This window comes from Hetaerina americana, unplaced genomic scaffold (genome assembly GCF_022747635.1).
Source record: "Hetaerina americana unplaced genomic scaffold, ioHetAmer1.1.p SCAF_1, whole genome shotgun sequence".
In the NCBI taxonomy this organism is placed as follows: domain Eukaryota; kingdom Metazoa; phylum Arthropoda; class Insecta; order Odonata; family Calopterygidae; genus Hetaerina; species Hetaerina americana.
This window is the reverse complement of record NW_027286069.1, coordinates 7,936,469-8,492,309: the sequence shown is the minus strand read 5'-3', so window position 1 is coordinate 8,492,309 and position 555,841 is coordinate 7,936,469. Positions and strand designations below refer to the sequence as shown.

The window sequence follows — 555,841 nt, the reverse complement described above, 5'->3', positions numbered from 1 at the left end:
CCCTTTTTCGTGACCCCTTACTCCGGAATGTTGTTTCTCGCCAAGCCACAATTAATCTATAAAGCCCATCCAGCCATAATCATCTGTAGAATTTCATAGAATTTTTGAGTCATCTTATCCAAGGGTGGATTTCCACGTTCTCCAAGTACCGCCGCTAATTTTTCGTGAATGAATATTCGTCTCTTGTTTCTCCAGTCAGCCTCTCTCTTTCTCTCTCCGAAGAGGTCGACACAGTAATCGGTGGACTTGCTCGACCTTTCACAGCAGCCACTAGGCTATCGCCTCGTGCTGCAGTACGGTGGTTAGGGCAGGTGATCGTTGCGGCGTGTCGCCCTACCTGTGTGCTAGATCGGAGCATTCACTCGAGTAGAGCGCGACATTCATACGTGTTAGAGAAAGAGTTTTACCCAAGGCGGTGAAATCTAAGCTGCCATGGATGACAGCTGAACTTAGAGACCGTGAAAAAGGAAGAAGTTCGTCAAAAATTTCGTATGGAACATAGCACTCAATGGATCAGAGACATTGGAAAAGTTGACTAGTGAAGCAGAAGAGGAAAGGACCATATAGAAATCTCAGCAGCAAATAAGAAGTAGATGGGCTGAACACACCTTGAGGCACACTGGATTAGTTAGAAGCCTAATACGTAGAAAGGAAAATTGAAGGCAAGATCCTGCGAGGAAGACCAATGGAAAAGTACTTAGGTCAAATTAAGGGCTCAAAACAGAAGAGTTATCCTTGGATAAAAGAATTAATACTAAATAGAGAAGAATGAAGGGCTGCAGTAAAGCAATCTTTAGACTGAAAAAACTGATGATGACGATGAAGGTTTTTACCAAAAAAAATCACTTTTTCATTTAAGTCCATTAGCTGGGCTGGTTCCCATTTATTGAATGTGAAGATATGGATGCTATTGTTTTGGTTACCTATCCGGAAAGTTGTACCTATTGCCACATGCTAAGCGGCTAGATGTCCTCCCGGGCGGCTCATACGTATTAATTTCGCTCAGATTGACAGCTATGCTCTTGAAATTGAGAGGAGTCCTTGCGGTATTATTCAAAGGTTGATTTTCATACTTTTAACAAATTTTAACAAATAGGAAATAGTGTGGTATTACCTGTTTAGTTTTTTTAGCAAGTCCAGGTTTGTTTCGAGGACATACCCAGCCTTTTGAAGCATTGTTCCAAAAACTTTGGCTTGCATAATATCATAAGGATTATATTTTATGTTGAATCAGCTTTCATTTCAGTCTTCAATGTTCATATGAACTTGTTTGAAAAGTGTTTGAATCCCTTTTAAAATATTGCGCGGTTTCGACGGAATTTTAATGGAAGTTCAATGTATACTCTTAGTGTTCTATAAATTTCCAGCCATGACGTATTTAATCTCACTTGTTTAAAACCACCGGGGTAAAAATTCTCGCTTTTTCTTAATTGAAATTTAAAAAAACAGTATGAGCCAGCAACACTCAATGACGGCTCCAGGAACCCAACACGCAGCTTCGACTTCTGCTCTGGCGCACGCAGCCGTGGAACGGAGGTTCGCTCTTCTCGCGAACGGCCTCCGGGGGCTGAGAGGTGGGGGGGGGGGGTTGGGAGAGGGGGGTTAATTCATTCCGGCGGGAATTGGCGTTTTCCACGAGAGTGACGTGGCTGAAGAGAGTGGGAGGAGGGAAAGGGTACGGATTGGAGAGAGGGGGCGGCGGAGGGTCTGGCTCTCGGGAGGTAGTTATTCGCGTCGAGGGTGCGGGGAGGGAGATGGGGAGGCAGATGGAGAGGGATTTATTGTTCTGGGGCAATACCCTTTTAACGGAAGGGGCGGGGAGCGCAAGAGCGGAAAAGGGCCGACGGGACAAAAGAAGATCGTGAAAAAATTTCAACTGTGTAAACCACCAGTAGGGGCTCTCAGACGCACGTGATTATCCCTTCCCTGAATTAGCAACCCTTTCGCGAATATCAATGCGTCCTATGCCTTTTAAAGTGAGGCGAGTGGATTCTCCGAATAAACACATTTGACTAGATAAATTATATGCACAAGTGCGGAATATATCCATTTTCATTTTTTGAATTCTTCATCTTATTACGCGAAATAACATTTTGATAAAGTTCGGGACTGTCTAGGTAATTATCCATTGCTTTCCTTTGAATTGAGAATAAACAACTGGGTGACTTGTTGTTCGTTAGATATTCACTTATTTTTAATGTGATAGTCTGTATCCCTGAGGAGGAGAGTTAACATGCAAACATGAAATTTCGCTGTTTAATTTTAATTTCATCATCATTTATAGGTTGAATGAATTTTATTTCATCGGAGATGACTGTTAGAAAGCATCGCAAGATGCATTGCTACGTGTATGCGTCTGTAGATGGGTTCATTACCGCGGTTTTCATGTCAGACTATATTTACTGAGTAAACGATGTTTTTTAAATTTTCTCAGGCAACCTTAACTTGGCAGTTATTTTGGCTTTTTTTTACTGATCTTTCCTCAAGAATGTGTACATTTAGAAAGCTAAGAACAACGTAACGGGAATAAAGATCTTTAAACCTTCCATGAATTCAGTAGTAATCTGTTAATCACGTCTAGATAATAATGATGTCACGTCGGCCAGCCCCTCGCCCACCACACGCCCTCGCCATGACTTGCTTTGTACTGCGCAGATGTAGACGCGGGCGCAATTCGGGGGGCGTTTGTCATGGCGAGAGAAATTTGCGGCGAGGAGGACGGAAACTTTGACATTGCTCTTCTCCTCTGTTTTGAATAATAGAATATCGTGAGTTCAGGAAGCCATCGAAGTAAAATATACATAATTTTGAGGATTTTATGTCGAAAGCTTTGAAATTTCCCGGGGCTACATCACTCACATGATACCCCGCAGGGGAAAAACGCTATTTACTTTTTTAGTGAATCAGCAACTACTACTCTTTCTTAACTTACGAAAAAACAAGTATCCTCAGCATTTATAAACAGGAGAGAATTGTTTGCAGGAATTAAAGTAAAGGCGCGTATAAAAGATTAGGAAAGTTCATGCTGTAGAACGTTTCATTTTATTTTCACGAAGTTTGATCTTTCGAAAAGAAGAGTAGAGACTTTTGAGAAGTGGTTGTGTAAATAAGGGTTGAGGGAATAGAACTGGCAGAGGAAAAAGATAAACAAAGAGGCGCAATATTTCTGTGGTGAAGGGAAAGAGCAAGAGTTGCTCTAGGGCGAATGTCAAATAAGGCAGGAGTAGCGGATGGAGAAGATGTCGAGGGCTGCGACGGAAGGGGAGAATGTTGGGCAAAGGAGGGAAAGGGAGCGTGCATTCAGTAGGGTGGCACGGCGTGAGGGGATGTCGGGAAATGGGCGCGGAGAGACGGGCACTGGATGGGGCAATCAAAAGGGACTGCTGGCTAACCATGCCGTGAGATGCCGTGGAAGTGCTCGTTATTTTAGGTAGATGGCCACGAAATTGGATAATAGTTTCACTAGGTTCATCCTCTGTGATCTTTACACCATCTATGGTAATGATACTCTCCTCCTCTCCATCCCTCAAATGGAGGTCTGCCCTGTATTTCGAGCACCCGAAATGCTAACGATCACCGATGGGTGATGCACTAACACTCCCTCCCAGGTAATATCGTGTTGATTCGCTGACTAAAATGTACTCAGATGATTCTTAATAAGTTATCATACCCTAAAAAGTAATTAAATATTTGCCGGTGACCAGCAAATTGTTTTGAAATTTTGTAAAAGGTAGTGGCTCAAAAAATTGTTGTCTCTTCAAGGTTAAATTGGAAATTTCAATCAGGTGCTCTCCTGTAATTAGACATATCTTTTTGTAAGAGGGAGTATCATTTAGAACGTTTCCATGTTAGTTGTAGTGAACGGTTCATGAAAAGTTGTCGGATCTTACGTAAGGTTTATCATTTTATCATTCCAACCATTGTTTATGAAGAGAGAATTTTAACGTTCCTTGATCACCAAAGAAGACATAGTGCAAAATACTCGTAAAATTGTCGTTTCAGAATTATTTTCACATTTATTTCGATTAAAAGCGTTTTAAAATGCTAGTTTCATTGTAATGCATGTACTCTAATGTATTAAAATAAAACAAAACAAGTTGCCAAGCAAAAAAAATTTACCCTTTCCAAATTTTACCCTTCAGATAAGTAACTGAATTTATGAGTTATCCTTATGAAAAACACAAAATACGTCAAACCTGTATATGCTTTTTCTTTTTTTTAGAGAAGGGAGTATTTGGCATTAAGGATAATTACGTAAGATAAGGGGAAGGAGGGCTCACATACTACGAGTCCTTACCAAAGGGGAACAATACAAAAAACCAAAAGTGGCCCAGACCTAATTTAAGGACGACCCTTTAGATAAGGATCATTCCACCTTATTTCTTCACCGCGCGGCCAGATTTTCGGAAGGATTTGTAACTTTCTTCATTACACTACAGTACATCATGATCTCTGCGTGTGTCATGACGTTGACCCTGTATTTCCTCAGCTTTTCTCAGTTTTGAGCGTTTCACACCTTCTAATAGTTTAATCGTCCTTCTCCTACTTAGACTTCGCCCTCCGTCCCGCAAGGGGAATCGACTGAGTAGAGGGGACGTAACACATAACCTTATCCCGACCAGCTGCAATAAATCGCATGGGCACTCGCTTCTTTCATCCGCTAATGTTTTGGTCTCTGATTACTTCCAACCATTCAGTGCGGGTGTTCACATCATTACAGAAATACAGAAACACACATTACAGAGTACATAAATTGTATATTGTATTCATGAATATGGTGTGAGAGCAAGGAATGCAGGTGACAATTTTCAGAGACGCCGCAAAGCTCTTGGCGACTTGGATTCGTACCCTTAGCTTTATACCCAGCGTCTCAAGAAATCGTTCCTATTGTTACGGGCTCTTTTAATTACTCTTTGGAACTTGGGAGAATTCCTTTGATGGGCTGCTAGGCATGCCCAGAGATAGAATTTTTCGTAGCACAAAATACCAGGAAGGGAATCATTTACGTTTCGGATGCAAACATTATGAGCGGAAAAATTCAATTGATCTCTGAATTGATAAGCTTTCACTTCGTCACTTGTATATGCGAAGGTTGCCATTTATATTTTCAACCAAAATAATGAAAAGACAGTTATTTATTGTTGAAAATGGCTTTATTGTTTTTCGACGTATTCTCCATGATAATCAATACATTTTTGCATGCGGTCGAACCATGATGGAATTCATTATACCAGCGTTTCACAGTGACAAAGGATGGGGCTTCATCGCCAAAAGTGTAAGTTGATCAATGCACTCCTGTCTTGATAATCCAAGTCGAAAGTAAAAAATCATCGCACGAAAGTGTTCACGAGTTAACTCAATTTTTTCGCCGAGACAAAATTTTCGAGTCACTGTAAACAACACAAGTTATGTTCAAACGACAAAATGTTCTGAAGAAATTTAGCGTTAAAAGGGCCAAACTTTCATATGTAAACGTCAGATGGCGCCGAAAGCACATAGTGTTGTCAAGGCTATAAATATAATTGGCAGCTCTCGTATATATCCCATTGCTGCCACAATTTCAAGCAATGACAATGACGGACGGTCATTAAAGGATGTCGTCATGCAGCATGATCACCCGGCAAATGCCCCAAGGAATTTCCCGGCCGACCGCCCGTGGGAGGAGGAGAGGGAAGTGGGGGGGGGTGTGGGTGGAGGCACGTATTGGCTGCAATGGGCGGTGGTGAGCGGAGAGAGAGGCCTTGTCGTCGTGGGAGTCGTTATTCGCGCGTTTCGAGGGCGCATCTCCCCGCGCCTCCCCGATGAGGCCCTTCAATCGGAGACGACCTCTCGATCCATCTCCCGGCATCGCCCTCCCACGCCCAGAGTCCAACTTTCACTTGAAAAAGATAAAACGAAATCCTCGCAAACATCTTTACGCTGGTAATCGCTGGATTGAACTCGAGAGCTAATTGACAAATACTGTCATCCATCCAGTTTATAGCAAAGTATTATCCCGAGCAATCAAGCTACGGGAATCTCACATTTGTTCCACGGCCTAAGTTATCAAGTTATGTTTACCCGGTCTAGGTGCTTAAATTGTGACAAATGAACCCTGATTTCAGAAGGAGTTAAAATGATGCAAGGATAGTTACGTCAAAATTTAATATACAATAATAAGAGCATTGTGTCCTTTAATAGCCCGTTCAAACAATTACTCATCAACTTTCATTGTTTATGCTATAAGTAGCCGGATGACTGAGCTTCGCTTGGTGAAGGAGGACAATACTAAATTTAATGTTCATAGAAATATATATGTTTTGTTATTTTTTTTCTTAAGAGTATAATATTAAGTCACAATTATCTGGATTGAAAATAAAATACATTTTAGAGACCAGAATCAACATCGAAGGGCGGAAAAATGATGAGATTTATTTCGTTTATGTTAGAATAAGAACCTCGGAAACAAAATCCTTTTCTTAGCATACAACGGCCAATCATTAGCAAGTAGCTGACTGACTTATGGTTGGCATTCCTTTCTTTATTTATTTAATAAAATCTAAACGCAATAATTATTTTAATGAGTTCCTAAAGTTCCTACGAGTGTTACTAAAGTAAGAACTAAGTAAATCGCTTTATCACTCCCAAAAGTGATTGGTGCACCCATCCGAAGAAAATTAATTGGCCCAAGTTCAAGTGATTATGCTCTAGATATTTTCGCTTTGTAGCATATTAATAAAGTAATTAGGTTTGCTTTTTCACTAATTAATTTTATTATTTCTGCGTATTTCGTTTAATGTAGATTTAGGATATACCCAGACTGAACACCGCCACATTTCAATGCAACAATTTCAGAGTGTAAAAATCATTCGCCTTGACTGGGACTCGAACCCAGATCCCTCAATATCCGGTCGAGTGCTTTAGCCACTTAAGCTACCGAGGCGTCCTCTTAAACTCTGAAATTTTGGGGCTTTTTTTAAAGGAACTAGATGTTATGACGAAATACCGTACATACAATGTCACATGCATTCGTAGTCGTGCGCGAGGCGCCACTGTCCACGAGGTTAAAGCCAACTTTAAACACTTATCTAAGACTCAACTAACAAGACACAGCCTGACGCCCCTAACTACAACAAACATCTCTTAAATTCTGCATGCATTCACTTCCCTTCATTTTGTCCAGCATGCCTTTTATTTTCTACCCACTATCTTGTTTGCCTAACGTTCTCCCCTCTATCACAGTCTTCACCATTCCATCGCCAATCTAAAGGCTCTGCATCCTCCTTTCTTGCCTCCTTTGGATTTCCGCCAACAATCCTTTTTCTCCCCATACCATTACTGGTACTCCATCGTCTTCCTTACTCAATGTTTCTATCATCAACTCTCGCTTCCTTGTGGAAGGTTCGCTGTCTAAGGATATTTTCCTTCTAATATCATTACTAGTGTGCCCACCCTCCTCCAATACACTCCCTAAATTGGTGAACTGATCCAACTGCGCTAATTGATGTCCTCCAATTTTAACGTTTAACTTAGCCTTTTTCTTTTTCGAAAATCATGTAACCCTTGTTATGTCTGCATTGCTACTCTGCCCATATCTATCACACTTATATCCTAATTCGCTCAATAATAATTGTACCTCTTTGATTAATTAGATAAATAAAACCCGATCATTCCCAAATCCGTCAGGCTCTTCCTTCCACGTTTCCCTTAATTTTTGATTAGTTTCGCATTTATGTTTTCTATTCCCTCAACCGTCTTTGATTTCATCTCAAGTTTAAATGGAATGAAAAAATTAGAAATTAAGAATTACACTGAAGAGTTGAGGAGGATAGGTTATTATTGACAGAAGAAATTGAGAAATAGATGGATTAGGCGCAATGGATTTTTTTGTAAAATAACAAAGAGAAAAATGGAAGGGAGCATGTCACGGGGAACAAATCAAACAAATGCGTGAGCCTTAACTATTTTAAATTAGAATAAACGAGGATGTTAGACGAAAGATCTATTCGAGAGTAGAAAATCAGCGTTAGGAAGAAAGACTGCGGCAGTAAATCAAACTTGCGATTGAAAAACTGATGGCGATGATATTTATTCATCGTGCCATCGCGTATATGAATCAAGGGAGAGAGAGAGAGAGAGAAATAAAAGAGAGCGGCAGAAATTGGGATGATAGGCACTGAGGCGCGATAAGCTAGCGCGACAACGTTGATGGAGGCCGTCAAGATAGCCGCCGGATTGTACGACTCACGAATGAAGTCTTGCCTTCAAAGAGATACGGCAAGAGACAACATGATAAAGAAATTAATGCATTGTAAAACATCTACTGTACTCTCTATAATATTGAGCGTACTTCTGCCAATGTGAATCTCTACGAATTTTCATCGCCATAAATGCAAAGACATACTCTAATTCCCTTCTGACCTGAATGGGGTAAAACACGATGGCCGTCAGTGCAGAACGGTGGCGTGTTGTGAAGAAGCATAGGATCGCACCATTCCGAATTGAGACATACTCTGCCTGGAAAATTGGATGCAAAACAAACACGATCGGTGGCCAAATCAAACCAAAAAAGTTCTTGAACGAGATATGCGGATGTAGTGCCAAAAGAGACCTTATTGAATATATTTAGCGCTGCAAGTGGTTTCAAAGTCAGATGGATTGGAAGCAAGCCAGCAGATTTTCCCACCAACACTTTGAAAGTCACCGCTAGGGTACGTAGCAAGGGGTCACAGCCAACGAGGCACGTAACACATTCTTAGCTTAGAGATTAGGTACTAGGAGATAACTGTTGGAGTGCAACACGGCACGCCACGCTTTGAAGTTACCTTCTGGCACCTCACAATAAAAACCGTAACAGGGGTTCCAATAATACTTTTAGCCTCTATTGAATTAAAATTAATGCTGTCAAATAGCCGTTGAAATGCCATATTGCATACAATTTCGAATGAACTTTCATACGCCATCGATGTCTTGGAACAGCAATTCAAGGAACTAATCTATATCAGGAATAATTGTCTCTTTTGCAAGAAATCTACTTGATGTCTTACTCCTGGCAGGCGTGACAGCCCAATTTGAGTCGGCGGCACAGAATATGGAAGCGCAACTGCCCTCGGATGCTTAGAATGTATAAATTCTTATGGGGCAATATATAGGTTGTAGGAGACTTTATCTTGTTAAAAAAATAAGAAGATTTTAATTTTAAGGTTCAATCAAATAACTCGTAAATTTCGGTAGAAATTACGACCTCCATTAAATCCGCACATACATAAGCTGACGCAAAATATTCTTTCAAGAAGCTGTGATCCTCCACTTGATGACTTTTTTATTCTTGATTTTGGTCCTCCATCTTGGCCCCTGCCACTAAATGATGTCCTAGCATTGCATTCGACCTAAGTTTCGAAAGTGTACGGATCGAACTATAAATATTCAATTCGAAGTCGTATTATTTAAAATACTACTTTAGATTCGTTCCTTGTGAGTTTTCTCTAATATGGAAAAATTATTTTTAAAGTGTAAATTCAAGGCACAAAAGTGAATTAAAAATTGAGAATGTAGGCTATTTTATTAAAATCTGTGGATATGGAATTGAATAAAACAGAAAAGAAATGATAGAGTGACGGAGGAATGATTTTCTTTTTACTTGCGTCTTGTTATAGCTGTCATCACAAAATAAATATTTTTCCAAAAATGAATTCGAGTTCATCAAATTTTTAATATTGAATTCGTCAATATGGGGATCGCAATAGATTGGTGACCAATGTACTGGTATCCTACCCAGAGAGCCTGGGTTAAAATATTCTAGACATTTATTTTTCAGTGGTACCCCTTCTTGAGGTGCTTTGTGGAAGGCAATTTAATTGAGTACTCCGTCTGTCGGTTGGGATGTTAAGCTGCGGACCCCTTGGAGCCTTTCGTTAAGAGTAAGCTAATGCCGACGACGGGTTTCTTTCGACCCTTCCTCCTTTCCCATCCATTCCTAATGGTGAAAATGACCTTGGGTGTCGGTCACCTCCCCTAAAAACTATTACTACTACTACCAAGCAATATAAAGGGAAGAAGAAGTCGTTAGAGTATGCGAGCGGGTAGAGGACGTATGATATTCGGATGAAAATTTATAAAATCCAGAATTATTTACTACTTCCTTACAATATACTACTAAACCGTATTCTCCTACCTGGATACTATCTTTTCATTCACCTATATCGTCATGTTCTAATCCCTCATCTCTGTAAGATGTTTCCCTTCAGGAGCACATCTTTTAGAGATGAAGGATTAGAGCATGACGATATAGGTGAATGAAAAGATAGTATCCAGGTAGGAGAATACGGTTTAGTAGTATACTATATTGTAAGAAGGAAGTAGTAAATAATTCTGAATTTTTTAGGTTTTCATCCGAATAAAATAGAAAGAAAAATCCGATGCATGCATGCAAATGATGGATATCTACATTTCTCCCAAAGTCACGGATAGCCTGAATATATTATACCTTTGGTCTTCTACCGAATGTAGTCAACATAGCATTCTCCTTTCCGTTTGTTATATCACCATAAAATCCTGCATAATAGCCTAATTGCCAAGTAAGAATGACTCCTCCTCCTCCGTCACAATGACTTTTTAAAGATCTCTTTCTTAGTTTGCTACTCGCAGAATATCTTTATTCTTATAGTAAATGAAATAACATAGTAATTTTTCATAATTTAAAGGCAATAAAACTCAACCGGTTCACTCAACCAATCAAGAGAGCTGCAATAATTGAGAAACAGTGTATGTACAGGTATGTCCTTTGTAATTCGTAAAATACCTTGAGAGGAAGAGGGACGGGGTTGGGTGGGTGGGGTTAGAGACTTCGAGGGAGACTATAAACTCCGGAAGGGGTCAAGGGAGAAAAAATTCGCTTATGGAAGGAACCAAAGTCCGGTGGGGCCAAAATGAGGATCTTGGCAAAGCGGTTGAGAAGGGAGAGGTCCCCAAAGAAATATATGATTGATTAGGGAAAAAAATGTGTTAAGTAATGTAGACTTAAACAAGTCATAATGAGTTAAGCATAGTAATATATATATATATATATATATATATATATATATATATATATAACCATAAACACAGTAATCAACCCGAAGGTCGGTTTAGTAGGTGATGGGGTAGAGATCACCCAGTACTAAGCCCTATACGGCGTGTGAAATTCACACATCAGGGTAGGGGGGCCAGTTCCTTTCCCTGTACCGGTTATGGTTTCCCAGGAATATATATATAATATATATATCTATATAAGTGGGTCGCGGTAGTCCAGGAGGTAGAGCGTTGGACTACTGACCGGAGGGTCCCGGGTTCGATTCCCGGGCAAGTTCGACACCTGGGCACCTGCAGCTCCACCCAAGCTATGTGATTTTTTCGGGCACCAGGTCTTCCTGGGAAACCATAACCGGCACAGGGAAAGGACAAACCGACCTTCGGGTTGATGTGTTTATGGTATATATATTGACTGTGGTATATATACTGTTTTTATGATATATATATATATAAATAAATAAATAAATAAATAAATATATATATATATATATATACATATTTATATATATATACATATATATATATATATATATATATATATATATATATATATATATATATACATATTTATTTATGAAAGAATATTTACAGATTTCCGATATAATCCAATTTAGATAAATTTTTCACAAATATACAAAACAATAGGGTTTAAATCTCTAGACTGCGTCGTCATCATTCAATTGCTTGGTAGAAGTTGACTTATTGGCCAGACTACGCTAATATTTTTAAATCCCTCTGCTTCTAACAGAAAAGGTTCTCTCTGTTTAGCCTGCAAATAAATATTCAAAATCAGGTGTGGTGAATTTCAAAAATTGAACGCTACATTTGTATTTTTGTATTTTTAGTACTCCGCAAGCCACCGCTAGGGTGTATGGCGGGGGGTGAGTACACACCAGACTAATTCTGACCCGAATTGCGGAAAAGGGAGAATGAGTATTTGTATGGCTTTAGATACCTTAAAGGAAGAGAAGAAATTAGTTTTTACGTGCGTATAGTTTTGAAGAGTTTTGTCAACATCATTCAACCAGCATTCGAATAAAAAATTTAACACTTGTCACGAAATTATATTAAATTAATCCATGCCATTTTAAAGTTCAGGGATAATTCTGGATATTGTATAAGTTAAGCATTTAACATTGGATATCTTCGTTCACTTTACTTTGGAAGGGAAAATAGAAACAGCGTCGGTTAATGACATCGTGACCTGCTTTTGGCATCGTCTTTCTGATAATTTATCAATGAACGCCTCTATATAACGTTATGAATTTTGTTACCTTTACTGCTCACCATACTCGACATGAATTAAAAGAATTTAGGTAGGCCGATTAATGGAGTCATAGCGGCCAGTTATGCTCCCTCCTCTTCTGGATTTCGTGACGTTCCTACTTCGTCGTGTCTTTCACTTACTAACCTTCAATCTCTCCCATCCCCGCCCCTCTCGAGTCCACATGCAAAAAACAGTCACTGCTAACATGGGCATCGTAGTTCTTTTGATAATGTTGTGTACGTTTTGAAACCGGTTAAATATGAAGGGTATCATATTAAAAGTGTGAAATTTTGGTAAGTTATTTCATGCAGCAATACAAAATGTCACAATATCACCAAGCTCAATCGCTTAGTATTAGTTTAAGTTCTTTATTCTTGGTTTTCTTATTTATTTGTTTATATATAACCATAGTCAACTGTTCGAATCCATCATTAAGATTACCCTGTTAACGTTACCTTCATATCCTACGTGATTTCGCGCTTACGAGATAGCAATTGCCTCTCATTTGTATTTTAATCGTCGAAGCGCTTTCCAAGGGTCAAGTTGTTAGTCATCTTAAATTTATATACAATACACCACGTGGTCTTTACAATAGATGTTCCGACCAAATCCATCGAAAAATGATTGGAAGAATTACGAGAGAGATGTTATTAGTGGGTGATTCATTCTTGTTCGGCTGCGGTCGTAAATTGTGGAGGAGGGTGAAGGGAATCGTTTACATTCTACTCCCGTTGGACAATAAATTTCTCTCCGAAATAGTCACTTTAGTCTGACCTATCGAATTTTATATACGTTTGAGACATTGGATTTCTTCCTGTGTTGTTGTTATTAGTGTTGTTTGAAGTCACATCACGATTGATACCTTATAGTGTCCAATCTGGTGTTCAGTCTTGGAGTCTCTGGAATCACTAAGGTTAGACAAGGTCTGTCCCAAAAGTAATAGGACTGAGTCGATTGAAAAAAATGTATTGCCAGAGTTGATACATTCACTCAAAAGTCTCGAACGAGTCTCTCTCGTAAGCAGCACCCTTGTGCGTCCACACACCGCTGCCAACGGGTTTCCGCACCTCGTACGCCTTCTGGAAGGGGGCGCACGGAATGCTGTCAACCTCCCTTCTCACGGCCTGTCGTAATGCTTCCATCAAGCCGTGGTGACGTCCTTTCAGCACGAATTTGAGGCGGGGGAAGAGGAAGAAATTTGGTGGGGCATTGGCTAAAAATTTCGATCCTCACTCGTACGGTCGAGAAGCTCTTGGCAGATCCGCGCGCGGGCTTCTTTTTGTTCGTCCGAGAGTACTCGCGGCACCAACTTCGCATACACCTTTCTCATACCCATGTTTTCGGTCACAAGTCGATGCACATCACTTTTAGGGATGTGATGTTCATCGGAAACCATGCAAACTCTTAATCTGCGATCCCTCTCCAACAAAGCCAACACTCTTGCAAGGTTTTCGTCAATTTTTGAGGTCGAAGGGCGTCCTGAACGCTCGGCGTCTTTAACATCTCTACCCTCCCGAAACAACTTGTGCCACTCCAAAAACATCTAATTCACCAATAACGGTTTCACCGTAAGATTAGAGAATGTCATGAGTGTATTTCCCGATTTCACGCAAAATTTGGCTGCGTAGCGCTGGTCCAATAACGGTTCATGGCGGAGTTTGTATTTCATGACCTGTGTTTATTTAATTTGCATTATTATCTGTGATCGGATTTTGATATGGCCATCAAATGCTCGCAGAAAATAAGGGTTAGTAAACGGAAAAGAGCAGGTCTCCTTTTCTCTTTCTTCTGTATTTTTCTTCAAGATGAAATCACGTAAATCCCTGGCAACACGTAATGTGCTCTCGTCCTGCGGAGTAGATGCTCTCAATTCAAATCAGATAAACTCATGGAAATCCAAACGGAAACATAGAAATTCTACGAAACTGTATGGAGGACTAAATTAAAACTTGCTTAACGGTGAGAATTAATAAAATGGTTATCAAGAAACGACGGCTTTCCTCTCGGGCATCGTTTCTTCGCGAGCGCTACTGATTGCTTGAAATGAGTTGCGAGGAACCCGATGCATTTCCACCTCTCACGGTTTAATAAGTGACAAATCGGTCTGCGAGTCTCTTTATTTCATGTGTATTTTGAAGTTATCAACAACATTTATCCTTGCTATTAGGATCGCTTTCTGCTATACATGTAAATCTGAGAGAATGAATCTCTGGAAAAATATATCCTTAAGCACTTACATGTATAGCCTCACAGGATGAGAAATAAGTCTGATGGACCAAACAAAATATCTTAGGATCACTAAATATTTTCGGAGCCCAACGAGAAGAAAGCCATAAGGAACGTCCGAGAAGCTTCAGTAAGGAAACTAGGATTTATTAAACGAGTATTGCGGAAATATTTGAATGAAAAAGTAAAGGAGAGTTGTCATTTCGCCTTGGCTTTGAATAAGGCTTTGATCGAGTGCATGAAACCCTTTGCAAAAGGTCTTAATTGTGGAATCAAATGAGACAGAAAGAAAAGCTTCTCGATTCGTGATGAATCATAATGAACTTGGAGTAAGTGTATATCTGGATTGCCTGGGTTGAGGATTGGGAGGCACTTTAAGCACGAAGATTGCATGAGTATGTTAAACTTTAAAAAAAATTAAAAATCACCCAAGGCTGATCCTACAGAAGGAATGGACATCCAGTTTCGATGCATTGGATTATTGGTTAGGGAAACCGCAGCGACAAATTCAGGGAAATTTACTGCAGCCGAACCAATCGCTGTTTAAGTAATCATATTTCTCTTCTCGAACAGTCCGGCCAAAATGGTAGGAAACATATCGGATTGCAATATGAACTCCCCGAATGCCATTAATAACCAATTACTCGAATGGCGGGTGACCAAATACCCCCAACCAAACGCTGTCGTGGTGGCAGGGTAACATATGGGAGCACGATACATTCGGCGACGCCTAATTCGCCGAAGGACTGTGCGCGCTATTTTGGTTCGCTCGACTGTTCTTTCTTTGGTTATTTTAATTTTTTTAGATATTTAGATATTTTAGTACCCTGCAAGTCACCTCTAGGAAGTGTGGCGGGTGGTGAATTTCCTCATCCGTTTAAAACCCAAACGTGGCAGCTTGGCTTAAAACAATTTTCTCTTCTATAATCCGTACGACTCCGCAAATTTTTATTTTAAGCTTAAGGAAAATATTTGTAAAAATCTTTGTGTATATATTCATTGAACTTTCCTCTGCAATTAGAGATTTATGAATCACAATTATTAAACTTGATCATAAGGTTCATCCTAACACATTTTCTGAGCTTCCTATGAGGTCAATATTTTGGACTAATAGTAAATAGTTCGTACTAGTATATCTGAAATGATTGTTAATCTGCTCAGTATAGACGATTCGTAGATTCTTTAAATATAAGTTTTACAGTTTCCCAAAACAAGGAGAATAATCAAAAAAGTTGAAAAAATAGCTTAATTACATGACACCATGAGCCAAATTGGGGAATATAGAGAGCCTATATTTCTTGGACCCTCTAGTGTAAATGAACTAAACAGCTTGGTGTACAATTGTGTGAGGCGTCACTTGGCGACATTCCTTCGTGATGTGAAAGGATGAAAATTTGCTCTTCCGAAAAACATATTTTATTTGCATTCAGTTTCGATACTGCGTATGAATTAATAAACGTTGACAATTTTGCCCCTCGCTGTATAAATACGTTGCTGGGCGACAGAGTCGGGGAGGAATGAGGGCGTTGGGCAGAGTAAGACCCGGGGTTCGGGTGCGGCAGTGAGCAAGTGGAGCGGCGGGGGTGCGGCTGCACATGTGCAAATGGATACAATGTATTTATAAATTGATCCCTGTTAATGGGGGTTTAAGAAGGGTAAGTAAAACACAATAAGGAGAGATGAGTAAGGGGAAGTCAGTTGTTTGTAGGCCAAGTTGCTATGTAGTGATTATTGACACTGGACAATTTATGACCGATCCAAGATTTTCTTCTTGATAGATTTAAGGTCTTAATTCACGGTATTATGGCAGTCAAAAGTCAGGACCATGCATCGTTCAATACGCTCGAAAGAATGATAGATGGATTCACTCCGGTTTGATGATCTTTCCTTATCACAAATCCGGGTGTCGTGGCATCCTTCGCACTCGCAGGGCCTTCGCGATTGCCGCCTTCAGCGAGGACTGCCTCCCGCGTTCCACCCGCCGACGCGGTGCCCGGCGTGGTTTGGTCCGGGAAGGGGGGGTGGGGATATCTGAACTAGCACGACTGCGATCTTTAATGCAAACGCGTGTGGGCACACCTCGAGAGATAATGGTGCGCTGTGATCACTGTGCAACGGGAAATCTGAGGGCGAGGTCCCGCGAGAAACACCAATAGTAATATACCGATTGAACGACAAGGAGAGAGATTGGGGGAGAAACTTAAGCTGAATGGAGAGGTCAACTAAATGAAAAGTGCTGATGTATATGTTGGAGGGAGTGAACAAGCTGGTGGAATACTATATAAACAACACGTATATCCGAAGGAGATAGAGGTATATTATGAGAGATAGCAGGACTTTGAAGGCCGTAATAAGGAGAATATTGTGCAGGTTAAAGTGAGTTGTAAAATGTATGATTGCAAAAGTGAGAATCTGTTGCGTGAAAAATGTATGGCGTGCAAAAGTACTTTAAGGAACTAAGGCATTGCGTGTTGTTTCAAGGCCCTTTCAATAAAATTTAACTGATAAGTGATGTATTTTAATGGAATAGTATTTTGTATTTTTACGGTACAAATATAAGCTGCGAGAAAAATGTCTTAATGATATTGTTTACTCATCTATATACATATCTGTAACACTATCCTGATAGTTAACTGGTGACCATGAAACTTTCCGATAATATACAAATTGAAGCTTCTCCAGCTCGCCAACCATAAAGGATAATTAATAATCTCAACTTCTATAGTGATCAACGTTATCAGAGAGAGAGAGAGCATCACCAAAATTCGCTGTGAATCCTAATTTATTCATTTATTTCTTGTTAAAATCATTATATAAGAAGAATTTTCAATTTTAAATGTTTTTAAATAATTTATGAAACATATAAATACAATTGTTGTCGTCGAAATCGATGAGCAAAAGGAGCAAATTCTACGGAGGTCGAACATCCGGTTACCGTGTTAATGTTATGGACAAAATAATGGTAGTTTCTAAGGGCGGAGTCCCAGAACATGCGCAACATGTATAGGCATGGTTTGTTCCAAAAGTAGAAGGACTGAGATGATTTAAAAAATTTATTGCCAGGATAAATACGTTCACTCAAAAGTCTTCTACGTGTCATTCTCGTAAGCAGCACCCTTGTGTGTCCACACACCGCTGCCAACGGGTTCTGGAAGTGGGCGCCCGGAATACTGTTTACCTCCCTTCTCACGGCCTGTCGTAATGCTTCCATCAAGCTGTGGTGACGGCCTTTCAGCACGAATTTGAGTTGGAGGAAAAGAGAGAAGTTTGGTGAGGCATTGGCTAAAAAATTTGGATCCTCACTCATATGGTCGAGAGGTTCTTGGCAGATCCGTGTGCGAGTTTCTTTTGCTTGTTCGAGCGCACTCGCGGCACCAACTCCGCACACACATCTCTCATGCCCATGTTTTCGGTCACAAGTCGATGGCAATCACTTTTAAGGATGCCAAGTTCATCAGGAACCATGCGAACACTTAATATGCGATCCCTGTCCAACAAAGCCTTCACCCTTGCAAGATTTTCGTCACTTTTTGAGATCGAAGAGCGTCCTGAACGTTCGACGTCTTCAACATCTTCTGCATCCTCTCAAAGCAATTTGTACCACTCAGAAAACACCCGATCTACTCATTGCGTTATTACCGTAAGCTGCCTTGAGCATGTCATGAGTCTCTTTCCTGTTTTAGCTCAGTTTTACGCATAAATTGATGGCGTAGCGCTGTTCCAATAATGGTTCATAACGGAGCGTGGCGAGGTCACGTTTTAGAAATTTCGCAAACGAACGATTCGCACTCTGTAAAGCTGGGAATCAACTGCCACCGACCTCCAGCCTTTCCTGAGACTCCCCTCCTTCGAACCCAGCTAAAGAAACCGCCGCCCGTCCGGTCGTTTATCCGCGAAAAAATAAGTCCTACTACTTTTGGGACAGACCTTGTACGCATTCGCTTGAAGGTTAGATCTGTTACCAATAGAAATTTATTTCACAGTTATTTTCATTCACCCCTAATTGTGTTCTGATCGCAGTGAAAAGGATTTCGGGGCCCTATGGAATCCACATGAAGATTCGTTGGAAGCGAGGACATCAGGTTTTATTTGAGTGGAGGTCATTTGCTCATGGCTGGACGCCTGAATCTTTTTAATCACTCTAGCTCCACGCAAATGTTTCCTTCGCTCTCTGAAAATACGTTTTCAACGGATTGCCGAGGCGCGTTGCTTCCTGCGGGGAAGGGCGGTGCGCCGTCGATTGCTGCTACCGGTGGGTGGTCAAGAGCCTTAATGGATTGTCGTCGTTCGGCCCGACTCCTGTTCCTGCCTCCTGTTTAAGCGATTTACGGCAATTGCTCGGTGGTTGGCCGCGGCTGCCCTTGGTGGTCACTTGCGGTCCCCACGTTATCGTCAGTCCAGGAGAATGGACGAGGAGCGCCGGGGGAAGAAGGACACGAATGGCCTAAGGGCCTTCCCTCAAACGACGGCATCATTCAAGCGAGGGGAAGTGAGCGAGGTCGATTTGCATCTTGTTTATTTTTTAAAACATCAAATTAAAGTAAAAAATAATGTAGACCATTAATTAGGCACATTTATTGCTGTAATTTATTATCAATGGTTTATTAAAAACACACTGGAAGGAAAGTGCAAATTTATCGCCGGCTGATCCGTCAATTGCAATCTTATTAATCCTAAATCCATAATATGTTAAAAGTTCATATATTTAAACTCTTTATTATAGCATCAAGGTTTAGTTGGGAAGTTAAGTTAGTGAATTAAATTGGTACAGTTCGAGCTTCTTAAAACGCAAACCGAGAGCATGACTTTCTATGATGGAGACGCGCGGGCAATGAAAGGAGCAGGAAAGATTGGAAAAGTAGTTCTACGGGAATAGTATTAGGTCGGATGGATCGAAAAACTGGCAAAGAGGTTCTACGGAGTGAGCGTGGAGGGAGTAGTCTAATGACAACTCTCAAAAGAAGAGGAAAGTAACCTTATCACGGACACACGCCAAGGCACGGTGGCCGTTGTCATCGAGGGATAGGTAAACGGGAGATACTACAGAGCAATACTGAGCAGATGAAGTACATGGAAAAAGTAATGACCAATTTAGAAGAGACATTACATACAGATACGCCGATATAATAGATTGGCCGTCAGAAGAGACAAATAGGAGGGTTCCGTCCAATCGCCGAAGGCTATTGGTAAGGTCGTTAGCTGCAATTTTGCCAGGGTAACGGGATGGTCATCAGCCCTGACGAGGGCGCTGGTCCACAGTTGCGCGAAGTGTGGCAAGGACTGCACTTTGAAGCATTCTTCTCCCTGCGGGAATGCGAGTAAGAGTTGTCATTGCTTTTATTATCAACGGTAAATCCTGACCTCACATTACACACTCTTCCAAAAAGCACGATACATGTCATACAAGTTGTTGTGCCTGTAGTAGCATGAGACAGAAAATATATTATTGCTTGAACCTCTTTTTGGTTTTAACGAGTTATTAAACAGCAAATTAAAAAGTTTTGATGCATATGTGTAAACGAAACCGGAGATTGTAGATGACAGAGATAGAAGTAAATGAGAAGAGCACACCACCGCAAACATGTTGTTTGGCCTTCTAAGAACCCCATGTCCATCCTCCCCATCCCTCACCAGGACTCTCCTCCCCAGTGTCACACCTCTCCGGCCTGATATTTGTCATATGTAGGAGAAACCAATGGCAGCGGAGAGAAAACTTGAGACTTTTTCCGGAAAAATCTAAATCATAACAAACACCCTGCTAAAGTACCGCATTGATGTAGGTAGCGTGAAAAATGTCTGGAGATATAGGGAAATATCAGTTGGATTATACTTTTATTTTGAATTGTAGAAGAATTATCATGGACGAAAAGTTTACAAGAAGGAAGTTGATGTAATTCTGAGAAAGGATAATGGTACGGGCAGGTAAGAAGAGAGATGAAAATATCTCAAACAAAGAATAAAGAAAACGGCGAACGAAACAATGGGAACTGAAAATAGAAAAAGGATCCGGAAGCCATGGATTTAAAAAAATAAATGATTGAGAAGATGGATGAAAGAAGAAAAAGGAAGAACTTGAGCACAGAATCAGGAAAAAGAAAGGCAAAGAGATGAGCAATATGTTGAGGTGAGAAATCAATGGTCAAAAGAAACATGCCAGCAAGATCAATTTGAGGATGTGAAGAGTTTGCAGAGATGGCGATATGGGTCCGCTATAAAGGAAGGTGAAGGAACTCAGGATGAACTTTTGTTTTCAACATTAGAGATGCAGTGGGTAAAAGATTAATCAAAGGTTAAGAGATGTCGAAGAGTTGGATAGAATAAAAAGAGGCACTCTATTGTAGTCCTGTAAGCTCGGACATTGAATGCAATTATGATATCAAGATGGCTGGAGACCCGGAATATCTGACTTTCAGATAAAAGGAAACGTTAAAGAGATTAAATCGAAGACTATCATTGCAATAGATAACATTCCTGCGAAAATACTCAAGAATTAAGGAAAACGAGGAAGGGAGAGATATTATGGGCTCAATCCTAGTATTAATGAGGGCGTAATTTGGTTAGTCCCGCAGACTTAATTTGAGCAGTTTGGATACCATCCCAAAAAAGGAAGATCCGCAGTATGAGTGTGGACTGTATGACTATAAGCTGCATTTCACACGTAGAGGAGGTAGTAATGAGGATTGTTAGCAAACGGATGGAAAGAGATAAAAGAAGTGCTTAGGGAAGCTGAGCTTGGATTTAGAAAGTGTGCGTTCGCGTGGTGTCATAGCATAAATGAGAGCACTGGTGGAAAGGAGCATAGATTAGAGAAAATAAAATATACGAAAAGATATATACAAATCATGAGGTCCCGGTCATGGTAGGGGAAGAGAGACGTCAGGCTGTTGGGAGAAAATCGAAGAAGGATAATTTGATGCTAAAACGCAATGGGATGCCGGTGACTAACAAATGGGAGAATTCTGGGAAAGCGAGGTAGAGGAATGATAACTCATTCTTTGCAGAACCAATGAATGACTTATCGCAATATTTAATACTGGATTTAAGAATTTTTTGTGTAGTGCCATTGAGAGCTTAGGGTGTTTGCGAGAGAGAGTGCCCGCCCTCAGTGCAGTAGTGTCTAGTGACAGGCTCTATCAAAACTCTATCCTACCCAGGCAGGATACTGCTAATAATACTTCCTAATAACTATGGTGGAAACATTTAATTTCAATGTTGCTTGCCTCTTGTGGGATTATCTCCTGACACCCTCCATATCGGTTGACCTCAGAACTCCATGTAGATGAAGGTGATCGTCGTAGCTAACGTTTATACTTGATATCAAATATTTATATCTGATATAAAATGCTCATATGTTGTATCAGCAATAAAGCAGAGAAAATCGGAGGTGATGCATTGAGACTTTCGGCACTGTGGCAGCAGCCATTCCCTTCACGGCGCGGCGTTAGGCGGCAGCTGACCTCTTCTCCGCCTCTCGCTGACTCCCTCGTCCACCAGTCCGGCGGTGTCACTCTCACAACCGTGGGGCTCCCCCTGACTCGGCCACCCATGCTACGGTGCGGCGGAAAGGGGTGTCCCTCCCTTCGGCCCCGATTCCTCCGGGATCTCAGCCCGGGGTGCGCACTTTTGAGCATCAACGGGGGGCGGATCCACCAATACTTTAATCCGCTTAGAATATGTGCTTAGTTCGTGGCAGTCAGGGAACGCGTGCTTCGACGCGAGCTTCATGAAATTTCGAAAGGGTTAACGAGGGTGGCGTCGGGGTGGTCTTAACGAGGGACGGGGTGACGCGACCTTTAAAAAGTCATTCGCTGCCAATTATTTTGAGATTTCGGGAGCCGTTTCATGCATTTATTTCTCAGGTAGTGGTAGGGAACCCTAAATAAACTGCATGTATACTTATTTGAATGAATATACCATCTTTTAAGGATTTTTTGTGTGATTCCTCATAGTTAAAGTAATAATGAGTCTCGATCTATGTCCATGTAATTTACTATCCACTACTTACATGTCCTATCTTAAGTGTTATTTACGTCCGTATTGTGCTGCTGCGGAATTATAAACTTTCCTTCATTGAGAGGTGTTTGCTACTCAGCGTGCGTTTGTGGAGGTTTCACTGTAATTAGTTTTGCAATACTGAAAGCCTGTAAGCCCTTAACGCAGTCGTACATGTGACGATGAACGATATAAATCGCGACTTACTACTCATCACAAGTACTGAGCTCCATTCAAATCACACATTACATTAAACTAGTTAGAAAAACTAACTGAACTAGACTAAGTAAGGGGAATCATAACTAACAAATCCCCTAGACCGTAAGGAAGCCCTTATTGGGTTATCTGTGCAAAAGGGATTAAATTCTATATTTAACAAGATAATTCAAATAAAAGTTGCCTGATTCATGAAGAGTCCTCATAATCAAACAGAAATTGTCTCATTATTATCGTAAAGCCTGTGTTGGGAGTCACCGGAGACAGAAGGATAACATACCCGACTTAAAATGTTAGATAAATACTAATAATTCGAACTTGACGCGGACTCGGGGGAAACAATCCCAGCGCCTCATTGAATCGCTAGAGAAGAATACGGTAAGACTTTAATATCGGCTGCCGAGGAAACCGTTACATCCAAGGAATCCATTTTGCCTCGCACAGTTAGGGCAATAGTAGAAAATACCATGTACCTCAGTGCGAGCTTCTTGAAAATAACACTCTATAGAACAAAAATGTCAATCACGTTAATTTTCAATGACTGGTGACTTAATATTCCATGCCGCCCACCTTCGTGACGGCTTGCATTGGTAGATGCAGATGAATTTCCGAGAGACGTATACATATGGAACGTTTACTTAGATTAAAATGCAGGGGCTAGTAATTTACCTTGTAGCTTCGCGGTTCCACAATTGCCCGTCTTTGAATTCCTTCCTCCAGGAGACAAAATATTTTATCCGATCACGAGTATCCTGCAGGACATGTGATAGGAATGCTGAATATGTAAGCATGTGCGTGTGAGCCTGAATGCACGCCAGCACGCGATCATAAAAGGAATGCATGTCATTTTTATGTGGAAAAAAACGCGATTTTATTTTTATAAAATGTTAGTACCACCACCACCATGTAAAGTAATCTTTTTTAATTGCGAAATGCTAAGGAGGTAAAGAGGAAGGTGGATTGAAGCGAGGAAGTAGTTAGGTTTCGAAGTGGTTGGTTACTCGTGGGGGCCCACGGATAGGAAAAAGGACTGATATCATTTCAGACTGAGAAGAGGCGAGGGTGGAAAACATTAATAAAGATTTGGACAATATTGTCCTTCGCTGCAGAAACTTAGTCTTCTCGAAAACAGGATGATTGTGGATTGGCGACTTTTGAGATATATACGTGGGAAATATTGGAGAAAATTGGCTGGAAAGAGACAAGCGATGAGCTGTTTTATATAAGCGATAAAGTAAAAGTGATAAAAGGTAGGCATTCGGGTGAATGGGAAGAATAAAAGTGAGAATCAGTGACTTAAAAAGGGTTTATAAGAACACAGTGAGATGAACGACAGAGGATATGGATGGGAGACTGTTGGATAATCGCGGAAAAGAGGTGAACAGGGAATAGTCTCATTAAACAGGTTTATAGGTGAGGTAGAACCATGGGAGTTGAAGAATGTGATTTTGTTAAGCAAAAGGCAAGGCTGATGCCTTGTGGAAGTAAAGCAAAAATTCACGAAGACGTGTGTTAGTTTCCAAGAAATAGGAAAAAAATCCGTCTAATAATTGACCACCTATGTGCGATATCATTCATTTTCATCTCCCACCATAAAAACTAGGAAGAAATCCATTTGCAGGCAAACGATCAATGGCGGCGGATCTGAGAACCGTTCAAAGTTTCGGCAACATCAAGTAAAATTTTCGGCAGGAGTTGCTTCAATCCCTAATGTCGATTTATTGGATGGGGCAGGTGTCATATCATATCATGTCGCAGCATGTTCAGGAGGAGCACGGTCATTTTGCATATTATTCAACCTCAGACGCCTGGGGGATTAAGTGATCAATTTTCACTCAATAGAGACATTGACGTTGATATAGATGCCATCGTTGATTTACGCTTCGTATGTATTTTATGTCTTATAGTTGGGGTTGAGGTGATAAAGTTCGGTAATAGTGTTATGTCACTACTGATATTTAATTCGCCGTAGAAAATACGAGGAAAATATTTAATTAAAGCCAAGCTTCCTTCTTTTACGCCACTCCCGGAATTTAAATATTCACTCACAACCTAAAGATTTTTGAACCTTATAGTAAATTGTAACCAAAATCATAGCATAGTTGTATACATTTGTTTTTTTATTTTACTGTGCATATTCACTGAGTAAACTTGACTATACATAAATTATTGAGTATAAGAGTAGATTAACTTTTATCAAAGACTATCCGTTACTTTGGAAGGTAAGAATAATGTTTGGCAGAGGTGGACATTACGGAAGACAGGAATATTCTTTTTCTGTATTCTATCGTGAGCATTTTTATTGTAATACTTGTGTTGCTTTGAATTAAGATAGAAAGTTTGATAGTACGGGGTCATAACCAGCCAGGGCTGTTTGTTTATTACCCCGTATTTCAGCTTTTGATCGTTCTCATACACCTTATGAATTGGCGCACCACGCGGGGTGTCTCTTTCGAAGTTATCGGAATCGATCGTCGATGAATGCGCGGAAGATTTCAAGCACAGCCCCCCTTTACACATTTCTTGGGCTCTCACTCTCTGCATAAATACTCAAGGCAAACAGGACGCTATCCTAAGGTGAAGGTGCATTAAATATATGAAATGGGACTCTGTGCGCAAATAAGGCATGCAAAACCAAACTGGCGAATGGAAACGAGCGCACTTACGGACGATGTGAACTCGAAGGGAGTCGGAGGAAGAAAGGGCTCTGGAGGATCGAACCCTGCACGAGTCCCACGCTATTGGTTCCCGGCGAATCACGTGAGCGGAAGCCCTCTCCCCTCCTCTCACTCCCTCATGTCCTCTCGCTCTCTATTTCTCCCTCCCTTTCCTTCCATCTAAATCCCAGTGTCATTTCGAGAGAGCTATAAATCCCTCAAGCTCCCCCAAATGGTTGTTTCCTAATACCTCTTCAGCTTTTTTTCGTTTTCTGCCTCATTTTGTGGCACCTTTTTCGCTCGATTCCATCTTTTAGACGTCCTCAGAATTTAGAAAACTGAATTGTCGTTTAACTCACGTACCCTCTTTAATTAACTTACTTCTGAAACCTTCCTCCATTCCCCTTCCCTCGCATCTCGAACAGCCCTAGTGATCCTTTAATCGAGCGTCTCTTTCAGAATAAGAAATACGCCCACCTCTTACGAGCGGTTTTTAAGTTTCCATTATCGTGGGTAACTTCGAGATTGCCGCCTCTATCGGTGTAACGATTGCCAAGAGCGCTGGCTCCTTCCTCCCCGTCGCCCTCTCAGTCGCAGGCGACAAATATTCCATAATAATAAAAACCACTGCCCAAGGGACCGCCAAACTTCATTCAAAGGAGGAAACGTCCTGGCTGCGTGTCGGTCGGTAGCGAATTCTTTCATCTCTACTTTTTCAATCATAAGTTTCTTAAGTTTCGCTTGTATCATATTTCCAATGACGCTAACCGGCAAAATGTTTTCAAAAGTTTAAATGTGCGGTTATAATTAAGGAACTCGTAAGAATGCCTTCAGTCATTCGAGACCAAGTGGGTGGATCGAATGACTTAACAAAAAGTTTTGCGGAGTCGAGGATGGAGGAGGGAGAAGCCAACGGAAGGCGGTTTAAGAAGCAATACGAAATATCTTCCGGGATGTTGGCAGCATGCCAACTTATCTGAGGACCGGAGGGTCGCTAGGGGGCGCGAGGGGAGATCAGGGACCGGCGACAGCGGGCGAGACGTGAGCGGTGGTTTAAACCACCAGAGGAGGGGGACGGAAGGACAAGGCCGGCTCAAGGGGTTTTGCCGTCCCCGCCAGCCTTCCTTTGGCGTTCCCCATCCAGGATTACGACCCTTTTTTGGTGTCATTACAGAGTATTTACTCTAAACCACTCTTTTGTCCCTCTGAAAATCATTTTGTCCTCGTTTTCATAATGATGGAACTGTTTTCATGCAAATGTCCTCCTAATGGTCAGAGCTATTTTGTGCTCTCTTAATTTATTTTGCGATCCCTTGCTATCGGCACCTTGAGTTATGGCCCCAATGAACCGCCCCTAGAGCCGACCTGGAAGAGTGAGCTGTGAGTCTGCAGATGAGGAGAGCCTCTTGAATGATACGTTGAAGGTGATACTACTTCTGAAGTCAATGTAAATTGTGAACATTTTCAGCTAAATGAAATCTTCTGGTTCATTGCAGCATAGAAATATTGTAAGGTTATCTAATGGAGGTGATGGCAATAAGTAAACATACTGGGAATTTTAGTAGCAAGAATGTTAGTAAAATTAAGTTCAAAGAATGTAAGCAAAAGAACCATAGCCTCTTTGCTTATTATGCCTCTCTTGAGATAGATATTAATGTCCACCTCATTCTACACTCATCAAAACATTAATTTGCTAACCTGTGATAACGAATAGTATTAGAATCTACTTGTTGTGGCCAATCTCCATCACTTCTGGCTTAATTTCCCCGTGAAGGCATGTTATTAAAATGAGTTAATGAGATCCTTGGTACGAGATGAGTATACGAATATTATATATATATATATATATATATATATATATATATATATATGTGGGTCGCGGTAGTCCAGTGGGTAGAGCGTTGGACTGCTGACCGAAGGGTCCCGGGTTCGATTCCCGGGCAAGGCACTCGGGACACTCTAATTCTTCCAATAGTGTCATGATAAAGGTATGTCTACCCTATTCGTAACAAATCTTCATAAACCTACCTGTTCTCGGTTTCACTCGATCTAGTTCCAAAACTAAACCTACCTCTTAAGGATCCCAAACACCAGCAGTATACTCTAGGTGGAGCTATATGGCGTAAATGACTAGATACTGACTTTAGAAGGATAGGCAACCATACTTGCCCGTCTTCGTAGAGAAAACTAAATTTTATGAAGCCGTTGCCATGCTTCACAAACGTGTGATATAATACGATGCCATTCGGTTTAGCAAAATTAAACGAACGGTGAATTATTTTGAGAACTTTCGATGGCAATGTTCGCGGTTTCAAATGACTCGTCTTCTTCTGAGGTAAGCACCTGCCCCATAGGTATGTGCCGGGGGATGGACCCTGCGTAAACCAGCGGAGGAGGGAGGACGGAGGTAAGAAGGCGACAAGATGATATTGTAAACGATAAGAGGGCTATCTTATTCAGGCTTTCTCTCAATTAAGATATTATGTGTTCTGTTCCATCCGCGTGCATCCAAGATGGAGTTAACTTAATGAATTTGTTGCTTTTACATACATTTAACTTTTTCTTTTTTTATGGCAAGGCCTAGCCATTTGATGAGGTGAATTGGGAGTTTGGAACATGGATCGGGCGTGTCGACCAGAAAACCCTTTGCGCTTTATTTTGGAAATGATCCTCCTTTACTCCAACGTTTCCCATCCTAATTCAGATATACGCACGCGTGGAGACACTCCGTGCTCTATCGTGGCAGGTTTTGGCAAATCTGGCCGCTCATCGTCCTACGTCCTCCGTTTTGCATACTGCGCCAATCCTTATCTGTCGGATCCCGAGCGGCCTTCGTCTCCCCTCTATAGTGTGCCTGCCTCCGTTGTAATGCTCTGACGCCATGATCTATTCGCACTTAGGCGGTGAACAATGCAAAAATGAACGCCGGTCTCTTGTGTTGCTAGAAAAAGTTGACTTTTTAATGTGACAGTAAACGTGTCCAAAGGAGACCCAGAGTGTAAACGTAAATGTATCCGCCATCATCGGGTAAACCTTCTCAATGCTGGAAATAAACGATGAAACGCAGTTTTCACGACAAATATTTCCTGGAACAAACAGTTTCATCTTATATTATCGTTACGAGGGTAGGCTGAAAACTAATGCACACATGCTGGAAGACCACAAAAAATGACATTCAGAAGCACTCTTGGTGGCATGTGGAAGTAACATTCTTCTCATCAACATGCACGCGCAGGTTTGAGGTCGTTGCATTCATCCAGTGTATTTCGAGAAGCGGAAGTATGGAGACGTGTAACTAGTGCTATGTCAACGCGGGTTAAATAGCGTGCTGTTATCGAATTTTTAACTGCTGAAAAAGTGACTCATAGTGAGATTCATCCTCATTTAAAGGCTGTTTATGGTGACGATGCTTTTGATAGGTCTCCTGTAAATCGATGGGTAGTAATATTTCGTGGTTGCGAGCCTGGAAAAGCCATAATTGTGGATGAAACACGCAGTAAACGACCGATCACTGCCACAGAAGATAAGCATCGTAAACTCGTCGATGATTTGATTCAAAATGACCAGGGTATCACTCAAAAGCGTGCTTAATTGTAGAAACTTATTCATATGGAGAAGACAGCACAAGTAGAAAATTGGTAACATTTAAAGATCGAGGAAAGGGAGGAATTTTGATTTTTGGAAAGCAAGGTCACCAGAAATGTAAATGGTAAGAAGGCCAAGTACAGGTCGAGGGGGAATTATACAAGGATCAAGATCCACCACGAGGACGTAATTGTAAGAAAAAAATGCCTAAATCAAAAATTCAAGTCATGAATATGGAGTCTGTAGTTAACTGTGGCTGCGTGACATGGGCTGTGTCAACAGTCAAGACTGGGAGATTGGGATCGGTGGAAATTTCGTACTTTAGGAGAATGATGAGGATAAATTACTCCAGCCGAATGACTTAGTCCTTCGCGAGGAGAAATGGTGACATGAAAAATTGAGAAGAATGAGTAATCCGAATGAATACACTTCAGAAAAAAAATAGCTCGCAAGTTGTAAAAATAGAAATTAAGTACTCAGCGGAAAGGACTACCGAGGGAGGAACTGAATGATGTGAAGCGACAGATTAGGGACGCGAAAGCGAAGAAACATAATTACTGGAAAGCGAAAGGTGAATTACTGGCGAGGGGATGTCTGCATCCGTCAAAAATGGTTGAACTGGAACTAGAGAAATCAAAAAAGGATTTCTACAACACAGCATACGTGTGTTATTTCCACCGGGAGGAACCGGTGACCAAGGGTGAAGAATGCCAGCCCGTTAGTGACATGCAAAGCAGAAGGCAAGAAGGAATCGACAGAAGTTCGGCCGAAGTCCGGTATGCTAAGAAACGGGGATGGATCACATTAGTCAGTCTTGCTAGAAAGTTTTGTACTCGTATTCATTGATAAGACGCCATGTCTTTCCTCTCGATTTAAAACTTGGAAACTCCCAAATGTTTCTTCCAGTGGGGACTACCAGGAAGGAAACACAAGTCAAACGGAATGAATGTAAGGCAGATACTCAGGGAAAATACATTCAAATAATAACTGTGGTTTACAGAGAAGAAGTATGTTTTTTGCAATTGAGGTAACGGGCAGTAAAATTTTTTCGCACACCCATGCATTTCTCAAGTTCCTGCTGAAGTACGGACATGATCCTTACATCCACTACCGGGCATGAGAGTACATCTAACTTCATAAATTTTGCCAAAATTCACATTCCGTTCTCTCAGCTAGCAGTTTACCGTTCTCTATTCCTGGTTAGTTCAAAGAGTAATTTATCTGATTTATTTTATTCAATTCCACCCCATTGTACATTATTTAATACGAAGTTATTGCAGAAAAACAGCGGGAACCTAATCATTATTCCAAGCGTATTTTTACAAGTAAAATTGGCAAACACAAATCAAAAAGTTTGCAAAAATGATGAGCAAGTATCACGGACCATAACTTGAGCCATTTGTCAAAATTTTACCTTTTTCAAAATTCTCAAAGCCGTCAGTTGGAATTTGATCACTTTGATCAACTTACCTGAAGTAATTTTCACTGTATTTTGTATATTTATTTCAAATTAATCCGAAAACAGCACCTCGGCCTTTACATGGGAATTTTAACAATAATATAACAATAGACAATTACAAACACCAAAATTGACTCATTTTTGTGCTCCGCTCCGCACTTTTGCGTAATTCCTCACAGTAATCCCTACAACCGTCTCTAACCCACACTACGGACTAAGCAGCATAATTTCGAAACTGAAGGACTGCGGAGGACTTCGAAGGGAACCCTCAAAGGTCCGTCATTTTCAGCCGAGTAATAATGGTGGAGTCCTGTGGCTTGAGTTGCCCACGGCGCAGGATACATCCGTCGCAATATACCCTCGTGCCGTACGCTTTGATCTCCGTGATGTGTGCAGAATGGCGTCGTGTTATTCCGTCGCAGAGGAGCTTTTTGGCCATGAATAAACTAACTTCAATAAATAAAAGACACTGTACGCTACGGACTGATAAATCAAAGAAAAATTATTTTAAAATAATGAACATACGTGTACTATGGACAGCTTTAAATAATGGTAAATTTTCGGCGAAAGAACCTTTTGTGTGCGTGTGTAATTTTTGTTGAAAACTTTTGAATTTTTTCGCGATGAATGGATATCAATTTTTGGGTATTTTCCAAAAAAAGCTTTATCTATGTACAAGAATAAAATCGGTATTCTGATCGCCTCTCTGCCTCTGACGACGTATGCGTCTCATAATCATTGCTTTCCTCTTGATCACGAGCATCTTAATACCTTAATCTACACCCAAAGACGGGGGTATTCCGCAAATGAGTTCATATAGGATCGCTGTTTTCATCGTTGACTAGTGGAATAAAGTCATCAGGAAAAAACCAATGCATTTCATATGACAATCGAACGATTGCTTTTCCACTTTGGACTATCATTTTATTCAAATGAAACTGATTGATATTGAGTTAACCAATTTACGCCAAAATTACCTGAGTAAAGTGGCTAAACGCAAGTCTAGTTTAGGATTAATTTAGTCTCAAAATCCACTTCCAAATGCATTCAATTCAGCTGAGTTTGCGTTCCATTCACATCGCTTATAACATGTTTATAGAATTAATACTCTTTCTGAATGTGTATATGGGGAGCAAAGTCACTAGCAATTGGAAAAAATAATCGAATTCTTCTAAATAATACAAGTAATTGTTTGAAAGCATTATTATGCTGCTGATTAATACATTTTTGCATGTTTAATAATATTTTTTTCGATCTTTTGGTTGATATATACGAATTTCGTTATGACTGTGTTGTGTATTCCTAGACGTAGCCCGTTTAATGAATGTTTTAACTGAAGTTTAAAGTTAACTAAGTCCAGATAAAATTGAACTGAGTCTATCCTTAGTAATATTAATTGAATTTTTTGCGAAGTTTCTGCGCAGACGTCCGCTATGGTTTGCATATGAGTTCGCGGTGTTCCCGCCATTGGTCTACTTCGTTGTACGACAGTGTCGCGGGCATACATTTGAGCTCCTTCATCTCCGAAGATGTTGAATAAAATGTCGGAGAAATGTAGTCGATTAGAAATAGATCAAAGCGGGCTCGAAAGGGAAACCTTGGAGTCAATTTTCAAGATCACCTGCATCCGTGTTAAAACGTCTAATGTTGAAACGGCCCAACTTCCATTTCATTCCGTTCTTATTTTGAATGTATTTCACTAAGCGGTTGAGTTTAATTAATAATCCCGGATAATGTGTATTTCATTACTGTTTTAGTAATTATTGTTCCGAATCTGAGACGAGCTAGTCAAATGTGTCTACTTTTATCATCGCGCAGTTCACAGAGCTGCATATAATCTATTCTGGCAATATCAACGAAGCCAGAAAGTTTAAAATATATTTGTGTAGGTTTATGTGCCTTTTGCCCAGCATAATAAATATTCTCGGTCATCGTTGCGCCACTTTTGAATTACGCGCCCCCGTAGCCTTCCGCGTCGAGGGAGGCGAATGTTGACGGCGGAGATGTGGCAACAGCGGACTCCGATTCACCTATCGAATGAAAAAGTTGTGGGAAACATGCTATGGTTTCGTTTACGAAGCATTTACTTCTTCCGTTCGAATATTTTTATGTATTATTTTTACTTCTTTTGGACTCTGCGTTGTTCGCCACATCACCTTTCCGTTTCTTCCAACTGGTCGATGTTTGCTTGGTTGAGAGCTGCGGCGATGTTAGGATTGATGTCTGCCGAAGATGACGGTTTTCCCCACAGCGAACATTCAGATGTAAACTAATGAGCGCTGAAATCCGTAACTGCCCGTCAATTCTCTCGCGGGCCTCTCCCGAAGGAAAAAAATGAAACCAAAGTAACGCGACCTGCATCCCTAAAGTTGCTGTGTTTTTTTCCTCTTCACGCTTTTTTTTAAATGTCTGGCGGCAATACAATATTCTTTTTGATTTTAATTTTTGCATGCAGGTAATTTTCGAAACTCTTCAACGGCCCTTAAAACGCTGGGACCATAAAAAGAGCTCGCGGTGACTGAGGCAGATAGCATGAAAAAAATTGCTTCTGTAATGAGCAGATGCCCCAGATACGAGAGAGGAGGAAGCCTTTGGAAGCAGTGTTTAAGGCGTTTAAATGCTGTTTTCACAACTTTCGCGGCCACTTTATCTTTCACATCCGCAAGTCTTCGCTGGTGGAATTCATTCGCGTTTAAGGACGAGCAATCTCGCGTCCGCTTCATCATTCCCCCTTCCCGAGCCCCCCCCCCCTCTCCCCCTCGTCCCCCCCCGGTGACTGTGACGACGACACGGCGGGATGGCTCGCATTACGGCTGCTGCGGTCGGCCCTCTAACGAGAGTGGTGGCGGTCGGTGTCTCGGGGTGGGGTGGGGTCGGTCTAATCGGCGGAGGGACAAAAAGATGTAATTAGGCGCCACGTGAGGAGGGGAGGGCACCGGGGGACCCTCCGCTCTTGGACACGATCCCGTTCTCTTTATCGCCTCATCAGGGCGATTCCCAGGCGGCTCCAGGTGGAGTCTACATGGCCGGCCTCACAGTTGAAGGCTGTGCCCGGCGTGCCGGATAGCTGCTAAGTAAGTGCGCCCTTACATACATTAGGCGTGGTTTCTTAAGTGGTGCCATGCCAGTTACGTCGCGATCGAGGACCCGAAAGAATTAACGAGTGCTCACGTGATCAGTCGGGCGCTCGAACGGCGTTAATGGTCCACTCCACGGCTTCTTCACCAAAACTGCTAAATCTTGGCGCTCGAGGGATATGAGGTTTTGATTACTCCCTCCATCTCCGCTTCTTCGACTACAAGTGCAGTAATCAGGTGCCCTCGATTTTAAAATTTTCTGATTACTCATGCCTTGATGCGCAATTTTTTTGAGAGATTCATGTGAAGGACATTAATCACAACCGACTGAATAATGATGGTAGTTAGATCTAATGATTATATTCACGCGGGCAAATGTTTTATCAATTATTTCATGGTCGACATTTATGATTTTAATTTGTTTTCGAATATAAACTGGTAATTTACTGCAATGCATACTCAGATAGATAGATAGAGGTCTTTATTTGGGCAAAATTGAGACCAAATGGTCCCTTCTTCCATTTAACCCATTGTCGTATACATATTATATTAAGCATAACATTTATAATTACATGCATATGTACACATAATTACATATAGAGAGACACAAATTCATAATGTACAGATTTGCACATCGAAAATAAATTATATATATATATATACAATATACGCACGTACTCAAAGTAAATGACAATGAATAAATAGACAAATAAAATGAGAAAAGTGTAAGCAAAGAATGAGGTTCGTGGGAAAAGCTAGGGAGAGCGTATCAGAGATAATGGCTGAAACGGGCGTGGAGGGTTTAGGGTGTAATTAAAAAACTTAATATTTGGTATTAATAACCTTTTTATAATTCGTATATGGTACTGTTCTATTGAAAGATAGAGGATATATTAAATACTCAAGAGAAATATTTAAAAGTAATCATAAAATATGCAGAAATGTCCATTCGCGAGGTCCTTTCCATTCGTGTTATCTTGGACAGATATCAATCGTCAATAGGGAGTTCGAGCGCGAATCGAGGGATCGCCGTCGGATCGTTTCTTGAATCACCGCGTCCTAAAGAGCTTAAGGGCACTCACGTTCGATTTATTCGTGAATGCGAGAGTTGGTCTTCCGCTGGATTTGGTCGCTCTTTGCGCTTTTTACGAGGGTCATCCGGAAAGTAGTACCCGTTCGTGCCGCATGAAGTGCTGACGACGCGAGTAGCCGCTGGACGAGGTCAGATAGCTTCAGTGGCTTGTCTGCCTTCTCTGAGCCAAGTTGCGTGACGCTAGCATTGCCTGTGTTGTTTCTGTGATTGTTTACAATGTTTAAAAAAATTGAGAACGCCGCCAGTTGTGAAGTGAGGGCAGTGATTAAATTCCTCAATGCAAGAAACGTTCGCCCATGTGATATTCATCGCCAATTAAAGGAGGTGTATGGAGACAATGTAATGGACGAGTCGTCTGTTCGGCGGTGGTGTCGCAACTTCAACATGGGGAGGGGGAACACACACGACGATGAGCGTTCGGAGAGACCGTCTGTCATTACAGACCAACTGGTGAGCTCAGTTGACGAATTCGTGAGGAACGATCGGCGCGTCACAATTGATGACATCTGTGAGCATTTTCCCAATGTTTCTCGAACAATTGTTCATGAAATTGTTAAACACCATCTGCATTATGCAAAAATTTGTGCAAGATGGGTCCCTCGCGTATCTCAATGAGCTGGCGGCGAAGGACTATGCAGCAGGAATACAGAAACTTGTCACACGTTATGACAAATGCCTTAATTTGCTTGGAGATTATGTTGAGAAGTAGTTTAAAGTATCCTCTTTCAAATAAAATTTTTTATGTTTGTTAATATTTACTTTTGTGTCTTTATTTCACGAACGGGTACTACTTTCCGGATGACCCTCGTAAATATCCCCCTGCATGCTGCTGAAAGGTACTTTATTTATGATTCTGCCTTCGATGACGCTGATTATTTTTATATACGGGCCGAATGTAGTTTATTTGCCTTCCCTGTATTTTTACTGTCCTTATGCTTCGGGCTATTTCGTATAGTAGTGCAGTGTTCCTCAAGCTTGCGATGACACCATTTATTGATACCTAGGATTCTATCTCAATCCGATGCCCTCGACGGGAAGGTCAAATTGAAAGTTTCACGGGAATAATAATAATGATTTGGCTTTATTTGGGCGAGGTTGAGGCGGTGACAGTCCCTTCTTCCATCTAACCTATCGTCAAATACATTCAATGAAAATATAATTACATTTTACTGCTAAATAACATAAAAAATAACAAGTTATGGCAATTGATTTACAATTAATATGCATGAGCACAAAGAGTGTAGAAAGAAATGAGAAAATATGGAAAAAACGTAACGAATAAAGGTTTTTGCCGTTGACGAAAAAACCCACTGCAGGAAAACACCCATACTTGAATCGGAGTGTGAAAAACCTGCGAAAGCCTACAGATGAATGAGTTTTATGTTATAATTTACAAAATTAAATAATTGTGAATAATGAAAATAAATCAATGTATGACAAATAACTGAAGAAACAAAGGAGAACTGATATATGCATATAAATGAGAAGACAAATAAATTAAAATAAAATTACTAATTAATAATACAAAAGTAAGACATATAAAAGAAAAAAATGAAAGAAAAAATGTTATTACTATGCGATTAAATGATAATTTTAGAGAAATTAGCTATAACTCATCACCAGTGGTGAGATTTTAACGGTAAGATTGATATGCCAAGTGGATATTTCTACCTGACAGTTGTGTGACAATGATATGACCGTGAGCTCTTAAAGTGTTTCACTTGCAATTCTACTGTGATTTTAGGAGTGTCACATGTAAGGTTCTTTTAAATAATGCAATTGAAGGAGCCTTTCTCAAGTTGGGACTGAGTTTGTTTCACTCGCGGCAAGCAGTGGTAGTAAATGGTCTATTGTAGATGACCCTTCGATGCTGCGGTATAACCAGGTTTTTCATTCCTTCGTGCATTTGTCTCATGAACCTGGTCTTGTGTTTTAATATCTTCCAACAAGTAGTGAGGCGTATTTGTGTTCAGAATTTGATAAAGTAGAGAGTGTGTATTACGTTGTCGTCTGTCACTAAGCTTCAACCAAGAAAATTTATTAATATAGTTTGTGATGTGATCAGATGCTTGTAGATTAAATATGAATCTAATGCATGCATTGAGCAAACGCTGAAATTTTAACGACAATTCATCTGATAAATCTTGGTGATTTAAGCAGCGTAGTCGAAAAGCGGTATAATTAATTTGGATACGAAGCGTTTCTTTAAAGATGTTGGGATTACGTATTTGAATTTGCGCTGCGAAAGTAGTGATTCATATACTGATTTGCTTATCTTATTTACTCGAGAAGACCACAACAGATTTTCATTTATCCAAATCCATAGGTTTTTCACTGCCTCGCAGTATGGTATTGGGTTACCTTTAATGCTTAAAGATGGAAGTATATTTCTCTGAATTCAACTGAGAACGCAGTGATCTAAATAGCACCCTCCTTAAAGAGAGACTAGTCTTTTTCTTGGATTTCCCAAAGTTATTTTGCCGCATCAATCTTTTCAAGGTTCATATATAACAATTAAAGAGTAAAAAGATTCTTAAAATTGATTTTACTGAACTCGGAATAAGCATTTTGAGGGAAACGAACCTAAACAAAATCAGAAGCGTGTATTTTTAAAGATTTCTATGTGAAAAGAGTCAAAGTCTTCAGCGAATGAACAAGATTTACAAATTTAAGATTTAATGTCTTCCTACTCTTTTCATGTCCGTCGAATCTAAGATATTGCTGTTTAGTAAGTCTCTTGTGAAGGTTGAAGTTTCTATGGCCACCATTATCCTCGACTGTTGCATGCATCAATTGGTTTCAAGCAAGATAGGGCACTATTATGTTTAATATATATGTAAAATATTATTTAGCTTCAGTAGTGCAAATACAATAATAGATTTTAACATGTAACTCTAATCGAAATCGTGCTTGACATATTGAACATATTAATTGAATAATTAATTGAAAATAATACATATTAATTGAATTAAGAGAGCTTACATGTATTAAAATGAAAGAAGTCTTTTTCCAGTCATTCGGAGTGCTTCTTTGCAAACTTTTACTTTCAATATGTTCATTTTCCTCTGGGTATGAGTCACCTATAAAGGAGTGGACAATATTTTGTCAGCAACTGACCGCAGAGGTCGATGAGACCGAAATATCTAACCCTGGCTATGGTAGCACTCTCTCTCTGCACTTACTATAGTGGCACTCAAATTTGTGTTTAACTATAATAAAATAATGAGTGAAAACATTGTGGGTCTCCTTCCTTCATCGGCGAGTGTTTTAGCCCACAGATTCAAGGTTTTTGAAAAAAATCGAAATTTTCGACGATGAAGTCCAAATTAAGACTAGCAAGTGGAGATGTGGACATAGACCAGAACTAATGGGCTGAGTGGACAGGATTCAGCAATCTCCATAGCAATGCTCATATGTTAGAGTTACATTTCATTCCGTTAAATTCCTTCGATGCATGCAACAGTCGATGATAATGGTGGCCATAGAAACTGCAGCCTTTACAAGAGACTTACTAAACGGCAATATCTTAGATTCGACGGACATGAAAAGAGTAAGAAGACATTAAATATTAAATTAGTAAATCTTGTTCATTCGATGAAGACTTAAGACTCTTTTCACATAGCAATCTTTAAAAATACATGATTCTGATTTTGTTTAGGTTCGTTTCCCTAAAATTGCTTATTCCGAGTTCAGTAAAATCAATTTTAAGAATACGAGGTAATTTAGAATGCAATATTTTTCCTCTTGAATTGTTATACACAGGTATGAACCTTGAAAAGGTGCAAATCAACGGTGTTTTAAAAATTTCCCCCAGATTTAAGAAATATTTTCGGTGCAGCTTGAAATGCATAGAATTAATTTCTATTCATTTCATTAATTAATCTAATTAGCGTTGGGAATATTTTAACCAAGACTATAAGGCGACCGGGCTATGAGTCCAATCCGTGCTCAATCAACCGCTGCGCGATTTTAATTATGTCTGTCACTGAGGCGTGGAGTGTGCGTGCCCCACACGTCGTAAAATAAAACGCATGTGTTCCACATGCACTCTCTGCTGATCCTGGTTCCATTTTACGTCGGTTTTCGAATTTAGCGTCAGTTCTAGAAGCAATTTTGACTTTGATGAAGTCTCCTCTGTCTCCCACTCCGCAGCAGACAAAGGATCCATCCCTCTTATCTTTACACATCGTTCAACCTTCCTGCCGTGGGCACTGCTTCCTGCCTTATTCGGTGGAATCCCATCGTAATAGACTGAGTTTCTCAACTCGCTAAAACGTCACATTATATCCACATCTGCATAAAACTCTGCAAGTCACCGGGAAGGTGTTTGGCATGGGTTGTGTCCACAACAGACATGCACAACACACGAAAAGATAAATTCATGCACCATGAATGAAACGCAATTACGGGCAACAATGTTTGGCATGCAATGAACTAGTGACCACTTATTATCTCGTATATTATGTATACATATAGACACCCGGACACACACACACTCAAATGCAAACATGCATATTCATGCACTGAAAAATATTCACATGGTATATATATATATATATATATATATATATATATATATATATATATATATATAACATTTAGACGGCACAATATAACACTTATAAAATAGGTAACACTTAAAAGGACACTCACATTGTAGATTGTTTGAGCTTTCGGCCTTCTTCAAAGGAGGCCTCGGAGAAGCCCGAAAGCTCCAACAATCTACGTACAATGTGAGTGTCCTTTTAAGTGTTATCTATTTTATATGTGTTCTATTATGCCGTCCAAATGTATTGCTTTTGTGAGTGCTTTAACATCATCGATATATATATATATATATATATATATACACGCATATATATTTTTATATATACACACACATGTAATAATATACTCAAAAGTTTCAGGTTCTCTTCTTAGAAGTATTTCATATACATATTAACAGATTTTTTACTTTTATGGGGAAGACTTTGTTTTAAGATACAACTCGTTTCGTCGACTTGCGGTATCATCAGGTAGCTGTTGCACAAAAAAGTGCAATATCTCTTAATATGGACACGTAGTAATGATTCTATTTAATTTCCAGTTGATGCGAGTAGAAGCTGTTTCTATTTCTTATTGTTTTCATAAAAACAATATCTCAAACCTATCCGTTTTACAGTCTATCTCTCTGATCTGACGATGATGCTTGCCTTGGAAACCATTGGGGGGTCGGGGGGATGACGTGTGAAACTGAGTTTTGAAGGGCAACGCGAGCTTTCTGCCAATTCTGGAGCTGTTTCTGTGGTATTATGATCAAAATTTTGTCCGAAATAATTACGCTTAATGATTGCTTTTCAATCATTCTCTGAAATATTTTCGGGAATCGGTTGTTCTCTCGTTTTTTCCAATATTAGGTGATTAATTTATACTTTGGGAAGTTAGTATTTTGAATATTACAAGCAGTTTTGCCTTGATTTTTCTGCAAGAAATAATTCTCTTCGATGCCGAAGATTTGAAACTTTGTCTTAAGTAACTCATTATGCTTAAGAGAAGGTTCTGTAAGGCGAGTAAATCCTGTCTTTCAATTACTGAACAATTACTTCAGCTATCATGGGCTACTTTTTAAAAGATGCATTTCGTCAGATAGGTTTATAGTTGTATTTCATGTCTTCAGGCTTAACATTGTGGACATTCATTATCACTGAAGTAAAGAAAACAGTAGATCTTTTCTCCACATTTTTTATTAGGTAGGACTTATTATTAGGACTAGTTTCAGCGCATCGGTGTCATTCTCAGACCTGAGTTCTGAGAATGACGGCGATGCGTTGAAACTAATCCTACCTAATAAAAATTTGGTGGAAATACGGATTGTTTTTTTACTTCATTGAGGTTTATAGAGATAAACGGGTTAATTTGGGTACCCCCTGGTAACTACGTATACAGGATGCATGTAACTATGGGTCACATTGAAGTCAACATACATTTTGCTTTACAATACCACGTTGTCTTAAACAATTGATCGCTTTGGTAGTCGTTTGGCACGGCGTAATCCTTTTAGTGGATATCAGTTCACGGAAATGACAATTAGTTCTAAAGCTGCAGGTGCAAGGTCATGCATAGAGCCTCGCGGGTAATTTTCTGTTTCATTAATTATTATAGTTACATTTGATGCGAAAATTTGAACCTCTGTTCATGGAATGGATCACTTTCAAGAAATTGCAATTTCAGCGTCAGAGAGAGGGGAAAGGGTTGCACCCTTTGAGTTGTCCAATACCTAGAGCCGCGGTAAGCAACCCGAAGGTTGATAATGCTGGGTGAGGGCTGTGCTCGCTCGCACCAATCCTCCGGCGTGTGAAATTCACACATAATAAGGAAGGACCAGTACCTTTCATTCCCAGGGAGACCTGGTAACCGGAAACTTAAATAACTTGAGTGGTGGGGTTTCTTCCGTCGAAGGCGTCACCCGGACCCTCTGGTGCCTCATTGAATATTCCGAACGGCAGCCGAACAAACTGCTTACGGATGCCACCCTCCGGTTTTCCACTATTGCCAGAAAATAATTTCGCCTCGTCTACAATGGATAGTGACGGGATAATATCTGAGTGAAATGCAAAGAACATGATAATTACTGTAAAGGTGTTTCAATCTTTTCGTCAAGTTATCCGAAAACTCGCGCATCCATCACATTCGACAGCAGCTAAATGTAACAAGCTTCTATGGAAAATCTTCATAAGGAATTCATGATATAATTTAAAATTTTGTCGGTTGATGGTGAGGAATGTGCTGCGCGTCCAAGATATTTCGACCATTGATCTTGGATGAGAGAAAAGAGAGACATATAATGCGGCATTCCAGTAATATTTTTCATAATTGTGTCCTCCCATCTCATAGCTTGGTGTATCTCGTCTTCAAATTTGAGGAACACGCAAAAGTGGATGCCATAGACGTTATTGACTTGAAGAAGGCATTTTGAATTTTTCATTTTCGTTCCATCCTGTTTGTAATGCGGTTATAAACCATTCCAATATCTTGCAAAACTGCCCACGTGATCGCGGCTGCTAAAAAAGCTAGAATTTTGATACGGTCACATATAGATTTTTTGAGACAGAAACAAAGGCTTTGTACGTTCTCATTTGTAATTCAACGAGTACCGCTGTCAATACTCCAGGTCCTTCTGATTAAACTCCCCCCCCCCATCCCCCATGGATTTGCTTTAAATTGGAAGTGAATAGGTTGCAACTATGAGTTTTGTCGCTTTTATTAGTGCTTCCTTCTGAATATTATCTCTTTCCTTTCGCTTCAGTATCTGCTGCCAATGCTCAATAGCGACAACATCAATTTTTCCAATACCGATTTTTCGTTTTGGCTTTTGAATTTAAAGAAATCTCTCTCGGCAAGTTGACACTTATTTCTTTCTCTTTCTCATTTACATTTTCCAGGACTGACTCATTCGCAAGTTTTTTTTATATACATTCAGAAATTTATTATTTGTGAATAACATGCCTTATATGTTTTGCATTATTGACTACTTTTAAACTTATATCATTTAAATAATGTTATTTAAGATCATGCAGTTAATTTTTTCTCCGAAAAATTTAATTGAGAAGCTTTGTCCAAATGCCATACAGCTTAGGTATAACTTGCTTTATTTTCTGATACGTGCATATGAAACAAAACTTTTTCAGGCTTTTTTTCTTGCTGAGGGCACAAAAATGTTCTTAAGCTGCTTAAGTGTAATAAGTTAAATCCAACTTATAAGGCGTCTTTGGAAAAAATTTTGGAACAGTGTACGAACTCATTTCGGCATTTTTGATTTTCCATTCCCACTAACCAGATATGTGTACGTATCTGAAAGTGAGTGTATGCGTACGTGGGGATATCGTTTTAGAGTAATTATTACTAAGAAATACTGGGAGAAATATATAACTCTGGATGGTGATTATGTAGAGAATCTTAAAAATAAAAATTAAATATCTATCTCGATTATTTTATCGTAATAATTAAAAGTTAACGATGCCCCCCCCTAATGTTCAAACGGAGTTTTCTCACATGCAACTAGGGGGCTGACAACTCTCCTTAATGCTTCCAACTCGAGCCAATGAACTCTCACCGTCTTGCCAGTTTCACGCCTCTGCTGTACGGTATGTGATATTTTTACCATACCCTTCGAGGCTTCCATCTATGGTATTCCCTTTTAATTTTTGAAAGTGTGTTACATAATACCTATACAATATATGTGAAAAGTTATGACGCTCTACTTTGAAGCCTTCCCTCAATCATTGCAGAAAGTACGATGTAATTAATCCAAACACCATTTATTAACTCGATGATCGGTTTTATACATTAAGGTAGAGTTTATCAATGCTAAGCACGAAGGCGTGTAAAATACACTCATCAGAGAAATGGGGGCCAGTTCCTTATTGCCTGTTCTGGCTACCGTTTCTTCAGGAAGATGTGGTACCCTAAAAGTCACACAGCTTGGATGAAGCTGAGGGTGCCCAGAGGAGTGCCCGGAAATCGAACCTAGGCCCTCCGGTCTATAGTCAACCGCTCTACGACCTGGATTACCACATCCCTGATATAATAATAACGATATATAACATAAATACATAGCCTTCTGGAGTATTGGCCATCTTTGAATTCAACGAATTTTAATATGCTAGAGGGCTGTGTCGTCAGCTCTGTTTGCCGTTCCGGAAAGCAACTCTTTAGTTCACGCCTTCAGAGCCTTGTATCTGAAGGCGTGGGCGAAGGTATGGAATGGGGCCGGCCCTGAGATATGGCCTATATCTCCGGGTGCGGGGAATGAATCGCCATCTGTTCGCCCATTGACCCATCAGCGCATACGTCTTGGTGATCGCCCTCCCCCACCCCGCCAGGCAGTGGCGCCGCAGGCGGTCGAGAGGGGAATCCCTCCCCGTGGGTTAGGGAGAGAAGGGGACATTTTCCCTCCCTCTCGTCCCTACATTTCACCCCCTTCCTCCCTGTCCTCCCCTCGAAACACTCCTCGGCTCCCCCGCCCCCTTCCGCCCTTGGGGCTGCTACCGCTCCACCCCGGAATCGTTAAAATAAAGCGGGAGAGGCAGATAACCCAACCCTCCCGCTCCTTTCCTGATCCTCCCCCGCACTCCCTACAACAATGCCTATTCCATTTCCTTCTAATATCTCCCCTCAATATCAATTTCGTCCCGGACGCCTTTTCGGTTCGTCAGGCGACGCCAGCTCCCCTACCTCTGCGTCACTCCTCCTCAACACACAAATTAAGATGCCAGCTATTTCCCATTCCATGTTTGCTTGCAATTATATAGCGATAGACGGTTTTCCTCCCGACGGGATTTTTCTTCAGTTGACAGGGGGAATTCCTTGCGTAATTATGGCCGCATTTATTGATGGCGAGTGTATTGCGGTGCGGTCCAATAATGAGGTCCAAATGCTCCGAGACGCACGGCGCGGAAAGACACACACCTTGAGGAATCCTTGCTTGGTTCTTCGCTCCATAAGATTGTGCTATTAAGGGAGTTTTGGCCTTAAGTCAAATAATACCAGATATTCTGAAAACTTCAACAAAGCATCTATCAGAGGAATTGTATTCGTTGGAACTTTTAATGACTGCGCTGTACTCCTTTAGTTTTCCCCTTATTTCTCGTAGAAAAGAGAATTTTTAAGTGGGCTACAAAGGAAGAAAACGTCTTGGGTGAATATTATATTCGTAAATACGAAGGAATATACCAGTTTAAAAATAAAATTTAAGCAGATAAGATCACAATTTTTGTTTCTTTTTGGTGGCATGTGTCTGCCTTTAAGTTCTTAAGTCTTCCAGTCAGTTTTTTAGGCGAATCGTATCTTTTCAGGCTTAACTTTATGGAAACTTTCCACACTTTGAAGTAAATGACAATTAACAATTAGTTCTTCAGATCTTGGAATTGATTAATGAAAACTCCATAGCCGGCCGGTTGGCTGGCCCATCGTGGCGGTGGGCTAACGTCCTCGCCTGCAAACCCAGCGGTCGCGGGTTCGATTCCCGCCTCGGCGGGGTTTCCTTCACCTTGAACTTTGGTGTATGTAATTATGTCAATTGTTATATCATTGTTCAAAGTCTTATGTAAAGGCCGAAGTGCTGTTTTCGGACTAATGCAAAATAAATGAATAAATAAATATCCCACTTGCAGAGAAGTACAACGTAATCCTCTGGCTAGGACGATCATATCCTTCTCTCTCTTCCGGGACAAAAAGAAAATGAAAAGCCTTGAACGTTGCGCGTACTTTCAATGGAAGCGATTACCCTACCTCATTAGTCGTCGCTGGGGCCTTGCCGATTGAAAGCGGCAGAATGACGTCACCCCAATGGAGCACCAAAATCCTTTTCATGGTGCATTAAATATTAATCCCTTATCTCTTCCGCCTGAGAAATGTATGTTCTTGGAAATGTTCTTGGAAAACAAAAATTTAACTATATGAAATCTTGTTTTTTCTCACGAATATACATCGGTTCATCTACATCCACCCAATACCCAGCAAGTCGCCGCAAGGGCGTGTGGGGGGGGGTGTTAGGACAGCCGTAAAACAGAATGAAACCACTAGCAAAACATAGAGAAACATGCCAATCCATACCTATAAATATTCATGCAAAACCCATTTTAACATAAGCACATGCATATACATGAGCAAGCCACTAACATACACAAGCACATGTACCTACGAATGCACCAGATGTCTGCGATGTTTGTTGTCCTCGCTTGTAATTCGAATGTCCTTACTATTTCTATTTTGACTTTTGTTTCTTACTACAATGATTCGTGATCGTCCGAGAAAAGAACAAATATTTATATCTATATGCACTTGAGTATATCTTCCTTATCTTATCTTTTCGAGTTAACCTACCCAAATAGTGCGGGGCCATAGTGTATATGATACTTCATCCTTATTTTTTAGACGATATTTCCGGGAAAAAGTAAATTACTCTACTCTGAGCATTATTCCAATATATTTTTGGACTATGCCATGCAACAAGAAAGCATAATCATAAGAAAAACCAGAAATCACAATGACACCTTATTTTTCAAGAGATTCCAATGAATGCGTGTTTAATTCCAACTCTCTTTGCACCTTAAGAATGCGCGAGGGGGAGAATCATTTCGTTTACGGCCTGAATAAAACCGTTGGATCATTTTGGAGTTATTTCCAGATGAAAAAATCCGGACAGTAATTTGAAAGGAGAACTTGTAGATATTTTGAACCAGACCCATGTTTCCCATTTGAAAAGTAGCAGTTTTAGTTTGGCGAGTTACCCTGCGTAAGAGACAAACAATACCTAAAAGATAACAGTACCACCTTCCTTTTCAAGCTGTCTTGGTCTTGCTTTGGCAAAAATCAAGTTCATGTTTTGGAGTCATAAGCATACGCACCCAGTAAGTATGCTTTCCCGATGCTTCAGCGACCACACATCACTGACAAATGCACAATACCACAAACCTGTACTGTGTGGTCCCAAAATTCTCTCGTACTTGTGAGATAGTCCAACTGCGGGACAGCAGTGAAGGTGTGCGTATTCTATCACGATAATAACTACCCACATGAAATTTCGTGTGCCAGTGTGCAATTCAATGGGTCTGGGCACATAGTCTTTCTAATGACGTAAAAGAAAAATAGCCTTTCTCATGGCCAGCACAAAGAGATTTCACGGAATGAACTCCATTCCTGAATTCAATTAGCTCAGTTTTCTTTTGATTCTCTCTCAGAATTTTCTCCTCTCTTCTTATGTTTTCCGCTATCAGAACACTTGTTCATAGAGAATACAATGGAGCGCTCTGTTTTTCCCGCCATAAGCGAGTAATTCCAAGCACCTAAATGCAACACGAAGACACACACAATGCCACGAACGAAACAAACGCATAAGCTTTTCACTGCCAAATGAATTTTGATCTCGCTGAAGACTAGCCACCGATTAGGATTGACCTTCCTTGTGGTGGACTCTCTTGACAGATGTTTTATTGCCCTGGGTCTCCATCGCCGAGGACTGCCAAAAAGTGGAACTCCTCTTTACAAGCGGCTCAGACTAATAAAACAAGTGAAAGGACATCTCATAACTTTTGGCGATGTTGAAGGATCAGGCGAAGTATCAGTTCGTAAATGGATATCGAAGGAGAATGTCTTCTGCTAGCACTTATTCGAAAAACAATATCAAGTAAAAAGAGAAAATATTAGTACTATTTGAAGTTGAACATCTTCTTTCCAATAATACGGGAGTACGGATCAGTTTCCCGACTTGGTCTCATTTAATGTTCAAAAAACTTCTCAAGTACCGTCTCACCAACGACGTTAATCAATATTGGTCTCCCTTAAATTTGCTATGTGAGTTGAAACTAGTCTTGGGTCCACGATTATCTCCTAACTTCACCCTTAAACGAACTCCCTGGCCGAAACTTCCAATTCAAGGCGCGACGACATTTGTGACCTTTAAAAATAAATCATCATACATCTATCGAATTGTAAGCGATAATAATTAACAAATATAGTAAAAACTTCAAAAAAATTCCTGCAGGGAAATGCACAATAAGAAATGTTAGAGTAAATAATACGAAAAATTCGCGTTCAGAGCCGATTAGAAAACTCGGCTGAAAGAACAACTCTCCGCCGAGTTGTTCTCTCCGCCATTCGAAATGGAGTTATGGGTCTCACCGCTCCTTCCCAGTTCTCCTCTTCCTCTGAGCGTTGAAGAAGACTCTCTCGGTCTTACACCTTCATCCCTCCGTTCAGTCTTCTTCTCTCACGTTTCCGATTTCTTTGACTCCCACCCATCATCTTCAATGTGTCCCAGTCAAGACGGTTATTTTTTTACATTTGTCTGTCACCGGGACGCTTTAAATTTTTTCATGGCACACTCAGACTTCTCCCTATCTCACCACTTTTACCATCAAAACTTCTTAAGTATGTCATACCCACTGCATTTACTAGAACTTTATACTTTTCTGGTACAACCCCAGGTGCGCTTTCACATAATGATGTGAGAAGAGAACTTTTATGAGCAAAAATATTTGCTGATTTAGGTCTAGACTGTTGCAACTTATCAAAATTGATTTCAAAATAATATTTGCTGGAATAGCAAATGAAAAACTGCTATCCAAGTGAAACATTGAGGTAATCAATTGAAAAAAATATTAGCCTGCAATTCTTTCATCCTGGAATCGCTACGTTATTAGGTGCCGAATGAATGGCGTAGCTAGACGCATATTGCTGTCTTCATAAACTTTGCCTGCACTTTGTTCGTAAAAGAAAGATTTCTGTCCGCTTGCATCACGAAATTTAAAATTATTGACATCAAAGAGCAAGAGGATTCCATTGGGTAGATTCTGGTCCTTAATTAGTGTTTTGTTTGTATCCCTATCTGCCCGGGTGGTGGTAGAGCCCGATGTAAAGGCCAAATTGTGCTGTTTTCGTATTAGCGCTAAATAAATAAAAAATAAATAACATATCGACCTCTCTAATGTTAAAGAGATTGGAAATATGATGGTGAAGAGATGACTATGTTCTGCTTGATAAAATATTTTATGCTATATTGATCGTTTATTGTTGAATTTCTAGTTGCAAAAGCCTTATGTGCTTAATTAACTTAAAATAACAAACCTATCATGTAGTTAATTTCCTGCCGGAAATTCATTCCTGAGGTTGAAACGGGAGAGTGGGGATGCGGCGGCGTCGGTGGGGAAGTATGTGAAATTGAAGCGAGGCGGGCGAATTGTCTGGAGAAAGCGAGACGTGCCCGGGAGACCGAGCAGGAAGCACGTCTGGGGTCACGCTCCTCGTCAAGGATGCAAAGGGGAAGCAGCCGGGCGGCCGTCACCGCCCTGCATCGCGTGATATGCGCCCTTTCTTGGAAATGGCTAACTGCTCCAATTATATCGTTTGTTTTCAATTTGTTAATAACGCTTCCTATTTGCAATCCTGCTTTAGTAGTTAATAGGCATAGTACACTGCAGATGGACAATGCGTCAAATAAAGGGTCAGTCATTTGGATAATCATGTTCAACTGCGGGAGGTATTTCCTTTGATAGCATAAGAAAAATGCCAAATATGCGGTTCATTGTGAGAGAGTTAAATGCATGGCATCATTGAAATTAGAATTGGGTAAACGTCAAATAATGGCTGCCAAGCGCATTACGAGGAAAGAAGGAGATCGGCATGGTTCGGTGGTTAACGCACTGGCTTCCCACCCAGAGGGTCCGGGTTCGAATCCCGGAGAAGGGAGAGTTCTTTTTCAGTGGTATCCCGATTCCTTCTTGAGGTGCTTTGTGGAGAGCTCTTTGAGTGAGTACGCCGTCCGTCGGATGAGACGTTAAGCTGCGGACCCCTTGGCGACTTTCGTTAAGAGCAGGCTAATGCCGACTCCTAATGTTCCTCTCCGCCCTTCATCCCTTCCTGTCCATCCCTAATGGCGCAAATGACCTCAGGTGTCGGTCGCCTTCCCAAAAAACTAATTAACGTAGAAAGAAACATTAAAGTCTTATAGGTTTTCGCACTGTTTGGTTGTATTGAGGTGGCTCTACCCCTAATTGTAATAACCCCTGTGATGTATATTAATAAAATATCGTCTCTGAAAATTGTTTCACCATTAGAAGGGAAATTGACTGTCCCCTCGGCGCTAGCCTCCGTAACTCTTCCTCAAAAGGAGACTGTCAAACATGAGCTCCAGGAAACCATCATGAAATTTTCAGTCAAGGTAGTTTTTTGGAAATTTGCAGAAATATTTCAATTGAAAAACTTTATTTTAAAAGGTGAGTGCAGCATTGTCATTTTTGTGAAAAGAAAATAAATATACCATTCCACGTAAGGAGGCGCATGAAGTACCAATATTTTCGACATTTTCCTTTTGAAGGGAAGAAATACCTAAAATTTTGTCCATAAAAATTAAAGTTTATATTTAAAACATTGAGATATTTTGTTGCGAACTAAAGAACACTTTATTCGGGACATTATAACTTGAGTTTCTTTGTTTTTCGCTATCCTAGTCCTAATAGTGTTTTTAACATAGTTTTACCACAAGAAATCACTAAACGATGGATACAATTTTATCTGATATTTTCACATTATTTAAATCGTTATCAATGTTTAGATCACAACCAAATTTGACGAATGGAATTAGATTGAAATCCAAGGGCTTTTGTTATATTTTGCACGCTCGTAATAACTTCATTTTTTGCCACCAATCAATCGCTCCAATCTTCTTCTCGTCTTTTTCTCTCTTTTTTCAATTGAAAATTCCGTACATTATAATAATCAATGGTTTTTAGCTCTGTTTTTACTACTCTGTATGTGTATTATTTGTTTTCTGCTGAAGTGTTGACTAATGTTGCTCAGAAAACATGAACATTCGATGCAGCCTGTCCCACGTACTTGGAGAACAAACTCCTAGGGAAAGAAATTGGAATTCAGTCGGAATACGAAATATTGTCCAGAAATTCTTGCCATTACCGTACTACCTTTCATAGGCTAAGAGTTTACTCGCCAATTAATGAGGTCACATTCCTAGATGACTATCTGATTGCAACAAAATTTTAGTTTCTAACAATTTGGCGTAGTTTTCCGATTTAATCAGGTAAACTACGCTCACCATGAGAGGAAATGAATATCAAGAAGTGCAGGTTAAACTTATTTTGATGAAGTCATTTCTCTCCTATCAGCGTCAACTCACATTTTCACCCACACAACATTATTTAATTAGATTTAGGTGATTTTAATGGTGATATTGTGGTATGATGGTGTGTATTCCTGCGAATAGGTTTCCACTAGTGTGTGAGAAATATTTTATTTGCATTCAATAGGTAGGTAGGTTTAGGAAGGAAATGAATCAAGATATAAATGATATTTTATTTTTGATCGACAAAAAAAGCTAAAATCAACACTCTCCCCAGAGAATGCTGCCTCGGATGCGATATCACACCATGGTGGAATTCAAAGCCCCGACTTGACCTGCATTATTCACAGAAACTGGACAGGCTCTGCTACTGGTTGACTTCCCTTTGAAAGAAAAATAATCTGAAACTTCTTTAAATGCAAAAAGACTTTTGGAAATAAATTTGAGCTGTCGCCCTTTGCAGCAAATAATACCATGGCGGGAAATCTGAGCCTTCTTGCTCCTCGGTTGCTCGGAGGTTGAGTCTCTATTCCCTCCTCATGATTGCGAATCGATTGAAGAGGCATCAAGGAGTTTCCCATCGGCATTCAGAATGAATCTCTCATTCCGTGTTTATCTTCCCGAGAGTTAGATACCTTCTTGCTCTTAATCCAGTTTTCCCTTCTTTCTTATTATTTCCTTTATTTTCGATACTCTGGAGGGATCCCTGGCAGTCCATTCGATTTGAAGGGGGAAGGGTGTTCCCGTCGCTATATTCTGACAAACCTGAAAGTACGTGCCAAGCCTTTTTTGCCTCAGTCATTCTTCAAACAAATTTAGCGTCTGCTCTCTTATAGCCGATGTCGAATAACTTTGATACTCCATTATGCTATATTCCTTCCGAAAGCTTGGGTCTTGAAAACGGGCCAACACCACCTTCGTGAAAACTGTAACTTTTACACGAAAAAAGAGAGAAAATACTATAGTCGTCTTGGCGTGCCTAAAACAGCTAAAACTCCTAAAAATCGAGTGGAACTAAAAAATTATAGTTAGTTTTTGAGGATGAATATATTGATTAATTTATTATCAAGTTCAAATATCATAAAAACTAACTAAGAAATTATAGGATACAGTAAATAAGACAGTGAATAAATGACATGATGGCCGAAGGTCAGCCGCCAGCCATATGAATGAAGTCATACTTTGCGATGCTGTATCTACAGTTGACTGTGGCGCAGCGAACTCCTGATGATTGATGACTTTTGATGATAGGAGTGATGCCTGCACACGTATAACATCATAAGATTCTTCTCCGCCATGATTTCTGTTCTGGCATTTTTGGGAGAGAGATACAATGAGAAGAAATACATGATAGAAAGAGGACGTAGAGGAAAGATAAAATATGTAAATATATGTACATGTATATATATGTGTGTATATATATATACACATATATATATACACACACACACATATATATATATACATATATATGTATATGTACATGTTTTTACGTGTTACACCTCTACCAATTATGCAGTCTTTCGTTTTCTCATTGGATATCTCGTCTGGATATCCCGTATCTCTGGCGATAAAATGCTGGGGCAGCCCACTCTCGTAAGCCTCCTTCCTCTTGAACTACATTTTCAATAAATTCCGCAATCATCATCGCATTTGTAGTATACTCTTGAGAGGCAAGCGGATTAAGAAACGCGGTAGCTGGGAGGCAACTGTCCGCCATATGCATACTATCAGCATACAGTTTTATCGACTGTTAAACGTGATGCTGCGTATAAAAAGAGCCGTTTCAGGCCTGATATGGTGGGATAGCATACTTAATTAAAAATTGGCAATTTTCCGCAAAATAAAATTTATTGATGTGACCGGTTTCAATGTAACTATGATCACCTGACGATGATGTGGTAACATTGAAACCGATCGCATTAATACATTTTATTTTGTGGAAAATTGGCAATTTTTAATTTAATTAAGTGGTGCTGCGTACTCCTCGCTGTTTATTTATTTTGGCGAGAATGATACCTCAAAGTCCCTTCTTCCACCTAACCCTCATACATTACAATGAAGGCAATAAAAAGCGTTTTTGTCCTAGCTGGATAAAACCCACCTAGGTGGGACTCGAACCCACGACCTCTGGATTGGCAGGCCATCACTGGGACCGGCCGTTGTTCAAGTGAGTTTTGCCTAAACAATATACTACATCATAACATGTGTTTCGCTGTTGTATAAATTTGTAAACCATCGTCATACACTACATCACCGTTACAGTACACTTCGCATATTACAATTCCAAATTGAATAAGAAGTTCTTTCATTAATTTAGAAGCTCGTTTGAATTATAACTTGAAGGAGAGCACATGCCATCCGTGCTGCACTTCATTATTTTGAGAGAGGAAAATGAGGCGATTCAAATAAGCCAGCCATTTGTTGACGTGTTCAATATATCGAGCAGTTTTTTTACTAACAATAATCGCGTATTTGTTTGACCATTTTGCTGCAGTAAAACCATGATGCAAAATGGACGGATTGTGGCTATTCTTTATCGCGAATTTCTGCCAGTTTTATTCTTTTGCACGAGATTTATAGTTAGAATTTTGCAGGAAAAATATGAAAGGCTCTCTTCAGCCGTAACGTCGTCGTATATACGCAGGAGTCGATTGAATTTCGGATCTTTTTCATATATATATATATATATATATATATATGTATATATGTATATATGTATATATATATATGTATGTATATATATATATATATGTGTATATATGTATATATATGTATATATGTATGTATATATATATATATATATATATAAATTATTTGGGTCGCGGTAGTCCAGGGGGTAGAGCGTTGAACTGCCGACCGAAGGAGCCCGGGTTCGATTCCCGGGCAAGGCACTCTGGGCATCTGCAGCTCCACCCAAGATAAAAGTGATTTTTCGGGTACCAGGTCTTCCTGGGAAACCATAACCGGCACAGGGAAAGGAACTGGCCCCCCTACCCTGATGTGTGAATTTCATACGCCGTCGGGCTTAGTACTGGGTGAACTCTACCATCACCTACCAAACCGACCTTCGGGTTGATTACTGTGTTTATGGTTAAATATATATATATATATATGTATGTATATGTAGATATGCGTATACATACATATATATATATATATATATATATATATATATATATATATATATATATATATATATATATGTATGTATGTATGTTTATGTAGCATTTCTTAATATCTGAAAGCGTCACTACATGTACATGAAAACCATAGGACAATTTTTCTCCAAACAAACCTACTTTAAAAATTATTACGAAACAGTAGAATAATTATCAACTTAAAACCCTTGTCGAGTTATATTTCAAGCAATGAGTTTGGTAACAGATGCAAGCAATATTAATAATTTCTCTTCTTGCTAACATACTGGCTTCCCACCCTGAGGGCGCGGGTTCAAATCCCGGCGGTGTTGAATATTTTTCAGAGGTATCTCGATCCCTACTTGAGGTGCTTTGTGGAGGGCACTTTGAGTGAGTACGGCGTCCGTCGGATGGGACGTTTAGCTGCGGACCCCTTGGCGCCTTTCGTAAAGAGTAGGCTAATGCCGACGCCGGGTTTCTCTCCACCCTTCATCCTTTCCTGTCCATCCCCTATGGCGCAAATGACCATAGCTGTCGGTCGCCTCCCCTAAAAATTACCCACTACTCCCGTTATGGCATGTACTGTGGATATATTTGCTCAGACCGATTTCGAATTCTGCAAATGGGCCATAAAGTTTCAGCGCGAAACATAACACTTTAAAAGTTTTCTGGTTGTTGCCTCACTAATTTGAAATATCGCCTCTGTTTTACAAACTCGGCACATTTTCCGGCCAACCGTCCAATAAATCCCACTTCCCATTTCGCTATGACAGCGCATACCCTTCTTTTGTTCTAACGTTATCGTCTATGCTTCTCTTGACATCAGCACCAAGGCGCTCCAAAAATACCTATGCGGTCACTCTTAATGGCTCTCGAACAAAATTTTTATTTGGGTCATTGCTTTTAATGTTCATGTGAAACAATCAAATGCAGTCGCGGATACTCATTCAAAAAATTTCGAAAGGAATTAACGGCAGCGTTTAATGCCTTCCTTTAACGCTGAACCATCCGTCTCGGGCGTTTACTTCGACAATGACCTTAAGCATGAATGCGCCCAGCTGCGGGATAAAGCGTCTATGTAGGACACTTCTTAAATTGTACTTAGCATGTATGCATCTCTTGTTTGCCAGTGGCCTCGACCAACGCTCGGCACGTTCATGGAATGCTGAAAAGCATATCAGAGTCGAAAAGAATGAGTTGTTGGCCTGCGACGTGTGCCTTCATCTTGTAGGGTCTCACAATTGTTCAGAGTTTATTATACAAGCGAGGCATCGCAGAAGGTAGCGCGTAGAAAACGCGGGCACACCACTAGAGATTTTTTAGCGTAGTCGGTGTTTCAGAGAGTAAATCTGATTCTGGGACAAATAAATATAAATGATACTCTCTCTTGTGATATGAGTTGGTACATGTAACTCTGGGAGAGTAGGTAATGGTAGAAATTCCATTCCCATTGCCTACCTGAATGAAGTTTTGGATAGAATAACCGTTGTGACATTAAATTATGATTCGAAAAAAAATAAAATATCAATAAAATATTGTAAATAGAAAGTTTTTGAAAGAGTAAAGCCGACATTGTGAACTGGAACGGAAGGTTGGTTCACGCAAGATAGTGTAGACAGAGAAATTTTCTAAAAACTTTCCAGCTTTTACAAAAAAGCGAAAAATTATCTACATCTGCGCACTACTCCATAATCTGCGGTGAGGGCGTGTGGCCCGGGGAAGGGGGGGGTGGGGGTGTTAAACCACCAGCAATGCATTCACAACTACTAATTCATGCATGCATTGAAATATATACATGTATACATAACTTGTGTATTTTCTTGTATACACAAATACATGTACATAGGTGCATGCCTATAAACATCATGCAGAAGTGGGTATGTGTGAATAATATATTGAATTACGCTTTTTAAATAAAAATATTTGGTTGAATGCGGTTCATTGTGTTGCAATTGTGTGTCGTGCGAGGAGGAATGAGTATCCGATTCTGTCGTTGACGGTATCTATCTCTCTAATTTTATCCCGCCGGACTTAATAGAATGCTTATTAGAAATTTGTTGTCTCAGGCGTAACTTTATTGAATTTGCACAGCATACTGAAATGAAAAATTAGCTTCATAATGCCACACGAACTTTATTTAAACACGACCTGGTTTTCGACGCTGAACGTCGTTATCAGCTGATAATGACGTTCAGCGTTCAAACGTCGCTGGTCGTCATCACCATTACGATTCCAGGACCAAACACAGGTCGTGTTTTGATAAATTTAAGTTCGCGTGGAACTACGAAGTTACTTATTTCATTTAAATTAGCTCATTAGAAAGTAAAAATGTAGATATCGTCATAGAAATGAGAGGTTGGTTCACAGAAGATATTGCAGGTGGCGGGGTTTTTCCAAATACGTAAACAGGCTTAATATACTTGGGGGAGAAGTATTCAAAAGTGCTAACTCACAACGCAGTAGCCACCGTTTTGAATACGATGGCAAAGATAGAAAATGGTTGGTATAATGTGAAGGGTTATAATCAGGTAAGCTAATTCATATACTCATTCTACAGAAGCCATGGCTGTAACACAGACGATCTCTCAAAGCTCAATATCCAAGAATCCACACTCTTACTTAGCATAGGATTAATACGAGAGTTTGTTGTTTACGGATTTCACCTGCTGTTAATTAATTGGGACACTTATTGCGTAGGAAAACTGGCAAATAATCGCGAGTTATGCCAAAATATTCTCAATATATTAGAGTAGACAATAGTATTCAAGTAGACATCAGGTGAAATAGTTAAATCGTCGACACGAGGTATTATCATACTCGACATATTTTCAACTAATACCCCGGATATTATCTCAAACTTGGACATGAAAGTAGGCCTGAGCAATCGCAAAACTACGCGTGTACATGAAAGCTTAGTGAGCACAAGTGATTAAGGGTAGGCGAAGGTTATATCTTTTCGGAAAAGGAAATGTAATGGGCTTCGGGAGAAGTTAAAACTGGAACTGTAAACATTTAGGCTGTTATATCATCACGCCTCCACAGGGCATACATAGATTTTTTTATATATTGTCCGTGGCGGGATAAATGATTCCATACAATTAAATACTGAGGAACTATGATCATACAAAACAGAGATCAGAGAGGTGTTAAGGAGACTAAAAAATGTTCGGTCAACTTTTTTTAAGAATATGTGGACAAGCTAACGAGCGATTTTTGAGGATATGTGATGAAAGGTTTAAAGAGAACTGTTATCTTTTGCACGTTCGACCTCATTTAGAATGTCGCTAGTATATAGGAAACTCATAGGATACTCTACTCAAGTTGGATTGATTGCCGAATGGGATCGCGTGCAGCGTATAGAAGCTAGATTTGTTAAGCGTTGTTATGGCAAACTGAGTAGCGTATCAAAAATATAAGAGGGTCTTGGTAGGCCGTTAATTACGGGGCAAAGGTCAAATTAAAGACTAAATCTCTTGCATAAATTCTAAGGATGTCTCTCTAGCGATGATGTTGAACAAGTAAAAATAGTGTTATCGTCCTTCGGGGGGAGAGTTTATGTCAGTAAAATTCAAGAGATTAAGCGCAGAACAGGTCAATTTAAGATGTAACGAAACGAGTCGGGATCAGAATTATGTTGTCCAACCGCACAAGGAGGGAAAGGTGTTTTGAGTCAAGGGTGATTTGCTGCATATTCATCCCCTTCCATACACCCTAACGATGGCTTTCAGGCTATTAAAAACAGTTTGAAAAGTAACGATGAAATGTAATGAGGGTATCAGAAGATGAAATCTTAGAATTTTGAGAAAAGGTTATTCGTAAATATACGTACCCTTAAAACAAAATGTTATGCTAATGTTTAGAAGATAACTCTAAATCATTTTGGTCTTATATGAGATGAATGCAAGGGAAAAGTTCAAATGTATATTCTTCAAAGACAGGAAATGACTGAATGGCCCTACAGAGCGCAAGTAAGGCCAATGCATCCAAAAACTTCTTCAGAAAGTCCTGTATAAAAAACATTTTCGTGCACAAATGGAAGCCCCTCACACACCTAAAGAGCTCATGAGTGCCATTTGGTTACCCTATGAAGGAAGAGAAAAAAATCTCTGGAATTTAAAAACAAGAAGAAATCTACGCTGGAATATTGAAGAAATCTGCTAAAATACTGAAGGGACTCGCACCCTACTTCAATGGAGTTTTTTTTACAAGTCGATAGAAGAAGAATCAGCACCTCGTGACTAGAATCTGGCTCAAATATTCCCTGAAAAAAGGGGTTTTGGGGAAATCTCAGTTATTAAAAATCGATGCCTTCAATATCAATTTCCCGCAAATCTTAGAGCATATCATTACTAGCAATATAATTGCCTTTCTTGGCATTAGGAACATACTCGGCCGTCATTAGTAGTGGGGTTAGGAAAAGCAGATTACGAGAGACAAAACTGGGTCTTTTTATTTCTGAAACCCTGGAATCGCGTAAGGGAATACAGGAGTGGATGTTTTAGTATTGGATTCGAAGAAAGCCTTTATTACAGACCCTTTTAAAAAATTTATAGCCAAATTAAGATATGAGGGTATTAACGAGAAAGTGACCAACTGAGTTATGGCCTTCTTATCGGACAATCGAACGTAGTTGTCGATGGGTTGAGTTTATGAGAGGCTGACACAACTGTAGGAGTACCATAAGGAATGACCCCGACTCTTTTTGCTGTGCCCTGGCACTCTTACGGTAACAGACCCTTATATTATTTTTAGACGGATTTACAGAAAAATAAGGACACCAGAGAATTACGGGTTACTTTCAAGCTGTTTACGCCATATATTGAAGAGTAGTAAGGAATGGAGTTAAGAATTAAATATGAGAACATGAGTTAAATAGAAGTTTTGGAAAGCGGAATAGACGAACAAGATGTAAATAATAATATAAATGGAATCAAATCAGCAAAACCGAACGGGTCAAATGCTTGAGTGTTACACTCGAATCAAAATTTTCTTGGAGAGATGCTTGTCAAGTTTGAAGTAATTCGGTTTCATTGAAATTCATTTCAGTGAAAAGGTTAAGAGAGAGGTGTTACTCCGCTTTGCAAGGCCATATTTGGGATACGTGGCAAATATTTGGGAACTCTGAAAGAAAACGTTAATGAAGGAATTGAAAAAGGCTCAGAGAAAATCCGCTAAATTTGTCAAACATTGCTACGAGCAGAAAGTATTACGGGTGTGCTGGAGGAATTAGGTTGGGAACCTCTTGATTCACAAAGAGAGTAGACAAGACTTTTAGAAAGGTGCAGAACACCTGAGTTTCTCTTCAGCAGAGAGGGAATTATTATGGCCTCAAATGTTTTTAGTTGGTTGGCTAAAATCAAATAAGGTTGGGTCACAAAGAGAGAAGTCTAGATAGGATTTTAGACAGGTACACAAAACCCTATGCTTTTCGACACAGAGAGAATAATTTGGACATGAAATTAATTATATAGGTAGATTTTACTCCCGGGATAAAATAAGAGGGATAGACCCCGTCACAGGCAGGTTCCATTACTCGTCCTACCTCCCTCAATACACACAGCCGTAACAAAATTGTACGCTAGCACCAAAATAATTTCATTTAAATGCTCAAATGTAATTATTTAGTCAAACACATCAGATACTGCGTGATTTATGTAGGCGTTTATGCATGCATGAATGTTTACATTTGTATATTAGTAAATTTAAAATTCGTATGCATGTACTTTTGTGCATATGAATCTCTACATTAGTGGTCGAACACCCCTCGCAACAAGCTCTTGCTTGCGTGTTAATGACTGGATGTGGGTGTGATAAATTGTATTCGCGTGCCTTCAGTTAATTTTGCGCTCCATTTAGCTGTGTGACTTTACTGATTCATTATTGGAGATAACTTTGAGTTAGTTTAAATGGTTTCCTCACTGTGGATTAACAAATGAATATGAAGTCTTTGATTAAAGCGGACCTAAAGTTTCCTTATTTTGACCGGCGAAATGTAAATGGCCCACTTTAATAACAGGCAAAGTATGCGATGAATTAATGGCAGTTTATCCATGATGCTTAAATTATAAAAATAAAAGATTACAGCAATGGGATATGTGATATTGGTCTGCTATGGGCCTACCTTTTGTTCGAACGACGAATGTGACTATATCTATGGTGTGACTAGATCGGTGTAGCCTACGCCTAATTTGTGCTCTGATTAATTTCAAAAACTTGTATAAATAGTTGAGAAATAGAATGTAGTGCAAACTTATGTTTAGCCTTATTGTTTCCAAGCAATACCAAAACGAGAGGTTTGTCAAAACTTCAAAAATGCTTGCTGTCTCAAAAGATATTATCAAAGAAAAAGTTATTTAGGAAATATTAATTCCATCTTTCACTTTAGGCATATGGTTATCATCTTTATTTTTAAATATAGTTCTAGGAACAGTCAACAAAACATCCTTGTGATATGAGAATTTTTGGTGTCACAAATAGGACTTTGTGTGTAATTTGAAGAGTCAATGATATTGGTCTCCGGTATGAAGATAAAAGACACCATTGAATTATTATTCGTCAACAAAAATGAAGTTCTTTGAAGTTTAAAAGCAAATAAATAGGCTAGAACGGGGAATCAGAGACAGAATCGTTTTAAAGCTCTTGGGAATATTACCGAGAATGTGTGAGTTAGATGACACCATTATTTGAAAGACAGATGAACCTGCACTGTATAGATTCAAGAACACACAAACTCTTGTATAATCATTAGATGGTAAGCACCAGGTTAGAAGCCTTACTAGCGGAGAGATAGGTGTGAATAGTACTCTTGCGTTCAATACATAAGTGTAGAGAAAGTAATAGTGCTGTCGGTGCTCTTTCAGGTGGCGTCAAATTGAGATCAATCTTTCGGACTCGGTCGAGCCGTCGAAACATCAAAACTACATATGTGAGTGTGCTTTCCTTGTGTTTCTATGTTTTAAAAATCACCATCTGTGTGTTTGTGTATATATATAAATATATATATATATATATATATATATATATATATATATATATAACAAACTTGGACAGCAACAAACAATATAAGGACACATAAAAAGATCACTCACACGACGTGTGAGTGATTTTTTTGTTATTCAACACTTCCGTGTTACTTCGACGAAATCATCTATATTTCTATGCATAAATAAATAAATATATATATATATATATACACACACACACACACACACAGACACACACACATATATATATATATATATATATATATATATATATATATATATATATATATATATATATACACACATATATATATGTATGCACACACACACACACACATATATATATATATATCCCTCCGCGGACTACAACCTTGACGTGGTGGAAGGGCTTGCGCGTTCTGATGACCCCTAGAGCTGTGCTGGCGGGAGTAATAATAATTGCTCCTGGTAGGGTCACCCATGCCAGAAAGGTCGAAAGTTAGGAGCCAGACGAAAGGTAGTCCACGCAGCGCCTGTTCCTTAGTGAGGAGGCTGCAATGGCGTCTGACCCCAGTGGGGCGGCCAGTAAGTGATGGTGTCACGATAAAAACACTATTGACGAAGGCAACGGGAAACCACCTCAATTATCATTCCCAAGATAAAAATAATGGACAATACAGAGATTTTGAGTCCTGGCAACTACGGGCCTCGGCCCAATCGGCCGTGTGTCGTGCCCGGCAGCGGGGGAGGCAAGGCTTCCGCGGTCGTCATCCCACAAAACCCTTGCAAGGGACAACCGGAAGCAGCAGGACAGAAGACGCAGAAGAAAAAGACCAAATTAGTTAGAATAGGAACGTGGAATGTTAGGACAATGATGAGGACAGGTAAACTGGAGAATAACAAGCGAGAAATGGAAAGGGAAAAAAATTGATATTTTAGGTCTATGCGAGGTGAGATGGAAGGATAGCGGGGATTACTGGAGTGATCAGTATAGAATAATATACAGCGGCGGGGACGAGAGCCTACGATAGGGGTTGCCATAGTATTAAATAAAGAGGTAGGAAGAAGCGTAGTCGACATAGAGCAGGTAACGGATAGGTTATTACTAATAGAGATAAAAGCAAAATCGACGAACTTGGTTGTTATTCAGTTATACATGCCACCGAGCAACCATAAGGAAGAAGATGTCGATAGGATACACGATCAGTTAGAGGACAAAATCGCATGTGTTCCTGCAGGGAAACATTTGATAGTGATGGGGGATTGTAATGCGACGGTAGGCGATGGGAGAGACGGTGATTAGGTCGGGGACTACGGTTTAGGCACGAGGAATGACCGCGGGGAGAAAGCAGTTGAGTTCTGCCGGAGACAGGGGTTGGTCATCACCAACACTTGGTTTAGACACCAAAAATGACGCAGGTATACATGGAAAATGCCAGGTGACTCAGAAAATAATCAGCTAGATTATATTCTGGTTAGCCTCTGGTTTAGGAAAAGTGTGATAAATTCGCATAGCTTCCCGGGAGCGGATGCGGACTCTGACCACAATTTAGTTGTTATGAAATGTAGCGTCCGTTTCAAAAAGATAAGGCAGGGGCGGCGAGTTAGAAAATGGAATGTAGATGCATTAAATGGTTTGAAAAGGAAGGAGTACCAACTGGCGGTGGAGGAAATCATGGAGGAGGGTAAAGAGCTAAGTACTATCGAAGAAAAATGGGAAAGTATCAAGAAAGGATTATCTAAAGCCGCAAAAGACACTATTGGAACCGTTAAAGCTAAAAGGACTAGGAAACCATGGATCACAAATGAAATGATTACAAAGATGGATTAGCGGGGAAAATGGAAGAATGTCAATACAGAGTTAGGCAAAATGAAGTACTAAGAATTAAACAATAAATTGAGGCGGGCAGCAAATAAAGCAGAAGAAGCATGGTGGAAGACGCAGTGCGAGGATATGGAGAGTCTGCAGAGGAAGGGTGAAATCGGTGCGCTGTACAGCAAAGTTAAATCTTTATCGGGAAGTAAGAAAGGGAGATCTATGCTAACAGTTAGAGAATAGACGGGTAAGGTAATAGTTGACACAGGAAAGATCCAAGAGAGATGGAAGGAGTATATAGAAGAACTGTATAGTAAAGAACTTCGACCAACAAAGTTAGACATAGAAACATGACGTTGAGGAAGATAGTTTAGGTCCACGCATACTAGACGATAAGATAGAAAGGGCATTAAGGGAGATGAAACTAAATAAGGCCGTGGGGGTGGATAGCATTCCCGCGGAACTATTGAAATGTTTAGGAAAACGTGGGAGGAAGAGGCTATATGGGCTGATTCATAGTATTTATGAGGAAGGAATCTGGCCGGAAGACTTTGTGAGATCCGTTTTAGTTCCTATTCCGAAAAAGGTGAAGGCTACATCATGTGAGGACTATCGGACAAGGGATTGGAGGTAGGAATGAAAGTTGGTGGGGAATTCGTAAAATCAGTTAGGTTTGCTGATGACCAAGCTTTAGTTTGTCAGTCAGCCAAGGGGCTGCAAGCATTCGTTAGTGCATTGGAAATTCAGTGCGACAGGTATGGGATGAGAATCAATATTAATAAAACAAAGGTTATGTGATTCTCTAGAAAGAAAAAGGCTAAGCTAAACATTAAAATAGAAGGGAAAAAACTAGAGCAGTTAGAACAGTTTACGTATCTCGGTAGTGTTTTGGACCAACAGGGTCAAAGTAGTAGGGGCGTAAGGATAAGAATTGCGCTAGGCAAAGAGGCTTTCATAAGGAGGAGGGACTTGATGACAGGGACGTTGAGTAAGGATGTTAAGAAAAGTCTCGTAAAAACTTTAATATGGAGCATAACTATATACGGCGCGGAAACGTGGTCATTGAAGCAGGAGGATAGACGTAGACTGGAGGCTTTTGAAATGTGGGTGTGGAGAAGAATGGAGAAGGTGAAATAGACAGAGAAGAAAACTAATGTGGAAGTACTTAGTATGGTGGGCGAAGAGAGGGGTTTGTTGGGAGAAATCCTATGGAGGCAGGAAAAGTGGATGAAGGGGGTTCTGACCGGCTGCGGAATGTTGAAGACTGTAATTGATGGGAGAATTCTGGCTATCTTGACGTTGTACTTTTTCATTCATTGCTTCGTATTAACTAGTTCCTTGCAAGGTCTTCCTTCTTCTCTTCCAATGACGATATGTTGCCTGTAAAACGGAGCATCCCCCTCTTATCTCCTTGACTTTCTGCAACACCTCTCATTTTTTTCTTTGTTCTACTTAATTGCATTCTCAAACATATTAAATATCAGTGGTGATAATGATCCACCGTACCTAATTCGTTCCTTTACTTTAGCTTCTTTCCTGCTTTCACCACCCTGCTACTTGCTCTCTATATAGAGTGTGTATCAATCTCCTGTCGTATTTCATTCCAAATTCCTTTAGGTTGCGTGGCATCATACTCCACTACAAGTCAAAAGCATTCTCCAGATCAAGGAATGCGATGTATGTCGGTTAATCATATGGCTTCCTCTTTCTTCTCTACGATGAGTCTGAGAGCGAGAACAGCTTCTCTTGTTCCTCTATTTCTTGCAAATCCACGTTGATTCTCACTCAAATACTCTTCTGATCTATTCTTCATTATTTGGTGTGCTATTCTTGCCTCTTTGATGCGAACATTGTAGGATTGATTGTTCTCAAGTTTACACATTTTTTGTTTTTTCCTTTTTTCGCTTACAGGCGATTACATTATTCTTAATATCCATCGGTATTTCTCCTCTAACATATTGTACATATAAAATATTCGTGTGTATAGGTATGTCAGATTCTTATTTACTTAAATTTTTTTGCATGTATTGTATGTGTGTGGGTATACGTCTATGTCTGGTGCCTTATTTTCTTTAATACTTCTCTTACTTCAGTGTCAAATTCAGAACTAGTTATAGTCTCGTTTCGCGTCACCGTCGAAATTATACTTTTTTTCTTTGGTCTTGCGTGCATTTATTTTCCGCTGTAAAAATTCTCCAAATACTCTTTTCATCTCTCCTCTTTGTATTCATCTACCGTAGACATGTCTCCTTTGCTATCCCAAATTCCATTAATATTTACTCTGCAATCATAAACTTGTGTGTCCAGTTCTGTAAGCTGCTTCATCTTTACTCGTGTAGTTGAAACACACGGTGGTGATGACCCTTTCAACTGCCAGCTTTGATTAGATATTGACCGAATTTCTCCCTGGATAGGGAGGGGAAACACATTTACATGTGAATTAGCGGTTGACTCAATTCAGATCATTATTTGTCATTGAGGCTTTGGTGGAATGTACTGGTCTGTGTGGCTTTAAACCATAGTAGTATTTATATACGTTAGAAATTCGGTCATTCACTTTTCGCTATTTTTATGGTGCTTTTACGTTTCAGGAGGATGTACGTAAAATGCTGTCACACAACAATGCCTCTATCTTATTCCAAAGAATTCGTCAGCTCTTGGTATTTTATTCCTGCAAGGAGTCTAAGATATTTTCAAAATGGAAAATATTTTTCAAAAACTGAATGTTTATTGATCACAAAAGTTCAAATAAGAGAGCTTAAAATCGTTTTTACCCACCTGATGCACCCGACGTGAAAGATAAAAAAGTAGTAGAACTTCCTTGATCCTATCATTTACATCTCCGTCCGCAAATACATCCGTAATACGCTTAAACGGTTCACGCATGAGGAGCAAATCCGTTAATATGAATGATATCGAAAAAGTATTCCAACAGAGATGAAAAATGTAAACGTTGAAATATTAGGTATTGATTTTCCATGAAAGATTCCTGACATTCCAAGTTTCTGTTTTGTGTAAAGGATAAAACTGAAGACAGAATTTCGCGGGTGTGCAAAAGGCAACAGGAATCAAACATTGGAGATAGGAAAAAATTCACCGAGAATTTAAAGAAAAAGCTATTATTCTATGTAGTTACATTAAATGAGTAAGGATTTTGAAGTCCAAGTAACTAGAACAGAGCTCTTCAATTTGCCTAAGAAGAGGAAGCCTCATCTGCGATAAAAGGGCGATAAAATTACCCTTAACTTGGGTGCCCATACTTGTATCTCGGAAAACGAAATATAACATTCACATCAACTTTACACAACATCCTGACTCACGGAATATGCATAATCAAAACTGCACTTTTATCCAGAGCTCCCCAAAAATGTTCAAAAACAGCATACACCAAAGTTTTCAAAGATAAAGAGAGTTACGTCAATGATGTAGAGAACGAGAAACAACCAAGTTAGTCTCCTTGGAAGATGGTTCAACCTGACATCCTCAAACATGAGGTGCTTAGGTTTCCCACGGTGAAATATTCCATAGGTGAAACGATCTCTCTGTCGAATCTCTGCCAGTGGGTTGCTGCCTGGTGAGCATAAGTCAAAGTGAATGAATATGATGTAGAGGCATGGGAAATCTTCATGATGGGAGATCATGAGAAGGGATCGGAATGCTGGAAATTACGAAATTTGAGATGGCTAGGTTGGAGTTCGTCTCTCTAGAAGTTAGCGATATGAGATGACATCTCGAGTGATGTACTCCAGAGAATACCTAAAGTAATCAGGGCCTAACATCATGCTGAAGTAAGACTGTGGGGAAACAGAAAAGGAGTATGTATGCAGTATAACGATGGCACGTTGATGATCTGGTGAGAAGGAGAGCCCACAAGTACAGAGTTGCCGCACATCGACCTTCAACCAAGAATAGGAAAACAAAATTTAAAGAATGCACAAGAGGAGTACTGAGAAGAAATCGATAATGGCATGAAGAAGGGAAAGCAGCATTCCTGTTTGTGATGAGTCACTTCGAAGGAAGGAAACGACGTGCCTGGAAGGCCATTAAAACCCTTGAAGACAACTTAATGAGGGGTAGAGATCGAGTAACCTAGTCGATTGGCGGTTTCCTGGAAGTCATCCTGTTTGAAAAAGCAAACACAGCCACCAAAGTGGAAGATGGGCGGAGGATTCCGAGAAGGGTTTAATTATTGCCGCGAAGAAATAGTGAGAGTAACGATGAGGGAGAAAGAAAGGAGCGAGAGAGATGGTCACATGTGAATGCATAATATTAACACGAATAATACGCAAAAGGATATAAGGAAAAATTAAAATTATCCTTTTGGAAAACTGACTTGGAGCCAGAAAGAAAAGAGGAATGAGGCAGGGATTAAAATGACAGAGGAAGGCATAAGAGACACAAGGACAGTCTCATTGCGAGGTGAGAAAAACAATAGGAGTGGGGAAAAATGTAACCCCTGACAAGCATTATTCAGCATACGTATGTTTACTTTTATTGAAATAGGCGATATTTTGTACCTTCATAGGAATAGGGAGAATAGAACGAGGTTGGTTTCGTAGGTGAAAAAGCAGCACAGAACACCTGCAGGCATGATTGAGCACAATGGACCAGCCACTTCATAAATATAATGTGGAAGTAAATATAAAGAAAATAATGGCCTGGTATGCAGATTAGAAAAGAAGCAGTTGCTTTGAGAGAAAATAGAACCACTGGGGTCTTGCACTTAACCCCGAAGCTAATTTACGTGGGATGGACGAACATAAAAATTATTCTGAGCTCGACCGACTCTTTAGGAGAGCAAAATATAAAAAGCCAAGCGAAGAAGTCGGTCACCGCGAAGCTGCATCTACAAAGGAGGTACGACTAGAAACAAGGAAGCATTATGCGAAAAAAATTGCGTGGAGCCTGTAGATCAGAGACATGGACCATTGGCAAAGCAGATGAGGGCAGTCTTCGACAATAATTGCTAGAGGCGGGTGCTGAAGGTGAAATGGAAATGATATGAAGAGAGACGAGGAAGTCGACAAAAGAATAGACCAAGAGAAAAAGTTAGTATATGGGACAATAAACGGAAAAAGAGTGAAGGTATACGAAAAAGCTCTCAGGGCGCACAAAGGAGTTAGCGTTGTAAACAGGAAAGAGTGGCGAGTTTACCGTAGTAAAGTAATTTCCTGATTGAAAGACTAAGGAGTAATTCGTCATATCAATCATTTTCGATAGTGAAGCTCGATGTCAACAATTCTTGACGGTGAAACTTTCAAATATATTAATATTAATTCCAGGGGTCGTTGTCATGTGAATACATTTGGTTGAATTAATGTCCTATTCCTCGTTCAGCCAGTTCTGAAGTGAGTGTAACCCATAATTTCGGCGTTACACCTCCGGTAATTGTTTTTGTGGCTTCGCGGAATGACTGCGGTTCGAGAGAGGGAGAGCATTTTGTTTTAGCGCGGTTGTGCATCCAGCGGCAGGCGTGCTCCGCCCTGTCTCGCCTCTCCATCCCCCGCCCCCGCCTCCCTTCCCTCGCCCCGCTCCAATCGCGCTGAAAGACTGCGACGAGCCATTCTCTTCCTCTCTTTCCGTCCTTGTGCGAGAGACGAGCGCCACCACGCTCTTATTACTCCGCTAAAAGTTCATCGGTGAGTGAGGAAGGGGACGCGCTTCACCCGCCCGCCCACCCCCGTCCCCTCCCCACTCTCGCCGTAGGGAGGGGGTGGCTGCAGTGGGCGGGAGCGTGGGGCGGAGATCTGGGGGCGGAGAGAATGGTTTCCACTCGTTCGATCAACGAGCGGCCGGGAGGAGAAAGGAGGCTCCGTCGCCCTCTCACGCCGTCGTGTTACGGGGTCAAAGAGCGGAACGTGAGCCCCTCCCCCAAAGGGCCTCTCGATCCTTGGAAAAGACTCGAGGATATATCGAAGTAACAACTCACATTTGGTGTATCGAGTAGGGCTCGATATCGGTCATCCCATTGCGTCCATCGTCCATTATGCGTCCACGTTGGTCGTATTTATGGACGGGAATGGAAACCTAGGGTGCCCAAAGGTCAGGGGTACACCGAGGATATTCTCCATGTTGCCGCGATGTCGTTTTATCGCAGAGTCGTGATTGTGCAGGAGTGTGTGAGTGAGTCTGTGGGGTTTCATCCTTTCCCTGCAATTCCACAACCGTTCCTTTTTTCCTCTTTCCCCGTCCTCCCCCACCCTCCCTCCGCTCTCGATGTATCAGTGGATTCAGGAACGCCGTCGGCCGTGCATTCCACGGGTGCGTGGCCTGTCTCTTTGCCCCTCCCTCCCCGACCGTCTCCTGACGACGCGTCGCGATATACCACTCTCAGCGTCACACAAACACTCCATCAGTTCCACGCGTACGCGACACTCAATTGTCTCCGAATCTCTCTCTCTCCTTGTCCCTCTCTCACTCTATCCCTTCTTTGGATGGGAAAGGGAGAGAGAGAGAAGAGCGCTGAATAGGTATTCGTCCGCAATCCGCGGTGGTGCCAATTATGACGACGACACGAGACGAGAGCGAGTGTCAAAAACTGTTGACGCAAGCCGCCTCGCCAACCGCGAGTGGAGTCCCTGCACGCGCACCGGTGCGATCTCAATGCGCCGCTCGAGAGCCCTTTGCTCTGCGGCGTGGGTGGATGCTTATACAGTCCGGCTGAAACCCATTCACGAGGGAATGAATTGATGTCGAGGTCCGTTTCAAGAGAAACAGGTAATGAATCCTCATTACACGCTGACTTTCGATTGTTATTTGCGGAAATCGTTTGTCTTTTGGTGAATGATGAGCGCGAAGAACTGTGGAAAACGGCTTTAGCGGAATCAATATTGCACTGGTAAAAGATTTGCATGCCTGAAATCCTCTGGCAGAGGATGGGCTCATTAATAAGAGGGAGAATTGCATTGGAAAAAGAAGCACTCGCAAAGAGGAGGAGAATGAATACCGGGGCTTTGGAGTGGAGACGTATAGAAAAGATTAATGAAGACTTTGATGGGAAGCATACCGTTATTTTGTCAGACTAGGTATTTGATTAGAGGAGATGAGCGAAAATTGAGGCTTTTGAGGAATATTGAAACAATGAACTGAAATAGAGAGGAACACAAACGAAGGAGTTTCAAGAAATGATTTGGGAAGAGGGAATTACTTGGGGGAATTTTGAAGATGTTAGACAATGCCGATAGATAAGATGCTGAGAGATAATGGGATGCTGGGATCTTAAAGCAGAACATTGGGCAGGAGAGGAGAAGAGGGAAGAGAAGAGGCGTTTCGGATAACAAGAAGGACGGTAGAAAATGTTACCATGAGATTTGAGGACCTCCTTGAATAAAATCAGCCTCAACGTTATTCCGAATTATTTCCCCATTTAGTTCGTCGTCGTCTTAGCACATGGGATACTGGAAAAACGGTAGTAGTACAAAATTCGGGATGCATCATTATAGATTAAAGAAAAAGGCACCTAAGATGTACTTTCATTAATTTCTTGAATTAAAATGACGAGGGCATGTTTCATAAAAAGTATCTTAAAAAATGTATTCGAATAATTTATTTTGCAAAATTTACCTATTACATTATGCTTTTAGCTTTAGTTATATGTGGTACTAGTGTCATTCATTTGATTCCCGCATTTCATCAGCGGCAGCCGTCGCAAGTTGAAACGCCTAACTTGAAGGTGTTTCTTTTCATTGGGAAACACGAAAACTCACATAGGGCTAGGCTACGTATGGACTATAGTGAGAATGAGAAACACACTTCGCATTGATATACGCGAAATATTTAGCCACAGCATTTGCAATGTACAGCCTTGCGTTGATTAATGTGATGGAGTCTCCAGACTGTTGCGTGAAATACTCTTCGTCATTTATTTATACTTTGATATTTTGTCGTTTATCCCGTGATATCGTCTGCTCCTGTTTCATGCTGTTGTCGCTATGTTTTAGTAATAAAAAATGTAACATGGACTTTTGCTGTGCTTATATCATGCTCCTACAGGCGGAAAGTTGTCATCAATTTTCAATGTTTATCATCGAAAAGTAAACGAACGCACGAAAACATTAATAATTTATAGATTGATCAGTTGAATACGACACTGATTAGCAATCCAAACAGCTGATAAAAAATAGGGGGTCGTTGAAAATGTTTTCAGAATACCTCTATTCGGAAAAGGCTCAATTGAAAACCCATGGAACAAATGGACAAACTACACCACCTCGAGCATTCTCCGCCGCAATTGCTACGCATTGCGAGCGGGCGAGCACCACATCTGTCGAGGCAGAGGGATGAGGCGCGCTCCCGTGGGGACGAGGCCAACGGCGAAGGCGGAAGAGTGCGAGGGGACGGATTTATACGAGGGAGGGCCGAAATAGGGGATGGAGAGGAAGAGGAAGGAATAAACTCGGCGGCGTGGGCACCAGCATACGGGTGCTTGCTGGACACCTTAATTATGGTGCCTAGGACACACAGGGACCATAACGGGTCTTCCACATAAATCAATCTTTGACGTAATTCGGAAAGGAACGTTCCCTCCATGCCATTTTCAGCTGTATGATAAGTTCACTAAAATGTTGGAGAAACGTAACAATGGAAGGACTGTTTTACTCTTATCTTCTGACATATTTTTTAATGTGATCATTTCAATTGTGAAACGCGAGTAATGAGTTTTTCGTAATTTTTAGAAACGCTTAGGTATACTCCTCGACCCTATTGATGCTCAGGAATGGTTCTCCTCTGCTTCTTACTCCTTCTCAGACTCACAGTTGATTGACGAAAATAATGAATTGTTGGCTTGACACCTGTTTTGGCAATTTTCTCAACAATCTTTTGGATTCTAGTTCTGTCCCGCCGTGTTCGTGATATCTGTAGTGCCCCCTGGAAAACTTCCTCGTAGAAGCAGGAATGCTAAGGAAATTTCTCGATAGCGGTTATCCAGGATTTTTTCAGGTTTCCCTAGAACGACTTTTGGTCGAAGTCGTAAAAGCTGCTGAAATACTACCTTGATCAAAAAGTTCCCGGAATAACCACCGTGTGGCGCTCCCATCGTTCCGATTTGAGTTCTGTTTTTTTTGTTAAATTGGTACATCTGTTGTTGATATTCCCTTTAAATCCTAGTGTCATAACTTGACATTTGCAAAAGTTACGTAGCCAAGAGTACATCTATCTCTGTGTGTGTTGGCGATTTTTTACAATTTCAGAAATGGATTTAAATTTGCAACAACGAACTTGTATTAAATTTTGCGTAAAAAACGGATTTAGTGGCGCACGGACGTTGGAAATGTTGGAAAAGTGTTTCGGCAACGATTCTCTAAAAAAAACGGTCGTTTACCAGTGGCACGAGCGGTTCAGAAGTGGTCGTGAGTCAATCGAAGATGATGAACGCAGTGGCAGACCATCGACATCGAAAGTCGGTGAAAAAATTGATAAAGTAAAAGAAATGTTGGTCAATAACCGCAAATTAACCATCAGAGAAATAGCGGAGGACTTGAACATTGCCTATGGATCCGCCCAAGACATTGTGGTTAATGATTTGGGTTTCCGTCGTGTAGCAGCAAAGTTGGTGCCAAAAGACCTCAATTTCATGCAAAAAAGAGACCGTGTTGACGTCGCAAAAGACATGATTTGCGAGGCTGAATCCGATCCCACATTCATCAAAAGGATCATTACTGGAGACGAGACGTGGGTTTATGAGTACGACACGCAATCCAGACATCAGGCAAGTGAATGGCGTTCACCAAATGAGCCGAGACCAAAAAAACCACGTCGTTTTCAGTCAAAAAAGAAGGCAATGCTGACGGTTTTCATGGATTACAACGGTGTAGTGCATCATGAATTTTTGCCAGAAGGCCAGACAGTAAACAAAGAGTATTATTTGGGCGTTATGAGACGTTTGCGTGAAGCAATTCGCCGAAAGAGACCAGAAATGTGGGCAGAAAACTCGTGGATTTTGCACCATGATAACGCACCGTCGCACAGTGCTATCATTATTCGTAATTTTTTGACGAAAAATGCAACAAATACCATCCAACAGCCACCGAATTCACCTGATTTGGCTCCCTGTGACTTCTTTCTGTTCAATCGAGTTAAAAAACCATTACGGGGAACGCGTTTTAGCAGCCGAGAGGAAGTAATGGAAAAATCGCAGGAAGCACTGATGGACATACCGAAAACCGAATATAAAAAATGTTTCGAGGATTGGATCAAGCGCTGGCATAAGTGTGTTGCAGTCGATGGGGATTACTTTGAAGGGGACAATATAGATTTAGATGAATAAACTTGTATTTTTAATATTCTGAATAAATTCCGGGAAATTTTTGATCAAGGTAGTATATCCTGATATTTTCGCATGGGGTCAAAGTCGGGCCCCTGAGGAGAGAGACGTTACTGAATTGGGATCCTGTCTGATTCCCCTTTTCCGAACGAATCATAGCTGGGAAACGACTGCAACTGTATAACATAAAGGAAATGGTGATATGAGCTCTTGTTATCATGCACGAGTAATATACAAGTTCTGTCTCAAAAGAGTATGACTTATTTTTCCCGGAATGATGGACGGACGGACGGGGGTTTCTCTGGCTGGTTTCGAGGGAGGGGAGTCTCAGAAAAGGTTGGAAATAGGTTACAGTTAGCTCTCAGCCTTTGTGGGGTGCGGATATTTCGTTTGGAAAACCTCTATATTTTGACCTCGTTACGCTTCGATGAACCGGTTATTGGGACAGCGTTACGCCATTATATTTTGCGTGAAACTGGGCACAACCGGGAAAGAAAGTCATGACAGCTCAGGGCAGCTTATGGCGATAACGCCAAAAATGGTTCCGGTGTTTTTGAGTGGCAAAAGATATTTCGGGAGGAAAGAGAAGATGCTGAAGACGTCGAACGCTTAGGATGCCCTACAACCTCAAAATGTGGCAAAAATCTTGCAAGAGTGTAGGTTTCCTGGGCAAGGCTCGCAGAATAAGTGTTCGCATGACATTTGATGAACTTGGCATCCCTTAAAAGTGATCTGCATCGACTTTATGACCAAAAACACGGACATGAGAATAGTTTGTGCGAAATTGGTGCCGCAAGTGCTCTCTGAGTGATGGACTACCTTGCAAGGCAAAGCGTGGAAGCTCTGCCTTAGCCACCTAATTGCCCTGACGTCGCCCCATCAGACTTCTTCCTCCTCCTCGCCTCAAATCTGTGCTGAAAAGACGTCACCACGGCTCAGTGGAAGTGTTACAGCAGGCCGTGACGAGGGAAGCTTAGCAGCATTCTGGTCGCAACCTTCCCGATAGCGGAAGAGGCGTGGAAAACCTACTGGCAGCGTATGTGTATGAGCGCACAAGGGGGCTACTCAGACGACTTTTGAGTGAATGTATCAATACTCTGGCAATTTATTGTTTTTTAATCGACTCAGTCCTACTACTTTTGGGACAGACCTTGAATGGGGACCTAAGTAATTGAATAAAATTATTGTCCCTGCGACTACCTAGCGAACCTTAATGGAGGTGAGAATGCATGTGAATTTCAAATACTTCTCCGAATTGAGAAAAACTTAAACGAAAATATGAGAATTTGATATGATTACTTAATCTGCGGCCTCCTCGTGCCAGAATTACCTTTGACTTCACATTCCACGTAATAAGTATTTCCTATGAGTTAACATGGGTACAAGGAAGTGTTTGGAATTTGTTTTATTCATTCAAGCTAGGGTATATAGTGACTGATAACGTCAAAAAGACCACGACGAGGAACCGGAAGGTTCCGTCGACGCCTTCCATGAAGCGTACCGCAACTGGAAGTGGCGCTGGCATTAGCATGTTGATGTACAAGGGTGCTATTTTGAAGAATTTTAATTATACATGCGTGCATTATTTTTACAATAATTTTTTCTTTATTTTTTCCACTTATTTTTGGGACGGACCCTGTGCTAAAGCATAAATTGAACAAAAAGTATTTCTTTATGAAAGTAGTTCAAAATAAAGTAGTTCCTATTACCCGCCGTGCAGTGATTACCATTGTTTCTGAGTCTTTTTAAAATCTACCTTAACCTATAGAATTTCAGCAACAATACTTACCAAACAACTTTAAAAAATCCAGCTTGAATTGATGAATCAGTTAACATTTGAATTAAATTTCTCACTATGCGTACTACCGACCGCATATGAAAAGTTATTGTTGTTTTTGGAAATCAGCAGGGTGGGCAGTAGTATTGAACGAAAAGATGGGAAGGAACGTGACGAATGCAGAGCACATGTGACAAAATGTTATTTGTAGAAATAGAAGCTGAAACAAAGAACTTGGTCATTATTCAGATGAACTTGCCGACTAATAAAGATTGTCAGAAGTGGGATCCGTATAGTGAGGAAAAATAGACAGGAAATTAGATCAAATAGAGGAAACAGGTTCGTGTGTTCCTGAGGAAAAAAATATTGTTTTTTGGGATTGGAGTGCTGTGGTGAGAGAAGGAAGAAACGGGAGTGAAGTCACAAAATACTGTTAAGGGAGGAGAAATGTACTTGAGAAAAATAAAAGAGGGCTACAGGAGAAATGTAATGGAACGTAGAAGCTCTAACCGGGACGAAAATAAAGAAGTAGCAGGAGGAAGGGGAAAAATTATGAGTATTAGAGACAGGTACAATGGATGAAAGATGGGAATGTATGACGAAAGAAATATCGAAAGTCACAAATAAAACTATAGGAACAGTTAATAGTAAAAGTACATGAAATCCATGGATTACACATGAGATGATTAGGAAAACAGACGAGAGAAAGAAATGGAGGTATGTAAACAAAGAAATAGGCAGAAGGAAGTACGAAGGGATAAAGAATCAACTTAGGTGGGAAAATAATAGGGTGAAATAATCGTGGTGTACTCAGTGAGAGGATGTAGAAAGTTCACAAATGAAATTGGTGTAATATACAGGAAGTGGATCAATGCAAACAATCTGAGATAAGTCAGGAAAATTATTATTTATTGAGCCAAGAGAATTCCAAGAGAGATGGAGAGAATTCTTAGAGGATCTGCTTAGTAAGAACATCAGGTCATTACGTTTCGGTATAGAAAGAGAATGTGACATATATGATGATAGCTTAGGACCAGGCATGATGGATCGCCAGATAGAAAGGGTATTAAGGCGACTGAAATCAAATAAGACTTTACTTAATAACAGTTAGGGTTTACATGGCCTAATTCATAGCATTTATGAGATCAAAATTTGCCCTTAGGTTTTCGTTAGATCAGCCTCAGTTCGTGTCCCAAACAGGGAAAAGTAGCCGTAGGTTAGGAAAGTAGAACAATAAGTATAATTTCACCCGGAGAAAAAGTGGTACTTAGGATCATAAGTAAAAGGATGGATAGTAGGGAAAATGTTTACTCAGGAGTTTAGGTTCAGAATGGGAATAGGTATGTGTGATGTCATAGCGGTAATAAGGTCACTAATAGAAAGGAACATTTAGTAGGAAGTGCAGCTTTATTTTCCGGTCATCAATTCACTCGAAACATGCTTTTTATTACACGTCTTCCAAATGAAGTGATTGTGGCATTTTTTCTCCTTATATCTCTACTGTTTTGACTATCTTGGTCGAAAACACTGCCAAAAGAGTAAACTGTTCCATCTGCTGTATTTTTGAGCCCTCATTTTACCTAACTTTCCTCTTCCTCCGAGACCACTTATCCCTTGTCTTGTTGACTTAAATTCTATACCTATTGCTTTGACTTTCCTATAGACTCAGCAATGCTGGCATCCCCCTTTGGTTGACTGGATAAATAAAGCGTTATCATCAGCAAACCTAACTAATTTAAGAATTATCCACCCATTTTAATTTATATCTCCAGTTCTTCTCATATCTCTTAAGCCATTTCCTTCACATACACGTTGAAAAGCGCGTGTGATTTTGGACACCCCTGCCCTGCTTGTCTTTCTAACACTGCACTCTTCATCCGCTTCACCTACCTGAGCAGATTGACACATACACAGGTTGGGGATGGATTGCAATAGACAAAGAACCTTTCACTGGGATAAGAGAATAAATGGAAGGGATGGCAGGGGCGGTGAGTAAGGATGTTAAGAAAAGAATTGTTAAAAATTTGACATGAATTCTAGGTTTTTAGGGCTTCGAAACTTATTCGTCAAAGCAGAATGATGGTCATAGATTGGAGGCTGTTGATTTGTAGGTGTGGAGAAGGACGAGAAAGGTGGGTGGAAAAAAACTAGCGAAAAAGTATTATGCATGATAAGGGAGAGAGAGAGAGAGAGTTGTTGGGGGAAATTGAAAAAAGGCAAGAGAGATGGATGCAGAGAATTTTGATTGACGGTGGAAGGCTGAAGGCTGTGATAGAGGAGAGAAATTTAGGTTAGTGAGGAAGTTGTAGGGAAAGGAAAGGGAAGTTGAATGCTGAAAAAAGATGGGATATACCGCAGAGTGAATGTTGATTGTAAAACTTGTTCATTGTGCACTAGGCTAAAGGGTTGCTTGCGTCGAATACATTGCTGCAGCATAAATCAAATAGTTGTATGCATGGAAAAGAGATGATGATAAGAGTATTGTTGATTTTGTTTTACATTCTGAGAGATTTAGTGAAGAATAAGAAAGCATAAGAGAATAAATGAATGTGGAGCATGTGATTTTGGAGGCGTTTGCGAAGTGGATCTTGAGAAAAGTGAGTTACAAAGAAGACTAGAGCGGATTATGAAAAGTTGATTGTGAGGGTAGAACCGATACAAGACGGAATGCTAAATGCGCAGTGTAAATAATTCATTATCGTGATTGCAGATCACTGGGAGTTGGACGAGTTTATCCATCCTTGCAGTCATGATGGAGAAGTTTAAAAGAGTTTCATTATTTATGCATTTAGAGTATATTTGGAAAGTACTTGGTCGATAAAATGAAAGATAATATCTTGGTGGAATGAAACAGTAAAGCGATTATCTGACTAAGCAACAAGAGACACCTAAAAGGATGATCAACGTCGAAGCTGGGAAAGTTCAGAGCATTGCATGAGAACAAAAAGACAAGAGATGATTGAAAAAACACCATTGGTAGAAGCAGTGAAAATGTGGAACGATTTTAAGTAAAGGAGAGACCGATTTAAAAATTCGTTAGAAGTGATAAGGGTTGAATGCATTAAAGAGTAAAAAAAGCTTTTTTATTATTTTCAGACGATTAATAGCATGGGCTTAAGAGCTCAAAACTGCAGAGGGGTTCGTTTAAAAATTTTCACCAGTCCCTTCTTTTGTATCCTTATTGCAAAATGCACTGGATAGTGAATAGATTAGCCTTTTTTTAATAAGAGCAGAGCGCCCCTTAATCCCGCGCACTTACCCGTACCGTTTCGAGGGCCCCCGCCCCCACTTCACATCGGCGGTGTTCCTACAAGTGGACTCGCCCTCATTGCAGTGTCGCGTGCAGTTTATCAATTGTCGTTTCGCGTGTGTCCGCGTGATAGCGCCGTCAACTGTCCTCCAATTGGGACACGCAAACCTCCCTCCAACAGGCTCGTTCGGAGCACACGCACCAATGCTGGAAATTAACGATCGTGCAGGGCGCGGATTCCATGCCACCCGGCATTTTTTCCTCAATCACCGCAACAAATTATATCTTATTTTTTTTACGGATTCCGCCCCACCCCCTGCTGAGGGCCCTCCATTGGCGCAACGTCGCTTTGCCTGCATTCTCCGCCGTATATCACGTAACGCAAACGGCGTTTATAAAGCCCACGACCATTTTAATAAATTTACGTGTATATGGGGATATGGCGAATCGTAAACAGAGCATTAAAGAAAATGTCATTAAGTTGGAGCGAAAATTAGATTTTTCATTTTTGTTGCTCAAAGTTTCCACCATGCGTCGTTGCAGTAGAGCGCTCGGACTGGATTTGTAAATCATCGACACGTGTGTTCAATTACCGTTCTATTCGATGACCTAATTAATTAGTCTCCATCCATATTTTTTATGTGAACACGGTGTTGTCGAGTGCACTGCAATTCATGACTCGTGGTGAGAGAAAATATCTAATGGCAAGATATCTCACCACAGAAGCCATTAACTATTTAACATCCTTATGTGCTCGCCTACCTAATATCCTTTAAGTGACTGAAGTGTTAACTTTGCTGGGTCACGGGGGGGGGTATCGGTCTCTCGAGGGTGAGGTGATTCACGATAAAGTTGTCGCACGGATGCACCGCTCCGTTTCCTCCAGGGCTGAGTGCGGCGTGACGCTGGGATTTCTCAAAATACGCCGTCGTCGGATTTCGTCGGTCTTCCATTCTCCCTCGCACTGCCCCAGAGTGCTCGAAATCACGGAAAGCTGAAGCGGCATCTCGTTTCTTCTCGAGATCTTTTCTCCACAGAACCGTGTCCTTGCAGTGCAATTCGACATGCTGCCTCGAATCTGTTTCACGCGCTCATATTGGCCACCAGATTCCGTTTAATCAATTATTTCTTTGACATTTTGATGCGAATTGCGTCATATTATCTAGGAGTAGGTTTATGACTCGACTGGAGAAGCTAATTTCCCATCCAAGATCTCGTCCATCTGCGCCGTTACGTTACCCCGTAAAATTAGCAGCCACGAACGTGTTAGATCACGAGCCATTAGTTTTAAGTTCGACTCTTGTTCGAAATTGGTGGGATTAATTATCATGCAATTGAATGAAATTATTCAACCAGAATTCACGTTCGTGCAGCATATCCAGCGATGCGAAGTTACAGGCCTTCAGTATGGCGGGATTAACTTCTAATATTTTAAGGCACTTTTGCCATAGTTGATCATTATTATTCCCTAGTACGAATCGTTTTTCTCTTATTTTCATATTCAAAGACCCCTACAGTAAACAAGTTACTCAACTATTATTCCCCTTTCCCCATGCTTGATTTTCCTCAATAATTATCGCTTCAGAAATCCCCGCTATCCTTCCGTCTCATCTCCTATATATTTCCTCTCTTCTTTTCCCGCTTTGAATTTTGATTCCTTATTCTCAGAATAGTGTTAGCATTCCAAATCCCTTATTCTAACTATGCTAGTCCTTCTCTGTGCTGCTGCTGTTGATTTCGTGAGATGACAGCCGAAGAAGCCCTCTCCCGCTACTGGGCACGACACAACGCCCAGACTCTCACAGTTGCCGGGAAATCATATTCATCATTTTGTCCATAATAAGTGCGTGGGATAAATTATTGAAACTTCTCGTTGTCTTTTCAAATTAGGTTTTGAACATTAAGCTCCCGCAAAAATGGCAGCACCATAGGGTTCGATGGTTTTGCAGCGCCCTCACTGAGAAACAAGGCCAAGCGGACTATCTTTCGTCTCCCTCCTACCTTTCGACATAATCGAGCATGGGTGACTCTACCAGAAGTCATCGTACTCCCGCCATCACAGCTTTAGGGACTCATCAGAACGCACAATCCCTTCCACCACGTCGAAGTGCGGTCCATCGGTAGGATTTGTGCTGTGGAAGGCGAGTGCTTGGAATCCCGCAGACATCTCGAGGTGAATGATGGTCCATAAATTTCATTCAAATTTCATTCAAATTTCAGTTTTTTTTACCGCAAACAAATTCAATACCGTCGTAGTGAAGCGCAATAATTTGTGCAAATGCCAGGTTGTATAATTGTCAAGCTAGATAAATTATCTTCTTAAAAAACTAATAAAATAAACACTATTCTTATGTTAATGATTATTTATCATGACCATGGTGACGGTTTTCACTTGAAAATGTTGACGTAGCGCACTTATTTTGCACTGCGTTACGACAGATCTGGGATAATCACTGCGTAAAAATGACTGAAATTGATCCAGGAATAATTTTTGCGGTGAAATTGAAGAAAATATTATTATTTTAATGTTTTTAAAACTTCTAGTCACATGATACTAACGTTGTGCTATAAATACATGGGAAATTAAGTAACCGAGATATTTTGGAAGCATCATTAGGATACAAAGTTATAACCACATGGTCTCACTATCGACTATGTTTAAGAAAAATGAAGATGACTACGACTTTTCCACATGCCCTTTGTCGTTTTTCGATCTCATTCGCTGACTGCGTAAGTTCATCACCACTTGTCCTCTGGTAAGATTATGGACAAAAGCCTTTTCCTGCATGAGTAGCAAATCTCCAAGCCGGAGGGTAAAAGGACGTGGAATAAATATTTGATGGAATGCTGGACCCTCCTTTGCTATTCTTTCGTGTTTAGAATCTGAAACCTGCGGAATGTGTGGCATGTCAAGGCATGCACTGAAAATGCGGCGTGTCGAGGCTTCGTGTTGCCAAGGCGAATCGATACTCGACTGTCACCATAAGTCTGAACCGTCAAAATTTGCGTTTGATTCCTAAAATTAGAAAAAAAAAAGAAATTTTAGATTTCGAAAATTCATGTTTAAGAAAACTGAGGTAATTACCAGAAAATTAAGAGTAGTGTAATTGTTTGGAATAATTGTTTATTTATTTATCTACCCTGAAAGTCACCGCTAGGGTGTGTGGCAGGGAGTGAATACACACCAGACTAATTTTGACCTGAATATGACCCTAGCGCAGCTGGACAACGTTATGCTGATGCCTTATCATTTGTGGAAAACTGAAATCTCATATCCATCTGATCTAAAGTTAATCATTCTGATATTATTGCCATGATCTCGCTTATCTTAGTACGATGGGGCTAATAATACATATTCAGCATCATTGCCAAAGAGCCATCCTTCCAATTTATGCAAGGGATTTAATTTTTAATTTAACCTTCGCTCCGTGAGTGATTCCCAGCCTAGCCGCTCTAATATTTTGGACACGCTACTAATCATTTCAAAGTTTTACAAATCTAGCTCCTTTACGCTGCACTTGATCCAATGCAGCATTTAATCCAACTTCGTGAGGATCCCATATACTTGCACCATATTCCAAATTGATTGGATTCGCCATAATGCTTTGCGGGAAAATAGACAGCAATAGTTTAAATGCTATTTCTTTCAGTAACATAATGCTCATTCAGTTTAAATAAACAAATTATCAATTCCAGGGGTTTCCTCGAAATGTTTGTGGTTTCATGAACAGGAAATTAGGTACGTCATTACGCCGCGTTGACGTGGCACTAGAACACGTCTCCACAATTCCGCTTCTCAAAATACACTGGATGAATGTAGCGAACTCAAACCTACGCATGCGTGTTAACGGGGAATGCTAATTCCACGTGCCACAATGAGTGCTTCTGAAGGTCAATTTGTTTGTCGTCTACAAGCATGTGTGCACTAGTTTTCAGCCTACCCTCGTATTTCGTACGAGTCACGGGCGGATCCAGCATTGGTCCCGAGGGGAAGGGGACGGGTCTGTGGTGCATTACCTCGTATATATAAACAATGTAATTTTAGAATAATATATTTTAGCTAAGTAAATGTTTTATTTGATTACATTAGTCTTTATCTTACATCAAGTGTCAATAACTTGAAAAAACAAAATGATGTATGCCAGTAAGTGAAAGAGAGAGATGGAAAAAAACGTTCATCTACGTCTGCGCGATACTCCGCAACTGTCCTTAATATTGACGATAAATAAATCAGATATATTAATATCTATTTCACATTCATAAAAATCATGAATAATAAGACTCATACATGCCTATACATAGAGTTAGGCATCGAGCGAAGGGTGCTCCATCTACCGGCGATATGCCACCGCCGTGCTCGCTCTATCACGCCTATGAACAATTCTGCGAGGCATTCCCCTTCATGCTGTGTGATTGCCGACGGATTACACAAATCCAACCGGAAACCTTGGATTCGATTTCGGTCAAGGAATACCAACCGGGAAGTAGACGGATAGTCAAGGGTTCACCTTTACCCCAACCCCTTCAAATGTTAGTAAGTGTGGCCCATCCACCCGAGCAGTGACAATGGAAAATGGGGAGGGAGGGATCCCTCTTTACGGCCGCCTTTGGTCGCTCCGGGCGGTGAGCGAATTTCCTGAGGGAGAGGAGGGGGGTGATCTCGGAAGTTGAAGTGACCGTAATTCACATTGGGTGGAGCCATGCGGATGTTTATTGCGTCGCCATGGGGGAGAGGGGACACGGCGGCGCCCCCCATGTGATTTCCACTAATCCCTGCCGAGGAGGCGGCCGATAACCCCGTCGTTCATTCGAAGCTAACCTGAAATGTGAATCCCGGCCGTAATCTTCTTCTTCCTGTCCAGTGGCTGGCATCAACTGGATGACCTCCGTTTTCCCACGTCCTGTGCCTCTGGTTTCATCCGTTCATAATTTTTCTTCCCTTTTTATTTTTGCGGGTATTTTAAACTCAGACCTTATCCTTTTTACCTCCAACGGATCGTCTAGTCAGTCGTTGAAAGATTTCCCAAAAACCAAAAACACTGTTTTTTATTCAAATATCATTTATCATTTTAGAAGTTCTAAAAATTGCAGCCTTTTCAATTACGAAATATACTTTAGTAGAACCTTATAAATCCGGAGTTTTAAAAAATTTGCTGCTTTAAATATGCTTTTTGAATTTCCTGGCCCACTTGTTCAGCGATTTTGTGATACGTCTCGGACTGGTGTATTCTGAAGTGTTTTGTGAGCTGCATATTCCTGTGATCAACTTCACACGATTTTTCTTGATTATATTTGAAAAGAAAGTGTAGGTTCTAACGATTGTATTCTAATGTCGACTTCTTACGCAAGTATATTAAGTATTTGATTGTTTTGAATTATTAAAGTTGTGGCTTTCATCCTGTTTTCTTCTGGTCGTTTTACCGTTCACTCAACCAACAATTAGATTTACGTAAAGTGGGGCCAAAGGGTGCATTTACAAATTACAATTTATTGAATTATCACAATACTTTCAAGTCTTTGATTAAATTTTGACAGGCACTGATGTATTTAGGTATTTATTTCTACACGTGCTATCAACCACGCTCTTAAATTCAGGCGTTTACACGATCTGGAAAGTGTTATTGGATTAATAAGGTTCTACCCTATTCATTTCTTCCTTGCCTTGTTTCTGTGTAATTTCCAAGACGGAACCTCTAATGTTAAATGAGCACTGCACAGAATAAATATAAAGTTGGGAGTATTTTTGTGGTTGTAGACGGGTTCAAATTTTTCGAATCCAGGCGAGCCCTCCGGAAACTCAGCCCCTCGGGCGATAAAGAGACAGTCCAACTCGCGCGATTCCCGCCTGAGGCGGACATCAAATAATGCCCCCCTCCCGAGGAAATAATCCCCTCCCTAATGATTCTGGCAAGCTCTCCGTATCATGACATTTAGAATATTTTTGTGCTATCGGAATTTCGCTGCTTCAAAAATTTTGATAAGTACACCTCACGTCGCTTCCCGTCGCCCCGGCGAGCATGGAAGGTACCGGCCAGCGGAGAGAGAGAGAGAGCACCCATACCCCACTCGCCCCCCCCGTCCCACTTGTCCTACTCTTCCATTGCCGCACCCCATCTGTCTGTCTTCTGCCCCTCACGCCCTTGACCACGTCACACACCTTGTGGGCCGAGGCTTGCGCCTGTCACTGACGCCGTAAGAGCTCTCCAAGCATTGTTTTGCGATTGTGAGTGTTTAGTTAGTTTAATTTGGCGTGTGAGATGATTTGCCGATCGGGGTTAGGAAAGTTAAAAATGACGAAGCGTAAGAAGATTTATGGAAAGAGATAGAAAAACGTGGGATTTGAGGGATAAAAGGACCACAGTTTTAAAATAAAAATGAGAACGCAAGAAAACAAATAAGAAAAAGTCTCTTTTATAAACAGAACTATTGTTGATTGGAACCAGCTACCTGGAAGTTTGTTTGAGCCATTTCCATCCAACTTTAGGACTTTAAAGAATAACTGTAAAGCAGCCGCTGGATGATAAACTTCATTGATCATTAATTATTAGACTAATGTACTTATTAAAATATTGTTTGTATGTGAAATGAGGGCGTGAGAAGTTGAATTGCAAAAGTGAATGGCGTGTTAACGGTGCGTGATTTGGAACGGTATATGGAATTGAAGAGTGCGTGATTATGGACGTAGTGCGGCGATGGACAGAGCGTTGTAGGCATAGAGTGAACCTAGCCCTTGTGTGATGGTAAAGGCATGGTTGCTAGTCTTAAATTGTCATTGTAAAGAGCATTTGATCTCCTATCTGTTCTCCTTGTGTATGCATGTACGTGCATTGTAAGAGTGATCGTTGACCAGACTTGACCGTTGCCACCAGGACAATTGCCTAATTGCAACGAAATTTATATAATCATAATTATAATCGCCATCGCGGGTGTTGTGACATCTCACTTTGGTTCAGATGCGATCACAAATTGTGCGAGGGGAAAACAAGATGAAACCTATTGGCGTGGAAGTATCTTTTCCTTTGAGTCGGAATTATATACGTGCACACTTGAAAGTGCATTGTTAGGTCTAACAGAGGTCTTGACATGCTCCCTCCATGTTCTGAAAGAACAATGATTGTTATTTTATCCGATAACCCCATCAAAATTTTTATTCTTCCTTTTTTATTCTTTTTTACAAAAATAACCGAAATTCCTTGAATTTTTCCCGTAAAAACCTTTAATTAAAATGTTCTCCGATGCGCCCCAAATATTTTTGGCATATTTTAAATGCCACCTCAAAATGGAGACGACACACTTCTCCTTCACTCTTGTCATTGCGTTCACCCGCAGCAAGGGTCGAGCCGAAGGTGCTTTCGGGTTCTCCAAGGGGGACCCGAACGCTCCGTGCTCCTCCCCCCTCTTTCCCCCTCCCCCCACATCCCACGTGATTGCCGCGTCAGTAGTGGTGAAGCAGCGGTCGCTGTGGGTGGCGCTTCCTCGCGCTACTTTCGTGTACTAAGGGGGTAATTGGGTAATTAGAGCGTCGAAGGGGGGTTCTCCCCCCCCCCTCTTCACGAGTGTGTGTGTGTTGGTGGTGGGTGGGTTGCATGCGCGTAGGCGGTCTCTGCCCCCCGGAGTTTTAAATATCCCCCCGGGGGTGGGCGGGAGTGAGTGGTGCCAGTGACTGGCTCCCCATTGATTACCGCGCCTTGGTCGATAAACAGTTATCGCTTTTCGCAGTAATGCGGGTGACAGATGGAGATTAGTTTATGCCCCAGTGTCAACTCGAAGTCTCTCATTTTATCTCCTTCTGCTTTAGTGCGTCCAGCATTCTCTATGCATGTAAATAAAAAGAGTTCGTTGTGGAATCTTTGCCATTTTGGAAAATTTCCGTGAATAATATAAATATTTTGGAGAAATTTAACTTCAGGGAAAAGTAATTAGCAGCGTCGACTTGTGACAGCGGTGGTCGGAGGTGGCTAACTGCGTTTCGTATAAAGTTCTTGGCATAGCCATGATAAAAAAAAAAGGCTAAACCAAATAACTCGTGCAATAGGCTTCTATTATCTTTGTACGCATTTGCAAGATTTCTATGTCCATCTTCTATGTGGACGTAAACAGAAATTTTTTTATCGGTGTAAATAGTTAATACATTTTATTACTTAGACACTTAATAAATGGTTTTCTAAAGTTAGGATAGTGTAGTCTAGGAGGTAGAGCGCTGAGCTACTGACCAGAGGGCCCGGGTATGATTGCTGGAAACGCCTCTAGACACCCTCAGCTTCATCTGAGCTGTGTAATTTTTCGGGTGACAGATCTCCTTGGGTAATCATAGGTGGAATAGGGAAAATAACAAAACCCCTGCTTATTTGTGAATTTCACATGCCGTCGGAATTAGTACTAGGTAAGCTCTAAGATCACCTATCAAGCAAAAATTTTGGTTGTTTACTGTGGTGGGTCTTCGAAAATCTGAGGCGTAAGGAACAAATAAGTAGAAGCAATATTTTGATAATTTAGAGTTACCAATAGTCTGGCAAGCCAAACTGGTATATAAGGAGAGCAATGGAAATTGTAAAAAGATTTTTAACTGGATTTGGGTCTTTCATATGCCCGCTAACACAGTTCAGTTCACATACTTCCGGCTTACCCTCAAGGGAGCGTATTAGGTCCCTCACTCTTTCTGATGTACGCGAGTGCTTTTGTCAAAAAAGTGAGAAGGGACTTTTAACGTTCTTCGTCAGCAAAGGAGTTATGGTTTGAGGCTCCACTTTGTGAAAACTCATGATCACTAAAAAAACAAACTTAGTATTTTTTCACACAAAGAATTTATTATAATACTACCGGTTTCGACGCATAGACGACATCATCGGGTATAACCTATCATACCTGATAATGTCATACATGCGTCGAAACTGGTAGTATTACGGTAAAGTTTTTTTGTGAAACAATATCAATCTTTTTATTCACTGAAAGCAGTTATCTATTGAGAAAGAATGCGTAGTTGGAGATTTTGAGATCTAAAAATACAGTAATTTGGCATACCAGCATTCAATAAATGTGATTTGAATAAAATTTAGAATTATATACCGAAAATATGCTGGAATACATTCCATAAAGAAGAAAGGTGACCAACCGAGGAATATACATGATCAAGATATGTAATGCCACCCAGGGGAGGAAACAAGCACTTGTGAAGCGAATAGTTAGAAATATAATGAAGGAAAATTGAGGAAAATTGGGTATTTCCTACTACTTAGACTGTAGGTAGAATATACCGCGAACACTGGAGCCTCGTCCACAAACACACATTATTGACTGACTATTAATTCAAAAATCGAACTTAATAGAGGGGAAAACTGTATGATTCGCGCAAAACTGTCTTTATAAGGACAAAGAGTAAGTAGCACAATTACTGCATAATCTGGGATGACAGGTCCTCTGAGTCTGTATTCCAGATTAATCTCATTGCTTAGGTATCTTGTTTGTGCTAGTAATCAAACCATTCCCCTTTCTTGTGTCAAACCATGATCTTATTGAAAAATTGCAGATTTTCCTATCGAAAACATAAAATAATTCAATTCAAAGAAATGCAGGAGATGCCGCGACAAGAAATTTCAATGGAGTCATCCGCTAATGTGCATTAAAATGCAGAGTTTTCAACGTGAAAATTCCGGTGAAAGTGGATGATTTTTACACTTTTAAGATTCCATGAATATTAAATTTTTTTCCTCTGACCCATTTCAAAATCATAGCCTAAAGAGGTCGAAGCATCAGCATCAGTATATGAAAACATGAAGCATTTATAGATTTCCAGGTATATTCAAAGAAATATTTTTCCTATATTACATGGTTGGCATCCAAAATTCCCAATCAATCGCCCTTGCATCGACATCCCCATCAATTTACGAGTGAGGTATAGATGGACGTTGGTCAAAAGTAAAGGTGGGCTGAAAATAGCTCTGTTCGAGATACATATACGGAGGGAAGCAGAATATTCAGTTTCAAAAGTCCGTCTCGATATGAAACTGTCTCGGTCTAGGAACGGCATTTAACATTAAAAAATTCTGCATCAGCCCTTCAGACCTGAATTCGCCCGAAGGACATCTGAAAAACCTCGTCATTGAAAAAAAAGTGGATAAAAATTCTAAAATTGGGTTTGATACTATAGGCCCTCTGTTGAAGGCAAATTCTTGAACCGACATTGTTGAAGAGACATTACCGAAGGCAGGCACAGTGCATTGTAGCATTTGACTTCCGCCAAAACATCGCTTTTAAATGGGCCACTCAGGCCAAACATTCTTGTTCACAAGCAATCCCTAAACACCATAAATCACTGAGATATATTGCCAAACGTCACAAACCAGAACGCAGAATGGGATAAGATTATCCCGCTGTAATTCCAAGCGAGGGAATTACGTTTCGTAAAAGCTTCATTCGATATGATATGCCTCGGTGAACCTACTATCATTGCCATGATTACAATTTCCCTGCATGTCCATAAAAGAGAAAATAAGAGACTTGCTTCCTAGATAAATCAACGCTTTTATGTAAGGATTGGAAGTATGGTTTTGTCTCTTTGTCTATATAAATGACTACCTGCGAATAGTTTGCATAAACCGTGTCGGGGAAGAAATGCAAACCACTATGAAGTTGTGTTAGTAGCTCCAGCGGCTCCCTCCGTTTGTAAAATATAAGGTGCTGAAGGGCCGCATTCGGTTAGTGATTTATTGCTATACGAAGACTGCAGAGCAACTAATAATGAAATAACTTACAAATCTACTTTAGTTTTCCTGCAAATTGTCTTTACCATTGATTTAACTTTAAAATAAAAACAAAATAAATATTACAAGCATTTGGGTCATTTGTTATACATTTGTTGAAAGTCCACATCCTGGTCTTTGGCCAACATCGGGTTTAGTTGCCGCTATGACGGCTTGAGGCTGGAAGGGAGTTGCAACAAGGTAGCCACGTCCAATTTTGAAAGTATGTCAATTAAAAAAAATGAAATAAATTTCAATATTTTTAACTCTCGTTAGGTCTGGCTATTATTAGCTATTCAGTGATGATAAACTTGAACCAATATAGGCTTCAGGCCTAAAAGTAAGGTTAAAACAAATAATGGAATTGTAAATGGAAATTGAAATTATTTCTGTAAAATGCTTTGAAAGAATCAGTGCAAACTAAATTTGTTTCAAACTTTAACAGAGCATCCAAACCTATTTTGTAATCATTTGCGTGCAAGTAATTATTCACGCTCGTCCGGGCAGAGTTCCGGAATAAGCTGATTGGCAGATCGCGGAGCACAAGTCGCAAATCGAGTCGATCGCAGGAGCGTCAATCACCGCGACGGAGGTCGCGGGAGGCGATCTTTGGGGCTTAATGCGTGCAGCATTGCGATAGAAAGGGGAATCCCGTTCTCTCCGCTCGATGCAGACGATCGACCACCGTCTTCGGTATCTCCCGCCACCCCCTTCCCCCCCCCCCCCACGGCGCCGCAGATAGGAATCACCCCGAAGCACGGAATCACCGCCACCCATCTCGCATTACCGCCACTATTGGCATCCGATATCGGCCACCCACCCTCCTCCCTTGCATCCGTAAACAAGAGCGCGGCGGACGGAGCAGAATAGCGCCACCTTGTGTTGGGTGCGGTGGTGCGCGTGACTGCCCTGCCGGTCCCCGCGCCAGAGTGACTGATTCTCGGAGACCACGGTTTCGATCTCCCCCAGAGGCGCCTGGGCGTGAGGGTGGGGGAGGTGGGGGGTGGGGGAAGGGGGAAATGGGGGCTGTGCACAGTCCTTCGAATGAGACGATAAGAAAAGTGGACTCGGTTGCTAATTTCATCGGAAGGACGGCGCCGCACAACTGTCCACTTTCTCAACTAATGTTACTCAAGAAACCGCTCCTAAAAGAGCCACCACGGGCATGTGCCATCCTAATATTTCGCTGCAAGTGCTTGATATTTTCTTCCGTACACATCGCTTGCTCAACGTTCTCTTCTCTTTCAGTCTTCTTCAACACACCATTGTCGAGCAATATGGCTGCATTCACTTTTCTTCGAATGTCTAGCAAACGGTCTTCTCTCTTCCAGCACCATGCCTGGCTCTTCATTTGTTTCCCTTACCGATTATGTTTTTCATTATTCTCTTGCATCTAATAAGACTCGATTCTACGATTGTCTTCTCGCCTCAACATTCAAGTTTTGGAGCTATGCAGATCGACGCTTCGTATCAAAGTTTTTGCTAGTCCTTCCCTTACGCCTATGCTATCTAATCCCCCTTCTCTATAAGGGCTCCTTTTCCTGATGAAATTTGTCCAAATTACTTTACTCATTTTCATCTAAAACCTACCTAAATTACTCACTGGTCACCCTCAAAACATAATTCTTAACTTGGCGTTCCAATGTATTGGCGGCCTCATTGCCTTTTTTTTTAATGACTGATTCTCATATAATTAATATCGCTATGGTACTGCAATTCTCTTGGCAATAATTAAAACTAAATTTGTTGAAATTACGAAGACTTTTTTGGAGATTAATGTCATTATACCTTAAGTTGTTGGTTAAATTGAGGAGCGTGCCATCTTTACGACAGATAAAATAAGGTAGTTACGATGGCCATTAGGAAGCTGTGGATCATCCTTTGGTGATAAAATCCAGTCTTAATGAATTTAAGAACTCGCTCATCCGTTGCACAAGTCACAGCCACTACAAAACCAAGTTTAGGCACACGGATAAAGTATTTTCTTGACATATATCATACGTACATCTACACAATACCCCGCAAGCTGCAGCAAGGGCGGGGGGTGGGGGGGGTTAGGTCACCAGCAAATCATTGCATCTCAACACATATATTAGTATGATCATGAACTCGGACAAAGTTAGTTACCACAATATACACTATTTTTCACGTGCATATACGAAAATATTCATGAACAGAACAATATGCAAGTCATGCGGGAGCAATGTCATCAAAATGGGTCTATTTAAGATGAATGCTGGATATCGATACAATTTGTACGCTACAAATAATCATTAACACCTTCGCGGAGTATTTCACCATTCGCCGAAATAATAACCAGTAAACCCTTCCCCCAGGCCACACACAAACTCCTTGTATCTCTTACAATAATCAAAATCTATCAAGTTACATTTATTATTCGTAGTAATATTTTTACCTTGTGTAACATCACTGAACAGTTTCCTGCGGAAAGGTGCAAAATTACCTCAAAAATAAAATAGTTGTCAAATTAAGTTTGAACAATTTTAATGTCATATGATTCTAATGAAAAGTTGGAAACTACTTCTCGGATTAATATGTAAGTCATCCAAGTATGTACTCTGTTTCCGTCAGACCAAAATATAGAAGAAGGACACGCCCACAGGAGGACACTAGATATGACCATATAACATTATTAATGAATATTTTATTTCCCGACGATATAACCAGATGCCATATCATATAAAAAACCTTAAAGATTGTAGGAAGTGTATTATAATTTTGCAGAATGTAAATGATCCCATGGACATTCTGTCCTATATTTAGAGGTTCCTACTTTTTATTTAACGATTTAGTGTATTCTGACGAAATTCCAATATATCTTATAGTAACAGCAGATTTCATAAAACATGATGAGTACAAAAATCACGCACCCTTTGCCACTCAATCATACTTAATTCTAATGTGTAAAGGCGTTAGCGATGTTTCTACACAGTCCGTTTTTCAAAGCTACAGCTGTAATTAGAAGTACCTTACTCGTAAAATATTCGTTAACCCAAATTAAAACTTTCGAAATCAAACATACTGTCAAAAGTTGGGGTATTTGGACAAAATTGCTGTCATTAGGAGGTTTTGTAAGTGCAATTTACTGAAACTTGGATCTTTAGTGATTCAAATTGATTCCGAGAAAAAGAGACCGATCACCTAACTCAAATTGGAATTCCACCACCTCTTAGTCGATCTCATGGTAGCACGGAAGCATGATGAGAAACTCTTAAGCAAAAGAAGAAATTACAAAAGAATGCTCCCCCTAGTAATTTCGGTGAATTCATCATGATGAAGGGCAATAAACCCCTCTCGCCCATCAATGCACCCGTTGGGTTGAGAACATTTTCAATACGATGGTACGATAAGGTGAAGCCCATTGTGTATTGCTTTCGTCGATGTTGGACGAAGAATTATCAATATTTTCTAATCTTAGATTGCATACTCACTTCATGCGAGGATAGGTTCGGTTCCTTGCTCATGAAATGCCCACGGGATTCAAATTCCCAGCTGAGATAAGTGAAGAATTTCTAAAGGAATCCCTCCGCCTTTTGGAGTCACTTTTCCAACTCTCCAATGATATCGCCAAAGCGTCATCCTCGCCACTTGCCTCTCTTGCGTTTATTTTTCAGTGAGCCCTTTTCAATGCTTTCTGATGAAAATATCGCTCAAATCATCTCGACATTATCCCGATGTGGATATCGGACTAAATGATCCACATGAGAGGAAATGTTGATAAAGGCGTCAACGCCGCGTCGAAAGTCGTCGAGGGGAATATCGGGGTATCACCGCCGAGATCGGGTGTGATACTGCTTACAGCGACCGACGCCCATGCGCAGACGGGAACACCGTTCATGCTGGACAGGCCTCTCGCTTGCCTTAGCGCCTCTCCGTACTCTAAAGCTTGGGATCGGCACTGCGGACTCTCTGGCCTGGCGTTAGTTGAAACGGGTTTATGATGCGTATCTCGCAATAGAATAACTTTGTGTTCGAATATGGTGTGCGAATGAAGTACTTGATGTGCGATTTCTAAAATAGTGTACCATAGCTGCATTAATTCGACATCATCTGCAATTCTTGCTCTGTTAAGGGTTGTCAATTTCTAGGCTTTACATTTTTGTAAATCTCCCCAAGCAGCCTTCACGTGACGTTTTGTAACTATGTCGCCAAATTTTTAATTATTTATAAGCATGCGTCTTTTTATTATTTACTTCATTATTTTTTAGTTGTCATCGTCATTTGAAGTGGTATATTCTGATAACTGATTTTGAAGCTTTGTGACACTGTCACAAAGGGATGTAGGCGAATTAGTGTAAGATTTGAATGAGATTTTATCACCTTATCCCTTTCAATTTCTCTGGGTGGCTTACTTCTCGCGAAAATAGTAACCTCAAACGGTTTGATGAGGATCTTTTTGACGGAATATATTAACTTTAGGGGTAACTCAAATCATATTACTCGGATATTAGATATTTAATAGTGCGAAAACATTAGTTTGTCGGTGAAACTTTAAAAAATAATAGCAGGATGCTATTGATTAAACTGCATTGTGTTATGGGGATGATGTATTAAATTCTATTTAAATCGAATTCTAACATTTCAATCGAAGAATATAAGAAAATTTGTGCATGATTACACTTGATAAACGATATCATCTGATTCCTTTCGCAGTATCTCTCGCTCTTATTTGCACGCTTGTAACTCACAATCAGGGTGAAAAAAGGGGGTTATTTCTGGAGTAGAAGTATGGGCTCACTTAAGATTGAATTTTCTAGGAACATACGAGACAAATCGAATTATTTAGTTAGCTAACATATCGGTGTCAAAGTTTATTGCCTGCACACCTTTATGACCGGGTGTCTGCTATTCCTTGATTGGAATGTTGCTTTTAATATGAATATTAAGTCAAATCCTATAACCATCTATGTGTCTTGACTATGTTGATAAACCATTAATATTTCATGTACTTATGAATCAGTTATCTACGTATATCTTCTTCGTTGTTCCATGGCACTGATTCTTTTTCTGCATGAGTTGCTGTTGGATATTAAAACTGCAAAATGGGGAGATTTGGGTGATAATCCATTAATGGCGAACCGATGTGTCGAAAAGCTTTTTTACAACAATTGTATTTGTGAATACCATTTTACAAGATCAGAATTTGCGAATAGCTCCATGAGTTGCTTAAATCTAAATGCCTTGCATCCTCTTTTCTTGACATATGTTGCACCCTTGCCTTCTAGTTCTTCAGTAGCGCGATTCCTTGAAAATGTTTTGCTGGTAGTTGACTAAATCCTACCACTAAAGCTGATTTTTATTTACCTTTGGAAATATACTTTTCATTATAATGACTCTGAGGAGCCTATTTCGCTTTTCTTTGTGGGTCGCCTATTCAATCAACAAACCCCTCTATTGATCTACTTCTGATACTGTATCTAATCAAAATATTTTGAAAGAGCTAGGTTAATCCCAATTGGATATGACGTCTAGGGGAAAAGATATATACGAAGAATTTTGTACAAAAGAAGAAGTGAGTGAAGCGACTAAAGGAGGTGATGGCTGAGGTGAAAATGAAAAGGAAACGAGAGAGGAAAGAGACACAGCAGGCGTTGATGGGCAATATGGAAAAAAAACTTCGTCACCAGCAGGTTTTGCCGCCGTAACATCAGTTGTGAGTGAGGCGGAGAAGCAACCCCAAGCAAGGAGATAGTCCGTATCCTCCAAATTAGTTGCACTCACATTGCCTATAAAAAGGGCTCTAAGTCTGTATACGTCTGAGATCTCTTTTGCCTCAAGCCACACACACAAACCCCATTCATCTACATTGTGTACACCTGTTGCCGTCCAGGCCGTAAAATTTGAGTTTTTGACGTGTGCTGAGCATGGAAGTGAAGTGCAAGCAAGAATTGGATATTATGTTGCTCTAGTTGCAATAAAACCATTTTTTGTAGAAATATTTCGCAGAGAAATTTCGTCTGTCGGGAACGACGTTAAAATATATGGCCCCCCTTGACATTATTTGTTAAGAGTAGGCTAATGCCGATGTCCAGTTTCTCTCCCCCCTTCACCCTTCCTCTCTTCTCTTTTCTTCATTTTTACTTTGCGTTTTAATTTACTTTTTATGGGATATTAATTCATGAGTGATCCTTCGCGTTCAAGTGGTGAAGTTGCATTAGATATCTTGTAAGAAATGAAAATGCCATGAAGGTAATGTCCATAAATTCAAAACTGTCCTGTTTGTCGGAATAAATGTTATTCATTAGTTGCGAGTGAAAGATACTCAGCAGGATATAATCGTTCATCGAGTTAGTTTATTTAATCATTTTCATTCCTAGCGGAGAGAGTCATGGTAGGTGAAACAACTATTGATGCTCAGTCACAGGAATAGTGAGTGCAAACATAGGGGTGGTACTCAGTCCCCGCTGACTTGACCATTATTTTTTTATGTAATAATTATTTGGCATGAAATAATGATTTTGCTTCCGCTGAGGAAAAGCCTTTTCCTTCTAATGTGATTCCCATGCATTGGTGTTTGGTTACTGTTTTTATTGCAATAAATAGTTATTCATCAACATTATTTATGTACACTCTACTGCCATATACTTCCCGAGATAGATATAGGTTTCATTATAAAAAATGAATTTTCTGGTCTGTCAATTATTTATTGCTAATGACTTTAACCTTTTCCATGTAGCAATGTTTTTAAGGGTCTTGGCATTAAGAACTTTCACTGAAGACATTGAAGTTGAAACTGTTTATATTAGTATTATTGCGTAAACATTAAAAGTTATTTTTTATATTTTGATGGAAATTTTATTATCCTTTTATGTTCGAAAATGAATTACTTACTTAATTGAAACAAAGTCTCCATATTTGGCGTAATCCTATTTCAAAGTATTTTGCGGAGAAATCCCTCGAGGTTATTTCGGGGTGAGCATTGACCTAGGTGCCATCCTCGATCGAGGCAATGATTGCTTTCCACCGAAGGGTTCCGGGTTCTAATTCGTAATAATTTTCCATGACAGCCAGTTGGGTGATATCTGGGCAGAAGATATTTCCTCCTGGTCATCAGGAGCCGCCGCCCAACCTAATCCCCTCCCACAAGTGCCCCGAATGCGTGATTTCACGAGCGGTCGATTTCAATGCAAACTCCGCCCCCTCCCACCCGTCGAACTAAACCTCGGGCTAATTGGCTGTTAGGCGCGGATGCCATGAGTGGAGTGGATGGGAGACAAGGGCCAACGATTGCTCGCCCGCCGTGGAAAGAGGAAGGCATATTTCTTTACGTTCGTTGAAATGTTACCGGAGCGCGCAAGTGCCCTTGTATTTGTGCCTGCCTTTTAACTGCCAGTTCTGTGATTTCATTTAATATCACAAGGAGATAGTAAAACATGGAAGCATTCAAAGAGGGCGGGCGTTCCTTGTTTATTTTTTTTTTAAGTTTTCACTATTCTCAGCCACCTTCCTCGTCAATGTGAGAAGTTGACTCCCGCAAAATTCTTTATTTTCAGTCGATATAAGAATATACCCAATCGATTTGACTCCACTTCATCTCATATGTGTAAAATTTTGCAGTGCTCTTTCACCTCGCTGCAAGAAAGTACCTAAGGAAGTAGTTGACGCAGTCGTCAGGCAAACCAGGCAAAATACATTTTTTGCGAATGTAATACATTTTTAAGAAACATGAGAAGCATTGGATATGTGTGGTTGAATAATTATCAATACTTGCTCGGACTGGTGTATTGGAAAGATTATCAAAGGCAGTATCCAATAGAAGCCATGGATAGGAGAAAAAATAGTTTTTTCCCTCTAATTTTACTGAAAGACGACGAAAAGGGAGATACTCAATAACAACAACATGCGGAGGAGTAGTAACTTGGCTCAGATCAAAATGCTAGGACCCGAAGGGTAAGCCAAGACAGAGTTGCGGGAAGAAACGTGCGGGGAGGTTGAATGCATCGAATTGTGGGGGAAGGAGTAGACTGTCGAGGGCTGAGATAATGATTAGGTCTGTCATAGACCATTTTCCACTTGGGTTGTTCATTAAGTTATGGCAACTTCGGACATTCGATTCTTTCGCTGTCCTCCCCTCAAAGGAGTGGCGTGGGATTGGAAAGGGAGGGGAGAGGATCGAGGGAGCGGCGATTCGATCCTCCGCTCTCCCGGCCCCCGTGGCCCCCTCTCCGTGGCTGTTTTTTTGGGTCAGGTGGGATGGAGGCACCACGAATCTACGAAAAGACACGCATGCGTGCATGCAATGCATTTGCTTTTGGCCCCTTTCGGTTCGGTCTCTTGGAAAGTAGGTGTAACCAATGAACACGCCACGCCTGGCTTCCAACCCGCGGGATCGGATTCCTCCGAGGGTGCAGCAGGGTTCTCGGAGATTGATTTCAGTCGCCAGGCATGATATGCAGGGAGGGAGTGCCTCAAAATGAAATCCTACTTGGCTTAACACTGAAAGTGATGAAAGCACCCGCAGATGCGTGACATGGAGAGAGAGAGCGACAAAACCCCAATTCTCACCATTACCAAATTCTATTCCGCAGGCAACTTGGAAGCAATTCGATATATTTCATTACTTTGTGATAAAATAGCTATTGGACATAAAAGTGACATGGCACCCGAAAGAAACCTGACACAAAATGTGTTGGCGCCCATGGTGCCAAGAGCAGAGCCGCACCGGGTGCCTCACGTGTTGCTGATTTCCCGGCCTTTGCAAGGTTTTTCCACCGGCGGAGGTTTTGAGGGGGTGGGGCTCCCTCCACTCGGCGATTATTGCTCAAAAATGTGCGTGCGTGCTCTGTTTACTTGGGTGTCCCTCTCCCACTCCCTCACCCTCCCCTATTCCCCATCCCTTCCTCCCGACCCCTCCTTGTCCCCTCACCCCCCACCCCTCTCTCACGCCGCCCCACTGGATTCTGTAAATCTTCGTTTTCATCGAATGGCGTGACGTCACGCGGCAATCCCTTTTTATTTATCCTCCCCCATCCCCCAATCCACCCCTCCTCCGAACGCCCCTTCGCCACTCTCCACCCTTTGCGCAGGCGCAGGACTCCCGCCCTGAGGAACACTGCCAAACGGTCACACTGGAACACACACACACACGCGCGCACACAGGAGCCTCTCTTCGTGTCGTGCGCTCCCCCTCCACCCTCACCCCCACAAACCACCCCCTCCCACCGCCTCCCCCCCTTTTCCTATCGACCGACTCTCAACTGGAGCGGGCGCCGTGTGCCCCACCTGGTGGCCAGAAAGCAGAACACAGGAGAGGACGCCCCCACCCATTTCCTCCCCCTCCCCTTTGTTATTTCATTGCCTTTTTCCGGAATCTCCGGACGGGGTGGAAGGGGGTGGTCGGGAGGAATGGAGCCGGGGTAGAGCACCCTCCCCTCCCTCCCCAGCCAACCTCAACAATTCATCCGACCCCTCTGCCGCCGCCACCGCCTCCGGAGAGAGAAAGAGTGCGGGCCCTCCTCTCCTGCCCCCTCGCTCCACACCACGGAATATTTCCACCACCACATGGGTAAGAGATTTAACGTGCTATATATATATATATATATATATATATTTATATATATATATATATATTATTATATATATAATATATATATATATATATATATATATATATATATATATATATATATATATATATATATACGATATTTGGCCCATCACTCCGTCTTCAGGTAAACTCCCCAGACACACCCTCGCTGACACGTTTCCCAACAGCTGGCAAACAGATACACGCGCAAGCATTCGCCTCACTTTCGTTCCGTCCTTATGTTTAGAAGAAAAGAAAAATAAACAGTCGTCTCCCTCTCTTCTTGTGCTGTTGGTGGCACGAGCAATATCGCAACCAACCACCCCAATTCCTTTCCCATCACCTCCACACCCTCTTCACCCATACCCCTCTATCTCTCTCTCTCTCTCTCTCTCTCTCTCTCTCTCTCTAGTGCGCGCTCGACTTAATCTTTAAAGAGGACTTTTATAAGTTCGCCGCGGCCGCATCTCGCGCTCCCAATGCTCCCTCGCCCGCCCTCCCCTTCCTCTCGCGGCGATGGTGCTTCGATAGAATGGCAGAATAGGCCCACCCTTCCCTCGATGGGAGTGCGGGGTGCACGGATCCAGATTCGATTCCCTCGCAGGGAGAGCATCCGTTGAACCGTGTGCTTTGAACGTCGACACTGATGGGAATGCAGTTGGCGAGAAAATCTAGGAGGAAAATGCAACACTAGCCGTGAACATTTTAAATCTTAAAAGTTATAATTTGGTTTCAAATGAAGAGACTAAAAGGTCTCTTACCTTCTTCGACGCTTCAGGGCAATCAGCTCCATCTCGTGTGACTCCCGTTCCTCCTCCCCCATATCGTTCCTTTTCCTTCCCAGATGGTGTTGATGGTTTCATCATGTAAAACTCATTTAAAAATAATCCGAATTTCTTTATTTTTTGTTTTTTATTTTGAGAGTAAGTCAATTAAGAGCTTGCAAAACTGGATACAGGCAATGATAATCAAAGGAGATCCATGAATTTTAAAGAGAGACGTTTCAGGCGTGATATGGTGGAATATCATAATCAATTAAAAATTTAGTAATTTTCCACAAAATAAAATTTATTGACATGACCGGTTTAAATGTAACTACATCATCGTCCGGACCTGACGATGATGTTGTTACATGGAAACCGGCTGCATTAAATAATTTTATTTTGTGGAAAATTGCAACTGTTAATTAATTCTCTGAATTTTATTTCACTTTTCTACGCATGCACCGTGTAAATTCAGACACTAATCCCACCTCTTTGCAAGTCCTAGATATCCGGCAGCAAAGGAGTCTTTTGTTTGCTGTCGCAGCCAACGAATAATCTCTACGGCCACCCAAATGATTTCTTAGGGACCCGAACAGATGAAAATCACTAAGGGGGCTAAGTCGGAGCTGTACGATGGATTTTCCAAGGGTTCCCAATGAAATTTTCGCAACAGTTCCTGCGTTTGTCTTGCTGACGTTTGCTCCTTATTTATTGGCTTGCCCATGCCCATGGCTTGCTTGTATATGTTCCACATATCTTTCTTCTCTTCTACGATCTTCCATTATCGTCTCCGTAAACCTGCTTGGCTCTCTGTTTTTCTCGTCACTGATTCAGTGAAAGTACTCTCCGAAAATATTTTTTTAATTCTTCCGGTGCATATTTGTACATGGGATTCCACATCTTACTGCTCGGAACCTTGGTGTTTGTGTTAATTGGATAATAGTAGGTTATGATCTAAGATCTGGGTGCGGATAAAAATGTTGAAGTAAAATGGACCGAGATGAAATAAACGAGAAAATACTAGGCTTTGTTGGGTAGAGGAGGAGAGAACACAATGCTAAGAAAAATTATCGAAGTACAGAAAAATGGATAAAGGGCATATTGTCTTGAAATTGAACGTTGAAAGCTGTGAGGGAGGGGACACTGATGGATGAATGAGGCAGAAGAAGGGAAAGAAAAGCCATATTGGGCAGACGATGGGAGGTATATATTATGTGGAGTTAAAGAATGCTTTACCGTAATGTGTCTTTTTGGGTGGGTGAAGTAGATGGGGAGGGTTAGAATTATAGCGATACTTAGTCCTTGTTTCATCAAATATATGCCCTAACCCATTAGTGGATTACAAGAGGCCTCCCCTGAGACGCCTTCTACGATATTAAATTTCTTTTATTTGGGTCTAGTCGGTGGTTCACAATTATCAAGGACCCAAAACTATGATAAATTCAAATTTTAAAACTTACGTTTCATTTGAAGCCTGTCAGATCCCTTTCTAAAGCCTCCCAGGGATCTGCACCTGCACTGAAAGACAGCTACTGTCGCCTAATAATAGTAATTACCTTTATAATGGAGAAAAATAGCAGCGCTTGGTAAGTTCCTCCTCATTAAAATATGCGAGAATGAGTTTAGGAGGCAATCTCTTCCCCCCTTTCCCGTGAGGGCGAACTAGACCGATGGCCGGGGAAATTTTAGCATTCTCCGGAGCGTGAAGGCAAGTAGCTCGCTGTGTACGTGGATGGAAGGCGCAGAAGTCGATTCAAATTCGGCCGGTTGGTATGACCATTGCGCGCATTTCATGAAAATCCCATCGCAAATGAATATCCACAGTTGATGACTGCTGTTGTTCTTCGCCTTTGAAACGGCCTTAAGCTGTTACCTCAACTCTTTATCTTATTTCATACAAATACCCGTTGATATTATCTTCTTAAAGCATCGCCTATACCGTCATTTTCCTGAGCTGACTATGAGGTTTGGTTGGAAATTGGTATGAGGCTTGCCTCGACACAGCAATTTATTTCGGAAGGTCGTAGCTCAACCTCTTTTCTTTTTTTTTTAAATTTTCAATTCCCAGACTAAATAACATAAGTTTAGAAAAAAATAGGTGGCCATTTCAGCGTCAACAGTACTTGCAGATTTCTTTCGCTCTCCTTGAATGTGGATTTACCCGAAAATATGTAGATTTCAAGTGGTATTAGACTTCCGGTCTCCTCTTACTTGGCCGCTCTCTCTTTAAGAACGCCTGAGCAAAATTGATATTATAGCTTGGAATTTTTTCGTGCGGTACAAAATGTGAATATTTACTTACATACACATACCTAAATATACTTGTACATATCTTTAAAATTTCGTAATTTTTTCGTATTTTACCATTACCTTTGTCCTGTCTAAAGTTTAAAAACCTGGCAATTAAATTCCTCGAGTGTAATTCCAATATTGTAGAATTTGGACATATGGGTTTGGGAAACACCAGTGATTTGATAAATGGGGAAAGAACTTTATACTCGTAGTAAGGTTAATTGAATGAATAAATATCCATTTCGGCGCATTTTAATGACCGTCTATTTGATTACTGCAATCACTACACCCTCCAAACATTGGCATTGCCTTTCAAAACCTAATTAAAAATCCTTTATGGCTAGTTAAGAAAATAATCCTTCAGATTAAAAAAAGAAGAAAAATACAACTTAGATGAAACTAAGTGAAACGAGATGTAAAAGTTCTTGATTCCCAGAATAGTCCATTTATGTAGGAAAAGGACGCGCTGGATGAACTTTCAACAATCTAGAGCGCCAGTTCTTACGGTATTATTTTTCCCTCAAAGTTGCCGAAGATTTAAAAATCTTCTATTTGAAGCGGTGAGGGGTTACCCTTCAGCAAATCAACCCCTTAATTCCGAAACGGGCCCATAATTTCTGGAGGTGATTCCATTTTCATTAAGCATTCCCTTTATACGGTTATACGACTCCTAAATTAAAGAGGCACAGCTGTTAGGTCCCTGGATTTGGTTTTATGAAGAGTTCTGTAATTTCATTCTAGCTGTACTCTTCGTCTTATGCGATCGCAGACTAAGCGAATCTGTCATTCTATTGACGCAGCACTGCACTAGGAATGATAGATTACACTCGTTGAAGAGAGCGTGGCGAAAGGAGAAATCACAAATTACGGGTGTCAAACGGTGGAAGGAGCAATGGAAAATTAAAAAATATGGGCAAGGATAAAGGAGAGATGAATTGAGAGGGCAAGGTGAAACTAATCTTTGGTTAAATCTTTTTGACGACTTTAGCAAAGACTATTTCAAAATCATTTTCAACTAAATTGCATTTTCTCTTTATCCGAGGTTTACATGCTTGATGGATATCGGAGAAAAAGGCTCTCATTATTGTTAGGCATGGTTCTCCACGCAACAGATATGCACGTCAAGAGAAGGGGCGAGAAACGTGATTGGGTGGAGCGGTGGGGACGGTGCGGTCCAAATGTAGCGGAATACTAATTTTGGCCCAAACACAGACCAAAATGAGCCTGGGTATTATTCCGACCCACTGTGCACGGCTCCGTTCGGATGGAATCCGCCATCCACATCGTATTTTACTTTTATTTCCAGACTTATATTAGAGTACCGTGTAAATATTGTGCATTAGTTCAACGAATGAGTGACCTTTATTAGAATCGGAAAAATCTGAAAAGGGATTTTTTCAACCTGGTTTCAATTTTGAGTTTTATTTATTTTTTTGGTTTTTTTAAAATTGAAAATCCAATACATAATTCACAAAGAAATTCAATGCATTTGAGGTTATTTTAAATTACTTTTGCGAAGGATTCCTTTCCTAATTTCGTAAACACCCATAATATGGGTTTTAAATGTAAGTTACGGAATTAAAGAAGTAACCAACGAAATATAATTCGTGTTTCCTACATTAAACTTCTCAGTTAACCCCCGTGTTTCCTACCCACATTAATAGTTTATTACCCAATATATATATATATATATATATATATATATATATATATATATATATATATATATATATATATATATATATATAATTGAATCCACCGCAAAAAGGGAAAATTCATACAATTTCATTATATTGGTTAAAATAATGGCGACCTTAATTAATAAGGATTAAGAATAGTTATAATTTTATTGAAACTGGAGTGTATTAAAATTGGGACAAATTTAATCTCTGTTTTGTACCAAATACTTGTAAAACTATTAATTCAAGGGCTGCGTAGCACCTTTTCCTAATGATACCGCAATTTGTTGTGAGGGAAGCATATAGAGAGAAATCAGTGAAATTGTTAATGTTGTCCACACTTCAAGTACATGGTTTGCGTGTAGTAGCTTGGAGTTAAGTAAAAAACTAATGTGTTCTACAATCGGTGTATTTTTTTTATTCTTACTCTAAAAATGTTGTAATTACAATAATACAAAAATAAAAAAACCGTGAATATCTTAAAATTTTAAAGGGATAATGTAATTAAGTATTAAGGAGTAATTTTAGACCACTCATTTAATTGGATATATCTCAGTGTTTATACTGCTTTTGTTTTCGGATTTAAAAAAAAATTATTATTTTTTCTTAATAAGTGCTCATTGCCATTCAAGAAAATAATGCATTATTATTCATAATTTATGTCAAAGGACGTCATATTCCAAAGGATAGAGCCCTGAACCGGAGCGATGGGATTCGATTCCCGGGCGTGCCTCTCTGGGCACCCTCAACTTAACCTTACCTTTGTCATTTTTCGGGTACTAAAAAAACGTGGGGAACCATAGGCGGCACATGGAAAGGAACTGGCCGTACCCTGATGTGTGAATTTCGCACGCCATCGGGCTTTGTGCTGGGTGAACTCTCCCATCACTTTTCAACCCAACCTTTGGGTTGATAGCTCTGACTTATGTTACACATATATCAAAGTTAAGTTATGGATTAGCATTGTGGGAAGGTGAATATTCGTAAACATACTTTAAAGTTTTAACTGATAATGAAAATTGGTAATAGTAAGTTTGAATTAAAAAAATAGGTTTGAATATTCCTACCCTTATACTTGTGAGCATAAGATATCTCCTATTATGGCTCAGGTATATGTTTAAGTTGGATAAACCTCAAAGGATCGTGTTTTCAATAAAGAGCGTGGAATTGCAAAGTCAATAATTTCATTTCAATATGGTTAAACCTTTTTTGTCATAAGTGGTAGCCGAGACAACCTGCCGTTTATTTCCGATAATACATATAAATAAATTAAGAAAATGGAAAAATACAATTAATTTAGCTCAATCTGACGCATTTATACACATGACAAAATCCTCAATATTTCATAGAGGAGACATTTATATTTCGATTTGAAAGTTATCATTATTTCTAATTGGCTCTGTTATTCATATTTTTGTAATTTATTTCAAAGGTTCATTTAACTTCGATTTTTTAATCTGCAGTTTTTCAGTAATGCAGTTATTGATTAATGATGAATGATGCCCAAATACAGGTTTTTCCTAAGAAAAACCTAATGTCAATCGAAATAGAATAATGTATTAGGTGGTGTAATAATATTGAAAGATAGAAAACGATTGTTATTTTCACTTTTTAGTCTGATATCTATTTTGGCATAACGAAGCCACGACTTGTATGCGGTGCGTATTGCGATATATAACATAAAAGCTGAGTAATAATTTTTCATTTCCGGCTTACTCTCATATCCCTGAGATTAACTAATTATAGTAGATGGGCTAACTTTCGTGAGGAGCGTCATTAATTAACCAGAGAATATTTTAAAGGCGTTCTTACAAAGAACATCATTTTACACGGTTAATCTAAGGGCAACTCGAGAAAAATGAATCCATGGTCCCATCATCCTTGCGTGTCCAGGAAAGGAAAGTGCCCCGGCGGCGACTTGGTGCAGAGAAGGCCTCGACCACGTCGAACGGCAATGATGATCTTTCATAATCATTGCCATTGAATGTGGTTGGAATTTCGCTCAATGTGCTTGGGAACTGCTGGTAAAATTCGTCAACGAGCTTAGTTGACGAATAATTTTGTCAGTGATTTCTACCTGATTGAAAGGATTCCAGTCATGGTGGCTAATCAACTAAGGGACCAAATATATTACACATCTTTGGAAAAGTGGATTACTTGTGGATTTTCCTTCCAAGCAGGGCTCTTGAGCAAGACTTGTTTCCTCGATTGTCTCATTGGCAGGTTGAGAAAAAGCATGTGCCTTGTGACGGCACCGCGTCGTGCAGTTTTCCGTTCATATTCTCCCTGTCAGCTCATTTACATATATCCGGGTCACACGAGTTATAGAGCATGAGCCGTTGCCGTGGGGATTGGGCTTTTGTGGTAGCTAACGTAATGGCTTCCCAGTGTTCGAAACGCGGAGGCAGCAGATTTTTTTCAGTGGTATCTCAATCCCTACTAGAGGTACTCTGAGGAGATTACTCTGAGTGAGTACATCGTTGGTCGAATGGGACAATTAACTGCAGACCCTTGGCGCCTTTCGTTAAGAGTAGTCTAATTCCAGCGCCGGGTTTCTCTCCACCCTTTCTCCTTTCCTATCCATCCCCTATGGCGCAATGACCTCAGCTGACAGTCGCCTCCCCTCAAACTACTGCTAACAACTACTGCCGCTGCCATCCGTACAAGTTAAAGTACCCTTAAACATGCGCCGTTGTTGTATTGGATCTTTTCGTTATTCAAAATTTTGAGAATGGTTCGTGAGTGCCTGTTTCTACAATGGCCTCACAACGGCCTCGTCTTAAACATTTTTATCATAGCGCTTTGAGAAGTAAAAATCATAAATTCGGTCCTTTTGCTAGAAAAACTTGGTTTTTTTAGGATGCAAGTGACCCGCTAAAGACGGTATATGTTTGGAAGAAACATAAATTAACTCCCTGCACCCTAAAAATATTAGGTCTCAGAATTATACAGTAATCCCCCTACAATTGCGAAATGAAAGGCACTCCGTGCATGCATCGTTACATCGAATACATGTGGTCATTGCGAGTATGGATAAATTTCCCGTATTTATGTAAGTATTATTCATTCCATGACTCCAACATGTTTATTTAAGGAGATAAATTATCCTTAACACAATGAATACCGCTGAATTGGGATTTTTGGAAATAATTAAGGTTATATAGCAGTAACAGGAAATAGTTAAGGTAACGTTGACCTCGATGCAACGGGAGTCTGGATGTTCGTTCGGCGATATCGTCTAATATAGAGTATTGGAAACACGAGCATTTCCAACAATCGATCGTTAAAATATCAAAATTAGAACGATTATTTTGAACTAAAGTTGTCTTTCCTATGCTTATATCTCTAGATAGGAAATATTTGGGTGATGGTTGAGCACATTTAAAATTATCTTCCTGCAGTACATTAAAATTGCATTTTACATTTTAGGATTGAGTTTACGATTCCTTTCATTTATAAATCCTCCTATTTCCTAATATATTTGACGGTTAATTTTTCCGGGACTGTGCATTAAGCCATCGAGTGCGCATTAGCAGCAAATGGAAAATTAGAAGCGGTACTCGGAGGACGCACAAGCCAATCCTCGGGTAAGATTACCTAAACATTCTATGAAAGCAGCCGCCAAACACCACTAAGCCGCCAATTACCCAGAGGATGGGGCAGCGGCGGCCCTCCTTTGTGTGAGTGAAGCTGGAGACCACAGCAACGGTCCGTAGAGTAACACTGCCGGCGTGGTGATGTAATTCCCCCAATTCGCATTTCCGCGCGGGGACCACTCGAGAGAGTGCATCAGTCGAATGTATCAATCAATTTTGGATCGAAACTTGATATGCCGCTCACTCTGGGAATTTGTAAGGCTAGAGAATATAAAGAGATGCGTCGAATGGGGTGAAAAGTATTCCTGTTAGGATGTAAGTGAAATGAAATGGCCCGAAAGAGGAGATTGTTGGAGTGCCACATTCACATGATCTCACCATCATTCACAAAGTTCACAGAAGCTCATTGATTCATTCATTCACAAAAGCTCCATGAATGGTAAAGCGGGATTTAGGTAGAATTTTACTGGAAAGCGCTGCATTGAAAGCGACGAACTAACTATTAGTAGTAGTAGTAGTTTTGAGGGGAGGCGACCGACAGCTAAGGTCATTTGCGCCATAGGGGATGGACAGGAAAGGATGAAGGGTGGAGAGAAACCCGGCGTCGGCATTAGCCTACTCTTTACGAAAGGCGCCAAGGGGTCCGCAGTTTAACGTCCCATCCGACGGACGGCGTACTCCCTCAAAGTGCCCTCCACAAAGCACCTCAAGTAGGGATCGAGATACCTCTGAAAAATATTCAACACCGCCGGGATTTGAACCCGCGCCCTCAGGGTGGGAAGCCAGTACGTTAGCCCCCGCACCATCTCGATCCCCAAACTAACTATTATACAATGAAAATATCATCACGATCCTTTCAAATAAGAAAGGATCTTGATGAAGAAAGCATCCTATTAGAGAAAAGATAAGAGTTGGTATGAGGATACAAGGATACAGGATAAGTGTGCTGCGATTTGGAGCCGATGTAGCTATGCTATCAGAGAGGAAAGGACACTTTGCATAGATATTAGCTAACCTGGGGAACGGAATGGAAATGTATAATCTCAAGATAAACAAGTTTAAACTCGAGGTAATCGTCTGCAGTCGGGAGGAAAATTCCCCAGCGAGACCTGAGAAAGGACCACCGGAACAGGAGAGAGATTTTCGCCATTTAAGCAGCGAGATCCTATCCATTTCATAAAAGTATCATTTCAAGTAACATTGAATAAAAAGGTTAGATTTTTAAATTTAATTTTTTGTTTTAGTCATGATTAATACGTTTAACAGCCGTTAGCTATGACATAACTTCGAAAAACAAAAACGAGGGTGGTCTGTAAAGTTTCCGACCTCAGAAATCATAAGAAAATTTCAGAAAAAATGCCTTGTATCTTGATAAGGTCGGAAACTTTTCAGACCACCCATGTATGTCGTGCTTAAATTTCAAATCAATATTAAAATGTATTATGACATTCTACCAAAAATATTATCACTGGAAATGTTCAATGAAACAATTTCAGAGTGTAAAAATCATTCGCCTTGACTGGGATCCCAGTCAAGGCGAATGATTTTTACACTCTGAAATTGTTGCATTGAAATGCACATTAGCGGATGACTCCATTAAAAGTTACTGTTGCGGCATCTCCCGCAGTTTCTTTGGAACTCGAAATGTTGTTTAAAATATGCAATGTAGCTCTTTATTCGACAATATTCATATATTTTCCGTCATTTTTAAAATAAACTATATTTTTTTAGACTCCTTAATTTATTTCTATGTTTGATCAAAATCTTTTGTAACTTATATTTAGACGTTTTCTCTTAAATTATCGCGCATCGATTTTTCACTCCAATACATCGATTGGGTAGTCAAATGTTAAATAAATATTGATATCTAATTTGCTCAATGTTTTGCCACGATATCACATCCTTGCAGGAGATATATCAAATAAATTTCATTGGATACAAGATTAGGTTAGTCATTGTCTATGGGTGAAGCAAAATTGCCAATCATTTGAAATTGGACGGTAATTCTTGACAATGTGCAGAATGTTCGTATTTCGTGTTCTTTGATGCTGAAAACCGATTTTTCAAGTATCTTAATAAAATTCACTTCTTCCAATAAAATAACCAAGTCATGTTTCGATAAATCAATTGCGTACGTTTTATAACTACAAAGTTCATTTATAATAAAATTGACCCTCTTTATCGCAACTATCTTTAGTCTATAGTTTACAATTTTGATTTAAGGATGCCTAGCTTGTATTTGCGTGAGTATTTCCTAACTGACCACGACATGGAGGGCGCTAGTCAATATTCTCCTGTTTCCCCAATTTACTCATATTTTACAATTGAAAACAAAATAACTGAGATCAGATAATTTCATAAAACGTGCAGTTTTGCTTCCAATTCAGTTTTAATATGAATCGGGTATTCATATGGGAATGGATGCGCCGAATCACATTTTTTTCATCAGTGTGGGGATATAACTAATATTAATTATTAATTTGAAGATCTTATATCAGGCCCAGCGTCGCAATATAACGCAAATCTCCTTCTCCCATGCCTTTAAAGGATCATACAAATAATTAGGCACTGAAGTTCGTAAAATATAACTCCCGTATTATGGATAGGTTATATATTAAAAAAGCACAGTTGAACTCAACCACTGCCACTGAATTTTCTCCAGTCCTGATTTATGCATAAGGCCGACAGAGAGTTTTTTTTTAACCTCCGTTGTTCACGCTTCGTTTTTTTCAGAAAATAAATTATGCGTGGAAAAATCGCATTCCTTTGGAATGTGGACTTGTCGAAAGGAGGAATTAGGGTACGTGCCCTAGGCATCGCAGGATTGCTTCGTTCCTAGGGCGCGCGTTCCTTGCGCCTTGAATGTTAACAACGTCCACGACGTCACTTTGAAGCGCCCTGGCAGACCCGCCTTGATGTCGAAGCGTCTCGAGGATTCCTCCGGCGGACGACGTGCGAGGGCGACCCGGCGGCCGTCGCTCTGCCCGTCCCCTGGAACGGGCCGCCCTCCCTTTCATCCTTTTCCCCCGCAAGACTCTCCCGACGAGGATTTCCTCTTGCGGCCAGGAGGGTACTTCCCTGCACATGATGTTGACCGCTGTACACTTATACAGTATTTTGGGGTCACCACACTGGGTTTTAATTCCGCAAATCCGACGGAATATATGTACGTATTTGAAATACCATAAGAAAATATGTATTTCATGAGATACGCCCAAAACATCCTGATAGATCACAGCTTACTCCAGTCCGTATCATATGCGTAGAACACGGCAGGGGCCTTAGGAAAAGATTGATTTTCAATTTTGAAGAATAAAAATACGTATGCAGATAGTATACTTTAATTTTCTTGCAGATGAACTTTTGTTTTCTGAAAATATAGTATGAGTTTCTTGGAATGAATGGAACCTCCCCAAATGGAATTTTCCTTGGTTTTAAGAAATGAAAAGTGTTTGGCACTGCTTTCGTACATCTACATGCGTATAAACATCTCGCGATCAAACACAATGGTGTGTGGCAGTGAGTGCAAACACCAGGTAGGATGGGCAAGGGATAAGGGAAAGGAAGGGTGTTTGAAGGGTGAGGAGGAGGAAAGAGGAATTCACTAAAATCCCTGAAAAGACGAAGAAATTCGTATAAATGCTAGAGGGAAACTTAGTTCAAAACAAGTGTAAATTTTACCCACTCTAAAGTCCTCGGGCATACGAAAAAGGAGAAAATAAAAATAAACCACAACCACTCAATAAGTCATCGTAGTATGTTTGATGTTTCAGTTTGATATGCAGTGCAAAACAATTTCAACGTGCAGTTTTTCGGTGTTTCTAGTCCACATTGTCAAATATTAGGAAAAAACTACCTTTGCTTACAATAATTTATGATTGAATCATATCATGGTAACGTTTTACAGACAAGATAGATATTTCGAGCTTTAATTTTCAATAATATTAAAGGCAGGTATCAAAACGGTCCAGGCCATTTTAGAAGTTGCTAATTCAATGAATTAACTAATGCGAAATTAATTGTATGTGTAACTAAAACCATAATGACTTTGAAATGTACATCTTGCTCCTCAATATACCGGTACTATGTTGAAGCACTTAAGTATACTTTTTGCACAATAGGACCGAATTGAAGGGAAACTTAAACCATAAAATTCTAATGCTTGAAGAAGAATTTAAAAAAAATGTTTTTTGTGCTAATGTAATGTGTTAGAATTTTTATGCATTTGTTTTTTCCTTTTGGTTGTATGCATTTGAATAATGACTCACAGAGCAACGTAGCGTATTTTTTGAATTTGTCACACTTGTCGTACTATCTAACGCATTTTGAATTTTCGTCAATGAATGTATGTTATGGTAAGAAACCTGACTGCAAATTATTAGTACAAGTACACTCGATTCTAGTCGCATTCTTTTCCGCCAAAAAACACACCCGGTAAACAATTCAGGACACCCACGCTGAACTCTTCCAGCGACACCTTCATCAAGGGAAGACAACCCAGGAGGGATGAAGGGGGAGGCAGGGAAAAAGGGTAAGAGGATGCCGGAATGGTAAAAGGGGGAGTGAGGCTGGAGGAGGGAGAAAGATGGGTGATGTTCGGGCTGTCCCAGGGGGGAGGGGGGACAGGGGTAAGTCGGTGGGCAAATGACACCGGCCGGGAGGTCTGGATGCCTAAATATTCGCTGACTCACTAGTCGCTACTACTTCTGGGCGGGCGGCCGCTTCGGAGGGGATTCTTGGATGGGAAAGGAAAAAAAAATAGCTGTCGAACGCTCGGGCATTGGAAGCGGTATTCATGAGGAGTGAGCAGGGAAGGGAATTGGTGGACATGTGGTGATTATTTATGTGGTGGGAGAGGAAAGTTTGGATAATATGAGGAGCAGAGGTCGCAGGTGAGAATACATCAGATTTGTCGGATTCCAATTTTTGTGGGAGTGGAGGAGGCAGGTGACGCGAGGGTGTGACATTTTGGGGTGTGGGGGGACGAGCGAGACCAACAAGGGATCACATTTTTTTCGCGGAGGCCGTCGCAAGGTGATGAACGATGGAGGCAGATGTCAAGAGAATTCGTCAAAGGGTTAGTGGATATTAGAATACCTTCCGGGTTACCGGGCCCTTTGGAAGATGCCGAGGAACATTGTGGAAAAAGGTGATTTCGACATTTATTAAAAAATTGCATCAAGGTTCTTGATACAATACCCCCCCCCCCCCCTCATGGACTACAACCTTTACGGGGTAGGGTGTCTTGTGTCTTCTGATTATGCTTAGAGTACTATTCCAACTCTCACGAAACGACGCAAAAATTTACAAAAGCAGATCTCGGCTTGCAGAGGAAAAACACCGTTTTACATCTGGACGATTCACCTGCTCACAAAAGAGTCTTGGGGATGGGAAAATTGAGAAATTTGCCCAACGAAGTGCTGGAAAATTCACCCTATTCACCGGGTTCGGCTCCCTTGGACTTCCATCTCTTCCAAAGACTCAAAAGTCCCCTCTCTGGTCAACGTTTTTAGTCCTTTAGGCTGTAGATAAGTACTTTTCAGCACTTCCGGACGAACACTACAGAGTCGGAAATAATGGCTCTGGAACACCCAAGACCACAGGTTGAGACTGTGACACAACGCTGCAGGCAGGGGGAGGAGGCCCCCCAGGGATGGAAGGGGAAACTTGATAACAAACAAAGCAGAGTAAGCAATACCGTAACAAGCATTACATTCATTAATGGTAGTCCCATGCGGCCATGAGGGAAGGGTTTTGACAACAAAACTCCCGAGGCTAGTGAAAGTGCATGCGATAGAGTAGAACTATTTATTATTCCCTAGACGCTGGGTGTGTATGTAGATGTGTGAAAAGTGGAATTTTTGGTATCTGTAACCCTACAGTTGCTATCCCGTATTGCCCATGGGAAGGAGGAGCCCTTGAGTCTGTTAGTTCTGGTATCTTTCTCTCGAATTTGATACGATCCAAGCGACCATTATATGTTTAATAGAGAATAATTTGCGAGACCTCGGCGTTGAAGCATGCGGATCTGAATTTAATTAGTAAGTTTAACCTAGCATTGAATCGTCTATCTTCTAATGATCCCCAATCCAGCTCAAGAAGCATTTCTTTGACGCTTGTCATTTTATCGTAACCGTTTTTAACAGCACGGGCTGTCCTTCGTTGAACCTTCTCAATTTCCCGAATGAGGTCTATTTCATTCGAATCCTATGCACTACATCCATATTCTAAATAAGGCCTTACAAGAGCGTGGTAACAATGTCCTTGACCTTGGCGCTACTCAGGAGCTCTCTTTGCCGAGGAAACAAATGAACCTAGCTGAACGCTCTTCTATTTTCTTTTTATCGGAAGTTTTTCTTTTAAATTCGTGGAGAATGGAAAAAATAATGCACAAACATGGGGCCATTTTAAAATATTCGAGGAATTATATAATTTTTAGGCGATGACCCTTCGACAGATATTTAGAAGTAAATTATCTATGAAGATCTTCATCTACATAAATGCTCCGCGCTTCACCAAAGAGGTGGTGTGTGGCGGGGGGTGAAAGCATCAGGTGAGAAGGGTAAAGGATAAGGGAGTGGAACGGAAAGGGGGAAAACATTCCCTAAAAAATTCTAAAAAATTACAAAATGGCAGAAAATGTAATTCAAAACAAGTGCCAATTTCAGTCGATAGAATAGACCTTTGATATACGAAAAAGGAAAGAATAAAAATAAACCGTAACCACTTACACGACAGACCATCATTATAATAATTATGACTACAATAACCACCGTAATAAGGATAAAAATATTCTTTTAACTTAACAAAATTACCATCTCTTAGAAAATAGATGTTAGTCATAGATGTACCAGGCAAAACTGTAGAATATACGATCCTCGACAAATTCAGTGATTGCGAAGGTTCAACATAACCCTAGCCGTCAAATCCAATTTAATGCTTAAGTTAATGATAGGAAGGACTCGTACTTCTACGCCTTTCTTCAGGCGTTTCCCAATGATACATTTTTGTGGATGGTATGTCGGATTGCTTTCCTTTAATCTTTATTATCTCCGTCATTGATTATATTTTAATATATCAATACTATCCCCTTAATGAGCAAGCCAATAGGCACCGCTGCAGATAATACACAAAATTTCTCTTTGGAGACAGTTCGGTAACTTTTCCTGGTAATTGTAATGCCAGCATTTGTGTTTTTCTATACAAAGTAAGCTCAGCTGGTATTTGTTTATTTCAATTGCACAAATTTCACATATGTGAATTATTAAGGGGATTGCAACTTTTTTATGTGGAGTCATAATTGATAGAATGCTTTCTTAGTCTCTCTCTAACCAATGTGACGTAAGGGTCAATTCTTTGCCAGCCCTACGCCGCCTTTTTACTTAACAGGAGCAATTGGCCTCAAATTTCTGTTTTTCTTCGGGGCAGGAAGGTTTCTTTTAAATTTTCACTTTCAACATCGAAGAGTATATTTTTCATGGGAAGGTAATACTTCCCTACTATTTCCCCGATCGGTTGCAAGGATAAAAGTTCTTTCCGCTCAGTTTTGTAATTCTTTACTACTGTATCCTCTAACCAATTGCAATTTATCATCAGTATGTGTCTCTACTGTAACTCCATCATCTAATTATAATCCCAGTTAATCGTTGAAAATGATATTCAAGAGAGTGCGCTCCAGTATCGATTTCCTGAGAAACCATTTGGATAGTTGTTTTTTCGCAGTCAAAACTTCGATTTCAAATACGAATTTTGAATACCCTACATTTACAACTTAATTAATTTATTTATTTTTATTTTTCAATTGTCCGAAAACAGCACTTCGACCTTTACATCATTTTTTGATATAACTATTTGAGAACTACATACACCCAAGCCCTAGGTGGAGGAAAAACCATCTACGTAGGAATCGAACCCGCGACCAATGGGTTGGCAGACGACGACGTTACTCGGACGTTGGCGGCCCCGGTGGCGGCGGGTTAAGGCCCTCACCTACAAACCCAGAGGTCGCGGGTTCGATTCCCGCCTGGGTGGATTTTTCTCCACATAGAGTTTGGTTATATGTAATGTCTAAGGGTTAGGTGGAAGAAGGGATTATAAGTCTCAACTTCACTCAATTAAGTCGATAAATAATTAAAATAAAATAGATAAATTACCCCGCCGCCACCGGGGTTGGCAAACTTCTTATTAAATAATATAATTTGCTGAAACAATTGCTTTGCTAATGTCGTGGGCCAAAGGTCATCATCATATGAACCGACAAAATCTAACTACATTGCTATGACTTATTTGTCAGCAACATCCTCCACAATTTTCCATAAAGAGCAAAGTGCATCAGTAGCACTTAGGCCTTTGGCGAACGTGTGTAGTGGCGTGGACTGAAGTACTCGTGGCTCTTTTCCAGGAAGCCAATCTTTCCTTTGAAATTAATCTTTCAGCAACTTCGCCCGTGACCGGTAATCCAAGCAACGTGATCGACCCAAAATATTCAGAAGAGAAGGGATCCTTTCCTTTCCTACACCCTCTATGAATAATTTATTGGACATTTTCTTTCTTTCCAAAACACTCTTTGCAACGAATGAAGTACTTTTCATTTTTGGTCGCGATCTTTTTACCACAAAGGACACCAGGGTCTGATGAATTAATCTCCAGATAGCTTATTGTGTATGAATTTCTCTTCGGTCTTCAGTAGGGCAGAGTTTTCCATCTCGGCTGAAGCTTCAACCACACCACCATCGTCTTCTGTTTAGTTCGAATCAAGAGTCATTAAGGGTGGTTCCGCCAGCGGAAAACTGCTGACCTCGTTGTCAGTACCGGGAGGAATTCACTTTTCGAGAAAGATAGAGCTGCCGCTGGGAGATCACTTGGCTGACCAATTGTGTTCGGCCGATGCATCAGTCTCTTGGTTGCTTTCGATTGCCGCTCCATTGGTCTCGACTCGACCGCCAGCGATACCTCGGACTCAGGCATTATAGAAATAGAGGATTGGTGGATATTACGTGAATAAAAATCCCAAAACATTCGATTGCTTCCTGTCCTGTCTAGGCTTGACAACCATCGGAATGCCCAACGCAAGGTTTATTGGAAAGGTAAATATTGAAATTGTTCAAACCGCTCGGGAGATTTTATCGGTTCTTCCAGACACACGGGTGAATTCATTTTCATACCTCTCTCTCTAAGCATTCCCTTCGCTAATATCTCGACGGTCGCCGGTTGTGTCCGAGGCGATGGATCTCGCCTCGCTTGCATGTGGTGAGTCATCAGAAATGTTGCCAACGAGGGAAGTTCGGATCTCCGAGTTATGACGCTTCGACGCTGGTGGCGATGGTCCTTGTGGTACCGGAGTAGTCGTCCGTCTTACCACTCGGCTGATGCAGCGAGAGATTCATCTTGAGAACGTCCGCGCAATATTTGATTGGCCGTGCACATTCGACGATGGTCAGGAGATAACGTCGCTCCAGTTCAATCACGCATGCGACGGTGCTGTATGCCCAAATCCAGGCCTCACTGAGAAAATAATTGCTACATAGGGAATCGTAACTATAGGGGTGGATAGATTTTCTTTGTCGAGTCTTCAAATAATTCATTTGTGCAATTTGAACCTAAGCACTATGCAGAAGGTGAAACTGAGCACCCCGCAGGCAACGAATTTCGCATCGAGCAGAAAACTAGTTCACTTTGAATCGGTGCCAATTTAACACATTTAAAACATTGTATCGCCTCGGAAACATGCATGAAATAAAAACGGATAATTGGTAATTACCATATATTCTGCAATTGTGTTAAAAAAGTGCATATTTTAACTGGATAAAATATTGGTGGTGAAATTTTATTTTCAAACATTCCAAACATAGGTTTTCATGCTCTTTCCTGCCTCCAAATATATGGCGTGATATAGCATTATACAGTGTTTTTCAACCAATGTGCCGTGGAACACTGGTGCGCCGTGAAAGGACTGTAAAAGTGACGCAAAAAATGTAGCTGTGAAGATCCGTTTAAGGGGCAACAATACCGGAGGCGCAGGCCACCAGATGACCTCCCCTTTTCTCATAATTGCTCTTCCCTTAGTACAGTTGACGCGTGAAGGCGAACTCCCAGAATGCCATGGAAGCCATGGCTGGAGTAGCTGTCAGTTATTATTCTCCGAAACAATTCCTATTACAATTACTCTCTTCTTTCCCAGCCAAGCCTTTTCACTCTTACTCTTTCTTCATTCCATTAGTTAGAAATTTTGAGAATGCTCTTCCTTCCCGCAGTTCACTTCATCTCTATGTTCTCAAAATCATCAAATTATTTCGGCTGCATCTTTTTAAAAACCAATAATGCATCTTTCGCCTTCTTACTGAAATTCCGAAGCACGTGTACTTGTTACGTTTACGGTCGTATTTAAAACGAGCACATTCACACAGAATACAAAGTATCATTAAGCTTGCGGCAGTTCCAATTCGACCATTGTTTTAGGAGTATCAGTAGTGTTTTGAGAGCTTATCGTTTCTTGTAAGAAATGCCATCGCGTGGATGCCCAGTGATGCCAAATGGTCTGCATGAAACATTGCAGTGAGAATGTCTCGTTCATCTTTTCTTTATTTCTGTTTTTACAAATATAATTGCTGAATTGGAAATCGAATGTTATTATTTGCTGACAAGACGTTTTCATCGTATTTGTGTATTTTCTTATAAAAGAAAAGGTATCTGAGATATTTTGTGCATAATGGATGCTGATATTATGACTTCCAAATCATTTTTATTATTATTTCACCGGTAAAGGTAGGATTTGGATGGCTCCAGTCTACATACACATATACAATTTTACGACGGTTCATTCACTGGCCTCTCCGAAAAACCCCCTTCATGACATCAGACTAAACTACAGTAAGTCCCTCTTCATTTCCTCATACTTCTTTCCTACCTTTATTTTATCCAACATGAGTATTCTATTTCTTTCCCTTCCTCGTTTTACTAACGTTCTCTCCCCATCACTATTTTGATATTTATTTATTTATGCACCGCTAAGGTGTGTGGTATGGGTTGAATACACATTAGACTAAATTTTACCCGCACATGACCCTACCACGGTCGGACAATGCTTTTATTATATATATGTATATATATATATATATATATATATATATATATATATATGCATGTATATATATATATTTATTTATTTATTTATTTATTTATATACAGGGTCGCACCCAAAAGTGGTAGGACTTATTTACCCTGGCGCGAACGGAGCGGTGGAGGGGGGTCTGCCTGGCAGGGTAAGGTGGAGGGGGCTCTTAGCAACAGACCGACACCAACCTCAGTCGCCTGCGGGCTGTCGTTGAGAGAGGACACCGTTTTTAGCGAAGCAAGTTTTTTGTCCGCGTCGAAAAACAAAATGAATCTGAATTTAGAGCAACGTTATTCCGTGAAGTTTTGTGCGAAACTCGGGAATACGGCAACTGAGACCCTCGATATGATCAAGCAGGCTTATTGGGACACTGCCTTAAGCCGTTCCACAGTATTTGAGTGGCACAAGTTTTTTAAAGAAGGTAGGGAGCTCGTTGAAGACGACCATCGCTCCGGACGGCCGTCGACGGCAAGAACCGACACCAATGTGGACAGAGTTAGGACACTGCTGTGCTGTGAGGAACTTTTACGTGCAGGTGCTCACCCGCCTCCGAGAACGCGTGAAAAGAGTCCGACCGGCCATCGCAAACTGCTGGGTGTTTCATTATGACAACGCGCCGTGCCATGGCGCGCTCGTCGTCAAACAGCTCCTGGCCAAATACGGCGTTGCCAAGTTGCCGCACCCGCCCTATTCTCCCGATCTGGCACTACCGGACTTCTTCTTCTTCCCCCTGATGAAAAGACAGCTCAAGGGACGACGTTTTGACTCGATAAGAGGCCTCGACGAGGGTCATCAACGGCATCCCCAAAGAAAATTTCCAGCGGGCGTACGGGGAATGGGAGCAACGTTATACTTAGTGTGTAGCAGCTCAAGGAGCATATTTTGAAGATTATTATGTCGTTGTAAGTATATCGTCAATAAAATTCTTGTAAAAAAATCAGTCCTACCACTTTTGGGTGCGACCCTGTAGAAATATGTGTATATATATATATATATATATATATATATATATATATATATATATATATATATATATATGGAGGCAGGGCATTTTTAATGGCAACGGGATACATATATATAGGAATATATATATATATAGGGGGGGTAGCGCGTTGAACTACTGACCGGAGGGTACCGAGTTCGATTCCCGAGCAAGGCATTCTGGGCACCTGCAGCTCCTCCCAAGCTATGTGATTTTTCGGTTACGAGATAATCCTGGGAAACCATAACCGGCACAGGGAAAGGAACTGGCCCCCCTACCCTGATGTGTAAATTTCACACGCCGTCGGGCTTAGTACTGGGTGAACTCTATCATCACCTACCAAACCGACCTTCGGGTTGATTACTGTGTTTATGGTTACTGTGGAGTTATATATATATATATATATATATATATATGAATAAATTATATATATATATTAATTATATATATAAATTATATATATATATATATATATATATATATATATATGAATAAATTATATATATATATTAATTATATATATAAATTATATATATATATATATATATATATATATATATATCCCGTTGCCATTAAAAATGCCCTGTATCAATCTCTCCTGCCTCCACATGATTTCCCCCAAAAATTCTCTCTCTTCTTTGCCACCTCCTCAATAACACTTCCTCATTCGCTTACCGTTCGGTCCACTTTGCCTTCTCTTTCTTTCTTCATACATTTTAAAATCCTCGACTCTATGCCTACCATCTTGCGCCAACGACCATATCTCCGCGCTGTACAAAACCACGCTGCATATCAAAGTGTTGACGAGCCGCATCCGAAAATCCTTACCCAACGTCTTTGTCATCATTTCCCTCCTCCTTGTGAAAGCTTTTTTGCCTGAAACAATTCATAGTCTTATGTTCCTGCTACGAGCAGGGATATAAGAATATGCACTTTCACCATTTTGGGCCGATACTATTCTGAGGACCTGCAATATTTAATGAACTCCTACTGTACTAATTACCTCAGCTTATCCATTCTCGAAAACCTTGTAGTCTTTCTTTTGTTTAGAGTTATTTTCATACTATACACACATGTCACAATAACTTTTCAATGCGGTCAGCAATGCTTGAAATCCCTTGGCTGACTGACTAATAGAAGCTCGATCATCCGCGAACTTAAATTGTTCTTTGAATTGTCCGCCAATTTTCATTCCTATCCCCAGTTCTTCGAGCACCTAGATTTCGTGGCCTCGTGGCCTTAAACGGGGTCACGAGAATTAGTAGGCCCTGTGCGGTTGTGAACGGAGGGTGTAGCATCTACTCTTTGCTCTCCCAGGGAATATGAAATTCTCACATTCTGCGTAAACAAGTGCAGTATACTCAACTGTTGACCACATAAATTAACTAATAGCCATTAAAGGCGATAGTAACCAAAGAAGAGACTGGTTTTACTCAAGTTTGTATACGATATGACTGAGGCACAAAATGCTTCATAGGGGTGGAATAAACATTGCATATTTACTGATAATGATATAACCATGCATTGGTTGATTTCGAATTAAAGTGTTCCCACAAAATATTTCAAAATTTAATATATCTGAGGCTGTAAATTAAAAGAAAAAATATTTATTAAATTAATGTCAGTTTTCAGTTCTAATTAATTAATTTGTTTTTTTGCCAATTCCATATTCTTACTTTGTCTAGGTTTAGAGATATTTTAAAATTACCTTTGAAGTTAAAGTGAAATAAACACGAATTCTATCGAGTATTTATGTATAGTCAATTAAGTATACTGCTATCAAATGGTTTACAGGTGATCGTAATAGTTTGTTCCTAGGTGATCGTAATAGTTTGTTCCTAGGTGGTCGTAATAGTTTGTTCCTAGGTGGTCGTAATAGTTTATTCCTAGGGGAGATTAGTGTTTCCAATGACGCACGAGTTATCTCGGCAGTGTTCTGATCGATTATGGCGTATTTTGTCAGCTGCGTCCCTGCAGTGTGTATCGAAAGTGTTGTTCGTGGGAGATAACTTTCGTGTCGCAAATGTGTGGACGGTATTAATTGACCCTTGATACATTGTTTCCTATTCATCCCCCCATATCCTGTTCCCGTAAACGAGCAGCACTCATCAGCGTGACGCGGCCCGACTGCATCGCACTCACCGTGGGCCACGACGCCAGCTGGCACCGAGTGTCAGGGAGTCGCGGGGTGGGGGGCGATTGCCTCGGCGTCACACTGCAGAGCGACCATCGTGGTCAGCGTGGTCGTGCAGGTCACTGCATGGGTCATGCTTTGCGTTGGGTGAGGAATGCAGTCTGTCATCCTCTCCAGTTTTTATTTCTATCCTAGATAAGTCTCGAAAGGCAAGAGGGAAATTTGGTTTCCGTTGGTTCAGCAAACAGAGCATAACTTTGGGATTCGCTGGAAAGCTGAAAATGCGGCATCTGCTCGAAATTTTCTATTGGGAGTTTCTTTAATAAAAAACAATTAATGCTGCATTACAATTTTGTCGGTATTTTTAATGAGATAGGGTTCTCTAGCTGTCCTTTAGTGGATTAAAGTAGGAGTGCAAATTTTGGAATTAATTTGCAAATTAGTATCTTTATGAGATGGAAAGCTAACAAGTGAATTATGTATCCAAAAACTTGTAATATGTGTTCCTAAATTTAAAATGATTAATATTTTCCATTAAAGTGATCCTAATTTTCTTAATTTGCCTTTCAAATATACTCTGGTTTTTTTGTTCAAAGAGAGTAAATAAATTCTGAGTTTTCGCCATCGCATAATCTGAGAAAAAAGACAAGTTATAGGCTTAAATTGCATTTCCCTGTCTTTAATACGGGCAAAAATGTTTCATCAATGCATCACTGCCACTGCGACGGAAATTTCATCATTAATTCCATCGTTGCTTAATGATTCATGGCTTGAAATTATGGCCACTACCTTGGCCACCCAACGTTGCCTGCAAACATTTTAATTTCCCTCCTCCACGCTTTTCTCGGTTTTTTGACCAGCTTTAAGATTTCTTATCTTAGGTAGCTGTTTTCACTACCCCATCAAAATAAAAACGGACTTGGTAACATGCTTTAACAGTACTGCATGGAAGAATCTATTAAGAATCATGGTAACGAGGTAATTATACCTGCATACAATACAAATAAGGATAAATGGCTGGCAGTTATTTATTTATTTATGCACCCTGCAAGCCACAGCTAGGGTTTGTGGCAGGGGATGAATACTCACCAGAATAGTTTTTACCCGAACATGACCCTACGGCGGTTGGACAATATTATTCTGACCCCTTATCGTTCGCGGAAAAAATGATATCTTAAATCAGTCTGTTCTACACTTAATCTCTTTAATTTGACTTCCACGTCTCCTACTCAAGTACATTGGGGGTGGTGTTAACATTTTCAACATCACGGCTAAAGAGACCCCCTACCAATGTATGCAAGAGCTTCAATCTGTAATTTAACCTTCGCTCCGTGTAAGACTAAGACGTTTAACCTAATTATTAATGGAAAAAGACAGGTGAAATGAAAAATAATAATGAATTGAGTCGCTAATATGTGCTAAAAATTACTTTAATTCATATTTTTCGCAACACTAAAAACAATGCACCAATTTCAATACGTAAAAATCATTCGCCTTGACCGGAATTCGAACCCATATTCGGTCGAATAATTTAGCCAGTTAATCTAACAAAGTGTCCTCTTACACTCTGGTAATTTATTCAGAAAGTTTTAAAGTATTTATTGCAATTTTTTATTCATTTTATTTTTACTCTGAAAATGTATACTGCATAATATAATAAGAGGACGCCAAGGTAGGTTAATTTAGCTAGATCACTCGGTTGAATATCGAGGATTGCTAGTTTGAATCCTGGTCAATGTCAATGGTTTTTTTTCAAAATTTAAATTGTTACAACTCAATAAATCTTAGCGGATGACTCCTTAAAATTTACTGTCACGGCGTATCACGTATTTCTTTGAATTTAACAAAAAACAAGATTCTCCGAATTACATCGGCAATTAAATTCGAGCGATTATGAATTTAGCAATTATCATGGAAAATCTAAATTCTGGTAGCTGTAAAATTTGAGTCAAATCAATGCTTTCCTAGAGCTAGAAGAAGGGACCTATGGGTAGTTGTGTAGATATAAGCTATTATTAACCATTTGAATAGTGAAAAAGTTTTTTTAAGGATTACCGATTCAACTTAAAAACAGTGTGTGCACTAAGCACGACGTAAAAGTATAAAACAACAATCTGTTATAATTCATATTTTGCAAATATGTTTGCATAGCCCATCGCAAAACCATGAGATAAATGACATCTTCTCTGCAATGGCTTCAATGGATGCCTGAATGGCTGCTCCCTAAATACTCCCGCATCACGTCCTTGCGGCGGCTTGCGTGGATCATGTAGGTGTAGATTAATGAGAGGCATCTTAACAGCGAAATTCGCTCATCTATTGCTATTAAGATTGGGAAATCCTTGACATTCACATTGATCCTCATGAACCCTTTCGCTATTCCAATTTCACTATTTTAACCAGCATTAAACCATGCTCTTCGGATAAACTAGAAGAAAAATGGCCTTGCGTCAACATTAACCAAATTCTTGTGCATTGACAAAACGTAATTAAAACCCAATGTTATATGTATATATATATATATAAATTGGACAGCAACAAACAATATAGAAACACATAAAAAGATCACTCACACGTTATTTCTTGATTACTTCTATATCTTCCGATGAAGACGGAGCAGAATTCCATCGAAATGATCAAGAAATAACGTGTGAGTGATCTTTTTATGTGTTTCTATATTGTTTGTTGCTGTCCAATTTATTATTCAACACTTCCGTGTTACGTCGACGAAATCATCTATATATATCTATATATATATATATATATATATATATATATATATATATATATATATATATAAATGACCACGGATGTGAATAATAAAATAAAAGATAAGCGATATAGCGCTAGGCCTAACCTTTCTCAAGGGAAAGAAGGGACGGTTGTGTGTAGCCACCGAAAATTCGGAATACAAGTGAGTTTAATTTGTACGTATTTCTCTGAGTTTTGTTCGCTAACGCTATCACACTTCTCCTTTTGATAAATTTATATATATATATATATATATATATATATATATATGTATATATATGTATATATATATATATATATATGTATATATATATATATATATATTAAAAGATGGCACAATATAACACAAAAATGAAATAGATAACACGTAAAACGACACTCACATTTCAGAGATATTCAAGTTATCAGCTTATAAAAGGTTTTTTTTATATATAAACCAAAAACGTGAGCATTTATGAAATGTGAGTGTCCTTTTACGTGTTTTCTATTTCATTTTTGTGTTCTATTGTGCCGTCCAAATGTTATATTACTCTAGGGAGTGCTTTGACCTCATCGATATAAATACATATATATATATATATATATATATATATATATATATATATATATATATATATATATATATATATATTCTGAAGACGACAGCCGTGCTGTCGAAACGTAAAATAACAAATTGTGAGTGTCCTTTCTTTGTGTCTCTATATTCTAAAAATCTACATCTGTGTTTTTATATATTTGTATATATATATATTATTTATATATATATATTAATATATGTATATATATTATATATATATGTGTATATATATATATATATATAGTATATATATATATATTTGTGGGTCCCGGTAGTCCAGTGGGTAGAGCGTTGGGCTGCTGACCAGACGGTCCCGGGCTCGATTCCCGGGCAAGGCACTCTGGGCACCTTCAGCTCCACCCAAGCTAAAGTGATTTTTCGGGTACCAGGTCTTCCTGGGAAACCATAACCGGCACAGGGAAAGGAACTGGCCCCCCTACCCTGATGTGTGAATTTTCACACACCGTATAAGGCTTAGTACTGGGTGATCTCTACCATCACCTACTAAACCGACCTTCGTGTTGATTACTGTTTATATATATATATATATATATATATATATATATATATATATATATATATATATAAGTTAAGGTAAATGAATCAATGAATAAATATAGATATATACACATGCATACCCTATGCATTTTATGTGTATATTTATTTATTTATTCATTTGTCTAACAATATTTATACAGTTTTGCCCCAAATATCCCAAAAACTTCTGCATTACATTAAAACTTACAAAGCCCCCACTTTCGCCCGGCTGGTCCCCCCTCTCCTATTTTAATTTCTCGGCAACTGTCCGTGGTGTAAATGCTCCTCTTTCTCTGTTGTACCAACAAAAGGATACTTCCGCTTCTATAAGAATCACATACGTAGCTCCTCTCCTGTAGCTTCTGCCCCTTTCTTTCCCTAAGGCCAACCAATATTCCCCCTCCACTATCGTCGGGATACGCCCCTCCTTTCAGCACTTTCCATCCTGAACCAATCCCTTTCCCCCATTCTCACTCCGAAAATATCACTTTTCATTGTCTGACGAAGACAGCATCCGGTATGACTGCCGACACGTGCAAGAAAATATAATTTTAGGTGACTTCCTATTTTTGTTCCTCCGGTTGCAACCTTGTTTCTCGTTTTCCCGAAATTTTGTTTTCTCCTCTCGGCGTTTCTCTCCAGAGAGTGTGTGCGTGTGTATTTCAATATATTCAAAGTAAACTAATTGTAGATAAATTTATTATAATTTTCATATCTGTCATTAGCTCTGCCATCCCCAATGGCAGTGGGGATAACGCCCTAGCCTGCCAACCCATAGGTCGTGGGTTAGATGCCCACCTAGGAGGGTTTCTCTCCATCTGGGGCTTGGGTGCTATTAATTGCATGTGTAATGCATAGGGGTTAGGAGGAAGAAGGGATTGTAAAGTGCCAATTTCCCTGCAATGTATTCGCTAAAAAAATAAAAAGATTTCCGGTATGGTCGGGTTTGCTGACGCTTTCCATTCTCTTCTCTGTTGTTAAAGTCTTCATTTCACCTTAATTCCCTGAATTCACATCCCTCATTATCTAATTGGCTTGCGATGTTTTCCTCTTCATTTTTTTCCACCATCAAGTCTCTCCTCTGACTTCGGGTGGCTGCCTCGCCTTAACAATCTTTCTTACTGCCTCATTCCGTCACAGTCGCAGTGTTTTCACCTTATCCCTCCTTCCTCTCCCACACTCCGTAGGATTTCTTTAATCCTGACACGTCCGTGAGATTTTTCCTCGCCATTCTCTCGCATTTCATTACATTTTGCATCTCTTATGAGCTTTTATCATGCGCTAACATAAAATATATCCTGATGCTTTTAGTGGCCATGTCTCGCTCCCATTCAAAAAAATCATGCACGCGTATACTTTAATGAATCCAATCTTTCCTTGTTGGCTCTCGGTAAAATTTCCCTCTGATATCATTTCTATATTTCCTGGAATTTTCTTACTCAAGTCAAACATTTTTTATTAAAGGTTGTTACCTAATGATTCCTTGTCAAAGATGTCTTCTATTATCAAATGTCATATTAGTTTTCTTTTTAATTGTTTCATCAGTGTTATCATTGTAAGTGTCTGGATTCCTCCCAGAAAAATCTGTACCATTCATTTGAACATCCACCTGTCAGAAATTGCGATGATTAAAGCGGTATGGATTTCCATGGACTTAGGCGCATATTTGCGACTGGAAATAGCGGAAACTCTTCAATATCTTGCCACTTGCCGATATCTCTATGATTGACTCAGGTGATAAGTGGAGAACTAGGGAGAGGGTTTTTCGCTGTCTCAGCTCATCATTTCAGATGATAGCGAGGGCCACGAAGTCACCAAAATTAGAATATGCTGTTGCAAATAAGTTGGAAAAATTTGGCTCTTGGTAGAGTCACACAAGCCGGATGGATCTAAGGAGATGGGCCAGACGAAGAGTGATGCCTTGGTCCTCCAGGATGTGGATTTGGCGTTGGGCTAACATCGGTACTTTACAGTAACCCTCTTGTCTTCAAGCATTTACATAAGCCTCGGATTTACTGATAACGTGTGCAGAATAGAGAAAAATGGATGAGCATACTGAAGGATTCCAAAACCCACCCTGAGCGGCAGCGTTGAGGAAAAAGAGTTAAGCTCATCTAAAAATATACTGATCAATAATTCACTAAAATACGGAGTACGCCGTCTAGTCATTATGGAAACCTACCGTTCAAAGGAAAAATAAGCATCATCCAAAATGTTGTTAACCTGCAAAGAGGGTTCCTAGGAGATTTATTGAAACTTTCCTAAATTGAAAACATTGTTTTTCTCTGTATTAAACTTACGAATGTATACATTAGATATAGATGAAATAATTTGAGGAGAGCAGTGCTGCGGCAAGTCGGAAAACGACACAATTTTAGGGATATTCATGTCGCTCCTTTCTTCACTCACACAAGACCGCAGCGAGGAAAGAGAGACATATTTTAACAAATTAAACACTACGTATCTCCCCTTCTCAAACCTCTTGCTCTCCTTTTAGTTCTTGTCATAGCCTCTCCTGCCACTCTCCCTTGTTTCCGGCTTGCGGCGTGTAGTGTAGGTGGAGATGAGATGTAGATTTGATAGATGACATAGAGACGCAACCATGTTGGCACAAAGGAGAAAATTAGGGAAACGTCATTATGCGTTAACGTTCCGCTCTCGGCCCCTAATGAGCGGGAGGAGTCTTTATGGCAGAGAAGGGCTGCCTCAGATACGCATGTCTCTGTGATTGGCCCGGCTGATTAGTGGAGAATGCGGAGAGGTAGCAAGGGGTCCTTTCGCCGTCTCACCTCCATAGAGCATTGCCCATGCTACTGACGAAAAATAGATAATCAGCCAATCAGGAGGGCATAATTGAGATGGCTGCGATAAAGTCGTACATTCCCCGGGACGTCACGTAAATTTCCATCAAATAATTAAACTCACTTTACATTAGCCGAATTTTGGTAAGTTAGAAGGAGGAAAACAGCTGGAATTTCGGAATGCATGAAGGAAAAAACGTTGATCTGAGACGTGGTTTATTATAATGCAGACTACTAGGGTGCTAAGTTTAAAATAAGGTGGTACTTGCAAGTGTAGCAGTGTACGAACAGTGTCGTATATATTCCTAAAGAGACTATAACACTATAGTTCACTACTGCTAAAAGTAACATTAAATGTGCATATGAATGTTGGTGAAAGGAGAATAATTTGGCACCTAACCTTGTTATGGAAAATAGGTCCTTTTGTTTATCTAATCAATTGATAGAAAATATTTGACCTAAAGCATCAGGGCGTGAAAATAAATAAATTCAGTAGAGAAGCATTTATGTCTTGACACCCACCGCTATAGTTTTGAAAATTCATGAATGAAGAGAACTAGTTCACTTTTTTTCATCGAAATGAGTGAGATCAAAGGTGAAGTTTGCGAAACCAAAGCAAAGCCATAAACTATAAACTAAGTCATAAAACCTAAGGTTGGTTTGATTACTAAGACGGAAGTCTAAATAGAACTGTTAATTAAAGATAGTAAACGTGAATTTTCCGTTCAATTACGGTAGATTTGCCAAAAATGGCTTGTTTTCTCTATCAAATGGAGAAAAATCTTAAATAATCACTTAAATAATTTAATTACTGATATAAATCCATATTCTTGGGTAAAAAATTAAGATTCTAGTAAGTACAGTTGAGTTAATGATATATTTTGCGTAATTATCATTTTTTTTAAATAATAACAGGGCAAGTGGAAGCATTTATTGACATTATCTATGTTATGCTATCGCGAAAAGTTATCATTTAAAAAAATATAAATGTTTGCGATGGATCGAATCCAAATTTTGATTGAACCTGAATCACGAATGTGGATGCTTTTTTCATATTATCCTGAATCTTGAATTCGGTTACTCTTCTTTTACCTACATTCAATTTAGAATTCTCATTCCTATTACATCAATAAAATGCTTGTACTGGATTCAAATTAAAATTCCATCCTTTTTCATAAAGTTTTGATCCATTATTATTTTACCCTTCAGTTTATGACGCACAATTACTTTAAAGTAACTAAATTATGAAATTGATTTTTGATTGTTTTTAAATTCAGTGTCACATTGACTTTGATAGGCATTTTTTAAATTAACAAATTAAATTTGAATTAATTGTGAATGCATTATTTGATTAATTAATGCATTCACAATTATCCGTTTTCCCACGGTATCACTGTTCTAATGATTCCACTTATTGCTCTGACTATATCTGAATGGCTTTTGGGCCTTTTTTTTAAACAATTATGTGCCATTAATTTTCTTTACTCAATGCATCCCTGGTCGATATTGGACTGATTTGTTTTTAATTAATAGCAACGGACGTGTTAATAACTAAATACCTCAGTCAAAACCTATTTTCATGATTTTTTTATTCATGATTTTCATGATTCATTTTTCAGGAGCCAAAACTACAGGAATTTGAAATTTCCTGATTTTTGTGAAAGGATTCAATTCTGATATAGCATCCATGGATATAATATGTGTCAAATTCGACGAAAGCCTTGGAGTCAGACGCCATTCATAATAAATGGGTTTTGAAATATGCATATTCTAAGTCCATCGGCCAATTTTTAATATACGAATGGTTATTCATTCAAAAATTATTTAATACATGCTATAATCGAAGAAAGTAAGAAATAACAATGACCCGAGTGGGATTGCAGCTTGTTTTTGGGAAAGAGTGAGGTTAAACGGATTACCTTATTGCAATTTACATTCTACTTTTGGGATAACTTTGAATCTAATATGACAAGATTCGAGGCATACTAGACCTGTGCAGTGGTCCGGGCAGCAGACGGAAATATCCACGGGATAGTCCCAGGTAGAGTTTGTGCTATGGGAATAGTTTGGGTAGAAATAAATAAAAACATTAATTACGTTTTCGGTCTTGATTTTAGTATTGTGAAAAGTGGTATTCAAGGATATTTCACTATGCAAGAAAAGCTTATATTCTGCATAAGGAAATATTATTTAGTTTTCTTATAAAAGGGTAATTGAATATATAGTTCGGATTTATGATCCCGTAGCTGTGTACAGATTACAATTGAGCAACAAAAACCAGTGCTGTGAAACATTAAAAGAGGACAAAGAAACATCGCCAATGCTACGTAAATAGTGACGCGAAATCAGTTTTAATCAAATAACTGCTCGAGGAGAATCATTTCAACATATCTGATGTTTTATTTTATATACAGGGTCCAGACAAAGGGCGGAAGCCACACTTCCTGAAAAAATTTGAAATTTTTAATTTCTGGATTGCTTCAAACTTTGTAGCGAACAAGCATTCCACGCCCTTCCGACCCCATTCCTCCATATTCTCCTCCCTCGGCCTGGGATCGCTCGTCCCCAATGGCCTTGGCCTGTTTGGCAAGCCCTTCCTCCACCCCCTTCCCACTCTCGCGGATGCAGGTGAATCTTGCCCTTTTCCCAGAGTGGCCTCACCCTCTCCCCAACTCGTGCTCATCCCCTTTCCCTCGCAATGCAATCGACGCTCTCTTATCCCCCTTTCCTTCTCTCTCCAACCCATTCATATTTCCCACAAGTGGCAAACAGCCCTCCTTCCATTTACCATTCTGAAATTTTTGGGGAAATGTGAGATCGCTATAATGGAACTTTTATCTTGATAATGACATCTCGTGCTGAAACTGCAGGCGTGGTACTCAATAAAGTATTTAAATTGACTTGTAATATCTATTTATTGTTATTGAGTTAAAATATTTTCACTGCGACCGTGGGAGAAATGACATGCCAACCCGTCTGGCCATCCAGAGAATGGACACATGTTCCGTTGCTGTAAAATGCAAATCCTGGGGTCCTGGGGAGACCGACTCGTCGTCAACACCTTCAATCTAGCACTATGAAACGTATGAGAATATTATATCAAACTTAAACAAGTGGATGTGTTTCTTTTAGTCCAATAAATGGCTGAAGGCCAGTTTTAAAAATGAGTCTTGAATAATAAGAATTCATTCGATTATTCCTGGCTCACCTTTGAAATATTTAATGTTTGGCACTTGATCAAAACGCTGCTATTTGGCACAATTTTATTTTTCTTAATATTTATACAATTTTCCGGAATGCAAGTGTTGTGATCGATTAGTTAAGTTCCGTTGAGCGGAAAAACACGCTCAATTCATTTCCAAAATGTATGAAATGTGGATTCTTAGCAATGACGCAGCACATTTTGGGATTTCAAAGGATTTTCAGCAAAATACCCAGAAAAGCGCATATTAGTATTGCCATTTATAGAAAGAAACGCCATTTTTACAGAGAAAGATACGTTCATTGGTGAGATTCAATCATTCATTACCGATATTAGGTTTCATATATTTTAAGTTTAATATCGTACTGTAAGATGTGGTCACAAAATGTTAGATGTAGTCCTATTTTCACTGCCCACATCATTCCATTACTTCTTCGGTCTGGGAGAAATCCTAGAAACAATCCCGGGAAACTCGAACTTTGTTTCACTTTAGCAGTGAATAGAAGTTCTGAAAAAATATTATTTCCGTATCAGGTTCCCCTCAAATAGGTCAGGCTCACACTGCGTTGTGACGGCAGAGGCTTTTTAAGCAGCTAAATCTATGGTTTTTCCAAAGGTATCCGTGAACTTTCGAAGAGCTGAAATACTTCTCTTGTACGTCATTGGATCTAGATACGAAAACTGTACAACTAGAAACCTTTAGTATTCAAGATATTGCGAGATAAACAATATTTAACTTTAATGGTTTTCAAGGAAACTGCGGGAAAAACCTACCGCACCGATAACTTTTAACGGAGTCATTCGCTCCTGCGCATTATAATGTAACAAATTTCAAAGTGCCAAAATCATTCGCCTTTACCGCAAATTCCCACCAAGGTGATTTTACATTTTGAAAATTGTTTCCTTTAAGGTTTTCATTTGGCTAACCCTCGTATTATTACGTCCCTGTATAATTTCAGATGTCCATTGATTATCGATGGACCACTCTGAGGCCAACTTGAAGTTAAAGAGTGTACACCAGGGTTTCGAATTACTTTTCTGTATAATTTGATTACAGGTCGAATTGCTTATAGGTATTATTACCTGCGGCATAAGAGAAAGTAATGGACAAATTAGCAGCCGTAATTCAACAGCAGTGGTAGTTTCAGGGATTGGGCGTCTTTCGTTGTGTAATATAGCCTGATAATTCTACGAAATACTGTGAAGTTGTCATTGAATAGCAATTGCAGCCAAACTAAAGACCTTGGAAATCCAAAGAAAGAGGTCATCATTTCATCTTCACTAGAGGGGAATTTTTGGCACTGTCATCAGTATCGTAACATAAATTTAAGTTCAGATGTGGCAGAAAATTCTTCGGCGGCCGCAGTATTACGATATAAAAGACTGAATTTTAATACCAATGGGCAGCAATTCACATACTTAACTGATTTCAGAAAAGGCGTGACGAGAAAAATAATGACCTATATGATTATAAGCTCTATGTATAAGATCTAGCTAAGAGGTAAAAAGAAGACAAGGGTGCTAATTAAGACGTTATTGATGGATTGGATGCTCTGAACCATAAAAGAAGAATTGTAATTAATAATTAGATCATCAATAGACGCAAGTACAACACAAGAACAGGAATGCTATGAGGCAATCAGACATTTTATAAGCCCTCTACTACAAGGGATCATGCGAGAAGGAATGGGAAACTCAAGAAAGTAAAAGGATGCTCTTCACTCTAGAAAGTACTCGCCTTGACCAATATGACTCTTGCACTAAGCAATCCTCGAATTTGTCTGCACGCACCGTGGGTGACGTTGCTCCAGTTACATCTCACGCAGTTTTTTTAATCAGCCTAAGTTTCTAAGGGAGATCAGTTTAGATAGTATCATAATATAGGAGTGTCATTCGGAATGAGGAGGGTGAATTCCCCACAGATACGTATAAAGGCAAAGTAAAGAGATGAAAGGAATACCAGGGGATACTCTAAATGTAAAAGAATCGAAAAAATATCACTGGAGGATGAAGATGCTGCGGATGAATATGGAAAAAAGGTTTTTTTGAGATTAGGGTTTAATGGTCGGGAAGGATTCAGGGGGAAACCAGGCCATGGGAATTGACGAAATCCCTCCAGAGTCCGTAAAACCTTCGGAACGAAGACTTGGGCAGCTTATGATGGAGCACATAAATTCAACCAGTAGAAATATGCCAAACGACCACCACAGGAACTTAATTTTTCCTAGGAACAAGAAGTAAGAAGTGGAAAAATATGCAGTGTTTTAATAGTAATTACTTCGTAAACATCGAACAGGAAGGAATGAAAAAAGGAAGAAGAATTTGTAGATGAATGTATAAATTTAGATACATATATATATATATATATATATATATATATATATATATATATATATATATATATATATATATATATATATATATACATTCAAACACGAAATCCCGCCAAACGGCGAACAAATACTCATTTTACATAGAAACAGATATAAGGAAAAGGGATAGGAACACATATAAAGGACGAACACAAAAGAGGTGGGGAAGGCGGAATCAGGCAGATCACGAGTGTAAAAATATTTGTGTTCGTCCTTTATATGTGTTCCTATCTCTCTTCCTTGTATCTGTTTCTATGTAAAATGAATATATATATATATATATATATATATATATATATATACGATATATATATATATATATATATATATATATATATATATATATATGTGTGTGTGTGTGTGTGTGTGTGTGTGTGTGTGTGTGTGTGTGTGTGTGTCAGTATAGAGCCACGTGATAAGATATACTTGTTCTGAGAATGATCTCAGAGGGAAAATAGCAGGAAAAGACGAATGTTATTCGATCGAATCATTTTAAAATGCTTACTCTAGAAAAATGATGATTATTTAAAAAAAATTGGAGTAATTTCGTACAATTACGTATTTGAAAACCTTCAAATGCAGAGTAAGTATTGAGGTAATTTCGACTGTATTTCAGTGAAACAGTGCTTAAGAAAGGTGTGTACTTCTGGTATTCAATTTATCACCCGCTGTATGCAACCCTAATGTTGGAAAAAAACAACGAATGAAATTGAATAAATGCAGTGAAAAAGAACTTAGGTAGATGGAGACTTGTTGGGAATTCGATTAGTGCAGACTAAGTCGCATCTGTGCCTCCACCATGCAAGAATGGAGTTTTCAGTCAAGAAAGACGGGTCGGGGAGTATTTTATATCCTTCAAGATTTCTGAACAGCAAGTAGTCTGGACTGCGCCAGCTTACAAAAAAATGGCTGCTCAGTCAGTGTCCGCGTCCGAGAAAGTTTGAAAGAGAAGCGATACGTGAACGAGAAATATACTCCAAAGTCGAGGCCGACTCCCTAAAATCAGGGAAAGGTGACAGGTCTGAATAGGAGTTGGTTGAGGAAAACGGGAAGGCGGAAGTGATGGAGGAGAAATAGGTGGAGTGGAAATCTTCAAGAAGGGCAGCTTGAGCACGTGGAAGGGAACGGGAATGGGGGTTCGGAGCTTTTCTGGCTGGCATCAGGAGTGAAAAAGGGTTGATGAATGAGCGAACTTCCGGACTGGCCCTTTTGCTTCATATTGAATCCATAGCGTCAGTTTATTGCGTTTACCGCAGTCCGTGCGGGGAGGGAGGGGAGAGGGAGTAGCCGATAGAAACGGACCACGCTAATTTCTCCGGGCGTCCCCCATGGGGGTCTGATTTCGTCTACGCGTTACCTCCAGTTTGAGGCTCTCCTTGGCGCCGGCTCCTATCTGCCTCTTCACTCTACCTCTTTGGGGGGGGGGGGCAGAGAGGGAGAGGGTGTCGCGTGTCCCCTTTCCCATGGCGACCGAATTCGCGGCCTCCTACAGTCTTTCAGGGAAGTGGCCTGGAGGCGCGGGGAAAAGGGGGGAGGGCGCCTAGCCCCCTCTTGTCCCCCCTTTGTTCTTCTCCCTCCGATGCTCTCTTTCTATCCCCGACGACGGAGGAGGAGATGGGGGTGTGGAGAGGAGTGAGGAGGGGGCGTGGAGCGGGGGGGGGGGTGTAAGGGGTGGGGAAGGTTATCCTTCATGATGATGAACGCACTCCACCCGAGTCGGTTGGCGCTTCGCTCCAGCAGTGCCAGGTGGCAGCACTTGGTCCCCGCTCCCCCTTCTGTCCTTCCCCCGCGACATCCACTGTTGAATCCCTATTCTAGAAAAAAAATAACAATGCCTACCCCACCCTCCCTCCCATCCACCATCTCTTCTTCGTCCCCTCTCTCATTTGCTCGCTCCTTGCTCCTACCGCGCTTGGTGCGTTGATGGGGAAGAGAGAGGGTTGGGGCGGGTGGGGGGCGGGCAAGGAGGCGGGTGAGGACGAAACACCGGGATTAAAAAGAAAAGGGAGAAGCGTGGAAGCTACTCGCAATCAACATAAAAGCTTGCAATTTTTTGAAGTAGGCTTGTGAGATTCTTGCCCATGCAGATGGTTTACGTGTGGCCCCAGTGTTTGTGTGTTGGAATGCGCAGACAAAAGGATGCATACATACATGCACACACCCATATATATATATATACACACACACATATTTATATGTGTGTATGCATAAATATTATATATATATATATATATATATATATATATATATACATATATACTCATTCACATGGAAGTAGATATAAGGAAAGGGGATAGGAACATTCATGCGCTTGTGATTTACTAGATTACGCCTTCCTAAACTCTCCTGTGTTCCTCCATTATGTATCTTCCAATCCCTTTTCCTTATATCTATATCTATTTCCATGCGAATGAATATTTATTCGCCATATGGCGGGATTTCGTGTTTGAATGTGTGTGTGTGTGTATACATATATATATATATATATATATATATATATATATATATATATATATATATATATATACATGCATATACACACATATGGTAGGTTGCGGTAGTCCAAGAGGTAGAACGTTGGACTATGACCGTAGGGCCCGGGTTCGATTCCCGGGCAAGCCTCTCTAGGCACCTGCAGCTCCACCCAAGCTGTGATTTTTCGGGTTCTAGATCTTCCTGGGAAACCATAGCCGGCATAAGGAAAGGAATTGGCCCTTCTACCCTGATGTGTGAATTTCACACGCCGTCTGGCTTAGTATTGGGCCGACTCACAGCATATATAGAGGCTGAGAAAGTATGCACGTCCCGACGATTCTTTGCAGAGTCAATCTTCCCCGGTGCGTCAGGGATGGGATGGATAGTTGACGCGTGCCGAAGTAGGGCGGAAGGGGGGTGGGCGCTGCTAATGGAGCGGAAGACATGGGAGATGGGTGTGAAAATCTGCGCTCACGTTGGCGTAATAACCGTGGACGCGGTAGGGTTGTAATGGTGGCGGTGACGATAATGACAACAACGATAGAATTATTCCGCCTGGGGGTGCGTAGAAGGCCTCTCCATTGGTTATTCCGGGTGGGTGGGGGCGGGGGAAGGGACGCGCCTCTGGAATCGCAGTGCTTCTCCTCTTCCGGGTCCACGTCCCCCCGCCCGCCGCACCGCTTCTCGCCCTCCCAGCGTCGACCACTGGGAAAATAAACCCTTCTTCTACTCCCTCGCATGAGAACACATGCCTCTGCGAGACAACCCCTCGCTCCCTGGAAACGTCTGAAAAAAGAACGACCCCTGTCTAGGTTAACCTATTTTCAGGATACGATATCATTTAAGTTTCTAGGAAATGATGATCCTTTGCTCTTCCTCTTATCCTTTCCCCTCACAAGAAAGTAGGACAGTAGTTTGGCCGGGTTTTTATCAAATTTCTTGCTAGCAATGTACTAGCGCAGTAATATTGATTTTATGAAAAAAATGAATTAATGCAATAAAAAAAATTGTTTTAAAAATAAATTACACCAAATCCTAATCTTTGCGCAGCAATACTGACGTAACTCTATGAGTTACTTTAAATTCATGAAAAATAAGAAATTTTCCAAGAACAATATTTGTTCACGAGCGCTCTTCTGATTTCGAAGATAACTGGAAATCTCCATAATGGATGTTATTCTTTTTATCAATGATTACCTTTTGATCGATAGAAATTATTATTTTTCCTGAGTAGGTATTTAACAGAAAAAAAACTGGTATATAAGAAAGGAAAGGAAAAGAACTACTTGAAATTAGCTAAAAAACAGGACAGAGGATTTATACAAGCTCTACATAAAAAGCAGACCACATTGCGGTGAAAGTTCAGGGAAGACGCTAAAATGAAAAAAAGGAGTGAAGCAGGGATGCGCATATTTGTCAATGGACTTAATGTATACATTCAGAAGGCAATGAATGATATCAAGGAAAAGGGAAGATGTGTTTTGGAAATTCAACGAGGATGGAGGAATATGCAGCAATCTACGGTCGACGTTGCTATACTGGCAGAGAGAAGAGAATAAATGCAGGACAGACTGGGTCCTGTGAAAGATTTTTGCTCTTTAGGCAGGAATAGGAATGGCGAAGAAGACTAAACTACATACTTGACGGCAAACATAGACATTTACATTTTGAAGGATCATGGACTTGAACAATAGGAGAATTAGAGAGGAGAATTTTGGAGACGATGAAAATGCTGTGCTCCAAAAGAATGATGAAAATAAAATGGATAAAATTAATACCTAGTAGCAAATGGAGAATAATTGGGAAGTGTGCGTGAAAAGGGAATCCTAATTCTATGATGCTAGGGAGGTCACTTGGAAGAAGAAGGGAAATTAATTAGATACATTCTGAGGCACGAAGGCTCACTATAAATCGTAATTGAAGAAAACATGGTGGGAATCAATTGCAAGGGGAAGGCCGAGGATGATCTATGATAAGCATCTGATGGAAAATGTCGGTGTGATGAGTTATGTTGAAATGAAGACAGTCGGGGAACAGGGTATCTTGGAGAGTTTCTAAAAACAAGTCCTGATGATGACATCAGAAATTCAATTAGTCTTTGTTGACTGGTGTTAAACTGTGTCATCGAGTCCTATGTCTACAATAAATAACCAGCATCTATTTTCCAAAATTTACTATTCTATAATGTGTTTACATGAAAAAAATTATCAATTTTCCGGATATCGAAGGATGTGCTATGCAAAGCTAAAAGGTGTGAGATAGGGGCAATGTATGGTGGGTCGGGCGCAATTACACAATTGTAGCGTCTCATTGTAGGCTTCTTTGAACATTCGCATGCACTTAATAACTATGAAAACCATCTTTAAGTGTACAGTTTATATTCGATGTCCAACACTCAACAAATGATTCTTAGTCGCCCACCTGCTGCTTCTTTTGCAGTCATATTACGTTCGGGTGAAAGCTTCCATTATTTTTGGAACCATCGCAATTACAAATTTTCATTTACGAACATTTCAAATTGAGAGCGAGGCTGTTCTAAATAGCGGACCCTTTTAATCCAGGGATTTGCGCCCCTTCTCTATCCTGGCGGCGGAAGGATCGATTCTCGGATATTTTGTGTCTTGCACTCAGCTTTATTGAGTTTTTAATGGCCAAAATGGCCCCGGCGTCTACTAAAAAGCCAATTTCCGCTACTACTCTGGCGGAGGTATTAATAGAAGCCGCAAATGGACTTAAAGAGTAAACACTTTAATTGATATTACTTTATTTTATTGAAATAAATTATTTGGGGAGGATTAAAAGTGTATCCACCATGGAAAGCCTTGTTCAGTTCACGACCGTGTAACTCAGCAATGAAAATTGCTGTGAAGAAGTGGTCAAGTTCAATATCAGGGGTCGGCAAGCTTACCCTTGTCTTGAGCCGGATAGGCAAGTCCTCTAATTGTTTTGTAATATTTTTGTATCCCAATAAGTTATCACTTTATTTGCAAAAGCATCGCTATTTTTAAAAATGTTATTCAGTAGTATATTCTTCAATGGCCGAATCATCAAACATGGTATCAATTATAGAAATAACTGATCCAGATGAAAGTAAATCCATCATTAAATTGTCATTTTTTATTTTGATGCTTGTTTACAACAATTTGTTGACGCCTGTCGTGAAGACTTTTAAAATGCGCAGGAGCCTTCAAGAAGTCGATTGGAAAGTTTGCTTTCGATTTCAAATTATTTTGATAGTGAATGTGTATGGCATGCATATGCCATCTCAAATTTACGATTATGTGCGGGACATGACGGAATAACTATTCAAATTGATTGGGAGTTTTCTTAGCCAATTTCTTAGTACAATAGTGTATTACAAACATTGGTAAGGAGAAACTCAATTTTTCAAATAAAAACGTAAGAAGGTTTTGATTCCATTTTGTACTGATAATCTGCTATCTCTGGTCTCTCCATATGTATTATCATGAACCTGTATGTATTTATTCATGTATTTATTCTCTTCGGATGTTGAAATCTTTCTTTGTTTGTTTTTGTTTGATTTGAAGTCAATAATCGGACTTTATGAGCCCTAAGTTTTCTACAGCCATGGCTATTCTCGCCGATAAATTTTTATTCATAACTGTATATGCACCTCATATACTTTTTGGATGTTTTTTTTGGTTAAATTTTATATTTGTGCGTGGGTATGAGCTAAAATCGTTATTTATAACTTAGCTTCCTTTCCAGTTGAGTCTCGATGTCTTGTTTCTCACAATCAATTGTTTGTAGGAGCGAACAATAACGTGACGGCGCATCACCACGCAATTCGCGCACATTTAGACATTCGCTGTATTCATAAACCCTCTCTATTTCTCTCGCTCCTCACAGAAATCTGCCTCCCTCCTTTTCTCAATTTTCTGCAAAGCACCTTCGATGACTCATTATCTTCCAAGCTCGCGTTTTCTGCCTTCCCAGCGCCAGACAACTGACTTCTCCTCCAACGCCTTCTCTCTCACCCTCCAACCCCCCCCTCTCCCCTACAGGGAACGCTTGAAACCGGCGGCGACACAAGAATCCCAGCGTTGAAGAGAAAGGACTTCTCTGCACTTCGAATCTTTCTCTTTCCCCGTCTCTTCCTCGCCACAAAAAAGAAAAACGTGACGAACTGCTGAGAATTTGAATCTAGAAGTCACTCTCTCGAAGAGGTGGTGTCCCCTCCTCCTCCTCGAGCTGCCTCAATGCGTGCACTTCTTCACAGGTGAGATGAAACGTTAGGAATTTTCACTTGTATTACATTGATACTTATCCTTTTTGTACATTTGTTTCCAATATTTTTTGCCCATTCTCAATGTGGATTCTTTTTAAAGTTTACGTAAATAAAAAAAAATATATTTTATTGTTTGTCTTACTTGGACCCTTGCTGGAGTGGTAACCATAGCCTCATCACTCACCATGACAAACCGAAGCCTGCTGTCTCAAATTCCATCTACTACGTGAATGCAGTGATTATTTCTTGGACTAGTTAATTTTACCAGAATGTGCGATAAAATCCTCTGCTGGTGCGCACTTTAAACACCAAATATACAAGTTTCATGATAATAGAGGAAATGTCCTCAGATGATGTCGAGTATTTCATTCTCACGAAAGTTTTTAGTTCTTTTCGGGAAGCTTTTTTTTAAGATTTTTGGTTGAAAAACAGAACAATATTCGAAATACGCGAGAACAAAACTTTGGATGCACTAATAGAAAATTCGAATCGTACGGAAATAATAACATCCCCACTCAAATTTGAGAGGGATCGCAGTAGTCTTGACTCCGCCCGAAGCGGTGGTGCTCCCCGAACCAGCCGGTGTCCCCGGAAAGGGTGGCCACTGCTGATTGGTGCTCCGCAGAACGGCACTGAGGTGTTCCCTCCGTGTGATCGATATAATGGATGAAGCCTCTTCTCCGGGTCACAGGAAAATCACTTCATTCGATCTCGCCTCGGGAGTGGAGTGCGGGCGAGCCGCAGGGCGCCGTGCGTTGCCTTCGGATTTGATCGCCCCCGCCCCCTCGGCCCCGCACACCTGGCGATATATGGGCGATTCGATTTTCTTCCCGAGGCATTGGGGGGCAGGGTAGGGGGGGCAGGAGAGAGGGGCTTATTCATAGGGCGTGCGTCGTGTACCCCTTTGGAGCACGGCGGCGGTGGATGCCTCGGAACCGAAGGTGGGCCGCAGTGAACCTGCAGGACGTGACGCAAAGTGTCGGTGAAGTCCAGAACCCCTCCGAAGCGCTGTCTTTGGTGGTGTAAGGCCCGTAAGAGGCGTTGTTACCATTGGGTAGACATTTATGATCGAAACCCCTTTGGCCTTAAGTCCAATGCTATGGATAAGGGGGAGAGAAAAGGCACGATTGAAGCATTTATTAGTATTTTTCAGACCAGCATTTTATTCTCTAATGCTTGGTTATCCATTTGTTTTGGAAAAAATTGCTATATTTTTTTCAAATTTTTCTTTCTACCTATTAATCCATTTATGCAATTTAACACCAAGAAGTAATTCACCTCTGGAAAAAATGTTTCATCCCTCATTACATCAATAGACTCAGTTATAGCCGAGCGTGATATTTGCGAGTGGTATTTATGTGAATTTCAGCACGAGGAAACAATTCAGAAATGTATATATATATATATATATATATATATATATATATATATATATGTAAATATATATATATATATGTATATATATATATGTAAATATATATATATATATGTATATGTATATATATGTAAATATATATATATATATATATATATATATGTATATATATATATATATATATATATATATATATATTCAAACACGAAATCCCGCCAAACGGCGAATAAATACTCATATATACAGAAACAGATATGAGGAAAAGGGATAGGAACATACATAAAGGACGAACACAATAGAGGTGGTGATCCGTTCGATTCCGCCTTCCCCACCTCTATTGTGTTCGTCCTTTATGTGTGTTCCTATCCCTTTTCCTTATATCTGTTTCTGTATATATATATATATATATATATATATATATATATATATATATATCGAAAGGCATTAATGAAACTTGGCTTCCTCAGGCCAAGAGTTATTCGTGTGAAAAAATTTAGAAGGGTCATTCTGTGTCGGGGATACTTCTCCAATATGCCTGGAGCATCACGGAGCGTGCGGAGTAAACTTTAATTTCTGAATCGAAGTAAGTGCGGAAAGAAAGCCCTTGTTTATTTGAAAATTGCTACAAACGGACAGAAAGCGTTGAAAGGTTCGCATTGTAGGCGCTGGGGGAGGAGCCACTGTGAGCACGAAGTCACAAGCACGGCTCATCTCAAGAGAAGAGTACAAATAATATGAGTTTAATGTGGAGCATTTCTAACCCCGTATTACATGACGGTGACACCAAAATGAGAAGCTTAGGGATGTTGAGTTATTGTGCAAGTTAGTCGGAGGAATCCTTTTTCTAAACAAATTACTTGATCATAGAAGCAGATTGCAATGACTAAAACCATTAAAAGTGCTCCAAAATAAAACAGCATAAATGATATTATTCTACTGTTCCAGGTTTCACTTCGTGGAAGTATTTAGTAACCATACTAAATGGCTTTGTACTTTTCCACAGATTTTTATTATAACGTACAACGCGTTTCGCCGTATCACAGCGTCATCAGGTACCTGATTATGCCGCAAGTCGGTGAAGCGAGTTGTACCTTATGATAAAAACCTGTGGAAAAGTAAAAAGCCTTTTTAGTATAGACAGCCTGAATGTGTTTTCGTTGTTTTTTTCTTTATTCAAATCGCTGGTTTTCCTGATGGGTAGTGACCCAAAACTCTAAGCCACACGCCCCTGTGGCGGCTTGCAGGATAATGTATAGTTTTAGATATACTTGAGTATTCACATGTCCTCCCCTCCACCTGGTGTACTTCGTTTCAAATTCGCATAAGCAAGAGGTGGATCAGACGGCGTATTCATTTTAAACACCTGGATCCTCAGCTTGAGCTTGGTACTTCTTCTATTTACTTCAAGCAAATATTTGTAATATCATATTTCTACCTATATGAACTACACAGAAAAAGAGGAGGTTGTAATCGAGTAAAATATTGGATTTTGTTTTGTTAGGAGGAACAAAATATTTATTTTGAAGTTTTGTTTAACTAAAACCTACCTTAACTTGCAGATTACCTAATAATAATTGCTACCTAACTGGTTCAATGCTTGGATAAATAAATGTTACAAGGAATGTTAACGTGGACGCACGTACGCCTCATGTAATGGAGTCTATTCCCTATTAACAAGAATGGGGTCCGAGGTGGTTTCATCCTGTCACCAATCAAACATCACTAGCCGTGGAATTTGTGGTTAAATTGCTAATTATTTTTTCTTCCTTGAAGGGAGTGGACGAGTTCGCCATTCGAAGGTTGTTCGGAGGTAATCGCGCGCGCTCGCATCCCGTGCACCTTGGCTGGAACGTGAAAGATGAGTCGAAGTAATTTGTCTTAAGTTACTTTATTGGCTGAGGTCATATCCTGCAACGGCACACGGTCTTCTAAGCGAATGGAAAACTCTTTAAAGAGATAATGCCTCTGTGTTGGCTCCATGTTTCGTTCGCTTCATTTTAGCAAGCTCCTTATGGTGAGTGCTACCCTTTTCTACTTTTTTGCCCTCTAAGGGTCTTCAATGCCTCTTACATATTCCTCTGAATGACCCTGCATTTTGAATCCAGGAGATAAATTTATTGGCGCCTGAAATATTTTCTGTCGTTTCACATGCTGTTCATTTCTCGTGTTAAAGTGGTGAACAGTGACGTGAAAATAGTGTAGAGTAGAAAAGTCGTAGTCTTCAACCCGTAGACAGGTTAAGTTGAGGTTAGACTAAACTGTGGATAAAACCTATTGGGCGATACATCTGTGGTATATGAAGTGACCTGTTTTTGTCCAGTATGATTGGTGCCTTCCAAGAAGTGTTTGGTGGTCGGAGCTGAAAACAATTTAAGTTTTCAGGTACTAAGTGAATGTATAGAGAGAGATTTCAGCCTGATTTCAACTCAAGGCCTTCCAACCGATTGCCCCCACCAACAAAGCCTACTAGGCTACAAAAGACAAAATAGCCGAGACCGTAAACTTCATTGGCACTAGGTTTGTGAAGGGGTGGTGGTAAAAGAAAGTTAGAATTAAGGGGTAAGTTAGGGTACACACTCTAGGTCGCTTGGGTGTGTTTGGAAAACAGTGACCCACGTGGAGCTCAATCAAACACAAAAAAGCTAAATTAATAAATAATAAAACAAACTTACAACCACTTGATCACTGGAGTGTGTTGAGGAATAATCGTCACTCTCGTGAATCGCATTCACACACACACTCAGGGTTTGCAAGGATATCTCCTATGCCAGGGACCCGTTGTACTCACACTAAGCTACGAATGAATTTCAGGTATGAAATTAGTGTTCGATGAAAACGTATTTGGCACTATAACAAATGATATACAGGCTCAATTACCTATGTTATTCAGCATTGTAAGCACCGGTTTAGACCGAAAATAGTGGAGCAACTACTCCAGCGGTTCCCAAAAAACTCTTCCTTGCGGGATTTTTCTGTGGAAGTTGGAATGGATCGCGCGCCTACTCTGCCGTGTAACTAGAGTGCTCTGACGTGTAAAGAGATTGTGTGCGAATGTGTCCGTCGCGTGTGCATGATGGACAGCCGTCTCCTATCGGAATGAAACCGTTGCCGCGCGATGGGCGCTCGAGCAGTGGTGGGAGTGAGCCTCTGCCCGTATACGTCCAGTGGGTCGATGATATCAGTAATATTTGTCATTATCGCAGTTTAGATATCGAGACTTGGAGGAATTTTTCTGTTTTTGGTCATGTTCTTGTGTTTACCTTGAATATTCGGAAATAGTGACGCAAGTATCGGGGTATTAAGGAAAATAGGAACGCAATACATTGGCTGTGCCTACTGATATTTACTCTTTAGAATTATTCGAACACTTGGTTTGGGTAACTGTATATAATTTTTATCTGGAATACTTTGGTAAAACAAAATGGTAACTTTGAGAGACAAATAAAAATAAATGCGCTTCACGCGCGACAAGTTCTTGACGTGGCATTGATACTTTTTATTCTGAGTTCCTATTTCATTAGATTCGAAAGTTTTCATGCTGCAAATGCCACTTTTGTATGCTCAAACAATATGAAGACGGTAAAACGAAATGCCGCAAATAATACATGTACGAGAGCAGGAAATTACCTACAAGAAAGTAAAATATCCTTTAACCATGTGACTGTAATTTAATGCTCTCTCATATCTATATCGCGATTTTTCCGAAGTCCTTAATAGTTAGTGATTTCCCGCAGATAACGAAAGTACCAAATTCTTACAAACACTTTCTTTACTTCATGACTTCGTCAAAAAATCTAGTTCACGTGGTGGAACATTGTACGGTGCTTTAATTAGATTCCACTGAGCAACAAAATGGCTAATTACAATCCCTGATAAAATATGGCCCTCGAACCAGGCATACTGTATTTTTTGGGGCGTATTTTCGAAATTGCAATTCCTTGTGTTCGTCTTTGTTTTCTGCTCTGTTGGAAAAAAGTGAACCATTCCCTTATTTAAAGCAATGAAAGTTCCACTTCTCTGACATTCCTAATATGAGGTTGTCGTGAATGAAAACATAGGGAATGTACGCTGTGTTCAACAAGGAAATACATACGTTATCTCTTTTCTTCGTCTAATAACACAAAAATGGTCTCTTTATTCTCAAATCCATCGAATTAAAATTGATTCACGTCTGAATAGATAATCATTGACCACAAGCCTAAATGTCCTCTAGGCGTAGTCAGACTGATCGTCGTAGCACCGACTATTTGCCAGATGGCGTAGCATGAACTTGGGCTCTTTTATCGCTCAGGGAGGGAACCATTACTGCGTCATACATAAAATTGTCTAGTTTTCTTTATCTATGCGTTACTTAGTATTAAAAAGGCGCGAATAGAAAAGCTGATCAAATAATAACTCAGAATTATCTTGAAGGTAATGGAATTTTTGTTAATTTTTTAGTCTAAATTACTTAAAGAGCGAATATTGGCAATTTCACAAAACTCTATATACGCAGTTTATGCATAAATAACAATGCCAATTTAGTTTAGCTTAATTAATGCCAATCCAGTTTAGTTTAATTTAGTTTCAGGTTTAGCCATTAAACTGGTGCCTAGTTAAAAACAGAGAATGGCTTATCATTTTCCTCTAAAATTACTACACTCGGACATTTTAACGTGAAACCATTGGGTGTTGCTTGGATGACTAGGGGAAAATAACTTTTTCTAATTACTTCCATTAACTGCTTCATTCTCACAACTATTACTTCAACACAAAACTGTCATATTAATGCGCAGGTTTTCGTCATTGTTAAGACCTTAGTTGCCAAAATAAAAAAAAAATTAATGGGAATAAATAGAACCAAGTCATTTTTACATATTGTAGCTCGTATATCCATAGATCTGAGTGTGTGGTATCTCGATTCTTTCCTTTTCGCTGCATTTGATTCCATGTGGCTAAATTACTGGCCTCTAGTACACGAGTAAAATATTTATGCACCCCGTAGCATTGAATATCAAGTGTTCCGAGTTCATCGCAAAGATGGATCGGTCGCCCCCTCCTCAACCATCCCCCTCACCGCCCCCTGCGCAGGAGGGAACTTTTGCGAGTGTTGATATGAGTGGGGGAGAGAGGGAGGCGGGGAGGATTACTGTTTGAGGAGATTCCATCCCCAACGCGATCCGCCCTTTAAGGAAGTCGGATCCTGTAACGGAGCGAGGGTGGTGGGAGGCCCTCTTTTTCCCGAGGAGGGTCGTGGAATCCTCTTTTAGTAGTACATCTGGCTTTCGGATACTTTCCGGGTTTCGGTGTGCTCCCCTTCCCTCCCGCTTCCTCGCACCGCAGTGGCGAATCGACGGGGTGGAGTGGAAATGCCTTTTCGAGGGAGCGTGCCTCTGTGTGTGTTTGTGAGGGCGAGAAGAGGGTGGAGAAGATGGGGGGAGGGCGCGTGTAATAGGGAGGCCCTCTCTCGGAGGTCGCAATATATCCGCGAGGCTTCTTGCCCAACCACACTCCTCGGAGGCGAGCATGCGTGATGGCATCCCTTGCTCGACTTTCTGAATCTTTTTCCCTTTCGGGACGACTCTCCAATAAATACGCCGCCGTAAACAAATTATGAATGTACTATGCACTCAAAATCGCCATCGGGTGAGTAGAGACTCGAGCTGTCGATCGATAAAATACCAAAAGAGCAAAAGTATGAGTCAAGGGCAGATCAGAAAGTACGACTTTTTTATTTTTCTACACTTGTACCTATAAACTATTGCAGTGCGTCGTTAAAAGTACACTAAATTTATTCAGGAGAAGGAGAAATATTTTTGAGTATAGAAACGTTGATTGATGGTGGTGCGTGCGCCGCTCAGATGTAACGAATAGCCCTCGGGAGGGATCCGACGTAAGATCTCTTCGAAGTAAAGAAGAGTGAATAACTCTACATTAGAGAGAAGGGCATTAATTAATATAATTTTGCAAGCGAATCCCTCTAGTTTCAGCAGCATCATATGATAAACTAAATGAATCATAAAGATATTAAATGAATACCTCATTGGCTGTGAAAAACGCTAATGAATAAACTTTATAAAATTACATACCTTTCGGAAGATGGAAAATTCGTATTGATTTATTTTTTCTCTTAATCTTCCTATTTTTTTCCAGCTATTTATTTCTCGATTTACCTAATTTAATTATTTTCCTTGAACGCAAACTGGGCGGGAGTGGGGGAAGATTGCTTGCCCATGCCTTCGCAAAGTCCCTTCGGCCGCCGAAGCAGTCACCACGCCCTCAGATTGTGCCACTGTTGAGGGCGTGTGCTGTCTCGGTGACAGAATTCAGTTCGAGGGTGTACACATAGCGTTGTTTTACGGTGCTCTCTTCATTTATACGAGGTCAAGCTATTAGCTATCATTAAGTTTTCATTCAGTGATAATTTGGCCAGGAGTCGCACATGGCGTTGATTGCTTTCATTTACTTCGCATTATCTAATTTTGTGCCTGCGAAATGGAGTTGGAAATGGTGCTTGCCAACCATCCACACTGAGGACGGCCAGTTCCATTCCTAAGGATTTCGCAGGGTTTTTGATGGGATCACTGTTTGATCCCTGTGCGAGAGAATCCCTTAAGCGCCCCTGGGGCTTGGTCTCCTTGATTCAATGCCCGAATCGGATAGCTGTGGACCTAAAAAGGGTCCACTAGAGCTTTTCCACCTAATGTATGTGACACCCTTGGGTGAGTTTTATTCCGTTTCTTAGTCTTACTCTGCATTCTTCCAACCGAATGAAATGAATCGTAAATCTGCTTTCTTTAGCCATGAGATTTAATTTAATAAAGTTAGCCGTGGATTGAATTTGAGGTAAAAAAAATTAACGTGTGGCCCGACGGAGTAGGAGAAGCCTTACTCCATGCTTAATTGATTAAGGCTACCCACGTGAAATGCGAGAAACACACCCGTCATTAACTGGCGGATTTAAATTTGTACTTATTAAACATCTCTAAAATAGCGATCGTAAAAGAGCAAGATTAAACTCAGAGGCCCTTGTACAATAGGTACTTAAATTTCTGTTTACTACCTGGATTAAGCATTCATAGATTTGCTTTAATATGCTTATCCCTTGCCAAACAGCCCCATAATAATTTCTCGCACATCCGCAATCACAAAGTTAATGGCTAATGGCCCTCCGGCACCTGGAGCAGGCTCCACCGGCGGCGCGGGGTCGCACCGCTGTCTCCGGGTGGGGATGGAGGGAAATGACTTCTCTTTCGTCGCACGGAACTACATTGAATTCACCAGTGGAGGCCTTCAGATAACTCGTTTATTACTTGAACAATATTCGTTGCTCACCTACCGTTCTCATCTTGTAACTGCATTAAATGAAACAATATTTTATTTATAATCCCACCCGATGATGCCGTCACGATGTCTCCGTCGACGAGGACTTTCTTTACCAGGAGTTTGTCCAGTACGTGTGCAACATCATATCAGATTCCATACATTTATCATTCATCCTCCTTTGACCATGTATTATTCAAAACTAAAAGTGAGATTACTCTGTGAACAAATATGTAAAATCCTTAAATTTCAATAATTTATATTGGTTTCTATTAAAAAAGTTAACTTTAGCATCAAGCTTTCATGCAGATACACCACTGCTTATTTCACACAATATTGCACGAAGAGTACATTCGTATTATTTATACGTCCGTATATGTCCATCCTGAATACATGTCCGCATAGATATGTATATATAGTATATATGGGGTCCGGGTACACTTCGGCCGAATGCGGCCGCTCGGGCCCATCTCGATCGCCGGAGAGACGATCTTCGCGTGCCGGGCGTTTGCCCTAGTGACCCCGTCGCGAAAGGAATGAACTAACTCTTCAAGGAGGAGCTCTACAAGTCCGAAATGAACTGAAAGTCTCAATTTCTCGCCCTCCACAGTTTATTATTACCGCCGCTGGAGTCGCATCCAGGGGTCGTGGGGAGGAAGGGTTTCCCCTGTTCATGGCAATCCCCCCTCGCGCCTCCTTCCCCCCACTCGACCCCCTCGCCATCCTCCTTGCCGAACCCTGGCCCTATAAGGTGTGCGGGACCGCCGTGCATTAAAGTGGCAGGGCCGGTAGGACGTAAAAGAGTTTATAGCCAGTCCCCCGTCGTCCTGGAGAGGATGGGCTTCTTCGAGGTGCCCTGAAAGTGAGGTGGTGCACGAGAAGGGTGACTCCCCCCCCTCTCTCTCGTCTCTCTCACTCTCCTCCCCGCTGGCCTCTTCCCGGGGGTGAGGTGAAGCCGGCGTGAACGGGAAAGGGGGCGCACGAGGGCTCCACCTTTGCATATGCGAGCAGGGCCTCCTCAAATGGAGAAAGGGATGTCAAATCAGTAGTCCGGGCCTTTCAAGAGTTAACGTTGCCTCCCCCGTAAGAAACCAGAAGTCGTAGCCGTGAACCTAAGGTTCAGGGCACAGCTCAACTCCTGGTTATTACCTGGGCGGTGAAATTCATCCATTGACACGGTGGACGGGGAAGGTTTAGGTCCTTGATTTACATCGCCTGCAATTTTTCATGCATACCTGCAACTGAGAGGACCGCACCATTTGGGCTTCCTAGAAAGAAAATTCCGATGCAAACACATATTCTTTATATTTTTATTTGGATTCGACCCGGTTTCGGCGTAACAAGTCATCAGCAGGTGAATAAATGAAGATTTGTCCAAGTATATGTGTGTATATATGTTTGTGTGCATATGTATGTATACATATGTATGTTTGTGTGCAGATAGTGTCACTGAAATGTTGGATATACTGAAATGGGAGAGTTTGAAAAGTAGAAGAAAAAGGAGTCGGTCAGGCGCGATGTATCGAATTGTTCAAAATGACGAAGGGTGGGAAATTTTATGGAAAGAGATAGAAAAACCAAACTTAAAGGAAAAAAACGACCACAGTTTTAAAATAGAAATAAGAAGGGATATATATATATATATATATATATATATATATATATATATATATATATATATATATGTATATATCCCTTCTTATTTCTATTTTAAAACTTAAAATTTATATATATATATATAAACACAGATGTAGATTTTTAGAATATAGAGACACAAAGAAAGGACACTCACAATGTGTTATTTGACGTTTCGACAGCTCGGCTGTCGTCTTCAGGATCATTGTGTAAGATTCTGAAGACGACAGCCGAGCTGTTGAAACGTCAAATAACAAATTGTGAGTGTCCTTTCTTTGTGTCTCTTTATTCTAAAAATCTACATCTGTGTTTTTTTATATATTTGTGCGTCGCCGAAGAGCGTTCCATTTCGAAGATATATATATATATATATATATATATATATATATATATATATATATATATATCTACCAAACAAATATTTTATTACTCCTAACAAAACACAAAATCCATCATCCTACTCTATATCAGGTCCCTCTTCATCTCTGAGTACTTTCTTCCTCCCTTCATCCCGTCCAACATCCCTATCCTGTTCCTTCCCTTTCCTCTTTTGCCCAACATTCTACCCTCTATCACAGTCTTCAACATCCCACTGCCGGTCAACACCCCCTTCATCCACTTTTCCTGCCTCCATAGGATTGCTCCCAACAAACCCCTCTCTTCTCCCACCATACCAAGTACTTCCTCATTTGTTTTCTTCTCTGTCCATTTCACCTTCTCCATTCTTCTCCACACCCACATTTCAAAAGCCTCCAGTCTACGTCTATCCTCCTGCTTCAATGACCACGTTTCCGCGCCGTACATAGCTACGCTCCATATCAAAGTTTTTACAAGTCTTTTCTTAACATCCTTACTCAAAGTCCCCGTCATCAACTCCCTCCTCCTTGTGAAAGCCTCTTTGCCTAGCGCAATTCTTCTCCTTACGTCCCTACTACTTTGACCGTGTTGGTCCAAAACACTACCGAGATACGTAAACTGTTCTACCTGCTCTAGTTTTTGCCCTCCTATTTTAATGTTAAGCTTGGCCTTTTTCTTTCTAGAAAATCGCATAACCTTTGTTTTATTAATATTGATTCTCATCCCATACATGTCGCACTGAATTTCCAATTCACTCAGCAATGCTTGCAGCCCCTTGGCTGACTGACAAACTAAAGCTTGGTCATCAGCAAACCTAACTGATTTTACGAATCCCCCGCCCACTTTCATTCCTACCTCGAGTTCTTCCCATGCCTCTTTGATCATTTCCTCTGCATACAGGTTGAACAGCAACGGTGATAATGGGCAACCCTGCCTTACACCCCTTCCTAACACTGCCCATCCTGACTCCCCGTTTCCCACCCGCACCTGAGCAGTCTGAGACATGTACAGGTTGCGGATTAGCCTCCTTTCCCTCCAATATTTTCTTATTTTCTGCAATATACTCATTAGTTTTTCCCAATTCACTCTATCAAACGCTTTTTCGAAATCTACGAAACAGGCAAATACCTCCTGGTTGTGTTCTATATTCCTCTCGATTAATAATCTCATTACTGCAATGGCATCACGCGTACCTCTCCCCTTCCTAAACCCAAACTGATCATCCCCTAAGTAATCATTTGCCCTACTCTCTATCCTTTTGTTTATGATCCTGAGAACAACTTTAGCTGCGTGGGATATCAAACTAATTGTCCTATAGTCCTCACATGACGTGGCCTTTACCTTTTTCGGAATCGGAACTAAAACTGCTCTCACAAAGTCTTCCGGCCAGATTCCCTCCACATAAATGCTACGGATCAGCCCATAAAGCCTCTTCCTCCCACATTTTCCTAAGCATTTTAAAAGTTCCACGGGAATGTTATCTACCCCCACGGCCTTATTTAGTTTCATCTCCCTTAATGCCCTTTCTATCTCATGGTCTAGTATGCCTGGACCTAAGCTGTCTTTCTCTACGTCATTTTCTTTTTCAATGTCTAACTTTGTTGGTCTGAGTTCTTTACCATACAGTTCTTCTATATACTCCTTCCATCTCTCTTGGATCTTTCCTGCGTCAACTATTACCTTACCCGCCTTATCTCTAGCTGTTAGCGTAGCTCTTCCTTTCTTACTTCCCGATAACGATTTAACTTTGCTGTACAGCGCACCGATTTCACCCTTCCTCTGCAGACTTTCCATATCCTCGCACTGCGTCTTCCACCATGCGTCTTTTGCCTTATTTGTTGCGCGCCTCAATTTATTGTTCAATTCTTTGTACTTCATTTTGCCTAATTCTGTATTTATATTCTTCCATTTTCGCCGCTCATCCATCTTTGTAATCATTTCATTTGTGATCCATGGTTTCCTAGTCCTTTTAGCGTTAACGGTTCCAATAGTGTCTTTTGCGGCTTTAGACAACCCTTTTTTGATCATTTCCCATTTTTCTTCGATAGTACTTAGCTCTTTACCATCCTCCATGATTTTCTCTACCGCCTGTTTGTATTCCTTCCTTTTCAACCCATTTAATGCTTCTACATTCCATTTTCTAACTCGCCGCCCCTGCCTTATCTTTTTGAAACGTACGCTACATTTCATAACAACTAAATTGTGGTCTGAGTCCGCATCCGCTCCCGGGAAGCTGTGCGAATTTATCACACTGTTCCTAAACCTGTGTCTAACCAGGATATAATCTAGCTGATATCTTCCTGAGTCACCTGGCATTTTCCATGTATACCTGCGTCTTTTGTGGTGTCTAAACCAAGTGTTGGTGATGACTAACCCCTGTCTCCTGCAGAACTCAACTGCTTTCTCCCCGCGGTCATTCCTCGTGCCTAAACCGTAGTCGCCCACCTCATCACCATCTCTTCCTTCGCCTACCGTCGCATTCCAATCCCCCATCACTATCAAATGTTTCCCTGCAGGAACACACGCGATCATGTCCTCTAACTGATCGTATATCCTATCGACCTCTTCTTCCTTATGGTTGCTCGGTGGCATGTATACCTGAATAATAACTAAGTTCGTCGGTTCTGCTTTTATCTCCACTAGTAGTATTCTATCCGTTACCTGCTCTATGTTGACTACGCTTCTTCCTACCTCTTCATTTAATACTATGGCAACCCCTCGTTGGCTCTCGTCCCCACCGCTGTATATTATTCTACACTTATCACTCCAGTAATCCCCGCTATCTTTCCATCTCTCCTCGCATAGACCTAAAATATCTATATTTCCCCTTTCCATCTCTCGCTTAACATTCTCCAATTTCCCTGTCCTCATCATTGTCCTAACATTCCACGTTCCTATTCTAACTAATTTGGTTTTCTTCTCCTGCGTCTTCTGTCCTGCTGCTGCTGGTTTTCCCTTGCAAGGGTTTCGTGGGATGACGACCGCGGAAGCCTTGCCTCCCCCGCTGCCGGGCACGACACACGGCCGATTGGGCCGAGCCCCGTGGTTGCCAGGACTCAAAATATCTCTATTGTCCATCATATTTTTCTAGGGAATGATAATTGAGGTGGTTTCCCGTTGCCTTCCTCAATAGTGTTTTTAACGTGACACCATCACTTACTGGCCGCCCCACTGGGGTCAGACGCCATTGCAGCCGCCTCACTGAGGAACAGACGCTGCGTGGACTACCTTTCGTCCTGCTCCTAACCTTCGACCTATCTGGCATGGGTGACCCTACCAGGAGCAATTTTTATTACTCCCGCCAGCACAGCTCTAGGGGTCATCGGAACGCACAAGCCCTTCCACCACGTCAAGGTTGTAGTCCGGGGAGGGATATATATATATATATATATATATATATATATATATATATATATATATATATCCCTCCCTGGACTACAACCTTGACGTTGTGGAAGGGGTTCTGCGTTCCGATGACCCTTAGAGCTGTGCTGGCGGGAGTAATAATAATTGATCCTCGTAAGGTCACCCATGCCAGATAGGTCGAACATGAGGAGCCAGACGAAAGGTAGTCCACGCAGCGTCTATTCCTCAGTGAGGCGGCTGCAATGGCGTCTTTTCTTCAGTGAGGCGGCCAGAAAATGATGGTGTCACTTAAAAAACACTATTGACGAAAGCAACGGGAAACCACCTCAATTATTATTCCCTAGAAAAATATGATAATCACTACAGAGATTTGAGTCCTGGCAACTACGGGGCTCGGCACAATCGGCCGTGTGTCGTGCCCGGCAGCGGGGGAGGCAAGTCTTCCGCGGTCGTCATCCCACGAAACCCTTGCGGGGGAAAACCAGCAGCAACAGGACAGAAGACGCAGGAGAAGAAGACAAAATTAGAATTAGAATAGGAACGTGGAATGTTAGGACAATGATGAGGACAGGGAAATTGGAGAATATTACGCGAGAGATGAGAAGGGGAAAAAAAGATATTTTAGGCCTTTTCGAGGTGAGATGGAAGGATAGCTGGGATTACTGGAGTGATAATTATAGAATAATATACAATGGCGGGGACGAGAGCCAACGATAGGGGTGGCCATAGTATAAAAAAGAGTAGGAAGAAGCGTAGTCGACATAGAGCAGGTAACGGATAGATTATTATTAATAGAGATAAAAGCAGAACCGTCGAACTTGGTTATTATTGAGGTAAACATGCCACCTAGCAACCATAAGGAAGAAGAGGTCGATAGGATATATGATGAGTTAGAGGACATAATCGCGTGTGTTCCCGTATGGAAATATTTGATAGTGATGGGGAATTGGAATGCGACGGTAGGCGAAGGCAGAGATGGTAATGAGGTGTGGGATTACGGTTTAGGCACGAGGAATGACCGCGGGGGGAAAGCAGTTGAGTTCTGCAGGAGACAGGGGTTAGTCATCACCAACACTTGGTTTAGACACCACAAAAGACGCAGGTATGCATGGAAAATGCCAGGTGACTCAGAAAGGTATCAGCTAGATTATATCCTGGTTAGACACAGGTTTAGGAACAGTGTAATAAATTCCCACAGCTTCCCGGGAGCGGATGCGGACTCTGACCACAATTTAGTTGTTATGAAATGTAGCGTCCGTTTCAAAAAGATAAGGCAGGGGCGGCGGGTTAGAAAATGGAATGTAGAAACATCAAATGGATTGAAAAGGAAAGAGTACCAAGAGGCGGTAGAGGAAATCATGGAGGATGGTAAAGAGCTAAGTACTCTCGAAGAGAAATGGGAAAGTTTCAAGGAAGGGTTGTCTAAAGCCGCAAAAGGCACTAATGGAACCGTTAACGTGAAAAGGACTAGGAAACCATGGATCACGGATGAGATGATTACAAAGATAGTGGCACAATAGAACACAAAATAAAATAGGTAACGCATAACTCATTGGGGACACTCACATTGTAGCTTGTTTGAGCCGTCGACCTTCTCCGAGGCCTTATTCACTTAAGACTGAAAATATTCTGAGAGTAACTTGGAGTTTGGGGGGGGGGGGGGGTGGGGGCTCTTAGTTCTTTGCTTGGGAAATATTCGAATTCTGAGTTGAAATCGCTTTCGTACCCTTTTCCAATGAGATTTCTGCCGCAGAGGGAAGTTTTATTTTTATTTTTAAAATAGCTTGCCTCCTAATTTCACTCTAAAATTCTCTGCCTGTTTATGCAATGTATACAACTTCAAATTCACTGAGTATTTATTTATATCATACAATATTTTGAAGCATAGAAGTTTTATCTTTTGCATTCGATAACCCAGTTCTTCAGGCTTGGTTTATTTTAGGAAGCTATCTATATAATTGTGGGTCGCGGTAGTCCAGTGGGTAGAGTGTTGGACTGCTGACCGGAGGGTCCCTGGTTCGATTCCCGGGGAGGGCACTCTGGGCACCTGCAGCTGCACACAAGCTAAAGTGATTTTTCGGGTACCAGGTCTTCCTGGGAAACCATAACCGGCACAAGGAAAGGAACTGGCCCCCCTACCCTGATGTGTGAATTTTCACACGCCGTATAGGGCTTAGTACTGGGTGATCTCTACCATCACCTACTAAACCGACCTTCGGGTTGATTACTGTGTTTATGGTTATGGCTATCCTGTATATGATTATTAACTTCGGCAAAAGGGTGAAGAAAGTTGAGGGCCTCATTCATTGCCGTGCGTAAATATAATATGGCAATTGAAGAAAGTCAATATGAATATATTCCGTAAGGTTAAGCCTAAAACAGGGAATTTTATTTTCCTGGAAGGTGTCGATTGGCACCAATCGCGTTTTAGCACGAGAGTCGTCGGATGCTAGCCGCTCTGAATTCTCAATCACCATCGTCATGAGTGTTTCCATCCCAAATTTAATTGAGTTAAGCCCTACACTCTCCTTTAATTGGCCTCAGTATTGGGTAAAATAAAACTTGATGTTATTCCGGCAAATTGAGCGTAGATACCCGATTCGTGCATCGAAACGTCGAGCAAAATGGAGGGACTTACGCGGAGGGAAACCCGGGAGGAATTTCTAAGGATGAAATGTCCTCCGAGCACTGTTATATCTGATTTACATTTCTTACAATTCTATTGATTCATTTTAAATTGCTATGAAACCATAGGCGCTACTTAAAACTTAGCATGTGCACTATCTCACATTTCTCCTTCTCCAAATAATATTCCCTATTTACTTTACCTCTACTACTCCACTCTACGCTTAATATTTCTAGCCATGCATATCTATATGAACTTCAAGTTATCAATGATTTCCATTGCATATTTTTTGCCATCCAGTTGAAATTGAATTGTACTCGTTTGTTTTTCTGCATTATGTTGCAACATCAAGTAAAATTATCATTCGTGTGTTTTTATTTCCTTAAGTTATTTGCCTTTTTTATAATTTTTATTACCTTGGTTGCCATAAACATCATCTCATTTACATAGCTTCCACGTGTTTGCCATTCCAGCTGTCCATGGATGTCACTTCAGGTTCCGAAAAGCAATATGACATCAACGATGAAGTCTATCGATAATCTCCCTCCACCCATTTCAACTGCATGGCCACCGCTCCATGAGCAGTTGTAGATTTATCCAGAGGAAGCTTTAAGTCGATCGAATCCTTCTCTTTATATTCTGATCTTTCAACCCTACACTTCTCTTTGCCTTCAAAATAGGCAATTGTTATGCATTCTTAATTTCTTCCTACCTGTGGTCATTTAATTGAAATCTTAATAATATGATACTTAGGTATTCACCAGCGTCTTACACAAAGGATTACAGTTATGATGTTAATGATTTAAATGATGCATTTTATAAAGGGCTGCTGATCGGACATTCCCTGCAAGAAATACAGGGGAAGATTCCGCTCATTTATAACTACACCCAATCTGTGAGTTTTCGATTAGCAGAGGTTTCTGAGAAACCGCATTCGGCGCCGGGGGAGGAACTCGCCCCTCTTATACGCTGTTAAATATGCAGGTTTCACAAGCCGTGGAATCGGACTTCTTACGAAGTGACCTCGATCTTCGCTTGTTCTGTTCTTCCGTCTGAAAACTAGCTGAGGTAAGAGTTACCTCAATTTTTGTTTTCAATAGTTATGAAGCCATTGGCGATACTTGAAAAAAAACTGTATCTATGCTTTGACCAAAGCAATTGTCTATGTATATGTTGGGTGTCGCGTAATAAAGATGAGACTCGAACATATTTAGGTAAATTCAGGGAATTAGCAAATTATTTATGCCATTCAAATCGAGATCCTTGTTAATTATTTAGGATCGATTGGGGGGAGTAATGAAAAAAAATAGAATGATGTCTAGGAGAAGTTCACTGGATATTTAAAAAATATCACCAAAACTCAGTGTTATAAAACACTGTTGTCAGTCTTATTCAAGATTTCATCAAGGTACAGGATACTATTGAGTTTTCGACGTCAAGACAATTACAAAAGCCCACAGCAGGCCGGGTATTTACAGATCTCCGGGAAACTGACGGAAATAACAGGTGGCCTAATGGAGTCAACAAATCCCATTTTCCCCCTCCGTCCCCTCTATCTTAATAGAAATGCGGATAAACACCTCGAAAGGGACGATCTCGGTACATATACCGGCGTAGAGTTATTTTTTTTTAATTTGAAAAAAAAATTCATTGAATTGCACAATTGATGATGTGTGCCGTAACTCCCTCGCGGTGGATTGCGATGCGTGACAATACCCTGCAGGGGCGCAGAGGCAGGTGCACAGCGCCCTCTAGCGGCGAAGGCACGGATGCGCATTCCGCAAGCATGGCCCATTCGGTTCGCTGAGATAGTACTAGTTGCCTGCTTAGGAATCACTCTGTCTGCTGCCTATAGATACCTCTTGTTTCAACGTCGCTGAAATTTTTTTAAACACATTCTTCTGCGTCAGCGTCTCTCTCAAGAGTTAACGGGCGTACTGTCCTGATGGCTCTCACGATTTGATGACCGGGGTCGGCCGGGTTTAATCTCCCCTCCCCGCTGGGCGGTGACACTCTCGGAATCCCCTTTGCCACCGACGCGACGGAGACAAATTGCCAACGACGCAATCGGTGGCTTCGAGGCGATAGCGTTCCCCCCCGCGAAACAAATGCACAGCGACGCGTTCCGTGCGCCACGTTCGTCATTTGGACTCCCGCCCCTCTCCTCCCCTCCCCACCTTCGATCACTCTCGTCGATTGCCGCGGGCGATTGCCAATGTCATTTCGACAGAGGAACACTCACTGGAAATGGGCTCAGGGTGGACCCTCGCAAACATCGACGCAACACGGGCCAATTTCTTAAATTACTATTGTCGAAACCTAAGAGAAATCACTTTTATGAGTATACATGTCCCCTGTTTCCCTGGGATAAGCAGTCTATCCACGAGTTCTGTCAATGATTCCACGAGTGATTCAACACGCTCACCATTTCCCGCTTCACATGTACCTTCAATTTTTATTATGGATTAATGTTATCGTATGTGGGCGTTGAAGTCCTTCCAGTTCCGTACTCGAACCTTTGCTGTTTTTTAGACCTTGAATGTAATCTCTTATGTTTCGATGAGTTTAAACCGCAAGTTTTAGCGCGTGAATCTTTTTGTTTTGTCATTTTTCATTTATTCAAAACACACAATTTATCCTGTCTCCTGCCTCTGCCCGTCAAGAGGTGAAGGGATTGGCTTGGAATTTTACTACCAATGAAATAATGAAAATCTAAAGTAAAGGGTGGCTTTATGGATGTTTTGCATCATCTCTTACTAATGTCATCATTTCCTCTTAATATCCATTTCAATAGATTAAAAATTAAAATATTATTTCAAAAAGACTTGTTTATTAACTACTTTTAAATGATCTTACGAGTAACTTATGTCTTTCATATTAAAAATTGAGGTGAAATATAATTTGAAGCCCATATGATGATAGTGCCAATGATTAACTGTCCTCTGTTTTATTCTATTCCCATTGCTAATCTTCAAATTGATTGATGTCTTATTTTTTAGCGTAGAATACTTTTACTCATAATTTTATTATTTACTTTATAACATTTTATCAAACTAAAATAATTAACATTTTTATCCTATGCAGCTTGACCCGATAGCCAATAAATAGCCTATGGATAGATACAAAAGTTCGATGGCCAATAGACAAAAAAACTATCTACATATATTTGCAGATGAATGTGATGTATATAGTAATTTCCGAGATTAATACCCGACGTTTTCCCGAAGTCTATGAATGTTTATTGTATTTCACTTTATGCCTGCCTATTGTTTCATATTTCATTTACGTGCTGATCGTCATGTTTAAATGTTTTTAAGGTATTTACGAAGCATTTTTATGCGTATTCGAAAGAAAATAATTGAATTTAATAAAACCCAACCCATTAAAATAATGTTTGAAAAATGTTGGCTGCCGAGGACACCATTCAATGATCGAATGTTTTAACTATTATTTAATGATTTAGGTTCACGCTCACTAGTAATTCTCTTATTTCCACCCGCGAAAAAGCTAAACTATTCTGACTGATCGATTTTTTATCAGTGTGTGGACGTCAACGTTCTACTCGTAATCTAACTCGTTTCTCCTTTCTCACATAGCTTTAACGGGTTCGCTCAAACAGAGTAAGACCTCTGGCTCCTTCCTCTCCCTGACTCTCTTTCTTAAAGGCTTGATCAACCCACCCTGCGACTAGGGGAATGGTCGAAAGGACGTAATACCGAGAATGGGTGGCTGGCGGAGGCCCGCGCTTTCGTTTTGGGAGGGGCTAACAAGGAGGGAGGGGAGGAGAGAAGGGGTGTGGGGGAGCCGGAGTTGAGATTTAAAGGTCTAGCCTTGGGTGACGTGCGCCAAGGGAACGCATAACCCTTCCGACGGACGCTCTTCTGCCACTTTAAGTGTTCTCTACTCAACATCGAAGTAACTAACTCCTTGCTCTCTATAGCAGTGGCTTCGTGGGCCAGTTTGTTGATTGCTTATCGAAGCGAATGAGAACTATGATAATTATTATGTAGAAAATCAATTTATTTTGACCTACGTTTACAACATGATGGTAAATCTTGAAAAAATAAAGGGTAATGAAATGGAAGATGGGAGGTCCACTTTTGCCAGGACGAAGTTTCGATCCACTCTTAAGAGAAATTAACCGTGATCCATTTTCAGAGTGCATTATCCACCTGAATTTTAGGCAGGACCAATACACATTACAAAATTAGATTTTTGGAACAACCACCAAGTCATTTAAGAGGAGAACAATTATATTCCATCAGAGCAATACTACGAGTATGAACTCTTAAAAGCAATGAGTATAATATCGGGCGGAAATGAATGTTTATTTTCTTTTAATTCAGTAAAATGATTGATGTGTAAATCATTATGAATATTACAGAATTGAATGATACATTAATGATCTATTTTTTACTGAATCCGTATAATATAAATTCTACAAAAGTATGGATATAGCGGTTTCAGCAATTATCTCACCGAAAACTCCATAAAAATCACTATTCAATTAATATTATTAATTCGAAAATCAAAGCCCTCAAAAATATATAATATCTGCAGAGCTATGGTTAGTATAGACATTTCGGGTATGGAACAATTTCGGTCGGTCGTGACGTCGAAGTTTCAAAGGAACTCCGTCACCGAATATTAATTATTTTTACATCTGCACATACTTAATATCCCGCAAATCGCCGCAAGGGTGTGTGGTAGGGGGTGTCAGGGCACCACCCGTAATCAAGAAAAAAACCGCATGTAAAAGCCACATATTTATATAATCCGCAAACAAAATATGATATGCATTCATACAAAAACCCTTGCAAAAACCCTCACACATGCAAACACACAAACTACCGGCTAACATACGCATGCACCTACAAATAACCTGATGTGTTTGCAATTTTCCATTTTGTTTCGACTTGTAAATTCAATATTTTTAATGTTTCTAAAATGACTTCGGTTTCGTACTGTTATGATTTCTGATTGTTCGGGGAAAGAATGAGTATTTGTATCTATGTGTACTGGAATCTATCTTCCTTATTTTATCTTCGTGGTCTGATCTACCTAAGTAGTTTGGGGTCATTATAACTCCTTTAGTGTCATCGTTAAACTCGTTTGCTCTGAACCTTTATAAAAGTCTAAGTCTCGCTTGTTCTCTTCGTATCTAAAGTGGCTACCAGTCTCATTCCACTAAGAAACCCAAAGTTATTTAAAATACATTGTTCATGTTTTTCCTGTATGTATGTGTGATTTTGCTTGTCTAATAATATGATAATGATAAAGATATGCACAGATGTTCAAATTTAAGTTCAATCTTTCATCTTCCTTCTCTGAGGCTCACCATGGCTTGAGATGGACCAGGGCAGGCAGAACGAAATCAATATTCATTTTACACGAAGTACAAGCATTCCACATGAAAGTACCGATTCCCACTTCATAACTCAGGCTAAAGGAAAATTCGATTCCGTAATTCTTTTTCGCACAAAATTTCATTCGGAGTTCGCAATCCTTTGCTCGGTGGCGTCCGCTATCCCGTTTCCACGAAGTCTTATCCTTTTATTGCTTCCTCGTTTCCCACGCAACATCCACCCCCTGCTCAGCCGTCCCACGGTACGGCGATCCCCATTCCCCCCGCGCTCAATTCCCCCCAAGGACCACCGCCCCTATCCACCCCTCTCCACCAACTTCGCAACTAAACTGCCATCCAAGTAACTAATCCCCCACCCTTCATCATCTAGCCTTCGAGCTATGTGCACGAAGCAGAAAGTCTGTTTGTAGGTTTCTTATATACAGTTCTCGAGTTTTGCATAGTTTCATAACCCTCAGGACATTGCTGATTTCATGATTTTGGAAACCCCACCCCAGTATCCGGGTTTCAACCCCAAGACATATGACGCAGTTGCCTGAAATGCGTAAAGTGCTTCAGTGGGGCCGGCAGATGCTGGTTATAAGCATCTCTCAAAGCGGGAGACAAATAAATTCTGCATCCCTTGGATTGATACTCGACAGGGATAACCACGCTCTTAAGTCATTAGACGCGCCTTAGATTTCGAGAAATTTACAGAAACCGATACACCCCACCCACCCAAGTATTATGACGAGAATCCTTCCCACCCATGCACTCCTTCCTTGAATACACGTATTTTTGTTTCGAGCAAATTATTTGTGGAGCTATTCCTACATTCAACTCTAGGACTATTAAAACAGAACATTATAATTTGGCGACAACGGATAATCAAACGCAATGATCCACGCCTGAGTAAATATTGCGTGCCATGGGACTCAGGTGTGAAAATGTGAAATGCATTCAAGGCGCTTTAATTGCACTTCGCAACTGCACTTAAACTGTGTCTTACAATCGACCTGTTATTTCAGCCGATCTATCAGAAGCGGCCACAGCAAATAGGGCGGAATCGTCCGCAGGTGAGGGAGTTTCGCGCAGGGGTGTCCCAGGGGTCGCCGTGTCGGAGTCGGTCCACCGGGGGCCGGTCCCTCCGCTCGGACCCCCGCTCGTCCGGGGGAGGCGACTTCCTCTGCCGTCGTGCCGATGATGCACGAGAGAAAGTGAGAGGAATGCAGGGTGGCGTGCGTGCGTGCTTGTACGGAGGGAGGAGGAGCGCTTGCGGGAACGCTCACTCTTGCGTGCGTGCGTGCCTGAGTATGTGTGTGTGTGTGTGTGTGTGTGTGAGCACATGTATATATCGATCGTGGGAAATATCGACCCCTCTCCCTTTGTCCCCTCGGAGTGTGCGTGCGTATGTGGGTGTGTGAGTGACTGCGGCGTCTCCGTCCGTTCTCCCCTCGCGTCCCCTTTTTACTCGGACCTCTTTGTTCTCACCCGAAAGGGTTCCCTCTTCTTTTTATTTTATTTCTCTACCGCACCCCCCACCCCCACCACCCCCACCACCCCACCACCTACCCTTCTGGACAGCCGCAGGGATGAAGGAACCCGTGGCACGCGTGAGACTCTTCTTCATCTCCTTCACACGTCACCGAGAGGGGGGAGTTGTCCCCCCCTATTAAGGGCACACGTGGGTAGGGAGGGCTCACCCCTTGCTCTTCTCCCTCGGGGGATAGCGGGGGTGTGGGGAGGCGGCTCCACCCTGTAGTCTCCGCGGTGGCCGGATGAGGCACGCCGTCGGATGGGGCGATATTTGCGATTCAACCAACCGCAGTCGTCGCAAAGGAGGGTGGGTGGAGGGAAAAAATCCCCTCTCTTCTTCTCCCTGGGGAGGATTCTGAAGATACGTATTCTTGCGTATGGCATCAAATATGAACGAAAGCAGTCTCCAGACGAAAGTTAACAAAGATTCCCTGCGACACGTTTGGCGATAGGACGCTTTCTTTGAAAAATGAGATTTCGGAAATAAATGTTTCATGGCCTCCCTCACAGAACCTGGCTGGATTTCGGGAATCAATTTTTATGAGAGTATGTCATCGTTTATTATTTTACTCACTTTTCGACTTTGTGGTTCTCTTTTTACAAACGTATTTGTCCCCAAATGAAGAAATGATTGTAGGCGTACGTAGTTTCAGATTTAATGTACTAGTATGCATGTCTCATGCTATCATATTGGTTCAATTTCTTCGGCTTCCTACGCGTTGTTTTGGGAAACCGTTAAAAGGCTTCACAATTTCAAGACTTTAAGTGAAAGAGATCATATGTTTCCATAGTATTCCAGAATATGGCATCTACATCATCACCTTGATTTCTAAAAGTGCGTTCAAAGTCTCCACCCGGAGATCCATACATATATACAGAGTCTATCCCAAAGGTTCCGGTAATGAATATCCACAGCCAGCCGCATACGCTTTCAAGGTGCAACTGCTGGCGGGAAATTGGTGGCGAGATTGGATAGAAAATGCCAACGTCCGTATTTGCGTACCGGCAGTGGTTGAACGAAGATCGTGCTTAGCGTAAGGTGTGTCACCATACCCTCTTCGAGAAAACAATGGCGCAGAATTTGGAGCGGTCTCATGTTATTAAATTTTGCGAATAAAAATAGCACGAATACGCTTTCGAATGCGTAGTCAGTTTTTTCGGGAAGGGCGTACTGTCAAAGAACCGAGATTTTGAGTGATACAAGAGGTTCCGGGAGGGTGGGAAGACCGTCGAAGACGACGAGCTATCACCTCACCCGCCAGTGACAAAAACTGTCGATACGGTCCAAAAAGTTGTACAGGTTTTGAACATCAATCGATGAATAAGTGTCCAAATGTTCGCAAAAAAATTGGCGTGCCCAAACCCAGTTGTGAACCACATTTTAACTTGAGGAAGGCCTGCTCCAAGATAGTGCCGAAGGGACCTCTCACCGACGACATGAAGGAACAGCGCCTTCCAGGTATCAAGAATTGCTCAAACCCTACGAAACTGAGCCAGAGCCCACCACACAGCACCATATCGGCAGCACCGGACTTCTTTTTATTTTTCAAGATAAAAAGAACTACGAAAGAACACCGCCACGGGACGCTGGAGGCGTTAAAAGAACCTTCGACCGCCTGACTGCGAGAGGTCCCCTTTGCTGTCTTCCAGGGAGCCTACGAGGCATGGGTGAAGCTTTGAAAAATGTGCATCAAGTCGGGAGGAGAGTACTTTGAAAATTTCTAAAGAGATTGTTCAGTAGATGATTTTTTGAACTTTTGAAAAAAATTACCCTAACTTTTGGGACATACCCTGAACTACGTATTCAAAGACTTTTCACCCTTCGATCCGCCACCGGGGAATTGTGGTAGGGGTTGTTGGAACGCCAAGCTTTAACGCATACTTGCATATAAGTGTGAAATTATCTTTAAAAAAATAGTAGGTGGCATCTTTTGGATATTATTGCACTCGGTAATTTTGTAAGTGTAATTACGAACTTGTAAATATCTTGTATAGAATAAATCTTTTTTAATGCGTGATTCGGATAACAAATTGAGACGATATTTAGTGTGTGGTTCGAAAAGGGAATTCTTTATGCCATAATCGAGCTTGAAGTCTGATAATAGTAATTTAAGTCACATGGTCTCGTTTCGTGTAAGTCCTCCAGTGACCCCGGTCACACTATCAAGAATCTTCTTGGAAGCTTCCGCCAAATACATACTTCATTCCACGGGTCCTCCACAAAGTCCACGTATGCTTGGAATTTGACTCACTCGTCCAATTTTGTTTAACATATAAACGTAACATTAGGGTCTATGTGATTATCTATCGCGCCTAAATCCTTTTTTTATCTCAGCTAATCACGTGATTTTAGGGATCGAAAAAACGACGCTGTAAGTCTTCGCCTGAGCCACTCACGATCAACATGACCCCTGTTCTTTTTACATTCCACTCACGTCGAGTGAGTTCTTATTGGCATGTCGTCCTCAACACGTCATGCCAAGCAACATTTCGCCTTGAACTTTGACCTTTAACTACGTGACGCTATCTAGTCGCTTCCTCATTCCTTTCATTCCGTGTTTTTCACACTTTTTCACTTTTCTCAGTTATTTTTCTTGAAAGTCGCTCTTGGAACGACTGTCATTCCTCTGTGTTATATTCGAGCGTGGACCAAAAAGGAGGCGTCTTCACCCGTCGGAGGGGGAGGTCTCGTGACCGCCCCGTGCACGAACGCTGACCATCCCGAGGAGCTTCTCAGTCACGTCACGTGGAAATAGTATTACTCCCACGAATGACAATGCACTCTGCTTCCAGGAAACACTTCCGATTCCAATTTCTGATGGCCTATTTCATTATCATTTTAAAAGGCTTTAGGATTCGGGCACCTTGCCGGTTTTATTTAATAAAGAGCAAAACATTTTTATCGAATTAGAGCGAGCGCAAAGACTCGATTCTCGACGGTGTGTCATATAGTATACATGTGCGCCCCCGGCGAGCGTGGACTCCCACCGAGTGTGGGAAACAAAGCGCCTCGTGTTGCTGTGGGCGGCGAGGGTGGCGGACGTCGGTGGTTAGTAGCGGGGCCGATACGCCCAGGCCATGGAGTAGAGTCAAGGGCAGTCCTCTCTCTTTTATTTGCCCTCGGTTGTGCCGGGAGTCATCATGGGAATGATTTACTCACTCACGTTTTGGGTTATCTTGGCCACCATCTCTGGGTGATTGATAATCGCTCGATATTGATGAACTGAATTATATTACATGAAAAAATATTATATTCCCCGACGGATGACGCAATTTATTTTATTTACCGCTGCTTGCATCGAGTGTGTTTTACAGTCTGCGAATGGATTCCTTTCCAGCGCCCCTTTCAAACGCGGACGCCGTTTTCACTCAAAGGCGCAGGAGAGAAGGATTAAGGAGAGAGAGAGTGAGAGAGAGATTGACGGGGTTAAAGTAACCTCTGAATTTGAAAAAGTATTGAACAGTTTTTTGTTGCATTATTCAATGAGCACAAAAACATATCCGTCACCAACAGTTTCTTGATTTTGTTTGATTTATCATCATTTTAGCACCCTTACGATATCCAAGCCTAATGCTTGCACCACCAGTAAGATTGCCCGCCATCGAAGAGGTGATTCCAACCAAAGAGGAGGGATTGTAATTCTCGAAAGCGGTGTCAAGTCCTTTGGCGATGTCACTCCTTGAAGTTGTACCATACCTGGCATGCTTGTCGCATGACCTCTTTATATTACTTAATCTCACTCCGGTAACTGATGTACTCACACATACACAAGATACTATATGGTAGGCGGTGACTGGTATTCTGAAAATTTTTTCCATCCTCCGGATTCTATTTGACGTATCTATTTCTCAGTTGTTGTTTAGATTCCATGAAGTGTTTGAATTTGGCAGGAGGCACGTGACCCCGATCACTGTTAAATCGTAATAAAGTATACAACCTTAGATAATTTGCATTGATATCATGTAATATTCCTTTAGTGTTTATGGAAACTATTTATTTTATTTTTAATCTGATTGATAGCTCAGAGAGGAAGCATTTGTAGGGGGAACCCAGAGCAGTTTTGTGGCATTGAAAAACTGAAATCTCGGAAAAACAAAAAGCAATTGGAGAGAAATCACGGAAAGTGTCATTGTCGGTGCTGACGTCATTTCTCAAAATTGCCAATGATTTAAGAATAAAGGAGACATAAAATATGGTAGCCTATTGGGCACAATGTAATGATATTAACTGTAATAGTTGTATACATTCGTGGTACAACATTTGATTACAGTAATCAAAATGGGCGAAAATCATATTCAGTATTTGAGGAGTTACTGAAGGACGAGAGAAAAAAACAAGTAATCGATATATTGTGAAAGGCGGTTTTAAATTCAGTACTCGTTATGGCTATTGTTTGCGGAAAAGGGTCTGGCGATGAGCTGACCCTTATGTAATGAGCAACAGTTATGTAATGTGAACGGGAGACGATTTACTCTAATGCGTGGGTCGCTCAATTGGCCCTTGGGAAAAAGTAGAAAAGCATATTATTCTGGTATTTCTTTTTTATTTTCCAGCATATTCTCGAGCTTTTAGCTCGATGCACTTTTCCCTGTGTTTCTCCCACTTTTTTAAGCCGTCCAGAAAGTAGGATTTGGGAAGGTTCTCAAAAATAGTAATGCCCTCGTTTGACATGATTCGTTTTCCGCGGAGACATTTTTTCCAGTTTGGAAGTAGAAAAAAACTGGAAGCCAAATGTGATGAATGAGATGGATATTGCAATAATTAGAACTTTTGCTGCGATTAGGAATTGGGAAGGAAAGAGTGGAAGAGCTGTAAGTAATAATACTACCTTGATCAAAACGTTCCCGGAATAACCACCGTGTGGCGCTCCCATCGTTCCGATTTGAGGTCTGTTTTTTTTCGTTAAATTGGTACATCTGTTGTTGATATTCCCTTTAAATCTTAGTGTCCTAACTTGATATTTGCAAAAGTTACGTAGCCAAGAGTACATCTATCTATGTGTGTGTTGGCGATTTTTTACAATTGCAGAAATGGATTTAAATTTGCAACAACGAACTTGTATTAAATTTTGCGTAAAAAACGGATTTAGTGGCGCACGGACGTTGGAAATGTTGGAAAAGTGTTTCGGCAACGATTCTCTAAAAAAACGGTCGTTTACCAGTGGCACGAGCGGTTCAGAAGTGGTCGTGAGTCAATCGAAGATGATGAATGCAGTGGCAGACCATCGACATCGAAAGTCGGTGAAAAAATTGATAAAGTAAAAGAAATGTTGGTCAATAACCGCAAATTAACCATCAGAGAAATAGCCGAGGACTTGAACATTGCCTATGGATCCGCCCAAGACATTGTGGTTAATGATTTGGGTTTCCGTCGTGTAGCAGCAAAGTTGGTGCCAAAAGACCTCAATTTCATGCAAAAAAGAGACCGTGTTGACGTCGCAAAAGACATGATTTGCGAGGCTGAATCCGATCTCACATTCATCAAAAGGATCATTACTGGAGACGAGACGTGGGTTTATGAGTACGACACGCAATCCAGACATCAGGCAAGTGAATGGCGTTCACCAAATGAGCCGAGACCAAAAAAACCACGTCGTTTTCAGTCAAAAAAGAAGGCAATGCTGACGGTTTTCATGGATTACAACGGTGTAGTGCATCATGAATTTTTGCCAGAAGGCCAGACAGTAAACAAAGAGTATTATTTGGGCGTTATGAGACGTTTGCGTGAAGCAATTCGCCGAAAGAGACCAGAAATGTGGGCAGAAAACTCGTGGATTTTGCACCATGATAACGCACCGTCGCACAGTGCTATCATTATTCGTAATTTTTTGACGAAAAATGCAACAAATACCATCCAACAGCCACCGAATTCACCTGATTTGGCTCCCTGTGACTTCTTTCTGTTCAATCGAGTTAAAAAACCATTACGGGGAACGCGTTTTAGCAGCCGAGAGGAAGTAATGGAAAAATCGCAGGAAGCACTGATGGACATACCGAAAACCGAATATAAAAAATGTTTCGAGGATTGGATCAAGCGCTGGCATAAGTGTGTTGCAGTCGATGGGGATTACTTTGAAGGGGACAATATAGATTTAGATGAATAAACTTGTATTTTTAATTTTCTGAATAAATTCCGGGAAATTTTTGATCAAGGTAGTAAAACTAGCCAGTTCATTAAGTCAGAGGTAAGTCGGATGACCAAGTGTTAGTTAGCCTGCTGCTTTCGAAGTTCTTGCGGGCTTCATCACAGTCTTACCTTTTAATCAGCAAATATTTTTAATAATAATATTGACATGCTGGAGCATTGAGACACCCATGTAAAAATACCCCATGCAGGGAATCGTGTTAAGCACCCACTTCCCACACATTAGGTGACCAGCTCACCAATGTTTTATTTCAAAGAGGACCATCAATTGGAAAAATATGCCTTTGTTTCAATGTACCTTTCTCACCTCTTTCGAGGAAAGTTTTTGCTGGTAATTCCTCCGTTGCCAATGTCGAGTTCGGAAAGGAAATTAAGATTCCACGTCTATCGCCATAATATCACGAATGCGAAAATTCAAAAATAAAACAGCATCCGTTACTAAAGATAACAATAAACCCAATTGCAATGCAATAATTAAAAAATAAAAGTTACAAATAAAGACTCTTGACCTAAATCTATGCTAAACCTGGTTAATTACAAATAATACCTATTTAATATTCAAAATGCTCATCCTAAATTTCTAAAGTTATTTATGACGAATGCGATCGTATATGTAATTATAAATTACGAAGCTGAAAGCAATATAAAAATAAATACAAAAAGTAATAAATACACTAAATAAGATGTAGGCTACTGCTATGTGTGCTCAGAGATCAATAAAACGAAAGCACTACTACACCCGATGCGAGATCGTTCTTATTTCTTCATCTCCCAGAATTCTAAGGTCGGATAGTGTAAATTTAATTCTAGACTCATTATTTTTAATTAAATATTCTACAATTTTTCAAAGTGAAAGCCGTCATCTGGGCATACACACGCACCTATTAACACATAAAGAGGCATTCTCAATTTTAAAAAAATATTTCGGTGGTCCAAACTCTTTTTTTCAACGGAAGGAAGAAGACTGAAACTTATTATGAGCGTTGAGTGGATGCAACTAAGATTAACTGTGACAGGTGAGACGAGGTTTAACTGTTTCATTTCAAAAGTAAATTAAATCAAAATTTTGGAATTTTTATATTGTCTTCTTCAAAAATACTTTTACGCCTTGCTTGATATGGCTAGGAGTGCTGAAAGCCTTCATAGCTCGTTTGGTTACTATCTTTCTATGTATTATTTGTAACTTACGCTTCACTAACTCTTTTCCCTTTGATAAAACTGAAGGGCAGCATTGAGGCTTTATCAGCACAATTTTCATCGTAAGCATTCAAGATACTGCGTCGAAGTCAAAGCGAATCTTCTTTCGGAAACATCGTTTTCAACTGGAAAGCGTATCAGAATCATATGCCATTGAAAAAGATGAATATGTTTGAATAATTGCGTGATTAATTTCGAGCCTTAATTGCACACGGGTACTAGATCTGTCTGAACTTAGCAACGCGAATTTATGTCACGGGAATACTTTCGCGTTGGAGTGTGTGCGATAATTACTCTGGGAGCCGGAGAAGAATGCCGCGGATGGACGAAGCAACGACCTCCGAGGACTCGAAAGAGAATTGGGCCGAGGGAGCGGAGGTCATAGCCGGGCGGAGGGGGGGCGACGAGAGAGAGGCGACGAACTCGGTTCTTGTTGCTGTTGGTTGTAGCTGCGTGCACCTATTGTCTCTCTCTCAGGATAACTTGTGTTTTACAGAGCAGTAAATACGCACTCCGCTTCCTCATAATTGGGGTTGACGTCGTGGATAATTTATGGATCCGTAATCCGTCCTTTTCCTCCAACGAGAGAGGGAGAAAACTCGAGAAGAGCCCAGAACAGGAGGAATTCCTCTGAGCAAATATCATGCACCTAGCCCAGGGCTCGAACTCGGTTCAGTCAGCAGTATAAGAGGACAATGCTTCGGTAGCTTGTCTGGCTGAATTCTAAAGCCGAAAATGAAGGGAGGAGGGTTCAAACCTCATTCCAGGGGAATGATTTTCGCCCGTTGATGTTTCTCACACTCACTCACTTGCAACACATGGCGAGCGATTTTGCCACGGTTCTTTTTGCGGATTTTCTGAAGTTTCATTGCCGAGCCTGGATGCCAAACTTTCCTACGATTTTGAGTACCCTACTGGAGTGGGAGAGCGAGCGAAGGCGAGAGAGCTAGGGCACTCGACTGCACAGGAGGGCAAAAACCAGTGTGACGACACTCCCTTATCAGGGAGGCCAGAAGAAAAAAAAGATCTCTCCCAGGTGCTATTCCCGAGAACCGAGAACATGTGTTATTCTCGAGAATATGTGTTCGACACATTCCCATTAAGATGGCATTGAAAATGTTTTTAGCTCTACTGTACTGATACAACGATTTTTTCAACTTGACAAGGCGAATGATTTTTATACTCTGAAATTGTTTAATTGAAATGCAAATTAGCAGATTACTCCGTTAAAAAAGGTTACTGCTGCGGCATCTCCCGCAGTTTCTTGGAAGTTTTCCACTTTAGGAGAGACCTGTAAATGAAATTTGAGAGATTTTGTCTCGGACAGACAACTTTGAAATGGCATTTTCTCCACGAATGATGAGGAATCAGAATAACGTTCTCCTTCCACCCTAAGGGTTGATAATATTTTGGGTCAAAATTTGTCTGGTGGATAATCATTCCCTACAGCACAACCTTGCGGTTGTTTGCAGGGTACCATGCATGCACATGTATGAATGAATAAATTTCAAACTCGGTCCAGTTTGCATCGCTCCTCCAGGCGATCTGCCGAAAGGCGCTTCATTGAATCGGATTCCCTTTTAGATTTATTTCTTTCGACGCTTGTATCTCATCATAGAGATTCATCTCAAATTTTTACTCCAAATGGGCATGCGGTAGGTGGGACGACCCCATTATGTAAGTGCAAATGGCACGGTCAGGGGTCGGGATCTCCACTCCCACCCCTCTCTCTCTCTCTCCTGAAAACGGGCTTCGTGGACAGTTTTGAAGCACTTCACATACATATACATCTGTGTATATTCTTGCTGTTTCCGTGTTTAAATAAATATTTAATCAAATTTTATGCATTGTCCCATATTCGTCTGACGGATCAAGCAGTGAAAAGGAGTAAGTGGGGAGGTGTAGATGTTCTTTCTCGCAATGCAGTCGCAGTAAACGGATTAAAAGTCAGGAGTTCTGTCGCGGCCTTTCAATTTTGACCCAAGTGATAAGTTTGCGCGAGACATTCATCAATCATTCTGAAATTTCATTTGAGCGTTCGAAGAACACACTCCGATGCGTGTGTGCATTAGTCATCCGTTGGCATTCGGACAGGGAGGAGAAGTTCTGCGAAACAAGCTGCAGGGGACTCTGTCGGTCGTTTTGAAAAAAAATAAAACTTTCACCTGCCGTACGAATATATTATTCAAGCACTCTTTGCTTTCATCCAATCTCCCGGGTTAATTTTCGGCTGGTGTGCATTCGCACTAAAGGGCTTTCAGCCGAATTGCTTGATTCTCCTCCAAGTGGCATTTTGTTTTTCCTTTGGCCATTTGAATCGTCACGAGACCTATGTTTGCATTCACCTTCCTGTGCGGAGCCACTTATTTGGGCAAGAGTAGGTCACATGCGGGCATCCTACCAACACCACCCGCCGACGTCTTTCGATCAGCCGGCGATCACCAATCATTTTTTCTTCAAATTATTTCAACTATCACGCCACATTTGCACGCTATTGAGGACAACCTTGAAATTAAAAAAAACACCTAAAAGGTATATTTCCTTTTGATGTATGTTCAAGTTCTCTAGGTTAAAACCAGCAAGTTTTACGCGTGCGAAATGTACTTTATGGATTAAGCTCGGGGTGTACACCAAAAAGTTATTATTATGTTATATTATATCAAGTATTCATTCAATATTGTTAAAAAGATAACACTTTTCCACTAGATAATGATTTTTTTACATTACCGATTTCGACGTACTCATACAACATCATCATCACCTTTTATGCTCGAATTCCACCATATCACGCCTGAAACTACGCAATTTGTTAGAGGTATCCAATTCTTTTTTAATTGTCTCGATGTGTTCTTTTACCAATTAAGTTAATGAACCACATGGAAATCTATCCAGATTAATTTTCCAAGCGATTGAAGTGATTAAAAAAGTACTTAAAGATTTCAGAATTGAAAAAAAGCGGTGTAAAATACGTCCAGCGTCTGAACCCAGGAAGAGGGAGCGCAAAATCATGAAGCATGTTAATCTGCGGCAGAATGTTTAGAGACGAGACCATGACTAATCAATGATTGATTAAAAGTAAATGGTCCTCGAATCCTGATAAAATATGCTGTCGATAGGCGACGAAATGGGTTGAGGTTGAACTACTCGAATCGCGTACATTCTCATCGCCAAGCATCAGCGAGAGCGTTTTGTTCACAGATTAATTTCTCCACATCAACATTCAAATGTATCTCATAGCTTATAAATGCTGATAAAAATTAAAATTCATTGAAGTTAATTGCAACTGAACATAATTAATGTTGTTCTTCCTCTCCACTTAATACTCTCTCATTACAGCTTCGGATCTGGAAAATGCAAACTCCACTCGGTCTCGAATCATGGCGGGGTAATTTCTGCGTCAAAGTGCAATTTGCAACAAGTTTGGTAAAACTATAAATTCAACTTTGATTACTAATTCAAAAGCATCCGTGGCTAACTGATAGCCTTCTCCATTCAAAATAGACACTTGGCACAAATGATGGTCTATCAAAATGCGAGCATTCCCACAGTTCAATGCTTCATAAAGGGGAAAGTTTCGCCTCTTCAGTTAACTGAAATGTCTTCAATTTTTGATTTGTGTCTTTTTTCAAAATATGTTTTGAAATTTTGTGGGAATTCATTCCGGTGTAATATTAAAACCGATATAAATTACTCATTTATTGAAAATTTCTTGTCCACGTTGAATTATTTAGTGGACAGAAAAACTTAATCACGCTAGATGTTTATTTGTGAGAGGAGAAAAGGCTGATATTTTCTTATTCGAAGACCCGTCCCTTACGCTGACCGTTTTCCTTTTCCGGATTTATATTTCATGTACGCTTACACAATACCGCTCAAGCCGTCGCAAGGACATGTGGTGGGGGTTGTTGTAGCATCCATACATAATCAAAATGCTTATGAATTTATGAACTCGTATTTGCTCATTTACGTGCACATACACGCCTACATAAATGTCCCTATAATATTATTATTATTTAATATATTATACCAAGTTAACTTAGGTTATCAGATGGCCACAAATAGTGTCATATTACATTGGTTAGTCTCGCCTAACAAGACACAACCTGACACGCCACACTATAGCAAACTCTTCTCAATTTCCGCGTTCTATCTCCCTTCATTCCGACCAATATCCTCATTTTATACGCATTTATACCCCTAGGTAACCCACCTAACATTTTTAGCATTAAAAACTCCCCTTATCACATTTGTTAACAGCCCATGGCCAGTAAAAATATTCTGCATCCATCTCCCCTGCCGTCCTTAAATTTGCTTTCATATGTCAATCAATAATTTTTGTGTTTTTCCTATATGAATAGATTGTTTTTCAACTAAAATTATTAGAGTTTTCAAGAAGAATATAGTTCATAGATATTGTTACGATTGCGTACCGTGTGAGGAAATACGAGTGCCGGAATCTGTCGGTGATGACGTCAATTTTCTCATTTTATCATGGTGGTCGAATCTACCAAGAAAGTGATAATATATTTATAATAATATAACCTTGATAAGTTTAATTTAAGATATATTTATTTATGAACACAAATATTTATTTAATTTCCGTAAGTTTAATAATTTAAATTTCAAAGAGCAAAACATTTATATTTTATAACAAAGTATTTATAGCTATAATAATTCCTTCGGGGTGAAAGCAAACTCGGGTACTCTGTTTTTATAAAAATCTCTCTACGCTTGCGGTATCTAGCAGGGTACTAAAAAAACCAAAAACTGCCACATAAAAAAACAATTCTTGCCTTCAATCTTAGAGAATCAAGAGGCTCTCAGTCTAATTTCTCAGGTATCCCAGTAATTCTTACTCTCTTCTTGTAGCACATGTTAATAAACGTGGTGGATTTTCTCTGGGCCCTTAATAATTACTTAATCAACATTTTACTTTATGGAACACTTGCCGCGTATACCAAATGAGGTCTAACTAAAGTGAAGCATACCACAACACCTTACCTAATTCTTTGTATTTTCCTGCAACCTGTCTTATGAAACCATATTTCTTGAATACTGATTTTCTTATAATTTGGGTACTTTTTGAAGGTTTGATGTCAGCGTAACATCCAATTACGTATTTGACTGTTCCTATATAGGGTGTTTTGAATGGTAATGGAATGTTGTAGATTGAGGGTTAGGAGAGAATATTGGATAAGCGTAGTAGAGGAAGGGAAAGATTTCGCGTGTCTCCCATATTGGGGTAGCAAATATTTGAAGCAAATAAAATATTTTTTCCTAGAAATTTTGTTCAACGCCCTCTGTTGGTCGAATCTCTCTAAGATACTCTTTCGAGATTAATAATGTGGCAGAGAATGGAATTCATACAGCAACGATTCTCCCCTTCAGATATATTCCACGCACTATCTTGCTGTTAAAGTATATTAGTTCAACAAATGTTGACACTCTTTCAACTTGGTCAGAATGTGTCTCAGAGATACAGCGTAACAAATCTTGTGACTCACGACTTTTTCCTCTGACCCAAGGAATTGTAACAAGTACTCCCTTTAACATTAATGAGGGGATGTGTTGTGCATTATTCTTTACTGTTGGATACTGTCACACTGAAATCACCGTTAGCTTGAATTGAAAAATGACTTTCAAAGAAAAGCGGTTATTTTACTCAAAACCCTCTGCCAGAAATATCTTAGGACTAATGTAATAAGAACTAAAATCAAGCAATAAATATTTTAAATTCTTGTTTTTGCGATTGCAGCGAGCTAGGTGAAAATACGAGGGTGGTACCTAACAAAGATGCAAGAAATTTTTTCTGAAATTTTATGAGGTCAGAAACTTTTCAGACCACCCTCGTATGGCTGCTCATGAACCAATGTCAAAATTAGACAAAATTTTTGTCGAAGAATGAGATGCTTTATTTGCTGGTACAGTGAAATAGTATCATTTATGGTACTCATTTATAAAAAGGGATGTGGTGGTTCAGTGGGTACAGCATTAGATTCATGACAAGAGGTCCCGGGTTCGATTCCGGATCGACGCCTCTTGCAACTCTTAGCTTTTCCTAAGCTATGTGATTTTTCGGGTAAATGATATTCCTGGGAAACCACAGGGGCAAAGGAAAATAGACTGGCCCCCACTGATGTGTGGATTTCACTGGCGATGTTGGCCTTAGTACCAGATGAGCTCTACCTTACCTATCAAATGAGTTTATATTCTTTTTATAATTCTATAATTTTTTTGGCTTTGATTTTGAATAAACTCGGAACTACTCTGTGATGCAACTGAAAAGGACGTGGACAAATTTGATTTTAGTTTGCTGAAATTACAGAAATCATTCTGAATTTGGGTGGGACGGATGACATTACTAACAGCTGGATATATCACCGTATGACGGAGCTGAAAACAAATGTCTTCGAAAGTTCATAACCAGTTTCCGTGACTTCGTCGTTTTCTTTGTCCATCTCCCGGTCGGATAGTTTCGCTTGTTAATTAATTGTTGATTTTGCATGCATGTGTCAATAATTTGTTCAACATTGTCCGAAACATTATTCGCTCAGGGCTTTTACTCCTTTTCATGGAATGTTAGTCGGTTTTAGAAGTTAAAGTTTTTATATCGGGCATGCATACCATAAAATCTGAGGGTATATAAAACGTCTTTATATCATAGCTGATTTGAAATTTATTTGAACTTGTACTCGGAAGTTTTTGCGGGAAAGGAATATGGCGATTATATTATTAGAAGCAAACATTCAAAAGAAATTCTACAACTACTTCATAAACCGATTTATAAGTGGTAGAAACATCATTGGTTCAAACATTATGATTTATATAAATTCTTAAAATATAAATATAAATAGACAAAGATAATTGGTAGTTGGAAGAATTATTCACCAGATTTTACAAGTTTTCAAAATCAATATGAATAGAGCAGTCCACTCATTTCTATTCGGATATAGGTCTCAGGGAATTTTAACCTGCAATATTCTCAAATAAGGAAAAAGGTGATTAAGAATTCCTATCCACTCGATAATAAAGACCTAGATCCTGAGTTAAAAAGCTACAGGAAACCCTGTACTATCACATTTTATACGCAATGCCAACTAAGGAGTAGGGTATAATGTGAATCAGCTGAGAAAAGCGAATACTACATCAAGAAACTCGAGAAACGAGAGTCTATCTTAGCATTTCAATAGTCGCTATGGACACTGAAAGGGTATCATGGAGACAGACCGCGTTCGAGTTACGTAAGTTAAAAAGCTAGACGGCGGAGGGTGAAAGGTCTTGTTGTCTTCATAGGCCGAGCTTAGAAATGCAACAATACGTTACACCTCTGTCGACCAAAAATTTACCCTAGTTTTATTACCAGTCGTCTACCTGCATGTAAATGACTGGTAATAAAACTTTTACTGGCTACAATGGCCTCACAAAACGACTCAGTATTACTGTTATAATATTACTTTCTCTTGATAATTCAACAATTTTAAAGGATAAAAATCATTCGCCTTGCCTGGGATTCGAATCCGGATCTCTCAATGTCCGGCAGAGTGGTTGATGCCGTCAAGTTATCAAGTTGCCCGCTGACGTTCAGAACTATTGGGTGTTTTAAAGGGAACAAGATGTTATGATGACATTCCGTATATATTTGCGATGTCACAGGTATTCGTAGTCGTTCGCGCTTAGCCACAGTCCACGAGGTTAAAGCCAACATTTAAACACTAGAGTGTTTACCTTGTTCGGCGAAATCAAAGATACTGCGGGAGATTCCGCGACAGTAACTTCTAACGGAGTCATCCGATAATACGTATTACAAACGCCTTTATTTCTCTTTCGTTTGTAACTAATTTCAGAACCTACGCCGCTATACTGTAACATGAGCCCACGTGCATTCAAATTACCGCGTAACTCTAAATGCAAAAGAATTATCGTCCATCTATGCGCGGTCAACATTCCAGCAGAGAAGAGGGTGACAAAGGGTACACCGTACAAGGGCAAAAAGGGATGTGATTTGGAGATTCAAATTTGCAATAAAAGGCGAAGCGTAAAATGAGTCAGGCAATCGTGTTTCACGAAACTCAAACCTGAAGGCAGTTACGGTATGTATGCAACATTCACTCGGATGCTCTTCAGTTATGGCACATTAAATGAAGGAATTCTCCGAGATATGGAAGATACTCTTCCATATCTTGGAGATCTCAGAGTCTCGGGAAACCTTTCGCTCCGAGGGTTGGCAAACTCATAAAGACGTAGATATGGAGCATAACTATCGGGGATGGGGACTGAATAATTCAAAAGGGTAAGATAACAAAGTTGGACTTGGACTTAAGTACACCTGTATTTATAATGGATTCATTTAAGACTTCACTTTGAAAATACAGAAGAAAGACATCGTTGTCCATAGAGTTTCGTTATATAAAATTCACTGATACTTTGACTCCAGGAGATTCCATTTCCAAAAATATTGCCATCTTTAGAGGACAAAACGTAGTTTCTGATAAAAAATTAAATATTATTAAGCGGCATTTTAAACACTTTCATGACAGCATGAAAATGGATAGTCCATCTCTTTCATAGATCATTCAAAGACCTCGTCAAGACCCAAAAAGGGTGTCAAAGGCGCCATCAAGCATCCAATATCCGTCGTAACTTTTCAGGCTTACCTGGTTTCGAGAATTGCCTTCCAAAAGCAGTCCTAGTAGCAGACGGATTTTTGTTGCTACCAGATTGATTCCATATTTTCATAGATATAGGCTATAAAGGCTTTCTTCTAAGTCGTTGGAAAATGGGTATAGGAATTTTTGATGACAGAATAGTGGCCGATATAATATACTACCGAATCATCATTATCTGCAGCACACCCTTTGACCAGTATTCGTATTTTTCAGGCTATTTTTTTCTTACTCAATCTGGGGAGACGGACAGACCTGCGGTGGTTTCTCTGGCTAAGTTCGATGAATGGGAGTCTCAGGAAAGGCTGGAGGCCGGTGGTAGATGGCTCTCGGCCTTTCCGGAGTGCGAATTGTTCGTTTGCGAAACCTCTATAACGCGATCTCGTAACGCCCCATCATGAACCGGTTTTTAGAACAGATTTACGCCATCAAATTTTTCGTGAAACTGGACTCAACCGGGAAGGAGACCCATGACATGGTCAATACAGCTTACAGTGATAACGCAATCAGTAGATCGGGTGTTTTTGAGTGGCGCAAGTTGTTTGAAAGGATAGGGAAGATGCTGAAGATGCCGAACTTTCAGGTCACCCTTAGAACTGGATATCTTGCAAAAGTGAAGGTTTTGTTGGACAGGGATCGCAGATTAAGTGTTCGTATGGTTTTTGATGAACTTAGCATTCCTGAAAGTGATGTACATCGACTTGTGACCGAAAACATGGGCATGAGAAAGGTGTGTGCGGAGTTGGTGCCGCAAGTGCTCTTGGGCAAGTAAAAGGAAACTCGCACAAGGATCTGCCAAGAACTTCTCAACCATGTGGGTGAGGATCCAAATTTTTTATACCCCCACCAGACTTCTTCCTCTTCCCCCGCCTCAAATCCGTGCTGGAAAGATCCCACCATAGCTCGCTGGAAGTATTACAACAGGCCATGATGATTAGGCATCGCAGCATTCCAGGCACCACCTTCCAGAACGCGTATGAGGAGTGGCAAACCCGCTGCCAGCGGTGAATGGACGCACAAGGGTGCTATTTCGAAGAATTATGAGTAAAGGTATCAATTCTGGAAATACATTTTTTTGATTTACTCAGTCGTACTACTTCTGTGACATACCTTGAATCAAATAGCTAAAAGCCTCATGCCAGCAAATAATTTGTCAACTGAGGAAAATAGTATTCAATAGTAGATGCAGTACTATGGGCGCTGTAGCAGTAACCGACTGCTCTTCGTCAAACTCGCACGATGGCGTTTCTTCTCTTCGTCATTGGCCTTAAAAATTGGGTTTAAAAAATTAAAGCAATCAAACAAACAAAGTTGACACCGCAGGTAATGTGTATCTTTCTAATAGGGTAAATTGCCTTAGTTTTTCATGCAATGTATACGATAAATTTGTTTTCAATGAGGGATTCCTCGATTTTTTTCTATTTTAATCATTTGGACTGACGTGCTTTTTATAGAATATGGAACGATGAACAAAAAAAATGAAAACTAGAGAAATTGGCAATTTATTCGTTGAATCGCCAGCTGCGTAAACATATATATTTTTTTAAATGTCAAACAGAATCTAAAATATATTATGTAGCGCACTTAACAAAAAATGACATTAAAACAGAAATCAGCGAAATAAAATATACGAAATTATAAGTCAAAACATTTAAAACATTAACATTATAATAGTTGAAATATTTATTGTTTAAAACCTTTTAAGGGCTTTAATTAAATTTTTCGTAAGGTTTAGATATAAGAAGATACATAATTTATTTTTTACGCTAATTCTAGACTCGGTAATATGGTAAGTCTGGATTCAGGGGAAAATTGGTGCCAGAAAGTTATAAAATATTATTTCTATAAAAAATACCCTTAAAAAGTCGAAACTATGCAGCTTACATTATGATGTAGAATATTTAAAAAAATGAGTGAATTTAATTCGAGACACTGCCAAAGCAAACAATGTTTTACGCGCATAGAATTTTAACGTTATAATGCTTGAGTAGTTAATTATTAAAAACACTTATTTTTCATTTGGTATAAATTTAAAAACAACCATCAAATGCCTTTCTACGTTGATTCCGCTCAAAGATTAAGCTCTTGAAAATTTCGGGTTTTCGGAAAGAACCATTTTGAAAATGTCTGTTATTCGACTGTCTTTTAGGTTTTCGCAAAGCACTCTCAATGGCACAAATTCTTACTAAAGTCCAACAGGTTAGGGATTAAACTAGAATTCGAATTGACGTGGAATGGCCCATATATTTGAAAGTTTCGACGGTTATCCCTTTGTCATACAAACCTGGGTGGGGTTATATATATATATATATATATATATATATATATATATATATATAATAGGGCTTAGGGCCGTATTATATATATATAGGGCCGTATAGGGCTTAATACTGGGTGATGTCTACCATCACCTACTAAACCGACCTTCGGGTTGATTACTGTGTTTATGGTTTTTTTATATATATATAATGGGCTGGCAAAATATAACACAAATAGAATAACAACATTTAAAAGGAAGAAGGCCTCTGAGAGGGCCTAAAGGTCGAACAATTTACCGTGTGTCTTTTTAAATGCTGTTATTCTACTTGTGTTATATTGTGCCAGTCCATTATTGTGGCACTCGTGTGAGTTTTTCCGTACAATCGGTATATATATATATATATGTATATATAATATTTATATGTATATGTATATATTATTTATATATATATATATATATATATATATATATATATATATATATATATATACACATTCAAACACGAAATCCCGCCAAACGGCGAATAAATACTCATATATACAGAAACATATATAAGGAAAAGGGATAGGAACACGTATAAAGGACGAACACAATAGAGGTGGGGAAGGCGGAATCTAACGGATCACAAGAGTAAAAATATCTCCTCAACCGGGACTCGAACATATATATATATATATATATATATATATATATATATATATATATATATATATATATATATATATATATATATATGTTCGAGTCCCGGTATATATACACACACACACACACACACACATACACACACAGATGTAGATTTTTAAAACATAGAAACGCAGAGAAAGGACACTCACATCTGTAGTTTTGACGTGTTTCTATGTTTTAAAAATATATATTTATGTTTTTATATCTTTGTGCATCATCGGAGAGCGTTCTATTTCGAAGATATATCTATATATATATATATATATATATATATATATATATATATATATATATATATATATATATACACACGCTCGACCCGCGTCACGGAACGCGATGCCGAAGTTTTTGGAGCAGCGTTATTCCATCAAATTTGCGGTAAAGCTTGGGAAATCGTCTACCGAAACTGTCGGTATGATTAACCAGGCTTACGGGGAGTCAGCCATTTAGTGTTCGGATGATAGCAGAGCAGTGTAATGTGCCAAAAACAATAGTGCACGAGGTTATTAGGGAGCAATTACAGATGCGAAAAATTTGTGCAAAGTTGGTGCCGAAAGTGCTCAGTGATGATCAAAGACTCAATCGTTTGGAAATCGCGACACAACTTGCGGATCACTGCAAAAATGATCCACATTTTTTAGAGAACGTTGTTTCGGGTGACGAGACGTGGATCTTTGAGTACGACCCGGAGTTGAAGAGACAAAGTGCGGAGTGGCACACCCCATCATCACCCCGTCAAAAGAAAGCTCGCATGAGCAAATCTCGGATCAAGGCGATGCTCATTGTCTTTTTTGACAAAAGGGGAGTCGTCCACTACGAATTTGTACCTGAACGACAAACTGTAAATGCTGCATTTTACGTCCAAGTGCTCGACAGGCTTCGAAAACGAGTCGCCCGCGTCCGGCCAGCGATCAAAAACATCTGGCGGCTGCATCACGACAATGCGCCGTCTCACACCGCGCTTGTCGTGTCGGACTTCTTGGCCAAGCACGGCGTGGCAACGCTGCCGCACCCGCCCTACAGCCCGGACTTGGCACCACCGGACTTCTTTCTGTTCCCGAAGATAAAGAGGAGTTTAAAAGGAACGCGATACGGGACTTTGGACGCCGTCAAAGAGGCCGTGACGACGTGTCTTCGAGAGGTTCCTATTAGTTTAAGATATGTAAAAGTGTAATAAATTTTTTTTCCTGAGCTCAGTACAATTATTTTCCGGACGAACCCTGTATATGTCCCTCCCCGGACTAATACCTTGACGTGTTGGAAGGGCTTGTGCGTTCCGATGACCCCTAGAGCTGTGCTGGCGGGAGTAATAATAATTGCTCCTGGTAGAGTCACCCATGCCAGATAGGTCGAAGGTGGATGGATGGATGGATGGACTAAGATGGATGAGCGGAGAAAATGGAAGAATGTAAATACCGAGTTAGGCAAAATGAAGTACGAAGAGTTCAACAATAATTTGAGGCGGGCAACAAATAAAGCAAAAGAAGCATGGTGGAAGACGCAGTGCGAGGATATGGAAAGTTTGCCGAGAAAGGGTGAAATTGGTGCGTTGTACAGCAAAGTTAAATCTTTGTCGGGAAGTAACAAAGGGAGATCTATGCTAACAGTTAGAGATAAGGCGGGTAAGATAATGGTTGACACAGGAAAGATCAAAGAGAGATGGAAGGAGTATATAGAAGAACTGTATAGCAAAGAACTTCGACCAACAAAGTTAGACATTGAAAAAGAATATGTCGTAGAGGAAGATAGCTTAGGTCCAGGTATACTAGACTATTAGATAGAAAGGGCATTAAAGTTGATAAAACTAAATAAGGCCGTGTGGGTGGATAACATTCCCGCGGAACTATTGAAATGTTCGACAAATGTGGGAGGAAGAGGCTGTATGGGCTGATTCGTACTATCTATAAGCAAGGAATCTGGCCGGAGGACTTTGTGAGATCAGTTTTAGTTCCTTTTCCGAAAAAGGTAAAGGCTACATCATGTGAGGACAAAAGGACAATAAGTGTGATATCCCACGCAGCTAAAGTTGTTCTTAGGTTCATAAACAAAAGGATAGAGAGTAGGGCAAATGATAACTTTGGGGATGATCAGTTTGAGTTTAGGAAGGGGAGAGTTACGCGTGATGCCATTGCAGTAATGAGATTGTTAATCGAGAGGAATATAGAACACTACCAAGAGGTATTTGCCTGTTTCGTAGATTTCAAAAATGCGTTTGATAGAGTGAATTGGGAAAAACTAATGAGTATATTGCAGAAAATAAGAAAATATTGGAGGGAAAGGAGGCTAATCCGCAACCTGTACATGTCTCAGACTCCTCAGGTGCGGGTAGGAAACGGGATGTCAGGATGGGCAGTGTTAGGAAGAGGTGTAAGGCAGGGTTGGCCATTATCACCGTTGCTGTTCAACCTGTATGCAGAGGAAATGATCAAAGAGGCATGGGAAGAACTCGAAGTAAGTGGGCGGGGAATTCGTAAAATCAGTTAGGTTTGCTGATGACCAAGCTTTAGTTTGTCAGTCAGCCAAGGGGCTGCAGGCATTACTTAGTGAATTGGAAATTCAGTGCGACAGGTATGGGATGAGAATCAATATTAATAAAACAAAGGTTATGCGATTCTCTAGAAAGAAAAAGGCTAAGCTTAACATTAAAGTAGGAGGGCAAAAACTAGAGCAGGTAGAACAGTTTACGTATCTCGGTAGTGTTTTGGACCAACACGGTCAAAGTAGTAGGGACGTAAGGCGAAGAATTGCGCTTGGCAAAGAGGCTTTCACAAGGAGGAGGGAGTTAATGACGGGGACGTTGAGTAAGGATGTTAAGAAAAGACTCATTAAAACTTTAATTTGGAGCGTAGCTATGTACGGCGCGGAAACGTGGTCATTGAAGCAGGAGGATAGACGTAGACTGGAGGCTTTTGAAATGTGGGTGTGGAGAAGAATGGAGAAGGTGAAATTGACAGAGAAGAAAACAAATGAGGGAGTACTTGGCATGGTGGGCGAGGAGAGGGGTTTGTTGGGAGAAATCCTATGGAGGCAGGAAAAGTGGCTGAAGGGGGTATTGACCGGCAGTAGGATGTTGAAGACTGTAATTGAGGGGAGAATGTTAGGCAAAAGAGGAAGGGGAAGGAGCAGGATAGGGATGCTGGACGGGATGAAGGGAGGAAGAAAGCACTCAGCGATGAAGATGGACCTGATGTAGAGTAGGATGTTTTGTTTTGCTAGGGGTCACAAATTATTTAATTAGTAATTATGTCCATCCAAAAACCTACCTTAACCGGTAGATTACCTAATAATATATATATATATATATATATATATATATATATATATTGCCATACACTCTCCTCTGGACTACCCCAACCCATATATATATATATATATATATATATATATATATATATATATATATATATATATATATATATATATATATATATATATATATATATATATATATATATATATATATATATATATATATATTAATATATATATATATATATACAGAATCTTTAACAATCCAAAATCCCTTGATAAATTTATCGTCAGTTTACCCAGACCACTCGATAATAAATGTTACTCAGAGTCTCCTTATGTGAAAAAAATCCTTCGGAATATTCGTGCACTTATGCATCCCCAAAACGATGACCCCCACCCCTTCCCTATCTCTACAACTTGTTTCTCGGGAATTCAGCCCCTCCAACATGCACCTTATGACCATTTCACAATTCTGACCAACCACAAAGTGACGGCTACCCTATTATCTAAATTCCCCTCAGATACTTGAAAGCATTTGTCAATTTTTATGGCTTATTAAAATCCATCAAACTCTCTTAAAGAAATCCTCCGCTACCCACAAATCTACACCGACTCTTCGCTTACTATTTAAATGTAAAAAGAGTCCCATCTTCACCGCTCCTACCCTCCATTGACAACTCACCAATTCTCTCCCATCCCACTCTCATCCCTGTTGCATCTCCAGGAAACTAATTAACCAAATGTATTGCAAACGAACTTCTCCACTCCTTCTACATAGGACGATGCACCACACTTCTCAATATCCGCATAAACAATCATCGCGCCACTTAAAGGGCTTCTTCCGCATCAGCTTCTCTTCCAGTTCACAAACACGTCTTATCTCGAGAAATCGATGAATATTAAGTTATCGGGCATGCGGTGACGAGTTATAGAGTTCGGAGTGGGTGAATGTAACGGAGAGCATTGGGGATTATTAAAAATACTTACTCGTTCAAAAGTGCACATATCTCGTTCAACAATTTCTAACTTTTAAATGTTTAATGTATGGACGTATTCTTTTCCACAATCACACATGTATTGGTTCGTGGTTTCTAGCAAAGTTCCGCTGAGAGTGAGGATGTGTCGCCGAGACGTTCCGGCGGGCCCTGGTGCTGTTTCCCGAGCTTCACTATTCCATTGTTTATGTCCCCGAGTGTAGTTCAAAAGTTCTCGCCTTCCCATTATGCTGAACGCCTGCCTACCACAATTGTCAAAATTGATTTCATCAATGTCTGATTGGAAGAGAGGGTCGGACTTTGTTGATTTGACATATGCACTTAGATAATGTGCTTTGGATATAAAAAGGACCTTAATGGGGTTGTATCTTTCCATCTTTCCATAAGTAACCCGAAATATGTGCAAAAGTAAATACAAATGATGTTTAACTATAGCCAATTCTGCCAGTTTTTCACAAAAACAATGTAATTGGGCAAAATTTGAGTCGTGCATAATGTTCTTAATTACTTTTATCCCGTTAGTACGGATTTATCAATATTTTTTTAAGTTTGGCAAATCCATTCTTTATTTTCAGGGACTAATACAGTAGGGAAAAGTGATATAACAATGAAAGAGACGTTTTTAATACTGCTTTCCGGCCAAAGTCGTTATTTTGTGGGAAGAGTTTTTTTAAGGAAGAAATGTTTATATTGCGTAAGGGTTAAAAACTGAGAATTGAACCATTTGATTGGACAAATTGAACCTATCGCAGTTACAATGGGTCAGTAAAGTTATCTTTCTTACGTATCTTGTTTTGGGGTATAAAATACACCTTAAGGTTTATATTATCACAATTTGGAGTTGGCATTGTTTTCATGATTTTAGGAATATATGGTCAATGACATTTTAAATTAAAAAAGATTTTAACACCCGAAAGTTACTTTCATGAGTTAAAAATCCACCTAAGTTTTAAAAGTTGTTGCCACTACCTCAAGATTTTGTGAATGACTTCTGAATCTTTTAAGTTGCACAAAGATACCAATTTTGTAATTTAAAAATATTTTGCGATGTAATGACTTTCATGGACAGGAAAAACGTGCATTTCAATACCTCTTGACGGTAAAGAAACTAAAAAATATTCTGGTCAAATTATTCTGACCATTAACTGGTAGTCATTGCTTCCAAGCATATACAAATATGTCCCCAATGACTGAAATTCCGTTGCGTCGAGTACCATATACTCCGTAGTGTATATACAAGTACCTTGTACCTGTCGATGCTGATTTTCCATTGCTCAAGTGGCGTGTTTATCGCTAATGAAGATGTAATCCTACTACACAGTGCTTTATTTGCGTACTTTTTGAAGATTGGGTCTACTAATAATCAGTTTCTTCAATTACAGTTGAAATAATTAAAAAAATTAAAATCAGCCTATAAACAGTATCTTAAGTTAGCTTAATTCCTCCAGCCAAATTAAAAGGAGTTGGAAGACTCCTTTAACGTTATTTCGGTCAGCCGGTGACCATCAACGGGGAGAGTAAAGGGCTTGGCAACGAGAAGTCTACCGTAGCACTATTCGAGGTCAACTGACATTGAACGAGGGGCATCGTTATAGTAGCCTTCCAACTTCTTTTTATTGGCTTTAGGAATTAACCTAACTTTACATCCACAGCCAATAGCTCTATAAAAAGTATGTATACAAGAGGGGAAACTTTGCCTTTCTGACCTGGACACACGAGGTGGTGCAGGTGGTTAAGGGAGCAAAAATCAAAAAATAAGAAATTTCGGAACTTATTTAATACTGAGTCTTAACGGCGTGAGATAGAGGCATGCAGTTTTTTTTAGGAAATTGTGTCGGCCATATCGAGGAATTCCAGGAAGAAAAATGAAATTTACCGTCAAGTTACCGGTGCTCAAAGGTGAAAATTCTCGAAATTTCTTGCTAGTTCAAAACTTAATTCATAACTCCGTGGATCGAACTACATATATACATATATTATGCATGCATGTGTGTGTGTGTGTATTTACAGATATCGAATTGAAGTATGAATTGACCAAAAGTGTCTAAAGCCCTAACTACGTACACCAACACGGGTTTATAAAAAGCTGATAATGTGAAATGAAATGAATTATTTTGGTTCATGGTATCTTTCAATCGGGGGAGAGAAACCCAACTCTATGGGGTATTTTTAGACTTCAGGAAGACCTTCACCTAGGTCCCCCATAAGATATTGATACACAAAATTGAAAATATTGTAATTAAATGGAAGTACACCAACTTGAATATGGACTTCTAATTTATGTGTAAACAAAAATTAGTCGTCGAGTGGTTGAGTTTATTAGAGGATGGCGTAATATCAGGAATGCTGCTGGGAAATTTTATAGGTCCCCTACTTTTCTTGTTAATCATTACCGAGCTAAGCTATCACGTTAATAGTACTCTTGATTATATGAAAACCGCACAGTGATTTGTCGTGAAATAAGGACATCAGCAGATTGCGGAGTGCTCTCTAATGATTAGACCAGATTTCGGAGTTCTGTAATGGATGGGGTGGGTGTTAAAGTCACGTATTAGAAAATACGACGTAGCATATGGAATAAAAGAAAAGAGGAACATCACTAATTATGAAATAGATGGAATTGACGAAGCAGTTCGGAAAAGGCTTTTGAGAAAGGAGAGAACGGAGAGCGGTTGACTAAATAAATAAAACTAGATCATTCATTTACAAATCTAACAAAACTGATCAGTTTTCTGCCCTGTTCATTCTTTCCTACGACTCATCTGACTCCTCCCCTCCCCTCTTACCATTTTTCCAACAGGCACGTTGAAAAGCACGAGTGATGGTAGAAACTCCTGCTTTAGAAACGTTCAGATTTTGGGTATTTCACTTAAGTCTCTACTCTAATCCACCACATCTTTGACTAATTCTGCTCACTTTTCTTTCTAGAGCGCCTCTAAATCCGCGATACTAAAAAAAAACATTCCGATTCAAAGAACAACGGAAGATGCCGTGACTGTTACTCAAACGTGGCCATCCGCTAATGTGGACCGAAATGCAGGAATTTCACAGCGTGAAAATAATTCACCTTGACCGGGGCTCGAACCCTGATTCCTTTATACTTACCGGCCAGTGAAACTACCTAGACTTGACTAACTAATGTACTGGGTCGGAAATCGATGTTATCCAAGTTCGAATCCCGGTAAATGCGGATGAGTTCAACACTGTGGAATGCCTAAATACATCTTATTGTGCTCCATATTCCCGTCTACAGTGACCTCTTTACTGCTAAGATACCGTGGGAACAATATTTAGCTTCTCACAAGTACCAATTCCCCACATTCATATATTTCTCTTATTTCGGGGCATTCCGTCTCCCCTAATCGACACGGCCGCAGTTTTCCGTTGGCATCCGTGGTCAGAGTCGCCGCCACCATCGGAATCATCCCCCTAGTCCTCAACGGGAGGCCTCTCCGACACTGCCCGGCCGCGAGTGCCCTCCTCAGCCCCCTCCCCCTCCATGGGGGCACCCGGGGGGACGCGCCTGCGCGCGCCACCCCCTGGTGTCGGGCGGGCGGGTGCGGGAGGGAGAGCGGGCGGAGAGGAGAGTGTGGGCGACGACGGTGGCGCCTCGATGCGGAGCGCGGCGGCGAGATGAAGCGCATTGGTGGGGGGCGCCGCGCGCTCAGTCGTGCGCCGGAGTCAGGGGCGGCAGCGAGTCGGCGGGAGCGGCCAGGGGCGGCTGCGTGCGTGTGTGCGTCCGTTTGCTGTTGTGTTGTGTGTCAGTGCATCGGCCCCGTCCCCACTGTGCGTGAGCTGCAGCCGCTCTCGTGATTCGTCTCCTCGTGTGGCGGCGGCCCTGCGGGTGGGTGGAAGCCGAGGGGGGAGGGGGTCGTCTCCCGAAGGGGGGCGAGGTCGTTTCAGGGGGCCCCGACACTCTCCGGCCCGGACGCGGCGAAAGTGTGCGGACGGACGGAGATGCCCTGAGTGAGAGAGAGAGCGGGAGGGACCTTCCCCGTCAAACGCACCCTCGCGTGCCCACGCGCCGCCTCACCCCCCCCCCGCACACACATATACACACACTGACACCCGCCTCCCAGTGGGACTGCTCTCTTGTTGGAGTGACGAGATGTCGTCGGGGTGTGCGGCCCGCCGTTGGCGGCGACGGGGCGCAGGCGGCTTCTCCTGACGGCGCTGAAGTGGGTGAGGCTAGGGGACGAGGAGGCGTCCCCGCTCTGGGGGCCACGAGGGCGGCCGAGTGACCCGCTGGCCGACGGAGAGGGGAGCGGAGGGCGACAAGCGCCGGCTGCGACGGAAGGTGAGCCCTGCAACCCCAACACGCCGGGCATCGCCTCGCTTACCACCCTGGTGAATTTATTTTGGCTGCCGAATGGTGGGAATGGGGTGCGTGTTTATCCTTCCTTTGGCGGGAGGGGAAGGGCGAGAGATGCGAATTGAACGGCGGCCTTGCCCCAAGTGACCGAGTTTACTTGTTTGACCTGGTTACCGGATCAACCGGCGATGACCTCAGGTCCGAGTATTTTGTTTTGTCTCGACTTCCCGTCCCTCAGCGATTTCCCTGCCTTGCTGTCGACGTGTCGATGCCCTATCAAAATGTTCATTTCAGTTCCCCACCGAGAAAGGGGACTAAAGCAGGGAATCTCCCGATTTATGAGAGGGGATTCGCGGTTGGTTCCTCTTCTCTCCATTCGAGCCATCAGATGTACTGACAAAAGAATACTAACTGAAGAAGAGAATTCGCTCGTCAAAACGCAAACTGAAACGTGGCTCAACGTAGCACCGCTAGTTCCCGCGAAAACTGTGCACGTCGCTTAAGCGGCCCTTAAGTCTTTGTTGCAATATTTTCCAATGCACGAGGAGCTGTGTCCTTCAGCGAACTGTACTGTTTTTCGCTTCGCTATCCATCGACAAAACTCGTGAGGGCGCCGGTCAAAAGTTCGTGTGTCGACGGTTCTCTCTCTTTCTCTCGTCTCTGACCCATTTCATTCGTCTTGACCCAATTCTATTAGACAGTCTCTTATCCTGAACCCACACAACTCCTCTTCCCTTTTCGGAAAAGAAACGAGCGCATTCCAATGCGTTCTATGGCATGCACAGCAACAGGGACTCGAGAGCCCGCAGCATCGGTACGTGTGTCGTTTGAATTGAGGGTTGAGAGGGAGGGGATGAGGGAGCTGCAAAGGAGTCGCCCCCTTCCCTCTCCCCCTCCTCCGCTCTTTCCGCCGACTACAATTGATCAGTCCCCCCCCTCCTCTCCCCGCCATTCACTCCTCGTCCCCCGACCACCCCCACCCTCTTGCACATTTCCTCCGAGGTCCCACATCGATTCATACTTCCTCCACTAAGCCTCCCCCCCCTTCCTCCCCAAAACTCCCTCTCTTCTTTTATTCAAAAGCCTCTTTGCAACATTCCTGGCCTTCCCTCGCTCGCCTCGGCACCCTCACCGCCGAACCGCACATTCCCAACCCCCACTTCCACCCCCTCCCCCCCCCTTTGCCCCTCCACCATTAAAAAACAAAACAGCACCATCATTCCCCCCTCCTCGCGTCGCCCATTATCCCGGCCTGCCATATCACCTCCCACGCCCCCCGTGCGTTGAATTGCCGCACTCGGATGCCTCGCCCGCCCTCCCTCTCCACTGAGCCTTCGCCCCTCCCCCGCGCCCGACGGACACCCCCGTTCGTCACCCGCACCCCGCAGCAGCCCCCTTTTCTTTCACTCCGCCCTCAGAAAATAGACCTCCCGCCCCAGAGACCTCGGAAATCGTCTGTGGATGGATTGGACTGGAGGCACCCCCCGGCGTGTGGTGATAGTGTTTCGTCCCGATGCTCCAAACCTCCTCGAATTGGTCACCGTGAGGCACATGCTCTGAGGAAGATTGGAGCGGGGGTGGCCGACGTAAAGGGTCTTCGAGGTAAGCGGCCTCCTCGGGTCGCCCCCTCGATATTTCCCGCCACCGACGCTTTCAAACCTCCCTGTCCCACTCTCGGTTGAATCCCTCGTCCTAAATCCACGCGCCCTCAATCGCCTTCCCGCGCCATAAATCCTCTTTCGGCCTCTCGCCGCTCGTATTCAATACATTTGCTCTCCACCGAGAGCGGGCGGAGATCAAATGCTCGAGGATGAATCGAGGATCCAAATGAAGGGTGGGTTCGAGACTCGGGGGGTGGAGGAACGAGGGAGGCGTGTTTGGGGCGGACATGGTGATGGGAGAGGGAGGGAGGGAGGAAGGTCGTTTAGGGCACAGTTGTAGCGAAGTGGCCGCTGCAGAGGTGGGTGAGAGGAGTGGGGTGGAAGGCGAAAGGAGAGAGGGGTAAGGAAATGATGTATGCCCTCGCGTGATCGGGGGTGCACCGATGGGTGCAGTCGTTGACGGTGAAGGGGGCGGGGACGTGGGGAAGGCCATGAAGGGGGGCGGGACTCTTAGGGGCGCGCCCCTCGGATTAAGTATGTGCCCTTGTTAGGAGATACATTGGAGGGGGTGATTGGATCAAATGGAGAGGGAGGGAAGCGCCAAAGTAAACGCAAACAAAAGGGAGAGGAACAAGAAAAGCGTTTCACACACCCTCGAGAGTCGCCGATACTCAGTCCCAGCGAACGGTATCTCCTTTCTCTCTCCCACTCTGTCGCCCGTGGCGAGTTTAAAATTAAACATCTAGTGCCCATTCTCCATTTTGTGATCATCTCGGACGAAAAGGATTTCCCCCCGGGCGACGAAAGGACCCTCCTTTCCCACTCCACTAAGTCCCCTATCTTTAAGGCCCACCCCTTTCGAACCCTCCCCCCTCCACGAAGGCATCGGAAAGCAGGCGTAACCTCGACGTTTCGCTCGTTCGTCCGTCACACTTTTCCGGGTATCAGAGGGAGGAGACGCTACCGACCGGTCGGTCGCCACTCGACCCAGCCTCTCGTTCCAGATCGCGCGCCCGCGGAGGAGGGCGGTGCGGTCGGAGAGCGTCTGCCGACCGCATCTGCGTCTGTGCCTTCCTGCCACTCGCGACACATCAATTATTCACGTTGGAAAAGAGCGCGAGCTTTTGTGTGTGTGTGTGTGTGTGTGTGTGTGTGTGTGTGTGTGTGTGTGTGTGTGTGTGCTGCAAAGAGGATGAAAACTTAACGGAGAATTTTCCACGGGCATTGAAACTTTGTTGACCATATTCCAGACTTCGGGACTCGGTCCATTTGTATTTACGCTTCAGTTTGACCACAACTACACTACATGATACACAACTGTATGCTCGTAATTAATCAGAAAAACGGAGCGACACCACTTTTATTCGTTGTGTTTACTTCCTATTTCACGTAGAAGCCAGTCCTCTTCGCAATGGCAACTCCTTCGAACTAAATGTGTAAGATGTCTCTCTCTTCAACTCCAGCTATGGTAAGGCGTTTCCTTCATCGTAGCCTTATAATCAGCGGGTTTAGTGTTCTATTCCACGAGTATTCTGCACTTCCTATAATTGTGCCATCTTCCTTTATACCTTCACATGCAATAGTCGACCAACATTGCCTCCCCAATTGCACACTTTCCACAGTTTTGGACCCAATGCATTCATCGCAATGTTATCACTTGGGCGTTTTGATGTTGGAAATATATCTTAGGACTTATGAAATCATATATTTTTCTAGGATTTGATGTAAATTGCCCATAATTAACGATAAAAATCACTGCATGTCACCTCAAATACATAACACAAAAGGAAGCGGTCCCAAGAAAGATATGAAATAAAATAAATATTCCTATCGGGAATCTTTAAACTCTGATCTCCGATTTCATAATAAATTGGAACGCAAGGCGGTATAGTAAAAGCATCGAATTAAATCAATCGATCGAAGATGCAACCGTTCGGTAAGTTCATCGTATTTTTAGGCCTATATGTATGCATATGGTTGTTGAGAGAGTATGTAACAGTTTTCCGGCAACTCTTTCCAAGACATTCTCTCCTTTGAGTCGCTCCCCATTCCTCCGCCGCGGTGTTTTTCCGTCGCTCCTGTCCCCTCCCACTCACCCACTCGCCCTTCCCCCGCCCCGCCTTCCTTCATAGGCCTTCTTCCCTCAATGACGACACACACATGCCCCCCTCCCTCGGCCCCTCTCGCACCGCCACGCCGTCGCACGGCGACCGAGATACATGCATCGGCCTAATTCCACTCCGGACGCGTTCCTCCCTCCGCTGTTGTGTAAATACGTTGGGGGCGGAGAGGTCGGGGGAAGGGGGGTTTTGGGGTCGGGTAGGGGGTACTGCAAAGAGAGGGAGGGGGACCTTCATTCTCGCGACCCCCTGGAGGTTCCCCTGAAGCGGCTTACTCACCGAAGTGGTGGGGGATAACGATGTGTGGTGGGGGCGGATGGGGGGAGGGCGCAGATCGCAAATTCATGCGTCGTCCTAGCATAAATTCGAATGTGGACATGCGGTGACTGCAAAATCGTCTGTTGACTGTCAGTGGTGGCGGTAGTGGGATAGTGTCGTGTACGTACTTTGTGCGCTCCCGATGGCTTTCCGATCAGCTGCGCAATTCTTTTTGACCATTTTATTTGTCCGACCCACTTGAAAAAACTTCAAAAAAATTATCGGTCCGCCGATTTAAGTCATTACCGCCACCAAAGTTTTATTTTTTTGCCAATCCACAAACTTAACAATATTATTAATCTTTCAAGCCACGGCTTTTTGTGACGGTATAGCACAGCATTATTCATTTACTCTCTAAAAATCGTGCGAGCCACTCGCAGGCAACGCCTTTATGCAGTAATTCTACATCTACATAATACCCCGCAAGCCGCCGCAAAGGCATGTGGCGGGGGTGTTAGGTCACCACCCTTAAAAAGAAACAAAACCATATGCAAAAACAATACATGCACGCAAAACTATACCCACAGTGGCGCACACACTCATGCAAAAATCCCTTCAACCAACACGCATGCAAACACGTACACCATAAAATCACAAAAAATTGCACCCCAGGATGCAGCATGAAAACCATCCGACAACGCGCACATACATGCAAAACTACACCCACAACGGCGTACACACTCATGCAAAAATCCCTTCACCCAACACTCTAGCAAACACATACACTATAAACCAACAAACGTTTGCTACCCAGGATGCAGTATGAAATCAATCCATCAACACGCAAGCCAGAATATGAATAGTGAAAAGGTGAAATTCCACTACCACATGAACATGCAACATAAAACGCTATCTTGTAGTAGCAGTAGTATTTAGGGGAGGCGACCGACAGCTGAGGTCATTTGCGCCATCAGGGATGGACAGGAAAGAATGAAGGGTGGAGAGAAACTCGGCGTCGCCATTAGCCTACTCTTTACGAAAGGCACCAAGGGGTCCGCAGCTTTACGTCCCATCCGACGGACGGCGTACTTACTCAAAGTGCCCTCCACAAAGCACCTTAAGAAGGGATCGTGATACCACTGAAAATATTCAACACCGCCGAGAATTAAACTCGGGCCCTCTGGGTGGGAAGCCAGTAAGATAGCCGCCGCACCATCTCGATCCCCAAAACGCTATCTTCCCCAAGGATAAAGGTAGGGAATGTGACCCAAATTCTACTTCTAATGGTTGATGATACGACCCCGAATTGTTTGAGTACTTCCCTCTGGAGCAACGTTTTTTCCAATGCCCAGGAGGGATCTGAACCAGCAACCCTTATCCTGGATCTTTTCCACGGAACTTGTCTATGGTCAGGTGCCGAATGAAATCGCACGCCTGTTTCCACATTTCCAAAATTAACTCTGATCAGCTACTTGAGTAAATAAAGAGAAAAATTGGTGTGAAATTTGGCAACAACTACCGCCATTTCAGTCAGAAGATAGAGGTATAGAATAGGTCCATAATGTGAGATCCTTTCGTGTAGTGCATGACGACCAGGAACACCGGCCAAAGTGCACCACCAGTTGCAAAAACGATGGCCGTCCTTGGGTTTCTCCGCAAAATGATTACTGCCCTTTCCATATTTTTCTTGTTTTCTTTCGGAGAAAAATATGCATAAAATTGTCTGCTTACTGCGCGTTGTGGTGTCGTAAAAAAATAAAAATTGAGAACGATGCGGACGAGATAAAGAAAAAAATTATGCCGTGCCGCTCCCCCGTCCTTGTTGGAAGATTTCTTAAATTTATCTGACTTTACGACTTTAAAACGTGTAAAAAAGTTGGAGGGGATGAAAAAAAGGCGCGTGGCATTCCTTTTCCCAGTGGGGATCGAATTCGCAAGCTTTCTCTCTCTCTCTCTTACGGGCCGAGGATTTCGATCGAGCGGTGCGCGCTTTAATCCGCTGGATGCTCTCGGCCGGAGACTACTGGGAGAGAGGAGAGCGTATCGGGCGAATTCCCGCGGCGTTGCAAACGAAGGAGGGGGTCGATAAGTGTCCCAGCCGGGGCTTTCCTGCCGAAATGGGAACAGCTGAACTAGCGCAAAAAAACCGACCGCGATTGAGTAATAATAACACGGAAATCGGCGCCGTTGTCTTCCTCTTCGCCAGGCGCACCCTCCCCCCCTTCTCCTCCTTACCCCCCTCTCCTTCCCCCCCTCCTTCTTCCTGAGTCCGTGTCTCCGACGGACAAGCGTGGAGAGTCCCGTTCATATCGGTCGCAATCGGTCCCTTGCCGAGGGTGAGACGGTCATAAAACAAATAATCTGTGAGGAGGGATCTTTTCGCGAGGTTGTGTGCTTTAGAGGAAGGCGGGGAAGGGGTGGTTGGCGGAGGGGGGAGGGGGTTGGTTTGCCCTCGGGGGTGGCTCGGTCGGTGGGTGTAGGGGGAACACCCCCCCACCCTCCGGGGAGGGTGCGCGTCTCCATTTGAGGCGCCAATATTGGAGCTCCGACACCAACACACACGCAAGCATCCACACGACTACTTAGTGTGCGTGCTTGTTTGTGTGCGTGTGTGCTCTCAGGTGGGCGGGGGTTTGTACGCGGGGGCGGGAGGGAGAGAGGGGCGGGACCTCTCGAGCGGGTGAGGAAACATGGCCGACGTCTTCATTTGGACCCCGTTTCGGGGGAAGCTTTCTCTCTCTCCCTCTAACCCCCCCTTCACCCTGGGGTACGCGCCCACCCCATGGAGAGATAGGAGGAGAGGCGAGGCCGCTGACTCCCTCGGAGGCGAGCCACGACGTGTGACGTGTCGCGCCTGACATCTCCCGCCCCCCATCCCCCGCGGGATCGCATCCCCCCGCATCGCGTGCCCCCACTCGAACGCCAAGCGTGGGCCGGCCTCTTGCCCGCCCTCGTGCCTCGGCGGCTAAGTAGCGGCCCTCGCAACGGGGGACGGCGATGCGACCCCTTGTGACGCCGAGGCACCCCTCCCCCCCGCCCCTGGCATGGGTGCCGGCCATGGAGCGGTGCGGGCGCCGCCCTTTCCCCTTGCATCCCGACCGTGCGAGAGGGCACTTGTTTCGGACCGTGACCGCAGATCAGGAGGGCACGCATCCCTATGAGACCAGCGGAGAGGGGGGAGGTGGGTCCGCGGGCAGGGGGTAGGCAGGACTGCTCGTTAACCAAATGCCACGCACATTCGGTGGAATATTGTGCGCACTGAGGCGAAGGTTTGGCGCGTTTGCTGGCAGGCGTGGGTATTTGATCGCGCGCGTGTGTGTGTGTGTATACATGTAAGAGCGCCAGCTATATCTGTCCATTGCAGGAGGGGCGCAGGGGTGGTGCGACGGGGAGGGGAGGGAAGTGGTGTGTGCAGGGGCGGCGGCCTTCGCGTGTGCACGGAAAGCTGCGCCATCGATCGGGAGGAGAGAGAGAGAGAGATGTGGGGAGGGAGGGAGACATGGGGGAGGGGGACGCCCCCTCCCCCGCCTCCCCTCCCCCGCCCCTCGTTGCCCTGCTCCACTCTTTCTCAAGAGAGGGAGGGGAGGGGGGCACCCTTCCCTCTCCCTTCTAACCCCCCCCCCTCCCGCCCGCCCTTCCTTCCCCGCCCGCACCCAGCAGCAGCCACCGCCGCATCCGACCAACACACACCCAGGAGGGAGGGAGAGGGTGCGGAGACCGCACTGCCCCTGTGTGCCGCACCCTCGAAAGGTCCCCCATTCCCTTCCTACGTCTCCCTTCGCATCCCCGCACATTTCATGGCGCGATATAATGTGAAGAAACAATTTATTCCCACTATGGCAGCCGTCCCTCGGGTACGTACCCCCTCTTACAGATTAGGGTAGTTACAAACGTGATACAACATGACGTGCTATACCGATTGCAATAGCTATGAAGCATTGGACAAGGGAACTCGTCATTTGAGTCGCTGTACACATTTTTGATTGGATATAATGTTTTCATAGTTCCTCGACATACGTTTAAAGGAAATTTAAGGAAGGAAGCAAAAAATATTAAGTTCGTGTGCAGGTACAAATGTTTCAGAACCTAACAATCTTCATTAAGTTACATTTTCTCCGCTTCCTCAAACATCGGCCTAATCCTTAATTAGAATATTACCCCTTCCTTGTTTCCAAATTAAATCCCGCTCCCACCCATTTCATTAATGCCTACCCCCGGCTTCCCCCACCCCCTCCGCATCTTTCTGCTCTCCTAACCCCCCCGGTCCCCCCGCCTTGCACAATTCACTATAGAACTTAAAGACTTTCAATTCCATTCTTATTCTGCCGATTAATTAACCCCATGGAAGCCCCGAAAATCCGTGAGTAACGGGAAATTTTTATACTTTTCCTCCAATTTCTTTCTAGTGTAAATAATATACATTGATATACAAATCAAAGTGTGTTTGGAATGCAAATTGGAAGAATTTGTAAACTGGTTCACCGATCGAACCCAGGTTGAACAAAGTGACATTATAGGTACCGTAGGAGAGTACTGCCCGCATGACCTTTGGACAATCCCCACCCTTCCCTGCTCCAGATTTCTCTACGTTGGCACATGAGCTCGGTAAAACGTTATGGCTTTTGCAGGAGGAAGAAGCGACTTTAAGTGTCTCGGGAAGAGAGAGAGAGTAGCTTGAAGATCGCCCTTTTGTAATTCCAGGAACAACCACCTCCTAAGGCCTCTGCACGTTTCAATCCCGAGATATTCGTAGAAACCCACCCATCCCACTGGAGGCGGGTACATTGCACGTGGAATCTCTCAATTTTATCTCACTTCCCTCCGACAATTGTTTCTTATCTATGAATACGTATCTACGTTTACGTTTCCACCAAAATATAGAATTAAGTGAAATAAATTGGTGGATGCAGTCCAAAATGAAAAATTAGCGACAAAAGGGGATTTGTGTGGTTCAAGCTTACGTACAGGCTTCCCACCGAGAGGGCCCGGGTTTAAATCCTGGGGACAAATATTTTGCAATGGTACCCTGATCCCTACTTTAGGTGCTTTGTGAAGAGCACATTGAGTGAGTACGATGTCCGTCGAATGGGACATTAAACTGCGGACCCCTTGGCGCCTTTGGACAAGAGTAGGCTAATGCTGACGCCGGGTTTCACTCAACTCTTCCTTTCCCAACCATCCCTTATGGCGCAAATGACTTTAGCTGTCGGTGGCCTCCCATAAAAAAACTACAACCAGTAACAAAATCACACGCAAGGGAACTTTGTCTTTGTTGATCATTGGATGCTTAATTATGTGTTATAAGGTACTCATTCTCTGGGCACCTTCAGCTCCACCCAAGCTATATGATTTTTTGGGTACCAGGTCTTCCTGGGAAACCATAACCGGCACAGGGAAAGGAACTGGCCCCCCTACCCTGGTGTGTGAATTTCACTCGCCGTCGGGGTTAGTACTGGGTGAACTCTACCATCACCTACCAAACCGACCTTCTAGTACTGTGTTTATGGTTTTTTATGAGGTACTCTAACGGAATGTTGGATGAAAGACCCATTTGGCGAGCAAAAATTTCAAACAAATTCTCTCCCAAGTTCATGCTTTAAATGAATACTAATGGATACCCAGTTATTATCTAACAGCTTAGCCAACAGGAAAAGGTTGGTTGTGGTGTACGGTGTGTATGTGGGGGTGAGGAATGAAGGAGGGTGTGGGGGAGGAGCCCCACTACAGCCGCACACCCCCGGAACCCACCTCACCCCCTCGTCGGGGGGATTAATTATTTCTCCCGTCAAGGGTTTATGGGGGTGGCCACCGCGTCATTTGAGGGGCCACTCGAACATTTGAGGGTTGCCCCCGGTGGGCGGCCCGCCCTTCCCGCCTCCCTCTACTCGACGTATTCTCCTCGGTCCCCCACCCCATATCCTTGCGTCTACCCCCTCCCCCGTTCCCCACTCTTCGCCCCCACCCACGGGGTGCGCTCACGGACCACCGAAAAGGTAATCCGTCGGGATAATGTTTTGTGGAAACATTTTCAATCAAACTGGGGAAACTCATGTCTACAACCCTTTTTCTCGAGAGATTGCTTGAGGATTTTGTTGAAATACGTGGAAGCGTACGTAACTTCTTTTTCACAAATGGCAAAAGTATTGGACAAAGTTAAACATAGTACTCACATCCTCTAAAAAATCTTTATTGCACAGTTTAGATTCAACATATCAATGTCATATTTCGGTTATCTCTCGTGCGACCAGGTAGTGCAGTAAGGAGTTTTTAGTGAAAATGAATGGTACGTTACTTTTTCCCTATATTCACTTTTCATTAATTGACGGGTGAGTATTTCCATACTATATGTGCAATTCTAGAAATTATCTATTAAATAATTTAGAAAAATTAGTAACATAGATGTATACTTGTACGTAAACAGCGATATATGTATGCAGGTGATAGCAACGAGATAACGTATATCGGCACAACTGAAGGCATGATGATTTTTTGAGGAAAAATGTGGAAGTAAAATTAGAGATTAAGGACGATGGAGGGTGTCATTGATGGCTTGCTTCAAAAAGGAATATGCAGTCATGATATCGTCCGATAAAACAAGTGAGTTGCGAGCTGTGTCCAACCAATCAATCTCATGACTGATGGCTCTGGATTAGGGATCCCAATTTTGACTGGCATAATAGTTTATTTGAAAGCCCTCTATTCTTCAGACTAACCAACCATTCGGAAGCGACCCCCGTCTTTCCGAGGGCCCGTTAGGTTTTAATCGTTCATGGCAGTGTTTTTTTCAATTTGGTAAGTTCCGAGACGGGAGACGCGATGTATTTACTGCCGAGTGACACAGTATCCACGAATCGCTTCTTCCCGCGAGCCCTTGAATTGAAAACTCGCCCCCGCCAAAGAACAACGGGTATGCCTAAAGATCCAACGAAAATGAGCGAACGTGCTCTTCCGCGCACTCTTTTTTTAATGGCACGTACTTCGCGTTTAACCAGATGATGCCGTAAAACGCTTAAACGAGTCGTGCCATCAAATAAAAAACCTAAGACAGGACGCTTGTTCTTTTTAAATTGACATTGAAAACGGCCATAAACCTGTATTAGTGGTGTTAAACTTCTGAAATGCGTATTACTTCTCCCTTATTAGGCAATCCCTGGAGGTAAAATTCAAGCCAAAACCACCAATAAGCAGCTCCTTTAATTGGACTACGTCATCCAGAGCTGGCGGGTGGCAGACTAACTTATTTTCACAGGAAGCTCAAAAAAAAGTCACACCCTCAACAGTTTCACCTACATTTGCTTTATTGCAGGAAAATCATTTCCCTTGGTAGGAAGACAGTGCAAAGATGAGTACAAATCCTCATGAGAGATAATCATATGCTGTCAAAAAGTTCGTTTTTAGAACCAAATAGGATCGGGATTCCGACGATGGGGGCCATCAATTTGCAATGATTGGAGAATTCCTAGGTAAGCATTAACTTGGCGTTATGATGCTCAAGGTCTCACCTTTACGTTTGAATAATGCATTCCTTTAGACTTTTTAGTGCCTGAGAAAACTAGGGAAAAATAGGGCTAAAACCCAAACAGAAAATTTTCAAAATCATCGCCTGATTCCGAGGGCGTGTGACCCAACTACGTTCTTCCGTAGTAAGCGGCCCGGCGAGCCGAGAAGCGCCCTCTCTGGGGCGTGTGTGGCCCGAAAGGGATGGCCCCTGAGGACCGCCGCCCAAGTAGATCTCCCGGCGGACCATAGGGGATGGGGGGTCTCCGAGGTAGCTGTTTCACAACGACTCTTATTTGTAAGTTTTCGAAGAAATTCCCTGTAGGCTATAAATCTAGAATTTACTTGCAACTGCTCTGCAGCTTACACTCTTCTCCACCAATCTCTTCAGTTGTTCATGGCTCATCAAGCTGTTATCATGGCTAATTTCCTTGTAATTCATCCTTTGGGACTTATTCTTCATTATACAGTTCTTGATCTTCATGTTTACGGGCGTTACAGCGTTCATTAAACTATTCGCCAGAGAGGGTTTCGAGTTGGACGCATATCGTGGCTCAACGTTTTGCTCGCGACGCAGCGGAAAACTCCAGAGGCAGAGTAATTATTGCCTCTCATAATCGCCGTCCATGCAGTCCGCGCGTCTTTCGCTATATCGAATAGCTTCTTTAATTGGAAAGGCCATGCCCTCCAACCAGCAAGGCGGTCACTGGCAGGGCATGGGCTTAGTTCCTGGAGCACCTACTTATTTAAGATGTAATATCTCGGTGCAGATGATGCACCTGCAGGGCTAAGTGGAGCTCCTGCACGTTTCCTTCGTGGTGTCGCTGACTCCTCAAACCGTACGCATTCCAACTGTTTGGTCGGTCGCGGAGACCCGCACATCCGTCCAGCGCGTTCTCCGGATTCGGATTCTCTCGAGCTTTCCTATCGCTGGTTCACACGAGGAAGACGCTTCGCTCGGAAGGCCGAAGCACCCGACCAATTTCAATAAAGAATGTCTCGAGATGAATTAATACTCTGCATGATATGGAGTACTGAAACACATTTTTCCGTGATGGCGTTGAATCGATTTCCCTGCTTGACAGAAAAATAAAATAATCGAAGAACAAACGTTTAATTTCTTGCCGTACGTGATTATTGGTAATTTACCCCATTGTAATACTGTAGAAATATTATTTTATGCAAATTTTGGCGCTCTTGATGATCCTGCAAGGCATTTCTAAGCAAATCTTATGAATGTGAAAAACATCCGCGGATAGGGTTAGACAATCGCTTTATAGTTCATTTTGTTTATTTTAAGATACTTGCATCTTTTACCATGACTCATATAAAAATTCAGAGAGAGATTGTTAGTATTCATAAGTATAGAATTTGGGTTGAGATTAAGAATATTATAATTATTATTAATTCATTGATTGTATTTTCATCGTGATCAAGTATAATTTAAGAGTGATGGTTAATTATCATTTTAGTATATTAATACCTTGAAGAAAATGAGCATGTGTGTGTTCTTAACAAAGCTGACAAATCTCTCTCTCTATATATGTATATATATAGAGAGAGAGATTTTATATATATATATATAGATAGATGATTTCGTCGAAGTAACACGGAAGTGTTGAATAACAAACTTTGACAGCAACAAACAATATAATGACCCATAAAAAGATCACTCACACGTTATTTCTTGATCATTCCGTCAAAATGATCAAGATATAACGTGTGAGTGATATTTTTATGTGTTCTTATATTGTTTGTTGCTGTCCAAGTTTTATATATAGTATAGTATTCTGCTGATATACTTATAAATCTAACAATTCATATTCATACTATTTTCAATTGCTCCATACACAAATATAGTAGACACAATGCTGAACAATAAACTTCATATTTTCTAATGAATTATGAAAGTAGAAATATAGTCAAATTTCAAAACTATTTACTCAAGGTGTAGTTTCTTCCTCCAAAATATGGTATTTCTGGTGTAGTATTTGGTGAGTCGATAGGTAATCATTCCGGTTGACTGGGGTCAAGGCGACCGGGTGAGTTCGGAGGATAACCCACTCGCCGGCCTGCCCGAAGGTCGCAGGCTCGATTCTTCTCGCGGGTAATGGACGATATGTCGCCGTGTAATGGAACTTTTGGCTGCTTTGCCTCGGACGTCGGGGCGCCTTCAGAAAAATCCAATTACTACCTCTTCCACCGTCGGGGATAGTGTGACACCTTTATTAATTATTTATCGCCCGAGGAAGCCCGCTCGTCGCTGCACATCATGTGCTAAGCGGAATAGCTTTTGGTGCGCAGGGAGGGAAGGGTGTCGTGTGGCGGGAGGTTCGGGAGTGGTTCAAATCGCCATTCACCTCGTGACCCGAAATTCAAATCCCCGTGCTCCACTCCCTCCCCCGACCCAAATGTCGTCCCCGCACATGCCAGATGCCCCAATTTCCTCGCCAAGTGCCTCGCCCCTTTCCTCTCTTCCCCGCGACCCTCACCCCACCATTTCATTCCTTCTCCTCCCGTTGCAGGGGTGGGAGGAGCGGCGTAAGTCCACCCCTCCTAGAATTTTTGCGGCGCTCGATGCTATCCCAGTTCATGCAGTTTTCCAGGAGATATTTTTTCATTACGGTGACGATGATTGTGGCCCGGCGTGAACTTGGACGCGGTCAGCCCGCCTGCGACATGCTTTAGAAATGACCCAAAACTGAAATGGTTGCTCTGCACTAAAACTGCTCACCAGGTTTTGCTCCGAAGACTGCGGTATCTAGACCAAAGCATTCGTGAGAACATCATTGCGGTGATATCGAACTACTGGGCGTCCGTAGTCGTCCCCGTGGGGTCCCGCGCCACCCTCCGCCAATCTCTGGTCCCGAAACCGGGTCCCCTGGTCAGTGGGCCAACAGCACATCTGGAAGAAACAATGACGATGTTGCAATATTTTCAAGTCTTACTCCAGGCAATCGGCTGATGTAAGTTATTGAATTTTTCGATGAAGTGTCTTTTGTCTCGGGACGTCAAGTAAAATTTAATTAAATTCTATACCAGAATAATCTAATCTACAATCTTTATTGCTTTATTACCCCCTGTATGAGAAATCTAGCATTTTTCCATTTCATAAATACGGCACCTTAGGGCCTTTACCCAAGCTTTGCAAATCAATTTGTCAGCAAAATATCTAGGGAATCGTCAGAGAGGTGAATTAAAAATTTTACATAAAGGCTTATTAGCACTTATTTTTCTTTTAAATGTTGTTTCTATAATTTTTGAATTTGGGGATAATGTAATGTAATAATTTTCCTAAAATGAGGAAACTTTGTACTCTTTTTAACTAGCAAACATATATTCTCTTTTCTTATTTTTCCTTTTTTCCCGCGTTTCTCTTCTTTATGTCTAAAGAAAATGAATCAGGTGTAGAGTACTCCAAACTTAATTCAGTGATTTTCAACAAAACTAATCTCAGGCAAAACATGGATAACACAATCCCATAAAAATAGAAATTGCTTATTTTCATTCCTTCATACCCTTAAAGATTCGTGCGTAGCTGATTTCGAAAAGTTAAGACGCAAACTCATTTCAGTGCTATTCTCCTGAAACTATTATTTGAGAAATTATGACTGAAGCATATAAAACTAAAAGGATGTTAGACAATTTTAGGATATTTCCTGGAACAAATGGTTCATATTCAAATTGTATCACCTTTATTTTAATTTTTGTAAGAAGCGCATGATTGTGTGTTAACGGTCAGTCGATTATTTTCTATGAATTATCTTAGTGCAATGCATTTAGCCATTTTTTGTGTTTTACTAATTTTTTTGGAAGAAATTATTACTTTTTTGTGAAATCACCTAATGCGATGCAAAGATTAAGCGATACAAATTCTACAAATTGATAATTGGAACACTGCCACAATGATGTTGTGAAACGTTATTCGTGGTCAATCTCCCTTGTCCCATATTCATATCTCCTCAAATGCCAATTCGAGCGACATTTCCCTTATTTGAGCGTTCTTGAAAGAACGAGGAGATAAAATATCCTTGTATCCTGATAGACCGACTCCTGCTGTTCCAGAGCACACTGATTTATTTTTATCCGACATAAAAACGAACTGACGTCTGATGAAAGTTTTCTACGATAAACTATTTTTCAAATAAATCGGGACAAATTAATATAGTTATACATAAAAGCAAATATTTTTCGACTGAAAATACTGTCATAGTTGTACTAAGTATATTTTCCTTTGTACTCCACGAGCGTAATAATGAATAGATGTTGATGAAATTAATCTTTAGGCCTACAGCCAATGAGACCCTGTCGGTGTGAGAGAGCATAGCATTTGCAGAAGTTATTCGATTCGCGCTGTGCTGAGAGAGAAATCTACTCGTGCATAAAATACCTAAATTCGTGAAAATTACCTTCTTCAATATTAGAATATAGTCGCGGCTATTTGTTTTTCTTTCCTTCCGGGAGTATGGTGAAGGTTTTTAGACAGAAGATGCTGCCATTTTAAGCACGCTAGAGTTAATAGTTGTTGCGGGCCATTTGGAGAAGACTTAAAAAGGGAATGGAGGAGATATGAGGAGATAGCGGGACATTGAACGTTGCAATGGAAGGGAGAACGTTGGGAAAGTGACGTGGAGGAGTGAGAGAGAGAGAGAGAGAGGGATTGCGCGCCAAAGCACGTAGGAAGTAACTGGATTCAAAGAAGGAAATGACGCCGGAAATGGAAAAGGAGTTCACGTTGCGCGGAAGTAGCTTAGAAGTCCGCGACGATATATTATGTTTTCCCAAGACTCTCCAGAAAGCTACCCATTTGAATAGACTACATACGATGAAAATAATAAACTCAGTCCTCCTCCTAACCTCATGTAGTCTGCGGAATATGTTCCGAAGCAGCTATGCATTTATTAAGTTTCGAGTTTCTACTGTTTGACATAGTTGTAGTACAAGATCTAGAAATACTACAGGCATATTTGAACTTCAGAGTGGGCACCTCAGTGATGCAATATCAAAATAAACATACAGTGAACTAGAAAAATGCTAGTAAGTGGACGGCTCGGGCAAATGTTATGCTAAGGGGAGAGAAATTAGAACAAGTGGAATCTTAGGCACCTTCGGAATCAGCAGTATGTGAAATGGAAGGAGTGTGAGGATGGAGAAGAGACTTGAACTTGCAGCTCTTGAAGGAATACGAGTTCATTTAAAGATGTACCTGCTTGTGTGTGTTTTTCTGCTACAGTCTCTAGTTCTTCGTATTAAACAGAATGAATGACATTTGAATGTTATATTTAAGCAATCACATAATGGAAAACCTAACACTAATATAAACAATGAAACATATAAACCAAAAGTTCTGAATAAATCTACTCCTTTTTTTTAATATTAAAGGAAATTATTTCGATGATAAATTTAAACAGATTTTAAAAACACATTTAGATTCCGTGATTAAAATCATATTATTTAAAATGACTAAATTTTCATTTATCGCACCATAAGCTAAATAGGGAAATAGTAGAGATGAAACGCCACTGGAACATTTAACCTCTTCTAGAAAAGTCGTCTTAATTCGAAATGCGCAATCATTTCATTTCGCAGTCGATGGTTTCAGCGTATGTGAAGGAGAAGAAAACAGATAAGGAGATTTTATCTTAGCCGACAAATTTTTAATCAGAGAAAGGAAAAATAGATGTCTAACTAAAAATTGGAAGTAAATATTCCGTGTTGAATTTTATTCTAAAATAATTTAATCCATTACTTTTTCCATTAATTATCAAAATATGGCAGTGTGCTGGAGATTTCATCTGGGGCAGGAGATAATTTTAGATTCGATCTCGAGTAATGGAACAGTACGAGCGGCTCCCACCACGGGTCGCCACTATCGCTACTCTTACGTTTGGTGTTCAGTGCTGAAGGGAATTGATTGCTTGCAAAATTTAGCAATTGATGTTCAAACGCAATTCGCCTCTAGTTTCCGTAAAATCCAGTTCACCGCATGTCGCTATGCGCAGAAGTAATTTCCGAGGAACAATTGAGAGTTTAAACAATGTTCTTTGATATTATTGAACAATATATTAACAAAATTTAATGTTCAACTCGCACTTACTTTCGATGAATACTGCACCTTTAATGTACCTTCATTAGTTTGTTCACATTATTGATTCCTGAGTGGACGATGTGGGTTTTATCGTAGGTTAAGTTTCCTTATCATTAGGTCCGGTCGTGTCAGCCGCGGAGTAAATTACGGGGTTCCACTCTCTCCCTCGACTCACCATCCCTCCGAGGTCACGTAAGCCAGATAGGTCGGTATTCCACGACCGGCCGTCGCGACGCTACACACGGTGACACCTCTTGACCACTCGCATACGAAGGACACGCTAGTTCATTGTACGCTATTATAGCCAAATGTCGATACCGGTATCATGTTACCGATAAATACCTAGAATTCTTACCCCAGTTACAGTTACCTAGGTTTATAGCTCTTGATTCATCTCAGGGCTGAATGCAGGTATGATTCGAGGCACCTGTTCGTAGTCTTTTTTTTCACGTGGACGGATTTGTCCTTTCAAAAGCTGTAATCCATTCACAGATCACGGACTTGCGATGCAAAAAACTTGGCATTTCATTACATAGGAAGCATCTAAATATTTTTATGGAGGAGTGATAACAAGGATTCATGTCCTAAGTTCTGTTACCAAGGTAACGGAAATCAGAATTCTCACCCTGGTCACCGAGGTATGGTTGGCTCTCTTCCCATTCCTAGCCAAACGAATCTCTGGTTCTGTTGGTTGGTGCTATATATTTTTGGTATGAGATGGGGAGCGTTGAAAGCGAAAGGGGGCCGGGAGAGTGAGGTTGATCCCGGGGGGGGGGAAGGACACCATCTTAAGCGGCGACTCTTTTAAAAGTCTCGCCAGGCGATCAACATATTTGGGGTTCCATCCAGCGGACCGCAGGAACGACCAATGCAACGGACCGGCGGTCTCTTTACAGAGCGCATGTAAAGGCTGGAGACACTGAAAAATCCACTGACGCCGGGATTTGAACCCGGTCCATCGAGACGCAACTCAATAAAATGGTCACAATTCCTCCATACTTATAATTTTCTATATCGACGTGATATCGGCAAAGGGTGTGGGTCCTACGCGTAATTCTCTACTTTTGGAATAACTCGGCTTCGGTTTTTATAGGATTTTCTCTTGCTATAATGATTTTTTTAAAGATCGTAGGTGTGGTAGTCCAGTTGAAAGAACATTGGAATACTGAATGGAAGGCGCGGGTCGGATTTCCGGGTACGGCTCTGGACTCCCTCAGCTTCACCCGAGCTGTGTGATTTTTCGAGAACCAGAACTTCCTGGGAAACAATAACCAGGGAACGAAACCGGTCTACTCTGAAGTGCGAATTTCGTGAGAGATGTTGCCCTTAGCACTAGGTCAACTCTGCCACCACCTGTCAAACCGATCGTTAAGAATTCAACCTGGTTGAATGCATTGGTCGGTTGCTTGAAACATAAATATTTGTTATTGAGTGTTAAACTTAAAAAAAGCAAAGCAGTTTATATTGGTTGTGGCCAGTTGTACATTTACATCTTTACATCCCAATATGGTTTTTAGACTTAAAAAACTTGTGGCTAAAATTCTTGCTATTCCTGTATACAATTGAGGTATAAAATTATAATTTTCATTGCAATAATTGTATGGTTATAATATGCAACATTGAAATATCAAATGTATAATTTCGAGTTAATCCATTCCAGCTAAAACCCCACGTTTTAAAACAGTCGCGAATGGGATTAATCTCGCACCAATATCCAAGTCGGCAACTGCTTTTATCGCCAGTTCTATGCAGTTTGCATGTCATCCTAATCGCCGTCCCCCGACTGATTCCTTTATCTGGAATACCTTCAGCTGACATGTGTGACCTTTCGAGTATTCGATTTTCCTGGGGATCGGGACGGTGCGGTGGCTACGTACTAGCTTCCCATCGAGAGGGCCGGGTTCGAATCGCGGAGACGGCAGATATTTTTTAGGGTTATCCCGATCCTCTCATGAGTTGCTTTGTCGAAAGCACTTTGTGAGTACTACGCCGTCCGTCAGATCAGATGGGACGTTAAGCTGCGGGCCCTTTAGCGCCTCTCGTTAAGAGTAGGCTAAGGCCGACGCCGGGTTTCTCTCTACAATTCCTCCTCTCCCGTCCATCCCTGATGGTATAAATGACCTTAGCTGTCGGTCGCCTCGCCTTCTACTACTACCCAGATTTTCCTGGAAAATCTCTGGCGTCACAGGGAAAGGAATTGGCCCGATGTTTTACCTTGTCAAAATGTAAGTTTAACCCGTCGTAGATGTGAGTTCCAACCTATCAAACCATTTTTTGAGTTGTTACCTGCCATCGGGGTTCAGCCTACGGTCACGCAAACTGTCAAGTACAGAATCCATTTTTTAGCCTTATTCGAATTGATTCCAGAGTAGAAACAAAAAAAGCGTGCGAATCACACATGCTGTGACAGGCGAGCCGTTTCTTCGTATTGATATTGATCATTTCCTCACTTAACACGATTTGACTAAAATTGGCTCTGCCACAGACACTGCAGTTAGTCTAATGATCTCGCATCAGAAATACTAGGATCAGAGGGCTCTCCCCACCCGCTCAATGTACCCCACCTCCTCCTCCCCCAACCTCTCCTCCGGAATACACCCATCGAAGCAGCGCCACTTGAGGGCGAGAGCGCATTCCCCCCGCCCCTCCCTTCCTCTATTGTCTCTCTAACTACACTTAACTGCTCACGAATGAACGCTTGTGCGAGCAACTTCGTCCGACAGTGGCCCATCCATTTGGAAACCTTAAAGGTCACCTTATATTTTCAGGGCAGTTCATAGTATACCAGCACCACCCCAGCCTTATCATAAATTTTATTTATGTAATTTAACGGTGTCGTTGGGATAGGACGCCATGCCCTCATCTAACTGAAAATAAGTTCTTGTTCGGAATATAAATATAGATTAATTATATATGCATTGCGTGACGTCTTAGTCCAGGAGGGAGAGCGTTGGACGGCTAAACCAGGCTCGAATCCCAGCCTCCAGGCCTCTGGGCTTGGGTCATTGGGTCTCTCAGTATCACCCTCGAGGTGTGATTTATCTGGTACTAGTTCTTCCTGGGAAACCACTTCCTGGCAACACAACGAAAGGAACTGCTTCCTCCACCCTGATGTGTGAATTTCACACGTATTTTAGGCTTAGTACTAGATTATCTTTGCCCTCATTTATCAAACCAGCTTTCGGGTTGATAACAGTGGTAGTTTTATGTACATATATATTGTCAAATTCCAGCACCGTCATCGTCATATGTGATTGGTTGATCTACAGTCTTCCACTCTTCCCATTCCATATTCCTTATTCCCTTCTGTTTCTAACGAGTAAATTATATCTCAAAATGTGCCAAACCAACCTGACTATTCTTCCCTTATCGTACTCCGTATAGTCTGCAAACTAGTTCCTATTTTTGTGTATCCATTTAATCTTAGTTATCAGCCCCCAACACTGGATTACGAAAGCTTTTTCGGTGTTATTTTCCTCGTGGCTCGTAGGGCGCAATGCTACTCACTTTTTTTCTTGCCTCCTTGTATCTAAGCTTATCTTTTTTGAGCATAGACTATGCCGCTTCGTGGTAAACGCATTCATAACTTGACCCTATCTTTCCTTGATCTCCTCCGAGGCCCTTCCATTCCACTGTATGCTGATTACAAGGTGGGTGAAAGATTTCTCTTGCCCCAATTTCTCTCCTCATGACGCCCCCAATCTGCCCCCATGTTATTCCTTCCGCAGACGTGGATTTTAATGTCCAGTGTACTTTTGTCTTATATCTCTAAAGCATCTACTTGGTCCATTGCGTTCAATAATGACGCCTGCAGGTCTATTAGATGATCTGCTCTTATCGCAACGTCGCCTACGAGACGGAGCATGTTGATTGCTTCCACGTTCACTTCAGTTCTATTGATTGTATTTATTTATACTACGTATATTGCTTCCTCCAAGTTCATGTTAAAAGTGGTGTTTCGAGGTCACATCTTTCTTCAGCTTCTTTATACATTCACGCATATCTTTCCCTACCACCTCCTCTCATTTCAATTACAGCGACTTGGTCCTTGAATATTTGGCACATTACTTTTGTCTGTGTAATGAATGCCAACTGTTTCCTACACTCCGAACATCATGTTCTCTTCTGCGTTGCCTGAGGCCTTTCCCAACTCCACGAATGTCAATTACAAGGACTTGTTTACATTTTTGTGTAACTTTACATTTTGTACTCATTTTTGTGATGAGTTTATTTGGACAGTTTATAGTTTTCCTTCACTCATCCGTTATTCTCAAATAGAAATATTTTTCTCACGCGTTAAATAAATTAAACTCTCCACACTTTGGCTGATAAGTTCCAGCGTATAAAGAATAAAAGATTTGAAATTATTTTAACGAAAATTATTTTTCAAAAGAATATGTAGCACTTACCATTGAATAAACTGAACTTCCATTTCCAGGAGTGCTGACGCACAAAAGAGCCTCCGCTTACGTTCAGTATGTAAACATTTAGTCAGGGCAGTTAAACGAATGAAAAATTCTAACTAAACTTCTAGACAATACGACCCGCTGCATGTGCCTGTGTTAGAGCCGATTGAAGAAGAAAATTAGCAAGCGAACAATTATCATGTTTTGTTTCATCAACATTGAAAAGTGAAAAGTAAAATTCGTTGATTACAGATAACAACCTTATCGGTTAAAAAATACTTTGTCTTAATTCATCGTAACAAGGGATCTAAAATTTATTCGTTATTTATTTCGAAAATAGGCAATTCCAACCGGCGAAATTGTTATGTATCCGAAAGAGAAATATCTGTTTCGGATATTCGGTGGAGTGGCCGAACATCCAATACGTAAATTTCGTGTAATTAATTCGGGGTCTCCCATTAGATCCAAGAATTCAATCGAGAGTTTACCGGCGAACATCATCGACGATGGTCACCTGTCCTCGGATCGGTTTAGCTTAGCATATGACTCTGCTCCAATATGCGCGAATCACTCCTTGTCTTAACATTTCTTCGTACCTGAAGTCGTGCGTCTCCCATCTGGGGGTCTTCATTTCGCGTTTGTTTTCGTCCGATGCGTGAATCCTTTCGGTGCTTTTAATGAACATGTTCCTCCTACTATTCCTCCTAGTATTTTTTCATTGGCTGTTATATAGAAGGAAAAGGAGTAGGTTAGGCATGGTGTATAGAATTGTGAAAAATGACGAAGCGTAGGAAGATTTATGGAAGGAGAAAAGCCTAAATTTAAGGGAAAAAACGGACATAGTTTCAAAATAAAAATGAGAACACAAAAAACGAATAAAAAATACTCTTTTTTTAAATAGGACTATTGTTGATTGAAACAAGCTGCCTGGAGGTTTGCTTGAGCCCTTTTCATCCAATTTTAGAAGTGTTAAGAATGAATGTAAAGCAGCCACTGGGTGATACACTTCATTGTAGTTCTTAAAATATTGTTTGTATTTGATGTGGACGGCATTTTGTATGTGATGTGGAAGTTTGTTTGTATGTGATGTGGAAGTGTCATTTTATGTACGAATATTTTGTCTCCTATCTGTTTTTCTAGTGCGTGTATGTATGTATTTTCCGTCATAAGAGTGATCATTGACCAAACTTGACCGTTGCCACCAGGAAAATCGCCTAATTCAATGTAATTCTTAAATAAAATAAAAATGAATAAAAAATATTCGTCCATTTACTCCTTATAATTCTCTTCACATAGCACCACATCAGCATCCAATTTCCATCGGTTTCATTCTTTTCTTTTTATTGCTCCTGAAGTCCAATTTCGCATCCGTTGTGTGTATTGGTGATTATAATTCTTGCCTATGCCTTTAATGACAAGATTCCTTATTTAAAAGTCTACGTTTGGTCTGCGGTCAATAGATTTATTTGTTGGCTTAAGTTATTATGCTAATTATGGTATCCATACGTTTTACCAACCGCTGGTGGATCTGCTTTAATGATAGAAAGACCTTTCATTTGCAGGTTTTATTGATGACTTTTTTCATTTTTTCGTTTGAACTCAGTCCAGTTTATCTCGTTTTTGCCTATCTTCAGATTTTGCTTTCTCATTGCCCTCTCTGAGTTTTAATAGCGTCTTCTTTAGTTTCAGCTCTTTTATACCAATTCCATGGTTTTGTTGACACAATGCAACAAGAGGATTTTTTTCCGAGTGTACAAGCTTCTGCAACATTTTCTTCCATTTTGTAATTGTATTTTCTATTTAGATGTGAGCATAGCGAGCAAAATTTCAGATGTCCATCTACTTTCTTTCAGTTTCCAACTTAAATAGATTGAGGAGGAATACTCACAACAAAACTTTGTCGCTTCGCATTTCGCTGCACTTCCTGAGGTGGACAAACGTGTGCCCACCCTTATGTCCCCATTGATATTCGCTGGGCCTGGGTTACTTGGCGTTCAAGTGGGAACGCAAAATGTTTGCGATTTTTTCACGAATGTTAATTTTGGTGACAGAAAATTTGATCTTTAATATTTTGATTAAAAGCGGAAGAACTTATTAGAATTATTCGCAATCGCCTAAACGGAAGTAATTCTACCAAAGCAAAAATTTCTAATCTTGTAATTACATTAAATTTAATAATGGATGCAGTGTTTTTGCAGCATTTTAACTTTGATTTCATTTGCACTTAAGTATGACCTTTTTTAGAAAAAGTTTCCTACATCCCATGATTCCAAAGACAAGTGCACAAAAAATGTACACCTACAAAAGAAGATTTTTTAACATTTTTGGATCGAACACTCCCGGTACGTCAACACTTTAGCTCGCATTATTTCCGGCCACTGGATGCTTTTGAGAACGTAAGCCGTGAGCGTACTGTAGCTTCAGTTGCTCCTGAAGCTGATGACTGCTAAGCGTGAGAAACGATGACCTAGGAAATTCTGAAGAAACTCACCTAAGCACTATAGGATCCCCTTGAAGATTCACTACCCATTATAAATGTTTATATGTCTACAAGTAACATGTTAATTGAAAATATATATTTATCCAAGAAAGCAGGTGTTATGAAACATATGAAATAAATATTTAATTTTAAATAAGAGGCATTGCTAGTACCAGTATTTTTCTCTGTTTTCTTAATATCGCTTTGAAGAGAGAAAACTATCGTGAAAAGCAATTGCGAATTACCGTGATTAATTCATGGCGCTTCTCTTCATTCTGGAAATACACAGGTACCTGTAATATACCTGTATTTTGCCATAAGTTCATCATTCATCATCAATCGATAATTGTACTTGATAGTTTCTTCAAGTGAAGGAATCGTGAGCAAGTGGGCGAAAGCAACACGCTGGCCAAAATCAGGATTGTTATTTTTGCATCCTCTCTGTTTAATTCAGAATAATAATGAAATTTCGAATATATTCGGGTGCTTGGACTTGCTGGGTAAGGGAAATGAAGTTAATGGGATTTATGAGCAAAATTGGATGTCGATTTCTCAAATTTTATTTTCTTCTTTTATTCCGCGATGGTTTTCATATTTCATTGCTCCTCCTACCCCGTGCCTGCGCCTGCTTCGGAAGGATTTACTAGCGCGGTCCATCCGATGAAGATGGAGAATCGATTCGCCGCATCCCAAGTGCCCACCCCTCTCACACCCACCCCTCCCTCTTGGTCGAGGCCGCCAGCCCGCGGGGAACCCTTCCTTCTCATGCTCTCGACAGTGTGCTCAGAACCTATATCTCTTTCGTCTCTTTGATAATTCTCTTAACGACTTCAATTCGTCTTAAACATTTCATAACATGAGTAATCGTAAGAGTTTTACCGTTTTCTGCTATTCAAGCGGAATTGCGAATGGTAGCGTCAAGATATTCTCCCCACTATCGTCAGTTCCAGTCACAATAAGGATGTTAAATTTCTTCCTAGTTTTAAGTTTCACTTTCTCGCAAACCACACTTCCACCTCAGCCATGTTTCTTTCTTCAATGCCATGCGTTTTTTTTATGTACAATGACCGGTAAAGGTGGGACTTCACTCACCGGGACGGTTTATACTTGCCCGCTTGGGCAGTCAATGAACATTTGTGTACGTAAACGTATTGTATATTTGCTCAGTAAATCGCAAGGGGTTGTGGTAATCCAAATTTTCTTTGTTCTCTCTCAAGATTCCACCTTGGTTTTATTTTCCAAAAATCGGCGACTTTTCATTTTTTCAAAGCGGACCCTTCTCCCCTCGACCTCCTGTCCCCTGGACCTCATGTCATGTATGCACTTGTGTCCTGCCGCTCCGTCCACAGCCCCCCTGCCCGCCTCCTCCCACCCCTGCCCCGCCGTCAAACCCTTCTTTGCTCTCGGTCAGTCGTGCCCCCGTGCCCTCCCCCCTTCCGTCGCGACGATTAAGATCCATCGCTCAAGGGTAACATCGATTCCTTTTCCACACCACCACCGAAGGACTTGTAGATTGACTATAATGAATTGTTATTCTCCTCTTTGCTAATTCATTGCATTGGGTAGTTAAATTCTATTTTCACGGCGTCCTGGTTTTTGTTACTGTTTAAAACTTTTGCAACTTAATAATTTCACATCTTTGGCTTTGGAAGTAATGTTCCGTTGGAGCATATCCTCCACCTCATTTAGCTACAACTTAATCAATCAATTTGAAAAAAAATTAATAATAACTGTAATTTTATTTCTTGTGAATCATCTCATCTAGTCATGTTAAAATTAATCATAATTTAACTGCTTTTTTGTTGATGTTTTTCATGGAATTTCTTATCCACGTGAATAGTTTTAATATACTGACTACTCTAATTTGATACTCGATCGAAAATGCAGCGTCAAACTTTCTCTTTAAGGCATTCTACATATCTCGACAAAATATATTTGAAAGAGGAATGGTGAAGGGGCTATTTTTTTCTCGCTCCCAGCGATGACCGGATTATGCCACTGCCTGCGCTGCACCGGTGTGCGTGGTGACAAAGGCGTGGCTTGGATTGTCGGAGAGCCATAGATTACCCATGGAACACGATCTGGACGGGTCAGCTCGGGAGGGTCAGCCCGGTCAAAGCCACAAATCCGAAACGGAAAAATGAGAGGCGTCGGTTTGGGAAATGCACATCCAGCTACGGATGCCTAAGTGTAAGAAGCATAAGATATTAATAAATGGCAGCATGGGTAAGGTGATAAAACGAAAATGCCGATGGAAGCATGGTCACGACCAATGCGAAGAAGGGAAGAGAGGGGAGACTTTGAATCGATCGGGACTGAAGGTTTTGAGTTATATAGTAGCCTCCATTCTAAGGCATGAGGCATTGAATGCAGCGTGCCTCGAAACTTGCGACACATCTTAACGAAACGTAAGGATATTCATGAAGAAACACAGATTTATATTTCCAGTTTTTATGAACTTTGTCACTTACGTACGTGCAGGGCCCGTAAAATAAGTATCGGGACTGGTTTCAAAAATCAAAACTTGTTGCAGTTATCATTAAAATTAATTAATAATCTTCAAAATACATTCCCCCTGCATCGATGCACTTAGTTCGGCGCGTCTGCCACTCGTCAAAAGCCCGCTGGAAGTCGGTTTCCGGAATACTATTGAGAGTCTTTGTCGTCGCCGCTTGAATCGCCTCGATGGAGTCGAACCGATATCCTTTGAGCTCCTATGGAGCCATCCTTTGAGGTAATAACGTTGCCGAGAAAATCTTCATCTTCCTGGAGTCTAAAATGTCTTGCGAAATTTCCACCCGCGACAGTTTTTGTTTCTTCCTAAAGACTTAGGCACCGGCTTAGTGCACACTTTCCTCATCGCAAGATCCTCTGTTACAATGGTGTAGACGGTTCCCACTGAAAGGCCGATCTCCTCACTGATAAGGACGATGGTTAAACGCCTGTCAGAGTCCAAAACGTTTTTCACTTTGGCCACCTGAGCATCGGTTCTAGCGGTCGTCGGGCGTCCGACGCGGTGCTTGTCTTCGACGAGTTCCCGGCCTTCTCTCCTGCGGCTTAAGGAATCATCCCCATAAGCCTGTTTAATGAGTTCAAGGGTCTCCGACGCGGATTTCCCGAGTTTAACGCAACACTTCACAGCGTAGCGTTGCTCGACGGTGCGCTCCATGCTGGCGGGACGACATCACAAACAATCACACATCACAAAAATCCACCTCCTGTCTCAATGCATGCCCGGAGGCGACTGAACTAAAGTGCGCCTGAGTGGTGGGGGACCCATCTACCGAGCCGACCGGTCGAAGTCCCATCCACCGCTCCGTTGAGGCTAGAGCGAACCAGTCACGATACTTATTGTACGGATCCTGTATTTTTTATAGGAGGCTCTCCTATGATCTCCTGTGATCAATGACATTTCGCCTCCATAAGCAGTCAAATGAGCCAATTTAATTTTAGAATTTACTCTCGAAAGAAACATCCTTGATATTAAGTTGCAGTTTACTCTATCGATTTGGAAACGTTTAAAAATAAAACGACCGTTTAAATATTTCTATGTGCCAATGTCATAAACGATTCGCCTTCAAATATGAGGACGCGAAAGTAAAAAGAATGTAGAAGGGAAGCGAATATTATTTGACCGCCACACATTTACGCGGGCAGAGTATTCACTTATTCTGACATTTCACTTATTTTGATTAGTGTGGAAAGGGAAAAATATTGTTAAAAAACTTCATGATTTATTCATGAACACGACACATGTCTAAGGTCAACTTTATTTTGATGATTTTTATTGCGCATCGTCCAATTTCTATTTGTGTTTGAGAGAAAGAGAGAGTACTCTTATATACACTGTGTTCAAATGTTTGGATGAAGTGGTTCAGTAAGGTCAAGGAACGTTATATGTTTGTTTGGTCCTGGGAAAGAGGTAAACACTTATTCGCGTCCAGGCCAAATCAGCTGCGTCAAACTGTCGAGAGATGTCCCTTTTGCAGCCGGGTCCGGGCATTTCGCCTCTCTCTCATTCATGTTTTGTTCAGCGATCATAAAACGACGTGGAAGAGGAGCGAGGGAGCGTCCCCCTCCCCCATTCTCTTTCCTCCTCCCTTCTCCTCTCTGCCTCCACCCTCCCATTTCCCCTCCCGTCTCCCTCCTCCCTCCCCTGAATTCTGGATTCGTGTGTCGATGGCCCTTGAATGGGCGCCGGGAGCAAAATGAGGAATTCTCCCGTTCCATACAGATATGAACGGAGGGAAAAGGGAAATGATCTAGTCGAGATTAGCGGTCGGTGAAGTGCGTGCAGTGTGGGTTGTCGTGTTTTCCGTGCGCGCACCTGATTGCCTGCTCCCTGGAGGGCGAGGTGCGGATATTATTCGCCGCATCGCAGGGGCGTGTGCGCGGGGGTGCGCACTCCATTTCCCCGCTCGGGGCGGATTCGCCCGGCGGAGGATGAACCATTCGCGCATGCCTCTTTTATTTAAACGATGTTGCCAATACTAATATTGTTTGGAATAATTTATGATCGTATGAAGAAATAAATGAATGATAGTGTTTTAGATATTTCAGCATTGCACGAATTCGGTTCTCTTTTTGCGGAGAGTGCGTATTTCTGTCGCCGACGAGAAATCACGTGAAATTCACCGCTCGCCGGTGATAACGCGTGCATTTATGGGATGAAATCCATTTTCGAGCGTCGTTCCCTACACCACACCATTCTGCCGCGGAAATTGGAAACCTAAAATAAAAAGTGGCGTTGCTTCGATGATGAGTTGGAATACACTAGTGAACTCGATGTGTTTGCTGCAGTGTAAAGCCGAAGAGGAGAACTTCAATTAATGTTGCGAAAAATCTTTGCCGATGGTGAAAAATTATTTCTTTAAACTAAGCGTTATATTATCCTAGCCAAGAGAAAAAAAAGATAATTTAGTATGTAAAATGATACAATTTTTTCAGATGTAGATTATAGTATTGTATGTATTTGAGCCTATACAAAGCGAAACGTACGTATTTCCGATTGCCCAGGCTATTTCAGAAATTCCAAGAAATATTCTACACCCAACCGTATTTATTTCAAGAAGCACGAAATGTTAAAATAGTCACGAAAAAGTCTGCCTTGTCGTTTATAATACATTTTGGTGACAACATTAATCAATTTTGCATTCCCTTTTCCTTCTCCTTGAATATGGTTTTTCACGCCGTCCTTCGGGAGGAATTCTCTTGTCGTTCCTCGGGAAAACACGTTCTCCGTTCGTTGACAAGTTGGACGTCCTTGGTTCTAAACATCTTATATCATCTTTTTTTTGATATATTCTTCTTGACAACTGTTGGAATCCCTCTTCTTTTTCTCCCTGTTTTTCCATTATTTTTGGCTCTATCATGTAACGGAATCGTAAAGTTGCCCTGTAAACTACAGGCAAGGAATTGATAATTGCGTATATTAGAGCATGGAACATTATTACAATCTCACAGGAGTCTTGTATTTATTTAAAGAGTGGGATAAATGTTGGTGTAGAAGGTGGAAAATAGCTTTCGAAATAATTGGAAAATTGGTGCACATCGTAATGGGAGAAATTAAGTGGGAAAGAGAGTTAGCTCAAACCTTCCTCACGATTCTCTCTGGGAGACAAACATCTTGTTTACGCAAGATAAACTGGAAGCAGTGGATTCTTTTGTGGTTAGTGTAGGGCACATGGCATTATCCATGCTGCCTTTAGTCAGTGTTCTCCAAATGATGACTTCCTCGTTATACTTGATTCTCAAGTAATTTCTTGCGAAAAACTATTATGTAGACTGAGAGCGTCTCTATCCTTCGGTAGGCAACCTTGTTTAATAGAGCCGTAAATGAGAGCTTCAAATGTGTGGCTTCAGGGGAATGGACGAAGGAAGATATGAAATTAATTAGCATTCAGGACAGTAGCATCGAGAGAATGCAAAAAGGAGCATTAAGAGTAAGCGAACTCACATGGGTCATCCATCGAATACAATGAATTCTTAAGTAGCGTAATGAAAAGAAGAGCAAGCATGACCCGAATACCAGAAGAGAATTAATTGGGTCAAAGATTTCAATTCCCCTGAAAAAGGGACGTACGACTGAGGGTAAGTTGAGAGGGGAGAGGGACTAAGATCGTGATGTGACCAACCCGCTCAAAAACTTATTTTTTTTAGCATATTTCCTTTAACTTTCACTACTTTAGATCAACGAAGTCTTATATTCATGAACTCGGGGACGGATTTTAAACTTTTACCGGATCGGACTGATGGCATACTTTTTGGATCATTTTTTACTCGTACAAAGCAAAAACCCAAGTCTGGGGAGTAATAGAGCTCTCTCTCTTTGCTGACGAAACATTCCCGTGAAGTATTTCACTATCTGATCTGAAAACTGTTATTGTTTGGCAGCCGAGTAAGCTGCGGGATCTTTTTCTCTGCACTTCGCCCGCCGTGTGTGTTTTGTTATGCACACGTTGAGCGTGGTGGGGAGAGGATTTATGAGTTACGGCCGAGCAATTGAAACTGGGCGGAAAATAACCCCGACGGTGGTCGCCCACACATACACTCTCCTCCTCCTCCTCCCCTTCCTCCCCATTCCCCTCTCCCCTCCCCCTTCTCATCCTCCCACCTGCGGCCCCCGAGAGAAACACTCCTCCACAGCTGACCTCCAACGATGGCGCCACCGTTTTTGCACTTCTCGCGTCTATTTATTTTTCCTTCAGCCATTAATAAGCAACGTTTATTTCTCAACCGGATTTATATTCAACAAAATGTTTCGTTGATGGGGCGTCCGCCACCTCTTCTCCGGAGGATTAAACGAATAGTTTTATGCAAATAAACATTCAATTTTGCAGTGAATACCAGAGGTAAACCCTAATTAAAGCGTGGAAAATTAATGGTGTTTTCTCTTGCTTAGGTTCTTTGACATTTTATTTCATATTTTGAAAAGATATTGTCCATATTTATTTTGAAGCTATAAGAATTAGTGTTCTAACGCATGTTATGTTGAAAATTAGTTAGCTTATTATTTAGGTATTTATCATTTACGTATTTATGAGTGTTAATGCAGTGGGTTTTAAAGAGTTTTCAGCTACCACGTACTAATTACGAGAATTTGTTGAGCTTATAAGCGGCGGTAAGTCTCTCGAAGCGTTCGCCTGGACCGTGAAATAGAACCGCGGATATCGTTTTAGCCGTCCCAGTGGTATTGAAAGAGTAATTTCACGGATTACGCCGACTAAGTCTTTTCCTTGAACTCAAATGTACAATCCCTGCTAATGATATTGCACTTAGCATTGCGAGTTGAGTCTTTTATCTGGTTTATTCTGGTTTTCCCGTGACGTAGATGTATCTCATTATCTATCATCTTAGATACCGTGTATTTTAAGAATTGTGAGATGAAAATTAGCAGTTAACTTGCCTATACTATATGTCTATCAAATATATCATAATCTTTCATTGAAAAATATGTGGAAGTAGGAAAATAACTAACAGAAATATAGCATAGTTAGCATGCTTACGCAATTCTATTGGATTTAAGTCAAAGCGTAAAGAGTGGCGAAGAACCATTATTTAATTAACCAGAGTTTTATAATAAATCATGTGAATGTAATGGGTAACCATTTTGATATGATGAACGGCAAATCTTCTTGAAAGACGGACTTACACGTTTAAATGTCATTCGTTTGATGCTACTTGCATGAAAATAGGACTCGTGGGTAACCTAGATAGCTTCGATTTTTGTACAAACTATGAAGGGAAACGTTATTATAAAAATTACTTGTGAATCAGGGAAATCGTTTTATCTATCTCTTAAGAAATTTACTGCTGAGTATTCTTACGCGATAAATGCAAAATTTTTAAATCAATTGTGGTATGGGAATCATTAATTGTATATAGGAATTAGTTTATGATAGACTGGTAAAAGAGTTATGAAAGTCAAACCCTCAGCAGAAAATTCATGAAACTGTGCTTTGGCTCCTTTGTTATCTGCGGTGGAAGTTAATTGAAGAAATATGTGTGTCTCGAGGTAAGGATTAAATACGCTTACATGGTTTTACGGTCTTCCTACCCGTGCCTTTCATTGCTTTCTTCTTCCTCCCTTCCCCGCTCGCTGATGTACCTGAATTGGGCCCGGATGGAACCTTTGTATGAACTGTTCCAATCAATTCTCGCCGTAAGAATCTCAGATTTCACCGTTTCCGATGACTTTTCACCCTCTCCGTGCCTAGGCGGCCGGATGGAATAGTCCTGCACCAAAGATATATATATATACATATACAAAGGGCGCAACTCCCATTCTTGCCACAGGCCCCATCGTTAAAAAATTCATGATTGTTTTCCCAACGTATTGGGTTTGCATGTGGTATTTTTTTAAGGGTTATTGACTCATTTTTTGATATCTTAATGAGTACATTTCCATAATTATTTCCGCACTCACCTGATTGACGGACTGGTCGTAGATGGTGAGAAGGGGGCTGGAGATGAAGGGACGAGGTGGAGAGGGCTATTCACATACAGGCGTCGACTGCGGATGACCACGGCGACGTACTTGGTCACGACTTTTCCATGCAACTAGAATCTACCCTAGGGAGATCCAAGGGACACATTCAAGCTGGTATTTTGTCTTTTAGCTGTCGTTGAGGCATTATTTGTTTTTTTATCATTTTTCAATTCTCAATAAAGAAAAAATGAAGTCAAAATGGATTCTAAACTGTACCGCGTTGAAAATAATCTGTAGCTCGGGCATATAAAAAAGGATTCGAGGAGGAATGAGTGTTGTTCGCCAAATATATCTGAAGAGGGAGAAGAGCGTGGAGTTAACTTTTTCAACAACCTCAAGGAAGGTATTGTCATGTTTTCATCATTCTTTGCTTGTTTTTTTTGCAATGCGAGTGTCACATTCATAAAAAACATGTTGTCCTTTTATTACTAACGGTATGCAGAGGTTACAATTGGGATAATCTTGAGGGCGTCGGAAAGTGTTCAGTCGGAAGGAACTATAGGGAAAAATGGAGAAAGGGGCTGCATCTGTTAGATAAAGAGTGCAATGTGATATGCGAATCGGAACTCCCGCTGTCCTCTATTTCTCTTAAAGTTACTAGACTAGGTCGTGCGTATTTTCCTTAGGTCATCGCACGTGCAGCCCATGGCAGCAAGCACGATTTAAGGAAGATCGACCGACAGTGGCACGCAATTTTATGAGGGAAGATCCAGAAAAAGTGTGCCCACCCAATTAGGTATGGAACACTCGGGAGAAAACGACGGAATGTTGTTCAGGAGAATCGGTAAGGCGTAAGGGGAACGGGAATGGGTGATCACCCTGGATTTGATTGGTTCGGTGGACATTTTTCCCAGCTGTATAAAATATTCCAGAAAAATCACGAACGGCGCCGGTAAATCGAGTACGTCCCTCATTCCAGCGCCGTGTGTGCTTGGGAAACTTCGATTCTCAAGTTACCCAGAGGCGTAAATCTGAGCTGGGAGTGGCTGCTCCGCCTGAGAGGCTACAGACTTTGATTTTGCCCCCCCCCCCTTCCTTCCTTCCTTCCTCTCTCCTTCACCTGAGAGCCACGATGTCAAGATATAAGAGGGGCCTTCTTCGTATCCCCTCTTCCGCCATACCCCCTCGCTCCCCTGCGCTCCCGGGCACCTGGCGTCCTCCTCCACCCTTCCCAGTCCCCAGTCAAAGATTTAAGCGGGGGAGGGAGACGTGCGTGGATGCCGTTTCCACTCCGCTCTCCCCTCCAGCGGTTCTTTATGGCGTGAGTGTCGGTTTTCGTTCGCGGCGTTCGCCATCTGGGATGGTAGGGCGAGCGATTAATTTCGGGTCGAAAGGGGCCATTGAGCAGCGTGAGTGGGGCGATCTCTAATGTCGGGCGTGGTAGGGAGCCGACCACGAATGCGGAATCGTTGGCCTTTGCATTGGGAGTTGGTCCTGGTTAGAGGGCGTCTTCCTACTACGGAGTCATGCCTTGCCATACCCTGACTATCATGCATTGCAGGTGACCTTCTCGGGCGTCTCGGGTTCAAATCGGTATGGTGTCAATCAAGCTCCAACCGCGAGTAATCTATTCACAATTCCGGCGTGCTCAACCTCTTCCACCGGCTCCAGACACCTCCATCAGCTTTAACAGAGGAAATGATTCCCGGCGGGATATGGTGGAAGTCATCCATCACGGAATTAAACTAACTTTGTGTTCTCTACAGTCAATATTTATTGGAACGACCTAGATTTCGACACGTTTTGTCATCATCAGGTCTGATTTAGTTCCAAAGATATTAACTGTGGGGATCACAGAGTTAGTTTCATTTCTTGCCAAAAAACTTTCTTTTAATATCGACATTATATTTTTAATACGAGTTCTAGTAGTGTATAGCGAAGTTAGATCTTCTATTGAGTGTACTCCCTACAATACATCAATACTCGTGCTAAATCGTATGGATCCGTCTCGACTGTTTGAATATCCTTCTCCTCGAAATTTCCTCTTTCTGCTTATTCATATGTCATTCTCCTATACCTTATTTTGCTGATTTTAGCCGAGCAGTAAAGAGTATTCTATGCTATGCTAGTTGATGTGACGCAGGTATCATTTTCAGAAAGAATTTCAAATGCTTCTTTTGAGTTTTATATCTCGGCGCACACCGCTGATATGAAGCGAAAATTTCATTTCGTAGATGGGATTAGAGCTTCCCTCATAACCTCCGAATTCCAAAATTTACACTCAGTGGGGCAATATGGAAAACCAGTTACTTTCCCCAATTTTGCTTGCTGCGGTCTCCCACAATGGCCTGTTGGGTAGGAAATCACACGCCGCTTGCGTTTTCAGCTGCGAGTGCGCTGAGATATCACCCGAAGTTGAACGCCGACAGTTTGGTTGCAGAGCGCTCTTTGCCCACCCACTAAGCTACCATGCCACCACATTGGGTCGGTCCTGCACAGAACGGCAATAAACACTCCCAGGTTTCCGCTGACGTTTTTCTTTCGTAAATTAAAGAAATATTTTTTTAGCTCGAAACATACAATTTTTTATTTTCACGAGTTTCACTCCACGCAATTCATTTTATATATTTATATGTAGATATAAAATGTAAATATAGATATTAAATTACATATACATATAAACATGTAAATATATATATATATATATATATATATATATATATATATATATATATATATATATATATATATACAGGGTAAGGCACCATAAATTCCTTTTAAAGGTAGTTTTGCTTTACAGAAAAGGAAGTTATGTTGACGCACCCTGTATAAATATGTTACTATGTGTTCGGGTACCAGATCTTCCTTGGAAACCATAACCGGCACAGGGAAAGGAACTGGCCTCCTACTCTGATATGTGAATTTCACACGCCGTATGGGGCTTGGTACTAGGTGAACTCTACCATCACCTACCAAACCGACCTTCGGGTTGATTACTGTGTTTATGGTTACTATATATATTATATATATATATATATATATATATATATATATATATTTATTTATAAGGCGGCTGCAATGGCGTCTGACCCCAGTGGGGCGGCCAGTAAGTGATGGTGTCACGTTACAAACACTATTGAGGAAGGCAACGGGAAACCACCTCAATTATCATTCCTAAGAAAAATATGATGGACAATAGAGATATTTTGAGTCCTGGCAACCACGGGGCTCGGCCCAATCGGCCGTGTGTCGTGCCCGGCAGCGGGGGAGGCAAGGCTTCCGCGGTCGTCATCCCACGACACCCTTGCAAGGGACAACCGGAAGCAGCAGGACAGAAGACGCAGGAGAAGAAGACCAAATTAGTTAGAATAGGGACGTGGAATGTTAGGACAATGATGAGGACAGGGAAATTGGAGAATATTAAGCGAGAGATGGGAAGGAGAAAAATAGATATTTTAGGTCTATGCGAGGTGAGATGGAAGGATAGCGGGGATTACTGGAGTGATAATTATAGAATAATATACAGCGGCGGGGACGAGAGCCAAAGATAGGGGTTGCCATAGTATTAAATAAAGAGGTAGGAAGAAGCGTAGTCGACATAGAGCAGGTAACGGATAGATTATTACTAATATAGATAAAAGCAGAATCGACGAACTTGGTTGTTATTCAGGTATACATGCCACCGAGCAACCATAAGGAAGAAGAGGTCGATAGAATACACGATCAGTTAAAGGACATAATCGCGTGTATTGCTGCAGGGAAACATTTGATAGTGATGGGGGATTGGAATGCGACGATAGGCGAAGGAAGAGATGGTGATGAGGTCGGGGACTACAGTTTAGGCACGAGGAATGACCGCGGGGAGAAAGCAGTTGAGTTCTGCAGGAGACAGGGGCTAGTCATCACCAACACTTGGTTTAGACACCACAAAGGACGCAGGTATACATGGAAAATACCAGGTGACTCAGAAAGTTATCAGCTAGATTATATCCTGGTTAGACACAGGTTTAGGAACAGTGTGATAAATTCCCACAGCTTCCCGGGAGCGGGTGCGGACTCTGACCACAATTTAGTTGTTATGAAATGTAGCGTCCGTTTCAAAAGGATAAGGCATGGGCGGCGAGTTAGAAAATGGAATGTAGAAGCATTGAATGGTTTGAAAAGGAAGGAATACAAACAGTCGGTAGAGGAAATCATGGAGGATGGTAAAGAGCTAAGTACTATCGAGGAAAAATGGGAAAATATCAAGAAAGGGTTAGTGAAAGCCGCAAAAGACACTATCGGAACTGTTAACGCTAAAAGGACCTGGAAACTATGGATCACGGATCAGATGATTACAAAGATGGATGAGCGGAGAAAATGGAAGAATGTAAATACAGAGTTAGGCAAAATGAAGTACAAATAATTAAACAATAAATTGAGGCGGGCAACAAATAAAGCAAAAGAAGCGTGGTGGAAGACGCAGTGCGAGGATATGGAAAGTCTGCAGAGGAAGGGTGAAATCGGTGCGCTGTACAGCAAAGTTAAATCTTTATCGGTAAATAAGAAAGGAAGATCTATGCTAACAGTTAAAGATAAGGCGGGTAAGGTAATAGTTGACGTAGGAAAGATCCAAGAGCGATGGAAGGAGAAGAACTGTATAGTAAAGAACTTAGTCCAACAAAGTTAGACATTGAAACAGAATATTACGTGGAGGAAGATAGCTTGGTCCAGGCATACTCGACGATGAGATATAAAGGGCCTTAAGGGAGATGAAACTAAATAACGCCGTGGGGGTGGATACCATTCCCGCGGAACTTTGAAATGTTTAGGAGATGCGGGAGGAAGAGGCTATATGGGCTGATTCGTAGTATTTATGAGGAAGGAATCTGGCTGGAAGACTTTGTGACATCAGTTTTAGTTCCTATTCCGAAAAATGTAAAGGCTACATGATGTGAGGACTACAGGACAATAAGTTTGATATCCCACGCAGCTAACGATGTTCTCAGGATCATAAACAAAAGATAGATAGTAGGGCAAATGATTACTTAGGTTTGCTGATGACCAAGCTTTAGTTTGCCAGTCAGCCAAGGGGTTTCAAGCATTGCTTAGTGAGTTGGAACTTCAGTGCGACAGGTATGGAATGAGAATCAATATTAATAAAACAAAGGTTATTCGATTCTCTAGAAAGATAAAGGCTAAGCTAAACATTAAAATTGGAGGGAAAAAACTAGAGCAGTTAGAACAGTTTACGTATCTCGGTAGTGTTTTGGACCAACAGGGTCAAAGTAGTAGGGACGTAAGGATAAGAATTGCGCTAGGCAAACAGGCTTTCATAAGGAGGAGGAACTTGATGACAGGGACGTTGAGTAAGGATATTAAGAAAAAAAAACTTTGATAAGGAGCGTAGCTATGTACGGTCCGGAAACGTGGTCATTGAAGCAGGAGGATAGACGTAGACTGGAGGCTATTGTAGATATGTGGGTGTGGAAAAGAATGGTGAAGGTGAAATGGACAGAGAAGAAAACAAATGAGGAAGTACTTGGTATGGTGGGCGAAGAGAGGGGTTTGTTGGGAGAAATCCTATGGAGGCAGGAAAAGTGGATGAAGGGGGTATTGACCGGCAGCGGGATGTTGAAGATTGTAATTGAAGGGAGAATGTTAGGCAAACGAGGAAAGGGAAGGAACAGGATAGGGATGTTGGACGGGATGAAGGGAGGAAAAAAGTACTCAGAGATGAATAGGGGTCTGATGTAGAGTAGGATACTGGATTTTTAATGTTGTTAGGAATCATAAAATATTTATTTAGTAACTGTGTCCATCCAAAAACCTACCTTAACCGGTAGATTACCTCATAATAATTATATATATATATATATATATATATATATATATATATATATATATAGATAATGCATACATATATCCGTGTGTTATCATTATTATTTATTGTTCGGCGAAAAAAAATTTTAAAGAATCATGTTTGTAACATCACATTTTTTGGAGGAGATCTGTTTTTAGGAGCGGCTGCACTGGGATAGTTTTCCCCCAGGTGGTTGAGACCCCTGCTCGTAATCTTCTCTCCCTGCACTCCTTCCGCTCCATCCGTGGTGAAGGAAAGCACAACGAGATGATAACGCCCGCGGCGGCTGGACGACGCGACGGCCTCCCTGGCCCAGTAATTAGTCGCGTAGACGACGTCCTTCTCTCCGATGCAATCGTAATAAGCAATTCCAGTCCGCAGCGTTGCACAACGAAGCCGAAAGCCAAAACGTCAGCAGGTGCAATTAAAACCAAGGTGGATTAAAACAGGGTCAGGCATATAGATGGGAGACAATGATAAGAATGGATTGGTGAAGGGAAGGAGTAGGTTTGTGAATCGTGTAGAAGCATGTTGATTTATAAACCAAGGAATAAATAAATAATATAAGAATAAGACGTGCATCGCCACATTATACTTTTTTCAGAGTACCTACGTATATAACATTATGTTTCGCAAAAATTCCAATCTGCATCCTGACCGTTACAGAAAACGTTGTTGTAATCCCAAAATGACTTTAAATTAGTGAGACTACCGTGACTGGTATGATATTTCTTTTCTGCTTATCTTAAGTTTCTGAACTAGTTTCATAAGATAATCCACGCTGCGTTGCGTTTTTTAAAGTAGAATGTTTAATCATCGTATCTTACACTTTTAGTCTAGGTAACAAGAAAGTTGGCTAATTTATGGTCGTGGTTATAAAATCCTTTGATGGGACTAGCTTATGGAGGGGGTAAAGGCAAAGGGGTTGCCCTCCTATTATAAGGCTCTCACAATTTTCATAATTTCCACCTCGCTCCTCGGACTCTGGTGCATATAAATGCAAGGCTTTTCCTTCTACACTAGTGCGCCGGGGGCAGTGGAACGTTGGGCGCGTGCCGATGGCCCGGAGGAAGCGAGCGCCAGCCCACATATCAAGACGCTAGACAGATATATCATATAGCTAGACGCCAAGAGACGTCGATGCCTTTCGATGCCTTTGGCAGTCGTCTAGGCGATTGGTGGAGCATGTTTATCACCAGGCCAATCGTCTCTAAGGAGTTTATCGTTCAGCGGTGGGATAATCAGATGTCTTTCACGTCATGTTTCTAGCCTTTTCAAGGTACGAGTCACCGCAGTCAGATCACCAGAGGTATCATCGAAGAATAAATCCACCTCTTGTGATTCCGTAATGGAACACGATGGCTAAGCCATTTCATCCTTTGTTTGAGTTGCTGGTTGGAGTTCCCGAATTTCACTTAATAGCTCACCGTCAGTGACATTGTCTGGTTCGTCAGTAGGCGAAGTTCGGAAATAGGGAGGGGGACAGGGGCTACGTAGAGGGGTGGGAGGAGTGAGAGCAGGCAGAGGGATGAGAGAGGAAACGCGAGGGGTAGGGGTGTTGTGGGAATGAAACCAGAGAACTGCTTATTCATATTATTTGAGATTGCTGGAGCCCTATCAGAGGGGAGTGGCAGCGACTCGGGCAACGAAATGAAATCCCTACCAGGATTCACCGAGGGGTTTTCCTCCTCTGTACCTCAAAGAGGGAGCTCGGGCTTACCGAGGGCGATTGTCAGGGTTTATCGTGGTAGGTCAATGGCGTATCAGAATGAGTAATGTTTTCCTCCCACTGTGCCGAATTACACAGCGTAGCCACTCGGCCCTCTGCTTTTCACTTGTAGAAGGGAAGTTATTCAAATGAGAGATATACTCTTTTTAAGGAATTGCCAATGTTCTATGGAACAGAGTCCGGTAACGCAGTGCTAGGACGTCTCATGACAGGGGCATCTCTTCGAAAGGAGAGAATGCGATCACAACCCTATTTCCTCGCGCCTATGGTGAAATATTTAACTGGGCCACAGAGAGTATCAGCCTGTTGAACGATGGCAATTAAGTCCCAGTCCGGGACTTCAAGATGTCCAATTGGGAAGGACATGATCCTCCACCCTTGCAATCATACGTAGTTTGGGTCTCTACAACGGCGTCTCGGATTGTGATTCCCCCAAAATCATACATGAACTGATAGACTAAGGTGTCACTTGTGAGATAGGCAGCTTAACGCTCATTTGACATTTTGGTCACGTGGGAGATATTCGCGCCATTGTCTACGGATGCATTAATGGCAGTGGGTCCAGTGGGGCGTGAGAAACTACTGACGGTTTATGTTAGGGTGTGCTCTCATTTGCTCAGTTAATTCTGGGTGTCTAATGTAAAGTGCCACCCCCTCGTTGAATAGTTGGAGAGCTGGGCGGTATTGATGATGATTCATTCGAATCTGACCTATTTAATTATACGAGAGCTTGGGCGGACTTGAAGTTCATCCCCCGAATCGACCCCACCCGGGGAAGGGGGGTGGAGGGCGTATCGCCGCTCAACCCGCGGACGACCTTAGACTAGGGTTAAACTTCAGCTTGGGAAAGGAGGGGGAGAACTTTAAAACAAAGAGCGATAAATAACTCGATTCGCAAACCAGAAAGCATTTAAATCACCAAAGATAACGTCAAAAAATGGATACAAAAACACAATTCCTAAGTAAAATGAAGAAATGAAAAGAATTAGTCAAAGGCGGAACGATCTCACTCAAGAAAAAGGCGATAATCCCCCTCGAAGGTACACAAAAAGCAGCGAAGAGAAGGAACACAGCAAAAACACATCCGCGCTCGACGAGAGCTCTAGTGTGCGCTTAAAAAACTCGGTTTTTGCAAATTTTAAAAATATCAGAATATATTTAAGATACTCGATTTTTACGACCATTTTCAGCTACTGCTGGTAATCTCTTCCCTGCAACAAACCTAGGCGCTGCTAGGCGTTATGGACAGTTTGACACTTGAGACGGCTGCTATGTGCTGACGGGCTGAGCTTTTTAACCAATCATTCATCCTTCCGATGGCCTGTAATCGAATGACTCAACAAAGAACGCGCAAGAAGAGGAAGGTGGGGTGATCGTGGTGACCCCTTCCCCTCTCATCGGTCCCCTCCGCCCTTATCTAGTCGAGGGCATCGACGGGGCGATGCGTAGAATGAGGGGATAAACAATGGAGGCAGGGAGGAAAACTGGACATTTGTCCGCCCTGATCTGTAATGAATATTGTAAATATACATTGACGAAATGTCTGTAAGTAAAGCGAAGCCCAAGATTTCCCCTTTTCAATGTCAATATGCGTGTATGTATGTTAAACGTTGTCCTTTAGTGCACGCTTCCATTCCTACTCACGTCCAAGGTAGTCAAGTCTCCGAAGAAGGAAATAATAGTATCTTGGTGGTAGTGTTTAGGGTAGTCGACCGACAGCTAAGGTTATTTGCACCATTAGGTATGGGTAGGGAAGGAGGAAGGGTGGATCGAACCCGAGCCCTCTGAGTATGAAGCCAGTACGTTAGCCACGATTGGTGACTGTGAGAGCGATTGGCTGTAACATTATCATGTTATGGTTGCTAACAACAGCTTGTGTACTTCAAATTACGACCAATCAGCTGCCTGGGCTCTCTGCTTTGGGATTAGGCTGCAATCACCCTATTTCGGCTTCGTCTTCTGTCCATTCCGACTCGTAAATTACGTTATAAAGTGTGTCCCTCGCAATTGCGCTTATCACGTAAGGTAGACTTTCGACATCACCCAGCTCTGTCACGCTGTTGAATCATTCTCTGTTGTTTAGAGGAACTGAGATTTTTGAGGAACTTTTCCCCGATTCCTAATGCGGCGCGTGTACATTTGACGCCACTAAGGTCGTCGTCTCATTCATTGCTCTCGTGCCCAGACCTATGCTTAAAGAGAGTTAATTAATGGAGACGTGGAATATACCGAATACTTCTTCCGGGGAGCGCATTATTATAATGGACATCGGGGCCCTTCGTGCGTCCACCTGGGCTAGATCGAAATCCGGAGCCTGTTTGTCGCGGATCAAGGCCTCATGTTTGCCCGCCCTCTCCAAGTTACACTTATTGAAAGGCAAAGAATCCTCCAAAGAAAGGTTCATGATATGCTACGCACAGATCCTAAGCTTGATTTCAACCGGAGAACCGACAAATCTCAAATGTTATTTTTTGACCTGAAGATAAGTTGAATGTCACTTGCCATTATAGCATGCTCAATACGAACGATTTCACTCCAACATGACTATATTTTTCCATAAATCCCTCTTTGTTTGGTTGACGCATTTGTCCCGTTTCCTTCCTTCTCCAGAATTTTCTTTCCTCATGTTCATCACGTATACATCCACTTGCACCATGGTTCCTCGTTTCCTTTTCATTCACCAATATCCTTCTGCTCACTTTCCGTCTACCCACCGAGTACGCGTTCAGATCCAGGGTTAGGAGTTTTATTCCTATTGGTTCCTCATCCACATCGACGAACGTCATCAAAATGACTCGCCAAATGCTAACATTGACGCGCGCGCGACAAATTTGTCTTCGATATTTACGCAACGTTGGCGGCGACGTTTCTTTGCCTCTCGCCCGATGTTCCAATCGGCTCTTACGTATTCTCACTTTTGCCCACATCTTTATCTTGCTGTTTGGATTATTTTTCGAAACGGATGGACTACGTGCTGTGAGTGCATTTCCCCACTGCCGACCACATTCGCGGAGCGTCTCCGGTTCGCGAGAGTTCTTTTTGCGACTTTTATTCGACTCGAATCGTCGCATTCGCAAGATGGCTCCACGCGGTCGTGAAAGGTCACCGCGTGAAGTTTAGCGAATCGGATCGCTTCGGGGCTTTGGTTTCTGCTCAATTCCTCTCTCCCCCCAACCCCTCCCCCCCAAACACACACACAAACACACCACTCTCTTGGGGCCATCCTCTTTGTTTCATATCGAACGGAAACGGACTTCCTCGTTCTCCATTGTTTCATAGGTTCGTTTCGCTCTCCCACCACTTCGCCCTCCTCCCGCCCCTTCCGCTCTGCAATATTAAAGCAACAACCGGCGCCTTCCCCCCCCCCGTCACGTCCCCGCCCCCTCGTTTGCACTCTTTCCTCCGCTCCCCCTTTAACCGCAAAGAGCCAGTCCCTCCAATTTCCATCCCCCCCACTTCCCCTCCAAGAAACGCTTTTATCGGACGCGAGTCGCCATTGTCTTCATATTCTCCCTGTCTCATACTCCCGAATCTAAATGATCTCAGCACCACAAACTCGAATAAATTCGCATTATACACTTCGCTGCATGTGTGCAGGTTTGCTTTAAGCCAATGCTCCCAAAATCAAGGCAATATCAACCCCCTCGGCGATGGATTAAAAAAAAATATTAATAAACTGATCAAATGTACAAAAATAGTGATGCCATTGCAAAACCTCTCTCTCAAAATAACCCATACTCAGAAATGAGATGCCTGAAAAGAAATTTATTAGTATTAATGGCAATTTTAGTAATAGCTTCATTAGTTTGAAAATGAATTTATCTTTTCTATTAGGTACGAGTAGGTTTTAACTATCCTTTAAAGCATAGACATTAAAATGTTTTTTTTAAATTAATTAGAAATACATTCTGACAATACCAGTCGCAATTTGACTGTTACAATCAAAATTTTATTTCATAGGGGAGTTAAAATATTTTTAAGGAAATAATGCTTTTCATAAGCCCTTAAAAATAATTTGAGCACAACTTTAGATGAGTGCTTGGAATGAGGTCTCTAAAAAGTATCCTTTCCCCTCGATTTATCTCAATGAGGATCGATACAGCTCACGAGCGCGAGCGAAGAGAAGGGATAGGACGGATTCTGATTATGGCTATTATTACGGTCTCCATGGAATTGCTATTCCCAATCAGAGCGCTCATGGGTGTATAGTTACATCCTTGCCAACGGCGCCCTCTCTCTTTCTCTGAATTCATGGCCTGGCGGATGGATCCGAAGCCGATAGTTTCCAGGAGAGCAGGAGAACGGAAAATATGCCAACTTTATTGTTCTTGGATGGCCTACGTAGGCGGCGACTGGATTACAGGGACGTCTCCCTGGACGAGGGGGAATCATTAGTTCTACGGCAGCGCGCCCTCTCCTGATCAAGGGGATCAGCCGTGGGTGGATGGATGGGACTCCCTTGGCCCGAGAACGGCGCCTCCTCCCTCCAAATCCTTCCTCCGTCGTAGCAAAGTGGTGGGTTTTGGGTGGTGAGGATGAAGTTCGTGTTTCTCGCGCTGTGTTCAGGGTGTGATTTTTGCATACTTGTGTGCGGGAGATCTTTCCCTTCTACAACTGCGGTCTTTGACCACGTTCGAGTGACCAGAAGGGGACATGACTTGGATTTCGAGTTGAAGGTGTAACCAGGCGCAAATTTGAGCCCTAGACTCTGACGTGAGCTGTGATGACAAACCAAAAAGGTTCACTGTAGAGAAAGCATTGAACGTTTCCAGACGTGCGAGTCAAAGTTCCTAACAACGCATACGAGTACACTGTTCATCTGTGACGAAGTTGTTCGATCGTTGTCCACTCAAGGGAGCCTGGTGACATCCGTAACTAAATTGGTAGAGGACATTTTCTGTTCTCAATTTCAGTGGTGTAATTGGCAGTCCGTTGCAAAGGGGATCATACAAGGTCCATTCCAAAAATAAGAAAAATAAATCTGGGGAAAAAATATATTGCAGACCAAAAGACAAATTGCTAAAATTCTTCATAAGAGCGCCCTTATGTATCGACACACCAATGTCAGTGCCTCCACCAGTTATGGTATGTCTACTGCATAAACGGGACCCTCGTCCAAGCACCTCGTCATGGCCTCCTCAACATAATCCAGTAGTCGAAAATGGTACTCAAAGGGGTTTTACTTGGGTCGTACTCAAAAAACCCATGTCTCGTCACCAGTAACCAACTATTCTAAACAAGATGTCCAAGGCAAGATTGTCACACAAGCAGTCTTTTGACATAACCTTGGGGATCATCTTGGCACACCTTTTTAAATGGCTAAATCTTCTGTAAAAATGCAATGCACTGTGGTTTTCTGAATATTGCACTCTTCGGCTAACATCTTGATACTTGTAGGTCAATCAGAATTGAGCATATATCTCATTTTTTACACATTTTAATCACACTGTGTGAATGATGGATGTCCAGAGCATCCCTCATCGTCAACCTCTTCGTTACCCTCCCAGAGCATCCTGTGCAAGCATTAAACCATCACTTGGGACATTTCTCCATCTCCATAAGCAACCGCAATCATGGTCATGGTCTCCGAACCCAATTTTCCTAGTTTAATTCAAAATTTTGTCGCATATTATTGCTCCATGACAAGTGGCATCTTGAATTCGTGACGTGACCTTCGAACAAGGGTCTAATGTACTAGCAATTCGCACACTTCAAATGCCCTCAGTTAACTGACGTGGGTCACGTTGCTTCAACAAGAAGTCCCATCACAAATCACCCCACTCTAGTCATCTGTATTGGTGGCAAAAAATTATTCTACTAATTTTTGGGACCTATCCTATATAAGGTATAATCGTGATCGGTATTTCATTTCTTATATTGTATAACGTATTCCTACATTATTCTTATTTGAATTCTAGGCTGCATTTTCTCGCAGTACTGCGGCCGATTCCATGACTTTCACTCTCGCCCACCGTTGTGTTGAAGAATTTTTTCATTGATGCAAGGTAGATTTTGGTGTATGATGCACCATTCTTGTTTCTCCGTTCCGGAAAAATCAGAAATATAATTTTTACAAAAATTAGAATTATAATTTTTCCAAAGGTGAAAACTTTTGGCTTGAGGAAACTCGCAAACCGAACCGGCGAACTTAAATTCCTTCGTCTGACTCACCAACGCTGGGCTACCTTTGTCTCAAATGTTTGAGCAGCATGTAATCCGGTTTCAGTCTTTGAACTTCTCCGGTTTTTGAAATTTTGGAAATCGATGAAAATTAAAAAAACAATGAATAAAAGAGTAAAACATCAAACTCGCAGACTTGCGTCTCGCTCAATGGGAATGAATGTTCTGCTCCTAATATTTCTGAATTCAATTATATGAAATTTGTTTCTTAATTTTAGCTATCGTTGAGATATCAAGGACAAAATATGCATTTTTAAAATGTCGAAAAAAGTGAACAAATCTGTACTGTGTTCATGTCGCAAAAACAGCGATTTAAGAAGTGAAATGTGAATGATGTTGCATCTCCTGCGGCATATCATATGACTATGTAGTTTCACTGACTTTAAATCAGTCAAGATGACTCGGCTTTTTGCCTTATGTCATAAATCAAACATACATCCATTAAATTGTTTTAAATATTTATCAGTTATTTGTAAACCACCAGTTTGGCTCAATGCTATTCACTTTGTTATAATATGTTTGGTTTCACTTATTACGAAACATTTAACAAACTTTTATGGCCCCAAAGCAACAAATTGAGCTTAATTTCCCAATCTCTCTAAAAAATTATGCACCTGCCTGAAATAGCAATGCCTATCATAAATCAGCAGAAATGAATGTGTAGACATAAATGAAAAAGCGTAGAGAGGATTCGCGCGTGTAGAACTGCGTCAAGCAAATCTTTAGATTAGGAAGTATATATCGAAGACGAGTGAAACAACCTTCCACTGTGTTTAACTATATTTAAAATTTCGTGGTTCGCTTATTAAAGTCGCAAGCTCAAATAATGGAATTTTGAAGCGTGTCGGAGCTAACGAAAGATGATCCAAAAGACAGAAGTAACCAGATAGCCAGAATAAATTACCTAAAATCAAACACATATGTCGATGGTCTGAAATGCGGTATTATAACTCAAAAAAATGAGGGAATATTATGGATGAAACTAAGTCATTAGAGGAAGAGCGAAAAGAAACGAATGGAATGGTCCGGTCGATTCTCGGAAGGATAAGGATTAAAATTGAAGACCTCGAGAGGAAGACATAGAAACAAATTACAGGATCAGGAGGGCAGGTTGAAAAATGTTGTAGACACGAAGACATCTATGAATGGGTCGTCGGAGCCTGTGTGAGCATGGACTAGTGAGAAGAAAGTGGCCAGTTTCTTAATGGTGGAACAACCAAGAAGCAGGAGGGTAAAAAGAGGGGAGATAGAGACACATCCCGGGCGTCCAATTAGATTAACGTCCAATCCGGGGAATGGAGGCGAACCGATTCGAATCCAACATCGGAAACAATCCTCCTCCCCCTCCCATTAGCACTACGCGTTCTCAAGTAAGTAGGAATGGCAAAAGGCCCCCTGCCCCCTTAACCAAAAGGGTGGAACCCGGTGTGATGCACTCACCATCGCCCGTGCCGCCTCGCGCCCCGAGGGAGAGTGAGTATGCGAAAGTAATGTGGAGTCCGCAATGCCCCCCCTCTCCAACCCAACCCCTCTTACCCATCTCACACCCCCCCCAGACATCCTCCCATCCATGTGGGGAACAATCCCACACATACACACACACATGAAGACAGACACGCGGCCGGCCTTCGGCTCGCGGTGTAGATACGGCCGCGGAGGGAAGCCCTCTCACAAAGGCCACTAACTTCTCGTTTTCCTCCGAAGGGGGGAGAAGAATGGGGGCGGAGGGGGGCATTTGTGTCTCTCGGAAGGACATGCCCCTGGGGGTGGGCGGTGCCACACGGCACACAGAACCACACATGCCCCTTCCTCTCCCCTCCCTGCTCTCATCGTCCTCCGTGGCGGGGTCTCGGGGAAAGCGGGCCCTTGTCCGTCGAGGTGCTCCGTGGAGTCAGTCGTTTAAAGGGTTCCCAGATCCGGAGATAAAGGCAGTTATTCACCGACGGATGCGTAAACGCCCTCTCGATCGTATCCTCGTGATGACACTTTGTTGACTCTTGCCAACGGCTTTCCCTCGCACACCGCCATTCAGAGCCTCGATCGATAATTAATCGTCACTCCTTTACTATTGAGAGTATGATTTTTTTAAAGGCGTGAAAATGAACGGGAAATGGATCGCCGCTTTAAAAACGTTGAGAATCGCAGTACCTTGTGGTGTCTACACCTCTCGCAGTGATAGAGTGATATATACATATATATACAGTATATACATGTACGTGTGTATGCCCGTTTCCTCCTCCCCCCTCCCATTTATGCATTTTCGCCTCCTTCTGCCCCACCCCCGCATCGATCCGGGGGGCCCATCCCTTCCACTGCCCCCAATCGTCGCACACCCACCGACCCACCCTTCCAGAGCTCACAGAAATCCATATTTTGCAATATAGCCTCCTCCTCCTCCCTCCTCTCAAGCCCCCCGCCCTCCGATATTGCCACAAGGAAGGCGTGGGACGGGGTGACACCAGGGCCGGCTTTAACCCACCTCCCCCCCTGTCTCTCTTCCCCCTGTTATCTCACTCCCCTTGCCAGCGTGTGAGTGAGTGATATTCATCTCCGAAGGCGGCCCAACCCAAATGCCGTCTTCCGATGAACACCCGTTGTCTTCCCACCCCTCAACCCCCCCCCCCCACACTCCCAGAATAGTTTCCTCGACTACATACCCCTCGCCTTCCATGAATTCCATATCGGCGAGAAAACGGAAAAGAAACATCGATACGTAATCCAGTGACAACAACATTGCTTCTCTTCCTGACGACTTTAAATTCCGAGGCGAATTACTATATATATCCCGGCAAATATACGTCTCTTGGTTTCGTGAAGTTTTATCCTGCCTGGCGTATGATTTTCTCTCGCTGCCAGGTGAGGTTTGAAGGAAAAGGGCGCGATATCTGTGCCCGAGAGAGCGTTTTTTCCCCCGAGGGTACCGAGCTTGAATCCCTGGGAAGTGGAAGAATTTCGGAGGCGGGCGTGATGGTGGGGGAAGGGGATCTCAGGCGCAGCGCTCCTTCTTTCGGGTTGATCTGGAGATTTTGACCATTAGATCCATTGCGAAATAATTGGTTCGACGAATGATGATAGATAATAAAATAGTGGGACGCATTTGTCATTTATAATGGGCGTACGCGAAAAGAAAATGATGCAATAATCGGATTATCTTCCAATTACGAGGAGCAAGTTTCTGACTAATCTCAGGAAAGCTTAGTCAAAGTAATTATACGAGCACATCAATCGTATCAGTTTCAAAGGCTGAACTGGAAAGTTCGACTATAAATAGCAGAAAAATGTGAACTTCACAAAATGGGGAATAAATCCAAGAAATTTAGATAGAATTAAATGATTATAACTAGGATCTAGAAATGTTTGAAATAAATAGGTTCTTTTGTTTTTTTTACATTTTGGTGATAAATAAAACAGGAAAGGATTCACAAAATTTAGGAGTGATTAAATGGACACTTCTGTCAATAGAAAAGTCATAAGTAATTGAGTGTAATTATCGAATATGGCATAGTTAGGGAATAACGGACATGTTTTATCTTGTTAGAGGGGCTAGCACTTGTAAAACGCATTGTTGTGTAGCGATTAAAAAATTACTTCACGGGAACTTTTTAGTTGTTGTTGTGATCACTTGTTTCATTCTATAATCCAAGTTATTGCTAACCTAATCAGAAACATCTCGTTAAACTATTTCAAAAACCAGTGGAAGTTCACCGGTTAGAGAAAAAATACTACAAATAAACGCCCAGTCCCACGTCTTTAACTGAAATGGAAATCCCTGGAGAGAAAAAAATTTGACTCTAGTTTCTCTATCTTCGTCCTCGGATGTACAGCACAAGGTGTACTTTGACCTCCCTACGTAACTCTAGATAACGTTGTAAAATATGTCCATGGCACGTTTTCCTTTACCTTCACAATAAATGAATCAATAATTCTCCACGCATTGCGAGGTCAGATACTGGAACGAAAATCAGAGAGAGAGCTAAAAATTCTTTTTTCTGTTGCACAATATACGGCCATGGCATAAGAAAATAAAACGTGGTTACAACAATACGTACGTATACCCTCCATTACAGATTTATCCCTAACCCTTATATTCACACTTTCAGTTCTTGACTGCGTAGACCAAGAGGTTGACTGCGTACTGGGGAACGCGTTGAGCGCTCCAAGGGAAGAACGACTGTAGACGAAACGGAGAGACTTCCTGGTTCACCGGAAACCAAGCTTTTATTCCAAGTCCTTTCCTTTAAACCCAGAATCCAACCTCACCCTCATGTCCAAAACTCACACCCGAATTTCAGGAGCTTTGGCTCTCTTCTTACACCCCGTCTTGGAACCCAACGTGTTGTGTGTCTTTAATAAATCCTCCAAATGCTACGGAAATACATTTATTGCACGTGAGTGCGTCTGAGCTTTACAAGATTGGCCAACGTCCAAAGTGCTTTTTCCTTCTTAAGCAAAGAGGAAACCTCGTCCGTATTATAATGTCTTGCGATGGAAGAAGCGATATCACACGGTAATTTTCTTTCCCTTTGGTGTATTTGGTGGCAACGCGCCATTTGTGTGTATTCTGTTCACGAAATGCACGGTGATTCGCCGTGGGAAAAATATTCATGCGACTTGACCGCGATCTTTCGGTGGGCATGTTGCCTCGTTTAACTTTTCTTCATCCTCAAATTCATTGCTATGGTGTTCTTTTGCGATTGGCAACACACCAATACTAACAATAATTGGAAGATGACGGTTTTCAAATTTATTGAATCAGTTTGAAATCAGTTCGTGTGACTGCGAAGGGTGTGTCGCTCAGTGGCCTTTTGGTCGCTCTTCGCCCAGTTTCTACGATTTCCTCATTGTATCGCGTCCAAGTCTGCTTGTCATGGTACGTCCCTGTCCGTGCCAGAGACAGGTTATAAATTCGCGGAATTACATACATGCGCATCACTAATTTTCTGTTCTAGACATTAGCCATTTTTATCCCATTAGATTCACGGGGAACTTGGGCGGAGATATTTAGCCAAAAGGAGCCCTTGGATCACTTACACCCTTTTGCCTACGCCCACAGCCCTCCTTTCTCAATTTCAGGTCAAAACTATTCCAATGTGCATTTGAACCCTGCCACATACTCTAGTGGTGGCTTTCAGGGTTCTAAATTTTACAAAAAAAATACAAATACAAATTTGTTAAACGCATTTTTCAATCTGTAAATACTCTCCTTTAATTATCTTAGATCCTTTTATGTTTTATAAACGTTTATGTCTTTGCTGGGAGTTGTTAAATTACAGTCACCATTTCTACTTTAATGAAGTTTAAAAAATGAATGTTTTGATAAGTTATCATAATGCTTTAAGCATCCAGAAAGGATAGTGTAGGGTTTTGTCATGCATTTTATTTTTTTAATTTGATTAATGTGAGAGCGATACGTTGGTGACCCCTTGCCGTTTACTCTTTTAAAGATTGGAAGTGTGCCCTTTCAACTCTGATGCCCTCTTCTAATCTCAATGCTTTGTGATGACTAATATATCATTTGACATACATAGTTGATATTCATTTTATTAATATTATTCGAGTTCAATTGAAATAAAATATGTTTTGTCTCTACGGTAACGCGAATAGAGGCGAAATTTCAATGCTTTCAGGCAAAAAATATCTGCCATTAATTTTCCATCAGCAAACGAGTTTTTCACTATCCGCTAGAAGAAATTATGGTCAATATCGTTTCGTATATGATCGTATAAGTTTCACAGAGAGAAAATAAATTGGCGCGCCTTAAAATATCTCTTGAGGCTTGCTCCGCCAATATCAAAACCGCCCTATTCCTATGCTAATATTTTATCCAGACCAACGCTATATTTGCGCATAGATGGCAGCAACGAAAACATTGCATTCAAATTCCACTTTAAGTATAAGTAAGGTTATTTGCCATCAATCAGGCTTTTGGGCGGGAAGGGAAATGTCAGAGGCTCGACCAATGCGGAAATGGGTCATTGGGGGGGCACCGGGTTATCTCGGCGTCCCCGTGCGTCGGTCCACGACCGCCCGAGTGTACTGGGCATCGAGGTGGCCATGGCCGGGGAACGCGAGGGGTCCGGAGGTGCTGGGTGTGGGTCATTCTTCGAGCGGCACGAAACAAAGGGTGCTGCATCTCCGATGAGGGCGAACCCCACTACGCGGGCGCCTCTTTAGCGAGACTGGGGATGAAGGAGGCTAGGCCGGGTTTCCTTCTAGCGTTTAGGGCAACCATGAAAACGCGTTCCGGCCGAATGGACTTGAGTCAGTGGAAAGCAAGTGTGCACCTCCGGCGATTTGAAGTTATGGTCAGAAATCATGTGGCTCACGCCTTGGCATCAAATTCTCAGATAGATGAATGCACTGTTGTTATTAGTGAGGCGTTGCCATAATGTATTTTGGCAAATATGAAGAAAGCATTTTGAGTGTTATCGGTATCACTTTCCTAGATTCTAGCATTCCTTCACGTAGTGGTTAAAGGGCGAATAAATATTTTTTACCTTTTTTCTTTGCATTATGTTCCAGTAAAAGGTGGCGCTTATTTTTTTGATGTTTCACTCGAATGACAATTTTTGCTTCCCCCGTATTTACGTGCAAAGGTCATGCTGGTTTTCCGCAAGCACGCATTCTTTCAGGGGGATAAACATGCATTTGTCAACGGATTTGTCCCTCTTTTTCAGTCCACGCGCCGACTGAAACCAAATATGCATGCAAAATATAGTCATTTTGCAGAATCACGACCATTCTCATACGTGGCGGGAAACCGCAATTCCCGGCGGTCTCGCAACGCGGGGATTTGCTCCCGCCCTCCCACCTTCCTACCCCGCCAGAGAGCCCGAGGTCGCGGGTCGCCGCGTGCGCAGTCACGCGTCAGCCGCTCGGACGCGCGCACGTGGCCTTTGCAACGCGTGATTGCCGTTTAAAGCGGCAAATGGAATCAAGCATGCACGGCTGCATTAAGGCGGAGGCCGAAGGGCAACAAGAGGCAACCACAATCGGTCCCCCGTCAGCCTATTACATTTTCATCAAGTTAAATAATGTCCCCTTTCAGCCCCACGACATCTTTCCTCTCTCTTTCTCCCTCTCAAAATCTCACGTTTGTAAATTGAAACGAGCAGATTATCCTAATTAAGTAACAATGCAATGAAAAGAATTCATCCGGCTGTTTTGTGTGAAATTCGAGACTCGTCGCTGCTTGACGACGCTCAGCGACGCCCCGATGTCAACTTTGGCGCAATCCAGCGCATGCCCTTCGTTGATTGTGGGCCTCTGTGTTACTCATTACGAACAAAATATCACTGGACCGGGGATTTACTGCTAGGTTCAGCTACCTCTTATTGAAAGCTCTTCCTTTTTTCAAGTTAAATATCGCTTCGCATGTGCCCTACAATACTTATATCATAAAACGGAAATGCGTTTCATTGGCGAATGATTATTCTATGGGGACATTGTTCTCCATAAATGAATATTGAACGCAGTGTCGTATTCTGCATTAATTACTTCACCCGTGCGTGACCTAGTACCGTGTGACTAGTTCATGCAGCAGAAGTTTTCAGCTCAAATTGTTGATTAACGCAAGCGAAAATAGTAACAAGAGTAAATTCCGAATAATTATAATACTCCAGAAGATAGGAAAGTACAACTATAATTGATTTTAAATGAAAGTTGATACACGTGTTTATATATATTGATATAATCGATATATTATGTATATAATGTATTATAATAATTATAATATATATATATATATATATATATATATATATATACATGTATATATAAACATATATATATATATATAAACATATGTATATATAAACATATATATATATGTATAAACATATATATATATATGTATAAACATATATATATATGTATAAACATATACGAGTAATAATTTTGATCGCCGAATCGGACCGCGTGCAGCGTAGAGGAGACAGATTTGTAAAACGTTGTTATGATAAACTTAGTTGCGTATCCAAAATATTAGAACAGCTAGGCTGGGAATCACACTCGGAGCAAAGGTTAAATTAAAAATTAAATCTCTTGCATTAATTGGAAGGATGCTTCTTAAGCAGTGATATTGAAAATACATTACTACCCCCATCGTACTACGGTAGACGAGATTGTGTAAATAAAATAAGAGAGATTAAGTTTAGACCAGATAGATTTGAGATGTCATTTTTTCCACGAACGATAAGGGATCAGAATAGCGTTATCCAACGGCAGTTGGGGTCATGCTCGGATCAAAATTAGTCTGGCGTGTATTCACACCCTGTACACACCGTAGCGGTGGCTTGCAGAGTACCAAATTATCTAGCTAAAAAAATTTAAACACATACTTAATTTTCAAAAGCGTCCAATCTACACCTATTGTGTTGCCTCAATGAGTATGTCTCCATACGATACTACACTCCATATCAAGGTTTTGGCGACTTCTTACCGTATTTCCTCGATTTCCTTCCCATTGTGAATGCTTCGTTGACTTACGCAATCTTCTCCTTATGTCCCTAGCACGATTACGATATAGTTCCAAAATACTTCCGAGGCATGTTAACTGTTCCACCTGGTTTAGTTTTTGAGCTTCAATTTCAATGTCCAACTAAGATTTCCTCTTTCTCGAAAACCGCATAACTTTGGTTTTGTTTACGTTAATCTAATCCCATTCCCATCAAAACTACTTTCCAATTCGTTCAGCAATGCTTGCAATCCCTTGGCTGACTGATGAACTAAAAATTGATCGTTCCCAAATCTAACTGAGTTTATGAATTCCCCAACCAACTTTCATTCCTATCTCCAGTCCTGGACGGTCGCTCGTGTCGATCACGTTTGCCGCTGTGTACACACTGAGTGTTTACTCGCATTTGTGCTGTACAGTTCAATATTCAGCCGTGGAAGAGGATACGTGCCCTACAACGCCGAATAGTAATTATGATTTTTCCAATGGGGCGGTTTTGTTAGGAGTCAGAGGCAAATAGGGTAAAGAAACGGTTGATGACGTCTCTTTTTAAACTACCCTCATATCGGTTTATCATATAACTTAGTTATCGTCATTTGAGGTTTGAAAATGCGACTCGAGAACAAATGGAAAATCCGTCAAAAGGAGATGGAGAACTTTCCAAGTTTCCTGGAAGATCGGCCATCCGATTTGTCGGTCGAAACTGTGACACCGACACAAAAATGGAATGAGATGGAGAAATTGCTTCAGCTCTCTCCCTGTTCCAGTAGAAAAACGGCGTTGTTCATTTCTCGTCCTATAAACGTCATTATCGAGTAAAGGGTTAAGTGCGAATCGTTTGAAACAATATCTAGAATGAAAGTGTGATAGCGCTGCACGTGTGGTTGGCTGTGAGTCTGTCTCAAATCTTTGGTGATTTTCTCGGAATTTTACCCGTCAAATTCTGAGTTTCGAGGCAAGACAAAGTTCTTGGTTTCATTAAGTGTGCTGATGTTGAGTCAAAACAAATAAAAAAGCATACCAAGGGCTTAAGAGTAATCAAAAGCTGTAATTATATCATTACCATTATTTACAGTCGTTACAATTAGACAACTGGTCCCGTGGAAACGGTCTGGTGATGCACCCTTACTCTTAATCTCATCACTTCTTTCTTAACTATAGTTAAAAAAATTGAAAATGTACGCATAACCGCAATGGTTTTTTTCAGTCGTTGAAATATAAATATATATGCTCAGATTTTAATTGGATACGGACAGAAAATTAAAAATTATATTTGAACGTATAACATTTACATGTCCAAGAATGAACAGGGGATGGTAGCGAATGTAGAGTATGGATAAGCAGAAGTAAAGAGGGGAGGAAGACAGGGATATCCACTATCATCTGCTCTATTCAATATAGATGCGGAGGAAATGGTAAAGGTGTATTGGAAGGCCTGAAATTGGAGTGTAAGTAGGTGGGGAATTCTTTAAATAAGATTTGCAGATAAAGAAACGTTTGTTAACCAGCTAGGCAAAGGTTTACAACCATTGCTTAGTATATTAAAGAATGAATGTTATAGGCGTGGGGTTGAATTAACCATAATAAAACGAAAGTACGAATACAGTAAAGAGGGTTGGACAAGAAGATAAGTACAGACCGGAGGATCTTGACATACAGTCGTGGAGAAGAATGGAAAAATGTAAATTAACGATAATAACGTAATCCTGGGGGGTGGGGGGTTAGGATAAGAGAAGCGGCTGATGTGAAAACTTCGGAGAAGACGGGACATCTGAATGCAAGAGAAACTGAGAATAAATGGAATGCCGTAAATCGTGATAGAGGAAATAATGCTGCGAATACGAGGTAGAAGGAGGAAAAGAATAGGCATTTAAGATGATATTAAGGGTGGTAGGAAGTAGACAGAGCTAAACATGAATTATTGTAACATGTACAGGACCTGGAACCTGTAGTATTGGATTTAAGGATATTTCACGTACCTTGAGTAAAGACTTTGACCTACGGCAGTGTGTAGAGGCAATGTCTATCTACAATGTACCATAGCCTGGTAGACTTCTTCTAATAGTAATAATATAAACTTATATTAACAATGACAATCGCGTAGTAAATATACATACCCAAGGAACATTTTTGGTAATTGACATTTACGGCTGTGAAAGCACGTCCAAATGCCAATCACCCGCTATAAACGGTACATACTCAATGAACTATGCAGCATACTTAGAAAAAGATAACAATATGTTATGTGCAATGTAACAATTTGGAGAGAATTGTGCAGGGAGGAAAATTGCATATATTTGAGTGCAATTGAGTGAAATGACAAGTTCCATCGAAATAACTTATAAAGTCGGGGAAAAATAATTAATTCACCAATTTGTGCTGAAATTTACGGGGAAATATAAGAACCTCTGAGTTTAAATTTTATGAAATACCCACAGCATGAAAAAGTACCCACGAAAGAAATTGCGCGTGAAGAAGCTTGAGATGGCCAACGAATGGCTATTTTTACTCGGATGTAATCTTATGTTTATGTACGAGTGTTTCTTCCAGTTCATCTATGGTTACATTAATCATGAGGCAAGAAAAACATTGTCCCTGGCCTTGTTCCATTCGCATCGGAGGCCCATTTGAGAGAAAAAAGAGGGGAGCGAGGTAAAGGAGAATGAAGGCGGACGAGAAGAAAGGACCGAAGAGCAAATTCGATTTCAACCACAAGATATTGGCGGAAGGCGGAGGGAAGTGAAGGGGACATTGAATGCAGGGGTGGACTGGGGGAGAGACGGAGGGGGGGGAGTGGGCGGGAGGAAGGGATATCGGGTTGGTTTGGCTACGCCCCCTTCGATGTTCACAGGGGAAGAGACGGGCGGAGTGTAGGCCTCGAAGGCGAAGTCAAAGGCGGTGCCATGGGGCGGAAGTCGAGAAAGTGTTCAAATAAATGACGGCTGTGTGCGTCTCTCCTTTGTGCGGTCCCCCTGGGGGGGAGGAAGGGGGGAGGGCGGGCATGCATGCGAGGGATGGGTATTTGCGGCTCAAAAGAAGGACGGTCGGAGCGCCCGGACGGTGTTCGTTATTGTGACGAAACGGGTCTCGCCAGTGTCCTTCATGGCCCAGGGGGTGAGAGAGAGAGGGGGGCGCCGTATTGGCAACGGAACCGCTCACCAGCCAGCTCAAAACCAATCACATTGTCGAACCGTATGGAGACTCGTCAACCATCCCCGGACTAAGGCAAAATCAAATGCGTCAGATTAAGCAATATGTAGGTTATAAACATTTATGAGTTATAAATGGGAAAATAAACTATGTACATACGTGCTCAGGATATGATAATTCCTGAGATAGGTGTTTAATTTAGAGTTTTATAAAAAAAACAAATTACTTTTTTATTCCAAGAAACTGGATAATTCATCGACAGAAAATTCAGAGGGATCACTCACTGATTTGCTCTCTCATTCGAGAATTTCCCGCGGCGCAAATTGCGATCATTAACAGTGTAAATTAACGATTTTAATGATGCAATTTTATTCAATATTCTTAAAACAAACTTGTTTTATTTAATTTATTTAAAATGCTGACTTGTGATCATGATTAACATACCATTGTATTTCATCTTTTGAGTGCACTGGGTATCCCCATCCGGGAGCCCCCGATTTTCCGAATGGCCGTCACCCGCATCTGAGTATGCCAAGGCGGGGACGTTCTCGCTGCTCGTCCCTGAGCGACCCTGGCGCATGTGAATCTAGGGTCACATGGAGTAAGCGGGCGGGGTTAGGAAGAGGCGTCCTTCGTGGATGCAGTGGGGGATCGTGCTCCTTGGGCGCCATTTGACAATCACCCAATTGTGACCACTTACCACAGGGGTGTGTTATGCAGGAATGATGGAAATTAGTGTGAGGAACACCGAACCTTGAGTCTTGTTTTTATATGCATTAAAAATACTTACAGGAATAATAAGTCGAAGGATGGAAAGGAAAATTGAAGATAACCTATCGGGAAACCAATTTTGCTTTAGGAAGAACAGAGGAACCAGGGAAGCCATGCTCTTTCTGAGAATCATGATAGAGAAAACAATACATGTGAACAAGCAACTGTATGTGGCATTCGTGGACTTGGAGAGAGCCTTCGACAATGTGGAATGGAAAAAAGATGTTTGGACTGCTGGAAAAACTCGGAATAGATTACAACGACAGAAGAATAATCCATCAGCTGTACAAGAAGCAAGTAACCACAATGCGAATGAGTGATGGAAGCCATATAGAGGCTAACATTGACAAAGGAGTTAGACAAGGATGCAACCTCTCACCTGTATTGTTCAACATGTACCTGGAGGAGGCAATAAGAGAAGCACAAGGCATCAGATTAAACGGAATTAGGATCAATGTAGAAGATATAAACATGCTACGCTTCGCCGACGATATTGCAATGATAGCAGAAAACCAGGAGGATCTTCAAAGGTCACTAAACGTATTGGATCAAGTTCTACAAAGATACAGCATGAACATAAACAAGACGGAGAATAAAATCCAAGTATGTGGAAGAGAGAAGCGGAATACAGTAGTCGCATTGAAAGGACATAAATTAGAGCAAGTGGATTCCTTCGCCTATCTCGGAAGTACCATCGCATGGGACGGAAGAAGTACTACTGACATCAATCGAAGCACAGCTCAAGCCAAGCGAGCATTCACAATGAAAAGACATCTGCTGTGTTCAAAGAAGATAGTACTACACATGAGAAAACAATGCGTGAAAATATTCGTAAGAAGCGTGGAACTCTATGGAAATCATGGACTATCAGAAAAATAGACTAGAAAAGAGTAAAAGCCTTCGAAACCTGGTGCTGGAGGAGGATGCTAAAGATCAAATGGGTGGATAAAATAAGTTATGAAGAAAACGAAGAAAGGACCTTACCTTAAGAACACCATAGAGGAAAAAAAGAACCGGATGGATTGGCCACACCCTAAGGCACAATGGATTCGTGAAGAATATGGTAGAAGGAAAAATAGAGGGAAAGGTCCCTAGAAGAATTTCAAGGGATACGTAAATACATGAGACAAATATAGAAGAAAGTACATTGCAAAAAATACCAGGGAGTAAGATAATTAGTAGCAGATAGGGTAGGATGGAGGACTGAAGGCAACAAATCTTAGGATTGAACGACCACATGATGAGTGTGCAAATAATAATTGTATTATTCGCCAATATGTATGTCACTTGGGATGAATAAAGGGTCAAACGTAACAGTTAAGTGTTCTGGGCCCTTCAGTCCCTGGGGCGCCCCAATTCTTCAATGTGGTCAAAGCGAAACATATATCATACTGACAAAAAACATCTTCCAGCTACTTATGCCATTTTTAGATTGCAATTTTATATAGTAGATATCTTAAGACATATTGTTGGGTTCAATAAATTGAAAGTAAACAGGCAGAACACTTATCGTTTATCATGGATGATGGTTCTTGGTTCACAACGGTCTGAATACTGGATCTGCCACTCCGGTCTTTATCATGCATATTTGTGTGGCCATTTTTGAAGTCTAGACACCTTTTCCTAACTTTTTCTTCACTTATTGCTGTCAATCCTTGAACTAGGCACGACTCCCGATGAATTTGGGCAGCTGATGATCCTTTTGATAGCAAAAATCGAATCACAGAAGTTACTTCGCAACTGGCGGGGGCAACAATTTTTGCAAAAATTGTTGTCTCCATTCACTGACAGTCAAACGACTACTGATACAAACAATAACTTCGGAATTGATCAACGGTTGGCGCTGAATGTGCATGCAATTTTTCTGATCCACTAATATTTAAGCATAAGAAAACGGTCATTACTTTTCGAATATGCCTCGTACTAAATATTTGGCTTGAGAAATGATACCCGCACAAAATTCTATTCTCAGTACAGGGTGCGTTCCAAAGGTAATGCTTTAATTATTTAAAAGTAATTTATTAAAAAAATTTGCACACACACTTAAATTCTTCAAATTACTTTCCTTGGGCCTCTATACATTTTTCCCAGCGACTCTGACATGACCGGTACGCACCCTGGAAGGTGTCTTCGGGGACCTCTCGCAAGTTCTTCGTCACGGCTGATTCGATCTCTTCTATGGACGAAAAACAGAATACTTTCAGGGCTACCTTGATTTGAGGGAACAAAAAGAAGTCTGTTGGGGCGACGTCAGGACTATAGGGGGCTGGGGCAGCGCTGACACCTGGTGCTTGGCCAGGAACTCTCGTAGCGCGTTGTGGCAAGGTGCGTTGTCGTGATGGAGTTTCCAGGTTGCGGAGACGTCTTTTCTCATCCTGATGATCCTTTTTCGGAGTCTTTCCAGCTAATCCACGTAGTAGGCAGCGTTAACTGTCTGTCCTTGAGGAAACAACTCCTTGTGGACCACTCATTTACCGTGGAAAAAGACAATGAGCATTGTTTTCACTTTTTATTTGCTCATTCTTGCCTTTTTGGGCTTGGGGGACTGGTCGGTGTGCCACTCAGAGCTTTGGCGTTTTGTTTCTGGATCGTATTCAAAAACCCATGTTCCATCACCAGTGATGACGTTGTCCAAATAATCAGGTTAATTTTCAATACTTTGAAAAAGTTCACTTGAAATTTCCGCACGTTATGTATTTCGTGACGGTCGGCGCGCAGAGGTTTACAATGACTTTCGTCCTGCCGCATCTTAAGCTTGAAGAGCACTGAAACCGGTTTCGCGGCAAAACTTACTCAAAGCGTCACCCCATTTACTCCATGTGGTTCGATCCCGCTACGACCAATAGGAGCGACGCAGGAAATTCCATTGCATTACTTTTGGAACGCACCCTGTATATTTGGTCAGAAATTCCTCCATCGGGGCGCGTAAAACCATCGAGGAATCAACTTGAATTAAACCGAGCTCTCAAACGAAAGGTGATGGAGTAAATGGAATTGAAAGATGAAAAAAAATTATGTACTCGTATATTTGTTGGGTTGAAAAAAGTGCATTGTTAAGAAAAGCACATTTATAAATGCATTCATTAGAAATTCTGGCACTCCAGAGTGTTGACTGAACAATCATCGGCCCAGAGCAGAATACGAGGCTAAATCTTCTTTTTGCTGGTCGGGTTTGTGAATGTAGCAAAACTTCCTCAATGTCACTCAAACTGGTGATGCTGCTTCAGGGCTCTTTCTCGGGGTGCCGAACTCATTTACGTAATTCACGAATTCGATGGCGGAGTTTGGGACTTCTGGAAAAAATAACTCGTTCCAAAATTTCATCTCTTTCCCCGTTCCACAATTTTCCCTCCATTCCGCCTTTAACACGGTATATTCTGAAACTTTTTCTTTAAACATGAATTATTTCATCTTTCCCTTCTGTCCTCGTTATGCTGGAAATATATTGCCATTCGGCCTCCATATTTTCATCCAGTTTTGAAAATATTCTTATATATCTCGAGGTTATTTTATGAGTATCGTAATAAACGTAATACATTTTATCTGTGGCTTAAAGTCATGGGATAGATTAAAATTGAAGTAGACGCAGGGCAATATTCTTACTTTGTTTTCATATACGCTTTTGTTTTAAGCACATGCAATCACTTCAAACGATTTTTGTAGGCGTTAAATTTTCAACTAGAGTTATAATTCGACTGGAATTGATCAATGCAGTTATTTACGTTAAAAATGTGTCCTCATGTAAGACCATTGCACCTGGTGTCCCGCTATAGCCATAGTAAACACCTCGGTGTCTTCTCCACGAAATTTTTGATCCTTTCCAAATAGTGTGCCTGAAAATGTTTAAATATGATTTATTCCAATTTGTTTTCATAAAAATTGAGCAATATTTTTGTTCCAATTCAAATCTACCGATCTACTATCGTTAAGAGTGGGGACGAAAGGACGCGAGGAAGATTTTTCGTAGATATAGCCGATTCCGATCCAATGGTAAAATCAATTATTCCATGTCTTCTTCTGGTTTTGAAATCGATAATTGATTCAACATATGTTTCGATTAGATTCCTCTTAATTTTGCATTCTACTGCGAGTGTGATTTACTTATCCTCTTACGCTCATTGCGACCCTGAATGTGTCATACATACGAGTATTCTGTGTATTAATTTATTCCACGCCAGCGTCGAATGCCTTTCAAATGGACGTATCTCACCTCACACGTAATTCAAGTTTGTACTAGGCTAATGAGGATTCGTAACTCAATTGATATTCTGGCGTCGATTTTAATTTAGCCATTCGATTCGAATTCATTGAGGTGCAATCCATTTTAGTGATACGATCTTTTTAGTTAGTTTAAATACAATATGTGATTGGGATCACTCCGATGGCCATTCCCTGGAGTAGTCGAGTGCGGAGGAACCCCGTAACCTGACCTCCATCTACATCTCCAAAATACCCCACCGGTTATTCTCCTTACCCATTTCCTTGGATCATTAAGCAGCCCAAATTATGACTCACCGAAGGGCGCCGTAGTTGGATAATAAGGATAATAATATTACTGATATTTTTACACATGTAAAATTATTAGGTTTGGATTTAGATCATATTTTAATGTGACTTTAAAAAATTCCGGAGCAGTTAATATTGTATTAAAAATTCATTTTCCTATTCATGTCACTAATCAGTGGAGAATAAAACGAGGTGCACTGTTCGAGAGCGAAGGTCATTTGGCGGCATGCAATTAGTTAACCCTAATTGATAATCCCATTTATCAATTCCTTAAACGGCTCATTTTTCATCACGTGTCTGGTCACAGGTGAAGGTTCCCTAATAAGGTCGAGGGTTTGAGCTCGCACGTCTCGGTCAAGGTCCTCGTGAACAGTGGAGTGTTTCGACCCGTGTCTTCGTGATGGCGAAGCTGAAGTGGGGCGTCGCCCACCCAGGGCCATGCACAGGGCTCTCGTTGGTGGGCTCATCTACCTCGGGCGTCTTCGCTAATAAGGGAATGACGCCCGCGACCCTTATTGGGTCGGTCGAGGGGTTCATTATTGCCCGCCAAGGTTACCCTTTCCGTGTCGAATTCCATTCCATTGCGATTAATTGTAAGTTGCTTCACAAAAACAATTGCTGATCAATTGAAACAATGATTAAGAATAAATGAATACGGTTTGGCGGGTAAAAAGGGTACTGGGTCTCGCGCCATGTCTCTCTGAATCTGCCGCGGGGATGCATGGTTTCAGCAAAACTATCGGTGCGTGAAAGTGTCGGATTGCAACCTCGGTCGACCTGCGAGGCGTAGCGATCATTCGTCAGTTTTGCTTTCTCATCCGCGAGAGATGATCGCTCTCATCCCGTGATGATTGTTAATTGTTTGGCGTTTCAAAAAATAAAATTAGCTTAGGAATCCATATGGCTTCCTACTCCGGCGTCCCTAACCTGGTTTGCTTCAAGTTTCTGGTGACTGCGACTGAATGGCGCCCACAGCCAGCGATGGCGGCCGAAATCCGTATTCATCGCTTGATCAAGGGACCGCGAGGAAATCGTGGATCTGAGTCGACACTCACTCACATGGATCTTAGGAACCGACATTAATTTTATGCCAACGTGTTTCTTAAAGCTGGAACAAGATTAGATTAAAGTTTGACATAGCCAAAGTTGAATTAAATATGAATTTAGATCGTTATAATGCTTGCAGAAGATTTATATGTCTTATGCATTGGAGGCTTGTTAAATAAGTAATGTGAATTTTAAAATTTTGCATTGTGCACTGCATAGTATGCCATGAAATCTTGTCACACGATCAAGCAATCAATAAAGAGTTCTAATCATAAGTTTAACGCCGTTTGCGATAAGCAATGCGAAAAAAACGTCTGCATTTTTAGCGAAACAAATCATAGCTTTTGTACCATGATAATGCAACTGCTCACACATATCTAACCCGACCCCGGACGTTACCCCGCCGCCGACCCCGGTGGCGGGGGTAACGTCCATTCCAAGGGTCGCGGGTTCGATTCCCGCCTGGGTGAGTTTTCCTCCATCTAGGGCTTGGGTGTTTGTAAATGTGACCATTGTTATCGTTGTTAACAGTTCGATGTAAAGGCCAAAAATGTGCTGTTTTCGGACTAATGCTGAATAAATAAATAAATAACCTATTTGCTCGTGTAACTTCGGCCAAAAATAGCACTGTAATGATGTCTCAGTCTCCACATTTGCCAGGCATGGCCCCGCGAAACTTTTTCTGTTCCCAAAAGTAAAGAGAACCTTAAATGGCCGTCGTTTTGGAAGCATATATGAGATTAAAACAGCATCGCTGAGAGAGCTGAAAGCTATAACAAAGACCGTGCTCCAGAAACATATTGAGGATTGGAAAAAGCACTAGCATTAGTGATGTAGTATCTAATGGGAACTCCTTAGAAGGGGATAACATTGATATAGACGAATAAATAAAATTCTTTTCAGATAACTCAAATTCCCATCATTCATTGAACAACCTCATTCGATTCCGAAAGGCATTGCGTTGCAAATAGTTGTCGATGTGGTATTTTAAATCGCGAACCAAATGTTAATATGGCTTTTTATGTATTTTTATCAAAGAAAAAAGCATGAAACTAAGCTAGTTTGTATGAATAAAAATGTATATTACCCAGATTCCCTTCCTAAATACCTTTCCTTCGGAATATCGTAGGTTGCTATGTTGTGATTCCAGCACCCTTGATGGGTTTCAACTGCATATCTACTGATTTTTTTTCCACGAAACTCTCTCTGAATACGATTGAACAGGGGAAGCTGGGCATCGCTGTTTCATGTTTAAGCCATGATATATACCCCCTATATATCTCCCTCTTCATTCAGTCGCTGGGAAATAAATTACTCATCAACAGTTCGGAGCAGATAAACAAACAAGCAACGTAAATTAGCGAAGGGGTCGGTGGATGGTTTTTTAACTACTCGCAAGAATTTTGGAATCATATCGATAAAATCACGATGCCCTTTTCTTTTTTCATTATTTTTTGGAAAACATTCACGAATTTCCTCCTCATTTCTCGTCATCTTATTGATTTAAATCGAATCCTAACGAACCAAATCAATTGACGTAGTCGGTTCATCCGAATCGGACGGGTGACGTCACCCTCGACATTGGCGGGGGTGAGGCGATGGACTCCTTGTTGATTGGTCGACGGACGAGTGGGGTGGAGAGGGAGGGAGAGGGGGGCGGGGAGGAGGGATCTAGGGTTAGCGGGGGCGTCCCCCTGCCGGTGGTCTCCGATATGTCCGCGAAGTTCAAAATCTTTTTAGAAGCACTGCGGATAAAGTAACGAGGACGGGTAACGTGACTCCACAAATTTGATATTCTATCACGTTTCGATGTAATTTCCAAATTTCAAAACATAGCCGCGAGGGAATACTGCAGCGCGCAACAAAAAATGATTCTTTCTGAAGTTCTGAGGATTTGGTTACAATTAGTGTTGTTCACCTTCAGCGACGATGCGGTAACATTTTTTTTCTTTGTCTGGACTCATGATTGAGAAACATCAATGGCAACTCACATTTTTGTCAAAGGACTTCCAACAAAAATTTCTAATCTATTTTTTGGCAATTAAAGTGATTGCTGATAGAGGACCACCGGTTGTTATGCCGTGATTCACAGATTCCCACTGAAAGGGTGTTTTCAGGCGAATTTTGATGTCTAGGAAGCAATGGAAGCTCCTAGATAGTGTATTTAGGGCTTATGTGAAGATTTTCTCGCAGTTATCATAGACAGTTCATTTATCTCTGTGTGGGAGAGCATTTTGTTCTAATTTACTGGTGAGTTGGGCATGGAAACACCCTAGTTTCAAAATAACTGAAAAATAGTCGAAGGTTGGCAGTCGAGGTTAGTGTTTCAAATGTTGGAAAATAACACATATTTCATTGCGAGATAATGCCATCTCGTGCCGTCTGTGAAGACATTGGCGCATTCTTTTGTCAAGATCAAACAAAGAAAGCAAATGCACGAAAATTCCGAAAAATATTATTTATTATCATCGCGTCATTTTCTTCATGATTTTTTCCTGTGACCACGTTATCAGAGCTCGCTCGATGGAAACATTGAAGTCGGATTCATTGTGAATTTCAATATCGCAGATTTCCGAGGGTTCGAAAGGCAAAAAGGGGATGCACTTGGAGGGAAAAGTGAATAGTCAGCTTGAGAGCCAGTGCACTTGTGCCGCGCGCGAATTCAATTCCAAATCCGAACCAAAACTGATGTCGGGGGAGAGTTGAGGGATGGTGATGAGGGGGGGCCGCGGGGCGAGAGCACTCGCTTCTAAATCATTTGGGGCGCGTGAAAGCGACTATCGCTTCTGTAGCGTGCTTTTGCTTTCATTACCGCCAGCCGCCTGCCCCGGGCAGGCCCCGCCCCCTTCCGCGGGCGAACGGCCGCCGCCGGCTCGATTCGAATCGAGAATCGATGAATATCGAAACGGATTCATGTCCTCATAGGATTTGAATACGAATGAACCGTGGAGTTGCCTCTCACGTGTTTTAGTTTTGGTTGCAGCATCGGTTATTTTTTAACATATGTGCATATACATAGTCATCCGTCATATTTGCTGAGTTCATATGATGCGAAATTGGAAAATAATGTATACTACCTTGATCAAAAATTTCCCGGAATTTATTCAGAAAATTAAAAATACAAGTTTATTCATCTAAATCTATATTGTCCCCTTCAAAGTAATCCCCATCGACTGTAACACACTTATGCCAGCGCTTGATCCAATCCTCGAAACATTTTTTATATTCGGTTTTCGGTATGTCCATCAGTGCTTCCTGCGATTTTTCCATTACTTCCTCTCGGCTGCTAAAACGCGTTCCCCGTAATGGTTTTTTAACTCGATTGAACAGAAAGAAGTCACAGGGAGCCAAATCAGGTGAATTCGGTGGATGTTGGATGGTATTTGTTGCATTTTTCGTCAAAAAATTACGAATAATGATAGCACTGTGCGACGGTGCGTTATCATGGTGCAAAATCCACGAGTTTTCTGCCCACATTTCTGGTCTCTTTCGGCGAATTGCTTCACGCAAACGTCTCATAACGCCCAAATAATACTCTTTGTTTACTGTCTGGCCTTCTGGCAAAAATTCATGATGCACTACACCGTTGTAATCCATGAAAACCGTCAGCATTGCCTTCTTTTTTGACTGAAAACGACGTGGTTTTTTTGGTCTCGGCTCATTTGGTGAACGCCATTCACTTGCCTGATGCCTGGATTGCGTGTCGTACTCATAAACCCACGTCTCGTCTCCAGTAATGATCCTTTTGATGAATGTGGGATCGGATTCAGCCTCGCAAATCATGTCTTTTGCGACGTCAACACGGTCTCTTTTTTGCATGAAATTGAGGTCTTTTGGCACCAACTTTGCTGCTACACGACGGAAACCCAAATCATTAACCACAATGTCTTGGGCGGATCCATAGGCAATGTTCAAGTCCTCCGCTATTTCTCTGATGGTTAATTTGCCGTTATTGACCAACATTTCTTTTACTTTATCAATTTTTTCACCGACTTTCGATGTCGATGGTCTGCCACTGCGTTCATCATCTTCGATTGACTCACGACCACTTCTGAACCGCTCGTGCCACTGGTAAACGACCGTTATTTTAGAGAATCGTTGCCGAAACACTTTTCCAACATTTCCAACGTCCGTGCGCCACTAAATCCGTTTTTTACGCAAAATTTAATACAAGTTCGTTGTTGCAAATTTAAATCCATTTCTGCAATTGTAAAAAATCGCCAACACACACAGAGATAGATGTACTCTTGGCTACGTAACTTTTGCAAATGTCAAGTTATGACACTAAGATTTAAAGGGAATATCAACAACAGATGTACCAATTTAACAAAAAAAACAGAACTCAAATCGGAACGATGGGAGCGCCACACGGTGGTTATTCCGGGAACTTTTTGATCAAGGTAGTATGCCTACTTTTGTGTTTACGACGGAAAGTGGTCGCCTTGAATCATCTTAACATAAGCCATAGAATGATGTGCAAAATTGTTTTGCAAAAAAGGTGATACAGATTTAACTTTCATTGGAAGTATTGCGCAGTATGGTTCGATGTAAATTATTTTCGAATTCAAAAGTCAGTGTAAAAGTATTTTCTGAATAGATTGGTTACCCTCTAAGGAATAGTAATAGCGTAAATAATGAGTCATCGGTTAAAAATAGACTAAGAAGATACGCAAAGTAGTAATGTCATAAATATACCTCACTGGCGTTCATTATCGATTAAGGTGATCGATCCAAGCAATTATTCCCACCCCAATTGTAGGTTTCGTCCGTCCTAAATCTTTGATATCTTTAGAGAAGCGAAGATACTTTTCTTTCCAAATGTTTTCCTCAACCCTGAAATAAGGAAACTCACGTCCCCGTCATGAAGGGGTGGAGAGCAGGTGTGTCATTCTCACTTCCCCCGCAACCAATTCCTAACCTCCCACACCCCCGACAGGGCAGGAGACATACGTCACTCTTCCTCCCACCATTTCAGTTCTTGCCCGACATTGACCGGAGGTGAAATGAATGCTTCCTGATGCTCACCCCCCCCCTCCGCCTTTCTCCTCGTCCCCCGGAGGTCTACCCCATCCACGATTCCCCCCTCCTACCCTCCCTTCGCTCGTCCAACCCCCACCGTCCTCGACCATGTAATTAAAATTGTAGCCCCCGCGTGCGGGGGAAGGGGAGTGTCGGAGCAATTTGCATCCGCCATTCATCCCGCCTCAACCCGCCCCCCTTGTGCTAAATTCATTCCTCTCCTTCCACGCCCCCTTCAGCGCGCCGCGATGCCTCTTGGCCAGGGACGGAGAGGGATGAGGGTGGGGGAGGCTGTGGGAAAGGAGTGAGTTGGGCTGTGAGGGAAGATTAAAGGGTAGGTGTGCGAACGACACCCCCCGAAGGTACCTTGAGGCTGGAACCTGGGGGTCCTTCGCCCCCGATCACTCGACCCCCTCCGGAAAGGCCCCTTCGACATATTGACGACAGACGTTCCTCCGCCTTTCACTCTACCGCTGATTCTGTGCCCGAGTGCAACGGCGGCGTCCGTTGCTTATTCCGCCGGATCGCGGGCGCTCCTCCCTGCCCTCATCCCATCGGTTCGCCTTCGCAATCTTTACGACCATTGCATTTGCTTCAAAGAGCAGTCAATTACCGTTCTTGTTTTGAATTTCGTGTTCTAATTTTCGAAAGTCTACTTCCGCCTATCACTAGGTTGGAGGTAAAAATCAGGAGTACTGGAAATCGTACTTGGCAAGATAAAATAAGAGGAATTTTTATTTTACTTCGATAGGTTAAATACATAAATTTCACTAGTACCTGTGATATATCACGTAGTTCGCACAACGCAGTTCGTCAATCTCTCAATGTTCAATTCCACGAATTTCAGAACTTTTCCTGCAATAATTTTCATTACTCTTGATTATTAATGGCCACCCTATACATTATGCACCTCCTACTAAAATTTCAATGCAACAATTTCAGAGTATGACTCCGTTAAAAGTTACTGTTGCCGCATCCCCCGCAGTTTCTTTGGAAATCGAACATTTGTTCAAGGCTACGTAAATTGGTCGCAGTTTTGCTATAAAAGCTCATTCGGTAACGCTCGCGGTGATGGCCCAATCGTGAAAATTGCGGCAGCGTCTGCTGCGGTGTGATTCCTCCCACGGGCCACAAAATAGATTCGGGCTGCCACTCACCCTCCCCTCTCCCCCTCACCACTCCCCCCTCCACTCTCCCCCACCCCGTCAACATCCTCCCATACTCATTCTGATAGGATGACCCGCTTCACCCCCTCTCTTTCCAATCTACCTCCTGGGGACAGTGATTGCCCCCGCCCGTCCCGGGGTCAAAACACGCCAAAGGAACTCCCTCCACTTGCCGGACTCATCAATCACTTCTCCCCTCTTGACCTTTTCTCCCACTCCCGCTCACTCTTCGTGTAGCCCACCAGCCTTTTAACCCTTCCCTCACTCCTATGAGGCCTTTGATTCACTCCCTCCTCGCGAGACCAACTGTTTGTTTCCAGGCGTAATGCTGCTCGCTTATCTAATACTCGCATGGTATTGTCAAAAGTCGCAGTTTATCAGCATGATGGATAAAACGGTAAAACTAAAAGATTTACACCACTGGTATGCAAAATATATATCTTTTTTCTCGTGAACTATTTGAACGGGTTCAAAACCGAAGAATTTTCCAAATGAGTATTTTTAAAGTCTATAATCTATATTAATTTTGATTCTTATCTACATCTGCACAAGAGCAACGTTCCTTTACCTTATACTCACTCCTGCCAACAATACGGTTAATAATTCACAATTTTTTATTTGCTTGTCAGCAGATTTAACGTGTTTGGGGACCATATGATAAGTCGTCAGTTATAGTTACACCTAGGTTTGTTACCATATCAACTATTTCTAGGTAAACTCCAGCAAGTTTGTAAACAAAATTCCGTTGATCTTATAAAAAAATTTGATGCTGAATATTTTTTTATTGTTTAGTGTCTCCCAATTATGTGCACCATTTCGTAATTCAGTCTATATCCTTTACCAGTATTAATCGATCCTATTTAGTGGAAACCTCCCAGTAAAGCATGTTTTAATCCACGAACATCTTGATCTTACTATTCCCAACGGGGGTTCAAATCGTTAACAAGATCAAGAAGAGCAAGGGTCCGATTACACTTTCCTGAGGTACGCCCGGGGTCACGCATACGCTATCAGAACTAGCGCCGTCAAGGACTATCCACTTTTCCCAACTTGACAAAGAGTTTTCAACCCAATTTATTGCGCTGTAATTTACGCCGGTGAGGTTTAATTTATAAATTAGTTTAACATGAGGAACCTTGTCAAGTGCCTTTTGAAAATTCAAAAAATTCGTATCAAGATCGCATTGCGATGTGTTGCGTCAGCTGTTATATTTTGGTACATGAAGTTAAAAATAATCTAAAAAGTACTTCAGTGTACATATAAATGCAAAGCTGGATCATTATTTTATGCGACAGTCAGGCATGGATGGAAGCAAATAAGAAAAGATTTGAAGATTTGAAAATGTGGCACTAAAGGAGACTTTTGAGGCTATCATTTTGGCAGCATCAATTTTTGTGTAATGACACAGGTAAATAAACCAAGGAAAATACATTAGATTATAAATTAGTCACGCTTCAAATTAAAACTTTGAACTTCTGCACTCTGATATCAATTCTTGAAAAGGAAGTATCTTCCTCGGTGCGTCAATTGTTACTTCAATTCCATTAATCTTCATAATTTTTTAAATAATTCTCATTTAATGACACATAGAGAAACAAATCTATGCTTTTCAACTCGGGAATTGGAAGGAGAACTTTGAGGCCTTTTGGTTGCTAATATTTACCGCCCTGAATCTATGAATACATCTTTAGGCATCCTTGCTATGAAACGAATAGCGTTGGGCTTGGTAGTTACTTGTTTTTTTATGAAAGCTCTTTGAAACCGCCTGTGATCACAATTTCAATTACATGAAATGAATTTTTGCACTCGTAGTATTGTACGAAGCTTCCACATATCTGAGAACACCTTTGGCTCTCGCAGGTAGCATTTAATGCAGAATATGCCTCCACCTTTTACACTTTCATCAATTCGTACAAAATATTGTAAAATTAAATTTTCTATCCGCATATGCAACATTTCAAATGTGATAATGCCAAATGTGAACCTCTCCTTCCTTTGAAGGAGAGTCATTTTTCTTTCTGTATCGCGCGGTGGAGTTATTTCCTATTCTATATAAATTATTTCGGCGCATCTCTCGACACCGTCCATCATCAATAGATATTTCGCTTTCTTCGAGCAAAGTGGAAACGGTGAGTGCTCTCCAGCAAAGCAGTGATGGGCGATTTTGTCGAGTAATATTTTAGGGGAAAAGGAGTATTTTTTTGTGCGGGATTCCCATAACTCATGGCAGCAACGAAAGTAGAGCGGGTCCGAGAGCGCTGAAGCTTCGTCCCTCTCGAGTGAACCACCGGGATTCGACGACTCATCCGCAGTGACCATGGAGACGCCAGAAATGCAAAATTGCAATGGTTCTGGATTCAACGGATTTTTGAATGTTGGTAACTTTAGAGATTACAGCATTTCTAATCATAACACCTTAATGGTCTACATAATTTTTCCTACATTAATGAAATGCAGATGGCGTAGTAACTTGGTGAGTGGAGTAGAGTTTAGGTAATGAATCCGTTTTTAAATCCGGGTGCTGATACTATAAACCCCGGACCTTGAGTCTCAAATATTTCTGGAAAACTGTAATCAGCACGGAGATATTAACTGATCTCTGCCATTACCCTGTTGGTGCTTGAATTTCATATTTCGTACAGGGTTTATTAGTGAGGCGTTAACTCAACCCTTAATTATCAATTATAAAGTATGATTTGAATGCTGAGGTAGGTAAATAAAACTGTCTACGGATATTATCTCCATATAAACTAGCAATTGTTACCATTGTTTCTTAATCAATCCACTTTTCACATTCGGAAGCCATTTATCTGATGGCATAGGAGGGTGCAAAAAAGAAGTTTGCTGTTCTTTGTGGAACAAATGGCGTATCGCATGTCATCGGGTCAAATGAAGTCATCTGGAGAAATTTAAGAAATGATGCTTCTTTTTGTTTTTAACAAGAGATTTTGCTTTTAGCATGAGATTTTCGGAATTATTATTCCATGCATTCATTTATTACTTTAAAGATGCTGAATTTTCTTGTCCAAATTCGATTAATACAGGGAACTGTCAAATATGTTTAATATTATCTTAATTCTGGGCATATGCAACCCGACAGTTTTTAAAAGAGAATGTGGTTAAGTAGTCAGAGGTACTTGAAATTGTCATTGAAAGGCATGTGACTCGCAATGTATGTTAAGGCACACTGTCCTGACGTTACATTTAGGCAACAATCATGGGTTGTGACGATAAATGTTTAAGCATAACTTATGGAAGCATAATTGTTTAGCCAACGGAAACTGAAGCTGTTCCTCTACTGATATGCTATCGACTCATTGAACACGTCTTCACTAGTTCTGTATTTTGGCTAAATACAGAAATGTGATTGAAGTGCAAAACATTTTTCTAAAAAAGGATATATTGTATTTTTTCACTTGTATGTTGTTCGTGGGTTGGGCTAATTGGGATCATATTTATCTCTATTATTATATATAAAAAAACTTAATATGGAATACAATAATCGGCTTTATGTAGTAATAAAGGAGTGTACCTTAACCATTCGACTTTTCACCGAATATACCGTCTACCCCTGAAGCTCCTTAGTTCAGTCCTGTCTTTCCCGCTGGGCGAGTTGTAAATAACGAGTTTCTGTTCAAATGCTTCATCTGGCAATCACATCCATTCGAAAGCATTTAAAACTAAAATACTAAAGCACTTACGTTTGAGAGTTTGCTGGATTATATATATTTTTTGCTAAAACGAAATGAAAATTTTTAGAACACTATAAACACATTCATACATATTTTGTGCGACAGTAATTCTGTGCTGAAAAAAGAAAAGATTATTGAATGTCATAAGAAAAGTTAATTAAGTATATCCATTCGAATTTCTGGTTCGACATGCAACCATATTGCACAGCAAAATCGGGTTCAAAAGCTCAGTTGAGTCTTCTTCGACATGAATTTAAAGATTCTCAGTTTGTTGAGAAAGTAGATATAAATGAATTTACTATCCCACGTACAGGTATTGTTTTCTTCCAAAAGGGGTAGCAGGTATCCAAAAAGCATCAGCCAATATGTGGAGAAATAGAAAAGTTAATTTTCTCATTTAGAGAACGGAAAAAAAATCTTTTGACTTTCATTTAAATGCAACCTCGCTCGAATGTTGCGTTCGGGTTGAGTCTTTGGGCGACACCGTCTTATGACATGGCCGCAGAAACAGAAGGGTTTCTTCAGAGTGTACTCTCCCGTGGGGGTGTGGGGAACTTTGGACTCCCTCGCACTCGTTCGCGAGGTTACTAGGGTCACGCAGGAGCAATTTGTTTCGATTGCTTTTTTATGTGGTCAGCCGTGATAATTTTTATTTTATCCCGTCTTCTATCGTTTCAAAATGAAAGGGAATGTATGGGGACCGTCATCGTCGCCTTTCTCAATATATTTAAACTTAATGGCGGAGCAACAATAAACGGTTTTCCAAATCGTTTACCCCCAACTTCTCCTCCGCCCCCCTGTCAACGTCCTCCACCTCCCAGCCCAACCCAGCCCCGCCTCTCTCTCCCCCCTCCTCCTTCCCGCCGCGGGTGTCCCGAGGCGAGCAACAGTTCTCGGTTGCGTGCGACGGGATTGTTTCCATTGGCCCTCTCTTTAGGATGATATATGTAATTTCGTACCTCGCGAGTTATTACACACTTTTCTTGCTGTTTGTGATATTTTCGGTGTCACGATTATTACACTGTGCGTGCTTCTTTGTAATGGGACACCTCTCGACTGGAGGGTTGTCCTGGTATAAATAGGAGAAGTAGCCAGTTATCGTCCATCCCATATCTGAATCATATTCAGTTATGGTATGTTGTATTAGTGTATAACTAGTTTTGAGCATCTCGCGTTCCCCCACTCCCTGTTCATCCTTTCTTGCTTTCCAATTATGTCGTTATTATTGGAATTTGTCGGAGTATATGATGCCTACATCTCGAATGAAGTGCAACTCGATACAGAATGGTTTCGCTGTTAAGAGTTCAACCTGCGATAATCCCTTCATCCGTTTATCTCTTGGTTTCCAACCAACTCCGTTCGCGACTTTTCAACTTTATCAACACAATACTCCACTAACCGGTGAAAAGGTGTGTTACGGAATGTGTTTCGACGTCAACCATGTATGAATACGTAAATATAAACAAAAAATTTATTAAGTTTACTTCTTTAAATTAAATAAATACACATACACATATGCATTTATACGTATATAAACACCCGTGTAACTACGCACCTGCATGCATATCAACAACATTTGATGAAGTATAGGGTTGCTTAGATTTGATTTTGTCACTACTGGTAATATGAGGGAATACCTACATACGCCACTAATGGCAGTTCTCTTTCTTATTTTTCACTGGTTGTTACATCTGCCAAAATACGTAATTTGGGACCGTAATAATTAATTCCCTGGCTTTCTGAAGTAAATTGTATGCTCGGTGCCATTCCAATAAGCACAGAACTTATTAGAAACCTTATTATTGCCTGGTCCCTCGGTAAATCAAGGGGCTCCCGTTCTCAATCCTCCTGCTTGCCCACTTTCCTTACTCTTGAGTAGTAAACATTTAAAATAAATATTGCAAACTATCTTTGAGCTTTTTTCCAATTTCTTAATTTTTCTCCAATTTTTGTAATTTTTCTTTACATTTTATTGTAATCCTTTTAATAAAACTTCATTTTTATAACCTGACCCCCATTCTTTTGATATATGTGCCTGAGAAATGTTCAATGTCAGTGTATTGCCCTATTATTTGACCTGATATGTGTTACTTAGTTCAGATCTTACTATCTTATTCTTTGTCATGGTCATATTCTCTTTCATTTAAAAACTTCATTAGTCAAATTTTCTACATAATTATTTAATTTTATGCAATAATTGCATCGTCTGCAAATAATCCATGGGTATTTTAACGCGTTAGATTATTAATTTAAATGCCTAATTACCGGAAAGAGTAGGCTCCCTGTATTCTTTTCCTCTGGCACATACTACCTTGATCAAAAGGTTCCCGGAATAACCACCGTGTGGCGCTCCCATCGTTCCGATTTGAGTTCTGTTTTTTTTGTTAAATTGGTACATCTGTTGTTGATATTCCCTTTAAATCTTAGTGTCATAACTTGACATTTGCAAAAGTTACGTAGCCAAGAGTACATCTATCTCTGTGTGTGTTGGCGATTTTTTACAATTGCAGAAATGGATTTAAATTTGCAACAACGAACTTGTATTAAATTTTGCGTAAAAAACGGATTTAGTGGCGCACGGACGTTGGAAATGTTGGAAAAGTGTTTCGGCAACGATTCTCTAAAATAACGGTCGTTTACCAGTGGCACGAGCGGTTCAGAAGTGGTCGTGAGTCAATCGAAGATGATGAACGCAGTGGCAGACCATCGACATCGAAAGTCGGTGAAAAAATTGATAAAGTAAAAGAAATGTTGGTCAATAACGGCAAATTAACCATCAGAGAAATAGCGGAGGACTTGAACATTGCCTATGGATCCGCCCAAGACATTGTGGTTAATGATTTGGGTTTCCGTCGTGTAGCAGCAAAGTTGGTGCCAAAAGACCTCAATTTCATGCAAAAAAGAGACCGTGTTGACGTCGCAAAAGACATGATTTGCGAGGCAGAATCCGATCCCACATTCATCAAAAGGATCATTACTGGAGACGAGACGTGGGTTTATGAGTACGACACGCATTCCAGACATCAGGCAAGTGAATGGCGTTCACCAAATGAGCCGAGACCAAAAAAACCACGTCGTTTTCAGTCAAAAAAGAAGGCAATGCTGACGGTTTTCATGGATTACAACGGTGTAGTGCATCATGAATTTTTGCCAGAAGGCCAGACAGTAAACAAAGAGTATTATTTGGGCGTTATGAGACGTTTGCGTGAAGCAATTCGCCGAAAGAGACCAGAAATGTGGGCAGAAAACTCGTGGATTTTGCACCATGATAACGCACCGTCGCACAGTGCTATCATTATTCGTAATTTTTTGACGAAAAATGCAACAAATACCATCCAACAGCCACCGAATTCACCTGATTTGGCTCCCTGTGACTTCTTTCTGTTCAATCGAGTTAAAAAACCATTACGGGGAACGCGTTTTAGCAGCCGAGAGGAAGTAATGGAAAAATCGCAGGAAGCACTGATGGACATACCGAAAACCGACCGTAACTTTTGCAAATGTCAAGTTATGATACTAAGATTTAAAGGGAATATCAACAACAGATGTACCAATTTAACAAAAAAAACAGAACTCAAATCGGAACGATGGGAGCGCCACACGGTGGTTATTCCGGGAACTTTTTGATCAAGGTAGTATGTCTTCAATTAACTCAACTCATCGCCGACTATATTATGTTTGTGATAAGAAGTGGCGTCTAATTTATTTGGCTAAGTTCTTGTTAATACCATAATATCTTACTTAGCGGATCAATTTCTCTTGAGGGTCCTTTTCTCAGAAGATCTAAAATTTTCTCAGCTACGTACATATTTTCTTTGCTAATTGCAGGCTATAATCAATAAAAAGATCCAATTATTTTTTGCGTGTTCTGCTTTTTCTAAACCTGTACCGGCTGCATCAGAGCATGTTCTAATGCCAAGATAAGAATTTGTTTCTCAAAATTATATGCTCTAAGATTCTGCAAGATATCAATCTTAAACAAATTGGTATTTAATTGCTGGGATATTTCCAATCTTAGCTTTTGTATATGTGGATTATATGAGAAAGCTTCCAGCCACAAGGTACTGAACCTTACTCTACATGCTCATAAAAAATGGTTCTTAGGTAATATATAATTTCACCAACAAGTTCCTTTTGCACTCTAGCATTCAAATTTCTTCCTGACTTGACGCTTTTTTAATAATTCGTAGCGGTTTTTCTACTCCTTCCTGTTATAATGTGATATCGCTCATCAGCTCATTACTTGACTAATTGACTTATTTTCTGCAACCACCATTTGGTGTAAACATTCGGAAAACAACAGTCTCACTTCTTATCCTATTTTCACTCTAAGGAAACAACTTCACCGTTTGCCTCCCTTTAATGAATATGCTGTTGGACTTATCCCTTGTGTTTCCCTGATAAAATATCAAAATGATTAAGGGTTTTCCTATAAGTATTTTATGACACCTACCTTTCATAGGAACTTAAGGTTTTGAGCGTATTTTTTCTTGCTTTCACTCGGTATTTTGTGAGTTCTTTTGTGATTGCAATGTCTAGGGCAAGAGTTAAAATATTCAGATGAATTCAGGGGACCATATCTAAAAGATCGCAATGTAAGGTTCCGTGGAGAGGAATGATCGTTGAAGGAAGTCTTGGAAGAATTGTAAGGGATATGCTTCTGAAGACATCGGAGCCAACAAAGGAAAGTAGGAGGGATGTCTTTTTGGAGAGATGTGAGAGGTCCGTCCCGCCTCTCCATCCCCGTCCGACTGGCAGAGAGAGCCCTTTTCCTTGCCAACGCCCGCGTGGGCAGCCCCGAGTTGCTCCCTCATGCCAGCGAGGAAAGCTTTCGGTGTCCATTCCACGTGAGCGTTCGCGCGAAACACGACCCCTGGCGCCGACAGAAACATTGCTCGACCGCTTGCGAGCTCGAGAACGCAGAAGCGGGCATGCCGACACATCCTTCTTCCATCTGGTCTCCTTAAACGTACATTCTTCCTTTGCCACTCTCAGGAGATAGTTTTGTGATGGCGCCCTTGTGCTGCTACGGCACCGAGAATGGAAAATACACAACGTGGTGCTACCCCCCAGGCCTGGTGACTATCATGTGCCCTTCCGCCACCTCCTGCAAAAGCAACCCCCATCCTAAGGGTTCGCCAAGCGTTGTCGTCTTTACCTAAGAATACGTTCAAGGAGGTCATTCCTATTTCTTGAGGATGATTTTTTTCGCAAAGTGAGCAATACTCTTCTGCCTGAGACTTCGATGATATCTTTATCAAGAGAAAGTGCTGCCCCCCCCCCCCATATTTCTGCTTTTCAGCCTCCCTCAAAACGGATAAATGCCGCAGTTTGTTTGTATGTGTGTTGGTCCTTTCGTTCCTTCCCTCACGAGGGCCTTCGTCCGTGTTGCCTCCTTCCATCTTTTGAAACACCAAGACTTGAGGGCGGGCCGCGAGCCGAGGCAGGAGGACGACGCGGCCATTGCCTCTACTTGCGTCTCTGCGCGGCGAGGAGTACGTAGCTTTGGGCGAGAGACGCGATTTCATTTCCTCGCTCCGGTCCGTGTCCATGACGACGGCCGGAGTATCGTGGGGAGAGAAAGGGTTATTTCGAAATCTACTCAGGTCTTGGTGCCATATATGATGCCAAATATCAGGAATGGCTCATCGCGCGCGTGTGTGCTCAGGTTGGGGAGTGTAGGGAGGCGACGGCGTACATACGGAGATTCAAGACTACCTGTTAATCATGGACAATTTAGAAATCCTTGCCAATCAAGAAGCAACACATGTATGATTGATGGAGTTAAATGAAGAAACTCTGTATTCAACAAAGCACTTTTTAATAATCCCGTCTCATGTTTTGTCAAGCTACAAAATCATCTGGTAGCCAGTCTCACAGTACATGGGTTTACATGGCATGAGATAGGAGGGCGTGGGACAGTATGAGAAGGGGGAAAGGGAATTCTTCTATTCTTCAAAAGAAAGGGAAGGTAAAATGGGTAATGAGTTTTAGTCAAATGGAAATTGAAAGGAAACTAATGGTAATGGGATTGTCTGGCAATGTGGTGACGTGCCGAGATCTAGGTCGTGCGCATTAATAAACTTTGTGGAATGCAATATTTCACCGTTAATTTGGGCTAAAAACCCACCAAGTGACTATAGATGACATCGAATTGACGAGTATTATTGTATTTCACTGTCGAATAATGAAAATGGAGAAGAAAACGTATTGGAAAAGAAATATGTATTTCTCTGTCATGCTTCCTCCACTTTCACCAAGTTTAAGTTATTATAATCGATATTTGAAGCTGCTCTATTAAATAAATTTATTAATAAACTTTAACTCATTTACGGAAAAAGAAAGTAGTGAGCTCTGTCATGAGGGACCTATTTGAGTTTTAGTCCCAGAGGGGGAGGGGCGGCGATTAGCACGGCTGGTACTGGAAACTTGGATTAACTGTTACGTATTCATCTGACATGTTAGTTCATTAGTTTGCTTGAAAAATTAGAAGTGATACACTTTCTAATTTAAATGTTTTGATATTATGATAAATATTTATGAAGTGTACTCTGGCATTCCACCATCACGTACAATTTCATCACGGCTAATTGATGATCTCGCAATCTCTTTTATGATGAAATTAATACGAAATGAGTCAATAATATCCTCGTATTTAATAATGAGATAACAATTTATAAGAAGTTTCAACAAGTTATTGTAAGCAAGGGATCAGGCTGTTCCGATCGGAGAAACGCTTGTTGAGGTGACTGGCACTGTCAACAAGTTCGAGGATTTCCAGTGTCGATAGGATAACCCTCACTGTCGGATAGGATGAACTCTCTTCTTTGGCGGTTGAATGGCAGACTAAACACGCAGATAGGCGACCACTGCATCCGTCAACTGTCGTGGGCATGCGACTACGGAAGGGGCGTCGAGTGTTGCTGAATATGTCGATGGATGGAGCCACAGTCTTTGTACCGCGCTCTGTTTAACGCTGATTAATCTCACTACTCTCAATTAGTGCTATTGTAGTGAAATTTACTGCATTTAGATAGCTTCTACTTCCTTTTTATAAAAAAATACTGTTTTTTTGCTATTCCATTATAAGAAAGTTAAGTGTCTTACTGAGTTATGGAGTTGAGTTTGTGATTCGAGTTGAGTCAGTGATATTTTGCAAGAATTTTACAAAATAAGATTATGCGGATTTTCCCAAGGAAACCTGCAAATTAACGTGCACGAATACTACAAATGATATAATAATCATGACATAAAATGTGAAAATTGAAATATCTGCTCCATTTACTACAGATTAAGATCTAGAAAAAACGCTAGGTGAAAAAACAGATACACTATGAACAGGGTATACCCAATTAAATCATGTCCTATTCATTCAAATTTTCAATTGATAAAGCGTTAGTCATTGTTAAACATTAGGCACTGGTTTTAAAACCGTAATAGGCGTTTCTACAAATGGAAATTGTGAGGAAATACTGTGATATATCAGTTATGTAAAATTATGGTTAAACATGGATTTCGTGTGTGTGTGCGTGATCAAATAACAATGTCTCCAGGGAACAGATGCAGATATGAAACACAATTGAAGGCCATGAAGGGCAATGCTAAATTCAAGAGAATGCAAAAGGGAAGGGGATAGAAAAAATGGAATGTAGAAAGAAGACTTACCTGTGACGACAAGGAAGGAATAAGGAGGAGATAGTTGATACAATTCTGAGTCAGGATAATTAAACGGGTCGATAAAAAGATCGGGCAGATAAACTGGAACATATAGACCTGTTCAGTAATTTAGAAAGGGTTTTGGAGGAGGGAGGTCAGAGTAGCAGGGGGATTAAGTAGAGTTTCGTTATATGATGAGTTTTTTGTATGAAGACTAGAGTTGATGACAGACATCTGAAGTACAGACTAAAAGAATATACTTTCATATGGAGCGCAGTTGTGTAATTACAGGAAACTTGGTCGTTGAGGCAAGAGGATAAGCGTAGATTGTAGACTTTGGAAACTTGGTTTTTGAGAAGAATGAAAACGAAAATAAAATGAGCGGAAAGGAAAACTCACGATGAGGCCAAAAGAGGCGTTTCAGGCGTGATATGGTGGCATATCATGATTACTTAAAAATTGGCAATTTTCGTAGAAAATTGCCAATTTTTGATTAATCACGATGAGATCTTTGTTCTGTAGGGAAAGAGAAATATTTGTTTGGATTAATGCAAAGAAGGTAGGACAAATGGATTCAGGAGAGGTAACGGAATGTCAAAGGTGGGTGATAGTAGAGAGAATGATGGGAAAGCCCTGTATAGGGAGGATAGTAGTTGGCATTTTAGATGCAATTTAGGGAATATAAATAATGCAGAGCTAAAGAATGAGTTATTGCAATGCGCAGTATGAGGTGAAATGAATTTTTGTGCCATGTGAGGTAGGACCTGAAAGTACTTCAATATATATTGCCATGTTACATTAATAACCTCCCCTAAATCATACTGCCAGTGATAAAGTAAATATATTTGAGATATTTAAACAAGTGACTGTATGCCAATCGGAGGGAATAATATATCAGATAACAAATATTTCGAACAGTTTCCGTATTATTCTTGGGTTAATACTGTGTTTTATTTATAAAAGCAGCTTAGAGAATAGGTTTTAGAAAGGATCACAGCCTGAAACTTTTCAATTTAAATCTTCGAGAAATCTCGAAAAGAATAAATCTCATCATAATTTTGAGCCATAGCGTTTACCCTCCTAAGAAATCTAAGGGGCAATTTCTTGATGGTAAACGTCTCTGATTGATCCTTTTTTATCGCCTCATTTAAGTGTATCTCTTACATGAATCATCTGCTGACATGACTTTTGTCTAAAATAGGTAAATGGCATAGCCTCAATGCGGGGCAAATAAAGGCAAGCAAATTTGATAGCAAAGGAATGTATTTTCCAGGAAAACTGGCATGTGAATAATATTTGAGGGTGGGTCACGGTAGTCAAGGGGGTAGAGCGTTGGACTACTGACCGGAGGGTCCCGGGTTCCTGAGCAAATCTCTTGGAACCTGCAGCTCCACCCAAGCTAAAAGTGATTTTTCGGGTACCAGGTCTACCTGGGAAACCATAACCGGCACAGGGAAAGGAACTGGCCCCCCTGCCCTGATGTGTGAATTTCAAACGTCGTCGGGCTTAGTACTAGGTGAACTCTACCATCACCTACTAAACCGATCTTCGGGTTTATTACTGTGTTTATGGTTTTTTTTATGTTTGATTGTGAACTGTATGAAATTTAGCTCTTCTTAGATGGTGTTAAGTTTTTCATAATGAAGAAAACATATTAAAAAAATGTAATGAACTCGTCAAATAAAGTCAAGGAAGTATTGCACTGAGATGAATACCAGAAGGAAAGACTCCAAGACCGAGTTCGTGTACAATTTGATGGGAGGCTTTTCTTGGTTGCAAGGCTTATGAGGTGACCGGACGTGGATCACACAGCGCAGGGGAAAATTGGGATGGGGAAGAGATGCTAGGGCGGGAAACTTTTGATCTGTTTGATACGACGGAATGTAGATATCCAATGGTGCGAGGATGGACGCTGCCGACGAGTGCCACAAATTGAAATACTGGATTGAATAAAGCGTAAAGATGCCGTGGCATTTTATTCCTCACTCTGGCCTCTGGGACCTATCATGGACCTACTCAGAGCGTACTTAATAATTGATGTATAATCCCCTCCGTTTCGTGTCATAAAGAGAGCGCAGGGAAAATGTAAGCTTGTCGCGACGAGTCGGTTTCATGATGTAGAATAACAAAATCAAATATTAAACGAGACGCCATCTCATGGCGAGTTGAAAATCCCAGAAGAGACCTCGATATACATATCTGCGAACAGCGGGGAAGGGCTGGATTCTGCACAAGGGGGGGGGGACGGAGGGAGGTGGTGAGAAGGGGCGATCTCGCCCGCCCCCCCCCTGCTCTCGTCCAACAAGGTGGGGAGTGAAGTGTGTGGGGGAGGGGGTGAGGCCGAGCGGGTTGTCAGGAGGAGAGAGGGTGGGAGGCCGAGGACGTTCGGTCTCACTACTCCCTTTATCGCTCCCGAGTGCACCTGAGTAAACCGCTTTGCGGATTGCCCGCTTTTTTATTTCAACGCCACTGGTACATCTGGGATCTTTTATGTACCTTATCTTTTAGTAAATCAAATGCGTAATTGTTAAAGGGTGGAGAATTATTCAAATTTTCGTTCATCATTCGGCCTAATGCACGAAATTTTATACTGTAGAACATTTAAGTTATGTAAACAAAAATGATTCAATAGGTATACCTCCACTGAGAAAATGTGTCCAGCCAGAAAATACTTTCTACGGGTGCATTAATTTAACCAATAATATGTTTTTTAATTTGAAGATAATTACCACTAGATGGTGTCAATATCTTTTTAAATAATAAAATAAAACCGATGAGAAATATAAAATAATGTTACACGATACTTGGTAGGCTCTGGATAGATTATCTACTTATCTACCCAAGTGTCTTCCTTCCAGTACCTTCTTTTTTGAGGTCTTTTTCCTTTTTATTGAAATGAAGTGTGTTTGAACTTTTGTATTTCGTGATACTTTTTTATCAATTTAAACTCTAATGATACTGGTGATCAACTATGAAATAACTGAAAATCTAGAATTACATATTTCTAAAAATTTTCGCCCAAGAGTTAAGGCGGGTTGTCATTGTTTTTACGCTGGCGAAAAGTTGAATTACATGAAATGATATTAGAGTTAATAAACGGCATGCCGTGAAGTACGAGCATATGGCACTTTCAAAGCTGCGTGAAGTTTGGAGATTGAACGCAACAATGCAATAAACGCGATTTTACGGGGGCACTAACATGCGATACGTAGGCTTTCATTGCACGCAGACTACGAAATGCATTCTGGGTGAGTGAATTCTGCCTGGAGGTTCCTGTGGTGTAATTGCTGTGAAATGGCAACCTCCTTTGAAGATCGTACTTATTCACGTGGACGAGGAGATGGGAGAGTCGCATGAGGGGCTCACAACCTCTTCGCCCCGCATGTGGTGGTTTGCGGGGGTGGGGGCACTTACCCTCCTCGCGCGCAAGGAATCCGGCCGGAGTGCTTGCATTTGGAGTGGCTCCCCGAGGGGCCGACCCCGCTTCCAGCCCCACCGCCGCCCACCGAACGCTTCCGGGATGGGCCCGCTTTCCATCCGGAGCCGGGCGGGATGCGAGTGACCCTTTTTGCAAAGGAATGTCCCTGCTCGTTCGTGTTTGTGCACGAGCAAAACAGTGATCCGCCTCGCCCTGCAGGCCGTTGTTTCCTCAAAAGGTTGCCTTGAATTTAAATAGCGACATACAGGCAGATTCCTTGTTATCATGAAGCGACCAGTCTCAAATTAAACACCTTGCCCTTTGCATGACCTTTGAAATTATTTAAGGCCACACACATATACTAAGGTTTTTCTAATTTAAGGATATTGCGAAACACTTTTGGCATGCTAGATAGTAACCGCCGTAAGAAACGCCTGGTAATTAACCTGAGGTTCGGTTTGATAGGTGAGAGAATTGAGGGCACCTCTTTCCCTATGCGATGGTTGCAATGGAAATTTTTACAGTGTACTAAACCCTGGTCGGTTGCTTTCTCAGTGACGGCTGCGATTTTGCAGTAAGATCTGTTAATCAAAAAATCGTTCATCTCTGGTGAAGTTTCAGTGTCCAGACACATTCCTCGGGCTCGTGCCTGGTATCTACGGTCATTCAACTAGTGGGAAGAGCGATGCCTATCTACTCATACCAACACTAAACTTTACGTAATATACGTGGAAAAATAATTTGGAAGCGCCGCAAAGCTATGAGCAAAGGCGCCTCGTCTGAGGAGGAATCGTTGGTCTCCGTCATCGAGGGCGCTCGAGTCGCCATCGGGGAATGCATTCAGGGATCCACTGTTAGACCTGCCGGTACCCTGGCGTCATAGTTTTCTAAAATTTATTGTAATATTGTCATCAATCCTATCTTTGGATATCTGGAGACTATACATTCAATAATGTGCTTAGCAAAGGTCCGATGGGGATGGACAACTTTGGCCTTATGCTTCATCTACTATAACGCGTAGATAGATCCCTAAATCCAATGAAAACAGCATATTCCCCATTTATCAATGCTCCAGATTATCCGAGGAACATATTTCTATTTCACGTATGCAGCCAAATAGCATCTGAATTACTTTTATTCTTTTTTACTAAGGCAATCAAACGTCTTAATCGGAAACCAAATTACGGAAACAAGAACTATTGCAAAAGGAAAATATTTTGTTGGTAAAAGAAAGGAAAAGTATATTTATGACGAGAGTATTATTTTCTCGTAAAGTATTCAAATTTAGTTATGTCTAGAAGCGACAAGGCAAGGAAATATGTTATTTTCTTTTTATTTATTTTTCATGTATGTATTTTCAGCACTAATCCAGTTGACCTTTATCCAGATTACAAACTTCGGATAGTCGAGATTTAACTGCACTGTTAAAAGTAATGGTCTATTATTCAACTGGTTTTAGATGGTTTATAGAGCCTATTACGCAGTATCGTGGTCTTGTATGGTATTCAAGAGCAATATTCGCAATTCAATTACAAATGTTTGCAACACAATAACCTTATCCATCTCCAAACACTTTCATCTCCCTTAATTCCGTCAAAAATGTCAATACTTGCCTCCCTCTGCTCCGTTAACTAAGAATTATTTCCTATGTCTTAATCTTAAGCATTCAATTGTCTCTCAAAACACGTATTTTCTATATTCACCATTCCTGCTTTCGATTTATCCCGAAAACTCTTTTTTTCCATGGAATGCCGCGCAATTGTACGTGACAGGTAACAGCAATTACCACAGTTAAAAATATAATATTGCCATCTTCAATTAATAAAGAAAAATAAAACAATGATGAACCTTCGACTAGTTAAAACTGTGAAGAAATTCGAAAAAAATATGATGTTTTTGCGGGCACTGTGGCGAATAAACTACAGACTTCAGACTCAGAGAAGATCGAAGATATATGGCCAAATATCAAGATTGGATTTTCCAAAGTCGTAAAGAAAACAGTATGCCAAGGTGAACACTCGTAAAGGATATGTAAGTAAAGTATGATGAGAGATATTTCGGCTGAATAAGAGAGGAAAGGGAAAGCGATCCAAGGAAGGGGTGGAAGGTAAAACATTATGTTTTAGAGATTCACTGGTGTCCATAGTTACCAATTGTCAGTCTAAATTAATTAAAGCGAGCGAATGAACGAGTGCGAGTAGAGATGTTGGACCTCACTTTGGTTGCTCGAAGCTACAAACTGGCGAACCACTCGACAGGACTCTAATCCTAACGTCGTCATATATCATGACAGGTCATTGTACCGGTTCAATTGTCAGTGGTTTACCGAAGAAACGACCGCCTCTTTCTTTCCCTCGATGCTGTCTCGACAGAGACGAGACTGGAGCAATTATCTTCCGAGTGACCACGAAAGATAAAGAGAGATATTAATTTTCCAGATGAAAGCGGAAGTTAATAAATGCATAATATCGGCGTATCAGAGAGGCCTCGTGAGACTTACAGGAAAAGTACACACATTCATTTCTGCTATGATAGTTAACTTGTTTGCGATTTTAAGTGATTATAGAGACAGTAAATGCATGGCATAATAGCGTGATAGCAATGGCGTGTAGGATGCAGAGTTTCGTACTTTTATGCAACGAAGGATTACCAGGTATAAAATGGGAAAAAGCACCTATTTCAGTCTATGCCTAGGAAATTGTCAAATGATGTATGGACATAATTCTTATTCAGCTTCGTAGAAAAACGGAAAGCTTGATAAACACAAGATTGAGACATAAAGCAATGCATAAATTACATATAATGAAAGGTTAAATTTTTGCATAATTACTCATTTTACTGAGTGTGTTTTGCAACATAGATTAATGGAGAGAGAAAGGATGTTAAAAGGACATTCATTTAGGTTTAAATTAACTTTCAACTCGCTATGACCCGGAAAGATGTTTTAGTAATTCTAATGTAGATATTCGGTGCCTCTAGCTTCGCGGAATACCCGAGGGAGGGCATTCCGTTATTCACTGCCATTGGCTGTCTTGACCGCGGGCTTCGACTGTCTCTATTTTCTCGCGACGGTGAGGGTGTCGTCTCTCTCTCTCTCTCTCTCTCGGCGGCCCCGCGGGTGAGTGGACGGCGTTGGCGGGTGATGCAGAGCGCGGAATCATTTATCAGCCGCCGTCCTCCTCCAGGACGCTCCTGTCCCCCTTCCGCCAACTGTCACATTCCGCCTGAGAGCGCATCCGCACGAATTTTGAGTCACCTCAAAATCCCATCTCTGCAGCGTCGTCCTCGTCTCCGTTTCACGTCCAAAATGGCTCGAGAAAAATGAACGGCGCCACTGTCCTGTCACTGTTTTAATTCAAAGGCAGCAGTCCCCCCCGTCCCCCGTCTAGCTCTTCCAAGCTGTCGCTTCCAACTAGGAAATAGCACCCGAAATGAGTAAGGGCGTCCTTTCTCAATGATATGCACGAATATTTGCGAGACAACTGATTTGCTCCCACCCTCACTCAGTATGCCTGTTTTTTCCCTGATGACGACTCATCCATGTCCCGAGTTTACGTTCGGTCAAAAATTGCATGAACGCGTTTTTAAGTAATGAGAATATTGTGCATATTTATGATTATTTTGTGCATAATAGTTTTAATTTGAAATGGCGTGGTTTTTCAATGCGCCATCTTACTTCCACGTCCTGAATACCACCCTGCCCAAGGTTTTGTTTCCGTACTGGCCGGGGCTTTCTTCAGACTCCCGACTAGGAGTAAAAACTCACCGGATCGGCCAAGGCTTTGCTGTTCACTGGTCACCACCGGCTCTCTTTCCATCTCCCACACTCGTTTTCGAGGCTTTATTCTGTGGTTCTCTTTTTTGAAGTTGGGTAAGCGCACGACGGAATTTTATGGTGTACTTGATTTGTAATCGAAAAGATTACAGCCTACCACTTCCGTTGATGCAATCACTTTCATTTCAAAAGTAGTCAATTCTCTACTCAGAAGTCTGAAAATTCTCTCCGTGATTAAGATCCAATCATGACGGAAGTGTAGAATCTACTTGTTAAGCAAATAAAAGTTTTGAAGAGAGAGAAACTTTAAAAAACTTGGTTGGCGCTATTTCCGCCCTTTGTCGACATTTTTTTCAATCAATAATAAGCCGTCACTATAAGTGACGGCTTTCGTCTCTGGGAGAATAGAATATATTCAATTGTTCCCGGCTCAACTTTGTGGAAATTCATGTTAATTAAATGAAGAATACAATGTATCTTTCCCCTGTCCTTTATTTACGTACAACTAGTTTCAACGCTCAAGCCCAAGTACCTGATGATGACGCTTGAGCGTTAAAACTAGTTGTACGTAAATAAAGGACAGTGGAAAGATACATTGCATTCTTCATTTAATTAAAATAGAATGTCTCTATAAAAAAATTGTTACAAGAGTGGGAATCTAAATTCATCCTGGAAATGTCCACTTGATAAAAGTCAAATTCGTATTCTAGCTTCCGCCATCCATCTAACCTAAACCGTCCCTCTCTAAAATTTACATGGATAAGAGGGCATCCTGAAATTTCTCCGATGTAACTAATAAACGAGACATTCTTTCTTCAAATTTATTTATATTTTTTAAATAGTCTTTTTTAAAGTAGGTACACTTTTTTCAGCAATGTTATAGCATTTTTAACCCTTCCATTAGTAGTTTACGTCTTTCCCCGCAAAATAGACGTATACGTACGCGATAAGTTTTTTGCCCGATAAAAATCTCTGTCCTCCATGCGAAACCTCAAGGTTTGGCAACAGAAAATATGTGATTGGGGGCAAGATCTAGTAAATTCGGTGATTGGTCAACCAATACGACGTGAGATCCGTGCATTTTAGTCACGGTGGCCGTCGAAGTGTGAGCAGGTCCGTTGTTTTGATGGAAAAGCGTTTTCTTCTTCATATGTGGTTGTTTTTTGCAATGTTTGCCTTCAGTTTCCCAATTAATGATGCCCAATACACTATTTGGTTAATATTTTATTTTTTAAGATAATAGTTGAGCACAACTCCATGACTTTCCCAAACACAGGCGCCGTGGAACCGTCAATGGAACCGTCTTCGCTTTTTTCAGAGCAGGTTCATCCTTTGCAGTCCATTGTTTTGACTGTCCTTTCGACACAGAAGTAAAGTAGTGAATTCAAGGTTCTTCTATAGATATAGCCTAGCAACACTGTGCCATCTTCAGTTAAGCTTAAGGTTGAAGGTATCATAAATACGGCAAAAATATAATTTTTATCATATTAAACTTGAGATCAAATGAATGATGATTGGCCATACTGTCGCAAGACCAGAAGATGCTGCAATGCAGTTAATCATATTAAATGTTATGGTGTTAATGCAGTTTAATGTAACATATCTTTTCCTATGATAAACGAAAAATAATTTCAAGTATATTTATTTAAATTCGATTAATGGATATCTACAAAATACCCGTTTCGGCTTCTTTCCCTGGTCCACGCGACAATGTTTTCGTCCGCGAGGCGTCAAATAATTCCAAATTTACTCTTGAAGGTCAACCAGAAAGTCGCAGGTTCAAAAATCGGAATACTATCCTTCATCGTGGCTCAAGTTATTTCGTTCAATGTTTGAAAGGAGGAGAGTGGTCTCTGTCTGTGGCGCATCGAAACCCAAATACAGGTATTGAACGCTTATTCTTAGTTACGTCAAATAATAAAAACAATTCCAACCATCAGAATAAATGCATATCTTTGTAGACATATTCGTAACCAATGTCTCACCTGAAGACTCGTCACTTACACCAGCTAATGACTTATTTCACGATTCAGAAATGTATAATAAGAACTTTATTTTTCTGTATGTCTTTATTTCCATTAAATATCTACCCTGCCAGTGCACCAATTCTGATCACCATCATATTTGTTTAGACCTTTCCCGCCCTGCAGATTCTCTTGACCCGCCTCCAAACCTTCATCCGTGGCACCGTCTCTGATTTTCTAAACCATCAATCTATAAAATAATTAACGCTTACAGATTGATATACTATATAACAAGACTTCATGTAACTTCTACACTATGAATGTATGTACTGAAAACATGTCATTTTTTAAGACACCATGACTTGTTTTCCTCCGAGTTAATACATAAAGAATTACATTACCGTGAAGTCTGTTCAATTGGTCCTCAGAATGACACGCAACTGAGGAAGATTACCATCGGGTAGAATTTGCCGCTATCCTGTTGATTATGCAACTTCCAGGTTAAGAAAGACGCGGTGGCGGCAGCCTTCAACGGCGTTAAATGCAACGATAATGCCTAGTGGGTTTCATCCGAAATTTAGTTGATAGTGCAGTCTGGCTTACAATCTTAACTATTTCTTATTTTAGCATTTACTTAACTCCGGTTCATCGCATGTTTATTGACCTATTCTTCAAGTGGTTTTCCGTCGGCCATCCGTTGGGTTCTAATTTTTTGCCAATTTCTTTTATTTGGGTGTTCGAGAAATTTTGTCGAGTGCTTTTCCTTTCTATCATTCTCTTTCGTATTGTTTTGTTTATGTTTAAACGATTTCCTCTTGATTTTTAACCTCATATAGCCCTTGTTTTTCAATCGTTGTCTCTGATCAAAAGGCAACTTGGTTCGCACGAAAATTAAAGCCTACGCTGTGTTTACATGCATGTATACAAAAATATGTATATATATATATATATATATATATATATATATATATATTAATGTATGTATGTATACATACACACACACATATATATATATATATATATATATATATATATATATATATATATATATATATATATATATATATATATATATATATATATATATATTATCATCATCAGTATTTCAATCCTAGGATTGGTTTACTGCAGCCCTCCATTCTACTCTATTTAATGTCATTTCCCTCAATCCTTTATACCTTCTCTGTTTTACGTCCTTCTTACAGGTCCTGTAGTTTGTCCTATGCATACGTCTCTTGGTCTTTCTCGTGGTATCTTCCGTTCTGTTTTTCCGTCTATTTTATTCCTAATCAATCCATTGTGCCTCGATTTGTGTCCAATCCAACTATTTCTTCTTTGCCGTAAAGCACTCCATATGGTCCTATTCTCTTCTTCTCTTCTATATACTTCCTCATTCTATTGTGTGTATATATATATATATATATATATATATATATGCACATATAATGTTATAATATATAGAATATATAATGTTCTATAAATATCTATATATATATATATGCACATATAATGTTATAATATATAGAATATATAATGTTCTATAAATATCTATATATATATATATATATATATAACATTTTTATTTGTTCACGTTTTCCGAACTATTGAAGTATTGGATGTGTTTGCTATCACTGGGTGATGCCACGTGATAAATGTAATATAATATTTCCGCCAATTGGTTTCCGTTGAAATTCATAGTTGTCTCATCAATATGTTTTCGAAAAACGAGAAAATACATGTGGTTCTTGTGTTAATTTTCAAGAAAAACCTAGGTGGGTAAAAGAGGAATAAGGAAAGTGGATGCGTTCTTATTAAAAGCGGACGTCGGCAATTGAAGCAAATTAAAGAAGCTAGTAATGTGCTTAGGAATGTGACGCACAACCTTGGAAAATTTTTTCATATAGCGCGATAATATTAATTGCGAATATATAAGGTTTTACAAAGATAGGAATGAGTTGAGGGAAATTCCTCGAGTACTCTGGGTCTACTTTTTTCACGAACGAATAAAATAGGGATTGATTTTTTGTCGTTCTTTCCATCAATCAGCGTGCTGATTGGGAGTCCTTTTCAAAATGGTTTTGCAATACGCCCTGAGTTTTAAATAAAAACCCCCTCCACTATCGCGTGCGGATATGGTCTTACCGGCAGGTGAAGAAATCCGGTCCACGCAAATTAACTTAGTTTTTATCCACAGCGGTGCTTTCCAGTTTAGTGTCTGCAGTTTCTCAATTTAAAACGTTATCCCGGATCGCGAAGCAATAACGGGTTCAAATTAAAGTAAGACCGCTTCAGCGATAAGAACTTGCTAACAGTAAAACGGGCAAACCAAATAATGAGAATCTCATTCCAAATAACTTTGCAGTTCTATCTTTATCCTTCTATAATGAGCCGAAAAACTAAAGATGGCGTCTGAAACAATAAATACTACCGGTGATCATGATTTAAGAAAGCAAGTCAGCGATCATAAATATTTAACGCAAGCATTTTTTATGCTGTAGGTTCAATCAAAACTCATTAGTATTCTCCTTTTTTGAGTCGCGAAGGATTTTGAGTGTATATGAATTTACGAAATGAGGACAATCAGAAATTTAAAAAAATTAAAAAAAATTCCAATATCAACGTAATAATTCCGATTTTGGTACAAAATAATGAAATGTTGGTTCTCCCAATAGCAACCTGAGCAGTTCAAAGTTGTTATTCTTTATAAGAAGATCGGGAAACTTAAATTTTCCCAAAAATTACGATAACCTTTTAGATGAAGGTCAAACGGGACATAAAGACCTGCGAACAAAATGTAACTGCATGGCTTAGACATTTTCCGGTTTCTTTATTTAAAAGTAAAAAGTCAATGAAAAGAGATCCATATCAATAATTTTTATGTATAATGATATATTTCACGTCTCAAAATATGACGTAAACTTAAGATTTGCGCGTAAACTATAGATTAGCATGATTTTAGGTTATCGTGTGTGAGAATATCTTTCTAGTGATAAACGCAGACGGATTCAGTCCGTCATGACACATTTGAAAAAGTGAAAAAATGTGAATGATATGAACAGCTTGACTGCTATTTTTCGTAAACGCCTGCTCACTGAAATTACATCACCTTTAAATGTTCGGTTGGGAATCGAAATGAAGTCTCTCTCTCGCTGAAGGGGGCTCGTCCGTCTGAATGAGGCCTCATTCGTCTGCCCTCCCTTCCATCCACCTTTCATCCCCCACCCCCGACTAGCAGCGGCCACGTCGAGTGGGCGGACGGGGCCGGAAACCACGGCGTATTAGTCTCCAGTGTACACATCCGGCATGGCCACTCGTGAAGTGTGAATATTTCACGTCGCTTTACCTGTCCGGATTGAAAACCAACTTTCAATTTCAACGTTCCATCCCTTTGTACAGGTCCCGCAATCTCGGATGGACTTCGTTGCAAATATATCCTTAACCCACGTCATAGAATTAGATATGTGATGTGGAACTGTTCCATAATTACAAGAAACACGGATTCAGATTCCAATTTACAATGTTTCATTGCAGCTTATTTCTATGAATTGAATAATTTCCAGCAAAATACTAAATAATCAAATATTTAAACCTTTTTATTCATTTGAAAACTGTCAGCGTGTTTTTATCTCCAGATCATAGTTATCAAAATGCAAATTCCACAGCTCTTTGAACTTACTCCCTAATTATGTCGTTTCCGGTTTTTAATAATGCGAGAATTAATGAGCGTGACCCAAGTATAGTTTTAGTGAGGGAGATTTTCAAAATTCGGACTAAATTACACGTGAGCATTGAACGGATTTTGTGTATGTTCGACTAGAATTGCGAAGTGAGTGGAGAAGGGAAATACGACGGAGATTAGCACCTATTTTCCAGGAAAAATTCATAAATGGAAAAATATTAGGTAGTAATTGATAAAGAATGGTAAGTCGTAGACAAAATGTCATGAAAATGAATCTGCATGTTGGTTGCATGGGTTGAAAGTGAATATTTTGCGTAGTTCCTTCGAAATTAAAGCTTATGCAAAAAGTTAATAAATATGAAAACGATAGGGAAGTCTGTTAGGAAAGACGAGTAAAGTACTATTTCACACTGATGACAAACAAAATTGGACTGGCAAAGGTGATGATTTCTCAATCGCAATTTAGTATGCATATATTTTTCTTATTTTTCGTCCATGTTGATCTAAGCACGCAACAAAAACTTCAAGGAACACACAAAATTGAAAGTAATGGTATAATTTGCGTACTGACTATTTTTCTAGCTTAAATTTTGAACAAACTTATTGGAGTACGATTGCGCAGTAACATTTTCATTTTATTTTTGTTATGATTCATCATTACGCGGAGGCACTTGCTAGGACTTAATTTCCCAGTTGTTGCGATGAACATATTTTTAAAAAACCGTAAGTAGAGTAGAAATATGCAAACAATGTCGAACAAACCATTGTAGAAGCCCTTAAAAGAATTTGGTAGTCGTTAAAAAATCACGCTTGGATTTTCGATGGAGACTCGAGGAGTGATTGCATGAATAAGAAGTTTCAATAGTTGCTCTAAGCCCCACACCTTCTCGTAATTTACGAATAAGTACATCTCAAAACGTCGGAAAAATTCACTACCTTGAATAAGCATTCGGTTCCCGAGTATTTCTAATTGGTGCCGAAAACTTTTTCTAGGCTCGACCACGTGCGAAGTTGCAGCATTTTCGCCATCGGGTGTACGACATCATCCCCCCGTGTCTACACATATGAGGCTAATAACCTATCTGTTTTAATAATGTTATTTTTTGAGCTTATTCACGGCAAATTACTTTTAAGAATGTTATGTTTGGACTTATTAAACATTCGGATGCGTAATTTTGATCAACATTTGAGATGGCGATCCTTGATGAATCCTCTCTCTTTCCCATTCTTGCTGTATTAGGAGCCTTAAAAAGCAGTTGTCTTTATTTAGGAGTATCGATCCTAATTAGACGTATTTATTGGCATTTTTAATGTCAATTTCACTCCTTTCAATTCAATGACAGTTAATTGCCCGTACTGCTTGGCTTAATTCAGTGGTGTCTCCTTGGATACTTTAGGGACTTGAAAGCAGTTACTCTGATCGGAGTTTTGTATTATATATATATATATATATATATATATATATATATGTATAAAATATGTATTATATATATAATTTTTGCAATCATGTTATATATATATACACATATATATATATATATATATATATATATATATATATATATATATATATATATATATATATATAACATGTTTGTAGAAAATCTTAGGACAGCGAATGAATCTTGTATATTGAATCTTAAAGATTCATTAGAGGATTCTACGAAGGCTCTTCAAAGTCAGTTCTGAAGAGATTTGGTGCGCACTTGAAAGATACTTCCAAACGATTCTTGCACTTGGTTTATAATGAATTGAACGACAGGCAGGCAGACGATAAGCATAAGATAAGAGATGAGCCCAGATAATTAGCGTTCATTGGAGACTTTTGAGATGTAGGTGTGGAGAATAATGGAAAACAAGAATTGGTGGGAAAGAAAAGAAATGACTTCCCAAGGATGGAAGAGAAAGATATGTACGAATATTGGGAGAAATTAAAAAAAAAATTGGACAAATTGATGCAAGAAGCACTAAGATGCAATGGAATGCTGAAGATGGTAATAGGTAGTGAGCGAGAGAAATAGAGGGCGAGGGATGATAAAAGAAAACCTTAATGAGGGATTGGATAGGAGGAGGAAAAGGTAATATTATTTTACAAAATATAATCAAATAAAAAAACTTTTTAAGCATATTTAACATGCGACATAGGCACTCGCAGTTTCTTAAACGTTTTGACGGTGTCTGAAGGCCCCTTTATCTCCCAAGTTTTGTCACTTTCTGTGTATTAAATCTTCTTGAGAAACTGCCGGCGGTAGAGGAAAGAATCTGGCCCCCATTTCCGGCGAATGAATGCCAATATGTCATAAGAGCTCTACCTTATCGCACATTTACCCATCTAATCATCTATGAACACAAAAAGCCATTCATGCAAACATTCTCAAAACCTGAATTTTTTGGTTCTTTTTCAGGTATTTTGAACGCTAAACCCATTTTACCTAGATTATACTAAAAAAATCGTCAACAGAAATATACAACACCTTAATTTATGATAAATATTTTGTATTCTTTACTTGTGAAATCACAGCTTGTATTTGAAGTACCTGTTAATTTTATTTACATTTTTCTTATTTCGATTCTTATTTTTGTTAAAGCTTCCATTTTCTAATAAAACATTCTTTTTTTAGTATATTCCGTTTTTATAGTCAAAACGCCCTATATAATTGTCCCAATTTTATTTTTATAAACCTTTATTTTAATTACTAAGCTCCCAGGAAAAAATCTTTTTGGATTAACTTTATGTTGGAAAATATTTCTATAAGAACACTCCACGGTATTTTAGATTTATTTGCTAACTATAAGAGTGGGGGCACTTTTTGTCCCTTTTTATGTTTATGGTTATGGCCAAGAAAGTGATCTCCCCTAGTTATTTTCTTAATTCATGAATGTGCCAATGTGATTAAGGAGATGGAAATATAGAAAAAAGTATAGAAAAAGCCATAAAATGCAGAGAAGTATGCTAGAATAGGCGAAGCACTACTCGAACAAAATGAATTTTATAACGGATAAAGTTCATCGTACATTTCAGTTTGGATATCTACTATATTATGCATACTTTTTCTAAGGGAGCTCATAAAATAAATGGTTACATATGCTTACTTAAATTAATTTTTGCTGAAGAGATAATAAGAGGAAAAGGATGGATGATAGGGCTGGGGATCAAGGGCTGAGTGGGTAAAAATGCCACAAGAACATAACGCATTGAATGTTGGATGGCAATGGCGCCACTCCAAGGTTCGGAATATTTTTGCCATCGAAGTTGAAACTAAGGGCATGGAGTACCAGTCCATATTTTGGACTCACCACCAAACTCAATAATGATGGTTGCAAATAAATACAAAATATTTTGCTGATTTTGTAAAAGAGTAATATAATACATATTGCACCACAAAAAACGTTTCCAATCAAAAAAGGAGAAGATGTTTACACCCTGAAATTGTTTTGTTTTTGTGGAAATATTAAAATACGTATCTTTAAAAAAAAACAACCAGGATGAAAATGATTTGCAGCCCCAAAAATTTCCAGAGTGAACCTAATTTAGTGATGACACGAAATATTTATTTCTGTTCATAATCTCAGCCTACTGCTATGATATCTAAATCGCTCTGGTCCATGGTTTCTACTCTAATTATTGTAGGAATAAATAATCGTATTTACAGTTTTTATAATTTAATTTGGTAACCTTAAAAGGCTGGAGGGAGCAACAACATGGCAGATGTTAGCAAGTCAGGTCTCTTGCCCCCACCCTCCGCGCAAAGCAGTCCCATCGCACCCACCCCGATATGGGTCTCTGGATTTCGTTCTCCACCCTCCCCCCCGGCGCCCCCTCTCCCCATCCTCCACGCACACGACCACCCTCTCCTCCACTGAAGGCCCCCCTGCCGACCCTGCCCTGGCCCAGGGCGACATCTACGCGCCGGCGGAGGAAGCAGTCATCCCACCCCCCCTCGTCATTAACCGCGAGGCCGCCGCACGCCTTCCCCTCGCACCTCCTCCTCCGTTCCTTCCCATCCTCCCTCTCGTGGAGGAGGAGGAAGTTTATTGTTGCGCAGCGCACACCCTCGGGGCGATCCGGGGGGATGGGTGGGGTTTCGAGGGGGAACTGAAGAGTTGGAGTGCGAGGTGTGTGTGCACTCTATCTGTGAGCACACAGTCACTCGCGCCCACACACACACACACACGTACATACACTCTCTTTGGAGGAGTGCGGTGTGCGGGGTGGCGCGCACCCCGTCTTCATTACTACACGCCCCTTCTACTGCTGCCCTCGGGAGGGCCGTTTCCGGGTCGAGGGGCGAACCGAGGGGGGTGGGTGCGGATGAAACCGGTCTCCCACCCCCCACCCCCCCTCTCTCACCCTCTTTCTCCCGTCTCGGGGATTATTCGGAGAGTTCCTCGGGGCAATCTCTCCGTGAGCCGATATTCCGCCGCCGCGCGATCACCCCTCCCTCCCTCCCTCCCTCCCGCCCGCCCGCCCGCCGCCCTTCATCCAGGGTTTGCTTCGTTCCCTTCTTTCGAAACAATACGAAACTCGCTGCCCGTGCACTTTGCTTGCGGTGCGTTGCGCTGGTGGGATAGGGGAGGAATATGGCAAAGGGTGGAAGTTTTCCTCTCTCCCCCTCCTCCTATTGCAATTTCACTCGAAAACCACAACGAGTTCCTCCGACCCCAACCCGCATTCCTTCCCTCAATGTCTCCTGTTTCCCCCAATAAGTTCTATCTCCCGCTATCTCTCTCTCTCTCTCTCTCTCACACTCTATCGCTCCCCCAATGGCAGTGTTCCCCTGAAAACAAATATGCCAACGTCATGGCCACGTGTAAGGCTTGCCACTTCGTAGATGAATTGATTCACAGTTTAAGCGTGGGGAATTGTAGACGAGGGTATATCGCGACCTTTCGTACACAGACTAACATTTCAGCTATCATGATATTTGAAATGGACTGGAGGCATGTGGATCTTTTTAGTACCTTGTCACTAGTCATACTACAGTTTATGTAATTATCGAGAAAATTATGGTTATCTTTTGATTTTCCCCTTCGCGGACCCAGAATTAGTTTACAACTATGTGTGCTGAGCTATGTGCATTACGAGAGATTAAAGTTGTGGGCTTAAATCTTGCCCACAAGGAGGTAGGCTCCTCTTTCCCGACGTCTCCTTCTCCTAGCACTCGCCCCACGAACTCCCCTCTCCTTCCCGATTTCCCTCTTGCCCATACTCTCAGTCTTCTCCTTGCCGTTAGAAAAGATGGGTGTGCCCTCGGAACATTCAAAATACAAAACTGTGAGTCCTTTTTTGTACCATTCATTAGGTCTTCGTTAGTATAATTTGTTCATAGTATATACACAGTGCGGGATGGTGCGGGGGCTAACGTACTGGCTTTCCACCCTGAGGGCGCGGGTTCAAATCCCAGCGGTGTTGAATATTTTTCAGAGGTATCTCGATCCCTACTTGAGGTGCTTTGTGGAGTCACTTTGAGTGAGTACGCCGTCCGTCGGATGGGACGTTAAACTGCGGACCCCTTGGCGCCTTTCGTAAAGAGTAGGCTAATGCCGACGCCGGGTTTCTCTCCACCCTTCATCCTTTCCTGTCCATCCCCTATGGCGCAAATGACCTCAGCAGTCGGTTGCTTCCCCTCAAAACTACTACTACTACTCGATTGTTGGAGGGGTAGAGGTCACTAAAAGCAGGTGGTAGCTCCAAGTAGACTTTGCCAAAAGCACTGTCCGTAGCAGAGATGGTGATACTGGAAGACTTGCATCAACATCCGGATCAGACACAGGCCTTTGGTCAGACATTCATCATTATCCGCTCTAAATCATTATTCACACACAGCAGTCGCGCCAGTTTACAGTAAAAAATATTTTTTTAAATCATGAAAGAGGACAAAATACAATAGCATCGTAACAATAAACAACGGGAACCGAACATGGCAAGGGGGAAATATTTAATTATTATTATTTTCCTAAAGAAGACTATGAAACAGTAAAACACTCGGTGTTTTAAGTAGACTAACGAGTTTTTTCAGACGTGGACCCCCGACGTGATCTGTAGTGAAGTAGTTTCTTTGCACCAAATCCACACAAACGGAGTACACCAGTGACGCGTGGACGAGATCCATCGCACCGGCGGCGATGCGGCGGTCTCACGGCGGGCCGTTGGTATTTATGAAAAATTAGCTCCGCAAAACAAGAGGTCATCAGTCCGGCGTCTCAGCCTGCTACCTTCCTCCGGTCGCATTTGTGCACTACATTCAGAATCAACAATACTGTTACATCAAGGTTCTTAAGACACATTCGAACAAACTATTTCCCATTGGTCAGTTTTAAAAACATATTAGCTGACTCTAGTATCACAGAAATATTTTTATTGGGAGAAATCATTCTATGATCTCAAGTAAATTGACCAGATTTATCTTAAACACTGTAGTCTATCTAGTCATAAACAATACAAGTACATATTTGTCAAACTACCAAGACAAGGCTCAGTAACTCGCAGATACGAAAATATTATATTTTTTTCAATAAAATTAGTCAATGTCAAATATAGGTTCCCCTGGTTAACATAATTTGTTAACCAGGGGAACCTATGTACCTGTCAACATATTCTTTATCATAAAAAGTTAACATAATCTACGAATTCAACAGAAATTGCCATATCAGTAAATTACTCAATTATTGCTTTCTTAGTAAAGGAAATATGTTTTTTGATTGTACTACCGTAACATTGTGTGCATGGGATCAGATGAAAATCCTCTACTGTCAGGGATAAAAATTTTAGCGATGTTCGATAAGCTACAGGGTTTGTCCGAAAAATAAGTGTACTGAGCTCAGGAAAAAAAATTTATTACACTTTTACATATCTTAAGCTAATATTCCTCAAAATAGGACCCTTGTGAGTCGATACACTTGTTCCAGCGGCGTTCCCATTCCTGGAACGCTCCCGCGAAGGCATCATCGGGAACCTCTCGAAGACTCGTCGTCGACCTCTTCTCTGCCCTCCACGAACATCTTGTGCCACCGAAAGATCATGTTTCTGGACATGGCTGACGCCCCGTAAGCCTGGTTAATCATACCGACAGTTTCGGTAGACGATTTCCCAAGCTTTACCGCAAATTTGATGGAATAACGCTACTCCAAAAACTTCGGCATCGCGTTCCGTGACGTGGGTCGAAGCGTGGAGGTTCGCGTTAACAGAGCTCCTCACTACACCACAGCTCAGAGCCGACTGCCTTTTTCAGCGTCGCTTGCCAACATACCCCCCTCCAATTGCAGCCCGTCAGAGCGGTGCTGGGCGCGCCTGAAGCGGCGCGCCCAGCCCAGGAGTCAGTACACTTATTTTCCGGTCGAACCCTGTATGTACGAGATGTATGACAAATTTCTAAGGTAGAGACGTTTTTCATCGAGTCAGAAACTTTTCAGGAGAAGTTTCAAAAATGTATGATATCTTTTCTTAAAAAATATGTTGACATTTCTTCCACATGCAGCTGTTGACGAAATAAAACAGAGTATTGGCCTATGATACCTTTGATGGCATGTAGCTTTCGATATTATCATTTTGAATTACACCCAGAACACCAAAGACAAGACAGTTTGGTTGCGACAGTTCTCCCCACGGTGACCATTGATTCGTAGATACATTTCCTTCCGCGTCCTGAGTCAAGTTGGAATACCCATTTGAACAATAATGTGTGCCATTATGCCATCGAGAGTTTTATTGGAGTTGAGCAATGTTTCGGAGTAACTGTCAAATAGGAATGCACCGTGTTTTTGCATTTCACAAACGAAATATTGCTTATTTCATTAACTTATGAGTTATCGCGCACGACCAAGAGCATGCAAATCTGCTCAAAGTTTAAGTATTACATGGTATTCGGGAAATGAAATCGTGATGTGTTTTCCCCCGGAAGCATCTGGCGCAACGAAGTTACGAGGGCCGAGTGGTGCGGGGTGCACGTTGTGCGGCACTGCTGCTCTTGAAGAAGCGATATCCTTAACTTGCGTCGAGGGCAACGGCTCGTTCCAGTCTGCGGCGGAGTAGAGCGGGGAGCGGATTCCGGGGGGAGGGGGGGTCGGTTGGGGGGCGGAGGGTAGGGAGGGGCTCTCATCCTTCTCTCCGTCGCATTCCTCCCGTCTTGTGTTTTTCGGTTTGCCGGATGGAAAATAGACGATCGACGAGCGGCCCGGTGTGTATGAAGTACGGTTCTCCTCTCATATCCCCTCCCCCATCACGTCCTCAGTCCACCCCCCACCCCCTTCCCATCTATTGTCTCCACCCCGGGGTTCTTTGTCCTCGGATTCGGGGTCTGGATCAGCCGAGGATTCCACTGCAGGCGCACGACAATGAGCGCGGCAGACATTTTCAGGAGCAACGCGCGGAGCGGCGCCCCCGGTTCGAGGACCTCTCCTGACGAGACGGGGTTTTCTTTTTCTTTCTAGAGGAAACGGATTGAGCCATTACTCGAAAAAATGAAGTAATGGGGGCGATGAAAAAACGGTATTAGGCGCTGGATTAATTATTTTTAAACTGGAAGACGGATCCTGAGGTTGGTAGTGATTGTCTCATCGACGGCGAGAATTAATTTAATTACTGCTGCGATTGTAGTACTGGCCATCACATTTATTGTCATTTGTGTCCAGACTGCAGACGATTACTCTCCACCCCCAAGGGAGTAATAACTTTCCGTTCCTGGCAAAGGATCTTATATAGGAAATTAGAAGGGAATAATTCACGGTTCTTTTACGATAAAGATATTTTCTTTTACATTTCAGTCGATGAAGAGATCTTTTAAAAAGCCTTACGCTTTGTGGCGAAATAATTCCACGGTGGAACTTCAAACGTAACCACATAGGATCGCCAATAAAGAGCAAGGGGATGAAGGGGCCATTTCTCTGCATTTAGTTCCACAAAAGAAACGTAGTATTATCGATTATGTCATCAATTAAGAATGCAAATTCGTAAAGAGAAACAGTTATTCCGTTTATGTATTTTCATACGAGCAACGGAGTAGAAACGTCATATTAAAATGGTTGAAGTACTTTCCTCCGTAGTCTAGTTTCAAAAAATTTTCAATTATTTTAATAACCATTTTATTCAGAGTATCTCATAAGTTAATGCATCTAAAATCATGTCGGTAGACCTTGAACATTTTTGAAGTTCCATTTTCACTGAATCATTCACAATTTCCTCAATCACCATTTTCTTAACGTCATCCTCTAGAATGAGGATCCTCTTGGGATGTTTACACTTCTCTTATATTATGATGACTATGTTAGAAAACCCACCACAACATTTTCCCCTCCCGCCATATCTTCGCCTCCACACTGCCAGCAGAGTCACGTCATACTCGGCATAATTTGTAGCTATCATCGTTACGCGGTGCACATAAGCGGCTTGGTTATCACCAGTTTGGGACAAGTTGGAAATAAATTTCTCTCACTGATTAAATTCATTGATTCATGCATACGGTTACTTGAAAATAGATACAACAGATATTAAACGAATGGTGATCACAATCGGCGCGAACAATGACTTTGAATTGCTTCAACAGTAACAGCCCGTATTCAGATAATGCATATGAAGTACATTCTCATCTAATACAAGCAGAATATGTTCAAACTCCCGATGATCATCTGCAAGCGAGATGCTTCAGTTAATCAAAAACGTTGTATACCATCCAAAAATTTAGATACATCTTTTCCATTCTTATCCGATCTAACTCTTTTTGAAAAATGAAAGTTATGGAGGGTCGAATAGTTTCATGAATGACTTGATCAATCAATCCTAATGGATATCCACCGTCGTTTCCTTCGAAATTTTCAAAATTAGATATGTTAATATTCAATGCATTGGAAAACCTTATCGATAAATACAACGATTTTTTTACTTCCATGTATGATCCGAACATTTAGCTATATAAATCTTTTCAAATATCGCATAAACTACAGAATATTAAAACACACAATTAGTGACTGCAGTGAAAATTCGTGGAAGTTTGACAAGCCTTGTATGCTTTCACTATAAATATCTGCAAAACATTCCTATTTTCAGTAATGATCGAATTCTTATATTTACCACTGCTACCAAACCATCGCGAATCTGTAAAATAAAATAAAACATTCGTATTTTCTGAAAAAAAAAATTTTCAATCGATATGGATATTCATGGCACTCCATTATATTTAAAAAGATAATATTTTTGTCGCATATTAAACACAAAATCAGGAAGAAGTACAACGAGGTGAATATTAACTGAGGCGGGATACCTATAGGGTGAAATAAACGCGGTGGAAGACGCATTGCGAGGATATGGAGAGTTTAGAAAGGAAGAAAGAAATGAATGCACCATTCAGAAAAGTGAAAGTACACTCATGAAATAGGAAAGGAAACACCGAACACACTATTAAAGAAATGGTTGGAAAACTATTAATCTAATCAAGAAAGATTAAAGAGAGTCGGAAAGGCTCCCATCCACTTATGCTGAGCCACCCGCACTCGCCTGCCTCACTTGCACCCCTCCTCCTGCCCAACCCACCGCCATCCTTCCCTGGGAAAAGACGGGGCTTACCGGATGGCAGGGCCGGGGGGCTGGAGGGACGACGCGTCCCGGGGGACGCCACGGGAGTGTGGACTCGCAAGCGGGAGTCGATGGATGTACTCGTGCGGTAATTAGTAATTAAGGAATCATCTTTTTTCTTATCGGTGAGTTTCCATTTCCCCGAAATCCCTGTCGCATCAAACAGATGACTAAAATGATGTCGTGTCTCACAAATTGTACTCATATCTTCAAAGTTTATCATTTCAAACTATAAAGCTGATAACTCTTCACTCGCATCAAAATTGTAACACTTCCTAAGATGTAACACACTTAGGGTTCTATGACTAATATGCCCACAAAAGAAACTCAAGAGTTACCCATCAATCCATTCCGAGTTATTTTATCTCAGTTCGTCAGTTCGGGTCCAATGCGGCCATTTCGAAGTCAGATCAGTCGGATGGCACGTGTCTAGTGAGGTCAGATATAATAATCTCAAAAGCGTCTTCACATTCATTTCAGGCTTTTTTGCATCACAAATTTTCGTATTCATCCCATTTTAATAAATTGAGACGTTTTATCAGTAAGGGAAGGGACTTAAGGGTCGAAGTCTGAGGGAATAAAAGGGATTCGTCGCTCTCGATCGACTGGGTTTCCCTCCTTTTGGAGCCACGCTTCGTGTTAGTCGTCGTGGGGACGCTTGCAAAATCTTTTCGTGTCGATTCACTTCGAGCACTGATTTGTTCAAGTCTCTCCGCCAGTTGTAGTAAACCTTCCCATGCAAGCCTTCACTGTCGCAATGACGATGCCCTTCATTGTCCAAAGTAGCGCAGTATGTGACCAAGGATGCCCACCTGAAAGAGTTCAGTGGCGGCTCAAGGTATCGCGTCGCATAGGGTTCCACAATGCGACTTGTGAAGAGTGAATACGTTACCCACGTACAGGACGTGATGACGTTTCCGTATTCGATCGCTTTAATGATGTGAACGCAAGCGCGCGAAATGAAGATCCTTGGTTGTTCACGCTCGCATTGGCGGGAACACGGAGTCGACACGAAACAAATAATCCTATATGTGCAGTTAAAAAGAATTCCCTGGTCCTTTGGGCAAAGTATGATGAATCCCGTGTTGATATTTGAATGGAAATGGTATAAGATGTTATTCGGGAAAGAGTTTAGAGCAGACTTTTTCTTCCCCGTGATGTTCACGCAACTACCTATCGAAAGAAAGTATGGCGTGGATGGGTAGTTGGTTGGCCAAAATCTGCAATCCTGCGTCAACAAAGGGTGACAAAGTTGCGCAAATAGATATGGGGGAAGTACTAAAGACGCCAGGGTAATTTAACCACTCAAGGAGTCATAGAGAATATTTATCGTTTCACAACGGAAAATATCCTAGTAGTAGTAGTATTTAGGGGAGGCGACTGATAACTAAGGTCATTTGCACCATTAGGGATGAATGGGTTAGAAGGGTGGAGAAAAACCCAGAGTAGGCATTAGCCTACCCTTATTGAAAGCCGTCAAGGGGTCCACAGCTTAAACGTCTCAACGAACGGACGGCATAGTATACACTTAGAATTTTCTCCACAAAGCATCTCAAGTAGGGATCGGGATACCACTGAGAAGACCTACCGCCTCTAGGATTCGAACCGCAATATCCCGAGTCCCGAAAATTCCTTCTTGCAATTAACATAATTTTGGGTATTCTCTCCGAGCAGTTTTTCCATTTATTTTTTCAAGGATGGCACAAGGCAAGTTGCATACGAGTAGAATCGGGTGTTTTCTATTTCAAAATTTTGCGCAGAGAGTTCTCTTGTGTGACGCTGACTGTAAAAACATCTCCTGTTATATTAGATCCCAAATACGTATTCCCGTGGCGTGTATCTTAAGGGCGAGGTTCTTTTTCGCAACCTTCGTGAGTGAGCGAGCGAGCGAACAATCGCCATTTTTTTGCGACTCTCCAGGCTAATTCTGAAGCAATTATTATTCCTGTGTGCCTACGTACTCATTTTTTATTGCAACTCGATATTAAAACAAGAGTCGTTTCGGCCTTTCTACACGGAGACTCTCAATCTCTCCCTAATTGGTGTCGACGTCATAAAGTAACTTGACCCCATCGACGGGAAATCGTTCCCTGAACCATTAAGCGGGGCCACGCGGAGAGCGAAATTAATTACGAAATAATTTAGAGCCAGTTTTGAAGAGCATAATTGGGAATTGATCGATCTCACAGTTTCATTGTTTCTCTCTCTCTCTTACCCGCAGAGGGCGCTCCACCGCAGGGGAGGGTTCGCCGACGCCCGGGACGCACCACTGCCATGGCAGGTCTGGGGCCACGGACAGCACCACTGCCACCGCACAACACTACCGGGGGTCACACGGTGGCCGCCACGACCCCCCGCGGCCCTAGAGGGCGACGTAAGTCTTCCACGACTCACCCTGCCATTGGCCGTCACTGCACGGCGTTCGTCGGTTGTTTGCTCAAGGACCGCGGGGTTATCTTCGCGGAAGGTCGTGCAACTCCCTCTCCCGGGGTTGAGGGGCCCCCGTGGGATCGCGGGGGGGGAGCCGCGACCATAGGTCTCCCCTCCGAACGCCTCGCTTTCCCGGCAGCGAGCCCCGCCGTCGATATCGAAGACGGCAAGGATGAGTTGGCTCCTCGGACGACGGGGACCGGCCCGGGGACCAATTGTGCGGAGGGCCGCAGCAGGGGGCGACCGCGCGGGTCGGCGCCAGTGCGGCACGCCGAGATCCAAGGTTGCACCCTGAACTGCCGGGATATTCAGATGGAGTCGTGTTTGGGCCGGGCGGGGCCACTCCGGCTGTCGGCGGACGGTCCTCCCGAAGGGTGCTCTGGGGAGTGCGGTGGCTTCGGGGGGTCGGGATGGGGGGAGGGGACCCGGGGCCGGCCGTTGGCAGCGTCGTCGTCGTGGCGGCGGTGGTTGGTGGTGGGAGCGGCGCTGGTGGTAGCGGCCTCCGTCGGGTGCGCAGAGGGCGCCGGCTCGCCGGCCGCCGGGTGCCGCAAGTGGGAGTTTGCGTGCAGGAACGGGAGGTGCGTCCCGGGCACCAAGTACTGCGATTCCATGGACAACTGCGGCGACCTCTCGGATGAGCCGAGGCACTGCTCGCGTGAGTTTCATCCCCGACCCGAATCCAACCAAACATCCATCTTCCTTGCCCCTATGATGCAAGCGTGGGGGTGAAAAATCCCAGCTCCCTTGAGCCTTCCCATTCATGATTCCTGAGCGGAGTTCATACTTTTGGGATTGAACTGTTGTTGATTTTACTTATGGTTCTACCGTTATAATCATATTGACGTGTAAAAATCATGGCATGTGCAAGTTTTGACCTGTCCCTATTTAAATTAAATCATTGGCTATTTGACCAGAAATGTAAATTTATGAGAATAGTTTACTGCCAAATAAATTTTTAGGTAGTACTTTTTTTGACTTAGATTTTTTTGATAATCCATCCATTAATAGTAATCTATTATACATGCTAAAATGTATAGTTATCGTTAGGTCCAATTTTATATATATATATATATATATATATATATATATATATATATATATATATATATATATATATATATATATATATATATATATATATATGTATATATATATGTATATATATATGTATATATATGTACGTGTATATATATATATATATATATATATATATATATATATATATATATATATATATACAGGTATACCTGTATACGTATAATATCAGTAAAGTGAACGCAATATTAAAAACTTGGACCTAATGATAATTATCTGTATATACATACATAAATCTGTATATATCTGTATATACATACATAATATGTACATTCATTCATATATTCATATATACATACTTGAATATATACACACGCATGCATGCATAAGAATAACTGATTTCCTCTCCTGAAGTGTTTATAGAATCAATGTATCCTTCGCTAATATGGCATCCATAGGGACAGCTTTACTTTTCTTTCGCTTTTTCCATTATCTGTCTCTGCTTCATTGCCCGCTTTTTACGTTTCATGTATTTATTACAAATTTAAATTAACTATAAATTAATAGTCATATTATTGGAGAAATGAGGAAAAACCGTAAATGTCCTCGAAAAAACCTAAAATAAATAAATTGGCTAATTTGAACCGGATTGGAAAGAGGTTTTATCTTAGCTTTTATTGCCTTGCGAGTCATTTTTCTGTTGGCAGAATATCAAGTTCATTAGGTTAACTTTATTACTCCTCTGTTTGTATTTATTAATCTAATTTTTATGATCATATGATTCTAATAATAATTCAGCGACCTGTCTTCTAATGTTTAGTGATACTTGAAGTGATATTTTGTAACCTAGTGAAAACTCGTGAACAACAGAGTAATATTTTTCTAACATATCAATCGTATTGCAAACAACTCTTTCGATGAGTAGTCGTTTAATTTCTGCGTCTAATCTTGAATATTTTCCAAAATTTATATCACATTATCACGTATTACCGCATGCGGCAATTCACGCATATTGCATGCCCTTCGGGCACAAATTTTAGTTTGTTATATGCGTTTATCCCTAAAAATATTTTGCACGGGACTGTAGGAATAGGATTGTTGTTAAGGATAAAAACGATGAAAGACTTTTGTTTTGGTGCAAAAATGTGACTTCTTAATATATTATGGGATTAACTTTAATTATCCAATTACAATCTCCTTGTGTGAGGGATTTATGTGTTTCATTGCTTTTTGACTGGCAAATTTGAACCGGATGTGTGAGACTACCCACCAAACCAAACACGAAAACCTACCAAATGACGATCACGTATTTATTCACATAGATAAGGAAAAGAAGCAAGGACACACAAAAAAGAAACACAGGACTGTTTGGGAAGGTGGGAGGATTATGATCACAAGCGTAAAAACGTTTCCATGAAGCACGGATCTTCAACTTGCTGGATCGATGATCCTATCGATTGTGCTATCGAGTAATTAACGTTTCTCTAGGACATAGGGTATGTAATACCCTATGATATATATCTGTCCCACTGAAGGACTCCACTCGGAATGGGAAGAATTGGAAAGAGGGGTCTAATTTTTATAGTAAAATTTTGCGATTTGAAAGGCAATAGGAAGTTATTTGTATTTTGTAAACTAGAATATTGATCGAGTTTGCAAACTAGGCCATCGTACCGCCATTTATCGGGTTCTTTAGCCAGTTGAGATTTTAGAGATATAGACTATGTCGCTCGAGATTTGGAGCGGAGAGAATCTGGTTTTAAGACGCCTTCATATGACTTTATCAAATAAATTCAAGGGAAAATCATTAGTAATGTAACAAAACAGTTCATAATTGCAAAGATATTGTTTAGGTTTTGCAAGCAAGATTATTTTCGCGATTCGTCAAATCATAGGAAAATAATTGGAGGTGAGAAAAAAGGATAAGAATAAAGGTATTTACATTATTGAATAAACATTTGATTTTTTTACCTAAGTTATATGCTATATAAGCCGAGTGAGAATTTCGATTGGAATGCTTTCATATGTTATATTGCTTTGTAATTGTTTACCGCTTAAGGTTGGGGAGTGGTACAGAATTTAAGGGAATTGACTGGATATGCGACTGCAAGATCTTTGCCACGATATCGCACGTCTGGGTTGTCACAGAAGGTGTCATGTGGGTGCTCAACAAATATTTTAGCTCTCGATGTTTGAAAAACCAGGAGATAATTGTTAATCCTTGAGCAAGGCAGTTTTTGCTTTTGCGTCCTAAACTTTTGCACCAACATTCAGCCACGATTTAGAAAGTGATTTTTTAATTTGGCCTTCCACGTGATGTTACGGTAGGCTTTGATTTCCTATTTTATTTTCTCCGGCCTAGGCCTTGTAAACGAATGTATGCTTTCAGTTCATAGACTTTATGAAATCTGGAAGAAATCGCTTTGTTTTTGGATGTATTTACATTAATGCATGGGAAAAAAGGAGCATGGGGAAAACGATGAAGTTGATATTAGTTTAACTTAATTAAATAATTTAAGTTCTAAGAGGTTATTGAACATTTTTAAATTGCTAATACGCTCACGTATTATTCATATATACATATATGTATAATATATGTTCCCCATAATGCAATACTGCGGCCTTTTCCAGTTTCAGCTGAGTCGTCACTTGTTACCCCTTGCGATAATTTTGTTGAGGCAACTAAAAGAGCAGGATCAGTCCACTTCATGCCAGATATCTCGTTGTTTACCGCGTCAACAACAAATAGCCTAATGTTCCAAGTTATCTCAGAATTTGATAATTTAAAATTACTTGTAAAGCGTGTCCCACTTAACTCTCTATTCAAAAATTAAAGTTGGCGGCCATTTTCCATTTATTCTCCTTCCAAGCTGGAGAGTCTCTTTATCAGATGTTTCCCATTATCTATTTAATTTGTCCTTCTGATGCTTTTACCCCTTGTTATTCTGTTCTTAGAGTTTTCCTTCGCATCATTTATTCCTTTTAACTGTCCCACTGAATGCGTTTACCCTCTTTGTGCTGCAGAAAAGCCTTTGTACTGGTAAATTAAAGACCAGTTTCTTTCTAATGTATTCAAATTCATTCATTCATTATTCTTCCAATTCGGAAATTGGTTGACAGCACAACGCAAGCCCAAATGGAAACCATGTGAGCCCTTAGCGTCTTACGTCCTACCTCCTTATCGAGTGAGTAAGTATTTGTCCCTTGGTGCTCCTAGGGGGACCATTACTGTGCATTAGTAATATGACTTTGTAAGATTTCATGGTATACCATGGATGAGTACACCACATTTAAACCTCGAAAGCATCATCAGGCGTGGAGTGAGGTGAGTAGGTGCCGTGGGGTTGAGGGGAGCGTTCCCAGGGGGGGTGTGGGAGAGGGAGGGCGTGGCTGGGGGGCGTGGCGAAGGGGGAAGTTGGAAGTGTGAGAGGCATCAAACGAGCGCTCCTTAGATAAGATGATGGAGCGACCCCCTTTGAGACAACCAGGAGCCACGAGCCAGAGTGGTGCGATTGCGGTGGTGCTGCGCGTGTTCCGACCGGGAGGACTATTCTGAAAACCGGTCGCCTAAGGATATCGCCTTCGCCCATTCTTCTCCTGCGTCTTCTGTCCTGCTGCTGCTGGTTTTCCCTTGCAAGGGTTTCGTGGGATGACGACCGCGGAAGCCTTGCCTCCCCCGCTGCCGGGCACGACACATGGCCGATTGGGCCGAGCCCCGTAGTTGCCAGGACTCAAAATCTCTGTATTGCCCATCATTTTTATCTTGGGAATGATAATTGAGGTGGTTTCCCGTTGCCTTCCTCAATAGTGTTTTTAACGTGACACCATCACTTACTGTCCGCCCCACTGGGGTCAGAAGCCATTACAGCCGCCTCAATGAGGAACAAACGCTGCGTGGACTACCTTTCGTCTGGCTCCTAACCTTCGACCTAATTGGCATGGGTGACCCTACCAGGAGTAATTATTATTACTCCCGCCAGCGCCGCCGCCAGCTCTAGGGGTCATCGGAACGCACAAGCCCTTCCACCACGTCAAGGTTGTAGCCCGGGGAGGGATATATATATATATATATATATATATATATATATATATATACGTATATATATATATATATATATGTATGTATACGTATGTGTATACACAATATACTGGAAGTATATTTCTGCCCTTTTATATATATACATGAATATTAGAAATATATATATATATATATATATATATATATATATATATATATATATATATATATATATATATATATAACACTTTTTGAAAGTCTCATGGACGTGAATAATGATGTATAACACTTAGCACTAGTGAACACAGACAAAAACCCAGAAACACACAAAAAAGTGACGCACTAACTTTCGAATTTTCGGTGGTCGTAGCCACCTTCATCAAGGAAGAGAGGGATAGAACTGTTCAGTTTTCCCCCCTCCAGTTAACCCCTCCAAAAAATAGGATTTGTCGAACTCTCCAAAATACGCCTCTGTCTCGGCGATAACTTCATCGTTTGAGCTAAATTTTTTCCCCGCGAGCCATTTCTTCATGTTAGGGAATAAGAGAAAGTCGCAGGGAGCTAGATGGGTTGAATACGGAGGGTGCGGCAGCAATTGATAACGTAGTTCATGCAGTTTTCGAAGTTGACAGCCGGATCAGTTTGTTGCCCACCGTGGGCAATCGCGGCACCCATCAGGCCGATGTGCTTTTCATCGCCAACTTATCATGTAAAATATTAATTGCCATTCCGGTCGACACACCCATGGCCTCTGCTACTTTGCGTACTTTCGTTCGTCGATCAACGATAATCATGGCGTGGACTTTTTGAATGATTTCCTCGGCAAACCACGTCTGCCGGGCGTCCTGGTCGCTCCTCATCATAAACAGATATTCGCCCACGTTTAAATTCATTGAACCCATATTTAACTGTGGTCATAGATGGTGAAGTGTACCCATAAACAGCATCCAACTTTGCTTTATTCTCCTCGCATTTCTTCCCATCCAAAAACGAAAAGCGGATTACCGAACGATACTGCTCTTTTTCCATCTTAGCAAAAATCACGAAACACGTCTTATTCGAATGGCTGCCAAATCCAAACTAGCCTTTAAATCAGTCTGAAATTTGTTTCATCGTCGTTTGATAGGCAGCACACGATGATAACATAAACTTCCCTCAGGAACGCGCTTTGTCGTCATTCTATGATTTCTATCATGAATGTATCAATAGCAATGTTTTAATATTTTCAAGAAAAAATGTTTCTGCATAATCTTATGTTCTTTTATGAGGGAAAATGCATTTTATCACAGTTTCAAGGCAACAGTTTATTTTCTAAGGTAGTTTGATGTTTTGATCATCTATTTTTTGTAAATAAAAATGATCAATTTCAATTTTTGTAACATTTTCATGTATATTATTGAACTATTAGGTGCTTATTAAAAAAATTAATATCGTACCGTATCGTCATCTATTTCCTTTATTGCATGCAGACGTTTCGTCAATGTTCGTTTCGTTGATGTTGCACTAATATCCCGAGTCAAACCTCCATGGATCGGCTAAAAGGCATCAGTTGTATGCTGATGTGTAGCTATGCTTCCTGGTCTGATTGCATTCGGTTGGATGCTTCAGTTCTGGGGCGGCGAGGGTGAATGGTGAGACCCCCTGAGGTCAAAGACGCAGAAGGGAGGGGTCAAAGTGTTTGAGTGGGGAGGGGGAATCGTGGGGTTCCGCAGCCGGAAAAGACGTCCTTCGAAAAGGGCGTGGCCGTTCTTCAGCGACATCCCTCGCGTTTCATTTTATTTTATTTCACTCACCTCATATTATGAAGTCGCCCGAACTTCTAGTTGAAATGAACAAGAAACGAATCTACCTAACGCTCAAAGATTAAAGTCGAATTTGCTTGATGAGACTTTGGTGAAATGGTATTTTACAAACTAATGCAACCTGCTTTGCGTAAATACTTCCCTTGAATTTATGACTCGGGGCTAGAGTAAGTTAGTCCTTAAATTCAGCAGCTAACCATGAATTTTTTTAAAGGGGGTCTGGCTTTTGTATCGACTCTGATCTTTGTGAAAATGCTATTTTCCATCGATATACTACCTAATTCTTCACTTTTATTTTAATTTCCAAATTTTCCTTTTCTGCTTATTTCTAAGCACACATATCTTTAATAAATTTGATCTGTTTCCCTTTTCCGTGATGGAGTTTCATTTCAGATACCTCCTTCTCCATCTCCATTATTTGCTTTCAGTCCTAAGAAAAATATGGAAATAATTCTTTAATCTACTGCACGGTAATCTTACAGTGACCTTAAATCAACCGTTAAACAATTACCTATGCATCTCAAGCATAATTTCCAACTTTTTTATATCAAGGAGAACAAAGTCGCAGAAGTTGATTATTTTTCATGTCATCCTGTCTTTATAAAATCATCTTCGACTCTTGGGTGTGATTGTAGCTGCAGGATACGCATGTTAATGACATTTACTAATACCCATGTTTACAAATTCCAGGATTATGTAAAAAAATCGTAGTTAATGTTGTTTACCTTTTATATTTCCTCCTCACTCTATAATGTCGTCTTTTGAAGTTCGAGACGTCTTTTGTTAAATATTTGTGATTTTTTTCCATTTGGTGAAAGCCAGTACTCTTATTAAATGAGAGTAGTTTTCTCTCAACTCCGTTTCTGGCTAGAATGAATGCCTATATCGACGCAGCTCCTGCTGACCGGGGTGACAACTCCGTTAAGTCCCGTCAATTCCCCTCCGCGAGTGACAATATTAGAGTCGAAAAGCGGCGATAAAGCGGAAACAAAAAAAATGCGTTAGTCCACGGAAATTTACATGGAGGTCAGAGAGAGAGAGAGACACTCTTATTTCCGGAATCATATATATATATATATATATATATATATATATATATATATATATATATATATATATATATATATATATATATTCATATATCCTCCCGGAGGAGGAAGGAGATTCTTCGCAAGCTTATCTAGGTCAGCAGACGGCTGCAATGTATTTAATTCGTTCGCACGCGGCGTCCTTGAACGTAGCCTGCCCTTTATTTGAAAATCGCTCCTCCGAGGCCCTGTGTGTGCGACATTTTTTTTGTTTTTTCCTCGACTTATTTCCGTCCCGCTCAATCTTTTATTTTTTGCCTTTTTTGGCTTACTTATTATATATTTCAGTATAAACGTTCCCTCAGGGGCACGTACCCACGACCCTCTCATGTTTTGACCCAGTTTCGCTCGTGACGCCATTGGACGTGCAGCGATCCTCGCCTCCCTCCTCCCACTCTCGCGATCGCAGTATCGGCGATAATTGGGCTCCTTAGGCGGGCACTCCCGGGCATTTCTAATCGGCCCGTGGCGACGTACTTGAGGTGCTGCTCACTGTGGAAGATATTACGAAGGAACGGACACATCCTATTCCACGGATAGGAGCATGCATACATAACGCGAGCCTATCACCATTTCATGCGGGTAAGAGTACTGCAGATGCGTTCGGAATGCGTTGCATCGGCATCGTGGGTGGTGGGGCGAATATCGTCTTTCATGGTACCTTTCGTACGTGCTCTAATGGCTGGGCTCATATTAAGGCCCTTCGTCCTATCCCATCCCCGCTTTCGACTCCCTTGCGTTGTACTACGTGGCCGATCCTCTCACGTCTCGCTAATTGCTGCGTCTTCTACATTTTATGCTGCATGTTACGTTTTCTTGTTTACATTCGTTCTACCGGGTTCTAAAAACGTTTCATTTCTGTTCCCAGTGGTTTTTTTTTGCGGACTCATTTAGTTATGCATGGGAACATGTATTTTCCAATTTCAAAGTTATGATTTCAATTTAAAACATTCTAAATACTACTTTACAGAAAATAACTGTGCAACCATATGCAAAATTTACGAGAGATGCACGATCCATATACATATTTCTGCATAATAGGTTCTGCTGAGTCATTCTCGGCTTATCGGTAGACGCAATTTTAAGCATTGAAAGTGAGTTTTTCAAGCATAAATAGTTAAGTTAGAATTCCCATTCTTTAGTTATTCTTTTCATTTTCTCTACAAATTTGAGGGTTTAAAATTCATCCCACAAAAACTTAAACAATTTTGAGACAAGAGGATTTAATCGACGACAATCAATTTGCGTAAAATGTAATGATATTTCATTTACATTTATCTTCCTTAGTTTGGAATTGTTATCATAAACGTTTTTATTTTTGCTTTTTTTATCACTGAAATAATATTTCTTGCAATATACTAAAATAGCTTGAAGTATAATACAGGGTGCTGCAATATAACTTTCTTTTTTGAAAACGTTTTGCGTTTGGAAAAAGGAAGTTATGTTCCCGCACCCTGTATAATCTACTTATACCCTAATACTATGGGTAGAACTGAAATATACGTCATCCGTGGTCTCTTCTGTTGCATTTCATTGAGCAGAGTCATTAGTTTAAATATCCTTTTCTGATTAATTCTTCATTAGATTTGTTACCCCACACAAGTCTCACTCAGCTCACTATGTACTTGATCTACCTTACAAGACTTTCAAGTATCTATTATAACAATGTCCTTAATGTAGTAAAACTGATACTTTTTGCATCTAAGTTTGTTAATTAGTTTATATAAATTATGATTGTAATTACCTGTACAATTTTCATCGTTAAAAAACACATACCCAGTACTGGAACTCATCGTAGGGAAGAGTATACGGAAAGGTCTAGAAAAAGAATTTGACGTTGGGATATACATATGTCACGTATCCAAAAATAAATTGCAATGTGTGACTAGACTGAAGATGAGAGCCTACGTAGAGAGCAGATGGCAGATAGTAGATGAGGTGAAAGCATAGGAGAGGTTAAAATAAAGGAAGGAATAAATCAGTGTTTGCTCATTCTTACCCTCAGTATTTAATTTGTTCGTATTTATATTCTCTTTTTTAAACTTTGGTATAATGATATCCTTAGAGAATAACTACTTATTCGTTCTAATAGAGTACGTATGTCTTTCTCTAACATTCCACAGGCGATACGTTTGAGATAGATGATTTACGGGGAAAACCCCCACGCTCAGTCGCGTGCAATGTTTTTCGAGCAGACGGAGATTCACTTCAAAGGAATTTATTACCATTTTATTACAAAGAGGGCCTCTGCATTGTCCGCTCATTTCAAGCTACTATCGGATTTTATCGCATTAAAGAAATTCATTTTAAACGACTGATTTCGGAAATTTACCTTCGATTTATTCTGTAAAAATAGTTACTTTTCAGAAATTCTCACTGCGCCACCTTTCACCCGATACATGAGTGGAATAGACGAGATCGCAGTGGAGAAAACACCCATCGGAGGTCTGTTACGAACTCTAGAAGGTCACTCCCATTCCGATATATTCGATCACCCTTTGTCCTGGTACATGTGATTCATCCAGACTCACCAATTATTACGGAGAGGTGACTACTTATTTTATAATTCTCCACTCTAGGAAACGTCACAAACAAAGCCCGTTAATTTCGATTTAGAATTTCATTTGTAACCGATAAGAGTTTGCCACTTGGAGTCGTGTGGAGAGAGAGAAAGAAAAGAAAGAGTTACGCAGATAACTGCGCAATGCTCCCTCTCTTCACGCTCATTCCCAAGGTTAATTTATTATCTTTTCGGATCAATGAAGGTGATCAAATTGTAAATAGCATTGTGCTCATATAAATACTCTATCACTATTTCATTTGAAAGCATAAAATTTCGGTCTTGAATCGACCCATTTCGTGTTTTAATTACAAACATATCGAAACGTGTGCCACAGAGTGAGCTATACAAAAACGGAGAATTTATTGAAAAGTGCTCGAAGAAATAAAATAATTTATCCTTCCATCCGCCATGAGCATTAAGCAACTTGAGATATTTTTAAAATGCCACCATTTCCCTCCTCCCCGTTTCTCTCTTTGATGAAAGTGCTCCCGTCGTCACCCCATCCTTTGTAGGCCGGCGGGGGGGGAGGGAAGGTGGAGGGGGCGAGCGAGCGCTCCAGAGTGCTGCTCTCTCCATTCTCCCCGTGCCTACCAGCACAGCACAGGGAGTGGGGAGACTCAAGCGGGCACCGCTCACATACTGACCGTGACGGATGCTCATCTTTTCTCGAGTCAATTGATGTGGTAGCAAAATAAAATAACCGATTTGGCCGGCATCCCAATCCTCAGCTCTCCTCATATCCTTGTTTTAGGAACCGTAATAGTGGAATATATTCATGCAAAGTAAATCATCAACTGTCATCAACTCATAGTACTACTGCCTTAATGCCTCTTATATTTCCTTAATAAAGGCGAGGGCGATGAATAAACATGGCGGTTTGCATCGCACATTGTATGGATGCCATCTCTGTCCTCTCTTGGTTAATTGCCCCCTACAATGTCTCCGCCAAGTTCTATCTTTTTATGATGATGTCCAGTAATGTAAAGGAATGAGTGCTTACATTTTCTGACACACAGGGATGCAAATTAAATTCCGAATAGAGCTCCAACAATCATGATTTCATGTTTACGAGGGAGAGAGTTAGTGACCCACGGGGTTCTCAGTTGAAACGATACACTGAGTTTAGGTTTATACGTCAATCTACTAAGCATTTACGATCACCGTGTTGATGAGCATTTTTGGTTATGGGGTTTTAGCCGGTACAACCCTCAACAGTGCGAATACTGTAAATTACTGGATTATTAAGCAATATAAAAAAAGAATACTATAAGAGAGAGCTAGATTTCTCGAGTTCGTGTCTTAAAAATCTCAATGCGAATACAAGCCTGTCATTTCCGAACTCGAATAAATTATTTCCCTTTTCTTTGCTATTATCACGTTCATTTTATAAAATTTTATTTTAAGTTATTTTATATGTATGACCGTTCTCATGACTATTCTATTTTTTTGTTCAACAGAGACTGAAGCCGCGGAGTTCTTAGCTTAGTGTTTCGTTGTTCCATTTGTCGATACATAATGTGTTTGACTGCCTTGCTCTTACAGGTATCCTGTATGTCCTCAGTTATCCCTGCCGTCGTAATATTTCGTACTTCATACGAAATAAAGTCGGTATTTCTTTATTCTAGCTTTTTTCTGCCTTCCTCCTTCCCCATTTTGACTTAATCATGTATAATATATTATGAATTCTTCCTCGTCTATTTGATTTCACCCACGTCCGTTGTCAATTTGCACGATGTTCGAAAGTGGATTGGAATGATCGTGTTACCCAGATTACATAACGCCCTTTGACGGAGAAATGTGATAAGTGATACATAACCTTTAAGTCTTTTGTTGGGAGCACTTCATCGTCAGCAGATATCTATCTGAAATTGGTTTTCCACAACTTCCCACCCCGTTCCCTTCTTTGCTAGCCTCTTCATTTTTTATTCTCTCCTTTTTTATCCATTTATATAATTTATCCGTTTGATGCTTTCCATTCGTGGTTTTATCTGCATTTTCTTTATTTTTCCTTGCTTTATTGCCTTAAGATGCTTGACGTTATTTTAGATTTTGCATCTCTGCTGGTTTCAATTCTTAGTGCTTCTAACAACAATACCTTCAATTTGACAGTTTTCCTATTTTAACTTGCTGCCGTTATTATATGCGTTTTATATGACCTTAGCGTTTCATGACTTTAATCGTAATACGCTCTTAACCAATATTAAATCCAACAATTGTTCCTGAAATATTTTATCCTAGATTTTTCATTCATTCTCTGCTATTACTGTAAGCATCATTTTTTTATGGCTCAAAGCATTCAATCAAGTCTAGGAAAAGTGATTGAATATTTGCTTAATATATTATGGCCTTTTTTTCATTGACTATTGACGCTGTCCTATGATTGACTATGTCCTTTTTTTCATTGTATCTTTTGACCTCCTATATTTCCAATGTTTGAGATTTTAAAATTTTACTGACCGTATGCAAAATATCATTTTAGAGACCGACATTTTGCGGCACTAACCTTGGTGCTTTGTTTTATTGTAAAGGATGAATTGAGCTTCTTACACAGTGGTGTAAAAAAACCTTTTTACGGCTTAAGGAAATATTATTTAATATAATCAGGCTTTGGTTTATTGTCGACGAAAGTGTTTGAAGTGTTCTGTTTAAGTGTTCTGTATTCTACATTTTAATGTTAGATTTGACCACCGCGATAAAATCAGAAAGACTTGACACCATCACCGTCAGATTTCAGTACTCTGTTCTACCGTCACACGGTAAGTAATTATAGCAAAAACTCGAATACGTTTGCGGAAATATGTTAGTTAAATGTTTTTGCCAAAGATGCCAATAGTGGTATATATGATATAAAACTCTGCATGTCTGGATGGTGCTCTAATATTTTTCGCCACTTAATCTTGGGGTGGCCTGTGAGATATTGTATAATTCAGATATCTCCGCGAGTGAAAACCACTGCAAATAACAAACTCAAAAACTATAGCTCAATAACTCAACTCAAAAAACAGGAATGAAGGCAGCTGCACGTTTTACAAGACAATTGCGTGCAGAGTGTGTGAAATAAATGTAAAATAAATTGTCGGAATTGTAAAGTTAACACTTTCCTTTGATCTTTAATTGTCTTCTTCACTGTCCAAATAAAATAAAGTTGCAGTCATATAAGGCTTTTTCTCTATTTTGTAACTAAATGCAGTACAAGATAAGGTAATAATTGAATGGAATGGTTTGAGGCGTCACTTTGTGGAATCGATTCATTTCGGAAAAGAAATACTTAGTTATTCCACATATATTTGGGAAATAGTGTTTATTTTCCGTAATAATTGAACATAAGAATTTGTGAACAACTGAGCAAGTAGACGAATTAGTATATTTTGGCAGAATATTTGCGAGACATGGTGCGTATGATAGATGAAGAGAGTCAAATGAGTGTGAATGTTAATAGAAAGTTATTGGTCGAGTGTGGATTAATAAAAAATAAATTTTCATCGAAAGAAAGAGTGATGGCTGTCGATAAAAACGTACTCCTCTCTCAATTATTGTAAAGGAATCAAAACTTGGCGCATATCAGTCTAAGTATAAATGTCAACTAAATGCGATGAGTACTTAGTAAATTATGAGTATTTGCTGTAAAAAAACCAGTGGAACAGGGTTAGAAAAAGGTGAGTAATGAATTATTGGATGTACCGTTTATTGTCACGTTTGAAATAACTACACTGCTGTGGTTTGAGCATGTTCGGGTAATGTTTTATATTTAGTGTCGTAAATATGAGATTATATTACGCCTACCATCTGAGAGAGAAAGGGAATATTTGACCCAGAAGGTTTATGGGCAAATGCCGCCAAAGAGGCTCTCATGAAAATAAATATTAGGAGTCTCAGAAACAGAAGAATATGTATGAAATAATGTATGACTATGGCTGAGGCGAAAAAATATGTAAAGGCACAGTAGTATCGAATAAAGTAGTCAAAGGGAGTTGGTTTCCTGGAATATCTTTAACAGACTCATATTGACTTTCTGCGCGGCCGGGTGTATCTACCGACCCGTATCCCTCGCGGCGCAGTTGCTACGGGCTATTCCTTGTTTCCAGAACACCAAGTCTTGATCTAACGTATGAAAGAGACGTTCAACAGCGATTTCTCATGCTCCACGTCTTGTCTGCTTTCCAAGTGGTCGAGCCACAAACAGTCACCTCACAGACGCGACGTAGTGGATGCTCAACAGGAAATACCCCGTCATCAATCATTCAATCCAAAAATTGATTGTCCACAGCCCTCCACCAATCTTCCCTATCTCATAGTAATTATCTTATTTTCCGGTAGTTTTTCTGTCCCATATCCCTCTCTTTATGTATTTGATGTTTTTGTCCCTTGACCTCCCCTCATGGAATATTTCCATCTATTTTCCCTTCTGTGATTATTTTTTAAAAATTTGCTGTCTCTTAAGGTATTGCCAATCTATATGATTTTTCCCTTCAGGTTCTTAATATTGTTTCTTCATCTTCTCTTCTCCTATGTCCTTCTTCATTCCTTAACTTATCTGTCAATTTAACCTTACGCATTCGCCTCCAGCATCAAGCTCCAAAGGCTTCTATTCTCCTTCGGTATACGTATCCATCCAAAACGAAGAGTTTTATGGCCGCACGAAATTCAAGTTTTTCCATTTTAACGAAAAACACGACAGACGCATACTGCAACAATATGTGTAAACAAACTAGACTAGAGAGAACAGGTTGAAGTATGTCTTACGAAATAATGACACGTGCACTCAGGCGGGAATTATGAATCTTCGCTGATTGGAACGCCATTCCTGTGAGAGACCGAGAACTTTTCATCTTACCCTTGTAATTTTTCTATTACCCATGCATCTGATAAACTCCATGCCACACCTTAAACGAATGTTTTCATGAACTGCTTTTTTGTTTGAGTCGTCTCTCTATTTGCATGGAATTTCCCATGAGCATGCCATTTCATCATGAACGCCTTCTTAGCTTGAGCTATTTCTTGATATCCGATGAGCTTCTTCCAACCCATTTTATGATTCTTCCGGCCTAAGCGAACAATTCTACTTATCCAAATTTCTATCCTGCCAGCGCAAAGTCTGTATTAAACCATACCAACTACCCCAAAGTGTTGGCTCAATTGGCTCATTTGATGCAACTGGACGCAGACGCGGTAACATACCAACTTTAATCATCTTTTTAAATTTTCATTTCATCATTAGTTTTAGATTTCGTGCTGTGTATTTTTCCGCTATCTTTCAAAGTAGCCCCTCATGGATAAATGTTATGCCGAACTCTATATTTTTCAGTGAGAGTTAAATTTCATTGTAATTTATTCGTTAATATAAGTGAAATTATTGGAAACCACTCGTCAAATAATAATACAATAGAATATGATGCATTAATATTGCTTGCATATCGGCTCATAGATGAATATTTATTGAAAGAATTTCTATTCCACAATAACCTTGCAGTAGCTGCTTCAATTGTGCATCGAGTTTTTCTAAATATTCCCAGAAGACTTTGACATATTTTTAATTCTACTTAGTTAAACTTTATCCCTCTGCATCTCAGGTATTGCATTTAAACTGTTTGTGTCACTTGGAGTATTTTCATTAATTCTCATGTTTTTCATAATATTAAGTTTGGTTAAGTTTTTCCTTTATTACCAAGAGTTGGAAAAGTATCAATATCAATAATTACCGAGGAAAGTGCAAAATATACTCAATGTGAGAAACTTTCAAGCATAAATACTTATTTGCTTAAAAAGTCCACCGGTCGATTTGTGTCAATAAATGGATTTTATACTATGTCACCATATTTATTATTGTTTCTGTATTGGTTTGTGCTGTTGTGTTTTTGTTTTCCCCTCAGCCCTCTGAACTAAAACATCCCTCTCTTTTCTTTCCTCGAATCCGACATGCAGCGTGCAACCGCACTTACTATGGGGCTGTTGGCGTGACCCTTGACCTGGAGATCCACCGGCCCCGGGAGGACAGCGTGCCGTTCCTCTGCCCGCTGACCATCGCGGCCGCTGGAGGGGAGCATGGGGATATCGTTCAGGTGGGTGCCCGCGGCGGGATGCTTCGTCGCATTTGCTGGAACGTGTCCTCGAATGGCAGGATAAGAATGGGAGACGAGCAAGCTGAAAAGGGCTCTCCAGGGTAAACCTTGGATAGGCCTGAGATCACCGCGTGCAAATCCTCTCGGTAGACTTAATTCGCACTTATGGGCATATGCTATTTTCCAATGGCCAATTTCAATCCTACAAGGAGTTCTCAATTTATGCAACAGCTTGTCAATTCTTAAAAATGGGCATCGGGCTGCGTTGGAAGGCTTTTCATATTCGCCCCAAGCGTAATCACTCCAAGCCAGCAACGATATTACTTGCAGTTAATTCCTTGGTATGGCGGAAAGGCAGCCAAGTTCTGGGCATGGATAGCCGGAGTAATCCTTAGTGCCACGCTTATAAACGCGCGAACGTGAGAAATTATAATTCATCAACGATAATTTCCTGGAAAAATCCACCGGGCGAGATTGTATTCAAATGAATTTGATTCTGTGACACGAATTCAATATTTGAATGTGGTTTGCATGCTTATAGAGCTGGGAGAAATTAGTCACGGTAAAGTTCATGCTATCGTTGGATAGTTTTTAGATTTTTGTAAGCCACAGAATTTTTGTTGGATGTTTCCCATTCAACATACTAAACAATTTCAAAAGAATATTACATCAAGTCCTCGTTTATCTATTCATTCTAGTAAAACCAATATCATTGAGTTAACTCCCAAATCTATTACTATACAAGCTCAAAAAGTAGGAGATCCTATTCGCAGTAACCATTTCACATGACTGAATGATTCCTCAAACACTCAAAGTCAACCAACCGAAAAATAAGAGTTAAACCGTATTTTTGCACACACTTAAGTGTAACTTTAAGCGAGTAATCGAAAAAAATATTTTGACCCTTAGAAAGTTACTTTTTTGAGTTGATTTCCCTTACTGGTACAACTATATGGAGAGTAATAAAAGATCAAGTTAAGTTTTCATAATTATGATGAGTTAAAAGATATATTAATCGCCTCCTTGTATCATTTGCCCTTTATTTCTTCAAATCCGAACTTTACTATGATCTTCATTGCTAGTTATCAATTCTAGGATTCGTCCAGACGCACTTTACTGTTCAACTCTTTTCTATCGTCTCATATCTTTTAATTTAACTCAAGGGAAGAAACACTTGTTATAAGTAATTCACAAAACATTTTCATTCCGTCTAATTAGTTTGTGAGAGCCTTTTCTGCGTTATTCATGTGTGAAGATAACCTTAAATTTTTGAAGCCAGGTTTGGTGAATTTTGAAAAATTCTGTGGATTCTATAAAATTATTCTAAACTTGTTGAAATATGACAGAATTCAATATTATAACATATGGAAGTATAAAATTAATCTGCCATGTCATTACAGTATAATACAATCGTGCTTATTTTCTATGTCGGCCGTCAGATGCACTTCGTCTCTCGCGCCTTCCCCTTCGCGCGTTCCATCCGTCAAATTTCCCTTCAACGAGTGTCTTCATCGCGTGTCAAAGCATCTCCGGTGTGACAATCCCTTCACTTATTCAGGATTTTCATTCAACTCTTCTCTCTCTTCTCGTGTAATGTCTCCGACAGTTATTGTATCCAACCATTTGATCTATATCACATTTCCATTACTTAAAGTACTTTTTCTGCGGTATTCCATACCGTAATAACATATGTAGAAATTCGCATCCAATGTGTTAACGTGGTTCCAGACTTGTGTTACCAGCTTTTAGTAGAAATTTCTTCTGGTTTAATTTCGTATTTATCTTGGCATACTTTTCAAATTATTCCTTTACTTCCATAGTTTATCTTATTCCCACACTAGGAGATTCTTCCACTTCTTTTAGGTTTTTTTTCGCCAGTTTCCATTCATTTCCATCCGTGTTGTCCCCTTCTACTTTTCGGCCACGAATATAAATGTTTGCTTTTTTGTTTATCCTCAGGTAATACGTCATAATCACCTCTCTCTCTCTCTATTATGGCGCGGGAACTACGTCGTTTCGCAAATCCTCGCATGCCGATGTTTTCCGTCTCCGTGGATACACATTCCATGAACCTTGTTTTTTTTACTCTTATTATGATATATTATACCTCCATTTCAGTTGTTATTTCCTTCTCTGTTTTAAACTATATTTCCTTAAATTTTCGAAATGTTTGGAGTATAACGATGAAGACAGGAACGAGGAAATATTTATAAACGCAACATCTTGCAAAAATAATAATTGAAATTGTGATCTTATTCACGCAATACCATTATTACGGTTAATGAGTCAACATATCTGTTTCCCTAATTTCCGCACGTTGTTTCGCTGCCAATAATAATGATCACAAAGCTAATAATGTCATATCCATTACCTGCAGCTAATTGCTTTCGAAATTCCCTCCGCAAATTTCCTCTCTTTCCATAATGAAGACGGAAGCATAAAGGAATATCGATGGCCGCATTTCCCCTTTATAATTAATTGTGGAATTTTTTTTTAATTAGTGACTTAAATCTGCTCCAATCTAAGCTACTCCTCGTTTCCACAACATCACTTGTGACAAAATATATAATATCGAGAGGACTCAGAAATCTTTCAATGCACACATTTCAAAAGTAGAAGCCACAATAGCAAAACGATTATGAATCTTTTTGAATCCAGCGATTATTTTTCGCTGAACAGAAATATTAATGATTTTTTCCAGAAATGATTTTAGTGAAGTATTTTTTGCCAATTTTATCACAAACCTTTAGGAAAATTAAACAATGCTTTCGTCAATATATTTTAATTTTTCTTATTGATTTTAGGAATCCTTGAATAACCCAAGGTTGCAGAGAATCATTGCCTGTCCGCCGTTTTGGCAAAAATCCAAGAGTTTTAATTAGTTTTCATAAAAATGCTTGTACTTTATGTTAAAATAAGTATTGTATATTGCACCTATCTTTGCTCCCTAAAACATGCAGACATCCTATACATACTGACGTACACAGAGAAAGACATGCAGTCAAAAATCATTCAAACGTGTTTATAGGATCCCGGAGCGTTCGTCTTTGTTTCAAATCCTCTCTAAGCTCGTTTTCTCGTGAATGCAATGCTCAACTGCTAGTAAAACATATGGCAATAGCAGTGGTATATTTTAATTATATAAATATTTCTAACCGTGATTTTATTAGAAAACTATGTATTTTCTCTGGTTTAATTCATTAGAATACTGTATTTATAATTTAAAAAACAAAAGTGAAGGTACCTTTTTCAAAAACCCTTGTTTTGGATCAGCCTTAGTCGTTACGCCACTATCGCGTGGCCTTGGGATGCCTCTCGCCGAGGAGTGAAATCAACTGAGGTCATTATAGTTCCAATTGTATCGAATTGGCTCTATTCCAATTTATGTCATTCATTACGTTTCTTCGATGTCTTTTCTTTGCAAATCGAAACTTTTTGAGTCCCATTCTTATTTTTTGGATGTAAAAAGTTGTCTGATGCCATTATTAATTTGGTGGGAGATAAAAATTTGCATTTTACAGTCATGTTTCCTAACTGATTTTTGTGCATTCACTTTGTCCTCATTGAACATTTTTTTCAATGGATTTTGGATAAAGTACACTGTTTCTGGCCTTTTAAATTGAATCTGTGATGAACTGCGATGCTCGTGGGTAAGCCACGGGACCAGAACCTTCTATTAGAGAAAATCATGGAATGTATAGAAGATCTGTGCTGATGATGCTATTAAAATGAACCAGCAGCCTCCGCTTCCCATCGTTTCCAATTGTATTCAAGTTACGAGCAGCCATGAGACGCTATTTCGGCAATTCGGTATCTTATGGCACCACCGTTATGACTCAACATGGCGCTGCCCCGAATACCCTCTCTCCCTCCCTTCCACCTCCCTGTCAGATCACCTTGATTATTTCGCCCTATTCGGAATCATTAACTAAGCAATCGGATATTCCGAGTCGGCTCATTTTCCACAAATCCAGCAGCCAGTGTCAGAGTGGATGGACAATCCACTCATCCAAGATTCCCACGTGGGCATTTGGTGCCGATCGCATCTACTCGGGAGGCCTCCGTTCGTTTGTGACCTGCCTCGTCAAACTCCCCTCTCCCCCTCCAAAACGTGTCTCTTCCTCCTTCCCTCCATTGTCGTTCTATCCATCGAGGATCCCCAGAATCCCAATGTAAAATTTTTTAGTGATGATCATGTGTTAAATTTCAGTGTGAGTTACAGCAATGGATAACATTGTGTGGAAAAATAACGCCGAATAAATAATTCTAGCACGGTTGCAATATTCCTGATCGACAATCGAATTTGTTTTCTTAGGGTTGTAAAAATGTTTAAGTATATAACCGGCCCGAGTTTAAAAAACAACAACCTGTACAAGTATGCTATAGTGTAGAATAACCTACAAGCTGAGTATATTACTTATACCATGCATTATACATTTATAGGATGCTTAACTATGCAATTTTTACATTTCGACACCCTTTCTCTGATAATAAAGCCTCAGAATTAACATAAAGCGTGATAATCTCTGGAAAAACAACACATCTTTGTTTATTTTGCTCAAGAGAGGTAATATAGCCTTAATGACTTTCCTTAAGAGCGCATTAATGAATTATGACCCAAGGTGACGCTTGGCGGACTTCTCCCCGCATATCTTCCAGGCACACTTGCCACTATACCCACCCCTCCCTAAGTACGTCACTGCATCCATATGGACGGTTCATTATTGTGAAAATTGCGTCACCACTGAGCTCATTTGTTTCGTAGCGGGCGAGTAATAAGCACTTTAGTTAGTGAGGGGCACGGGGGAGGGGCAGTGGGTGCAGGGACGACGGGAGCCCTGGGTGGCACCGGACCGTGCTTCATTGATGCCGCCCGTTGGGTCACGCCCCCTTCGCGCCCTCCTCGGGGATCGGGCCAGTGCCAGCGGGGACGGACGACTCGCGGTGCGCATTTTAGAGACGAAGGTATCGATCGATGACGGCGTAACAGCTGTGAACCAGTGAAGCAGCTGGCTAGCGTAAGCAATTCACCCTGAAGTCGAGCCCATGGAACTAAATTCAAGACATGGACGGTATTGGCTTTTTAACGCGCCGCTGTGCCTCGATCGCCTTCCTTGTCTTGGCCTCACTCCGAAAACCCGAAGGTGTCCGTCGAGTGCGTCCCGATATTCGCCTTTCTCTGACTGACTTGGCGAGTCAGCAATCAAGCTAGGAAGGGTAACATTGACACTCTCTAATACCATTGTTTTTAATATAAGTTGTGTTTACGTACTTAAACTAAAATATAAACTATGAGCGCTTGCCCTAAATGAAGGAAAATCGTCGGGATGGATTGGAAAATAATATCTCTGGGGACTAAAACTTCAGGCTACTAAAAAGTAGTGGACAATGAACGTGACTCAACCCGTCTAACTATAAATGCTTATTCCCATTGCCTCACTATTTCCCACGGTGGTATATTATTCCAAGTGCCACGACTTGTGGCACAACAAAAGGAATCCTAAAATTATTAATAGTTGGTATCAGGAGTTCGTTCTCGAGCCTATTCAGAAATAGTGTGAGAGCACGGATCCAGGGAAATTAAATCCATTTTTCCTTGCACAAGGAGACAAGGTGGAAGCACATGTGAACATGACTGGCCTAATAAAATACTTATATCGGGGCATACTCACTTTGAACATAGGATGGGAAAAACATTTTTGAACATCTATGAAGCTACGTACAAGAAACTTGGCTTCATCATACGAATAGTGGACACAACAGCGCAGAATCATTTATATTATACGAGATAGACAAACGAGAGCCCTCAGGACTACAGGTGTAACGGTGGTGTAAATCCTGTAATAACGGTGGTGGAAATCTTCGGGGAAGGGATAGCGGAAGGGGGAAGGTGGATTACATTATTTGACATGCCCATAAAATTATAGTATATGTTTGTCCCTTCATTGATTTCATTAAAGCTCGAGAAGAAACCTTATTCAGAGGATAAATAATATTGAAATAATGTATTTCCCGTATAATTATCGTATTGGATTTGTAACTGAATACATGTAATCTAACGTTAGAATCTCACAATGAATATTGTATTGACTTATTATAAATACATATGGTTTATCAGTTATCCACTCCATGGACGGGAACAATAACGCCAAGAATGTCAAAATATTTGACCGTCAAATAATTCAGACAAAACTTTTCAATCCCGCAGGTTATAATGGTCCCTCCCTCCCTCCAATTTCATTAAAAGCCTTCGTGCGTATCTTGCGAGAGCTAAGCAACAGCAACCACGCATTCACCTTTGTTTTCCCATTTATATCAAACAAACGATCCCAGCGTTGCTTCATCTTCTCTCGCTATGAACTGACCTTTCAGAACACTTTTGAAATCCATGTTAGGTAAAAATAAAATTGTATTAATTTACACTGGAATTTTTTTATTTCACATCAAGATTTCAATATAATATGTCATCTTTAAATATCAAGAGTCCCTTAATCGGATAATATACGCCCCAATTAATATCTCAAGGTTTTGCACTTAGCCTTTCAGTTGACCATAACTCGAGTATAGCTACGAGGAATAAAATTGATCGTACTTAATAATGTTTAAGGTCTATGAACATAACTTCCTTTTTGATAAAGCAAAACCCCTTTCAAAAAGAAAGCTATGTTGCCGCATCCTGTATAATCCCATTAGATTGAAAAGTAAATGATAGTTATTCATTCGAATAATACGTACCTCAGCAGCGGCCACGTCATTCCATTACCAACGAAGGTGGGTTTTTGGAGATTTCGAAGGGAGCATAGCAATTGAAAGGAGTTGTTTTCATCTTGGATAAGGAAAAGAGTGCAGGTTGCCGTCGTTCCTCCGCCGCGCGTAAGGTTACGCTAGGGAAATTTACCTGTGAATCGACGTCACAACTGCATTAACTTCATGGTCGGCGGGCACGGAAGGCACGGTAATGGAGAGAAGGAGGAGGAAAGCGAGAAAAGCGGAGGAAAGGTTGACATCAAAGTAGGTCCTTACTATTTAACCTTTTCTTTAACTTCCGTGCTTTCCCTTTTGGTTGAGAAGACCGCAATTTTGCCTTCCCGCAATCCCCTCTGGGGCCTTCCGGCTCCTCTCAACGCACTCTCCCGCTCCAGCATCGATTGCCGAGAAAAGATATCCAAGTGAAAGTTTAACGGATAGGGGTGACAGTCGTGCACCGAAAGTATCGCAGCATCGGTTAAAGAGATGCGTCATTTCACGTTGGCTGAGCCTAACCTTGGATGCAGGTCGACATTCGAAACCCTAACCTGTAGCTCCTAGTGACCGAATGCAACAAGACGGATTGAAATGGAATGACGTTGTTGTCATGAACGACAGGAAGCGTCATTCGAAATCGTGAGACAGGAGGCGATGGAAGCACGATGATTGCATTCACGACCTTACAAACTTGGTTAACGCAAATATTCAAGCTCAATACCAACGCAGGGGGAATAAAATCGTTCCTTCACCGCAAGGGTTGGTGAGACCTCAATCTGATTATGGGAAATGTATTTGCTGTTAAACAGACCATATTATACAGGGTTCGTCCGGAAAATAAGTGTACTGATTTTTTCCCGCCGCTCCAGGCGCGCCCAGCACCGCTCTGACGGGCTGCGATTGGAGGGGGGTATGTTGGCAAGCGACGCTGAAAAAGGCAGTCGGCTCTGAGCTGTGGTGTAGTGAGGAGCTCTGTTAATGCGAACCTCCACGCTCGACCCACGTCACGGAACGCGATGCCGAAGTTTTTGGAGCAGCGTTATTCCATCAAATTTGCGGTAAAGCTTGGAAAATTGTCTACCGAAACTGTCGGTATGATTAACCAGGCTTACGGGGAGTCAGCCATGTCCAGAAACATGATCTTTCGGTGGCACAAGATGTTCGTGGAGGGCAGAGATGAGGTCGACGACGAACCACGGCCTGGACGCCCATCAACGACACTCACCGAAGAAAAAGTGCGAAAAGTTCGCGATGTACTGAACTCTGATCGTCGTCTTAGTGTTCGGATGATAGCAGAGCAGTGTAATCTTCGAAAACGAGTCGCCCGCGTCCGGCCAGCGATCAAAAACATCTGGCGGCTGCATCACGACAATGCGCCGTCTCACACCGCGCTTGTCGTGTCGGACTTCTTGGCCAAGCACGGCGTGGCAACGCTGCCGCACCCGCCCTACAGCCCGGACTTGGCACCACCGGACTTCTTTCTGTTCCCGAAGATAAAGAGGAGTTTGAAAGGAACGCGATACGGGACTTTGGACGCCGTCAAAGAGGCCGTGACGACGTGTCTTCGAGAGGTTCCCGATGATGCCTTCGCGGGAGCGTTCCAGGAATGGGAACGCCGCTGGAACAAGTATATCGACTCACAAGGGTCCTATTTTGAGGAATATTAGCTTAAGATATGTAAAAGGGTAATAAATTTTTTTCCTGAGCTCAGTACACTTATTTTCCGGACGAACCCTGTATACAAACAATATAAGGGACATATATTACCTCTCGCAGAGCATGAATATATTAGTAGACAAAAACATGTAAATACATTCGACCTAATCAAAACTAAAATGGTGCCATATGTTCCCATGAGATACAATCGCTAATTAACATAATATCTGTTGGCCTAACACCCCCACCCCCACCACACTGCGCCGCCTGGGACCACCCCCCACCGTACATCTTGTTTGCTGGGAAATATGTAAAATGGAGGTAATTATTCGGAAGCTTCCAGAGACTTCAGCCGTTTTAATAGCTGGACCTGATGCGACGCCGTGTGTCATTTTAAGGTTATAGTGCCCAGTGACGATGTTTCACACTGATTGACCTCGGGGGAGGGGAGATGCTGAATGCGTGCATTTACACAAGTCCCACGCGGTGCCCAAATGTACCCTCGTTGTTTACCGCTCAGGCATCTTCTCCCGCTGGGCGTCGCAGAGTGCGTGTCCTCGAAGTCGTTAAGGGAGGAGTGCTTTGAGGTGAGGGAAGCGGTCACACCGAAATGCGTCCCATTTCCGCGACGCTCTCTCAACTGCCCTTCAGGCGGTGAGACGCCGAGTCCACCCCTCCCACACGAACCATCTCGTATGCTCCTAACTCATTAAGTTCCTTGTAGAATTCAGAACAATTTAGCGATCGCACACCGTGAATGAATAACTCTGGTAATTTTTTTCAATGCTAAACCATTTTTGGAAAAACCTTTTTAGCAATATATCAGTTTTGTTAGATGCGTAAAATGAGGTAAGCAAGTAATTAATTATGAATTCGAATTGAACCAATTCGAATTTTATGCTTGTTTATCTAATGTAATTCATAATTGAGAACTTCATTTATGTTTACGTTTCATATTTAACACTTTTAACAGGATATTTTTTGAAGGGTGTAAAGTATAAGTTTTTATATTTTAAAGTATACAGAGTACGTATATAAGTATATATTTTATGTCATTAAGTACAAGTTTTACCTGAATCCACATTGATTTTCCTTGAGGCTTCCTTCAACCTTTCTTTTTATCCTTCGGCTAATTATTCGAGTAAGTATTTTCAATCCGTAAGGCATCAGGCTCAATGTTCTGTGTTCTAAGCATTTACTTGTTCTTGATTTCGTGTGTATTGTAATCATTACACTCTTCTCTAAGTCCTCTGGCAGTTTTCAACGATCGTGGCTGTATTTCATTACTCTAATGAGGAAATCCTCCGCTTTGGCTTTATTTATTTTGCCAACTCCTGGTGCCTTGTTGTTCTTTCTGTAGGTCCTCTTTCACTGATCAGCCAGATTTGCTTCAAAGTACTTCAGGATCCCGTTTGTTTTCTTCTATGATGACTTTTTCTGGTACCAAGCCACCTTAAAGTGGTTTGGGACTTGGTGTACTTCAAATACTCCTTCCATCTCTTCCGAACGTCTTCATCTCCTATTAGTATCTTTTCATTAGCATTTCAGAAATTGTGGAATTTTGTTTTTCTTTCCTTAAAATATCTTCACCAGTTTATAAGCACTTGAGCTATTTCCCTTCGTAATGTTATCCTTAATGTCGTCGCATTAGATTTCCATCCATTCTTCTTTGGCCTTATTTCACTCTCGCATAACTTTGCACTTGTGGCTCCGAGAAATTTTATAAAGGGTTTTCTTAGTTTCATTTCTTAGCTCCCTGCGTTGTGTACTTGTCTCAATGAGTTTTCTTACTCGATCTGCTATCAAATGGCCGCTTAGATTTCACCATCTTACCCACGGTTGGATCATCTGCTACTTCATAGGTGATATTATTCCCTTTCTGCCAGTCTCCTTACCTTTTCTGTCGGTGGTTGCGGTGAACTTTTTTCTTAATTGTTTTTCCTCCAGTATCCTTGTGTTCTACTCGGATTCCTGTGTCACTTTTTTCATCCATTTAATTATATATGCTACGGGATAAATCTTACATTCTTAATTTGGCTCTTGTATCTCCTTCTGACAAGGATATAGTCAAGTTGGTATCTTGATCCGGCATATCCCATGTGTTTTTCTCCTCTGTAGTTGATCGAAGAGGATGTATCCACTGCCATGCTTTTTCTCTTTTACAGAGTTCTATCAATCTTTCTCCCGCGGCGTTTCGTTTTCCCAATCCAAACTGTCCCACGATGCTTCATCCTCCAACCACAGCGTTCCAGTTTCCCATCACTTTTTTTCCCCTCCCTTTAACTGCTCCTATAACCTCTCCCAGTTCTTCGTGTGCGCCTTTATTTTCCTCTTCTGAATGGCTGGGCGTTGACATTTCCACTTTCACTGACACTGAATCCGTTTGCTCTCCCTCTAACTTGATCATTAGAATCCTCTCATTGTATTGGTGGCAGCACGATTTGACTCTTCTTGCCCTCTCCTGCAATATTCGTTCCTCGTGGTCTCAAACCAGGGAATCAGAAAAATGATTTTTTCACATCTACAAATTTTTAACGTCACAGTGATCCAAACCGGCGAATTACAACATCGTAGTCAGACTCGCTATCGCTGGGCTACATCTGCCTCAATGATAATTTTATATGTTTATTGTTGATTCTGGATACAATGATGATGGTGATGATGATAAAAACCAGCCAGAAACTAGCATACAACATATATATTGGTCTTTATAGTCTGAAGGTAGTTTGACTGCGGCCCTCCACTCTTGGCCTTGACTATTAATTCCTTTGCAATCCAATCTGTTGATCACTCTTTAACTTGATCTACCCTTATTTGTCTAATAATTACGTTTTCTCTCTGCTAAATATAGAGGGCTCTCCTTCTGGGTTCAATGTGGCATTTTCTTCTTTAATGATTGGGTACTTGTTCACTTCTCAGTGTATTTTTCAATTTAATATTCAGCGTTCACTTCAAACGCCAGGTTGTGGAGGCTAATAATCTACATTTTTTTCAATGATCCGTTCCTTTACTTCATAGAGCGCGACACGCTCCCCAGCAATGCCTTTCCCTATCCTTGTCGGTAATCGTAACATTTCGGAGTAAAGTAGTAGGGTCTGCGTCGAGCACACCTTCTTAGATTGAGCTATTTTGCAATTAATGTCCATCTTATCTCTTCCGTCGCAATACTATATGTACAGGGTCGCACCCAAAAGTGGTAGGACTGATTTTTTTACAAGAATTTTATTGACGATATACTTACATCGACTTAATAATCTTCAAAGTATGCTCCTTGAGCTGCTACACACTTAGTATAACGTTGCTCCCATTCCCTGTACGCCCGCTGGAAATTTTCTTTGGGGACGCCGTTGATGACCCTCGTCGAAGCCTCTTGAACGGCCTTTATCGAGTCAAAACGTCGTCCCTTGAGCTGTCTTTTAATCAAGGGGAAGAAGAAGTCCGGTGGTGCCACATCGGGAGAATAGGGCGGGTGCGGCAACGTGGCAACGCCGTATTTGGCCAGGAGCTGTCTGACGACGAGCGCGCCATGGCACGGCGCGTTGTCATGATGAAGCACCCAGCAGTTTGCGATGGCCGGTCGGACTATTTTCACGCGTTCTCGGAGGCGGGTGAGCACCTGCACGTAAAAGTTCCTCACAGCACAGCAGTGTCCTCACTCTGTCCACATTCGTGTCGGTTCTCGCCATCGACGGCCGTCCGGAGCGATGGTCGTCTTCAACGAGCTCCCTACCCTCTTTAAACAACTTGTGCCACTCAAATACTGTGGAACGGCTTAAGGCAGTGTCCCTATAAGCCTGCTTGATCATATCGAGGGTCTCAGTTGCCGTCTTCCCGAGCTTCACACAAAACTTCACAGAATAGCGTTGCTCTAAATTCAGATTCATTTTGTTTTTGGACGCGGACAAAAAACTTGCTCCACTAAAAACGGTGTCCTCACTCAACGACAGCCCGCAGGCGACTGAGGTTGGTGTTGGTCTGTTGCTAAGAGCCCCCTCCACCTTACCCTGCCAGACAGGCCCCCCTCCACCGCTCCGTTCGCGCCAGAGAAAATCAGTCCTACCACTTTTGGGGGCGTCCCTGTATATTCCTCGTGAAATGGATGGAAGATTCCACTCGCTCTTAATTGTTTTCCCGCATGTATTTATTTCATTTGTACTTAATTAAAGAGATTAACCTTTGTATTTCCCCTCTACTGTTATCGTTAACACTTGATAAAACTTCATATTCCCTTATCCCCCTTTTAATGCTTTTCTAAATAGTGAACTCTTCTACCTGATCTAATTTATGCCCGCCAACTTTAATTTTTATGTTTGCCTTACCATTTCTTGAGAGTGACATCATCTTTTTTATCAATGATTCTCATTCCATTCGCTCTGGTTCATCATAATTACAAAACCGTAGCTGACTGAATGATTATAGTTTGTTTATTTGCAAATCTGACTTGATCAGTTTCCCTGTCTAATTTGATTATTTCTTTCAACTCTTTCGACTGACCTCTCACAATTTCCTCCGCGTATGGGCATTATTTGTTTTATTCATGGTTTTTTATATTAATAAACAGTATAGCGTCACTAGAGTGAGGTTTATTTTTCAAGTATACAATCTTCTTCTAACCGAGATGAATTCATTGATGAGACATATTTCTGAAAGAAGCGTCGACGTAAGCTGGTCAAACCTTTGTCTAATCTGGCGTCACATTGTTAAAGAATGGGTTTTTATCCAAACGCTGAGCTTACATTTTTATTTTATGCCTGCAGCATGAATCGTGACATTAATTTATGGAGAATGCATTTTCCTATTGCCAGGAACTTGAGAATAATTTGGCGCACAACATATTGCTTTCAGTGCCAAACTTTGAAACATGCCTCGCGGCTTACACACGAAGCACCCTGGAAGAGCTAACTTTTCTTTTCTCTTCTTTAGAGTTGCTTTTATTGCCACCGGCGTCAAACCACTCTGAGACAAATCTCTTCTTCAGAACTTAAATATTTAAAAACTCTCGACTACCCCTTGCAAATATTCGCGATGCCATTACATTAAGATGCTCCCCGAAGGTTTTCTCGATACCGACATTAGCCTGATAACTGAATGAATACAGAGATGCCTCTTTCTCATCTTCGCCTTTTATTCCTCTCCAAGCAATTCATAAAAACGATGTCTTACCTTCCCATGGTCGTAGAATTAATGGCTGAAGTCCTAACGCCCCTGTCACACGCCTCAGTAACGGCTCTCGGGGTTCGATGCTGCAGATGTTATTAAGGTTGTTATTGGGGCTGGTCGATTACCTCCTCTTCCTCAATGGTTGGCATCGGTAAAGTCTATTTTGCGGACGCCTTCCCCTCCCTCTTCCCTCTCCCAGTAACCCCTCCTCCCTGCCACGACAAGCGGCAACTTCCCCTCTCCTTCACCCGCCACCCTTCCATTTGTCTCCCCGTCTTTTCCCCCAAGGAGGTACTCCCGAGCCATAAATCATTGCCTTCCACTCCTCCTTCCCCACCCCCTTGATCACCCCCTCCATCGCTGCCACCCCTACGCCCCCGGCCAAGCCACAAACGCCACCCCCATGGGGATAACAGGGGGGCGATGAGGAGAGGGGCCTCTCCCCATCGCTCCCCGCGACTCCTTCCGCCCCACCCCTTGTGTGGGTCGCACATCTCGCAGGACATAAAAGGTTTTTTTCCCTCTGAGCGAGCAGATAGCGCCGCCCGATTATTATTAGCAATCTGGAATGGGAAAAGCCCTTTGATGCAAGATGTACGTAATGTAGTCAGAAATGGCGCAATGATTATCGCTCGAGAACCTTTCGGGGAAATAGGGGAAATAATTTGGACTACGACCCCGGTTTCATTGCTTCCCCATCATCATCGGAAAATATTATAGACCTTAAAGGTAGTCTTCAGGCACCTTTTTTTTGCTTGAGAAATTTCTAAAAGTGCTAAAATAATGTATTATTTAGAAAAAGTTAGTTTCCGAAGTGAATAAAAACGATTGTTTCTAGTGTTGTTAATCAAAGTAATCAGTGGCAAAATCTATTGGATAACCAATCTGAATGTAAAAAGTTTTTATTTATTTATTTTTTTTCATTTAAAGCATAGCCACGAGGTTCGGAAGGAAACAATTGAATTTAAGCAAAAATTATAACATTTGTATTTACTTTCAACCAGTATTTCTTTATTAGTAACTATTAATTAAGGTAATGTATCTAAATACTTTGAAAATGACAATTAATTATGTATAAATGGACGTGATGTTTTTAACGTAAAAATTCGCTTGTTGAATGTTTGGTATTCTCAATGCTGGTTTTCAAAAATGCGGTTTGAAATACTTTGTAATACAATGAGGCATATTCTGTCCACATCTATTCGCCTTGGATTCCAACACAAGGGAAGAGACTGTTCAAACTTTTCATTAGGCATGAGTGTTGTCCATTGCTTGCTAAGGTGTATATAAACGAAGTGCATATATATATATATATATATATATATATATATATATATATATATATATACTCGTATAATGTTTTATTTTGATATTATTCATCACTCCTGAAATATGAGGAATGCGGTACTTCCTCCGACCCTCGTCCTTCTACCATGAGGGCAAAGCATGGCTCATCCTTTGGATAATCTTATAAGGTTACTTGGCAAACAAAAAACTTTCAGCCCATGGTGGTCGATGTTAGTAGGTAAGTGTACACTTCTCGGCGAGTGGAGTCCGAGCTGACAAGGCCGTCAAAGCAGGCAAGAGCCAGGCGAGCGCGCCCTTCCCCGTGGCGTTCCAGTAAAGACCTTGTTCCTAATCAGAATGGACTCAAGCTTCGTCACCGGTGACCCGCAGTGCATTACGCTCCCCCACACCTCATGATCACGTCGTGGACCCTTATACTTTGATTTTCTGATTTTTGTATTTTATTCTCTTTAATTCTCACGGTCGCGATTCTCCTGGGAAGAAGAATTTATGTGTCGGAATGTCCCCGTTGAATTTCTAAAATTCCATTCGGGTCTCCTCATATTCTCTTCTTGGATCCTTAAATTCCATTCTTTTGCACTCTATTCATTTTCAATCCCTCCAACGTCGTTAATATCCGAATGAAACCCCTGGCGTGGAAAATACACGATAGATAGAAATGATGAACTAAGCCTTTGCTCTCTCGGCGTCCCTAGCCTCCCCCCTTCTGCTCCCCCTTCCCCGTCGCCGAAAGGAAATATTATTAAATGCCTACATTTGGACTGATCTCAGGAAAACTACGGGAAATTAACGGCCCGAATCGTGGATTTCACGACTCATTTCGCTCTCGCCAAATTAACCCTTGGAAAGATGTGGAATGTTTGTTTCAGTCTTTGATCTTGTGAAGGAAGGTAAGCGATTCCTTGAATTATTCACCACCTTAAGTTTCAACTAAATTGAAATTCACCATTCAATATTTTTCTCCTTGCCACACGTCTTTATTGTGATTCGTAGCGTTCTATTTGTTTCTTTTTTAAGGTGCGTTCTAAATGCAACGAAGAGGAGATTGAGGGAGCCAATTGCACCTGGGACCTCTCAGAATGTTTTAGCAAAAATTTACTTTTCATTTGCAACATTCCAGTTAAATAACCATTGCTATTTGTGGAAATGTCCAATTACATCTCAAAATAACACTTGCGAGCCGAAAAATTGCAAAACAATATGTGTAGTCGTAGAAATAAACACACACATATGAATAATTAATTTTTGATTCTGATGGTATACAAGTTTATATTTAGAATAGATATCCAAGTGGAAGCAAGCATCCATACTGATTCATTTACGAGACTTCCTGTCAGACAACTTCTCAAGATGGTTTCAATTAAAAGTGTAAAGGTTAAAGGAGTTGCTCTCTCAAATGAAGGAGTTGGGGTGTACTTGGAACACAAGTGAGTTATCCCTATCCTTTTTAAGCTTCCATTGTAAACAATTTGTTTTTCCACTACTCTTTGTCAAATGCTAAAAATGATTTGCCGAACATTATGCTTAATAAGTTTATAAGCCATAAATTAATAATATTGTTAATAAAAGAACTCTCCAAATTGAACCACAAATAGGATTAAAATGAAGCATTATTTTCGGCTAGGTACATTTTTACTTTAAAAAATTATCGTTTTTTTTTAATGTCTATATATGTTAAGTTTTGGATGATATTAGCTTTTCAACATTGACTGTTAATAACCTTATTTTTTATTGAAAATGTCATTCAAAGTCTTTGTAAGCGTTGCATGGATCGTTATCTAATGAGACAGTATTGCATTCCCACTAAATTTAAGATATTCTACGTAATAGGCAGTAAGAATCATAGTCTGGGTTCGTTATGTTTCCCGGCCTTATTGCGATTTTCTGATTCATTTTGGTGGTATCACTATTTCGCTCATTGCTCCTTCACTTGTTTGACACTTCTAAAAATTTACCAATTGTGCAATTCTACGGTTAGTCGTGCCTTGCGTCTCATACGAATTGCCATTTTTATTCATTTAATTGACTCCATATCACCTAGCTGTTAATAATTTTTATTTAAAATGAGGTAATTTGCGCATAATCTTTTCGCACTTGCCGGATATTCTGAGTTCTTTTTGTTTTTTCTTTCTTTATCTGTAGATAAATGCCCCTAAAACAATTATTCAACTCGTACTGTTGGATTTACCTCTCGTAACGCCGTTCCCAGTTTCTCCCGAACGTGCTTGCGACGGGACCGACACGCGTCGAACTGGAAAACGAATATTTTACCAGCAAAGTTTTCTAACACGTCTACGAATCCATTCGCCCGCACGCATAAAGGAAACTGCAATTCACAAAATATACTCGAGAAATACCCCCCTCAAATCCATGCACAAGCTAGCACTTTGCGACCCTCAATTGATCATCTGGGCACAATAACACCATAGTGCCTACTCGTGTAAGTGATCGTAAGAATGCACCTAAACCCGAGTACTGACATTTTATTTCATCCAGAAGCCAGGAGGATTCTTATCTGAAATTTCACATCCGCGTTTCATCGAATTGGATAGGTATGCAAAGGGGTAAACCGAGTAATTGTTTATTGATTTCACATTCCTCTTCTAGCCTTTCCCTTGAAGGGAAATTGCGAGCGAGAGCGTTTCCTAATGGTAAGTGATCCACTTTTAATTCACAGTGCATGTGAGTCTTGATTCGAAACTCTATTTCGATTTGCAACGTCCCTCGCCCACCACAACTACACCTCCGCGTCCGCATCCAGCCGCACCCCCCCCCCCCCCCATCTTCCTCTCCCTCGTCATCCACCTCCTCACCCCACCGACCCACCCCGTCCCATCTCTCTTGATTGGTGGACGTCATCATTGATGTTTGGCCGGAAAGCGGTCAAACCTGAATAATTGACGATTACACTGATGAGAATATCAAAGGGCTCAGTGGAAGAATCTCCCCCACTCCGCCCACCCCACTCCCCTCCCACCTCTCGACACTCATCGGCCCACCTCCTTCCCACCCACCCCCTCGCGGCGCGAGCCTTGCCTTCTAATTCCCGGTGACATCATTGCCATCATCAAATAGTTAGCGGAGTCCTGGAGAAGGCTTCTAATGGCCGCGAGTGTCTCTCTTCCACGCCATTCTTTTCGAGCCAAAATGCAAACAATTTTTGCGACGTCTCGCTGCTGAATTCTTCCTTAAATAGCTTCAGAAAAATTCCACCATTTTCGTGACCATACACATCCATCCACGTTAATGTCGTAGGATCGCCCTCCCGAATCTGTGATTTCCTCTTGAGGTAAATTGGAGAATTTATTTTTCCAGCTTTTCCATCAGGAAGTAATAATAAGGATAGGTTTCATCGTTGTACATGCGTTGAAAGCATGATTTTTAAAGATTTTAATAGATTTTCTAAGATAAAAATCAAAACGACTACATGCGTCTTCCGATGAAAATGTTCGGGTTATTACATAGAAGGACTAAACCCAAGTCCTCAGTATTTATCATAATGGAATGTAGTCCGCCTCTTTTCCCTTCCCTCGTGACACTTCTCGCCGCCGTGGTTCCCCTTCCCCAACTGGCCTGTCGTCTGACTGTGACTGTCAGCAGCACTGCCCTGGCAGCTGGCAACGTTCTCTCGTGCGCTTAAGGCAAGTCCCATTTCGCCCCCCCCCCCCCGCATCCTTTCCAATTAATTCGTAAAATTCTTCGAATGATTGTTTTCTCCACTTCTCCTTGCACACAAGGCATTTAGGGATTTGAAAACTTGGCCGAAACAACTTCAAAATTCCATCCTCTACGAGATAGGTATTCGCACAAATTCAAACGAGCATTCGGAAATTTGATTGGTTCGGCGAGGCGCCAAAATGAGCAGTGAAATTCAAGAAAATTTTACGGAAGAGACAAAATATGAGTTCTGTCGTACTCCCTGTTGTAGTAACGCGAACATCAACACATTTCTCCGGTTTTCCTTTCAAATAGCTCAATAATCAGTCTTAAGACGACGAGACTAACAAGCAATTAAGACCATTTATGCAGCGAAAGACTATCATATAATTTATTCATTTATTTTATTTATTTTTTATTAGTCCGAAAACAGCTCTTCAACCTTTACATGGAACTTTGAATTTGATATAACAATTTGACAATTGCATACACCGGAGCCCTGGTGGAGGAAAAACCAACTAGGTGGGAATCGAACCCGCGACCTCTGGGTGGGTAGGTGAAGGACATTACCCCGCCGCCACCGGGACCGGCGGTAATAATAATGGCCATCAATCAGTTAATCAAAGAAATAGTTAATCAAATAGTTAATCAAAGCTAATGGCAGTCAAACAGTAATTCAAATTTTTTTGGAGTAGCCAAACGCTTCCTTTGTTATTACTAGGCACGTATTATTATTTGGTTCCTCAATGGAATACCGCTGTAAGAACAATTTTTATATATACGGAGTCGTTCGATCGATTGCAGTGCCCTCGTATTGTATCCCGCGTCGTCTTTCGTTCGGAGGACGCCAGCCAGGTCGGGGCACAAAATAATCATGACTTGCGTCTTCAAATTTTACATGATGTTTAAATCGAGACAACTGCGAAAGCAGTCTATTTTTCATAGACGAACGTACAAGTGGAATCTATCAAAAGCTGTCAGGATGGCACGATGCATCGCCTTTCACGAACCTTAATCTGATCTTGAGAATAGTGTACTCAATTTGGATGGAGTTAATCTTCTCCCGAGTGATTGACACGCGCGATTGCGTTGTCGTGTCCTGGCTCCGATCGCCTCCTCCATGTCACTCAACACCCCGCCCCCACCACTCCCCTTACCCCCACTATTCCTGTCCTGGGGCCACCTCAAGGGTCCATGTAAAAGTAGGAAAGGGCGGATTCACCGTGTCACCAAAACCCCAAAATTAGCCAAATCCCCACAATCGGGAGCATACGTTTTGGCCAATTATTCATTTTATTTGTCGAGTTCACTGGAAACAGTATTAATATGTCGCACCAATAATATTTGTTTTAGATTGGTCCACCGTCATCAATAAAAATCAGCTGCACGTGTCTAACTTGGCTTATCGTTTCGTCATTGATTGAGTGGAAACTCACAGCAGCGAATATAAGTTTCGGGAAATCGCATTTATGTGAAACATCAAGCAAAACGGCACAATGATAAATGATCTCAACTAGTGTGTCTGTATTTTCTGGTTGAAGTATTTGTAGGGCATGGAGTCAACAGATTGCAGGTCGGCTTTGGGTCATATTTGGGTTTGGATTGTATGAGATGACTTGGACTTTGGAGAAACCCTCTCTCGAAATGCGTCACGGGATCTTAATTCTTCATCTCCTTTTTTAGAAACTCTGCAAATCAAAAGTCCCGCATCGTCCATAATAAGATATAAAATTTACTTTCCTCCTCTTTTCTCAGAACTTTCTCCTCTCTCACATTGCTCAGCATTCTAATTCGCCTTCATAACTCATAATCCACTGCTTCCGGACCCTCTTCCGGATTGAAGTGAATGCTTTCTTTCGTTCTCTTGATGGAACTTCTTCATATTACAAAAATGGAATAATAAAGTACTCTAAAATTTCATATTCCGGATTTACTCTTTAACCTCCCCCCACCCCACTCGTCAAAGTTGACATATCTTCATTTGTTTTCCTCTCTCTTTCCACTGTCCTTTCCTTATTCTTCCATTGCTCCATTTTCTAGTTATTTCAACATATATTAAAGTCTAAATGACATTTCTTCTACTTGGAGACATTATGCGTCTATGGGACAGCAATTACTGGGTACTGGGTTTACTTAAACTGCATTTGTAATTAATTTTTTTTTTCATAAAATTAACTCGAAAAATCCACGGAAAATATTAAAATTGTAAAACTGAATTTTAATCCCTTGTTATGCTTGGGTGACCTTGGTGTGGTACTTGAGGAGAGAGTGTATCACCTCCGTTTCACCGCATCCCCGGCAGACCCAGTCTCGACGCCGCGCCGAGCGAGGTGGATTGAATTTCTAATGCCGCCGCCAACCGCCAGATTTAAAGCAGCCCTTAATTATATTGGATTAGCTCCGCGTTTAGTTCAGCACGTGCCTGAAAGTCTGAGGAAGTCGAGCGAAAGCGATATACGAACAGGCCTTAAAGAGGCAACTTTGGAAGGGAGAAAAGACCGCGCGTGCAATATGCATGTGTCGTGTGCATATTTGTCTGTGTGGGTCTTCCCGGAGGGAGCGGGAATAAACGGAGGAAGGGCGGGGGATAGAGAGAGTGGTGGGGAGAATTTGGGCGGAAGACACTTCAAGTCGCCGGCAGCGCTCATTGCATGTACATACTCTTCCGAATAAGCGATAATTGTAAGAGTGCAGATAGATTGGTAACGTTGGCATTGTGGCACCGATTTAATGGATATAAAACATGGATGACTGGAATGTAAATTGAAGGAAGAATGGAAGGTTGCCGAACGCGTGGTGATGGAGACGATTGCAGAGGATCAAGAGACGAGGCAAAGTGAGAAATGAGGCTTGAATTATTCAGGGGCGGCGGAGAGGAGGAATAATGCCACTCCCTTTGCGCAGAAAATAAGCATTTCGGGATTTGACCGGGCGGCGAAACCGGCGGAGAAGGAGAGTGGGAAGGCGGGCGCGAGAGGAACATCCGACTGGAGGACAGATAATTGGGATGGCAAATTAAGGGCGCTAGGCAGGGGAGGCAAAGGGGTTTAAAGGAATTAACGTCGAATAGCAAAGAATTATTGGCCCGCGGGGAACCCAATCTCCAGATTGAAAACTAATTATGATTGATGAGTTTCAACATTAGAACTATGCATTAAAGATAATTTTATAATATACGCATAAATCCCTCTTTACGACTCCAAGCTGGAGTATGATAACTGGCTGGGAGTTATCCTTTTGGAATCGCCGGGTACTTGGAGAGTTCCGCGTTCGAGTTTGCGATTAAGGTGAATGGTTTTCTGCGCTCCGCTTTATTTCTTCGCGTTTTCGTGATTCGACCCCCATCGAGGTACCCCGCCGCTCTTGTATTTCCCGCACTTGGTTTCACTGCATCGTTTCCCGCTGCTGCTGTGGACTGATTTCGTTAGTGGCCTTGCCCTGAAGTAATTAGCCCTTCGGGAAGCCTCGCGCCCCTGCTCAAGTGGTTTCTGCCGCCTGTTTCGGAGGGGTCTTCGGAATGTTAATGGACGGAGTCATCCCTCCGATTGGGCAGAGGTCGTTAAGGCCGCTTCCCACCCCATCCTCCCCCACCAATCCTCCCTCTCGATGCGACGGGCTCCCTCCGAAATTCATTTCGTTGTTCCAAATGCCTCTTTGTCTTTTACTCGGTTGTTCTCTCTGCCTCGCTTTCCATTCGTTCGATTGAAAGTGAGTCCCTCATTTAGTTAATGGGTTTAGAAAATAACGACTCCTTTATTCATTTCAAAAGTCGCGATGAAAAGGAGTTTTCAATTTCCAGTTTGGGTTTTCTAAATTTCGTCGAATGTTTTGTTATTGTGATACTCCAGCACAATTGTCTATAGCATAAAAAACCGGATAATTTTTTCCCTACATATTCTAACCTCAATCGGTCGCATCATTTATTGAAATCTATGTATGAATAGTTTTATTGAATGTATTAACACGCCTCTTAAAAAAACATTTTCCTGACAATTTTTGCTTTTTTTGACGGTGCTCAGTATTTGGGTGCAAATATTCTGTTAGGGTGCTAACGCAAAATAAAATAGTGCGTTGAATCTCGCCGCATTATGATAAAGTACTACTTTTGCCCCAGGTACTCATTTAATCGTGTGTGAACACAACTTCAAGCAGGCGAACAGAAATTCCTACGTCATACCTTCAATTGCATCTCTTTGAACGAAAAGAGCGAATCAAAGTGCTGCACTTACGGGGAATTAAATTTTGATGCTAAAGGTAGTGTACCGTTTATCCTTGTCTATTAATTCCCTTAATCATGCCTAAACGAAAATTTTATTTGCCAAGGAAAAGTGAGGCTACCCTCGTACAGAGAGTAGTCTTAATATTTTGCCGATAAAATGTAAACAGTTTTGTTCTTTGCATGTGTTGCGCAAGGTCAAAAGAGCTATTATTAATACTATGTTTATTTGTTTGCTTTTACCTGTTGCCACTTTCCTAATGATCTATTTGATTTTACGTATGTTACACTTTGATTATACACAATTTTTACAAATATATTTAAAAAAGTACAAATTTAATGGAAAAAAACTAAAACTTTGTATGTTCAATAGTTATCACTCTTTCACCAAAGTATAAAATGACGAAGCTATAATTGCAGATTATGAAAATAAATGCAGTGTAAAAGTTTAAAATTTATCATTCTGTCAATTCTTTTACAAATCTTGATATAATTTCGGAAAATACTCTTTCCCGAGATTTGGTATCAGTGGATATTTCATATGGAGTTGGTACAATAATTTTGAGCCTATCTCTTCATTACATCAACAAAGAAAGGGAAAAATGCAACTCATAATGGAATTTAACATTATTCCGCGTCGAATGATATAAAATTCATGACTCCAGTATGGGTGTAAGTGGTGGACGCAATCATGATTGACAGACATACGAGTACTTCAAACGGAGTACCTATGGTGCTTCACATTATAATTTTTTTACAAAATTATAGTTTTTTGCAAGGGTGCAATCGCTAATATTAAGAATAGGCCTATAAATAAAAGCAAGGTTGGTTTATGACGCATCTAATGCTCTGCTACATTTCTAATCCCAACCTAACAAAATGCGAAATAAATAATCTAAATTCTCCATTTACTGGAATTATTAAAATATTCTTCTTTCTCCCTTCATTACGTACCTCTGGTTCTTCTACCTCTGCCTAGTCTACCCTTTATTACCGTCTTCAGCATCCAACTGCTGCTAAATATTCCTGCACCCACTTTTTCATCCTTCGAATTCCTCCCAACAACCGTCGGGTAGGATATAAAATTTATGCAATTCGTCGCCGGGTTTACCTCAACCCTTCCTCCTATCTCTGACCATGTTATCTACTAATTAACCTTATTAAGTTTAACTGCAAGAATGACTTAAACTGATTCCCCTGATTGCTGGATGGCAAACAAATAAAAAAGCGTTCAGATGTAGTAAACAGGATATCCTGATGTATATGCAACAGAGTTGACAATTATTTGTTACGTGGGTCACGGCATCTTCAGGATAAAAGAAGCTAAGAGTTTTTCAATCCCCTCTGGGAATCAATCAGGGAATCCGTATTGATAATTTTACGTCACCATTTGCTCAACGACAGTGCCTCAAATTGAAGTAACTAATGTACTCAATACTGTAAGACTATAAAAGTCTTCTCAGTGCAAGGGGAAAAGAACGGAATAGTCTCTCTGAGGAAGGCAGATCGGTAACCAGTTTTAAGGACTAAGGCTTTGTGATTCCATTTCCGACGCATTCTTTTTTCCCGTGTACTCCTGGCAGCTGGATCGAGAAATATTACTTGGATTCATAAACGGTTGCCCTATTTACAAGCTGCGCGATTTTCTGAGGAATCCAAATTGTATGGTATTATATGCGAATAAGTCATCATGGATGGATTCCTCCTAATTGTTATATAAGGAATGCCCATAGCCTGTTTATGAAGTACTATCTCACAATATAATACTTGGCATATATAAAATTTAATATAGTAGGTTAATTGAATTACAAATTGTCTCACGGAAAGCTTTAAGAACGTCCGAAACAAGGAATGGAGCGGAATGTTGATTGATTGCCACCGAAGATAGAATCCACGCTCCAGAAGACCTCTTCAGCAAAATGTACATATAGTTGACTATTCGGTTGTTTTTCTTCAAATAAAGAGCTCAGATGAATTAAAATGAGCGATGAGCTTCTTCATGAATGAAAGAGAATAGAATAACAGTTTCTCGAGGTATTGTTTCGATCATACATAGCAGAGTTGCTCCCAAAATTGCATAAAGTAAACATTCCTATCCGACCGGTCATCTCCAGTGTGAATTCCCCTTCCAGAAAACTCGCGGCGGTGCTGAATTCTAGATTTAGAGAGTTGACTAATTTCCAGCCAAGATATGGAGTGAAGAATACTGTGGCTTTTTGTGAGCAACTTTCCAAAATAAAACCCCCCACTACCAAATATTTTTTAGTGTCTTTTGATGTGGTGAACCTCTTTACCAACATCCCGGCGATGGAAGCAGTCAATGCGGCAAAGAAAGTTTTATCAAATACAGTGACGGACACAAACGTCGTCAGTGACCTAGTGACCCTTGCCAAAATGTGTGTGGAGCAAAACTATTTTAAATTTAATGGTGATTATTTTAGACAAACAGAAGGTTTAGCCATGGGGTCACCTTAGTCACCGCTCCTAGCCGACCTTTTCATGGACGAGTTCGAACAAAAATTGTTTATGAATAGTTCAGTTAACACAAAAAACATTTACTTCTGGGTCCGCTACGTGGATGACATCTTTGCAATATGGACTGGCACTGTAAGACAACTGCACAGTTTTTTGTCGGTTTTAAATTCTCAGTGTAATAATATCAAGTTTACGTGTGAAAAAGAAAATGAAGGAAAACTAAGTTTTCTTGACGTTACAGTAACTAAAAGGGAAAAAGGATTCGAGTTTCAATTATATCGCAAAACCACCAGTACAGACCATGTAATTCCTGCTGACTCCCGCCATCATATATCCCAAAAGTTATCCACATTTCACTTCCTACTGAATAGACTACTTAATATTCCCCTCTCGATAAGAAAATTTAACGAGGAATTGGTGACAATCAAATCTATAGCAACTACAAATGGCTACAGTGAAAAAATGGTGGACAAAATGCTCGGCAAGAAACGCTCCATAAGAGCCCAATGGCTACTTTACAATTCAGGGATAACTATTAAAGGAAAACTTAAGTGGGTAAAATTGCCCTATTATGGTGCCCCGTCCGAAAAAATTAGCAAATTGTTCCCGAAAGACAAATTCAGAATTGCTTTCTATAACAAACAAAATCTAAAAATGTTCATAAATAAAACTAAAGATAAAGTTGAGCCACTGGAAAATAGTGGGATATATGAAATGGTTTGCGGGGATTGCAGTGCGAGGTACATCGGACAGAGTGGTCGAGCGGTGCGGACAAGAGCGGAGGAACACAAGAGGTGCTACAAGAAGTGTAACCTAGCCCAATCCCACTTTGCCAAACACCTGTGGGAGGAAAATCACACCAGTGATTTCATCCCCAAAATTGTACATCGTGAAGAAAAAGGGAGGAGGATGGACAAGAAGGAAGAGTTGGAGATCCGGAGAACAATGAAGAAACATCCTTTACTCAATGACATTCTGTTTGAAAACGTATCACCTCTCCTGGAAGCCTCCCTAGCAATAACAGAAAAACAGAACCTCTAACCCCTTCCCCCTAACTCCCTTTGACTCCTAACCCGTATCTTTATCCCCATTAGCCATTGACTCAAATTATACCGACCAATGAAATTTTCCCCTTTCTTAACCCACCTTCCAATCCCCCCCCACTCACTAACGCTTTTCCTGGTGTTTCCTACCCTCTCCCACATTCTTTCGTACCTACCCCCGTACTCCCCTCCCCGCCCCCTCTTCCCACAACTCCCCCACCCTTTCCAGAAGAGGGTATATATACAATGATTGTGACTTTAAACTTTGTACCTGAGGATGACGCCGTAGCGTCGAAACTAGTCGTACCTGTAATAAAGTGGTGGATTGGAACAAAGTGTTTCTTTTTCATTTATTAAAATGAACTTCCACAAAGTTGAGGCTGAAACTATTGAACTAAGAAGCTTATTTAATGAGATTTTATTTACTGTTTGAATTGTTTGTATATTAGTTGATGATGATTAAGGATTGTTTCGTATTAAATTAAAGGATTTTAATAACATAAAAGTATGAGGTACTTCTACACATTTTTAATTAGTCAATGATAATAGCAAAAAAGTAATTTTGAAGAATTCACACTGAGTCTTTGTCAATTTTTAATTTACTTTTGATATCACCGTATACAGCGATAGGAATCATAATGCAATGAAGTTAATATTCTACTTAAAAAGAAGTATTAAATTTCCAGCAAGAAAAATCGCTCTCATTGTAGTATTTTGTCATTATCTATGAGACTAAATTTGAAATAAATTCTGACCATATGCATTTTTTTACGCCTGTTAACCTCTTGCTTTGGATGGAATCACAAACCTTTTGACTCCAGTCCATTTGTTCTTCAAAGTGGGTTTTATTTATGTCGCTTAGAGTTCTATGTGCATCAAAAGGAGTGGTCGAAAATCGAAGTTCCAAGAAAAACTTCGAGATAAGATTCATTTAAGAAAATATTCTACCTTTTTAAATAAGATCAAATGCTTGATACATCAATATTAATGGAAGTATTACAACATTACGATAAGAATCTTTGAAAGGCACTTTTTATATTTTTAGAGTAATATTCGTTCTTTTTGCGAATTCGTTGGACTGTTTCTAAGACTTTTACTGCAATGTTCTTTCGAAAATAGTATTGCCGTCTATTCCCTTGCGCTGCTCTCTCTTACCTCTCTCTCTCTCTCTCTCTCTGGAACAGGTGTCCTTCGATTCGTTCACGGTGGGGCGGTTCGCGGGCTCGGGTCCCGACGGCGGCTGCCCTGAAGGCGGACTGCAGATCCGCGAGAAAGGCCGACCCCGCATAGGGGGGTGGTTCTGCGGCACGGCCTGGGGCCTCGGGGGCGGCGGAGGCCCTGGGGGCTCCGTGGGCGGGGCTTCCGTGGGAGGGGCTGCTGGTGGCCCCACGGGCAGGGCCGGCGCCGTCGACGGTGAGTGACACCTCCCATCCCCTTTTGTGGCCCCATCTCCTCTCACCCCGTGCCTCCATCCCGGGCACCCTCCGACCTCATCATCCGTTGACTGAAATCGCCGAGGGAAAGTTGAAATTACCTGGAATCAACTCCGAGATTGTCTTTTTTTTTAAAAAGACGGTGAATGGTTGTTTGTAAAACTATTAATTAATGATATTTTAATGTTATTTTTTGTGGGATACCATCGATATTGCAATGGTGATAACTAGAAATGTTAAAGCTGATTATTATTTCAATACATGTGTTTACTCCCTCGACTAACCTTTTGAAGAATTGCAAGGAAAAAGTTTTACAAACTCATTATCAGTTTGAAAAGAAATATTTTTATTAAACTTGAACCAGATGGTTCCTCTCAAAAGATCAGTGTAGAATTCCTGCCTAATGTCTCGATTAATAACATATTAGTCCTCTCTTTCGAATTATGTTACTTAAAGATATTTTTATAGTGATTCTCTTCTGAATAGTTAGTGTTGATCATTCCTAAAAGAGTACCATTTGAATATTTATTGCAAAAATCTGGTTCTGCTGTAAAGCTTCACTCTAAGCATTGCATATAACCCTCGTGCTATTTTGTAAGCGGGCAATGCATGCGGATAAATTTTATCTCATGCGTAATTGTAGAATAGCGTTGACACTTGAATATAAAATATCAGCTGTTTTTGAGACTCTTGAAAATTTAACTTCAAAAATATATTTTCTATCAGTTAATACGCCCAAAAAATATAATTTGCTTAGCGTTTACCATTGTGGATGAAGCTGTGGGTTTTAAGGTTTGAAGGTTGAATACTCCTAGTCAACCGTCGAATCAGTACTCGAACTCGATGCTTCGAACACGTATCTACTAGTATTGCTTTATTTTTCACTGGTTCATCTTAACTTCTTTTGGAAGTGCCCCTTTTGACATACGCACACTCTCCCAGGGTCAAAAGCAATCGACGTTTGGTCAGATGTGACACATTAACATATTCAATCTTGATCTAAGCTCACTTCAAAAACAATTTGCAAGCCAGGATAGTATGAAGGGTTGCCCAAATTCAAATAAAAAATATCAAATTGAGTTATCTTCCGGAGAGATTTCAAATAGTTTTATGATCGGACCTACGAGGTGTTTTTGAACATCCCTGGGAGTCGAAATGGCAATGGCATGTCCCGCCCCCTGACCCATCGGCCGGATAGCGAAGCTATTCGAAGAAGGGAGTAGGTTACATTCACTTGTTTCAATCTACCAGAATTTTTATTTCAGCACAATTACGAGAGGGATGTGTTATTTAAACCCCAATTCATGCCTCGGTCGGATTTTTCAAGGATGAAGTATTCACAGAGGATAGTGAGTGCCGATAGCTTGCCAACAGTCATGTTAGCCACCTTTAGAGAGGGAATGGGGGCGCCACCGCGGCCATTTTGGGTGGGAAGCCCACCATTCCCGCCTCACTTTGTGCATCCCCTCGCCACCGTGTTAAATGTGGACTTTCGTCAATAACCAATCGAGCACGGATTAGGGTTCAAATTTTCAATTTCAACTCTCGAGGAAAATTCAATCAAGGTTTAAAAAAGTGGCACTTTGATTATTTCTGCTCATGCAGAGGCTTTCTACAGTAGACACTGTTTAATATCAATTCCAGGGGGTTTTAAATAATATTCCACTCACTCAAAATCGAAACAACAAAAATGCGGCCGCTAAAGCCGCTGCATAGTAATCGATACGGACGGGTGATATTCTGGCACTATTTTTAATTGTTTTTTTCTTAAGTAATAAAATTATCTTAAAAATGGTCGCTTAGGAGCGGCAACGACTACATTCGTAAACCCTTCCAAACATTTTCAATATCTGGGGATTTACTAGCCAAAAATGTAAATGGTGTCTTTGGTATAAAAAACGACTAAATTGGATTACCCTTAATAGCTTAATTTGTTGTCTCAAACGAAGACATTTTTTAATTTTTTCGCTGCATAATCGCCAAAAATAAACACGATTTCAAAGCACTGAGACATCTAAGCGTTATTTACCACCATTTAAATAAACTTTTCGCTGGAAGTTTGAACTCATAAAATTCATGTTTGACATATTTTAATTAAATTTAATTTTTATGTTGTTTCCAAGTGGAAATTCAATGGGGGAAAATGACAATTCAAATTAAGTAACCTATAATTAGCCATTTTATACTGCATTTTTATACTCTTCATTTTCCTTTTAAGAGAACTAACTTTGAAATATTAGTGGCCTATTAACCGAAAATTCGAAGGTTCCTCCTGGAATATCGGTTCTCGGTTTGTTTGGCCACCATGTCAAATTATGTCTGGTTAAATAATTAATGGTACTTTATGTTTCCATTTTTTATGTGTAAATACAAAAGTGTATTGTCTGTCATTTCTGTTTATTACCAGTAATTGAGTAATCTAGAATTCCGTGGTGAGTTAATCGATTCCAAGCAAATGTCTCCTTGTCCTCTAGCCGACTCGCTCCACCATCCAGGTATTTGATGATTCGGGCGACAGGAGGTTAAATTTCATCAAATATTACAGTTATTTGAATGTGGAATGTGAATAACATGTAGTCATTAATTCAACACTCATCAGTCAACATTCGCATAGTTAATTTACCGTTAATGCTGCAATTCATGATTTGTGTGCATACCCGACCAATATACTTAAGTGCTGAGCAAATATCTATTAATGCATTCCGTTCCTTATAGTAGATCTCATCCATGCATCACTCCCATTTCTCATAGATAAAATATTTGGACTCTGAAACCACTTTGTGGAGGGCAGTAATCAGCATCAGCCAATCGGTTCCTTAATTGGAATACTTTTAGTATTTGTTTCTGTGATCGACTATAATCTGATTTTCTTGATTGGGGGCAGTGCAACTTCTTCGCAATTTCTTCTTTATATATTTTTCACTTCTCGTTGCATCATCGACGAATCAGTTTTTCACTTGTAGTCGCATGAAATGGATCAGATTAATATAGTAAGTTCACTTGGAGAATGCCGGAATCTATAAACAAGGCCTCCAAAATAAACTCTTTTTGGTTATTTCTCAACAAATCACCTCCGACATCTACAGAATGGCTGATAATTTCTTCATTAATTCCAAATAAATTAAAAAGTACTCTGAATAATTATTTAAATACTATCGGATGTGAACGTAATGGTATCGAGGGTCACTTATTTCAATAGAGGCCAATGAAAAAGTTAATACCTCCATTGTTCTGCACCTAAGATGTTACCCTTCGACAGCAGCTAACTTCTAGTCATAATTCATAAAGTTTTTTAAGAAACACATTTTCCTTTTCCAATGCAAGCTTGGTAGTTTTATTTCATGCCCTTGTCATTTTAGACTTATAATTGTGCTTCTCCTTTATATTTGATCAAATCCATTGCATCTCATACAATATCAATTTAATATTTTGACGTTTCCCGAATAATGTGCGTTTTGTGGACTTAGTTGCTTTCACCACTTCCGCAGCCACCTTCATCCCCAGACATCCGCCCAACCCGACCGATTTCGAAGGACCCCTCCCCCCGGGGGGTATCATTCTCCTCACCGCATTCGTAGGAGTAGAGGCAGGGGGTGGGGGTGACACTTGCGGGGGTGTGAGCAGGTGCCACCCGTGGCGTGGCCCCAATTTCTTCTTCGGATATGACTCCAGGCGCTCGTCTCGTCTCTCTCCCCCCTCTGCTCCCACTCTTCGTGATGTGGGTCGTGATGGGGCCGATCGGGGGCGGCGCCCCGCCCCTTTCCTCATCCCCGCGTGATTCCCCCCGGGAGCCACGTCGGCGGGATTCTGAGGCCCTGGAGGCCGGGGGACTGCATGTTTGATGCACGACGGTATTAACTCGCACTGCCGGCATGGTGCGGAATCTACGCAATCCCGCGTTCAAAGGAACCTCCCAAAATTTCCTGGAATGATAAAAGTGGTGAAAGTTTGGACTTGGTTAGCATTTTTCCGAAATTTATATTTAAATGGTTGAAGTATTTGTACACTAGATGGTTGAAACTCCTAATCGTGGATCACGTGTTCACATAAACATGCATATGTATGCATGCACACTGAAAAATGAATTGCAATATGGAAAATGAATAGGCATCAAGAAAAGGAGGGATAGAAGGAATATGGCGTCAATAAATTATGGACACTATTCATTTAAAGTAATTGGTACCATTGTTGTAATAACTTCCGGCTGGTATAAAAAATGTAATATACATGTGACGGTAATAGGGCAAAGTAAAAATTATCACGGAGTAGTTGTTAATGGATATATTGGCTATTTTATATAAATAAAATATAGCAGAAAGTATGTGTCTGTTTGTGGCAGAAACATGGACATTAAGGGCGATCTTGATAGCCACACCCCGAAACTAAGAAATCGGCTACTGGGAGATATCTCCAAAGAAATTGAGGTGGGAAAGTATGAAAAGTACAGTGATTAGAGAAAGGACGGGTGTTGAATGGTAAATAAGAGGTGATTTGGAAGAAAGGTTAATTAAGATGGATCGGACACTGTAAAGGTACGATCTTATCCCTGTGGCTGCTCATTAATGGGAGGCAGAAGAAGAATAAGATGAAGAAGAACAAGAGGTTCCCTGACTTTAGAGAGTTGCGAGAGGGCTAGGAGAGGATTAAATAATGAAAATGCCTTTGACGAAGAAATATGAGTAGAATATAACGATATTGTGTTAAACTTATCACGATTAGGCTTGAGGGAAACTACTGGCAAGTGGCCAACCTGAAAAAAATATATTGGCATATTTGCAAGTTTCTCGATAGAATTTTACCAAAGCTATACACTCTTTGCAACAAGAGATTCGTTTAATATGACAGTGATAGTGCGCACATCAAAGAGTGAACTTGAGTTAAACGGAGGAGAGGAAATACTACCGCCGACTGCTAATAGAAAGTTTTTGGGGGGCGGAGAACCCTGCCGCTGTTATTTCTCTCTCTCTCGTTTACATTTTCCGTCCAACCCATTGCGCGCAAATTATTCTTCTATGTATACCCTATCCCCACCCTTGCATATTTTATTCATTCTTTAAGAACATAACTGATCTTCCTGTAATCTGTACTTTTCTTAAACTGTTTCCCTCCCCCTACTTCGCGGCGAGGTCACCGCTGCCCTCATAATCTCGTCTCCATTCATCACTGGTCCTTTATTTATTGAGTTTAGAGGTAAAAAAATGGAGCAAAATCGGAAATGGTACATTTTAGTTCAGTTTGTCCAGTCGGAAATATAATTTTATTTGAAAAAACCTTCAATTTTGATGGACATGTTGAATGGTGAATTGTGATGTTAATCTTATTTCACAATTCTCGCAATATTTTTTTTCCTTTATTTCGGTAGTAAGGAGTGAAGGATATTTTACGCCGAGTTGTAGTTCGATTCATTTCTACAGATGAGGGCCAATCGTTCTCGCGTAACTAGTGGTATGGTCATCATCGATTGGCCAGCATTTTCGTTTTCTATTTTCGGGGAATATTTTTGACAAAAAGAGTTATTGAGAAACACATGCAACTTTTTGGAATAATTTTTTGTTTTGTGAATGCCATGGCAACAGGAAATGAGGACTAGTCTTGTAATATAATCATAGAAATATGTACATATCGTAAACAGGCCCGATATCGTTAGCAATCGAAATATTAACGCATGTCCAAGGTCTCTTCTACTCTCTCTTACTCATTTCACTCATCTATAACTTCACTCAATAAAATGCATCCCAGAATCTGTTAAAAATTAAATAAAGGCTAAAAAATAAACTTACTTTATTTTAAGCCACGAATATTTAATTTTTTTGGCTTTGAAACAAAATATGTATGATTTCAGTAATTAGTTTGTGGAGTCAACATTTCACGATGACAGTATTATTCATGGGAAACTGGACCAAATTAGTGGCATCCAGAAATCGGGGTCATCAATAAAATCCGTTGAGTAGAACCTCCCGGGGAATTAAATAATTATTATAATAAAGGGGCGACGCCAGAGCGTTTATTGCCATTTAACCTATTCCCCACCCGCGCTGGGGGTCGTGGGTTTGGAGCGGGAAGAGCAGTTAAAAGAGTGGCGGTGGATGATGGCATTACTCCTGGCCAGGGGCCGCATCAGGGATCCCAATTTCCTCCTTTTCATTGTGCTAGAATAGGACCATCGCCAATTTCCTTAATATGTTCAAGTGGTAACTCCGAGCTATTTTCGACTGCATTGATTTTTCGCGGTTCTTAAAAGTTTTCTATACCATAGAAATTGCCAATTTTTTTTTCTTCCTGGTAAGGTTTTATTAAAGAGACTCAATTTAGTTATCCTACTCTGCAAGGTACTAATAATATGCATAATATGCACTTGAAAAATTATTCCCCGTGAAATTATGCATTTAACATTATATTGTCTTCTCTTCTAATTGGATGATCACCGTTAATGAGCACGAGTAACATGGATAATATTTTTCATGAAACCTATTTATCATGGTCAATCGAAGAATTCTCTCCTTCCCCTATTTCACCCCTTGACTCAGTAAGATTTCTGGTAATTGGATTGAACATTTCACAATTATGCATTTAAAACAATAATTTGGAGAATATGTACTTTTGATTTCTAAATTTAGAAGCAACTTTGGAAAGCACAATCAGCGGATTGTATTTTGAATCCAGTTTCTTCGCCAAAGAGTTACAAGCATGTGAGTTCGTCCAAGTAAGAGCACATATAAGATATAACACGAGAGAAACCGTATAAATGTACCATTTTTCTATAAAGGTTGACGTAATTAAGCAAATAAATCAATTCATATGCATTTAAGTGAATTTTATGCCGTGTAAATGAACTCGCGGCAAAAGAGGAAGAAAGGGGAAAATGACGCGCCTCTTCAGTTAAACTTATACATTTGAATTCAGTCCGAAGGATTGGTTTACAATCAAATATGTCTATCGCTGAGTCGTTGAAAAAGTGCCTTTTATATTCCGCTCAGCGTAAATGCCTTTTCATTGGAGATGAGAGCAGGTCCAGAAAGCTTTCTCGCAATTGAGTGCTCCGCGGGGAGCTTTTATTCTTCTTTTTTTATCGTGGGAACGCTTCTGCCGGTGTGTTGACGTACTCGTCGCTGGAATAGTCAAGATGCATTCAGCAATCCCTTTCACTCCTGGAAATGCATTCCCAAGCTGTCTGTTGCGCAAATTCCGATAAAATTCACTCAGGTTATTTAAATTGAAGGCTTTCTCGTGAAGCAATCATTGGTTTTTAATGCAATGCACTCCAGTTATTGCCATGTAATTTCACTCCCAAATGGAGTAGAGTGTTCCATCTGAATATTCCACTGAAAATATTTTAAACGTGTTTGCTTTTCCTTATTCTGCTTTGAGTTTTTAAGAAATCTAACTCAAATTTGCCTTGGACTAACATTTTTTGTATATTAAGTGGATGATGTTATAATCCAAACTATGACTAAGTACCCTTCAATTGAATTATACAAAAATGCTATACAAGCAATGTGCACTTAAGGAAAGTTTCGGCACTAAAAGTGTACAAATTCGTCTTGACTTGAAGTACGCTACACTGGATTATTTTTTGGAAGACTCGTGCCCCCATCGCATAGAATATTAGCCGAGGAGAAATTCATAGTAAAAAAGACTTCATTGTATTGAATGAGAGAAAAGAATACATATATATATATATATATATATATATATATATATATATATATATATATATATATGTATTCTTTTCTATATATATATATATATATTCACGTATTTATGTGGGTCGCTGTAGTCCAGGGGGTAGAGCGTTGGACTGCTGACCGGAGGGTCCCGGGTTCCATTCCCGGGCGAGGCACTCTCGGCACCTGCAACTCCACCCAAGCAAGTGATTTTTCGGGTACCAGATAATCCTGGGAAACCATAACAGGGCTTAATATACTGGGTGAACTCTACCATCACCTACTAAACCGACCTTCGGGTTGATTACTGTGTTATTGGTTTTTTTTTATAAAAATATATTTATATTAGTGGCCATGGTACAGTCAGTAACGTGATGTTACGACTGGGTCAAAAAATATTTGTATTCGATTCTCCGTAGGTTGATTTCCATTGAAGTAAGTGTCAGCGCCACGACAATGAGCACAGAGAATTAAATTGTTACGTCCTTCGGAGGACCTAGATGAGACACCGCGTGGGATGTCCGTGTTTGTGTTCCTTTCGAAACGAAAAGAGGAAATACATTTGCCCGGAAATCTTTGAGCCGAGTGAATCTGCTCTGATGAAGCGGATGTGACGAGAGCACACGTTTTCTGAAACGATGGCGAAGCATTTCTCCAAAGTTCTTTGCATCATGGAGTGTATAAAGGTTTCAGCACGTTTTGCGGCATTAGCGCAGGCTATGGAGGGATTTTATCCAAGTTATTTGGGCTATTTTATGACAGGTGCATTTTGCCCGAATCAAAATAAATTGATGTCCAAAATACAGGGACTACGCGAAGTGCTCATATCTTCCGGCCATAACCTCCGAATCGCGAACGCTGGTTTTCCTCCTTCCTTGTTTTTCGCCTCAGAATTCATTCAATTTTTTGGGTCAAAGGGAACAAAATACTGGACGTGAGAAGCGGGCGGTGTCCCTCAGGGGTCGATTCCTCAAATGTTCAGCACTGTAAAATGAGCTCGTAGAGGTGTTGCTATAACGTTTATGTTCCTTTTAGGAAATTTGTTTGTATTTTATGCATCCACTTGCAGTTTTAAGCAAAATTTGATGACGTAGCGCTGTTCCAATAACCGGTTCATGACGGAGAATAACTAGGTTACGTTATAGAAGTTTCGCAAACGAGAGATCCGGACTTTACAAAGGCTGGGGGGAGCCAACTGCCACCTGCCCCGAGCCTTTCCTGAGACTCCCCTCCCTCAAGAACAGTCAGAGAAACCGCCGCCCGTCCGTCCGTCTATTTGGGAAAAAATAAGTCATATTACTTTTAGGAAGATCTTGTATATTTATCCCTGCGACTATTAGCACATGACTTCAGTTGATTTCGGCTCTAATAATTAGATCAAAGGCGACGGCTTTTCATAGTACAGATACCGCATTGAAAAATCACGGCGTCCCTCGTAGGCATATGCAACTAGATCGAATTAATATATAATGTGGTTTTCTTCTTGTTTACCTCACAGGATATCCTGCTGCTCATATTTTCCTCCTGCTTCCGTGCCGTGCAACAAGCCCGCTCTCTTCCTTCCTCTTTCCCGATCGACTAACATTCACCCTTTTATTACGGCTCTTGACACCCCGCAACACTTACAATATCTCCTCCACCCTCTTTTTTTCTGCCTTATTTGAGTTTCCTCTAGGAACGTTTTTCCACCCCCCAAGATATTAATAATGTACTCCATTATTAGTATTTCTATGTGTTATTGTGGACTTATTCTTTCATCCCATTTTTTGAAAAACTCTATCCTTATCTTCTTTAAGTTCCGGAGCCATTCATTGCTACTCTTCTTATTAAATGCTTTATTAATCTTTTCCTTCGTCTCTGCGTAGCCTACCTGTCATTAATTCCCTTCTTTTGAATTCCCCTTCCGCCAGAACAATTGATATGCTGATGCCCCAATTTATACAATATTTAATTCTATAAGTAACGTTTTATTACTCGTACATAAACTATTCTACATTCTTTAATTGCTCATTCCCATTTTAATGTTGGACTAAAGCCGCTCTGCTTTTCGAGGATCTAATGGCTTTTGTTTTCTTATCCTTAATCTTAAAATATTACCTCTCATTTTGGTCCTGTAAAGCACTCAACTGTAAAACCAAGCCATTGAACACCTGAGGTATAATATTTGTATATTTTAAGTCATCATTTGCCAGTCTGTGCGATTTAATCACTGTCCCACCTACTTTTATTCCAAACACAATCCCTTCCCATGCCAACCTTATCGTTTCCTCCAAGCATAATGAAAGATGACTGGTGATCACGTTCAACCCCTAGCCTATCATGGTATATTCCCATTCTCTCTTTGGTAAATTTTCTTCTACTCTCTGGCTCATTTATTACTTTTCGATAAGTCTTATGTCCTCTTCTATATTACGTAATACTTGCATGATTTCTGTGAAATCTACTCTTTCAAACGTCTCCAAATCCATGAAGAACACCAATGTGCACATTTTGACACGTGCCCAACCCCCACTTCGAAGCCCAAACTTAAAAATTTCCTGCATATTTTTTGCATTATTTTGTGACCTTCCGTTCGCGTTTCCTATGTGCAAACCTTTTAGCATTTTAAATGTAAATTTTACTTATATACATATTCTTGAGATTGACTAAATGAAGTCTTCTGGCGAAATTCCTTCATCTTAAATTTCATGTTTAAGACGAAACATTCTCTCACTGACATTTTACCACAAACTCTTTAGTAATTCTGCGGGGATATCGTCCAATTCTGCGACCTCTTCCCCCATCATTTCCCTCAATGCTTTTCCGATTTCGCTCTCTAATATGCATGGTCTAAAGCAATGCTAGGCCACGTCGCACTCCCTATCGATATCCAAACTAACCGCTCTAATACATTTGCTTTAGATTTCTTCCGCGCATTTTTTTCCATCTTTCCTTAATCTCTTTCGGTTCCAGTAATAACTTTGGAACCCATCCTTCCGTGAAAAATAAAATGAAAAAACACTCTTACATGAGTACCGGGAAAGATACATTGGGCATCGCAATCAGCACAGAATTAACGCACATAAACCTAAATAAATAAACCTACTTTGGGGACTGAAATGAGCACACATAATGAACGCACATACTAAACCTAAATAAATGCAAACAATTACAAAACATAGAACGTCAAAAATTGGCGTCGTAACGACGAGACCATTTTGTTATGACAATTTCGGTACAGTGGAAGTATCAGCGTAGCTAAGGCATCTGTGAGAAAGTGAACTTTTTAGTCATAGCGATGTCACATTTTATCATTCATTCGCAGCGCACGAGTAGCGATCACTATAATTAATTCTCCTTTACCAAGTCCTCTGGATATTTGTAGAAGATTTGAAATCCTGGGGGTGCTTCCCCAATTGCCTCATTCCTCCTGTATCATCATCTTCCACACCAATCCATCTCAGCTCCTCCCTCCCCCTTGCTCGTGTCGAGGGGATCTTCTCCCCTTCCCCCTCCCCTTGTTTCGATCATCCCCCGCACACTGCTTCCTCCGCCGCTCCCCTTCTTCTCCTCAGCGGCCGATCCCCGTTCCTCCCCGGTGGGAGGGCCCGCTCGGGTCTACCCCGCTGCCGTGATTGAACGGAGAGTCGGGGCGGGAGGGATGTTATTTGAGGAGGGCCAGCTATCCACCCCTCGCTCGTACCCCCGTCTCCTCCCGCCCTCTCTCTCTCTCCCTCTCCCCAACTTCCTCCCCGGTCACGTCCCCGTGAGAATAGTTTCTCAGACCCCCGTAGCATTCTGCTTTCGGCTCCACTTGCAAACTTTCCCTTCCCGCCAGCCCACACTGCGCCTCCTCTCATCCCCCGCTTCTCCCTCTCGTGGGAACTACTGAGGTGAAAGATATATATCCGGGTGTCGAATGAAATAAGTCAGTGAGGGTTCAGGGAGGAAGTGACCCGTCGCCATATACATGTATATACGTTATCCCGCATGTTCTAAAAATAGTGGCTGGGACCACCGAAATATAAATTAGTTCATTTGATGTTCATGAATCTTTCTTCAAGATATATTTTTTACACTAGTATAAAGATTACTTCTATATCTTCCGATTAAGACGGAGCAGAATTCTGTCGAACTGTCGAAATGATCAAGAAATAACGTGTGAGTGATCTTTTTATGTGTTTCTATATTGTTTGTTGCTGTCCAATTTATTATTCAACACTTCCGTGTTACGTCGACGAAATCATATATATATATATATATATATATATATATATATATATATATATATATATATGATTTTGCCCATAACATTTTCACAAAACTTAACATAAGGTCGGTCATAGGCATGGTGATCTTTTAATCTTTTAAGCACTTTTAGTAATACTGCATCATCTGTTTTGATCCTTCGTCAAAGCAGTTCGCCCCTCGTGAATTGAACCAGGTAACAACGGCTGTCTTGTACAAGTGTGTCTTGAGCAAAGTTTGTCTAGTATTCTCCCTCGTCTTCAAACCGTTGTCCAACAATCCACCGTTTCAATTGCAAAAAGGGGAAATTGTCGTTAGATGCACGGTCGGGACTGTGGCTGATCAAAAAGTTTGATAGATTTCCAATAACGCCCGTTCGTCTATCATTTATTGTTCTTTCTGTTGGTCGATAAGCTTTTTTGGCACCCGCCTTTCACGTAATTGTTTATATCCGAGCTTCTTTGTAGAAATGGTGTGAACAGTTTTTAGTCCAAAAAGAGGAAAGTTATCAGCATGAGCACCTATTGTCGATCAGATCTCAGTTCTTGGTCCTATTATTGAACGATGTAAACCGCCTTGGCACTAGACCAACCTTCAGGAAGAGTATAAATTAATATTGGAGGTTCATTCTTTGGCGATTACTTCATTATTTAAGCGAAGGTATTCTAGCATGGGGAAAATATATTGAACATCTAATAATGCTACCAGAGGCGGGATATTTTCATTTCTTATGATGGCGTTGCATATATGTATATCTCCATAAAAAAATGACCGTCGGAAAATGACCAATACCATTAGACAGAAGCATTTTTCAGTTAATTTACAAGAAATTAGGTACAGAAATTCGCGTTATTGATGCACATTGTAAGTGAATACGACTCGATATTTCTCTGCAACATTATTTTATAAATTAATTTTACTGGCTATACATGTAGATTATTTATTCTTCCTTTTAATGAAAGTGTGAAGAAGTTTTCAAAGCATGAGTCCTTACATATCCTGTATTAAAATAGTTTTGCATTTTAAAATCAATGACAGCTAGAGCATATATTGCAGCAAATAGTTATACGAACATGAATGTGCAAAGTTGTTGTTTGCCAGGATGGAGGTCACTTTTGTGGAATAGTTCTTTAATCCACCTCTTTTCTTCTTGAAGTAAAATTTCCTATGAAAATGGGTTATAATTAATAAATTTTAGTTGGCACAACATTAATGCTTCTTCTCCTTAATTTGCATATTTTAAAAATTAATCTTTGGATTGAAAACCAGCGGTGAATCAAACAAACTCATAAACGTGGACGACCTATTCCAAATTCTTCCTTTCGGTTTTAGTCCTTTAGATGTCTTACGGCTGACTTTTTTCGATTATAATGCCTACTTTTAGAATGAATTGAATATTTATTACGGATTTTTAATAGAATTTACCGAAATGAAGGCATTTTTTGGACTTCTAGATGATATGCCCTGACGTTTTTGTTTAATTAGAACATTAATTCACTTTTAAGCAGCTAATATAGCCTTTTGTTTGACTTGTCAGAGTGTGATTTCGACTGCTTAATTTCCACACATATGTTAATCCGTTTCCAGTGAGTATCCGATCCTAATGAACTCCAAACCAGATAATTTAGGAAATTAATGATGATTAACAACTTTGAATTGCATTAAACATGAGGATTATACATGCCGCCTGAATTTTTGTGACAAAATATAATGCAGGATCGAATTTTATTTCCTCTTTGATTGGATATGTATGAGTTGGTGGTACTGAAATTTATTTTTGATTCTCAACATATTTTATCTATTTTTAATCCATTTGTCGATTTAAATTACGAGAACTTTGGAATTAACTTTATGATCAATCACTAATAAAAGTTTTTTCATAACTTCTTTGAGTAAATATTAATGTCGTGCTGAAGTTTCCGGAGGAAGTGATTAAATTTCCCGCTATGTGCACTTCGGCTTTGATATTTCATTTGTTTCGCAGCTACAAAAAGTTGATTGGATAATGACGTCATGGCAATTAATTGGCCGTTTCCCAAATCCAGGTGCGAACAATATTCTCTAAGCACCATTTCAGCAGCGCACTTAATGCAGTCAGTTGATGTACTAATACGAGGTAGGTATATGAAATGTACGTTTCCCAGCTAAGGCTGATGATATAATAATTTCCTAGTTCGTAACATGTTCTCTTACCCCTAGGTATCTTAGTCTTTCTGACTGAGTGACTGTTGGTCGGCTCGTCAATTCATTTTTTGTAAAAACTATTTACGTACATTTCGGTAGCATTTAATTATAACCCCGATTTGGTACACAGTTCGCTATTGGGCTTTAAACTATTTCGCAACGTGCACTACTGGCCATGTCTGCCGAAATTTGTTGTTTCATTGATATATTTATAAATGCAAGTAATATTATGGGCCCTATAACGTGCCCCTTAGGTACTAGAGGAATTTACCGTGAATATTGAAACTGTTGGCTTATATTGCTGCACCTTAAATAGTTTGTGGTAGGTTGGAATGTTATGAATCCTGCGTATTATTAATGTGTATTTTCCCAATCCAAATGTGTACTTACATTTTTGAGTTCTATAAATACTAAACTACAGCTTGTGCGGCATTATTAACTGGTCGAGACATCACAGAAATATTTTTTTGCCGCAAAATGAAATTATCTCTCTGTCCATTCTTTCTCCTGGTTTATAATGCTTAAAAAACAATAATAATTAATGATAAGGTTATTCTGCGTTTTTTTATGTTATTTTCACTAAAAAATAAACGTACTTGCTAGATATGGACTAAAAATGACTGCCATAATGTTTGCTAATAATCACACTACACAGAATTTTACAAGAAAGAGAGACTGACTAGATTACTCCTAGAAGACTGTGATACGTGAGAAAAATTGCAAGGTAACGGTGCAGTTTAATTACAAATTTTTATTCTAATGATGGACATCATTAGGTATATTCCAAAAAAGCAATGCAATCAATTCCACCAACTCCTGTCAGAGAATGTGCTTCGTTTTCCTCCATGCAATTAATAAGTAACTTTGCAACGTAAGGCATCAATGTCGGAAATCGAGCTGGCATCGAAAGGTGATTTCCAGTTAACCTATCCCAAATCAACTCAATTCATTTAGTGCTTTTCGGCGTTTTTCAGTGAAATAAACGCTGCCGTGAAATTTTTCACTCGCTAAATAATATTTAATCGTCTGGTTGAAAAAATGAGATGGAGTAGTCTCTTCTATGTAGGTATTTTATCTGTGTACAAAAATGATATGAAACTGTAAAACGACAGCGGTGAGGGGGGATCTAAAGATTTCTGATAGTAATTAATTAATCTATGTAATTCCTGATTTCCCTCGAATCACAAAGGAAAATTTTCTAATTCCATGCTAACCACACACACAATACGAAAAGAAATGTTAATGGCCGTCTCAATTTCCCGTGACTTAAGAGTATTATTAAGGGCCTTTGGGCAATTCAATTTAGTCTTTACGTTACTTGTTTTCGGTGTAAATACTTGAAGAACATATTTTGAGTCACTCTATTTCACATCGTAGATACGAACCTCATTCTGATATTTAAGATATTCCAAACGAGCGGGCATAATTCTGAAATGCTCCTACAGTGTAATGCGGACATTTAATATGAAACAATTTGAAAGGATGGAAGGCGCGGAGGAGTTGAATGAGAGCTTTACATGGTAATAGCAAGGGAATCTTCCGAAAGATTTGAAGGGAAAGGGGAGTAAATCAAAATTGCGTTGCTACTTTGGTAAAAGTACGGATAAGAGGAGACTTCGCCTGACTTCTTCGCATCTGGTTCAGATGAGAAGGAATCACAGATCTCGCGTGAATATTGGGCCAATAACTGGGCACCTTCGACGATGTTTGAATTGACACAACACCAAGAGTGCATGAGAGAGTTTAAAAATTTCTTTTTTGCGAGGAAACATGTGATATATCCTTTCCTTTTGACTATTTGATGATAATTTGGGTTTGTAAAACCGTAATCAGAACATGCGGCAATGATTTTTCTTAGACTGATAAACACACCTTTGTTATACCCATTTTTTTGGGTAAAAGTCGATGCACATCAATTTTAGTGATATCAAGTTCAGCAAAAACCATGCAAACATAATCTGTGAAACTTTTCCAATAAAGCCTTCACTTTTACAGGCTTTTTGTCGTGTATTGAGGTCGAAGAGCATTCTGAACATTCGGCATCTTCTTTACCCTCCCGAAACAACCTGTGTCACTGGAAAACACCCATCCTACCCATCGCGTTATCACAGCAAGCTGCCTTGTGCATTTCATGAGTCTCTTTCCCGGTTTCGCCAAGTTCCACGCAAAATTTGATGGCGTAGCGCTGTTTCAATAATATCCTCATGGCGGAGCGTGACGCGGTCACGTTATAGAGGTTTCGCAAACGAACGATCTGCACTCCGTAAAGGCTGGGCGCCAACTCCCATCGACCTCCAGCCTTTTCTGAGACTCCCCTCCCTCGAACCCAGCCAGAGAAACCGCCACCCGTCCGTCCATCTATCTGGGAAAAAATGAGTCATACTACCTTTATGACAGACCTTGCATGCGCACTTTCAGACAAGAAAACCCGCCAAATGTCCCGACACATATTCACCAGGAAAAAGATATGAAGAAAAGGGATAGGAACAAATATAAAAGACGTAAATAGGAATGATGGGAAAGGTGAAATTGAGCAGATCACATGCGAAAAAAAGTTCCCTTAGCCGGAACTATCGATCTTATACTTGCTGGACCGTTGCTCTTAAGCACTTGACTTATCGAGAAAACGTAAATTAAAATTAACTCTTGGGGGGTTTATGAAGCCAAGTGCACAGATCCTTTGATATATAACACATGTTTTACTAAACCAGGCCCCACTCCATCACTTTTTCCCGCCCTAGGGTTTTCCTACTCCAATCAGCGGAGACTGACGTACCCAGCTGTTATACTCACGGTGCGTCGCAAGGTCACCCCAAAACAAAGCGCGGAAAACTGACGCTCTCTCCATCAAATTTTCATCCCAATGGATCCAGCCAAAGCAAATCCTGAAGGTTGGTTCGCTAGGCAGTGTTAGAGTTCTCCCGTTACTTGTATGTGAAATGATGACCAGGGCAGCGGATATTTAGTTGCAATCCCGCAATAAGGGCAAATTGAGCAGAGTACGAATGACCAATTACTGATAATCTGTGGAATCGAGCTTTTTCATTGTTTTCTGATGGAACCAAAGAAGCTGTCGAAGAGAAAATCACTGTATTACAGCGAATCTCTCGTTGCAGGAGCTATATTTGCTCCGTGGAATCGCGAGCACTCCCAAAATCAGAGCTGGTCAAGTTCCGGTCTCAGTGGCTGTGGAAAAGAGTACTTAGTACCTACTATTCCAAAAGACTTGGGTTCAAATCCCAGATAATTTTTTTACTTATATCATAATTGCCTGTGTCTACTCTGTTGTTTGTCGTTAAACCTTCAGTAAACTGTTCGTCATGGGTATACATATCCACCTTTTTTGCTGTAAAGTGGATGCTATTTTTGTCGTAGTGTCACGAATACCAAGACAATACGTGCATCAAATCCACGCGCAAAATACAATTGTTATTCATGAGTCCTGAAATCATTTCGATATATTTCTATCGCGGGGTGTGTATTATAGTATTATGTATTTGCCGTATAGCAACTGTAGTCAATGGAAAGAAAGGTATGGGGACTCGTCGTATGAGAATCAAGATACGTAAATTGAGATATTGAAATTGAAATTCTAGCATATGATTCAGAAAATGCAGGCTACCCGGTATTCTCTTTGGAAGCGTCTATATTGTTACACAGGCAAAAGCTTCTCTCGAGTACTGACATATTTCTGAGTGATCGAAATCGGACCGGATACTTTTTACTTTCTATCAATTATTTCAACACCATTTACTAGGAAAGATTTCTAGTAATTTAGATTATTTTGTTTACTCTACCCGTCATACCATTTTTTTAAAAGATAAATTAAGTTACATTTTTACGATCGCGGTGAAACCGATTTATTAAATCATAAGATTTCTGAAGGGCGAAAGGCCGAATGACTGCTGGACATATTGTCAGCATGCTGCGGGCAGCGGGCGAACACGGGCGGCGGACAATCGCCGCTCAGGCCGCGGCCTGGGTCACCGGAGTGCTCCCGGGGGTGCACGCACACTGTCCGTTTGACCGCAGTTCGCGCGAGACCGCCACCGCGGCCGCACAGGTTGGCAGCTCGTGCAGCGACCGTGGGACAGGTGGATAAAAAAGTTGTGTTCCATCGGTGGGCTGGCCCTGGTTGCATTAATACGTATCATACCCTAGTGCTCCTCACTCACACGCTCTCCTCGCTCCGGGGGTACGACGCGAGGGTGCGGCGTCACCGCAGAGCGTGCCCCGTTTGGCTCTATCACGTCGTGACACCCACCCCTGCCACCCTCACCCCTCCAAATCGACCTCCTAACCCACTTAATTCGAGATCTCACGCAACCCTTCCTCCACCTCTTTCACTATTTTCTCTTATTAACCCCCCTCCCCTTTCTTTCTCTCTCTCTCTCTCTCTCGGAATATTCCCGTTTGTTTTCCGGCCAATTAAAACAGAATCGTTTACATCCATTCCTTGCCTCGCACCGCGCTTCTAATTTCGGTGCGAATAATAAAGGCCGCACTTCCCTCCCGATGCTAATCGCCCCTAATAAGTGGAGAGGGCGCGGGGCGGGGCGGGAAGGAAGGGGGTTGGAGGAGAGGTCGCCGGCCCTGGCTTTGTTCGCACGCGGAGGCGAAGAGGGGGGGGGGAAGGGCATCGCATCCCGTATAACGACTCCGCTGTTTACCCTCGGACGCGAGCGTCGCCCGGTCGGTAAACCGCCACCGCTCGGCGCCGGCCGCGATGCGCCGTTGTGTGCTTCCACGGCAAACGGCGCTTGTTTGAGCTCTACCCGGGGGAAACAATTTTTTCTTGAAATTAAAAGGTGGGTTCACTTCCGAGGTGCATCCTTCCAGCCACGCGAAAGTTTTGGAAAATCAGGACGACAGAGATGAGCTCAAGCGAAATCTGAATTTTTATTCATGGACAACATTTCTTTATGCTCCTTATTTTAGCATTTTCTTTTAACTTCCGGTCACTGGATTTGGCTCGTTGAGTCTTTTATGGAGATGTCAGTCGATTTTTAGGATGATGCGAATCGGCCGTAAGGCTTCCGGTAGTGTGTATAGGAGAGACAGAACTTTGGCAGTTCCGGGTGTTACAGGGTAATGTTGAAAATATTGCAGTAATTCAAAAGCGATGCGTATTAGAGGGAAGCTTCATTACCCTCGACAGTGTATATATGGAGCCGAAACGTCATTCATTGCGCAGTGAAAGGCTTCATTTTGCCCGTGTTTTGTCTCTCTACTTCACAAACGAGGCCTGAACTAACAAGCTTCAGTGAGTGCCCAGGAAATAGCCACACAAGTCGTATCTGGTGCATACGTTTGACAACAAAGAACGCGATTAGGGTTCAGGATTAGGGTTGCTACGTTTTACTAGATTCCGCAACCGCCACTGACGAATAGCGGTAGTGAAAATAGTTTCAGTAGCCGTGGCAACGCTACCGATTAAAAGTATTCGTTACTTAATGAATATTTCCTGAAACAATTTCACCAAATGAAAAATTCTTTGTGTGTCCTAATTCTTGTGACGTTGATACACGTTAATATATTGACAAGTTTCCAGTTCTTATTAAATTAGACTTCTTTTTTTGAACTCTTCGCGTGAAATCACAGCACAAAGCAAGTTTAGATCACTAAGCCGGTTAGAAATGTTTCTCCCGTGGAGTTGAAGCCGCGAACTTTTACAAATTGTGACGTTATAAATGTTTCCCAATCGGGATTGAGTGTATTGAAAGTTTTATTTTTGATTCGAAATGCACTTGCAGTTTCTATTATCAATGGCACTTTCGATATAATATCGAAATATTTTCAATAAAATTTATATAATTTTCCTCGCGCAATGCAAAATAATTTGTTTTTTTTTTCTTCGAAAGTTATGCTAGATCAAAACTTTTTCAAACCCCAAATACCTTTCTGCCGTATTAATTTTCTGTTGAAAAAACATGATCCCTTTGAAGATATCCTTTGGCTTAAGATTACTAGTCAAACGACGTTTGCATATTCATATTTCCAGTTAAAGCATGTGATTTTGAAAATTAGGTTGCTTTCTTTACTTGCAATTAAGTTCAATTTTATTATAATAAATTTCAATTCCATTGTGTAAACCAGTCTGAGATCCCGTTTTTTTGTCCCCGAAAATATTATTTTAAAAATCGTTCCGTTTGCAAATTTTCACTGAATATATCAGTATAAGCTCCGAGTATGTTTTTTCCTTCCCAGATTCCTTTCTCATAGATGGTACGAATCAGTCGATCATATAGACTTTTCCTTCCACATTTTCCTAAACCTTTCAGTTGTTCCGCAGGAATGTTTTCTACCCCTTCGGCCTTATTTGATTTCATCTCCTTTAATGCCCTTTTTATCTCATTGTTTAGTACACCTGGACTACAGTTAACTTCCTCAACGTCATGTTCCATTTCTATTTCTAACCTTGTAGGCCTAACTTCTTTATCATATACTGATATATATTCTTTCCATCTCTCTCAGGTCTTCGATAAGCTAATAAACACTTCCGAAAAATTCTGTTTTGTATAGATGCAGAAATAACTTCAAGGGAGTAATATTTCTTGATATGAAACAAAGTAATGGCTGTGGGAAGGGAAAGGAAGTTGGATGATGAACGGAAAGAATAGAGGCGTGCACACACGTGAGTGACCTTGGCGCGCCAAATGGATTAGTGTCGTCCCCTTGCCCCTCTTCCCCGTGCATTTCAGAGGAACCATGTACATCCTATTATTATGGTTATTACTACATCACTACATGCAGCCTTCAAATCACAGCTAGGGTATATGGCAGGGGGGGATTACACACAAAACTGCCCTTGGACCAAAACACGTTCCCCCTTAGCGCGATCGGTCAATGTTATTCTGATTCCTTTATCGGATTAATTGCATCTTAAATGTATCTGTTTTACACTTAATCTCTCTAATTTCATAAGCAATATCTCTTCTACCACAGTAAAAAGTGGACAACGATACATTTACAACATAATCGCCAAATAAACATCCTTCCAATGTATGCGAGAGATTTAATTTGTAATTTAACCTTCCCTCCGTGAATGATTCCCAACCTAACTCCCATAATAATGGTCATGAGCTTACTCAGTTTATCATAAAAACGTTTTGCAAATCTAGCTCCTCTACGATACACACGATCTAATTTATCAAGGAATAAATAACGTCACAAAGAACTTGATAACTCCACGTATACGGATGTGCGGAATATGTATAGTATTTATATTGGAGCATGTATTTACGTATATTTGCAATTTGCTATGTATTACTATGTTATTTTTATGTTTTCAATCGTGGAACGATTCCAAAAAGTTACGTCTGAAACGGTTGACTAATTCAGCAAGCAATCAGACTTCATAAGGATCCCATGTTCTAGCAACATCTTCTAAATGAGACCTAACTAGGGAAAGATAACATTTCTCTTTTCCCTTTTCATCATTTTTTCCCCAACAATATTCAAATAAATCATAATTTCTTTTAGCTTGTTCATATATTTCCCGTGTGTTTCCTTTTATAGTCCTCAAACTGTGTTTGTCGGCCCAAGCAAGGTCTCCTTCATAGTTGGCGATGTTTCCTCTCGACAATTTGCAGTGCGTGTCACTCCAAATAGCCGTTTGCTCGCTGACGCTTAGCAACCAGGTCGGCTACCGTGTCGGTCGGTCAACCGCCGACCCGCACGAGCCGTCAACTCTCGGTGCGACACTTGGTGACCCTCTCCGCCCCCGCACCACCGCCCTGCAATGTCCTGCGAAATAGATCCCTTAGTTTCCAGCGCAGTATTGTTCACGACAATACAAAGGCTTTTTGAAAATCGAGCGGCCGTTCTAAAAAGTGTTCGGGCCGGCAAGGTAGTGGTAACCAAATACTAATTTTGTCACCCCTGCCACACTAATAATTTGCAGATATATTCCCTAGTCTTTGTTTAATGGGTTGAAATACTTGACTGGAGAAGGGTATTTATTTTGGCCGATATAAGTTTGAATTATTCTTACGGGAGAACTACAAAAATTTATTTGACGGATCGATGATACATCTACGTCTACGCAATACCCCGCAAGCCTTTACGGGCCAAGTTGTTCCGGGTGGTGTCATAACGCACGCCTCCCGGTTTTTATGGTGTCCGGGTGGTGTCCTAACACCACCAGTAAAATGGAATGCAACCAGATGCAAAACACACAAAATTATACCAGTTCACGCCCACGCAGACAAAAATATTAAAGCAAAATCAATTATAACTTACACACATGCAAATACACATACTAGCAACTAATATACTCAAACTAATAGGGCCAAACATATAATAAAAATTATGACAATAGAAACAACCACAAGGAAAGGCATTATATAAAATGAAATGACCTTTCCAAATGACCCTATAAACATATAATGCACTCAAGGTTACAGTAGGTGCTGGAATAACGCTTGTAATTCTGAAAGCAGTTTCAAATTAAGTTATCAAATGACCGAAAGGCCGAGATTGCATTTTGACTCAATAGAAATTTTCGTACTTCCATAAAGGGTGTCTTTTTCACTCTTTTTGGTTGTGATTCGCCGTCTCTGGCTGAGGTTAGATTCGCCGCTTCACCCATTCCCTAACTCCTTTTTCAATCCTCCCAAACCCTTAATGCCCGAGGTAAACGGAAGGAACAGAATTTTAAAGGTCTCATTCTGTCTTCTTGCCTCGACAGACCTCACTCTACAGGGTCTTTTTTGTAATGTCGTACTATTGGTCACATAAAGTTTTGACTCAATGTCTGTTGCCTTAACGGTGGGAATTAACTCCCAGCCGATTCCGTTTACGGAAAAAAACGATTTTTGAACATTCGAGAAATCGAATCCAGTTCTTATTTTTTTAATGTATTTTTTCGCAGTCTTTTCACGTTTTCCAAGACCCGTATGTCTATACCCTAATGGCTCGCTCTCTTAAAATTGACCCCTTAAGTATCTCAGCCACGGCAGGTGTTCAAAATGTGTACTTGGATCCTTTTGAGACGAATATAGCGAGAGACTAACTTTCCGGAATTTTGTCGTTGGCCGACCGGATCTCCGTCCGGCCAAGTTTATGGTCCAAAGTTAAGTTTTATCAATACGTTTGCTATGGAAAATGCGAAATTTTTATCGCTGGTCAAGTCACTTTCACAATTTCCATCCAAAGTTAATTGTGTCGTGTTATATAATATGGAAAATTCTCAATATTTCCTTCTTCATGCAGGTTGGCGCGAAGCTCCCTTCTTCGCCACCAAACATTTACCCCCAAATACAAATGAAACTTTACGGTCTGGTTAAATTACATGAAGCGTACAAGAAAACGCCAGCTCCCGACAAAGCGTTTCCGGATAAAATCCCAATATTTTACCATAACATGAGTTCTCACATCCACATCTCCCCACCACGTAATACCAAAGATGGCCTACTCAAAAAAATTACTCCGTCACAGTTCATTAAGTACATTTCACTGGTGTTAAAACATAAAAGATAGAACTGCACCCTTGTCTATTGTCTACTGGGTATAGTTGGTGACCATCAGGTGAAAGAGGGGCAGAGACTTGCGCAACAGTCACCCATGAGGCAGGGAAACTGTTGTATAAGTTCGCGCCGATTCGTCGCCGTCGGCGAGTGAGCCGTGGTTCGACCGGGGCTCCGCAGGATTCCCTCGAAAGTTTGCGCCGAAACTCCCTCAGCTAATGAAAGCCCAGCCCCCTTATTAGTTTCTTAGTAAAGCTGCGTTTTCTTTCGTCCCGTCTTGTGCCGTTTTTATCAGCGTAGCGTGCGTCATTGACATACCCCCGTCGTAACGACGAGGAAACAAAGTGCGACGCTTTTTGTCCTTTGTTGAGAGATGGCCAAGCCACAGTCGGTGGTCGTCATTCCTCTCTCGCTTCTGCACCAGTGGTGGTGCAGACTGCGGTCAAAGTCGATAGATGGGCAACCCCCGCGGCGCCTCAGCCTCCGTGGTGTCGATCAACATTCTGATTGGGTGCGCAGTCTGCGGCGACGCACAATCAAGGTCGCGAAACCGCATCTTAACGGGTTATCGGGTCTTAATGTTGGGGACCGCGGCAGGGTCGCCTCACTTGCTCGAGGGGCGCTTGATTCGAGGAGGCGTGTGGGAGGTCGGCCTCCTCACTCGCCTCGGAGTTGGATGCCCGAGTGAGGCGAGGTTCTTCCGTTCTCGAGAACCTTTCTCTTCCTGAGTGCATGTGTACAGTTATAAAAAATAATACTCCAAAAAATCTCAGAGGATGTGGGGGAGACTATTATCATCAACTTTTTTTGCATTAGCAATATTCAGTGGTACGTAAGTTATGAGTTTATAAGAATTCGAGGTAAGTAATCAGCATAATGAGGCAATTACAGAGGGTAAAAACCATTCGCCATGACCGGGAATTGAACCCGGATTCCTCGAAGTCCGGCTGAGTGCTTAGCCATTAATCTACCGAGGCATCCACTTACTCTCCGAAATGGGGTGGTATTTTTAAGGAACAAGGTGTTATGCGATCCCAGTCAAGGTGAATGATTTTTACACGTTGGAATTGGTGCGTTGTAATGAGCATTCGTAGATGGCTTAGTTAAAAGCAACTGTCGCGGCATCACCCTGAGTTGTTTTTAATTTTTAAGTAATCAGCATGGTAATTTTGAGTTTACGATCAGGTATTAATGCTCTACAAAGCAAAACGCTTTTATTTGAAGCTCTACAAATAATAACCGGGATACAGTCGATAACATTCTTAATAGAGGAAAGAAGAATCAAGTCTCGGACGAGGCTACTCTAGGTGATGTAACTTCGTCTCCAACTGAGAAATGGAGCAGGAACAGAAAGGTTATAAGAGCGCATTTCCAAGAGAAATGGGAAACATTATGAAAGGGGAAAACCAACGGGCATTTCCTCCCTAGCGTGAAGGAAAGAATGAAGTTAAACTTTAAAACTTACAAAGAAATTACGCTGATTTTAACTGGACACGGGGAGTTTAGCTGGTACCTCAAGAAAATAGGGAAAAAAAGGAGGGGACGTGTGAGTGCATGATGAAAGAGGACACGACAATACACAGAGCTCTTTATAGTGCCAATTTATGCCGAGGAAAGACGCGAACTGGAAGCTATTCTTGGATATTTGGAGTCGTTTGGAGTCGTGCTTTTCAGTCAAACCATGTTTTTAAAGTCCACATTTCCCATGTCTCCTCCAGAGTCGTGCATGTCTACATGCTTCCTCACTTTCTCCCTCTCTCTTGTCGCAGGTTCGGGCGTCGGGGGCGGGGGAGGTGCCGGGGCCGGCCCTGGGCGGCCCCCGGTTTTCTTCAGCGAGTCGGACGCCGTCACCCTCGTGTTGAGCCTGATGCCGGTGGCAGGGCAGCAGCAGGGCCACCCGCCGGCCCTTGTGGCATCTGCGTCCTCCGGGCCATCGCCGCCTGCCGCCAGCCCTGCCATCATGAACCGCCGCAGCAGCGGGCGCCTCCGCACCTCGTACGACTTCGACTTCCGGATCTCCTTCAAGATGCTCTCCAAGGTGAGGCCGACACGTCCTCTTCCCTCGTCTCCCCCCTCTTGAGAGGAGTTTTCTCTACAGGGTTCCCCGGACGGGAGATTATTTTCAAACATCTGACCTAATCGCTTGATAGGGATACTTTATGCTTTCCCAGGGACAATTCCAAATGTGTTAAATTTCAGTGATTTCTGCTTCGCCGAAGGAAGGGCAGTTTCGTGCACCAAACGACTCCCATCAAGTTTCCAAGAGGTGGCTGATGCGTTGTTGGGTTTCGCTTGAATGAAAATTTTCAGGTTTAGTCAATATATGTATATTCAGTCATTGTTTAGTCAATATATACCTCATCTGTTTTCTGCATATATTTTATGCTCAAGTTTCCATATTAATCCACGAGCAAAGGCTGCTTTTTATAGGTGAGTGTAGGGTTCATCCCGAGTTAAAATGTAAAAAAATACAAGTTAACCGGGTAATGTTTATCTTTCTCGGCCATGAATTGCTTTTCCTTGGTCTAGTCAGCAGAAAATGTGACCGCTTTGGTTTTAAATGAAGTTTCCCGACGCCCCCCCTCATTTGAAACCGCTATCCGATCACTGACCGTAGCACTACTCCCATGAGTACCACGTCATCAAATTTAAAATTCTCTCATTTATTAATTAAGTATGCATTATTAGAAACATACATATTTATATATATATATATATATTAATATATATGTATATATACATGTATGTATATATATATGTATATATATGTGTGTGTATATATATATATATATATATATATATATATTCCCACACACACACATATTGCAATTTTTCACTTATGAAACCATCTGCGAAGAGAATGAAGAGGACGCTCGGTAGGCAATCCCATAATTGCACTCACCACTGAGGCGACACGATGTCCACTTGAGTGTATTGACGAGAATATTAAAAAAATACCACAATCATCTAGAAAAAGATGTAAGTGTTGTATGTAGACCTCACGTAAGGGCGTAGGGTGTGCGAGGGAGGGCTGTGTACCCATGTTCGAGGGCATCTCATCGCCACCGTCGTCAGCGAAGACGAAGCGGTCCGCCGCGAAACCGTCTGATATTCCATATTGCGGCCGACTGCGGCTGGCGACTGTCACTGTCACCTCGTCCATTCGTGTCGGGTGTCAATAAATGTCGAATGTCCGAAGTCTCCATTTTGATTTCGTTCAATGTCGGCGATTAAAGTCGCGCGCTCGGATGAGGCGGACGTTAATACCTATCAAGGATGAGGATCGAGTGACGGGCGGGTGTCACGGTCCCGAATTCCCGAGTCGGCCCCGTCGAATGGCCGAATGGGATGATGGCCTTGCGAAAGCGTTGGGAAGACAGAGAGGTATGTTGTCGCATTTATTATAAAAATATTGTTTTTTTATATTGTAGTTCAATTATATGCATAGCTTTATACGTATTTTTGAAATAGTAAGAGAAATATGTTTTTACATGTCATCGATTTAATAGACATTCATTGACGTACCGAAGTTTCACGAAAGGAACCGGCACATTAAATAAATTGGCAGGTGGCAGGGAGTGAGGTTAGCTCTGCTATCTTGTCAAACGGTGACCAGCGATCGGAAAGGCCCGAGTGAAATCAAGCGCCGTACCAAGACACCGGAATGGAGATGTTTCAGTCGGAAGCTAGACAAATAAAATTTGATGCCGGCGCTCTGTGCTCTGAGCAGCCTTTGAGGGAATTGGTTTCGAATTTCCGGACCCCTTGCGTCGACTGCATTCTGGGGTTTACAACGAATATTTTAGAGCATTTTCCTTGTTCTCGTCGGTCTATTTACTGCCTTAAGAGTTAGCATACCTTACAAACCTTCTCGGTGGCTTGCAGGGCTATTGTAAAAATGTAGATGAAAATGTCAAATTCGTGAGAACAGAAGGAGAAGAAAAGGAGGCTAGCAAAAGTTTCACATTTTACCGCATATGCGAGGGTAACACTGGTCCAGATATTACCTGAATGGCGAAGCCATAATGTTCGGGTAATTTACCAAGATTACTGCTCTCTCGGCAGAATTAATGATTCAATGCCCTAATTTAAGCCATAGTGTGCTTATTGCTTATAGGTATTTCTGATCGAAAAGTAGAATCAGAAAATACTGGCCTACCATTTTCATCAGCGTTGTACATGGATTACCGATCATTCAAAATGAAGCAGTGGCTTCCAAATCAGTATTTTTATGGACTCGTGTTCCAAACTTGTCTAATTATGATGCCATTATCCATTTACATTAATGTATTACAGTTACTCGAGAAAAATCACAGGATTACCAAATTATATATTTCTGAAACGAAGAATATCCAAGAGTTTTGTAGATTTTAATTGATTCACCGTCACAAACAACTTTGGGATAACATATTAATATTTAAAAAATAAAGAGCCTATCCGTGTACAAAAACGTGGCGAACTTTCAAGGCTGTGTGATATTGCAATATGAAACTCAAAAATGGAACTCATTCCCATCAGCTTTCGTTAGCTTCCTGAAAGTATGAATTTTCAGCAGTCATACCGGATTTCTCTTGTTTTAACTGCCACCAACAAAGTTCAAATTAGTGGATTGAAACTCATTCAAAACAAGTGATCGTGTTGCTATCCAATGGCCACATGAGTAATTTGCGAGAAATCGGTCGTTAAACGTAGGCAAAATCGTCCGATGATGATTAACTAATCGATGAGTAATCGCCCTCTAATTTATCTATCGTCGTTAGAAAGTAATTTATAGCAAGTTCTTTGTTATTGGTGGTTTTGGCATTTTGTGTGGTGCCAACAGTTGAATAATAAAATGTAGGTAACGTATTGTAGAGATAACGCGTAGAACTGATAGCTTATTGTATCGCCAATAAGTGAGATCATGGAAAAATAAAAAAAATAAATATTTAAATAAATGAATAAATATTAATTAGTCCTTAATAATAACTTCTCCCTCTTTATCCACTTGAAATATGCATGTACGTGTATTCCAAAAAACTGCTGACCGTTACGGTCCAGAATAAGACTGATTTTATTGCTTTTATCAATTGCTTTTTTCAGCTTAATGTAGCCAATCACGGAAAAATCTTTAAAATTCGTATATGCCATTTTAATATTCAACCCAACACTAAAATGCGCTTATCTTAAACATTTATTATTTACATAAAGGTACCATGTGAATATTGAAGTATGGAAATGCCATATAAAATGTAAACATTTATACGCTTGAAGCAATTTTTTAAGCCTCGAAACTTTAATAATTAAGACATTTCAAAATACTGAAGCGAACTTGGAGGAGAGACGTTCCACGATCACCTCCCCCACCTATATCCTCTCCGCATCGCCCCCTTCCCGCCCCCCGCCACCCTTTCCTCCGTGGCGTGCAGAGCACCACCCCGGGTGTCTCTCTGACGCCTTCGTGGTGATCTCGAGCATTGATTCTGTAAGCGCCGAAGCCGCATCATCTGATCGCTAAAAATTATGCCAAATTGCATTAGGAAGCGAGAAGTGAGCTGAAATTTCTCAGAACTCATTCTTTTTATTTAAGTCCCCTGTAAGCCACCGCTAGGGTGAGTGGCAGGGTTTGAATACACACCAGACTAATGTTGACCCGAATGCTCGTATGACCCTACCGTGGCCAGACAAGGTTATTCATTGACTTAAGTTTAATTATCGAACGCACGTAAATTTCATTTTCCAGTCAATTAGGCCGCGATTAAAATAATTTAGAAACATTTTAGACATACATATGGTAAACGTAACGAATCGAGTAGATAATTATATATATATATATATATTTATATATATATATATACATATATATACATATATATATATATATATATATATATATATATATATATATATATATATATATATATATATATATATATAAGGCGTTCAAAGGAGGGACAATGGATTTGTTTGTTGAATTGCACAACGAGGATAGGTGTGTTAGGTTGTAAAGATAGCAAGGTAATATAATAAGTTTAGATTTTATAAAACAAGGGCATGTAAGCCGGTGATCACGATGAGAACGAGGCTTGAAACTTCTAGAAAAGTACTGACTCTAGAGTTCCTCTCAGCCATCGAAGACGGAATCATTGAGATTCCGCATTCGGGGGGGGGGGGATTGGACGATCCATACAAAAAAGATAAATGGATGTTCACTATATGTGCACCATGCCACTGAAATGGGTCAAATGTCCACCGCATGCGAGAGCGGGCAAGCGATGGAGTGGAGATTAAATTTTCAGATCGAATGTGGATGTCGATGTCAGCCTCTTCCGATGTCGACACTTGAATGTCGGGAGCAATCGAAGCGCCATCCATCGGGATTAATTGAATACTGACGGCGGCGTCCAAGTGAATCAACGTCGCACCGTCCGCTGTCGCGCAATTAAGCTGTCACGTGATCTACCGCTATCCGTCCGTGACCTCCCGGGTGACGTTGCCCCATCCGAGCCCATTACCCGTGATCCATCTCCCCATGGACTCGGAAAACTAATCGACACATTAAAACTCATGTTCAATGGCTGCATCTTCCTTTATGCTAGGGAGCATCCTATTTTATGTTTTTCAAGTGGCTAATAATAATATTTTCCCTTTGATATAGAGGTGTCACCTTGATATCTGGAGAAATGGTGTTTCTTTTTTTTTCGTCGTGCCCATGTAAAAGTGCTAACTGTCCTTGTAGCTTGGTTTCATGGCATGTAGTTAGGAAACCTAGTTATAGGAGAGTCTAAGAAGGCAAGATATGGAAATCTACTACGAAGTGTCCGATGTCAACTTGAAGAGGTATGGCTTACAAGGCGGTGAAAATTCACTTTGGAGGAAGAAAAATGGAGTGCCTCGGTGTCAGGGATGAGAATGTGAATATGCTAATAGAAAAATTCAAAGAACTGTGGGGGATTCCGATACAGTAACTTTTATGAAGTCAGCCGCTTATATGCATTAAAATGCAATAATTTCAAAATTCGAAAATCATTCACCTTGACCGGGATCCCAGGCAAGGCGAATGATTTCAAAACTTTGAATTTGTTGCATTTTTATTCAAATCGGAGTTTAAGACTAAGTTGAAAATTTCCAGCTAACATATCGGAGGAGTACATGAGGGGCTGAAACCTCTGAGAGATGGTGCCGTGAAAGTTGAGAGCGTGGTTGATGAAGATGACCAGAGCCCAGACACGCTGGGAAGGGGATTCGACAATGGTGGTGATTGGCAATGAACTACCAGGATCTCGGAAGTGTAAAAAATCAGCTGAAAAACCATAAACGCTCTTCGAGATAAAACAAAGGAAATCCTGCTTGCGATAAGCACGGGTCGCTACGAGAGTGAAAGATTGCCATTGGTCTTTTGAGAAAAGTGTAAATGATAGCAATGCCGAAGAAAAATAGTTCCGAGAGATGTGAAATAAATCGAACTCTTGAGTCTAGTGGCACATGCTGCAAAATACTTACATGAATACTCAATTGAAGAAGAGAGGGAAGAATTGTAGAAGGTTTGTTCTGACATCAGTTTGGACTCATGAAGAACAAAAAACGAGGTATGATAAACTTTGATTTAAATAATTTGTAGAAAAAACTATTCAAATCGTTGTTCAACTGCTATCACCATTCGTGTACTTGGAGGCCTCAGACAACGCGGAGTGGAAAAAGTGCGTTGTGATGAATTTGTTGGTCCCTCCTCCTCCTCAAGATAGATGTTATCTTTCACTGGTTAGGCCTCGTTTAGAATACGATGCCGGTGTATGGAACCCTAATGAAGTTGAATTGACTACCGAATTAGATCGCGTGCAGCGTAAAGAGGCTATATTCATAAAACGCTATTATGATAAACTGAGTAGCGTATCAAAGTTATTAGAGGAAAAAGTTTGGGAATCATTCACGGAGCGAAGGTTAAACTACAGAGTAAGCCTTTTGCATGCATTGGAAGGATGTGTCTTTAGCAATGATGTTGAAAATGTATTAATAGCCTCATCGAAAGATGGTAGGAGGGACCATGTAAATAAATTGATAGAGATTGTAAAACTGATACATTTAAGAAGCCATTTTTTCCAAAAACGATAAGGGATCAAAATAACGTTATCTGACCGCGCTAGGGGGATGGGGTAATATTTTGCGTCAAAAATAGTCCTAAGTGTAATCACCCCCTACCACGCATCCTAGCGGTGGCTTTCAGGGTACATGTTAAAAATAGTGAAATGAATGATGTTAAATCATGTTATGAATGTTAAAAATAGTGAAAACCCTTGGCATGAATTACATTTACATAAGAATAATTTGCCGAATATGGAAGAACGAAGTCGCCAAAATGGGAATTCTTGGAAGTAACAAAAAAGTATACGAGTGAGTAAATAGAGAAATTAGACAAAAATGCAATTCCTCAACACCAGTATTTCACATATCTTCGGAGGAGTAATAAACAAATCGAAAGAATTGGACATCAGAGGCATTGAGATGATCGGATGAGTAAATAATTTACTCCTTTTCGTGGAGTACCATCGTAGTAATTACAGGCCTAAAAGAACTTCATGTGCCATTGAACGCAACGTACCAAGCACTTTAGAGATCTAATTTGAACTTATACATAAAGAATACTGAATTGTGTGTGGGAGAGAGGGGATGCAGACGGATATTAACATCCTTGATCTTCCCGGGAATCCGCAAAACGTGTGATGGCAGCTCGAGAACAAGCAAAGATAATTTCAAGTTAAGAAGGCGTTTAAGGGGCGACTGTTACACTGCTCAAGTAAGGTAGGCTACAAGGAAGCAATTTGAGAAATCTTTCATATGGAGCATGGCACGTCACGGATCAGAGGCACGGACTAATGGTAAACCAGATCAGTTGAATGGGGTGTGCGTCTTCGTGATCTCGAGGGAATGATAATGCAAAGGAGAAAACCCAAATACTTTGGGCACATTCCATTCTAAGATGCAAGAGATAATTGGGAAACGTAATACAAAAGATCCACGCGACAGGGTTGGGGAAGAATACGAAGGCCAAGTAACGAGGGGGGCTAAATGAAAGAGCTATCACAGAGTGCAAAAGAGTAAACACTAGGAGTTGAAGGTTGGAAGGCTGGAACTCACTCAATCTTCAGATTTAAATACTGAGGTGAAGATGGTAGACCCCATCGAAGTGGCGCGGATAGAGGAGCGCTGGCAAGCCTTACCTTATGATTCTTTTTGGAACATTTTCCAAAACGGAATAAAATCCGATGGAGCACCAGGGGCACCAGGCACCTGACACCAGGATCCACCTCATCACCGAGATTTTCAAAAACTTTCCAAAATTTCGAACTATTTTGTATGGATTCACTATCAGCGTCCCGTTATTCCAGTTCATTGCATACATTGCCAGTGATTGGCCGCCTATCTATTCAGTCTCATCGAAAGTGATACCAGTTCAATTTGAAGATTTGAATTGGCCTGCTTTTGCTTGTAGTGTGCTAAAGATAATGGGCAAAATTTAATCTTAAAATGACATAAAGAGTATAAATGAGATATATAATTCCAGGTCTGATAGTCTTCCATGCCAAACTTCTCTCGACTGATAAAGTTCCCAAACCCTTGGAAGACCGTCCATGATGGATAGCTTAGGTCGTGTCAGATCCCCCCTCATAGAAACGCGAATAGTATTACATGATTTTGTGTTTTGTTAAATTTGTTGGAAAATTTATTTATTACTAATTTGTGTAAATTATTTTAACATTGTTGGTAAACATGAGGATAGCGGGAGAACACGACATTCGTACCTATGTAAAAGGATGGGAATTAAAATGGACTGAAAGAATTATGAAGCATTTAGTCTTTTCAGTACGTATGTATACTGGAAGAATTGTTCGGTAAGGTGTTGTTTAAATAATGCAGTAGGTAACGTTGAAAAAGTGATCAGTACATTACGGTTTAATGCCTATTGAGGATCATTAGTCTGTACTTCATAAAGTACTTCATTGATTAGCGAATAGAAGTTTGTGCATTTCTCTGCTCGTTTCCCTCTCAGGAAGCAGCTGTCGTGCGCTACGGCGGCGTCGTCCCCAGCTTCTCCGGCGGCCCCGGGAACTACCACACCATCCAGAGCGTCAACGGCGGCCGGGGCGACAGCTCTCTTGAGGGCGGCGGCGACGACGACTTCTACCTGCCGCAGATCCTCCACAAGAGTGTAAACAAGTGGAAGTCCAAGACGGCCGGTGAGCACCAACGCACCAGGGCGGGGGAGCATTATTCCCGCCCCGTGGCATTGCGATTGCTTAAAAATGATGTGGGCGCCAGGGGTAGCGAGTGCGGCCCCTCGGGGCGCCCGTTAATTCCGCTCGTGTTATCGCGGCGGGAGTCCGAACGAACCCTCGCGGACTGATATGCTCTCTCTCTTTCCCGTCCCCCTCTCAGGGCTCCCCGTTTTGCTGCCACCACTACTCTACCCGCTGCCCCCGCCGGCCCTGCCTTCGCCGCCCTCCTCGCCCCCGCCGGCTCTGCCGCTCCACCTGGGGGACCTCATCCCGGGGACCTTCTGCAGCCGCCTGTTCGGGGGTTGCGACCGTCGGGCCTGCGCTCTCCAGTCGCCCAACTACCCCGGCCTCTACCCCCGCAACCTCACCTGCTACTTCGCCGTGCGGCAGCATAGGGCCCCCAAGGGCCAAGTGGCTCTCATCGCCGTGGCCCAGAGGAGGGGACATCTGGCGCCCATCCCCACCGCACTCGGGTCCTCCGCACCCTCGTTCGCCACGAGGGGCAGCGGTGGACTCCTGGAGCAGCCGGGGCACGCGCCGGTGAGTGTCCAGGAGACTCCTTAGCACAGCCCTTCGAATTGCCGCACCCCAGGGTACTACTCTTTTCTTCCTTGGGTAAAAAGTAACGGAAGGGTTATTCTGCGGATTGGAGAACGTTGTGCTGTCTGTCATCGTGGCTCACTTCAGGAACGACGCAAATGACCTTGGCTGTCGGTCGTCTCTCCTAAAACCTACTGCAACTGCAGGACTAAGGCCAAATACTGACTCTTTTCGGTCTATGTAGTTGGTTTTGCGATCTTATGCATTAAATAGAAACGATCTCTGATAACTCTTGCATCATTGCGTGGGATCCTAAATCACGCAAAATAAACGCTCCTTTACCTGAAATTTTTCCATCTTTGACTTCTCACACTCTCCATCCTGCTTCATTGCATCTTGAAAAGGAGTATTCTCTATTCCTTTTCCTTTTCTACTTCCTCCAACTTCTATCATAGCCTTCAGCATTCCACATACTCCCAGCCTGTGCCATCTTTTTGTCTTCCTCTAATTTGCCCAACGTTGCTTCCTCGTTTTTCTTCATAGCCTGTTTTCTCCGTCCTTTCTTACAAGCACACCATTAGAGCATTGAAACTATGGAAATTGGGAATGCTGTATAAACGAAAGAAGGTAATAATAAATTTAAATGCCAATAGTCTTCGACCTCTCCAGCAGATCAACTCTAAAAAATTAAATAACGAGTCTAAACAAAGAATTCATTAGTTTTTGCGGATACTACCCAGGAGAGGACGTTATACTTTATCTCTTTTTTGCAATAAAAATGGAAGTTTTACTCGCCATTTAGGAAGGGAAAGCTGAAATATTTCGTTCTTTGCTTACGTAGGTTATATATGGTTAAAGATGCATGGGAGAAACTGGAGATAGGGATGAAAGTCAGTGAGCAATAGATAAAATTAGGTTTGCTGATGATCAAGCTTTAGTTTATCAGTCATCCAAGGCTGCAAGCATTGAATTGTAAATCCAGTACGATAGATACGGGATCAGAATGCATGTAAATAAGACAAAGATAATACGGTTTTCCAGAAAGACAAAGGGTAGACAAACATTAAACTAGGAGGGCTGGTGGACCAGTTGACCTATTTCGGAAATGTTTTGGACCAAAATGGTCAAAGTAGTAGGAAAATAAGGAGAGGAATTGCGTTAGGCAAAGAAGTTTCCACCGTGAGGAGAGAATTGATGACAGGAACGTTGAGTAATGATATTAAGAAAATATTTGTTAAAATTTTGGTATGGAGCGTATTTATGTACGGTGCGGAAACATGGTCATTGAAGCAGGACGATATAATAAAATAAATAATAATAAGGAAAGGTGGTGAAAGAGTTTCCCCAATCACAACTTTCCTTTTTTTATTGCGGAAGCAAATACAAAAAATAGCATACAAAAACATAGCATGATATGTTGGGGGGGTTCCTGCTCTCACTTAATCCCCTTTTAGTATTCTGATATAATTAACATCAATTACACAACATGAGAAAAAGAAATATCAAACAAGATGACATATTAGCATTAAATTACAGAAGTAATGTAGAACCCAAACTTAGTTCAATTTCAGATAATAATTATCCTAAGAAATAAATATATTATTTTATGATAACACTTCAATTTACATAGTCATACAAGAGTTTTTGATCGCACACTAGGCAAAATCATACGCTAACTTAAAATAGCAATCACATACAATTTTATTTATACAATGAACAAACAATACAATTACTAATTTTATCAAACTTTATTATACCATTATCAAATTCTACTACAATTATCAAATTTTATTGTACCATTTTAAATGATTGGTTGCAGTTATGCTTAAGGCAAAATAGCACAATCTCACGCATCTCGGTTTTCTTATAAGCTATCCTGTACCAAATTTCATGTCTGAGTTTTTCATTCTGAAGGCACTCTTATATTCTATGCTTAGCGATGTCTTCAATTAGGCCGGCACTACATGGATTAGTCCTTGATTTTCCTATTTCATTGAGGTTAAGTTCAAAATTTTTGTGGCCGGATAGGAGTTGTGTCGCTTTATTAGTTAGCTTAAATTTTATCTCTAGCCTTTCAATGGCGTCTGGTAATATTTATTTAGTGTGACTACCTTTATCGGAATTCCTCCAGTCTTTAATCCACTGATGAATTGTTTGTTCCCTGAGTATTTCTTTTAATTGTTTTTTGCTTAGGGCGTGATTGTGTTCGATCTCGGAGTTGAAGTATTTTCTACCTTGACCCGATTTGACTTCTATTATGCTAATTCTCTCCATGACCTTGTATTTTAGAGGTGGTTGTCCGGTAATTAAACATAGTACGTCCGTGCTGTTTGTCGAGTAACCATTGCTAATTGCTAAAAGGCAGGGTCTTTGTGCTTCTGTAAGTTTTCTTTCGATTCTGCTGTAGCTAACCTTATGACCCAAAATGGAGCAGTCGTTGGTAACAATGGGTATTGCTACAGCTGTGTATGGTAATTGAAGGGATTCCGTTCCAAAATTAGTTTTGCAATGCCTACGGGCAGCTTGAAATTTTTTTTTAGTTTTGCTGACTATGAAATTAAGGTGGGCCTGATAAGTTAATTATTCGTCTAACACAATACCCAAATACTTAAAAGATGATGTGCGTCGGATTATTACTATTGTAGATTTTAACAGTGGGGTTCCGAGAAGTTTTATTTCCAAAGACCATGTATTCTATTTTGGTTGTTGAAATTGCCAATTAATTAACCATTGCCCATTGTTCTATTTGTCCCAGTAGAATTTTTAGTCAGCTGCTCCATTTTAGGTCTTGCGTTTGCTTCAATAGACGAAGCCATATCATTGGCAAAAGCTATTGAGCTACATCCCATGGGGAATTCTTTCCTTATGACCTGGTTAGTAATAAGGTTCCACATGGACGGGCCCAAAACAGAACCTTGTGGGCAGCCCCTGGTGAGGATTTTATTTGATGAAATGGTTTTCATTTTGTTTCCGACCTGTCTACTTGTAAAGCAATTTGAAAAGAGTCTCATGAGGTTCGACGGACTTTTTAGTGTTTTAAGTTCCTGAAGGAGAGAAGACCACCAAACATAGTCAAATACACCTTTTATGTCAATGGAAACCACTAATGCATATTTAATTTGATTATTTAAGTTATTTAAGAGAGCTTTAATCACGTCTGATGTACTTAGGTTTTTCCTGAAGCCATATTGATTAGGATGATATAGCGTGTCCTCGCGAATTATTTGTATTCTCTCTTTAATTAATCTTTCAAATATTAGTTCAGGGCGGAGTGTGGTAGGATGAAAAGACCTGGGATCTGCGTGGTCTTTTTCTTTTGATTTTAAAATTGCATGTAGGTTTCCTGATTTCTAAGTGTCGGGGAAGTATGATAGCAGCAGACAGTCGTTGTAAATATTTGCTAGAAAACTTTTAATGGTCGTAACAAGTTTCTTGATAACATGGACGCGGATTTGGCCATGTCCAGGTGCTTTTTTCGGTTTAATCTGGCCAATTGATTGGAATACTTCTTCTTCCGGGAATAGATAAAGTTTTTCAGACTCGGGGATTATTTTAGATTATCAGGATGATAGATGGAGATTGGAGGCTTTTGAAATTTGGATGTGAAGAAGGGCGAAGAAGGTGAAGTGGACAGAAGGGGAAATAAACGAGGAGGTGCTGGTAATGGTGGGAGAGGAGAGGTGATTTTCGGGAGAAATCATTCCATCGTAGCTTAAAAAGGAGATGTATTAATTGTCCATTTAGTTTTTCATAGTTGTTCATAATTTTGGATGAAATAAATTCTGAAGAGTATAATTATTGAGAAATAATACTAAAAAATACCTTAGCCGTTCCATGAAAAAACATGTCAATAAAGAGTATTAAAAAATATAGAGTAGGCAATAGAGAGCACTAAAACCATTCGGTTAAACTTGTGGTTGACGACGATGGGTTACTTTGCATCCAATTTGAAAAAGATCAATAGAAGGGCCACTGCAATGATAACACTGTGTGTGTTGTTCCATTGTCTGATAAGTAGAAAGCACTTCATTTGCAGTGAGGGAATATGCTCAAAAAAGTATCAATGCCCTCCCCATTATTTCTTTGCCAATTTTACCATTGTTTTTCAAATACATCAACTTATCTTCTGCGCGAAGTTGCATTGCCTCTCATAGGGTATTCCGAAAATTTTCTTTCTACTTCCGTATTTTCCCGGAAACTCTCTTCTTTATTCCTCTCCAGTTTTTGACCCGAATCGGGATCAAAGTTGGACCAAGGATTCAAATACACAAACTGCTAAAAACTTATAAATCACAATATTTAACTTAAATAACTGATCCTAGGGCAAAATGGAGATTCAAGCCCTATGCGAGATCCGTATTAGTAGTCTCTCTTGCCTCCCTACTGGCTCATCTCCAACCTGGTCGCCATTCTCGGCAGTAATTGAATCTCTTCGTTTTAATTGAATTACATTACTTCCAACTTCCAAGGCCATTATTCAACGCCAGCATAACTCTTTGCATTGCAGGACCATTACTGTGTACAAAGAATTGATTCGAAACTGAGACCGCTGAGTCGGATTGCAAAGTGAGTTGTCCCAAGATGAGCTATTCTCCTGGCGTTGATTAGACTTAGGCATCGCGTCTTCCGTAGAGAACCTCTGAAAAGGAAAGTGAAGCTAATCCAAGGGGTTTCAACGAAGATTTTTGCAAATTCTTCGTTATTATAGGATACAATGAAAGCGTTGTGCTTATTTGAATCAAATTTGACTAATTAACGGCTCTGAGTTACCCACAAATATTTTTGCTATGAGCCTATCTTTAAAAAAAAAACTGTGTTTCTATTTCAGTCAACGGCACTGGGTTTAACCTTTGAAATTTCGTATTTTCCTGAGCATTTACCCCGAGCCTGTGAACAGAAGTGCTTCGAGTGCAGTGCGAGGTCCATTTGGCCCCCCCCCCCTTTGGATCGTGTCGCAAGCGTTGCGATGGATGATGGGTTCCGTCTTTGTGGAACTCTTGAAAACTCGTCACTCGCACCGCAACCCGAGAAAGCACCAAGCTCTTCACTTTAGAGTGAATTAGACCGTCCGTCGCGCGGCACGCCATGTCCTTTGACCCCTTGACGGACTTCGACGGTAGAGTTTTCTGATCGCCGATCCCCACTACTCCCCCGCCCCTTTCCCCCTTCTCTCTCCCTGATTGCACTTGCACTTCGCCCGCTGACCGTGGCCTCCCCTCGGCGACCGACCGTGCCAACCGCGCCCCATTCCTTTGGCGAGTACCGCCAAAGAGCGCGGGAAAGGCCATCGCATCCCAGCTCTACTCTCGCAAACAATTCCATTAGTGGATCCACTGGCCGACAGCCTCGATTTCTTTTCAATCAACCGACTCCCCCGATGTGCATTAAGCCGAAAGCCTGGATTCTCTTTCGTACAGCGATTTCCATCAAAACCAGCCTCGTGATTTGACGATAGCGCCAATTAAGGTACCACGGCATATAAACTCTCACCCAGACCCCCCCCCCCAAATCCTCTCCCCCAACTAAATAAAAAGGGAGGGGCGGAAACAAAATAATATTCCAATGCGTAACAATCCCTGCATTTCCTGTCGGGCGAGGGTAGGATGACCGGAGGAGGAGGGAATTTGTTTACGGGGATTACTGGGTTGCGAGGGCCGCGTAATCCGCCCAGGGGATGGGAGGAGGGGGACGCGCGACGAGGGTAGTGCCCGTCGGGGTGATTGTTGATCCCACGCCTCGGGATTTCCTTTGTGTCACTGCTGCGTGGATTTTGGCCGTGGAATGTATTCCCGCTAGCCAAAAAACACCACGTCGCCTGTCCGTGGTTTTGGAACTAGTGAGAGACAAAAAGTATATTTCTGGTGGATAGGTGGATGTTTGGTGTTTAGAGAAGAATTAGCAGTGTTGTAAGTCGTTCTTAAAATACGACTTTTAACTAATTTGTATTTCTTTCCGCTCAGTGTAATCGTTATACTCTTTTGTCGGAGAGTGACTGTAAATGATTCGAATAGTGACAGGGTTTGGAGGTAATGGAAAAATAATCTAAATATGTAAAATTGCTTCGTATATGTTTTAATTTGGATTAGCAGATATTGAGAAAGGTACGTGCATACATTGGAGGAGAATTGCTGCTTCACAAGAGTAAGCACGAAATCCATTGGATTTAATGTGACACTAAAGACTTTTGGTACATAGAATGATAAAAGAGTTGCTTGAAAATATATAATGTTAGATTTAGGGACTCCAAGAGAAGCAAGTTCGTGTTTGAAACACTTGTGTGTAAGTCGCTTATGAGGCCGCCGTTCGTGGGCAATCCATCCAACTGGGGAATCCTTTTTGGGGAGATCAAATGAAAAGGATACAGTTAGTCCAGTGAACGCCGGCTTGCATGGTCATGGATGATCAGATATTGCCAGGTAAAAAATGCCTCAGATATCCCGTTCACTTTGAGCTGGGAATCTATCAATCACTGAGGGAGGAGAAATAGGTCAATACAGATCTATACGATGCTTGTGGAGACCATGGTGGGATATTCTTTTCTTCCATCTGAAAGACAATGTGAGATGACATATTTGACGAAAAGGTTGAAGAGAAACGTTATATTTCGCTAGTTAGGCCTCATTGAAAATATGCTGCTAGTATATGGGATCGTCATGATGTTGGATTGATCGCCGAATTAAATAGCGTGCAACGTAGAGGAGCTAGAAATATGAAACTTTTTTACAACAAACTGAGTAGCTCATCAAATTTATTAGAAGAGATAGGTTGGCAATGACTCACGGAGCAAAGGTTATATAAGAAATTAATCTCTTCCATAAATTTTAAGGATGTCTATTTAGCGATGATATTGAAAATGTATTATTATCCCAATTTCACTACGGTAGGAGAAATCATGTAAATAAAATTATATGGATTAAGTGTGGAAGAGATAGATTTAAGATGTAATTTTTTGCACGAAAGAAAAGGGATCAGAATAACGTTGTCCGACCGCGCTAGGAGGACCAAGTATTTTGGGCCAAATGTAGTCTGCTGTGTGATGACCTCCTACCACACACCTTAGCGATGGCTTGCAGGGTGCTATTTAAATAATAAATAAATTATCATACCCTGAAAATGTGGTCAAGGAATAAAAGAAAATTGATCGATGGGAAATACTCGTTCTGCCCGAGTTGCAAAAATATCGTCGGCGAATTGAACAAGTTAACTGAAGCATTATTCAATCCCGTATAAATATGAATATAGGGACGAAAAATGAAGCATTGGTAGAGGCTTGAAAAATGCGACTGAAACCTCTCCCACTACCTTAAAACCCACAATACTTCTGCATCTGCATAATACCTCGTAAGCTGCCACAATTTTGTGGGGTGGAGGGTTTTAGGTCAATAGTCCTTCATGCACAATCACAAATATTTCCACTTAAACATTGGTTCGATCATGCCCTTGAGCAAATTCAATCATGCGAGTGAAAGTGCTTTCATGGAAGTGCATTCAATGACAGAGTGTATTTAAACCATGTGGTGAAATGTTATGTTTAATGGGTCTATTCAATAATCATGCAGGATTTTAACAAAACATATACACTGCCAATCCTAATTCTCTTCTGCGCACCAGGGGCCATATCTATTTTGATTTTTAATGACACGAGGAAAAACGACATTTTAAATCCATCCGTTTTACCATCCATCTCTCTGATTTTACGTACGTTCTAAATCAACGAGTGAAATAAAATCTCTAAAAAACAAGGGATGCCCCTTTCAAATGGATTTCAAGAGACCATGACTTGATGAAGCTGCAGGAGGAAGCAAAACTGAACAGAAAGTGGGGAAGTGCAAGACTAACGTGGATAGCACTAGCGTGGATGACGCCTGTGATGAGGCGCGGGGAAGTGGTGGAGGTATGCGAAGGAGACGAACCGGACGCCGGTGAAAGGAAATTGAGTGGAGATCTGCGTCACTCGAACCAACCCTGGGATAGAGGACCAGTTGGTGGTGAGTACTTGAGTTTCCGTTGATTGCCATACGTTTGTAGCGGCGACTGACGGAGGCGCTCGTGACCAGGAAGCTGACCACCCCGCGGATCCCTCGCTAGGGGTGGGTCGGATGCGGGAAACCCCCTCCTTTGCATATTACCGACGAGAGAGGCGCACGTATTTTTCTACATGATCTCCGATTAATGTATTTGAATCAGGTAGATAAATTCCGCGCTTGTTTATAGTCGACAAAGAGTGGATTACCTTTTTTTAAAGGAATTGTCGTCTTTAATTCGCAGCGAGTGCCACATTTCCAACAGGTTACCAATCCAATTACCAAATGATTTGATTTTACTGCTTTAATAGTAATATGTTGAATACTTTTTCCAGTTTATTTTCATTTTTTCGATGGTTTTCAGCAATCTTCTCTCTTCTTCCGCTCTCCTCAACACGTCTACATTCCTCACTCGGTCTCTCCATTCTATATACTCGGCTTTCTTCTCCATACCTACATCTCAAACGCCTCCAGCCTTTCCCTTTCAACTAAGTACATATCTCATAGCCGTATAGCATAACACTCAACATGTCTCTTTCTCGGCCAAATACCCATTCTGCTGCATAGTACTTTTCCTGCTGAAAGCTTCCTTGGCCATCGCTAACCGGATCCATGGACGCTTATATAAGGGGGGATTTTAGTTAGTTAGGCACTGATTAATATAAACAATGTAGAAATCAAGAAGGAAGGTAACATAAAAGTGTATGAAATTGAAGGGTAAATTTTTGAGATGTATGTATGCTGTTTATTACTCTAGAAGTCTTACTTTCTTTAGAGTACGACGATATTGTTCAATTGTTTTATTGGCTCCATCCAGCATGTTTCTGATCGACAGGCTTGATTATCTTAATCCAAAACCGAGAGACCATAGCTGTCGGTCATCCACCCTTGACGGAGCTTGACGGATCCCGGCAGAAAACCAAAGCGGTGTCCGCTTCGACATTCGTCCCCCTCCTCCGCCCTCCCACATTTCCCACCCGCGCGCCCGGTATTCTGGCCGCTCGCTCGAAAGGAGTCGTGAACATCCGCCTTCGGGGGAGGCGGAGGGGCGGGGGGGGGCTCCAGCCGAGCGTGGAACCCTGCGCACTCCCAAATTGGCCGCTCTTCCCCTCTTATCGTCGCGGGGCAAGTCAAGTCTCTCGCCTCTCTCGAGGAGTCCCCGGCGCGGAAGGGTCGCTTCTGAAAGGGACGCTCGGGCCCCAGAGGACCCCCCCCTCACATCTCTACACCGAACTCCCCCTGCCCAAGAGGAGGAGGGTTTTTGATGATGAGGCTATGAGGCCTTCCAACCCGTCGTCTTCATCCGCCTCGTAAATTACCTTCGGAATGAAATCCCGGAATTGCCAACTTAATTCGGGGGTGCAGCTCGACTCCTCACTCTCGCCGCTCTCACTTGACGCGGTTAACTAACACAGCCGCTGCGGCAGACTCCAGAGCGGGACGACGGAAATTAACAGGAATGGAACCTCCGCTCTACGAGGGATGAGAGGAAACGCTTTCACTGTGTGCGCAATCCGCCGTTGACGGAAGAAAATAAATCCGGGAAAAATACCTTCTACCTCGTAACGTGAAGTGCATGTCAACATGATGACAGTTTATTTATTTGTGCGCATAATAACAGTTTCTTCGCGATCAAAAGATACTTTCAATAATTCTTCTGTGACTTACATGGGTGTTGACTAATATTTCTCCATATGGCTGGAATCGCTAGACCCCTTGCCCCCCCCTCCCCCCGGAATCGAGCCCTCATAGTGAAAGGCAGTGCAGAAGGCAGCCGCTGCCGGGGTCACCCGGCCCTGATTTATGTCAGTGGGTAAGGCTTCGCGTACGGTGGGGTCACGAGGAAGAGGGAGATAGCAACAAAAACAATTTGGGAATCCCTCCTGTGAGGGAAAAGTGCTTGAGACCAATGGTAAATCTGCACTCGCCAGGGATCCAAGACAGAAGAATCAGTGATATGGAGGGCCAGGAAGAGTTGGTCTGCTAATTTTCCAGGGGCGTTGGTCTCAAACACCGCCCCCTTCCAACCGTGAACCAAATTGCGAGGATGCAACTTAAAAGCCGGTTTAAATCTGATTTACATATTGCTAATTCTACGGAAATAATCCCTGAATAAGTCAGAACACACTGCACCAATATTATGAATAGCGCGTAAGTCAATTCTTTTGCGGGTTTACATGTGAAGAATGAAAAAAGGTCACTGGTACCAGCAGAGTTGATGTTAGTGCGTTTCACGACCGCTCTTTGTATACAAATACGAAGTTCAACGTTGGAGCAGGGTGCGCGCGTTGGAGCGTCAAAGGTGGGTAGTCGGGGCATGACGTGGTGCGGGGGACGACGCTCGCTGCGGGGTCGGAAACGGCCTCGCTGGGGGCCGAAGGGCATGGGGAGCGGGTTTGAAGGCGCACGCCATGCGGAAGAGCGGACCGGCCCCGGTGCCTCCGTCCACGGGGTGTGTGGCTGGCGTGAAGGGGGATCGCAGTGTCCGCTGTAACAGACCGCGCGCGCCTCCTCCTACGTGTGATCCCTCTTGTGGGGAAGCGGGAGGAGTTCGTCGACCGGGGGTGACCCCGCAGTCGTTCGCCTTCCCGCCCCCGTTCCTCGCGCCCGCAAAAATGGACTCCAAGGGAAAGGATCTAGTGACCTTTACCCTCTCTTCGCTCTCATTCCGCACCCACTTACCTCCCCACATTAGATTTAAATGCAATCAAATTATTAACAATTTTGCATAAAAATTGATAAAAACTGTTTAATTAAGGTATTCAAACAGACGCAGTATTTTGACGTTTGATAGTTTATTGTGTCACCTGCCTGAGGCTTGAATATTTAAGCTACAGGTCAGCTTATTAGTACACGGAAAACCGTTGTAATTGAGGGATGAAACTTTATACGCTATTACCAAAGAATTGCGAGCAATATTATGACAGACTAAACGACGATTTACAGATATTTAATCGGAATGTTTCTCCTTTACAGTAAAATTGACTCCCAAATTGGCTCTTGACTTGAAAAACAATTCCCAGATTCCCAACTTTTCCACTATCAGTAGTCTATTAATGAGAGACAGGCAGGCCTTTCATGGACTAAGGGTATCTATTACACTATGCCGTCGTGTTGGAAATAAGATCTGCTGTACTTCTAAGTCCTGTATAAAACACGTTGTATACCTTAACCCCTCCAAGTACGTAAAAATAAACCGTTTTCCTGATCCATATAGTATCTTTGTCCTGATCTGACATTCAAATAGTGAAACTCTTCGTATCTCTCAACGCCCTTACCTGTGTCACAGTCATCCATTTGCCTCTCGATATCTCGCGCGTTCACTTTTTCTGTCTCATTCGAATTTATGCGGAGAATTTTCTCTCTTTCCCCAACTACTGTCTCCTTTTGCCTTTCCTCCCGTCCGTTTCGCTTTTCCTATTCTTCTCCTGTCGACACCTCAAAATAAATTCCAATATTGGATCGTTTTCTCTCCTTATCTTGAGAAAAGTAGAACTATATTACGCTTCCTTTGATTTAAAAGTTTTTCTATTATGTGTAACTTGAAATTACACGTACGGCACATCATTACGCCGGTTTCCCTCTTCTCTCTTATGGGTGAGAGTAATATACAACCGTCCTTCTGCCAAGTGGAAAATTTCATCCGATTAATAGAGATGTAAAAATCACAGTTATATTAAGGTTGATTTGATGATTGTGGTTAGAAGTCGCATGTGATTCACATGTCCATCAGGGTGTTATGGCAGGGCAGCAACTTTCCCGGTGCCCAAGTGGTTCTCCAAGAAGACAAGCATTTGGAAAAATCGCACTACTTGGGTTAATTTTAGTGTGTCGAGAGGCGTCACTCGGATCAATCCCGGAACGTCCTGTCAGTAGCTCGGTACTGTAATGAATTTCAAAGAGGAAAAACTATTCGCCTTGACCGGGACTCCAATGCGGATCCCTCGATATCCGGTCAAGCGTTAATACTACCGAGGCGTCCCATTACACGGCGGATGAAAAGGAAAAGATTCTATGAAGAAATATTGTAAATATAATTTCAGAAGTACGTAATCGTTGCCGTAAGCGTTGCGCCATAGTCCGCGTGCTTAAAAAGGATACGGGTTCAAACACCAGTCAACTGGATTGATTTTTAATTCAAAGAAATTCTTGTATTTTCCATGGAGATTATCGGATGGCTTCTTTTAAGTAACAGTCGAGGAATCTACTGAATTAATTGGAACTGTAATGAACTGACTGCCGTAATCTACCGATAAATGCAACAAGTAGGAAATTTATTTTCATATAGGGTTAAATGCTAAGTCCAATTGGTGATAATGATAATGCCCGCAAACTCATTTGCTTCTTTTGCTTCTAATATTAAGCTGAGTATAAAAAACGTAAACTTTCCTTTAGCTTCAGGTCGTGGCCTACCTGGAAAGGATCCCACGCTACCTAGGAATCAATTCACGGAAAGCATATGTGATTGGAATCATTACGCCCAACTTATGCTTGCACTCAGTAAAGACAGCTCCAATCCCCGTGTTCATACAGAAATTAGTGCGACTCCGCATTCCTCGACTCTTCACTCCCGGTGCATCTGACCACCGAAGACTTCTCCTTTCCTTCGCCGGGTTCCCGCGCCATTCCCTCGCCCTTTCCCCGCAGCCCGCTGGCGGCGGGGCCCCGCTCACACCCAAGGATCGAGGGCAGTGTTTCGAGCGGTGGACGCCACTCCGCTCAGTGTTCGGTCATTGAAAAGATCCGCGATGGAGGCCCAGGAGTGTAACCGGAAGGGGGAATTGATCCTCCTCGAAAGACCCTCACGAGGCCGTGCCCACAAAATCGACCTTCGGGTCGGAGACTGCCACGGGTTATTCACGTCCTTCCCCCCTTCGTACTTCCCGCACCCTCCTCCCTGTACCTCCCCTCGCCCCCATTGCCTCTCCCATGAGCCTCCTCCCTCCTCACACCTCCTCGCCTCATCCTCGGCCGCGCCACGTCCGGCGCCGCTGGCATTTGTCGACCTTCCCGGACTCCCTCCATTAATGACGTCAGGGAATTTTTGGAAAGTCTCCTTATCCCCTCTCCATTTACACACTGTTATCCTTCTTAGACGGTCCTCTGACCTTCGAAATGACCTCTCACTGATTCAAAATTCTGCGCGTCTCGACAGGTGGTGGGCGAGGCCACCCCAGTGCCCGCCAGGCGACTGCACGCCATCCGCCCGTGGGCAGAGTCATAGACAGCCAACTAATCCTCTTTTGGCCCACCCCGGAGTTGAATAATTTCTCTATCGCACGTTTCATAACAAAAATGACAATTTATATCGAGTGTACATTGCATTTTAAATCGAATGCACTCCTATGTATCCAACAGTCATCTGTTTCAGTGCAGTTCAGATTTCAGTGCGGCTGAAAACAGCCCGATGGCAAACAATAGGGTTGGTAAAGCAAATTCAATCGTCCTAGGACGAAATATTCGGAGAAGATTGGAGGAAATAGTAGTGCAAACCATGACCGCAACACCACCTGTGATGCCATGACAGTATCTCACTTATTTGGTTCGGTTGCCCATGCCGTAACGTCACGGTCGTTAACCCGAACCCAGGGCAGTTGCTTGACGTCATTTATAGACTGTACCCGGGACCACTCCAGGAGTCTGCAGGCTATCCTTCTTTCACAAAACCGAATAGTGAGTGCTCTCACCGTGCATCTTTTGATCATTTTTCGGTCGCTGTGAAATCTCCAACATTTAAACTGATAGCGTTTCTTCCGTATTAATATAAAAAATTTGCTGTAAGACGACTTTTCTGGCGTTGGAATCAGCACCTTCAAGTCCGGCATTAAATTTGCAGAGTTTGTCCGGCCAGATGGACGGGCAAGGCGGAAAGAACCCAATAATAGTTTTGCCTTAATTGTATTTCCGTGAAAGCCTTCATTAAAAGTGTAAACAAATACGTTTTGAACTATCAGTCAGTCTGATTGCGTTTAACAAATCCCGGGAAGAGAGTAACATCACTGTTCTTGTGTTTATAATTTAATACATCTAACCTTAGTTTCCAGTTACAGCCCTATAAATATTTTAAGACATCTATATAATACCCCGTAATCCCTCACAGGGGCGTGTGGTGGGGGGTCTTAGATCACCACCCGTGAAAGAGAATAAAACCGCATGCAAAACCAACATATTCATGCAAAGCTAGAGCAAGCTAGAATTTGAAAAGTAAGAAGGCGAGATTCCACAACCACATGGACATCCAAGTTACAACGGTCTCCTCCCCAAGGACACAGGTAGAGAATGTGGCCCAAAGCTACAGGCAGGGGGAGGGTCCCCCCACAGGAAGAGATGGTGGATGGAAGGGGAAACTTAAAAACAGACAATATAAAGCAAGCAATACTGTGAAGACTACATTATTTAATGGCATTCTAATGCGGTCATACGGAAAGGGTTTTGACAAAAAAAGACACGTGGTTAGTGAAAGGGCTTGCAAATGATTAAACCTAGACGCTGAAGGTGGCTAGTGGAATTTTTGCTATCTATAAACCCTACAGTTACCGTATTGTCTGTGGGAAGAAGAATTCCTTGAGTCTATTAGTTCTGACATCTATCTCCCGAATTTTATATACATGATCCATGCGACCAATGTACGTTGAGGTGCGAATAATTTTCGAGAAATCGGCGATGCAACATGCGGCATTGAATTTATTTAGTAAGTTTAACCTGTAATTGAATCGTCTTTCTTCTAATGATACCCAATCAAGCTCAAGAAGCATTTCTGTGACGCTTTTTGTTTTACCGTGGCAGTTTTTAACAAAACGGGCTGTCGTGAGTTGAGCCTTCTCAGTTTCCCGAATGAGGCATTTTTCAGTCGACTCCCATGTACAATCTGCATATTCTAAATGAGGCCTTACAAGCGCGTGGTAACAACGTTCCTTTATCTTTTAGTCACTCTTGCCAACGTGCTCCTCCTCTTTTTTCTTCGCATTTATTTGTCACAGGAATGATAATTGAGGAGGTAACCCGTTGACCCCTTCAATAGTGTTAAAAACACTATTGAAGAGGCCAACGTGACACCATTACTTAATGACTGAGGTCATCCACCTTTGCAAGCCGTATTACTGTAGAAAAGATGCTGTGCGGGCTACCTTTCGGCTGGCTCCAACCCTTCTATTTATTTGGCATCAGTGACCCTACCAGGAGCAAATATCATTTCTCCAACCAGTACACCTCCAAGGGTCATCAGATCGCAAAACCCTCCCACCACGTCCAGTTTGGAGTCCGTGGGAGGGAAATAGACTGTAAAATTATAAAATAATTCTTAAAAGACTCGTCGCAACAAATATTTTAACATCATTTTTCCGAAATCGAAATTCTTATTTCAAATTTATTGAAGAAATCACAAAATGTATCAGGACTCGGGTATAAAATCTTTCATGCGTATAAACTTGTAATCCTAAGAGATTCTTATGAAATTTTTACACGAACCATTGCGGTTTTTGGGGTGAGGTGTGGTGGTGAGGCGCAGTGAGCATGAGGCAAGCAAGGACTGGATGATTCGGTGCATCTTACACTTTCTCTCTCATGTGCTATGCGCACAAGTTGTCGCGCGTCTAACTTCGAAGGAACGGTGTAGGAATGGCTTTTTTGCACGTATATTGGTCGAGATGATATTGTCTTGATAGCAGAATTACTTCACGAGGTAAATTCCGGAAGTTTTATGTCCCTCTTGAGTTTATTCTGCATCACGAATCGTAGTCTCTGTAGCATATCTTTTAATTGAGCAGAAAATGCTGAAATCCACGAATTATTAATATTTTTCATCGGACTGTTCTAAAGCAGCAGAATGAATATTAATATGGACCTCCGAACTCGTTGACGTGTTGACTTACTTGTTCCAGAAATCTTGACCATTGGTTACCCCACTCTGTTTTAGCTTACAACACCATTCAATCATCGGCAGTATTATTGACTGCGCCTCAAGTCACAGAAAGAAAATTAAGTGAATTTAAATCTTTTATGCGTGTGTATTATCTGTTGCTGCCAGTGAATACAAAGGAAAACGTGCATAATGAAACGCTAAGGGAAAATAAATTGAACTCAAATAGAAATATTTTCAAAATCAAAGCATTTATCTCAATATCAATCTGAAAAGAATTAAAGATGCCTAATGATTCTAAAAAATTGGCTGATTTATCCAAAATGTATCGACCGCCATTTATGACGTAACATTTCATTAGGACCTTATCAAATTTCACGTCCAATACCAGGATATACATGTATGTAAAATTTGGATTAAAACATTTTTTATTCATTCCATCACTAATCGTTTTCACAATTGCGAAGAATGCCTGTTCAACACGCAATATAATTGTAACAACACATTTAAAAGACAAAGAATATATGATAATTCAAAATTCCGTTGAACATATAACCTGCACGTAATTACGTATGTTTAGTTGGCTTGCGATGCCGTCTCCCAATTTCGCATGTGTTTCATTACGCATTTTTCATTGCCTTTGGGGCGCCTTGTCACAACACGTATCGTTTTTCGAAAGTTGCACTAAAAATTAGCAAAGCTGGGAAATGCTCATTTTCATCTAAGATTAAGTTTATCAGATAAAATGGATGGTTTAAATTATTTCAAAGTCCTCGTACATACCTGTATTCAGAGCGTTCTTGTGTATAGGATCCATCTTAATTTGAGGATCTTTGGACGAAAAACCTTTTATTTTCAACGAAGTATTGAATGATGGATTCAAAACTTTTTCAACTTATTACCAGTTTAGCGCACTGGAGCTCCAGACGTACGCCCATGTTTAACTCTGCTCCACTTGACTGCAAATCGCAAATTCGCAAGTGAGGAACGCGAGATGTGACTGCGGCGTGTATCCATGAGAGCCACGACTCATCTGTTTATCTCAATTTGATTGAACTTTTATTTTCATGAGAGGCGTCCTAGAACACGATCAATTACACCGATATAGAATAACTAATACATTCTGGGCACACTGATTCTTTTCCTCTTCTCCCTCCCTGCTGCAAATGCTTTGAAAATCGTCGCGGGCAACTGCGACCGTGCACCTTTGGGTGGCAATGTTTTTCCTCTAATGAGCATGCATTCGTTTTGATCTCGGCGAAAGGTTCTCGCCTTAATTCGGTCACAATTTCTGCGACTCGGTTCCGTCGTGGCGCAATCCCATTCCTCTCCCCCCCCCACTTCCCACCCACTCCCCTCTCCCGGCACCCTATCCCCCTGGGGTCGCTCTTCCGGGCGCCTGGGCCCATCCGGTCAGTTGCTCCTTTGAACGCCCTGTCCCCTCTCTCCAACCCCATTTCCCCCCAGGGTTGAAGAGAGGAGATGCTCGAAGTGTAAACGGGAGAGCTCTATTGGTGCTCGGCGACCCGCGCCGCGCTGGCCGCATTCAAGTGACATGTCTCGCTGGCGGATGCGACGGCGTAGCCCTTCACCACAGACGGAATCATAAAAGTAGCTCTATAGGGCATCATACACTAGTTTTTTCGCGAAAAAAATAAAAACTACCGGTATTCTTTTGACTACGGCTTCCGAAGGTATCACGATTAAGATTTTCGGGAAAATTCTCATGATATTTGATTCCAAGAAATATTATTACTATGTATAATATACGCGAAAGTCGTCATTCTAAGGTTTTCATAATTTCGGAGTCGGGCATCTGGGTCACTGCACGCTGGCCGCTTTCAAATTGCGGAATACGGCACAAGACATTCGTCCTCGTCCCTGATTTTCCACTCTTCGATATCGATCTTTCAGTTGCACTGCACGCCAGAGGTGTCGGACGGAACGATCATGAAAAAAAGTGCTTGCTTTTATTCTTTTTTAATAATTTGAAAGTATTGTTTGGAAGCGGTTGTTGTCGCATATTTCGTAATACGTGTTTTTTTTACGGCGTGCACTTTTGAGCATAGATTCTTCGTTATATATGGAAGCATTTTGCAAAATGAACTATCCTAAGATAGGGGTTATGGGGACTAGGGTTCTAGGGTTTTAAGTGAAGACATAAATAATGGGGTGTGGCGTTGGACAGTTGAAATTTATTCTTTACGGAAGATCATGAGAGGCAAGTAAAGGGTATTGAAAGGCGATCTTTGAATGAGGGCGTGAGGAATAAGGTGAGTGGGGAAGACATTGGGAAACAAAAGTGGATATTGGAATTTGGAGGTCGAAGGGAGAATGTTCAGCGGGAAGGAACGGAGATGACGAAGTTTGAGGGGTGTGAATGGGAGTAGAAAATGTGGAAGGATGGAGAAAGAATAAGAAGGCTCGGGGAAATGTGCACATATTGCTCAGTGGCTCAGTAGATCGCACCGGAAAAAAACCCAATCTATACCGTATTAAGTAGAAAATAATTGAATTCGATGGTTTCAGGTCCTACTTTTTGAAACTTAGTATTTTTTCACACTAAACATTATTACACTACTACCGGTGTCAATATATAGGTGATATCATCAGATGTGATAATAATGCTGCCATCTGTAGTGCGTTGACTGCACACCGTAACTGATGTTTCGAAAAAATACTAACTTTACGAATTCAGTAAGAAATAATTCATCATGAGAAGTTCTTTCCTCTTTTCTTCGGTGTCTGGACACTCCACATTATTATACCCTGGAGAGGGATAGTGAGTAAAATAAACTGAGTATCCATTACCATTGAAAATTATTTACTGGGGAAAAATTTTTTAACATTATAATATCATCTTCAGGTGCAACTTTAAATCTTTGTAACCGTTATTATCTAGGTTATGTGTAGGCGTGTGTGGAATAAGAGCATAGTGGAGTTCGTTTGTGTATACTATATGTGTATTGATTCAAGTTTGGGTAAATCCGTGGGAAGGGAGGAGGAGAAGGGGAGTGGTTTTTCTGATGATTCAGGTGTGGATTGTTGAAGAGTGGGCGGTTTAGTGCATGAAATGCCACCCCCGTAACCAAGTCACTCCTCTCCCTCCCTTCCTCATTCTCTCTCTCCCTCCCTCCGTGTCCCCCTCCCTTTCCATTTACCAAGCTGCTCCCCCTGCTCCTTCCACACCCGTCTCAGATAGCCGTATATAATTACAGACACGCATTTTATACCGCAATGGCATTTTTATGTTGAAGCCGTGTTGGGCAATGAATACATTTTGATGACAATGGTGACCAAATGAATTTTTGCCCAGCATTGGCATTTTGCGGCGTATGACGACCGAGCTCGCCTAATCTTCAGAGAGTGTATTGAGCGACATATGGAATCCGCAGGCTCAAAATTAGAGCAATTCTACTGTTACGAACGCATTGATCGCGGGATCTTGAGGACGACATTAAAGATTGGTTTTTCCTTGTTCAAGAAATATCCCTTTTGTGGTATACCACTTTTCCTCCTTTTATTATTTAATAGCCGATATCCTAACATACCTATCATCCGTGAGTTGCATAATATTTTATTTAGATGCAGAATATATGTGCACCCCCAAAAAAATGATACCTTTGTAAATATCGAGGTATGGCATAGCCCAAATAAAAAATTCTCTGGAGTGGTCGACGTTGCCTTGGGACATTGCATGGCAGGCGCTCGTAGATGAATCGAAGTAATACCGAGGGCGCAGAGTGTGACACGCCTACGGATTTGACCCCTACTACCGTCCCTCTAGCCGCATTTATTCCACTCTACTCCCTCCGCAAGGAAGGATGACTCGCCGTCGAGTGCGAGCGGTACCCCCTCTTTAGTGGAGAGGCGTGAGACGTTCGCCGGGAAAGGAGGTCTCCACCCGAGGCGTCGGTCAGTCACCGGGGGTGCCACAGTTGATGACGGCGGCGTGGACTGCGACCCAGCGACCTCTCCCTCCGTCTCTAACCGTCGAGGGATTGTGTGTGTATATATATATATATATATATATATATATATATATATATATATATAGATGATTTCATCGATGTAACACGGAAGTGTTGAATAATAAATTGGACAGCAACAAACAATATAGAAAAACATAAAAAGATCATTCACACGTTATTTCCTGATCATTTCGACGGAATATATATATATATATATATATATATATATATATATATATATATATATATATATATATGGGTCGCTGTAGTCCAGGGGGTAGAGCGTTGGACTACTGTCCGGAGGGTTCCGGGTTCAATTCACGGGCTAGTCTCGGGGTACCTGCAGCTCCACCCAAGCTATGTGATTTTTCGGGTACCAGATCTTCCTGGGAAACCATAACCGGCACAGGGAAAGGAACTGGCCCCCCTACCCTGATGTGTGAATTCCACACGCCATCGGGCTTAGTACTGGGTGAACTCTACCATCACCTACCAAACCGACCTTCGGGTTGATTACTGTGTTTATGGTTTATATATATGTATATATCGATGGCATATAAGCACTCACGGGAGCAATATAACGGCACAATAGAATGCAAAATAAAACAGGTACACATAACACATAGAGGACACTCACATTGTAGATTGTTTGAGCTATCGGCCTTCTCTGAGGCCTTCTTCAAGTGAGACTGTACATTCTCTGAGAGAAACATGGAGTGTGGGGGGATAAAGGGGGAAGGTGCAAGGAATGCTGGGAGGGGAATTAAAGATGGGGGTTAAGGGTGGTAATTTTAAAAGATCGGAAAGCTAGAATGTATGCGGTTTCTCGAGTTCTCACCTCTACATTGCTGGCTGAATCGGGTAGGGATTCTAGGATGATAAGGAAGAAAAAATATATATAATAACATGTATAGTATAATAGTATATATAGCATAGTACTGGGAGAATATAATATGAACATCAACAAGGAGTAAACTAAAATCCTTGTATGCGGAAGAGGGAAGCTGAATGCAGATATCAAAATGCGAGGGGTGAAATTAGAGCAAGTGGAATCACTCATCTACCTGGACAGCAGCATAACATGGGATGGAAGATGTTCGACCGACACCAAGCCAAGAATAGCCCAAGCTAAGAACGCATTCATCATGAAGAGACAATTACTATATTCAAAGAACCTAAGGCTGGAAACAAGAAAACTATTCGTCAAGACTTTCACGTGGAGCATGGCGCTCTATAGTTCCGAGATTTGGACAATTTGAAAAGTCGACCAGCGAAGAATAGAAGCCTTTGAAAAATGGTGCTGTATGAGGATGATGAAGATTGAATGGAGAGACAAAGTAAAGAATGAGTAAGTATATAAAAGAGGATAGGACCATGTGGAGAACTCTACGGCAAAGAAGAAATAGATGGATTGGACACATATTGAGGCCCAATGGATTGGACACACATTGAGGCTCAATGAATTGATTAGGCACCCCTATACACACACACATACATACATAAGTATGTATATATATATATATATATATATATATATATAAAGTATATATACTTTGGAACAATCTCTAAGTCAATTTATATATATATATATATATATATATATATATATATATATATATATATATATATATATATATAAATTGACTTAGAGATTGTTCCAAAGTGATCAAATCTCCGCTTACACCCAGCAATGTTTCTGTTAGTAGTTCAGATTCACGTTCTCTTCAGCCAAGGAAAAAGCGCATTCGTAACACAATGTGAAGCAGAGTTTAGGAAAGCTTTTTATAGCCCGGCGACGTTAATTTTCGGGTGGAAGGCCCGAAGGAAGTTCTCGGAATAACGATTCGGAATTCAGTGACTACCTTCGTTAAAACCGCCGAGTACCGTTTTCAGGGTGCGCAGGGTGTCGGTGCTCGCGAGGAATGTCGCTTGAATTTACGGGGTGCACCCTCTTTCCCACCCCCGTCCCTCCCTCGAGCCCCCATGCTGCGTCGGTGCGCTGGCGAAAGCAAGCCCTTGCGCTCGAGCAGTTTTCATCCCTGTGGCATCTCCCGGATTTCAAACGGTTGTGCCGCACAATGTCAAAGTTATATTTATATTTCGCACTTCACATTTCTCTTTCTTTCTCTCACTATGCGTTCCATTTTTTCGTTTTAATTCTCGTCCAACCATATTATTACGGAGCAAATTATGTTTAACTAAAGTGAGATTAATGGCCATATAATAATAGTCACAGCTAAGGACCAGGAAGATCACGAAGATATTACAAATGATAGACATTTTAATTAAATAATTCCCCGGTATTGTAACTCCATTTTAATTTGTAACGTTGCGAGATGAAATTAAAATAAAGTCGAAGAAAAATATATGCGATTGAAATCGCAAATAATCTTAGTTTTAGCCAAGTTAACAGTTTCATATTAAGAAAATGAAAAACTAAACTGTGAATTAGAATTTTAGATAACTTAAATGAGCATTTATTATAGAAACTGAAGTTTCGACATAGACATAAATACCCCGCGAACCACCAAGGAGGTGTATGGCAGGGGTGCAAACACCAGGTGGGAAGGGTAAGTGATAAGCTGTCTGGTGTAATGACACATTTGCACCGATATAGAGCGGTGACGAAAATTTAACACTGAAATGTAAGGCAAGAGGGCTAAAAGGAACTCGAATGGATTGAAATGAAATTGCACAAATAAATTGTTAGTATATTTTAAAACTTAACCACAGGCATTACTTCGCCACTATTGTCTTCCCCGTTGTCAAATTTTCTCCCTTGTTGATGGTTACCTAGTTGACCGAAACATTGGTATAGAATTCTTAAAAAACAATATTGGCTCTAGGATGCACACGTTACAAACTTACAGCTAATTTTCCACACTTCCTTCGTTTCAGATGACATGGTTCTTCGGCACCCCTCTCCCCATGCTCCCTTCCCAGTTGCTGCCTCTGTTTTATCTTTTGTGCTGAATATGCATTCCACCCCAGCGACCTCAATCGCCGCCCCTAAGAGTGATGATGATGCTTTTCTTCTCAGGGGTGGCCAGAGTGCGATGACCTCCACGACTACGTGACGGTGTACGACGGCTACACGACCCGCGACCCGGTGCTGCTGCGCTTCTGCGGCGGGGCGACCGCTTCCCCGCCCACGCCCCTCCTGCCCTCGCCCTCCGCACCCACCGCCGTCTCCTCCGGCCCCGAGCTCCTCGTCGAGTTCACCTCTGCACCCTTCGGCACCCTCCAGCCGCACCTGGCGCCCTCCGCCGCCGCTGCCGCCGCCGCCGCCATGGGCGCCAGCGGAGGCGGAGGCATGCTCTCGGGGTTCCCGCCCACCGCCGCCAACACGGCCCCCGGCGCCAACGCCCCGCCTATCGGCCTCGCCTCCGCCATTCGGGGATTCCAGCTGCAGGTTAAGGTGAGTGACGGAGGGTGGGCGTGTTGTTTCCTATTGGGAACGTGCTGGAACCAAGGAGTTCTGCTGGGACATTCCTTGTTAGATATTTCTCCATCACACACAAGAGAATTTTTAAATGGGTATTACGTTTTGGTCGGGAATTGTTGAAAGTTGATGGTATATATTTTAATGCAACCGAGAGAAATGGAAGGTTAGAATTCATATTGGCAATCACTATGAAAAAAATACTTTCATTTATTTTACTATAAGTATGATATTATCTATGGGATTTCAACTCAAACATGCCTGAGAAACGAGATGCTACTAGGAAACCAATAAAAATATGAAAGTTACGACATGTCTTGTCAAATGTCCACATCAAGAAATTTCAATATCTAGTCGCGTATAATTTGACTTTAATTCAAGGGGGGGGTTTCTCATTTTCATCTTCGGGAAAAACCTTTCCTTTCCACGTCTATAGCATTTAATTTTCAGAATATAAAAATTCACAGTGGTGTTTGATTCACCGCTTTAAATGCCTCCGTCTTTGATTCATACCACCAAAGAGATATTCCAGTTCATGTTACGTCCAGAAGAGAATCAGAGCGATTGTCGTCAATATATTTTATGTGCCAACGTGATCGACTCTGGATTGTTCATTCATTGTTCATCAATCATTTTGGTGGTTTGAGCAACTGATTTTTGGTTTGCTTACTGTAAATTTGCAAAAAAGGGGATTTTATTGAATTTTTAATGTTGTACATCATTGCGCTTCTTGCAAAAATATGTTATTGATAACGTTTACATTTAGTTTAAAATTCGGGATCAATCATTCCTTTTCTCTTAATCTCTCGTCTCCTAATATTAAAGCGTAAATAACTAACCTAAGGAATATTTTTCATTATATCACAAGGATTCATGTGATGCTTATCTAGCTGCATAAATGCACTCCTTGGATTCTCCCGCCTTCTGTTTATGAGGCGGTCAGCTGACCAAAGGGGTAACTTTGAAGTAGGAAAAGTGCCGGTTAGGCAAGGTCTGCAACCGGAGCCCGGTCGGGTGAGGAAAGTTCCCCGAACAGGTTAGAAGTTTTGATTTATGCCTCATCAATATCCAAAGAACTGCGGGATTTGTCACGAAAGTAACTTTCACCAAAGTCATCCACTAATATGTATTAAAATGTAGAAATTTATTAGTGTAAAAATCATTTCCGGAATGCCAGTCAAGACGAATGGCTTTTACAATGAAATATCTGCATTTTTATGCGTCTTTAAAACTCCAAAAATTATTTACGTTATTAAAATAGCGTAAATTACAGGCCAATCACCTACTTGGCCTCATTTTTTATACCTTTGTAGTTATACTTAGCATATCCACTCGCCGTAAGACAAATCCATTTTCAATTATTGAAAGCTATAAATACTCTCCTGAATATATATTCCACTATAGCGAAATATATTCTTTCTTAATTTTTTAGAGGAAAACTTCCACTCTAGTTTTATTCTCAGACGGCGCAGCTAATGTTTGTCTAGACAGAGAGCAAAGCCCACTTTTTCACATTGCTCTCTCAGTTCGCTGAGAGAGAAAACCGGAATTCCCTAATCAGTTGCGTGACGTGAGAACTTTTGTTACAATTCCGCCTTCTTCTCTCTATCATTCATCTGGGAACGACTAACTCCAAGGGTCTCAAGTGTGCATCCGTTCATCGACCATATGGAACTCAGTATTGATCCGATGTACTTGGAGCCGTTCATATTTTAAACTTAATCTTTTGTGAATCTGCGAATCGTGAAATACGGGCTCGAGTGGCTGGATTCTTTGTTCTTTTTATTCTGCATTTAATTTTTCCTCTAATCAATAACGTGGCCTCTTTTTAACTCTACTCGCGAATTAACATACTAAAATATTAATGATTAATTATCCAGGAATTAGTTAGCTGGATTTCACAGGTATAATATGATCATGAACTGATGCATATGGCATCAGTGCCTTTGTTAGTTTTCATGATTGCTTTTTTATCAAAAGAGTGGAATGTTACCATTCGAGGCGAAAACAGCAGATGAAAGCGCCATGGATGGAATTTGAAGCTCTCTTTAAAATTCTAAAGCTAATGTGAAAGCGTGAAGACGCGTGTTTCATCCCCGGATTAGAAGTCGGCCATGCGCGGGAATAAGAGCAGGTCAATGGACCCTTTTATTGATTGTTCACAATTGAGAATCTAAAAAGTCGCGGATATCCCGCTTCGTGACTCCACCCTACCCAAGTGATTCCAAATAAAGTGAAACCATTCAGTCCATGTGCGGGAAAAGTCAATTTTCATATGTAATTCTTAAGTGTATGCATTTGCATGTAATAATTCATCATCATTTAGCTTTTAATGGGAAAGTATTGTTTCAAATGTAGGAGAAGAAAGTTGAAGTTTAAGGGAATCTTATGAAGACAGATATGATTCGGTAATTAGAATTGAGGAATTCAATTTCTGACGATTTTTAAGCTCTTTTTGATGCATTTTTAGTTTAAAGAATGTTCACATCGTCATGCTAAAAGGAACCACTTCCACTTCGACAGAGTTCCGCTTCGAGGTATGGCGAGCCTGTTGACGGTCAACTCGCAACTTGAGAGCTTTTAAATGCGGCTCCCGAGTTTCCAATGTGTCTTGGAGTGAAAATCAGAGATTTAGTCTGGTAACACCATCACCTCCCCTACTTTGGGAATCTCTGAAGAGTTTCTCATCAAAAAAATTATGGGAACTTTTGCTTTGAGAGACGACTATTAATACGGTCCTCTAAGTTCAAATTATGGGGGAAACCCATAATGCTGTTTTCAGGATGATCTGAAGTCTCCAAATCGTCAACGGAAGAGAGTTATCATTTCCCTCCTAAAGGTAGACTTTTTCTTTTTTTCTTTGTAATTTTTGAGAAACTAAGCTCTAATGGACATTTCCCTCGGTCAAATCCAGTTTTCCGATTACTCAAAAGATATTATCCGAGAAAAATCTGCAAGAAGAATGAATTGAGTTTTTGCAATTTTTGTTTCACTTTCTAAATGTTTAAATCTATAATTTCAGTTTTAAACTGCCAATTTTGCCCTGGGTTGTGATTTAATGCAATTATTTCGCTTTTCAAAAGAGTAGGATTTGGCAATTTGAAGACCAATAAGGAATAGGATAGCCAAATGGATTGCACGCAATTTATTATATAATGCCTTCGTTAGGAACCATAACAGAAAGGAAGGCTCCAAGATGAAATTGAACAAACAAACTCACGTTTATCAATAAAGAGAAACTTCAGGTAGATTAGCACATGGGTGTCCAAAGGAGTTGGCATTAGAAAGGGATGATTGGAGGGCTACAGTGAACGAACTAACGTAACTGGACAACAAATGGGGTCAATGAAGATATTTTTCACATCTTGTACACTTCAAGGCTTCGAAAAATCACGAATATCTACTATATCTGTATTTATATTCTCTTCATTATGATATATTTAAAGGATAAAGAAACATTTTTGAACATAGCATCAGACTCATTCATTATTGCGTCGGTACGACAACTAGAATCACTTGAGAGAGTATGAAAGTAAATGATAGCAATTTCCATTTTATTATAACTCTCAACTGAGCGTTAAATACATGTAATTAGTGTAATGAGGAATCAGATTTTCTACGCGATGAATATTTTAATTACGAACCAACGATGTTTCGTTGTATTAGTATTTAAACGGAAGTACGTGTTGTAGAAGCGAGCGTGGGTGGGTTATTGAGGGTAGGGGTGGCGGCGGGAAAGGGAGATTGAATCGTCGGGGTGGAAAGGTAGGAATTTAGGAGATCCGACGCGGGGGAATTTGGGCGAGCAAAGTAGCATCCGTGAGTACCAAGTTACGTTTGAGCGCCCGTGATTTCCACGTGACCGAGTTCCTTCTTCATGCCCCTTCATCACTAGAGTTTGGAGCGAAAAACATTCCTACATCCTTCGATATACGTGATGTGCTTGTGGTGAAAATTTGAGCCCATAGCCTCACGCCCAGAAAACTGATATTGCAAATACTTTTAAATCCAAAATTTGGTCATCCATGTTTTGAATAAAAACATTTTCAGTCATGTTTCGTTTTAATTTGCAATAAAGGCACACAGTTACTCAGAATTGGCCTCATTTAAGAGGGAGTCCCTTGAGAAAGTAATCTTTGATAAGAAAGGGGATAACCAACTATAGTTGATGGAGTCGTGAGCGGAGATTGGAGAATGCTGTGATAGCCAGAGGCAGGCACGCGAAGCGCCGGGAGATCCGCGGCGTGGTTCCCCCGTGAACAGACTTTCGACTCCTTACGACGTAATTATTGATTGATTGGTGGCGGGAGGGAGTCATAGGCGCTCCCGATCGCCGCCTGGTTGCCCCCCGAGTGGATTAAAACGCAAACGAATTTGGTTCACCACCTTAATTATTCCGCGCGACTTAACTCCTGCGCTAGGGGCCATTTTCAGCGATTTTCTCCCTCGCGCCCCGGGTCAATCCTCTGCCGCTGTCTTTCCCGTTCGATCACCAACGTTGGGGGTGGTAAGAAAACAATTCGCCAGAGAAGACAACCAGGGTGAGATATCTAATTTTTATTTTGGAAAGTTGCTACACTCGAAAACAAAAATTATGCTTTCAAATATTTGTGGGTTGGTGAGCAAATCCGACCAGAAAGAGATCTAAGAAAATAGTTCTGTTCCTATTGATGTCGCAATGGCCGTGGAAAACTAGCATCAACATCATAAAAAATTCAGAAATAAAATACCAAATTCGGCCGTCAAATTCGTATAAAATATATTTAACCTTCATTTCTATCATTTTCATTAATTTATTATCGTTTGCTCTTACTTTCTTCTAAGCGGACATAATAAGGAACAAAATTAATCTCAAGCAACCAAGTATTTCGTTTTTTCCACACCCTAAAGTAGGTTCAACTTCCCACTAAAATTTTATTTATCGCTCCTTCGCGCTGAATGAGCCAGAAATTTCAAATTTGGCGATACCATTTGGCGGGTTTTATTGTGAATTTGCCACGTCTTACTCGTCATCTATCGATGGAAAAATTTGTCGGTTGCCGATTTCAAGTAATTTTTTTATCGGGATCTCAGTATCCCATGCCTTCCACCAATTTGGTCCTAAGGGTACGATTAGACTACGAATGAAAGTGTGCGAATGGACCGCGTAGCATATGAAATACGTATAAGTATTCAAAAATGATTCTCAATGCTTCAAAAACGTGCGTTTGGCACATAACACTATAATGTTAGACATATGTACTATGTATATTATCCTGGATCATTATCAGTGAGATGGTAGAATCCTTTTCATTAACATAGCTAACTCGTGTGCCTTTAGAGTAATATTAGTAACTGGATGATTTCCTTTTCCAATATGTGCTGAATACTTAATGATAGAAGTACTGCAGCACTGCAATATATAATTTCAGATTAATAATCTCTAAAATTGATTAATTTCATTCCAGGGACGAATTTGTACCCGTTGGTTAATATTGGATATTGGTGAATCATGCCGAAGTACTTCGTGCTTCTTGATGTAAATGACCGCCCTTTTAAATCCGTTGAGTTTATCATTCAAAATGTTTCGGAAAAAGTCTTTTGGTAAGCCGATAGAAATGGTGAGAGTCCTATATAGAAACGAAAACTAATATGTTCTTTCAGTGTTAGCTTATGATTTAAAATATATGCTTCAAGTTCAAATATAGTGTGGAATTATGAAAATATACTACGCTAAGAACCCATTTTTTGGTTCATGTGAAATGTGTAGTGCTCCTATGGGACTATAGTTGACTCCGGAAATCTACGTAAACGTTTTATTCATAGAACTCACCTTCCGTGATGCTCAGTCGCGCGAGCCGAATTTGTATTCGGGGGCAGCATCCAAGTGCTTCACCTCTGGCTAAAAGGACACCAAACCAGCAATTTCACAAAATTACTATCTCTCATCCGATGTAATATCTACATAATCCTTCGATATAATAATATTCGCGCCTCTTTTTTCTATGAGACTCTCCTTTCCGTTGCGCCTGGATCAGGTACCATTGGGTTGATTCCACGATCGGCTTCCAAAAGATGTTCCCAAATCACCTCCTTAATCTCTTGTCTTTCTCACCTCCTCTCCCGCAGGTTCAATTCGTGGACCAAGACTCCTACTTGTACGCCCGCAACAAACGCTGCGAGTTCTGGATCCGACCGCCCCGCCGCTGGGGTCCCGACACACTCGGGGGCCCCCCGGGGGCGGCCGAGGTCCCAACCCCGGGGGGCCCGGCGACGACGGACGCGGATGGCACCAAGGAATTCGCGTTCGCGGACCTGAGGGGCATCCTGCGCAATCCGGTGCACTCCCTGGCGGCGAACACCACGTGCATCTACCACCTGATCGGGGAGCACGAGGAAGGGGGGCGGGGGAACGGGGAGAGCGAGGCTGCGGAGGACGCCCTGCGCTGGGGGCAGTGGGGCGGCCGGAGGACTAAGCCCGATTACAGGTGAGGACCGGGGGCGCGGCGTCGGAGGGAGGACCCCCGCCCGCCGAGGGCAAACGGAGGATGCGCGTGACTCTTCAGTAATGGGTCAGCAATATGAAGCATCGGCGCGAAACGGTGAATCCGGAATGGATCCGAGCACTGATTCCAAGGCCGCTGTCCTACGCTGATCCCGACGGCGTCATTGTGGACATTCCCTTTGAATGCGTGTTGTTGTCATTTACCCGATGGACCGTTTGCTATTGTATCACTGTTCTCCAAAGCTCGCCAAATTAAATCAACGTAACGTGATGCCTGGCTATGCTATAGTAAATGTAACTGGAGTGCGAGATCCACGATCACGAGAACTGAGCACTGTAGAGAAAAATTTTTGTGCGGGTGTCGATGAGAAAGAGAAACAGATCCACTGGGCCAGACCAATATGGGCGTTCTTCCGTTTCACTAGCCCTGAAGAATAAAGTTAAATGGTTGCAATGATTTCACACATCTTAAAAGAATTTGCCACTATCGAATTTCATCTTTTGTTGCCAATGTTATTCGTCAAACGGGAGTAAAAGATACCAAATTAAACTAAATCTGAAAGAACTAAATCGCCGAAATGATTGGATTCCCTGCGGTTTCGAATTTTCCTCGGGTTTCCGAAATATTTCTGGCGGAATGAGAGCATGAGTGACGCAATCAATAATATCAAATATTATATTTTAACCTAATGGCAGGACGCAGAATTCGGAGAAACTGGGATTCCTACCATTTGACTGCGTGGACTTCCGCCCTTTTGATTAAATTGATATCAAGTCCGATAGAGAAGGCATGCCAGGTTTTAAGATCGCCTTAAAAATCTATGTTCACCAAATAATAAACTATGATTTGGAATAGGAAAAAGGTCCGATCACCAAAGGTTAACTCCTGGCACTGATTCGGCAATTTTTCCTTTTCTGATGCAATCAATGTGGGAAACCTTTTTTAAATGATTCCAATATAGTGATACTTGTTCCTTGCAACTCGGCTTTCCCATTTTGTGCCAAAGCTATCGGACGCCTCCCCTATCCACCGTCCTAATTGAATTCATCGGCAAAGGAAACTCTCAAAAATCCACCCGAAGCGGTTGGAATCGGTGCTAACCGAAAACGCCGCCATCCCTCCGGTGAATCGTGTTTTTCTGTGGTTGCCGCCGTTTTGAAAAATGTGTGAAGTGAACCGGTGCGAGGCTTTATTCATTTTTGAAAATTTAATTCTATCGTCGTTATCGTCGCCATCAACGCTCTCAGCGTCGTTGTCGAAAATATTTGAAAAATTTCGGAGCCATTCCATCTCGCCCTGAAATGATTTATTTGCTTTTTAAAAAACCCCAACCGCGGGAGTCATTCCCCTCTCTTCAGGTCCGCCAACGTTTATCGCGCTAAAAGTCTGCGCCGCGGGCACAGGCTTCGTGCATATTGCAGATATGCCGTTGCTCCTGCTAATGACACCGCTTGGACATCAGAGGATATTAACCGCATTTCTCTCGTGCGGAATATATTAAGCTAATAAAATTAAATGACCCTCGAAATATCATGATCAACGAGCAGCATTTTAGGATGCTACTTTTAAGTATATAGTGAAATTAATAACCTTTAAAAAAAAACGGAATATGAAGGTTATAATGCCCTCTTTAAAAGTGTTTTTGCAAATTTTTATATCGAAATACAGTAGCCTATAATATTAACAAATATTGAAAATTGCTTTTTCTAACCATTTCATAATTGAAATAGTTGCAGCCACAAAATACCGCATTAAAATTAAAATGGTCTAAAAATATTAAATGCTTATTTATAAATATTTTCTTGGCATACATGCATAAGGTAAGGTTGATTCTTTGAGCGTTCTTGCTACCATATTTTCAATAAAATCGGTAAACAAAAATTCGGAAATTGACTATCCCAATTAAATGCACAATCCCTGCGTAAAGCCCCGGTATCACAATTTAGACAGGTAAAATCACGGCTAATTACCAGAGAGGCCATTTGGGGAACGCTACACATATTAATTAATTGCAGGCACTGCATTGTGTTGAAGGTTTACGAGCATTATAATTAGCTTAACTAATCGAGACAGAGACGAACAGTGAACAGTATTGAATTTTTTTCATAATAATAATGAACCATTATATGAGTGCAAAAAAGACATTTGTGTAATTCTCAAGTAATGAATAATTTAAACTAAAAAACACAAAATTGTGTCTATTTGCTGGACCATATGCATGCCCTCATTTGTCATTGAGAGTTTTTATAAATAAATTTCCCAGTGTGATTCTTTTTAATAATATCTACATGTCCTTTTAAGTGATTCATTTAAAATATTATTGATAAAAAAATATTTGCAATCCATGCAGATCCATTCGACGTTAAACATAATTGTCTTAAATCTTTGCAACAATTTGAGAGTGTAAAAATCATTTTTACTCTGAAATTGTTGCATTTAAATGCACATTAGTAACAGTTAAAATTTACTTTTGCGGCATCTCCCGCAGTTTCTTTGGAATTCGTCTTATATCTTCTACATGAAAACATTATATGTCATAGCAATAGACTTACTACTAAAATTCCATTAATAAATGAAGATTTTGATATATGCTCCATCAAAGTTGAGCAGTGTTTTTATATCAATAGAAGTACTTTAATCGTAAACCCCATTCCGCACCACGTGTTACTGTAATACTTTTCCACCTCCAGTCATTCGAAGTGACTAAGATAACGTGTAAACTCAGTGTTAGTGACGATAGAATAACTGCGGCGTATGTTAGTGAGAGAGGGAATTGTACCGCGCAGAAGTAGAGAATACGTATGTTTGTTCGAAGCCAAAGGGTGTAAAAGAGGAGGATTAATTGAATAGAACAATAGGAATCAAATGAGGTGGTTGCCAAATCGAAGAAGGAGTGGTTCAGCAACGAGGAATATTGCATTGAATTCCATCAGCACATTTCTGTTAGCAATTCTTAAGTATTTTGAGCGTGACGGACGGGATTGATCTCGCAAATCTTTTTTGAAAATACTTAATTAATGAGGAAAATTTTAAATAGCATTCCTCATATTTTCAATACTTCTGTCGTGTGATACGCATGTACTAGGCTCCACATAGCTTAAGGGAAACACCAGAGTACTCAATCCTTGCCGCACGCCACGGTAAAATAAATCATCTAAGCATTAATGAAAAACATTAGTGGCACAGTCGAAACAATCGCCTCCCGAATCATCACGGATCTTCTGTGCGCAACATTCAACCCCTCGCCTCCTGTTCACAAATACTCATCTATATGCGTACTAATAATTACATGCACCCTCGCTTGTTGCTTTCACGCAACAATCCCTCCCGCGCCAATTTGCGGTCTCGGAAATGGTCGTCCCCATTGGTCGCCGAGAGGTTCGGGGGAGTGGGACCATCGGGATTGGGGAGGGGGGGCCGGCCCTCAAAGGGGGGAAGATTACCACAAGGGGCGTCGGCGAGCGAACGACCGGCGCCATCGCGGTATAACGCACCTCTTAGGTTTCCGAAAAAAAAACACGTTTTGTTTTTCGAAAGGGTGGTCGGTCGTCGGAGGGATGAGAGGGCCAAGTCGCGCCCTAGACTCGAGACGCGAAGAGAATGAAACGAGCGCGTGCACGCGTGTGTGGGTGCGAGAGACCTTCCGCCCTCCTATCGTCGAAGTTCTCGTCCCAGCGCGGAGTAGTGGTGCGCCGCGCAAGTTTCGACTTCGCCGTAGAGGAGGCGACCTCGATTATCGTCCCACACGCGCAGTTATACTCATGGGTGCAAGTTTCACCCACCCCCCCTGGCCACCCTCCGCCCATTGTGCTGCCGGCACGAAGCATCGTCCGTCCCAGAATGTTAGCGGCCATTAAAACCCTTATCCGCCGCGCCAAACTGGCTCCGACCTCCGTGGATTGCAACCCCCCCTCCTCCCCCATGCACAACCCCTTTAGCCTCCGGAGGAATCCCATCTCCTCCTCTGCCCCCCCCCCGTCCTTCCGACCCCCCCCACTCCCTTTCGGTCGAAATTCCGAACACGGGACGCCCCTTGTTCCAGCCGAGATCCTTCCTCTTCCTTCTTCCTCCGGTCCCTGTGACTGCCTCCCCCGGAATATTAAATCCTCTACCAGGGAGGGTTTAAAGAGGCCGCCACTGGCCCTCGATGCTCCTTGTGGAGCGAGAGGAGGCACCAGATTGTGGAATTCCACTCGGCCGACGAATGTTTTCCCCGATCTCTCGTCCCCCAGCTGTGGCCCGTTGAGCAAAAGTCGCCCCATGGGCCGAGCAGATGTTCCTTCGCACCCGCCCCCTGATGGAGGGGACGGGGGAGCCCGACCCCATCAAGGGAATATGAGTGAGGAGGAGGCGGAGCGGGGAAAGGGTCCGGCTGGGCACTTCCCCGACGACGCTGCGTGCCCAAAAATTGCTGGAATAACTTTGAGATTGCGTGTTTTTTAGAATAGAGGAAGAAGTGCGTTTAAAATATTGGTATATATATATTGATATTTTGGGTATACTTTTAATTGCTCGAGAGCTTATAATGGAAAAATGTCAAATGTCCTAAATATTTTAAGAATATTTGGAATTTGAGAAAATTAATTGAGTGTTTGAAGAAGTCGTTACAAGAATTGAAATGAATTCCGCGATGATCCGCTCTATTTACTTAATACTTCACGAGGTTTGAGTGAGTGTTTTAAATAATTAGAGAAACTAACGTGGAGCGCTTTCAAGTGCAGGAAGATAGCAGACAATTATGACTCTTTTATAACGGCTTTGAGCACGTTCGTGTTAATTTCAAACAAAAGAGAGATACTAATTGTAAACCCTCGCTAAATGAGCAGATAAGACCGCGCGGAGAAAATGAGACGTTGGAATTAAAGCGTACGTGCATTATAATTCTCGATATCCTCTCTATGCTCAATTACATTAAAACCAGCACATAGAACTCTCTTGCAGTCGAAATCGAAAAAAGGTGCTGTTGTTATCCAAAAACATATTGAGATCACTTGACGTTTCCCGATATTTTAATAATAAATAAATGGCTCACGTTTTTTTTCAAGCCACGGTGACTTTACGAGGCTTAAAGTATGTGTGACGTTGGTGCATACGTTTAAAAAGATCGGAGCAGCCAACCGGCGATAATACGTAATAGTGGAAGAACAGATGGCGCGTTTGTGCGTTCATGGATACGCTCAGCCTCCAGTATTCATATATACGTACAAATCTACCAAACGCCTCTTATTTTTTAAAGCATTTTTCACTTTTTTTGTCAGTTTCATTCTAATTTATTCAAAAGGTTTTTAAGGCTATTATAGTTTAAGAGCAATTTCACATAGATTTCTCTCGAAGACAATACTCGGGATTTGGCAGAGGAATGATCCTCTCCGCTGCTGTCAATTTACGGTGCATTATTTCAGCCATATCTGTCGATTTGAGTTTTGAATTTAGTTCCTTCCGTAGCTCTACCGTAGACGCAGCCATTTCCTCTACTCGTAATAATTAATTAGTACTTGAGAGAGTGGGTAAATTAGGATGAAGGAAAATCTATCGAAAACTTAAATGCTGATTAATTATTATACTACTAAGACGTATTGCGATACATCTTCGTATTGCGTTTTACTCCGTAATTAGTGCTTCATAGTGCGCATTTTTGAGCTGTATTATGGTACAATATTCTTCATCACTATATCTTATCATAAATTTAAAATTCTACATCAAATATAAACATGTAAAGACACGCACACACACACAGACACACACAAACGCACGCACACACACACACACACATATATATATATGTGTGTGTGTGTGCGTGCGTTTGTATGTATATATATATATATATATATATATATATATATATATATATATATATATACCGATTGTACGGAAAAACTCACACGAGCGGCACAATAATGGACTGACACAATATAACACAAATAGAATAGAATAGCAACATTTAAAAGGACACTCACACGGTAAATTGTACGAGCTTTCGGCCCTCTCAGAGGCCTTCTTCAAGAGAGACTCATATTGTGTGAGTTATATGGTGTCAGCCCATTATTATATATATATATATATATATATATATATATTCATATAAGCTGTCTGTCGCAGAGCTTACTCATTCGCTCTCTCTTTTCCGGCGAATCTGGTCCATGGTCCGTGAGCAATCATTGGCTGTCAGGAATCGGCTTCAGTCATTTAGTTTTCTTGTCCTTATAGGATAATATTTTGCCACTTTCTTATCATATGAATGTGGTTTTTCAAAACCGTGCGTAGTTACATGTATGTGTGGAAGAAACGACATTTTGGGATACTATTATTCTATTATCTTTCATTCATCAAGAAGTCTCCTATTATCGCTAACTCAATTCATCTGAGCTCTTCATTTAAAGAAAAACAACCGAATAGTCAATTGTACCAACATTTGGCTGAAGAGATTCTTATCATCTGGAGCGTGGATTCTATCATTGGGAAGTATCATTATCTCGCTCCATACCTTGTTTCAGGCGATAAATTAAACTTTCTACTAGACAATCAATAGCTCAATTAATGTACCATATTAATTTTTATATGTATATAGCATTATATTGCAATATAGTACTTGAGAGACACGTTATAGATATTCATTTTATTACAATTAAAAGGAATTCGTCCATGATTACATGTTCGCATTTAATGCCGTACAATTTGGCTTCCTCAGAAAATCGCGCAGTATGTAAATACGACAACCATTAAAGTCCAAGTGATATTTTTCGATCCAGATTCCAGGAGTGAGATAGCACGGCGGACCTTAAGACTGGTGCGTGGGCGTGCTAATCGGACCCAAGGGCAGAGGGTGAGGGATGAGAGGAGTTCCCTGTTTCCGCTCGGCTCCATTGCCGCCCTGCTATGTTCTCCCAAACCCCCGAATGCCCCTGCCCTAACAATGCGACGCCGAAATTTAGATATCATTGTTTCATGGCTTGAATTGTTATTACACGGGAAAAGTGAATGCATCGGGAATAAAATCACAGGCCACTACTCCGAAAAGCTGGCTACCGATCTGCCTTCCTCGGTAACGACATTTCGTCCTTTTACCCCCTGCACTACGAAGAATTTTATATTTGATAGCATTGAGTACATTGGTTGCTTCAATTTGAGGCATTGTCGTTGAGCAACCGGTAACGCAAGATCATCAATACGAATCCCCTGATTGATTCCCAGGGTGGATGGAATAACAAATATGGCGACTTATCCTGAAGATGCCGTGATCCACGTGACAAAGAATTGTTAGCTCCGTTGCGTACACATCAGGATATCCTGTTTACTGAATCCACACCCCTTTTTATCAGTCTAGCAACCAGCAATGAGGGAGGTCAGCTCAAGTAATTTTTGCAATTAGACATAGTAAGTTTAGTTGGTAGATAAGATTATCGGAAAAAGAGGGACGGGTAGAGGGGGCATGCATAAGCTTAAGCGTAATCTTAATGAAATACATCAGGGGGATCATCACAATGTAATATCCCATCCGGCGGACGGCGTACCCCTATTCATGTGCCCTCCGCACGACACCCAAGTAGAAATCGATATTCACTCAAATAATTTAGCACCACTATGATTCGAATCCGAGCCCTAAGGGAGGGAAGCCAGTGCTTAGCCACTGAACCAATCCAATTCCGATATTAAATTATTTTTAGTCCATTATTGTTGGGTTAAAGGGTCACGGTAGTCCAGGTATAGGGCGTTGAACTACTGTCTAGAGGGTACCGGTTCGATTCCCGGGCACACACATCTCTCAGCTCCACTCCAGCTGTGTGATTATTCGGGTGCCAGATCTTTCTGGGAAAACATAACCGGCCAATCGAAAGGAACTTGCCTCTACCCTGATCAGAAAAATAAATACTTGGTTATTCCACTTATATTTTTTATTAAACACGACCCGGGTTTCGACTTACAAAGTCATCATCAGGTAAAGTACAGAAAGACACAGATTTTTATATAATAGCCAGAGAAGAGGAGTGGGAAGGAGTTTGAGAGGTGTGAGGAGTGGAAAGAGAAGGGAAACTATTGTGCATGTTTGGGGGGAGGGGGGGGAGGCGGTTGAGTATGGCGTGGGAGAGGGCGGTTGGGTAGGGCTTCAGGGGGGGAGAAGGACTATGGAACAGAGGGAGGTTCAGGAGGGGGGAACGGGAGGAATAAGTTAGGTAATTAACTAACATACCCTTATGATGACTGTTTGTTGAAATTTCCAGCCGTTTCATGGCATCTAATCTTTAGCCTTTTTTCTCTATACCCTGTATGTAGAATTTTGGGGTCAAAGTCACTGGAGTGGTTATTTTCTAAAAGCTATTTGGAAAAATTGGAAGAAATATTTCTGTTTTTTAAAACAGGCGTAATGCTCATTTACACGATCACTGAAATTCCTCCCGATTTGCCCAAAATAGAACGCTGAGCACCCACACCACAATTGATAAACTCCACTCTTTTCCATTATGGGAATTTGGTCTTTGCTTTTGGTGGAATAGCCAAGTATTTATTTTTCTGAAATGAATCGCTTCCACAAAGTGACGCCTGAAACCATTCGGCTCTACCCTGATGGGTGAATTTCACACTCAGACGGGCTTAGTACTACCGTCACCTACTAAACTGACCTTCGGGTTGATTACTGTACTTTTGGTTGATGGTTTTTATTTTGGGTTGGCCTTTTTCTCTTCCGCTATAGTTTAAAAGTTATGAATGAACCACCTTGACGAAGATAGCTCCCCTTTCACAGACTGGGAAAACGGACGACAAACGGTTAACGGATACCTGGGACATTTGGCCCACCAGAGAGCGTCAAAATTCGGAAATAATATATGCGTCGATTTGTGCAGCCGGAATTTCCTGTTGTAATATTATAATAGTATGTCAATGTTCACGCACCATAGGTCTCATGAGTGTACACATATATACACGCAGGAAAATTAGAGTAAACGACATGGAATCGTTTAGGAAACAACCATTGTGAAAACTGTTATTACCGAAACTGTACTGTATTTCCGTATTGTGATTATGTCCCGGAATAAGTCACGATGTTCGTCAAAAATAGGATGAGGTTATGATGAAATTCACCACGGCACCATTATATTATGCTGATGTACTTATAATCGATTGCAAAAATGTTGACAATATTGACAATAGCGGTTACTATACCATTTGTGAATATAATTGATCTTTCAATTGAATTTAATTTATTGTATTTAAGTGATATATGTCAGATAACGAAGAAAGAAAGCATCAATCATAATTAGGGTGACTTTAGAGGAGGGTAATTCTGACATTTTCCCACTCCATATCCCAAACAATAATTAAGTATAGAGAAGTAGAATCAATAAGAAGTAGTTTCAATAAGAAAGCGAAAAAAGACAATAGTATTTACTCAGTTTTCGTCCCGTAATGCATTAGTATAACGTGAACAGTAGTTTGAGAAAAGCAGTCAATTCATTACCCTACTTTTAAAAATTCACCAGTATGTAGAGTTCGATTCTACGCCTGACTTTGTAATTTGTAATTATGATCTACGAACCTAAATTAATTTAAATTAGCCTATTGCCTAATTTATTTCTTGAATAGTGCTTATTCGACGCCAAACTTTTAAGATAATATATCTAATAAAAATAATTTATATAACTGCAGTACAAATGCTTCATGATGACCACAGTTCAACCAATAAGATCATTTAGCCTATTTTAATATTTTGAACGGGAATAGTTTAACCTTTAAATGTGTAATTCATTTAATTAACTTTCATTAAATTTTAACTTGTATTTTAGTGTAAATCATGACTTTTTCTCATATTTAAAAATAATTTCCTTTTCTGTCTAAATACGTATTTAAGCTCTCTGTTCCAGCCAAATTCTATGCATTGTATTCTGTTGCATCAACATGAAAAATAATGCAACGATATGTCCTTGTTGTTCCTATATGTGATATTTTTGTCCGAGAGACCTGGAGGGAGGAGAGTCCCGCCGCCTCCCATTCAAAAATGCAATCCTTCTGACTCACCCCATCCTTCTGGTCGCACTCATCGCCCCACGGCGTGGTAAACTTTTCGGACTCGGGGGACAGGTCTCCGTCTGTAGCCGTAGTTAATTGGGGGGGATTGGTGAGGAAAAGGGACGCGGGAGAAACGGGTTCTAACTTATGAAACCCATCGTAATTTTTGAATTAAAAATGTCTAGAGAATATGAATCTGTCATCTCTCAGCTTTTCTCTCGGCAACTTGTTTTGCGAAATGTTGAAAGCCGTAGAATTTTTGTTGTGATATTTCTTTTACAATCGAAATAAGAAGATTTCCAATAGCAATTGCTATTTGATACGCTATGAGTTATTGCAAATCTTAAGAACCTATTTATTCCGATTTTGATGAACCATTTCTCTGTCAAAAATTTAATTGAAGTATTCTTTACGTTTTATAGCGCTGATGTGGTAGGAAAAAATGTTTTGAGTATGTAATATCGTCAATATCATATAATATCGGCGTAGCTGTCAACACCTAATTCAGCTCTAAAAGGTTCATGTGTTGTTCAATAGTGAGTCAAATACTTTCTTGTGATGTTTTAATTCTCTATAGCTGATCTCCATTCACAACTCTGATTTCTGTTGGCGCACGCTCAATTTTTTGCAATAATTTTAGTGTTTAAATAGATTAAAGGGGAATAAACCGTACAGTTCTATCGTGTGATTGGTTGTCTTTGCATATTTGCTGTTTTTTTACCCCCTCTTACTCATCCTTCGTATCCAACCCCATCTTCACGCACGTCCCCTTTCCATCGCACAACTCCCGCAGGGTTTGGCTGTCAGTGCTCAAGTTCCACGTGGCCCCAGATCCCCTGCCTCCGCCGGCGGCCGGCGCCACCACCTCCGGCGCTGATGGTACCACCACCGACTCGGAGTGCACGAGCTCGCTGGCAGTGTGGGACGGTCCCCTAGGGGGAGGGCCCCCGGCAAGGGGACCCGGAAGGTGGAGGGGCGCCCCCGGGGTGCCCTGGGAGCCAGCCTGCCCACATGGATTTTGGTAAGAAGCAGCCACTACTGATTTATTCAATTGACTTTAGTTTTTTTATCCAGAATTTATTCAAACGTTAAATATTTTACTGTGAAATATATCAACTGTTTAGTGCAATGATTAAAAATTAGAATAGAGTAAAAGAATATTAATGTGGAGCAATTTCAGGTCACGATATACCATCTCAAACCACTGTGAGATTCGAGTGTTAAGAGGTAATTTTTTGTAACACTTGTAACAAATATAAACGACCACGAATCTCTCTTTCTCTCTTTTTCCCTCTTCCGATACTTTTGAAATTTGCGTGTGTCCCGCTAATGTGCGGGGCGTGTTTTCCGCTTCCTACTCACCCCCGGTCTCTCCTCTTGTCTCCCGTTCAGCGGTGGGGGCCACCGGTCGCCGTCATCCTCTCCCTTCGCCAACTCCTCCACCCCCGCATCATCCCTGCTGGCCAAGTACTGCCCCACGGCATCACCGTCGTCACCGCCGCCACCCCTGGCGCCGTCATCGGCCGCCCCTGCCCGGCCGCCCTCCTGTGAGCACGCCCTCCTCGCCAATGGCACGCGCCTCGTGAGGCCCTGCTCCACGCGGGCCCGTCCGGGGCCCTTCCAGCCGCCCCCCAAGGTGAGGCAGGGCAGAAATACTCTGACCCGTGAGCTCCTGGATGCGGGATATCCCAAGACGTCCGAGAGACCTGTTCAAAGTATGGTCTATTAAATAAAAGAAGGGTGCAAGATATGGATAAAATATGTACACTACCAATAGTAATTATCTCCTTTGCATCTGCGATCATATCTATTTTGATCTCTAATCACAAGAGGAGAAAACGTCATTTTAAATGTAACTGTTCTACTATCAATCTCCCTGATTTTACCCACGTAATATGATCCACCATAGTAAGTCAGGGTGTGTGATATGTCTTCAAAATCCTCGAGTAAGTGATCTGCCTCAAATTTACGCAATAAATTGAATCTGTATTTCAAACTACGGTATTTGTGATGCGTTATGCCATTCATGGACAACGTCCAGATGGCCTTCCGCTCAGCACACATCGTGTCACGTCCGCTTCAGTTCTGTCAGTGCTGACAATGACAGCACTTTTTCTTTCGCACTTTTATTCCCAGCAGTCACCGCCGCCGCCGCCGGTGGTCGAGGGGATGTGGAGGGGCCCGGGGGTGCGTCCAGAGGCGATCATCGGCACCATCGGCGACCCACCTCGCACCACGCCCAAGGAAGGCTTCCTCTCCTCCGGCCGTGACATGGACGTGCAGATGGTGGCTGCCGAGTCCACGGCCCTGCGGCCCGTTGCCTTCGCCGCCGCTTACGAGTTCGTCGACATCTCGCAGGTGACGTGACCACCCACCCCTCACCCTCTCTTCGTCGGCGTCCAAATCCCAGTCGGAGTCTGTTTTCGCGGCGTGCTTTGATGATGAATATTAAAAATATCTCCTCAATAGAGAATACTTCGTCTCTCCTCCCATGATAAGCGCATCTTAGGGTGCCCTTAAAATAAGTGCGAAATTCAGAGGCACCGCTATAGAATTCCTATAGTGGCCCTTTTTGCTTTCAGTGCTATGACCACTGTAGTTTTTATCCGTTAACTATTTTGTATCAGCTTGTAATTCATTTTCTTTCTATTTTGTTGCTGGTTGTTATAAAATGCATTTTTCATGGTCTATTTCAGCTTAATTATTTATCCCGGCGGCCTGTGAAGGTTTTATGGATTTCCGTAAACCTCAGGCCAACACCACAACGATGTTATCCAGAAAATCCCGCAGTCGCTCACATTCTCCATTCACAAATACGAGCGTTAACGAGTCGGTCGAGTACGAAAGAGGAAATATTTCGGAAACATAGCTGAGGTTCCTGCGCTGTATTTTTTGTAATCGCCAAAGCCATTATTTTTTGTAATGTTATTCTTGCGCGGAGAACAAATGAACAAATAAACACGTATGGGCTTTGAAGGTTTTTATATAACGGTGTTTTCACTAAATAACATTTTCAGTTTTTCTGCTTGCGCATTGGACACATTCGAAAAATTCAACTTTTCTGCTCCGCATACTGAGATGACCAAAAGGAGCTGACTAAAAAATTTGTTGTACATATTGCCTTTATATCTGTTTTATTGACTAGGCCCCTGAACATTAAAAATGTTTATTGTCTTAGGTCTGTGAGAAGGACACCTGACTACCAACGAGAAATAACAGATCGTTATATTATATATATTTTTTTATCTAAAAGATTTTGAAAAACAGCCAACGTCTATCAGCGAACATATTAGGATGCAAATTGGGGAAACTATTCGGTTATCTCCCGACCAAGTCACCAGTAAGTGGAGCGAAACGTCGTGTTTAGCAATTGTGCTCAACGCACAGCGGAGGAAACCTGAAAACATTACTTCGCCCAACTTGTGGACCAAATTTGAAGTAACACCCTTGTAAGTAGAAAGATCGAACTCCTGCACAATTCTTTTGACAACTGAGTGTGTTTCAAAATGCATGGGAATGTTAAATTTCCTTTTGACCTTGGCAAAAGACGCGTGGGGAATGCATTCACTCACAACGCTACAACTAATTTACTCGACGAAATAGTAAAGCAGCACTCTCCTGGTTCATGTCCTCCCCTGGTAGAACCCCCGCACGCCCGACCCCTTCCTCAACGATTCAGAAGCAAAAACACTCCTTTCATCGATACAGTCGAGTTATTTTCATGTTTCGTGACTAAAAATGTCAAAGGTTATTTGAAAAGTATGTTTCAGTTCGTAGCTTATTTGCACTGCGTCATTTTGCGTACGACAAAATGACTATGGCTATCAGCTATAAATGTTGCGTAAACGCTTTATTACAGAGACAGAATATTTCCGATCCAGCGGCTGAATAATTATTCAATACGGCTGGAGCGTCATTGGGGAATGAACCATTTAAAGTATTCATTTTTTCGACTTCATTGATTTTTATTTCGGTACATGAAACACCATAATTTAATTTTTTTCCCTAACTGTTTTAAATTATGAAATTCAATTTTTTAACATCCTGCCTCCACCTCCTGAATAAAACTCCCAGGGCTACCAAAGATGTGGCAAAACGCCTCCTACACTGGAATGAATGTTTGTTGCCACGAAAGTAAGCACGCGTTGTGTTGGTTGGCTCTTTGCCCTACCAAAAGCGCAGAAATCCATGGTCTCATTATGAACATACTCACAGAATTCACTCACGCAAAACTGCTCCCAAAAGTGTCATTGGGGATTTCCTCACTTTCAAGTTGCCTTCTGGGCGTTTGGTCTTCTTTAATTCCCCTCTAGTCGTTTTGAATTAAAATATGATTCCGAAATCTTTTTTTCAACCACACTTTGAAAGCGATTCGGCAGTCAATAAGTGCTTAAGCAGTATAAAAGGGCTTTCTTTTATGGTGCGAAGGCCGCTCTAATTCGCAGTGTCAGTACGACAGTTGTAGTGGAGGATATATCGCAAAGACTTTCCGAGCAAAGGTGCTGACGTGAGATTTTTGAGATGTTTTTTTAGCTTTCTGTTGTTAACGTTTCTTTTGAGTCGAAATGAGTCAGTTAAAAAAATGTTAGCAACCGAAATAAAAAAATCTCAAAAATCTCACGTCACCACCTTTACTCGGAAAGTCTTCGCGATATCTCCTCCGAATGACACATTCAAGTCTAAATTAGTCATTATGGACAGTTACAACCAAGATTTGTTACCAAAATGAATTAAAATTCAGAGAAATTTAAAGTTTGAATAAATTTGGTAAATAAGTTCAATTATGTAGTTTTTACAATACCATGTAATTTCTACGATATTAAATTGTAAAGTTTTCCTTTAGACATACTGGAATTGTCGGAATAAAGATGAAAAATGAGACATATCTCTTATTATGATTTATATTGATAGCCGTTTTTAAAATGTTTATGGAAATCAATCAACCTTTGATTGACGAAAAATTACCGATGACGGTCAAGTCCCGAAAGGGTGAAAAATATCTTATTTTTCAAATACCACATTCTCATGCCGTAGCTCAAAACGTCACGAAGGACATACTCCGTGTCCTACACTGTTATAGGAGTTAAAGGCTTTTTACGAGTGCTGCAAAATTGCAGCTAGAAAGAGCTCGTTCCACTCACAAACGTCCTGAGACTAATTAATGAGTGGGGGAGGGGGGTCAAAATCTGCCCCATGGTGCTAAAGGACATTTTCTCCTTCCGTAGGATGGTGAGGCGTTCGGCGAAGGCCTCTGCTCCCGAAGGTTCTCGAGCCGCCCGCCGGCATCCCTGGTAACGGTGCCTTCGTCGCCGCAGAGGTTCACCGCGCCCCGGAACGTGTTCCTGTACGGCAGGGGAGGCTCCACCAACCTCAGGTAACCACCGACCGACCTCCCTCCCCGTCATTGAGGGAGGGAACGTGGTATCCGCGGGTTGGACTGAACTTCGCGACCCCAAAGAACTCCGTTTTGGGGTTCAAGGTTCACCCCTAATGAAGGAGGATTGCTTCGAAGGAAGAGGGTTGTCGCAAACGCCTTGCATTTCTCCACACCACCACGTATTCAAGAGTAGTGACTCTTCGACTCTCCGCCAGCTCCATCGCGAATTCGGAAGCGATCAAGTGCGGTGGTGTGAGTGATATACTGACGAACACATTGGCCACACTGAGGGTCATCTGTGAATACGATTGTGTTTATTCAGGGTACCAATGCTCCTGTTTGTCCTGAAGCATTTCCATCGTTTGAAGATCCGGGTTCGAATCCCGTGGAGTGGAAACCACTCGCCCATGACGAATCCCCAATGCATAAACCGACTCCATGAATTGCCTCCCTCTCGGAAGGAATTATTCCTGAGCAGACGTTTATCACTCACATCGCTAATTCTGAAGACCCCTAAATTAAGAGTTATATGGGTAGTTATAATTTACCCAAGTGCACGCTGCCAATGTGGTACGTTTAATGACTGTTTTCTTTTCTAATTCTAAATATGTAATCATTTGGAATACCTGAAGTCGAATTTTGGTCTCACTTCTCGAATCTTTAAAACATATCCTCCAAGGTCCTTATTATCCTTTAACACGCTATAATGGTCTCAAATTAGTTTACCTCTCGCAAAATATCATTTATTTTCTCTTCTACTGTTAGTGATAATCCCATCACTTAACGGGTTTCCCTCCAATGATTACATACAATTTCAAATAACATCGACCCAGAACATTTTGAATGCTTTTGTTATAATTTAAGCTTTTGCTGGCATATTTAATCTACTTTTTAAAGTATTGGATAAGCGATGAAAAAATATATCGTAAAAAAAGAACTAGTGAACGGAATTTTTTGAGCAAATTTTACATGTATCCGAAAAAACTAAGAATTCCTTCGTAAAATATGAAGTCATTTGCCATAAATTGCACAATGATGCAATAATTCATTCCTTATTTCACACCCATAGATGTGCATGGGTTTGTTTCAAGAGCTTCCGGTGTTCACTTGAACCAGTTATATCAGTTCCGTAATTCTTTCTATACCAAACATGACATATTAGGGTGTTATCTCTCCAGTCTCCAGATAGTTAAATGATGCCGCTCTTCGAAGAGCCTGCGTTACAAACAGCTTAACCTGCCTTTCAGTTTATCGGAAGTAATTTTTTCCATTTCTTAGAAATAAAAAAGTGCTAACGGTCAAAGTTTTTTACAAATGGTGTTAAAAAGTCAAGCGAAACAAATTTTAATTTTAAATATACTATTGATATTTTAATTTAAAAGTATGATTCATTAAAAATGAAATCCATTTATCATCATAAATTATATTTTTCAAAAACTAAAATCGTTTATCAAGACAAGCTTTTTACTAATTTTTAATCGAAATGGTCTTCCACTATTACTATTTTTTGACTATTCTTTTCCTTCATATGTTAATTATTACTATTCTTTAACTTGATAAGTGACTAATTAAATTATTTGAACTGACTTACCGAAATTATTGTATTTTGGTCGTTTTGCCAACTTTATGTTCTCTAAACCCTCTTTGATTCATATGTCGAGTGATATAAAAATGTTTTTAAGAGTTTGATTAGCTTTTCTCAGACAAAAATCTCTTGCACTAATGTCATAATCCAGGGTTCAAATTCAAATGCAGCATTCAACATTCACTAGGGATGGTCAGTAATATCAATCGAACAAAACTGTTGTCGACCACTGCAAGTGTGACACATAATTGATTGTACTGAGCGCTGACCCTTTCCTGTCCGCGCAGCTGCACGTACCGCTTCGAGGTGCAGGAGGGCGAGAGGGTGCGCATCACCGTTGTGCGCCTGCTGACGGGCGTCCGGCCCACCACCCCCGCGGTGGTCGGCAGCCGGGGCCGAGGGGGGCGGCCGCCCCAGCACCCGGGCGACGGCGGGTGCCTCACGGCCTTCGAGCCCATCGGCCCGCACCACCGCTGCATCGCCTCTAACCGGCCCTCGCGGCCCCCGCACGTGCGCCTCCTCCTCGCCGACCTCCCCTGGCCCGACGACGGTCTCCCCGTCACGCGCCACTGCCTCTGCTCCGACATCCCCGAGCGGGGCGGCGCCGCGCTCGCCTCCACCGCCGCGCCCTCCACCACCACCGCCGCGCCCTCCACCACCACTGCCGCCTCCTCCGCCACCTCGGGCACGACCGCCACCACCACGGCGGTGCCCACCACCCCCACCCCGCCCCCTTCTCCCTTCGAGCCCTTCTCGTACACGTCGGCCCCCTCGCGGGCCGTCGAGGTCCGCTTCTCCGCCGTGGCCATGGGCGCCGCCCACGACCCCGACAGCGTGTTCTTCGAGGCGGACGTGGAGTTCGTGCGCGTGGAGGAGGTGGGCTTCTTCCCGACGCGACAGGAGGCGGGCCACGGCAAGGGGAAGGTGGTGCCCATGGGGAAGCCCCGGCGCCGAAAGTGCGAGGCCATGAGCCGACGCAAGTACTCCGGGCCCTCCGGAGAGCTGCGGGTGCGGATCCCGAAGCCGGCCAAGGGCGAGGACCCCGAGCAGACGGTGAGTGGGGATCGATCTCTCTCTACATGTATCTATTGGCGCCTCACGGGAAGCTGAAGGTGTTCCGTCGTGACTCCTCGTCCGTTGAATTGCAACGCGGCCGCGTCAAAGACGCTCACAAATGGCAACCGCTCGTTTGACAAAATAATTAACAGAATTTAAAAAATAGTGAATAATTTGTTGCGCTCGAATATATCGCTCAAGATGGCGATGGATGGGTTTTGGTGTTCTGGCACGGGTGGGTTGCCTCGGGCGACCCCTCGCGAGACGGGAAGTACGGGATGCAGGGGGATCGGCATTCCGGGCAATATATTCACTTAAATACTTTCCTCCTCAAAATCGCTCGAATGTTAGATTTCAAGTCTACTAACGAGTCGTCATTGGATAAGTTTAATATCTACAATTTGTGGGTATTAATTAACTATTTGCGGCAACGGTGCCCACAGTGAGATGGTTCATGGCATAAAGCGCGTCATGAAAACTTTTCGATGGTCGAAGAAAAAAAAGATCGATCAAAAGTTTGAAGGCATTAGGAAAATTTGATAAAAAATGACTGCATTTGTTGAAGTCAAGCGGTTGACCGATTATATTTTTCATTTAATACATTTGACATTGGCACCGCACAGTTTTAATCCCTGTTATTATGATTTCTGCTAAGGTGGTGACACTTTTCCTGCAATACCGTACACATATAAACAATTTATATGTATTTTTAATTACAGTTAATAATTTCTTTAATACACAGCTGTATTCAATTGTAAAAAGATGATAATATAAGAAAAATGGATCCGATTTTTCGGGATTGGATTGGTTAGGATTAGATCAGTCCTAGAGTTTGGAAAGGATGAGCACTTTTGTTTAAGAAATTATATGACTATGGAATACTCTTTTATTCTGTGTGCGTTCATGAGATGCCACGGTTAAGTAGATATAATCAGAGAACTTACCAGCCACCGCGACAATTACCACGGACTTCATACTTCGTAGCTGACATTTAGAGTTGTCAAGATATAACAAGTGTACAAGACGGGTGGTAGTGAGTTGTCGTGGTTAAGATACCCGTTTAGTTAAAATTGCTGGTCAAATGTCTGGGTGAGGTACTAAATATGAAGTAGTCTGTTTCAACGTGGCGCTCTCTCCAACCTCTTTCCGCACTCCCATCCTCGTCTAGGACATTCGACACGGAACACGGGATATAACACTAAATTCCAAAAGGCGCCGCTCTTCTCAAATTGAAGGTTTGTTCCAGTCCAGAGAATTTCCGATCACAGTTCTTCGCTCTCCATATTTAATTAAATGGCCAAAATTGAACAAGCTATCTCAATATTTGATTGCACAATCGGCGCAATATTTTATGTTCATAGTAAGCAAGTGCATCCGTTCAGTGGTTGGTGTAATGGGACTTGTTTTAGGGGTTCTACCATGGAAACCCAAACGCTGCAACGAGACAGTGCCCTTTCTGCAGCTCACTGTGTGTTTGGTGTTAAACTTGGTGTCCCACATCAATGGCTGATTGAATTCAAACTAGGAGTTGTGACCGAGAAAAACTTAAGATTCTTAGTACTCGTACATAGATACGGAGATGCCACTGACCAGTTTTATTCCCTGGGCACCATTTGCGCAATGTCGATTTCAAATTGTTTTGCGCGGATATTTATAATTATCATTTCCACTAATATCAGTCAAATTTTGGTCCAGGGATGTCACTTTCCGCGACCTTCATCTGGTCCCAGGCACCCCTGGAGACGCCCTTCGCCACTCTCCCTCCCCCTCCCAAACCCCATCTTCACTCATTCCGGTGCCTCTCCCCACAGTGGATGTGCGCGTCGCAGCCGTACGTGATCGTGCCGACGCCGGGGCGATTCCTGTACGTGAGGACGCGCGGCTTCCACCTGATGCCGCCGGAGGGGATCGTGGCGCTGCCGGGTCGGGCCAACGTGACCTCGTCGGCCCGGGCGCCTCCGTGCCCCACCCGCAACCGCATTATGGTCTACTCAGGCGGCACCAAGAGCGGGGCCAAGCTCAAAGCCATCATCTGCCCCCTGCCGCCCACCTCATGGTCATCTGTCGACCCGCGCCAGAGGGTCGAGCTCTTCTCTGAGGTGAGCCCCAAGCTGCATGAGAGGGAGGGGGGGTGCTCGTGACCCACGCGAATGAGTGGGGAATCCCTAAAGACTGTATAAAAACAGTGGAATTTCACCCACGAGAGAAAACTGCAGAATTCCTGTGGGGTTATTCAGGAATTTCTGGGCCGGTCGGTTAGAAGCTATTGAGTCGATCTGACTTCACAGTCGAACGGATGGCCCGAAATTGCTGTTCGAGAGATTTGAAGTCGTCCAGTAGCGAACAGATATTTCGGTCAGCGGGAATGAATGCTCCAAATCACTCGATACCGCAAACCAATCCATTCGGTGAGCTGCCTATCCCCATGTGCCAATTTGGGAGTGTAGATATTGAATTAATAAGCAGCAGAGAAACTTTCAAAATGTTTTTCTCATATCTAGACATTGGCAGAGGCAAATAGACACGTCCGCAGTCCTTTTGGCGAAACGACGAAAATAAGTAATCACTGAGAAGTTAAAGACGGCAATTGTTTCGGGTGGAAGTTTCGAACGACGGAAATATTTATTTTCATGTTGGTATAGAATAGAATAAACAAACACTCGGAAGTGTTAAACTAAAATACCATTCTTAATGTCAGAATGTGTACCTAACTATGAACAAACTAGGAGCACAATGTGATAATATGTGTACAGTAGGTGTGTAACAATTGGTGCATGAGCAGTGAAGGAAGTATTTTGGCGCAGGTTCACAATTAAATTATGGTATTGTTCAAAAGGTAATTTGTGTTTTCGCTGCAAACATGCGAATTCTATTCTCGATGTCAAAATTTAAAAATAATGTTCAAACAATTCACTTGGAGTTGACTCAAAATTTTACAAAAGTAAGCAAGACGAGTGTTGAAACGCCTTTTCTTAGTAAATTTCTGTTCCCTAACACACATTCGATGCCTCTTTGACCATGAGAAAAATGTTTATCATTACTGCTGATACGCTTCCGCGCAAATTGCTGATGCAAGTAAGGAACGGTCTTTTTTAATTATAGTCGTTTGTCTCTCCTGTCTAAACTTTCCCATGCAACTCACAGTGATCTATATGTTTTTAACTAATGTTTTCTTTAAAGCTATTCTGTATACAAAGTTTTCAGTGAGGCTATCTATTTACTGTCTTCATTAGAGCTACTGCACCCTTGATGTTTGTTCAAGTGTTATGTATAGCTGCTGTGCGTCTAACATTACAATATTGAGCTAAAAGTCTGTATGTGTTGTGTCTGAACAGTACATTGCATGTGATTTTACTTCTACCATGGACAGATAAGTTTTAAATACCAAATACATCGTAAGTTTTATCAGAAAAGAAAAAATCACTATACCTTCTTAAATTTAACATTTGTAATTTGACACTACGGTAAGATATGTTTATAGTTAACTCGCTTATATGCCCAATTTGTCTTCAGGCATATTTTCAGCTCGTAACTCGGCTGACTAGACTTATTATTAGGTTGTAGAACCAATGTCATCATGAGAGATAATTATCAACCAATGATAAAATATTGGAAATAACTCTAATTTTAGCCTATATCTATTCTTGCCAGCAGTATTTACGCTGGAAAAGCAGCATAAATACTGCTGGAAAGAATATATATATTGGCTATATTCTTTCCAGCTCCCTATTAACAGTTGGCAAAAGTCCAAATACCTACGCAATTAGTTCAATTAAAATGAAGTAATTTGAGCATCGCGTAAGATAAGTTAACGTCATGTTATGTACACGAAATCGCCTTCACCGTGAAAAATAAGAACTATAGCGGTTGAGTGTAAAAACAACTATAAATTGTGAACCTATGCTGTCCGAACGTGTCAATTACTTTCAGTCAAGTGAATCAAGAAAATATCTAAAAGAAAAAAGAAATAAAACAAGATATTTTCGGAACGGGTTTGTATGTAGCTGCATTATATTAAGTAAGTATCACGTTTGTTTAGGTCGCAATAAATAGCGATAGAATAATACTCTATCATTTGTAAAAATTGAACTTGTAGCGGAAATATATTAATAAACCTGGCAGCAGTCTGGCACGTCTCTATTGTGAACTCCAGCGTACTCCTTGGCGATGGTGCTGCAAAGCGCGATGAGCCTCCGGTTTGTGGTCCCCTGTTGGTCCCTCCCTTGGGGCGGAGGGCGCTACCTGAGAGGTCTTCCACGAGGTCGATGCTCTGGTCTCCTTCTGATATCTCTCAAAGATATGGAAAAGTATTCGTCCATGCCTGTCCACCATCCTCAGGTTACCGTAGGTGAGGCCATTAAGGCCTCACCCATTAAGGCCTAGGGTGTTTTCATTCCCGGACATCCTAGAATTCACAATCATAATTAATACGTAAAACATGAAAACAAAAGGTTTATAACACCCCAGGCACAATTTCACATTACATTAAATACGTGTAGCCGTGCAAGTTTTCATTTGATCCCCGTGAATATGTGAATACTATACCATTCTCGTCAAATATTTTGTTTACGAATCTCAAATGATAATATTCATGTTATTTTCATGCACATCCGAGTGCAGCTTCAAATGTATCTTTCAATTTTCATCTACATCTACATGATACCCCGCAAGCCGCTGCGAGGGCGTTTGGCGGGGGGTGTAAGGTCACCACCCGTAACAGTAAAATATAACCGCATGCAAAACCAAAATATTCATGCAAACCCACACCCACAGAGGCGTAAATATTCATGCGAAAACCTTCTCAACCCACACGCATATGTCATCAACCAACACACACATGCTCGTACAAATTTAGTAAAAATCTATCCAATAACGTGGAAATCTTTACTTCTTCACTCAATAGTAATATGTTCCCGAGAAAACAAATGATGTTGTTTTGATCGTTGGTCTTTGTCTGATTTGAAGGTCTTCAACTGTCCCACTCCATTGATGAAAATTACCGAAAACACGACGCTTATTGCTCATTTCGACTTTAAGGGGACTCGACAACGTTCCGGAAGATTTAAACGGATAATTGTAAAATCAAATGGGTTCCCGTTTATCAAAACCCAGTCGACTCGATCGGCTGACCAATCGGCACTCCGTTGAATCATTTGAATTGACTTAACTACGTGAAACTCTTGAATAATTCCCCTGCTCCTCTACTCTTGACCGTCTCGTCGTAGCTTTTATGCCGTCTTTCCACGAGAAGCTCAACTGAAACTGGCATCCCGAAAAACAAGAAACTGATCTGAAGAAGAAAATTACAATTTGGCTGTTTTCCCGAAGCGCCCTCTTTGCAAGCAAGGTCAGCCAGTATGCAAAGCGCAAGCACAATTCGGATTCCGATACGAAAAATAAATGTTACGCTCGCAGGCCAATGGCACAGTGGTTTTTATGAATAGTAGCTGAACAACTTCCAAAACTACACAATATAACTACCGAAATTGTGCTTTCGTTTTGAGTGAAATCAGGAGAAATAGGTCGCGAAACGGGAGCTGGGAAAGATTATTGTGCGGTAGTCCCGGGAGTTTTGCGTTAGATCCGATGGAGGTCGAGGGCTGTTCGGGGCAGGGGGCGAGAGGGGTTTTGGAAATGAGAGTAGGGAGGGGATGAAAGGGGGTGAGAAGGAGTGTGACGGGAGGAAGGGCGAACGACGAGTGTGCGTGTGTATGTGTGTTTGGTGGGTGAGGGGGGACTCGGGGAGGGGAGGGTGGGGCTTGCGAGCGGTGGTCGGTACAACTAGGGTCTGTGTCAAGAACCTAACCACTATTGACGCATTAAAAATTTTTCTGAACTAAAATTTGAGTCTTAGAATCCTGAATCCATCTCGTCGATTTTTAATTAAAAGAATACCAGCTCTACAGCTTGTTTCATTCTACACTACATGCGGAAGAAGAAAAAAATTGAAGCACATGAAAGGGGACGCTCGTGACACGAGAAATGTAAAAAAAGGGCATTTGTCGTGCTTCCGTGCAATGGGAATGACTTTGCTTGTCCGCAGTATTGATAAATATTGAAAATAGAATGAAATTCGCTTTAGTGTGGATTAAAGATTTCAATTTTAATCCTTCCTTTATTTTTTTCCAATTTATACAATCACCGGAAATAAAATTTGGCACATCATATTGTCCTGATAAATCTATTTTTTGAGTACGTTGAGGGATTTGAATAAATTAATGTAAAATTAGGATTTTATGTTTGGCCTTCGCGCTTTTTGAATCACACTACGTCACTCGGAAGGATTCCAGGAGGCGTCCTCCAAATTTGGACAAATCAGGACCAAATGTTGCGGAGATACTGGAAACCTCAACTGGAAAAACGAAATATTCCTTTGCCTATCTTTTTATGGACTTTACTTCATTCATTTTATTTTCTTTTGATTGATTATATAAACAATAATTTACTGGTTTCCCTCTCATTCTTGTGAAGTTCTCCCCAGTTCACTCTTATAGTGAATACTTACATACTTACACCCAAATACTTACACATGGTAAATGTCGTCCGTCATATATATTTTAATTTTTCGATAATCATCCGTATGTTGGCGGTAAGCGTCACGTATTCACGGAGATTAAGCACCCTGAGCTTACTTAAATTCTCTAATAAAAACTAGGAAAGAAATTTAGGAAATTTGGAAAATATGACTTGAAATGGCCAATTTTTTTATCCAATTTAACCAAAAGACGAACATTAATGAATGACATTAAATTTTCTCATTTCGGCGTGATGCAGAGATCAGGTCGCGTTTCCTGGGAACATATCTGTCGATAATTGGCAGGAGCGATGCTCACAATGTAATTAATTTCGCGTGTGGTGGCACGATGGATGGTTTTGATATATGTCGGTCAGCCACACAGATCTCTACAGATTAAAGTAAGAATGTAAATTTCTAATTTATTTATCGACTGTGCAAAAGAGATTCACGGTATGAAATATTGAAAACCGTAAAGCCAAAGATTTTACCCTCAACTCTGGGGCGTTATTCGTACTATGAAATCATGTTAGTTCTGGAATAACTGCAATATTTAGGTATGAATTTAGATTAATCTTGGACCAATAATTCAAATTTTGCCTTATGCTGATTAAGAGGCCTGAGCTTACTTGAGATCCTCAATAAGAGCTGTGAAAGCATATAAGGGAATTAAGAAAATATTATCAGAAAGCACTAATTTTCAAAATCTAGAAAATATTATTGAAAACCACAACCTTCTGGCCCCGGAACATCCGCAAGTTTCAGTCTTTTTATATTTTTAGTGCCTTTTTAATGGAACTGATTTCAGACTCTGCCATTGAGTAAAGATGTGTATATGCACTTATATTCTTTGCACTGTGAGTACGCTTGACTTCTCAACCGCTACACTACGCTACGAACGTCTCAACTGCTTGACGTATCCTTGTATTCAAAGTTCAACACAATGTAATTTATGTCTAGTATTTACATCATTTGTTAGTGTTTTACGGTAACAAAACACGTCCATTGAATGGGATATCTGTGGAATTAAATGGTAATGATTAAAGAAATTCACTGGATTTTTCCAAATACTTCACCAACTTTTCTCTGTGCTTTGAACGAAGACAAGTTTCGTAACAGTTGTCCGAATGCGTGGCGCACGGGAAGGGAACAAATGAACAGGACAAACAAAAACGCGGCGAAAATAAATTATTCTTGTACGATCTCGCACATGGCTCCATACCTGGGGATTACCGAGCAGTCTAAAAACGTCCTGTATGATGTAGCCCCGTAACTGTTACCATTTACCAATGTGTCGTTTTAGTTTAGGTCTGGAAAATCCTATTTAAACCGCCGATAGTTGCAAATTAATACAGGTACGGGTAGAATGGAGGAAGCACACTTCTTGTGGTGATTGGGGAACATTTTATTTTATCCGCTAAGCCCACGGTACCGATTCATTTTCCACCAAAATCTCTCAACCTTCTCCACTCACTGCCCCCGTATTCCCATGCCCCCTCATCCAAGACCGACTAGTTATCATACCCTATTCTGTTGTTCAGGCGATTTCTGCTACGGTGAAAGCGCGACTCTCTTCAAAAGTTACTTGTGATCACGAATTGATATAAAACCCTAAAGAGCAAGGGTTTGAAATAATCTTTATATTTTTCGGTTCACTTTGCAAATTGGTTCTGGAGATATTCAGGGGACATTCGGGCATTGGGTAATTTGATGGCTATGCAATCGCAATCAGTGGCTGTGGAGGACATCTTCCCACACTTTTTGGGATCGTATTCCTCCTCGACACTTCAAAGGTTTTTTACGCCTTCTTTAGCATGATTGTTACAAATTTTTGCAAAAGTATAATATAAATAGGGCATTCGGGAATCCGGCGGATACCCTTAGGTAGCGTTTAGGGTTATTGCCACTGGCACAAAGGAGGTGCATGCTGGAAACGAGGGTGAGATGAAGTTCATAAAGCGGGGAGGGGCCTTCTTCCACACCCCCTCCTCAGAGATATACTCCCGCCGAAAACAAAGACCCGCTTGGAGCCAAAGGTGTTGATATTGTTTCGTCAAGCAAGCTGGAATGTGAAGGCAGCGCAGCGAAACAAAGCAAGCAAACAAGCCTTGACGAGTGACTGTACGAGGACGTATTTCTATTGTTTGCCATTCTGCCGCGGTGCGAAAGGAAGAAGGGTTCCTCGCTCCCGTGAGCTTGGGTCTTTTATTTCTCCATTTCTCCGTCTTTTTCAAGACATAGAGAATGATATAAGTATCCTGTTTTAACACGGTAGCAATTCTCTTTGCTCTGAGCCCTTCTGATGTAGTATGATGACAAATGGAGTCCTCTCTGGAGTACCCAGGTATTATATTGCAGAAAAATTCATCGTATATCTGAAATACACAAACACACACGTGTGTTTGTATATATATATATATATATATATATATATATATAATTATACGTATTCCACATTGTACATATGCATATAAATGTGTATATATAACATATGTACATCAATTTACCATAATAATATATGTAGTTCATATATATACAATTGATTTAAATAAATTAGCAAGATGGCGTAGGCCAGCAAAATTATAGAAATCAACATAAAAAAGAACACACTAACCAATTCCTAAATTTTTCGGTGGCAAACCATCTTGTTCTACTTTTTTGAACTATGTTTCACATCCGTGAGGCTTTCGTTCACGTTATAAACGAGTGTGATTTTTCGGGTACCAGTCTTCCTGGGAAACCATAACCGGCACTAGTTTATTTTTATATTACTGTGTTTATGGTTTATATACATATATATATATATATATATATATATATATGTCTAGTTTTATATATTTGTTTATTATATAGCAATCTATATATATATATTATATAGTAATCAACCCGAAGGTCGTTTTGGTAGGTGATGGTAGAGTTCACCCCGTACTAAGCCGGACGGCGTGTGAAATTCACACATTAGGGTGGGGGGCCAGGTCTTTTCCCTGTAACGGTTTCCCAGGAAGATCTGGTACCCAAAATATCATATAGTTTGGGTGCCCAGAGAAGCTTGCTCGGGAATCGAACCCGGGCCCTCCGGGCAGCAGAGCAACGCTCTACCCCTGGACTACCGCGACCCACTCACTCGTATATATATACAAATATACGAGGGTCATCCGGAAAGTAGTACCCGTTCGTGCCGCATGAAGTGCTGACGACGCGAGTAGCCGCTGGACGAGGTCAGATAGCTTCAGTGGCTTGTCTGCCTTCTCTGAGCCAAGTTGCGTGACGCTAGCATTGCCTGTGTTGTTTCTGTGATTGTTTACAATGTTTAAAAAAATTGAGAACGCCGCCAGTTGTGAAGTGAGGGCAGTGATTAAATTCCTCAATGCAAGAAACGTTCGCCCATGTGATATTCATCGCCAATTAAAGGAGGTGTATGGAGACAATGTAATGGACGAGTCGTCTGTTCGGCGGTGGTGTCGCAACTTCAACATGGGGAGGGGGAACACACACGACGATGAGCGTTCGGAGAGACCGTCTGTCATTACAGACCAACTGGTGAGCTCAGTTGACGAATTCGTGAGGAACGATCGGCGCGTCACAATTGATGACATCTGTGAGCATTTTCCCAATGTTTCTCGAACAATTGTTCATGAAATTGTTAAACACCATCTGCATTATGCAAAAATTTGTGCAAGATGGGTCCCTCGCGTATCTCAATGAGCTGGCGGCGAAGGACTATGCAGCAGGAATACAGAAACTTGTCACACGTTATGACAAATGCCTTAATTTGCTTGGAGATTATGTTGAGAAGTAGTTTAAAGTATCCTCTTTCAAATAAAATTTTTTATGTTTGTTAATATTTACTTTTGTGTCTTTATTTCACGAACGGGTACTACTTTCCGGATGACCCTCGTATAATATGCACACGTTTATATACATATATTTGTATCAAGATATACCACTGATCTTGTCGATCTTGTGGTCTTACTACTTTTTTCACTGCAATCAAACGTATTTTTTCTCAATTTTTTATAGATATACGCGGTCTATTTTAGAGATAAACCTTTCATTAAATTCGAGGCCCGGTGTTCATGTGTTCATTGCCTTACTCGGAGGTTTTTCAAGAATGATTCACCATTATTTATGAAAACTTTGATCATCGATTCATTTCGTCGCAGTGTTTTCACTCTCCCAAAACAGGGGTATTAATCTGCTGGCACCAGATGCTGCATTCTACTTATATATTTCAGAGAATCAGATGAGATTCAGGAATATTGAATTAAATATTTGTAATTCTGCCTTATGTATTCGTCTAAAAATGAAAGGCTGCTTATTCTTTGGACTTGTATATTTTCGAATAGCCCTATAAAAACATCGATATTTTGTGAGGCTATAAAAAGAAACGCCATTGAAAATTTAGCAAAAATGTCCTTCCTAGTTTTAAATTAAACGCTTGGAAACCGTAAAAAGTTTTTAAATGGATTGTTTTGTTCTCGTAGACAGAGGGGTAAATGCCTGTATCTCATGGTTTTGCGTAGAATAGGTCTTAACAAACAAATCCAATATCCTATGCTACAATAAGCTCCTCTTCAACTTCGTATACTTACCTCATCCCTTCATTCCATCCAACAGCTCTAACCTATTCCTGACCCTTCCTCGCTTACCTAATATTTTCCTCTCTATCACTGTCAACATCCCATTGACAATCAAAATGCTCTCCATCCATCTTTCCTGCGTCGTTTAGATTTCCCTCCCCTCCCCACCATAGCTAAAATTTCATCATTTGTTTTCCTTTCTATCCACTTAACCTTCTCCATTTTTTTCTAAACCCACATGTCAAAAGCCACCAATCTACGCCAATCATTTTGCTTCAATGACTATGTTTTCGCGCCACACAAAACCACGTTCCATATCAAAGTTGTCTCAAGTGGTATCTTAGTCTTCTTATCAAAAATTAATGTCATGAAAAAGTTTATTTTGTAACGTTAGCTTATTGTGTTTTGTATATGTGATACAATGTTGATTGGTTTGACTCAATGCATTGTTTGACTTCAGCAATATTACAATTTGAAACTTGTTTAGGTCGCTTGCCTCTGAAGATTAAAAATGCTCTCCACGTAGGTTTTCATCAAATTTAGGAAAATTCTTCACATTCTTTTTTGCGAAATATTCAGCAGCAAAATTTGCTTGGACTTGTCCTGAGTCTTCATCGAATTTCTGGCTTTGTAATTTCTCCTTTTGCCATTGATATGACTTTGGAGAATTTACAATGCAACAATTAAGTGTGCTCCGTTTACAATGTTAATTATTCATCTATATCTACACAATACCGCGCGAGCCGCTCAAAGGGTGTATGGCGGGGTGTGTGACGACACCACCCGTAAAACAAATGAAACTACGTGCACTGGTATTGTTGTGACATGTTGATTCACCATTCTCAGAATATTGAAAAATAATAATACCATACCTTCCCCACCGATTTGGTATTTTTTTATGTTCGTAGTGCGGGAGATTTCAACATAGGATAATTTCATTTGCCCTCAGGATCAAAATGGTGTGGCCAAATTCCTTTTGCAATTACAAGAGCCGAAAGAAACTTATCCCCTCACTCTCAACACCAACTTCAACTGCAAACAAAGCCTGAAATGAACATCCTCTTGTCCGTGTGTTAGCAGTTTCAAAATCCACCGCATATAAGCACGTATCATGTGAAGTTTCTTTTTAACAACATAAGGATGACAATTAGTGAAATGTCCAGGATTTCTGGTAGTGATATTACGTTACTTGACGATCTTCTTTCACAGTGGTGACTTTTCGTGGAACCCATCACGCACAAACACGCCTGATGTATAGTGTCTCTCTTATCAATATGTGGTTGTCACACAATGATTTTTTTGTTTTTTAAATGGTCGATATTAACTTTTATTCAATAATATTCTCCCATAAATCTTCAGATCTTCTTTTCCATATACAAATGTATATCTAATCTACTTGTAAAAATCTATCTGTATTAATTACAAGACCAGGTTTCTTAAAAAAATACGTCAAAAAGTTCTGACGTTACACTGTAGCGAAACCTGAGTGAGCATCAACTAATTTTATTGTATAAACTTGAAATATTATTTTACCTCATCAGAATAATAAGGAAGTTCCGCAAGGTATGGTGAAAAACAGTTTCTTCTTGCTTCAATCAAAAGTTTTGTAAATGCATTCCTATCTTGAAGCCATTAGCCGCTTGTATTTTCGTAAAATCATGAGACAACTCACAATTTTTTCCAATTTTAAAGATATCTGTGACACGTGTTTATTAATCATCATCAGAAGAATATTTGTGGAATTATAGTATAGTGGGGTGAATGCGACGTGATCATTATTTTCCGACGTGAAACATACAATTCATCATAATGAAAGATGATACAGATCCTCAGAAATGCACTTTTATGCTTCCGTGGTCGTCCGGCTCCTCAACGGCCGGCTCCTTCGCTGCCCAGCATCTCTGCTCCTCAGCGATGTTCAATTCGGAAAAACCAATTCTCGTGGACGGACCCCCGTTACTCCGGTCGGGGCTCCACTGTGTTGCCTTTCCAGCCGCCTAGGCTTCTAAGGCAGGGCGTCGTCTTCTGCGTTGTCACGGCGTTCTGGCGATCCCTGCTACTGAAGCCTGGGCCTCTTCTTCGCTGGGAGGGCATCTTGGCGATCCATGCTCGCAATGGGGCGCTTATAGCGGTCCCACGTTGAAACCTGGATCTCTCCGAGGCGTCGGATGGTGGCGACGTCTGAATCCGCAGCCCTCTCGAAGAATCTTCGAGACAGCTCCGGAAGAAGGACGTTCAGAGGTTCCATGTTCCCGTCCTGGTGCATCTCTTCCACGCGGGCGTAGCGCCCGCATCCCAAGATGCATCGTAGCGCAGAGTTCTGCACCACTTGGATGAGAGCGAGGGTAGACTTCGGCACTCCTGACCATACCGGCGCTGCGTACGTGATAACAGGCAACACGCACGCTCGGTACAGTCGACGCTTCGTTTCCGAGCTCAGGACCCCCGGACGAATAATCGGCCGAAGCCGGTTAAGCGCCGCGAAGGCCTTCCCTCGGACACGTCGCGCTTGGGCGTTCCAAAGGAGTTTCCGGTCCATCAGCACTCCGAGGTAGAGAACCTCGGATTCCCACGGAAGGGTGACTCCATTCACCGACAGCTCCTCTTCTGTCGGCGCTCCTCTGCCGGTATGGAAGACGATTGCCTTCGTTTTCCCGGCATTGACTGCAAACCGCCAGCGACGATACCACGAAAGTAGCTCGTCGACGACGATCTGCAGCCTCTCCACGGCGAAAGATATTCGCCGGGAGCTGCACAGGAGCGCCGCGTCGTCCGCGTATAGTGACAGGACCTCGTGCCTCCCATGACTCCTGGGAATGTCATGGGAGAAGATGTTGAATAATACTGGCCCGAGAACCGAACCCTGGGGGACACCAGCGGAGATCCGGTGCACCCCAGAGAACGAGTCAGACCAGGAAACGACGAAGGTCCTGTCTCTTAGGTAGGAGCGGATCACCTCGATGATCCACGTCGGGAAGTGGAGTCTCCGCATCTTCAACAGCAGTGCCTGGTGCCAGACGCGGTCAAACGCCTTGCTGACGTCGAAAAATGCGCCTGCCACCGACATCTTCCTGTTGAAGGCGTCCGTGATGAAGTCCGTGGTTCTCACCAGCTGATGGACCGTGGAATGCCGCTCGCGGAAGCCGAACTGCTCATCCGGGAGGATGTCAGCCTCTCGGACGAAACCTACTATCGGCTCCAGCAGAAGTCTCTCGTACATCTTCCCGAATCCGTCGAGTAGAGAAATGGGCCGGAAGTCTCCGGGTCCCACCTCCGTCCTCGACGTCTTCGGGAGACATATGATCCTCGCTCTCTTCCAAGTGGTCGGGAAATAGGAAATCCTGACGCAGCCGTTGTAGATGCTGGTCAGGTACGCCACCGCTGCATTCGGAAGTTCCCGGATGACGATATTGGGTATATCGTCATTTCCCGGGGCTTTCCTCTTGCGTAAGCAGCGTATCGTGCCCAGAACGTCCTCCTTCCGGAACTGGGGAGCAGCCTTAGCATCTTCAGGGGCAGCATTCACCGCTTCCTCCGACACCGCGATCTCCTCCTCGATGGCCGCCGAATCCGCGTTCCCGGGGTTAGGACTGAAGGTGCCCTCGAGATAGGTCGCAAGCATTTCTGCCTTCGCCCCGGGAGATGTCGCCACCTCATCACCGCAGAATACGATGGGGTCCAGTCGCTGGCTTCCTCGCAGCTTCCTGCAGATCTTCCAGATCTCTTCCATGTCCTCCGCGCCATCCTCCCGCAAGAGATCTTCCCGTAGGTGCGCCTCCCAGTTGTCCGAGCGGACTTCCTGGAGGGCGCAGCGGACTTCCCGGTCAAGCGCATGTAGCTGCTGCCGAAGGTCGTCGGTCCTGTACCGCTGCCAGCGCCTGCGGATGTTATTCCGGCGCGTGATGAGTCCGCGAACCGGGGGAGGAAGCGGCACACGCAAGTAGTACGAGCGCCTCTCCCTTCTAGGAATCGCAGCCTCAATGGCAGCGGTGATGGTAGCAGTGAGATGACCGACCATTTGGTCTGCCATCTCCTCCGATGTTGGTGGAGTCAGTTCCCTCGGCAGCTTACCAGCGATGAGCCCTCGGAAGGTCTTCCAGTCCGCGGCACGAAGGTCAAGTTGAGATCTGGCTGGAATCACTGGAACTCTGGTCCCCAGCAGCAGGATGGTCGGGTTATGATCCGACGACAGTTCAACACACGAGTGCATACTGAGAGACGTCCGGACACCACGTGAGATTGCAATGTCAAGGACGTCTCCAAGCTGGTGCGTCGCCGTCGCCGGGCCAATCACCGTTAGTCCCTCGTCGTCTGCAAGCTCGCGGAGGGCTTGTCCTCTCGTGTTGAGAGACCTTGAATTCCAGGTGGGGTGCTTGGCGTTGAGGTCTCCCAGAATGATGGCCGGGCTGCCGTTTCCTAGTAGGTCCAGGATGAGATCCGGGTCCCAGGGCTTCCCTGGCGGGAAGTATAGGGAAGATATCCGGAGCCATCCTCCCCGCGTCCGGACGTCCACCGAGACAGCCTCCGCGTTCCGATGAGTGATCATTCGGCACGCTCGGTGTTCAATGTTATTCCGGACGAGGATGGCCGCACCTCCTGATGTTCGACCACCCTGGCGCTGAAGTTCCCGATCAGACCTGAAGATGGTCCAGCCGGGGAGTCTCCATGCGTCGGACGGACGGAGATGCGTCTCATTGATGGCTGCAACGGCAGCATTCTTGTCCTGGAGGAACGCCCGAAGTTCTTCACGACGGCGAAGAATGCCGTTGGCGTTCCACTGGACGAGCACTAGCGGGTCTCTACCCATGACTGGGTGAAGAAACCGATCTTGCGCTCGCCAGTTCCTCCAGGAGTGAGAGGAGCAGGAGCCCTTGCTTGCTGCTGATGTGCCGCCTCAGAGTCTTGGAGATCGTCGCAACTGTCACCCAAAGCTCCTGGTCCTCCTGCAGAGCAATGGAGGCGACGGGAGCGACAGCCGCGGAAGCAATCTCTGGGTCACGGGGAGCGTTGGTCCTGACAAGGGCCGTCCTTGCCTGGTCCGGGGGTGCGTCGGTCGGCGGTGTTTTGGCTGGCTTTTCCGCTGCAGCTTCCTCCTTCTTCTCCGCAGGAGCTAGAAGGGAGTTCTTCTTCTTCTTTTTGGAAGACTTAGAGGGCACAGGCTTGGCGGCGCCTGCTGGCGTCGGCGTTCCCCGGTCCTCTGCCGTACTCTCCTTCTCCATTGTCCCCGGAAGGACTTCCCCTTTGACTTTCGGGGCCGAGGTTGACAAGTCCTCGGTCCTCTCTGTGCTCGGGGGAGGGGAAGAGATCTGGTACCGGGCGTTTGTCGCCGTGTCTATCTCCATTTGGTCCTGAGAAGGGCCTTTTAAGATCGTGGCGAAGGATTTTCCCCCCTCCACTTTCTTCGCTGCAGCCCTTGCCGGCACAGGTTTCTTCGCCGGCTTCCCAGCAGCCGGAGCAACCTTTCTTTTCGCGTCGCCGTTTTCCTTGTGGCGGCGGAAGGCCTCCATCACCACAGGACAGCGTCGAGCAACAGCAGCGTGGTCACCTCCGCAGTTTGCGCAGATGGCTGCGTCAGTCCTCCCCCTGGAGCACTCCTCCACTCGATGGGCTCCAGCACACCGAAGGCACCTGGTGGCGCAGCGACATGCAAGGGAAATGTGCCCGAAGCGCATGCAGTTATTGCACTGCAACGGGCCACCTCCCCCACGGCACTGTTCCACCGTGACGAAGCAGTAGTGCAGCTTTCGGATGTCCCTTGGCTGCACTGCTCTCGGCGTCCTCACGACATTCGCCACGAGGCGATCAATGGGGACCGGTTTCCCAGCCTCCATGGCCGTCAGGCGACGAAGGCTTCTGACGACGTAGCCAAGTGACTGAAGGGCCGCAGTCACCTTGTCATCGCTGACCCACCGAGATACGCCCTTGATGAAAAGCTTCACCCCGGGAATTCTCTCGATGGGCTGAGTGTGGTATTGGATCCTCAAGGAATCCAGTACCGCAGTCGCCTTTCGGTGACCCTCAATGGTCTCGGTGACGAGTCGGATGGAAGATCGCCTGACCTCCAATCCAAACTCGTCCCCGAGTTCCTTTTCCAGTCGCTCGATGAGCCCCTGGACGTCCGTGACGCCATACAGCACAATGGGAGGCGTCTTCCTTTTTGTCACCGTTGGTGCTCCTTCGGTGGCAGCAGGCCTCGGGATGGCGTCGTCCGTAGGGGTTGACGTCTTCTTCTTCTTTTTCTTTGAGCCGACGACGGTAAAACCGTCGCCCGACTCGTCGCCCGAGTCCAGGGCTCGGGCAGCTCCCTCCTCATCACCTGGGAGCGCCGAAGACGAAGTTGGTTGCGAGGAAACCGGCAGCACCGTTTTTCTCGCTTCCTTCTTCCTCTTGGCGGTCTTGCGACCTTGCTGGTCGTCAACTCCAGTTTGGTCCTGAAAAGGGCCGCTGGAGCTATCCTGTGTCACCGTTGGTGCTGGATCTGTTTTTGTGGCACGTACGTTGCCAGCGGTCTCCTTTGGTTTCGCCGTCCACGGGATCGGGGAAGCCGACGCTGGCGCCAACTCCCCTCTCCCGAACACACGACGAAGGTCCTCAGGAGACACAATTCCAGACGACGACGTCCTGTCGCCAGTTGATGCTGTACGGCGATGCCCCTTCGTCCTCTCCTGAGGCAACGCGAGCGCTGAGTCGGCCTTAACTGCACGAGGCATAGCGGGCTCTCTCTTCTTCAGAAAAAAACGTCGGAAAAAGCGCTAAGTCCCGAAGGACCCCGCCGCTATCGTACCATTTCGGAGCTAATGGCCCCGAAATGGCCGAAGCGTTTTCGCCGTTTGGCAGGCGGCTGGTCTTCTGCTCTCCCTGTCGCTGCTAAAGGCCGGGGATGTTTATCCCATGGGAAAACCACTACATCAGTGATGCCGTGGATTTCGCCATGGGATGAGGATGCTGCTTTCTTCTGAAACGTCTGCGCTCGCTCCCGAAGTGCGGCTTCCAGCGGGATCACGCCCGAGAGTTGTTGGAGTGCCTCGTTGCTTGGGGTCCACCCTAGTTGCAGTGCTGCTCGTAGGTTGGACCTGTCCGCCGTGTGCAGCCTATTCTTTGCAGCTTCACACATAATGCCGCACCGTAGTTTAATATTAGTGGGATAATACACTGCGTTCAACTTGTATGTGATTTTCGGGGTGTTTTGCCTTTCAAAAACAAATACTTAATGACAGTTTGATACTAAAGATTTTCCATTTTCTTAGAAAAAGTTCACTCAAACAATTGTCAATCAACAACTGAGAATCCAGATGGCTGAAATTTTGGTGAGTAACTTTTAATGCATGCGCAAACATATTTCTCAACTTTCGTTGAAGAGTACTGCCATCTTTTCTTTGAAGTCGGAAACGTTTCAGCCAACTGTCGTAAGCTGAGTGAAATAAGGTGGAATTGGCTTTGAAAAATGGTTTATTGCATTGTGTGATCTTAGGGTGTTCAGACGATGCTAGGCGAGGCTCAGTCCTAGATTCGTGAAGAATTTTCCCTTGGCGATAGACTTCTTAATCATGATGAACAACTGTAGATTTTTAACTCACTTATCCATGATACATGCTCCTTGGAGAATTTGAAGTGACTGTCATTCATACTTACGCACAGCAGCGCTACCAAGGTTTGCTTAGAGCACTTCAAACGGGCGTAGGAATGGCACGCGCCAGGAACGACTTCCAGTCACCGAGAGAAGTCACTCCGCCCCGCGTGACAACCGGATTGCCACAAGTTAATACTTTAGTGGCGCGCGCACGTGAAACAGGCGGCGGCAAGAGCGCATCGGCCATTCCGCACGCACGCGCTCCCCTTAGGCCCTGAAATACTTGGTCCGCATTGGCTTTGGGAATGTGTCCGCCGGCGGCAGCCGTATAATGATTTCGCCGTCACGGGACCTTTTGTTTGTTCTCTGTGGGTTGGTTTTGGGAGGAGTTCGCCGATGGGCCGAGCGCTCCCATCAGCTGCCGGCATTTGGAAGGCATGACGGATTAATAATGGCCTCGTTCCAGGTCCATATCTCTCTCGGCCAGTCACGCGTTCGCTCAAAGTCAACGGCGGAAAACGGTCTCTCCTGTCCCCATAATACGCCGACACCGAAGCAATAAACCAGCGGTGGACGCCCGGCGAACGAACTCTTTCGGTTTCCCCGAGTCGCGTGTGCTTCTTATTTAGGGCGCAAATTTCGGGTGAAAGAGGACCGGAAGGAAGAGACCGAGCAGTGACTTTGCTCACCTCGTGCTACGTACTTACATCTGATCGTTTTCCAATATCGAACGAACGTATTTTTACATGAAAGTAAATCTTATCGATCCGAGAATCTTTTAAAATCTGAATTTTTCACCTTTCCATTCTATAGATTGGGTTCTATAAATCGCAAAGTCCTGACCATGACAGGAGTATACGATATCGATCCTCAGGGTATTCATCCACAGAGGATCCATAGTGAGCGCCTTCCATTCGACAGGCAATTGTTTGCACAACATGGAAACCCGTCATTAAAGTACCACCATTTGGTCCAAAACAGACGCGTCAAGAATCAAACTCGGGTCCTTGGCGTGGAAATCCAGCAGAGTATTCACTGAAACTTTTGAACACGATCGGACTGACCTTTTCTTTTTACATTTCACTCTTTTTTCCCGGCAGAGACCGATTCTATTGTACCCAAGGTGATCATGTTGCCTTGGAATTATTTTCCATTAAAATTGGTGTGGCTTATCGAAAATTTTACTCGTAGTAGAAGTCATAAAAAAATTTAATCATTAACCCAAACGTTTTACGAAAATCTACGCTCCCCCTAAAACAATGCAGTGTAATATACCTTTGCCACGACCGGTTTAGAGTAAAAGTTGAGCTAGACTCCCTCGCTTAATTATCGTCAGAGAATATCTGTATTTATCATTACTGCAAGCGTTTTCAAAACCCTTCGGCACGATCCTTATTCACAGCCAAGAAGGTAAGTGGTACAACGAATACTTCTATATTTTTGCATAATTTTAAATAGTACATCAAACATTAGTGGCCGTCGATTCGTGTATGACGATCCATTAAATGGAAGTGTTCGGGACGCGGGAGCCGCTTCCCTCCACGTGAACTGATATCGCCTCCCTTGTGTGCAGGGCTGGGAGGAGTCGTCGCGTGGTCCACCACCGCAGCCCTCCAACATCCTGCCGCTCCCGCTGCCGCCCTCACTCGAGGCCATCTTCGGTGGGGACGCCGAGGACCACGTGGACAAGATGGCGGGCGCCGTGGTCGTCGAGCCCATGGCCGCCGAGGACGCGTCGTACAGCCTCACCTGGTGAGTGATCCGCCCACCTCACGAGCGCAGTGTGAGAGGCAGCTGTCGACTGCGATAGTTGTTTTTCTCTTATTCCTTTGCCTCTTCGTTCCTTATGTACTTGTAGTATGTAGTCTGATGGTAGAGTTTTTAAATTGAGTTGTTGAATTTTCCTTGCTCTTGCAGCATTTCAAAAGTCTGATCAATCTGCTCTGATTCTGTTTTTTCTTTTATTTTTGAATCAATCTTTGACGATATTTCAGAAAGTGTATCTTTTATTAACCCAGATTATTTCTTTTGTCTTTGCTTGACCATGAGCTACTGGAACGTAATCTCTCTGCGTACACAGAAGGAAGAGAAGTTTCCAAAAGGCTAATGGAGCTCATCAGTAGTTTGCCTCTCATGCAATTATGGTGGTTAATGAAGCAAAACCCCTTTAAAAAAGTAATTTATGTTGCCGCACCCGGTATTATAAAAAATGTATTCCGCAACCTCGTACTACATAGTGCTTGTCTCGAACGATGATTTGTGAGTTTTTTAAACCAAACTGATTAATATGAGTGCTAGAAGAAACCTACACTTTAGCCACATCGGAATATTCCAGGAGAACCGTGTAAAAACTCAAAGCCAATACGAGGCATCAGCACAAGATAAGGGAAGTCAGTAAAGAGTTGACAGTCAGTGGGGAGAAGGTCAGTAACTATCGATGAACTTGGGCAAATGTGTTTGAATAATTTGTAGCCTCCATCAAAGTCAGCGATCTAAGAGCAAAAGCGACGGCGGCACTTTTTTTAATATACCTGTGATTTCTTTGGAATTTTAATTTTCATTTCAACGTGAGAACTTATCAAATAAAAATATCAAATTATTTTGGGAGTACCTGGGGTCAAAATTGGCAAAGCAGTAAGCAAATCTTTAGGAGATTTGTCTTAAATTTTTATGAGAGATGAAGATAGAACATCTGGATAGAGATGTAAGTAAAAACATCAGTCAAGATTTTAACACATTAACCGTGCTTTTGTATGATTTCAAAACATTGGATTTAGAGGAAAGACAATGAGCTTAGATTGTCAAATTTTGATTGATCACTATGGAAAAGAATGAAAAAATTGATCTCCATAAAAATAGGCAGAAGGATTTGTTCGTGTGGCGGAAGAGAAGTGAAATTACGCAAATTAAAATTGGAATTGAAAATATATTCATTATCTAACGAAAAACTTGGAATGATAAGGAAATTGATTGCTCCAGAGCCAAGAAATAAAATGAATATTAGAACAATTTTAAGATAATGAAATGGTTCGAACCTTGGCCTCTTAGGCAAAGCAATGGGTGCAGGTTGAAGAACTTTGCGATGCAGAAACGGAGAAGGATGGAGGAAGTAAAGCGGGGGGAGAAGACCGTTGTAACAAAGGATCTTTATAAATAAAGAAGCAAATACGAGGGTCATCCGGAAAGTAGTACCCGTTCGTGAATTAAAAAGACAAAAGTAAATATTAACAAACATAAAAAATTTTATTTGAAAGAGGATACTTTAAACTACTTCTCAACATAATCTCCAAGCAAATTAAGGCATTTGTCATAACGTGTGACAAGTTTCTGTATTCCTGCTGCATAGTCCTTCGCCGCCAGCTCATTGAGATACGCGAGGGACCCATCTTGCACAAATTTTTGCATAATGCAGATGGTGTTTAACAATTTCATGAACAATTGTTCGAGAAACATTGGGAAAATGCTCACAGATGTCATCAATTGTGACGCGCCGATCGTTCCTCACGAATTCGTCAACTGAGCTCACCAGTTGGTCTGTAATGACAGACGGTCTCCCCGAACGCTCATCGTCGTGTGTGTTCCCCCTCCCCATGTTGAAGTTGCGACACCACCGCCGAACAGACGACTCGTCCATTACATTGTCTCCATACACCTCCTTTAATTGGCGATGAATATCACATGGGCGAACGTTTCTTGCATTGAGGAATTTAATCACTGCCCTCACTTCACAACTGGCGGCGTTCTCAATTTTTTTAAACATTGTAAACAATCACAGAAACAACACAGGCAATGCTAGCGTCACGCAACTTGGCTCAGAGAAGGCAGACAAGCCACTGAAGCTATCTGACCTCGTCCAGCGGCTACTCGCGTCGTCAGCACTTCATGCGGCACGAACGGGTACTACTTTCCGGATGACCCTCGTGGTAAAAAGAGGTTTTAGTTGAAGTAATTCGACGAAGGCATAAAACTAGGTTAAAGAAAACATGCATACGTAGAATTCTATATGAACTGAATTAGTTCGCTGAAGGGTCACTTATTATTATGATTATTTTAATTGATTATTTAAATTTCTATGATACTGGGACAAACCTGCAGTTCGCAATCGGTTCACCGTTCTAGCATTCTCTCCATCACTCAAAGATGTCAGAAGCATCCGATGATTGCCGTAGTGTGTTTAGAAAGTCTCTAAGAATGTGCATTTTTTTCAAGGGCCACCCTAAATACACACGAGAATATTATAATTATTGAGCGGGGGGAGGTGCATGGCAAGCTTTCCTGGGACTCGTGTCGTCACGCACTCCCGGGTTACCCCGCCATCGAATCATGGGGAGATTTGTGTAGATTCGAACAAAACTCACTACTTTGATAATATTGAATAAATGCAAGGATTTTCAGGCATATTCTCTAATCGGAGAAATCAAGATTATAACTTCATTTTAGAAATTAATGGGGCTTAAATAATTGTTATTGCAATCCCCAGTACATAATGTACACATTGAAGTGTTTCATTTTATACAATATTCCTCAGAAGTTCATATGGCGGAAAAGCGAGTCGCGTGTGTTAATGAGTTTTCATGGGTGCCCAACTGGATTGGCTTGGGCCGGGTGTCGTCGGTCTAAATAGCCAATCGCTCTCTCCCCCTGAGACCAGGGGGATGTGCGAAGGATCAACGATGGCATCATAATGAGATCCCCGCTCTTTTGTTTCGCAGGTTGGAAGTGATCCCGCGGAGGAGCCACCGGCCGCTCATCCCGCCCCCCGGTTACCCTTTCCCGTTCCTCCAGGAGACGGTGGACGCCAACTTCCTGCCCTCAGGGGAGTGCATCCACAGGTGGGTACTGGGAGTGGTATGTCTAGGCGACGGCGTCGCCGGGGGAGGAAGTCCCGCCCCCGTGCGCTGGAAATGCTTACACATATGGGACCAACAAGCAGGGGAAGCCCGCGGTGGATAGAAATCTTTCGAGCCTCCGCACCTTATTAATTACACGTAATTCAGAGAAAAAGTTGCAATAAATACGATATCTTTAATTGATATTTTCTTATCGATTAGTAAATTCTTCTCCAACTGAAGACTTGGTCGTTGTACAAGTAACTGGATGGGACGATGGATGAGTTACTCCTATGAAGAGAATCGCTCGCCGTGGCATTGACAGGAGACAGAGAGAAGGGTGGAGGGGGGATTTACCAATCTGTGACCCAGTCATTGAATGGGCATGATCCCTTTCGACCCAATCCTCTTGGAGATCGATTGTGTTAAATCGAAAGGGCCCACCACAACCGCACTCTAATTAGAGTCAATTCCAATCGATCCAGGAGATCTTCGATCGTATAGGCTATTTACGAGGGGGGACCCAAAAGTAACAGGAATGTTGTTATAGATTCTTTAGTTCTCAATAAATTTGCATTACATTTTGTTCACCTTCAAAGTATTCCCCATTGACCACAATGCACTTCTCCAAGCGATGCTTCCATTGTTCGGAATATTTCTGAAATTAATTTTTTCGGGATGCCCTTTAGGCCTTTAGCGATTATTTTTGTTTTACCTCCTCCACAGTGTCAAAACGCTTTCCTTTCATGTCCCTTTTGAATCTGGGGAACAAAAAGAAGTCACAGGGAGCTAAAGTAATTGTAATAAAGGTATTGGGGGGGGGGGGTGGACAATTGATGTCATGCCGTTTTTTGTCAAAAACTGCATCACGGAGAAGGCGGTATGAGCCGGCGAGTGAGATGGTGAGAGACAAATTTGGCTGCAACCCTTTTCATATGCAAATCTTGGTAAAGATCGTATATGCAGAGCAATTCATCGCATTTATTATTATTAACTTGTTTATGAATTTATGTAGCTTGTGTGCTTAAATTACGCGCACTGTTTTCTTTTGAAGTTCTCTTTCTTTAGGATAAAAATAAGCGTTTATCTTCCCAAATCCAAAATCAGCTTTCTAAAATAAATTTTCCTTGATGCTTATGAATATTTTCCCAATACATGTTTTATTGATTACGCTGTCCCCTTTGATATCTGTTCTTTCCACACACACACACATATATATATATATATATATATATATATATATATATATATATATGTTTCTGTATATATGAGTATTTATTCGCCGTTTGGCGGGATTTCGTGTTTGAATGTATATATATATATATATATATACATTCAAACACGAAATCCCGCCAAACGGCGAATAAATACTCATATATACAGAAACATATATATATATATATATATATATATATATATATATATATATATATATATATATATATATATATATATATATATATATATATATGCTTTCATAGACGTAACACGGAAGTGCCGAATAGTACAATACACAGTAACACATAATATAGAAACACAAAAATTCTTCTGTTCACACCAAACCTACTAATAAGCAGCAATACCTTCATTACAGCAGTTGTCATCCCTCCCATACCAAGCGCTCCCTCCCTTACTCTCTTTCTATCCGCGGTCACCGCATTTGCAACCATCCCGAATCCCTTAACAAATACCTTAACAACCTTCACCACTCCCTCCTCCAACGTGGATACCCTGATTCTCTCCTCCATAAAAAAATACTTAAACATTCCTACACCCCCAAGCCTGCGTCAACCACAGACTCCCAGCCTCTCTCAATCTGTACTACCTACTTCCCAGGCATTCAGTCTCTCAAATTCATCCTCAAAGACCTATTCCCCATCCTCAAAAATCACAAAACTTCCTCCAACCTTCTCCCCAATTGCCCCTCTGTCACCTTCAAACGTCCCGCCAACCTAGCAGATATCCTCAAATCCACCAGGCCACTCTCAAAATCCCCTCACACCCCCAGAGCCATACCCACTCCATGTCATCGAGCAAGATGCAAAACCTGCCCAATTTTCACCACTCCACCCCACTCCATCCCACCATTCAACTCTCTCCCGCCCTTCCCCTATTCCTCTTGCACTTCCAAGAATGTTGCTTATCTTCTTACCTGTAAACTCTGCCCGTCCTTTTACATAGGCCAATGTTCCACACCACTTAACATTAGGATTAATAACCACCGCGCCTCGTGCAATCCCTCCTCCCCGTCCGCGGGTCTCCCCATCCCTAAACATGCTTCCCATCATAATACCCCCTTCAACCAGTGTTACAATGTTTCCGTCCTAGCGTCCCTTCCCACATCCGATAACCCTATAGAATTAAAAACCCTTGAATTGGCATTCATTTACATCTGTATGGCCTATCAGCATCCGGGCCTCAATGTCGTTCACTGATGGGAGTGGCCTAAAATTGTTACTTCCACCCCATCCCTCTCCCTTTCCTCTCCCCAACCATTCCTTCCACCCCTCCTTCGCCTCCCGTTCTCCCCTTCCCCTGGCCCCCTTCCCTTTCTCTCGCACCCCTCACCTCAACAATTCCAGCAGTCATTACTTCTATATCTTCAGAGGAAGACGGATTGTTTCCGTCGAAATATCAAGAAAATACGTGTGAGTGTTCTCTTTTTTTGTGTTTCTATATTATGTGTTACTGTGTATTGTACTATATATATATATATATATATATATATATATATATATATATATATATATATATATATATAATCTTTGTCACATATGAGTAAAATCCGATAACCTGTATTTTTTTGAAACAGGGGATGATTGAGGATGAAGTAGAATTTGCGTCGTGAAATCGATACAAATTGGTCACTGTTTGATTGCAATGACAAGGTATGCATATTTTTGCGTGAAGTCACCCATATTTTCAAATGCGTGTTATAATACAGGACTACAAATAATCAGGCAAACAATTTCTCGTCTCTTCTCTGGAAAAAACTCCTTTTACATTCGATACATTCGGCTATTTCCTCTCTGCTTAGGTTCTGCGTTTTTATACCAAAGCCCTTTCTCTTCACTCAATGGTAAATTCACTCACCATCATGCTCGACTAATTTCTCTCCTACAGAAGTTTACTAACGTATTTTAGCTAGGATATAAATATAATCAAATAAAAAATTTATAGTAAATCAACAACACTTATTAATGGAAAAGGCATAATGAGTGATCGTATACTTTTCAGTCGCATGATTTACTGTGCGCATTTTTTAAATATTATATTGTTATTTTTATATGTCATTTACACGTGGTACAAGGTTCATTGAGTTCGCATCATTATTGATAACCGGAAGCCGTCGCAAGTTTAAGCATGTTCAGTTCACATATGGTAGGAATAATAAGGCAGACATTATTTCAGCTTCTATATGATATTAGTGGTCTACGTCATATCTTAGTGGATTCAACTGATAACCATGATGGGCAATGAAACACTTTGTGTAATTCCACGCATATTATAACAAATTATTAGCGTCAACATCTTTACTGCGTCATTTTTAAGGTAACAATACATTTAACTGTGTTTTGTTGTTATTTTTGTATTACCTCCTTGAAAATCACAACTAGGGAAAATAAATCCAATTGCTGTTACTAGTTTGCATTACTGTACAATAATTCGTTGCCCTCCATGGAATTTCATCGCGTCCCAACAAAAATGATTTATCGCAATGATTTTCACCCACACCGTGAAGAATGTAATTCCTAACCAAACGAAGACTTTCACGCCTTTCATCATAGTCCCAATGGAATCACAGTTAACAAGCCCCTATTCCATTGCAACCCGCTTCATGGAATTGCTCTCCAATTATCGACACGTTCTTCAGTGGTATTTCTCCTCTTCCAGATGCCCGGAGCTGGGCGCGTGCATCAATGCGTCCCTGTGGTGCGACGGCCGCGAGCATTGCCCATCCGGCTTCGACGAGTCGCTGTGCGAGAACTCCCTGGGGCCGTCGTACCACCCGTTGCTGCGGCCGCCCCTGCTCTACGCCTCTCTCGCTGTACTCGTGATCCTGCTACTGTTGCTGCTGGCCCTCGGGCTGCGCCTCCGGGGTCGGCCCCGGGACGCCATCCCGGGCCTGCCCTCCCGCCACGCCCCGTGCCCCTCCTGCCTACCCAACGGCACCGCGGCCAAGGCCTCCGTGGACGGCAAGATGGGGGCCAGCTGACAGGAGGCCCATTCCGTGAGATACGTCGAGGTTGACCGCGTCACCACGGTCTAAGACGAGGACACAGACGACCCAGCGACCCGTGGCAAAGGGATAAAGGGAGCGACCTGCCGGATGGAAGCGCCCCCCCCCTCCGGCTCCCGGTGCCGCGCAGCACCCTGTTCCGCCCGCACGAATTGTCTCACCCGCTATAGCTCTTCTCTCAGCAAACCCATCGACGTCCAGTGGCCCCCAACAGACCACCACTCGACCGTTGAAATCTCTGCTCTCACATTTGTGTTTTTTATAGCTAGTCATTTGAATTTACCAGAGGAAGAATATATAGGTAATGTCAGCTCATTAATTGTCTCATATTGAATACATTATTTCATTCATAGCAAAAGTGCTAAACTACCCTCTCGACGAAATAACCACGTATGTGGTAGTGCCTGGCTCTAAATGAAAAAAAAATCAAGTTTTGTTATCCATTTTCGGGACCATTTCGATTTATTTGTTGACATGATTTGGTGAGACTTTGATTTTTCTCGACTGGGCCGTCGTCACCGGCGGTTCCTGTCCCCATCATCCTTCGTCCCTCCTCCTGCCGTGCGGGCGGCTCCGTTGACCGGGAGTCCCGACACTCATCCCACCCCAAGGGAATGTGTGACGGTGCCGGGGAAAGGTGGTGCATAATCTCGGTGCGGTCTGGACGAATGTCATCCCTACAAATCCTTTGCTTTCGCCGCGGGGATCCCAGCGGGTCTGTTGATCTCTGTGTCCACGAATGGCAAGTCCTCGACGATCAAGTATCTCTCGGAATGGAGAAGACAAACAAATGGAGAGCGATATCTCGCGTGTTGTTCACTAGCGGTTTTCTTTTCAAATTTTAAAAATATAATTAATAAGTGAATGAATATTGTAAGTAATTAATATTGCTATTGAAATATTTACTCGAAGATGTAAAACGGGACGGGATCCCGAAAAATGCTTGAACACTGTTTAACATTCCTCGCGCAGGCGCAGTGATTAGAAAGAGTGAATTGCGACTGAACTGGACACATTGAAGGGACACTCAATGTATGAATGCGAATGTGAAATTTCAGGTGACGAGGATTTAAAACGCATCAGTTAGTCTTTCTTTGATCACGAGGAGAGGGCGTAAGTAACGGACAACACTTTTTTCCGTAAATAGTTGATGAGGGAAAGATGATCCATACCAATGTGAATGCTTTTCTCAAGATTCTTGGTATTGTTTTTATGCCCTAATATTTATCATTTACTAAATAAGGAATCGTTCATTTTTTTCCTAGTATTCAGTTTTTACACTTTCGAAAATGGGAGTAGTGCGGGGAATAGCCTTTCACGTCCCATTATACGTAGAAAAAAGTGTTACTCGTTTAACTAGAAGACGATTGTAAAACTTTCGAAAAAAAATGGTAATGCTGCCAACGCACGATTAACGCTACCTGCCCTACTGCCGCGTGTATTTGAGAGACGCGACGATCATTAAAAAGGTTATCAATAATCCAATTATTATCATCCGTTGAAGATACCCAATTCCTACGCTTTCGTATTGTCTCGTTATGATAGATGATGCGCACACCGATGCGCTGCTTTTCTATTCCAAGTGTTTTTTTACTTCGTGGATTCCTTTGTTTACTGCCATGACGACCAGTGAACATGCAGAGGAATATCCACAGAGGGAGCAGTGTTTGAATTTGTGATTTTGCGTGTGTATGATACGTGAACACTCCTCGAAAATATATATCGTGTGCGCCCCCCCACCCCACCCCACCAACGTTTTTCCCCTCCTTATCCTTTAATCGGGGAAGTGATAGTGAGTTTGAAAACAAAAGAAAGTGGACTCTTGTGTGCGCGCCCTGAGATGTCCTCTCGTTCTCGCGATTGTGCGTGAACAGTGCGCGGGCCGTGCTTTGCTCAGAACTCCTCCGCACGCCGATTCGAAGAAAAGAAATCACGCGGCGTAGAAAAGAAGCACGTCCCGTCGCCACCAACAAACCCACGCGCCACCGCGCGGCACTTGGGGAGTCGGAGAGGGAGGAAGACTCGAGGAGGAAAATTTTTCCACCGTTTCACGAAGATGGTGCTGTGAGACAATGGTCACCATTCGAAGCATCACTGCCACACGCGCCGCTTTCGATGGTGCTCATTGCTTGTAGTAACTATAATGATAACTGTAGTGATAGAATGAAGTGAATACAGGAGAATAAGGGTTTTGTTGATATGTGCTAACTTTGGGAGAAATATTTGTATGTGAGAGTGTATGTGGATGGGTTATGAAGTCAGTTTCGTGGTTGCATCTTCTTCATCACACGCAATATCGCGTCTTAAGAGACGTGTAATGTCTATTCGATTGTTCCTTCAGTTCAGGACATGGTCACAATTTTCTCTCCACGGATTATATTCTCTTGGCATTTAGACTCACGGAAGAGTTTCGATTCGAAGTTTCATAAACGCTTGGCCGCTCGCGCGTATAGGCACCTACTACTGCGTGCCAAAATGCTAAGGCAATGTAAGCAGCGTATCCGACACCTCACAAACCAGCGATGTGACACCTGAGAAATACAGAAAGGGGATGAATCAGTCTGAGTTCCGGTAAGAAATTTGAAATGTATCTGAAATTCCGGTGTCCAGCCTATTTCAATATTCGCGCTATAACATCGTCTGTCGATGGAGGATTTTCGCGGTCGGCGAATGAGGGCGAGGTCACCTGCGATAACGGGCACTCGGGTCACAGACTGTGTGAAGTGGTGCCTTTCCTCGAGTCTGGCGTCTTTTTCTATCTCTAGGAAGTAGATTTTCAAAATTCTCATTTCCATGGAACTCCACTTTTTACAAAGGCGAAGATAAACTCTAAGATGGAATTGTCCGGAAAGTTTAATGGGTATGACCGCAGGAATCGAGTCTGAGGGACGATCGGCCAGGCTTCGGTCGGCCTCGATGCATTCACTCGCGAGAGATTTAGAATCCGAAGACCACCCAGTCATGAGATTAGTATCCCTTTCCTCGAGTGATATGACTCTTTGCTATGTTTTGATAAACAATAAAACATCAGTGAACTTACTTTTAGGCGTTGGAACTCGTACTAGAACACGTTAACACCGGCGAGAATTACTTCTCTACGAATTCAGACAACCCATTCCGGACAAATACGTGAATGAACAATTGTTTCAAGTCATAACTGTAATCAATTTCTGCTGTGAAATTTCACTAGGAGAAGGATGAATAAAGACATTCCAAAGACAAAGGTGCTAGTTTGACACTCCGTTTAGGTTTAAAATTCATTCAAATCCTTGACGGTTAATTCCAAGTTATAATGTTGTTATTAATATTAGGTATAAAATGGAAGCTCTCTGCATGACTAGTGCGTTGCCGAGACCGAGCGAGAATATTGATAATTGAATCCCAAAATCGATATCAGTAAACATTGATCACTAATCGATGCAATTTGAAGTCTGAAAAAAATTGGCTTGTGACCATTGAAGTTTTCCGGTGGATACTAACTGAAGTCGGCGGGTCGCATCTCAATGTTAGCTCGCTTTGTCGATATGAATCCAGAGTCGAAGTTTTGAGGTACGTGTATTTTTTGCCGAATTTTAACATCGACGTGATAAGAATACGATGGCCGAGGCATCCGTGGTCAGGATGGGTGGATTGGTGACGTGGAGTTGGTGCAACCATAACTCTGACAACATTTCTACACCGCCCACATAAGTGTTTGTCTGGACGAGAACGTGAATGTGTGTTTCTGTGTGCGTGTTTCGGTGCGTGTTTGTGTCGGTGTGTTTGCGTGCATGTTGTTGGTGATTGATGACGTATTTTCGTCATTTTTTAGCATACATATATTGCCACACTATCGAAGAATATAACCACTAATTAATCCGTTTTGTTTTTGGGAATAGGCCTTCTTTTCTTTGAGGGACTAGCGCCGTTTTTATAGTAGATACAATTATATATCCAGATCGATAAAGAGTTAGTTTGTTAGTGGTATGAGATTATTATTCCGATGTTGTTAACGGACACACAATCGCAATTTGGTTGTTGCCAAGTAAATGAAAGCGATGCAAGCAAAAGTAGCGATATCCATGGGCCATCGACTATTGTTCCCGGAAACGGGAAAACCACTCACGTTAAGGGTACTAATCATTGAAGGGCTGTTTTCTACACAAAGGAGGTCAAAGTTGTCTCGAAGTCTATGATTTATCGATAAACTCAGATGGTTCCAGTGGTTTTAGACGTGGGGGTAGCCGTTAGCACTCTGATGATTCGCGCGGCGGCGGACGAGTTCTCCCCATCCGAGAGGCGCCAAGTGTTTTCGCGTGTTTTGGTCATTCCATTTCAGCTATTTGAATCCATATTGAATTTTTCCACAAATAGGATGCGTATCTTTCTCGTTATAGCGGGACTCCAGATATCCATTCATGTGCATCCATTTTCTTCTCTCCTTATCAGCAATGTGAGGGCCTTTCTTCCAGGAAAGAAATTAAATGACTTGGAAATTTCTTATTTCGCTTACTTTTTGAAACTAATACTTTGATGATTTTTAAGACGGTGTTCAATTGAAAATAAGATTAGGAATAGGTTACATTGTTATTCAAAAGTTTTTAAAAAATGGCATTGGCAGAATCAAGAGTTCTTGGGTTTCCTCCCGAGTAGCGTTGCAGACATCTAGTTGAGGTACGTGTATCACTCTCAACCCCGAAGATTGTGACGGAGTCACAATCTTCTAAACGTTTGTGGTCAGCAACGCCACATGACAAGAAACCCGAGAGCTCTTCGCTAATTCAATTCGCCGAGAAAGCCCGTGATGGTCAGGTTGCAACACTCGCGCCGACCCTAAAATACTCGCAAGCCAGTTCTGCGTCACGTTGCGTCGTATCGTGCCTCCCGATAGATAGGGGCCGATGTTTCGAGGGCCCCACTTTGGGGACACGGAACTGAAAGTCAAAATTTTGTCTATTGTGTACTCAAATTTTATAAAATTCTTTATGAAGATTATTAGAAATAATTGCTGTGAATCATCGTAATCACCCTTTCGTTGCTATTGAGTTGCGAAATTCTGTGATTTTGTCAGTATCAAATTAATTCCTCGAGCGGCGTTGTAAATCGGATGACAAGAAGGCATTTGACTGGAACTGCACGTGGTCAGCGCAGAATCTTCAGCAATAAATGATGTTTAAGTTGAAAACCAATGCCTTTCATAGATATCCCGTGGTCAGTGGAAGAATCCTCACGTAAGGAAGAAGTTTTTGTAGTCCAAATGCGCCGTTTATAACGTGCCTTTGGACTTGGTTCTGGATGTATGAAGAGCAGCCTTCGCACGCGTCCCATTGAGGGAGTCTTGCTCGTCGCGCCGGCAGGAAGAAGTCTCTGCAAAGAGAACACTTCGAGACACTCCGCCAGTTTAGCTCGATTTAAATAATAACTTGTGGGCATGGTAATAGTCTTAGCAGTAAATCGATCTATTCATTTCATCGATAAATTTTATCCACGATGTTAAACATATTTTTCACTCACTGTTACATCTGTTTCTACATATCCTATAGTACAACTAAAAATGCATTTGAAAAAGCGCGACACAAGTTCATCGTAACTCTTAAATTAAATCGAATCCACCTCATCCCATTCCTTCACGTACGCTCTCTCGTGTGAATCCTGAAATCCTTTAAATTTAAAAAAATCGGTGAATAATGGGAATGCAGAGAATATGATCAAATTTCCCTGACAAAAACTCCAAGCTCATGCAGAGTTTAAGCGAAATGAAGATTTTTACAGGAGAAAAGCAGCACAGACTCAGCTCCCCAATGCTCTCAGACTACTTGGGTTCCCGTTGAACGCTACCCCATAAAATTACCTCTTAACGTCCGGACGACTCGAGGCTTAGCGTCCCGCCTCAATCAGCATGCGCGAGGGCTCCTTTTACTCTTCGTAAGTGCCCTTTTTTCTCACTTCCGAGGAAACTTCTAGTTTCGCGCGAAACCTAGTCTCGATCTGCCAGTTTCGTGGTTTCTCCCGCGCGCGTTACATAAACTCGACGGCATTTTTGAGTATGCTGCCAGGAGGTTCAAAGTAAAATTATTCATTCATAAGTATACGTTTAAGGCGACCTTTTTGAGCTTTCCTGTCCATTTCTATATATTTTGATGTGGAACTGCGTTGGAATCGTTCGTTGGGCACTTAGCAACTTCGGTGGACAAAAAATGGATCGCTGCTCTCCTCAGATGCCGACGGAAAGCAAGCGGACAAGTTATCTGCGTTATTAAACTCTTTTTTGACAGAAAGACACCGAAAAAGTGCAAGTCTGGGCGAAATATTGGGCACATTTTCCATCCATACGCTATAAGGAAAAAGGAGAGTTCTGTTTTCAATGTCCCCACGTCAATGGCTCAATTCCAGTTTCAGCTCAATGTTTGCAATATAAATACGATAAATGATGCCATTTCACTCCATACTTATTATTACAGCGTGAAGCGAACACGAGATTTAAAGAGTCCCTCGAGAGTGAGAGAGTTTGGCCAATGTCGGGTCGAATTGGTTCTGTCATTTTCAGGCAAGACTGGAAGCTTCCATCGCTTTTTTCAGATTGATTTTTGAATACAACTTATAAATAAATCACAATTTTTTCCACTATGAATTGCGTAGTTTCAGGCTTGATATGGTGGAATTCGAACGTAATAATGACCAAATTATGACACTTTCCCACTAAATACTGATTTATTTATTACTCGACCGGTTTCGATGTACTATATAACCTTCGGGTTACTTGAAGATGATGTAGTGTATCGAGACCCGTCGTGGATTAAAACAATGTCTAGTGGAAAAGTGTCATCATGAGGTCAATGTTTTGTTTCCACAATTCTTATCACGAATGAAATTCTTATGAAAACACTTCGGCAATCATGCTAGTCATTTAAGAACTACTTAACACTTGCCATGTCTATACGTTTCCAGAAAACTAGCTCCCGAACTTCCAATATTCCCGTGCTAACGTTGCATCCTGGGTTGACATTCGGCTCTCTCGGGAATGACAGTTTCGGTCAAGCTCTAAGGGCACGAGAAAAAGAAAGCACATTTCGCTCATGCACACAACTAGCGTTGTGGCCAAAGGAAAAATTATATCTATACCATGGATCACCATTAGCTTACCCATGTACATTTGGGGATATCATGTTGCCATAAATTAATCATTGCTGTTGGTTCCGCATTAAGAAGATCTTTTGTTACAGCAGCTGAGAGTGGGCATCAGTGATGTAGTAAATTGTTTTCATCTCAGGGTCCGTGGAATGGAGGTCGTCGCATCTATTCCGTGGCAGCCTGCGACTTTGGGAAATGTTCGGCATTTGGCGATTGCATTCATGCGCCATTCGCGATTAATATCTTGATTTATGCATTATCGTAATTTTTTTAAGTTATCCGGAAGACGGTGGGTGTGTCTGGGAAGTGCTCCGAAGACGATGGAACTGCTTCGGTCCGCACCGCCTGCCCCGCACCCTCCATCGCCTTCTTGGGGTTAGCCGACTGGAACGCTTGTGGAATCCGCGGAGAATGCGCTGGGGGAAGGCTAGCACTCCGTGGGTACCCTGGGATCAAACGCGAGAGGTCGAAATGTTTTTTTTTCGTTAAAAAGAAACACCGGAGAAATCTTAATATCCGTCTCCAGGGAAAAGGATTTCAGAATTCACTCCTCGGCGAAAAATCTGTTTCGATGAAAGACATCCATAGCGCACCAGTCACACAGAACACCCGTCATCCCCTTCATCACCCACTAATCCCCACCCCCGAACCGTTTTTCGGTTTGTGGTCAAGCCTCGATTTTCCGCGGTGATGTGTGCTTCAAACACATTGGTAAATCGAAAACTAGGTTCATATGGAAGTAGCATACACATTTCAAACATCAATTATGATAAAAAAGGAGATTTTTGAATAACCACTGTACAGATTATATTTATATTGAATCAAGAACTGTGGAAAATACTTTCCTAAACAAAGTTTTTCTTTATATTTCGTTGAAATACCCACACATACATAAACATATAAATATATATAATTTTCTCTTTCGTCTAGATGTAGTTCTCACTTTCGACGCATGATTCTGACGTTTGTCTGCCTGAGTTTGAATTGATTTGGTGCAGCCACAACGAGTGTAATTCATGCGCCATGCTGGCGGGCTCGTGGATGAATCTGAGCCTCGGGTAATCTGAAGCGTCGGCATACCGAGACTCGGATAGTCTAGAGGCTACTGCATTTCCATTGCAGTGGAAACGGAACACCATGGCCGGTGAGAAACAAATCCAGTCTAAAATTTATCAGCGTAGCATCGAAATGTTGATTTTCAAGAGTTTACTTAATGTTGGCATATATATTCACTATACAAACTGTTTCATCTGCCGTTGATGATTGAATAAATCCACTAATGGAGAAAGTTGGTGAATGGATCACGGAAATTTTACATTTGATCGAGTTTTGGTGCCGATTGCCTCAGTCACGCTAAGTAGAACGGTTTCGCATTTACTGTGTGAGAAGTTCGGGTACTGCTAAGATCATTCGCTTCGGGCAAGCCAGCGAGTTAATGCAATAAGGCTGTGTTTTCTTAACTGTTATAAATACTAGGAATTCATATTATAGACCGCATATTATGAGAAATAATCTAATCTGCATGCTAGACGTGTATTGCATTTGATTTCAGATTTTAGGGAAAAGAAAATTTTAATCGGAAAGACAACTCATCTTCATGCCTTCAAAATTTCACTCACTGCTAAGTGATGGCGTGACTTCATGAAACTCCCTTCGATAAGCTTCAGACGCGTCTAAGGCTTTCGCATCACCACGAAAACATAATCGTTCCTAAAAAATCGAACACCAATGTTAATGTTTTGGTATCCATTTCTCAAAATGGCTCCGCGTGTACTTTTCAGCAATTGAGCTTATCCACTGCCTGTTAACGATTCCCAACCAAAGGTCCTCGTTTCGACTACCGATCAGTATCCTTTCTCGGAAGAGTCGAAACAAAGCAATAGCAATAACGATATAAATAATAATATTAGAATTAGTGTAGGATTAAGTAGACGCTCTAGTGTGGCCTCAGGGACCTGATCCCCTTGCCCGCGTGAGTCTTGTCTTCCGAGGGCCGGCCCTTTAGTTTATTGATCTCATTGGCCATTTTGGCTCGCGGGATGGGGTCTACTCAAAGCAGTTGAGGTTGTCCTGTAGACTTTCAATTTATATTCATGCCCCCACCCTCGCCGGCCAGTTTGCGCCTTCGATTACGCATGCATGCAGATGCCCAGAGTGATCGCATTTCGCCCCCTCCCTCCTCCCTTGTTCCCACGCAAAATTAGCCACCCGCTGGATGCCGAGCGCTTTCCTCTTTGTTTTGCATCGCGAACTTACTAGATCATCATGAAGAAATTAATCGACATCGGCGCTGTTAGACCGCTGCGCTTTCGTCCAACCGCGTGCGTGTCTATTGTTGCAACAGTCAAGTGGCGACATTCACCAGATAAACATCGGTGAAGTACACCACGTTTGTGAGCCGCTTGGCGAAATCTTAGGGGCCCTTAGAGCTCTACCGGGGCTCTTATGCTCGAAGGTTTGTGGAAAAACTGTGGATGTTGGGCCAGGGCACATGAATATCCCGTACCGAATCATTTAATCCCTCGAAGAATGCCGCTGTTGAGAATAACTTCCAGCGAGTTAATAGATTGAGCAATGGCGAGGAGTTCATTCTTGGGTGTATTTAGGTAGAGGCGAATTCGATGGAAGTGAGGGAGGTTTCACACCTCGGTGGTGCGGCTAACTCCTGCGGGTAATTTAATTCGAGCTGCCAGTAGATATTTTCGAGAGGCCACAAGCTATTTCCACCGTAAAAAGCAGTCATGACTGGAAGATGTCTCTAGGTTTCTTTCGATAAACAACGGCAAAATACGAAAGAGAAATTATTCGCGATTAATTGTATCCAAAACAGTTTACGTTGTAGTCAGATCGATATATGTGTATGTAAAACTCCGAGCTTAAAATCGATTGTTTAGGGACTTGTTGAAATAAATCAGCGCAACCCAAATCCCTACACGCTTTTGGGCAATCGTATTTTATATGTTTGATACGTGGGAAGTTCTCCGTTCAGAATTCGGGCATGAACCTTGCAAATCATTGTATTGGAAATATACACTAATCGTAAATGCAATATGCATGCGCGTACCTGTGTTTTTTTATTTCGGAACAGTAGCTTCTAGCGACGGCAATGTATTGTTCGATTGCTAATAGGTACGCTTCCTCATGTGACCTTTTTTCATGTTGTTCTATTTTGCCACGCAACATAATCAAAGGAAGGTATCGTAATCAACTGAGCAGAGGTCGTAATTAAATAATGTTAACGGAATGGAGATGAACTATTTAAACTAAGTTGATTTAGCAGAGAATGGCATTCTGCCATGGAAAGAGTAATTTGTCTATTGTCTTAATCAAGCTTAATTTTGTGAAGTCATTTCAGATTGTAGAAACAAATACTTCTCACCGATTTCCCGCATTTTTCATATCATGGAAATGTGGAAAATTACTAATAATTATTTGTTTCAACAGCTTATTGCTAAGACTAATAGTTATTCATTTGAACTTTCAACTGTGGTCATCGGCTGAAACTATTTTGGAGTGAACTGCAGCGCACCTGTGGTGTAATATTCGTGAGTCTCGAACAATGGCGGGACATTTCTTCATGAGCGTCGACAAATTCTCTTAATAGTTATGTCATTTTTTCACCACTCTCTTCAAAGAAACGGCTTGGGTGTTTTTATTGACAGTTCTTTGGGTTTAACCAAAGATTAGGGCTTGGCGGATATTCTCTTTCCATTATCTCTCAAACTATCTCTCACTGCTCTCTAACTATCTCTCTCTCTCTTTCACACTCCATCTACTCCGCATTTGCCTTTCTAATCTCGTCTCTTTCTTTCGGGTGCGCTCTGCCGAGTCCCCTTCCCCAAGTGGCCTTTTAAACGAATCCCTCGGCCCCCGTTCTCTTAGCTACTCGATGCGACCTTTGGATCTTTTGATTACGTCGCTTGTATATATATGAAATTACAATTGGCAATCACAATGCTTTTTCATAGCGATCTTTTCATGTAATTCGATATTCATAGCAGCGCAGACAATACGGTTTTATGGAATCTGACGAAGATTTAAGTAAACCCGAAAGAAGTGAAGGCTCAGGGGTTAATCATCAAGTGGCATTATAATATTTATTGTAAAAAAAGATTGCATCAGCATTCTATCTTCTCGATTAAATCTATATTTGCTGTGTTCTTTCGTGAAATAATAGATTTATACCGTTGTAAAGGTAATATAGATATTTATGAAAAGAATTTAAATTACAATGTTTAAAATATATGGATAGCAAATGAGGCAGTTAATAATAATCATTTAACTCGAGCAGGAGCTGTTCCCGCGAGAGATGAACCAAAGAATCATTTAAACAATTGTTGTGTAGGAGAGTTTTTTGAAGTCAGTTTGATATGAGGTCATAGACTGACAATAATCGACTAGGGCAACAAGTGTGTGCGTGGGAGTGCGTGTGTCTTAGCGTGTGTGAGCGAGCGTTGTGTTGTGTTTTTCGAACGCCGGTTGTTGTTGGTTTGTAGTGTTGATAAAAAAAAAGTATTATTGAATGTTTAAGTGCCATGGAGACATTAATGAATAGTTTATGGAAAGTCATTGTCACCGTTAAATCTGAAATACAATTATTTTTAATTGATTCTTCGGTGGATTTGTCTTTATTGATATTGTTTCCCTCAGGCCCCGATGGTCCCCGACACTTTCTATCTTCCAGACAGTCGCCGAGGGCATCACATGTTGCTGCTAGTGTCCATCGCGCGTCGTATGTGGACGCACTGCATATCCCAGCCTGCTTGGGTTCATGGGAGGAGACGTTCTCAATGGATGGCGAGGAACAGATAGCCTTATTTGTAGTCAACAAGATTGAATGCCACGCTTATGCATAAGGGATGCACAAGACCATTGGAGGGAAATATTATCATGCAGAAAATAAGCAAGCATATAAATCAGCGATGTCGAAAGACATGTTCAAAATACCCCTCGTGTGTGTGTATATATATATATATATATATATATATATATATATATATATATATATATATATATATATATATGAGAGGCTATTTTTCTGATATTTTCTATATATAGTTGTAAGAAATACTTACATGCCAGAGAAAATGTAGAGCTTTTTTGAAAACAGCGCTCTGAATACATACTGTATGCATCACCCATTAGTTTCCAGAAAAAATTTAATGGTCTTAATTTTGCAGGATTGTGTAATAATGAAGGCGTTCAGGGTTCATGCATAAAATGAAATATATATATATATATATATATATATATATATATATATATATATATATATATATATTATATATATATATATATATATGTATATATATGTATATATATGTATATAAATGGGTCGCGGTAGTCCAGTGGGTAGAGCGTTGGACTGCTGACCAGAGGGTCCCGGGTTCGATTCCCGGGCTTCTGGGCACCTGCAGCTCCACCCAAGCTCAAGAGATTTTTCGGGTACCAGGTCTTCCTGGGAAACCATAACCGGCACAGGGAAATATATATATATATATTCATAGGGAATATATATATATATATATATATATATATATATATATATATATATATATATATATATATGTATATATATACATATATATGTATATTTATGTATATTTATGTATATATATATATGTATATTTATGCATATATATATATATATATATATATATATATATATATATATATATATATATATATATATATATATATATATATATATATATATATATATATATATATATATATATATATATGCATAAATATACATATATATATATACATAAATATACATAAATATACATATATATGTATATATATACATATATATATATATATATATATATATATATATATATATATATATATATATTTCCCTATGAATATATATATATATATTTCCCTGTGCCGGTTATGGTTTCCCAGGAAGACCTGGTACCCGAAAAATCTCTTGAGCTTGGGTGGAGCTGCAGGTGCCCAGAAGCCCGGGAATCGAACCCGGGACCCTCTGGTCAGCAGTCCAACGCTCTACCCACTGGACTACCGCGACCCATTTATATACATATATATACATATATATACATATATATATATATATATATATAAATATATATATATATATATATATATATATATATATATATATATATATATATATATATATATATATATATATATATATATATTTCATTTTATGCATGAACCCTGAACGCCTTCATTATTACACAATCCTGCAAAATTAAGACCATTAAATTTTTTCTGGAAACTAATGGGTGATGCATACAGTATGTATTCAGAGCGCTGTTTTCAAAAAAGCTCTACATTTTCTCTGGCATGTAAGTATTTCTTACAACTATATATAGAAAATATCAGAAAAATAGCCTCTCATAAGAATTTTGTCGAATCGTCTTTATCACCTTTCTTATAGACAGGTACTGTTTTGGAATATTTTAGAGCTGTTGGAAAATCTCCTGTTTCAAAACATAAGTTGAGTAACATAGCTAACGTTTCCGCAATGAGCGCAGTAATGTCCTTCATTAGGAAATTAGATAGACCATAAATATCCTTTCTGTTGGATTTTTTTAATTTTATAACAGTCAATATAATATCAAACAGAGTAACGAAATTTAATTTAAAATTTCATTATTTGGAGAAAGATTTTGCAGCATATTGCCAATATTGGTAGCTTCAACGTTTTGAGAGAACAAATTGTCTTCAACAGCTTTTAAGAAAATATTATTTATAGCATCTGGGGTTAAAGGAAGATTTTCTTTTGCATTACCATGACCAACTTCTTCATTGATTACTCTCCATGCTGCCTTTTGTTTTTTGCATTCAATATAAAATCCTTATAAGCTTTATTTTTTGCATACCTAATTGAGTTATAATAATCTCTTTTGTATTTCAAGTAAGCCTCTTTGTCATTCAGGCTTCCACTGGTTTAGTAAGAGTGGTAGTAACTAAGTAAATCATTTCCAAGAGCTAATAACTCCCCAGTAGACCAGAGATTATTTTTAGTTTTAGTGGGCAAAGAGCTTAGTATTTTTTTAGAAAGTATTCTTCAAAAATGTCTAAGAAATTACTTAAAAAACAAGTTTGCTCAACAGTGTCTGTGCAAATACCATGCCAATCGGTACAAGATAGAAGCAGTTTGAAACTCTCTAAACCTTCTATTGTTATGGGTCTCATGGTATGGTTTTACCTCTATTTGAGAATATCTTTGGAGTTATTTGAGTCTTAAAACTGAAGCTTATACCTTGATGGTCAGATAGGAGATAGTTAATAACGGTTATACTATACAATTCAGGACCACAATTGGTAATTAAATTATCTAGGCAGGCAGAAAATCAAGTAGGCTGTTTGTTTGCCCAGTATAAATTATATGAAAGCAAAAGATTTTCAAGAACCTGACAATTGCTAGTTTTTAAAGTAATGTGAATGTTTATTGTAATGTCAATCTCCACAAATTATGATAATGGCTTTCAGAGTCAAGAATAGGGATAGTACTAGTTCCAGTTGATAAATGTTCAAATACACCATTAGGGGAGCATTACACAGATGCAATGATCAGATTGAGGTCCTTCAATATGATCGCAGATATTTCAAAGTGCAATTCCAGACAGAATTTGCCCAAGCCAATTACTCTGAAGGCATACTTTTCAAGACATAAATACAGGTATTACCCTTTTTTGGTACAGATTGGCAATAGAATAATGCCAAGCTAAAACCACTAATTTTATACACATCAACTTCATTTTTTGTAATCCAGTGTTCATTGAGACATAGAGCATTGCAGCCACCATGTTTGACGACAGCCTCTATCTCAAATATCCTATTTGTAGAAATCTCACATTTTGGCAAAATAAATTAATGCCACTACCTAGTCAGAAGGACTTAGGTTTTGATATTCCTGTTTGGAGGCGGGTAAAACTGCTAATGAACACTTTTCTGTAGTGTTGTGGTTGTGGCCCCTTTTTGCTGAAGTGGATACACATCACAATTTTTCAACTTGGAGTTCCAATGTATTACCGCAGCTGAACTTTCTGGAATATTGGAATATTCTCTGCCTCTTCATGAGTGGGAGTTAGTTTCTGCGGTTTGGAGGGGTAAAATTTCCCCACTTTCACTTCAACTGGCCAAATATCATCTTTAAGAAGATGATCTTTAAGGCTAATTGGCACTCTGAGTTTAAAAGAACTATATTCTTCACCAACTCTCAAACTTTCACATTTGAAATCACTCCCGGGAAATATTCCAAACAGATGCTTCACGATGTCATCAGGCATTGCATTGGACTGGACACGACCAACGTAGAAGAGAGTCCTGCGAGGAACTACCACAAAGTTACATGCAACAGTAGGTTGCCTATCTTTGTACTGTACTCCGTTTTACTTCAGTATGCTTAGTATCATATCTCAGTCAATGCTGTTCAGATCAAGGAATGCGATATAGTTGGGTTGATCTTTCTGCATTCTCTTCTCTTCAATGAGCCTAATCCATCCAAATGCTTTCTTTTTCCTCAATCCACATTATTCCTCCATTAAATTCACTTCCACTTTCTTCTTCATTCTTCAGTAGTAGACACACATTAATCTTGCTAGAATCTTTAATAGGTGGATTATTAGACATTATTCTGAAGATTCCATATTTTTATTACTTTCTTTTTTTGTCATAGGTATATACATTCTTCATAGGTAGTTACATTCTTCAAAAAGTCAATTGGTATTTCTTCTCTCAAATTAATATCTCGTAGTAGTTTTCACAACTGTTCAAGGATCTTGTTTCCTGCTTTATTTATTAGTTTCAGGGGTATATTGTCAACCCCTGACGTCTTTCCCTTTACTGTAGAACCTAATTCAGACCTGATGATATACCTTTAATTTCTCTATAATTGTTGACAAAATCCTGTATTCTTGTTTATATTTCTTTTCCATCAAGAAATAATTCTCCAACTTCTCTTTGTGTTCATCATTATTTAGAATTCCTACATTTTTGTTTGAAATAGTATTGATATTTCCCCTGTGTTTATTGAAATTACATCTAATGTTTCTGTTAGCTGTGTCAAGTCTTCCCTGGACCAGGGTATGCTGTGCATATTCGCACAGCATCTTCATCCATTTTCCTCTAGCTTTTCTCAATTTTCAGTTGTTTGCATTTCACAACCTTCTGTAGACTATCTGCCCTTCCTCAGTCAATACGTTTTGTACTTTCTTCTTGCTTATATTAGTTCCAGTGCTTTTCTATCATCCATGGTCTTCCTTTCATAGGTTTCTTTTGGCCTATAGTTTTCTCTGTCTTCTATAAATTTAGTTTTCATTTTGCGCTATCTTTCTTCAGTTGATTCTGCGTTTTTATATTTTCCCTTTTCCAATCTCCCCAAGATATCCACCCTTGATTCAATTTTCTACACCCTTTTTTGCCCCCATTGATCTTCATTCTCTGCTTTAGCTTGTTGAATTGGAACTTAATGGAACTTCATTAGCATTAAATTTTGGTCACTATTAACATCTGCCCCCAGGAAATTTTGGTAGTTCTTTAATTGAATCCTAAATCTATGCATCTCAAGTATGTAGTCAATGTGGTATCTTCTTGCATCTCCCGGCAGATTCCAAACAGATTGTCTTCGTGGGTGGTTCTAAAAGTTTGCCACCAATAATTTATACTGTTCCTAGATTTCCATTAGCCTTTTTCTTCCTTTATTTCATTTCCTTAGACTATGCCATCTTAATGTTTTTCCCTCCTGGGTATCTGCAATTAATTGACTCCCAGTCTCTAAGTATAAATAGGGTTTTATCTCCCTTTACATTTTTTTTTGGCAGTATCATCTTACACCTCCTCTACTTCATCATCCTTGTAGTTGGTCAAAAGTATGTAAATTTTACTACTATATCATCTGTAGGTTTCAGTGCTATCTTCACCATTATGATTCTTTGACTGTGCTGAAGGAAGTTCTTCATTCCCATTGCAGTAATCTTCTGCAGTATTATGCCCACTCCTACATTTCCATTTATGAAGCATGTGTGAAAAATCCATCACATCTGTTAAAATGAAAGAAAAAAGAATTGGTGAACTGCTGTACCTTGGGTAGCAATGTGGTTGTTTCCTGTTACCTTCCACATTGCAGTGCAGTGAGATGAGAGTTGCCATACCAACCACTAAGGTTTCCAACTTCTCTCACATAAAGGATGGCTGCTCTCACCTCCTCCCGGGAATTGGTGACCTATTGTTTGTACAGTGACTTGGTGAATGGGTCACTGTACCATTATAGGCTTTTATAGAATGTTCAGGCAATATTACACTAAAAGATCCATGGATGGCCTTTTATGTCCTCTTTGAGTATTGCCATCAGTTGCCCAAAAGTGCTTATACACTGAATTCACTCCCATATTTCAAAGCCAACCTCTCTATACCTAAAGGTCATCCCATCATTATGCAACCTAATTGATGATTTTACTCAATCCTTGAGAAAACTTGGTTCATAAGAAAAACAATCATTTGTACACAACGCAACCTTATTTGATGAATTATATCCTTATAAGACATTGATGGGGAAATGAATAATTGAAGTTGGAATTGAAGCATGATCCATCTCTCAAGAGCATCTCAATGACAGCTGGTCCACAAAAGTTTGTCAACAGTGATAACTTTCAAGTAAGCTCTTAAAAAATTTGCACCTACGATAGTAGTAATCAAAATGGATCATGTGTGAGGGACTAAGTCATGAGCCAGAGAGTATGATATTTGGCTACCAATACTCCCCATGCAAGGAGACTTATGCAGAGACATATGTCATATTTACAATACAAACATATTATAAATAAGTTAGAGCCAGCTCTAATAGTTTGCTAATGTACAGCATAAATCATGAATATCAGTAAAATGGGAGACTAAAAAAATTTTACCTCTTCCTGATTATAACACATAAGCATTGAAAGTCAGATGCCAAAGCAAAGAAAAACTTGAGGCTGAGAAAGTGAGACACTAGGAGGGGTGGTGAGTGGTATGACCATCAGGAGTACATTCTTTTTGTAACTTTAATTATTGGGAATATGCTGTTTAGGATAGCTTTTGAATAGATACAAACTGTTCATTGCTACATTTCTTAGCTTTCCCTAAAAAGCACACCCTGACACCCCAAACCACATTTAACTGTTCTTCCATTCCACATAATTTCTTCATCCTTTTATTGCGTCGAACATTTCTATCCATTTTTTCTTCCCCCAACTTACCTGCCAAATGAGACACCTGCCCTCTCTCACAGTCTTCATCAACTCATCCCCAATTAAAATGCTCTGCATTTGTGAATATTTGGTGTCACAAATAATTTTCCAGAAAGAAATATCTACAAAAGAGGCAAATCCACTGTCTAACTCAGAAATTAATGGGGAAAAGATCAAACATCACTGTGAAAGCTTCCATGGTAATGTGAAGGTGGCTTAAGAGTTTTTCGGTTCTTCCCACATTAATTCATCTTGGTAGATGGGAGTTTCAAAAAATCCAAAAAGCTACTTCCTTACACTTTAAAATGAATGTTAGAAACAGTTATGCAGGTTCAACAGTCAATCACAGTTTCCTGGGCTAGCCTTGAATCTCAATATAAAGAGAGCAAAAAATCTCTGCAAATAACTTTGGACCTGAAGATAATTACTGAAGTAACAATTAAATGCCATCTACCGCTATGGATCAACATCGGAGACTTTAGTGTGTTAAAAAGTGATAATTGTCATAATTAATTTTAATTTTGGGAAATTAACCACATTTTTCCTTCAAGGAAACTTAATCTAGTGATCTTCTACCCATTAACATTAGTAGTATACAGTCTAAAATAGGTAGCAATACAGTTTAGTCATTGATGATATGGGCCAAGTATGAAGTAATGATATGGAGCACTTGTTCAGTGATACCAAAAATATTAAATCATTTATTGGCATCACTGATAGTGTCTTAAGTGAAATCTGAGAAAATACACTGATATGCATTTCTGGAAAAAGAAATGCGATGACCTATACACTAGGATAGATATAGCTATAGATATAACTATACAGGACCAAAGGGAATACTTGAGCAACACCTTAACACTTTGTCGTATGCTCATGTATTAGTACATTTTTCTGTCACCAGTATCAGAACTGTTTAGATAAATTTAATTTCGGAATTGGATCGAGTTCAGCGGAGGGGGGCTAGATTTGTCAAAAATTAATATGACCAATGTAGTAGCATAACTACTTTGCCAGAAAATTTAGGCTGGGATTCCCTTACACAGCCGCGTTTACAACATAGATTAAACTTATTAAAAGCAACACTTTGTTCCAATCCACCAATTTATAATAAATGAAAAAGAAACACTTTGTTCCAATCCACCAATTTATTACAGGTACGACTAGTTTCGACGCTACGGCGTCATCCTCAGGTACAAAGTTTAAAGTCACAATCATTGTATATATACTCTCTTCTGGAAAGGGTGGGGGAGTTGTGGGAAGAGGGGGCGGGGAGGGGAGTACGGGGGTAGGTACGAAAGTATGTGGGAGAGGGTAGGAAATACCAGGAAAAGCGTTAGTGAGTGGGGGGGATTGGAAGGTGGGTTAAGAAAGGGGAAATTAGGGGAAAGGGGAGGGGATTAGTAAGCTAGGGATTTCATTGGTCAGTATAATTTGAGTCAATGGCTAATGACCAATGAAATCCCTAGCTTACTAATCCCCTCCCCTTTCCCCTAATTTCCCCTTTCTTAACCCACCTTCCAATCCCCCCCACTCACTAACGCTTTTCCTGGTATTTCCTACCCTCTCCCACATACTTTCGTACCTACCCCCGTACTCCCCTCCCCGCCCCCTCTTCCCACAACTCCCCCACCCTTTCCAGAAGAGAGTATATATACAATGATTGTGACTTTAAACTTTGTACCTGAGGATGACGCCGTAGCGTCGAAACTAGTCGTACCTGTAATAAATTGGTGGATTGGAACAAAGTGTTTCTTTTTCATTTATTATAAATTGGTGGATTGGAACAAAGTGTTTCTTTTTCATTTATTAAAATGAACTTCCACAAAGTTGAGGCTGAAACTATTGAACTTATTAAAAGCATTTAAAGATGGGTCCTTTTCCAATGACATCAAGAACATAATACGAACCCCAACGTATTATGGGCGGAGGTATCACGAATATAAGATTAGAGAGATTGACTGCAAGACAGACAGGTTTAAATGGTCTTTTTTTCCAAGAACAATAAGAGACCAGAATGCTTGTAATCGAAATCCCCCAGGAGTTGGCTCGACATAATAAGTATTAACCTAGAAGGGAGAGACTGCGCATGGTTATGCGATTATATTTATATATTTTTTTTGCAGGCTCCCCTTACCTTTCCCCATCCATTTGAAAAACCCTAACCCCCTCATCCCTTTCCTCCTGGTGCTGCACCCCCTGCCACACACCTTTTTGGTGGCTTGCAGGGCATTGAAGTAGATGTAGATGTATCAAGCGGCCAGTCACACATTAATTAGTAGGGACCAATAGAAAAAACTTTTGAAGAATAAATTATAAAAAAATACAACTAATTTGAAAAAAGGGGCTAAAAACAACAAATATAACTCACTCTGTGCCCTGAAAATTTCAAAATTACCTGTTCCAGAAATAACTAATATTAGCAATTCAGTTAGTAATGCTTGCTTGAGGATCCATAACTTCACAACACTAGGAAAAATTATTATTTTGTCAAAGAATAAAATTTATTACATCACGAGTGTTTTGATGTTCAAATGGCAGCACAGTTGGCAGTACCAAAAACTAATACAGGGTGAAAACCATTTTTTTAGCATGAGAAAAACATTAATCGTGACCTTCATTGTGTTTGTTTAAGATGGCCATTGATGGCATCTATGCCTCATGGCCTAAATTACTGATTATTATTGCATTTACTCCCCTCCAAAGAAAGGAAGCACTCAGTGAGACCATAAACAAAAATATTCTGCACAACAGAACTAATACCATCTCACAGCCAATGCATTCCGTCCTTTACTCCGAGAGCTGCTAACGAAAGACCAAATGCACCCTCTGAGAAACATTTACAAAAAAAAAGACACACTGTCCAACAACGGACTCGGAGCATAATCAACTTTGTACAGCCTTTATACACTAATTGAGACTATGGTCACAAGTCTAGTCCAGAGGAACCATCAAGGGGACGCAATTATTTTAAGACACTATTTTCTTCTCTGAGGGCATCACAGACTTGAGCTCTAGATGATTAGAAGGAGAGCTTAGTGCCACTGCTTGCCCTTCTGCACCCAAAGTACCGCTTGCATCGGAATGATGCTTCTTGCTGATGAGCATGAGCAACATGAGGACAGGCAGGTGTAGAAGAGTGAAGCGAAACAGCTTTCGTGAGCTGCGGCTGTCTGAGTCCTTGTAGAACCTCCATGCTGCAACAAGAGGATGGGACAGATTAAGAAATATGGTAGCTGGATAAAGATCAAGAGAGTGATGATACCAGAGATGATTTGCAATATTCCTGGTTGCCAGGAATACACTCATTGTTTCCATTTCATTCAAGAATTAATAGCAAGCACCTAAGCCGCAACAAGGTACAGATTGGATTTGTGTTCTCCATCATTATAAATTCTGCCAATATGAAAAATGAATACTCAAATTCACACTTTTAATATTTTATGCAGATTCAGTCTTCTTATTCCTATAACTTTCCTTAAAATTCTAACATTTCAAACCTGAGGTCATAATTCATGTGAGACAAATTTAGTTACAATATTCATTTCAGGGAGACGTATTACCATATGAAACTATTAGGTTTTACTCCAGCTTTTGTACCAAGTGAGAAACTGGACTTCTAAGAAGTGACTGTAGACCAACAATTGACTCCTGTGCTTTAACTGACAACTCTTGATAAAAATATGACGGGTGAAACTGCAACCTTTGCATAATCAAAGTAATTTGTTCTAAATTTTGGGATGAAATTGTACACAAAATTTGATTTTTGAAGACAACAAACTGGAAATTATTTAAAGTCACCATTTTAGCACGATTAGGTAAAAAATTAATATATCATTCAAAATTAATTTACTCAATCATTGATAAATATGAATTGCACATAATGTTTTATGTTTACACCAACAAATACCTTTCATCTATATAAATGTATTGAATCCTTTATAACTGCCGCTTGTTTACATCCATAAACTTCCTTCCACCACCTTTTGCTCAGATGGACTTGTCTAATTGTAATTACTTCAACAGTTGAGATTCGTTTGAACTCAAGGTTAAGAAAATGGGGATGAGAAAGCTAAAAATAAATCTCTAATTTTTTTTTGCCTTTGGGGGACTTAAGGGTTAGTGCCATGGATAGTGTACCTTCCTACCCAGAGGGACCAGGTTCAAATCTCAGGGATGACAGTCTTTCAAAGGTATCCTGTCCCTGTATGGGGTGCCATACCGAGAGAAATTTAAGTATGCCATCCATTGGTAGGAAAATTAAATTACGGACCTTATGCTAAGAGGAGAATAATGTTCAAAGTCCCAGAGTTCATTCTGCCCCCAAATAACTACTAAAACTAACTTTTGGCAAGATGGGAAAAATGGAACAGACCATCATCAATGAGCCAAGAGACCACTCACATAAGTATGTCAGGTACATGTTGAGGGGAAGGGAGTCAAAGGCAAATGTCCATGTCGTCACTTCAAGCATGGGGGCAGCCAGGCAAATGGCAATCATTCCAACGCTGTACCTCAGGGAAGTTCGACGACAAAGTTCTGAAATTAAATAAGAAAGCATGCAACTGTGAACATAGGTCCATACTCTGCAAATATCTGCAGAGCACTCAATTATTATCATGAGAATGAACTAGTGACAATTCATTCCTTTGAATCTGAAACAAACAGGCAATGTTAGATTCATTTTCATTCACTTCACTATCATCAGTCTAGTGCCCATTGTTGCACCTTAAAGAATCATAAATCACTCGTGAATATTCCTGCACCAGTTTTTACCAATTCCCTGAAGCAAGTACACCATTTACAGCTTGAAGTTAAGCTTTAGTTGAACCCTCTCATCAAACACCACTTCCAACCAACGCCCTCATTACACATGAAATGTACTCATATACATCCCATTAGTCATTGGAATTATGGCGAACATTACTAGTGTACTTGGGGATTACAAATAGACAATAATATTACTTATTCCAAAATAGCTCATATTTTCACGATACTATATTCTTGACTTTGGAATAGTGATTATAATCAATGTAATGAACTTTAAATTATAATGAAACAGCAAGTTTTATGCTAACATCTGTGAAATAAGGTTGATAAAATGAATCTTAAAGTATCAATCTGTGATTCCATGGTAGAATTATATACAAAGGTATGGAGTTTAACTATATCCACTTCCAATAGACAGCCTATTATTTATTAAATTTTTCCCGGCTCAACTTTGTGGAAGTTCACGTTTATTACATGCAGAATGCAATGTATCTTTCTACTGTCCTTTATTTACGTATAACTAGTTTAAACACTCAAGCGTCATCATCAGGTACCAGGACAGTGGAAAGATACATGGTATTCTTCATTTAATAAAGCCTATTTATTCATTATTCAATGATAATTTAAATCCCATATAAATTTTACTGAAAACTAATCTAATGAAAACAAATTCCTCAAAGACAAAGTGATTAATTAATTTTAGATGCAAAATGTAATCTAATCACCTGACTCAGATGCAATAGGTCCCAATCAGGCTAAAAAATTTATTTTAGCTATAAAACCAAAATATTAAAGAAATACGAGGATAATTTGAAAAAATCTTGAAATGGAATAGAAATAAACAACTTAACTCAATGAAACTTTAATAAATTTTCAATGTAGTCTCCCTGTACACTAATGCACTTGGTCCAGCGATGTTACAATGATCCCATTAAAAAATTAGATTCCTTTAGGCCAACAAAATACCCATCTACTTTGGCTGTTAGTTCTTTGTTTGAAGATAATTTTCATCCACTGAGGAAAATTTCAGCTCGGGGAAGAAAAAGAAAACCAAAGGAGCCAAATCAGGCAAATAAGTTGGGTGTGGCAACAATTCATATCTTAGTTCACGTATTTTTGTCATGGCAACGACACATATGTGGGTGTGCAGTATTGATGAAAGATGGCTTTCTTCCTGGCCGAACATGCCTTTTTTCATGTCTCTTTTGCTGTAGTTGGTCCAGGAGGTTAGCATAGTAATTCCCAGTAACTGTTTCACCAGTGGGAAGATAATCTATCAGCAGAATCCCTTTTGCATTCCAGAAAACTGAAGCCGTCACCTTTGCGGCAAACCGAATTGCCTTTGCTTTCTTTAGTGGTGGTGAATCAACATGTTTCCACTAATTTGACTATTATTTTGTCTCTGTAGACCCAAGTTTCATCTGTGGTCACAAACTGGTGCAGAAAGTATTGTTAGCTTTTCTTAAAATGGGTCGAACATGGTTCGGAAATTTCCATTGCAATGCATTTGTCATCTTGTATCAAGAGTTGCTGCACCATCTAGCAGATAATTTTCTCATGTCCCATTCCACTGTTAAAATGTGATATATCCATTCAGATGACATCCCTACAGCATCAGCGATTTCTTGCACTTTCAGTTGCCTATCCTCCATGACCATTCTATGCACTTCTGGAATAATTTCTGGGGTAGTGACACATTTTGGCTGACCACTATGCGTATCATCTTCTAAGCTGTCCCAACCAAACTTAAACTCGTTTGTCCATTTGACAACACTTGAATATGAAGGAGCATAGTCCCCTAAAATGTTTTGAAAGTCGGCATGAATTTCCTTTGCTTTCAAACCTTTCTTCATGTAGTTTTGAATCGCTGCTCTAATCTCAATTTTTTCCATCTTCACTAATCACCACACGGCAACAACAACAGAGGACCTCTGCATCACAGATTTCTTCCCAGAGCATAGACGAGTTACATATATACTCAGCGCCGGCCCCAGTGGCGGCAGGATAATGTCCTCACCTACCAACCCAGAGGTCGCGGGTTCGATTCCCGCCTAGGTGGATTTTCCTGCATCTAGGGCTTGGTTGCATGTCTTCAATGTAATGTCTGTAATGTAAGGGCTAGGTGGAAGAAGGGACTATAGGTCTCAACCTTGCCCAATTAAGTCGATAAATAAGTTAATAAATAAAGAATTACCTATTACTATGCAGGAGACTTGTTGCACTAGCACTGATATCTGGAGGTGATTTCGAGAACTTTTCAACCTACCTTCATGACGTCCAAAGCTAGAGATAAAAAATGAACAACTTGACAATCTTCCCCAATGGAATTCCATTAAATCACACCTCACTGATCTGAATTGATCTAATAAGCACTTATGCCTATGGTTACACAAGCTCACAGCATCTCACTGCCTTGGCATGTAGAGCAGACCACATCTTGGTGGTGAAACATATACCAACCAGGGTGTGTGACAGCCATCATCCTGTAACCAGCCCTTGAATACTCCTGCCGCAGGTTCCATGAAAGAGCGTTGAAATGAGGGAATTGCCATGCATAGAGCACAGCGGCCATGAGCCAGGCACCACTCCCAAGGGAGCCACCGGAACAGGCAGCCCACCCCATGAGAGGGGGGATTGCTCCCACTGCGGAAGGACAAGAGAGCATCATGTCAGAGCATGGGCAGCCTCACCACGCACAACGCCTCCCCCTCTCAACTCCAACCACCCACTCCACGTGCATTCGCAGCAATCATGAGGTTAATGGGAAGCGGGGGGGGGGGGGGGGGTAAGATTTCATAGCCTAAAAGAACTTGTGCTGATTATATATTCATGAAAAGCCCATTATTTCAAGAAAAATTAATTATTGCCCAAAACTCACCCAGAATCCTTAAATTTACAAGCACAAAATGTATATCGCCTTAAATTTGTTAGTAAACCTGGAATTTACACAAGATCTCACTTACCTCAGGGATAATGATTTGATTTTCATCATTTTATCCAATATTTAGTTAGGTAAAGTAAGTTTTTCACATTTATACTGACTGATATGTATACTAATATTATATTATGCACAAAGGATGCAGGCTAATTTTTTTAAATGTCAGCAGAGAAGTGATCTATTGTAATATGCTTTACTCTTAGGTGTGCAAAATGATGTTTCTTTTCTGACAGTAGCATTGTTTGGAAACAGACTAGAATAAGAACATTTTCAAAGTAAAATAAAAAAATGGCTGAAAATAAAATAAGACAGAGGATTGGGTTGGTGCAGTGACTAGTTTCCTAGCTTTGCATCCCAAGATCTTGGGTTTGAATCCTGATGGTGACAGAATTTTTCAGGGGTATAGACCAACAAAACAGCACGAAAAAATTAAATCTTTCATTTTTTCCTTGGAAGACTTTCTGAGATTTCAACTGACTAGATTGGGCACATTTCAACTACTTTATTACTTTTTCTCAATATGTAATGAAATTTCCCCTATGAAGTAATGCCATTAGTAGATTAAGTGGTAATTTTTAGACTCTTTATCTACATTATGGGGGAGCGTGCTCTGCATTTCAATAGTGTATTTATTCTTCTCGGGTTAAACTGTCCTAACATATAAATATCAGTAAAATTATTGTCTGAGTAAAAACCTTTATTTTTAATTAATATCAAGTTATTAGTCATTGGGATGGGGGCACCATCAGCAAATGTCCTATGCACCATTAGGGATAGATGGTAATTTGGCAGGGGCAGATTAATCAGGAATTGGAACAAGGGTGGGAAAACCATCAGCATCAGCCTACTCTCATTGAAAGGGGCTACGGGGTCCACAGTTTAACATCCCATCCGATGGATGACTTACTCTGCTCTAAGTGCTCTCCTCATATCATCGCAAAAAGGGAACTGGATATCTCCAGAAAAATTCTGCACCCCTGGGATTCAAACCTGTGCCCTCAGGAAGGGAAGCCAGAATATTAGCACCTGCACCACCCTGATACTTCTTTATCTATTTCAAGTTATGACAAATGATACAAGAGAGTGGTTTGAGACAACCCATAGGAAAATAGTTGGCTGAGTCTCTACCCTAAACGGACAGTTATGCCTTTTGAGTACTTCACCAAAACACACTGTTCAACATTTGAATGTTGCTCACCAATGCTCCCAACCCATGTGTTGGCAATTGTGATCCTCTTCAGAGGAGTGTAGGCTGATGTGTAAAGGAAGAGGTTAAGAATCCCAAGGCAGGCAGTTGCTGGATTGGCGAACACCCAGAGGATGCATGAGCCCAAAAGGGAAGATCCGAGTGCAAAACCCATTGCATGGGCTGGGCTGAAAAAATACGAAAAGTGAAAGCAAAAATTATTGTAACATATAATGAAAGTGGATCAAGTTTATGAAAAACGGTATGAAGTTTGAAGTGCTTGTACATTTAAGTCCAGAATTCACATCACAATGAATAGCAGAACTCCTGAAGTGCTCAATTGCATGACCAATGAAACTGCCTTCACATCAAGAGCTATTTCTATAAGAGAAAGGGTGACATTCCCATGTCGCAATATCTCTGTACTCAATATATTTGAGCTATGAAGTAGGCAACCCTTTCATACGGTTTGCCCTTCTCCTGCTAAGAATATGAAAGAGAAGGCCTAAATCACCTAGATGCAAATGCCCTTGCATACAGACTGAACTGTAATTGCCCTGAAATTTTGTATGTTGCTTCCCACAATTATTATCAATGTGATGATAATAATCATTTGATTGAAATCAATTTCAAAGTTAAAGCAAATGAGAAAATTTCACAGATTAAAAATAATTCCCCATGACTGGGATCCTGGCCAAGGAGAATGATTTCCACACCAGAAAACCTCACATTTGTGTGAAGATCAGCCTCTGTTAAAGTAACTGTAATTGCATTCCCTGCATTTCTTTGAATCAGAAAGTCAAACTTCCATATTTTTAATTGCTGAGAGCTCTTTAAATTCTCACTTTCATACATGATCAAAAAACAAAGACACCACTCAGGTTAGGGACATTGATAGGGGATTGGAGCTAAATCTTCTTAGAGCCATTCAGAGTCATGGAATGATCTAAAATAAGGAAAGGATAAACAACGAATTATTTCATTCCCATTGAAAATTGATGTAGCCCTTGGTTACCTAAGAAAAAAGCATGCTACTTTTCAGGCCTCATGTAGCATTTTCATGCTGCACAAATTCCAGCTCAAATGACTATTATTTTTCCGTTGGCTGTGATTGCAAATTACAGGAAGTAGATCTTTTACAGATTAATTTCCTGTTACACCATATGAAAAAATTAGGTCGCAAGATATGTGAAAACTAGAATTGATTACACACACTGAGGTAAATAAAGCTTGGTCATGGGCTGTAAAGAATTTACACGCTGACACATGACATTTAATGAGAATTAGTGCACTCTCTTACTACCTACTTACCAATGCAACAATTTCAGAGTGTAAAAATCATTCGCCTTGACTGGGATTCGAACCCAGATCCCTCAATATCCGGTCGAGTGCTTTAGCCACTTAAGCTACCGAGGCGTCCTCTTAAACTCTGAAAATTTGGGGCTTTTAAAGGAACTAGACGTTGTGACGAAATGCCGTACATACAATGTCACAGGCATTGGTATTCGTGCGCGAGGCGCCACAGTCCACGAGGTTAAAGCCAACTTTAAACACTTATGGTGTTTATCCTTTGACAAATTCCAAAGAAACTGCGGGAGATACCGCAACAGTAACTTTTAACGGAGTCATCCGCTAATGTGCATTTCAATGCAACAATTTCAGAGTGTAAAAATCATTCGCCTTGACTGGGATTCGAATCCAGATCCCTCAATATCCTATATATTGAGGGATCTGGGTTCGAATCCCAGTCAAGGCGAATGATTTTTACACTCTGAAATTGTTGCATTGAAATGCACATTAGCGGATGACTCCGTTAAAAGTTACTGTTGCGGTATCTCCCGCAGTTTCTTTGGAATTTACCTACTTACCCTTAATCTGTAACAAGAACTTAATTCTATATTCAGCATACTTACTAGGCATACATATATGTACCAGAAGAGATGGCTTCCAAAGTGAATGGAGCAGATCACTGGGTCAGTGATTACTCACGTGAGAAGGCCCCTGACTAGAACTCGGTTACGGGTTCTTGGCATCTGCGCATCAAATGGAACCTCAAGGAATTGATTCACAGCATTGGCTGCAGAAGAAACTAGGCCTGTTCCAACCGCTAGTGCCAACAGAGTGCCTACTTCCAAAGGATATGGTGCCATTACATAGCCACCCAAGGATGTGAGCACCACCAAAGCTGAAAAGGTGAAAGAGGAAATGTCCAGAGTACTAGAGAAATTGATCAAGGTAGCACACCAGATTCAACAATATCAGAGTATAGGCAATGGCACAAGGCTAACAAGAATGATAACCAGAATAAAAAATATTCACCACTTTGACTGCTGACAAAAATATGACTGGTTGAAAGATCTTTTGATTATTTCTAGGATAATTAATGAATATTTATTCAATAAACAGCAATTCATATCATAAAAGGGATGCACCAGTTAATTAATTCATTTTGGTTTTGGAGACATAGAGAAAATGACATTTGGTTTCATGTAAGAGTGCGATGTCAAAAGCTTTCCAAAGGGCCAATCACTCATGCCAGTTTTCTCCCAAAGCTTGAAGATGAATATTAATATGGACATAATGTTCAGGTACCTATATCATTATGATTTCTAATCATTTATCAAGTATCACTTTTTTATTTGGATTAATGGTACTTTATCATCACTTAATCCAAGTTAATAAGCAATTCCTTCAGACCTCCAATATTCACATCTGCTGCAGCTATTTCACCAGTAATATTCTATTTACTGATACTTTTTTTCCTAAAATTCACACCTATTTTTTTATGTCATATGATGTACTTGTGTATCAATATATAATCTTCAAATTATTAGAGTGCAAAAACAAGAGCTATGCGATTATTCACTGTATTTTAATCTTATACAGGGTGCTCCCTTGATTAATGGTTTCAAATCCAGTCATTAACAGTTTTTAAGGATCAAATATTGCCAATTATAATGTTTTTTGGTGCTAACTGCTAAGCTGTGAGAAATTCTAATTCCTTTTTAATGATTATTTGTACTTCCACGCTAAAAGTGACCAAAAAGGCATTTAACATGACAAGAAAAAAGTGGCTGAATGTCAACATATGTTTTCTACAATCATTAAAAATTATTAGCTTGATTTCTAGAAAAGAGAGGTGAACTAGTGAGTCATCAAGATTTGCCCTATCGTGGCCACTCCTCGGTATGCAAGGGAAGTAAAGGCACCCAGGGGATAATAAGTGCCTACCTGCTTTGCATTTACACACAGAAGAGAGGTGCATGCTCTGTCACCTTTTTCCTGCACAGAGAAGCAAGAAAATGATTAAGTTGTGGCAGCTTAAGGATTAATGATGAATAATATCAACCAGCCATTACTAAAAATAACTGGACCTTTTTGATGTGGGCATAACTATCATTAAATATATTGGTATGAAGATTTGTGCATCTGAGTTTCCAACATACATCACTGCCTTCATAATATAAAGGGCAGCCAAATGAAAACCAAATACCTACCATAATACCCAGATCATGTGAAAGGTGGTAACACTGTTATTAGGTATCGATACTGCCATTGCTGTGGTAGGAGAACTAAATAGTGACAGCACACAGGTGCACTCAGTTGCTGGGTTATGTCCTTGATGGTGCACGGACTGGTCTAGTCTGTTCTTTCAGTTGTAGAATTAATGGTAAGCAAAGAAGAGCAGAGAGGTGTGATTCGTTTTCTGGTGGCAGAAGGTGCTGGAGTACACTAAATTCATTGTCGCATATCTGCTATGCATGGTGAACATTGCATGTCCCTGAGGAGTATACACAAGTGGCACAGAAGATTCTAAGGAGGGTGCATATAACTGCAAGATGATGCAGTACAAGCTCATCGAGCCATTATCCCTGATGTGATAGGGCGCATTAATTGCCTTAAATGGGAAAACCGACGAATCACAGAGGAAGAAATTCATGTGCAGGTCGGCATTAGCCATGGCTCCATGTGTGCCATTATCAAAGATCACTTGCATTTCCACAAAGTTTGCGTGCTAAGGGTTACACAACAAATGACGGAGGGACAAAAGATTGACAGAATGGTGTCATTTATGAGTCATTTCCAGTGGTACCATGAGGAAGAGTATGAATTTCTGTCCTGTATTGTCACAGCGGACAAAACATGGTGCCACCATTTCAAGCCCAAAAGCAAACGGCAAAGCCAACAATGGAAACATCCCAATTCTCCCCTGCCAAAGAAGAGCTGTTCACACAAGTTCCAGTAAAGTCATGATAACCTTCTTCTTTAACTGCAGGGGCCTTCTGCTGGTCAAAATCCTCGAGCGTGGAACCACAACCAACGCGCAGCGCTATGAAGACACTTAGCAGAAACTGTGACAAGCAATAATGTTTAAACACCCTGGAATGCTGTCGGATGGAATCATCCTGTTGAATGATAATGCTTACCACTATACTGTCAATCTGACAAAGGCTACGCTTCAGTGATTTGGTTAGGAAACACTTCAACATCCTCCTTACAGCCCAGATCTTTTACCTTATGATTTTCTCATCTTTGGCGACCTAAAGAAAAGATATTCGTGGACATTGGTTTCATTTGGACAAGGAAGAGCAAGAGTGGTTGCAGTTGTGGATACTTCAGCAACCTGCCTCTTTCTAAAAATCTCGAATTAATCATCTTGTCTCCCAATGGAATAAATATACCAATGCTTTTGGTCATTACTTTTGAATAAAACCATTCCGTGGTCATGTTGCAGAGGATGTTCTCTTTTAATTTGACTTCCCCTCATAGCCGGAGATTCTGGAAGGAATTTCTGCTTGGGTAGTAACCACATCTACCACTGCCAAATGGGTTCCTATACCAATGGGCCAGGCCCAGAGGAGATAAGTGTCCCCAAAAGGGCAGCCTTCTATATGCCCACTACACGACCATCCCTCTTTGCCCTGTAGGCTGGGATGCATTTCATTTTTTAAATCATTTTTAGACGCTTAACTTGACTTCACTTCGAAACTTAACTTCACTTAACACACCTGAAAGGAGAACTATTAGCTTAAGACAGTAACCTGGCTACACCTCATTTACATAGTCAACCGAGATATTAAATCAATATTCATTTTAGCTGGAGGCAAAAATCCAATCAGGAACAAGAAATGCCTGAGATGGTTGAGTAGAATGACATCAGGCTTTGTCATAGACAGGTTGCAACACAGTGGGAAGGATTAATTTCACCAGAGAGTACAATTTTTGTTCTCTCCAATGGACTTTATATCTTTATGGGCAATTGAGAGGATAGATAGTATAAATATTATTAATATAGTCATATTAATATACTATTATTATAGAATACTCCCAATTGTCTGGATCCCTGGCTGGATAAAAAATAGACAGGTTAATCGGAAAACATATCCAAAATATTATCATTGGATTATAAAATTGAACAACTTTTTGTTCATATTTATTCATATAAAGGAGAGGAGGACATACCAGTCAACCTGAATTTGCCAAGCATAAGGTATTGTCCAGGCAGGTTGGCCAACCGCACATCACCATACTCCTTCCACCCCAGTTCCCGAGCGTCAATTGCATCGTGTAAGGGAATTGCTCTCTCCCCAGTAAGCCCAACTCTCCCTGGTGTGCCTTTCTTCCCTTGCCTCACTACACTAACATCCTCATTGATCCTTGGCCCCAGGTTTCCAGTTGGGGGGAGTACTGTAACACCTTCATTCTCTTCCTTTGGCTGGATCTTGGCAACCCTCTGCTGAGCTGCTGCTGCCAGGCCATGGTGGGGAGCCCTTGTGGAATATGGCTGTAAGTTGGTAGGGTAGATATGATCATATTTATTATGATGGCATTAATATGTAAGCCTGTCTCTGATAGGTAGACTGACTTAGTTGAGTAATTAATTTTAAAGCAGGTTTTATGAATTTTATAAAATAAAATGGAATTCAACACAGGGTTTTTAAATGAAATTACAATTAGCAATAACAAAGTAATAAAGTACCTTACATTTTAAACTTTCTGCGATTAAATGGATGATATACCCTTGACTTTATGTCAATCATATATATCTATTATTGACCATACTAGCGGCAATTTAGTTGGCCTACATGTAGCCTCATGGAGCCTGAGATCTTCCTAGGGAAGGAGAGTTAGAACACATATTTCGATTTATTGATTGAAAATATTTTCAGGAGTAATATATATTAAGGATTAACAATGTGGTATACTTAGTGAATTAAATATACACATCTCCTTAAAAAGTGAGTCAGGGTAGTCCAGGGATAGAGATTTGGACTACTGACCGGTGGGCCCGGGCTCGATTTCCGGGCAAACCTCTCTGAGCACCCACAGCTCCACCCAAGCTATGTGATTTTTTGGGAACCAGATCTTCCTTGGAAACCATAAACAGCACAGGGAAAGGCACTGACTGTGCGTGTGTACCCTGATGTGTGGGCTTTCACACGCCATTGGACTTATTCCTGGGTGAACTCTATCATCACCCACCAAACCAACCTTTGGGTTGATTACTGTGATTATGGAATTTTTATTTCCTTAAAGTCAAGTAATAAGAGATAATGTGAAAGGCGATGAGCTTCTAAGAGCTTCTTCATCACTGGATGAAGGCAGATATGACAAAAGGAGGAAGAGTGGGGAAAAAATTATGCCACTTATGATGGAAGCTGCGAATGGGTCCCCCGTCTCATATCGTAATCAGTGCATGACCTTCCACCAAAAGCATTTCCCACGCAACATCTACTGAAGAAATAGAATTTCAATGTAAATTTGCCGCAAGAAACTTTTAAACAAGACCACAGAGTGGACAGCCAGTACTGTAGCTGCCTCCACAGCCTGATTACTTTCTCCTCTTTTGCATCAAAGTCACTGTTCAGAGCCACTCCAAAAACACAACTCTTACATCATGACAATCATTTTAACCTAAAAATGACCACATTATGAAAAGTTGAATATTTCCCATTGATTCTACCAACTGGTGGAATGGGTAGTAATTATTCTGAAGGGAAATATTTCAATGTTCAATGATTAATACTTCTCAGTAAAGCTTTCTTCGAGTTCATTTATAATGGCCCTTAATGTAAAAGAATCAATTGAAAATATACATGATTAAATATACCCACAGGAAGAATTAGGCACTTCAGAATATCACATATAATAGATGAGCGAGCTACAATCGAAGAAAAAACAGTTAATTTTTTGAAAAGTAAGAAAGGAACCACTCGGTCAATCGAATGAATACGTCAGTTTAGACTTACAACAAAATCACTCCCAATTGGCACATGTATGCACTTGTGGGTTTTCAATTATTCTGAACCTCTGGGCAGAGTATCCACTCGAATGTCCTTTAAGAGCCACCTTTTAATGTAATCCACCGCATGTAAATACATCAAATCAACGTACTTACAGGCTAAAAGATAAACGTAACCCAACTACTACCGCTCCGATGTTTCAATTATCAAGTGGATTTTGATTGCAATTATTTTTTAAAATTGATAATTGATGGAATATATACAAAATGATTGTATGCATAGTTTACCTGTCTTATAGCTACACCGACTCGATATATGAGGAAGTATCTCCGGTATGCCATGTTTACTAATCCACTGAGCCGAGGAGCTGACACTTGGAACGTCATCGGACTAGATATGACTCGGATGTTCTCCCGTTTCTCGACACATCTCAATGATGCCCATCTCAAAAAAAGGAGGGCAAAAATGAGTGCGAATGTGGGTACCGGCAAGGTTATGCTTGCAATACGTCATCAACTTGAACTTCTAAAAAGAGCACTGTGGTTCTTGGGAATAAAGAGTGGCACTCTCAGATGGCACATCACTAACACTCATTAATGATGAAGTAATAACATCTAGGAATGTTAACTTATCATTTGAAACAATACAAGTTAGTGGCAGTGGGTACAACCGAGGGTAAGATCTACAGGCGAGATGCAGATGAGGAGAGGTTCAATGATTTTCGGGTAAATGATGTTTTTCTGCTAATAATACTTGGAATAGAACTTGTTTAGTTTTTGTACCGTCTGCTAAAACTACCTGGGGTTATTTCATCTGCCAACAATATATTCAGATATTCCTTCAAAACCATGTGCTATTAGTATTTCATTCACTTTCACTCCATCTCACACTGTCCATATGGTCTCAATGAATAAATAAACTTCTTAATCTTAAATTTCTTCCATTAGAAAAACACAATCAGAAGAATTACGAATTCCGTTGTCATCTGCTCCATCGGTATCTGTTTTTTAACAAATGAACGACTAGATCCGTCAAAATCCATTGAGAGGTAATATGTCTGGACATTTTAGTGGTGTTTTACAAATTACTGATTTAGATGACTTTATCACCCCATCACAGGTACGAAAACCTCTAGTGTACAGTTGTTAAATACTAGTTCACGAAGTGTCGCATGCGAGCACGAATTATAATTTTACTTCTGCATTTTTATATTTTAGGAATGTATCAAACCTGTGAAAATAGAAAAAACTACCACTAGTACAGGGGCCAAAATAAAAATTCAGGATGACGGAACGTATTTGCAGATTAAGGAGGTAAGTTTTACCGCTACGTATGAAGGAAATCAACCTGACAGCAGGAGATTACGCATGCGATGCAATACAAGACTTGGTTCAAGATTAGATGAAGTAATATCGTAGGCTAAGCTAAATATCGGGTAAAATGATATGGCACTTTTATATGAACTATGTTACCCTCCAGTTCTATGGCCAATCTTATTTTCAATTCATTTATTCCGGGGGGCATTATAATCTTCCTCTCCGTTCCGATCAACAAGTCCAAACGGACAGTAAGTTTCTGCTCATTCCGGAAGGCATTTTTGCGAAACAGTAGTCTCACTTTTAGAGAGTTACTTGGTGAGAGTTTTTTGACGGCTGGTTCCTCCGGACCACTGGTCCGGAGTGGCTTACACATCCCATTGTTTCCTAAGTATTCTACTCCTGTTGCCCATATTCTGAAAACTTATTTCTTGAAGTTTTCGCGGGATACCTTCGTAACATTTCAAATCTTCAAACTGAATTTCAACCAAACTTTCTCCCTCGTAAATGTTCTTGAGATTTATTATCATAGGGATTTAAGATTTTCTGCTCATAGATCTCCCGAAATCGCATTTCGGAAGCCATTTGTGAATCGTGGTAGTCATAGTCTTAAGGGGAAGAGATCAACAGCCGAGGTTATTCGCGTCATTATGGACCTTGGGGTGGAAAGCCAGTACACTACCCCATTCCAAAATCCATTCCACATTTTTGAATTGTGTCAGTTTCGACATCAAGTCGTCATTCTTTCTGCCATTTAGCTAATTCTAAGGCTAATTTATTTGCGTGGCCACGAGCTTTTTCACGTCGTCATATTTCATCTGGTCCCCTATGGCAGTTAAATTCTCATAAATCAATTAATTGCATATGGACTGGTCGCTATCATGTTGACAGTTGGTAATCTAACAAGATAAAATTGGTCTTTGCATGGTATTTATCAGTGTCAATAAGGAGTAGTGGTAAGGAGGTTATCTAACAGGTGTAGTCATTAGGCAGGGCTCCATTGTAAATAAATGAGTGTAACAAAAGTATGTAGCCCCAGAAAAGGTTTGGGGAAAAGGGATTACTTTTTACCTTTATTATGAAGAGCCTATTATGAGAACATTATGTGCATGTATTAGAACAATTGACTTTCAATCATTTTGGCATTGATTCTATAAACCCCTCTTGTTGCACTAGTCTTTTTGTTGTCAAAATTGTTTGGGCATTTCAATCAAAGTCATAGATGTATGAATCATTGTGATCATGTGATTATTAGTTGTGTAAATTTGATTGCTTTGGAAATAAAAGATGTGCTCTGTGTTATCAGTTGCATAATACTTGCAGTGAATTCTTGAGAGGATTCATTTTAATCTGCTTAAAAATATTAAATGTGTTGATCTAACACACAGACATAAAGTTTCCCCATTGCTGCTATTATTTAGTCAATCTTTTGGAGCCTTAAGGACATATAAGATACCAACATTATTTTTAGTCATCAAAGATAAGCTATCACTTGTATTCCAGGGGCAAGTATTGGACTTAAAATTTTCCAGGGTGGTCAGCCATCCTCGAATCCTTGAAAACTGGGAAATATCAGAAATGGGAAAAACCTGTAGCTTTGGAGAAATAGCGTGTTTTACTGGAAAATCAGGGACATTACCACGATGGCTCCAATGCCAACCCAAAGGTTGAAGATTCGGTACCTGCCTGGGTGTTGTCCTCCACCTAGGGCATGGCTATTTGTAAATGTGTCCATCGCTATCACTCTTAAAAGTCCGATGTAAAGGCCCAAGTGCTGTTTTTGAACAAATGTTAAATAAATATGAATAAATAAATTTAAAAAAATAGTGTGGGCTGTAGAAGAAGAAATCAATTATTTGGAAATAATATGAATGACTGTGCCAGTGCTCTTTTTAACTAACAGATTTCATTATGTAATGTATTCTACAAAGAAGTTAAAGAATTGTGCATCACCTCTATGTATAGCGAAGGAGCATTTATGCAGTTAATTATATTGAGTGTCACTTAATGGAACCTATCTACTGCTGTACTACAGCTGAGTAGTAATCTTTAGGTCCTTACTTCTTTGAGTAAGAATACCATATCGATCAGGCAATCAGGACAAGATTTATTGATAGAACTTGATGAATAACCTTCAAATGAGCCAATCAACATCTTGAGTATCCCTGTCCGCCATTGAAAGATTAAATCATGAATATCCTTTTCCAACGTATGATTCCTCCTATGACTGATGCCATGATTTCTTCCCTACCACACTCAGAGTGGTGAGAAGGAACGTTTGACCAAGGTGGAGATATCGCTGAGTGATTGCTTGGCCTGCAGTGGGTGCATCACATCAGCCGAGGGAGTGCTTGTGGCACAGCAGAGCCATGAGCAAGTCCAGAAAGTTTTCCAGGAGAGCTTGAGACTCAGGCAGGTAGGCAAAATTTTGATTGATTATATGTGAACTTGCCTTGCGAGCCCATTGTTAACATCAGTGCTTGGATTAGTCATTTAATCTGTTATAAATGTATGTAATTATATTGAAGAGGCATCCCATGTGAGTAGAACTATTTTCCAGTCCTTTCTAATTTGTGAAAGTAATAGTGCAATCTTTAGAATCTATTAGAACAAAGCTTGGCAGTTAGATTCCTGGGCCCCCGAGCTATGTGATTTTTCGGTTACCAGATCCTCCCGGGAAACCATAACTGGCACAGGGGAAGGATCCGGCCCCCCTACCCTGATGTGTGAATTTCACATGCATTTGGGTTTAGTACAGAGTGAATTCTACCATCACCTGCCAAATCAACCTTTGGATTGAAAACTGTGTGTGTGTATGTATATATTTATAAACACACACACACATATATATAAAGACACAATACATATACAACCATAAACACAGTAATCAACCTGAAGGTCGGTTTGGTAGGTGATGGTAGAGTTCACTCAGTACTAAGCTCAACAGCGTGTGAAATTCACGCATCAGGGTAGGGGGGCCAGTTCCTTTCCCTGTGCCGGTTATGGTTTCCTAGGAAGATCTGGTACCCAAAAAATCACATAGCTTGGGTGGAGCTGCAGGTGCCCAGAGTGCCTCGCCCAGGAATCGAACCCGGGACCCTCCGGTCAGCAGTCGAACGCTCTACCCCCTGGACTACCGAGACCCACTTATATATATTTATTAATAATAATGAAAGAAATAGATGATGCACCCGAAACATATTACATACTCAGGATCTGAACCAGGGGCCTTTCACTTGCTGGACAAAAGATATATCCACTGAGCTAATGTGCAAGTTTCTATGCAAATATCTAGTCTGTTCTGACACCTTCAGGATATTCCTCTCTTCATATGATGGAAAAATCTCCCACGAAGAGAAGCCTGAAGCTGTGCAGTTTATTCAGTTTAGGTTTTGAGGGCCGGAGAATTCGCTCGGCAAGTGAAAGACCCCTGGTCAGGATCTCGACGGTGTCATATTTTTTATGAGGAAATCGTGGAAATGCTTTATGTTCATACATATTTGTTTCCTGACTTGTTTTCCTTTACCGTATGTCAAATGTGTGTGCGTAGATAAGGTTAGTGGCGATGTACACGTGCCTCCCCTTTATGGCTTTGTATAACTGCGTTCCCTAGTATCCTTTCATCCTCAGGGTTCGTCCATTCCTCTGGCAGCGGGTGAAATAGCTCCCGGGAGCTATCTCATGCCCTAAGAATCGGGGCGCTTGGTTGCATAAACCTGCCCGCGGATTTCGGTGGCAATTACGTGGAGGGGGTATCGCTTCCCTTCCCCTCATTGCTCCCGGCTTTGTGTCCCGCCCTTGCCTGTGTGTGCCCTTTACTTTTTCTTACACTCCTATTGGAACGTTGTTATCGCCGTGGTGCGTATTTCGTGGAAACACACTCGCATTATGTAATTAAGTTTGAACGTAATCAATCGATGGGGTGCGGGGAGAGAGGGGAAGGGGTAGAGATTTGGAAATGATCGGTGATTTTTGAATGGTGGGTTGATTTCGTTATGCAACGGGTTCGGGCTGTGTGGGTGGGATGGCACGGCGGTTCAAGGCTCGCCCCCCCCCCCCTCGACATAAGCGCCAGGGCTGCCGCGGGAAGGGGAAACGATCAAGGATTTGCTGATTTGGTCCGCCGAACGGGAGGGGTGGCACGTGTCTGCTTATGAAGCGAAAATCGCCCCGTTTCCAACACTAAGCAACGATATTTAATTTAACGGGACTTAGCTCCTTTATTTGTGGTATTGAATATTTCTGGCTTGAAGTCGCATATGTGTTTGTTCCGAGAGATGCTTGTGGTGGTCTGAGAATTGGTTTTATTTTTCATGATTTATTTCTCAGTACTCTTCTTGCTTGTCGCAATTACTCTCCGTGATTCCCTGACCTACACTGCGTTGCAGTCGAAGCAGTTGAGTTTGTGTACCCCACTTTGTTGCAGAGTTGCATGGAAAATGTATTTTCCATTTGTTTCATAGCAGGAAATCCTTATAGTAAATTTTGGCGCACACATCGCGAAAATCTTCAATCGAAGATTTGCCTCAGCGGTTCATTTTGTCTTTGGGAAAACAGAGCGTGTTTTCTGCTGCCTGCTTGTCCTAAAACCCTGTTCTTGATTTTTTGCTGAGTGTCCATTGGATTTTCAGAGAAATTTTATCAAAAAGAAAACTCCACCATAACCGTTATTCATATTTTTCTTCATTGTTCGGCCGTAGTTCGCGTTGTTGGAGCTCGTTTGCGTCAATTATTTGTCTGCTCATGACTATTGAGGGCAGTGACTTGTTCTTTGTCTCGGAGCACCTTCTGTCGATGGAAGCTACCAATGATTACATTCCTGTAATGGAGGTTTATTTTTGAAGTTCTGCCTGGTCTGATTACGATGGAATGGAAACGTAGCTGTTTTTGTGAAGTGATGTTCGAGAACTTGATTAGAAAAATACTTCTTCTCATAGATCGAGAAATGGAATCTATTTTACGCTGTCAAATCTAAAATATTTAAAGCACCTCGTATTGGTATCCCACCTGCTATCTTGAGATTTCAATACTGTCAAAAAAAGTCGTCTAAGGATCCAGGACGCATAATATCACATCTGAATCAACAAATATTTTTCAGTTTTTCAATTCTTGCTGGTACGCGGAGCCTCAGATTCCCCACCCTCCTCCTCCCCCGCGCCCCTTCCTCCTCAACACTTAATTCTCTCCCGCCCACCTCTTTGGCCGCGTGTACATACGAGCAATATTGCCAAACCCCTAGTCAAATTATGATAACTCATCAAAACACCGTGCCTGAATTAAACATTCAATTTGGTGTCTACAGGTAATTTGGTAAGGATTCCACCGATCAAAGCGGAAAGAGTAGTGTCATTTATTATATATTTTAAGTTAACTAAAATGGCAGAAGAGTTCGTTTTACTATTCCACGCATTTATTGCCTGTATAGGAAATGATCGTCTAATACTCTCAAATTATTCTTCTCAGCAAGTATTATCAATGCATTTTTGTAACAACGTGCATATTCGGTTTTGGGTGAGGGCAAATGAAAATTGGGGGGGGGGGGGGCGGATAATACACAGTACTGTCTCTTCTCCTGTGCAGAATCCGTCAGAGTGGATAACTTTACTATGGATCTCCATGGAATGTACATCAATGTCCTGGTTCCAAAATACTTTCAGGCTTGCAGACAGGCTGATGTATATCCAAATTAGGTACAGAAATTTCTGCGTGAATGTAACCTGAACCTTAATTCTGAATGGATATACTCGTATAGCTGATCATCATGGACCGTATGCTTTCGCGGCGATTTTGTGGGGATATATTTACAGAAATGATTTACCTTAATTTTCCCATCATAAATATTTAACATAATAATAATATATAAATATATATATGTATTATTTCTTTCTAAAATTTTAATTGATTTGGTTAAAATATTATTATATTGTATGTATTTAACATTTAATATGATGTACTATCTATAGTTTTATGATTGATTTAAGTATATATATATATATATATATATATATATATATATATATATATATATATATATATATATATATATATATATATATATATATATATATATATATATATATGGCGTGTGAAATTCACACATCAGGGTAGGGGGGCCAGTTCCTTCCCCATATATATATATATATATATATATATATATATATATATATATATATATATATATATATATATATATATATATTCACACACACACACACATACATACATATATATGCAAGGATTTTGATGACATTCTAAACTTTTTCATTAAAAGAAGCTTCTTGATTCATTTATCAACCGTAATTAACTCACGATAAATAGCAGGACGATTTGTCCCCTCGATTGCGACAATTATGTGTCACGTATTTAAAAGTATATTCCATTATCAAGTGATGAAAACGCACCAAGAAGAGATGATTTTATACAGAATTGCCCATGAAAAATAATATTTAATGAATGTGCGGTAATGTAAAGTTAATCCAATGCTTTACTACTTACTTTACGCATCCTTCCCATGGTAATAGACGGCGCACCTTGCTTCGGAAAAGATTCCTGTTGCTCCGATTGGGCGATTGGTGAGAACCAGTTGGGATATTTTGAATATCTAAACGAAATATGGTATAATCCGGAAAGGAGTTTAATAAAGTGACAGGCTCGCCCTTGTAGATATTTTAATAATCATAAAAAAACGACGGCACATGTGCCTTTATCGCAAACCCACGCACATTTCGATGAGTGAGCGCACCATCCTTCGGGAGAGGTCGTGAAGGCCTTGATCCACCGTTGCATAACCCGTAAGTGATGGCGAGAATCGTGGAAATGGGCTGCAAAAGTTGGGAAGGATCCTGTGAGACAAGGACGAAATAAATCGGCGGGGTCGCGGGAGACGAAAAGAAGAAAACCCGCCGGAGCATCATCAGAAGAAACTGACGCGGAAAACAATCAATATGCTGATGCTGATCATTAGTTAAAGGGAAGAAGCAGCGAAAAGCAGAAACTCTGTTTGAAAGTTATATCTAAGCGAATAAATGAAACCCATCAATTAGTGCGGTGCGTTATTGATGGAGAGAAATTGTAGACCGAAGGATTTAACGATATTAAATGCAAAACTGTTTGCACCATGGGAACCCCGATAAAGAGTGGGGAACCGCGGAGTGCCGTCATTCAACTTGTGGCGGCCACGGTATGGATATCGCAGCAGGCAAGGAGGTCATCGCGAGGCAGGAACATTAGGGAAAAGATTAATACGAAAGAGAGGGTTAGGTAACAAGCAAATAAATACAGTCAAGGGCGGAAGAGTTTAAGGTCAAATGGCTACCAATGCACCACCCTCGATTCTGACGAAATCGATGCTCCTTGGAAAATCATTTAACTACTGTTACCAATTCAAGAAAAGAATATCTAAAATAAATAGAGAACAGAACTGTTGTTATAGTCGAATTCTTGAAATGAATTATATGTATCTTTACAATAAAATCGTAATTACCGTATTTTCCCATCGATAACGCGTACCTTATGTATAACGCGCACCCAGAACTTTGTAGTTCTCATGAATTTGTATATATAACGCGCGCCCATGGCTTCATAGTTATCTTGAACGTGTATCGAGGAGGCGCATCTGTATATACAGATGTGCGTAAAAATTATATATAGTGTGTGCAAAAATACGTCTGTTTGGATTTTTTCAATTTTCATTACATGACGCGCATCGTCATTTTTTCGATTACGTGAACATATTCGCATTATGGATGGGGAAATAAGGTAAGTCCTTTCAGCTCAGTTCAAATTAAAGTTAACTGTTGAAGCCTAAGCATGATCAAATTCCATTTTAAGTGTGAAAAGATATTTCAAATAATATGTCAAAATATGTTGTTGTCTCAGGCGTAACTTTGTGGAATTTGCATAACATATTGAAATGTAATGAAATAATTGACTTTGTAATTCCACACACTTTATTTAAAAACACACGACCCAGGTTTCGACGTTGAACGTCATCATCACCTGATGATGACGTTCAACGTCGAAACCTGGGTCGTGTGTTTTTAAATAAAGTGTGTGGAATTACAAAGTCAATTATTTCATTACATTTCAATATGTCAAAATATGTTTAATTATAAGTCAGGTTAAAAATTAGCATGTGCAACTCCTCAGATCTCTCTGTTTTCCTACAAAATTCCCGTTTACTGGGACCCTTTTTCCACTTTGGAGTGTGTAAACTCCACTTTAGAATTGGCAATGTAACTATTTTGTTACTCCTCAGAGTGCAGATCTTAAGTCCATAAACATTATTCATAATGCAGGGTTGCAATTGGCCACCTGCACCTTCATAACCAGTCTTGCCCATAGTATATATTCTGATGCAGGTGAATCACCCCTAGCCATCGGTTGGGATATGTCAATTACCAAAGTTTTCACTAACCTTTTCTTTACCCCCCTACTTAACAACCCTGTCTCCAACTCCCTTCTTGTGAAAGTGCATTGTTTAATGCTATTTGTCTTCCTACAATCCTATTACTTAGACCACCTTTGTCCAAAACACTTACAATATTTATTTATTCTTCATTCATTTATATATCATAATTTGTAAACCTTCTGGTAAGGTATGCTGGTAATTTTTTCCTATGGCAAACATGGTAAAATAACCATGTTTTGAATGATATCCAATATTTGATATGCTTATGTGAGTGCAAAGAAATAATGGCTGTCATTACCTTTTCCTTATTTTAGAGGAAATGATTTATTTTTTTGAGTATGGCCTCAATCCATATACCTAAGGAAATTTCAGTTTGTATTCATTTATTTGCATGCATTTGTTGTTAATTTGGAATTTTCAGGAGGGGAAGCATGAGGATTCCCACATTCTCTGCGTCTCACTCTCAGTTCAGCCAGTACTCTCCATAGCAGTTCAGTATGGCCTTTCTCCCTCCGAAGCCATGGGGAAGCTATCAGGTGAGGAGAACCACCAATCAGTTAGCCTTTGGGAATGCCCCGAGTTCACTGCTGCTACACTTACTTTGACCAAATGTCTAAGACAAGGAGTTTTATGTGCAAGTGTGGTAGGGTGGGGCATTGATTGCAGAGCAGATCTGGAAGTGTAAAAGATTGGGCCAGCCCTTGTTTACACTCAGGGTGAAAATAAAATCTGTATGATATTTCACTGATATTTATTCAGTCATTCTGGATCTATCCATCCAGTTAGTACAGCTCTTATTTTTCTAGGAAACTAGTTTTAAACAAAATACCTAGTATAATATGTGTCAAAAATATATATATTGGGTGTCCAGGTAGGTGTTACCTTGTAATATGTATAATTAGGGGTAGAACTAAGTAAGTGTGGTGGATCAAGGGAAGTACCTGGGAGTCACACTATCAATAGGCCTAATATGGGGTAAACATGTTTTTAATATCTCGGGAACAGCATTAAAGGAGCTAAGGTTCATCAAATGAGAAGTAGTAAAATATTACAATGAAAAAGTAAAGGAGAAGTGCTATTTTAAATTTGTTGGGCCTCACCTTGAATATATGTCAAGTGTTTGGACCCTCTGGAAAAGGACATTATGGAATTAAACTGAGTACAGAGAAGAGCTGTCCATTTGGTGAACAGAAAATATTCCATTGTTATTGGAAGACATTATTTGATAGGCATTGTGTGCATGAAAATCACTGGTGTGAAGTAGATGTTTAGATGAAACAATTCATTCAAGTTTAGTGCTGGTTCAGAAGAAGTAATCCTTCTTGGTGCCCAAGTACATTGGCAGGCCCTACCACAGGGAGAATTAAAGGTCAATTGACTGCAGAACTAATCACCATTAAGAATCATTTTTGCCTCAAACAGTTCAAGACTACAACAGTGAGAAACTTATATAATTACTCTTAAGGCTGGTGACCTATCATTCCTTGCCACACACCTGCATGGCAACTTGAGGTGTAAAATGTAGGTAGATGTAGATAACTGAAATTACTTGCTTGGACTTAGTAACTCAATGAAATAATGGTGGTATAACTGATTACTTAAATTTGCACAGGTATGCAATATGAGCAATATGCTGCAAGTAAGATGATGCTCCCATCAAAATGTGATTCATATGTGAGAGTTAACATGGTGAAATACCTTTCTAACTAAAATAATAGCAGAAGTGAGCATTTTTTTTCTGCTGTGAATCCAGTATCCTCTCAGCTTGATGTGATTTGATTTACAATTCATACTGGAGGGTAGGTGTAATGAATAAATGAATGAAATTGTACAAAGTTGTCTATAGATCATTGAATTTATTTTTATAGATTATGATTCAGAATTAGAGGGGAAAATAACATTGTGGCAATAGTAAGCTCTAAGGCTAAGGAACTAGTATATCGTATTTGGGCCTTTACGGAGATGACTGACCATATCCCTACATTTTTGATAGCCCTATGGTGGCAGTTAGCCTTGATTTGTTGTCACATCCTCTCTTTAAAACCCTTTGTCTGTTGTTCCCTTCACCCATTCATCACTAGCAGCCCTCGCCTCTCCCACATGCCTCTCATTGACCCAAATGTTTGGCTTCGGTGTCATTACTGTGGTCTTGAAACATTGGGTATTCACTAGTTTCAAATTGATGTCTTGCACACCATTTGAGCTTTCTTCTAATTTCATCCATGACTTTTTCCCCCACTTTACTGTTTCTGGACCAAATTTTTTCATGAATTCCTATATTCATGAATTTTTTTCAGAGTTGTTGCTGCAGGAACAACCCAATAATTGTCTTCAGAAACTAAAACCGTGTGGAGATATTTTGGTGAATGTGATATTGAATTGTTTGGTGAATGTGCTATCTGACATGATATGAAGTCATTGATGATTTTTTGTATTGTTTATTTCAAGGATACTTCAGGTCCCTGGGTGCTGACTATGTTGTGGACTTGTCTAGAGCGGAAGATATTGCCCTGATGGAGTGTCAGGAGGAGTTTTTGCGCAGATACCATGAGAGGGAGAGAGCAGGCAATAAGACTGCATTGCCGATGCTATCCTCCTCTTGCCCTGGTTTGTTAAACAATTTTTGATGCTTGTAATGATGTATGGCTAGCTCTTATAGGTATAGAGAAACTCTCTTCTAATATTTAATTATATACATCATTGCCCTCTGTTAAACCCACAAAACACCATCTTCACTACCATCCATGCTATTAGATATACAAAATTCCATATATCCATATTATTAAGTGACTATTGCTCTTGGATGTTTTGACCCATGTCCATAACCAGAGTGACTGATGGTTTCTTTACCTTTCCCAATGGAGTGAATTCATAGTTTCCAATGACATCCTACTCTTCTAATTTCATTGTGATTCATCCAGGAATAACCACTAAGTCTGTGTAGATTTGACATATTCTCATCTTCTCATTGTCAGATAACCAGAATATTGCCAATTACAAGCATTTGCCTCTAATGAAGTAATGCATTTGAGCACCAACCAAAGGCTATGATCAACTAATCTAAAGCAAATTTTTCGTACATCCATTGGTTTTCTTGCACACAAAAGATTTGAGGTCTGTTGTCATTGAATCAGCCATACATCAGCCATAGCCATATGCTTCTATCCTCCTGGTGTCTCATGAAGAGTACCATTTTATTTTTAGAGTATTTTATGTGGTGTAAAATGTCCAAAACAATACCCTAACAAAGTATTTTGAACATATATGTGCAACTTTGCTCCCCTAATTTTTTTGTAAAAATTGCATAATGCTAGTGTGTGAGTTTCCTCAACAGAAATCACTGATCTCACAGCTGTGATACACACTTTGCAAATTCATTAGTATGTCACGGAGTTGATGTATATCCATCAATCAAGTACTGGATGTATGTTTGTAGCTTTTGTATGTATGCATGGTGAAGTTTTCATTGTCTTACTGTGAATATGAAATGTTTCATTATAACTACAATGAGATGGTCAATGCACATTTGGCCCTGTTTTTAGCCTCATTTACATGCTTTTTCTCTGTTTAAAGTCAGTAAAGTGAAATCTGCTTGATGAATTTGTGCCATATATTTTGCCCATGTATGCAGCTTTCAAGAGCTGCATAATTCTTGTCTCTACAGCAAAAGCGACCAGAGTAACGTTTTTTAAATGCAATAATTTCCTTAAATGTTCTATCATTTTGAATCTGAAAATAGGTTTAGCACTAGATGGTGTGATATAAATATCCAGCAGTGGATGAGATCTGAGTAGTTGATGCATCACGAGCATATAGCCTTGTTCATATTACACTCATTTTACAATTGATAGAAATGCTGGTAACCATTACTCATATCCACATGAGATCACCCTTGCAGCATAACTCATCCTTTTTCACATAATTATCATTTTACATCTCTAAAAAGTGCTGATAATCAGTATACATATCCGTACATATTTATAAATTTATTTAACTTTTCTAATGAACTTCTTACACTGTTAATTTTCATTCATATTTATTTCAAATACCCATACTGTGGGCATCACTTCAACTGTGATCCTTTGGTGTTGAAATGAAACAGGTTTAGTGTATTCTCAGTCAGCTGCTATAATTCAGGTTAGATAATATAGCTGGGTTAGGATCTTAACTCCTGCAGTTTCCTTTTTTAGAATTTTACAAGAAGGCAAAAGCTGTGGTTAAATGGCATCATTTCAAGCAGTGAAAATTTCAATATTCTTTCAGGCTGGGTCTGTTATGCAGAGAAAACCCATGGAACCCTAGCGTTGCCGTACATTGCACGATGCAAGAGCCCTCAGCAAATAGCAGGAACCCTTCTTAGGCGCCAGTTTGGGAGAAGGCTGTACCACGTCTCCCTTGCTCCTTGCTATGACAAGAAGCTTGAGGCATCTCGGAGTGACTTTGCAGATGGCAGCACTGGCGAGAAGGATGTGGACTGTGTGCTGACACCAGTGGAACTGGAGCAATTGCTAGCCGGTGAAGACAGCAATGGTTTAGGGCTGGCAGAGGTGGAACCACAACCCCTGGACCCCTTCCCTGGCACCAAGGCACCTGATACCATTTGCTCCCACAAAGGCTCAGGATCTGGAGGATATGCATATCATACTTTCATCTATGCATGCAAGGAGATTTTTGGGGAAATTGTGTCAACGGTGGAATTTAAGCCTCTACGGTACACACACACTTTCTAGTTCTGATATTTTTGCAGCTTAAGTAGATGAAATTTGGTTTTTATTATTTCTAAATTTTGTGTCCATGTTACTTAATAAATTCATACTCTAAAAATCCCTTAGTTTAGAACAAAACATCCATGTCCAAGGTGACATTCAATGCCTAAGGGTTAAACAAGTACAAAGCCCAAGAAGATTGCATGGTCTGCTTCTTTGGACATGATAATATGTATATTATGTCCGATTCGTGAGGTGTTAATTTTTCAATATTTGACAGCCATTGACATTCATTTGCAAAATAATGATCGATTTGGTGGGAAAACACATATATATCAGTCTGCTAGCTGTGTGGTCCACAATAGCTGTGCACAGAACTAATAGTAGTATTAGTTATTAGGTTAGGTGACCAACAGATGAGGTCATTTGCACCCTTAGGAATAGTTAGGGTAATTTGGTATAGGTAGGATGTTTAGGGGATAGGGGAAGAAAGATGGAGAGGAATACTCTGTTGACATTGACCTGCTCTCATCTAAAGGTCCAAGAGGTTCGCATTTAATGTCCCATCTGATGGATGGCACACTCCAATTGAGGTGCTCTCCAATTGACACCCAAGTAAGATGCACCCTTTGGATGGGAACCCTATGTGTTAGCCACCATACCAACCTGATCCCCGTGGCCAAAGTGCAGCTGGAACAAGATGTCCATTTTGCTTTTTGTAAAACATCCAAATTTAGATTAATAAACTTTCAGGATCCCTACCGGCTATAGGGTAGATATTTCATTCATTTTGGCATATTTCAATGACTTCATAGAGATGCTGGCATATGACATGGGATGGCCGGCATGAAGTGGGTTGCCTCGTGAAGAACACACCCAATCTTTTCTTTTGCACAGTCAGTAATTTTGAAAACTTGGTACCCTTGCCATGTCAAACAAATGCGAATGAGGCCAGAATTCACATTGAAATTCAACAGTTTGCAAGAATTCTGACTTTTCTCACCAACACTTAATCACAAGCTAATGGTAATGTAATTTCCAAGGTTCCACCAAAAGCACAGATGGAGGAGTTGAATCATAAAGACTGGCAACAGAACAAATCCCATTGGGCAGCAGTGTTTTTACTTGATCATGTATTAATCAGGATAAAATCTTTTGCTGAAAATGTTTATGGGTGGAAAGTGGCATACACCAATGCTTGCTTACCCATGTTCTCATTTATGTTGCCAATGAAATTAGTTTTTAATACCCATGGGGGCTAGAATAGAATATTTATTTATTCTGCTCTGGGTATCACCAATTGAGCAATTGCATGCGTACAATGTTCCAGATTATCAGTGAAAAAAGTACTGCATTGCTGACAAAGCCATCCACTGGAATGTCTTTGACAAAATAATAGGAGTGAAACACCTTGACCTCTACTTCAGTCTAATGCACATTCTCCCTTTCATTCTTTGCCTCCTTTGCTCCTCTCTAGGAATCCAGACTTCATGGAGTCCACGTTTGAGCGAGATGGGAAAGTTCTCCTACGTTTTGTGGTGGCCAATGGGTTTCGGAATATTCAGAACGTAGTGCAGCGACTCAAGAGGGGGAAGTGTCCATGGGACTTTGTTGAAATAATGGCTTGTCCATCTGGTTAGTACTATGCTAAATTTTCCAATGAAGTCTGAAGGTGACATAACAGTGTTGTAAGGCTGATTCTGTAACCAAAGTTTCCCATACATGCATGAATAAATATACATATATTGAATGAGAAGATATGGCCGATAATACTCAACATATCTAGTGTGGCCACAGTATCCCAAATAAAGATGCATGTACATAATCTATTGGGGCAAAGTAAATTGGCAGTTTACCATTGATAATGAAGGGGAAATTTATCATGTGATTCTCTTGTTCTTAAAGTAGTAGAAACCTGTCTTAATGATTTTAACAGTTTCTGGTAGGTATTTCTTATAAGGTACACCTCCACCATCTAAAATAAGCCATTTGTTCTTCTAAAAAAGGATTTCTTACGAGTTATTAGGTGGTATTATGTGCCTTGCTTATTATGTGGTATTCATAGTTGCTAAATTGAGTGCAATATGCAGATTTTTTTTACTATCAATTTAGAAAAATTTTAGAGCTATGGTATTTTAGTTCTTATAGAACTTGGTCAAATAAAAATATGCTGTTGGTAGATTTTGCATAAGAAGGCTATTTATGCATGTGTAGGGAAGTTTATTTAAACTTTAAATTTTATGAGCTCTATTCTCATTTTCAGTTACTACTATTCATTCATTGACTAGCCTTAATTTGGGAGACTATGTGTAAGAGGTAAATTGCATCTTAACGTATTAATTCAAAGAGTTACTTCACCTTCTTTCATGTCTCCAGGTTGCCTCAATGGAGGAGCTCAGATTCGACCATCAGATGGGAAACCTTCAAAAGAACTGCTGAATGAATTGGAGGTTCTCTACAAGCAACTCCCTGCAAGAGATCCCTTAGACTCCTGCCACCTTAGGTCTTGGTCAGAAGACGAGGAGGAGAAAATTGTTAGGACAAACTATCATCCAATTGAGAAAGCCCCCAATGCTCTTAATATTAAATGGTGACGACAGGCATTCCATGATCAGTGGGACTTTTGTAGATATGCACTTTTTATAATTTATACTTATGTATATTTTTGTTGATCTTTAATAAATGGATGTCATAAAGATGAGGGGATTGTGTAACATATTTCTTTGTTGTGAATCAAAGTGAGGTAGACATTTTTTGCAGATTGTGAAAATATCACAGTGCTGATGATTCCTCAGTTAAATAATGGTAGTATGATTTGAAATTTAGGAGATATTTGGGAATAGTTACATACTATATAGTTATGGAGGAGATAACTTCTCCAATGACATCATTTTTGAGGTTGAACAAAAAAATTGTGCTCTCTTAATGTTATTGAGAGTAGTTCTCAGTCAGAGGTAGGTTTATGAGCAATTTAGAAAAACTATGCCACATTGTCGTGGGCTTTTATGGCTTAGTAATGCTATGCCTAACCGTAGTACTAATAGACCAACTACTCATATCCTTACAACATGCATTAAAATCTTATTTTTTCTTCATATTTGCATACTAAGGTATTACAGTCACCTATGAGTAAAGACTTAGCTTGCTGCTGTAGTTGTCATCTCATCAAGTTTATCATAGTAACTCTCATCTCCTCTCTCCCTTCATTTTAAGCATGAACTGACAATATTGTGACAATTAGTTATAAAATAAAAAAAACAACATGGAAACCAATCAAATTAGATCCAAAATATTTTTTCTGTGTTGTAATATTTTTTTTAAAATCTCTGTAGCGATGTTTACTAGCCATCTATGGCTAAAATAAATGGGCACTAGGAGGTCTAACATCCAATTGCCTTTATGAGTATTTAACTCATGCCTCCAATGTTCCAACTGCATTCTCTATTTCCTTATAAGTCCTAATGCTTTCTTATTTGTTTTTTTTAATCCATTTATTTTTCCCATTCTTTTCTGTCTGAATCACAAAATCCTCCTTTACATGAATATCCTCTTTCCAATACACAGTGATAACCTTATTTCATTGTAAAGAGGAAAGCCTTGAATGAAACTTTTACTAGGGCATGCTTACAAGAGCGCATATATTTACGACTCATGAGATGCAAGGATCTACTAGGCTCTGCAAGGCATTCAATAGCATGCATTCTCATCATCCCTATTATTCCCTACTATTCACTAGTTCACTCTGGTTTAATTTAAGTTTCACAAGGTGCTATGTTTCTGTTCTACCAACAATATGGAAACAAGACAGCAATAATGAGAAACTAATAAAGTACCAAGTCTATCAATCAATGTGCAAATGAGTATTGTGGCACATATATAATACTATATATGTATGTATACACACATATGTCGTCTGCCGAATAAATACACGAACTGATGCAATCTGTTGGCCATGACGCTGACTATAGCTTTATATAGACGAAATCACGGAGCAAAGAATCAACATCAAGTTTTTGGTGAAGTGTGGAAAAAGTTCTCTAGTAATTACTGAAATGTTGACAGCTGTTTACAGTGATAATGCTCTGAAGAAAACATCCGTTTTGAAGTGGATAAAGCGTTGTAAAGATGGCCGATAAGACGCCACAGATAATGTGAGGCCGGGACGACAAACCACCTGTGTTGATGATAACATTGGTCATGTGCGGTCCCTTGTCCTTACCGATCGTCGAAAAACTGTCCAAATGATAGCGGATGAACTGAATTTAGGAAAATCAGCAATGCACACTATATTAACCGAGCATGATGGATGGATCCTTCACCATGAAAATACATTTGCACATTCAGCATTGATTGTTCGCAGTTCTGGCAAAAAATTCAATCACCATCCTTGATCATCCTCTTTATTCGCCAGATCTCGCCCCCTGCGAATTTTCTCTATTCCAAAAATGTAAAAATGTGATGAGGGGACATTGGGAAGATGTGGACACAATAATGCAAGTAACGACGAGAAAACTAAACAGCTTATCTGCCGAGGACTTCCAAGGGTGCTTCAAACATGGGAAAAAGATGGAATTAGTGCATAGCAACGAAGGAAGAATACTTTGATGGGAAAAAATCGAAGTAGACTAAATTGTGCAAAATAAAGTTTTTATGGCCTCAGGTCGCGTATTTATTGGACAGGGTATTAAGTGGGCCGCGGTAGTCCAGGGGTAGAGTCTTGGACTACTGATCGGAGGGCCCGGGCTCGATTTCCTGGCAAGCCTCTCTGGGCACCTGCAGCTCCACCCAAGCTATGTGATTTTTCGGGTCCCAGATCTTCCTGGGAAACCATATACGTCACAGGGAAAGGCACTAGCCCCCCTACCCTGATGTGAGAATTTCACACGCCATCGGTCTTAGTACTGAGTGAACCTAATCACCTACCAAACCGACTTTCGGGTTGATTACTGTTTTTATGGTTTTATATACAGATAAACTTACGGAATGTTTTCAACCCCATGAGATTCAAATGCGCGCTGGCTGCAAAGCCGGCATTGGCGTTAGTCAGATTTTTGCGTTCCATTCAGTTTGTTATGTATTGTAATGTAGTTGAGAATTTGAGCTAATAGCTGTGTATATAGCTCGAATTTGAAGAATAGACGTGTTTGGTCGAAGATTATTTACAATTATATGTTATATATTCTTATGTTTGATTAAGATATATATACCTGCGGAATGAGTGTTGATGTGTTTTAAGAGTATGCTGTATTAGAGTTAGTCTAGCTTATTTACTGGAGTCTGAATAAGACTTATCAATCAAAATGATTGGAGTCCGTGTCAATGCTTTTAACGAAAATGGACTGGGTGAACCAGAAAAAGACGCAAATTCAGCGATGACTGAATTAGATAAAGGTAGTACTCGACATTTCAGATATATTTCCAATGTTGGGCTGTGGACTGATACTTATTGACTGCCTACTTGCCTAAAATGTTGATTTAATTCAATAGGTCTACGCTCAGGCAGAGTTGGAGAACAGTGCGAAGCCATAGTAAGATTTCCAAGACTCTTTGAAAAATTCCCATTTCCTATTCTCATCAATTCATCTCTTCTAAAGTTAGCTGACGTTTTTCGAGTGGGGTGAGTACATTTTCTTCGTTGCCAATTTTGATGATTAACTGGTAATGAATATAAAGTTTTTGTGATATTTAATTATTGTCAACCACCATTTATTTCTATTTCAGGAACAATTTCCTTCGTGTTTGGGTTCTTCGGGTGTGTCAGCAAAGTGAAAAGCATCTAGACAAAATATTGAACGTAGATGAATTTGTTCGTCGAATTTTCAGTGTTATTCATTCAAATGATCCCGTAAGTAATGAAAATATGGTCTTTTGCATCAAAGTAGAGTACAAACCTGTGAGAACGTCTTGTAACTTTTAAGTCAATTTGTCAGAATAATATGGAATACCTTATTACCTAGCACCTAGGAAATACTGATCATAAATGAGTAGAAAATTTAATACTTCCACTTTCATATTTTCCTGGCCTAAATCTTGAATTCATTCCTTGCATATCATTAATGTTACATCAGGTAGCTCGAGCACTGACCCTGCTTACATTGGGAAGTGTAGCTGGTGTCATCCCTGAGAGGCAGCAGGTCCATCACGGGATACGTCGGAGTCTTGATTCCAGAGATGCAGTTGAAGTGGAGGCAGCCATTCAAGCTGCCTTGCAGTTTGCCGCGCAGTCTAAGTATGGTTCATTGTAAAAACTAATGGGCTGTTTGGATGTAAATTCTTGTGTTTAGCCCTCTAAAAATATTTATTCAAAAGGTAATACATTCATCTGATGCTTTCTTCTTGGGAGAGTGATAATAAATATTTGGCATTCCATACATGGAGCCAAAAACTATTCAGTTGCATAGTCTCTAGATGAATGTCCTTACTTTAAAAAAAATCATGTTTTAGGATTTTGCTGAATTGTGTTTTTCATATTTCGTCGTTTTTCATGCTCTATCTCAATTATCTTCAGCATTTATCCATCTGTTATCTCAATGCGTATAAGTGGCTTTGCCAATTTTGATGAGATATTTACCGATTGATAGCCAATTTATTTGGAAACTTGTTAAACTTTGAAATTCAGTGTGTGACATAAAGAGTTTGGCCTGTAATCCATAAAGTAATGGTTGTTTGATGAAAACTGATATGTGGACCTTGTCATCTTAAATAGTCATGCCTAACCTTAAAGGTGATGTCATTGAGTGGATTAAAATGGCTTACAAAAAGGTACGATGAATTGAGCGTATATCTGCACTGCTCATGCAGTACATTGAACATATATGTATTGTTTTCATATATGATTCTTTTTTTGCTAAGTTACTCTATAAATAATGGACTTATAATTATAGTGATCTTCAATGATATTTAAATTTTCATGAAGAAAAATTTCATGAATAATAATGTATTTTATAATCATTCTGTAATCAATAGTAATGATTTAATATTCAGCTGAAGTAAAGTGATGATTCAATTATTGTTTGCTCCTTGGAGTTGAAGTGAGATGGATAATGGAAGATGGAGTGGAAGGGGAAAAATTGGATGAGAGTTACAGAACAGTTCTATCTGCTAATAGGGTGAACATGGACATTATGCAGCTGGCCCAGTAGTTGTGGTGACAATTTATTAATTAGTTTGCTTAAATTATATTCTTACTGAGAAGAGAACCATAGGGCATAACTTCATCTGTGGCATTGCTACATGTTTGATTTGCAATTCTTGCATTATTGATCTTAGTTCCTTTCGCTCTTCACCTGACTGTCAGTTTCACCACTAGAAATATCACATGACCAACCAGTTGTAAATTAGGCTTCCTCCAAGAAGGGTTTTCAATTGTTACATCATAATCATTGTTTGGCTCAACTGGGGTTCAGAACAATGGTAAAACACTCTATAGTAAAAATAATTCTAGTAAACTGGAGTGATTGATTTTTTTATTACTTAAAAATTATTCAATTAATTTCTGTAATCATGTTAATTAAAATTTTATTTAGATGGATTGGGAAGTAGTCAGTCATTCTTTTGTCCATGCATATTGCATAGCTTATTATAAGCCATAGGTTAACTTCTTTGTCATAGTTTGATGACAAGTTTGTTCGTTTGAGGTCATTAATTTATATACTTAAATGATTGAAGTAAAAGCCATTCATGATAGTGTTATTTTCTCTTTTCTGGTAATACTCTGCTTGGTATCGTGTGGCAAGAAAATCTGGGAAAAGATTTTCCCAGATTTTGTGGGAATCTCATTATCCTTTGGGTTTTACTGAAGCAGTTATCATTCTCGGGATCTCTTTGCCCTTTCAATAGTCATTTACCTATAATAAAGCCTTATACCTCCTAATCCATTTCCTGTTGGATTTGTGATAATGGACTCTTGGAGGTGTGATGGGCTATGGTTTAGCAAGTGAAGAGTTTAGAATATGCTGGTGGAAGATCACATTCCCAACTCCTTCATTTTTTTCTTTTGCTTTTACTGTCTTTCATTCACATTGCAATGACTTGGCTTTGGATGGCTTTATAGATTTTTTATCTATCATTGCTGTGCATTCCAAGAATTTTCAGCAATTAGAATATCTTGTTCAAAACAATGCTGTCTAAGGCCTTTTCTTAATCCATGAATGCTGCATGCCATGACTTGTTGGCATGATTAATTTTTTCTACCAGTATCTTTAAAGAGCATATGGCCTCTTTTGTTCCTGTGCCGTTAATAGTTGTCTTCAATTTTTTCCTCTAATCATTGGCTAATTATTCATGGCAGTATTTTGGACTGTTGACACTAGACTCAGCATTCCATGTTTCTTTATCTCTTTTGGTCCTTCTTTTCTTCACAATATTGCAGTCATTGCCCTCCTATGTGTCTTTCAGCAATCTGCCACTTTGATTAGTTCAGATAGGATTCCTTTGGTGTTGCCTCTTGAGTGCTGTAATATTTTCTCTAGGTTTGCTGATGTTTCTTCAGTTGATGTTTTTTATTCTTCCTCCTGAGAGCTTTTGTACATAAATGCATGCGTGTCCATGGTCACCTGGTGTTTGCTGTCTTAAAAGTTGCTTTTCTGCATACTGATTGTGCAAGTGATTTCTTCAATCCATGCCATCTTCCCTCTGTGCTGTTATGCTTTCCTATCTCCAGTTTTTCATCAATCACTGTAGTAAATGCCACACCAAAGAAATTGAAGAGAGATTGAAAAATGTTGCAATTCCTTTATTCTGCAAAGTGTTCATACTCAGATGCTGAAGAAATTTGGCATTGCTCGCTCAATGCAGGATGTTTAGAGGATATTAGGTATCACAGCATTAAGATGCTTGTTAAAAAATAAATATGATTCCAATTTTCAATTTTTACACTTTTTTGGAAAAATTGAAAATGTTTTAAATGTTGTGTTAATTCAGTTTGCATTGCAAAATCACTGTGGCTTTCAGGCAAGAGATTCTGTGAGTTTATAAGATCACAGTTGATGAGATGTAAATATTTTAAGAGAGTATTGCGCTAGCTCCTTCTAGAAGTGTATTGGGGTTTATAGTGAATCTAATAGTGTTCAGTGAAGGCTACTCATTTTTGTTACAGTTGGGTTGCAGTCTTAGACAAAGTGGGAATCTTTAGATAATATATCCAGGAAGCTTTGCAAATGCCCTGTCAGTGGCATCCTTCATATTTAGATGACTGCAACAGTATTCTCGAAATATTTATGTAATCCAGTCTTCACAGAAATTTTATTGACTGTGGGGATTGAGTTGGTGAAGTGGATAGAGTACAGGCTTGCCATTTGGGGGGCCTGGGTTTTAATCCTGGCAGTTGCAACATTTTTAAGTGGTATCTTGATCCTTCAGTATTAAAGTTAAGCTAATGCTGAACACTGGGTTTGTCTCCACTCCTTTTCCTGAATATCCTACCCCTATGAATTACCCACCTTTTATAATTGCCCAAATGACATTGCTGTCACTTGCTCCCCTTGATACCATCTATTATTACCTCTTCAATTGATGAAATCAAGTAATTTTATTGACTTCCATTTGGCTCTTCTGTACTTTTCCTGTCTAGTGTGGGGAAAATATTACGTACCCTTTGTTATTGTTATGCAGATCAACTCAGTGTTGTCTATGCCAAAGATAGCTTAATCCTTATTATATAAACCCATTTTAAGGAAATTATTTATTGAAAATCTCTCTTCTTAATTGCAGGACTTTTGCCTTGAGCATGTGCAATAAAATATCTGATATGATCCAAGGGTTGTCTACTCCTGCAGACATGAAGCTTCGTCTCATTCCTGTTCTGCAGCACATGCACCATGACACAGCCACAGCAGCCATGGTAAGGATTATGATTTATTTTGCTAATGGGTTCTCAGTGACTGCAGCATATTTGTGTGTGTATATATACACATTCACCCACACCCACATGTATAATATACATTTATAATAAATTGCCCTCTAAGGGGATCGAGATGGTGTGGGGGCTAACATACTCCCACCCAGAGAGCCAGGGTTCAAATCCCGGTGGTGTTGAATATTTTTCAGAGGTATCTCGATCCCTACTTGAGGTGCTTTGTGGAGGGCACTTTGAGTCAGTATGCCGGATCTCATCTGTCGGATGAGACGTTAAGCTGTGGACCCCTTGGTGCCTTTCGTATAGAGTAGGCTAATGCCGACGCCAGGTTTCTCTCCACCATTCATCCTTTCCTGTCCATCCCCTATGGCGCAAATGACCTCAGCTGTCGGTCGACTCCCCTAATTACTACTACTAAATTGCCTTCTATTTCCCAACACCATTAAATCTAAAAAAATCATTATTCTACACATTATTATGTATATGCTGTAGTGTTTTTTCTTTAAATGGAATAATATGTCCACCTTTTGCAATGATACAATTCTATCAGTAATGATTTCTGTTCTATTCAAGGTTCGGCATTTGTGCCTGCAGTTACTCCCAAGCTATCCAGCTGAGGAATTTGTGCTGGTGACACTCAATGCCTTGACTCAGCTGGCATCTGCTACATTGGTTGATGTTCCAGTTCAGGTATGGAGGGAGTTTTTGCGCATTATTCATTTATTATTGCAGCACACAGTCTTTCAATATTTGTCTGCTTATGACTCTGTCATATGCTGTTATTTGGGTATATTTTAAATAAAATCTAAGTAAATAAATAATGAAGGGATCTTAACGTCTTGAAAGGGACCTGAAAGTCTTACGTAAAAGGAATAAAGATTGCTCCTCACGTGGTATAAAATTATCGTTGTTGACACTATGTATTTCCTAAGTAAGTAATTTTCATAAGTACTTAATGGTAGGGTAGGCATCTTGTTCTGGTTACATTACTGAACACTCTTTTCGCTTTATGTATGTATGCAACCTTCCTCATACCATATGTCTTTGAATAATTTGACTTGAGAAGGTTAATGCTTTAATTAATTGAAAAGTAATTTCTAAAACCATGGAATTTAGACAAAACTCGCAAGGAAAAAATTTTTACTTGGTTCTATATCTTTATTGTCATTGGCAGGAAACAGTCCAAAATGTGTTCAACGTTTTATGAAGGAAGGCCAAGTCTGTAATATTTCATCAGATTTTTGAGTTTGTCTTGATGAATTTCTAATAAATTAAATAAAAAAGACTTGCTTGTAATAATCTATGTATGATCAACAATTGACAAATGTGAGTGCTTCATTATGTTATTGTGCCATTGGGAATTAGTGGATATGCAAAATTACCTATTGAAAAGATTATTTGTCTAGATCAAGAGTCAAATCTTTTAAGTAATTTTAGTCACACTCACTCCACAAGTTAAGAGGATATCTTGGTAGCTTAAACCCTCGGATGGAAATCAAATGACTCAGGTTTGAATCCCAGTCTAGGAAAATGGTTATTCCACTGTGAAATTCTTGCATATGTGTGCACACCAGCTTGACTCCTCTAAAATTGCTGTTTCAAATTGAAAGGCAATGTAAAACTGATAAACTTCATTTAACAATAATTTTTCCTAATTTTGTTATATCCCAAGCAATCAGTAATAAATCAATTTCTAAATTAAGCTTGGTTAAATGTGTATTGAGGTCTGGAGCTATGAAGTTTTGGCAACTTTGTCAAGTATGTCATGCCACAAATTTGCTGTTTGGTTTGTTCTAAATTGTTTTCAGCATTTTATTCTCATTTCCTTGTGACTTGGGCAGGTGTCTCTGCTGCTGAAACATCTGAGTATGGATCCCCGGGGTGCTGTGGGCACAGCTGCTCTTGGGGGACTCTTACAGCTGTCGGGAGGCAATGAGGGAGGGGGGTCTTCCACAGTGCCCAAGGCTGATGGGGGGAGTAAGGAGGGGTCCTTGGCACACCTGTGGCCAGATGGTGCAGTAGGGGAACTGGCTGCAATCACCATGAATCTGTACTCGGCATCGAGTGTCCCTCCCTCCAGCTCCAGGACCACTTCAGGAAGGCTTCTTTCCAGGGCACTGACGCTGCTCTGCCGACTATCATCATCCGCTGCTGCACTCCAATCATTCCTCTACCCTGGTTTGTAACTATTCATGTAATTTATGCATATTTGTATGTGTAATATGGCTAAAATGTTATGTCACTCAATAGAAGTCTTGATTCAATGCCTTTGGTGCAGATGGCTAATGTGTTATAGATTTTTTAGTCATCTGAGATGGGGTAGAATATAAAGTGGCTTGTCAATGGTCACTCTTGCCTGAGGTGGGAGGGGAAGAATTTGGTGTCAGGAGTGAGGGGACTAATGAATTACTTGTGAATTTGTGTTTTGCATAATCTGTGGCTTACTGACTTGTCTTTTTCCATGCTATCTGAAATTAAAGATTCTTTACATAATGAAATTCTTCCAATGTCGGTACTGCTATTGCCATCTTGGTCCAAAGCACTTCCAATACATGCAAACTGTCATGCCTCACCCAGTTTTTGCCCTCTTTATTTTAATGTTTAACGTAGCATTCCTCTTTCTTGAAAACCTGAAACCTTTATTTTGCTTACATTGATTCACAACACTTACCCATCATTCTGATTTTCTAATGTGCTCATCAATGGTTGTGATCCCTAGACTGACTGGTAAATTGAAGCTTGAAGATCCACAAGTCTAATTGATTTTATCAATTTCCTACCAACTTCCATTTATATCTCCAGTTCTTTCCATGCCTCTCTTACCATTGCCTCCCCATATGTATTGAAAAGCACAGGTAATAATAGAACCCCTTGTCTTATTCCCTTGCCTTAGTGCTGCCCATCCTGACTCTCCATCTACCATATGCCCCTGAGCAGTCTGAGACAGATTGGGAATGAGTTGTCTCTTTTTCCAATTTACTCATTTTCTCTACAATAGATTCAATTATTCTACCCTATTCACTCTATCAAGTGCCTTTTTGAAATATGCAAAACTCACGCTTACATCCTGATTGTATTCTATGTTTCTGTTAGAGACCTCATGACTGCGATGCATCATGTGTGCCTCTCCGCTTCCAGAACCCAAACTGATCATCCCCCAAGTAATCAATAGCCCTGCTCTCCATCCTTTTATTGATGATACTGAGAACCACTTTAGCTGGGTGCAAAATTAAAGTTATTGTTCTGTAGTCCTCTCTTATGGCTGCCTTTCTGTATTTTTTGTTTGTTTACATGGGATGGATAGGAACTCAAACTGATTTGATGAATCTTCCGGTCAGATTTCTCTCGCATAAATGCTATGAATTAGTCCATAAAAAATCTTCCTCCCATATTTTCCTAAACCCTTAAGTAGTTCTATGGGAATATTGTCTACCTCCAAGGTCTTATTTAATTTCAGTTCCCTTATTGCTCTTACTGTCTTGCAATCAAGTATGCCTGGACCTAAGCTATCCTTATCGATGTCCAATTGTCTTTCCATTTCTAAACTTGCTGGCTGTAGTCCTTACCATACAGACCCTCAATGTGTTTTTTTCCATCTCTTCTGAATCTTATCTAGCTCCATTAAAATAATTGTCGCGGCATATTGTTTATTTTAGCTTCTTCCCTACTTGCGCTGCATTTAGTCACTGCTATCTGATTTCTGTATAGAGTATGTATCAATATCCTGTCATTGTAATTCATCCCTATTTCCTTTAGGGTATGTAGCATCATATTCCAGTCGTTGTCAAAGGCTTTCTCCAAAACAAGGAATGCATTATAAGTTGGTTGATCTTTCCTTATCTTCTCGAAGGTGAATCAGAGAGCAAAAAAAGCTTCATGTTCCTCAATTTCTTCTTTATCCTAATTATTCCTCTCACAAATACTCTTCCACTTTCTTTGGTTTACATTCTTGGTTATCAGTCTTAATGTTCTCAAGTTTTCACGTTTTGTTTTTTTTTCTTCCTTGAGATAGAGACAATTACATTATCCTTATTTTCTACCCATATTTTGCCTCTCGCATAACTATTATATGTACAATTGTATAGCTATGCCAGATTCTTATTTACTGAATTTTAATTATTTCTGAGGGTATACCATCTGTCGCTGATGCCTTTTTTGCGATAATGCCCTTCATTGCTGTGTCAAATTCAAAACTAAGAATATGGTCTCCTTTCTTATCACTGTCAACAGTGTCATATTCTCCTCATATTCTTTCATGCATTTATTTTCTGCCATGAAAAGTCTCCAGGCAACAATCCTTTTTCATGATGAGGCCAAATTTATTTGATGCTTGGTGATAAATTATCCAGATTTTTAAATCCTATGGATTGGAAATTTCAAATTTTGAACATTTCTGGGGGTTGATCGTTAAGCTATTGACTGTAGGGTCAGGTTTGATTCCTGAGGACCTCTCTAGGCACCCTCAGCTTCACCCAAGCTGTGTAATTTTTTGGTTACCTGTTCTTTCTGGAAAACCATAGGGGGTACAGAGAAAGGAACTGGGCCCCTTACCCCAATGTGCAAATTTCACTCATCGTATGGCTTAGTACTAGGGGAGTTCTACCCTCACCTATAAAACCATTCTTTGTGTTGATAACTGTGGTTTGAGAACACTTTTGGTAACAATTCCCTCCTAAACATTTTATCAATATTTCACTTAACCTGGAAACTCATTAATTCAAATGGACTTCTTCAATATGGATATATGGTCCAGAATTTTCAGTCCTGGATGTATGTCTTCACCCTGAGCTGCTTCTGTTTATATTCAAACGTGATTACATCACTTTTGGATGAATAATTTTTTGCAAGATATTCGAATTTTATTCTCTGATGCAGTATATTTTATTTTCCTGCTTAAACCATCAAATAATTGTAACCCTGTATCTTGGTCTATTAGTATATCAGATTTCTATTGCTTAAGTCACCTTGGGAAATCATTTAGGCAAACTATTTCTTCTATATACTTCATAATTGATAATAACAAAGCTTCACTCACCCCTTGTAATATGGTGTTCACCACCATAGCATAACAACCACACTTTTAAAATATCTACTTTAGGGACATGCTCAGCATTTCAGCTTGGTGTTTAGAACAGTTGGTGATGCAATCTAACAAAATGACACTTGAGAAAAATTGTGTCAAGTAAAAGGAGGAGATAACATGTTCATATATACTTATGCTTAATTTGTATTTCACTTTGTTTTACCCAAAGATGACTTTTATCGATTACAAATCATTAATTAAACTGATTTTCTTATACATTGTATCTGTAGAGTCGCCTCTTCTGGATATATGTATGAAATGCTGTTACTCGACTGATGTAGTGCTTGCATCAAAGGCGGTTCGTGTCATGACAAAAATAGTGTGCAAATGGTGAGTTCCCTTCTATTGCCCCTTTAACTTATATTTTAGCATACCTTTTTAATTTTGTATATAAGTGGCATGTACTGTTTATGTTGTTTTACATCTATTGTATATGAACATATATTACTGGCTTATATTATATACATATATTGCTGGCTTGCTAACTTTTAGGCTCGTACTATTACTCATATTCCTTGGTGTCAATTTGATAACTCATAGCGAGGTAACCCCTGCGAGTGTCTTTTGTTTGGAAGGTTTTTGTAAACCTCACCTGGGTGACGCCTAACCTGGGAACATTTATGGCAGAGAAATGGCAGGGCTGTGCAATATATTTGTTATACTTCTCTTTCCACCAGTAAACTTCTTCTATGTAAACATATCACCTATGCCTCACAGATGACAAAAATAGTGGTTCATGGTTCCAGATCTGGTACCTAAACTGGCACAGAAAATAGATTAGTCTGTACCTTGGTGAAAAAACACAAGTTAGTAATAGTAAAAAATAAGGCGGTGGCTACCCAAAGGAGAAACATAAATATATATGAAGTATGCAGGCTGAGATGGACAGTTTTCAGGGTTATGAGTTATAGTTACAGAGTTACTTATCGTGTATGGGAAGTGAGCCAGTGTGTGAATATCGCTAGTGTATGCCTTAAGTTAAGTGACTCAGAGAGCAGAAATTGAGAGCATGTTGCCAGGGCTGGCAACAATGAGAGGGTACTCCTGGCAAAGGGAGTGAGAGGCTCATTGGAAAGGGAGAGAGAGGGGGGGCAGGAGCGGGGAACATATTTGAGATGTAGGTTTGAAGAATTGGAAAAGTCAAATGGACAAAAAGAAAAACATGAAAATTTCATGGTAAAGGGGGAGAGTGGGTTGTTGATAGAGATAAAAATAAGCCATGACAGAAGAATCCAGGGCATTTGCAAAGGTTGGTGAGTTTTGGCTCTGTAATTGGAGGAGATTGTTCAGTGGGCATGCTAGATGGGTAGAGATTGCGTATGTTGCACCGAATGAGGAAAGCAAGAAACTCTGCTTAGTTGAAGAATTTTTTATGGTAGTGTTTGGTGTTGTGTTGGAATGTGCATCTAGATGTAGCAGTGGTTGTTTTCCATGTCTTCAAACAGTTATCTTAACCAGGAGAGTACAATTAATAGTACAATAATATGCTTGTAATTGTATTTGCTCCCAATTCATGGATATTATGAAAATGCCACAGTCGGCATCATTTAGTTTTGTATGTATATAACTGACTTTTTTTTAATAATAGCTTTTCAATATTTCTAGCATTGTCGAATCTCCACTGCTTTCAGGACAATTAGACCTGTAGCTCAAACTTGCCAATGCCTTACATTTCCACTATCTAAACTGTTCACAATGATTTAACTGTCTCCTGTATCTTGCTTAAACTATTGAAATGTATGAAGGATGTTATTTAACTGACTGAGTATGGTTGTATATAGTTATAGCTGTTTCTTATGTACTGGCATTTGTGCAATGATTTATTGCAAATTTTGTAGCTGAAAATTTTCTGTTCATGGCTCCTTTACAATTATTTTGTGGTAGATTCTGGCAAGGTTGTAAAATTTTTTACAAAACAACTTCCCAAAAGCCTGTTATTCAGATATTATTTTTTTAACCTGATTTCCCTTAAAAATTTATACATGTAATTTATAGGAGCTTAATCATCATTGGAACTTATTTAAAGAACTGCAGGAGATGTCAGGACAGTAACTTTAACGGACTCATCCATTTAAGTGCATTTAATTGCAACAATCTCAAAGTGTAAAAATCATTTCCTTGACCATGAAATGTTTTTACATTTTGAAATTGTGCCAGATCTTATTTAGTTCAGTGGTTCATCTCAGATCCATTATTTGCAGCAATCAAGACGAGTGGGCAAGGGGCCAGACCGTCATAGTGGACTGCGTGGCAGACAAGGCTGAGTCCCTTTTCTTGTATGTTGCTTGTCAAGATGGCACAAACAAAAACCCAGAGAGGAACAAGATGTATGTGAAGCAGTCCCTCTATTGCCTCGTCACTTTGGCTCGCTCTCACCGCAAACTGTGCCCTCGCTTTGTAGACCTCATTGGCAGCCAGCTGGAGATCTGTGAAGGTGAGTCTTCTTCCCAGGTCATCATCGTGTGCATTGGGACTGTAGGGCATTCTGGAATGGATTTGGGAAAATCCATGAAATTATTTTTTTGAAAGTTCACGCATGGTGATTTTGGGTTGACGTGTCAGTTAAATGAATTGTAATAGGTTTGCCCCTGTGGCAATTGTAAATATTCAGGTCGTGTGAAGCATCCATGACAATTTAGATGTGATTTTAGGAAAGTACAATGTATGTTTTATTGAATCTGAGTGAAATATTAGTGATCATATACCAGGTTCATAGGTTTACCATCTACATTCTAATTCATTCAATCTACATTCATATCTAATCTACATTTATACGACTCATGTTTAGAATTTCACTACTTAGTTCTATGTGCTTATATGTCATATTAACAATAAGATTCCTTGATTTTTTTATATTATTGCTATAAGAAAAGAAAAAATTGTTTCATTTAATATCCTTTTTGATGATTTTGTAAATTGTTCAAATTAGTTGACTGTATTTGGACTTCTAAAATTAGATATGCTTGCATTTTATCAGCTTTAAATGTAGTACATACTTCTTACATGGCACTCAAGTTACGAAGAAAAATATTTTCTTAAGAATGTCTTTTGGTCAAATTTATGTGTTACTCAGATAAACAGTGCAAATGATGTTCGCATTAGTAATAATAATGATAACAACAACACAATAATGGCCCATATGTATTTTATTGTTTGGCTAATGACTCATCATGGGTAAAATGGCTCATGTGGGCCAAAGGTATGGTTATAAGATTAATTTCAAACTTGCAAAATAAAAGTTTAGACTTAAGTTTTACTGTGCTTGTACAACCATCTAAATTGTGAGATCAACTCTAGCTTGACAATGTTGTACCGGTGAACCACGTATACCACAAAAATAGGAACACACACACACCTTAGGTAAAAGTGGTCAGACCAAGAATCATTGAATGAATTTTCCCTGCAAAAAAGAAATATTAGTAGCTGCCCAATTTACTGAGTTTGTGCGTGCAAAATATATAGCTGCAACTGTTTTCATGGTGAATATTAAGTGCAAATGGTTATGATATCTTTGGGCTGACCAAAATATATTTCTTCACTGAATTAGGATTCATGTTCCATAATCAACCAGGAAGTATTGAAAGTGTACAGCTAATATTCTCTTTGGCAATGAGGTCATTTGATATATGTAAGGAAGTTAAGGGGAAGTAGGTATATCAGAGAGGTAAGAGCAAGTGATTGTTGAAGGTGGTAACCAGAAGAGCCCAAGCTAGGCTACTTGACCATTTTTCATAAGGCCATCAGAACATTTTGTCTGTCACTGATGTATTCACTTTGGACTGAATTAGAGGCTTGCTGGTGAATTAGCTTCAGTTTATTACCTTTTCCAGGTGCTATTGAAATCAGTTGAAAAAGGTAAACTCTGGTATGCCCAGAATTTTAATTTGTTTCGTTTAAGAGCAATGACAGTGCCACCAACTTACTCAAATGCTGTGCCATGAAAAAAATAGCTGTGAAAAGCACATTCATGCATAAAGTAGGAAAGGGCATCCGAGTCAGTCAAAAATGTGTGCTCATGGATATAAAATAAAGGTAGAATTCTATGATTTTCAGGTTTACACATATGTTGATCACTCTTAATATCGAACAACTACTGTGGCTACTACTGTAAGTGAGTAGGCTTCACTATTTCCAATTTATTTTACATGTAAATCATAGGGCCATGAAATGTACCTTGGGTATGACTTGTTATGCATAGATTCTAGTTATGTCATGTTCAAGATGTCAGGCTTCCATTACTTTACATGCGCTCTCTTAAGTTTATAATGTAATATGCTCATTTTATCAGAAATGACTGGACATAAAACTTGCAAAATTAAAATAAATATTAATTTGTTGGATGAAAAGCAGTCCTTGGAAGTTTTAATGCACATCAATTTAGGCAATAGAAGAGATAGTGAGAAAGCTTGAACAAAGCATTGTGACCAAGTTTAAAACAAAGAAACCATTTTTTAACTTTTATAATAAGTCATTTTTTTTGCGATGTGGACAAATATGGAAATTAACCCTCTTAGTGCGGCGGGCCGATATATCGGCTTTTGTATCCCTGGCGAAAAGTGCGGCGGGCCGATATATCGGCTCTTGGGTAAGCTATTGTTTAAATCGCTGTAATTTATGGTTTTTTCTTTAATAATTAATGGTTTTTGTGCTATCGATAGGGTGAATTCCATACAATTTTTAACACATTTTTTAATTTTTTATTAGTAATTTTAATTGCTTTTCAAAAAGTATAATTCTTACTATAATTTTAGGTTCAGTTTTGTACATGTCGGGAAGCTCAGCCTAATTGTCTGCTCGTTTTTTTTTCTGAGTGGTCTTTCCACTATGAAAAGCCACTGAAAGGCTACTAATCTGTGTTCATCTGTAATCTCTTGAATGTGTTATGGTGTCGTGGTGTTGATATATAACCGCTTATTCAGACTTTGTTGATACGATGGAAATGAGAGCACTGCTTTGTAATCATTTTGGTTTCTCTTGCCGTCCATCCTATCTAATCATTTGTGCCCTGTGTATTGGAATACATTGTCAGTAGTTCTCTGTGAGTTAGAACTTCGTTTTTTTCTGCCTTTAGATTGTAAGCACATTGCCGCAGTCTCAAGGAAAGGGGAAAAGTCCCAATTTGACTCAGTGAGATCAGCCTTTTCAACAAAATCGAACTATGCAGAGGCTGACAAAAAAATTTGCAATTCACTGGTTTTTCTTTATTTATTTATAATTTTTTCTACATGTCTTATTGATTCTTTCTTATATTTAAATATGCTAGTTTTATTGAAAATTTTTTTACAAAGTATTAGTATTGTGTCTAAAAATCGAAATATTATTGCTAAAAAATATTCTTCAAATTTATAATACTGTAATAATTACATTTATTTTTCAGATGATGTAAATGTAAACCATGATTATTAACTACAGCATTTTATTTCAAAATAAAAAAACTGCATATGGATATCTAAACAAATAACTTCATAATGTTTTTTTTCTTAAGGTGATACATTTTCTTAAATTACCCTTTGCACTTCTCACTAGCACCCCTGGAATCCCCACCACACTAAGAGGGTTAAGAGTTAGTGAGTGAAAGTCTGTGGGAAAGTAAGTTGAAACCCACATCATTAAAATAAAAGTTTTGCTTGAGTTTCCCTAGTCCTTCCAAGTCATCATTATTTCTAAGAATTCGCACTGTGAGCCCTCACATGAAAAATATATTTCTGTTTGATAGATTCCTCTCCTGATGCACTGACATTTGCCTTTAACAGGACCTAATGTGGTGCTCCTCTGTGAGGCACTTGGTGCGATAGGTGGCTTTCAGGTTGGTGCCCTGCTTCCCCTTCTTCCTCTTCTCCTCCTCAAGCTTCGGACATCCACCTACTCCCTCCTCAATTTGCCACCTGCCGTCAAGAGACTTCACTCAAACACAGTGGTAAGTTATTAGCACTTATATTTTAAATTTATTTAATTTTGAAATGCCATTGGTATTTAAATCATCATTCAATTCTTTATAATACTCATATGTAAGATTCCAAGGTTTTCACAATGTGTAATGAGTAATCTCAGGTGCATGACAAATGCCTATGATGAATGGGTGGAAGAGTTGTCTTTAAATGAACTATTTACACGAGAGAGAGTAGTAGTACTAGTGAGGGAGATTAAAGGTCCAATTAAAGCACTATTTTTATTCGTTAATGAGTTCATCCGAATGTACTTGAGTTCTATATCACATTAAATTCTTCTACTTGGGCAGTTTTGAAATGAATTGGACCCTGCCAGTTACTTTGCCATTTATTTGCTGACAATGATGTTATGATGCTGTTATGACATAACTTAATTTGATCATAAATTTAAAGTTAGCTGCTGCAAAATTAAGCAAATATGTACATTTCATCGGGGCGGTAGAGTTATTGACTTGAAAGTTTGAAACAATTTGGGGTGAGATTAAGATCTGAGCCATTCAATAAGTCATACGGCGGATACTATACAGCATTCAATAAGTCCTTAGAAAAAAAGAGAAAACAAATTATTTTGGGTATTTTTTTATTTTTCAGCAAAATATCCTTTTAGCTTGGTAGACTTTTCCTAGCATTTCTATAACTATTTAAGCAGTCCTGAAAGTAGGATTTCTGAAGATCCTCAAAATGTGTGTCTGTATTGTTAATGATCTCCTCATTTGATGTGAATCATTTTTCGCTGAGCCATTTTTTTCAGATTTGAATAAAAAGTTACTGGGGACCAAATCTGGTGAATACGATGGATCTTGTAAAAGTTTGAATTTTAATTCCATTATTTTCACCATTTAAGCTGTGTAGGTGTGCATCGGTGAATTTTCTCGAAAGAGATTTTTTCTTTACCAATTGAAGATGTTTTTCCTTGATTTCTTTGCTAAACCTGAGCAATAACAATGCATAATACTCTCCATTTATTGTTCATCCATTTTTTTAGTAATCAATGTAGGCGATTTTTGTGTCCCCCAAAAAACCATGGCCGTCACCTTGTCAGTCAATTTCACTGTCTTTACCTTCTTTGAAGCCGAATCACCTTAAGTAAACCGCTGATTTGATCATACCTTTGTCTCTGGATTCAAGTTGTGTATCCATGTTTCATTCACAGTTATGTATCTTATGTTTCATCGGCGGTTTTGTGTAAGGAAACTGGTCACTTTTGTGATGAAAATGCATCCGACTAGATTCTCTATCAACCACATGATTGCGTTTGTTTTCCACTGAGAGCGAACTCAACGCCCATATTGTCGAGTTTTTTTCACACGCTATTTTCCATGCATGATTGAAAACATGGTACCTTGTAACAAGTCTGTGGCCTCAACTATTTTGCGAACTTTGATAAATCAATTACTCAAAACAATATCGTGGACTTTTTCAAGCATGTCAGAGGAAGTCACTTCCACTGCACCTGAAATGATGCTCCTCATTTTTGGATGTACAGCCACTTTAAATGCATTTATCCTATTGTGAACAGTCACACACATAGGAGCAGATGTGCCATGAACTTCATCCAACTCGGCTTTGGTCTTTTGGTGTTGAGTTTTTTAAATGGAGGTGTTTAATCACCATAAGAAACTCATTTTTTCTATTTTTCTAAATAAATAAAAGTTTGTTGCTGCAGTTGACAATGAAAATGAAACCATGTGATGGATACAGCTGAAACTTAAACAGCAGTGTGGTGAGAAATGAGACTTACTAGAAATAAACCTTTTTCGATTCAACGAGCACCATCTCTTGGATTTTCTAAGTATTTATTGAACAACCCACTTATCGTAAGCCATTGATTGAATTCTTTTCACTCATACAAAAAAAATGGAAAATCTTGTTGCATATCATTGATATCTGTGTATAAATTCACATTTAGCTTAAGAAGGTATTCCTAGTGCCATTGGTGCTTTTAAAAACAACATTTATGAAAAATTCGTTTTTTGAAAATTTATTATATCATGATTTGTCACTGAAGTAACCCACATATATTGTGTTCTTGCAAACTTATGTATTGTGCGTAAATTTTGGATATAGCAGGTTAATAATATTGAGACAAGAAATGAAATTTTCTTTTAAATACTAAATGAACTTGATGCATGAATTATTTTTGAGGGAATCGAATTGTGATTGTTGATGCCGAGGTATTTGCTGTACTCATTGTTGTTACATCACCTCTGGAGGTTTTCATGAGTTAATATTCTAGAATTTTCTGTTTTTTTTTGTACAACAATGTTTGCACATTGCAATGCTCAACCAATTTGCATTAATTAATATTGGCAGTAATGGAGTAACTTGATGAAACTATTTACCTGTATTTGTGTAAAACCCATGTTATTGCTGTTCATATAGCTGTGCTTTGTAATGGAAATTTACATAGTCATGGAGGTATGCAAACTAAAACTACCTCCTTAAAACAAACTACCCAAACAATTAAAAATTTTGGGCCCATTGAAATTCGTTAAACTGAGGTTTTACTATAATCAGTAAAATGTGGCCACAGGCAACATGATATAAATTATTCTACTCCGTATTCATTCAACTTCTGCTTTACTTTTGCAGACGATGCTATGTACATTGGTTTTCCAAACAATGATTGGCTATGAATGGACAGATGATGTCTTTGGTGTAGTCAAAGAAGTGATTGAAAAAGCACCATTGTGGGCTACATATCGAATTGCCAGATCTTCAGCCAGGTAAGCAAGCCTTATATTCATAGCTTTGACAAGTCATCTTGGATGTATTTTATTGTTGTAAACTATGAATTCTGTGTTTATGTGATATTTTAATCTTACTTTTGTATAAATCTGAAAATTTATTTGTTTGCTTCCTTGGGTGTCCGTCACACCATCATATTATAGACCAATTGCTTTTGATTTTTTGCATAAATAGGGTAGATATACATATGTAACATATGTCAATCAATTTTTTTGAAAAAAAATTTTTTTACACAAATGGCAGCACTTTTTTCACGCAGAATGAAGATTGCAACTCATTCACTTCAATGGGGTGCGACAATTGACTGTCACATCCTTAACCTACCTATTTTATCATTTACAAAACATATATTATGATTTCTGTTGACAACTGATAAGAAGCTTCATACATCATGAACAACAGCTGCTGCAAAAGTTGTTTTAATTCTGTTTCTGATTCTAGTCTTACGAACTAGGGGAACAGAGAGCATAAAGAGTCAAACTCACTCATCACTAAGGTCTAATATGTCTTAGAGAATTGTTCAATTGAAAAAGGATCATGATAGATAATTAATTACCATTCTATTTTAATGGTTAAAGGGTATTGCAATTTTTTTGTTCATTCATGGTCCTTTATGGCCTTATATATTTTAGTTTATTTGGTCGACTCTAACTGCTTTGTGTAGCAACTTCAGTGTATGTTAATGTAAAGATGAATCTTGGAAATGACTTGAAAGGGTGCACATGGTGATGCCCCGTAGTTAGGTACTTATCTCTGTCCACTGTTGTGCCTGCCACAGGTATGGTCACCATAGGATTGGCTCCCTTGCCCTATGTCGCCTCGTGGAGCAGGTTTCCTCCGAGCACCTCCACTTCTGGCTGGTGGCCCTGCGTGAGATGAGTGCGGGTGAGGCCCTCCTCTCATCGCCCGTCATTGTCTCCCCAGACTGCAAGCCTCCCACCCTGCTCTCACGCCTCTCCATGGCGAATGCCCACTACGCCAAAGCTGTGGCAGCTCTAAAGGTGATTTGTTTTAATGCTGTATCTTTTTAACTATTTCCTGTTTTGCACACTCAATGGTTGGTGCGAATTTGCGAAGAATCTGAATTCGTTTTTACGAACTCTGTTGGAGTTATTAGAGGGTGATTGACAGCTGAGGTAATTTGCACCATTAGGGATAATGGGAAGGGGTAAAAAAAAGTGGAGCTAAGATGTTATGATGGGGGGCTTTTTTCTTTCTTCATTAACCCTCTCCATTATAAGTAACATATTTTAAATGAGCTCACTTCAGCTCTTTAATCCATTGTGTTATCTTAATAATTTACTACGTGTATGTAAAATTCACCCTCTATGTTACGGCCAAACGTCATTTGGTATCTACAGTAAGTGTGCAAAATTTTGAAGTAACACCATGGGATATGACAATGTTCATAGGTATTACTATCACTAATTCTCATTCAGGTATGGATTTGTAATTGTGAGTCGTTTATTTTGTATAATCAAGACAATTGTGAAAGTTCTTCAGCTAAAGAATTCAGCATTAGAGTTAAGAACAATCTTCATTGTATGCCAAGTCATTTTTTTAATGAAGTTTATTCTTACTCTCACTTCACTATGTCTTCGTGTGATACATAAATCCAATAATAGCTTTGAGACAGGTGCTATTTTTTTATGGAATGGATTTTGTAAAGTAGCCAATTCCACCATGGGTTCATGATTTTTCTGAATCAGGGTCTTATGCCTTGAATTGATTTACTCTAGTATTAATGATGGTTGCCATGTATTTCCGAACAAATAATATGTATTGTGTTGTTTTATGAAAAAGTGGCATAGGAAAATTTATTAAGAGTGCTTTGCTAAATCATGCATCCAAAATTATGTTGGTGCTTTCTCATATTTCCTTTGCATGAATAGGCCACCAGCACTCCTGCCCATGGCCTACAGTTCCAGCTGGAATGGGCACGGGCACGAGGTGAGTTCCTTCAGGCTGCAAGCCAGCTGTGTCTCTTGGCTGCCTCCCTTGTCACGGCCCCTCCGCCTGCCATTGCGGCCACGCTTGCCCACTCCTCGAGAGATGAACTGCTGTGCTATGGGCACGTCACACTGCAGGTACCTCTATTGTCATTACTCTTTCTCCTCTTGATATCATTACCCTTTCTCCTCTGGACCCTCACCGCAAGACTACCGCCTAAGGGCGGCAAGTGATCCAATGAAAACACCCTTCGTACGAATTTGAAGTGGTTTAAGGGCAAATTGTTATGGGTGGGGCAATAGTTGAAACCAGTAGGGTACCACTTTTACTAAGGAAATGACAGGTTGGAGTCTGAAGAAAGGGAATCTGCATTTTACATAAATTCTTACTTAAGGGAGCTCATACTAGGCATTTGGCCCTTGTATGGGAAGGTGATTTTTAGGGATGGTGTAACATATTAGAAACAGAATTGAATGTGGCAACGAGGTGGTATATAAGGATTGTTTTATTCTTCAATTAGTAACTTCAGTAACATAGAAGTTCATGAATCTGTCATCCTTGACTGGGAGGACATATGAAGTGATGGATCAATCCCGTTCTGTTTTCATTAGCCTTGGACTCTAGTTAGTACGTTTGAGGAGGGACAGAGGATTCTAAAGGTGCTCAACTGTAAACTTTGTGAATCAGCATTGCCCTTCTAAGGAAATTTGAGTGGCAGTTTACTTTGCACTCAAGTGCCTAGCAATCTTTAACAAGTGCATTATTTGTGTACCATACTCTAAACTCATTTGTCAAGGTCTCATGAACATTCCAATTATATCCATTCTCAGTTATGCTACTTATTTTAAGGTAAATTTTGGATGTTTCTCACTTAATATTTACATGAAGTATCAGGAGAAGTTCCTCTTCATTGCCATGTATTATTTTGTACTTCATTTGTTTGCTATTTCTATTCCATTGTTAAGTTATGCGAACATTCCCCCAACCCTTATTATTTTCCCATTCTCATTAGATATTTTTCAAGGTTTTCTTGGTATTCCTTACTTTTTAAACCAGTTAAACCATCAAGATTCCACTTCAACGCTCTCCTACCCCTCAGAACCATTCTGAATTTTAAATTGAATTGCAAGATAGTTAAAGTGTGATGCTAATCTGCTTATCATAAAATTCAATTTAATTGTCCAAATACAATAATTTACATGTACTTCTTAGAAACAATGGACTTCCGGTAATAATCCGTGCTTTGGTATTTAAAATAAACATTAAAATACCAAATGTGGACATTAAAAATATTATGATGGCCAGAAGAACTTCTCCTAGTATGCTGCTGTCAATACATTTCATATGATGATTTTCATTTTCTTTTTTAGAAAAATTTACGCTTGCCATTCATTCGAATTCACCTTGTAGCAACAGATATCTCTCTAGTTGATATTGCTGCTCTTTCCCTGCTCCTAATGACACAAACTATTTGTAATCACACGATTAAAATGACACAAGCATTTAAAAACAAATGTCATTATAAATCCAAGTGGAAATGACTTCAAGAAAAACAAAACAGAAATTTCAAATGTGGACAATTATGTTTTAACTACATGCTTTAACCATTTTTTTTACTAGTCTTTATTTATATAAAATATCATTTGATGTAGTTCTGGTCATTTTATATGAGAAAGTATCTTGTTGAAAATGTTGTATGATATATTTCCTCTGGATTGTCTACTTGCATATTGTAAAATTATAATTTTGGTATTTCTTGGAACATAAAAAAGAAGTGACCCAAGTCATGATTTACATGTTGGGCCTGGGACCTAAAGGGATGGATGAGCTGACAAGGAAAATGTGTGTGCTATCAAATAGAAGAACATCCTAACAAGAGCAGTTGTTGAGGTCTTTTGGTGAAAAATGACTCCATTCGTGTTGACATTTACCTCTTCAGTATTATTATCACCAAATCAGTTTTGTAGCTTATTTTGCTGTGGATTATTTCCTGTTACCCACTATAAACTTTTAGTATGTAGTTGTGCATTTTAATATACACTAAAATTTTGACCTTTACTTCTTATTTTAGCTACGGAAATGTGCTAAGGAATTTCGAGCCTGCAGTGATCTCTATTGGAAACTATATCAGTCAGCTTTTGATGCTGATCCCAGCTCTTTGGCCAACATTCAAATGTATCCTTTTTGTAACACATGTGGAGCAACTTGTCTCTCCCTCCCTCTTTGCGGGTTGCATGTTTTAAAGATGCCTCCACCTTGACGTTAGAAGAGTCCTCCAGCTCAAAGGAATATGAGTATCCAGGTATAAGAAATAATGAGTTAATCCCATTCATCTGCCATAAAAAATGCCACTACTGAAGAGATAACATTGTGCACCAGATATAGCTCTATCTTGGTTGGCTACAGCTTTATATCTTCAGAAAAGTCATTTCATATTCATTAATTATTCAGCAAGTGGCTCAGTGTCTCTTTATGTTTATTTTTAAATGTGGAAATTCAAACTCTCTCTGCAGCACCCCAAATGCTCGAGGCAAAGTCAACATAATGTCCAGCATGAAATATCGAATCTCCAAAATATTTTCATTTGAATATTTTTCCCCATTTTTTCATTTGGTGAAGCTTGATCCTCAAGTTTCAGCAAAGAGCAGTTTCTAAGGTGTTTCATGCGTGGCTTTTAAGTATTTTACCGTCACCTCTTCTAATATCTGCTACCAATGTAGAGTCATTGAGTGTATGTCAGTAAACATGCAATTTTTTCCCCAGACTATTTTGCAGTAAGTCCTTCACTTATGTGGTTAATTTGTCCCAGAAATTTCCATTTTTGTTGAAAGCTACTTCAATGCTTACACAGGCTTACGTAAAATTTTGATCCTATCTGATTATCTACTCTATTTTTAATGCTGACAATGTAAAGACAACCAGTGGAAATGATACTAAGTGTCACCATTCAATTGGCTGTTCACATAACTTTATTTGACCATTTTACATATAAAAATGATGTTAGTACAAATTTATTGCTCACTTTATTAGATATGGCTTCTGAAAGTAAAACTCATTCAAAGCATGTGAATAAAATAAAAATGTATCAATTATAACCCTCATATATGTGTAAAGTAGTTGATAATTAAAAAAAATAATTTATCTGTATCTACAAAGTTCATTGAGGCATATTTATACAGTTTCTGTCAAGGAAATGGCATATCATTAGCTTCTTTTTTACCTATGCATTTTTTCAGTATGATAGCTTATTTCTTCTTGAAGTGAATCATTTTACTGCGTGAAATAGCATCATTGACTGTCGTGGGTATCTTCACAAAAAATTTAAAGTTTGTCTTACCCTTCAAAACCTGCTTGTGCTTTCTGTTAACGTGAAAGCATTCCTTCATTTTTAGGCTTGAATGTGTTGGGGGTTTTCAATATGTCAGAAATGCAGTATTTCCTACTTTTGTCATTTAGTTCCATAAGAAATTCATTTGTCATTTACTTTGTGTCAAATTGTAATCATGCCATGAAATAATGTTTTCTGACATTTCTTTTAATGTCCTACCCATTTCCAAGAGCTCACAAATTGCACCTCTGACTGACTGAATACCCCTGTAAGCATACTTTCCTCAAGGGAGCTCCAAACTCAGAGCTGGCTGAATATTCAAAAAACTGTTTTTGCTTCCTATTTGTGTTTGGATTGCATCGTCGTGCATATTTTAAAAGCTCTAACATTTCATCCCTTGGATTAAGGTTTAATGCAATTTAATGAAGGAAAAATGCAGAAGGGTTTTGGTGGAGAAGTGAACATAAAATTAATTGCATTCCATATAAAATGTGAAGTGCTATAGTCTTGATTGTTGAGAATTCAGTGCTTCAACGGAAAGTTTAATGGGAAACAACGGGATCACATTTAGTACAGTTGATACTTGTTAGTCATAAATCAAACCAAGTACTGAATGTAGAACTAGTGTAAAAATGGGGATCAGGTTGGTGTGGTGGAGTTTGTATTTGCTTCCCACCCCAAGTGCTTGGGTTTGAATCCCAGCAGTGGCAGAATTTTGCCGATTGCCGATGCTGATTTAGGTGCCATTAGTAGAGCTCTTTAAATAGATTATGCTGTCCATTGGATGGGTTGTGACCATTTTTTGTTAAGAGTGGGCTAAATTCATGGTTTCTTTCCATTTATCCCAATTATTCCTATTGATGAAAATGACCTCACCTGTTGACCACCTCCCCTAATAACTAGTACTACAAGTATTGTATTCTCCAAAAACAAAGAATCAAATATTTTAAACATGAAAGAGCAGGGCATGTGTGATCATACAATGCAGTCAAGTGAGAACTTTCAAGAGCAGAAAATTATATGCAAGTAGTGGCATGAGAATTTTGAAAGGGATAAAATCTTTTTGAATTAAGATTTCTCTCAAAGGAGTTTCACCCAACCAATGTTATGTCAAGTGGGTGTCCTGATAATTTTATGAAATTAACTGGAGACTAGAGGAAGTGTAACAATTGTGATGAATGGAAATGCTGGATTATCAGGCCACTGTGGACTATTATATACATAGGTATGAGAAGCTAAGGGCAAGTCACCACAGGCCTCTTTGAAAAATTATATTCAGCTCTTTTTCTAAATATTCATACTTTTTTAATTCTGCTGAAACATAAAGGGTTGCCAACTACACTCATGCTGGAAACAAATGTATCTTCTGCTAATCAGGTTAATTCCTGCTGTCATAGTAGTGACTGAACAAATGCATTCACGGCCAGAATTTCAATATTGATGACTGTTGTCCTATCCTTAACCTTTTTCAAATGACTGTTGACTATTAAACACAAAGCCACTACTGAAAAAAGGGAGGGAATATATTTGCCTTAATTTTCATGGGGATTACTCTAGGTAAAGTGTAGTAATTTGAACTTGTTCCATATTTGTCTTGACCTTAAGACATAACTCTGAATTTCCCATACATGTACTTTGTGATTTCTTAATGGCAGTTTTTTCAGTTCAACCTCATGATTTTTAAAAAACCTAAGCCCCATGGTAGCCCAGGCATATCTGTATTCGGTGATTTTTGAAAGTAATTCTTTGTCTGTGACAATATTGTTACATATATTGTTGTAAGTTAACATGTAAATACTTAAAAAAATATTTCCATAATGAACTATATCAATCATGAGGTTACACACAAGCACAATATCCCAGAGCCATTAAAAATATCCTTATATACCCCTGACAAAAATGGAATCTGATATCTGTACTAAAATGGAATAGAATATGAATTTGCTATCTTCCTCTTTTTAACTGTCCCCTTATTATTTTATATATATCTATGTACAACACTTAAATGCATGATTAATACATTTTGATTGCATTGTTATTTACTATTGATGAAGGGGATCAGGATGGTGTGGTGGCTTCCCACTCTGAGGGCCCGGTTTCAAATCTTGGTGGTGGCAGATATTTTTAAGTGGTAGCCTAATCCCTGCTTGAGGTGCTTTGTGGAGAGCACTTTGAGTGAGTACGCAGTCCGTCAGATGGGACGTTAAGCTGCGGACCCCTTGACACCCTTCGTTAAGTGCAGGCTAATGCCAATACTGGGTTTTTTTTCCACTCTTCATCCTTTCCTGTCCATCCCTAATGGCGCAAATGACCTCAGCTGTCGGTCGCCTCCCATAAAAAATTCTGCTACTCCTATTGGCAAAATGAAACTAGGAACTAATGGCCTAGAGGTTTGTTAAACAGAGAATACGATTTGATCTCTATGACCTTCTGTGCATGATTAATTCCTGTGACAAAACTTATTTTCTTCTGTGTTTATTCTTGACATAAAGCATCACTAGACTGCAGCAAATGTGTGTTCTTATGGCCACTAATATAGAAAGAATTAGTCTCAACAGTTCAATGTCAGAAGCAGTGCTGGATCTAAGGTAAATATTGCAACTATTAATATTAAGGTCCTTTGCATTGGGTTACATGAAATTATCCGCAAGCTATATGCCACTGTGACTAGCTAGATTATTCACTTAATGTATGTATTTTGTTTTTTCTGGTGGTAATTGATATTGTAGAGGGCAAGAAAAATTGAGTTATTTATAATTGTTTCCATTTTCATTTTTGTTGTTGCATGCCTGGTGTTCAATCACCCCTTGCCACATACCCTTGCAGTGGTTTTCAGGATACCATGTAGAAGTGCCCCAGCTTTTGTTCATTTCCACTTATTACTTGTGATCCTGAGTAGGCAATTTAGATTATAGTTAGCATAAAACAGGCATGTGTTCCCAATAGTAATGGTTTTCTGTTCATTATTTTTGATAATCCTCACATCTCCGTGGGTGGTTTCAGGTGTTGCATGATGGAAGTGATTTTTAGAAAAACTGAAACATTCAGTTTTCCCCCAAAACTCTTTATCTCAAATTTCGACCTGCAAAACCATATTTCCATGTTTTCAATCAGGTCCTGTAATCAATGCCCTTTTTCAAAATGTAATCAACGGGGATTGTGGGGCTTTCATCCCAAATCAACAGAACAATTTCTATTAAGGCTGATTAATAATTTTGGTTTTGATGGTAGAAATTAAAAAGTCTAATTTTGCAAATTATTGTAGTTTATGCCCATCAGTGGCCTAATAGGAAGAGATTAAGTAGTTGTATAAGGGGTATAAGTAGGGGTCAAGAAGGGCAGTGGAAACCTTATGATGTCCAGCTGGTCACTCAAGAATTTGCTGGCGACGAGTGTGCCTGCAGGCTTTGCTGGCAGGACCTACATGAATTAAAATTGTTGGCAGATTTGCAGATGAATATACACTTACAGGGATCAAGGTGGTGGTCAGGGCAAGAAATAGGGGTCCTTTTTAAAAGTTTTAGGCGTGTTATGGAAAGGGAGTAGTTAGTATGAATTATGTGTTTGGTGATGGGTTTTCATGTTCAGCTGTTCCTTGAATCTGCTGTACAGTTGGCATTTTATTTGCTCATGTCATATTGTAATGTGTAAAGTATTTGATTTAGTATAAACTGGAGTTTTACTTAAGAGAAAGGCATGCTTCCAGACTGATTTATTTTTGTAAATATCTTCCATAAATTATTATGGACATAGGTATGTAAATGTTTTGATTTTTTCAATTTTCATTGCATAACTTGCATTTAATTGCATTTTTTCGATCATCTGAACATTTTTGCAAAGACGATGCACGCTTTATCGATGGGAAAATATGGTATTTAATGAAGTAGTTACCTAAAAGTTACTGTTAACTGGTGGAATAGTAATTTTTGAAGGGTGAACATCTAATTTGCAATTTTTCCTGTAAATTGGTATCCAATATGGGGTGATAAATTAAACATGTGCAGATAGATGCAACACAGCATTTGTAATTTTATAGTTGTATTTCAGAGTATGGTAGTGTTGCCTGTAAATTTTAATGGTCATCCACCAATAACTAGCTAGTACATTCTTGTTGAAATTAATGTCATTAATTTATGCCTGTCACTCACTCTGTTAAGGTCAATGTTAAGTACCTCTCATCCTCAAATCAACACCTTCCTAAATGGTAACTGAAATAATGTATTTTTTTAGTTGGCAGCAGTGCAGTCTTGAAACACAGCATTTGCTGAGCAGTATTCAAGAGGCAAGTGCTGTCGGGCGCCATTTATTCCGGAGGGATCGGGAAACAAAGGTCATCACACAGTTGGTAAGAGCAATCAGGCAGTCTGTTGAGAGCATGGACTTCAATCATGCGGTTTGCATTTTCTTATTATTTGTGGCAGCTCCTATTGCAGTAATTAACTCAAACGTTGGTTTTGATTGGTGAGATTTGAGCTCAACTAATCCTTACCTTGGTGTGTGAACTTAATGTGTCAGGGCATGGCAGGAAGATCCGAAGGGTGTCTACAGTCACTAAGAATTTTACTTGAATCTTTGAGTTTTGTACAGGACAATCGCAGATCAAATCAGAGTGTTTTGAATGAAGAAAAGAGCCAAACTATATATTATTACTGCTGGCACATCAGTGCATCCATGTATGTTAGGAAAAATAATAATGTTTGCATTTATTGAATTGTTGCCATCCACAGTGTTTAAGAGTTATGTTTTAGCTTTTGATGGCTATTACATACTCTCAGTAAAACTGTGAAATGAAGGGAATGTCTTATCATCGATATTGTGAGTCCATTGCATCATAGGTACTCTATTTGAATGAAAAGTTAACCATTGAAATAATTTTTTTAGAGCACATTTTCATCACTATATAGGAATCTCTATAAACACAGGGATAATTTTAGTGCATCAATGTTTGAAGATTAAATATATTTGAATAAATTAGTAAGCAAAACCTCTTTAGTTCTGAAGCATACTATTTACTAGAATGTGACATCATGGAAATGTTGTTTTAAGAAATGGCCTAGCATAAAAAAATTTGTTTAAGTTTTGTGAAAAAAGTCAAATAATCATTGGAAAGAAAATCGTCCACCCAAATAACTGGCTCATTGGTCTACATTTATGTGATGAAAACTTATTTTTAATGTAAGGTAATCGTTTGAAATGTCTTGAAATATTGACCATCCAAAAGTTACCCGACCAGTCCTAGAGTATAATTTTCAATAGTTTGTAAGAAGTCTAATCTTTATCGTTAATTTTTTTTAGTTAACCTGTCAGCAACCTCTTGAAATCAGTTTGATTAGCTGTTCAGATGTGCACAGATTTAATGCCCTTCAGAGTGCTCTGTTATTCATTTATTGAGAAAGTGCTGTGGAAAACAAGCATCTGCAGCTGTGTTCACCACTTTCAAAGATTCCACCTTACCAAGCCTAGCTTGTCTTTTCCTTATGTACCCTGGCATTTGGTGGGTAGAAAATGAATACGACTGCCCAGTGAATACTAAATAAACAACACCTTGAATTAATTATGGGACTGTAAGTGCCCTTTCATATATTAGCTTTTACAAAGATACATAAAGACAAATTTGGGGAATCCTAGTCATTTAATATATGTCTGGCATTTTTGTGTATTGGGGTCGAGACCAGTGGGCATTGATCATTTTCTTAACTTTTAATCAAAATTTTAATCTAAACTAAATCTTCTTGCTTGAAGATTTTTCTGTAGCTCAAGAGAAATTCTTCTGTTATTTTCAGGAGCCTGCCCTATTTTATAGTGCCCATCAAAGGTGACCTGTTTTGGCACCATTGTGGAGCACCATGTCGGAGCAATTAAAATTGCTCATTTCATTTACTTCTTGTCTCTTGCTTAATGCCTTCGTTTTCATTCCAGTTGGTTGAATGTTTGGTGAAGCAAGTTGAGGTTCTGACAGATACAGCACTCTGCTTTCCTAGATTTTTCTTTCAAGTCCTGCAGTCAACAAGTGTAAAGGTAACATGTTCCAGCAATAGAATATATTTTGTTAAGGAAGTCCTATTCATTCCTCCTCCTTCATGAATTTAAGAGTGGCATTACCAATTTGGTGCTACATACCACAAATATGTTCTATAATGGTGCCAATTCCTGTTTCATTTAAACAATAATGTATACAGTAGTTTACCGTCTTGGGAAAAATTCATGGAGTAAGTGAAGCAAGCATCAGAATAATGATGTTGCCTTGAAATGAAACCATGACCATGTACAGTAAGCATTAAATTAGAATCTGCTAAGTTCTTATTTTGCTTCATTCACTTTTAGTATAAAATAATTCTTCCAAGATACACCTGGGACAGTGTCATGGAATAAATATAATTTATTCCATTTATTATAAGTAAATCTCATTGCAATTATTAGCCGGAAAACTGTTCATGTTATGCTATTAAAGTTGCCCGTGAATATATGAAGGCATTATGAATAACTAAAGAATACACTGTGTTGTAATCACTAGTTATTCATTTTAAATGATAAAAAAGTTTTGCTTTCTTGCTGGATTCAAACTGTTTCAGTGGCAACATCATACTTCTTTTATCTAAAAGTGGTATTATAACCAAGAAAATATTAATGATAATTTGTTCAAAATCCTTACAGAACTATTGATTTAATGTTATTTGCGTTTAAAGACTTGGATATCATTTTTAACCATATTTGTATAAAAGAAATCGCCAAACTTTTCATGAACATGTAGAATTAGTAAATCTTCAGTAAAGAAATCTTTAGTAAATCAAGTATTAGGTGCAGATGATCGCCTAATCTGAGAAGGATTGTCAATTTACCGCATGGCCATTATAATGTTTTATTGTGATATGGAAAGGAGGACAAGAGATAGTGAATAGTGAAGTGAATTCTTTCCTTTTGCAGTTGGCAATCTCCCCACAGCCACGAGTCCCTGGCGAGAGTGTGTTTGTAATGGGCAGCGGAGGGGGTGGGGGGAATACAGGCTCACAGCTGGCCCTCAAAGTGGAGGGTGTCGTGCAGCATGGTAGACGACCTGGACTGTTCCGTCGAGTTGCCTCGCTGCTTCTCACTGTCTCTACAGCACCCGTCCACTTGCGGCCCACTTCAGCTGTCGACCCATCCATCAAGGTGAGGTCACTGTTTTGAGATGTATTGGGAACTGTTGAGGAATTAATTTCTCTTGAATTCAGTGCATTTAGAATTTGTAACTGCAGCATGTGAAAAGAAGATGAGGAATTATTTGCCGTGGATTCTTTTGGCATGGTGAAGGATATTCATCCTTGTACCGATGAGTTGGCAACAATAACTGGGATTGGAATCATGCTCATTGTAGAAAACATCGTCGGGAAAAATAAGACTAAAATGAGACATATTTTGCACGTGTTAAATTTCTAGCCTCTAATCTGTACAGCTTTTGTGTTAATAATATTATTATAAAGAATGAAATTTGTGAATTTCTTATTCAACACCTGCCTAGCATGAGGCTTTCTAATTACTAAATTGGTAAGTCTTCTTTAAAAATGATCTGAATTTGATTTACAAAGTGAATCCAAGGCGATGATCTCCTCAATGAAGATTCATGGATCTGATCTGACTGTCCTTAATAGAAGATCAACAAAGGGTCCCATCAGTACAGAGGATTCTTCATCCCCATTGAGTTAGATATTTTATCGAATTATCTCTTAGTCGCTCCATTTCTTGACCTTGCAGGGAGGAGGAGATGCAGGCATGGTGCTCTCACAGATTGTGACTCCACATCGAGACTTCTTTGCTGCCCAGTTCCTGTTGGCGTTCCCCTTGCAGCCTGGCCAGGGTGGATTGGCACCGGGGGGCACCCAGTATGTTGTGAGCGTTGAGGCTTGTGCCATTGACGAAGAGGGGGATGTTTGGAGGACGGGGCCAAGAGCCACTCTGTCAGTCAAAGTGCACGATGAAGGTGGGGGTGGGGCAGGCGGTGCCGGAAAGGCAGGTGGCAATGCCAGGAGCCGAAACTGATGATGAGCCTCTAGCATTCATTGGAATATTGTTCAAGGGTTGTGTGTGTGTTCATTTGAGTCAGTGCTACCATATCACTTACAGTGAAGGTACATAGCTGAAGATTAATGAAAAGATGATATATATTGCACAGTTACAAATGTTGTTTAAACAACAGGAGACTGAACTTAATGTGACTTAATAAATGAAAAAGAAACACTTTGTTCCAATCCACCACTTTAAAGTGGTGGATTGGAACAAAGTGTTTCTTTTTCATTTATTAAAATGAACTTCCACAAAGTTGAGGCTGAAACTATTGAATTAATGTGACTTGTTGATTCAAATGAATGAGGCTGCCTTCATGCAGAAATTTTTTTATTGTACATTGATTTTGTGACAATTATTAATTTTCTACTGCCCAGAGTACATTATTAAAATATTGCTTCATATGGCACCTCTTATTTAGTTGTTAAAAAATCACCCCTACATCAATCGCAATTATCCTGATAGATTTTTTAAGTAGAACGGACACCATTGTTTCTTTTCTTGCTTTATTAGATTGGATTCTCAATTTTCCCAAGCAAAATTTCATTTTTCTACCTGATGATAATTCTGCCAATCCAGTGATCTTAAACAATGTTACAGCAGTAGTCCATCCAAGGTTATAATATTGATTCAAGTTTTTTTCTCTCCTACTTCTCAAGTTTCCATCTTGTATATTTTACTAGACTGTAAACTAGTAGTAATACTAGATTAATACTTGCCGTATTTATGCTCATCTGCTGGAAGATGATATATATATATATATTTTGTATTGGTTTAACAATGGGATAAATGAAGTGTTTTAAGCAGGGAAATGGACTTCGTTAAAGATCCAAAATATCTTCAAATCCAAATGCTTCATTGACAATCTAACCCATAGTCGTCCTATTTTACATTTCAACCTCAAATTCTTGTTATTTATTGTTCAACGTGAATCCAAGTTCATTCGTATATTTTTCATGATATATTTAATTCAGTAGTACTTTTCTGTTACCAGAAGAGGGTAATTGCTGCATCACATATGTTGCTGGGACTCGGTTCTAGCGAGCTACAGCTAATGCACCAGTCTATCATGGTACCAAATGAAATTGGATGCAGTCTCTGTTTACTCCATCTTAATATGTGAAAGTGGAATGTGCTCAAAATATACCAAGGTCTCAAAGGTTTCTGCTCAACAGGGTTAACGGCATTACTACCTTGATCAAAAAGTTCCCGGAATAACCACCGTGTGGCGCTCCCATCGTTCCGATTTGAGTTCTGTTTTTTTTGTTAAATTGGTACATCTGTTGTTGATATTCCCTTTAAATCTTAGTGTCATAACTTGACATTTGCAAAAGTTACGTAGCCAAGAGTACATCTATCTCTGTGTGTGTTGGCGATTTTTTACAATTTCAGAAATGGATTTAAATTTGCAACAACGAACTTGTATTAAATTTTGCGTAAAAAACGGATTTAGTAGCGCACGGACGTTGGAAATGTTGGAAAAGTGTTTCGGCAACGATTCTCTAAAAAAACGGTCGTTTACCAGTGGCACGAGCGGTTCAGAAGTGGTCGTGAGTCAATCGAAGATGATAAACGCAGTGGCAGACCATCGACATCGAAAGTCGGTGAAAAAATTGATAAAGTAAAAGAAATGTTGGTCAATAACCGCAAATTAACCATCAGAGAAATAGCGGAGGACTTGAACATTGCCTATGGATCCGCCCAAGACATTGTGGTTAATGATTTGGGTTTCCGTCGTGTAGCAGCAAAGTTGGTGCCAAAAGACCTCAATTTCATGCAAAAAAGAGACCGTGTTGACGTCGCAAAAGACATGATTTGCGAGGCTGAATCCGATCCCACATTCATCAAAAGGATCATTACTGGAGACGAGACGTGGGTTTATGAGTACGACACGCAATCCAGACATCAGGCAAGTGAATGGCGTTCACCAAATGAGCCGAGACCAAAAAAACCACGTCGTTTTCAGTCAAAAAAGAAGGCAATGCTGACGGTTTTCATGGATTACAACGGTGTAGTGCATCATGAATTTTTGCCAGAAGGCCAGACAGTAAACAAAGAGTATTATTTGGGCGTTATGAGACGTTTGCGTGAAGCAATTCGCCGAAAGAGACCAGAAATGTGGGCAGAAAACTCGTGGATTTTGCACCATGATAACGCACCGTCGCACAGTGCTATCATTATTCGTAATTTTTTGACGAAAAATGCAACAAATACCATCCAACAGCCACCGAATTCACCTGATTTGGCTCCCTGTGACTTCTTTCTGTTCAATCGAGTTAAAAAACCATTACGGGGAACGCGTTTTAGCAGCCGAGAGGAAGTAATGGAAAAATCGCAGGAAGCACTGATGGACATACCGAAAACCGAATATAAAAAATGTTTCGAGGATTGGATCAAGCGCTGGCATAAGTGTGTTGCAGTCGATGGGGATTACTTTGAAGGGGACAATATAGATTTAGATGAATAAACTTGTATTTTTAATTTTCTGAATAAATTCCGGGAAATTTTTGATCAAGGTAGTATTTCTGTTTGGGATATACAGCTTGGTAGTTGTAGTATGTACATAAAAAGTAATCTTTTGTTCGATCCGGACATGTTTTTAAAACATGTGCGAAGTTGTGTAAACTGTTGGACAATCCAGGTGATACATTCCAGGGCTGGAAGTTAGTTTCTCAGTGAAAATGTCTAATTTTCTTCCTTTGTAGTAGAATCCTATTTATTGTGTATTATCCTGTGAATACAGCCTAGCCATATTGCCAGAGTAGGGAGCCCAACCTATCATGGTTGAGTAAATATAAACTTTATTGACCATATGAAATAATTTATGTTGCCTTATATTGTACTGTCAAGAGATATATTTATTATTTTATCACCGGTTATAATTTTAATATAGCATAGCAGGGCTTCTTTTTGAATGAGACGGAATATACAATATTGAATTTACAAATGGAAGACAATTATGCACAAGGTTGTCTTTCCAATTGCAACATGGAAACTGCATTAGACACCGTGAGAGAATTAAAGCCACTCCACAAAAGTACAGTTTTTGAAGTTGACAGTTTTATTTCACTTGTAAGCTCTTTACAAAATGAATTAACAAACAATTAACTAATGAAGATTAAGTAAGAGTAAATTTCTACAAAATATGAACCATCAATTTAGATTGAGTTCTTACAATATTTTGTGTCAGTTGAAGTGAAGATTGATGAATCCTGAATTTGCATGATTAACTGGAAAATAATCTTTAGCAACAAAGTTGTTCTGTTCTCTTCTAATTTGGAGCATAGTGGAGGTGGTAAGTGAGCTTTCCACATGTGGTATTCGTTTCACATAGTATCCCTCACTCACACTTGGTTCCAAGAATGAAACACACTTGCACAGGAGCCAGGATCATTCTGTATCATCACTGAGTGAATGGATTCCCAAATGATTCTTTAGATGTTCCATGAATCAACCACCACCACTCAGGGATTTCTTGATTCTCCCAGCCCATAGATTTGACCCATACATTTCCAAAAAAATCCTTAACTCGAGGAAGGTTTTATTTCACAAGTACACAGGAAAGTATGAGAATATTTTTTAAGTATAAAGAATTACAATACAACTTCTAACAACTATCAGTAGTTTTAAAATGCTCTTCATCAATGGTTGAGTATATGTGGCCTTCATTTGATAGGAATTCCAGAATGTTCCTGCAACATAAAAGTTTCCATTGTTACAATAGCTTTCAGGAAATCTCATTTATTATTATATGTAATCTACCGGTTAAGGTAGGTTACAAAAGAAAAACCCAATATTCCACTCTACAACAAGCCTCTCTTAATCTCTGTATACTTCCTTCCTCCCTTCATTCTATCTAACATCCACATCCTATTCCTGCCCCTTTCTTGTTTGCGTTGTGGTAACATTCTCCCTTCCATCAGTCTTCAGCATCCCACTGCTGATCAATGCGCTTTGCATCGATTTTATGAATGATCATTAACTTACTACTCAGAAACCCTCCCATGGACTACAACCTTGACGTGGTGGAAGGGCTTGTGCGTTCCAAGGACCCCTAGAGCTGTGCTGGCGGGAGTAATGATCATTGCTCCTGGTAGGGTAACCTCTGTTCCTCAGTGAGGTGGCTGCAAAGGAATCTGACCCCAGTGGGGCAGCCATTGAGTGATGGTGTCATGTTAGAAACACTATTGAGGAATGCAACGGGAAACCACCTCAATTATCATTCCCAAGATTTAAATGAGGGCCACTACAGAGAATATGATTCCTGGCGACTACAGGGCAGTTGCTCGGCCCAATCGGCCGTGTGTAATGTCTGGCAGTGGGGGAGGTAAGGCATTCACCGTCGTCATCCCATGAAACCCTTGCAAGGGAAAACTGACAGCATCAGGACAGGAAAATTAGAGAATATTAAGTGAGAGATAGAAAGGGGAAGTGTAGGTATTTTAGGTCTATGCGAGGCAAGATGGAAGGATGGCGGGGATTACCAGAGTGATAATTATAGAATAATATACAGCTGCTGGGACGAGAGGTAACGAGGGGTTGCCATAAATTAAATAAAGAGGTAGGAAGAAGCAGAGTCAGCATAGAACAAGCAACGGATAGAATATTACAAGCAGAACTGACGAACTTGGTTATTATTCAGGCATACATGCCACCAACCAACCATAAGGAGAAAGAGGCTGATAGGATAGAAGATGAGTTACAGGACATAATCGCGTGTGTTCCTGCAGGGAAACATTTGATAGTGATGGAGGATTGGAATACGATGATAGGCGAAGGAAGAGATGGTGATGAAGTAGGGAACTATGGTTTAGGCACGAGTAATGACTGCAGGGAGAAACATTTAGAGTTCTGCAGGAGATAGGGGTTAGTCATCACCAACACTTGGTTTAGACACCACAAAAGGCACAGGTGTACTTGGAAAATGCCAGGTGATTCAGAAAGGTATCAGCTAGATTATATTATGGTTAGGCACAGGTTAAGGAACAGTGTGATAAAGTCGCACAGCTTCCTGGTAGCGGATGCAGACTCTGACCACAATTTAGTTGTTATGAAATGTGGCGTCCATTTCAAAAATATAAGGCAGGGGCGGCGGGTCAGGAAATGGAATGTAGAAGCATTAAATGGATTGAAAAGGAAGGAGTACCAACAGGCTTTAGAGGAAATCATGGAGGATGGTAAAGAGCTAAGGACTATCAAAGAAAAATGGGAATGTATCAAGACAGGGTTATCTAAAGCAGCAAAAGACACTATTGGAACCGTTAACGCTAAAAGGACTAGGAAACCATGGATCATGGATGAGATGATTACAAAGATGGAAGAGAGAAGAAAATGGAAGAATGTAAACACAGTGTTAGGCAAAATGAAGTACAAAGAGATAAATAATAAACTGAGACGGGTAACAAATAAAGCAAAAGAAGCATGGTAGAAAATGCAGTGCGAGGATATGGAAAGTTTGCAGAGGAAGGGTGAAATTGGTGCACTGTACAGCAAAGTTAAATCTTTAACGGGAAGTAAGAAGGGAAGATCTATGAAAAGAGTTCGAGATAAGGTGGGTAAGATAACAGTTGACAGAGAAAAGACCCAAGAAAGATGGAAGGAATATATAGAACTGTATGGTAAAGAACTTAGGCCAACAAGGTTGGACATACTATAGAAAAGGAACATGACATACAGGATACCTGTAGATAAACCTGTAGATAAAGATAGCTTAGGTCCAAACATACTCGACGATGAGATAGAAAGGGCATTAAGGGAGATAAAACTAAATAAGGCCATGGGGGTAGATAACATTCCTGCGGAACTACTGAAATGTTTAGGAAAATGTGGGAGGAAGACTCCATATGGACTGATTCGTAGTATCCATGAGGAAGGAATCTGGCCGGAAGACTTGTAAGATCAGTGTTAGTTCCAATTCTGAAAAAGGTAAAGGCTATGTGAGGACTACCGAACAATAAGTTTGATATCCCATGCAGCTTAAGTTGTTCTTAGGATCATCAACACAAGGATACAGAGTAGGGCAAATGATAACTTATGGGATGATCAGTTTGGGCTTAGGAAGGGGAGAGGTAAGCGGGATGCCATTGCAGCAATGAGATCACTAATCAAGAGGAATATAGAATACAATCAGGACATATTTGCCTGTATCGTAGATTTCAAAAAGCGCGTGATAGAGTGAATTGGGAAAAACTAATGAGTATATTGCAGAAAATAGGAATAGATTGTTGGAGGGACATGAGGCAAATCCTCAGCCTCTACATGTCTCAGACTGCTCAGGTGCAAGAGGGGAACTGGTAGTCCGAATGGGCAGTGTTAGGAAGAGGTGCAAGGCAGGGTTGCCCATTATCACCGTTGCTGTTGAATCCATAGGTAGAGGAAATGATAAAAGAGGCATAGGAAGAGCTGGAGGTAAGAATGAAAGTCAGCAGGGAATTCGTAAAATCAGTTCAACACACATGGGATGAGAATCAATATTAATAAAACCAAGGTTATGCGAGTTTCCAGAAAGAAAAAGGCTAAGCTAAACATTAAAATAGGAGGGTAAAAACTAGAGCAGGTAGAACAGTTTACGCATCTTGGAAGTTTTTTGGAACAACATGGTCAAAGTGGTAGGGATGTAAAGAGAAGAATTGCGCTAGGCAAAGAGGCTTTCACAAGGAGGAGGGAGTTGATGACAGGGACGTTGAGTAAGGATATTAAGAAAATACTTGTAAAAACTTTGATATGGAGCGTAGTTATGTACGGTGCAGAAATGTGGTCACTGAAGCAGGAGGATAGACGTTGATTGGAGGCTTTTGAAATGTGGATGTGGAGAAGAATGGAGAAGGTGTAATGGACAGAGAAGAAAACAAATGAGGAAGTACTTGGTATGGTGGGCGAAGAGAGGGGTTTGTTGGGAGAAATCCTATGGAGGCAGGAAAAGTGGATAAAGGGGGTGTTGACCGCAGTGGGATGTTGAAGACTGTGATAGAGGGTAGAATGTTGGGCAAAAGAGGAAAGGGCAATAACAGGATAGGGATGTTGGATGGGATGAAGGGAGGAAGAAAGTACTCAAGAGCTGAAGAGGGACCTGATATAGAGTAGGTTGCTGGTTTGTGTTTTGTTGGGAGTAACAAAATATTTATTTGGTAGTTGTGTGCATCCAAAAACCTACCCTAAACAGTAGATTACATAATAATAATAACTACTCAGAAATTAGAAGGCAAACCTCCCCTTCATCAGCATTTTACAATACCTTTAAAAATAATACTTACTTTCAGATTACTTTAAGAGGGGAGTTTAAACATGTTGCCCCTTGGTTCTTGTTTTGCCGATGCCCATATTTTTTTAAAGTGGACATTGGCTGTATAGGATTCAAATGAAAGTTTGGGGTTATTTTGTCACACACACACACACAGATGGTCACTGCAGAAACTCCAAAACTCTTCCCCATAAATGTTTCCATATTTCGATGGGGAGGAACTTATAAAGAGCCTAAACAATCATTTTTGATCATATTTAGTAGTCCCATTAACCATTTAAGCATTATTTAGACATATCTTATATTAATAAATGAACAGAACATTCAATTTTTCAAAAGAAAAACTCCATTTTCCCTATGATACAATTGCAAAACCTTCTACTCTCCCAGGATAGACCATATTAGATTGAACATGTGCTTTGATTCCCTAACATATACTTATTTTAATAACATGTTTACTCACTCGATTTCTTTGGGTGACACTCTTCCTCGGATGCTGTTTGCAATGGCACTTTTGTGGATACCTGTTCCCTCCATACAGTTCTGAAAATCGATAAAAGGATCATGCAGGACATAATTACATATTAAACCAGTTAGGAATAACATTTATTATCTAGATGCTGCCATGAATGTTAGGCCATAAACAAATTACATCATGGTGAAATTCATCTTGGTGGATTAGCCAAAATAATTTTTAATGCTAAAATACATATGGAAATATGTGAAACTTCAATATTGAAAACAGTAATTTCATCACTAAAAATGACTACTTATATTTAATTATATTACAATACCTTCGGTTAGTACTTCGTTTTACTCTTAGATTTCAATTATTTAAAAAAAAGGAATATTAAAAAAGAACCTGAATGGCATTGTAGACTAACTGCTGCTGAGGAGTGAATCCATTCATGAGACCACCAGCCGCACCATATCCAGGCATAGCATTGGCACTTCTCCCATCAAAACTGGCACCCATCAAGGAATTTGGTAAAGAGGTATTATTGTTTACCGCTGGGATACTTAGGTTCTGAAGAAGGAAAAGGATATCATAGTAATTTACTTCATTGAATACGTAGTACCAAACCACTAAATTCCATGATGCTAACATACCTCCTTCTTTTTTAACAATTGTTGAGCAGTAACATTTGTATGAATAACCTCTAACAGATGTGTAGTAAGTTCGTTCAGTTCGCATAATGGCATCATTTTCAGGGCCATAAGAAATGGCTTGCCTTGTACCATGCGAATTGAACCAACCAGCCTGTAATATGAGTTTTCCACCACTGGTTGATTACTTGCGTCATTGCCATCCTGAAAATGAATATTAATTTATTTAAGTGACGGAGGAGTATTAATTTATTTAAATGACGAAGGCCACTTTATGAAAGCCTTTATAGATAACAACACATACCCCCGTGTCAATGAAGATGGAGGCATTGATAGATCCTGTGTCATCCTGAATAACATAGGTGATTTTCGTTGACGAAATCTCTACAGACTTCACTACTCCTACTATGGTTGCCTAAGGAGTTTTGAATTAGCCAATAGCAGTCGAAAGGCATTGATCAAGAAAAGATAGAACATTAAGATAATGACACCTAATTAAAAATACCCTACTAAGTGTTACACAGGGATCGTCATTAATATCTTTACCAAATGCACATTAATGTCTCCAATTTTGAGGCCATCGTCGCCGGCTTGTAAGACTTGACTTATCGTTACAGGCACGACATTCATCTGCCGTCTTATTTCTTTTTTCTGATCTCCTCCAGAGGAATCCGCATTAGGTGAGTAAAATCCAGCAGCATTTCTGAAATTGTTGCTCTCTGTTACAGAAGAGAAGGAAAAAATAATAATCAATGCTATTATAAATACGCTGAATTAAGATGAAGTGATTACAAATGTTCTCATTCAATACCTTGGTCGAACATATTACTATCAAGAAATTAGAACCACTTCAGCGTTATTCCCGCGGAATTTTACCAAACCGATGAAATATAGCACTTCTTTGTTTCATGAGCGCGAACACGCAAACTTCGATACGACTCGAATGCACTGGAAATCGATACATCGTTTTTGTTGTGATAAGTGTTCGTCTGTCGGCCTGTAACGCCCGTAAACATTTTGGTGTATAGTAAATCAATAGAAATGAAGTGTATGTAGATATACAGTTTTCATGTCAATACAAAGACTCCATGGGTCCTTCTGTAGATTCTTGACTGGATGGAATTTCAGCAGAAATCTTTGTCTTGCTACGATCACTGAACTCTATGCATGTACTACGAGTTTAATGTAACGTTATATTCTAGATAAATAAGAATTGCTTAACTGTTCGCTGATTCCTGTGTTAGTGTTTATGTCTACCCGCATTCAATAGTGGACCGGACTAGAAATTTGTGCCAGGAATCTATTTCATTCATGTAAAGTATTTGATGTTATCGGTTGTAGTAAAACATGATTCATTGTTTTTAATCTGAGTTAATCGTCGTCATTGTCATTTAAATTCCGTTTGGAGAATGAAATTTTAATTTTTTTACTGATAATTGCTGTAGCTTGATGATAGCTTTTTTCCAGAACGTGGAAATTCAACCAACAAAATGGTGAAACTCAGCTTATTAACTGAAATTGTGGTGCTGTTATATTTAGCAGCATCCTTTGGCTATGCCAAGGATGAGAAGAGTGGAAAAGCAAAGCTGCAGATCGGCATTAAAAAGAGAGCCGATACTTGCCCAATAAAATCTAAAAATGGGGACTTCCTGCACATGCATTATACTGTGAGTTTCATAATTTCAAGTTCTGATTATTGAAACGTACTTATTACAAAACTATCCGTGATTGGATGAAGTTACACAGTTTCGTCATCTAAACGATAAATCATTACAGGTACTTATTAACGTATTTACATAATCAATTCTAAGGATATGTATTTCCTTTAACCCAACCAGTGATGATGCAACCAATATGCCTACAATATATTGACCTCCAAACATGCTTTAAGCAAATAATAGTGAGCATAACTTCGTATTAATTGTCCCTTCCTTCCTTGAAATTGAACCCGAAAACAAGCGCGAGGGTCTGTGGATAGTAAATGACTGCGCCCATAACCATGGTCTCATGGTCAGAGCAAGCTGTAGATATTTTGATACTAATAGAAGGCGGAAACACAGGGCTAAACTGATAACAACATTGAAAATAGTATGGATTGCTATGATAAAAAACTGTGAAGAAGTTTTACATTGTTTTATGAACACAGTGTACCTAGTTAGAACCACTTCAGGTACTGAGATATTGACGATTCCAGTCAATCAAGTTAATGGGGCTTCGTCGGGAATTGGAAAAAATCTACTTGTTTCATTTTAAGCAGAACATCAATCAGAAAATTACCAGCTAGACTGGGTACCAGCTCATTAAATGTGACATAAGTAAACCCAATCCTCTTCACCTAGTATAAGATCCAGGGCCTTCCATTCTTACTATTAGTAAACGTTTTTTAGCAAATTCCGGAAAGTAATTGTTAATGTCTACTGAACCAGAATATTCATCTCTGAAAATCACCTTGTATACTTGAACACTTTTTCCCTGCTTTTTTAAATTATTCCCGGATAATAAGTATCATAGTTGCCCCTTTCTGTTCTTCCATGTGGGTGGAACTTCATTATTACCCCTAGAGATATTTTTCATTTCCAGATTTTCCTCACGTATGCATTCCAACAATCACTCCAATTCTAGTACTGTTCACAAGCAATACAAAAATCTGGTATGTACTTACTATACCTCTTTTCAGTCCCCTTTAAAAGTTTTAACCATAAGAATCTCCTCTTAAATGTCGAAAAAATTCTGAAGAGAGGTATTTGCTCCCTTGAGAGTAATCTATCCTCACTATGATCTGTAATTACTTTCACCTATCTTCAATATGATCTGTAATTACTGTTGCATGTCTCGATCCCCAACCTTCCTCCTCCATCCATACACCAGTCCAAACTTGACCTTGTGACCCTTTTTCACTTACTAACTCCACTGCCACCAATGTCTGGTTCTCCTACAGAATGAACTTCTCAGCCAAAAGACCATCCACCACCTCTTAACCATACAATGGACCTCTCCGAACATACCTCCAATGAAAAAGTCTTAAATCTTTCTTCAAATTCCTTGGCTCCAAGGGAAAAATCACTTCTAAGAAAAGGCCTTTCATTTTTACCATCCTCAAAAGTCAACCTGCCACCATTCTTACTGGTACACTATTTCTGTGGTGACTCTAAGGAAGAAGACTTCTTGGAATACTTCACTGATATGCCAGTATGAGACTAGGCCTATCCAGATGACACTCCTTAAATTTAAAGACCCATCCCCTTGCAAACTAAAGCCTTTACCCCTCAGTCATCCAGTAAATATCTCTATTAGCCTCCCCCCATCTCATATCTTTTGTCCTTTTTCTAGTTCCTCAGTTCTTTAAAACAATAGAACAATCTTCCCACATCCTAATCATATGCTTTTAAAAAACTCATCTGCAATTCCAGCATCATCATCACTTCAGTAGATAAATGCTCCACCACTGTTGTAGTACTTATCACCACATATTACATAAATAAGGCAAAGAGAGGTGTAGCGATACCCCCCCATACTGATCCAAATCATATCCTTCAAGAAGAAATCATATTAATTTTTGAAGGCAGAAGTCCCCATGAAAACCTAGCCAGCAAAGACGTCTCAAATCTCCCCCACCTCATCCTAATACCCCTTAGCTCTAAATTATTTCAAAAATATAGAAATTCCTATATATTTTAGAATGTTCTTGGGAAAAATCCCATGCTTATCATTGCAATAAAATTCCCTTATCTGCAATAGTGATAATACTAACTATGCATATTGAAGTATTGGGTGGAATACCAGTGCAGATAACTAACTGGTTGTGGATCAAAGCATGGATTTTAATAATGTCCAACATCTGGTGATGTCAGGGTTTTCGTGTTATAATACTGGTGCATTCTGAAGATGTAACGTGAAATATTCTACTTGGCGATAAAAATAAACGTCAAATGACTGATATATTAGCATGCATCTCAGAGAAATAACCGTAGCTGTGGATGCTGGCTGGTTTTTGTCTATGAAGGGCTCATAGACAAGAACAACCAGCCGGGTTAGGTTACCTGGATCACAAATCTATGACTAGCAAAAATTTTTAATCCAACTAGGGCTTGAGGATACTCTCATAATCCGCCTCATATGTGTGTGTTTGAAGCTTCCCTGACTCTGTGGTTGTCGCAAGTACATTCGAGTAATGTCCCACTACTTCATGCACATCAACTTAACAATTAGGTGATCCTGCAAACAAATGAATACTGATGGAAGTAGAAGTCTCCTGAAAAAGGCGAGCTGTATTGGGTGATATACAAATGAATAATCTGTTGACGTGACTTATTTAGCCTTCTATTGTTTTTTCTCTTCTGTATGATTGAGTCCTCTTGATTTGCACATAGCTCAATTATCATTTATTATCCATTCCACTCCTTGCACTCTATTACTCATCCCTAAAAGCTAATCCAAGTAGATGCAAGATATGCCGCCCATAGTTATTCAAGAAATGCCCCATCTTAAAATAAAACCTTTGTAAAAATGCATCAAGAGCCTTAATTCATACATTAACTACTATGCTACTCTAATTTAATCTTTAAGAGGATCCATTTCATCCAATATCTAGTTCTTCCCTATATTTTACATTTAGCAACTTCATCTCGGAACACCTTCATATTCAATGATCAAATGATGCCCTTTGTGTGATGTCTTTTCCTCTCCATGTTCTGCTCACTGGCCCATCACCCCCTTATGTCTGTGCTCTGTTAAAATTGCCATGGTCTGCTCTGCATGAGATGAATTCTCCAAAATATCTCTTCTCTTATTCCTTGTACTATGTACATTCTAGGCACTTAGGAAGTTTTAAGATTTGATTTGTGGATCGATTGAATGATTCTATTCTATTCAAATATTCAGTTCACTAAATTGAAATACATCGCAATACCATTTGTTTATTGTATGCTTATTATTTCCAATTCCCCCTACCTATTAATATTCAAGTAGTCCTCACTATACATTTCTGCATTAAGTGCATATTTAAGTATGAATTCCTTATATTTCATTATCATGGATGTAAAGAAGGTGTTAGAATGTGAGCATTTACCAATATTTTTTCATAAGGCTACTAGCTTTAAAAAAATTAAAGTATGTACTAGTTAACGTAATTTGAGGTAAATAGTCTTCATAATTACAATTATGTATATTGATAAGTTCTCATAGTGTCTTTCCTTTTCAAGCATCTATTTCCTCAATTTAGAACTAAATAAATTCAATAATAACCATATAATTTCATTTCTTCATCTGAGATTTTTAACAAAATTAAACAACAAGTTTGTAGATCAAACATTAAAGTTCAGTGATTCATGTTTCATGATGCTACTGAAGAATTTAATTCTTATAGACGAGTTGGTTATCCAAAGTCATTAAAACACTCAAACCAAAACTTTCTTTACATAAGATATACTGCCCCACTGCACTTTATTTTTCTTTTTCAAATGAGTATGGCCATGATCAATGGAATAGGATATTCCATTGATTATGGTTTCCATCAATATGTATCAGATGAAAATATAGTGAAGTTTTCGAGTTTCACTTAGTAGTACAAACTATTGTGGAGTGCATATAATGCCCTTCATAACTGCCAAATAGTGGACAGATTTGGACTCTTCCTAGCTCTGAATTATTTGCGTATAGTGAATTTCAATTTTAGTTCAAGTAAATACCAAGTCAGTACAATATTCCAAAAAGGAGGTTAATAGTTGGACTGATGATTTGTATTATGACGTATTGTTAATCATTTTAGTTTGCTATTTTTTAGATTTTATAACTGACAGGTAAATATATGATACCATATTATCACCATGTACTTACTGTTGAACCTAGGACTCTTGAAAATAAATTCTTTCCCTGAAGGTTGTTAATAGCGTACATTTTTGTTGTCTTTTGTAGTTATACCACTGAATTACATGTTTACTCATGGTAATGTTGTGCATATTTCAGGTCTTTAAAAGATTTATAAATTGCAAAGCAACCTCGGGCATCAATTCCATGATTCTTTTTAAATTTGTCAAAAACAATGCAATAATGATAATAGATCTGTAACATACTTATTCGAGGTAGTTTTACAAGGTAATGGTAGACTTTTGATGGAGCCTGGCACTTCACCCTGCTGCAATCATAAGCCCTAATAGATGTGGTATTTTAGCTTATTTTTATTCTAAGCAGGCAAGGTGAATCTGAATTTTTACTAAGTTCTTCTTGACATCCTGAGCAACATAACAAAAGTCCCCGAAATTTCCATCCGGTACCTAGAGTCCCATTGTCCTGATAATGTGCACAGCAACATTAAAGAGTGTGATGCCTTGTCTGCAATAATGGTGCTTACATTGAAGTTACAGTAATTATAATTTTAGTATGCATGCTCAGCACAGACCAGGAGGTGGAACCACTGCCAGAGTAAAGGTCATGAAATACTGCTTAATTACATTAGAGGATGTTATTATTTCACATTTATAAATGAAATATCATTTTTTAATGGGGATCGAGATGGTGCAGGGGTTAACGTAATGGCTTCCCACCCAGAGGGCCCAGGTTCAAATCCCGGCGGTGTTGTATATTTTTCCGAGGTATCTCGATCCTACTTGAGGTGGAGGGCACTTTGAGTGAGTACGCCGTCCGTCAGATGGGGCGTTAAGCTGCGGACCCCTTGGCACCTTTTGTAAAGAGTAGGCTAATGCCGATGCCGGGTTTCTCTCCAACCTTCATCCTTTCCTGTCCATCCCCTATGGCACAAATTACCTCGACTGTCGGTCGCCTCCCCTAAATACTACTACTACTCATTTTCTAGTGATTGACATTAGCACTATACAGGGAAGAAAGTTGTATGTAAAAATACTGAATCCTTTGCTATCTGAATTATTGTGGGTCTTGTCCTCTGATAATGTTTAAGAATGCTAAAATGGGCGAACACCGACGATGAGTAAATTTCACTGAAAAATGTTGTACATACATCCAGGATCTGAAACCCCTCCCGATTTACAGGCTAGTGTTCTTATCAACTGAGCACATGCACCAAGAAAAAGTTTTGATGAAATTTGTGTATTTGGCAGCACTGATGTTGATGTAAAACTTGTGTCTAAACACTTTCACTAGGGGTGTTTGGAAGGGAAGAACAGTGAAAAATAAAGTAACATGAAGGCATTACACAGACGTACACCCAAATACGACACAATTCGGAACACCATAGGTGCCAAGTATTCAAATAATTCAGAGTTTTCCAAGGCATATATTTCTTCATCTGGACCATATTAATGTCTTGCATGTATTTAGGAGCAGTGTGATTAAATCACACACTTTCTCTGGAGAGAATGCAGAGTCAAATCATAATTTAGGCACTATTGACATGTAATCTTAGATATAAGAGGATAAAACAGGGGGAATACAGATGAAGAGGTGGAATATAGCAGGGATGTTGAAAGTCAAAAACCTAAAGGATAGGAAAAGGATAAGAAAACCATGGAATACTGACAAGATGATCAGGATGATAGATGAGATTAGAAAGTGGAAGAATTTCAAACACAAGATTGGGAAGGAGAAAATGTAAAAATATAAATAATAAACTGACGCAGGAGACATATTGTTAGATTAGTGGATGATCCAGCCTTCATTAGCCTGTGGGCCATAGGGCTAAGAATCATTCATGAGCACATCAGGTAATATGTGTGATAGGTATGAGATGAGAATCAATGTAAACGAATTAAACGCTACGAGATTTTCAAAAAGGAAGAAGGCCCTTATCCCTGAACCCTTGACCTTGGTACAAAATTCAGGAGTCTTTTAGTATCCTGCATTCAGAAACATGCATTTATTTTCCTAGCAGAAGTTCATAATAATGGGCAATTCTTACTGAGATCATTGTAATTTTAGTCCATTTAATGTTTCTCATACTTGAGAATGTTATGATATAGATTAAATATTAATGCATACTGATTAATTATATGTGGTCCAAATATATTATTTCTGTGATTTACACCTTACCTCTTAGATAAGGTATCCATTTGAGTCTCCTTCTCTGGATTCCTGTCTCTCTTGGTAGCTTTTTTCCTTAATTTGGTCTCCAAGTCTCTATTTTTTTCAATAAAAATGGGTCACTCCGAGGTATGTTACTGTTCCTTGAGAGTGTATGATTTTAAGTAAAGGGGACTTTTTTTTTCCTTTTCAAACAGTTTACATTTTTTTAGTGTGCCTAGGAAAGTGTGAACAAGGGAGTTTTACTGTGCATATTTTAGTCATCATGCTTAAAAGAAGCGTAAGTAAAGACATTTTTGACATCAAGTAAAGTTTGTTAAACACATTTTTAACATCAAGTTTGTTAGTAAAGCCTTGTTGCCATTAAACATTTACTTCAAAGGTCAAAATATTTTTTTATGATATGATTCAATTATTAAAAAATTCTTTTCAAAACAAATAGTTTTTGGAAAAATAGTGAATATTCAGGAATTTTTTATACTTGGTTTGTTGGGCATCCTGTTAAATGAACAATTTTAAGTATTATTTGACTGGTTGTTTTTGTCTAAAACATGTTGGTCAGGTCAATTTTGGGATTTTTTCTATTTTACTGAAAACAAGGTATTTAGCAAAAGAAAAAAATGGTTTCTGTATTTTCTTCATTTGAATTTATTATAAATGACATAGAGCAATATTTTAAAACTTCAAGCTTTAAATTTACAACTTTTCTTTGCAAAGATCTAAAGAAATGTATGTCAAGTTACTGTATTTTGAACAACCATTCGTGCAGCCAATCGATTAACAAAGTTTCATGCTACGCAGCAACTGCCTTGTTACCTGTTATGTAAATGAGTGGCAATTGTTAGCTAGCGATTAATTTGAGTTAAAATACCATGGTAGATTATTACCTTAGTTGGAAATAATTTTATTTTACCAACCCTAGGTGTCTATCCCCTGGTAGGTGTAGAATATTTCTCATTTGATGAGTCATTTTCAAACTTTTATATTATTGTTGTCCTAAAGTTAACCCTCATGGAAATGTCAATTCATGGTTGGGGGGGGGAGGTAGTAGTGACTATTGGAAGCCGTCATGAGTTTGCATTGACAGTTTATTGACATAATTGTATTTCTTGAATCCTAGGGGTAAAAAATGCAAAGAGTTGTCATGACATGTGTTTATATTTGTCAAAAGTGACTATCTCTGTGCCTCAGGTGGGATTTTTATTTTGATGAGCCGTCAAATTTATGAAACTATTGTTATCAATTTCATTTCACAAATTGCTATTCTAACAGAGGAAATGCTGTAAATATGGCAAAGTTTGTGCATTACAAAGGG

The 555,841-nt window shown here is 40.7% G+C and overlaps 6 protein-coding genes across 9 annotated transcripts in view; 4 read left to right on the top strand and 2 right to left on the bottom strand.

The window, feature by feature from the left end:
- Window positions 1-298,069: 298,069 nt before the first annotated feature.
- On the top strand, window positions 298,070-452,326 carry LOC139695126 (uncharacterized). Its single transcript, XM_071593773.1, has 20 exons — window positions 298,070-298,880; window positions 314,654-314,790; window positions 342,234-342,366; window positions 367,839-367,917; window positions 368,020-368,062; window positions 376,052-376,238; window positions 376,438-376,817; window positions 399,711-399,919; window positions 400,034-400,088; window positions 406,221-406,280; window positions 406,374-406,579; window positions 417,393-417,620; window positions 417,992-418,235; window positions 418,736-418,957; window positions 421,825-421,973; window positions 423,849-424,614; window positions 426,429-426,716; window positions 444,855-445,033; window positions 447,994-448,113; window positions 452,005-452,326. Exons 1-20 carry the CDS (start codon window positions 298,070-298,072, stop codon window positions 452,324-452,326), a joined length of 4,818 nt encoding a protein of 1,605 aa, XP_071449874.1.
- Window positions 452,327-473,155: 20,829 nt separating this feature from the next.
- Cox10 (Cytochrome c oxidase assembly factor 10) lies at window positions 473,156-487,760 on the bottom strand. Its single transcript, XM_071585144.1, has 8 exons — window positions 487,601-487,760; window positions 487,090-487,246; window positions 485,022-485,343; window positions 481,548-481,743; window positions 479,571-479,746; window positions 477,895-478,077; window positions 475,069-475,203; window positions 473,156-473,861 (listed from the first exon to the last, which is right to left on the bottom strand). Exons 2-8 carry the CDS (start codon window positions 487,186-487,188, stop codon window positions 473,635-473,637), a joined length of 1,338 nt encoding a protein of 445 aa, XP_071441245.1. The 5' UTR covers window positions 487,189-487,246; window positions 487,601-487,760; the 3' UTR covers window positions 473,156-473,634.
- A 79-nt stretch (window positions 487,761-487,839) lies between these two features.
- On the top strand, window positions 487,840-503,929 carry LOC139699782 (probable cytosolic Fe-S cluster assembly factor AGAP009023). Its single transcript, XM_071598244.1, has 8 exons — window positions 487,840-487,921; window positions 488,020-488,115; window positions 490,379-490,534; window positions 496,950-497,064; window positions 498,977-499,135; window positions 500,792-501,239; window positions 502,712-502,869; window positions 503,611-503,929. Exons 1-8 carry the CDS (start codon window positions 487,856-487,858, stop codon window positions 503,826-503,828), a joined length of 1,416 nt encoding a protein of 471 aa, XP_071454345.1. The 5' UTR covers window positions 487,840-487,855; the 3' UTR covers window positions 503,829-503,929.
- Window positions 503,930-506,282: 2,353 nt separating this feature from the next.
- On the top strand, window positions 506,283-538,371 carry defl (Integrator complex subunit 7). Its single transcript, XM_071593699.1, has 19 exons — window positions 506,283-506,625; window positions 506,722-506,851; window positions 506,956-507,079; window positions 507,303-507,463; window positions 510,946-511,075; window positions 511,664-511,780; window positions 512,932-513,268; window positions 516,404-516,503; window positions 518,375-518,607; window positions 521,927-522,090; window positions 524,714-524,847; window positions 525,648-525,870; window positions 526,762-526,956; window positions 528,891-528,994; window positions 532,649-532,735; window positions 534,378-534,492; window positions 536,067-536,165; window positions 537,072-537,296; window positions 537,879-538,371. The coding sequence occupies exons 1-19, from the start codon at window positions 506,535-506,537 to the stop codon at window positions 538,161-538,163; spliced, it is 3,054 nt and encodes a 1,017-aa protein (XP_071449800.1). The 5' UTR covers window positions 506,283-506,534; the 3' UTR covers window positions 538,164-538,371.
- A 2,723-nt stretch (window positions 538,372-541,094) lies between these two features.
- RPA2 (Replication protein A2) lies at window positions 541,095-547,473 on the bottom strand. The gene is made up of 7 exons (XM_071585099.1): window positions 547,346-547,473; window positions 547,081-547,253; window positions 546,839-546,949; window positions 546,538-546,738; window positions 546,290-546,454; window positions 545,891-545,970; window positions 541,095-541,879 (listed from the first exon to the last, which is right to left on the bottom strand). Exons 1-7 carry the CDS (start codon window positions 547,356-547,358, stop codon window positions 541,795-541,797), a joined length of 828 nt encoding a protein of 275 aa, XP_071441200.1. The 5' UTR covers window positions 547,359-547,473; the 3' UTR covers window positions 541,095-541,794.
- A 32-nt stretch (window positions 547,474-547,505) lies between these two features.
- LOC139687798 (peptidyl-prolyl cis-trans isomerase FKBP2) overlaps window positions 547,506-555,841 on the top strand; it is a 9,449-nt gene continuing 1,113 nt past the window's right edge. Inside the window, exons 1-2 of one of the 4 annotated variants that reach the window (XM_071585126.1) lie at window positions 547,506-547,719; window positions 548,002-548,201. In XM_071585126.1, coding sequence (XP_071441227.1) covers window positions 548,025-548,201 — 177 coding nt within the window. In that variant the 5' untranslated portion in view covers window positions 547,506-547,719; window positions 548,002-548,024. Of the gene's footprint in view, window positions 547,848-547,990; window positions 548,202-555,841 lie in introns of all 4 variants that reach the window. The other 3 variants (XM_071585118.1, XM_071585133.1, XM_071585110.1) reach the window with 3 other exon arrangements.

Bases quoted from the DNA above. Each gene is read 5' to 3' on its own strand.
- LOC139695126 (XM_071593773.1), top strand. From the start codon at position 298,070: ATGGCAGGTCTGGGGCCACGGACAGCACCACTGCCACCGCACAACACT. The intron at 342,367-367,838 runs GCCTCGGGGGCG...CCGGCCCTGGGC, and splicing joins GTTCTGCGGCACGGCCTGGG to GGCCCCCGGTTTTCTTCAGC. The intron at 426,717-444,854 runs GTGAGCCCCAAG...CCTTGTGTGCAG, and splicing joins GGGTCGAGCTCTTCTCTGAG to GGCTGGGAGGAGTCGTCGCG.
- LOC139699782 (XM_071598244.1), top strand. From the start codon at position 487,856: ATGTCTGGACATTTTAGTGGTGTTTTACAAATTACTGATTTAGATGAC. The intron at 488,116-490,378 runs GTAAGTTTTACC...TACCACACTCAG, and splicing joins CGTATTTGCAGATTAAGGAG to AGTGGTGAGAAGGAACGTTT. The intron at 497,065-498,976 runs GTGAGGAGAACC...GTTTATTTCAAG, and splicing joins AGCCATGGGGAAGCTATCAG to GATACTTCAGGTCCCTGGGT.
- Cox10 (XM_071585144.1), bottom strand. From the start codon at position 487,188: ATGACGTTCCAAGTGTCAGCTCCTCGGCTCAGTGGATTAGTAAACATG. The intron at 481,744-485,021 runs GTATGTCCTCCT...TCACCTTTTCAG, and splicing joins TGGCAAATTCAGGTTGACTG to CTTTGGTGGTGCTCACATCC. The intron at 478,078-479,570 runs GTGAGCAACATT...GTCCTTCCGCAG, and splicing joins CACATGGGTTGGGAGCATTG to TGGGAGCAATCCCCCCTCTC.
- RPA2 (XM_071585099.1), bottom strand. The intron at 546,739-546,838 runs GTATGTGTTGTT...ATTCATTTTCAG, and splicing joins CCATCTTCATTGACACGGGG to GATGGCAATGACGCAAGTAA. The intron at 546,455-546,537 runs GTATGTTAGCAT...TTCCTTCTTCAG, and splicing joins AATTGTTAAAAAAGAAGGAG to AACCTAAGTATCCCAGCGGT.
- defl (XM_071593699.1), top strand. From the start codon at position 506,535: ATGATTGGAGTCCGTGTCAATGCTTTTAACGAAAATGGACTGGGTGAA. The intron at 507,464-510,945 runs GTATGGTTCATT...TCTTAATTGCAG, and splicing joins CAGTTTGCCGCGCAGTCTAA to GACTTTTGCCTTGAGCATGT. The intron at 536,166-537,071 runs GTAACATGTTCC...TTCCTTTTGCAG, and splicing joins TGCAGTCAACAAGTGTAAAG to TTGGCAATCTCCCCACAGCC.